Source organism: Aphidius gifuensis, linkage group LG3, assembly GCF_014905175.1.
Source record: "Aphidius gifuensis isolate YNYX2018 linkage group LG3, ASM1490517v1, whole genome shotgun sequence".
Classification (NCBI taxonomy): domain Eukaryota; kingdom Metazoa; phylum Arthropoda; class Insecta; order Hymenoptera; family Braconidae; genus Aphidius; species Aphidius gifuensis.
In genome coordinates, this window is record NC_057790.1 from 26,473,979 (window position 1) to 26,979,323 (window position 505,345).

Sequence of the window (505,345 nt, forward strand, 5' to 3'; positions counted from 1 at the left end):
TACACATATAAATGTACGTTGAATTAATTTAAAAACTCTGCGTACAGGTTATTAAACTTGACTCAACACTCAAACATGTAAAAACTGATTAAAAAAATCATCAGCTAAAAAACTGTTATGGGTGTGAAGAGTGTACTTTGATATCGTTGTAAATATTGCGTGAAAACTGAAAAAATTATAGTAAACAAATCACCACCTCTTGACACAATAGTAATCATTCGAAAAATAAATTTGATATTATCGAAAAATTATTGGCTAATCTCATCTTGAAATTAATCATATCCTGGTAAATAATGTCTCGAAAAAAATATATATCATGTAGTTTGCAATTAGTATTAAAAACATTAGGCAATTGCAAAATTAAAATTAATCATTGGAAAAATTATACAAGCATAGTAACATGTCAACACAATGATACAGTTACTATTTCGAATTTTTAAAAAATAATGACAACAGTGTTTGCACAAAAAATAAATAAATATTCCATTTAACAATTTATTTATATTTTTTAAATTTACTTTTATCATATATCTTTGATAAATTTAAAATTAATTAATTTAAAAATAAATTAATTAGTCATCGTATTGTAATGACTAAATGTTATTATTTTTTTTAATTTAATTTTTTTAATATTTGCCTTTTAAATTTTCTATAAAATGTTTATTTTATTTTTCATTTATTTTCGTCATTTATTATTATATATTATTAACAAGATAATTTTATATATCCATTTTTGATAAATTTTTTTTTTTATTTCTTGGAAATGCAAAATATAAAAAAAAAGATACTAAATTATATTCCTGGAATTTGTTACAATTTAACAAAATTATATACATTGTAACTAGTGAACTAAAAAAAAAATAAAAATCACAATTACATGAAAAAAATATATTTCTAAATGGTCGACAATTTTCTCTGGTTGAAATCGATCATACTTAGATTGATAAAAATCTTTCAATCTGAATTTCGCGTGTGGTAAAAAAAAATGAAAATAAATAAAACTACGAATCACAGAGTATTATGATAGCACAGAGAAAAAAATAAAATAATTTAGTCAAATCAGTCTTCTTGCAATTGCATTAATGCTTGAATTATTTTCAAGATTTATAGTGGTTCTTTAATTTTTTTTTTCTCAGTAGTTTAGTTTGAAGTTGAACATATTTGATTTTGGTTTATAAACATACAATTCACAAATTCAACAAGTTTTTCGTACAGCCATTTTTGTGGTGTAACTGATTTACCGTGCAAAGTGTTTCCTTTCGTGTCTTCTCAACACGTAGGTATAAATATTTTTTTTTTTTTTTATTTTCACAAGTAAACAGATATGCAGTAGCAAGATCAGTCAAGTGACGAGTGAAAATTCTAGGCTCAGTGCATCCTCAATTTAATAAATAAAAAAAAAAAAAGAAATAATATAATAAATAAATTAACTAATTAAATTTTAAACCAAGCATTTTATTTTTATGAATTATATTTTAAATATAAATTTGTTAACAAGTGTATATATTTAAGAAAAAAAAAAATAAATAATTTTAATTTTTTTCAATTATTACCTTTTATCATGTCCTAGGTTTTTTTCATCATACCTATTCATGAAAATAAAATAAGTAAATATAAAAAAAATGATTATTATTTTAATAACGTGTATGTATTTCATCGTAATTACATTTCGAATAATATTTATCGCAGAATGAACATGCACTCGGTTGTTTAGTATTTACTCATGCCAAAGATGTTGAAGATCACATATCGTTAAAAAAAATATATATAAAAAATATAGTTACACGCCTTTCAATAATTTCACGTGTCCGGTTTATTTTATTAACTTGAATTTTCTCTTTACATTAACAAGAATAAATAAAAATTTATATTCAATGCAAATATTGTTGTCATGACTAGATAAAAATCGTCTCGACGTAATAAATAAAAAAATAAATAAAAAAAACAAAACGATAAAAACAATTTCTATACAGTCAAGAAAAATTGAAATAATTTTATTTATAAATCAATCGATTTTCTAAGTATTTTTCTCAAAAATATCCACTAAAAACTAAAGAAATAAATATGTTAAAAATTCATCAAAGATATTTAGTAATTATTTTATAAACAATATATAATAATAAATGACGAAAATAAATAAAAAATAAAATAAACATTTTATAGAAAATTTAAAAGGTAAATATTAAAAAAATTAAATTAAAAAAAATAATAACATTTAGTCATTACAATACGATGACTAATTAATTTATTTTTAAATTAATTAATTTTAAATTTATCAAAGATATATGATAAAAGTAAATTTAAAAAATATAAATAAATTGTTAAATGGAATATTTATTTATTTTTTGTGCAAACACTGTTGTCATTATTTTTTAAAAATTCGAAATAGTAACTGTATCATTGTGTTGACATGTTACTATGCTTGTATAATTTTTCCAATGATTAATTTTAATTTTGCAATTACCTAATGTTTCCAATACTAATTACAAACTACATGATATATTTTTTTTCGAGACATTATTTACCAGGATATGATTTATTTCAAGATGAGATTTGTCTTCATATTCGTGTCGAAGATATTTTTTAACATCAATCAAAACCATCAACATCTGTTTTTACTTTTGCACGAGCCAATTTAATACATTTACCAATTGAATGACAACTAATTCTGATAAATAGTCCAAACCATCAAATAAAATTTCAATATCCTGCCACGTGTCTTACTCGATTCCCAAAAAAAGGGCTAACACTTTTCAATATATATATATTGTAACGACCTGAATAAAAAAAATATAAAATAAATAAAGAAGAACAGAGGTTAACCAATATACACATCTTGAACGCCCTTCAATCCTACAAAGGGTTGATAAATGTTTATAAATAAATATAAATGAAAAATTCACAATATACAAAATAAATTAATTAAATCCATATATATATTTTTTCAACAAACTGCAATTTAATTTACACTTGTGCATAAATTATTAACACAGATTAAAATAATAAAAAATATAAATAAATAAATAATAACAACGAGTATATACATTGCACTTTTTGTTGCATTTAAAATAAAATATTAATGGGAGGAGCCAACGCGCATTGCCAACGCAATTATCCCCATACACACTGCCACTGTTGGACGTTAAAGCCGTCCCTTTATTTGCTGATCCTGCAATATTTTTATCCACCGCCATGATGGTCCCACAATGTCGCATTTTTTATAACACTTGTTAATTTTTTTTTTACTCAATTTCATCATCAAACTTTGAATAGAATTTTTATTATTTTTTATTATTAATTTTCTAATATCTAATGAATATTTTATCATGTAGAAAATAATGACAAGTGCTGAACTCAAGTGGTTTCATTTATATCTCAATGTAACACATCGGTTGCGTGAATCGTGTCGTTGAAAAAAAAAAAAAAAAATACGTATATATTTTATTATCAAATGACACTTGGCGATAGTGCCCGTGAAAAAAAAAATGTATTGAATAAATATATTATTTATTAATAAATAATAATAACAAAAAATAAAAGAAAAAAAAATATAAATGAAGGATACATGTATATTGTGATGATGATTGAAAAATATGATAGGAAAATATGTGGTAGAGAAAAATGTTGGTCACAGATATTTGCACTGGAATATTTTTTATGATTACATTTAAATCAGATATTTATACAAGCTTTATTATGCGAATGGTAAATAAATAAATTACATATAAAATTGATTTTTTTTTTTTATTTTTGTTTTGTAATGTTTTGTAACCTCGTTTTTAGTCTAGTTGTAAATATCAGAGTATCTTTTAACTTTCATAAAAATATTTAATTGATAAGATTTTAGAAAAAATGAAAAAAAAATAATTACATGTTGAAAGGTAAATTAGAAAAAAATTCCATACAAATTGAGACATTTTAATGACTTTAAAATGTTTAAATTCAAATGAGAAAAAATTTTTTTAATTGATCAATAATTAAGAGTGTTGAAAACTAGAAGAAAAAATAGGATATTAAGTATTTTTTAAGATTTTTAAGACATAAATTAGGTGTAGATAAATATGTAATTTAAAATGAATTTTAATTTTAAATATTATTTTTTTCTTTTCATTTATTTTAAATTCGATAGACAATTGAATGACAATTTTCTAATTGAAAAATAAATTTATCAAAAATGTTTTAACTTTTATTTTATTTATTTTCAATCACTAAAAATGTCAATTAATTTATTTAATTATTAAAAATAATTGACTGTCAAATATTGCATCAAAAAACCGAAAAAAAAAAATTAAAAAAACGTTTTAAAAATAGGTACTGCAAAAAAAATCCAGCATTGTAATTGAAATTATAAATTTTTAATATTTTGAAAAATTATTTCATCATTGAATATAATAGGAATAAAAAAAAAAAAAATACAGTGGTCCATTGAATTAGTGGTGACGTCGTAACAGTTGGAAAATAATTAACGAAATTAGTAAAAAGATCGCGTGTCTAAAAGAAACAATGTCGCCTCTAAAAGTCTGAGAGCAAAGCTCAATAACAGAAGGTACAAACCAAGTGATTTTTAACGTAATTATTTTCATCATTTTAAAGACATACTACACTATCATTTCTACAATATAATGTCTAAAAAAAAAAATCATAACGTCATTAAAATAAAAGAAAAAATTGTAAAAAAAATATATTAAAAAGAAAAATTACCTAAATAAATATGGCGTGAGTTCATCGTGAGTAATATCTACAGTTACATTATAAAACTACAATTATTTTTTTACAAAGTTCATCGGTACATAACAATAATTCAATTTAAAAAAATAAAAAAAATAAACAAGGGATGTTTTATATTCAACACTAAAAATATATGCGCACATATTATTTATTTTTAAATAATTATTACATATGATTTGTGTATATTTATGGCATAATGAATGAAAAAAAAAAAAAAAAAAAAAATTAAATACAGAAATAATATAATGTAGAAAAATATATATTTATATAAATATCTTGTGAATAAGACGATGAAGAATACAAGTAGGAGGAGCGTATGATTTTTGCGGTGAACATATGACGTGCGATGAACATCCGGTGGATGTCTGGTTCTTTTTGAATTTCACTTATTCATTTTACCAACTCTCAAAACACCATCATTCTATATATATAATATCCCATTGATTTTTATTTTTTATTATTTATAATTTTAACTATTGTTCAATGACTCCTCCTTCGTCATTACTGTATGTATATTGTATTCGTTTTTATCATTTTTTTTATTTTATATTTTTTCATATTGTAAATTGGTTTTTTTTGTTGTTCAGTATTTTTTTGGTTTCATTGAACAGATACCAGTGGTTTTTGCGTATTTATAAAATTGCAGAGACAATGGAATTTTTTATTGTTCATTTTTTTTATTGAGGAAACAGACACTTGCAATTTTAAGAGTGATTTAAAAATTTTATTATGAATGATTTGAATCAATTTTGGGATATTAAAATAATCAATGGAATAATGGATTTAATAAATTTGAAAAAAAATGGAATTTAAATAAATTGATAATTAAATTTAAAAAAAAAAAAAAGAGTGTGATCTGTGTTTTAATTTGTGATCTGTTTAGAATACATTTTTCTTATGTATTCTGGGTATTTGAGGCAGATATTTCCTGGCATAGACCAAGTGCGTAGTTCACATGCTCTATGCTAGATTATATTTGCCCCAAACACCAGTAGATATGATCATTTCAATAATCAACAACGCACTAGCAGAAATCGACCATTTTATACTAAACAACATCAGATTTGCCATTTGAACTCGAGACCTCAAGCACTGTAGGCCAGGCTCTTGCCAACTTAGCCATAATGTCACTCGATCTGATAATCGAATTAATTATATATCCATTTATATTTCGTAATGAAATAATATGGTTTTTTTTTGTTTTTCGATAGTTTTATATTTATTCATTAAATTTTATTCAGCATATATCAAAAAGTAATTTGAGGGTTTGAGACAAATACTTCCCGGTACAGAATGAGGGAGAAGGTTTTTTATGGTGGCCGACCAACTCGTTCTGTACCAGAAAGTATTTGCTTCGATCTCTAGTATGACAAAGTGTCGTTTAATTTATAAAACCAGTAGGTTTTATTTTACTTAATGTCCACACTGGGTTGCTTCTGTTAGAGTTTGAACTCCTACCCTCACGAGTCACGAGCAAGAGGCGAAAAGCTTGCCCACTCGACCGCTAGCTTACCAGCTTTTCTAACAGTTTTATATTTATTTTTGAATGTGAGACTGACGGCTACGCGAAAAAATTTGAAAATTCATATATAATTTAACAATCTGTCGTATTTTAAAATAAAATATTTCTAAGGATAATTTTCATGAAATTATGTTTTTATAATTTAGATAACACTTTAATGCTATTATCCTAGAAATTGAAAAATTTAATTTCAACTATTTTTGATTTTTTTTGCAGTTTTTATATATTTATAGGAATCAAAAAAAGAATTTCCATGATTTTGACGATTGATCCCACTTAAAAAAAAAATATTTTCAAGCATAATTTTCATGAAATTATAAATCTAGTATTTAGACAACACTTAAAAATTGTTAATCTAAAAGTTTTGAAATTTAATTTCAATTATTTTTATTTTTACATTAGCTTTTATTTAAAATCATCAAAATATTCATCAAAAATTTAATAATTATAATGATCAATATATTATACGAAAAAAAAATTATTTATAAGTAATTTTTAGCGTTCTATTTTGAATGACTAAAAAATAATAAAGCTCTTTTCTATTTTCTATTTTATTTTCAAGTGATATATAAATATAATTATTTGGTTATCATTTTTTTTTACAATCGTTGAACTGTATTTATTGTTATCAAATAAACTGTTCAGTAAACTTGAATCGTCAACAAATACAATACTTAAAAAAATGACTAAATAACTTTTTATAAATATTTTTCTATTCTCTTAATAATATTTTACAAATTCTTACAATTTTAATAATAAAAAATATATATATGAGAATTAGGACAATGTGATATAATAAATATAATAAAACAGTTTAACTCTTGCGGCATATTTCCGAGGCTATTGATGCCACTGAGTAATAATAATTAACAGGTTAATAGTTGCTATTAGCCAGGGTGAACGTGGGTATGTCACGGGACTCGACAATATCATTATTAATTATAAACTTAAAAAATAAAAATATAATAATTCACATCAAAGACGTCGTTGCACTATCATTGCATCATACAATAATTTAAAAAAAAAAAATAAAAACAATTTTTATATTTTCTTAGATATAAAAAAAAAAATTTATCGCGTGATTTAAAATATTTATTTTAATAATTAACTTGATAATGACTACTGAAGGATCTTTATCCTCATTTTTTTTTTTTGAATCTAACCAATCGATTTTATGTCTAGCCAAATATCGATTTGCTATATATAATTTTTATATATTTTTATTATGAATATAATTTTTTTTTTACAGTATAAATATATTTTATATTTTTTAAATTTTTTTTTTAGGTAAGTCTGTTGATAATGGTCCCGCCAAAATTTGATGGACCCATGCCAGTAGTTATTTCCCTGTCAAACCTCGATCTCATCAAATTCAACCAGATTTTTTTTTCGGCGTCAACAAGACATGTGTGTATGTATCAGAATAAATTTTTAAGAATCTCAACATGTATGTATAATATCTGTAGAATAAAAATATATATAAAATTTGGCAATGATGATGATGATGATGATGATTGCCCCAAGGCGCGACTAAATTCGAATATGTCGGCGGCAGCTTTTATTGGGATCCACCACTTGGTTTCTTTTCGTAGACATACGATTGTAATATACGCGCATTGTATACGAGGAAATTTAACACAATATTGTGTAGCTACTCTGGACCAAACACGAACATTTTATATTGTCCAATTTTGCGGTAAATTTTTATGCTTTTGTTTCGATCCCTTTGGCTATTATTTTTTTTTTATTTTTCAATTTTTCTCTAGGGGATGGTTTATTTTATTTTATTCTTTTAGAATTATTCGGTGCAGTTTGTTTTTTTTTCTTTCTTTCGTCTAGAGTTGCTTATGGAATATTTAAAAATGATAAAATTTATTTTAATATTTAAATTTTATACAGGAAACTTAATAAGTATAAATTTTCTTTAATTTTACTTATGATTTTGACAAGTTTAAAATATGAAAATTTATTTATGATTCATTTAGTGAGTTGAAAAATTTCTAAATAATTATTTTTAATAGAAATTAATTGAATTTTTTGAATTATAATTTTTTAAAATTAATTTATCGAATAATAATTGCTGCAATTTGATGAAAAATGATTTTTTTTTCAATTGAATTTAAAGATTCTTAAAGCAATCGTCTATATAATTAACAAAAAAAAAAAAATTTCCAATTTAAAAATAAAAATTACTATATTGAAAAAAAAAAAAAAAGAGATATATATTTTTTTTAGTATATTTTCATAATTTTATTTGAGATAAATAATGCTAATATAATAATTGAAGAAAAAGTGATGATTATAATATTCCCTGAAAAAATAAAAAATATATAAATTTGTATTGCGTGAGGGATTTGTGTGATAGGTATGAAGACGAACTCGTTCATATCTTGTTTGATAAAAAATACAAAAAAATAAAAAAAATATATTAAAATATATTTATATATGAATTGCCAGCGGATAATATATTTTACTCGAAGAACAGATCATAAGAGGTCAAGGAATGTGCCCTTACCACAGCTGCTGTAAAATTTCTCAACGAAAAATAAATAAAATAAATATAAATAAACAAATAAATAAATAATAATAATAATAATAGCTATTTATGTATTTATTAATAATAGTATTGAAAATAATAAAAATAAATAAATAAAATTATTGAATATATAATAATAATGATGGTGTACATAGAAAGTCGTTGCGGCCATTCATGTTCATCCTCTGCATCTAGAGAGTGAAGGATGAAATATAAATTATCTATATTATTTAATGTTAATTATTTATTTTTTGTTTTTTGATTATATCGGGAAAATATTGTGAGGTCGTGAGAGTGGTCGCCATGCAGTCTCGTGAATTTATATTTTTCTGATGGCCTTGACTATAACACCATCATAATATATAATTATATTTTACAAACAATTATTTTGCTGATATAAATATATATCTAGGCGTTTTAAATTTTTTATCAAATAGTTGATACAATGAAAATTAAAATTGTTTTTTTTTTTTTATTGCGAGGGAATAGACACTTGCTATTTTAAATCAATTTTGGGATATTAAAATAATCAATGGAGTTTTAATAAATTGATGATTAAATTAAAAAAAAAAAAAATCTTTGTTTTGATTTGTGATCTGTTTAGAATATGTTTTTCGTATGTATTCTGGGTATTTGAGGCAAATATTTTCTGGCATAGACCAAGTGCGTAGTTCACATGCTCTGGACTAGATTATATTTGCCGCAAACACCAGAAAATCATTGAAGAAGACCTTTACTCATTTTGTCTTTGTACATTGCAAATAGATTTAAATGTGTGACAAGTGCGACAAAACAACAAAACTGTATCAGTATTTGAACTCGAGACTGCAAGCAATGGATGCCAGTGCTCTTACCAACTTAGCCATAATGTCACTCGATCTAATGTTCTACTAATTATATTCATTTATTTCGTAATAAAAAGTATGATTTTTTTTTGGTTTTTGATAGTTTTGTATTTATTTTTGAATATGAGACTGACGGCTACGCGAAAAATAAAAATTTTAAAATTCATATAATTTGACAATCTACAGTGGCATTTCAAAAAAAAATATTTCTAAGGATAATTTTCATGAATTTATGCTTCTATAATTTAAACAAAACTTTATTGCTAATATCCTAGAAGTTTTAAAATTTAATTTCAACTATTTTTATTTTTTTTGAAATTTTATATTTATCGTGGATGAATAGTGGAAAATTCCATAATTTCGACAATTCATCCTAATTCGAAAAAAAATATTTCTATGCAAAAGCTTCATGAAATTTTATATCTAGTATTTAGGCAACACTTAAAAATTGTTAATCTAAAAGTTATGAAATTTAATTTCAATTATTTTTATTTATACGGTAGTTATTATTATTACAACGAAAATTTATTATTAATTTTTATATTTTAAATAATTTTACATGGAAGTAAAGTATCATCTATAAATTTATTTATGTATTTTGTTGGGAAAATAGACAAGGTATATTAAAATATCATATGACTTTGGCAAAGTACATTGGCTATTACTCCAAATCATTAAAATAATTATCATAATTAATTTTCACGATTTTAAATAACTATATTTTTCTGATGACCTTTACTAAAACACCATCATAATATATTATTATATTTTACAAAAAATTATTTTGCTGGTATAAATATATATCTAGGCGTTTTAAATTTTTTATCAAATAGTTGATACAATGAAAATTAAAATTGTTTTTTTTTTTTTTACTGCGAGGGAATAGACACTTGCTATTTTAAATCAATTTTGGGATATTAAAATGATCAATGGAGTTTTAATAAATTGATGATTAAATTAAAAAAAAAAAAAATCTTTGTTTTGATTTGTGATCTGTTTAGAATATGTTTTTCGTATGTATTCTGGGTATTTGAGGCAAATATTTTCTGGCATAGACCAAGTGCGTAGTTCACATGCTCTGGGCTAGATTATATTTGCCGCAAACACCAGAAAATCATTGAAGAAGACCTTTACTAATAGTGTCTACAATGCCATTAAATTTAAATGTGTGACATGTGCGACAAAACAACATACCAGTATCAGTATTTGAACTCGAGACCTCAAGCAATGGAGGCCAGTGCTCTTACCAACTTAGCCATAATGTCACTCGATCTGAAGCTAGTATAATTATATTCATATCATTCATTTCGTAAAAAAATAATATGATTTTTTTTTGTTTTTTGTTAGCTTTGTATTTTTTTTTCAAATATGAGACTGACGGCTACGCGAAAAATAACTTAAAAATTCATATAATTTTGACAATCTGCAGTCGCATTTCAAAAAAAAATATTTCTTAAGATAATTTTCATGAAATTATGCTTCTATAATTTAACCAACACTTCAATGCTAATATCCTAGAAATTTTAAAATTTAATTTCAACTATTTTTAATTTTTTTGCAATTTTATATTTATCGTGGATGAATAGTGGAAATTCCATAATTTCGACAATTCATCCCAATTCAAAAAAAAATATTTCTAAGCAAAAATTTCATGAAATTTTACTTCTAGTATTTAGACAATACCTAAATATAATTATCCTAAAAGTTTCAAAATTTAATTTCAACTATTTTTATTTATACATTAGCTCTTATTTCAAATCATCAAAATATTCATTAAAAATTTATTTATTATAGCTATAAATTAAGTAAAAAAAAACCATTTATAATTAATTATTATATTTTAAATAATTTTACATGGAAATAGAGTATCATCTATAAATTTATTTGTGTATCTTGTTGCAAAATAAACAAGGTCTATTAAAATACCATATAACTTTGGCCAAGTACACTGGCTATTATTACAAATCATTAAAATATTCATAATAATTAATTTTCACGATTTCAAATAACTATATTTTTCTGATGACCTTTACTAAAACACCAAGATAACTGACGTCTTTATGATATCTTTTCCTATATATATTTTGAACAATTATTTCGTGCATAATATCTTCAACTGGAAGTGTGATTTCAGCTTTGTTTCCTTTTGTCTTATTATATTTTTTAATAATTCTTTAAAAATCTCTTATTATTTGTGGCCAATTGGCATGGCTTCTTGGTAATTTTCTCATTATCACACCCCGACTTGTTAAAGGTAGAAACTCAACATGCAAGTTGGTGATGCTCACCTGACTTCAATAGCCGCCATTATGGTGAACTTGTGTTTCTTTTATTTTTTTTCATAACAATGTTCATTGTGTTTGAAACAATTTTTATAATATAATAATCAAACAATGGGATAAAAAAATAACATTCCATTTTTTTCCTCACTTTATATATTATTTATATTTAAAAAAAAAATAATTTATTTTATCATTCAATTATAAACAATAAATTAAACATTTCCATAACAAATTTCTCAAACAATTTAAAAATGATTTATAATAACTAATAAAAATCAAATCTTAATAAAAATATATTTCCAATTTTTATTCATCAAATAAATATACAATTTAAAATCAAAAAAAAAAAATAAATCTACAAAAATTACATGAAATAATAAAAGATAATAATAACATACTAAAAAAAAAAAAAATTAAAAAATATGATATTGTATACACCAGACATCTTGATCCGACGGATATTTGTATTTTAAAATTATTCATGGTAGTCAATAATTACGGTACTAAATATTGGGACAAAAATTATTAAACTATATATATGATTGAGATTGTTAAGAATTAACAGCAAAAGCAACAAGACAATTTGGGGGTGGCAGGGGGACATCAGAGGGTTTAACATCCCGGATGGTACACCAAAACAGACCGCTAACCTGTCAATCATTCGATGGTTTCTAGACTACCAATTTCTTCTTCTTCTTCTTTCATAATTTCTTATAATTTTGTATAAAAAAAATGCCATGCGCTCAAAAATATACCCCAAACTTTTCAAATTTGTAAATTTTTTTTTTTCTTTTAAATATTTTTATTAGTCTTTTTATATATAATATTGTATATGTATTTTTTTTTTCAATCTTGCCGCACATTCCGCTTCTGTCTGCTGGATTATTTTTTATTTTAATTTTTTTTTTTGAGAGAAACCAAGAATACTGAATTATTATGAGACGGTAATTGCAACGATCACGTATCATCCAAGCTATACTATTTATTTCGGCTTCATTATAATAAATAATAACAATATAAAAAAAAAAAATATCTTCACATTGTGGAATATATATATTTACAAAATATTATAATGCGAATAAATAGCTGGCTTTGTGTTACTTTTCCTCCCAAAAACCTCCTCACCTCAAGTCTCAACCCACTTTGTATTATTATTTTTTGGTGGCGATATACATAATCATCTATTATCCTGGGTTTTATTTAAAAAATAAAATATTAAAATTAATGTAAACCATGATTACGATAACGAAATAAATTTCAGGGAAATATAAAAACGCGTTTACTTTGTTTTATCATGATTTTACCAAGTTCACGCGTGATAGGTGAATTTTCCTTTTTTTTTTTTAATTCTTGTAATTATAATAACTCGATAAAAATACTTAAAAAAATATGAAAAAGTATCTGTGTATAGTATAAAAAAAATGTATAAAAACAAATGAAAAATTACGCGATAAATTCTGATGTTAAAAAATTAATAAGAGAGGGTAAACTAACGATGATTGAGTGACGTGGCGTGTCGTTATTATTTTATAAACAAATGTTTTTTTATTTTTCAGTGTATAAAAAAATTTTTTTTTTTTTTTGATTTTTATCGATGTATAATCTGTCAATATTTATTAACAATTATTGGAGGCTTATAATTGTTGGTTATTGGTATTTTTGTTATTGATAGTTCAAAGTTTGATGATTATTTTTAAATTGGTGTATATAAATTTTTTTTTTGCTGTTTTTAATTATGAAAAAAATATATGGTTGTTTAATCGACCACCGTGATGAATCAACTCGGGTGGGATTTAATATTCCGTGACGGATTTCAATTCTTGTGTGTGTATTGTGGAAGTATTTATTTTCGATACAATGAGACCTGTCATTCGATAAATTCACCCTTGAATTTTATATTGGAAATGTTTGACAATGGTCACGCGTCTCGAGGGATACATTGGTTGAGGATCATTTGACATTACTTTGGGGTCAGTTTTTATTTTTTTTCTTTAAATACACGTTAGGTTTTTCTGACCAAGTGACCATCCGGTAGAGACATCAGCATCCCTCAATTGACTAGTTGTTTTATATTTTTTTTTCTTTAAATTCAAAAGCTTTTTCGTTTGGGATTTTTGAAAAGAAATTTAATAATTTGTTTTTTTTTTTAATTCATTTTTAAATTAATTTGAAGATATATATTATTTTGATCATTTAAATAGTGTTTTGACTTTTGATGATGAAATTGATATTTTTTATCTACTAAGATGAGGTTTTTTTGTGATTGGAAAAATTTTAATTTTGAAATAATTTCATTTGGATGAAAAAGAATTAATTTAATATAAAAAAAAAATTAAATCATTAGTTAAATATACAGACGCTTTTGAATTTTAATAAAATATAAATGAAATTATTTTTACAATGAATTAATTCCAAAAATATATTACAGCAAATAGTATTTTTAATTTGAAAAAAAAAAAAGTTTTTTTTCGTCTGGCTGCATATAGATTTTTCTACTTATTATTATTTGATTTTCATTTAACTAGACAATTAAAAAAAATTTCTACTAATCGTTGTTTTAGTTAAAAAAAAAAAAAAATTTCCATGTCTGATTATTCACAGATTTTTCTACTTAATTTTATCATTTACTTTTTTTCTAAATAATTAAAAAGAAGTTATAACAAAAATTGAGATAGAAACATTTTTAAAAAGTTGATAAAGAGTATTTAATTTTATTAGAGTATAACAACTAATTATTTTAACAATTAGATTTATTTAAAAGCAAATTAAAACCAGAATTAAACCCAAAAAAAAAAAAATAATAAATTGACTCAAAGCTAACCAACAATTTGCACCTACAAAAAACTGTCTGCTAAAATTAAAAAAAAATTAAACAAACAGAAAAAAAGTATCATTTTCTTCTCAACAAATTTTAGTGAATTCAGAAAATCTTTATACAATATTTTTTTTTCTCAGTGGAAAATTAAAAATACATAATCACATACCTAAAAGTCACGCATATTTTAAAAATTAAAAACAGGCCAGGTCTGTGAGCATAGTGCACACAAGCAATTATTTCACTAGCATATAATTATAAATATACAAAAAAAAAAAAATAAAAAAATAATAAATAACCCTGAACAATAATTCGCTGCTAGGTATAAGTAGGTATTTATAACAAATACATACATGTGGATATCATTGCATCAGTTGCTGAAAACATTGTATAAACAGTTGTGGTTTTGTGTGATTGTTGGGTACTTCGTTTCGAAACAATGATTTGTCTAATTAAGTCTCATTTTTTCATTTATTATTATTTTCCCCCTGGGTATTTAATATTATTAATTTTCTTTTTTTTTCTTTTTTTCCTCCACATTGTTATTTTTCATTGTGTGCCATTGCAGAATTATCCTTCATTATACAGTTAGTGTATTTTTTTTTTTTTTTAAATTAGTTGAATGTCAATGAACAATAATTACTATGTGTTTTATTTATTTATTTTTTTTGATAATAATAAATTTAGATGTGTTTGAATTTTATCTGTAGGTAAATTTGACGAATTTATGTTTGGAAATTTAACGATAGATGGCGAAGCTTGCAAAAGGTTTAAAAAAAAATTGAAATTTTTATTTTTTTTTTATTAAAAATATAATATATTGTTTGATAGTATCAGCTTTATTGATTGAATATAATTGAGAATTGATATATAGATGTATATTAAAGGCATGAGATAATGATGATAATGAATTTGAGATATTTAAAATTGGAATAATTGATTGTGTCTGACCATAAGTGTCGCTAACTACTTGTTCAATTTGACAATGTTAAATTTACGTGTTCGTGTAAATTGAAAGATTTTTTTTTATTGTTTTTAGGTTTCATCAGTTGAGATGTCGTGTATGTATTGTCTGTATATAAACATGTTAAATACCATAAGTAATACACGGTTATATATATAGTCACGAATAAGTTTTGCACGAAATTCCAATTGGCCCGTTACTGACCATCACCAATGCCGTGATCATTGCGTGATGTGCGTTTGTGTTAATGCGTGCTTAACACTATTCATTGTTTCTCTTTTTGATAATTTTTATATTTTTGTTATTCAATACCAAAGTTATGAAAAATTGAAAGTGCTTTTTCCAGAATTATAACAGAATAGTTAGAAAAGATTCTGCGAAAAACTAAGAGTAATTAATTTATTACTATTTGTGATTTGGAATTTTGAATAATGCAAAGATTATAATTCAGATAAAAAATAATAAATCAAATTGAGGTGGATTTATTTGGTGGACATATTACAACATGATAGTTTGCAAATAAAATCATCAAAGTTATCACTTTATTTTTTGGCTCGAAAAAAGCGTACATTAATAATATAAAAATGAATGATTAAATTAATGCAAAATAAATGCTCAATAAAAATATTTAAAAAAGTATAATATTTTTTTAATTTATAGATTTTATTTGTCTACTAGACAAACACCTAGTCAATTAACCAGAATGACTTTAATAATTTTATTTCAAATTAATCTTTATCCACATATTATTTTTTTACCAATTTATTTTTTAAATTTCGTTACAGTTTGCAACTTCAAGACTGATATTTTAATAAATACTTTATTCAATTTTACAAAGCTCGCATTGAATTTTATATTAAAGCACAAAGTACCATTTCATTGGAAAATAATTTTTTTTAAATAAATAGACATAAAAGTTCAACGATATATAATAAGCAATCAATAATTCTAAAATTAATTTTTAGTTACCCCCAGAAGTGTTAATAATAAATTAATGTTATGGGAAAAAAACAAATAACAAAAATATCCTTTTTTGCCCAATAACAATATAATTAAAGTATAAAATTTGAAAAATTAAAAAAATTAAAGCTTACATTACATGGTCACGCCTTTTCCCTGTAACTTCATATAAAAAATTATTATTTTATTTGTCTATATAAAAAAAAAATATATTTATATAGCATATGACATAATCGTGATAATCTCATGGGAAAAAAAGATGCAAAAAACGTGTCAATTCGAACACGTAATGTCGTTTCAGATGTTATTCATGTATACACATACATATTGTATCAAAATATCATTTCGTGTCTCGTATTTGATAGTACTCACGAAGCAATTTACTGCAGATAAAAGAAAACCGTGACAATAATATCCCAACATATATACAAACACACCTCCTCCAAGTTTGATGCCCTCTCAAATAAATAAACATAAAAAAAAAAAAAACAAAACAAAACGACAATATAAAAAATAAAAAAATACAATTAAACTATCCACAAAAGAAATATTAAATAAATAAATTTAAATATTCAAAGCCCAGTCATCCAACCAACTAACCGATGAAAAATCAATGACCAATTGTCATAAATTTCACTTGATCATTCAATCAAGAAAGTTGATGTCTTAAAATCAAAAAAGCTCCTGAACATAAAGCTCAGTAAGTTTCCCAACATAGGACTAGTTGATTATTCCATCAAGAAAAAAAATTCAATAACAACAAAAATAAAATATCCAACTAATTTAAGGGATGAAGGAAGAAAGGGTAGCAGCAGCAATAGTAGCAGTAGTTGTAGTAGTAGTAGTAGTAGAAGTAGAAGGAGTAGTAGTAAAGGATAAATCTTGTTAAATAAATGGGAAATTAAAAAACTAGAAATATAGCAGAAGGGGTATCATGTAATCCACTGCGATGACGCCAGTAGCGCCATACTGGTAAGTTGATTGGTTGTAACAGTGTTGTCACAGGCGTGGTCTAGAAAAATACCTGGTGGGGATTAACATGGTCAGACTAAAGGGATGATAATGATGGGAGTGAGCTTGATATATTATTTCAAGTAGGGGGGGCATATGATCCAACAAGAAATATACTTGGTTTATATACCAACCTGTGTTCCCTTCGCTTGGTTGCCCACCACCACCACCACCTCCACCACTGCCACTACCACTCTCTCTTATTTCATATATTTTTTTTTTTTTTTCATTTGATTTTAAAACACATTGAATATGTCTGTGTGTGTTGATGTTAATGTACGTGTGTATATGTGTGTTGGTAGTCTTCATCAGGGACTTATACTGAACGGTTCCCTCCACCAAGGTTCGCTAAGCCGGTACCAGTACACGACACGCTTCTAAGAGGCGAACAACGTCGTTAACGTGTTCGCGATTATTTGTTTATCAATAATCATATGTCATTACATCCACCAGTTATATTTAATTAACTAAAAATTATCTCCCAGTGTTTATTTGGAACATATTTATCCAAAAAAAAAAAATTGTTAATTCATTTTTTTTTTATGATAAAAAATACAGAGGGATTAGGGAAAAAACACTTGAAAATAAGGGATGGTGCTTTGTTGAAAATTGGAGCTAACTTTTGTGATTTGTTCAATTGAATTTTTTTTTTTTTTTTATCATTTTTTGAATTGATTGTATATTGTTTTTTTATTTTTATTTTTTGAATTTTAAAACCACGTGGTGTTGATATAATAATTGTGACATGTATTTGATGGTGATGTGTTAATGTGAATTGTGAAATTTTTTAAAAGGACTGATCTTGTTGTAAAAAAAAAAAAACAAACAAGAAGAATAAGAAGAAGAGGAAGATATAAGAAAAAAGCAAAAGATAAATTGTGCGTGGAACTTTGGATACGTTATATTGAAAAAAAAAATTAATAATAAAGTGTTTGCTTAACTCTAGTGATTAGTGAGACTAAAATTACAACTGGATGATTAAAATCATCGAGTAAATAATAGTAATAATAAATCAAAAAAAAAATTAGATAAATAGATGTTTCATTGAGCGAGCTAATTGAATTAAAAGCAAAAAAAAAAAAAATTCTATAATATTATTTAAAAGGATTAATAAATAACAAGTAAACTGTCACCAAGTACAAAACTGCATTTACCGTCGTCGCTGCATAATCAGCAGTCGACCCGACGGTTATTAAATTTGTCAATCGATGATGACGTAAATTTATCAATAAATATAAATACAAGTGGTGATTGTCAATCAGTTGTTAAAAATCGTACGGTGTACGCACTGGATAGAAGTACAACTGGACTGGGGGTTGTTGGTGGTGTTGTTGGTAGTAATAGTACCGGGGGTGGTCCGGGGGTTATTGGAATCTGCGGACCACCTACCGGTTCAATTACACCGACGGATTATATTACATCATGTTATCCAACAGTTTCAACAATTAATATAACAAGTGATCAAATACATTCACATAATTCAACAATTATTGATACAATGACACCAACATCAGCAACAATAACACCATCATCAACACCAACTGGACAAAATAATTCAGTTGCAATGAGTCAACTTGGTACTGTTTATGCAACTAAAAGAAGAAGAAGAAATGGAAAAAGGTAAGCTACATTTTATTATGATAAAAAAAGCTATTTAATGTCGAAAAATAATTGAGGCTTGAAGAAAAGCTCATTTTATTTCTTCAGTAGTAAAGCTTTTTCTATTTAGTACTTTTATTAATTAAAAAAAAATTATTATTTCAATAATAAATAAAAAATAAATTAATTAAAAATTTATTAAAGATATTTATGAAATTATTTTATAAACAATATATAATAATAAATGACGAAAATAAATAAAAAATAAAATAAACATTTTATAGAAAATTTAAAAGGTAAATATTAAAAAAATTAAATTAAAAAAAATAATAACATTTAGTCATTACAATACGATGACTAATTAATTTATTTTTAAATTAATTAATTTTAAATTTATCAAAGATATATGATAAAAGTAAATTTAAAAAATATAAATAAATTGTTAAATGGAATATTTATTTATTTTTTGTGCAAACACTGTTGTCATTATTTTTTAAAAATTCGAAATAGTAACTGTATCATTGTGTTGACATGTTACTATGCTTGTATAATTTTTCCAATGATTAATTTTAATTTTGCAATTACCTAATGTTTCCAATACTAATTGCAAACTACATGATATATATTTTTTTCGAGACATTATTTACCAGGATATGATTAATTTCAAGATGAGATTAGCCAATCATTTTTCGATACTATCAAATTTATTTTTCGATTGATTACTATTGTGTCAAGAGGTGGTGATTTGTTTACTATAAAATAAACACTATGCTTGTATAATTTTACCAGTGATTAATTTTAATTAATGTATATGAATTTTACTGAATTTTTAAAAGTAAAATTGTAAAAAAAATTCTGCAATTTCTAGTGTAAAAAATTGATTTTCTTTTAAACATTTCTTAATTTAAAAAAAGAAAAAAATATATATTTATTATTGATAGAGATAAAATAGGATTAAATAATTTTTTTAATGTTTATTTTCATGAGTTTAATGACTTGTATCATAAAAGCTAAAGACAAGTGAATAAAAATAATTTCACATGATTAAACATATTTGAAATATGATATATCAATGGACATTTGAGAAAGTTAAAAGTTTCTCTGTTGAAATAAAATTAGTATTTTTTTTTTTCATTTAATTTCATTTGTTGAATTAATGTAATCCTTATATTTGATTGGTGCAGGGTTAGTTACCCTTAATCCGTCATTGACGATCTTGCGTGTTAAAAGTTGCTTATAATTTTTTACCCTCTTGTATCTTGCATTGATGATACTCTCGTGTAAACGAGATATTATTGTGTTACGATATTACAAGAGAGGGTAAAAACATTTGTAAATTAAAACTATTTTTATTTATTTTTTGTTCTATTATTTTACGATATAATGCGCCAACAGAGATACCACTTGAGCGGCATGTGGATGAACCAATTGCCGACATAGACGAAGCACCAGAACTGATTGCCTAGACGTTGAAAACTTACACTTCACTCGTTCTTTAATCCCTTTTCGAAATACACACGTATACTATTTTTTTTTTTTAATAATTTTTTTTAACTTTTTTAATTTTTTTTCTTCTTTAATCCACAGAATACCTATAGAATTGAATTTATTTTTTAAGACTTCGTTGGATTTCATTTTTTTTTTTTTTCATGGTTTCTTTTATTTTTTTTTCGTCAAATTTCTTTTACCTTTTATTAAAACACAATTTTTCTTTATTTTTCAATATCTTTTTTTGAAAAAAAAATACAATTTTTTATTGCAAAGAAAGTATATTATTGAATGATTGAAAAAAACAAAAAAAAAAAAATTTTTTTGCCTCGTTTGAAAAGGTACATTGTAACTAAAGTAAAATGAAAAAAAAATATATATTTTTTTATTCAGTCAATTGGTTAATATTGTCGGTGGTTTTTACGATAATAATAACTGGCTGTATTGTATTTTGATTATTATTATTTTTGTTGAATCTTCATTTTGATATTATTATTTTTCGGCGAGATGTAGAAAAAAATTGCAATTGTTGAAGCACCGCAAGTAGAGAATGATGAATTAATATTTATATTAATTTAAATATAATTAAGAGATGGCTTAATGTATATGAAATTTAAAAATATATTTATTAATGATACAAGTGTATTTTATTTTTGAATAAATGAGCAAACTGTTGGCATAAAATGCAATATGGCAAATCCGGTCTTTAAGAATCTTTTAAAACAATTCTTGATATACTTTAATGAACAACTACAAAACAAGGGTAATGGAGTCCAAAAAAGTCTTCAAACGATAAACCCTTTTTTATTTTTTTATTTTTTCATCTGTCTTTTATATTTGTAGATTTTTTTTTGGTTCTTATTTTGCACTTTTATCTTTATTTCACAAACTCAATTCTTTAGGAAAAAAATGCCTCTGGCTAATTTTGAGATTGGTTAACCCATAGTTTATCTAGTTCACTTTTTTTTTTTTTTTATTTGAATTGTATTATTTTTATGTTGTTTTTTAAGTAGATTATTTTATAAAATTTAAATCAAACGTAAACGTGAAAATTTTATATCGAAAATCGAAATGCAAAATATTTTTTTTTTGGTAAATAAATCTGGACTTTTTGGATTATAATTTCTAAATTTTTATCAATTTATTTTGACAATAGAAAAATTTTAATTATTCATTTTTCTAATTTTAAATTAAACCAAAAAATTTTTAAATAATTTTTTTTTATTTCTGTTTAAAGTTGGCTTATCAGATGTAATTTAAGAAATTTTTTGATAAAATTTTTAAAAAATTTCAAATAAAATTTGTGAGACAACAGTTTGTTTAACAATTTTTTCGGAAAATTTTTGTACAAAATGTTCGTAGAAGCTGTCCACCGCATCAAAAGGCAAAAGGCCAAGGTATCCCCTAATGACAGGAGCTTCTATAATTTGGAGTTTTCGAGGCGAACAGCCAAATTGCTGGCAAACTCAAGAATTACTGTTATTATAGGTGCACACGACTATACACTGACGCTCCTTTTCTTATATTTTTTTTTATATCTTTTATTTTCTTGATCTCATTTTTTTTTTTTTATTTTTATTTTTTTTTATACACAACGGATCTGACTTTTAAATATTTTTTGATTATACTCCAACTTTTTTGTTGTGTTTAATGCTTGTTGATTCACCTGTCAATTTTTATTTCAATTTTTTTATCATTTTACCTGGTCAATAAATTTTTTATCTATATTTTTTTAATCAAGTATTTATCGGTTAATAAAATTTCAATCAGAGCATAAATTTTTCGCCTTTTTTTAATTTTAATTTTACGCAAAAACAAACTTTCTTCATTATGTTTTACGATTTTTTTTTTTTCTAAATTAAAAAAAACCTCATTTAATAATTTAATAATTACATTAAAAATATTTGAATTGTTTGAGTTTATAATTTAGTGTCTTTTTCATTGTTAAATTACACAAAAAGTAACGAATTCAAAAAAAAAAAATTCAATTAAAAATATATAAAGAAGAGCCAAAAACGTTAAATAAAATAATAATAGTAATAATGAATAGTTTGAGATGATTAGTTTCTAAATAATTACGACTCTGTCCTCATATCTTTATAAAGTTGCTTTATTACCTTGTGATGAACCTGTTTTTTCAGTCACTAACACGCTTCTATTGCCAGCTATTTTTATAAATCGTTTCAAAAATATAATAAAAGTCCTGAAGACTTTTTTTTTTGCTAATTTAAATCATCAAAAATTAAGTTGACGAATTAAAAAATATATTCTATAAAAGATGATTAATTGTCATCAAAAAAAAATATATTTTAAATACTGAAAATTAATTCAAACAAAAGCTGGATAATAGACAAATAAATGAGATATTTTTTTTTGTTTAAATAAATTATTGCAACAGAAAGAAATTTTTATAAAGAGACAATTTTTTTTTTTTTTTAATATTCTTTTATTTATTTAGTACACTATTTATTTTTTTAGTTATTTTTTTTTATTGTCTTGATTTATTTAGTTTTATTGTTTTTTAAATGTTTTTTGTTAATTTTTTTTTGCCATTTTTAACATCCATGGATAGAGCCATAACGAAGGTCGATGATCGTTCGCACCAGTAAAAATTTAAACCACAAAAAACCATAAAATTTTTTAAATAAAAAAATTTAATATTGCACTCTGCATTATACTGCAATTTTTTTCTTATATTTATTAATATTTTTGAACTTGTTTATCTATGTTCAGGAAACAAACAAAGTAGAAACAAAGATTGTTCAATTTTTTAGCATTCTTAATTTTCACCAACAAAATTAGATAAAATTTAGTTAAAAAAGTGTAAAATGTTTTTTTATTTTTTAAATAAATTAAGGAATGCTTGACTCGATCGATTTTTGGTGTCCTAGTGATCCAGGTCAATCTATATTATTTTTTTTATTTTTATTTTTCAATCAGTTTAGTTTATTGGAGTGAAAATTCAGTAGCAACATCAGAAGTCACAACATTTTTTTATTTATATTTTTTTTTTTTCAACCGAGATTGTTGATAAAATCTTATGCAGACAAAAAAATTACTTGATAAATTTATACAAGACGGAATAAACTGATGAGTCATTTTCAAATGAAAATAAAAGTTACATATCTTGAAGTTTTTTTTTTCTTTTTTTATTCTTTTCTCTTAATCAAGAGACAGATTTTAAATTTTAAAATAAAAATATAATTATAAAACACTTTCTACATAATCAAGTAAAAATAAAAAAAATAAAAATTATTATATTTTTATACATATGTCTCGTTTTTGTAGTTTTTTTTTTATTTTTTCTTATTAACTTCCGGTTGGTATAGGTAGTTGGAAAGCTACAGTGTCATTATGTCACCCTGGTATGTCATTTATTTTTTTTTCTTTGGACATATTTATATATATCATATTATTTCTTGTTTTGTCAATTTTTTTTTTTTTTTATTATATTTATTCCGAGGCCATCCGTTCTTCCATCATAAGTGACACTTGATGAGTGCTATTATCGCATTTGCCTCTTGGCATATTTATTCAACTCATCTACAAACAGCTCAATAACATATTTTTTTTAATTATTATCATAGACTATTATAATATCCTTCAATTTGTCTGACATTAAAATTTTTTTTCTTAGTTAAAAATTTAAATATCAATTTTCTTTTATTTTTAATTGAATCATGGCTAAATATTCTGGACAAAAATCCACACTAGAAACTAAAAAAATTAATTAATTAAAAATTCATCAAAGATATTTATAAAATTATTTTATAAACAATATATAATAATAAATGACGAAAATAAATGAAAAATAAAATAAACATTTTATAGAAAATTTAAAAGGTAAATATTAAAAAAATTAAATTAAAAAAAATAATAACATTTAGTCATTACAATACGATGACTAATTAATTTATTTTTAAATTAATTAATTTTAAATTTATCAAAGATATATGATAAAAGTAAATTTAAAAAATATAAATAAATTGTTAAATGGAATATTTATTTATTTTTTGTGCAAACACTGTTGTCATTATTTTTTAAAAATTCGAAATAGTAACTGTATCATTGTGTTGACATGTTACTATGCTTGTATAATTTTTCCAATGATTAATTTTAATTTTGCAATTGCCTAATGTTTTTAATACTAATTGCAAACTACATGATATATTTTTTTTTCGAGACATTATTTACCAGGATATGATTTATTTTGAGATGATTTATTTGACTGGAAAATTTCGAATTATGATAGCGCGTTGTGATATCAATGAAAAAATTATAAAAATATATGATAAATTTGATGAATTTTATTATTTTGTATAAAGGTAAAATTATTATTGCATGTTGAATTTGTCTTAAGCGACGGATCACCACAACTGGCGTTTCTCCTTTCGTGTTTCCCACCTTCTGTCATCCCTTTTCCAACGTATGTCCCTCTTTTACCTCGTCTCACTTATTTGCCGTCTCTCCCCGCCCCATCTTTCACATATGATACTAATTTTTTTTTTTGATACATATATTTGTATGTGTAATATATATATACTAATATGGGCATTCTCCTCGTTGGCTTCGCTCCACATATTCCATTTCACAACGTGATCTAAAATCATACACGCGAATAAATTTTTCAACAATTATAAATCCAATAAATACATTATTTCCTATTGTAATTATTTCATCGTAAATCGGGATTTTTAATTGATTAATTAACAAGAAATTTATCTAATCTTATCTTAAATGTATCAGAAAGTTTTTTTTGTTTGAAAAAATTTTATAAATAATTATTACGACTTTGCAGAGTATTTATTGATTGATTTGTATAATTTTTTTGTTTGATTATTATTTCTTTGTTTTCGAATATTAGAATTTTTTTGGTTCCCATTGAATTTACATTTTTCTTCATGAAATCATGTAGATCGAATATCAGATGCACTCATTCGGTGAGACTAAAGTTAAAAAAAAATATATACCCATGCATCTTGAAGCCTAAACACAGGTTATCCAAATTCTCTTCTGTCTCATTATCCTTTGGTTGCGTATGAATCCACCTACTTTTTGAGTTTTCATCATTCAACTTGAATCGACAAAAAATATACAGTCTACCAGTGAATCTTCCTCAGTATTATACCACACGATATTTATTGAAATTTAATCGCTCAAACATAGTCTGTAATATGTAAACGAGTGCCTTTTATTTTTCATTTTTTTATTATTTTTTTAAAAATTGTAATTCTTGATTTTATAGAATTTACTTTTGCGTTCATAGAAATAATTATTTTCACTTCATAAATATTTAGATGCCAATTTTATCAATGAAAATTAAATTTAAAAAATTTTCAACCATTTAAATAACAAAAAAATTAAAAATGAAATTATTTTTATTCTAAATTTTCATATTTAAAATTCAATACAGCTTTTATTATTAATAAAAAAATAAAAAAACAAAATAAAATAATTTTCAAATTTAATTTTCATTATAAAATTGATAACGTTAATTTTTTTACTTGAAAAATTCTTATTTTCCTCAATAAAATTTCAGCAAAAAAAATCATAAAAATACCTTAATAAATCCTTAATTAATTTTTATAAATAGAATAAAATTATTTATCAATATTTATTGATTAATTAGAATAGAAAAATAAATATTCCATCAATAAAAAATTAATAATTTCATATAAAAATAATATTTTCAAGTAAAAAAAATTTTTAAAATTTATGTAGACGAATAATAAAGTCATGGCGCTTATGTATACGAATTATTTTATCCATGTGCAAGCACCATGAGTCACATATTGCATTTGAAGGTAGTAATACACTTGAAAACTCAGTACTGCGTCTGCTCACGGGCATATATGATTATCCCGCCCAGTGGCTAGGTTCGAAGATTACACGTCTGCAGCTTAAAATTCGCCTTGGTTTATGATGTTTATGAAAACGCTTTGAATATTTTCAACAATAACTATACATGTATATTGTATATGTGTATATAAAATATTCGATATTGCATTTTGATTGATACCATAGATTCCTCAATAGACTGGCATTAATTTTTTTTCCATATTTTTTACTTTTTTTCTATTATCCGTTTGAGTATGACTCAACGTTACTTGTTTTAATATTCAATTTGTCTAGACATTTTACCTCTTTTTCTTATTCTCAAGATCAAGGTCTAATTTTGTTTCAATTTTTTAAATTTTTTGTTGTTTTGTTTGCTTGTTGTAAAATGTATTTTATTTTATTTTTTTTTGTTTATTTTAATTTGTTAAATAAATTAAAAGAATGGAATTTCAGTGGAATCATTTCACACCTCTTGTGTTTATATATTTAAAATGAAATTCGAAATTGAGCCATTAGCACTAATGAGGGAATCCAAAGTCAATTAAAGCGCGTCTTGATAATATGAGATCGATAAAAGTTGGGATTCGATGAATATGCAAACTATTGTGGTCAAATATATACATGCATGCTATAAAAAATTCATGCTTTGATCGTAAATAAAATCACTTGGACAATTCAGACACCAGTCAACAAAATAACCCATATCAAATTGTTGTCTATAAATGTAAATTTTTCTTTTTTACAAATTTTAAATTACCAAATATTTATCAATTGATTTTATAAGTTATTTTTAATTTTAATTTCTTTGGAAAAACATTTGCAGTTTTTTTAAATGAAAAGAGAATAAATTTAAAAGACAGAAATTTTTTTAATTCAAATAATTCAAACATTTCTGGAATTCGAAAATTACATTTGAAAATTTTTTTAAATTTAATTTTTTCTATTTAAAAATTAACAAGTAAATTGATTTACCGACTTTTATTATTTAAATAAAAATATTTATTACAAATTTATTTTAAATACTAAAATTTAAAAAATAAATACAAACAATAAATTTTTAAAAAATACTTGGTTTTATATTTGATATTTATTTGTTAAATTTTAGCATAAAAAATAATTAAACAAATTTAATTTTTAATGGTCAAAATCGATAATTTAATAATCATTTTCACAACTAATATATCACCAGATTTATGACAGTTTTATTGAACCTGATTCTTGTTTGTTTTCCAGACAAAAAATTTAAACTATACTTGAAAGTAAAAAACAATTTACTAATAAAAATTTTGAGCTTACACTTATCCCATAGATTTCAAAATTCGCAATAAAAAATTAAAACCAATTTGTAAAACTCGACACAAATATTCATTCCCATCAAAAAAACAAAAGATAAATTTAAAAAACCATGGAATAATAATAAAACTACAATTTTTTTTGTTGAAAGAGAAATTAAAATTCGATAACGCTATTGGCACCAAATACGGAGGAATTTACGGAGAAATTTATACAAATTACGAAGAAACTTACGGTGGAAATATCCACAATTGCAGAGTGTGTAAGACTGATTACATTGTGTGTGAAACTCATAAATGTCTCCGTATTTCCCGTCAATTTCCCCGTATCGGTGCCAATATAACAATTTCAATTAAAATTTTTCCTAAAAAAAAAAGCACTCTCTTGAAAGTCCAAATAAAAATTCAATAATAATAATAAATAATAAAAAAATTGCTTATTTTGGTAGTTTACATGAAAATTTGATGAAAAGTTTGATCACTTATACACGCGATTATTAAATGGATAAAGATCGCGACAGTCAATAATAATAAGGTATATTGTTGCGGGTGTTTACCACACGAACGTGCAACAGCATATATCCTAGGCGCCAAAGTAACTTGATATTATTAAAAACATGTTGTATGTTGTATTTATGGTTTAAATAAAAATCGGTGATGGATAAAACACGACCATGGTGGACACAATCCACTCTCAATGGCTGCTCAATTTGCAAAAGGCGTGACGAAATGTCAGAGGTCGAGAGTGGCCCACTCCTTATTTTTCATTTACATCCTACATATTGTGCATGTAAAAATTTTTTTTTTCCGTTTTTTAAATATTTCATTATTTAAAAAGGTCGATATAATAATTGTTCAATGTTTGCTAATATTGTAGGGGTCATTCTGGGCCTTATCAGTACAACACTAGGCGTGTTATTTTTATCGTTAAAAATTTACATTTTTATTAATTTTTTTTCCCAACAAATAGCCATTTGAAAAAAAAAAAATTTATATCCATTTTTTAGAGTATTTCTCTGTCTATTAATTTATCAATTTATAATTTTTTTTTTTTCATTTAATTTACGAGAAATATGTGGGTTAAGATGGCTGTAATAATTTTCAAGTTTATCGGTATATATGGCATTTTTTCAAACTCCCATACAGTCAAGGCCGTTTGATGGAAAAAAAAAAAAAAACGACAGAAGCCTTGATAAATTCATACTGATAAGAAAAAAAAAAAAAAAAAATTGCCATATACATACAGTACGTAGTACATAAATTGACGATTATGAACTAAATAAATTCTCAGGTTGTTTAACACTTGTAAATTATGAAAAATAAAATTTCTCCCTACAAAAAAAAAATAAATAAAAATCATAATAACATATAAAATTACAATATATGTATTATTTTTTGTTTAAAAATATATACTCTCATTTATATGTGGAGTTGTTTGTGTAAAGCCACATTAAAATTTGTACAAAATGCGTTTATAATCGATAGATATTCTCCCGCCAGCAAAATATTTATATTTTTAATGCTGTTACTTTTTTATATCTTTTTTTAAAAAATATATACAAGAGGATTATCTCAAGATCATTTAGCCACTTTTCACAACGTCAAAATAATAATAAAATGTAAATAAAAAATACACCAAAGGATCATCACCCGCGCATCAAGCTATTATCGCACATGGTAGCTCATACCCATCACCCATCATCAAATATATTTTTAAAATAAAAAAAAGCTTATAAATGTAATAGTGGTCTTGGACGAAATTTTAACCGAGTATAAATCTGATTTTAATGAAGCTCCTTATGTACGTTATCCTCATCAAATCTTGACGATTAATCTGGCCCAACGCTGAATGATAATTCACCATCAAATTTTTATTGTGTCATGCAGTTTTTTTTCAGTGATGATCAAGCATACATAACATGCCTAAAAACACAAAAAAAAATAATAATTTAAGCAAATATTTGATCTAAAAAATTACTTAACTTAAATTAATAAAAATATTAAAAAAATTATTCAAATAATCTCGATCAATTTATAAAAGAAATTTCTATTATTTATTTTTTTTTTTTATTTTGCAGTTACTTACTTTTATGAAAAAAAAAAAAGAAATGAATAAATATTACTTTTATAATTATGTTTATTAATGGGGGATGATTTTTTCTTTAGCTTTTTATATACTAGTTAATGTTGACCTGAGAACACGCTGCTACTAGTGACAGCTGCGACATTCTCATTAGTTAAATTTATATACTTGTTCATGTTGTGTATCATCGGTGTGTACGTTTACCTGTCTACACAAATACAAATATACTGCATGTATTTATGTGTTCATTCACCTGATGTTTGTGTTAATGTGCACTGTCTCTTGGGAATTATATATATGTTTGACGATATTATGACGCTTTATTGTCAAATGCGGCTAATGAACTTAACTAGCCGCACCCAAAAATAAAAATATTAAAAACATTGTTGCCAAAAATTGCTAGTAGCTTGTCATTTTAATTACAATAATTATTTGCGGAATTAAATTACTCATTTATAGCTTTTAAAAAAAATTAATTTTGCATTTTTTTCGGCTGTCGAAATAGATGGATTTTGTTTTTGAAATATTTTTTTAATTGGCAAATTTTATTGGCTCAATGTTCACATGAATACTGAAAAAAATGTCAATTATGTTAATTTAATACTATTGATTTTTAATTTTAAAATAGAAGCGTTGATTATTATTTTTTTTTTTACTTGTAAATTTATTATTTAATTCTAATAATATTCACTGCACAGGGGTTGTAAAATTTTTAAAAATTATTTATTTCTAAAATGTAATTTTCTAATGATTTCAAGGGAATATTTTCTGGTGCGTAGTACAACCTGGTACAAACCGAGGGGTTGTTAACACACGTGTGTTTATGAATTTTTAATAAAAAAAAACCCTAATATAAATATCATGAAAAAATTAATAAAGATTTACTTTTTTTTTAAATTTAAAATGAAAATAAATATTTTTTTTAATTGATAATAAAAATATTCAAACGACATTTGTTATTATCACCTGCTTTATTTTATCTTTCCATAATTTATATTGAAAAATAATTATTATAAAAAAAGGGGTTTAAATTTTAGTAAATATTTCATAAAAATAAAAGCATTTTGTTATAAAAATATGTGCATATAAATATTTCAATAAAATAATATGTCGAAAGAAAATAAATAACGAATGACGAGGTTAAAAAAAAATATAAGAAAGAAAGTTGTAGGGATATCAATTATACCGTTAATTATCCCAATTAAAAATGCATAATTTGTGGCAAGAGGGGTAACCAAACAAAAGCCAACCAACTGGCCTCTTTAAATATGTCAACATGTGTTGAAACTTTTTTTTGTATATTAATTCAAACAATTAAAGAAATTTATATTTGTAAATTAAAAAAAAAAAAAAAAGAAAATACAAGTTATTTAAAAATCAAAAATAAAAAAACAAAAACAAATTATTAAATTACAATAATAATAACATTAATAAATATTTAAAAAAACAAACAAAATTAACAATAAAGTATGTTTCATTTTTTAAAACTTTTTAAATAATTTATTTTTTCTTTTGTAAATTAAAAAAATTAAAAATAAAAAATTAGAATTTTTCTAAAATATATTTTCTATATTATTTATTGTAATAAAAAAATTATCATAAAAAAATATTAATAATCAGTAATTAAATAATAATTAAATACTAAAATTAAAATTTTTGCTTTTTAAATTAATAACTTAACTTTTTTTTAAAAAAAAAATATAAATCGTGGTTGGAAAATAAAAAAAAAAAATTTTAATAACAATATTACAATGTTACTGTATAAAAACATAAATAAAAAAAAAATTTATTTATTATTATTAGGATCCTAGAATAAGAGGGTCGTCATACAACGTAATCCAAGTGTATACTTGTGTTAACCAACACGCTCCCTCGTTACCTGATACAACTGAACTTACCGATAAAAAAAATAAAAAAAAAAACACCTTTTAACTGTAATTATATCAAACCCACTTTCCTATTATGGCAATTTTCATTTGCATTATATAAATATTTATTTAAAAATAAAAATATAATATCTGATCTTTTATGCATCTCAAATATTTCTTCACTGAATAATAATTACCACGATAAATAAATATATAAAATAATTATATTCAAATAATAATTATTGATAAATTGAATATAAATATTAAATTGTACGTTTTAAAATAAATAATCAGTATGAGTAAATTATTTATACGCACTAAAAAAAGAAGCAATATATTTTTATTTTTTATCTGAAGCTAATGTTGCTAAAATGACCACTTATTATGGATCATAAAAATTGCCACTTTACCAGTTATTATCTGTGCAACAAATTGAATCTAAATATACAAATTTATTTATTTAACAATTAGTATTAATAAATTAATAAATAGCCAATTGTTTAAAACACGTGTCGTGTATTTTTGTATTTTTTATTTTGCATTAAAATATAGATCATCATTTTAGATCATCAGCAAGTTTGAATAAGTTGATGATGCGCGTGCAAGAAGCCAATTCAATACCTTTTGCACCAGCTGGATCATTATTATTTCTCAATTTCTTCAGCGTCAAACAACCATACAAAAACCCGCTCTGTAATTAAATAACTGGTAGGGTTAACGCCTTTTGTTGTTATAATAAAACCACCTTCAAGAAACTCACAATTCATCTTTTTTTTTTTTCTCTCATCTTGTACATTCTTTGTCTTTATTTTCATAACTTTAATTATTATATAAATCTTTTTATTATTATTTAAGGGTAAAATATAAAACAAGCAATTCAAAACTGCTTGTATTTTTTTACTTAAATTTTTTTTTTTTCAGTTAATCAGAGTCTTGTTTAGCCAACAATATATTTATCACATTTTACCTGGAACAAGTTTATAAAACAATCTTTAAATAATATTTGTAAAAATTGCAAAATAAATGATTATTTATTTGTAGAAAATATATTATGAATGAAGTTATGAAATTTATATTTTAAAAATAAATTTTCTTATTGATCATTGAGAACTTCTTTGTGGATCGTTTTGATTTATTTTTAAAATTTTTTTTTTTAAATTTTTCTACCCAAGTATTGCGTGATCTGTTGAAGAATCATTCAGGGAGCTAAACGGCAGCCAAAACACTTATTTGAGCGTGGGATCCTTAAGGCAGGATGCTCACACTCTTCGTTTTTATTTCGTGTATCTTTCCCATCGATCATTTTGGCCCTGTGCTTGCGCACATTCAGTGATAATAATAATTATTTTTATTTTTGTTAATTTAATATATATTTTTATTTATTTGATTTTTTTTTGTTTTGCGATTATATAATTTAAGTTGATTTTTATATTGTTGTTGTTTTCGGTGTTGCGCATTGATTTGCTTCTGATTTTTTAAAGACTTTTACAAGATAGATCACTGATGACTCGTATCGGCTCGTAAAACCAATGTCACGGATATTATGCCAACCAACCATGTGAAGATATAAATTTATAGCTGATGTATATAGATAATTCTTGGCAATTTTTGACCAGTTGTTATTTTAAATTCAGGTGTTCTTAACAGGCTTTCTCTTCTGTGGCCCGTTAAGTGATTATTGTTTGTTGCACCATCATTTAACGTAACGTGCCCTATTCGTTACGCTTTTGTTAAAATAATTATTATAAACTTCCTTATTTGTGAAAAATTTTATGATACACACAATCATTAGTTATTATCCATCTTTATTTATTTTTATTATATATCTATTTTTAATTGCTCGAGAAAGTGGATGAAAAAATAAATAGATTTACATCTGATTAGGAAAAATTAGAAACTGATATATAGTCACTGAACCAATTTAAATCATTTGAAATAATAAAAGCTGGAAATTAATAATAAATGTTTATTTCTTTTTGTTTCATTTATAGCTATAATTATTAAATTTTTGATGAATTTTTGATGATTTTAAATAACAGCTAATTTACTTGTACTTTGACAATAATATTTATAAAAAAATGAAATTTAATTTTAAATAAAAAAAATTTATTTATATTCATAAAAAGACCTTATTGATTATTTAAAAAAATTTATCAAAATTTATTCAATTCAATCGGACGAGAATCAGTGCATTCAAGTCCATTTGGTCGTTGGCAAAAAATTATCCGAAATTTAGGGCAGTTATATCCTAGCATAGAACAAGCGAGATTATATTCATCTCAACTTTTTCTATGTCAGAAGATAACTGCCCTCGATTTCGGATGAACGAGTCTTTACTTTATTCCCATTTTAAACGCAGTATACAGTCGAAGTCTTTCGAATTCAGCTGGAAACTGTCTATGCAGAAATCAATTTAGATTCGAACTCAAGCCCCCTGTCACCGTAGGCAATGGTCTTGCCTACTCAACCACGGTCTCGCTTCACAATCGCAATTTATTAAATTTTATTATAAAATACCTAGTTAGCTAATATTAGTTTATTGTAAAATAATATTCTAGTTATAATCTGTTAAATTTTTATTTTCTACAATTTTATTCTATTACCCTCTCATGGCTGAATAGGCCGCTGGTTACATCAAAATAAATAAATAAATAAACAAATAAATAAATAAAAATATTATTTTTTTTGTATTTATGTATTTATATAAAAATTAAAAAAAAAAAAACAAAAAAATTCATCTTATTTTATTAACCAATAAATTAATCAAATTAATTATCAATTTATTTATATTATTTAGCTAATTTCATTATTTATTTATTTAAATTTTATTTTTTTTCAATTTATTAATGCCATTATTTCATTGATCATTTTAATTATTCGTTATTTTTAATTCACTTGACCACTGAAAACCCTCCTTATAATTACTCCCATTTTAAAATGAAAATATTTACTTGAATAATTCCTTAAAAAGAAGCAATATTTATTAAATTATATGAGTAAATTTATAAGACTATACAACGGAAGCTAGTTGAAAGAAAAAAAAAAATTTATAAAACTGCAGTAATTTGTGTAAAATAAATAATAATTTACAAAGAAGTTATTCCCCTTATTTTAATATTCTTGACCATTATTCACTTCTTTCATGAACTCACATTTCATGGTTAGTCGCCTCTTTTTCTACGCTGTAAAAAAAAAAATTTAAATACCTCACAATTTAACAAATGAAATAAATTCATCAAAACCAAACAAATAAAACTCATCAAACATATACTCACAAATAAATTTCAACAATTCACTCGTTCTTTGTAAACCAATACAATTTTTAATTTTCCTTTTTTTATATTTCGTAAATTGCTGCAGATATACAGTGAAAGTATTTAAATTAAAAAATTCTCTTACCATCAATAAGTATTTGTTCCATTAGTAAATGAAGAAAATAAAAAATAAAAACGATAATAATAATAAATTGCAAATGAAAAAAGCCCAGTAGATGATTAAAAATAAACAGATCAAAATGTAATTTTTGTGGCAAAAGCCCGGTGGTGAATGATATGTTAATTTACGAAACAACCGTAAAGTATGTAGTAGAAATAAGAGACTTTGTATATATGGAATATAATCCAAAAGAGTTCTGTAGAATCGGTAATGGTTATGACCGTTAATGGCTACGTATATTTTCGATCGAAGTCAAGGTAATACTTTTTTTTACTTTTTTTTTACTTTTTATTTTTTATATATACCATCTTCATCGAGCTCAATCGTGGCCAATCTGAATTTATTCTTATATTTTTTTTTTGTGTGAGTGTGTGTGGATTCACACAGAAGTAAAACCAATTTTTTTTTTCTTTTTTTTTTTATTTTTTCTTTATTTTTTCTCGCGGAATAATAATCCAATGTAAATTATTTCAAGTGTGGTCGTAACAATTATATCGAAAAGTCCAAAGGTCACAGGCGTGTTGTGACTACGTATATGTATTTTTTAAATATATGTATAATATACATTACATTGCTGTTTTCTTTATTCTTCTCCGCCCCAAGCTAATACGTAATTACCTGCGCGCGCGAGAGCATCGATACTATTTTTATTTTTTTTTTTTTATAATTCAATATTTATGGGATCGAAAGATCTAATCGATTTTTATTGAGATCGAATTTTAACAAAATGACACTGTTATGCAATATTGAGCGAAAAAAAAATTTATATTTTTAATTTTTAATTAAATAACGTTTTATATATAGTGATGTTATTATCGATTGTTAATTAAAAATAAGAAAAATAAATAAATAAAAATTGGAGTTTATTTATTTATTTTTTTTTTTGAATTTAAATTGGTTATTTGGCAAAGGTCATAGGATATGAATGGAAAATAATCATGATAATATGAGAGAAATAAAAAAAAAGAAAATTAAAGGTGGGAAAAAAATAAAAAATAAAAATTTAAGACAGAATTGGTATAGTGGCAGATTGAAACCAATAACCAGGCTCAGGGGTCGTTATGCTTTTGGATCCACAGTCATAAAAATTAAATGCTTATTATTAATTTTTTTTTTGTGTATAAAAATAAATAGATAAAACTTTTTTAAAAATGTATCAAATCATTTAGCAAATTGGAGTGAATACTTTTTGTATAATTGCTTAATTTTCATGTTGATTTATTTATTTAAAAAAATTATTTTCCAATGAAATGGTGATTTGTGCTTTAATATAAAATTCAATGCGAGCTTTGTAAAATTGAATAAAGTATTTATTGAAATATCAGTCTTGAAGTTGCAAACTGTAACGAAATTTAAAAAGTAAATTGGTAAAAAAATAATTTAGCAAAGTATTTATAAATATGTGGATAAAGATTAATTTGAAATAAAATTATTAAAGTCATTCTGGTTAATTGACTAGGTGTTTGTCTAGTAGACAAATAAAATCTATAAATTAAAAAAATATTATACTTTTTTAAATATTTATATTGAGCATTTATTTTGCATTAATTTAATCATTCATTTTTATATTATTAATGTACGCTTTTTTCGAGTCAAAAAATAAAGTGATAAATTTGATGATTTTATTTGCAAACTATCATGTTGTAATATGTCCACCAAATAAATCCACCTCAATTTGATCTATTATTTTTTATCTAAATTACAATTCCTGCATTATTTAAAATTGTAATAAATTAATTAATCAATGACTATATAATTATTTCAGTAAAAAAAATCTGGGAAAAATAAAAATTAATTACCTATTTTCCAAAAAATATTTCAAAAAGGTTAAAAAAATTTTTTGTTTACAAGCATTTACTGTAGTAAAATATTGTAAAAAAAAATGTTTTACAAGGACCTCAAATCGAACTATATTCTTGTGGTTGGTTGTAGATTGAATATATCATTCATTCACTGTGAACCAACTGACCACAAAAGTTTCCCTGAGGGCCTAGACGCCAGTCTGAAATGATACTCACTTTACTTTTGCACACTGTGGTCTTCACTTATACTCAAGACACTCTATATTTTCATTCTCTTTACCCTTATTTATTTTCAAATATATATACAAATATAATAATCCATAAAAATAAAACAATAATAAACACAAACACAATATTATTTATTTGAAAAAAAACATAATATATTTATCAACCCACAATAATTTCACACCATTCTGTCACAAAAAAAAACTATAAATAAACTTGAAATTACCACCAATATAAAATAAAAAAATTACATACACACAATGTGATATTGTCATATACAAAACAGTCAGTAATTAAACCTATAAACAATTGAAGTTCAATAGTACAATCAAAATTAAAAAAAAACAAATTCAAATTATTCATATTTCCATTGTCGATAATAAATACAACATAATAATAACACCTACAAGTTTTGTAGTAAATAGACTACGTAGAAATTGATAATAAAAAAATAAAAAAAAAAAATAAAAAAAACCATAAATACCCTTGTGAGAATAACGACGTAATAAAACCAAACGCATAAAAATCATATTGACCAGCAAAAAAAACCAACAGACTAAAATTAAAGATTTAAAAGGCAAAAAAAGAGAAAAATAATTTAAAATTTTGATAAAATAGATCTTATATGATTAAATTAAATAAAAATATTTGTGTTCATTCATTGAATCAACGGGTTTTTAATACTTTCAGCTGAAGTTAGCGTGTTGGATTTTTTTTTATGGTCACGTAATCACGTCATCGTGCGTGTCACTTGTCTTGGTGGATGATGTGTATACACCTGATGTCATAATACTGTTTACCAACCAAATGGACCATGCAAAGGTGTTGAAGGTGTTGTAGTTACGTGGTCCAAGACATTTATTTGTCAGGTTGTTTAGTTTATCATAAATTTTTTAAACATGATTGAGCAATCATCAATGATTATCTAAAAACGCATGATTGAATCATCAAGTTGGAATTTTGTAATTATAAATTTTTGACCACTAAACTAGTATAATATTATTTTTTATCTTTTTCATATTTCTATTTTGCTTTTAAAATATATTTTTACTTCTGTTTTTCAATGGTTTATTAGCCGACAAGGAAGCCATATGAACACACTTCGTTGAAGAGACGTTAACAGTGTTGATTATTATATGAAAAAAATAAAAATATGTATAACACAGTATATATAGATTTAAGAAAAGATATTACTCTAAAGACGAGGGAATTGTTTTATATTTATATACGTATTGAAATAGCCTGAAGAAGATCAAGGCGTGTTCGATAATCGAAGAATTAGTCGAGGCACCTGCTTTATTCAGGGGCAGTTCATTTTTTTTTTTTTTTTTTTTTTATTCTGTTATGAAATATAGGTACACTGTAATTTTATAACAGAATAAAAAAAAAAAAAAATTTTAAAATATAAATGAATATATGGTGATAATTTTATATAAGTAATTTATATTTTTTATTTTTTTTAAAAATTTTACATTTGAAAGTATAAAAATTGAAGAAATCAAAATGATATCTTTTTTTAATTAATTTTATATATTTTTAATTTCAACTAGACTGGCACTCCATAGATCTCATCTCAATTTTATTTTTTTTTAACAACAATCAGACTGTTTACAATTTTATTAAGTTGGCCTATATGTGAGGATTACAGATAAACTTGATAAACTCTAATCGAATAAAAAAAGCTTCAGACGAATATTATATTAATTTTAAAAAGTCCAAATCAACTCGGTGGAAATATTTCTCCGTCATTCCTCCACTTTTTTCCGAAAATGAACCATGGTTGGAGAAATGACGGAGGAATTTATGTGTAACTCTGGTGAAAATATTTCTCCGCTATTACTCCAACCTTTTTCCACCTAAAGTTTTTTCCAGTAATATCATCTACTTTTTTTTTTTTTAAGTTACAACGTATACGCGTTGTTACAGTGTTCATAACAATTATTGAAATGTGAAATATAATTTATTTTAGTTTTATTGTTTTAAATTATGTAATGAAAAATTATTTTTATCAGGTATTATTACTTGGTAATTTTTTTATGTTTTTTTCTTAAAGATTATTTTTATAAAATGAAACAAACAAATATAAGTACTATTTTTTGTAATATAAATATCACATTAAGTTTTTTTTAACCAAATTGCAGATTTTTAGTTATACCAATATTGTTTTTTTTTTGTCTTTTTTTCAATTAAAAATGTTTAACAATTTAATTTCAAGTTTTTATTAACTTTGAAATTTAAATTAACCAATGGTTTTTTATTTATTGAATATGAAAATTAATAAGAAATTCAAATTGAATTGCTAAACATTTTTAATTAAAAAAAAAAAATAATAATAATGATAATTAATCAATATTGTTTACGTTAAACTTTCAATGAAATTGTTAAAAATTTTTAGTATAAGTTTATTCATTTTTAACATACGAGATCGATGGGAATTCAATCTGGCTCTAAACAATATTTAATTTTATTATAATTGGAGGTAAAAGTATACAACATTTTTACTAAATATTAAATATTAATAAATATTTCCAAGGATAGTTAAATTCAGAAAATATCTATTTTTAGTTTTTATAATAGAAAAAATTATAAGTAGACAAATAAATTCAATTTTTTTTGTGAATTATTAAATATAATTAATCAATATAATTGCTACATATTAGACATTATTTTAATGCAAAATAAAATTCAAAAACAAATCAGTTAAAATATTAAAAAACACTGTGTTTATATTTTTTCATTTAAAAATTCAATACATTGTATATGTGATACACGATAATCCCCTGTTTCGAAATAACCACTGTCATAATATGTTCCATATGAAGCTAACCCTTAAAAAAAAAAAATACCAATAGATTGCAACTTTATATAAGGGAAAAAATTAGCTCCAACCCTAAACTAATTACATCACATGCATCAAGCAACTTTCAGGGCTGTCAAAAATTATCAAAATGCCCTGTAGAAAAAGCCAAAAAAAAATTCAAAAATTCATCTTTTATAAAGACAATTAATTAATTAATTTATAAAATTTACAAATCTTCAAATAAATTAACAAAAATAAATTTTTTGAAAATAAAAAATCCTAGGAGTTAATAAATTTCGATTTATAAAAGTTGCAGTTATAAGTTCTGATAATGATGATCAATTTGTTGATTTATCAAAACAAAAAAAAATAAATTTGATAAAATTTTGATGATTTAATGAATGTGCCATATCCGCGGGGCTACAGGGCGTGGTTTGCTCACCCCTGGTATTCGAGGATAGGCTGATGGAATGCCAAATGAGATTAACACTGATCCCGAATCCAACAAACTCATGCTCATTGATGCCTATACAAACAGCGTATTCTAACACTTGTTTGTCACCTCAAATAATCCAATAGCTCTATATACATTTACATAATACATACGACAAATCCTCTATACACACACTCCAGATTTTTTTGCTGCTTAAGTTTGTCATTATCTGGGATTTCTCTGTGGCATATATATAGAAAAAAAAAACTTTTTTTTTCTTTTTTTTTTTGCTGTGTATAGGATCGGGTTATTCAATAGAAAACAAGTCGATGCATCTGTCTGGATTTAATAGCTAAAGGAAGACCGATAAATGACATCGCGATACTCGTAATGTCCATTAGTCTCTATTTAATCTTCAGTATAACCACGTACATACAGACAAATGGAAAAAAAAAATTTACAATCTAATAAAACCATATATACAAGAATTAAATAAATTTTTTTTATTCAGATTTTTAAATTAAGTGCAGAAAAAAAATGGTAATATAGATTTGATAAAAAAATAAAAATGAAAAAATGATCAATTTTATACAATAATTTATATTATTTATTTAAATAAAATTAATAAATTTTAATTAACAAAAAAAATTAAAAATTAAATTTTTAATGATAAAAAAAAATTAATTTTCAATTTTTTATATTTTATTTTTAATAATGAAATTAATAATTAATTAATTAATAAAAAAAATTAAATTTATTTTTAAATTGCAAATAATAGTTTTTTAAATAATAATAAAAAAAAAAAATATATATTATTATAAACAATTGAATAAATAATTTATTAATTAATTTAAAAAAAAAAATTTTATATTTTGAATTGTTGAATAAAATTATGAAAAAACATTAATTGTTTGATAAAAAAAAAAAAAAATAATAATCAGTAATGTTAAATTTGTTAAATGCTAATGAAAAAAAAAATATAAAATTTAAAGAAACAAATTGAAATGAATAATCAATCGTCACAGGTGCATGGAAAAGAAAAAAAAAATATATAAAAATGATGGTGATGATGATTGACCACTGATCAATCGGTTCAACAAATTTAACAAATTACAATAAGATGCAGCTGTCTTTGAATTTTGATACAAGACTGATATATGTATACATGATGATGAAGGTGAAGGTGAAGGTGAAAAATATATATGCAAAAATAAGAACAGGTGGTTGTGTCACTTTGCAACGATTTTTGTGTCAACTTGAAATGAATTTTATTAGCCATTGAACCATTTGAATAAAATCACCGAAAAATTCAAGTGTTTCTCTGTGGAATAATAAATAAAAAAATAAAAAATATATATTAGTATAGTAAAAAAAAAGCGGAAGAGAAAAAAATCATCACCCCAATCTCCTGATTTTTTATAAACGAAAGTTAGCCGTAAAAGTGCCGATAGAAAAAACATACATTTGATACTAAAAAATATCTGTATTTTGAAGCAGGATATAAGGTTCCACCCTTATATACATTGCCTCAAATTTCAATCAATGCAACCAACTTTTTTTTTGTCTTTTCCTTTTGTCTCTGATGCTAAAAATTGTTGGTTGAATTTTTAATTTATGCCAGTTGACTTTAAGACACTGCGAGAGACATGAGCCATCTCTAAAATAAATTGCAAATTGTTACACCAAAAAAAAAATTATAAAACTATTTATTATTTATAAATTTTTAATTTAATATTTTTTTGAATTTAACTTAATGTTTTTTTACAATTGTTATCTGATAAACGAGGGATGAAAAATACTTGTCGTGTGTGAATAAAATAATAACTAGCTGATGTATATTAACAAGATGAAAAACATAAAAAATAAATAAATAAATAGATTAAATAATACAGTGAATATATAAAGTATATATTTATAAAATATAAAAATAAATAAATAAATAAACAAGTGAATAAAGTCACTCTGTGATGATGGAGATTCTTTGGAAACGTGCACAAGTCATTCAACATGAAAAACTACTGGTAATTTTGATGCAAGTAGATGAAGTCATGCTCACCTTCCACCGTTATTTTTTATTACAATATTTAAATAACAATAACAACAACAATTTAAATACAATTTTAAATATAATTTCAATTTTATTATTTTCATTTATTTATAATAATAAATTCAATTATTTAATAATTTTTTTTCCATTTTTTTTTTCGATTTTAAAATATTTCGATAATTCATTTATTTAAATAATTAATTAATTTTTATTAATTTTATTTTTAATTAATAAATAGATTTATTAAATTAATTAACAAAATAAATATTTAGTTTTGTATTTTTATGTTTATTTATTTATTTATTTATTAATGTTTTTAATTTGTTTTTTCTTTTTGACTCAGCCTCAAAACATCTTGATTCAAAGAAACTATTGCTATATATAATATATTTTTTTAAATTTATTTATTTAGTTTATTGTGTTTGGTATTTATGTGGTTTGGTTTTGTGGTGTTATCCAAGGTGCGAGAGAAGATTTAAAGATATATATAAAAGGGAGTTGGCTCGAAGTTGTGAGGATGTTCGACGACCCTGATGATGTTCAAGGTATATACAAGAGTCCGGTATGTTGTGATATCGACTCATTACCATTTCAAGTGTATATAAAAATAATAAAAATAAAAAAATATTTAAATAAATAAAATATATAAATAAAAACAAATACGCAAACTTTGCATCCATTAGGATAATTACACCTCTAATTTACTCACTTTAAAAAATTTATTTTTCATTTTCTTTTATTGTAATTTTATAAAATGCATTTACAATAAATCGAAAAGTGATAAAACAAATACTGGATGTATGTAAAAAATTTAAAAATCAGTAAAACAAGTATCCTCTTTTTTTTCTTAAAGAAATTTTTTTAAATTCAAATTAATTGTCATAGAAAAAAACAATCGAAATTTCGTTGAAGAAATTATCAAAAATTTCTATGAATTAAAATTATTATAATTAGAAAGTTGATTCATTGACTCGTAAATATTATGCCACTAAAATAATAACAATTTAAAATACATGCATTATTTAAATGAGAAATTTCATGCTTGCAAAGACACATGCTTCTTATATTTTTTATTAATTGACTTGATTTTTATTTTTCAATTACAAAATTAAATAATATCGTTATGCATTTGTAATATATTTTTCGATATTATTTTATTTATATTTTTATGCTCAGTGTAAATTCAAGAGAGCGAATTTCCGGTTGTGAAAATTTGATTGTAGTATATATGAATTTATATAAACTCATCATGAATTGCGATAAAAAAAAAAAATACAATTCGAATTTCGATCGCAATAGAAATAAATATATAAATATGTATTTCTTCATTGAGGTAGTTTAGATGAATGAAATAAAATAATGAATATAATTTTAATAAATAACAAATTATATAGATATACGCCTACGTTATTTGTGAATTGATAAAAAAATAAAATTAAATTAAAAATAAATAATTTGCTAAATTGGCGGGATTAATCGTCCAACGTTTCACAATTTGAATATATATTAGTGATGTCAATGAAAGAAAGACAGTGTTACTTTTGATGTATCCGTTTTCTCAATGAGTATTATAGATAAAGTGGCTAATTTAAAAATATATATATTTTAATTTTTTTTTTTTCTTAATGAGTATGGATGATAGAGGTATATGTTAATTTTCAACATTTATATACAGTAGCTAAAAATGCCGAAAGCGAGTTGTTGTTGTTGTTACTTGTTGTTGTTGTTGATGATGATGGTAGTAATGTTGAGTTTATGTTAAATGAAGGTTTGTTTGAAAATGTATTGGTCTTGTTGTCGATGTCTCATTCTTGTACATGTATGATATTACAAGAGTTGTCTTGGTTGATAAATCAACCCTTCTAAGATTTTTAATAATAAAAATAATGCACTAATCTTATTGCTATTCTGAGAAATAGATCAGTTTTTATCCCTTTTTTTTAAAAATATTTTTTTTGTTTTATTTATAGCTATAATTATTAAATTTTTAATGAATATTTTGATGATTTTAAATAACAGGTAGTGTACTTGTACTTTGACAATAATATTTATAAAAAAATAAAATTTAATTTTAAATAAAAAAAATTTATTTATATTCATAAAAAGAGCTTATTGATTATTTAAAAAAATTTATCAAAATTTATTTAATTCAATCGGACGAGAATCAGTGTGTTCAGACCCATGTGGTCGTTGGCAAAAAATTATCCGAAATTTATGGCAGTTATATTCTAGCATAGAACAAGCGAGATTATATTCATTTCAACTTTTTCTATGTCAGAAGATAATTGTCCTATAAATTTCGGCCGATCAATAGTTAACAGTGATATAAATGTGAAGCTAATAACAAAGCTACAACCAAGAGTTTGATAACTATCGATATCTGGTGTAAACAACAAACTCATTCGATTTGAACTCAAGCCCTCTATCACCGTAGGCAATGCTCTTGCCCACTCAACCACGACCTCGCTTCCCTATCAAAATTAATTAAAAATTATTATTTCTTTTGTATTTATTTATTTATATAAAAGTAAATATAAAAAAAACATAAAAATTCATCTTGATTTATTATTCAATGAATTAATCAAATTAATTATTAATTTATTTATATCATTTAGCTAATTTAATTATTTATTTATTTACATTTCTTTTTTTTTTCAATTTAATAATGCCATTATTTCATTGATTATTTTAATATTTCAAAATTTATTTAAATTATTTGTAATAAATTTTTAGACACTAAAAAAAATATCAAGTGACCTCATCCACTACCCTAAAATATATTTAAAATAAAAATTAATAATAAATTTTTTTTATTGTTGGTTAAAATCATAATGAAAAAGTATGTCATTTTATTTTTAAGAATTTTATTGATAAAATATTTATCTTTATTCTTTTTTTTTATCCTATAATTTTATTGTTGATTGCAATAATAATGTTGCCATTAATATGTCATGACTTTTTAAAATAATACCCATCTACCTATTAAATTTTCATAAAAAAAAGTAAAATAATAATGTCATTTATTTATTGATTTACTTATAAATAAATAAATAAATCTATATTTAGATTATTCATGTCTTGTTTGATTCCTCCAACTTATATACCAATTTTCTCTTCATTCATACTTGTTATACAATCCAAAGTGCTCTTGAATAAAAAATAATCTTGCATATGTCAACAACAAGAAAAAGGGTAGTTTCATGCGTGTTAAAAAAATTTTCTAGCCTGTTGATTTTTCGCCAATTCACAACAATTTCCCAACCTTTTTTTATTTTTTATTTTCCTTCTTCCGAATAACATAACAACATCCCTCTAAAAAAATTTCTACTCCACATCTAGAAGCAAAATAAAATAGCCATTATATAACTCTTTACACAAACAATAACAACAACAACAACAACAAAAATAATTTATTTGTATCGTCATTGTAATTGTGACGTGTCAAACATGCTATTGAAAAAACATTGTCTATTTTCTCTATACTGTAACGAGCTACATATAAATAAATAAAGTACTTGAATCCTGTCAGCCTATAAATATGCGTACAAGTACATTGTGTACTAGTACATACATAACACACACAATGGCATATTACATTTGCATTTATCTATAGGTAAAACATTTATTGGAAATGAAGGTAGCTTCCAAGAAATGTCCCTCGTCGATTTTCATAATTTTTGTGAGTGCCTTTATTTCGATTTAATTCTATTGCATTTTATTGCAAAAAAAAAAAATTTATCAGTGTGTTTTCTATGAGCATCATTTATTCAAAAGAATTGAATGCCATACAGCTACCGAGCCGTAACATTGCGCTGGTATATTATGAAGTGTAATCAAACATGTAATTGTATTAAAATTTTTTTACTCATATATTTTTACATGAGTTTCCTTGTATCAACCAGACAAACTTGTGCGCAGATGACCCAGCGTTATAACGACGCCCTTTTTTTTTTTTACCCACTGGCTTTTTATCCCCCACTTTCGTTGATTTTATTGATACGAATGTTTTAATTAATAGGTATATCGATACCCTATTACATATCCTATCCGTCTGACTGGCGCCTGCGTATTTGAATCGTTTTTTTTTTTGCTTTTATTTCAACCCTAACTGAGGGTAATTTTGTAATAAAAATACAGACTAATTATTTATTTAATAATCTTATAAAAAACATATATAAATTATTTTTTTTCTATATAAAAATTTAATTTCATTGTTTAATTAAATTAAAAATACATAGAAATTTCTTTCAGATTTTTTAAAAAATATTATTATTAATACTATACTTGAAAAATTTTAAAAATATTTTGATAATTTATTTTATTTAGAGATCGTTAATAAACAATCAAAAAAAAAAATTTTATTCAATTTTTTTTTTACGATTTTAAGACAATAAAAAAAAATTGAAAATTAAATTTTTTTTTAGTTAATTAATTTTATTGGCTACTTGTAGGACAGTTTGAGAAACGTCTTAATTTTCCAGTTCTATGCATAAACATGTTAAAGTGTCGACAAGGTAGACACACAAATGACAAATAAAAAAAAAAAAAAAAAATGTAAATCAATGGAATGAAATAAAATAAATAACGAGATGAATGAAAAAGGAAAAAAACGATGAATAAGATGAAATGTTTCTGGTTTGTATGAAAAATAAAGAAAAATAGTAAAAAAAAAAAAAAAAATAGAGAGATGGAGGATATATTGAAGAGATAGACGGGTGTGCGCCTTGTAGCCATGTGTGTCTTAGCACGCCCTAATTACCCCACTAATTAATTGTCTATGGATCGGCGTTGAAGGTTTATAATCTTACGTTACGATCGGTCGTATGTGCCTTTCGGACTCATTTATTCAAACTTGCGTCTGATAATATAAGAAGAAGGTAAAAACCAATGCACAACACCTCCAGACTCCAAAGAGATAAATAAAATAAATCATTGATATTTTATTTTATTTTTTTTTATTTTTTAAAATTCGCTTATATATATTTATTCTTGTCACACATACTCACCTGAATACCACATCTATAACTAAAAAAAAAAAAATCAAATTAAAATAAAAATACTAAAAAATTAATTGAAAAAAAACAAAAATTATAATTATCTTTAAATTTTTTTTATTTATTTTTTATTATCAATATCTTATTGAATGTTATGTAGTTGCAATTAAATTTTATCAAAATAATATCGTTACATGTGATTATTAAAATAATCAATAATTAATTAAATTATCAATCGATAAAAAAAATTTTTTTTTTTCAAAATTAAATTAGATAAATTATTTATTTAATCAATTCATATTTAAAAAAATAAAAATAGATTTGTTTTATTTTTTAAATTAAATATAATAATTTTTTTTTTTATTTTTTTTTTTTATTGCAGGTAATTAATAAACTTGTTTCTCATTAAAATAAACCTACACGTTTTGTCGAATTTACTGGGGCTTTAAAAAATATTGAAAAAATATTTTTGTTTATTTTTTTTTGTTGCATGATAACGTGTTGTGAATTTTGAATGTATATATTTGTTGGTGATGTTTTTTGGGTGAATGAGAATCCAAATATAAATGGATAAATTTATTTATATATTGCAAAATAACACACGATGAAATATACATGCCAGAATGAGAAAAGAGAACACAGTAGCTGTCTCAATGTATATATTTTTTTTTTTTTGTTTTTATTTAAAACAAGGTATATCTTTATTCATTCAACATGGAGAAAGATTTGTGGTATCTTACTGTCGATTTAGATGTTCATTTAATTCAGTCGTTCGTGTGACCACGAAGAAGTATACAATTTAAAAATTCAAGACACAAAAATATATATATTATTCAGTAGCCACGTGCTAAATTTAAAAAAATATATTTTTTATTTATTTATTAATGGTTGGTGAAATTAATTAATAATATGTTTTTTTTATTATTTTAATTGACTGTAATTATAAATGAATTTTAAACATTTAAATGTTAAAAAATTTTTTTTTTTTTTATTTAAATGCTCTAAACACAAAAAAATATAGTAAAAATTAATCATAGTATTTACTAGCCACTTGGCAAATCTAATAAAAACAATAAAAATTAGAAATTAAATTTTTAAAATTTCGAAATTAATTTGTTTTAGAAATTATTAACACAAAAATTGAGGAAAAATTTTTTTTTGTTTGATATAGCCACGTGCTGAAATAAAAAATATTATCAAAATAATAATAATAATTTCTTGAAATTAAAATTTATCATAATAATATATTGATAAAAATTAAAAATTTAGTTTCACCATTTATCGGTGGTCAGTGTGTCGTTAAAACTTTAGTTAAATATAAATATAAAAAAACTACTAAAAGCATATCAGTTTGGACACATCTTGTCATCAAGAAAATCAAAGATAAAAAGATGCCGACAGTATATTAATGAGACATCATAAGTGACCAATAAAATAATGCAAATTAGCATCATTTATTGGATATTTTGTTGTCGGCACATGCTTGATCTTACACTATTTACTGAAATTTTTTATTTTTATTATCTTTAATTTGTTTTTTTTAACTTTTACCTGTAAATCAGTTTTTTTTTTTTTTTCTAAAATTTTCATACGTGGTTTAAATAAAAGTTTACATGAAAATTTTTACAACAAATTGATTTTTATTATTTAAAAAAATGTCCAGAAAGTTGAAACATGTAATTCAATTAAATTAAAATCAAAATTGAAAGATAAATTAATGAAAAAAGTGAGAATTCAACAGAAAAAAAAAAGAAATAGTTATTGGCACTGATACGGAAAAATTTACAGAGAATACGGAGACATTTATGAGTTTCACACACAAAGTATAATCAGTCATACACACTCTGCAATTGTGGCTATGTTCACCGTAAGTTTCCCCGTAACTTGTATAAATTTCTCCGTCAATTTCTCCGTATTTGGTGCCAATAGCGTTATCGAATTTTAATTTCTCTTTTAACGAAAAAAATTGTATTTTTTATATTATTCCATGGATTTTTAAATTTATCTTTTGTTTTTTTGATGGGAATGAATATTTGTGTCGAGTTTTACAAATTGGTTTTAATTTTTTATTCGAATTTTGAAATCTATGGGATAAGTGTAAGCTCAAAGTTTTTACTAGTAAATTGTTTTTTGTTTTTAAGTATAGAAAAAGTTCATTTTTTACCAATAGACATAAGACACATGGACCAGTCGTTACAAAATTTTGGTAGTGTTAAAGAATTCAATGGTGGCAATTGTAAATATCTAATTAATCGACTTTTATCACTTATAAATTAAAATAAAATTGTTTAATTATTTTTTATACTAAAATTTAACTAATAAATATCAAATATAAAACCAAGTATTTTTTAAAAATTTATTGTTTGTATTTATTTTTTAAATTTTAGTATTTAAAATAAATTTGCAATAAATATTTTTATTTAAATAATAAAAGTCGGTAAATCAATTTAGTTGTTAATTTTTAAATAGAAAAAATTAAATTTAAAAAAATTTTCAAATGCATTTTTCGAATTCCAGAAATGTTTGAATTAATTGAATTAAAAAAATTTCAGTCTTTTAAATTTATTCTCTTTTCATTTAAAAAAACTGCAAATGTTGGAAAAAAAAAATTACTAAAACTTGAAAAATAATAATTCGAAATGAAATAAGAATTAAAAATTAAAAAACAAATTTATAAAGATAAAAAAATATAAGGCTATTATGAAATATCAACAATTAAATTTTTCTGAATGTTAATTTTTTAACCATTAAAATATTGATAAAAAAAAAATTCTTTAAAACGCCTACACATTTTTTGTTTCATTGGTAATTCCAATGATAATCAGCAATTCAATAAAATATATTAACTGCATTTAAAGCAATGACATTTTGAATGTGTACCTGTAATCCGTTTAAATCGCATCACTATCAAGAGAAAAGATAAATAATTGTTTTTTTAAAAGTTAATAAAAAAAAAGAAAAAAAATTGTGGGAAAATAAAAGGGACAACAAATAAAAAATAAGAGATTGTTGATAGGAAGCGCGTCATACTGTAAAAAAAAAAAAAGCTCGTAAACAAAGATTATTTTTTCTTTTTTTTTATAATATTTATTTTTTATTATTTTTATGAGAGAAAAGTCGAGGTGTGTAGGCTGGCAATATATCCGTTTAATTGTCCCCGATGTGCATTCAGATGAGAAGATGATCTCGTGGATCGCATCTTACTCGATATCGGATCTTTGATTTTTTTTTTCTTTTTTTTTCTTTTTGCAATAACTGGAAGAATAAAAGATTGCGATGACATGTTGCTTGTGGATTTGCAAACTTGGTTTTTATGTTAAAAAATATAATTTAACTGAAATAATGTTAAAGGTTAAATCAACATTGAAGCAAACGACTTTTGTGAAAATCAATAACCAGTTCAACATAGTTTTTTTTTTTTACTTTTTAATTTATTTTTTATTATCGTTGGTTACGGATGTCTCTTTGATGATTATTATTTAATTCCTTTTTATTTTTTATTACTATATATAATATTGCTTCATCTAGCTTTGATTGAAGTTGTAAAAAATAAATAAATCGATAAGATTGCATGACTAAATATCCTGGTCACAATATTCTCTCAACAAAAATTTCCGGTCAAAATATCCTGAATAGTTATATCCGTCTAAAAAAAACCTCGTTAAAAATATTCTACAACAAGAATATCAACTAGAAACTAAAAAAATAAATTAAAGATATTTAGTAATTATTTTATAAACAATATATAATAATAAATGACGAAAATAAATAAAAAATAAAATAAACATTTTATAGAAAATTTAAAAGGTAAATATTAAAAAAATTAAATTAAAAAAAATAATAACATTTAGTCATTACAATACGATGACTAATTAATTTATTTTTAAATTAATTAATTTTAAATTTATCAAAGATATATGATAAAAGTAAATTTAAAAAATATAAATAAATTGTTAAATGGAATATTTATTTATTTTTTGTGCAAACACTGTTGTCATTATTTTTTAAAAATTCGAAATAGTAACTGTATCATTGTGTTGACATGTTACTATGCTTGTATAATTTTTCCAATGATTAATTTTAATTTTGCAATTGCCTAATGTTTTTAATACTAATTGCAAATTACATGATATATTTTTTTTTCTGAGATATTTTATCTCAAAATAATTCGACCAGGAAATTTGTGCTTACGATATTTCCAGCATGATGTTCATTCGTGATACAAGTAAATTAGTAAATTTTAAAAGTTCATTCATTTATATAACATAAAAAAAAAAAAGCTTACTGTATTTAATTTAAAAGCCAACTTTAAAAACTCGTCTTTTCGAGAAAGAAATTTTGTCTTTTTTTTGTTAATTTTTGTTCCCACAGTAAAAATCAAGTAAAATGTCATTAATATTATTGGATGTCTCAATTATTCAGAGGCATGATTTTTATGTTAATTCGAATGATCATATTAGTAAACATCTAGTAATTATTTAAAAAAAATTTCCAATATAAAAAAAAACAACGGTAGCGTGACACCTGTCTCATCAGATTAAAAAAAATTGTGAAATTTTTTGTTTTATTAATTTTTTATTTTTATTTGATGAGTTGTCTTAATCAAAATATTCTCTTCTCATTCAACAAATTCAGACATTAAAGTTTGTCATGTTACTAATTGATTCAAGATGAAAAAGCATTATCCTTTAATTTCTTCATCATCTTCAAGTTTCATTAACAGCTATTATACACACATCTATACTTGTTATTTATTTTTTATTATATTCTAAAATTAAATAGTATACTATTTTAGTAAATAAAATAGCCATAAAATAAATTAAAGGAATATAAATATAAATAATATAAAATTATAAGTACTTAATTTAAATCTCAACTTTAAATTTATCAAAACAAGTTTGCAATATATTATACAAGACAACAAAAATAAAAAATTAAAATATTTTTTTCCTCAAACAAAATTCAGAAGTTTTTTTGCAAAAATTACCGCTCGTCTTTTTTTAATTAATTTTTTTAGGTCAATTTTTATATGTCGTTTAATAAATTTATATAACATTTTTATTATTATTTATAATTTTTTTTTAATAATTTTATATTGGCTTCATTTTTTCTTGTGGAGATTATGATTTTTTTTAATTTTAAAGAAGGCGTGGGAGATCAAGAGCATCCCTGAATATATTCGCTAACGACTTTTTAAGTGACTTTCCAGTATATTTATTCTTGACATTTTGAATATAGGTTTCTCAATTTTACTTTAATTTTAATATTATATCGCTGCGACATTGTACAGTCATAGACTTTCTTTTTCACATTAAAAAAATGAGACAATTCAGCAATAATAACAACAAGTAGACTAAAAATTGCCCATTCTATTTTTGAATTTTATAAAAAACCATTTTATATTTCAATTTTTAATAAAAAAAAATTAATAAAATACATCAACAAACATCTCTTACAACAAAAATTAAATACTTTCACGTGAAATTAAAACTACCTCAATCAAAATTTAAATTAAAATCAAAAAAACTTGTTGAAAAAAAATTGAAGCAATTTTAATTATTATTCCATTAAAAAATTGAAATTAAATAATTTATTTTTTAAACAATAATTAATAATATAAACACAGGTAATTTATGCACTAATTGAATAAAACCACAAGAATAAAAATTATATTTAATTAAAAAATTAAAACCACCCTAAAATTGTTGAATGAAAATTGAAAAAAAATATTATGGCAATGTGGGTAGTAAGTGGGTTACATGATTAAATAATATAATAAATATATTTTGAATTTTTATTATGATATTTTATTGAAAAAGAAAAATAAAATTGCATTTCTTTAGCGGCACCAGGTTCAACTTGTTACCGGGAAAGTGGTCCGGAAGACCAACTGCTACTGTAAATTTAAAATTTTAAAATTTCATATTATATATTATTTATTATTTTATTATTTTACAATGTTAAAATAGAGCGATGTATAAATTTCATATATGTATTACAACATCCTGTCACATAACAATTGGCCAGATGTCATTTGGACTTACCCCAAAGTGAAATTGGTGGTTTCGTGGACGCGTCAACGTACGCACCTTTTACTGTTATACTATTTTTTATTTCACCTTATTTTTTTATTTTTTTTATTTTATTGTTGCTTGACTATATTGGCACTATCAGTTGATACCGTCTGTTGTAATTCACCATGCTATTCAAGCATGAATTTCTGGGTCAACCACGAACAAAAAACGTAATTTTTTTTTGTAAGAAAATAATATTGGGCATCTTCTTATTGATCGAAAGAAAAATATATTTTTGAATTTAACAATACATAATGGTGAATGAAATGAAAAAAAAATAATTATAATAAATGAGATAAAGTAAAAAAATGTACGTTGAGGTTTTTTAAATAGCGTCGATTCAGTGCCGGAAGAGTAATTTTTTTTTTTTATATTTTAAATAATTATTTAATGATGCTGGTTGTCAGGCATATAAAAAGCAGAAAAATAAGCGCCATCGCGTGTCAGATGCTCCTAATACAAAATGCAGAGATAAAATAAAAATATATATATATAATAAAATGACATGAGAACAACAGATTTTTGCAATTAAATAATTGTTTATTGTTAATTTTATAAATTAAAATGGAATTTTTTTTTTATTTATTTTTTCAGGTGTCATTGATTAAATGCCACAGGAAAAATATCTTGAGTTAAATATTTCCGGATTTCATGAGTTATCCTGACCTGGTAATTAATTTGCCCGAAAAAAAATTAACTTTGCAATTAGTATTGGAAACATTAGGTAATTGCAAAATTAAAATTAATCATTGGAAAAATTATACAAGCATAGTGTATACTTTATAGTAAACAAATCACCACCTCTTGACACAATAGTAATCAATCGAAAAATAAATTTGATAGTATCGAAAAATGATTGGCTAATCTCATCTTGAAATAAATCATATCCTGGTAAATAATGTCTCGAAAAAAAAATATATCATGTAGTTTGCAATTAGTATTAAAAACATTAGGTAATTGCAAAATTAAAATTAATCATTGGAAAAATTATACAAGCATAGTAACATGTCAACACAATGATACAGTTACTATTTCGAATTTTTAAAAAATAATGACAACAGTGTTTGCACAAAAAATAAATAAATATTCCATTTAACAATTTATTTATATTTTTTAAATTTACTTTTATCATATATCTTTGATAAATTTAAAATTAATTAATTTAAAAATAAATTAATTAGTCATCGTATTGTAATGACTAAATGTTATTATTTTTTTTAATTTAATTTTTTTAATATTTACCTTTTAAATTTTCTATAAAATGTTTATTTTATTTTCCATTTATTTTCGTCATTTATTATTATATATTGTTTATAAAATAATTTCATAAATATCTTTAATTCATTTTTAATTTATTTATTTTTTATATTTCGACCGGAAAATATTTTGACCAGGACATTTGGTTTTTATATTTAAAAAAAAAACTAATAGCATAGAACAATTTTCTTTCATGTGACATTTATTTCCGGCTACTCGTTGATTAATAATATCACCAAGCTTAACACAAACTTGACATGTAAATTTTTTTTTCATATTTAATTAATAAAAATAAAATATATAATTATAATGAAAGTAAAAAAATACCAACCATGTTGAATTTAAACCTGCCCTATCTTGTGGTTAAAATAAGTCATAATTCTTTGGTGACTAGTGGGTGGATTATTATCACAATAAAATATCAGCATCGATAACAAAAGCCCCCTCTACTTTGTGTATATATAAATTTTTTTTTTTTTTTATTTTATATTTTTTTTTATACTGCTGCGAGAACAACGGCTGCTGCATAATTCGTTAGATAATGATCGATACAAAGTAATAATTCGGTAGCCCCAAATGATTACTGATAAAAAAAATCATAAAAAAAAGAAATATAAACCCAATTTTCAATCTATAAAAAAATAGTAATAAAAAAAATGACTTTTATATTGTAATAAAATTTTATTTTCATATTTAAAAAATCAATTATATTTATTATACTAATTATTTATAACAAATAACAATCAATGATAAAAATAAAAAATAAAATTGATGAAAATCTTCATGACCTTTTGGATGAATTATCAAGGAGTCGAGGCCACACACATCTACAGTGTCTACTACCCCGGAACTCGGTGCCTGGTATCTACCCTCAAAAATCCATATTGGACCCACCCTTGATTTTGCGCATGCGCTTCAATTATTTTTCAACCCCTATATCCATATTCTTGCCTCTGCGCGTCACAACAAAAATGGAATAAAAAACAATACAAAACTCACAGCCAATGCAATCAAAAAATGAGAATTTATAGGGGATGAAAAATAAAGGGAGGTACAATTTTTACAAAAAAATACTTTTCACGAATAAATTATATAAATAATAAAATGGCGGACCAATGAACGTTTGTCTTTTTATCCAAAAAAAAGAACAAAAAATTAGGGTCGAAGTACGCTGAACCCCCAAACACCCAACCCCAATTTATATTTTTTTAAAAAAATATAAAAATAACAGCTTAAAATTCATGTTTTTTATTTTTTTATAATTTTATTATTAAACACGAAATACCTATGATTTATGAAATGATTTTTTAAATAAATGATATTTTTTTTTTTCGAATTTTATTGTTTTTAATTTGATAAATCAGTGGGTTTTAATCAAATTGATTACTATCATGTATTTTAAGTTTTTTTTTTAAATCTTGATATACATGAAAGACACATCTTTGTGGTTTTTTTTTTTTTATATTATTTTGAAAATATGTTGGCAACCTTGGTCTATACTCGAGTTGGCACTTGCCCTTCTGATGGATTTGACCATAGCGTGTGCAAAAATAGAAGAAAAAAAAAATAAAAAATAAACTTTTATACACACAAGTCTGATATGCCTCGATATAGTCCTTGTTTCTCATTCCGAATGCTCAATCCAGGAAGATTGATTTCAAAATTAATCTTGATAATAGAAATACTCATTTTTTTTTTCTTTTGAAGTTACATTTATCATAAATACTTGTACAATTTCTTTTCTTGTTTTTTTTGTAATATAAATAAATTAAATTTTATATGATAATTATGTTTGTTTATAATATATTGAGCTCATGAACTGACTGCTGGATATATTTTAATATTGGCCTAAGGTTACTTTACGCATGGTGAATTAAATCAAGATTGTTATCATGACACAACTGGCCTATTATGACCAGCCCAATGTTATTATAAAATGCATAAAATTTTCACAAGTACGTTATGAATTTGACAATTTACCATTATATAATGAACGAATGTTGTCTTGGCGGGTGGCCATTGCTCACCTGGCTCATATAGAAATTCGAAATTTCACACCGAGGGGTTAGACACTGCGATGAAATCACTGAACCATTTCAATTTCAAATCATATAAAATGTTAAAATTTTTATCTTAATACTTTACCAGTGTTTATTTAAATTTTTTTGATCTATATGTTTTTAAAAAATCCATGTGAAATTATTTAAAATATCAAAATTAATAATAAGCGATTTTTTTTGTTTTATTTATAGCTATAATTATTAAATTTTAAATGAATATTTTGATGATTTGAAATAACAGCTAATGTACTTGTACTTTGACAATAATATTTATAAAAAAATAAAATTTAATTTTAAGGTACAACTTTATTTATCAAAATTTATTCAATTCAATCGGACGAGAATCAGTGCATTCAGGCCGACATGGTCATTGGCAAAAAATTATCCAAAATTTAGGGCAGTTATATTCTAGCATAGAATAAGCGAGATTATATTCATCTCAACTTTTTCTATGTCAGAAGATAACTGCCTTAGAATTTCATAATGACTGATGATTATGTGTACTTTTTGCTATAGAGAAATTTGGGTATGTACATTAATATCGATTTGAACTCAAGTCCTCTATCACCGTAGGCAACGCTCTTGCCTACTCAACCACGGTCTTGCTTCACAACTAAATTCTATTAAATTTTATTATGAAATACCTAGTTGTAAAATAATATTCTAGTTATAATCTGTTAAATTGTATTTTCTACAATTTTATTCATGGCTGAATAGGCCGCTGGGTACATCAAAATAAATAAATAAATAAATAAAAATATTATTTTTTTTGTATTTATTTATTTATATAAAAATTAAAAAAAAAAACAAAAAAATTCATCTTATTTTATTATTCAATAAATTAATCAAATTAATTATTAATTTATTTATATTATTTAGCTTATTTCATTTATTATTCATTTATATTTTTTTTTTTTTTTCAATTTATTAATGCCATTATCTCATCGATTATTTCAATGTATTTCAAAATTGATTTAAATTATTTTTAATATTTTTACAAAAAATGGCAAGACCTGGTGTTTGATAACCAATATCATCCCACTCTCCCCCTCCACGTTAATTAAAAAAAAAATATATTTTTAAAGTTCAAAATAATAAAATATAAAAATTTTTCATCTTGAAAATACAAGAATAGTATAATGTTTCTGATGAGTTTGAAAAAGCCACGATTCTTTTACAGTTGTATTGTAACAACTCGACGATAACACGCCTGGTCGTGCGACCTGGTGCTCTTGGCTTTCGCGTATATATCGATCTGTCGTTATCGCAATCTCACGTGACTCTCTCGTATGCGAAGAGTTTGCGTTTGCTAATTAATTGACATTTTGGTGGATCCCCTTTCGCACATGCTCATATAGTATACTAGCAGCTAAGCATACTACACTATTTTTTTTATTTTTTTTTACTTTAACAACCAGTAAATTTTATGACCTTTCGTGTCATCATTCTTTCTCTAATTCAATGTCGTTCAACATTAACCATGAATTTCATGAATTTGCCAATTTGACTTGAGTATTTATGCTCCCTTTTATTTTTTAATTGTTTTTTTTCTTTTTGCTACCTGTCGTTATCGTAAAATTATTGTTATTATATATTTACAAAATAAATGGGAGGGAGAAGAGCTTGTATATGGGACAACCAACTGATGTATTAAATTAAAAAATTGACTCTGGAATATAACGATGCATAGAGCCTATAAAAAAATACGAACCAAATATTCTCAATGCAAAGAAAAAAGACGTAAAAAAAAGAGCTCGAAAGGAATGAAATAAAAAAAAAATTAAAATTAACAAAATTAAAAATAAAATACTGGCTTTTAATTAAAATGCTTAGGGGTTAGAAAGTGTGATTAATGAGATTTCGCTGTATGTGGCGCCTACACGCCTCAAGAACTCTATTAATTATTGGACGACACAAAATTCATTATTCGCAAAGAGCTAAATATCCTCACTCATATCTATCTCAATTTTTTTTTTTTTTATTTATTATTTTTAAATCATAGATTTGTTGTTTATTTATTCATTCAATAAATATATAAAATCACAATGAAATTAACAAAAATTAAAAAACAAAATTGGAAATATAATTAAATAAAAAGTTTTGAAATTATTGGGACAATTTTTTTTTTATTTATTTAAATTATTATAAATTATTTAATATAAAAAAAAAATTTTATTTATTTTTACATTAATAATATGAATTTTTTTTAATCAAATAATATTCAAAAATAAAATCCACAAATTTTTTAATTAACAAAACAATTAATTGACATTAATAAAAAAATGTTTAAATAAAATTATCAAAGCATTTATTTATATATTTTTTTTTTGGCTTTTTGAATATGCTCATGTTTAGAAGTAACATCTCACCGTTAATAACCAAAGATAAGAACTCGTCTTCATAATAAAAAAAAAAAAGAAAATTAAAACGAAAAATCTGGTCAACTTTTTCAGCAAGTAAAAAACCCTTGGCGTTTGTTTTGCCTTTTTTAGATCATTGACTGAACACACCAGTAAGAATAATAATTATTCGTAAATATATAGTCCAAAAAAAAAAATAAAATTATGTCGCGGCGGTGTCTTTGACTCCCTCACATATAAAGACAACTCTAATTTTTAAAAATAATATTTTCTTCATCATTGCTTCAATTAGACAAACACCAAAAAAATTAAATCCGTTAAATAAGTTTAAACAATTTTTTTACAATGAAAAATATTAAATTATTGTTTTAAATGTTTTTTAAAAATGTTTTTTTTTTTTTTTCAGTTTAAAACCACCACAAAAAGACGGCGTGACAAAATCAAATCCAAGTAAAAGACATCGTGAAAGATTAAATGCCGAATTGGATACGTTAGCTTCATTATTACCATTTGAGCAAAACATTTTGAGTAAATTGGATCGACTGAGTATACTTCGACTCAGTGTCAGTTATCTTCGCACCAAGAGTTACTTTCAAGGTAAGCTTCATAAATTTTTTTTTCATCATCAACTAAAATACCATAAGAAAATATTGATTTAATTATTTCATCTTCATACTCAAAGAATTATTGTGTTTTTCCTTATAAGAAATGAAAAAAAATATTATATCTTTTTATCTGTCATTTTTTTTTTTCTTTTTCTTCTCAAGTTTGTTAGAGTCTAATCATTTTATCCTCTTTCAAAGTTGTTTGTATCAATTGTAAACACGCGATGTACTCATTACTGGAGACTAGATGAAAAACACAATGAAAAACACAAAAATAATGAGAAGAAAAATAAAAAAAGTGATCAACATAATTTTGTCTTTGTTTTTTTTTTTATTTTATATCAAATCAAGAGGATTAAATTTTCAAGGAAATTCATGTTTATCTGCATTGTTTCTGAGTGTTTTAAAAAATTAAAATTAAATATTTTTCAAATTAATACATAATCGAATTTGATTGTGTATTAATTTTAAAATTATTTTGATCGGTACGAAACAATTGATAAATGTAATTTTAAAATAGAGTTATAACAAGTGTTTATTTTCAATTTTGAAATATTTTTTAAAAGTACACGTATCAATTGTTTCGTACCGATCAAAATAAAGTTCAAATGACAAGTCTAGAACTAATTAGTAATCAACAACACGCTGTCAAAACATTTATCGGTTTTTTTTTTATTTTTTACGTAGACAAATTACACAAGAAAATCTGTAAAATTCATCAAACTATTTCCACAAGAAGTGGTCCCATTACCACCATTACCCAATCGCGAAAACTGTTTCCCAAAAATTATTTCCCTATGGAAATTAACGTAACAATAATTGACAAAAGTGTAAGAGAGTAAATAATTTTAATCAACACAAATAAAAAGCCAAAGATTTAAAAAATAAAAAAAAATGTGAATTGAGGGTATGAAGCAAATCAGCAAGTCTTCGTCTCTCTCCGTGCGGTATCATGAATCTTCAAGTATATATCACCAGTCCCCGCCGGGGTTTTTTTTAAAATAAACCAGACATATTCTACCTTGGCTCAACATAACCTTACCCAAACAGTAGCAAAATATCAGTAGCATTGTTTCACACACTCTTTTAATAGGTATATATTGTCGAAAATATTTTTAAAAAATTTTTTTTATTTTTTACTCAATGTCGTCTCTCAATGATGTGTTCTTATGATAGCCCAAAAACTGGTCAACCCATAATGTGGGTGGTTGTTGTTGTTACTGTTGTTTTTGTTGTTTTTTTTTTTCGCAAATTTATTATTATTATTGTTATTACAATGTTGCAAGTTGCTCAGTTATATCCGGACTGCATTGAACACAACCACAAGGGCAAATTTGAAAATAAAAAATAAAAAAAAAAATTGCATTTCACGATTTCCAGTTATTTCAAGTTGCAGTTTTATATCGGCACGCAGAGCAACATTGCGTTCGAGTAAATTCATTTGTTTTCAATGTGATTGGAGGGGCTTAAAAGAACACCCATATCGCAATGTTTAATCGTGTGGACGATGGGTCGCAAGGTCGCGAGATCTCTCACACCATATCGACTAATGTTTTAAGCCATGTTAACGACTTTAAAAAACAACAAAATAAATATATATTATATTTAATTAATTGTTAACTCTATAACAACAATTAAAATTTAAAAAAAAAAATTTATTTTCAAATAGTTTTTCTATTTTTTTAGGAAAATAAAAAAATTTTTTGTAGTTAAATAATTTTTTTTGATTTATTTTTTGCAGATTTAAATGTTACATTGAAATTGAAAAAATATAATTTTTAATTTTGTAATTATTATTATTGTAATTTTAAATTATGTTAATTATAAATTTTTAGATTTTTTTGCTTTGTAAATTAATTAGTTTTTCATGTCATTTAAAAAATATGTATAAAAACTTTTGTTGAAAAATTTTTATTTTATTCTGTCATTCTCGTTATTTTTATTATTATTATTTTATTTTTTATTTTATTTTTAAAGTCACCTTTGTTTGTCTTTTTATTTAACTGATTTTTATTTTTTTCATTTTCAATTCTTTGCTCTTGCTTCGCACAAGATAGTGAATCTTTGACCACGGTGTTGCTACTGGCAAAAGTGAGACTTGGATTTTTCAGTCTTTCCATAGTCCCACAGTGTTGAATTATTTTTTTTTCATAGGGTTGTTTTTTAAATATCAAACCACCAAGTTTACGAATTTTTACAATTAATACCTATTTCATTATCAAATTATCAAAATAATAAAAATTGAATTTTAAAATTAGCCTAAATCGTTTTATTCTGACGACAATTTATGTAATGATTCTTGAGGTTGTAAACAAGAACAAGAAACTCGATGGGAATAATTTCTTATGCGTCATCATATTGCTGCTTTAAAAAATAATAAATAAATAAATAAATAAAAATAACCATGTGACTTGATAGAGAACAAAGTCACAGGCAGATGTCTTGGCTAGTTCTATCATTAATTACAACAGTTGATTAATAATTCCTCATCTCCTACACCTCTTTCATTTTGACGATCTATTTTTTTTTTTGTTTTAATGCATAATCAAGTCTATAGTCAAACTGATTCGTCACCCTACGACAATGTAATTTAAATTCAACTGCTAATTAATCGCCAAGATGATTAAACATAAATTCATTTTTTTTTTTTTGTTAAAATTATTAGCGTTTTAATTTGAACGAAATAATCAAAATAATCATAAAAATTTATAATAAATATTTCTATTAAACATTTATCAATTTTAATATTAATTTATCAATAAAATTAATACCTTATTTTATTATAAACAAATTAATAATATTTTAATTTCAAAACGAAATCTTCAAGTGAAAAAAAATCGAAATATTGAGTATTTTTCTATAAAATTTTATCGTCAAATAAATACTAATTAAATCCAATTTAATATGAAAAAAAAATAAGCATAATTTAGTATTAATATAAATACAAATATTTTAAAAAATCAAATATATAATAAATTGTCAAATCAAAATGAAAAAAAAGCAAGCAAAAAATAATTCTTGTGTTCACAGACCGACGCCATCAGGATAATCGACTGTTTGATCGCTCAATATATCGTAAACTTGAATACATCATAAAATTTTTTAACATGTATATAAACATATACATTTAAATGAGTTTAAAAAATAATCACATTGACAAAGCCAGTATGATACAACCAGCTAAAAGCGAACCACACATACACAAAAAATATATTTAAAAAGATACAAGCCGGAGATACGCTTACCTTCTCGTTATTACTCGTCATTTGCATTTAGTATTTACCAGGCACCTGGACATGCGGCTTCTGAATAACACTGACACATACACATGCACATTTTAATATCTTACAAATATTAATATATACATACACATCGGTAACTGCATCTACCACAAAAAAATAATTCTCGTCAAAATTATTATTTTTTATCAACTGATAATCAAAAATATAAAATGTTTATTAAATAATTATAAATACATTTGGAAAATAATAAAGAATGGTTTTTTGTGATTTTTTTATTATTAACAACTAGTTTAATAAAAAATTTTTATTTTTTTTTTTATATTTAAATTGACAGGTAAGTCGTAAATCTTGGAGGCGACAGCGCGTATCGGATAGAGCTGTACCAGTGGCATTTTATTATTATCACTGTCATAATAATTTTTTTTTATTTTTTTTTTATTAGAATAATGTTAATGTTTTAATCTTCAATGTTTATTTTTAATTTTTTTTATATTTAATAGCTTTATTCTAGTTGAAATGAACGATTTTTAAATTTTATTTTTTTCCTTTTTTTTAGTCCAAATTTTGTTATTTTATTTACAAACCCTGTTGACTCAGCCAGTTTTTCTAGAAAACTTCCACATTTTGTGGTAAATAAATTATATCTTTAATAAACAAATAAAATTATTTCAATTAAATTAATTGAAAATAGATAAAGACCTCCAGCATTGAATCAAAACTGCCGATGCATATAATTATATAAATAGGCATTAATCAATTTGCAATGAATCAAATAACATGTTTGATTTTCGAGGTAAAAATTCAACTATAAACATTTATCGAAATAAAAAAATAAATAGTATATAAGATTATTAATATTTTTTTCTTTTGGGGTTTGTGTGAATTTTCCAATGGCAGGTGCAGGTCCTTGGTGATCAGCCGCTGAATAATAATTAACATTTCCGCTTGAATTATTTTTTGATATATGTATGCAAATAAAAAAAATATCTTCAAACCGGTATATCAGGGATTAATCGTTTCGCCAACAGTTTAAAGCACTCATTTTGATCTATATATAATATATTATAACTCATTAACCGTCTCATAAAAAAATCGGCAATTAATATCGTGATGAATATTCCCAGCTATGTCAAATTTATATTTGAAAAATTAAAATTATAATTTCAATTGACTTGAAGAAAACTGTAACATGATTTTAAGTTAATTTTTTTTTTTTTCTCTTTGGTTATCTTAATTATATTAACAAATTAAATATTTGTTTTTCAAATATCATTTGTCTGTCTTGACGTATTTTTTTAAAAATCAATTTATAAATTTGCATTTGAGATTGAGAATTAAGAGTGACGTGAAAAAACATTGGATTTCAATGAGAATTATAACTTGAAGTAAAATATAAAAAAAACAGCTGCCTCTTTTTATCTGAAATTAAATAAAAATAAGACAAAAATTTAAGATCGTTTAGAGATATTGTCTGTGCAGATGTTGGGTGATTTAGTTTTGCATAAATAATTATTTAAAAATATATTTTAAAGTCATGTTAACAATTTTTTTTTTTCATTTAAACATTCATGATTTATTAGCTGGTAAATAATTAAACTATATTTTTATTTCATTATTGTTATTGAGCTTTGGATCTCTATTCAATTTTTAATAATTATCAACTCGATTATTATTTTTTTAATTTAATTTTCATACAAAGAAAATATTTTCAATTATTTATTTATTCATATTAAATAATTTTCATAAATTTCAATTAAAAATAAAGAAATATTATCATTCAAATTGATAATTGAATTTTTAATTATTCAAATTTTAAATAGGAAGGAAAAAATAAATATTTAAATTCAAAATTAATCAGATAAAATTATGTAATTTAACCTTGAATAATCCAAGTAATTGTAACAAAATTATTAAATAATTTAATTTTTATTTTTCATTAAATTTCGAATGATAAAAATAAAAAAATTTATTTCATTAGAAAAAAATAACAAATAAAACAAGATAAAAAAGAAATTTCTAAATTTTCATCAACAAAGTATAAACAAAGTTAACAATATTAAATAATTATTTTTTTTTCTATATTCACTGGTGACTTAATATAAAAGATTTTAAATTATTGATAAGAATGAGTGCAGGATAGCGAGAGGTGTTATTATGTTCTCCAAAGTACAGTGAATGTATGAAAGCATCAGCAAGCAAGATCGTCTTGGTTGTTCTGATGGGGCATTTGTTACAGAAACTCCTCCTTTATCCTCACTGCCATAATTACAATGGGTTTAACTGCATAATGTTGCTATAATCATTTTAATTATTAATGAACAAGTACATATTTTCTTTATGTTATTTTTAATATTATTTTTATTATCATACAATAATAAGCTTGGTTATAATAATACTTGATATAAACTTTATAAAATTTATGTCATATTTTAATTCAATCTCTTTTTTTAACAACAAATTTCCCTTTCAAAAATTAATTCAAATTTTTATACTAAAATCATTCAAAGAATTATGAAAATTTGAGAAAAAAATTATTATTTTCATCATAAAAGAATAAAAATTAATTTGAAATTAATTTTAATTAATTATTTTTAATTTTTTAGATTCATTTTTTTGAAAAGATTCTATTTATTTGTGTAAAAAACAATTTGAAATTTTTTTGAAAGCTGGCAGTTGAAATTTAATTGTTGTATAAAAATGTTAGAATTTATGTTTGAAAAAAATTTAGTTTAATTGTTTAAATACCGACGAGATACAGTACATGTCAATTTAATTTTTTCATAAATTATATTAGATGCGTAAAAGAACATATTTCCTGACGTGATTCACGCGCATTAATTCGCATAATGAATTAATAAGCCAAACGATCAGAGCTCATCTCACTATAGGTGAATGTAAAAATTTTTTTTTTTTTTTTTAAATATATATTTGTTGTTTAAAAATATAAAAAAATAATAAACTTGATATAAACTAATAAAGTCGTAACGACACGCTTCTCGATCTCTATGATTTTTCAAATTGTTTTTATTTATTTATTTATGTTTTTTTTTGTTTAAGATTTTGCTATTTTGTTTGGAATATTATAAAGATGTTGTAGAAATCTTTTGCATCCGGGCTGGACTAATCCAAGCGAATCTCAAAGATTTAATTTATTCTTGGATATTATTCAACGCAAGCATTGAGCATGTACTCTGTTTTATTTAACAATTTTTTTTTATTGCAAATTGACATTGAATCTGTGATAATTGAAATGGAAAAAAGAAAAAAAAATTATAATTATATCCAATTGTATTAATGCTAAATTAAATTGAAATAAATTAAAATATTATTGTTCTATTATTTTAATCGTTTTTTTTTTTTTATTATAAATTTTTTAGATTGTGTTAATAATTATTATTGTTTATGAATATAATTTATAAATATAAATTTTTAACTCAAAATTGAAAGAACAAAACTGCTGAATTTTAATTTATTTTTGATTAAATTAAAACAATAAAAAATTATTTAAAAAAATTTTTAAGAATTTTAATTAAAAGCTTATTGAAGTCGTTTATTTTGAAATTATTCAATTATAATTTTGATTTAAATATTGCACTATTTAAAGCAGCCAATCGAAAATTGAAATTCAATTTGAAAAATGATTTTTTTCAGCCAAATAATTGCTGCAATTCTGCAATTTAAAAGTCAATTACTCAATTATAAAAAACCTTAAAAATTATAATTTTTTAAAATATTTTTTCATCTATTTTCATATATTATTGTTATTATAATTTTATAATAACAATTACCAAGTGAAATAAATAAATAGAAAAATTATTTTAATCAAACCTTTCGTGCAATTTTTGATAAAAAATTTTTAAAAAAATTAAAAGCTCAAGTTATAAGTATATTAACTAAAATAAATATAAAAAAAGAATTATTTTCCTCAGTAAATAAACGATTACCTTGAGATAATATTTTTTTCAAATCTATCATGCATCATGAATAAAAATTTTGACGTTAAAATAAGTAAAAAAAAAATTAGAAAAAAATACCAATTGATCGAGTGTAAAGTGACATTATTTTAGCAAAAGATCTTTGCCAGTCAAGGATTTCAAACAAAACTAAAATAAACAATAAGAAAAACGTAAAATAATAAAATATATTTGAGCACAATCTGCACAATAATAATATGATTTGCACGCACACAGATTGTTTGTTGTTCGTCCCAGATTTTTCTGCACGACTGAACAACTTTACTTGAGTGTTTAGTTTTGATACATCTATATATGCAAGTGTTTATATACAAATATATGGAGTTACATGTTGGATAGGTGTACATGCATCATGACTAAGTTGAGAAACAACGTGCCCACGAGGTTTGAACACACACGTTTGAGCAAGTTACTCTTGCACGCATCATGTCCAACACGCCACGGCAAAATCAGCTGAGGCCCCGAAGCTTTATATTGCTACTACTGACCTACTGAACAAGACACCTTTGCATGTATTGCCAGTCATTTTGGTGCTATGCCTTGACTTTGATTTGTATATTTTTTTATATTTTTATCAAACAAGGTTAACTTTTTCTATGAGCTTTTATTAATGCCCAAAAAAAATTTGTCCACATTTATCGACAGGTATTTTTTAAATTTTTAATTATCTAATTTTAAATTTAATAACAATTATTAATTAGCCCTTGAAAGAGTTGAGAAATTAGTTGCAATTTAATTATTAAATGATAGATTTTAATTAGAGAAAATTGATTTAAAAATTCATCAAATTTTTATGTTAAAATTGTCATCAAAGAGTTGTAAAAATTTAATAAAAATATTAATATTTTTATGGTCAAGTATATATGCTATGAAAAATTAATAGTGATGCTTTTTATTCAATTTAAATTCTTTATTAATTAAGAGCAATTATTACTGGTAATTAAGAAATTTTTTTAAAACTATTTGAAACTTTTAATTGTCCAATTTTTTTCATTTAATTTTCTAATTAATCGACAAGGTGGTTAAGCATATGTTTGGCTATTTATTAATATTATTTTTTTGTTAATAAAATTATTGGTAATTAAATTTTTACTTAATAGACAACAGAATGGGTAGAAAATAATTTTTTAAAAATATTTTTATCGTATATTGATATGAATTTTAAAATAGCCGGAATTAAAAAATAAAAGAAATCAAATAATTTTAATTCAACCAATTATAATAATTAAAAATTTTTTTTTCATTGAAATAATAAAACAAAAAATTATATATCAATTAGAAAATTATTACCATAAATTATATAAAATTATAATACCAAGAATTATTTTCTACTTTACGAAACATTAATTTTTCTAATTAAAATTTTTAAATTTCAATTTCATATATATTCCAAAACAAATTATGTAACAACTTATTTTCCATAGCAAATAATGACAAATTATGATTCGAAAAATTCCCTAGAAAATTGAAAGTATCATTAATCCAGGTGAAAATTAAATCAAGTGGAAATGATATGAAGAAAAAAGGGAAAAAATGAATTAAATTTTTTGTTTTTTTTTATTTATATAACGGTTATTAGAGTGGATTATAAAATCACAAGCATTGATGTAATAAAAAAAGAATAAATGGGATTGTTAAAATATACAAAATGTATATAAAAAATAAAATGATATAAAAAATATGTCCGTGAACCTTGTGAGCGAAACAAATTCAAAGCACGCGTATCATAACAACATCGCTCTGGCATTATACGCGCTGTGTGAAGTCACCGGTTGATGGATTGTGTTATTAGTCACTTGGACCATCGTGTCATTTCACGAGCACATCAACTTTGCTTTTTTCATTTTATATCATTTTATATTTATACAATAAGAAAAATAATGATAATCATGATCGTGGGATTTTTTGATGTGTCAAGAGAATGGCATTTAGCCAAAGATTAGTAAAATCTCTCCTCACTCTACTCGCTTATTTTTTATTATTATTTTTTTATTTTTATTTTTTTCATGTCCCATCAGTATTTGTCTGCAAAGTTTCACTAATTATACAAAGACTGTATTTTTTTTTCACTTCTAGAATAGTCAACTTCAATGCTGGAGGTCTTTATCTATTTTTTTTTTTTTTTGTTTTTTTTTTGTGCAAAATAATTTCATTGAATTTTTTTAAAATAAATATAATATTAAATATTAATTTAAAGTCTTGATTAATGTTAATTTTATTGTTGTCAAAAAAATTTTTATTCTTTAATTTTTTTTAATTGAAATTAAAATTATTTTAATCCATTTAAAATGGTGAATTTTTTTTTTTTTTTTTCATGGGTTTAGTTGGAAATAAAAATATGTGATTTTTAATTTTTTTTTAATGTAAAAATTGTGATTTATATTGAATTTAATATTAAAAAAAAAATTAAACTTAATTTGGTATTATTTAGTATTTTCAATTGACAAATATTGAGTGTTAATTTTCCATTGAAATATTAAATCAACAGTCTTTTTTTTTTTTTTGTCAATTTCAAAATTAATTAATTTAAAAAATTGAAATGTTTTATTTATAATTTTTTTATTTTAACATTTATTATTTGTTTAAATTAAAAAGATTAGAAAATTTCATTTCAAGGGAAATGTTAATTTGCCACTTGAAAATGTTAAAAATTTAAAAACTAAATTTACATTGTTTTTTAAATTTAATTTATTAATGGGAATTTAAACATTAACTCAATATTTAATTAATTTATATAATTTTATTTATTTATTTATTAAAAATAGAATTTATTCACCACAAAATGTGGTAGTTTGTGGGAAAGCTGGTTGAGTCAACACAGGGGTCATATATAAAATAATAAATTTCAACTAAAAAATAAAGGAATAAAATTTGAAAAAAGGAAAAAAAAAAAATTAAAAATAAGAAAGATAGGGTAGATATTTGCAGGGTTTATAATTCAACTAGAACAAAGCTATACGGGGAATTAATTAGTATTTTGTTGGTCTATGTTTGGTTGGTCTCTTGGCACCCCCTCAAATAGCCACTCAACGAGAGTAGATTATTTTGTAGCATATGGCACGATCGCATCATCACAAGACCACCTGGCACAACCCAACACAACTATCTTCAAATTATCTACTTATATTTCTTTACTTTTTCTAATTAATCAATATTACAACGAAATAATATTGCTCCAAAAATAACTTGACAATTTAAATGTACTTTTTTTACTTAAAAATTAAAAAAAAAAAATAAGAAAAAATTACGATAAATTCATAAATATAATTTTTAATGACAAAAAAAAAATTAATTGATAAATTTTAAATTAAAAATAGAATGGAAATTTTATTATTTAAATTTAAATTATTGATTAAATAAATTTCAATTTTAAAAATAGCCAAATCAATATTTAAAATAAGTTTTTTTCACTTTTATATATTTTTTTTTGTTTTTTAATTTTAAATAATAAGTTGTTGGTTATTTTTGGGTTTTATATTTACTCAGGTAGCTTGACCGGCTGGCTCGTACTTTCAAGTATACAATTTTTCGTCTTCCTTCCATCTTCCTCCGTAGCCGCGATCGTATAGTGGTTAGTACTTCACGTTGTGGCCGTGACAACCCCGGTTCGAATCCGGGTCGCGGCAAGGAAGCCCTTTTTTTTTTTGTTTTTTTTTTTTTTTTAAACAATTTTAAAAAATTTATTAATCATTCTTTTAATTATAATAAATAATAATTAAAATGTATTATTAATCATTTAAATTGAATCTTTTTTTTTTTTTTAACAAATCAATGATTTTTATTTTTTTTTTTTTTAAATAATCAATAGTGTTCAATGTTCACGTAACTTTTTCAACTAAACATTAGTTTTTTTTTTTAATTGAAAAACATTTAAATTATTATTTAAAAACTTTTTTTGCAAATTAAATTAATAATTTAGTTTTTTTATTATTCAAAAATTAGTTTTACGTATTTTTTAAAAATTCAAATCACACTGTCTTATTTTTTTCACCACCAACAAAAAAATTAAATGAATTAATTATTATCATTAAAAAAAAAAAAAAAACGTAAATACACATCGTTATTATTTTAATTTTAATATTTCGTATATATTTTCCGCTCAAACATTTATTACACATTGTCACGATAAATGTAAATACTCGAGATTTTTTTAAAACCCTTTTTGATAAAAATGAATCAAATAAAAATTATAAAAACATAACCAGTGTTTGAAGGATCTATAAATTAATATAAAAATCAGTAAAATCAGTGAATAATAAATTTTAAATATTAAGTAAACTATCAGAATCCGGCATCGATGATGATGATGGGCACTCTCATAGTCTTTCACACACGAAAGAAGAAAAAGGAAAAAAAAATAATAATACGCAAGTGAGAATAGGACTTTGCATATAAACGATACAACAATTAATCGAGTTGTATGTGTGTGAAAACTTACACACATGTTATTTTCATTAAAAAAACAAGTAAAACAGTTATGTGCATGTATTGGAGCACATAGAAAATTTACTTGTGTCTGGAAGTTCTTGATGCGAAAACTTTTAATTACAAACTGACGCTGTTCATTTCCAGGGCGAAGTCCGGATGTTGAAAATTTCTGTCGAACTCGATATGTCGTCAATGTTTTTTATTTTTTTTTTTTCTATAATTCTTATTAATATTTCTTGAAAAAATTAAAAATTAATAACTCTTCCGCAATGATGATTGACACACTGGTTAATTATTTTCACAATTAATAATTTTTCCAGATAAAATTTTAATGAAAAAAAAAACTTTGTAATTATGAGGATTATATATAATATGTAAAAATATTATAAAAAAAAAAAAATATTAAAAAGATTAGTGGCAATCGATAGCGTCTTGTAGAAGAAAAAAAAAAAAAAATCTAGGACTGGTAATTTTGAGAGATATCAGTTGAATCAGAAATATAATTTCCCAGTTATTGTAAAATAATTTTTCGTGGACATGCGACATTTAATATACAAAATATATATATAAGCTTATCAAATTAAAAAGTTGGAAAATTTATATGTATAAATTTATTTAGTGTACGCAAAATAAGGCAAATACATTTTACACAGAAATTAAAATTAATGAAGTTAATTATTACATGCATCGTTCAGTGCACAACCGAGGTCACTCGTGCATTATGCACTTGCCTGCGTCACCATAAATATTATATACAAATGTGTCTATATTTGAAGACATTGACAACACTTTTTTCTAAGAATTATTAAAATTATTAATTTATACTATCGTGTGATGCATTCTTATAAATGAAGAATTGACAAGACACTGGCCAAAACAATTTTGAAATATTAAAATAATCAATGAAATAATGGCATTAATAAATTGAAAAAAAATAAAATATAAATAAATAAATAATGAAATTAGCTAAATAATATAAATAAATTAATAATTAATTTGATTAATTTATTGAATAATAAAATAAGATTAATTTTTTTGTTTTTTTTTTAAATTTTTATATTTATTTTCATAAAAATAAATAAATACAAAAGAAATAGTAATTTTTAATAATTTTGATAATGAGACAAGACCGTGGTTGAGTAGGCAAGACCATTGCCTACGGTGACAGGGGACGTGAGTTCAAATATAGATCTTCTCTAGCTGAAATTAATAATATATTACTCTCGAAGTGGTTTTCAGCGTTATTATCAATTATGTTTATGTAGAGGACTGTTCGTTCATAATTTAGGGCAGTTATCTTCTGACATAGAAAAAGTTGAGATGAATATAATCCCGCTTGTTCTACGCTAGGATATAACTGCCCTAAATTTTGATAAATTTTTTTAAATAATCAATAAGGTCTTTTTATGAATATAAATAAATTTTTTTTATTTAAAATTAAATTTTATTTTTTTATAAATATTATTGTCAAAGTACAAGTACATTAGCTGTTATTTCAAATCATCAAAATATTCATCAAAAATTTAATAATTATAGAGATAAATAAAACGAAAAACATATAGATCAAAAAAAATTTAAATAAACACTGGTAAAATATTTAGATAAAAATCAAAATGTTCAATCATCTATAAATTTATTTGTGTATCTTGTTGCAAAATAAACAAGGCATATCAAGTATTTTATTAAAATACCATAAAACTACCTGTCTACTGTGCGGTTTTATTGTATAAATTTTGTGTATATATAGTTGCCATTGCCGACACCACAAAGAGCGAAAAAAATAAATTTATTGAATCGTGTATTTGTCAAATAATATTAGACATGCATGACTAACAATATTGTGATTGTAATTTTAGAAGATATTATTTTATAATCTCTAGGAATTCTTCCCATTATTTTCACAACTAAAAAAACAAAAAAATAAATAAATAATTCAATCCAATATTCAAAATAACATTTAAAAATAATTATATTTTTTAGTACAATCAATAATCATTTTTAAAATTGTTAAAAACTAATTGAACCGAGAATATATATATATATGTTGATATCAATGTAGTGAGGGCACTTTGGGATGTAGTTAACGAAGACCAATATTTCACGGTATCCAAGCGTTGAAATAGGCGTGTAAAATGATTAGCTGTAAATTCATCGAAAGATAGTTTGTGCCAGTTGCACCTGGTAACTCTCACAGTATCATAATAAATAATAATAATAATAATAATTACAATGATTATGATGATAGTAATAATAATAGAAGCTCTTTATGCGTTCATTCAGATAAATAAAAGCCCATTTCTCTCTGGATTTATACATAAAGCAAAACTAACTTTGAAATACATTAAAAATATTTGAAAAAATAGAAACAACAGCTGCTTGTCATTTAGCTAAAAAATAAAAAAATTGATTGCCACGTGTCTAGTTGTTTTTTAAAACGAAATCGTTATTGGCACCGATACCGGGAAATTTCGGGAAAATACGGAGACATTCGCGGGTTTCACACACCATGTAATTACAGTCTTACACACACTCAATTGTGGCTATGATCACCGTAAGTTTCCCCGTAACCTGTATAAATGTCCCCGTAAATTCCTCCGTATTTCGTGCCAATAGTGTTACCATTTTTAAAATATATTATGAATCACTTTGGTTCAATGTTCTACTCAAAGATATGGCTTTTTGTTGAAAAAATAAAGACGGTTGTTTATATTTTTATATAATAATTAAATCAAGCCCAGTTGTTCATATTTTTTGAGCTTCAAATTCATTAATTTTGCTATTTATAAATCAAAACATAATATTTATTTATTCATTCGGGTGTTTTATTATTTTCTTATTATTATATTTATATAAAAATTGCAAATCTAATCATAATTTTTATAATTTTTCTTCAAAACAAAAAAAAAAATTTTTTTTATTTGATTTTCTAATTAGTTTTATACCCAGGTAGAAACTAATGTCAATTTTAGACTTCAGAGACATCAATTGACATCTAATTGACATTAGTTTCTACCTGGGATAGATAAAGCTCGCAGTGCTTACGGAGTTGGAGCTTTATAATTATCAAAATTAAATTAAATTTAAATCAACCAAGTTCTTAAAGCTGTTATTAATTGAAGAAATTATTACAGACAAATCTTATTTCATTATATATTTTTATTTGTCATATCTGTCTGTTAATAAGCCGAAAAATATACTGCAGAAATGAAAAAAAAACTTGATTGAAGAGATTTTCACTGCTTCAAATTGTCATTTGATACTGAAAGAAGCACTCATTCACTTTCACATGTAATTTGAAGCGGGATTATCTGAAGCACACTTACATTGCGTGTGAAGTATATAAATTCAAATGTGACTATCAGGTTAGTAGACACATAATAAAATTAAAAACAAAAAAAAAATTAAAACAACCACAGACATATATTCGCCGTATGAAAACTCGATTTATTATTATTTCATTTCATATATATATTCTGAAATAGTACCTTGTTGACCGCCAATCATAAATATATTAAAAATAAAATTCAAATAAAAATTTGTAGGTCAAGATTAAGGTATCAAATATTGACAACATTTAACCACAAATTAAACCACCGAGGCATACTTAAACAAATCACAATCATATATTAATTTTAATATATAAATAAAATTAATTTTTAAATATTAATTTTGACTGTTTTATAATAAATTTTTTTCATTCCTCCGTTGAATAAATTTTTATATCATAAAAAAATAATTTAAAATACACTCCATGTTACTTGTAAGAATATGATAAACTTTTTTTTATTTGATATACACTTGGTTGTTATTATAAAAATAAAAATAAAAAAAATATAAATAAAATGTTAATTACCTTTTGCACGGTTCAGTTAAAATAATGCGAATTAATAAAAAAAATTTTAAAAAAAGTTTTAAATGGCTGCTTATATATGTGCAGAGAAAAGGGTGAATCACAAGTGGAAAAAAAAAAAAAATACCGCGGTTTGACTGCGACACCATCAGGGATCTATATTCATGAGTAAAATATTTATTTTAATTTTTTTTTCCATTTAATCAGGAATTTATTTTTCCAATAAACAAGTAAATTCTATTAGTTTTTTTTTTTTTGAATTTATTTATTCTGCTGATTTGAATTATTAGAGTGTATTTTTTTGATCGTGTGAAAATTGTCAAGAGTATAAAACTACGAAAAAGTCAAAAAAAATTAATAAATGGATAAAGGAAAAAGAGAGTAACAAGGGTTGAGGGTTGTACCTTGGCTCAATGTTAGTTTGAAGAATATGAATTTAGTGTATATGCTAATAAACCAGGTGAGCTCTGATTGGGGACGATAAACAAAGCAATTATACGTAAAAAAAAGGGTGGAATCCCATAGGTAGAGTACTGACAGGCACCCCCTCGTTTATTTTTTTTTTTTTTTTTTACATTCGTTACTGTCTGACACACTCTTTATACCAAAAATATATACAAAAAATAATAATAAAAATAACGTCGAAAGTTTTACACTTTTTAAACTTGGGTTTTTTATTTTTTTATTTTTTTTTTTTGTTATTATAGCAATAATAAAATACTAGCTTGAATAAAAACATTTTTATTCAAGTTTTTATTATATTACTCCTTGAGGCAAATTGTATTTATTTTAATTTCCTATGTATAAATTACTTGGTATAAAAAAATATAAAAATTTTATTCACAATTTTGTATAATTAACATGTTAAAGAGCTTTTTTTTATTTATAAAATTGATCTATATATTTTTTTTTTTTTTTTAATTTATGTTATTGTTAATTATTGCTGAATATTTTTATATTTGTAAAATTTTTATTCGTGTTATAAAATAGTTTTGAAGGAAATTAATAATACGAACAAAAAAAGGTAATTATTTTGTGAAATTTATTGAAGCTATTTTGTTGATAAATAAATAAAAAAATATACTCTAGGAAAATTTAATTATTCCAAGCTAAATGAGGATATAAAAAAAAAGTAAATAAATAAAAAAAAAAAATTTATAAAACTGACGGCTATCACCTGGAGAACAGATCAAACAGGAAAAAAAAAAAAAAGATAAATGAAGAGTATAATCGTGAAGAAAAGTGGCCTCGGGGAACCATCAATTCCACATTTAAAACTAGATTCGACCCCTTGTCATTTGGACTACAATACGCCTTAAAATAAATATAAAATATATATATAAAAAATTCATCCAGTTGGCTCTTGGCACATCTTGCCACGTGCCCTCCACTATTATTATTTCAAAATGAAAAAAAAAAATACATATAAATAATAAAGAACAAAAAATATATATAAATGAGATTCGAAATATTTTTATCAATTTAATCTACAAAAAAAAAATAATAATAATAATGATAAATAAATTTAAGAATCAAATGATATCATATTTTTATTTTTTTTTATATCTTTATCGTTTACTTGAAAGTCGCATATCAATAGCATCAATGGATTTATAAATGAAAAAAATTATTAATATTTTATCGTTGCACATGCGGACAGTATAATCGATTTGTTTGCTGAACAAATATAAATTTTATTGATCCAATTGACTTGAGTATATAGACGAAAGGTAATTCGCAATTCGCAAAACAAGTTGGACTGGCAAATCATATGATGATGACGATAAACATCAAAGAAATAAAATAAAAATAATAAGAAGAAGAAGCGAATGAGCGAATTTTCTGATGGTAAATGTTAAAGACGTTCGATCGATTTTCAAGGTAGCATCATAGAAACCTCAAATAATAAAAATGATTATTAAAAAATATAAAAAATATTTATAAATAAATTTTATGAAGAATGCAACTGTAATAATTCCATTTTCAGGATCAATAACCAACACTTTGTTTTATTGTTTTTTTTGTTTAAAAATTTAAAATATATTTTTTTGTTATTTTGATTTGGATTTGATTTTTTTTTTTGGATTTAACCTGGTGGTATATGTGTTGGGCTAAAACGTCATGGAGATTTTTATGATCTTGTGGCCACTGTATATACCTTGGGATCCCGTTGCGCTCTTGCACGCGTATTAAATATCGGTATTGGGTTCTCTCGTTCCAAAACCGGGCGGCGTCCACTCTCTTTTCGTTTTTTTTTTTTTTTTTCTTTTTATTATTTGTTGATGATTCCAAGTATCCCTGTGATTTTTGTGCTAACTATAATACTGCACTCTCTGAACTCGTTTTTTTATTTTTATTTAAAGACATATATGTGTATCATCATCATCGGTTTTTTTTTTTTTTTGATCTGGTTATAGTCATATTAAACATCGTAAATTAATGCGTTTATTTATTGAACTGATGGAATGTCGGATCGTGAAAAAATTTATGAAAAATAAATTTTAATAGATTTTTTTTTCCATTAATTAATATATTTTTTAACAAATTAAATTTAAATTAACGCTTGTATTTTTTTTTTAACAATTCATTGATTTTCATGTGATTTTATTTATTTAAAAAAATTATTTTCCAATGAAATGGTACTTTGTGCTTTAATATAAAATTCAATGCAAGCTTTGTAAAATTGAATAAAGTATTTATTGAAATATCAGTCTTGAAGTTGCAAACTGTAACGAAATTTAAAAAGTAAATTGGTAAAAAAATAATTTAGCAAAGTATTTATAAATATGTGGATAAAGATTAATTTGAAATAAAATTATTAAAGTCATTCTGGTTAATTGACTAGGTGTTTGTCTAGTAGACAAATAAAATCTATAAATTAAAAAAATATTATACTTTTTTAAATATTTTTATTGAGCATTTATTTTGCATTAATTTAATCATTCATTTTTATATTATTAATGTACGCTTTTTTCGAGCCAAAAAATAAAGTGATAACTTTGATGATTTTATTTGCCGACTATCATGTTGTAATATGTCCACCAAATAAATCCACCTCAATTTGATTTATCAAATAAAATTCAACCTCAATTAGTATAATATTTTTGCATGCATTAATTCGACTTTAAATTGTTTTCTCCAATGGTAAAAAAATTATCAAATTTGATGAAATATAATTTGAGATATAATTAAACAAATGAAGCGTCAATTTTTCTCGCAAGTGGACATGTAGCGTTTGGTTAGTATATATACAATTTAAAATTCCACCCTGTCGTACTTGCTTCGGCAGTACATATACTAAAATTGGAACGATACAGAGAAGATTAGCATGGCCCCTGCGCAAGGATGACACGCAAAATCGTGAAGCGTTCCACATTTTTTTGTTAATATTTATCAATATTTATTTTTTTTTCTTATAAATAATTTTTCTTGTAATAAATAAATTGTAATTTGTTCATTATATTTAAAATTACAATCATAAAAAATACTAACAAACAATTATTTAATTACTGTCTAATTTATTTCAATTAAAAAAAAAAAATTATTATTTAAAAATTTAGGTTTTTTCGTTATTATTATTTTTAAAATAATCACAAGAAATAGCCGGGTAGAAAAATCAATAAGTCCTCGTGAAGAAAGAGATAGAAACATAGAAAAATTTTTACAAAATAAAAAAAAAAAAAAAAGTAATGGTGACTCAGAGCTGTTTCCGGTGGGTGCCATGACGGATTTAAGTACTTCCGGGCCCAGAAGTTGGCGCGTGCGCTCCTTCTAACAAAACTATCCTTTTAAGGGTGCCCTTTTTTTCTATCTCACTTGAATTTTATCGCGCGTTAAGACAATCAGATCTTAGTGTACAATCTTCTCTAACTTTTGTGCATTAAATTACCGCATATTTTTGGCCAAACCATTCTAAAATAAAAGAAAAAAAAAAAACATAAAATGAAATAAAAATAAAACAAGTCAGGGGTAGTTGAACTCTTCTTTTCTAGTTGCTAGGAAAATGGGGTTGGTTGGGAGTTATATGTATACACCAGGCAAGAAAGACAGAAGTGAATAAAGGAAGTTGGAAGCCGCATAATTACGCGACTGCGGGTCTCCGGCACGCGTTCACAAAACTCTGCCGTATATTCTTTCAAACAATTATCCTTTTTTTTTCATTTAATTTTAATTTTTATAGATATAAATTAAAAAATTTTAAAAGTAACTTTAACGGATCGATTAAACAAAAATTATCCTTTGAAAAATCCAGTTAAATTTAAATGAAAAAAAATAAAATTTAAATGAAAAGAAAAAAATTAAAAAACAAGTTGGAATTTAAGTTTTAACATTTACAACTTGTCAATCTCATTTTTTAAAATTAATTTTTAGGTTTTTTTTCAAATTCTCAAGTATTTTTATTATCAGTTTGATAAAATATTTTGTAATCGATACTATTTTGAGTCAGTGACCTTTTATTGAAGCCAGACCGTCGAAATATTTAACACGTTTTCATGACACTTTGGTCTTATGTTACCCATAATCTTGATGGCATATCTTGTAACTTTGACTCAGTATCCTTTTGATCTCAGTATTATTTTTTTCTTTATTTGACATATTAACGAGTATTTTTAAGACGACTTATTTTATAATTTAGTCGGTGATGATGAGGACACACACACACTTGAGCCAAACATTATTCCTAATCGTCTATATACACACATATAAAATGATATTAAAATCAAAATAAAAAATATATATAGCAGCTATCGCTATATATAGTGAGCAAGATGACTCGTTGGTTTTGTCAAATAAAAAAATTAAAAAAAAAAAAAAAGGTATTATGCATGTGGACCAGAGTTTTGGAAGAGGGAAAAAATAAAAAAAAGTGGCAACGATGAAACGTCACGAGTGCAAATATTACACCAGGGTGGTCCCTGTCCAGTTGTGTGTGATGTTACCTTACACCTTACTAACCGAGTGCAATATACGCACCACCAATACGCATCAACTTGGTTGTATGCCATCGTAAATAGCCAGTAAAAGACATAGGGGCTCGTTATTATGATGCTAATGAGAAACCACGCGAAATATCTGACCCCCGGTGTCGCTGAGATTCACGATCCAAGTGAAATTTTTATTTTTTTATATTTTATTATAGTCTGATTTTATTACTATTTATTTATATTTTTATGAGATTTATTTATTAATTGATTTTTATGTACATTTATTTTGTCGTTAATATTTAAAATTTCTTGTTTTTTTTTTTTTCGTTTTTTTTTGAGGGATTATATTACCAGTGATTCATGGATTTGAATATTGTTAAAATGGAAATATCTATTTATCTGTTGATAATAATATGCTGCAGTTATTTTTAAATCAATTTTGAAATATTAAAATAATCAATGAAAAAATGGCATTAATGAATTTAAAAAAAATGAAATATAAATGTAAATTAATTATTGATTTGATTAATTTATTGAATAATAAAATAAAATGAATTTTTTTGTTTTTTTTTTTTAAATTTTTATATTTATTTTTATGTAAATACATAAATACAAAAAAAAATAATATTTTTAATAGATTTCGATAGTGAAGCTAGACCGTGGTCGAGTAGGCAAGAGCGTTGCCCACGGTGATAGGGGGCTTGAGTTCAAATCAAGATTTGAATATATAATTTGTCATCTGATTTGATATCGGTAGCAATTGAACATTGATTGACTAGTCAGTAGTTATATTCTCGTACTTCACTGTTCGTCCAATATTTAGGGCAGTTATCTTCTGACATAGAAAAAGTTAAGATGAATATAATCTCGCTTATTCTATGCTAGGATATAACTGCCCTAAATTTTGAATAATTTTTTGCCAACGACCATATGGGTTCGAATGCACTGATTCTCGTCCTATTGAATTTAACAAAGTTTGATAAATTTTTTTATATAATCAATAAGGTCTTTTTTGAATATAAATAAATTTTTTTTATTTAAAATTAAATTTATTTTTTTTATAAATATTATTGTCAAAGTACAAGTACATTAGCTGTTATTTCAAATCATCAAAATATTTATTAAAAATTCAATAATTATAGCTATAAATGAAACAAAAAAAATGAACATTTATTATTAATTATTAAGTTCAATGATTTTAAATGAAATTTAATTGGTTTCAAGTGTTTTTGAATAATTAAAATCACTTAGAGCACTTTAGATATTTTAAATTTAAATTTGAATTTTTTTCATCAAGAGAGGACAGTTTTAAAATCCCATTAAAGATGTTTTATTGTACTTTTTTTTTTTGCATTATGTAATATTATTATTCACAATTGTATTTGTCAAAGTACAAGTACACTAGCTGTCATTTTAAATCATCAAAATATAATATGAAACATTTGTTGAAGCATTTATTATTAATTTTTTCTTATTACTCAAAATAATTTAATTGATTCCATGTGATTTAGTGACTTTATCGTGAAAGAAAAAAATGTTTTTTTATGTATATCATATCATCATAAATATTGTAGATGTTTTTGTGTTTGAATTGAATGGAATATAATATCACCCTAGTAATTTTTTATTATTTTTTTCCTTATTATATTTTATTCGATTCATTCGATTCTCGATCGCGCCTCTTGGACAATGAGTTATATTCTTGGTCATTTGCAGTAAATCAGACACTAGCCACACCTCGACCGTGAAAATGCTCGATATTGAATTGCGTTTGTTCCCACCGCACGATCCAATATATATATAATTTTTTTTTATTCATTTTATTCACATTAACCAACTTCACTATACTCAAATCCAAATGAACAAAAAACAACAACATAAAACACATGTTTCATTAATTTTTTTTTCAATTTCAAATTAATTATATATACACTCTTCAACTTTAATTATAAAAAAAAAAATCTCAAACAAAAACAATGTAAAATAAAATTTACTAAAACAATAAAAAAAAATAATAAAAATTTTTAAATTCAAATTACAATATTTAGCATTATTAATTAACACAAATAAAAATCAAAATTAATTAATTAAATATTCATGCAATTTTTAAAAATACAAATTAATTAAAAAAATTATTTTGAAATTTTTAATTATATTTTATTTAGATAATATTTGATTTGAAAAAAAAATTACAATTTATTATTTTTATGTTCATTATTTCTTTGATGATTAATATATTTTTATTGATAAAATTTTTTTATTTACTGTATCATGACTTGACTAAGATGTGCATGGATGATAAAATTGATTAGTGTTTAAAATAGTGAATAAAAAGGATGAAAAAAAAAAAAAAAACTGGTACTTGATGATAGTAAAATTTAGTGAGAAAAAAAAATGGATAAAAAAATAAGGAATAATCGGGATATGGGTTTGTGTGTGAGAGTATAAAGTAGTTGTTGGTTTGAGACATAGTACCTTTTCTCAGCAAGATACTCATGCTTAATAAAGCCATGATATAGTTTATATCCACTCGTAAATAACAATTAGCGTATACACGATAAAAATGATCACCCCTCTTCGATTATTTATCGTCGTTGTGCTTATGGATATATACTAACAAACTAACTGCGAGATTAATAGCTCAGGACGGGTGCATGGGTAAACTCGTAGAATAATGATTACCCTTTACTCTCACATAGTGTTGCTATACACACTTGTTATTAGTGAGAGTGAGAAAGACGAAATTTAAAAATGAAAATAAAATAAAAAAAAAAAAACGTATATGGTGGTCGATGTGACTTCATTTGCACTCAAGTCTCAATATAGAAATTTTATATTCACGAGAATGTACACAAGTTTATATTTTTTATATCATCATTATGTTGTTGTAAATCAAATAATTCTAGAGGGATATGGAAAAAAATTTTTCAACAAAATTAATACGCATGGACTATTGGAAGAATAATATTTACTAAATAGTTGTATTATTTTTTGCTTGTTTATGTATGTGAAAAATTGGAGTCATATATTCTAGTTATGTATTTACGGAAGGAGATTTATAAAAGAAGATTGTAGGTTTTTTTTTTTTTTGAGAAAATAATTTTTCTGCCAATTGATAGGAACTATATGGACTTAGACAATTTAAATTTATTTATTTATTCGTTTAATTTATAAAGATAGGGTTTATGTGTGTTATTATTGTTTAAAATTTTAATAATTATAAAGCTCCAACTCTGTATAAGCACTGAGCTTTATTTTATTATTTATAAAAAATATTAAAACACAAGTGACTATCTCTGTCGTTTTTTTTTTTTTTTTTGTTTTTTATTTTCCGAAAAAAAAGCACCTGCTAACAATAAAAAATAATTGTTTTTTTATTTAAAAAAAATTAATAAATTATCATAAGTTATTCGTGAAATTTTTCAATTGAATATTAGGAGATATTGAAACACCCCAATAAATAATTAAATATTTTGTTTTTATTTATAAATAGCAAAATTAATAAATTTGAAGCTTAAAAAATACAAACAATAGTGCGGGCTTTATTTAATTATTTTATAAAAAAAAATATCCCTGTTCTTTTTTCTTAAAAAAAAAAAGCGATTGATAATAAAATCATGATTGATAATAAAATCATGATCATATATGCATATATGAAAAAGCAATAAATATATTTTATCTAATTGGCTTTATCAGAAAATTTTTTTGCATACACTGAAAATAATTAAAATATAATTAAATTAATAATATCAAATGAAAATTGAGAAATAAAAAATCAACAAAGTTTATGAATATCAAAAAGAAAAAATATTGCGATTGGAGTAAAACCGGGTCTTATCCCTCAATCTTGGCGTCTGCTAGTGCGTAATCACACGATTAATTAGATAATTGAAAATACGAATTAAAACACACGAGAAAGATTATGCTTATTTTGTTTTGTTTTTTAAATGACACGACCACCGCGATTGTGCGACTAATGAAAACGCAGATTAATCTTGAAAATTTAATCCCCTCAGAAATATAATGACACACCTTGTACCTTGAACACTTATACAAATATGAAATGTCATATACAGATATACACAATATACACACAATTGTAAATAATAATATTACATAATGTAAAAAAAAAAGCACAATAAAACATCTTTCATGGGATTTCAAATTTGTCATCTCTTGATGAAAAAAATTCAAATTTTAAATTCAAAATATATAAAGTGCTCTAAGCCATTTTAATTATTCAAAATCACTTGAAACCGATGAAATTTTATTTAAAATCATTAAACCTAATAATTAACAGTAAATTTTTTTTTTTTTTTTTTGTTTCTTTTATAGCTATAATTATTAAATTTTTAATGAATATTTTGATGATTTCAAATAACAGCTAATGTACTTGTACTTTGACAATAATATTTATAAAAAAAAAAAAAATTAATTTTAAATAAAAAAAAAATTTATTTTCATTCATAAAAAGACCTTAACGATTATTTAAAAAAATTTATCAAAATTTATTCAATTCAATCAGACGAGAATAGGTGCATTTAGGCCCATATGGTCGTTGGAAAAAAATTATTCAGAATTCAGGGCAGTTATATATTCTAGCATAGAATAAGCGAGATTATATTCATCTCAACTTTTTCTATGCCAGAAGATAACTGCCCTCAAGTTCGGATGCACAGTAATTGTCAAACATCTCCGTTAATAACGTTTTTAACACTTCGAATCCATTCAATTCAGCTGAGGAAAGCATATAGGTATATGTAAAACAGATAGAGTTGAACTCAAGCATCCTGCTACCGTAGGCAACGCTTTTGCCTACTCAACCACGGTCTCGGTTCATTATCTAAATTATAAAACATTACTATTTCTTGTGTATTTATTTTTATAAAAATAAATATAAAAATTAAAAAAACAAAAAAATTCATGTTATTATATTATTCAATAAATTAATCAAATTAATTATTAATTTATTTTTATTATTCAGCTAATATTATTATTTATTTATTTATATTTCATTTTTTTCCAATTTATTAATGCCATTATTTCATCGATTATTCCAATATTTAAAAATTTATTTAATTTTTTTGTTATTGTTAAGTTAACTGGCTACCGATTGGTTGCCCATTCGATTCCCCCAACATTGTGTAAATAAATTTAATTTTTTTTTAAATTCAAAACAATATTAAATAAACATATTGTAAAATTGTCGTTGTATATATATAATATTGTAAATATTGCATCGAAACTTTGATAATATAGAGGGGTCTGTTGTGTAATCAACAAGATATTATCGCCTTGGAACAGGGATAGGGCGGAGTTGTACTTTTCTCGCACCCATTATTAACAAATCTACCTTTAACTACAGTTACAATGACTATTATCTCCATATCTGCTGTCAAACAAATGCGTAATAATAATAGAAAAAAAAAAAAATTATAAAAACAAGCTATAATGAAAAAAGTTTTTTGAAAAAAAATTATAAAAAAAAAAAAGAAATATTTTGTTTGTCATGTTATAATTTACAAGATATTATTGTGTATAAAGAGAACTAAATTCTGATGCTCATCATCTTGAATATTATACACGGTTTGATATGTTTGATACGTTTTGAGGGGCCGCCCTTGCCCCCAAGCTGAATCTACATATGAAGTAAAAATATAATGTCTGTAATCTTGGAGTCTATAAGATGAGCTAAAGTTTCAAGTTTCAAGTTACAACAACAATAATAATAACAACAACAACAGCAACAACAACATCAACAACAGCAGCAGTAACTTGTGAATAATATGACCTTGCAAAAAGTTAAGAGGTGGAGTAGTTTTATGTAGTAGCCCTCTTGATGTTTCCATCGGTGGATTACAAAGTTAAAGTCTGATGATAATACACTCTCTGTTATACAACAATTCAACAATTCCATAATTTAAATATTATTGAGATATACCGGCGCCTCAAAACCGAGACAAAATATATGCTCTATAATAGTTCATATGTCTACTTGGTACAATTTTAAAAATAGGTAAAACTACTTATTATCAGGTGTAATCTTTAACCTTTCTTCCAGTAACTATACTTACTACTTTAATTTTTTTATTTTTTTGTTCTTTTTTACATTTAATAATAGTTCTTTTTATTTATTTTTTTGAATAAAAATACTAAATATTTTTTGAATTAAATGTAAATTCATTTGTAATGTTTAAAATTATTTTTCTTTTATTTTTTAAATATCTAAAATAAAATTATTTAAACTTGAAATTTTGAAAATTTAAATTTGTAAATTAAAAAATTTATTTGTATGTATTTTTTATAATATATAAATTTCATTTCCAATTATAAATACTATATTTAAAAAAATTTAATTAACTGATTTTCTTTTTAAATTTATTGAATTATTTATATCTAATTTAAACACTAAAAATATATGTACTAATTTTTTTCCAATACAATACATTATGTAGAAATTATAAAAAAATTGTTTAATAATTTATTGGCATACTAATAAACTAAAAAACAAAATACAAAACAATGATAAGATAAATAAATAAATAAGTATAATAGATGAATAAATAAATTTAAAAAAAATATGCAATAGATTAATAAATAAATAAATAAAAATACTGAGAAAAAATATTTGAAATATCCATAAAGTTATAACAACAAGAAAAAAATTTTATAACTTTTTTTATTATTGAACAAACTTTCACATTTATAAACAAGGGTTGTCTTATATGTCAGTGTACAAAACAATGCATATATGCACACAATAAAAATTCACTTGGCAAATTTATATATTTATAAAACACACACAAAAAGATAAAAAAAAAAAAAAAAAAAGCCCTGCCATCAGGGGGAGTCAAACTCGTGCTGAATAACAAAAGCTCAAAAAGCTCACCAAAAAAATTCATTAATCATTATTCAATGGTGAACGCAAAATAAAAAAAAAAAAATTCAAGATAATCGAGACACAGGTTGTCTTGAGGTTGACTATTCAATCAACCATCCCAAAAATATAATAAAAAAAAATTAACAAGTCATTCTGAGAAGGGGTGAAATTGTTGATCAATCAGTTAATTAAATGATCAAATAAATTTGTTTTATAGATTCCAAGTCATCTTGTATTTACAAATTGAAAAAAAATAATAATGATATTCTTTTAATAAATAAATTAACGATGATGTCTTTATATATAAATAATTTGGTGTTGATTATTATTAACTTGAAGATCTTAATTATTTTCTTTGTCAGGTTTATTTAATTTTTTTTCTTTTGATTAAGTGATTATTATTAACTGATTAACAGCATGATTCTTTTTAATTAATGATCATAAAAATCATCCATGTTGTATCTGGAATTAATCATCTTTCAATTATAAATATAAAAAATAATTATAAAAAAAATAAAACTCATTATTCATTGATGATGATGATGATGAGTCTTAATTTATTAACAGATGTATATTGACCTTGAAAATAAATAAAATGAAGATGTTTTTGTGGGCATTGTCTTTTTTGTTGGTGATTATATTTGTGTTGTTATTTTGTAATGACGAGTGCAACTTGAATCCTCAATATAAAATACATAAAATAACACATGTAATATATTTTTTTACGTTTTATTTACATGTGTTTGTGTGTGGATGGTGATAGATCTATGGGCTTGATGACACGTGTCGCGTGGCGAACGCGTGCATGACTTGGTCTTGTCGCGTGTGTCCCAAAACAACTATATAGAATTTTAAATTCAACATATCGAAAAGTATTTATTATGTCTTGAAAATATACCACTAGATTATCATTGAATTTTTTTTTTTTTTTTTTTACGCATCGATGATTTTTACTTTAGCTATAAATTAAATATTGAAAAATAAACTTAATTTTAAAATTTTTTCAAATTGAAAAATTATTTAAAAATTTTTTTTACAATAATTATTATTTATTTTATTTATTATTTTACAATAATTATTATTGTGAATTTTATATATATTTATTTTTATAAATAAAAATACGTGTTGTTATGGAAATACTCATGATAATAATTAAAATCAGGCTATTCCTATTAAGAATAAAGTAAAGCTAGCTTGTCTGGTCAGAATAGCATCAGGCTATCTCTACGTTATCCTTGATAGAGATAGCCTGATCCATTCTGGATTAAGATTTGATCAAGAAAAAAATAATTAAACACTTACTGGTGTATTAAAATAAATGAATATAATATATAATTTTAAACTCACTTATTTTACCAAAACTGAAATAACTTGCCATTTTTTTCAACTGAAATCAGTCCTCATATATTGATATCATCGAGCACACGTTTCTTTTTTATTGTAGGAGGCTGTAAGGAAAAAATTATTTAATTATAAATTTAATTTAATTTATTGTTTATTATCGATAAATTAAATTAATTAAATAATTAAATAATTTCTCTTTCTCTTATTTTTTTTTTCAAACGTAAATTGAATTAATAGTCAAAAAAACTTTAATTTGCATGTATAGAACAGATAATTAGCATAAAATCATTTAGGAAATAAAATAAGTGAAATAATATACCTATCGGTTGAACTAAGTGTGTCAATACTGATTGGTTGGGTAAAAAAATGTATGGGACAAGTTGTGCATGTTGTGTGTTTTCGGCCGTCATCTGTCATGAAAGAAAACATTGAAAACTTTTAATATCAATATTTAATATTTTGATGAATTGACTATTGATTTTAATTTGGCTTTTTATTGTTGATCATAAATTTAAGCCGAATTTTCACAGTTTTTTTTTTTAAATTATATACTTATACGAACATTTGTAAATCAAGAATATTTCTCCAAGTTAGTATTTTTCGGAGAAAGTGCGGAAAAAGTTGACAGTATAATTACTCCACGCCAAAAAAAATTTTCTCCTCATTTCTCCGCATGGGTTGACATAGGAAAAATTCGGAGTAATGGCGGAGAAATTCAAAAAAAATATTTTTATCAGGGACTACATGAAATTACTACAAAAGTATTAGTGGAAAAATTACAAATACTAAACGTAATAACTAAACGTGACTACTTCTTCACTACACCAATGAATAGCCCCTTGTCCTAAGCATCAAATGTATTTTTATTCTCTACCTTTTTCTATATGATCAGCAGCAGAAAGTCGGATTGATATTTTATGTTTTAATGAATGCGTTTCTTGTTAAAATATTTACCATTAAATACGTATTATGCAAATTAAATTATTATTAGGACTAAAATTATTTATAATAATTTAATATTTACTTATTTATCAATTTCTTGTAAGGAATAATAATATGAAGAGTATAAATAAAAATATTCACAGGAATAATTTGAATTCATCATAATTTTATTTCCAAGATCAAAATAAAATATAAATAAATATAAATAAAATATAATGAATTATAATTATTCCTGTGAATAATTTTATTTTCTAGATTGAACTCACTTTTTATTATTTACTTAACTAGCCAACATGTCTCTCTATCTCTTCAAACTTTGAAAAAAAAAAAAAAGGAGAGACAAGATAATAGTTTGATAGAAATAGTATAATAATTTGAGAAAAATAAAAACGGAGAAACAGAATAATAAATTTATTTTATTAATTTAAAAAAAAAGCGAGAGTGTTTGACTCTACAGGCATTACAGTTCTTTTTTTTTATAATAGGCGATTTATTTTTAGCAAAATAATCTATAATTTTGATATAAAAAAATTGACATAAATGAAATTTTTATTTTAAATTTCATTTGAATATTTTTGAAAATTAAAAATAATAATATCATTATTTGTTGTAAAAAATTATTTTGCAATTGAACCTTTGACTTTGAGTAATTTCGTTTAAATTTAACATGATAAATTTGATGATAAATAATTTTACAAATAATATTATAAAGTGCAAGTATAAAAAAATGATTTGCAAGAATAAATTCATATACTGAATTATTTGATGTGATATATTCTCGAAGATTATTATACATTTGTTTGTATAAATATATATATAAAAAATAGTAGTATTATATATTTATGAATATGAAATAAATGAGAAATACAATATCCACGCCCATAAGATTGCATGAGCGACACTTCCTCTCTCAGTGGCTCCCTGGATAGTAGATAATACAGCACGCGTTCAACCATCCTTTTATAAGCCGCAAAAAAAAAATAATAATTTTTAAATATAAAATTTAAAAATTCACCTGCCAACTATTTTTATACATTTATTTTTTTTACATACATGTTATAATTAGCTCATACTTTTAATAATAAAAAAATTTAATACAAAATGAAAAAAAAAAAATCTATTTATAATATTATATTAATTTTAAAATCAACCTTTTGTATCAGAAAAAAATTATATAAATAGTAATTTACATGAGGTTTTATTAAAATATATCAAGATAAACTTGATACTTAAAAAAAATAACAATGTTCATTATAAAATTATCATAAAGATTTTATAAAAAATTAATGTTTTTTTTATTTCAATTTTGATTGCAGTTGTGATGCATAAAGACAAAGAAGAAAATTCACACAGGGATTCACATTATCGTGCTAGAGAAATGGCTGCATTGGCAGCGTATGATCATCATCATTTGGATGGAGAAATGTTTCTGCAGGTTAGTTTTTTCCTTTTGTATTTTTTAAGCTTCAAATTTATTAATTTTGCTATTTATAAATCAAAAAAAAATATTTAATTATTTATTGGAGTGTTTTAATATTTCCTAATATTAAATTGAAAAGCTTCACAAATAACTGATGATAATTTATTAATTTTTTTTAAATAAAAAAACAATTATTTTTTATTGTTGGCAGGTGCTTTTTTTTTTGGAAAATAAAAAACAAAAAAAAAAAAAAAAACGACAGAGATAGTCCCTTGTGTTTTAATATTTTTTATAAATATTTTTATAAATAATAAAATAAAGCTCAGTGCTTACGGAGTTGGAGCTTTATAATTATTAAAATTTTAAACAATAATAACACACATAAACCCTATCTTTATCAATTAAACAAATAAATAACCAAAAAAATAAATAAATTTAAATTCTTGAAATTAAATGAATCAACTTCTTGAAATTGTTATAAATTCAAAAAATTATTGAAGAAAGATATAGATTAATAAATCATTTTCATGATGAATAATTAATTTATAAAAATCAATAAACAATTTTCCATAATTTATCCAACATATAAGTCTACATATATAAATCCATCACTCGGCTGATCAATCTCACAGGATTGATATGTAGTCATGTTGATAAGTCTCATCCATCTCTTTGAAGACTTTCATTTACAAGCAATCGATTGATGTCAGACAATCATTTTCACACCTTTACCTGCTACTAAACACTCTTTTTCTTTTATTATTTTTTCTTCTTCTTGTCTCATGTGTCTCTCATACGCATCATCATATCAAAACACAAAACCTACATATACGTAACATCAGTCACGCAAGCATTCCAATTGGTCCGACGACCTCATAGTATTATCATGTCATGTATACAACATCATCTAGAAAAAAAAAAACAATTCACTCCATGTCCACTCTAATCATCGCATTTAAAAAAAAAAACCTATTAAAGAAATATCAAAATATTCCCAACAAATATTTTACAACAATTTTCTTTTGTTTTCTTTTAAATCTCCCGTCTAATTTTTTGTTAAATCATAAAAAAAAAAAAAATAGAAAATTGCTGTCTCTAGTGAGTAAATAATCAATATACATATACATCTGGTGAATACACAATGTAAAAGTTGAACATACACAAGGTGTCTATTCCATCGAGCTATAGAAGCTCATGGAAAATTAATGATCATGTATCATGCAATGCTATTACACTCGTATTTTGGGTGATAAATATTACAGTATGTGTGTGTGTATTAATATAAATTCACTACACATATATTAACATAGAATATGCGTTTCATTTGATGTATATTGTTTGAAAATTTTACACTTAATTTCGATTTGAACACTTGCAACAACTAGTGTGTGTGTGTATTTAACATTATAAATCGTCATATTTTTATTCTTATTATTTTTGTGATTTTATTTGGTCGTATTGCGTTTGAAAGGACACGACAAAGGTAGTGTTGTTTGCTGTTGTTGTATATATACATTATACATATTGATTGTGTGTACATGTGATTCTGATGCATACGTGCGCAGTGATAACTACCAGGAGAATATCTACTAGAGCGGATATTTCAAACGATATATAGACTAGACCAAACAAGTTTCATTGTGTTTTCATATTTATTGCTATACATGTGTTATTAATTCAGTTGAGCTTTTCATATTTAACTGAAATATATATTATATACATTAGTAATTTTCATTATTGATTTATTTATTTATTATAAAATTAATCATTCGAGCTTTTTTTTTTCATTTTAAATGCAGCAAGAAAATAGTCAAAATTCATTTCTTTTTCTATTTTTTTTTTTAATGTTATTAATTAATTGAAAAATTTGGAAAATTAAATTTTAAAGCTTTATAAAGCTCGAGGAATTTTTAAGACACTTTTTAGGTATTTTTTTTTTTGGTTAAATAAATTTTTAATTATCAAACAAAAAGTAAGTAGAAAAATCAATATTTAACGCGACAAAAAAAAAATAATTTTAATAAGTAATAGCAGTTTTATTTGAAAAAAAAAATTAAATTAGATCTTTTTTCAATTAATTAACTGGTTTTTAATGTTAAATAAATTTTTTCTTCAAACAATTTTTTTTTTTTTCGATTTCTAAGAAATATTTTTAAAAAATGAAAAATGGCTTTAATTTAAAAAATTTCAATTTAATCATAGAGTCAAAAAAAAAGTATTCTAAATTAAAAAAAAATACTAATTATATAAAATTTAATTTAACTACCTTTTAATAATAAGAATTTACTTTTTTAAATTTTTTTTTCCAATTTTAAATACTTATTTTTTACATTTTAATTCTTGCCAAAATTTTCTTCTGTCTTGTTTTGTTTCTCCGGTCGTTTCTCATCATCTCCATATATGTCTCGGCCTTGTAAAATTTTTTTGATCTCAATTTGGTGTTTCTATTTAGTCCTCGTCACAAATGCACCTTCATTGTACCTTGCCATCATAAAACTGCTAACCTTCACTGTATCCCTTTTTTTTAAAAAAAAAAAAACTCTTTTACCTTTTTTTTTATTTCTTTTAAACTTGTTTTTATCTTATAATCATTTGCACAAGTTTTACAGAATGATAATGACTAGTATAAAAAAGTAAAATAAAATTAAAATAATAATAATAACAGTAAGATGGAAGGCGGGTTGTATAAAAAGCGCGATATCTCACTCGTAATTTTGTGGGATGGCATACGATGGTGGCGGGCGAGTTGTCATAAAGCGGATTTACAATCGAGGTTCGTAAAGTTTATGAGGATCGTCGTAGTCAGCGGAACTGCACGCAGGCGCCTCTCTTCGCTTCGATAAAATTCCTATATATATATATATTACATTGGGTGGTTTGTGGCATGATGGCCCACAGTTGGAGGAAAAAAAAAATGTTGCTGCAAAAAAAAAAACAAACAAACAAGTTGAATTAAAAATAAAATAAAAAAAGTATTCAGGTAAAAAAGGGAAAAGAAAAAAGAAGAGCACCGGAAAAAAGTCTTTGGATATAAGGAATAATTTCCTACTCTTTGGTGCAGTTGAAAACAGCCAATCCAGAAGTAAACAAATTCGAAGAACGCGAATCATTTATACGGAGAATTAAAGTGAGAAAGATAATAAAGGAAATAAAAAAAGAAGGAAAAATATATTGGCGATATATATGTGAATACCAAACAGCCAAACTCCAACCGTGCCTTGATTTCCATAAATCAATAGACCAGGGTACATCGCCAGGTTTCTTTTGGTTCACCACTCGTTACCGCCATACACACAGTTGGCACACCGCAGTGTGTACTCTTGATAGATTGCCTCATATGCATTTTTTTTTTTTTTTGCAAATGTACGATAGTCGTAAAATATTAACGAAAATTTGATGTATTAGAATTTTTTATTTATAGGATAAATTATAATATATTTTTCATATTTTCATGGGTTTATTTTTGAACTAAAATATTCTACAAATTAGAGTTGATTTTTTTGTCTTTTTGAATTCAGAATAAAATTCATTTGACATTAGAATATATATGTTTAATTTAGAAAATTAAAATACAAATTTATAAAAATTCTATTCTCATAACAAGATGTTTTTTTTTTTTTTTTTCTATTGCTAAATAAATCTGTCCGAAATAATTGCTTCAATTTCAAGATACAATCAAGTAATTTTTCCATACTCTTCTTAGCCAGCAAAAAATAAAAAGCAATTTACTAAAGTTTAAAACCCAACTGGCCTGAATTTTTTAAAGAATATCTCATGAATTAATCAGCCCTAGGATTAGCCTGATTATTAAATAGAAAAAAATAAATAATATTGACGACATAACTTGATGCTGATTGGTAGCCAAGTTATTCAAATTTATCGAAAGATATTTTAGTATAATATATATGTGTACAAGGTGGCACAGAGGAAGAGGGTCGAGGTGTGTTATCTGAGGGAGTAAAAGGAGCACGCGATCAATACAGAAAGGACTAGCGGTGCCAGACCAAGGCAAGCCCCTTTCTCTTGTCCTCTCTTTAACCACCCTCACCAACCGAACAACCTCATATCATCAAAATCCCATCCCCTTTTTTTTTTTTTGCAGCAATACAAAACTTACTAAAGTAAGTTTGTATATATGTACACCAAAAGGCAAAATGTATGTATATATTTACAAACCCAACCTAGTCTTGCCTTACCTGTACGACTCACCTACCCTTGCTTATGTACATAATATATATACACATACAACCCCCATAAGGCCATAAATATATACCACCACTGACTCACCAGTTAGTCTAAGTACTCTGTATGTACTCTCTATGCTCAATGCTAACTTAACAACTGTATATAGCTCTTCGTCCACTGTCTGCTTTCTGCGAAACGGAATTCCGTTTGCCGCCCAACCTTGCCAAAGCATCGACCTAATTCTATTCTTAGGATTTTTTTTTTTTTTTTTCTATGAAATAAAACTTTAATGTATTTGTATATATTTTTTTTTTTATTTTATTTTAAATGAAGGGGGCTGCAGTATTTTTATTTGTATTTGAAAATTTGAAACATTTATATTATGATTTATGTTATGTAAAAATTGATTGGAGATGGTATTTTTTTTTGTTTAAATTTTGGAAAAATATTTATTTCAGTCGTAAAGACTGATAATAATTAAATCACGTGTGTTTAGATCGTGTTTAAAGGTTGCAAAATGTGGCTGAAGCTTAATGTACGACTAAGTATCAGACATGCAACCCATCAGCAACAAGTGAGACCCATGCAACTGCACGAATAAAAGACCTTGATATACACAAGTATTACAAATGACACAAATATATTTTTCAAAAAATACGCATATATTGTATTGATAATACAATCAACTTGATGAATTAATTATTCAAAAGACAGTGGCTATTTTAGTGAACTATAGAAATTCCAAAATGAAAAAATGATTTGAATCAATTTTGAAATATTAAAATTTAAAATAATCAATGAAATAATGGCATTAATAAATTGAAAAAAAAAATAAAATATAAATAAATAAATAAATTAGCTAAATAATAAAAATAAATTAATAATTAATTTGATTAATTTATTGAATCTAAAAATAAGATGAATTTTTTTGTTTTTTTTTTTTAATTTTTATATTTATTTTTATATTTGAATAAATAAATACAAAAGGAATAATAATTTTTGATAAATTTAAATAGGGAAGCGAGACCGTGGTTGAGTAGGCAAGAGCATTGCCTACGGTGATAGAGGGATTAAGTTCAAATCAATGTGTAACTGCGAGTTTGTTTTCTCGACTATCGATAGGAATCGCCAGGAGTATTATTTTCTGATATTTATTGAAAATTTATAGGGCAGTTATTTTCTGACATAGAAAAAGTTGAGATGAATATAATCTCGCTTATTCTATGCTAGAATATAACTGCCCTAAATTCCGGATAATTTTTTGCCAGCGACCATATGGCCCTGAATGCACTGATTCTCGTCCGATTTAATTGAATAAATTTTGATAAATTTTTTTAAATAATCAATAAGGTCTTTTTATGTATATATATTTTTTTATTCAAAATTAAATTTTATTTTTTTATGAATATTATTGTCAAAGTACAAGTAAATTAGCTATTATTTCAAATCATCAAAATATTCATTAAAAATTTAATAATTGTAGCTAGAAATGAAACGAAAAAAAAAAAAAAAAAAAAAACATTCAAGATGTTTATAAAAACTATTATCATTTAATAAAATAAAACTACAGTCGTTTCGGATCAAGTGCATATGTGCATTCGTCATTTAACGTTATGTTGTTGATTCTGACATTGTATATAAAATGACGTTTCCACGTGGAGTATGTTGGTTTATAAAAGTAGCCTTGTTATCAGGCTGAACACGCACGAAAGCTGCATCACACACAGCAGCCGTGTTTGTAAGCAGGTGAAGCTGTTGTTACACCCTTCGCGTAACACGCAATCCAAGTTAGCATATATATAACCTGCATACGTCACATCAATATATACATATTAAACATAAATATAATACACATTTATAAATATTACTGTCCGTTACGCGCAATGTCTATCTATAAAATGGCAACGGAACTCGTCGTGACAGTAGCACACATGACTTGACTTTCGTTTAAAAAGCACACACTTTTTTATTTTTTATGCTTTAACTTTCTTTCAATCGGACCACATGCACATTATAATGCTATAAAAGTAAACCAATACACAAACGATAAACGTCGCGTGCCGTCATCGTTGTGTGCTCGCGATCACTCTGGCAATCGTTTGGACGCGATAAGTCCCCGGCTAGACTGCCCTGACATGCAACCCCCAAAGTCTTACATAATCTTTAACTGAATGTCACACATTATGTCAAATTGCTTTCTTGTAACCCATTCTTTTTTTTTTTTTTTTTAACTATCTCTTTATTTTTGTACACAAATAAATTAAATTTCTATTTTTTTTTTTTTTTTAAATATTAATTTGCGATTAAAAAAATTTATTTAACACAAATTTATAAATTATTAAATTTGAAAATATAATTATTGTTTTAATTAATTGATAAAAATATGAAAATTATATTTTAAAATTTAAATAGGAATTTTTTTGTTCATGAAAAAATGATTTTTTTTTCGAAAATATATTGTCAATTCTTCTCAAATTAATGAATAAATAAAAAAAAATTATTTTGTTATAAAAATTATTCAAATAAATAGAAAAAAAACTTCAAAAAATTTTTTTTTTATTTAAATTTATAAAAAAAAAATTTCCAAGTAAATTAAATTGTTATTTTTAGTTCATTTTTTGTGCTAAACTTGAAAAAGGGTTTCCATGTCAGTAAAATCATGATAAACTAAAAAAAAAAAAAAACTGGAGCAAGTTATGCCTTGAATATTAAAATTATCACCATGTCCATTTACAAATTGAATTACTCAGAATCTATGCAAAAAGTAAACTTAAAAAAAAAACCAGAAAAATCCAACAAATAAGTAAATGAAACTGGAAAAAAATTATAATACTAAGTGATTTTATTTTTGTTCTTTCAAGCATGTTTCATAAAAAAGCATTGAGTATTATTTAATCACGGTAAAATGGACAAATAGTATGATGATCTAAATGCTCATTAGATTGAACAGGTGAGGACTGAAGGATTATTAAGAGAGCTCGTGTCTTCAAATGAAACACGCAAATCTATACACATATTTTTCCAAAACACGCGATTCAATATTACTCTTTTAAAACGGTATAAACAATTGAAAAAAAAAAAATACAAAACATATACAATAATAAAAGAAAACGAAAAAATTTCCAAAGTATTTTCTTGATAATAATTTATTAATAAATAATTTTTATTTTTATTCCATTTGATATACGCCATTACATTAATCAAAGGCTCCATTTTAGGGGATTGGATGATAAAATTTTACCTCAACAAATCGCATTACAGAATGAACAAATAGAAGCTCGCTAAAAGAAGGGATGAAAAGAATAAAAAAAAAAATATAATGTCGTCAGGGGATTCCGCCCTTTTATCAACATCGAGGGGATTTAATTTTCCCCCACTTGTTTATTCATATCATTGACCAATCGTCATTCAGCATCCAACAGTTATTACTTCAACGAATCACCACAATTCTTGTTTAAAAAAAAATTTGAAATTGATTATTACATATTTGCTGGAAATTTTTTATTTATTTATTATTTTTTTTTTTCTTCATGAAAATAAATGTATAAACAGAGATTGTTTGTGCCTGGTACGAAAATACTAGGTGTAATAAAATAAAGAAAAAAAAATAAATAGAAAAAAAAATATTCCATCAAATATGATTGCGGAAATTGTTGGGTAAAAATAAATTTGAAAAATTGTTTATTTATTTATTTGTATTTCTATTTATTATAAATTATTATTTTTTATTTTTTTTTTAATGATTTGTTAATTAACTTTTACGTTTATTAATTTCTAAACTTATTTGTTAATTGACATTCTTTAAAAATGCAGAATGAAATTTCAAATATGTTTGTTGATTAATCATTGTAAAATAAATGTAAACAAAATAATCCAACTGAAAGGATAAATGAGAAAACTTTTAAAGGGTTTAAACATGTTTTCTCGATGATGACGATTGTATCGCATAAATTTGTTTACTATTTCTCTATAAAATTTAACAAACCCTTTTAAAATAGATAAAAATCCTGGATAAAATAATCAAGCTTTTGGCTGAACAATATAATTTGTTGTTTGTGATTTTGAAAACACAATTTTCTGATAAAGAAAGTTTTATCAAATGCTTTAATTAATGCTGTTGTTTATCCATTATAAAGCAAAAAAAAAAAGATTTTTTATTTCATTTTTACATGATGAAGTTTGATGTAAATAAAAGTCATTTACTTTGTTTCAAATAATTTTTTTAAAAACTAGAATATACATCAAAAACAAAGAAAATTTATTAAAGTAAATAAAAAATTGATTGGTAAAAATAAAGAAATTAAATCAAACAAAATAAAAATATTCATAGGATATTATTTGAATAGAAAATATCGAAATAATAAATTTTTTTTTTGTTGAAATTGAAATATATATGTCTCTCCTGGGCCCGGGTCGGCGGGTGTATTTATTTTTTATTTTTTGTACTAAAGACATTGTTTATTTTTTTCGTGACAAGTATCTTGTATCAATTGTATTTATATTTTTTTTTTTATGAACTAACTACAGTGTATAAAAAAAATAAATATGGATTATATTGTTCGACGGATATAGCGTGACCTCGATGAATCTGTTGCAAATATTTCTGCAATTTATATTTTTCTATATTTATTTTGCCAAACAAAATACATTTAGCACAAAAAAAAAAAATAATAAATTATGATTTTTACATTACCAAATTATCAGTGTAATTAATTTATATTTTTTTTTTTGTTTCAGGCACTCAATGGTTTCCTATTGATTTTAACGTGTGATGGAGAAGTTTTTTTTGCAACTCACAGCATTGAAAGCTATCTTGGCTTTCATCAGGTTAGTTTAATAATAATATAAATTTTATAAAAACTACTTGTCATAAATAATCCCATATATTTTGATAAATAAAATATTATTTTTAAATATGTAAATAATTCAAGTTGACAATAAAAAAATGTAGAAATATAAAACATTTTTTTAAGATTGAAAGATTTCAATAAAACATTGCGTGACATATTGTAATACAAGTACACATGAATTTTATGAAAAAGGATTTTTTAACGAGAAGTATTTCAGTGTGTTTAAATTTTAGACAAAATATTTTGTTAAAAAATATACACTTATACAATTTTTTTTCCTTTTATTGCAAGCTTTCGTAAATTTTTATTTCAAATTTTTATTACAATTCATTCAATGCTAAACTAGTAATAGAAAAAAAAATTTTTATTATCCTAAATTGTCATATATAAAATGTCAAATCCACCCTACATGACACCACCTCATCGATAGCAATAATTTTTTTTTTTTTTTTACACATATACATGACACAAAACACATGTCCATATTTTAGGTCTTTACAGCCAACAACATCGAGTCACGCCATGTTTGTCAATTTAATTTTCGCACGTTTCCATGGGCATCAACCTGTGCCAGGATCCTTTTTAAATAATTTTCTTCATAACACATTTAAAAAAATTTTTTTTTCACCGAAAAAATCAAACAAATTCATTCTATTTTCAGTTGAATTCAATCCATCATAAATAATTCTTTTAAAAATCGAAATCAACTGTTTTTTAGTTTTTTTTTTTTTTTTTGGTTCATTTTATTTTTCTCATGATTATTATTATCACTAGATTAAAAAGCAATTTCTTGTCGACGGATATTGGATTCACAAAAAAAACTTCAATAATGATAATGACAGAAACCTACTGCGATCTGCAAAATCCAGTCGCGTCGTAATTCACTCGACGGGTGTCATTTTACCTGAATTATTATCATTTTTTTTTTTTTCTTATTTTTTATATATCACGCAACATATACCCTTAAATAAATAATATTACAAAAAATTATTAGACTTTTTTTTTTTTATTAATTTTATATGTTACAATTAATTTGTTGTTTTATTTTTTTTTTTTTATAAATGACATTAAAGTCTGAATAATTTATTTAACAATTGCCTCAGCTAGTAATAATATTTTTTAATTTATAAAAATCAACCTTATCTTTTATTAATTAATTTTTTATATTTTTTTAAAAAAACTCGATTAAGTATCAAGATAATAATGAATTAAAAAAACTATTATTTTATTTAAAAAATAAAAAATAAATAAGAAATGATCATTTGAATTTTTACAATAACATTATTATTTTTTTCATTCAATTTTGATAAATTATTTATTTGCGCAATTAATAGAACTTAATATAGACATAATAATTTTGCCTCAAGCAAATTCACCACTTTCAAAAGTTTATTTACCCTTTAAATGATAATTTATATATTTATTTATTATTATTAATTATTTATTTTTTTTATCTTATGCTAACATATATCTACAGATTTAAAATATTTTTTCATCATCATTTAAATGTATATGAGAATCAAGTAGATATACAAACACGTTTGAAATTTTGTATAATAATTCATTTGTGTAATTGAGAGCTCATGCTTGCCTTTGTAAATACTATTTATATATTTATTATTTATTTATTAATGTATTGGTTAGTTCAGTATATTCTCTTACACATTATTTAATTCTCTTTATTTTTCTGCCACCCCCTTGTCTTCCCCTACACCCTGGAATAAAGTAAAAAAAAAAATTGTGTGATATGTTACAACTGGAGTATATTAATGAGGCATCATGGATTAATTATTATAACATGCCTGATTTGTTTCAATTTGTTGGGGCTCTTTGATCCATGCCGAATCGTGTTTTTATCATTTTATACATACATATGTCATCAATTCATGTTCACAATTTATTACATAAATATATCGACTTTTTTTTTTACCACAATTTTATTTACTGATTTTCCAATATTTTTTTATTTATGGAATTGAAATAAATTTATTATTTATATTTTTTTTTTTTTTTTTTAAATCATTTTAATTTAACAATAAATATTTGGGTGGATTTAAATTCGTGAAATTTTTTTATTTAACACAAATTTTTAAGCTAATTAATAATAAAAAAATTAAATAAAAATGTTCTATAAATAAATGAGATGATTGTTTATTAAAAATTTTTTAATTTTTCTAATTTTTTCTAATTTTTTTGTATTTTTCCAATTTTTTATTTTTCCATTTCTATTTATGTTTTTCATTTACAATAAATAAATAAATTAATAATTTTCTTATGACTATATAAATAATTACCTTGACTTTTTGCAAATATTTTTTTTTATATTTTATTGTTATTATTATTTATATAATTTTTTTTTGACCCGATATTACAATTTGACATCGCGTGACCGTGATACACGTGGATGAATCAATCGCCCGATGAATTTCATAAAATTTCTATTGTCGAAAAAGTTTGATTTTCATATATAATTACAATCGATATTTCTATGTCAATATATAATTTTTTTTTCCAACAAAATACTACAACAGAAATTAATTTTATTCAAAAAAAATAAACTATAATTTTGATTAGTTATTTTTTTTTTTTGGAAAAGTATAAATCATTAGTGAAGATATGATAGGTAAAAAAAATATATATATACATGTTTGAGATGTAATAAAAAAAAAAAAAGAGAAAAAAAAAAAGGCTGACCGGTTGCCGGCGGGGGTGCGCGCGCGCGAATACGTTCGCGTCTTTACTAAATAATCACAAGCTCTTAATTAACGACGAGAGACGATCGTAAAGCCCATCCATGACGCGACTGAATTTTTTTTTTTTTCATATTTTTTATGCAAGACCAAGTGCATGTTTCAGATTATTTAAATAATGGGCAATGGATAAAGCAACGTTGTTTAAATGTTGTATTTTTCCTCCCTCTGTACATCAAAAAAAAAAAATATTAACAATAATAAATGTACGGATAAATACAACCCGGATCGATGATAAAAAAATTAAAAAAAAAAACCAATAAATATTCTGTACAAACATTATATTTAACAGACCTAAAAAGATTAATGTATATTTTATTTTTTAAAACAGAAAAGTCGCGATTATTAATTCAACATTAATTATCCATTTTTTATTTTTTTAAATATACAACAGAATAAAGGATTTAAAAATTGAGATAAAAAAAAAGTAGTGTAATATAGTGTGGATAATAAAATAATAAATATGGAAAGAAAAAAAAAAAAAAAGGGAAAAATTAAAAAAAAAAAAGGATAAAATTGCGATCTCGTTATTTTTTATTCGCCGGACGTCTGGCCCGTTGTTGTGTTTAGAGTCGGGGGCACGTGACCGCACAATTATATGCTCGTCAGGTCGACCCTGAGGCAGCTAGTGTGTATATTTTTCGCCCCGGACCTTTATATCGCTTGGATAATTAAAATATAATTTGTGATTAGCTCAGGGCTAATGAGGGCGATCGGTAAGATTACATTCAACCATTATTTTATTTATTTATATAAATAAATATTTAACAAATATATCGTATTTTTTTATTAAAAAAATATATTTAATTTATTTATCAATATAATGTGTCTATTAAATATTAATTTATAATTTTTAAAATAGATTAAAAGTAATTTCTTTTCTAATAATAAACTCTCCTAAAAAAAAAAGTAATTTTATCTTGATTTGATATAAAGAAAAGCAGATCATGTATTAAATTTAATTAAAATTAGATCAAACAAATATTTAAAAAAAAAAACCAGTTACCCAGCAGGATATAAAGATTCGAAAAAATCAAATGAGAAATTTTTAAATTTACACCCACGAGCATGGTGGCAACGAAACTCTCGTTCAAGAAATTTATATTTTTAATATCAGCGCCTGCTGAGGACGACAACAACGACAACGACGACAGCGTTAAAAATTTATTTAAAAAAAAAAAAATTGCGATCGACTTTTTACTCTGTAGACTTTCTAGTAGTTATTCAGCCTTCTTGAATATCCTTTGACGCCCACCGATAAACTCCATGAAATAAATTCCACCTTACAATGAACTTCAATTATTTATCGATTCATGAATCATTCGTGGTTGATGATTTACTACGACCGGTAGTCGTTGTTAAAACTGTACTGGTTATTTGATCAAACATTGCATTTAATATTAAACTGACACTTGAATATATATTTCTTTATTTTTTTTTGACAAAAATAAATGCATAAATGGTGGATAAAAATTTTTAAAAATATCATAATTTAATTCATTTTTAAATTTGTAATTTTAATTGTTTATAAATTCATTGGATAAATAAATATTTTACTTTTTAAATATTTTTTTTGCGAATTATAAATTTATGATAGTTAATAACAATTAAAAAATATTAAAACTATTTTTTTTTTTATTTTTTATGAATTAATTAAATAAATAAATAAATAAATTTTTTAATTTTTAAATATAATACATAAATTTTATAAATTTGATTTTTAAAAAATTTAAAAAACAGAACAATTAAATTTTCCAAATAAAAATTTTCATTGTTTTTAAATTTAATAATTATTTTTTTAAATTTTTTATTATACATTTCATTTTGCAAGTTATTGACGGATTTTTTTATTTGTTTTTAAGAATACTTGTCACCACTGACCATGAATAATAATAAATCTTGATAATAAAATTCAACCGAGACATTTTACTTTGCAAAATCATTGTATCAAGAACACGAGTTTCACGACTCTCATGTTTTGCCACATCTCGTCTTCATTTTTATTCATTTCATTTATTTATTTTTATTATTATATTCACACCATGAAATTCACCAGTTACAATGATACTTAAACCATTTATTATTTATATATATTTCCGTACTTGATTATCAAGAATTCATATTGACCTTTGTTTTGCATTTTATATATTTAAAAATATTTATTATTCTTCAACAAATAATTTCGTTTTCTATATTAAATAAAAAATTATTTATTATTATTTAATTAATATAGATATTATGTTTAATTATTCAAACTGGTTTCAGTTGAAATTGGGAATTTAATTTTAGTATTTAGTGCGCATCTACAGCATGTAATCAATGAAACAGCTGTGTTTTATAAAATTTATTTCTATCGATTATTCAATTTTATGAATTATCGAGTCAATAATCATGTGGCAATTCAATTAATTATTTATAAACAACACAAACAACATTGATAAACATTAACTTTCATTTTTATTGTAAAAAAATTTGTAAAATATTTTTTTTTAATTTTAATTTAAAAAAATTCTGTAGAAATTTGTGGGTGATTTATTGTAACGAAAATATTTTGTTGTTATTGTTGTTTATTTATTGGTTGAATAAATAAAAAAAAAAAGTTGATTTCGAACCATTTAGCAGAGCGTGGTTTCGATCCACGGACCTATGGGTTATGGGCCCATCACGCTTCCACTGCGCCACTCTGCTCTCCTTGCTAAGGGATGAAAAACTTTACCCCTTGTTCCGTTTCAATGCGAATTTGAAAAATCAATACAATCTATTCAAGAATTAGATGACAATAAATTATATATTTTTTTTTAACTATTATTTTTAAAACTTTGTTGGGTTAATGATAAATAATTTGATGAATCAACATTAAAAATTGTCTGTAAATTTACTTTGAGCCTTTATTTATTTATTTGAAATTACATGTTTTTTTTTAAATAAACAATTAATTATATGAATTTTTATTTTTTTTACAGTCTGATATCGTTCATCAAAGTGTTTACGAGCTTGTACATAGTGAAGACCGTGAAGAATTACAACGTCAACTAATGTGGAATTCATTTTTACCATCTGAAAATTCAAGTCTACCACTTCATGATGCACTCACAATTCAACATAGCCATTTATTAGAAAGAAGTTTTACTGTTAGATTTCGTTGTCTTTTAGACAATACATCTGGTTTTTTGGTAAGTTTATTTTTTTATCATTTAGCATTATTTATTTGTAAAAATAAACATCAAAAATTTAAAAAACAACAATTTATTTCAACGAAAAAAGTATAAATTTTATTTTAAATTTACTTTTTAATATTGAAAAGAAAATTCACACAACTGAAGGACAATAAAATAAAAATGTCCACGAAAATTGGCTCAATATTGTTGTTAATTTTTCATTAATTTATAATTACAATTTCATAAAAAAAAATTAAATTAAAAAACTTAAAATAAAAAAGCTCCTCAAGTGTGAAAATAAGTCTTTTAATTTTAAATTTTTTAAACAACAAAACAACAATAAAATAAAATTATTATTTTTTATAAATAAAAAATATAATAATTAACAATTTCACTGTCGTAAAATGTTTTTTAAAATAAATTAAAATTTGTTCAAGATGAATGTAATTCACCATAATATTATTTCATCTCATCAGCATGAATTTTATGTGTGAGAAATGAGATAATTGCTTTTTTCCTTTATTTTAAAAATTGTATAGTAACATGTTCATGTAAGCGCCACTAACAATAAAATACATAAACAGCATTTTGATTATCTCACGCGTGAAAAACAGCTCTCAATTTTATATTAAAATTATTTAAATAATTTCAAATATTCATTACACTCGAACTTCCCGTAATTCCGTTCACGCTTTGCAAACAAAATATATTCTAATTTTCTTTATTCATTTTATATTATTATTAATCTTATTTAAACAATTGAAATATATATTTTCATTAAATGAATTAAATTACACAACAAATTATAAACAATTAGAAAAAGCTCGAGCTTTTTAGGGGTGCTGAATAATTAAAGAAACAAAACCAAGAACTTGATGAAAAAAATAAAAATAAACAATAGAGAGGTTAAAAGAAGTAAAAATAAATAATTCTCGTTCATTCATTGAATGTACTGACGCGGATGAAATCACTAGTCACGCGAGTTGATAAAATAAAAATAAAAACAGCGTGCTTTTGGATCCAAGAGTTTCGTGATGTTCGCCTGGACGGGCTAAAAGCGGATTCACGGAAGACTCCCTTGCTCTCTTCTTCCCCAGGCTTCTTTCAATGTCTAAATACACATCTGCAGTTGAACCAAAAGACCCTCATCAATGACCAAAAAATTTACAATGTAACTGCAGATGTATATCCTTCAATAAAATATCGATTAACATTTATTTTGTTCATAGAAATTTATATTTTCAGTGATTCTATTTACTTGAATTTATCAAGACACTTTCATACTTAATTTTTATTATTTTTTGTTTCATTATGACGTCATTGATAATGACTATGATGATTATAAATAAATAATAATGTATAATTGGTCTGATGGGAAATGTATATAAATTGAGTGAACAAAATATCCCTTGTTATTAATTGAAGGCGAGGCTTTTGTACATCTGTTGCAATCTGTTTATTCATTTCAAAAATATTTTCGGTCATTCTATCATTGTCCATTTGATGATTGCTTCATTTAGCCAGACATGATAATTATAGTCGATCGATTTATATATCATTTTCTTCTGGTATTTAATTTTGTGGGAATTAAATTAAATGGAACCAGCAGATCCCGTCATTGGTCTAGTTGGTCCTGGTTACAAATTAATGGGAATTAATGAAGAGGAGAATTATTTTTTTTTTTTTGGAATTAATTAAAAGAGACCACTCAGAATACCCAACTTTCCAGGCCTCTTGCACAGAATGCAAAAGGTGAACGATCATCGATGACTGGAAAGGCCAACTAATGTTGATCCTCCGAGTCGTCCTCACGCTCAGGAAAGAGGGTTATGCCTCTTCATCATGGTTGCATCAACTCAACTGTTAAGTAGAGAGAATGTGAAGATATACTACAGAAATGATCCTGTGAAGTATGATCTTGTCATTTCGACGTTTCCTCATGATTTATATTCAATCTAGTGGTGCAATTTGCATTTGACAATTGTCAACGACATGTCACACCTAGTGGAGAAAATTATAATTACCTGAATTTGATAAATCAATAGAAACAGATGAACTTTTTTCCAAGGCGAGGGTTCAAATCGCACCAGAGACCAGTTTTTTTTTTTTTTTCATCATGAAAAATTTTTTAACTTTAAATATTTTTTAAATTAATTAAATGATAATTAATGAAAGTTTTTTTTTATATTTTTAATATTTAAATACAAGATTACTTTTATTTGTTTTTGTAAATTTTTTATTTCATCTATTTATATATTTTTTTTTTCAAGACTTACAGACAAGATTTCATTTAATTTTTTTGTTTCTTTTTTCAAGTAATAAGAAACACGAGCGACTTTTCTCATATGCATTAAAATCTAAATGAAAAACTCGCTCAGTTTTTTATCACCAAAGTAAAATATTAATTATTTCATCTCAAGTAAAGAGTTCTATTTATTATCTTAAAAAAATATATGAGTTTAAAGAAAGACATAATAATTTTGTAAAGACAAAAAATTAAATACACATTTCACTCCAAGTTCGTTATGAATGTATATAAAAATTTCAAGTAACCCAGAAGAAAAAAATTCCAGTCTCTCTGACATTTATGAAAATGAAATTGTAATCATAAAAAAATATTTAACAACACCATACAAAACCTCTTTCACTTGATATTACATCAAAGAAAATAAATAAATAAATAAATTTTTAATTCAAGTTTTATTTTCTTATTAATTAAATTTTATTTGTTTTTTCAGCGTTTAGATATTAGGGGGCGAGTTAAAGTACTTCATGGTCAAAATAGAAAAACTGAAGAACCACCATTAGCATTATTTGCACTATGTACACCATTTGGACCACCATCACTTCTAGAAGTACCACAAAAAGAAGTAATGTTTAAGAGTAAACACAAGCTAGACTTTGCACTAGTGTCAATGGATCAAAGAGGAAAAATGTTGCTTGGTTATACTGATGCGGAACTTGCCAATCTTGGTGGATATGACCTGGTTCATTACGATGACTTGGCCTACGTTGCCAGTGCCCATCAAGAACGTAAGTTATTTTTTATTTTTATAAATGTTATTTTCTCAAAGTATAGTGAATGGTAAACAAGTTGTAATTAATGTATCAAAATGTTACAGTTTTAAAGACAGGGGCATCGGGAATGATAGCCTACAGGTATCAAATGAAAGACGGTGGTTGGCAATGGTTACAAACAAGTTCACGTTTAGTATACAAAAATTCAAAACCAGATTTTGTTATAAGTACACACAGACCTCTCATGTAAGTATACATAAAAATGTAAAAAAAAAAAAAAAACCATTAAATTAATTAAATATATATTTGTTTTTTTTTAGGGAAGAAGAAGGTAGAGATTTACTTGGTAAAAGAACAATGGATTTTAAAGTTAGTTATTTAGATGCTGGTTTAACAAATAGTTATTTTTCTGATAATGAAAGTTTAACATGTCCATCATCAACAATGCCATCAACAATACCAACACCAACAACACCACAACGTGTTAATCGTCGTTATAAAACTCAGCTACGTGATTTTTTATCAACATGTCGTAGTAAACGTACAAAATTAACAACAAATCAAACAACATCATCATCATCATCATCACCACCACCACCAGTAGTTACACCAACAGTTTCATCAGTTGATTATTTAACTGGTGATACAAGTGCAGCAGCTGCTGTTGCTGCAGCATATAATAATTTAAATACAATGTATCCAACACCTTATGCACCATCAGCTGTTGCAGCAACAACTGATCCATCATTAACAACATATATTGGACATACTGGAAATTATCATCAAACATTATATCCAGCAACAGCACTTGATAATCGTTATTTAACAGCAACTGAAAATATATTTCAATATCGTCCACTTGGTTCATATTATCCAGAGTATCATACAACAACAGCATACAATGGTTTTATTGATGTTCCATTACCAACATATGATACACATCAATTAACAAGTAAAACAGATGAACGTATTTATTGTCAACAATTATCTGAATCACCAAAATATAGTTATGTTGATACAAGACATCCAAATAGTGTTAGTGGTGGTTCACCATATGCACCAAGTCCAGTAACATCAATTGTACCAGTACATCAAAATACAGATATAAATATTATTAGAGCTGGTAGTAGACATTCATTGGAAGGTGCATCATCAAGTAATTCAGCTGGTAGTTCACCAGTAACAACAGCTGGTGTTAGAACACCTAAAATGGAAGATGTTAAACCAGATGTTTATGGTAGTGAAGCACCAAGACAAACTGTATTAATGTGGGGACCACCACCATCAAGAACACCACCAAGAAATAATGGTAGTTATAGTCCACCAACGCCACATTCAACACACTCATCACATTCGACAAATCAAACAAATGATCCATTAAAATCACTTGCTGAAATGAATTCAATGAATGGAGATTGTAAATGGAAGCAAGCATCACCAACTGGACAAACTACGGGATCTGGTTCACCGAGAGGAGGAAAAAATCAACAGCAGCAGCAGCAGCAACAGCAACAACAACAACAACAGCAACAGCAGCAGCAACAACAACAACAACAGCAACAGCACCATCAACAGCAGCAGCAGCAACAACAACAGCAACAACAACAAAATCAATATCCAGTTACGACAATGCATTATGGATCTAGTGGTGCTTATCCACATTCACATCAAGGTCACACTCATGGAGATACAAGCTCCGAGGTATGGCAAGGAGTGCAACATCACCATCACTACCAGTACTATCCTTATCACCACCACCACCACCACCCTGCACCGCCAAGGCACACGCCCCAGTGAGTCTCACTACCACTACCTCACAATTTATTTTTTTATTTATATTTTTTTCTAAATATAAAAAATCGACGACATTAATTTTTTTAATTTTATATTAATATAAAAATTATTCATTAAAAAATCATTATGAAAAAAGTTTTTATTTTTTTAAAAGATTAAAATGTCCTTGAGTGACTTATGCACAGTGTAGTTAAATTATTATTATTATTTTTTTTTTTTAATGAATTTTTATAAACACGAAAGCTTTAAAAAATTTTTTACTCTTATTATTTATTTATAAAAAAAAAAAAAAAAATTTTTTTTTAAAGTCTTAAATTTTATATAGCATGCTGTTAAATTATAAAATTTAAATTTTTATTATTTTGCATTTGCATGCTTAGATTATTTAATCACCAAAAAAAAAAAAAAAAAAAAAACAGCATTATTAATATAAAAAATATAAAAATTAAAATATGAGAAAGAAAAATATATGGAGACTGAAGCTGATGAACCAAATTTATTTTTGGTTACAGCACATCACCAACATTGGTGGAAACGGGGACAGGCATGGTCATGTCCTTGGGTCAGGAACACAACAACAACACCAGCAACAACAACAACAGCACCAGCAACAACAACAACAACACCTCCACCACCAGCAACAGCAACAACAACACCACCACCTCCAACAACAGCAACAACAACAACAACGTCTTATATCATCAATCTCATCATCACGTGGGATTACCCTCGGTTGCCACAATGGTACCAACTGCCTCGCAGATATCAAACCGGACGCCGGGAGTCCTTTGTTGTCCATCTCTGAGGTGACCAATACCCTGCTCAACCAATAATAACACAATGACAACCACTTATTTTTATCCATATCAAAATAATTAATTTTAATCAAAACTAAGTGGTCCTGTCAATACTTCGTGATGAACCTAGATCTCATTATTATATAATAAATTGTGAAATATTAGTTAGTTATTTTAAAATTATTAATTAATCATATTTCAATTTTTTTTTATTTTCATTTTCAAATTCTGTACCATATGTTATGCTTGTTTTAATTTTTCTACAGAAAAATACATATTCTGTGATATGTGTTAGGTAATTTAGAAAAAAAAAAAAAAAAACACAATAATCGTCACAGACGTACATCATTGTAATATTTATTAATAATTTATATAATTTTTTTTTTAAATTTAATGTAAAAAATCAAAGATTTGTCGATATTGATTTTTATGATTTTTTAAATTTATTTTCTGGAGCCCAATTTTACATATTTTTAATTAAATATGATACAACAAGTAGAAAAAATTTATCATCAATAAATTAATTATAATGGAAATAAATTTTAAAAAAATATAAAGTTGGGCCTGTATTTGAATGTAACCCAGTCTTGCCAATATTTTTGTTAATAAGTTTGTAATTTTTGTACTTAATTAATTTATATACACTATTTATGTCGACGATGAAGTGAATTTAAAATTATTATAAATTAATATTGTGTTTAGGTAATTAGCAAAAGCTAGCCTTCCATGAATGTAAAAATTTATTTAACGAAAAAAAAAAAAAAAAAAAAACAATTCTCATTTGCAAAGCCAAAGGATTTTTTGTCTTTAAATTATTCATTGTACTAATTTTTTTTTTTTTTAAATAAAGGGTATTAGTGGAATAAATTGATGATTAAAAATTAAAAGAACATTTAAATTGTACAATTTGTTTATAAATATTAATAACAAAAAGAAAAAAAAAATATTAAATAATAACATTGACTTTGCAACTGAGTGCAATAATTATTAGTTTAAATTGTTTTTTTAAATTATTGTTTAAATTAATTGATAGTAAAAATATGCAATGTCACATTATGTAACTACTAGATAATAAGAAATCAAGTCTAGTCCATGTATAATGCGAATTTAGTAGTCCTACTGTGCTCTTCCTGAAAATATTAAACTTGCATTTGTTTTTTAAATCTAAATAATTTTTTTTTTTTTTTTTTCTTTTGGAAACTTCCTCATGCAAGGTTTTTCATTTAAAGAGCATTATGTATATTCACTGTATATTTATATGACATGATATACAGTTAAAAAAAAAAATTAAAATAATAATTATAAGAATTAAAATAAAAATAAAAAAATTAGTTTGGAAAAATTAATTTTTTCGTGCTAATTCACAGTTAAATTTATAAAAAAAAAAAATCAAAGATAAAAAATAATTTGTATTTTTTAAGATAAACTTATTTTTTATTTTTAAATTCAAAAAAAAAATTAGCTTCCGATTGATGTTTTGAATTAAAAAAAAAATACTGTAAAATAGTTCATTTGCGAGTGGCAATTTTTTTTAGAGCTTCTTCCGTTTTATTTTGTATAAAAAAATAATGATGATTAAAATATTTTAGAGTCATTGTGAAATTTAGAAATAAAAAAAAAAAAATTAAAAACAATTTAGAATTATTATGGGAAAAAAAATTGATACTCTTGATGAAAAATTAGTCACTAGACTTTTATCAACATTTTATCAACAATAATTAAAAGAATTTCATGAAAATTTTAAATTGAAAATAATAATTATATTCTTAAAAAATTCAGTAATAATTTTTTCGTCTAATAATTATATATCAAATTGAATATTAAAAAACAAAATCTGTTGTATCATGTCATGCCAAACTGAATGTTAAAATCCGATCACAAGATCAATTTATGTTCAAAATAAAAATATATATTTAAATCTTTAGAAATTTAATTAATAAAACTCATATCATTAATTTTAAAAATACATAATTAATAAGAATTAAAAAAAAAAAGTGTATCAAATGTTTATATAAAATAAATTATAAAATGAGAGATAAAAAAAAAAAAATATTTATTATTTACCTATACATAAAATATTGCAAAATTAATTAAACAATTTAATTTAATTAATAAATTTATCAATTTTATATTTAAATTGAATTTTAAATAGACTTTAAAAATTATTTTAATATTGATTTTATGATTTTTTTACTGCACAGCATTCTTACATGTGTTTGCATTAAATTTTTACGAATTGTTCTACTTAAAAAAATTAAAGAAGTACTCGTGTTTGGCTATGAAAATATGAACTACTTGTTATGTTTTTGGCCTGGAAATTCTTCAGGTTAAAAAAAGTTTTTATATAAAATATTGAAAACCTAATAATTAATACAAATGAATATGGCTTTTTTATTGAAACTAAATTATATTGATAAGTTTTGTATTCTTGTTTCTATAAACAAATTATCCAATGCAATTGATAAAGATAATATAAATTTAAAGTTTACACTTCAAAATAATATTTAATTTAAAAACAGAATTTTTTTAAATATATTCTATTCTTCGATTATAATATAAAAACATTTTTTTTTTCAATTTTTTTATTTTTCAGTTATTTATATTTATCAACAAAATAACCTTTGAAATAATAATAAAACTCAATTTTTTATGACATATTTATGTCCTGTATCAAACATTCCTATGCTTTTTGAACGTTTAAAAATATATTTTTCCATGAAAATAATTTTTAAAAAATAAATAAAATATTCACTGTTTACGATTATATTTATTTATCGGCATTAACGTCACCAATGACATTGAATTTATGTGAATTTTATTTCAATTTATTGTAAATTTGAGTATTTCCGTAAATTAATTATTACAAAAAAAAAAAAAAAAAAAAAAATGGAAAAATATTTGAGCTATTATTTCACATTATTTATCAAAAATTGGACTCGGCAATAAAAATATCATAAAAACTTGTTTTTTTTAAATATCAAAAACTTGTAATTTTAGATTAGAATTTATCGCTGAGTTGCTTTGTTCAATTTTATCAGTAAGCCACAAAATAAAAAATAAAACAATCGAGTAAAATATAAAAATAAAATATAAATTCCTCAGTCTCTATTGAAAGCTCAAGCATTCAAAGTGGTTTACATATTTAACTGTATTTATTTTTCAACACTGATCGTTAAATTCTGAAAAAAAAATATCAAGAAAAATGACGAAATTATTAATTTCATGGATAATTATTCCACTAATAATAATTATCCATTTGAAAATCATTTCATCAGATACTATTTGCTACGAAATGAATTATCTCAAGGAATTTTGCAAAACAGATAATCATGAATTGATGGAAATTGAATCAGAAGATCTTCCAGTACAAACTGACCTCGATGTATTGAATTTTTCTGATAACGACATTAAAATAATTGTCGACAATGTATTCAACGATAATGAAAGTCCAGTAAAATTAACAACTTTGATACTTGAATTATCAAATGAAAATATAATTATCGAACCATATGCTTTTGCGAATTTAACAAAACTCGAAAATTTGGAAATAACATCAGGACCAATTCAACTGGATCCGTATACTTTTCAAGAATTAAGTTCTTTGTTAAATTTAAAATTAAAAATCAATGAAGAATACACAAAAATTCATCAAGTATTACCAAATTTTCCGGAACTGGAAAGATTGGAATTGTTGGATAATGATACCATTGGTATTTGTGATGAGTTTGAAGGCTTCCTGAAACTTGCAGAACTTCATTACACAGGTGGAAATATTTTTAAAATATCAAGAATTTCACTGGCATGTTTGAAAGACCTTGAAAAATTAGTAATCACTGGAACACATTTGTCAGATATAGACAATGATGCATTTGAAGATTTAAAAAAATTAAAAATAATTTCAATAACAGGTAATCGCCATCTAAAATATTTTCCGACAGGTGCTTTTGGGTCTTTGGAAGGCATAAAAATATTTGATGTAAGTAACAATTCATTAGACAGAATTCCTGCTTTATCAAATCATCCAGCTGCTGCTAAAAATTGTTTGCTAGTCAATTTGAGCTATAACTCAATAGAAACACTGACCAATCGATCTTTTTCATCTTTGCAATGTCATGTGGTTGATCTTTCTCGAAATAAAATAGATTCTATTGTGAATGATGAATTTAAAAACTCAATGATTGATACTATCTTCATGAATGATAATTTGATCAATAATTTTGTTGATGATAAACAATGGGGTTTGAGAAATAATACAAGGGTACATTTTAAAATCATGACTAAAGAAATTGCTGAAAATAAAAATAGATCAACTCGAGGTATCAATTGTTATTGTAGTAATAATTTTATATTTGAAATTTGTCTTGCTGACAATATACTTGCATCGGTCAAAGAAATATTTATACGTGATGACGTAAAAACACTTAATATTTTAGACAACCGTATATCTAGAATTGGATATGCAGCATTTTCCGCAATTCCGCATATTGAAAATTTAATAATAATATCTGCTGCTAAGAATTTTGAAATTCGTAGAAATTCATTTGAAGGATTATCAAATTTAAAAAGTCTTAAACTTATAACTACACCAATAATACTATACAGTTTTGAACTTTTAAAAAATTTAAAATATCTTGAATTAATACCACAAGGAATTCTTTCATGCGATTTAATTTCTGAACTTGAAAATTTAAATGTTTTCGGAATTATTAATTCTACGGAATGTCAGTTTAAGTGTTACCGTCAATGTATTTCTGATACTTTTGATGAATCAAAATTTTTATCCCTTTATTACAAGGGTGGTTCATTCAAAAAAGTACCAGCAAAGGCATTTTCATGTTTGAACAGAGTAAATAAAATTATAATTACCAGCAGTGACCTTGAAATAATTGAACCTGAAGCATTTGATGGCCTTCAAAATCTTGAAACTCTTGCAATAACTTGGAACAATAATTTCACTCGAATTGAAAAAAATGTATTTAGTAATTTCGCTAACTTAAAGTCACTTATATTGAGTCATAATTCAATATCATTCATTGACGATGGAGGATTAAAAACTATAAAAAGTGAAGTGCACAATTCAAAATTGTCATATTTAGATTTGAGTTACAACAAATTAAAATACATTGAATCACCAATTTTTGGTGATACAATTATTACGGAATTGAAAATAGACAATACTAAAATGATAAATAAAAATGATAAATTTGAAAATGTTCGCACAATATTTGCCGTTAATGATTTGACTGTTGTCAATGATTTATCAGCCGTGCAAACTAAATCATGTCATGATCAAGGCTTTTTCAAAATTTGTGCAAAAAAAAATATTATAACAGATGTTTATTTGAATATTAATAATTATGAATTAAGCCTACCTGATTATGAAAATAATTTATCAGTTGATTTACATCTTAATCTATCACTTGATACTGATGAATTGTCAATTGGTAAAAATGCATTCAAAAATATTGAGCGTGATTGTTCAATAAAAACTTTGACTATCAGTAAATCTCATTCAAGTGGAATTGAATTTTTTTATTACACATTTTTTGGTCTGTCAAATTTGGAAAATATTATATTTAATGTTGGACCAATTGAAGTTGTCAGTCATCAATTTCAGCTTCTGATAAATCTTAAAACCATGAAAATTGAGGTCGATGAAAGGAGCCAATATTTGGGTGAAGTATTGCTTGATTTGATGTTGTTAAAAAATTTGGAAATAATTAAAAACAATTCAGTTGGTATTTGTACTAATTTATCAGCTGAAAACTTTTTGTCAATCACCACACTGTCGTACACAGGTGGTCGAATCAAGGTGTTACCTGGAAAATCATTGATATGTTCACCGCGTCTTGTTAATTTAAAAATAACACATACAAAACTTGAAAAAATTGAAACAAATGCATTTTATGGTCTTGATGATTTGAAGACAATTAATTTGGCATACAACAAAATTTTTTATATCACGACGTTTATTTTTAATGATAAACTCACAAAGTTGGAAACAATTGAATTGAATAATAATCAAATTTCTCATTTTGATTATCATGTATTTACAACATCGCAGAATATAAATCTTCCATATCGTACACTTAAATTGGTCAACATAAGTAATAATCAATTGTCTTCTTCTTTGAAGCCAAAAACATTTGATGGAATTATTTGTAAAGTATTTGATATGACTGGAAGTGGATACGAGAGAAATGCTATTTCTTTATTTGGCGATTCATGTATTGAGTACTTGATGATAACGGAAAATTTAGAATTTTTAAAGACATGTTCCTCGACAGCTTTAAATTCTGATTAATTTTAATTAATTTTTGTCATTGATTAAATTTTTTTTCCATATGGATTTTTAAGTAATTCAATAAAACTCAAATTTTATTTAATCAAGGACAAAAAAATTGTTTAGTTTTCAAAAAAAAAAACTTTAAAAAGGATGATAAAAATTTCAATTTATTTATTAACTTGTAAGGAAAATTATTGTTTAACCAGAAATGAAAAAAAAAAAAAAAATTGTTATTATATTTTTATTGCAAACACGAGTTTCAAATAAATATTTAAAATAATATATATATAAGTATTGGAAGGAAAAAAAAATTGTTAAGTCAACTTAAAAATGTAAAAACAAATAAAAATTTTTTTGCTTTAGAAATGAACGTTACAAAAAAAATAAGTTTCAATTTGTTGATGGTTTATGAAATTGTAAAATAAATAATTTTGTTTGCAAAAAAAAAAAAATAATATGTCGATTTTATTGCTAACACGGGTTTAGAAAATCTGAAGGCTAGAAAAAGCAATTAAAAAATAGTAATTATATTTTTATGTCATATTTACACGTGTTTGCAATTAATTTTTACGATGTAAAAACATCGGATATTTCCATTTGCTATTTTTTTTTTGTATCAATATAATTTTTTGAAGTTATCTTTTTAAATAATGTATTGACCAATAAAACAATGTTGAAGAATTTTTATTAAGATGTAAAAAAAAATGAATAAAAAATATATACATGTTATATATGAAAAAAAAAAATTTATGATTACATTTAACTGTTGTTATATGACTGTTATGTTGACTGTTGCGAATTTATACTATTGTTTTTTCCAAAAGCCAGAAGTATATACGTGGAAGTATATCATTGAGTTGTCAGTGTTGTTTGAAATCTCAATCAGTCGAAGTGGTTGAGAAACTTTTCAAGTATTTTTGTTATTGATTTGATTGGTAATAAATACAAAATAAAGAAAATGAAGAAATCCATGGGTATCTGGATATGGATAACATCTATAATTATGATTCGACTTCAAGTTATTTCATCGACTATAATCTGCATGAAATTAAAAACGATTAATCGAGTTTGTAAAACAAATGAAGGTAAATTAATACCATATAAACCAGAATACGTTGATTTAAAAAATGATCCAGGAGAATCAGTTGAATACAGAGACAGCGCAATAAATATTATTTACGATTTTGTATTCACCGATTCACATTTCTATCGTGAAACGAAAAGTTTAAAATTGCGTTTATCAAATAGAAATTTAATAATAAGCCCATTAGCATTTCGTTTATCAAAACTTGAGCATTTAGAAATAACTCCAGGTTCAGTTATGTTAGATCCAAAAACTTTTCAAAGATTAAATCATTTAAAGTCTCTTAAATTAAAAATTAATGACGCGATTGTAAGACTTTATCAAGTATTGCCAAATTTTCCAAATTTGGAAAGTTTAGAATTGATTGAATATAAATTTGAAAGTATTTGTGATCCATCCAACACTGATCTGTACATAGTAAGTCTAAATTATACAGCAAGTATTATCAATAAACTATCATCAGGGTCATTCAGATGTTTGCCAAATCTCGAGAGTTTAATAATAACGAGAACCAACTTGTCAGTAATAGAAGTTGGTGCATTTGAAAATTTAAAAAACCTGGAAAGACTGGAATTAACATCAAATTGGCAAATAACTTCTATTCCAGGAAATTTTTTGCATGAATTGACAAATCTGAAAATCCTAAATTTAGCAAACAATTCAATTTTAAAGATTGATAGTGAAGCATTTGCTCCAATGAATAAAAATTGTAAAATGCTAAATCTAAGTTACAATTTTTTGGAATTTTTGGAATATGGATGTTTCAAAAATTTTGAATGCGAAACAGTTGATCTTGGTGGAAATAACATTCAGTATATTGGAAGTAGTGAATTTAAAAATTCAATAATTATTAGATTGTTTTTGGATGATAATATTATTGATAAATTTAATAACAAAAGACGTTGGGGTCTCCAAACTTCTACTGCAGTATATTTCAAATATAATCATGACGAATCTGCAACTACCACAAATAAGAACTACACGCATTGTTATGAGAGTGATCAGGATATTTATGTTATTTGCAAAAATACAAAATATATATCATCGGTAACACAAAAAGTGTTGCCTTATAGACTTCTGCCAACGACACTTGCAATTTATGACAACGAAACATGGGGAATTGATCCCGAAGCATTTGTTGATTTGAGCATTGAAACATTGACTATAAAATCATCTGCAGATACGTTTTATGTACGAAAAAACTCATTTATGAACATGAAGAAACTTAAAAATCTTCAACTTATGACTTGTCTTGTTATATTAAGTGAAGGTTCTTTTTTATCATTGAAGGATACTTTGGAAAGTTTGACATTATCTACATACGAATATGATGTTTACCTTTGTGAAGTATTGTTAATGTTGAAAAAACTGAAAGTGTTAATTATTGAAAATAACCTCGCTTTTCATTTTCATCGTTGCGGTGCATATAATAATAGTAATTATATAACAGTAGAAAATCTTAGATATAATGGTGGTTCATTTAAAACAGTTCCATCAAAATCATTTGAAAGTTTAAAAATGTTGTATCATCTAGCTATACATGAGAGCAGTCTTGAGGAAATTAGCGCTGGAGCATTCAGTGGTCTTGAAAATCTAAGAATTCTGAATATACAGTTTAATACAAATTTAACTTTCATTAAGAAAGGTGTTTTTGATGGATTACAAAAATTAGATATACTTTTATTGATGCACAACTCGATATCAGTTATTGAAGATGGAGTATTTATGGATTTAAATAAAACAGTATCTTTGTTAGACCTTGGTGGCAATAAAATACAATCAATCACACAAAAAACTTTTGAAGGAGTTTTCATTGGACAATTAGATCTTGCGAATAACCAAATAATGCATTATGACGAACAATATATGAAAGATGGGACACTTTATATATTTAATAATAATAAAATAATATATAAGGATGATAGCAAGGTAACTAAAATTCAATCATCGTGTCATTTCCAAGGATTATTGATCATTTGTGTTGAAGACAATGTCATGACATTTGTGAGTCTCAATCAAAATTTACTTGACCCTGATATAGAATTGTCTGATTTACGAAAAAGCTCAATTGATATACCAATTGAAATACAAGTTAATAATATATCATCAATTGATAAAAAAGCATGGATCTTTATGAACAAGCAATATTATATAAAAACGTTGATTATTTTTAAAGATAATGAAAATAAATTTACGTTTGAAGAACGTTCATTGGAGCCGTTGAAAAAATTACAAAGTTTAGAATTAAATATTGGACCAATTATACTAAAGTCCAATCACTTTAAACACCTTGAATTGTTAAGATCATTAGCAATTCAAGTTGATGAAAAAAATACATGCCTGAGTAGATCATTTGTAAAATTGGTTAATTTAAGAGGTTTGAAAATTTTCAAAAATGATTCTGTTGGTATTTGCAATAATTCATACACTCATATGCTTCCACCACTAAATAAACTTTTATATTCTGGTGGTTCAATTATTATATTACACAGTAAATCATTAATTTGTTTGCCAAAACTTTCAATATTCAAAATAACAGCAACAAATTTAGCCACACTCGAAGAAGATGCATTTTTTGGACTTGATAATTTATTGACGATTAACTTGTCACACAACAATCTCACACATATTCCCAACAATGTTTTTAATAAACTTAAAAAATTAAGTAAACTGACACTTCATCATAATTCAATTAAGACAATTGAAATGGGGGCATTGGTATTAAACCACGCCATGAAATTTGTGAATATAAGCAATAATAAATTGGAACGAATCACCGCAGGAACGTTCAAAGGAATGATATGTGACTATCTTGATTTGAGCGGAAATACAATTTTATCTCATGATAGAAATATACTTGATTTCACGGAAATAAAAAAGTCAAATATTAATGGACGTGTTAGTACTAGAGGTCATGCAACAAAATCTGAAGATACACCAATAAATGATAATCACGTTAGCTGGACTAATTGGGGTGTAGGTTGTGATGGTAAATTTACATACGGATACAAATATGCTAGAAGAACATGTCCAGTAGTTGTATTTAAAGTTGGTTGGTCCAAACAAATAAGCAAGTATAGTTCATCAGAATCAACTTAAACCTTTGTGTGGCAACCGAAGATTCCAACGTAATCTCATATTTTATTGTATTTTTATTTTTAATTTTTTGAAAACAATTTATTAAGCAGAAAAAAATAGTTGTCATTAGTTTGTGGCAATGTTTGTTTATTTTTTTCAATAAAAATTACTTATTTCAATTGTTTTAAATTAAGCGATAAAATATTATTCAAAAATTTTAAGAAATCTGTAAAATGATTTAAATTTATTATTTAATTATGTTATATTTAATTGCACATGAATTTGTTTAAATTTAAGAGTTGAAAATAAATCACACATCTAAAATATTTCCTCGATTGTTGAATTTATTTTATTTTATTGATATACAAAAAACCTTGGACTTTGACTAAATAAAAAAAATGCAACAAATAATAAATATTAAAATTTTTTCAATACATACTGGAGAATATATTTTTTGCAATTTATACATATAAATTTTATCAAAATAACCAAGCAATAAATTTCGAAACTGAAACTACATTTTAACCAGGAAAAGCAACAAATAGTTATGATATTTTTACTGCCATATTTACACGTGTTTGCAATTAATTTTGAAAATTCAAAAAACCTGGAAAGACTGGAATTAACATCAAAGTGGGAAATAACTTATATTCGAAGAAATTATTTGCATGAATTAACAAATCTAAAAATTCTGAATTTAGCTAATTAATTGGTTCATATCAAAGCAGGAACATTCAAAGGAATGAAATGTGACTACCTTGATTTGAGTGGAAATAAAATTTCATCTCATGAGATAAATATACTTGGTCTTGCTGATATTAAAAAATGGAATATTAATGGTCATGTCGGTTTTCAAGGTCATGCTACAAAAGCCGAGGATCCATAGTCATCATGTCATCTGGACTATTTGGGCGAGAAAGGTTGTCATGCTAAATTTACGTACGCATACTAATATCCTTGAATTTGTTATTTGATTATATTCAATTGTACAATAATTTATTTGAATGTAAGAATTTGAAATAATCATTTGTTATTTTGTGGCTCATATCTAAAATATTTTTCGATCGTTTGTTTTATTTTTTAAACTCACGACAAACCTTGAACAATTTTCCAACATTGAAATCATTTTTAATACATACTGGGAAATATATTTTTTGCAATTTATACTGATAAACTTTAACAAAGTAAACTGACATTAATTGTTAATCTAAAATTACATTTTTTATTCCATTTTTTTTTTTTGAAATTATACTTTGTCAATGTTTTACGAGTTTAAAATATCTACAATCATGAAAATTTCATTTTAGCTTCCTGTTTAACTATAAAAATATTAACTACTTGTTATCTTGTTGTTTTCCAAATTCTCTACAATAAAAAAAATATTTTTCTACAATAATAAAAAATTCATTGTCAATACAAGAATATATTTAATTTTTTTTGCTTTAAAAACTAAATTCAAAATTTAATAATAAAAAATATAATGAATTTTTTCATCAACATTTTATATTGTTATATTATATTTCTTTAAATTAATAAAAATATACAAGCCAAAAATCATTTTCAATTTAGTAAAAAAAATTATTCAAAAAATTTATTTTACTTTTTGTTTTTTTTTTTTCCTTGTATATTTCTTAATTATACATTTGTCGTAAAAATTAAATATTCATTTAACAAATATTTTACAGATATAAACTGGAAGAATATGATCAACTCATTTTCAAAAAAAAAAAAAAAATATCCAAGTCATAATTTTCTAATCTAAAATTACATTTTTCATTTTATTTTTTTCCTTGAAATCAGAACTGGTAAATGTTTTATTTTAAATTCCAATTTAACTATAAAAATACTAGCTTTAACCAGAAAAAACAACGATTAGTTATGATATTTTTATTGTTAACACGAGTTTATAATAACAATAAATGTTTATAATAATATTATATAAATATTGTTTAGAAAAATTTTTTTAGTTTGAAAAATTTAAAAGCTGAACAGATAGCATATTTATGATATTTTTACTGTCATATTTACACGTGTTTGCAATTAATTTTTACGATTTAAAAACATCGGATGTTTTTATTTGTTATTTTTTTTCGTTTCAATATAATTTTTTGACGTTATCTCTTTAAATAATGTATTGACCAATAAAATAATGTTAAAGCAGTGCTATTGAAGCTAAGTTTTTCATTTTATTGCGGCTTGTGAAACATTTTTAAATGTATAAAAAAAAAAATATATATATATAAACAGTTTGAGATTATATTAAACTTTTAGTATATTACAGTGGTATTAAATTTATACTAACGTTTTTTTAAAAATAGTCAGAAGTATACGTGAAAGTATTTTATTAAACAGTCAGTGTTGTTTTAAATCTCAATCAGTCAAAGTGGGTAAGGAGCTATTCAAGTATATTGTTGACCAATACAGAAAAGATGGAGTCTATAAGTTTATGGATATGGATAACATCTATAATTATCATTCGACTTCAAGTCATTTCATCGACTATAATCTGCATGAAATTGAAAACGATTAATCGAGTTTGTAAAACAAATGAAGGTAAATTAATACCATATAAACCAGAATACATAGACTCAAAAAATAATCCAGAAGAATCAGTTGAATACAAAGACAATGCAATAAGTATTATTCACGATTTTGTATTCACCGATTCAGATTTCTATCGTAAAACGAAAAGTTTAAAATTGCGTTTATCAAATAGAAATTTAATAATAAGCCCATTAGCATTTCGTTTATCGGAACTTGAGCATTTAGAAATAACTCCAGGTTCAGTTATGTTAGATCCAAAAACTTTTCAAAGATTAAATCATTTAAAGTCTCTTAAATTAAAAATTAATGACGCAATTGTAAGACTTTATCAAGTATTGCCAAATTTTCCAAATTTGGAAAGTTTAGAATTGATTGAATATAAATTTGAAAGTATTTGTGATCCATCCAACACTGATCTGTACATATCGAGTCTAAATTATACAGCAAGTATTATCAATAAACTATCATCAGGGTCATTCAGATGTTTGCCAAATCTCGAGAGTTTAATAATAACGAGAACCAACTTGTCAGTAATAGAAGTTGGTGCATTTGAAAATTTAAAAAACCTGGAAAGACTGGAATTAACATCAAATTGGGAAATAACTTATATTCGAAAAAATTTTTTGCATGAATTGACAAATCTAAAAATTCTAAATTTAGCAAACAATTCGATAGTAAAAATTGATAGTGAAGCATTTGCTCCAATAAATAAGAACTGTAAAATGCTAAATCTAAGTTACAATTTATTGGCACAACTTGAATATGGATGTTTTAAAAATTTTGAATGCGAAACAATTGATCTTGGTGGAAATAACATTCAGTATATTGGAAGTAATGAATTTAAAAATTCAATAATTATTAGATTGTTTTTGGATGGCAATATCATTAAAAAATTTAAAAACGGAAGACGTTGGGGTCTTAAAAATTCTACTACAGTATATTTCAAATATAATCATGACGAATCTGCAACTAACACAAATGAGAACTACACCTATTGTTATGAGAGTGATCAGGCTATTTATGTTATTTGCAAAGAAGTCAAATTTATTATATCAGTAACACAAAAAGTGTTGCCTTATAGACTTTCACCAACGACACTGGCAATTTATGACAATGAAACATTTGGAATAGATCCCAATGCATTTGTTGATTTGAGTATCGAATCATTGACAATAAAATCATCTGCAGATACGTTTTATGTACGAGAAAACTCATTTATGAAAATGAAGAAACTTAAAAATCTTCAACTTATTACCAGTCGAATGGTTTTAAATGAAGGTTCAATTTTACCAATGAATGATACATTAGAAAGTTTGACATTATCAGTATATGAATCTAGTGTTTCTCTTTACGACATATTAGTAAGAATGAAAAATTTAAAAATGTTAACAATTGAAAACCACAATGCTTTTAATTTTCAACGATGTGTTGTTGATAATAATAGTAATTATATAACACTGGAAGGTCTCAGATATAATGGTGGTTCATTTGAAATTCTTCCATCAAAATCATTTGAATGTTTTAAAATGTTGGAACATCTAGCTATATATCAGAGTAGTCTTCAAGAAATTGAAGCTGGAGCATTCAGTGGTCTTCAAAATTCTAGAATTCTTATCATACAGTTCAATCAAAATTTATCTGTTATTAAAAAAGGTGTACTTGATGGATTACAAAAATTGGATATACTTTTATTGAAACACAATTCAATATCACTTATTGAAGATGGAGTATTTATGGATTTAAATAAAACAGTATCATTGTTAGACCTTAGTGGCAATAAAATACAATCAATCACACAAAAAACTTTTGAAGGAGTTCTCATTGGACAATTAGATCTTTCGAATAACCGAATAAAACATTATGACGAACAATATATAAAAGTTGGAACACTTTATATATTTAATAATAATAAAATAATATATAAGGATGATAGCAGGGTAACTAAACTTCAATCATCATGTCACATGCAAGGATTATTGATAATTTGTGTTGAAAACAGTGTCATGACTTTTGTTATTCTCAATCAAAATTTACTTGACCCTGATATAAAATTGTCTGATTTACGTAAAAGCCCAATTGACATACCAATTGAAATATCAGTTGATAATATATCATCAATTGATAAAAGTGCATGGAATTTTATTAACAAGAAATATCCTGTGAAAACATTGATTCTTCATAAATATACTGAAAATAAATTTATTTTTGATGAACATTCATTTGAGCCGTTGAAAAACTTGAAAAGTTTAGAATTGAATATAGGACCAATTACACTTAAGACTATTCAATTTGAAAATTTCAAATCTGTAAGTCACCTAACAATTCAAGTTGACGAAACACATGAGTGCTTAAGTAGATCATTTGTGGGAATGAGTAATTTAAAAGGTTTGGAAATTCTTAAAAATAATTCTGTTGGTATTTGCAATAATTCATACACTCATATGCTTCCACGACTGAATAAACTTTTATATACTGGTGGTTCAATTATTATATTACACAGAAAATCATTAATTTGTTTGCCGAAACTTGCAATATTCAAAATAACAGCAACAAATTTAGCCACACTCGAAGAAGATGCATTTTCTGGACTTGATAATTTATTGATAATTAACTTGTCACACAACAATCTCACACATATTCCCAACAATGTTTTTAATAAACTTAAAAAATTGAATAAGCTGAGACTTCATCATAATTCTATTAAGAAAATTGAAATGGGGGCATTGGTATTAAACCACGGTATGAGTCTTGTAAATATAAGCCACAATAAATTGACAAATATCACAGCAGGAACATTCAAAGGAATGATATGTGACTATCTTGATTTGAGTGGAAATACAATTTTATCTAATGATGGAGATATACTTCGTCTTGCTGATATTAAGAAATGGAATATTAACGGACATGTTCTTACTAGAGGTCATTCGACAAAAGCCGAGGATCCACCAGATGATGATCCTCTCATTCGCTATACTAATTGGCAGAAAGGTTGTGATGGTAAATTTAAGTACGGATACAAATATGCTAAAATATCATGTCCGGATAAGTCTCTTATCTAATGTTAAAATTAATGTAACAACGATCAATGGCCGCGAATTTATTTTTTAAAATACTTCGGCAGTAAAAAATGATTGTCAGCCTCTTTCCCCCTAACACATTCAGAGGAATGATATGTGACTATGTTGATTTGATTGGAAATTCAATTTCATCTCATGATAGAAATATACTTGGTCTTCCTGATATTAAAAAATGGAATATTAATGGACATGTCAGTCTCCAAGGTCATACAACAATTTGTTGTTGAATTTGTTATATTTAATTGTACAATAATTTATTTGAATGTAATAATTTGAAATAAACATTTATTATTTTGTGGCTCATATCTAAAATATTTTTCGATCGTTTGTTTTATTTGTTTCAACTCACGACAAACCTTGAACAAATTTTCAACATTGAAATCATTTTCAACACATACTGGGAAATATATTTTTTGCAATTTATACCGATAAACTTTAACAAAGCAACATGACAATAATTTTTAATCTAAAATTACATTTTTTATTTCAATTTTTTTTTTGAAATTATACTTTGTCAATGTTTTACGAGTTTAGAATATCTACAATCATAAAAATTCCATTTTACCTTCCTGTTTAACTATATAAAATATTAACTACTTGTTATCTTGTTGTTTTCCAAATTCTTTAGAATAAAAAAATTATTTTTTTACAATAATAAAAAATTCATAATCAATACAAATGTATATTAAATTTCAAAAGCTAAATTTTAAAATTTAATAATAAAAAATATTATGAATTTTTTCAACATTTTGTAATATTGTTTTGATAAACAAAATATCCCTTTAAATTAATAAAAGTATCTAAGCCAAAAATCATTTTTAATTTAGTAAAAAAAAATTATTCAAAAAATTTATTTTAATTTTTTTTTTTTTTTATATTTTTTTATCATACAATTGTCGTAAAAATTAAATATTCATTTGACAAATATTTTACAGATATAAACTGGAAGAATATGATCAACTTATTTTCAAAAAAAAAAAAAAAAAAATCACAACAAAACAAAATAATAAATGTGAGAAAATAAATTCCCATCAACTAAAACAAAATAATATAATAAACGTCATTAATTATAATAAATTTCAAAATGAATAACCAACTTTTATCAGTGAAAATATATCATCACAATAATATTTTATAAAATATTATCATTTCTTCAAGAACCTCTTGACTGTCCTGGTCGTTTACGTAACAAATTATTTCGTTGTTTCAATGATGGCTTTAGTCGTTGAACATGTCGTTTAAGTATATCCTCCAATGATAAACAAGCATCACATGTGTTGTTCATGTTGTTATTATCAACATCAACATCATCATCATCCTTATTCAACTCAAGTGTACATAAATTATGACGCCATTTATTTTTAGAATCTTTATATGCACACTCTGGATTAATATTATTATATTGAATAACATTTGGACCACCTGAGCATAATTTTAAACTACTAACATGATCCAGCAATGATTCAAAATCAGTCATACTTCGTATTGATGATGATTTATTCTTCAAAACAGTACGTGTTGTTTGTAGAAATAATTCATAATTGAGTTTATCATCAATGACAATCTAAAAATTTAATTTAAACATTGTTAAATTATTTATAAATATATATATTTTTGTTTTCTATCAACTTTGACATTACCTGTTTTGGATAAAAAGGTTCAACACCTCTTTCAGGTGAATGTTCAATGATCATTTCACTGACAACAATACGTTTTGCTGGCACATCTGCACAATGAATTGCCCATGAACGATTTGGAAGTGCTGATGTTGCTTCTTCAGAATAACGAATCTTATCAAACAATCTTGCTAGTTCAATGTTTTCTACAACATCTGGATATTGTTGTAATCTTTCATTGGCATTGACAAATGTTAGCAGTTGATTATTTTCATCTAGAGGTAAATTAACTGGTGATGCTTGTCGAGTTATTATTTCCTTGATAAATAAATATTAAATTAATGATTTGGATTAATTTGTTTTTATGTATTTTAATACTTACAATGTCTTCAATTTCAGGTAAGTCTTCTTGTTCTACAGTTGGAATATTTTGTTTTATTATATTTTCTTTACTACTTCCTGATGCAGCTGATGTGATATTTTTAACTGAAGATTTATGACTTTTTTTTGTTCTGTTAAATTGAAAAATATTTATAATAAATTATAGACAGTTGTTGTTGTTTTTGAGGTCATTTTGTTTGTTTGTTTGTTATATAGAAATTAAAACGTAATTTAAAGTTTACCTTTTGTTTACATAATTATTGTTGCGAGATTGTTTACGTTTTTTTCCTTTTTGTTTGCTTGCTGGAGGCATTTTTTATGTATATTTTAATTATATAAATTTATGGCACTTTTAATAAATAACAATGACAATAGTTAATAGTTTATATAGTTATTAAAATGACGTATGGTTAATATTTTTTATCAGTCATATGATCAATGTAAAAATGGAGAACATGTGATGCAATGTGATGGTGAATGATGTGTCGAAAAATATGCGGATAAACTTGTAAGCTCGTTTGTAAATACTCGAAAGATGAATTAAGCTTCTGTCGATATTGTAGAAATTTATAAGGTGAATTGTTCAAAATAAAGAATACTTTCGAAACATAGAAAAAAATGATTCGATTGAATATTAAAATAGTATAATCTTTAAAAATAGAAAAATAATATTTTTATTAAATTAAATATTAACAAAGTAGAAAAATAAAGTAGAGAAAAAAAAATATATTTAAATGGAGAATAAATTATATTTTTTGTTATCATTATTTATTAATTATATTGATAATGAAAAGTTTTGAATTTCGAATGAATAATTAAGAGTGAAATAAAGTGAGGAAATAAATATCTGGAGAATAAATTTAACAGAGATAAATAGAAGCAAGCTCTCTTTCTCGTTTAGTTATAGTACTAGACATCTCAAGCACCAAGTAATTTAGCTAAAATTAATTTAATCTTTCGAAAATAGACAAGCTGAGTATCAACAACTATTTGTGTATGTTAACAATTAAAATTAGTTTATAAACCCACTTGAGGTATAAATTAATTACCAGATTATATTTAACAACAAACATAATTGTCATATAATAATTATCAAATACGTATAAAGAAACGTATTTTAATTATGATGATTGATTAATTTTCATGTTGATTTATTTATTTAAAAAAATTATTTTCCAATGAAATGGTACTTTGTGCTTTAATATAAAATTCAATGCAAGCTTTGTAAAATTGAATAAAGTATTTATTGAAATATCAGTCTTGAAGTTGCAAACTGTAACGAAATTTAAAAAGTAAATTGGTAAAAAAATAATTTAGCAAAGTATTTATAAATATGTGGATAAAGATTAATTTGAAATAAAATTATTAAAGTCATTCTGGTTAATTGACTAGGTGTTTGTCTAGTAGACAAATAAAATCTATAAATTAAAAAAATATTATACTTTTTTAAATATTTTTATTGAGCATTTATTTTGCATTAATTTAATCATTCATTTTTATATTATTAATGTACGCTTTTTTCGAGCCAAAAAATAAAGTCATAACTTTGATGATTTTATTTGCCGACTATCATGTTGTAATATGTCCACCAAATAAATCCACCTCAATTTGATTTATCATTTTTTATTTAAATTATAATTTTCGCAATATTTAAATATGCAATGACAAATAGTTATGAATAATTATAGATGTATATTATTATCCATGATATTTCTCGTTTTCTTTTTTCTGTAATTCAAAATATCTACCAAGGATGGATTAAGGATACAGCTATAATTTTTTTTGTCATTCCCAAGGGTGAAATCGGAGGATATATACCACCGCGAAAGATATAGTGTATATTAAAAGACCTTTTGAAGGTTGTCCTGACAGTCGTTCTCGGTTCAGCTCGATCATACGAATGGCCACATTTTCTTCACGGGATTTAGCCAAACACCATATCAACCTTTTATTTTTATCTTATATATATTATATAAATTATATTGACTATAGTTGTACAATTCCTTTTTCAACAACACTCTTATAATAAAAAATATTCCATCAACAGCCAAAAGTCACCACTTAAAAACCATACTCAAACAAATTATAAAACCGTAATAAAATTATATAATGCAATCTTAATATTCTATTTGCCCTGAATAAAAAAAAAATAGAATAAAAAGTCTTGCATTTTCTACTGCTGCACGGTGGGCCCATAATAAAATTTTTACAGCTCCCAAGTAAACACAGTTTTACGAGAGAAAAAAAAAAAAAAAAAAATACAATATAAAGTCATGAAAAGAAGTAAAAGAATAATAAAACACATTGATAATAAAAAAAATATATTTTTTTCTTTTTAATGAAATGAAAAAAAATTCAGTTTTTTTTTATTTTTTATATTTTTCTCAATGGCTGCAAGGTTGCGAAGACGATTGAATCAGACTGTTATACATATAGCATCAAGTGAAAATGTCATTTGTAAAAAAATAGAAACAAAACGGAGCAAAAAAAAAAAATATATATACCAACGAATAAGAAACGCACATTGAGGGTGCAAAATAAAACAAAAGCAAAAAAAAAAAATAAGATAAGAAAAAGAAAAGAAAAAAAGCTCAGAGCTTTCAGAAAATTCTTGAAGTATATACAGTCAACTTTAAAAGAGGTATATACAATGCAACCTGGTGTGTGTTATTTCTCCGTGTATTTCTCCGTTTTTTATTTTTTATATCACAGAATTTTCTCAGTGAACTAAATATATATATATAAACAAGAAACAATGTACAAGCATCAGAGTTGAGAAGGTGGCTGTGGGCGCATGGACAGGGTAGTTTTATACCCAGGGGGATGGGTATCACAGAAGGTTGTACAAAGATAGAGAGAAACAAGATGAACAATGAAAAAGGATAAAAATAATATTGAAGAAGGAAACAAGTATATGTGTATAACTGAAGGCAAGATGAAACAACAAAAACAAATATATATCAAAGAGACCAAGTTGAAAAGAGATAATGGCTTATAGAAAAAGATAGTTTGGTAGATGGTACATCAAGAATTGCAAGGGGTGATGAGAGGGAAAATTTAGAAATGGACTATTTTAAGGGAGTGGGTAACAGAGGGGTAGTGCAGTTTCATGTTGGCATTACTCTTGATTTCCGTGGTGACGTTGCTATACACCTCTCACCATTTCGCCTATGTCTTGTGTTTTGCTGTTTCTCCATTGTCTCCCTGGTGTGCGTCAATGTGGCCGTTATATGTACATGTTCGATATTTATGTATATATATTTTTTGTATGTGTTTGTATATATATATATTTATTTATTTGTATATGTATTAATATGTACTCTGGTTTATTTATATATTTTTTCAATTTTCGTGATACTGGTTTATGTAATTTTTTTTTTTTTTTTTTTCTTACAATTTATTTCTAAATTCTAATGGGCATTTTATGTATCTTGGTTTTGTTGGAGTTTTTGAATATTTTTTTTTTGGATTTTTGGCATTTTTAAGAATCACTGGGTGTGATTTTTAGAATTTTAGGGGAATTTTTTGAAAGGAAATTGATTTTTAGGGGTTTTTGTAATTTTTGGTCAAGTGGTTTGATGATGCTGATGATTTTTGGGTGATTAAAAATATAAAAAAATATATGAAATGTAAATTTTGATGATTGATAGCTGCTTGCTATAATCATCGATGATAATTGATTGACTATTAATTTTTAATGTGCTTTAAAATTAAAAATAAACACTTTTTTATTTCATGAAAATATAAATTTTTCGAAATATATTTTTACTATTGATTTTGATATAATAAATTATTTATAGAAAAAAAAATATATGAACGGTTTTTAGTGAGTATTATTATTTAGAGAATTATTTATTGAATTTAATTAAGAAAAAAAAATCACAAAATCATGATAATTATAGACTGTAGATTAAAAAATCAAAAAAAAAAAAAAAAACAATTTTTACTGAAAGTTTTTGTGAATGAATAATTTTTAATTTGCAAAAGTAACATTTAAATATAAAAATAATTTTTTATTTAAATAGAAATTAATAGTTTAATGTGAAAGAGAAAAAATATATTTTTTTGATAAATTTTTAATACATTTTTTTTGTATTTTTTAAAAATTAAAATTTTTTTTTTATTAAATTAAATTGACAATTGAAAATATAGTAAAATTACATTATTAAATTGATTTTCATCTAATTAATAAATCAATAAATTAAAAAATAATTCCAATAAAGAAAATTTCCAATGAAAAATGTCAAAATAAAATTATATATCTTGTGTGCAACGTCAGTCTATATTGCTCGCGATTGCCTAGTAAATATCGGACAGAAGGTTATAGCCAGGCTCTGTTGAACCATAAACCAAGACATTAAATTTTATAATATTGCTTTTCGTCCCTTTTCAACACTCTCATTCTCTACATTTATCCTTTCTTCTATTTTTGCCGTTTTCCTCTTTTGATGCTCGACGGATTTTTTTTTATTGGCTCTTTGCTGGAGGGAATATGGCTTTTAAATTAACTGCAAACTGCCAGGATCACTTGCCAAAAAAAGTATTAAAAAAAAAAAAATAAAAAAAGCATTACACTGCACAGTTGGAAAAAAAATATATAAAAATATTAAATTTTTATCATCTTTAAATGTTAAATTAACATTAAACCAAAAATTTATAAACAAAAAAAAATTAAATTAATTTTAAATTTAAACCAAAAATTCAAAATTAAATTAAAATTTTTTTATTATTACATTTTTTATTATTAATTAAATGATTAATACAAAAAAAATTTACAAATCTTCAACTTGAAATGTAAAATTTTAAATTTAAAAATAAAAAAATTCTATTGAAGCAAATTTAAATATTTTTAACAGCGAAATATTATTTAATTTTCATGTTTACCATGGCATTGTGCATTTGGAATTTTATAACAATATTTATTTATATATATGTCCAAGTTAATTTCACATCTCAATTAATTTTCAGTGTACACGCGTCGACACGTGCCAACTATTGCGCATCCCGTGTGCCTCCTCCCTGTTCCACCCCCTCAGCCCCCTATGTGTATAAAACACCCTCCATGAAAAACATAAATATATTGGGCGTAATGTGACATTTACGTATGTTTAAATGAAAAGAAAAAGAAATCTCGATCAAAATTTTTTTTTACCTTTGAAAATTATCTATCAAATAATTTTATTTTTCAATTGGAAACAACTCAACTTTGTCAAATTCATACTGACAGAATAAAAATTTGTCACTTTTGATATTTCAAATACTCACTCAAACGAGAGCTATGCATTTTTTTTTTTATTTTTTTTTATATACGTACACGACAAAGTGTACTAATGAAAATTAAATAAAATTGAATTTTTTTTTTTTTTTTCTCATTTAAAAAATTTCATATTTGATTGATAATTAAATTTTTTTTTTTTTTTAATATTTACATTAATTGATATTAAATTTTGAAATATAATAAAAAAATTGTAATTTGAAATAGTGATTAAATTAATATGAGATATTATTTGAAAGAAAAAAAAATGAAATTGAGTCGAATAATTTTATTCAGTGCATCGAAATAAGATATACTTTTTGGCATCTATAAAAGTCATTCATTCAACTGGAAGCTACCCTATATATTGGGAGGAAAAAAATAAAATTATACAACAACACAAGTCAGGATACTCAGAACATATGTTAGTGCGTTAGCAGTGTAATAACATATAAATATATCTAGCTGGCTCTTTCTAACGCATCAATGTACAACATATTAACGGCTTAGTTGCCTAAGCCTTTTATATTACATTTTTCCCTCTATGGGGTCTGTTAAGCCCATTGGGGTGTTACTGGCGACAACCACCTCAACCTTAATATCTGTACGAAAATATATTTTTTCTTGACTCTTATACGGTATATTCAATCGATATTTAAATTTTTTTTTAATGAAATATCTGTGTTTTTGACAACTCACTTGTGTCAAATTGCATTATCGAATAAGAATGAGTCAGCTGGTAAAGTTAAATTTACACTTCCGATTCAAATATATTTTTTTCTAGATTTTTAAAAGCGAGAAAATTTTTTTTTAGAGATATTTATAAAGTATTTGAGTAGGTAATTTATTAATATTTTTTATTATGATTTTAAATAATGCAAAAATGATAAATCAAATTGAGGTGGATTTATTTAGTGGATATATTACAACATGATAGTTTGCAAATAAAATCATCAAAGTTATGACTTTATTTTTTGGCTCGAAAAAAGCGTACATTAATAATATAAAAATGAATGATTAAATTAATGCAAAATAAATGCTCAATAAAAATATTTAAAAAAGTATAATATTTTTTTAATTTATAGATTTTATTTGTCTACTAGACAAACACCTAGTCAATTAACCAGAATGACTTTAATAATTTTATTTCAAATTAATCTTTATCCACATATTTATAAATACTTTGCTAAATTATTTTTTTACCAATTTACTTTTTTAATTTCGTTACAGTTTGCAACTTCAAGACTGATGTTTCAATAAATACTTTATTCAATTTTACAAAGCTTGCATTGAATTTTATATTAAAGCACAAAGTACCATTTCATTGAAAAATAATTTTTTTAATTGTTTGTTGATATAATAATTTATGTAACAATAAATATTCGATTCAATATTTAAAAAACAGAATATTATTAGTAAACAAGGATTTCAACTTTTTCCAGACTTGTTAAATTTTCTTAAAATAAAAAAAGGAAAAAAAAAATAAAAATCAAGAAACATAGTTCAAAAAAAGCAATAAATCTTGAGTTTGGATTCAAGTTTTGGTGTAAATCTTGCCACGTTTTACGGCTAAGTCCAGCTTCTGTTATTCTGAGAGGATCAGTGTATTGCAAGTCAAGATGGCAAAATGGTATTAGTCGCAAAAATAACACAAAGGCATAGATAAAACATGGTGTTATTACAAGATCCACGAGTTGTTTTTCACAAGCATCAAATCCACTTGACAAGGTGTTTCAAAATTCTACTGATACGACCAACTAATCGCAGAATATTTTCAACACTTTACCAGTCAAAATATGCAACATAAATTATTACCTTGACATAAACCAATTTGTTAAATTTTCCCATACTAAAAAATATCGCCAAACGATAAAAGGATCATTCAAAAATTATATATACAAGTTCCATAAACATTTAGAGTATTTTTTCTTCAAGCAATTCAATAAAAACAATGCCCAATTCACTTATATTCCCCTATATTTTTTTTTTGTTTTTTTTTTAAAGTTAAACATAAAATAAAGACAATCACCTAGACAATAAAATTTACTGGCAATATTGTGACTTACACCATAAAGATTTTTTTGTTTTCTTTTAGGTCAGAAAATATATATATTGTATAGGGACGATGATAGGGTGCGAGCCATCTTTGTATATAACCCCTGAGAAAATTGAAAAACTTCAACACTCGGTAAAATTGTCGTGGTGAGTTCAGTGTATACATACACATACACACAACTTTTCAGCACTAAACTTAACTTAACTCAGTCGTATATATACACCTTTCGCAGAAAACTAATTAAACTTTGAACAAGACCACGCAGGCCAAGAGACAAAGTGTCTGTATTATCTGTTTGCCTTGAAAAAAACTTTTCTTTACAATTTCCAAATTTTCACATTATTCATTTTTCCAATAAATTCAAGGGACAATTTTTTTTTTTTGTAATGATAATTATTCCATTTCTCGTTGAAAATACTTTTCTAGATTTTTTTTCATTTCATCCAATCAATCCGTAGAAATATTTTTATTAAAAAAAAAATTCACCAATTTCGATCGGAGAAATTTCGGAGAAATTCGAAAAAATAACGGAGAAATTTGGAAGCCTTGTGGAATAGTACAAAGAAATATTTTTATTGAGACAATTTTAGCAAAAATTTTAATAATTTTTAGATAGAATTTGAGCAAATAAATAAGCATCAAAGAATTTTTTTTTCTGTGATTAGAAAAAGGTTAAAATAAAATTTTGATTCAACTGTTGTTAGTAAAAGCAGGAACGTTAAGTATGGCTATAACAAAATAGCAACACAAATGAAGCACAAGCTATATAGTCCCGTAGGAAATACTGTTTTGGAATATTATAGACTTGTAAACGAGGCTTCAGTGTAGTTTTGCGTTCAAATTGAAAGGCTCGAAGATATCGTCTAATGAAATTATCCTGTGTACACTGGTTAATATCATGAAAATATATATACACCTTTGGTAATATCATTTCGTCTCTATTCATCTTTTGGTCTAAATGCATATTTGTATATGTGAACTCTTATATACTAGCAACTATTTATTAAACATTCAACAAACAGCATTCACAACTACAGAATGTTATATATTATTTCAAAATGATACTTCAGATTTGTGGAAACAAATTAATCACAACAATTTTCATATTCACATTGCAATTTAAATTTTCATTTTAATTTTGTTTATGGAACAAGTGTTTTGTCATGTTTATTATGTATTTTTATTTTTTCAAAAAAAAAATTAATCTACTTGTTACAAAATTTAACTTGAAAAATTATTAAAAATATAAAGTTTTTATTTTTTTATTAATTTATACTCGATTGCTTTTAATATTTTTTGTAAGTTAATTTTTTATTTTATTAATATTTTTATTAAAAATATGTAACAGTGAATTTTATAATTTTTTAAATTAAATATTTCCATCAATTTATTGAAATATTAAATTGAATATTAATTCGATATAACTTTTATAATTTAATTTCCTTTATCTAAACATCTAATAAATGAATATTGAAAAAAAATTTGATCAATAAATAATTTTAGTGATTTAATAAACTGTAAAATATTTGAAAAGACAAAAAAAAAAAAATTAGCTTTGAGATTAAATTAAAGCTTGATATAAAAAATTAATAAAAAACAAAGGAAATATATTTTTTTTTTAAAAATGATAAAATGCTCGTAGTTGGAAAACATGAAGGATATATGTGGTAGAGAAATTTGGAATACTGGAATATGACATGAAACATTCCACAAACTGGTATGTAATAACATAAATTCCTACCTGTGTCGTGTGCAGGATATACTAGAGAAGTACCACTATTAAAAATGGTATGCCAAATGTGAAATTCATTGGTATACCCTATTCTCTATGTATATATAAATTTCATCAATTCGTTTCTCAACATTTTGACTGAACAATATATAGGCATTATCATGTTACAGTCTATGCAATATTCTATTTTATTTTCCTCTTCAATTCACATTATATACATATATTTATATTAAACACGCAGACATCAATATGAAGAACTCACTAGTATATATGCCCTCACTGCGAAATCATCGACTGGTCCACTTGAAATTTTCAAGAGCTATTTATTTTCAATATTGTAACATCAAGTGAAATATATTTTTCATTTATATTTATAAAAAAAAAAATATATCTATTTTTGAAATGGAAATTATTATTGACATTTTATTGAGATAATTTAGATGAATTAAAATTAATAATTATTGGTTTTATTTTGCAATAATAATTTGTTTATTTATTTAAATTTTAAATGGTTTTTATTTTTATTTATAAATAGTGTTTTTGGTGAAACAGTAGAAAGGGTTAGTTTTGGTCAGACACACGTGTACACAAGTTGCTGCATTCGACGTGCTGTCAATTTGGTGGGTTGTCATTGTCACTTTGCCCATTTCAAAATCGATTAAGAACAGGCATGAATTTGTCTATCCATATGTACATCAAGTACTATGATTGAATTTTTTTTTAATAAAAGAAATTTCGCTTTTTTTAATTTTTCAAAATTAGCGGCTTTTTTTTTTTATTTTAAATTTAATATTTATAAAAAATGTCGACTGGTTTCTTCAGTCGTAACTGTAAAATTGAATAAAGTTATAAATAATTTATATGTATTTTGAATTTAACAATTATTATTTATTAAAACTTAAAAAAAAAAAAAAATACAAAAAATTTTCATTGTTGTTTTAATAATTAATTTTAAGATACTAAATATTCAATTGACTTTTTTTTTTTTTTCTAAACTGTGTATATTTAAACACTAAAATATTAAAATTAAAAAAAAATAAATTACATTTATTATTTAATTAAAAAAAAAATTTTTTTCTAACAAAACAAAGATAAATTTTTTATTAAATTATTGTTCATTGATTTGAGTATATTAAATTGAAACTGAAGACAATAAGTGTTGTTTAAATTTAAAAAAAAAAACAGGTAGATAGAACGAAAGAAAAAAAAAAAACGGGGTAAAGATAGAGATCAAAATGTGGAGGTTGTGAAAAATAAAAAAATAAATAAAAAATAAAGAATGAAATTAAAAAAATAAGGTGAAAAAAAAGATAGGAAAAAGAAGCAATATTTTTATCCCTCAGTGCTATCAAGAATTCTCAGTTTTTTTTTTATTATTTATTTATTTTTTTATTTATTATTTTTTTTATAAAGTTTTTTATTGTAAATTTTTTTTTTATTTTTTTCTTGCCATTTGCAACTGTCTTTATCTTTTCGAATTTTATTTTTATTTTTGTCTCACTTTATCCAGTATTTTTCTGTACACTCAATGTACCTATAGTACTATCGTTGAATTCGCGGGGTGCACACATTTACCCTCCATAAAAATAAAATTTCAATAAATCTCAGCGCATGAGAAAAGCCAGTGGGGCATTTTGGAGGCGGGCTATCTTTTCATTGGATAGTTATTTGTAAATGGTTACGCCTACAACATACACACTTGTAATATTATATACTTGTGTTTAATATAAAAAAAATTTGTCATTTTATACATCATTATTTATTTTTTTTTTTTTTATCAATAAATTATTTATTTATTTATCTATTTTTATATACAAATATTATCAATTTTTCCATGTAAACAAAAATAATAAAAAAAAAATTCAATTTTCTATTTTATCAAATACATATAAAAAGATTCAATTTATTATTTCAATTGATAATAAAAAAATTTATTTTTTTCATCATTAAATAATTGCTTAAATAGTTTATAAAAAATTTATTTTGAATTTTTAATTAGTTGAAATTTCCTTATTTTTTTTTTTCAAAATAAAATTAAAATATCAAAATTAATTTTAAATAAAAATATATAAATTAATATAATTATTGAATTGAATTTAAAAAAAAGGAATTTAAATGAAAATTAATTTACATTGTCCTGTTTTATATAGATCCTGTTTTAAAATAGAATCAAAATCAAAGGATCCAAAAAAAAAAAAAAACAAAAAAAATTTGTAATCACGCCCACAAAATATCTATGTCTAAGAAGGTCAAGCAATGACGAGTAAAATCTTGAATCATGAGTTGATAAAAAAATAAAATTGTTGGTGATGATGGTGGAGGTGGTGGTGGTGGAGATGGTGGTGATAGTGGTGGTGGGTTAAAACGACTGATAAAAAATACCAGACAGGGAAGAACTGGTGAGCTTGCAGACAACTATTGTTGCTGGTGATGCTGTGACTAGTGATACTGATGATGATGACTTTAGTAGTATTGGTGGTGTTGATGGTAGTGGTAGTGGTTGTGATGATGGTAGTGGTAGTGGTATCATAGTTTGTGTGTTGATAAATTTTTTTAAAACTGGTGGGGATATTTGATATGGCAGCCAGACAGTTTGCTGTTTGCCTTCCAGAGATACGGGCTAACTCGTTTTATCGGCTTGACGAACGTGTATCATTATCGTCTAGTGAACTTGATATTGTTTCAACTGTTAATTGTCGAGATAAAAGTGTTACGATTGAACGAAAATTGCCGCGTGGTGTCCAGGAGTATTGCTCCTGGGGAGGGATGCTCAACAATATATCAGCCGGAGCTTCGGTTCATGGCATTACCGGTAAGTTTATATTTAAAAAATTTATTTTTTTATTTTTTTACATAAACATCATTTATTTATTAACTTAATCTTAATTTTATTTACTCAATCTATCTGCTAAAATAAATTTTATAATCACAAAATTAATTTATTTTTTTTTGCTGTTTTTTCAAAAAAATTTTTCACTTATTTTTACTAAATTTTATTAATCATTTATTGTAATTTATTTTTTCATTCATTTTTTTATTTTTTTGATTATATTTATGTGTGTGTGTGTGTGTGTCGCCAAATAAACCGACGGTAAAAATTTTACATCGCATATTACCAAACCATCGAAAAAAAAAAAAATTTTATAATTATTTAAAAATAAATAAATATCATTAAAAGTGATGACAATATTATTGAGAGTTATAAAAAAAATAATTAACAAAATAAAAGTGCTTCAATGTAAAAAAAAAAATCAAATTTATTCCAAGAGTAAAAAAAGTTTTATTCAAAAAATATGATGTAAGTGTTTTACAGTGTTTAGAAACACGTAAAAATCAGCTATGAAAATATCAAAGAAAACATGCCGAATATGTGCATCGTAAATAGCCAAAAAAAAATAAAATATAAAAGCCTTTCAATAAAATTCAAATAAACCCATCAAAATGTAAAAATGTGAAGTGTCAAAATAAAAACCCACGATAGTCGTAAAAATTTTCATTCATCAAAAGAATTTTACTCTATAGAAAAATATTCCTCACACATAATAGATGTATCAAATAATCATCCAGGTGGTCCATAATAAAAAAAATTTTCCATTCTTATTTATCTCTGCTTAAAAAAAAAATATAATAAAAAAGTTTTTATTATTATTTTTTCGAAAGTAAATTGTGACACGTTTTGCCATAGTCAAATTAGTTTGTTATGCAATAAACAATTATGTGTGAGTGTTAAAATATAAAAAGTATATTTAGAAAAAATAAAAAATAAAAATTTACATAGATAAACAATTGGCTATTATTATTATTTTAAAAATTTGACTTGAAGGAATGAAAAAAAAAAAAAAATAGTGTATGATGATTTTTAATTTTGTTGAGGAAAATTTAAAGTAAAAAAAAGAGTTGGAAAGTTGTGATGATGATGACAGAAGCCGTTGATATTTTTGAAATACCCCTCTGTTCCCTGTAACACCCTTGGACAAGCATGTAAGATATTAGTCTTGATATTTACTCGCCTAGAAGCCAGAGGCCGGTGACGATTCTCACATATTAGTGCTAAGTGACCCGAACGTCCCTCATCACTGTCCAGTCGGCTTCTGCTCCTATACAAATTTAAACTATACATGTTAAAGCGAGGAGAGAAAAAAATTAAAAATAATAATAAACAAAAAAAATTGAAAAAAAGAAGACTGGATGATGGTCTTGATGGTGGGTAGGTCTCATTGCGATGAGAATTAAAAGTATATATGAAAAAATTGATTATAAAATTGTGCTGATAACAAAAAAGCTCAACCGTTATTATAATTTTTTTAATTTATAATTTGATAATGATAGAGAAGCTCATGTTTTTTGTTGTTTTCTTTTTGTTTTCCGACGTTTCACGCAAATTTACAGCACTTATGAGAATGAAATCAAATAAAATAACATAAAAGCTTTGTATTATTATAATTTCATTTAAAAAAGCACAGTTGTTTGTAACTTTTAAGCTTCAAATTTATTAATTGTGCTATTTATAAATCAAAAAAAAATATTGAATTATTTATTGGGGTGTTTTAATATTTCCTAATATTCAATTGAAAAGCTTCACAAATAACTGATGATAATTTATTAATTTTTTTTAAATAAAAAAACAATTATTTTTTATTGTTGGCAGGTGCTTTTTTTTTTTGGAAAATAAAAAACAAAAAAAAAAAAAAAACGACAGAGATAGTCCCTTGTGTTTTAATATTTTTTATAAATATTTTTATAAATAATAAAATAAAGCTCAGTGCTTACGGAGTTGGAGCTTTATAATTATTAAAATTTTAAGCAATAATAACACACATAAACCCTATCTTTATAAATTAAACAAATGAATAATAAAACTAAATAAATTTAAATTAACTGAATTCGTGGATTTATTAATTAACAATTGAAAGGAATTTCTTACATTAATTTTTTCGTCAAGTCAAAAACACAAACAAATAAGACAACAAGATATTAGGATCCTCTTGCTCGTAATGATATTTGCTAACGGTAATAAAATCATGATATAGGAAAAAAATTTTAAATGATAATTCAATTGTCTAAATTATTATATGAAACAAGTGGGTTTTTTTTTTTTTCGTTGACAGGGACAAAGGACCTTCACGCGCAAGATTTGAAGCACGAAAAATTGGACAGCGTTCTGGGTTCTAATTTGGGTGGAGGTTTGTCCACTGGTGGAGGTCTCACACTTCATCAGGAATTAATCATGGGCATGTCCGGAGCAGGTACACTCCATAATTGTCATTATTTCAAAAATCTTATCCCTCAATAATTTGCGCTTTTAAAATTACCCAAAAAAATAATTTCATTCATTAAAAAATCATAATAATAATTATCTCCAATAATAATTTAAATAAATAATTTTAAATATTTATATATATTATTATTAAAAAAATAAAAAGATGGATTGGTTTTGCGTGATGTTAAAAATATTAAAACATAAACATTTATCATACATGTGTCAATTAAAAAGCTAAAATATTTCATTATAAAATGATAAATATATTTTATAAAAAATTTAAATAATTTAATTTATTTTTCAGGAAATAATGGTGGTATATCTCATCATCAAAATGACGATAAGCCAACAAAACAAAAACGACATAGAACACGTTTTACACCAGCACAATTAAATGAACTTGAAAGGTGTTTTGGAAAAACTCATTATCCAGATATTTTTTTAAGAGAAGAAATAGCCATGAGAATTGGACTAACCGAAAGTCGAGTACAAGTAAGTTTAAAATTTAAATAAATATCGTAAAAAAATTAAGAGTGTATGCGTAAAAATTAAAATTAATAATTCAAAGTGGATATTTAGACAAGATACTTGGTATTTTTGTTTTTTTTGTCTTTTAATTTTAAGAAATAATAGTTGTTTGCATTGTTGGCAAGTAGTATAAGAATCAATTGTCAAGGCCTAACGTGGCTTTTGTGGATTAAAGTCAAACTTGGAGTTTACTAAGCCACATTTACCTCAACCAAAAGGGAAGAGTTTTACTGATTGTTATATTCACAAAACTTTATTACGTATAATTGTATTTGTATGTGGATATTATTTTGAAATAATTGAACGGCAAACCACAACTCCCGACGGTCAACCAGACGATAAATTAACCAATCAGATATTTAATAATCAACATAATTATTTTATTTTATTCAAATTTCATTAGAGAAAAAAAATTCAATTTGCCATTTTTTACTTCATTCATTTAAGTTGTTAATTCTTTAATCAAAATTTTTTTTTTCAAGCTACATAAAAGCTTGTAAATTGAAATATTAAAAAAATTTTTTTTTTGATAAATTATTTATTTGAATAGTTTTTATGAGTCATGAAAAATTGAATTGAATATTTTGAAAAAAATATAAATTGAATATTTTTATTTTTAACGAAATTAATATTTATTTTTATTAAATAAATTAAACTTTTTAAATTAATTGATCATTGTTAATTATTTTTATGGAAAATACTATGAAAAATAAATTTTTTATTTTTTGTTTTCATAGAATTTCAAATGCATTATGAAATTTTTCAAAAGAATATTTTAAAAAAATTCAATTTGAATTGTTATTAAGCACAAATAAATATTTTTATTTATTTAAATAATTTTTTGTTATTGTGAAAATTTAATTCAAAATAAATAATCAATAAAAAATATAATTTATTCATAATTTTGAATAATTAAAAAAGTAAAGTAAAATTTTTATTATTTTCATAAAATTTTAAATTTTTTAAGTGATATCTAAAATACAAAAAATATAAAAAAAAAAAAAAAAGTGAATAGTCTCCGGGGTTCTTGAGGAAAATACCAGCCTAATAGAAATTCATGAAATTTTTATTTGTTAAACTCGAAGCGTCAGTCAAGCCGAGCACCAGTCGCATATAAAACAGCCAAATCACATATACACCGTCATATTCTATATGGCAAACGCATATTTTTCATAAAGCCAAAAAAAAAAAACATTTTTATATTTTTCATTTTGCATTATTTTTATCCACAATGATTCGACCGAAATATTTACTCAAAAATTGAACATTATATTTCCAGCCAACTATAAACCGAAAGAAAAAAAAAAAAAAACCTTTTAGCCTGAAAGCTTTTGATGTTAGTTTTAAAAAAAAAAAATTCAATGAACAGGAAATACTCATTAATCCATTTGAAAGATACTTAATGTCTCCATGAATTTTTAATATTTATTTAAATGAAAAAAAATTTTTTTCTCACTGTCAATTGATGAAACAATTAATTTTAAAAATCAATATTAAATTTTTAAATTTTTCTGTTATTTAAATTATTGAGCTTTAATAATCAAGAGCTTTTTTTTTTTGTAAAAATATTTCCTAAATTGGATTTAATTGAATTTTAGAAAAAAAATATTTTAATGATTATTGTATAAAATTTTTGAAAATTATTACAATGTGATAATAAAATAGCAGACGATTGAGATAAAAAATTGCGGAAAAATTGAGTTTGTGCTTGAAAAAGTCAGGGCAATGATAAGAGGGTGGAGACAAAGTGAGGAAAAAAATAAAAGAAATAATTTTGTAGAAAAATAGAAGAAGAAAATAAGAAATATTTGATTTTTTTTTCTAGCAAAGGGAGGATTGTAATTGAAAGCGGTCTTCTATGGGTGACTATGTATATATATTTTACCGGGTGAGGTAGATAACAGTGCGGACGAAGCGTTTCCAAGGGAACGTGCCACGAGTACTCAGTTTCAGAGGGTTTTGAGGGACCAATCCCGTTACAAGAAAGGGCGCCGGCGCCTCACTAACTTTATGCTATTGAGCGTTTACTATCAAAGATTTCTTGACTTTTTATTATATACATAAAAATTGTCAAGAGATTTTTGCTTTATTATTTATTTTATACAAATATTTTTTAATAATAAAATTTTATTTAATTTATATTGTGTATTTTCAAATGGAAATTTGAATTTTTTAATAACGGGATTGACAAATTTTTATTTAAAAATTTTGTTTTATTAATTATTAAAATAAATTTTACATTTCCTGTTGTAATTTTTAACCCAGATTTTTTTACATTCAGGAAGAAGCTAATTAACAAAAATTGACATATGTTGATAAAAGCACGTTTAATTTTATTTGAATTTTAATTTGAAAAATTTATGAATTTTAATTTTTTTTTTCTCTTGGAAATATGAGAATGTTATTTTTTTAATTAAAAAAATAATATCAATTTTGTATTTTAAAATATCTGTCAAATATTTGGGAGAAATTTTAATTTAGCATTTTGCTTTTTGTTAAAAAATATAGCAAATTGTTAATTAAATTCTTTCAGTTTTGTTTTAAAGGAAAATTTAATTTTTTTCATTAAAAATTCATCAACAAAGAATCCACTGGTATATTAAATTTTTTTTTATTGATAAAATTGGATTTTATTTGAGTGATGTAGATGAAAATATCAGTCTATTATTGGGGTTTTTAAAAAAATTACATTTTATGAATGTAAAAGTTAAAATTGAAAAAAAATATGTATTTAAGTTTTTTAAAATTAATTTTGATATGAAAAAAATTTTGTTATATTTATTGGTATCAATTCAATCGAGGTGAACGAACGCCCTGAAATATATATTTTTTATTTGCTGCTATTTTTATCAGAGAGAATGGAAAAAATAAAATAATGGCAAAATTTTAGCTCAAAGTGACACTCAGGTAACCGGGCATGGGCCCTGTCAATCGTAAAAATTCGCCTCGATGATTTCAATGAAATTTTCTCGTTTCATTAAATTAGAGTCAATCAACCAAACTATCCGCAATCGACATGATCCATGTTCTTTTTATTTTTAAATTTCATTTTACCTTTTTTTTTTTGACTCTCATCAATTTTACATTTTTTTTTTTTTTTTTATATTTATCTATATATAAAGCAGCGTAATTAAATATTTCTAATTTTTTTTTTTCAAAAAGATAATCAAATTAGTATTCCAAAAAGCCAATTGAATTTAATTTGATTTTTTTGATTTTAGTTTACGAAAATTACATTATGCATGTCAATTAGTAATTGAGAGCTTTTTTGAATGTTAAAAAAAAAAATTTCTTATTTTCTTATTTTAATTTAGTGGAGTTATTTGATAACGCAAATTTTAAAAAACAATAATATAATTAATTTAATTCTCTACTTCCTGTTGTAATTTTTAACCTAGATTACTTTTTACATTTTAAGAATTAATTAATTTATAAAAATTGACATATTCAATGTGAGAATAATAAAAAAAAAAAAAGGTCTTTCTTTCTTTTGACATATTTAAATTATACATTCATCTGAATATTTTTTTTTTATCAATAAAATTATAATGTCTTTAATTCCAAGTGGAAAAATATCTACTGAAATGATATTAAAAGTGAATAAAAATTATAAATAAATTATATATTTCAAATTAGCATACAAGATTTCAAATATTTTTTTCAAATATTTCTAAATTTTTCTGATGTTTCAAATGTAAAATAAATATGAAAAATGTTTCAACTTTGTTTATTAAAATTTACTGTAAATAAAAGTACATGGAAAATGATGATGAAAATAAATATTCTTAATCAAAAATTTAAAAAATAATTAAATTTAAAACATAGTATTGTCAATATTTTTCATTCGGTGTATATGTTTTATAGCATGTATGAGGTGTAGTAGAGTAGTACTTTTGTATTTTGAATTTTTCGTATTACTGTACTTCTGGTGATTACTTGGATTCATTTATTTGCGATGGTTTTCTCGAAAAATACTAGCATGGATTGAAAATATATTTTAGTATTGAAAATTAGTTAAAGTTAATAGTGATCTATTTTTGTTTATATTTTTTTATATAAGTTAAATAACTGTTTTTTCTACATTATTGTTTTTTAAATTTCAGTTATTAGTTTGAAAAAAATTTTCAATTTTAATTATCTGTTAATTATTTATTTTCAGTAATTTTTCATTTGAATAAAATATAATGCAAAAATGTATATTATTTGGTTATTAAATGAATCAATTTTTAAAAAAATTATTTTATTTTTTTCTCTTATCACTGATAAAAGAAAAAAATGAAATAATTTTTTTTTTAATTGAAATTAAGATACTGTTTGTCTATTATCAGCAAAATGAATGAAATAAACCTTGAATCTTTTTAGGCTAATAATTATTCTGGCGATAATGAATTATAGCCCCTCGATTAACTCACATGAATGATAAATTTTATATATTGGTTGACTTTCATTTTGATTAAGAAAAAATTATATTCACCTTACATAATTAAAAATTATTTATAAATTAAGATTAAATGGTTTTCTACGCAACTCTGAAAATTCCAAATGAAAAAATTTTAAATCGACTTGATTAGTTTGATAATCAAACCACCTAAATACAGTTTCATTTCATTCAAATAATTTCGTAGTTAATTTTGAAATTTAAAATATTGTAAATGAACAATCTGCTCGAGGCTAAATTAATATAATATTGTCTCAATCAACAAGCAAAAAAACAAAACCAAAAAAATATATACAAGATAATAAAAACGATTATAATTATGTGTAGCACAAAAAAAAATGAAATCGTTTGGTGTACATGAAAATGCACATATTCGAAAAATCTCATGTGAATTTTATTAGTGCCTGCAGTCGATTTAAATTCAGAGGTAATTAAGTACCTATTAAAATTGCAATTGTCCATGTTATATAAGTGAGTATCGTTGCGGTTGGCAGTTAATGTCTGCTAACTGGACATTTAAGTTAACTGCACAGTTTTGTGAAAGGTAACTGCCTCGTTTCTAGGCTTGAAGGGTCCTCTTTCGAATTTCGATTACAACTACTTTTCATTTCTCATATATATACTCGTAGAAATTTTACGATAGCCAAGTAAAATGTGTTGCTCAAATCGGCGATACTCTAAATCGGTATAGAAAAAAGCTTTAACAATTATTTGAAAATAGGAAAATTAAAAAAATAGAAAATAAATAAACAACAGCTTGAATATAAAAGTTTTTTTTTTTTTTAATGATATTTAAATAAAATAGTTTACATGTGCATCGAAGTGTAAACTTTTACGAATTATTAAACTTTGATTTTTAAATTTCAAACAAAAGTATAAAGTGAATATATATGAAGTACATTTACAAAACTATACTGCAGTTTTGTGTAATGTTTTTTTTTTGTTTTTTTGAAAAGAAAAATCAAAAGTGTCTAATGTTTGGGGAGACAGCTTTAATAAAAGTCAGCACATATGGGATACAATGGTTTGGAAAGTGCACGTGGCATTACTTTTAAAAGTATCCCTTGAGAAAGGGACTGATGGGTGATGGTGTCATTCAGGTCTCCTTCGGGACAACAAAACTTACTGGTCTATAAACTCAATATATATATATATATATTTTGATTTATTTTATTATTTTATTTTTAGATGAAAAATATATATTTCATTGACCAACAATATTATTGTCAATAAAATATGACTCACTAAAAATACATTAACTTTCTCGTCCCACTTTCTCGAGGTTCTTTCTTAAAACGTAAGGTGTTTGAGAAATTATACCCATTGATATAATTTAAATTATAATTTAGATAAATAATGATAAATCAAATTGAGGTGGATTTATTTGGTGGACATATTACAACATGATAGTTTGCAAATAAAATCATCAAAGTTATGACTTTATTTTTTGGCTCGAAAAAAGCGTACATTAATAATATAAAAATGAATGATTAAATTAATGCAAAATAAATGCTCAATAAAAATATTTAAAAAAGTATAATATTTTTTTAATTTATAGATTTTATTTGTCTACTAGACAAACACCTAGTCAATTAACCAGAATGACTTTAATAATTTTATTTCAAATTAATCTTTATCCACATATTTATAAATACTTTGCTAAATTATTTTTTTACCAATTTACTTTTTAAATTTCGTTACAGTTTGCAAGTTCAAGACTGATATTTCAATAAATACTTTATTCAATTTTACAAAGCTTACATTGAATTTTATATTAAAGCACAAAGTACCATTTCATTGGAAAATAATTTTTTTAAATAAATAAAATCACATGAAAATTAATCAATTGTCACTATTAAAATAATATTTCTGTGAATCATATCCAATTGATAAATGAAATCCAATTTATCAAAACAAATTTCATCAAAGATAATAAAAGTTTTATTTAAAAATTAATAATACAAAAACCACTACACCAACTTTAAAAAATAATTATAATACTTTAATTTCCAATGAAGAAAAAAAAAAAAAAAATATACCCGCAACCAGAATATACATATTAAAAAAATAAACCAAAAAGCTTGACAATATGATATGGATATGCAACAGCCTATGCATTTTAAGGGCAAAGAGGGGTTGTGATTTTTAATGTCGTATAAATATGCATAGGTTGTGATATTAGCTCTTAGGTGTTGTCGGAACGAAAAATATAACGCGTATAATGCGATGTAGGGGTTCGTTGATAGTACAGTGTATATAGGTTGTTAGGATCCAAGCGACTTACTCATGCAGCCCAATATGGCTAGGGAAAAATAATAATAAAAAAAAAATAAAAAAATATATGAAATTTCACAATTTTGCAAGAGATAAAAAAAGACAGACAGACGACTAAAGAAAGATGGCTTTAGTGTCATCATGAGGATAGATATATAGGGATGCTGGATGTTCATGTTGTTTATTTCACGCGAGTATATATTATTTGTTCTATGTGAGAATGTAGGGTTCTCAATGGATAAACTGTGTCGCTGTGGCCACCCAAGGGAGCATCATTCGACGCCCATTTGGTTATGATATCGCACCCAGTCTCTCTCTCCCTCTCTCTCTCTCTGCTTTTCATAAAAAAAAAAAAATATCAAGCTCACAGACTTTTGCATTACACTGGGTGCGTGTCGATTCTACAACCCCTCGTTTGCTATGATAACTAATCGCCTTTTATAACTATCGATATTTAATTCTCACTGATTTATATCACCACTTGTTCTCGTTTCATATATATTTTTTTTTATTTTTATTATCACACATACCCTGGGTAATTATTTATTTATTATATCTCAGATTTTATATATTTAACTTACTTGCTAATTTTATAAAAAGTTTTATTTATTTTTAAATAATAATAATAATACCTTTCATTGATTTAAATTTCATTACTGTAAAATGCAAAATAAATATACTTTGTAGGATTTGTTTAGTTGTTTTTATAGCTTCATTTTGTATATCCACTTTGTGTGAAAAAAAAAAAAGAGGATATAATAATAAAATTTAAAATATCAATAAAAAAAAAAACAAAAAAATAAATAGGATCAAGTTTACGATGAGCTTGGTGAAAAATAAAAAAAATTTTCAACTGATCCTGTTAAATTTTTTGAATGTTTATTTATTTTTTTATGATAGTTGTATACTATTTTTCATGATGCACTTGATTTACTATTTTCTTTCTTATTTTTTCCTTTTTCTGCTGTAAAATATATATTGATATTGTGTACTTTTAGATGATGAGATTATAAATATTTTATTAAATCATTTCAAATTTTCATACTGGCAATATATTTTGATGATAACTTTGTGAGTGAATTTATTGATGTCAAAGTGATAATGACTTGGTTGAGAATAAAGTTTAGTAAATGCATTGAAAGAAGAAGGAGAAAATAAAATTTGTAGTTGATCGTAAGAAAAGCAATGTGTCTTCTTGCCACCCTCTGACATTGGGATTGTCCGAGTTTAACGCTATCATCAATCAGCTTGATGCACACCCAACGAGTTTACATGATATTTATTCTCATTAAATATATATCAAAGACTTTATCCAGAAAAAAATTATGCTTTTTATACTGATCGAAAAAAATAAAATAAAACTTTCCGAGACAAACAAAAAATATTCAATGATGATTTCTATTTTTTAAAAATAATTATCTTATCAATATTATATTTTTTTTAAATTAATTTCAAATCTAAAAAAAAATTTCAAGCATTTGTATTTATGGAGTATTTGAAGGTAGATGATATTTATAGCCTTCGATAATATTTTTTTTATTTAACGCTGATTTTCTTCGATTATTCAATGGCAGATTGAAATTTATACATCTTGAGACGTAAAAGCTCTGGATATCCAGCCGCTTGACTTGATGGCAAGCTCAATTTATATCATGAAATTCCCTTCATAAAATTTTCCTCAGTCACTTTTATTCACCCCACAATATCAAAGAAGGCTATTTTTATTTTAACCCTTTCCATCATCAAATCACTTTTTATTATATCTTTCTCTATTTTTTTTCATGGTTTTATATTCCAATGGATTTACCAAACAAAGCTTTGCAAGATTCTCCTTTTTCATTTTATTATCTAGCATTTTATACTGTTAAAAAACTACCAAAATAAAATCATAGAAATTTTTTTAAATATTATACTATTAACCAGTCGTTGATGAGTGATGACTTTATACTAGTAATTATACAAAAAAAAATAGATAAATAATTTCAACATCTAGCCTCCTGCAGTGATTGGATCCAGGTGTTTGTTAAATCAAATTGAACATCTGCTCATGTAAAAAGGCGCGTGCTCTCAATGATTAACAAAATAAAAAAATAATTTTTTTTAACGAGACGATATAAATTGATTGCGTTAGTCATCAAAAGGTGTCAAAAATAATTACCCTTTTTATCATACAATAAAGAATGATTCAAAAAATTTAAAAATACATTTTGATTTTTTTATTGGATGGGATAATTACAAAATGATTTGAGTATTTTAAATTTTTTTTTAAACAAGTAAAATATATATTTATAAAAAGGTGAAAAAAATTTTGATCCACACCCCTTTTTAGATTTTTCATCGTGTTCAGGACACATCGTGTGAGACGAAGAATTATCCATGGGCTTTTAGCTTTTACTCTGGCGTTAAATTGTCGAGACCGCACCCACGCCAAGTCAGGGCTGCCAGCAAATGCCGAATAAATAACACAAAAAAAAAATAGGGAGAAAATAGGCATCATCAGTTTGTGTATATATATATATACAATGGCTGGAGGTTATATGAAGCCAACCAAAATCAGGGTAAATTATTAAGGGTGTTATTATCGATAAAAAAAAAAAACGATAATCAATTTGAAAATAATAGAAATTATTTGTTAAAAATAAATTTATCAAGAAGAAAAATATAGGTAAATTTTAGAGCTAAACTAACCGACAAATCCTATAGATCCAATTAGACTGATATAATCCATGTGGGTTTATGTACGTGTGTGCTTGCACAAGTGTATATTTGTGCTAATGCTAGAGTACTAATTTACAGTCAAAGCAAAATATTATTCACTAGAGCTGTATGTGTTTTTGTTGGTGGTGTGTTAGACAATACAATGCTAAATCTAATCACCAAAAAAAAAAAAAAAACTATATATTTATAAACATAATTAGAGTCATTAAAAAAATAAATATAAATTAAAAATTGATGTTGTTATTATTTGCAGGGTATTTAAATTTGAATTAAATTGATTTTTAAAATATATTTTAGCTCAATATATTTTTAGTAGGTGAATATTATCTAGCTAAAATAAATGAAATAGAAAAAAAATAAAATAAAGAGGATATTAGATAGAGAAAACGTTGGGGCTTTGCATGCGATATCAATAAATCAAGTTGGTGGGCACCCTTGGCAGCTTAGGGGTGTATATAGGAATAGACTGGGTGAGGTAGGTGGGTTCAAAGAGAGAAAAAGAGAACACAACCACTACGTGGCCAGAATCAACAGCTCATAACGTTGGCTAATAGCTACTGGCGACCGGTTCTTGTGTATATATATATGCGGGGGTCGAAGATATTGTTGAAACAACGAGGGACACCTTAACATTACACATGATACCTTATGTACAGCTAAGGATACCTTGGGTTAGTGTGTGTATGTGTGTTGATATATATATTACGATAAAAAATATATACACATATACACTTGTGTGATATTACACTGCTTGGATTTCATGGGCAATCCCCTAACTGTTATGTGTTTGATGTTGAAAATTCGTTCAAACAAAGACCAAACACTTTTTTTTCATGTTTATTTTTTAGACTGAGTTTACATTGATTTTGAAATGATTGAAAATTAAATTTTAGGTAATGCAAAAATTATAATTTAGATAAATAATGATAAATCAAATTGAGTCGGATTTATTTGGTGGACATATTACAACATGATAGTTGGCAAATAAAATCATCAAAGTTATCACTTTATTTTTTGGCTCGAAAAAAGTGTACATTAATAATATAAAAATGAATGATTAAATTAATGCAAAATAAATGCTCAATAAAAATATTTAAAAAAGTATAATATTTTTTTAATTTATAGATTTTATTTGTCTACTAGACAAACACCTAGTCAATTAACCAGAATGACTTTAATAATTTTATTTCAAATTAATCTTTATCCACATATTTATAAATACTTTGCTAAATTATTTTTTTACCAATTTACTTTTTAAATTTCGTTATAGTTTGCAAGTTCAAGACTGATATTTTAATAAATACTTTATTCAATTTTACAAAGCTTGCATTGAATTTTATATTAAAGCACAAAGTACCATTTCATTGGAAAATAATTTTTTTAAATAAATAAAATAACATGAAAATTAATGAATGAAAAAAAATATTAATTATGTTTCAGGTATGGTTTCAAAATCGCCGTGCAAAATGGAAGAAACGCAAGAAGACAACAAATGTATTCAGAACACCTGGAGGTTTACTACCATCACACGGTTTACCACCATTTGGTACAATGGGAACAGATCTTTGTGGTGCTGCTGGAATGTTTCACGCACCAACTGATCGATGGGGAATGGGTCCAGGTCAGTACGTTTTCCATTAAAATATTACCAGCCATACTTTTTTTTTTCTTCATTATAATTTTTATTATTTTTTTTTCCAATTAACTTGAATGATATATCAACGCAACTGATGAACAGATAATATATATTTCACAGGATTAGGACAATTGAGTCAAGGTGGAATGGGAATGGCAGGATTTGGACAAAGCTTAGGACAACTTGGTCAACAGGGTGCTGGTGGTCTTGGATCAAGTCTAGGTCTTGGCAATTCAAGTTTACCAATAAGCAGCCCTTCACAAACAGTCTATCAAGCAAGTTACGGTCTAAATTCACTTGGTAAGTTAACAATAAATTAATTCAAATATAAAATTAACAAACCCAAGTCAAAAAACGTGAAGAAAAATAATTTATAAATGACTTGAAATGAGAATAATAAAATAAATTCACTATATGGGCGAGTCTGCATGTTAAGAATTTGAGACAGAAACATAAAGTCCATCCAGGTATGTTTGCGCAGTGAGACCTCAAGGTGGTAACACCTAGGTGTGATATCTTTCATTGTGTATTTACTGTAACATATATATTGTATAGTCCAATGCAACCTGTCTTGCTACACACAGTAAGCATCTCTAAAAAGAATTTTTTTTTTTTTTTTTCAATAAAAAACCTCGAAAAAAAAAACCATCTCTTTATGTTACATATATGTATAAACATTTTTTTTTTCCTCGTCTCAAAAAAATAATAATAAAAAAATAAAATAACTGACGTTTTTTCGTGTTGATGAACTTTGAACATCTCTTCCACATTCAGACGTGAGAAATATATTTATTATTATTTTTTTTCTTTATTTTCATTTGGTCTGAATTATTTGTTTAATTTTATTTATTTTCGTGATGATGATTTTCACACACTTCTTGTCAAAATTTTTATTTTTTTTTTTTATTTTTTTCGGATATCAGTTTGAGGATTTGCGTGATTTACTTTTTCGCGAGTGGTCAATATGTGTGCATGGTAAATAATATGGTACTCAATTACCGCGAATTATCACAATGACGATAGAAACGTTGTTCGAAAAAAAAAAAATAAAAAATTATTATAATTGATAATACAAAATAAAGAAAAGAAATTATATGTAAAAAAAAAATTTATCCATCGAATTATATTGGCTTTGCTATTTTATATTTAAATAATATTTAACTTGTAAAATTAGCTGATTTAAAATTGAAGAAAAAATATACAAATGACCGTTAAAATATTTCGAAATTATTTCGAAAAACGCGTGTTACATTTAGACTTGAATATAAAAATCATAAAAAAATATTTTTAATTAATTGAAATGTATTTTTTCTACTTGAAATTAAATGATATTGTAAAAATATTTTCATAAACTTGTTGTTAGATATTTTTTTTTCGTTGAGGATGAGTTGGTAGATGAGTTTAACTAACTCACCGATCATCGAAATATGTATTCACCCGACGGATAACAACTTTGGCAAACAACATTTACAGATAGGCTCTATTTTTTTTATTTTATTTTTTTTTCGGTATTCAATGATAATTAACACATTGAAGACGTGAGGCATGACTTTAGTCTTTACTCGCTCCTCGACAATAATGACTCGTGTTAAAGAAGAAATGTTCGCATATATAGCTACCCATCAGCTACTGTATATGTTATTCTCACAAAGCATCAATTAACACACTTGAAAATTACCAATTGTATGTATTATCCTATATTTACTCGTTATTTATTATTTTTAAATTTCAATAGGACAAAAAATAATACAGAATATTTATACTTTTTCATATTTTTATTTTCTATTTTTGCTAATAAATCCTGATTGATTGGAACAATAATAAACTATCTATTAAAAACCATGTCAATTGTAATATTAGTTTTTAAATTTGAAATGAAAAATTTCATTTTATTTTGATTCATGAAAATTGGAAAAAATAAATCAGTTAATTTTACATTTTTTTTCTCCGAAATTACCAATTAATTCTCCGTAAATTTATATTCAAAATAAAAATTTCTTAACTACAGAATATTTGTAAAAAAAAATAGCAATAATTTTCTTATTTAAAGAATATATTTTAATTAATTCAAGTTATTATTTTTTTATCTGGAGTATTTTTTTGGTAAAAAAAAAAATAATACATTTCATTAATTAACAAAAATATTGATCCAAAAGTTGATGATATATTTTTCATGGATATAATAAAAAATTTAAAATTAAATGAATGTTAAATTTTGTTGTTTTTTAGGTGGAGTCCATGTGTCAGCGTCTCGTGGTTCACCACCGAGTGCTTCTGGTACAGGGGGTGGTCAATCTGGTGGTGGTTTAGGCAATGGTGGTGGTGGTAATGGTGGTAATGGTGGTGGTGGTGGTGGAGGAGGAATGAATTGTGGACAGGGTTCACCGGGAGCAGCGTCGGGGAGTGGCGGTGGTGTTTCATGTGTTGGTAGTGCCGACGGTAGCGCTGGTGAAGCATCAGATTGGCGAGGTGCACACAGTATTGCTGCACTTAGACGTCGTGCATCTGATGCATCACAACAATATAGTCCACAAGCACCACCTCCACCTGGACCACCACAATATACCACCCACGATATTGAATACAGTTCTGTGTATTAAAATTTTTTTCATATATTTTTTTTTTTTTTCATTGATAAAAATTATTTTCTTTTTCTATTTTTTGCAATATTGATTATGATGATTAGACGTTAGTAGTTTTTTCAATATTCATTAAAACAATGCAATAATAAATTACGTAAAAAAAAAATGGAGGAAATTTATATTGGTAGATTAATTCATTTAAATATCATTTAAATTTTTTTTTTTTTTATTTTCACTAAAATTGGATGTAAGATATTAATCCAAATTAAACAACAAGTGGAAATATTAAAATGTATACGAATAGAGAATGAGATAAAAAAAAAAAAATGGAAAATGAAAATTAATCTAGTTTTTATGTATAAGATAGAGTGTAAATATACAGTCATATTATGTCAATCTGATCCGACTTTTTAGCCACTTAAAAATGGCAAATAAAATATAAAAAAAATTAAAATTCAATATATAGTTATTTAAACAAAATGTTTTAGACATTATTTTATCGTTTTTTTTTTTTTTTTTATGTTATCGTTTAAATAGAGATAATGCTAATTAAATTTATCACCAAGTCAAGTAAATAATAATTTTTATTCACAAAATAATGCATTGATAATTTATCAAGCTCGAAAAAAAAATAAATAATTAATCGATATCAAAATTTTTTAGGCATATTTAATAATTTTTTAATAAATTCAAATTGTGTTGTGTTGTATTCTCACACAACAACAACAACAACACCAACAACCTGACTGATAAAAAAAAAAAAAATATATAATTTTATTTTCAATTAATTAAAATAGATATAATTTTTTTTTGTTTTTGTTTTTGTTGCAACTTGATAAACAAAGTGTGCAAAAAAAAAAAAAAAAAAGTAAATTAAAAATTTTGTAAATAAATTATGACGATAAATTAAATATATTATGTATCAATAAATAATAATAGACGTTAAATAAATCATTAAAAATTGGAGATAATTAATAATTTAAAATAATAATATTGAGAATAATAATTTAAATTAAACGCGAGTATACTTGGACATTGTGATATTAAGAAATTTAAATAATTTTCTTTTCTTTTTTCTGCTCTATATTTATGGTATTACGAATATTAAAATTTAAAAAAACACTTGAGCGATTATTAAATATTCTAAATACGAATTTTAACAGTTAATTTAATCGCTTTGTTAATTTAGACAATTGTCCGTGTATTGCAGCAAATGTATACGATTTTTAATGTACAAAATAAAAAAATAATTATAAACAATACGATAAACAAAATAATAAATAAATTACAACGCAAAAATATTGCTTTAATTTTTTTTTTTTATATAAAAGTATTAAATTCACAGGTAAATAAAATTTAAAAAACAATTTCAATATTTAATCAAGTTTGATAGAAAAAATAATCATCACGCAAATTTAATGTAAGTGTTTTTATTTTTTTTTTTTTTATTTTTCAATAAAATGTATGATTGTTATTTATACTTTTTTCCTTATTTTTTATTTGTTGATTAATTTGAATGAAGGAAAAAATAAAATAATTAAAAAATATTGTTCCAAGAGTGGCTGAAAAAAAAATCGATAAATAAATGAGTTATCATTTTCATCGTTGTATAGTTGTGTATAGAGGTCCACTATAAGTGTATAAAAAAATTAATAACAATAATAAACGATTACCGAAATATTTGTACTATGATTTATTTGAAAAAAGGAATATTAATTTAACAAATTGGAATTGTTTTTTGTGTTTTTTTTTGGATGGATTATATTAAAATTCATGATGGTTGATTTAGCGATTTGTTTGTATGATGGCTGAGATTGATCACTTGGAACCTTCGAAGTCATTCGAAAATCCCACAAAAACCTTCTAAAAATTATTGAGTATCTACTGAAGTCAATGCTTGAATTGTGAAATAAATTTATTAATTTTTTACGGGGGTAGAAGAGTCAAAGGTTTGTGACTCGTGATCTAATCAAAGATCAAAGTAGAGACTTTGTATTACATGAGTCATACATTAACAAACCTTCTTTACGTTTTCACGAGAGTTTTAGTTTGAAAAAATTTAAGAACCTCTCAAAGACGGTTGAATTGCCTTGAATTTTTTCAAAATTAAAATCTTGTGAAAACGCGAAGAAGGTTTGTTAATGTAATCAACTAAAAAATGATTACAAATCAATTGCGCTGAAAAAATCTATGTGATTTTTGTTGAACTGGAATACAAATAATTTCAGATCATATGGAGTGTTTTTCTTGCGGTAACTCTCAATGTAAATCATTCTTTTATTAAATCTTTATCCGGAAGCCGATTGTTAAAAAATAATTTTGAAATTGAAATTTTTCAGATTTGGACAGAGAACCGCAATGACAATTGCAGGTCAAGTAATTTTTTTACTCAATAAAAATTATTATTTTATAATTCCAAAGAAAATCTATACGTATCATTAAATTAGTAACCGTACAACAATCAATAAAATTATGTTCATGCATTGTAAAAAACATATTTCAATTATTAAATGTAAAATTCATATCTTCAATTCAAAAATTTCTTTATGGAGCGACACGGTGAAATCAGATGGATGAATTTCTCCGTACACGGTGTAAATACTATCTCCGTTTATTTTTTCTTCTAATTTTTTTTTCTTATTCAATTAATTATTCAAAAAAAAAATTTTTAAGTAATATATTGTATTTCCAATGCGAAAATTATTTCTGTTTATTATTTTTTTTTTTTTGGTCCACTTAATAATATTTATACATCAATACAAACAACAAATTTATTTAAAATATACATTCATCATCATGAATAAATTGTACAATAAAAAACGAAAAAAAAAAAAAAAACATTTCATAATTTTTCAGGATAGTTCTTATTTCTCTTTAATATATTACAGACAAAAAATATTTATTTTTATTCTATTGGAATGTTTTAAAGTCAATAAAATTTCAGGTAATAGATATGTGCAACTGTATACATGTCCAGAAAAAAAATCTATCAATAAAATAAAATTACAAAAAAATCATCAAACCACATATCATAAATGTCTCATTAAAAATTTCTTTATCTAGACAAATTTTCTACTAAATCTCTAGCATAAATTAAGAAGAAAAAAAAATAATAATAATTTACGAAATGTTGATAAAAGAACATCAACATTCGTCAATAAATATTTCGATAAAAAATATAATTTATGATATGGGTTTTACAATGAACCATAAAAATCATATTGTAATACTGTCATCAACAAGATCATCCTCTGAACTTTCTGGCTCAGTATTTAATTTACTAAAATCACGTTTATTCGGACGATTACCAAATATTCGTAAACCTTTACCTTGTCGAGGTTCCAATAAACTTGAAAGTTTAAAATTATCCTTCTTTTCATTTTCCCAATATGCTTTACGTCGTACAAGCAAACATCCTATCAAAAAATTCGAAAAAAAAAACAAAAAAAAAAAAAGAAGCACACAAATTTCTCATTAATAATTTATATTTTCAACATTATCAAACAACAATAATCAACCTACAAAATAATAATAGTAATAGTAAAAATTGTGATGTAAAAAAAAGTTTAAAAATAATAATTAAAATATTATCACTTGTAAAAAACGGACGGATGAATTGGTGTAAATGAAATTGTAAATAATAAATAATTTAACAAATTAAAAATTAAAATTATGGAACTATTAACATGCTAATTATCATCATCATCAATAAGACGAGTAAATTCAACTTGAGCTTTATCATAGCTACCTCGTTTACGGCATTTAGACATAACAGCAGCAGCTGCTAAACAAAAACCAACAAGTACAACAGTACCAGCAACAAAAAATAATACTTTTTTTGTTGAATTAACATTTTTCATCGTGTCATCATCGAGTGTATCAGACTTTGCATTACTAACACTCGTAGTAATTTTCTTGGCTGTAAGAAAAATTAATAGATTAGTTAAAAATAAATAATAAATATGAAAAATTGTTTTTCATTACCTTGTATAAAACGATAAGCTTTTTGTATATTTAATTCAACAACATAAATTTCTGTGCCATCTTGATTAACAGCAATATCATGAGGAGCAAGCATGTCTTGACCTGGACCAAATTGTGATAAAATATTTCCATTGTTAACGTCAATAATAAAACCATGTACATGATAATCATCCAATGGATTTCTTCCATTAACAAGAAATAATTGTTCATTAGCATAAGCAATGCTAAATATTTTACTTTTGATATTTGGATATTCGTATAATTGATGAAATGTTCCATTTCTTGTATGATAAGACAGTACTCTTCCATTTTCTCGATCGGCAACAAATAAATAACCAAGCTCAGTAGCAATAGCAAGTGCATGAGGAACATAAAATGCATAAACTGGAATTTTCGAATGAAATCCTGGCTTTAATGATACTCCAAAGTGTAATATTCTTTCTCCTTTTTTGTTGAATTTAACAATACGTGAATTGCAGTAACCATCACTAACAAAAAAATCATCATTTTTATCAACAGCAACAGCTGTTGGTTTGCAAAAATTTGTCACATCATTACCTGGCTCAAATGGAACACCAAGTTCAATTGATGCTTTTAGTTTTATTTCGTTTGAATGATTTTTTCTTTTTGTTTTCATTTTTTCAAGGTACAGATCAATGTCCTTTTTGTCAAATTTAAATACTTGATGAAGGGCAACATCAGTGAGCCAGTAATTGCCATATGTATCAATTGTTAAACCATGTGGCATGTAAAATATATTTTTTCCCCATTCTGATATTAATTTTCCACTTTTGCTAAATAACATTATGACATTTTCGTAGATGGCTGATTTTGTATTGTCAAATTTGTTATCAGGACCAAATGAAGTTCCATCCCATTTTCTAAACCTTCTACAAAATATTGCAATGTTTCCATCAGGATCAACATCAACTGCTGATAGCTGACCAAGTTTTAAATCTTGCAGCCAGCTTTGATCCCATTTAACACCTGATAAATAAATTTCTATCTTTAATTTAGCTCAAGCTTTTTGTATATTTTATTTGAGCAACAACTTACTTGAATCAAATGCTGAAGAAAAATTTACAGTATTATATACAGGTACTGTGCCAACTAATCCAGCATTCTGTAGATAAACTGGATGTGGATTTGGATTTGGTTCCTCGTCAATTTCTTCCTCAACTTCTGGATATTCTGCATAATCCTTATCACCAAATTTTTTTTGTGGAAGATGAGTTTGTCGATGCTTGAAAATTAAAATAAATCAACAATAAAATTATTTAATTTACATAAAAGTTTATAAAGATAATAACAAATTAGGTTATTTATTATTTTTATCAACAATTAGTTTTTTTTTTATGTCTTCAAAAGTTACTTTTTAAGCTGTTTATTTTTCTGTTTTTACTCACTTTTTTTTGTCAGAAATTAAATCATAGAAAAGAGTTTAAAATAATGTTAAAAAATTAAATTTAAATAATTCTTACTTGAAGATTTAGGCGGTCTTGTAAATCACAGCTAACAAATATTATTTTTAATAATAAAAATATGCAAATGAATGTGTCAAATTTATTCATTTTTTCATCTGCAAAAAGTCATGTGGATCTTGACGTTTCTACCAGTTGACTTTTAGAAATATTTTCTTAATTCACCTGTAAATCAATAGATTTTAATTTAAATAATGCAAATATTATCTCATTATTTGTATCAATAATTTTTTAATACTTAATAACACATTGTTATTCTGTTATTGATATTATTTATAAATAAAAAAATTTATAATTACTGTTATTTTTTAGTCCAGATGTTTGGTGAGGAGAAATTATAGATTTGCAAGTGTATGTCTATTAATAATCACATGTTCTAAATTACTTTCATGGTAAATTATTAAAATACTAATTATTGTATACGCGAATTAAAGCGACGTGTCAGATCGAATACACTTAAAGTGACGCTAATAACAATAGAAAATAATAACAATTTATAATTAATTGTAAATATTGTTGAGCAAGTAGGAAACTTCTGCATCGGTAGTCTTTTTTTTTGCGCACACAGATGGCAATGTGTGTGTCAAATTTGAATTGAAAATAATTTGGGGTTTTATCGGAAATGTAGAAAAATATTAACATTGAAAAGAAAACTTTTTATTTTGTTTATAAAAAAACAAAAAAATATAAACAATTGTTGGAGAAATGAATTTTTATAATTTTGAACAAATGAAATTTGAAATGGGATTAGTTATAATTTATTTATTGCTATTTTTATTTATAAAATTTTGAAGGAAATTAATTGAGTTTGTTAATTTTTTAGACACAGTAATTTTAATTGTCATGATTAAATAATTTTCCAAGGCAAAATGAAAATGTAATATGAAAAACAAAATTAGTTGAAATATCATTTACAAATAATATTTATTTAATATTGAATGAATACAATTAAATTATTTTTTAAATTAAAAAAATAAATACCATTGAAATTATTATATAATTAATAATTTAATTTTCATTCCTGAATTTATTTTACAATTGTTTTAATTGTAAAAAGAAAATTTAATTGTGAAAATGAATATGGAAAAAAAGACTGCAGTAATTTTTTTTTATCAGAAAAAATAATTATTTATAATATTATTGTTAATTAATTAACAAATTTAATGAGCAATAATTTTATTTACATTAAAACTTGTAAAATCAAAAACGAAATTATTTATTTTATTAAAAATAGAAAAACTTTTTACTGAATTTCGTTGAACTACATAAGTTTACTATAATTTTCCGAATGAAATTATTCAAATGATTTTCTTAATATAAGTAAAACCAAGTAGAAAATAATATTAATTTTCTTTTTCTTTATAAAACATTTAAATGCTAAATTGTCGCTTGTTAAATAATTTATAATTTCTGTTTAAGTTTAACCTTTCTTATTTTTTATTATTAAACTGGCCAATTAAATTATAAAAAATTCATTGTAATTTAAGCATAAATAATAAAAAGATTGTCTTTAACTGCAAAAATTTTATTCATCGTCTCATCAACTATACCGAAAAGGACTTAACGTGTATGAATTTTTTAAAAGTTTAAATAAAACTTTTGAAATTTCTTTTGGGACAATTATCAAGTAGGTCATTGTATATACATTTTAAACAAAAAAAATAAAAAGTAAATTAATAAATACCCATAGAATGTCACTATTAGTTTAATTGACAATACAAACTGAGTATAAATATATGTGTGCAGCAATTGTATTTAATTTATCCACAACAAAATGAAATTCTACACTTAAAATATATGATATTTTGTATGAAGTTGATATTTAAATGTATGAATGCTATCAAAAAGTTTCAGTTAGTTTAAAATTAAGCATCAATTTTCATTGGCAAAATAATATAGGTGTTGAATTTAAACTCATGTATGCTTTCAATCGGAAGAAGATAGTATTCATTAAACTTTGAATACACTAAAATACATGTATGAATTGAATCAGAGCACTCAAAATGCAATACTCCCATTTCTAAAGTAAAAAAGCACAAGCCAAATTCGTTTTTATGTACTATGATTTTCCTTTTTTTTTTTTCCTTGTTAAAATTCTGTGAAAATATAAAATTTATTGCTAAAAATTCATCAGACTTTATGCTAGATGTGACTGTGGTGGTTTAATTTTTAAAAACTAATTGAATTATTATTTGACAATTTAAAATATAAACAAACCTTGTGGTAATAAATACTCGACACTAAATTGTGGATTTATGATAATTTTTCTATCAAAAATTGAAACGCATTTAATAGTTTTGAAATGACTCAATATCCTCAACAAAAATATCCACTAGAAAGTAAAAAAATGAAATAAAAATTCATCAAAGACATCCAATAATAATTTTATAAACAATATATAATAATAAATGACGAAAATAAATGAAAAATAAAATAAACATTTTATAGAAAATTTAAAAGGTAAATATTAAAAAAATTAAATTAAAAAAAATAATAGCATTTAGTCATTACAATATGATGACTAATTAATTTATTTTTAAAATAATTAATTTTAAATTTATCAAAGATATATGATAAAAGTAAATTTAAAAAATATAAATAAATTGTTAAATGGAATATTTATTTATTTTTTGTGCAAACACTGTTGTCATTATTTTTTAAAAATTCGAAATAGTAACTGTATCATTGTGTTGACATGTTACTATGCTTGTATAATTTTTCCAATGATTAATTTTAATTTTGCAATTACCTAATGTTTTTAATACTAATTGCAAACTACATGATATATTTTTTTTTCGAGACATTATTTACCAGAATATGATTTATTTCAAGAAGATTTTACTGAAATATTTTTGTTTAGAATATTTTTACTATGATGTTTAGTGGTTTTAAAAAATATTAAAGTGTTAAAAAAGAAATGGGTAATATAGTAATTGATAAAATCATAAACTATATTGTATAAAAAATTTTTTCCGTACATTATTAAAGAGGATATGTTTTATTTCGAAATGATTCTACTAGAAAATTTCAGTTGAAAATATTTCAACCTGTTCAATTATGGCACATTAATATTTAAAAAAAAAAATCAAATGATTCAAAAATGGAAATAATATTCTAAGAAAAAAAAAATATGATTTATTTTTATTATGATGATATTTAAAAAAAAAAAAAAATGAATAATCAAGTAGAAAGATTGACGGTAATACCTTGAAAATATGTGTCGGCATAAACGACCTGAGACACTTAGTCATATCAGAAAAAATTTTTGTATCACCGGTATTCATGAACTAGCACTTAAGATAGCGATTGAACCGCTGCTTATATTAATAAAATATAAATGCAGGAAAAAATAAAAAAATATATAAAAAGTTAATAAATAAATGACTCCACATGAGAGAATTAATATTTGATTTTTCAAGCTTTAATAGAAAAAAAAAAAAAATAAATTCTCAATTTTTAAAAAACAATTTAGTTGAAAAAATTTCATGTAAACATAGAGACACTTACTGTGTGTCCCGCAGTCATTTAACACCGATGATCATCAGGGGGTACTCAAAATAAAAAAAAAAAAAAAAAATATATCAATAAATAAAATAAAAACCATGTAAGATAAGGTCCATCCAGTTAAACTCTCGATAATCTCAAGCTGACATGTTAATAACTCAAATAAAAAAAAAAAATATATATTTTGTTCCTTATAAAAACTCGTTTATTTCTGTTAATTTTTTATCAGTTGTTTTAATATTTTTATCATGTTAAACATAAATGCAAAGTGAAACACTAAAAGACTTGAACTTTTAGTCGAAAAAAATGTCTAAATGAGAATAATTATATTGAGCTCGATCAAGCCCCAATCAACCAATGAATTATCATTTTCTTATTTTTTTTATTAATAAATTAAACTGGTAATTCTAATATTTATATACGAAAGCTAAAAGCATCAAATCATCAAAGAAATATTGTGTCACTCAAAAATAATGAAAATTAATTGATTATTTTAAATAAAAATTGACAGTTAATTGTATAAAATTATATCGAAGATAAAAATAATCACGATCAATATAATTGACTGTTGAATTATTTATTGATGAGTAATTTCAATACGTCAATGTCATATTTATTATTGACATATTTTTATTTAATTTATATCAATTAACCCTCGATCGAGAGTCATCAAAGAAACCAATAAATAAATAAATTATTATTTATTTTTTTAATCTAAATGATATGAATGATGACGTAATTCAAACAGATGCAAAATGTGGGTTAAATTCAGGGAGAGATTTTTAGTTTGGTGGTGTTATTCCCTGGTGTCATTGTCAAGATGAATTATCAAAGGTGGTACTTGTATTTGTAGATGAAGGTGGTGGTGATAGATTAAAAATAAAAAGAGAGAAAATAGATGAAAATAGTAGAATGATTTTAGATTTTGGATCTCAGCAGGAATCAATGTGATGCGACAACAACATTTAGAGATTTGGGATCATGCTGATTATGTTGCTGGCGAGGTTGTTGGCTTAACTTGAAGAGAATGTGCCAGTTAAATGTCACTGGCAAGATGATGATGATGCTGATGGGAATGATATATGCTGTTGAGTTTGTGGTTATTCGCTGTTTTTGAACAAAATAATTCAGTGGGTAAAAGAACAGCGTCAAACTTGCTGGAGCCAGACTGTCGCAACAGGGAAATCGATCCACTCTCACACATACACACATATTTTATGTATACATATTTAAAGGTTTATGCTGTTGTATAAATATATTGAGAAATTTTTTTCTGTGATTGAATAAAAATTTCTTAAAATGAAATTGCTTTTAGCTTTTGATATTATTTTCAACTAAAATCAAAAACATTTAATTCTTTTAAGAAATAATTGCACTAAAAGATGGAAATTATTATTTTTTTTTTTAAAACAAATTTAGGGGATAATTATTTTTATAGGGATGATTAATTTTTATGTCATTTTATTTATGGTATAAGGCTATTGGCACCGTGTACGGAGAAAATAAAAATTTACAGGAACATTTTTACAGGTGATGGAAAATTACGGTGAACGTGTGAATGCTTCCATGTTTTCCGTGAATTTCTCCGTATCAAATACTGTTAACGATTTTGTTTGATTCATTAATGAAAATTATTTACCCAAGCAATGGGCTTTGTTAAATTGACTAAAGTATATTTGTTGAAATGAGCCTTGAATTTGCAAACTGTAAACAAATTCAAAAAGTCAATTGGTATAGAAAAAAATAATTTAAGAATTTGGATTTTATAAGTATGTAGATCGAATTTGATATACAATTATGTATATTACTTTAGAGAGCTTTTTACGTATTTAACTCCTGCTTCGAGTTTTTTTTTTACATAAACCTGCAAATATGCATTCGGTCAAGTATAGTTCATTAATGAGTGTTTTTTATCTGACAGTTTTCAGTAGAACCAAGAACGCAAACATTCTTTCGATGATTTACTTGTTACCTTTTTCAGGCGTTGATAATGTCAGATATGGTTTTTTATTGGAATTCATAATTTTACAATGAGGAACAAATCAAGATTCGTCTTATTTTACCAGTAAAATCTGTAAATTTTTCTATACAAAAAAATTAAAATAATAATATTTAAAGTATTTTTTTGCATAGAAAAACATACAGATTTTACTGTTAAAATAAGACGACTTTTGTCTCACTAAATAAAAAGAATCACTTTGTTAATTTTCACTGCAGACTATCATGTTGTAATACACCAAAAAATCCACCTCAATTTAATTCCTAATTTTCATCCAATTTTTTCTTTAAAAAAAAAAAAATAAATAAATTCAATTATGGAAAAAAAAAAATAATAATATCAATATATTTTATTTTTCTCCTTTTGCCTGGATAAATGACTCAGATTGTTTAGTTGCAATTCAACTTGAGACATATACTTTCATAGTTTGATTTCATGTTTCAATTTTTTTTTTTTTTTTAAATAAATTTATATAAAATTTTTTTCGTATAGTGATGATTAATTTTTATTTTTTATGTTATTTTATTTATGGTATAAGGCTATTGGCACAGTGTACGGAGAAATTTACGGGAACATTTTTACAGGTGAGAGAAAATTACGGTGAAGATGTCAGTGTCCCCGTGTTTTCCGTGAATTTCTCCGTATCGATGCTGTTAATGATTTCGTTTTATTTATTTATGGAAATTATTTACCAAAGCAATGGGCTTTGTTAAATTGACTAAAGTATATTTGTTGAAATGAGCCTTGAATTTGCAAACTGTAAACAAATCTAAAAAGTCAATTGGTATAGAAAAAATAATTTAGGAATTAGGATTTTTCTAAGTATGTAGATCGAATTTGATATGCATGCAATTATGTATATTATTTTAGATATAGCTTTTCACGTTTTATATACATATTGACTATTATTAAAGTAAGTACTTATGATTTCTTCTATATTCAAGAGCTGTAATATAATCAAGCCAGTGTACCGATAACGAATAATTTTTTCAACGAAGGACGTTTTACATATGATTGTAAAAATTTCTTCTATTTGGCGACTTCCTTGAGCAAGAGTCGTCCTATTTTACCAGTGCAATCTGTATATTTTTCTATACAAAAAAATTAAAATAATATAATATTTAAAAGTATTTTTTTGCATAGGAAAGCATACAGATTTTACTGTTAAAATAGGACGACTGTTGTCTCACTAAATAACAGGAATTACTTTGATAATTTTCACTGCAGATTATCATGTTGTAATATGTACACCGAAAAATCCACCTCAATTTAATTCCCAATAATTTTTATCCAATTTTGTTCTTTAAAAAAAAAAATAAATAAAGTTCTTATCCAATTATGGAAAAAAAAAAATAATAATTTCAATATATTTTATTTTTCTCCTTTTGCCTGGATGAATGACCCAGATTGTTTAGTTTCAATTCAACTTGAGACATACTTTCATAGTTTAATTTTGTGTTTCAATTTTTTTTTTTTTTTAATTTAAATATGCATCGTTGCATATCGGCTGTATAGTCCTGGCTAAAAATGGAAAAAAAATTGATAGAAAAAAAAAAAAAAAGCAATTGAAACAGAAAATTGAAATTCCAGAAAATATTGAAAAAACAAGAGAGAAATGAAAATTGATATTTTTAGAATATAAACTGAGGCGAAGTATTAAAACATTCACGCAAATTACTTGATCAGCCAGAGGCAATATTTGTCTATTCAAAAATAATTATAATAATTTTTTATAATATTTTCAGAGTAATGATAAATAATATATTATGAATTTCTATTATCAGCTTGTGTATTGATACGATCGTAGGACAATAATGACCCACTTTGTACAACGCAAATATGATGATGACGATTATTTTGATTCCAATTAACCTGTGACCTATCTTGATTTAGATTCAGTCGATTGTACATAAGCCCCTGCATCGATACTAATTTCATTTTCCAATTCTATTGTTCTTTAAATAATTTTTCCTTTTCATTTATAAATATTTTTATTACATATATTTTTTTCTTTGCTATTTATTCTCAGCGAAAAAGATATCGATCATAATTAAACAGAATTTAAAAATAAAAAAAAAAACATTTTCGACCTCTATAAATTTTAATAAAGGTTTTTTTTTTTTAAATAAATTATTCACTCAGTTTGATTTAACTTGTGCTTTAAATTTTAAAAACTTTAAAAACATTTAGCGAATTGTTGAGAAAAAAAAATATAATAAAATAAACACTCAAGTTTTTCCAAAGTCTTTTGTTAGTGGATGTTAAATAATCGTTTTATTTTTTTTTTTTTGGATTTTATTTTTTTTAAACTACTTTAGGGCATATAACAATCATTTTTATTACTATCGAAAATGTATCATTTTTTCTTTATTTTATATAAGAGTTAGTTTATGATGAAACTTTAATAATTTATCCAGAATTATATACTGGAGAAAAAAAAGTCATTTTGAAATTTGAAAAAAAAAAGACAAAGTGTAATATATTTGTTCTGAAAATTTAATCAAACTAAATAATATATAAATTTAATTTATTTTTAAATTAAGTTCGCAAAGTTATGTCGTTACTGGTAAAAGGGCATAACTGCCATTTGTAATTTACGTGGGTAATAAAAGGGCGTAAGTTTTTGAATTTTATTTTTGTTTGTGACGAAAAAAAACGAGGATTTTTTGAATTTTGATATTACTTTTTTTGCTTTTTATTAATTTTTTTTGGGGATATGTCATAGAAATAAAATTGAAAATTTTTATAATTAAAAAGGCCCGAAAGTTTGACTTTATTCAAATGAATTTTTGGCGGTCATATTTTTTGTATATGAATTTTTAAAATAGTTGAAAACACAGTGCCAAATTAAATTGAAAATTTATTATAAAAAAAAAAAATTCATAATATTTAATTTTTTTAAAAACTAACTGAATTATTATTTGACAATTTAAAATATAAACAAACCTGTCTCAACATACTTTAATACTAAATTGTGGATTTATGATAATTTTTTTATCAAAAATTGAAACGCATTTAATAGTTTTGAAATGACTCAATATCCTCAACAAAAATATCCACTAGAAAGTAAAAAAATAAAATAAAAATTCATCAAAGATATTCAATAATAATTTTATAAACAATATATAATAATAAATGACGAAAATAAATAAAAAATAAAATAAACATTTTATAGAAAATTTATTAAAAGGTAAATATTAAAAAAATTAAATTAAAAAAAATAATAGCATTTAGTCATTACAATACGATGACTAATTAATTTATTTTTAAATTAATGAATTTTAAATTTATCAAAGATATATGATAAAAGTAAATTTAAAAAATATAAATAAATTGTTAAATGGAATATTTATTTATTTTTTGTGCAAACACTGTTGTCATTATTTTTTAAAAATTCGAAATAGTAACTGTATCATTGTGTTGACATGTTACTATGCTTGTATAATTTTTCCAATGATTAATTTTAATTTTGCAATTACCTAATGTTTTTAATACCAGCTGCAAACTACATGATAACTACATATGAGATGAAATTATAAATGTTTATAATAAAAAAAGACCCGAAAGTTTGACTTTATTTAGATAAATTTTTGGCGGTCATATTTTTGTATATGAATTTTAAAAATAGTTGAAAACACAGTGCCAAATTAAATTGGAAATTTATTATAAAAAAAAAAAAAAATAATATTTTATAAATATAAAAGTTTAAATTTTTTAAAAGTTGAAAATTTAAGTTTATTGAATTGAATAAGTCAATCTTCTCAACGACTTTTGCGAAATATTTTATTGAATATATTTTTTTTTCCACATATTCCAAGTGTATTAAATATATTTTTTTTCTTCGAATTTGTATAAATAAATTTCACAATAGAATGACTGTTAAAAAAATATTTTATAAATTTAACCAGTAATCAGATAATATTCATCGGTGAAAAAAAATTCACCTGGAATATCATTTTGCACTGTCAAAAACTTGAAAAACCTTTCTTTAAAAAAAAAAATGATAAAATTTTTTTTAATACTTTCAAAGGATTTTATTGTACACGTAATAAAAAAATAAAATACTAAAACAACAGGATATTGTATTAGTGAACAATGTAGTATAAAAAAAAAAAAAAAAAAATGATAATTTATAAGGACTATTTTACTGCACAGTGTATATAAATATCAGATAATCTGCGGGCGTTTTGTGTGTTGCACGGATTTTATTCGAGACACGTGTGGGAACAGGTGCATTTAAAAAAAAAAAAAAAATACATTTACAAAACGATTTTTCACACTCGGGACATTTTTAAATTGAGTGTTTGAATATCGGCACACGCGATGTGGATACAATGATTGACTTTTGCTATACAAAACTATACACAATTTGATTTAATCAAATTGCATGCATGATGAAAAATAAATTCTAAAAATAAATATATAAAATCAATACTTAATAAAATCAATGGTATATATTGTTTGTTGAATTTTAATTACTTTGAATTTTAATATTTACTATTTAAATAATTAAATTGATAACAAGTGTGAAAAATCAAATTATATACTTTTTTTTAATTGTTATATTCAATTGTTTAAAATAATTATGATGAATATTATTACCCGAGCTTTTTTGAGCTTAATGTAAATTAAATTTTAAATATTTTTTTTGTACTTATGATGAGCATTAGTAGCATTAAAAATATTTAATTGAAAAACGCTTGCTAAAACTCGAAATACTTTGTTTTAAAAAAAGTAAATAATTCCATATTGTTTTCTTAATTAAATTATATAAAAATTAAAAAATAATTAATAGTCGACATAGTGAGTTTATTAGTCAATCAATTAAATATATTTTCAAAAAAATTCATTGAAAAATTCACTCCTAGATTCCAAAATTTAGCCGACTATTTTGTAGTCTACTAAATCGCTACAAAGCCAAGCATAATTTTCTCTTATTTTATTTTTTTTTTCAAAGAGAAATATGTTTTTTTTTTTCACAGTTTCATAGAGTGTAGTTGTGAGGGTTTTTTAAGACTCAAAAGATTCACCAACATATAGACAACAAGTATCAAGGGTGACTTGGTGATATAGCTCGAAACAAACCCCGTCAAAAATTCAATTCAAACTGTATATACATATAGCAACTTTTATTTTCTTTAATTTTTTATGTCTTTTTTTAAAAAAAGTCATTTTCTTTCATGGTTTTTGCACGTGCTTATCTCACCCAAGTCTTATGTATTTTTTTGAAATAGTCTACTGCTTCGTCTTCTCATTTTTTATTATCATTTTTTTTTTTTTCTTCTTTCACTTGCTCTTGTGTTTTATATCAGGCATACTGTTATATACATTTATAAGGGTTGAAAATAAAAAAAAAAATAAAATGAGTTTAACGATGGTATTTTAAAAATTCTTAACAATTTAAATTTATACACGAGAAAACTTGAGAATATAACATTTAAGCCACGATCATGTATGCACGCGTAAACTGGACTCACGGATTAACTCCGGAAATTAATTAAATTTTCTATTATACCAACAATAATAATTAGCATTTTCAATTAACTCAAAATTCATGAATAAAAAATTAAATAATATAAACAACATATAATTTTTCTATAAAAATAAAACAATATTAATAAATTAAAACTTTAATTTTTTAAATAATTAATAACCTTGCTTTATTAATTAATGATTTTTTTTTGCACTAAAATATTCATAAGAATTCAAAAAATATTGCCATTAATAAATAAATCAAAAATAGATATCAAAACTAGTTCAAAATAAATTATTAAAATGAAGTATAAATTTAGTAAAAAAATTAATTATTCAAAACTTGATTAATTATTTATTTGTCTAATTATTTTTAAATAAAATAATTAAGCAGAAAAATAAAAAAATGAAAAATTTGTTGCATTTAAAAATCAAATAAATAAATAATAAAATTGGAGATATTTAATTGATTTATAATGAATTTAAATTGGTTGAAAATGAATTAAAAAAAATTTTTCTTTATTAATTAATGTGAATAATAAATGTATAATTGAAAAATTAATTAAAATTCAAAGGAATAATTAATAATGATAAATTAACAGTGAAGAGAAATTGAGAATCGTTAATTTTATCAGCAAAGATATACACGTGTGTGGTCAAGTACCATATATACATAGCCACATTAACAGGCAACTCTGTGTTTGTGGTTAACCACGACATTTTGCGGTGGTGTTACTATACAACGTGATTTTACCCCCAATTCTAAAACTATCATCCTTGGCTCTTCGTGACACGATTTAACCCTCTTTGTGTTTTGTCGAAAGGAAACATGTCGACATTACCATCTACACTTTAAACAACACGATTTTTTTATTTTTTTATTTTTTTTTTACATTTTATTATAATCTTTGACTTGGTGAATAATTATATACACACAAGAGTAAGTGGAGTCGAGTTGACACCTTGAAAAAAAATTATATTTGCAAATAATTTTACACTAAAAATAATTTTTTTTTTAAATTTGAAAAATAATCTATAGAAACTTGGAAATGATTAATTTTTAAAAAATATTTTAGATTGTTAAATGAATTAATGGAAAATAGAATTACTTAATAGTTTATCGAAATTTTTATTTAGAATACAAATAAAATTGCGAAAAATAATATATTTGAAAAAATAAAAAATTTTTAATAATAAAAAATAAGTTTCTTTGTAAACTGATTAAAAAATTTTCGGTATAAAAATAATTATTTTATTTTTTAAACAAACGAAAAGACGGGGATAATATTTATTTATTAAATTTTCAAGTACCAGCAAATAAAATAGAAATAAAAGTTGACTTTTTTAATTTTATATTTCCATCGATTTCAAATAAAATTTTTAGAAAAATTTAACAAATTTTCATGACCTCAATTTCTTGAAATCAATATCAAAAATAAAATTTGGTTATAATAATTATTATTAGTTTATTATTAATAGACGAATTACTTATTTATCAGAAAAAACTAATAATAATTTCAGAGATTGATTTTATTGGAAAAAAAATATACATGTATAATCGAAATCTGCAGTGATTCTGTTTTTTCTATTGCAATTATTTTTAATCTTCCAGCTCGTAAATAATAACAAAATAAATTTTCAAAATATTTAGTTAAAAAATTCAAAAATATATTTCGTTTTGAGATATATAAATTGGCTCAAGTGACGAAATGATGATGATTAATGTCGAAAGGTTCAAATCAAAAGCTTCAAGTTTACTAATTATAAAAATTAAATATTTTTCAGTTGTAATGAGTTTAACTTTAACAGTGAATTATCGTAAAAATATCATAAATTAAGAACAATGTCGAGGAGTTTTCTTGGTATAATTTGTGATGAAGATATTATGTTTGCAAATCATTAGCTGAACAATCGAGTCGAAACGATCGAAATAACGAAGAAGAAAAAGAAGAAGAAGAATAGCTCTTACAGCTACAAGAACAGGATCAAGACTTCCATTAGCTTCATGTACTTCTTTGGACTTTCTGACTTTCTTCAAAGATCCATTGTTGAAAAGGAAAATTCAATTTTTTTTCTCTCCCTTTATTTTATTACTATTATATAGATATTTTTTTTTTTTTTTTGATTTTTTATTTTCAGAAGCAGTATAAATTTATATCTATATATTTTTAACCTTTTCTTTGGGTTATATAGATATAGGCATGGCGTGATGTGTACCAACCAAAAACTTTTATACTACATCTCATTTATCCATCTCCATCAAGTTGTTAAAATAAGACTCTGGCTTTACATTATTTTCTTTTAAACTTTTTATTTTTTTTTATTGTAGCTTGTTAATTGGGGCTCATGGTGAATATAATTTTTCACGTCATAACTATTGAATAAAAATAATAAATTTTACAAAAGAAAATCCTTTTATTATGATTTATAATTTTCTCTTTTTTTTGTTGAACATTGAGGTATTTATTTTCTAATTGAATTTTCGAATTTGAAATTAAATTCATTTGTCTATAGTTTTAAAATTGGCTTTTTTACTTGAAATATATATATATCAAGTTTTGCTGGACAAATAAATTGAATAATTAATTATAAATTTGATAATCTACCAGATAAATATAAAACTTTAATTTTTATCAGTAAACATTTATTTGTTTTTCAAGTAGAAAAAGCCAATTTTAATCAGCCAAATTAAATAAATAATTTCAAGCAAAAACTTGCAATAATAATGACAATAAAAAAAAGCTGTAATTTAATATTTATCTTGGAGATTTAAGTATTTTAAATTGTAAATAAAATTCATGTTGTCCATTAATATTATTTTAAACTTGAAATATATATTTTAATTATTTTCCAAATACAATTATTCAACAAATAAATATCAAATACAAAAACAAGTCAATTTTTTTAAATTTACATTTCATATTTATTTGCACAAATTATATAATTTAAAAATTTATCTCAACAACAAAATAACATCGATAAATTAACAATTTTTAAATACAAAAATCAACCAAATAAATATATAAAATTAAAATTTTTTCGACTCAAATTGTAATATTATTTTGAACTTGTAAATTGTCATATAATTTTCCAACATTATTAACTTTATTATAACATTGAACATATATATAAAATTGACCTTGTGATTTGTGAATTTGTGTATAAACCCTAATTGTTAAATCCTCTCTCTTTCCCTCTCCTCATTCAGCTACAAGCTTGATGTGTAAATTTGTCGCCTTCCACACAAAAACCCACACAACATTTATCGTTGTTTCTCTCTGTACTAAATTCGCATATAATACATATACACACTGGTTTGTTTCTATTCCTCTCAATTCTACCACGGTGGTGGCTGATGGTTATTTCAGCGAGGCCAAGAGCCGTGAAGTGGGTGGTCTTGTGGGTGGTTTATGCAGTGGTGGACCAGAGACTCACACAGGGTGCCAGTGAGTTCAACAAAATAATAATAATAATACTAGTAGTAATACATAGTAGTAGTAGTGGGATATATATACATTCATTTTCTTTTTTTTTTTTTTTTTTTTGAACGAGTTTGTGGCTGTGTATCTTCAACGGCAACCCCCTTCATACATGCTCTATCTTTCTCACCCACTTGGCCCTCTACTCTCTCAACAGCAACCGACCGACCACCGACGTCAGGCGCTTTCGATGCTTTCGATGCGATACCACGACACTCGCGCGGCACTCTTCGGCCTGGTAACATCGGTCAATTTTTATTATTCGCGTTGTGAAATAATAATACATAACACATCATACAACAAATCAACCATGTGCTTAATATTTTGTAAATCAATTTATTCATTTTATTATTTTTTTTAAATTATACAAATCAATTTGTTTTCTATTTTTTTTTTTTCTTTCTTTGATTTGATTTTTTAATTGTTAAAATTACAAGTTGGTTTTTGTTGATTTGAGTTTATCAAAGTCAGGAAAATAGTGGTATATTTACAGTGACAGTTAAATTCGAAAATAAATACGTGTTACTTTATTTTATCGAGTTCTCGTCACGTATAGATCGAAAAACGACGAAAAATTTTCAAATCAAGTACTACGTGGTGTGGAAAAATATCAAGTAAAATTTTACGAATGTGAAAAAACCAAGTGGTGGCTTGTTAAGAGTGACAGTGCGCAATATTTACAAGTGGATAAAAAATATATAATAATGATAAAATAAAGCCTTGAATATATGAAAAATTGAAAATAGAAAAAATTGAAAAACACTCAACTTGAAAATACAATCAATTTTTTCTTTTGAAAAAAAAATTCTCATTTGATTTTTAGTTGTTTGTTTGAATATTTTTTTTGCTTAAATTGAGGAAAAATTTTAGAGATCAAAGTAAAATATTGTAATTTAGTAAACACGTGTGTTTTAATTCGAAAAAGTTTTAGGAATTTGAAATTAAAAATTTTAGGACTAATCAATAATTCAACAAATGTAATTGACGGAATTGGATCATGGCCTCAGTTTTATCCTGGATTTCTGTGAGTACAATACTTTCAACTAGAATTTGACATATCTTTTATATTTTATTATCAGCCTATTATTTACCCTGTCATTTATTTTTTTATGTTACTTTTTATTCCTCCGGGAAATAATGTCAGTTAACGAGAATTATGATGAATAACAAATAAAAAAAAATTTTCATTTTTCAATGAATAAAGTAGTTTTATTTTCGCATTTATTTATGGTTCATTATAATTTTATGGAGAAAAAAAAGAACTATTGAGTAATGTGTTTAATTAATTAACAAATAAATTTAAAAAATATTATTTATTGATTTTTTTATAAAACAAAAATATAGCTCAATTTTTGTAATGAAATTTTTTTTTTTTTTTTTAAATAACTAATTTGTTAATTTAATATTTAAATTAAAAAAAAAAATTGTCAATATATTTGGTAGTTTATTTAAAATAAATATTGAATTTATAATTTAATTTGATTGAAAAAATTTTTTTTCTTCAATTAGTTTATAGTAATTTAAAAGGAAGCGATTTTTCTACGAAAAAAAAATTTTTTTGTTAATTAAATTATGCATTTATTTATTTAAAAAAAATGATAAAATTATTATTTTTTTTTTTTAAAATAAATAATCTTGTATTATTCAAATAACGTTTGAGGGAAAATAAAAAAATGTTTTATTTATTTTTATTATTTATCCTTGAAAATAAAATATAAGGGTAAATAAAATATTTGACAAAACATGCTTGGAATATTGTTACTGTCTAATGTTAATTAAAGAGAAACAAAAAGCATCAAAATATTGTTAATTAACATGACGTAACTAGCTGAATCTCAAGTGTGCTTTTCTACTGTTTGTTATGTCATTTATCCTGGTGGGTCAGAGGGTGGTGTTCACCCTGAAAAATTACATCCATCATTGTTGATGATTTATCACTCTCTCGAAGATTACATTTATTTAATTAATAATTAAATTAGAAATAATAAAAATAAATAGAAAAAACAATCGTAAAAAAAAAATAGATAATTTAATTTTTATTATTAATTTGTTGGGTTTTTATTTTGTAACAAGGACATATGGACAATCTACAAAAATGTCACCAAATAAATCAATTAACTAATAACAAATTCCATTGATTTTTCTATTTTTTCTATTTTTTCTATTTTGCATATTTTATTCACAGCAATTGCACGTCTGTTTCATCGCCAATTTTTCATTTTTTTTTTATCTACGAATTTATTAACAAACACAATATTGTTTTGTATTTTTTGTTATTTTTTTAACTTGATTAAACAAACGAAAAAGATTAAGAGGATATTTTTGGTTTTGTCAATTTTTTAAAATTACAATTAACAATTTTATGTGATTTTTATTCATTTTATTTTGACAATTTATCTATTTTTTGTCGTTTAAAAAAATCCCTACAAATTTAAATGAAAAATAAATCAATCAATATTGACACAAAAATTTAAATAAAAAAAAAATTTCTACCTAAAGTTTAAAAATAAAAAAAAAGCCAATAATTAAATTTAAAATTCAATTAATATAAATGCTAAAAATAAATAATAAAAATAATCAAAATAAAAACAAATACCATTTCTGTAAAATTAAATTTCAAAAAGTAATTTTCTTTCTTGAGTATTATTCCTCGGGCTAAAAGTAAAACGTTTTTTTTCGGTAAAGCACAGAATAGAAAATGAAGTTGATGAAGGGCAGGTGAAAGAGGTCAGAAAAAAGAAAAAAAATAAAAAAACATTTATAGATCTAGAGTGAACGTAACGTAAAGAGCAAAAAAAAAAAATGAAAAAAGATAGAAACCGTTAGCCTTCAGATGCGGTGAAGGTCCAGTCGCTGATGGTGACCAGTTTAGAGGATGTACTTTTTAGCCTTTTTCACATGAAGAAAAATAAACTCAAAGAAGAGGAAAAAAAAAAAATAAGAATGAAAAAGAATTTATATCCGAAAAAAGAAAGATGAGAGAAAAAATAAAAAAAAAAGTGAAAAGTAAAAAATAAACCTGTGCAGTAGTGTGATTTTTACGTTGGCATTTATTGCTAAGCCAATTTTCTAAGGGTCGTATTCTTGTTCAATAAGTGTCGGAGGCACTCCTTATTCAACATGCATATATAGAATTTTCTAGCGCCCCCCTATTGTCGTGATCTATTGTTGGTGCCACGTCTGAAAATCCCTTGTACTTTTTTGACCACTATTTCTTGTATATTTTCGCCTTTTTTATTTTTTTATCTAAATTCTTTTTATATACCTGTCGTATAGAAAATTGTATGGTGGGTATGTTAAACGTGGCGACGTTTCCAGAAAATAAAATAAAAAAAATAAAATAATAGGAAAAGAAAATAAACCCCTCTTCAGAATAAGGCCCACACACAAAAGACGCACCGCGCGAATCAACTGGCGCGAGCCACTTTGACTTGACTATTTTTCAGGTATATAAAAAATTTTAAAATTCAAATCTTTATTTAAATTTTCGTGTAACGTATATGTAGTTTCTTTTTTTTTTTTTTTTTAAATTATACATGTCTTTATTTTTTTTTTTTTAATAGAGCGATAGTATTTTGGTTTTATTTTTTTGACATTTTCTTTTTTTTTTTTGAATTTGAAAAATTGATTTTCATTGTGTCGTGACAAAGTGAGATTTAAAATTGACAAATTTATTATTTTTTTGAGTATTTTATTATTGAGAAAATTTATTGTTTATTATTTTAATAAATTTAAAATAAAATTGAGCTATTTTTTGTTGTTTTTTTAATTAATCGATGGAATTTTTGGAGTATTTTTAGGTTTTTTTAAATTTAATTTATGACAATGACTGATGATGAATAAAGATAATAATAAAAAAATTAAATTTATCACAATTTTTGAAGAATAAATTTTCAAGTTTTTTAAATAAAATAAAGTTTATTATTTATTTTTTTAGTCATTTTAATTTATAATTCCAGAGAGATGTAATTTTATTTGAAAAAAAAAATTTTATTTGCACAATGACAAAGTGAGTTTAAAATAAACAAATTTGCTATTCAAAGAATATTTAATTTTTGATAAAATAACTCAATAAACTTGCCGTAGTTTTTATAAAATTAATCTTTTAACTTTATTTTGGATTTTTATAATTATAACTCATCATTTTCTTGAGTAAAAAAATTTTCCAATGACAAATTTACTTGAAAATAAATAAATCTAAATTATTCAAATAATCTACAAAATTAATTCATAAATAAAACAAAAAAAATTCAACGAAACATTACATTTATTTCAAAAATTTTTAAGATAAAAAGTTGTTTTTTTTTTTCTCTGAATGGTAAATGATTATTTAAAAAAAAAAAAAAGTTTTAAAACATTCTATTTGCCATTGTTTAAAGAACAATAAATTGTCGAAAAGAAAATACAATCGTTGGTTTTTAAAATAAACAAAGATATGATAAATTAAATTTTCAAGATTGATAAAATATTTGGCAGAAGAATATTGCAACTCTCTTAAATTAACAAGACAAAAAGCATCAAAAAGTTGTTAATTAACATGATGTTACTATCTGAATCTCAAGTGTGCTTTTTCACTGTTCATTATATCATTCATAAGCGAATAGAAAATAGCCGAGGGCAATGGCAAAGTATAAAGTAGCTCCTTTATTTTTCAAGAGTCATCATTTAATTTTGCAAGCTAATAGTTAACTCTTTTTCCCTTTTTTTTTTCTCCCAGTATTCATCGTACAAAACGAGTTAATAATGGATATAAATTAAAAAAAAAAAAAAAACATTAACACTTGTAATTTACTAGTTTGAAAAAAAAAATTATCGCAACACGTGATCCAATAAATAATCAATATTTCAATTATAAGTTGAAATAAAAAAAATTAATTCAACTCTTCAATTCAACATCTGCCAATTGCAATGATAATTATTTAAATATTTTTAATTAAAAAATAAAAATAGTAAAATTATATTTCCGAGAGGCTATATTCTTTAATGAATAATGTAGTCATGGTGTAGCAGCATGTAGCGAAGGTGTAAAAGTTTGTTTTGTTTCACAACAAACGGAAAGCCGGAAAATTATGAAAATTTGTGAGTATATAGAACAAAACCTCCTGAATATTATCCATATCATGGATTTTTAGCCAAAACATTTGTTATTAAATAAATAAATACAGTAGCCGTCATCTAAAATAGCCCGTTGAACAGACGAATATTTTTATATTTTCTTATTTATTTATTTAACAACAAACGGAAAGCTGGAAAATTATAAAAATTTGAGAATATATAGAGCAAAACCCCCTGAATATTATCCACCATATATAAATTTCCAACCGAAACGTTTAATTAATAAAAATAATATTTTCCATGAATGGACCGCATAAACTCCTAAAATAGTAATAGCTAAATTCCACAAAAAGCATATATAAAATATTTGCAAATAAAAAAAAATTGCAATAAATATTTACAGCAAAATAAAAAAAATAAAAATATATTGATCAAGTAAATTATTTGTATATAAAGAAAAAATGAATAAAATAGATAAGTGACTTTATTGCGACATTTGCCGAAAGCCGATTGGTTTAAAAAAAGCATATACCTTTTGAGTGTAAACATACACTTGAACAAGAGTGAAAATAATCTGTTAAGCCTCGGTATACCGCTACTGAAGTGAGTATATAGAAATTCTCTTGAAAAATAATTTAAAAAATAAAAAATAAAATTGGTTGTTAAGACACAAGCGGTGTATGAAAAGAAGGATCGATGAGTGCCGTCTAAAAGGATTATGGCCATACACATGTGTACATGTTCAAAGACATTAAAGTGAAAGGTCAGTTATCTCGGTAATGGCTCGATGTTATGGTCTACTTTTACAAATTTGTACTAATCGATTATTTCAAGTGCCAAGAATTATATGAACTTTTTTATACTCACTGATTTACTAAGAGTCATAAAAAAAAATTTTTTAAATATAAACAAAAGTTTAAGCGATACTCACTGTACTTAAAAGGATAAAATGTTAAATTTTTTTTTCATTTTTATATTGTCAATTTATTATTATTATTATTTGAGATTATTAATTTGTTTTTTTTATTTTTTTTATTGTCGTTTATTGTATTGCAAATAGGTTTTATTAATCAGCTTTAATTTGTGATGAAGAAATAATTTAAATTGAAGATGAAATAATAAATTCATTGGCAAAAAGTTAATTTATTTTTTTCAATTATTTTAATCATTTAAATACTGGGTCATGACCGGTTATTTAATTTTTTTTTTCTTTTTATTTTTATTGAATTACTAATTTGTATTGATGAGATATGAATTTTTTAGAATCCACCGCCAATTTTTTTATTTTTTTTTTTTATCTATGATATTATTTTTGATAAAAAACAATATTGTTTTTTATTTTTCAAACAAAAAAAAATGGATTAAGAGGATATTCTAAAGATTTTTTACAATTTTTCAAATCTCATTTTACAATTGAAAAAAAATGTTCTAAAATTTTAAACAAAATAATAAAGAAACTTTAATAGAAAAATATAAAAAAGAAAAAATTTCTTTAAAAAGAAAAATCGTATTAATGAAATGAAAAAAAAAAAAATGAAAAATGATTTTTAGTGATCAGTTTTGAGATTGTTTTATCGGTCGATCAATACAACAAAGAAATAAAATATATATTTCATTTTTACATTTATATATATATTCAAAAATATCGTGACTTGACTTTTATTTTCAGCATACAAAAATGATAGATCGTCGTCGAGGGATCATCACACAAAGACTCAGACATATTATTACCTCAACATTACCATACACGGAATATCAATTACTAATTATTATTTTTTTCAAAGCAAAATTACTTGTTAATAATTGATTTTTAAAGCTTACAAATATAATCTCTTCCCAATATTATTTTACCAAAGTCTAATAAATTTTTCCCAAAAGAAAAAGTCCACAAAAAATTAACGACTGGCTTTTAAATTTAAAATACAATATCACATTTCCCCAGAAAATTTTCAAGTCAAAGAAAAACAAGGAAAATCCAGCTGATAAATTTAATAATGTTGAAGAATAAAGAGACACAAATATAATCGATAATTACAGTGGATAAAAATAATGGCCCTTTGTTGAAGAGTGGACCAATTTGTTGGTGGCCCATTTGTAAAACAATTATGTACAAAGATATAATGTTGAAGACTGTTTGCAATTAATTATCTCTCTCTCTCTCTTTGCAAACCAACACACACAAAATAAAAAGGTGTTTGCAAATGCATATATATAAAAATTGCCACCCGCGGTGGACCATCGCAATGCCAACTACCGTCATGCTGCAATATTATTGCTTGTATGCTCATCTTCATGTGCAACACCTCCCACAATTTACCCACAAGTTTATTTTATATATATTTTATCTCACACCTAAAATTAAACAACAACAAATATCCCAACAAAAAGGGTAAAACTTTTTTGTATTTTATCTTTTTTTCTTTCTCGTTTGCGTTGGGTGTTTGTTAAACAAAAAAAAAATCATAAACAAAAAAATTAAAAGGACAAAATGCTTGATAAATAAATATATAATAATAATTAACAAAGTGAAAAGTAACTGATGGGTACTGTGTGACAATGGTGATTAAAATTAAAATTTAATTTTGTTAATTTATTTTTGTGTTGATAAAAAACACAAATGTATAATAAAATTTTATTTCCACATAATTATTGTTGTTTCTTTTATTTTTGATATTTAAATTTTTGAAAAATTAATGGTGATGATGGGCATATTGATTACGTGTTAAACCTTATAATCAGTGTGAATATTTTTTTCAAAATAAAACCTGTTTATTATAATTTTTTTGGCGAATTATTTATGAAAAAAAAAAAATGTGTGGATGAATTAAATTACGATAATGTTATGAAAAAATTAACAATATAAAAAGTAAATTTGATTGTGTGGTAATGTGTTTGATAAAAGTGAAAAAAAATAAAAAATAAAATTCAATTTGATTCCTGTAATTTAAAGGGGTTTTTTTTATTCATTTTTTTTTTATTTTTGTTTGGTTTTATCACATGTCATGTAATTAGTTACGATAATAACAGTAATGATAATTCAGTCGGAATAATTTGTAGAATATATTTGTGTTGTTAATATATATAAATTGCAAAATTTAAAAATGCCATCTCTAATTTAATCCCACACAGCTTTACAATAATAATTTGTAAAAAAAACTAATTTGAATTTATTATAAATAATACTTTTTAATTTTTAAAATTCAATTTATTGAAAAATTAATTCAAATTTATTTTGTTTTTGTGATTGGCTATGTGATTTAAAAATACAAAAAATTTGTAATAATTATTGTATAAATAAATATACTAACGACAATTATTTCAATGCAAAAAATAAAAAATAAAAAACACAATTGGTGGTTTGTGTTGTTTGCCTGTGGCGGTTGCCACTTTGTCGGTTTTGGTGAGTTTCTAAATACTTTTGAAATTTTTTTTTTTTTATTTTATTATATTCATGTAAATATTTCTAAACTTTCATTGAAAAAAATATACTTCAAGTACTTGAATTATTTACACAAAAACCTTTTAAATAAATTGACAATTTTTTAAATATTTAAATTTGATTTTATCACTGTAAATAAAATTATAAATAAAAATAATAAAAATTATTTTTTTAATACTCTGAATTATTTATAATATTTAATTATTAATAATAATTTTTTTTACAACAAAATATTTAATAATAAATTTACAATTTAAATTACAGAATAAAAATCAAATTTTACTGACGAAATATTTTTTTTTTCTTTGTTTATTTAACTATTAATAATTAATTATAAATAAAATTAAAAATTTCATTTTTTTTGCAATAATTTCGGAGGAAATCTAAAATGAAAATTTAATTTTTCGTATTGATTGAAAACTATCAAAGAAAAGTTATGATAAAAATCTTCCTTTCATCTATTTTTTTATTTTTTTTATTTTCTTATTCAACTCAATAAATTTAAAAACGTCAAACATTCAATATTTTATTTCCTTTCATTTCAAACTAATTAATGTAATTTTTTTTTTTATAATTTTTTTCTTTTTGCTAATTAATTATTCAAGTTTTTTTTTAATATAGTCGTTTGTTTATTTTTTCATCTCGAAGTATATATTTTTCATTATAAATATAAATTCAATGAGTTTTGTTTTATTTAAAAAAAAAAAGCTCTTCTTTGTCATTTTATTTGAAGAGCTTTTATATTTCTTTCGAGTCAGCGCTTTTTTTTTTTTTTTCATTGAAGCTTCATTCTAAATTCCACGAGTGTCTACGAATTTTGATTTTTCTGCTCCAAACGTGATAAATTTCCGGAAAACGAACATCCAAAAAACATTATCTACCATATAATAAAACTAGACATTTGCAAGTTAAATACATTCTCAAAAAAAATAATGATTAAATAAAAAATCCCGAGAAAAAAAACAAGTATTTTTCAAACTTCATTTCGTATTTTATTTTGTCGTTTGCCTCAGCGGGATATTGTGACTCACATCTCCAAAGTATTAACAAATAAAATTATTTCCACAAATAATAATAACAGCCCAAAAAAAAAAAAAAAAAATCCCATACATCGATAAATAAATAATAAAATATCAAAGCGAAAAAAAGTGGAATTGCAGTATCCATAAATGATATTTAAAAAAATCCAAATAAAATGAAATTTATATAAAAATAAAAATCATAAAAAAATGTTAATAGTAGTAGTGATAAAGTCGATTCATACTGGTTATATTTCTAGGCTGCGACAAAGTGAAATAAAAAAAAAAAAACATGTAAATAAATGCGACGAAACGTGCCAAGTTGTATTTTAACTGTAAAAATTTTGACCATGTGATAAAAGTTTTATAAAAAATCTTTGCGCTTGCAAGACAATATACAACACTTGTCGTCGTACAAAATCTACAAAGATTTAGTCTTCTCTTCTCTCCTCACTTTCCTCTCTCTTCTTACTCTTATTTTTTTATTTTTATTATTTTTTTTTTTATTTGTCGACGTGATATGAATTTAAATGCCTCACGTGTCAATGTGCCAAAAAATTGAGCTAAAAGTATCTTAAATATTTAATTAATTTATAAAATTTATTAGTTTAATTATTAATTAAAAAAAAATAAATATTATTTATTATTTTAGCTATTTAATTACTAATTAAAATTGTTTATTGATTTTAATTTATAAATTAAAATCGATAAAGTAATCAATTAATTAATAAACAAATAAATAATTCAATAAATAAATCAACTATAAAATGTCTGTAGGTTTTATGAAGATAGTTGATTTGTTTATTGAATTATTTATTTGTTTATTTATTAATTAATTTATTTCAATATTCATATATTTATATATTGATTCATTCATGTATTCTAATCATTTTTATCTATATTCAACTTCAACAATGCTGGAGAAGTGTTTAAATTTGGAGATAAATAAAGATAGCTATCAATATAAATTAATTATATACCCTCTTCATCTAACAAGTGAATCATCAGGAGAAAAAAACGAAAAAAAAGCTCAAGTAACGATTGAAGCATTAAACTACAAAAATATATAATATAACCATTAGAAAAAAAAAAAAAAAGAAAATTTACGTCTCTGGATGACGTCGACATGGGACTTGAAGAGAATGAGATCGCTTGAGAATACATATATTCATGTGTAGGGTTTATAATGTCAAATAAAAAATATAAAAAAAAAAAAAATACATATAGATGCTCGTGGGACAAAAAAGTTTTCGTTTTCTCCGTCAACGGAGAACGGGAGAATTCTTCGTCGTTGTGGTGACAGTTTGTCGAGTAAGCACTATTTTCTTGTTATGCCGGAAAATTTTTTTCTTGAATTTTTTATTTTCATTTTATTATTATTGTTATTATCATGACAAAATATTTTTATTTACTTACATGTGGCTTATTTTTTTATTCGAAAAAAAAGCTCTGTGATTTTTTCTTTCGATGAGTTGATTTTTTTGGTTTTTTCATTTATCTGATAAAGAAATTTTTTTTCGTTTTTTTCTTCATTCAATCACTGATGCAATTGCAAATAAATGAAATAAAAAAATGAATAATAATAAATATATTTGTCCTCGTCAAAATACATGTTATTCAAATTTGTTTTTTTTTTTTTTTGTGCATCTGTGTGCAGAACATTGCATATTGAAAACAATCGATAAAAAAAAAATGAAAAAAAAAATTCACCAATGACCGAGTTTATATAAAAAAAAAAAAAAAATATAAAATTTTTTTTGTTTGTCAGTTTTCAACAAAAATATCATTGTTTATTTATTTTTATTTTTTTTCTAAAAACTCAAATGTTGAAATATTCGTTTTCAATGCATTTTATTGTATTACTCTAACCGAAAATTTCATACGAGTTTGAAATATTCAATATACCTTTTTTTCAATGATTTTTGTTGGTCGAAAAAAAATATTTTTACGCAGTTTTATTTGTTTATATTTTTTTTTTATTATTTGTTTATAATGGGAACTGGTTTTTATCAATCTGTGCATTGAATTTAATTTATTTACAAAGACAATATACACCTGTGTATTTATTTGCAACACCCACATTCATTTTATCATTGAAAGCTTTTGTGTGTATAATAAATATCATCTGTTTGATTCCATCAAATATTTTTAATTAATTTAATTTTTAATTGTAATGATTAATTGAGACGGTGTATTTTTAGAAACAGCTGAATATTTTAATCATTAACGTCGTGAAAAGGGAACGAGATATAACGAAAAAATATATTTACGTCGTGGCATTAAAAAGAAATAAATTCATTAAGCATGTGAGACACATGGTGAAATATAAATCACTATAGTAATCCCAAAATGAAATGGTTCTTCGACATTTTTAATTTCCCCTTTTCGAAATTAATATATAAAATTACAAAAAAAAAATTTTTTTAAATAGGAAAAGTTTATTTCAATACATCCAAAATAATTATTCTAAATAAATAAAATCATTCTGTATATAAACCTCTCTCTTCTTCAGATTAAATATTTTTTTTTTAATTTAAAAACATTTAATTTTAATTCAAATAAAAAAAAACTACGGAGAATCTATTACCTCGTTTTTTTTTTCTCTTATTATTTCTATTTGTGGACAATTATGACAAGTGTTTATAATTTTTTTATATTATTTAAAATTATAGTAAATATTTGTAGTGTAAGTTGTCAATGTTGTCAACGCATGTTACTTTCAATATATACATTGCGTTCATGTATATGTTGTCATATAAATGTGAATTGTTTGGTCTGTCCATAGCAGACCTCAGACTACCCTCACTTCTGTAAAATTCAATTGTAGTTGTATATTATAGTTGTTGTTGTTTGTCTTCTGATTGAGGTATTGTATATAGAAAGGTAAATTGACATCTCAACTATGTTTCAATGCTTTTGTATATATCGAAGCACGTTTCTCCTATAACACACGTGGTCCGATCAGTTTGACAGCCGTCCAACAATCCACCAATTTTCCCCAATATCATTTGTAAATTTACATATTTATTTTACCCACATATAAATCTGTCAAACTACCAATATTTTCCCTAAACAATTCACCGAAAAAAAAACAATTTTATATCAATAATTTCGAAATATAAAAATCATAATTTTTTGTAAATTCAAATTTAATATTGTCGAGGTTGTCTGTTGTAAATAAAATAAAATTTCCAGTCTTGATAATATTTAAAAAAGCATATCAGTATGACTATGAGAATATTTTAAAAACATTAATGTCCAAAAAGAATGTTTGTAACATAAAAAATAATATATAAAAAAGAAAAAAAAAAGCCGGAAAAGATGGCCCTGAATTACCACCCGGTGACATTATCCCGTTTTTTTTTTTTTTTATTTATTTTATTTATTCTTGAGTCTAGGATGTAGCAATCCCACTGGGTGAGCCACTATCATAACAGCATTTTCTCGAGTATGCTGGCTGAATACAAAACGCGTCCAGTTATATATTATATATATGATGCGGAATGCCACAGAGCACTCTGCGAATATGTACTCGAAAGACATCAAGGGCTGCTTGGTTTATATTCACAAAGTTTATCGAACGGTAAAAGTATATTTGCACAGACAACAACTATGAAAATAAATAGTCAATAGTCATGTGCTTCAAGTGTCTCCTCAAGACCACAGACATTGTAAAATTGTCAAAAATAAAATACAATTATCTTGATAACCGGATGAAATATATTTCAATTTTTTCAACTTTTTTTTTGACTCTACTATGTACAAAAAAATTTCCAATTGTTTTTTTTTTTTTAAATTAAACAAATTGTTTTCATCATTATTAAAATAAAAATTAATATATCTTTAATTTAATTAATGTATCTTTAAGAAATTAAATCATCAGGTTTTATTTTGATTTTAAAATTTTTTTATTATTTTTTTATTTAAAAAGTAATTACTCGGAGAAATGACGTGTGAGTGTAAAATATATTAATAGATATTTTTGTCATTTTAACATTGGCATGATGACTAAAAAAGACACTCAAATATATAATGAAAAAAATTAATGGAGACTTTTAACAATGAGAATTTAATTTTGTATATAATATAGCGTGACGAAATAAAAACAATAATAATATATAATTGAATTTTCATTGTGACCAAAGATTTATTTATAATGTATTTTTCTATACTCTTTAAATCTCTTTTGGATAGATTTTTTTATTTTTTTATTATTGCTATTCATAAGATATATAAATGTTATTCATATTTATTTATTTTTCTTCTTCTTCTTTTGTGAATATTATTTTCATTGCGAGGGCGTAGATGAGCGCGTGCGAGTTGGACTGTTGGAGGTTATTCAAGATGTAAGCACGATAACGAACTAATATGGGTTACGGCACAATCTGCATAATAATACTAGGGTGTTATTGGCTGGAGAATATCTCTCTTCAGCTGCATACAGATTCAAAATTACTGAAGATATACTCACTCTCTTCTTGACTCACGCGATAACGACTGCTGCACGTATTTTCTTATTTTTTCATTTTTTACTATTGAAAAAATTTTCATTGCAAGGATATATATTTTTTTGTTTTTTAATATTCAAGAAACCCTCTTTTTATTTCTCCATATTGCCATTATTTTTTTTTTTCATATGCTTATAGTACTTTAGTCATTATTTCTTGCCATAAAATGTCATTTGAATAAATCTGAAAAAAGCTCACTTTAATTTTATTAATTTTAATTTATTTATTTGTTTAATTTATAAAGATAGGGTTTATGTGTGTTATTATTGCTTAAAATTTTAATAATTATAAAGCTCCAACTCCGTAAGCTCTGAGCTTTATTTAATTATTTATAAAAATATTTATAAAAAATATTAAAACACAAGGAACTATCTTTTTTTTTATATTTTTTTTCTTGTAGAAATTTATGGTATTTTTTAATTTTTAAAAATAGCAAAATCAATAAAAAATATACAAACAACTGAAAACTATTCCTCATCTTTCTCCACGTAAATGTAATTAATGATTTTTCTATTTAAAGAAAAATTATTAATAAATTATAACCAATTATTTGGTGAATTATTTATATTGATAATTTCGTAAAAGTAAAACTAGCACGCCCAAATAAATAATTAAACATCTACTAATATTTAAACCCAGCAAAATCAATAAATTAAAATTTAATTAAAAAAAAAAAATTATTTTTAAATTAAACAATATATATGTTATTATTAAAACAATTATCAACTCAATAAATAAATTTTAAAAATTCCAAAAGTTACTTGAAGACTACATTTCTGTTTCCATCATCAGCTGCATTCCCAAAGCTCTTCTAATTTTGTCGCAAGTACTTTGCACATTATACATTCAAACCCACATACACATTGAATAAAATAAAAAATAAAAAAAAGAGGTCGAGAAATGCTTCCGGACGTGCCAAGCAATACCACCTGGAGGACATTATTATAATAGCATTTGAGTTTAAATCAACACGCGATGAACTTAATCAACTGTAGCTTGGTCTTTAAGCAAAATTATCAACTACAATTGTTGAATATTTACAAACAAACAATTATTATTATTTCCAACATTATTTCCTTTCTAATTTCAACAAAAATATTAACGCGGTAATATTCAAACCCAAGCTTGACAACATCTTCTCATTTTTTTTTCCTTATTTCCTTGAATAATTTCAAACTAAAATAGTTTTAGATAATAACAATAATATTTTAATCACAATCTATAAATTATATTTTATCCAATTCAAGTGACACACAGTTGGCTAAACAATTTCCGAATATTAATACACAAAATTTCTAAACTTACTAAAATTTAGTCAAATGTAATTCTAAGCCAACAAAATATTTCAAATTCAATGACATTTATATCCCAGTAACTATTGAAATTTATTTATTTATCTTATTCCAATGACAATAGAATAAAAAGAAGGAAAAAAAAATAAAATTCAAACTAGCCATCTAGGCCAATCAATAAACCACTCAAAGAAAACCCCAGTAACACTTTAATATGCCATTTAAATAATTGATTTAATATTTATTCAACATGAGAATATCATTGTCGCTCAGCAGGTGATACAATGATTTCAACATAAATAATAAATAAATAAATAACATTGCGTGATAATGATATGTGTATAAGCATTCACTACATCAAGTTTAACATCAGGAAAAGCAAGCAAAAATGATTTGATAATGATCTGATTGACCTGGAAAAAAAAATCAGAAGTTGAGGTAAAAAACAAAAAATAATTTGAAATATTTATTTGAGAGAATTATGATTATTTATTTAATAAAATTATGAATATTTATTTGATAAAAATATGATTATTTATGATTTTTTTTTAACGCCAATCCTTGGATGAAATTTATGGAAAAGTTGGAAAAAAATGATAGAAGACACTTGTGACCTCGATGGTTTACAAATGATAAATTTTTTTGAAACCTCTTCAAGACACCTTAATGCTTGCCAGAGGGAATACTAGAAACTACCAAAATAAAAATATGATGAAAAAAAAATTTTTTTTACCCTTCTGCTAGTGTGTTTTTACCCTCATTTAACATCAGCATCGTCAATTTTTTTTTTTCCACTTTTTTTTTTTTTGTGTAAGAAGGAATCTTTACCCCCAGGGTAAAAAACTTTTTCAAGCACATATGTAAGTGTCTTTTTATAAGTGTATGTGTTTTATTATAAATGTAGCTATACCTGTTAGATATATGAAAAATATTATTGACCATACAATCATCTTAAATCCACGAGAAAAATAAAATTATTAAAAAAATTTAAATCAGAGCTTTTTTTCTATTTTTACATAACTCTTTAAATTTTTATATTTTTCATAACAAAAAAAATGAAATTATATATTTTTTATTTTTCATAAATTCATTGAGTTACTTTGTAAAGTTATAAATTTAAATTTGATCTAAAAATTTTTTCTAAAGCTATATGAAAATTTATTTATGAAAAAAAAAAAAAAATGAAAAAATATTTAAAATCCATTTTTAAAATTCTAGATTTCAATATCCGGTTGGTTTTTTTTTTTATTATTATTTTTTTTATGTTTTAGAGAATATAGTTTTAAATTGAACAATGTAACTTTACATTACTTCCGAGTAAAGCTCGTTTTGTTTTATGCATTTGTACAGAATATTCATGAGACAAAAAAAATTGAAAAAAAAAATGTACTTTCCTTGTTTTTTCTTTTGCAAAGCAGATATAAAAATAATAAATTTTTATATAGACATTTAGTGTACGTGGCATGATGACTGACTCGACTGAAATAATTTTGAATTTTTATTTATCAATTTTAGTCGTTAAGTTCATAACCACCAATTCGAAAAATGGATAAAAGTGTAATCCACTAGTCCACTATACTTTTGCCTGCTTTTGCCAAAGTATCTCTCATAAATGTATAAATATTTTTTTATCCACCGAGTAATATTTGCACTGGGTGATATTACCGGTCTTCATGTAAATGTTGAGTAGCATTTAAAGTTACTGCAAGTGATATAGCTAGTGGTATTGCTGTTGCAGCAAAACATGAAATCCAACGGCAAATGTTAAAAATGAAAAAAAAAGCTCGCGTGAGCTTTGAGGGTTTATACGATTCTCAAAACGTGAGTAAACGTGACGCGATGGGATTTGTAAGTTGAGATTCTTGCAGTACATCATAGCTACATAAATTTTTTTTTTTTTTTTTTTTAAATATATACACATTCAAGCATCAATAGTATAACTGTGCCACTCTACTGCAGTAATATTGCAACTTCTCAGCATATCAAACTTGTAACTTTTATACAAATCCATTTTGCGGTTATGAAAAAAAAAATTAAAAAATTGAAAATATCATACGTATGTCGAGAATGTACATTACCATAAACTTGATGGATTTTTAATGTTATTTTTAGTATCAAAAATTTAAATTTATAAATAGACGTGTGATTAAAATAATTGTTGTTTTTTTTTTTTTCGTATGAAAATTTAATTAATTTTCGAGGGAAGATAATAAAATATTGTCCGAATGATTTATATTTTTTTTTAATGGCTATATATTTCTTGAAAATTAAAGCTTAATTAGTAATTAATCACGTTAATATTTCGATTGCAGAAATAAAGAGATGGTGTATTTCATTTGTGGAAAATTTCTTTTTATTTTTTTCTTTAGTTTTATTGTTTTTTTAAATTTTAAAATTATTGTTTTTTTTATATATGGAAAGAAGTGTTATAATTGTTTAGAGATTATAATTATTGACAATTATATATGAGTAATAATTAATTATAATTATTAATTATAAATAATTATAGATTTTTTATGTAAATTTTTTTGCAATTTTGATGAAAGCTCGGTAATAAATTGGCTGAATTTTATAAAATTTTAATGAACCACTCTATAATTAAAACCACTAACATATTATCTATAATTTTTCATAAAATTATTATAAATAATTCCAATTTTTCATTCAAATTAATTTGATAAATTTAATAATTATTTACAATTTTTTTTTCAAATTTTTTTAAGACAATTTTATAAATTATATTTTACAACTATTATTTATAATTTAATTGAATTATTTATATAATTATTAACAATGATAAATTATCAAAAAGAAATATATAAAAATTTAAATAACAAAAAAAAAATATAATTCTGTTAAATTTTATAAACAATACTTACAAATTTGAGCGAAAAAAATTACAATTTTGTTAGATTTTACAAACAATTCTCATACAATTTCAAAATAAAAAATTGTAAAATAAATAATAACAACGAGAATGAAAATTTACATGAATAAACTTGAACAATTATCCTGAAAATGGTAAAATAATCGTGATTCTGTGGTACCAATTGTATCACAAGTAGTTGAACAAAAACTTTTTCATTTCTTTTAATCTGTTGTCATTGTTATTTTTTGTTTTATTTTTAAAAATAACAACGTATATTTTTCTTTATAAAATTATTATTGCTGAATTTATTTTCTTTATAATTTCATCTAATATATTTAATGGATAATATAATTTCTTTTTTTTCGAGTTACTTTAAAACCAAAGCAGCTTGCACTTGGATAAATTCAAACCCTTGAGGCAAATGCTTCGCTATTATCCTTCTATTTCTCAATGCTTTTTCCTCTCCTCTTCATTTTCCCCACTTGTTTATAAATTATAATATCTTTGGAATTATCCTTGGGGCAGTTTTCTGCTCAGTAGCATTAACTCTCTTTCTCGATTCAATGCTTCCTCTGCTGATGATGATGGCTCTATGTAAAAAAAAAAAATTAAAAATAATAACAAAAAACAATGAATACCATCAAGAACAATAGCCCCGAGCTTAATTGACTCAATTGACTTGTTCAAGCACCACCATCATGAGCTTGCATTGCACATTAACTTAACCAATTAAAAAACACTCAACTCAAATTATTCTAAACTTTACACATGATTATTTTTCATCTCAACGCTTGTATATAATTTTTTTATAATAAACACCCTTATAAAATAAATATTCACCAAGTTGATCACCACTTGATAAATATATTTTAATACCAAAAAAATAATCATTAAATGTAAAAAGCTAACCAACTAGCAAACAGTCTAATGTGCCACTGAGTGGAACAACTTAAGCGTGTTTAAATTTTTTAAATTCAAAAGCTCTGCACACTGGACAAACTATCTTTTAACAGTTAGTCACCGTGGTACCATCACGTTCATACCATATATATCTGCAAGCTCTTTATTTTTTTTTTCTTAAAAAAAAAAAAAGCTATCTTCTTGCTTTGCTCTTAATTTTTTTCTTTTCTTTAAAGATTTTTATTTCACTCTGGTGGGGTTTGTATTAGCCTCACGAGATGATCACCATCAAGACACTGTGTGTATACACTTGTTCATGAAAACTGTGTGTGTGTGTCGGTGGATGCATTGATGGCTCAAACAAACTAAAACTTTGTAGATAGCTTGGTGCTGTTGTTATATATACAAAGACCTCACAAACTACTTTTATCATGATTTTCTATTTCTATTTTTATCTATGTGCCCTTACAAAGTTGCTTTATAGTTTTGGCATGTTTAGGTTTTCCTCTCCCTGATTAACTATATCGACTTGTATTGGTAAATGCGTACTGAATAATAATGTAGAATTGATTTGGAAAATTTTCATCTATATTGTCAATGGGGAAATATTATTTTTATTATTTTAATTCAAGCAGAGATAATTAAATTTTACATTGATCTTATTTTGTGTTATGGAAATATCTACAAATTTATTTTTAGTTAAGTTTTTAAATATAAAAAAAATATTGGGTTGAGCTTTTGGTTTGGCTGCGAGTGAAAAGTTGCAGATTTTATTGAAATGATAAAATGATAATAAAAAAAAAATTTACAAGAAATCGAATGAATAATTTAACAGAGCAATGTCAACGAGGTCAACGACCGGTCAAGCTCCGGAATCAAACTGCTTATATGCCAACAGTTATCTTTGTATAGACAAGCCGTCAAAAAAGCTCCTCGAGCTTTCTCACTCTGTTGAGAATACACGTGCCATTTAGCTCATTTTTTTTCACTTGACTATTTTTTTTTTTTAGCTTATTTCTCTCGAGAGTTTATGAATTTTATAAAATCCAGTTGACGGTAATAAATAAAATAAAGCTTTTTGTATTTTATAAAATTAATAAATTAGCATTAATTTTTTTAAAAATACTAGACAACTGAATAGATGATAATTTTTCTAAAAATAACTCGATCGATAATTTAAAAATTAAAGAAAATTTATTATTATTTTTTTTATCGTCTGGAATAATATAAAATAGATAAAAATTTAATTGAGGATTATAATCAAAAATTAAAACTAAAGTCAATAAAATATTATTAGAACAATTACATCATCAACGATTAAATTGAGCTTAAAATTTGCATCGTTAAAGTTATTGAAAAAAAAAAATTATCAAATTTTTTTTTTATAATAAAGTTTATTTATAATAATAGCAGGAAAAAAATGTATGAATTTTATAAATAGATAATTAATCAGACATTTCAATACGTACATATATAAATATGTAACTAATTTTTTTTTTTAAATTTTTTTATTGACAATTTATACAAGTTAATAATAAAATACTTAAAAATAAATTTAACTAGCTTATCGTTTTAATTGGCTCTATTAAAATGAATAAATAAAAAAATAAAAAATATACCAGTTTTCACAACACGACAGTCAGCATGCTGGCCTTATGTACCTCATCCTCTTTTGTTCCTCTGCTCCTCTCATTCGCCAGTGAATTAATCGACGAATGGTCAGACGAGAAGCTTAAAAAAAAAAATTTACCAAGTAAAAAAAGAGCCAGTGTAGTCCACTTGCGGGTAGTTTTATTATTTTATTTTTTTTCTGCTTTAATTGTTTTTCCTTTTTCATCTCGTTTACAGTCAATTTATCTATTTTTTTTTATTTTTTTACAGACACAAAGATGATTGAATTGTATAAACAATTTGTACGATTTTTTTTGCAAATTATATATTTTGTTTATAGTTATAAATAGTTATAAATAATAGCATATAAAATTATTTATAAATATAAACAATCACAGTAAAGTATAAACAATTATATAGAATTTTTTTTTTTCAAATTAAAATGATAATTAAAGACGAAATATTGTCATTTAAAAAACCACCCCTTCTAAAGTGTACTACAGTCGATTTGCATAGTGTTTTTCTTTTATATTTTTTTTTATTTTTATAAACATAAAATAATAATTATAATTACTATGTTAATTAATCACTAAACAATACGATTAAAAAAAAATGTATTAAACGAAAAAAAAGCTCGTCTACTATAGTCCATTTGCAGATAGTTTCTTCAATTCTTTTTCTGTTTTTTTGCCTTTTTTTTTTGTCTAGTTTTATTATTTTTATTCTTCGACTCGTTTCAAGTAATTTTTGTTGTTTTATTTTTTTTTTCAACTACTCTTTTTTGTTATAAGTATATTTTTTTATTTTACTGGAAAATAATTCCCACTGTATAGAGTTCGCGTCACGCCCAGTGGCCAATGTGGCAATTATGCATTGCAATTTTTACAAAAAAAAAAATAAATAATAAAAATAAATGGCAAAAAAATTAAATGAAATATTTTATTGCTATTCAGCATACTGGTGTTAATGAATTTCGATGGAGTTTAATTGAAGCTCGACAGTTTATTCCAAAAACTTTTGAAAATCGTTAAATTTAAATTGAAAACAAAAACAAGAAATATTAAAGTTTATATTGAAAATTGCAAGTGGAAAGACTAAAATAAAGTTTCCAAATTTTTCTACATGACTAAACTAATATTAAATAATAAAATAATAATTAAATATTTATTTATTTATTTGTTTATTAAGGTAGTAAGCCCAGCATTGAAAATTTCTTAGAATAATAACTTTATAAATTTTTTACTTCCTCAAAAAATTAAAACAAAAATACAAATTAAATATTTTTCTATATTTTTATACACACAATAAAATATATATTTCAATGTAATTCCATCCTCATCGTAAAATAACAACGAACAAAAAAAAATATATAATTTTTATGCAGCATCCAAGTAAGTTGCAAACAGTTAACTTTATTATTCCCAAGATAATATTTTTTTTTATGAGAATATTTAACCTTTACAAGCTTGATCATAAAATAATAAATAAATATAACAAGACAAAAAAGAAAAAAAGTAATCAATAAATACCATAGCCATTATTTTTTCAATAAAATATATATATATTTTTTTTTATTTACTCCGGAGTAAATGATCATCGAAATGTTCATTTTTGTAGAATAATAAAAAAATTCTTAACACTCGAGTAAATAATATTTTCATTGTGTACTTTGTCTTGGCTTGAAATATATCTCGTCAAATATGGCAAATTATTCAGGCTAAATCTAATTAAAAACAAAAAAATTATTCGATAAAAAAAAAAAACAATTGTAAATGGTTCAAGAGAGACTCGTTTAATTACCGTTTCGCGTTTTTTTTTTTTATATAAATTCATGTGTATATTTTTTTGTAATTTAATTTGTAAAAAAAGGAGAGAGAGAGAGGATATATTTGTTCTTAATCAGTGCTATGAGGCTCTGAGGGAGTCATGAAAACGAGTAACAGTTTGTGAGAGAGCTAATCAGAAATGCTTGGACAAGTTGAAATCGTTGGTCCGTTTGGATGACTTTTATATACTTTTGACTTTGATACTGTGTGTATACATGTATGTAACAAAATGTTAACCTGTGAATATTGTACAAAGTGGAAAATGCAATGTTACCCATGGGATTGTGATTGTGTCACATTAAAAACTTTATGCTGTTTAATGTGGTAAAGAATCACCCATCAGTTTGGAATATATATTTATCATTGTCCGGTTTTGAATCTTTGTTTTTTTTTTTCTTGAAATTTATTCGGCTTCTTCATTTGTTTATCTGTAAATTTGTCATAAATATTATGGTGATTTTTTAAAATTTAGACAATTAGTTGCTTTGAAATTTCAAATGGATCAATATTAATTTATTTTTAAAATTACAAATCAATCAATCATTTATCGAATAATAAAGTAACATTAATTATTTTTTATATTAAAAAAATTTATATACTAGAGAAATAATAATTTTAATGAAAAAAATTCATGTAATCATTAATTAATGGACTTTATAAATTCAATCATTATTAATAATTAGAATTGACCTAATTTCAAAAATGAAAAAAATATTTCAACTAATAATAACGTAGCACAAAAAAAATATTAAAAATAATTAGAATCAATTTTGAAATATTAAAATAATCAATGGAATAATGGCATTAATAAATTTAAAAAAAATGAAATATAAATAAATAAATAATGAAATTAGCCAAATAATATAAATAAAACAATAATTAATTTGATCAATTTATTGAATAATAAAATAAGATGAATTGTTTTGTTTTTTTTTTTAATTTTCATATGAATGAATGAATACAAAAGAAATTATAATTTTTAATTAATTCAGATAGTGTAGCGAGACCGTGGTTGATATGAGTAGGCAAGAGCATTGCCTACGGTGATACGGGGCTTGAGTTCAAATCAAGTATAATCCGAGATTTTTAGTGTGATGCCAATAGAAATCGATTGATACGTATGTCAGATGGTTTGAGTACATTCGGAATAACCATTGTATGTCCAAAATTTAGGGCAGTTGTTTTCTGACATAGAAAAAGTTGAGATGAATATAATCTCGCTTATTCTATGCTAGGATATAACTGCCCTAAATTTTGGATAATTTTTTGCCATCGACCATATGGGCCTGAATGCACCGATTCTCGGCCGATTGAATTGAATAAATTTTGATAAATTTTTTTAAATAATCAATAAGGTCTTTTTATGAATATAAATAAATTTTTTTGAATTAAAATTAAATTTTTATTTAATAACGTAGCAAAAAATAATTATTAAAAATAATTTAAATCAATTTTGAAATATTAAAATAACCGATGAAATAATGGCATTAATAAATCGAAAAAAAATAAAATATGAATAAATAAATAATGAAATTAGTTAAATAATATAAATAAATTAATAATTAATTTGATTATTTTATTAAATAATAAAATAAGATAAATTTTTTTGTTTTTTTTTTTCAATTTTTATATTTATTTTTATACGAATAAATGAATACAAAAAAAGTAGTAATTTTTAATAATTTTGATGATGGAAAGGAGACCGTGGTTGAGTAGGCAAGAGCATTGTCTACGGTAACAGAGGGCTTGAGTTCAAATACTGATTCTTATTCTTATTATCAACTGATATCAATAAAAATTGTTGCCCTGTAGTTATTTTCATGGTCATGACGTACTGTTCATCTAAAATTTAGGTCAGTTATCTTCTGACATAGAAAAAGTTGAGATGAATATAATCTCGCTTATTCTATGCTAGGATATAACTGCCCTAAATTTTGAATAATTTTTTGCCCACGACCATATCGGTCTGAATGCACCGATTTTCGTCCGATTGAATTGAATAAATTTTGATAAATTTTTGTAAATAATCAATAAGATTTTTTCATGAACAAAAAAAAATTTGTTTTATTTAAAATTAAATTTTATTTTATTATAAATATTATTGTCAAAGTACAAGTACATTAGCTATTATTTCAAATCATCCAAAAAAATTTACAATCAATTTTTTAGATTTTATCATTTCAAGTGGAAATGCTTGAGTGACTTTATCAGTGTTTACTAAACCCTCAAATTTTGCTTTATTTTTTTTTTCCCTTTTGCAAAATACCACCTTTATTTTTACATTTTCAAAAAAGAATAAAAAACCCACACGTTTGTGCATCACCACCACTACCACCACGACGACGACGACTATTTGGCACTTTGCTTCCAGACAACAGTGGTCGCTGCAGTTACTCCAACTATCTAGTTGTCTTTACAGAATACTAAATACCATTTGGCAAACCTTATCATGATTTTAACTTGCACATAATTCTCACACTCTACAACTATATACTACACTGCAGTCGTTCAATATTTTATTTGCACCATGGGTGAACAAAAAACTCGTTTCCGTAGCGACTTTACCTTTTTTTATTTTTAGAGATATATTTTTTATTTTCCACTTTGGTATTCTCATTACATGAAAAATATGCTTGACTACTAGTATGATTGAAATTTTCTTTTTTTTATTTTCTTTCGTATACATAGGTAATTTATACGAAAATGAAGGATTGATGATGTGCAATTCAACAGGGTGGGGAATAAAAAAATAGATAAAAAAAAAAATTGTGTTTGTCATGAATGGAATGAGTCAAAATAAATATTCAATTTCCATAAAAATGTTTTCTTCATTCTTTTTTTTTTTTGTTATTTATCTATTTTTTATACTAATGAAAAATGAAAAAAAAATTTATAAATTTCTTGTATCATCGGTTTTCATATTTTTTTTACAAACAAATAGAATTTCAAGATTTTAAATAGTTAAAAAATTAAAATAATAATATAATTATTAATTATTTTCATGAATAAATTAAATTTAAAATACTAAAAGTATAAAGTTAAATTAAATTTAAACTAAAAATTAAATTTTGTAAATTTTACTTTGTTTATTTTTAATTTAAATAAATAAAAATAAATAATTAATTGCTGATGTGTATAATAAAGCTAAATACAATTAATAATAATTTCCAAAAAAAATATTATTCAAAATAAAAATGTATTAATTAAATTACATCGAATCTTGAATTTATAAATTTTGTAAAATCCCAAAAGACGTTATTAAAAGCCACCAGTTTCAGCTAAAAACAAAGTTTTAACTCAATTTTTTATTTTTTCGATACCAATTTCGTTAAAAAGTTTCACGTACTGCAAAAGATCCTCAGGCACATCCCAAGGTGATCTCAACCATAACTGTTTTTATCGACATAAAAAAATGAATACAAAAAAAAAATCGAAATACAAATTATCTCGTTTCGTTATACATTACTAAATCCATAAACAAATATCGTTATAAAAAAAAAATATAAAATGGAATATAACTATAACGTTGTTAAATTTTAATTTTATAATTTCAATTTTTATATTTTTTAGTAGCAATAAATGTAAACAAAGTTGTCTCTCTCGTTGATGAAAATAAGCGACAATATATTTTTAATATTTTGCCAAAAGTTTAACTCGTTTTTACTGGTTCGATGGAAAAAATATGCTTGAGCTGACATAATAATTATTTAACGGGTTAATTTGATGCTTGTGAAAACATAACACTGAAATTTATGGAAAATTTGTATTGAAAATTTGTGGCAACATACTGTACAACATGCCAAACTAATGCTAATTAAATAACTTTTCTACTGGCGAATCAGTTATTATTCAAAATATTTTTCGAAATAAAAATATTAAAATAACTTTATTATGTTTTTTATTTTTACAAAAAAAATGTATACATTTAAACTTTATATAAATTAAAAAATAAAATATTTAACTTTGTGTTATGAAAATTTAAATAATGTTTTGTTTTTTTTTTTAGATATGATACAACTGATTTCGAGTGATACAATTATTTGAAATATAAAATGGAAATAATGCAGCATCTTTTTATCTTGGTGAGTTGTGAAATATAATATTGCATGTATTTTTGAATTTGAAGGAGAAAAGAAAAAAAATTGAAATATTAATAATAGAGTTTTAAAGCCATCTTGAAATAAAGAGTGATGATTCAGAGTGATAAAATTGGTATTTAATACTGACAAATCCGTAAAGTTGACGCATTGGCAGAGAGACTGTCGCGTTTCAGTTGAATATCGACCTCTTTTTGTGTATATATAGTTGATGGGTTTGGATAAAAGTTAAAGCAGGAGGAGGAGGAGGAGGTTATGTGTCGTTGTGAAGAGGGAAAGCTTCAGTCGTAGTGGCGCCTGAAATAGAAGAAACGACACAGGGTTGTGTGTATAGAAGAAATAACTAAAGAAAAATAAAACTCTTGTATATATAGGCTTTGATAAAAAAAAAAGAAAATTCTTAGGGGATGAAAATGAGACTAGGTTGTATCATCAGTTATATAAAATTATCATTGGATAAATGAAAACATTTACTTTCTTTTTTTTTTTTTAATAATACAACGATGAAAATATATATAAAATTAAAATATATTTATGGCTCATTTAATGTTTAAAATATTTTTTAAATACTAGAATTAAATGAATTTTATTTTGTTATTAAGATAAATTTTTAAATTATATAATTTGTGCAAATAAATATGAAATATAAATTTAAAAAAATTGACTTGTTTTTGTATTTGATATTTATTTGTTGAATAATTGTATTTGAAAAATAATTAAAATATATATTTCAAGTTTGAAATAATATTAATGGACAACATGAATTTTATTTACAATTTAAAATACTTAAATCTCCAAGATAAATATTAAATTACAGCTTTTTTTTATTGTCATTATTATTGCAAGTTTTTGCTTGAAATTATTTATTTAATTTGGCTGATTAAAATTGGCTTTTACTACTTGAAAAACAAATAAATGTTTACTGATAAAAATTAAAGTTTTATATTCATCTGGTAGATTATCAAATTTATAATTAATTATTCAATTTATTTGTCCAGCAAAACTTGATATATATATTCCAACAGTTTTACTAAAATTATTTTCCAAAAAAAAATAAATATATCAAGATAAAAATCTTGGTATATTTATTATTCTACTGCTTTAAAATACACATTTGTATACACATAATAATATGCAATGCAGCTCGTGTCATAAAAGTAATTAATAATCATTTGTTCATGTATAAATTGCATCATAAACACAACAAACTGCAGTCTTATTCAAATGAAGCATACTTTAAATTACCACCCAAAAACAAACTTACATACTTTCAACCCCTCCATAATTTATAAACAATAATATTTCCTAATATTACGTCTAATAATCACAAAATTCATTGACTATAATTAAACATAATTAATTTTTGTTCCCCAAAAACAACAATCTAAAACATTTAAGCCATATAAATTAGTCTGGCTTTTATTTTTTTTCCTCCTCATCTTCATTTACATTTTAAAAAAAAAATTTAAAAAGAAAACAAATTTACTATTTTTCAAAACTTTCTTGGCATTCGTTACACTTGGATTTTCATTTTATTTTTTATTTTTTTCTTGAGCTCAATAACCTACACAAGTATTACATAAAAAATATATAAAACTTATAGATTTTCATTGTGCCTATAGACTCTGAGCCAGATGATCGTGACCCACCTCAGCTTATTTATTATATTTTATTTTTTTATATATCCCCTCTCAAAAATGACAACATAAATTTCATTGTTCAACAAACTAGCCTATAGACTTTTATTTTTTTTTTTTTCCATTACATATCTCAGCCAATAAAATGTCGCAGTACATTCGACTTTACGGCACTATAATTTCATACTAACCTTTTGTAAAAATATTATTTTATTTCTTCGATAAGTTAAAAATCGATATTTTTATCTTTTAAAATAATATCTTAAATTTATTTTCCTTATTTTAAATTAAAAAAAATATATATATTTTTTTATTCAGGTCACTCAACTCTCAATTGCAATATAAGTATTCGATTTTTATATTATTATATTTCAGCCTTATTTATTTTTTTTTTTTATATTATTTTTATTTCCATCCATAGAATTATTTCTCTTTCGAGATGGAATTGCGCCAACCGCACCCTGGCCATTGCCAAAAATCTCATACCCCCATCATCATCATATATTTTTATCGTTTTTTTTTTATTTTGTTTTTCTCTCTTAAACTTTAACGTCTATGAATAGTAACACACATATCTGCAAGATATATATAATTCAAGTTGTCGAAGAAAAAAAAAAATGAAATACAAAAACGTGTACATAGGCAGGCGCCAAGTTGGCTGTATTTGACAGTATATACTGTTCGACTTGGAGGAAAAAAAAAAACAATAAAAAATTATCCATTTGGTTTTTTAACACACAGACATAAAGGGCAACAAGAAAATTATACTGAACCTCAATTATGTTGCTTTACTAGGCCAGTAGAATTTTCCAAAAAAAGAAAATGAAAAATTGAAAAAAAAAAAAAATAAAGTTTGGAGCCAGATGAAGAGATGTTTAATAAAAAAAAAAATCACAGGTCATCTCAATGAGATGAAAAATGAAATATGATGTTCGTGCTTGGTGAGAAAAGTCGGGTATAATAATGGTGGTTCTTTAAATCCTATATCAAATATCATTCGGCTTACATAATAATAACAATTCACTTAAATTATTACATTTTTTTTATACACACTTTGTTACATCTTGAATTCTATTTTCAAATGATATTTATCATTCGCGTTGGTGTATAATCCACTACATGGAGAAAATAAAAAATTAAACTTGAAATTTTTTTTCAAGTCTTTTGTTATTATTTTTTGGTCTTTTGTTTTTTTAAATTTACATAAATGTAGAAAATTTTTTACGTGGAAATATGGAGAAACATGGAATTAATATTTCTTTTTTTTTTTTTCATGAAAATTATTATTTTTTTATTCTTTAATTTATTTAATTTTGTAATTTTCTTTTTTATTAATGAAATGGGTATTTTAATTTTTTTTTTTTAGAAAAATCATATTGGGTTATTAAAAATAAATCATCTAATTTTTTTCTTATTTTTTTTTTTGGCATTTGGGCTAGCTGCAAGCTTTATTAATAATAAAAATATTTAATATAGTAAAAATTATTTTTTTTTATTTCTTTTTTTAATCACCTCTATCGTTAATTAATATTTTTAATATATATTTTTTTTTTAGTATCATTTTTTGCTTACATCAAAAAGCCATTTCATCAAAAAATTTTTTATTATTTTTGCATTTACATGAACAAAAAAAAAAAAATATATTTCAAATAAATTAGCCATTTTACATAAAAAAAAAAAAAGCTTTTTTAATTACTATACAGTAATTTAAAAAAAAAATATTAAATACCGTCATTTGATCCTCAAAAAAGTACCATTAAAAAAAAATTTTTTTTAATTTTTTAAAAAGAATTTATTTTACTATAATTTTAAAAATTAAAAACAAATTATTTCCGTGTGATTTTAAAAATTAAAAATAAAATTAATTTCAACAGTTATAAACCTCAATTAATTCCAGTCAATAAAAAAAATATCATAAACCTTTCCAACCAATGAAAAAAAATTTTTTAAAAAAATCGAAAATCGGTTATTTAAATCGAGACAATCAATATCATCAATTAATAATTAAATTTGCCAATTAACCCTCAATGATACTGTATCAATGTGTGTGTCATAATGTCCGTATGATTTCTGAATCGTGAGAAATTGTAGATATCCTCTTGAGTAGGATATGCATGCACATGAATATCGCGTGCAGCCGGAAGGTGCTACTGACAGGAGACCCAATGCACCCAATCGTGTGTGATCACGTATATCAGCTGAGTTTCTGGATGAGTTGGTGCATCAACTTGTACGTAATTGTCAGTGCTTGCGGCTGCATACAACAACAATCATAACAATTTATATCTTTGAGCAAATTAATTTATTAATGTACAACAAACTTTACCCCAAATGTTTATATCTTTCATCAGTGATCTGATCAATCTCTCGACCCTTCTTGTTAAATAATTTGACCAAGACAAAATTAATCTCGATCAATATCAATCACCAGACAATATATCAACAAAATATCAACAAAAAAAAATTATACAATCAAGATTTATTGATACACAACCACTTTTACATAAGGGTGCATGAAATGATTTTTTTTTTTTTTTTCAAATTTATCTATTTTATTAGTATTTATCATATTTTTTTGAATCGATAAAATACACATGTATTGTCTAGGAGAAAATGATATTTTTTCAACTGAAAAATTTTGTTTATTTTATTTTTCTTTGATGTTTATTGTATATTTTTTTTTAGATGTAGGTTACAGTCAAAAATCAAGCGGTACCAGTCGCGGTTAAAATGAAAAAAAAAAATATATAGTTTCACTTGGTTGTAATGTAGTTTGAAAGAGGAATATGAGGGGTTTAAATTGTTCTTTGCTACACTCGCACACATATCACGTGAACGTCAAAGAAAGCCTCTATGATTTTCCATCATCTTTGATGGGCATTTGCGAAATTGTTTATGAGCTTTACTAGCTGTTTTGTTCAAGCGTGTAATATACATAAAGCACAAAGTGTTTATGTGTATATATCGATGAAAAAATAATAATGAAAATGATAAATAAATATATATTGATGCTAGACCAACTGGAAAATTTAATTTCAATTTATTTTTTTTTTCTAGAATTATTTTAATTAAAAAAATTATAAAAAACGCAAAAAAAAAAATGCAATTAAATTATAGTCGTTATTCAAACGTGTGAAATAATTCGATATATTTAAATTGCATAAAAAAAATTATTGGATTATTTTAATGGATGATTTAAAGTTGAGTTTTTTTTATGTCGTTTGTTATTGTTTTTTTTTTTTTTTATTTGAGCTTTTATTTGTGTTGGATGAAAAAATAATGTCGCATGATTTTGCGAACTTATAAAATAACAAACACCTGGATGATGAAAAATATTATTTCCAATGTCAAATGTGTCAGTTAAAGCTGGAAAATAATAGAAAAAAAAAATATAATAATAAAAAAAAAAGTAAAACTTTAATACTGTAAGTTTATGGAAAGCTCTATTCGTTCTACAACAGCGACGACGTCGACAAAACCCGGACGCAAGATACGAGCTTGAATGGCGCCTTGGCGCCTCTGGATTTATTCTCATACTGTTATTTTTTACGTAGGCGGAAGCCTACTAGTATTGTTTTCACTATATGAATTTAGAAAAATGTTCATATCTTCTGAGATAATATAGATAGGATGTTCGTATTAGAATCAAATTGAAGCCTAGAAGAAATACTACAACCAAGAATAGAAAAAAAAATATTTCCATTGTTAATAAATTAGTTATCAACAAAAAATGTTTTTGCAAAAATTTTAAAATCAAAATATTAAGAAAACTAAAAACAAATCGTGGATGCAATTTTTTGCCTAGACATTTAAAATTGCAAAATCTATATAATTAAGAGGTAGTTTTTTTTTTTTTATTGTTAGAAATTTGTTAATTAACAAAAAAACAAAAATTACGTTTTTTTATACCTCGCATAACTTCTTCAAAAATTAACTTATGTACTTCCATTTGGTCTCAAATTGTTGGGCTTTTAAATACCGAGAGCCACACTGTCTTGATAAAAAACGCTCCGAGCTCGCGTTAATTAGTTATCAACAATTGTTTATAATAATAAGTAGTGTCTGGTATGTTCTAATAAAAAAATAGACATGAAGGATTGCTTTTAACGATTTTTTAGAAGAGAGTGTGGCTCTCAGAAATTTAATCAGGAATTTTTTGGGCTTTACAAGTTTTTTTTATGTTTATTTGTTCAAAAGTTATTGAAGGTATAAACAACTAACAATTTAAATTTTAACACTGTTTTTTGACAAAAAAGGGATGCGCGCATGCGTGAAAGTTTCTTTGCTGTGGTTATAATTTGCTTGATCGATAAAATAGTTATTTAAATTATCACGTTATTAAAAAAAAAAAAAAAAATTGCCACGGAAAAATTTTTATAAATAAAAGTATCCCAGTTTAAAAAATCTCATAGAAACCACGAAAAAGCGTCAAATACACATGAAATGCTCATAGAATAATAATAATATCTATGAGCATTTGATGTGTTGACTTCACCGGTTCCTATGAATTTTAACTGGGATTAAACAAAATGATTTGAAAAAAAAAATTTGTTCAGTTAAAAAAAAAGTAAATTGAACGATTTATTTTTTTAATATTTGTATTGATTTATTTCTTGAACAAATCTAATAGAATCATTGATATCAATACCTACATGAAGTATAACCTCAAATTTGTTTTATCTGTATTTTGATTTGTGTACATAATTTGACAGCGCACGTCAGGGTAAATAAAAAAAAAAAAAAAAAATGTAATGAATTTGGAATAATCGAGATAAACCACACGGGCTTTCGCCGGAGTTTTGAAAATTTTCAATTTTCAATAGAACGAATTCGTTACTAAAAATTTTTTTTGTATTTTTTTTTAAAAACTTTTTTTTTTTTTTTTTCGTTTTCTTATGGACCCGTAAAATCATTTCATCCTACTGATGCGCTTCAACTGTACTCGCTATAATTTTTACAAAGCTACAAGAACATTATTACACTTTGTAAAATTTACGTGAATTATTTCTTCTTTTCTATTATTTTTTATTAGCGAAACCACATTGAAAGAAAGTTTTACAATTGTAATTATATAATTTTAAATAATGCAAGAATTATAATTTAGACAAAAATGATAAATCAAATTGATCTGGATTTATTTGGTGGACAATTACAACATGATAAGTTGCAAATAAAATCATCAAAGTTATGACTTTATTTTTTGGCTCGAAAAAAGCGTACATTAATAATATAAAAATGAATGATTAAATTAATGCAAAATAAATGCTCAATAAAAATATTTAAAAAAGTATAATATTTTTTTAATTTATAGATTTTATTTGTCTACTAGACAAACACCTAGTCAATTAACCAGAATGACTTTAATCATTTTATTTCAAATTAATCTTTATCCACATATTTATAAATACTTTGCTAAATTATTTTTTTACCAATTTACTTTTTAAATTTCGTTACAGTTTGCAACTTCAAGACTGATATTTTAATAAATACTTTATTTAATTTTACAAAGCTCGCATTGAATTTTATATTAAAGCACAAAGTACAATTGCATTGATAATTTTTTTAAATAAATAAAATGACATGAAAATTAATCAATCGTCATAATTAAAATAATTGTTGTTTATACATTTTTATTTTCATAAAAAGAAAAGAAATTTTTTATCTTGCAATGAGTATCAAATTAATTTAGTTACGAGGATTTATAAATTGAAAGTCTTTCATTTGATTAATCTACAATTTATCGATAGGGTGTGTTAAAGTAGATACAGAAGGTCCACTTTACTCTGTGAGTTTTGTTTTCTCAAGCAGGGTAAAAAAGAGTTGTGTCTTTCAAGACAATAAAAAAAGATCTAAACACAAAAAAAAAAAAAAAAAAAAAACAAGAGCCGTAAGGGTAGAATAACCCTCAACAACTATATACATAAAAACAAAAAAGAAAAATTCTTTGTCACGGATTTTGGACACTATGTTGTATCAAAAAAAAAAAAATAACAAAAAGTTAAGAATATTATATATTTTTGTAAAAAAAAATAACACAATAAAATTCAGTGACTATATTTTTCAAAAGCTTTTTCGCTATTCCACTCAAGTACTTCAAGTAGATTTATTTATTTGATCTATATAAATATAAATATATAAATTTTTTTTTTTCTTCTTTTTTACTACAAACCAACTGATCGACAGTTTCAGCATTTTAACACTTCTCTGATCGCGCTTTGATTCGAAAATACATAAATAAATAAATACCAAAAAAAAAAAAAAAAAAAACTCAGTCTATTTGATTCGAATGAAAAGAATTGAATTTAGTTTTTTTTTTTATTCTCTATAAAGTCAGTAAATAATAAAGCAATTGTTTCGTCATTTTTAAAATTAAAAAAACCAATAGAAAATTCAAATATACTAACTTAAAATTTCATATGCATTTATCTACTTGTTTATTTATTTTTATTTTTTATTTTTTTGTTATTTAAAATAAATAAATTATCGTCATGATGATACACATACTTGAGATGAAATTTCATAATATTGTATTTGCTCCGAGTGTTAAATGAAACTGCGAGAGAGTAGAGTCAAATATACAGTGATATTGCAAGTATTACTTTGGGGGCTATGAAGTAATACTGAATTATGCATATACAACATGACATCAGAGAAATTGAGTAAAATCCCCAACTGAGATATGTCAAACAATTTATCAAAAAAATAAAAAAAAAAAATGAGAAAAGAACTACATAAATAAATAAAAAGATGAAATAAAAAGAACATTCAGGAAATGATGTCTAACTTTTCTGTAAATTTGTAGTTTTTTCTTTCCAGAAAGAAAAAAAAAGAATAGAGAAAATAGAGGGTAGTTTTTTTTTTTTTTTTTGTAGAAAAAAAAAAAATTTTAGCTGAATTTTACAAGAGTATGCTTTCATGCTATGTGAAGTAGTTGTCAACTATCTTGTGGTTACATTTTATTTTCCGCGAGTGTATATACCTGTACAATAAATTTACACGAGTCTCGATACATAGTGCTGCCTAGGTACCCATCAAGTATTTAACATGTATCTTATGTAATAGTATTTTTTGCTGATAACATAATAAAAGTTCAAGTTTTTACAAGAAAAAAAATTTGAAAAAAAAAAATAGTTATTTGTGTTTTTATATTTTACATAAATATTTTTAATTAAATAAAGCTCAGTTGTTTGTATTTTTTAAGCTTCAAATTTATTAATTTTGCTATTTATAAATAAAAAAAAAATATTTAATTATTTATTGGGGTGTTTTAATATTTCCTAATATTCAATTGAAAAGCTTCACAAATAACTGATGATAATTTATCAATTTTTTTTAAATAAAAAAACAATTATTTTTTATTGTTGGCAGGTGTTTTTTTTTTGGAAAATAAAAAACAAAAAAAAAAAAAAAACGACAGAGATAGTCCCTTGTGTTTTAATATTTTTTATAAATATTTTTGTAAATAATAAAATAAAGCTCAGTGCTTTCGGAGTTGGAGCTTTATAATTATTAAAATTTCAAACAACAATAACACACATAAACCCCATCTTTATAAATTAAACAAATAAATAAATAAATTTAAATTATTAAAATGTAAAAAAGCTTGATCCAGTGGCTTCAAGTATTTTTCAAATTAATTTATAAACTTAATTCTAGCTGAAGTAGTTGTCAACGATTAGCCACCTAATTTAATTTTTTTTTTACTTAGAAACATTTAATTTTGCACAAGTGAATACTACTTGTTATAGACAGCATTGTACATTGTATTTTAAAATGTCATTATATATTTAGTTTGATTTTAGTCTAGTTATACATAGTGCGTAAAATACAATTTATTGATCTCGCCTTTATATACATGTATATTTTGAAATATCAATTTATCGATCCAAGGCAAACCAATTCTGTAAATAAATATAAATTTTTTATTGTCATATATTCAAGTATTACGACATTTTTGTTTAATTTAATTATTATTAATCCATCTATATTCAAATATTTGTATATTATTTTATACGCATTAAGACCATCTCCATTAACATAATATTATTTATATATTATCTCTTACACTACTACTGATTTTTTTATTTTTATTTTATTCAGATGACTTTTAAGTTTTCATTCAAAATGTTAATATTTGTTTTGCTATTTGGTATTTATTTTTTACTAATGGAAGACGTTTTTTATTTTTTTTTTTTTCTCAGTGAAATATTAATTTATAATCATGATTTATTGATTTTTCAAAAATAAAAAATATAAACTCAGTTTATTCGACATACATTTTTTTTGTTTTAAATTTAATTAAGTTTTTTTTTTTTCACTTTTTCAATAGGATATTTCAAATAATATATTTTTTTTTTCATTAAAAATCCTTGATTAAATTTCAGAGAATTTTTTGAAATTTATTCATCTATTTTTTTTATTATTTTTAATGTAATTTAAGTATATTATTAATTTCTAAAATTACTAACGTTTTCCCTGTGAAATTAAATTGATATTTTTATAATTTCCTCACTATTTTTATGACATTAAAAATAATAAATCAAGCATTAATATTTATTCAAATCTCACCATGCATATTTCGAAATGTTTAATAAATATCCCATCTAAATTTTTATCCTAAAATTCTAAAAATCTAAATAACTTAAAATTCATATTTTAATTTTTAATGTTCGATAATTTATTCTTTAGATATTTTCAAATTTAAAAATATCCATTTATCAATAACCTGCATTGAATTTAAAATTATACAAATTTGTTGTAATGAATTAATCAAATGTAACAATACAACAAAATTTTGTATAAATAAAATAACTGCCAGTTAAGTGTCGAGTATTGTGCCAAATTTAAAAGCCATGTCCATCGGTTTTGCATTTACCATTCGACTTTATGGAGTATGATGCTGCTGGTGTTTCGCATGTTTTCAACTTGGCAAATATACATGCACACATTACAAATATATAAATATATTTTGTTTATATTATGAGCTAAATTTGAATGACACACATAAAATAGCAAAGCCAATCAAAATTCGTGACAGTGTTGAGTCCATCATTGAGTGCTGCAACTTCCACTGGGATATAAAAAATATAAATAATAAATCTGCATAATGAGAATGCTTCTCTCAAACAATTTTTTTTTTTTCATTTTTTTATTCTACATATATACAACTTATTCAACTGACAAAAAGAAAAATTATTTTTTATTTTTTTTCTTTTTCATTGATAAATCACTTGTTCTTTGCTTATCAAAGCAGATGAAAATCTTTTGAACTTAGTATAAAATTTAAAGAGAAAAAAAAAATTCAAATGCTTGAATATTTCTCTATTGAAATTTACTTTTTATTTTTATATATTCAAGTATTTAAAATGTCGTTGGGTATAATGTTTTGGTTGAAAAATTTTATTGACAATTTTTATATTTAAACAAAAATATTAGTGAGATGTATAAACATGAAAAAGGACTTAATACACACTGCGGTATATGGCAAATATATAATAACAAATGAAAAATAAAAAACAAGGTGGATTTATCAAAGAGGATTTTGTAGCCGCAATGAAATAAGTTTTAAAAAAAAATGTATCATTGTGTTTTTCTATGCACACATAAGACTAGTAGTCAAAAATGAAGAAGACAAAAGTCTAAAGAAATAAAGATAAAAGTTTTTGCTAAAAAGAAAAAAAAAGAAAATAAATAAAGTGTCGAGAATAAAGCTGAGTGGAAGAAGAGATACTCAGTCTTTCGAATTTTGTATGTGTTGAATATTTTTTTATATATTTTTTAAATTATATGATTTTTTTTTTTCTTTTTGTTTTGCTTCATCAGACATTTTCTGTATATGGTTTTACTGGCAACTTTGTCTCAGCAAGATGACATCACAAAGACGTACTTCCTTTTTGACAAGCCACAAAATTATATATACACCCATCTTCTCTATTATTCTTCCATCTCATTTTTTTTACATCATTTTATTTTTTAAATTATTGTCTGTGTCACACTTATGGCTTTTTATTTTTTATTATTTAAAATTTTATTTTTTTCCAAATTGGAATTTTAAATGTACTGCCCTTCGGGCAAGATAGACATAAGTAGAATTTATTTTTTTATTTGGTAGACATATTACAACATATGTTAGTTTGCAAATAAAATCATCAAAGTTATATGACTTTATTTTTTGGCTCGAAAAAAGCGTACATTAATAATATAAAAATGAATGATTAAATTAATGCAAAATAAATGCTCAATAAAAATATTTAAAAAAGTATAATATTTTTTTAATTTATAGATTTTATTTGTCTACTAGACAAACACCTAGTCAATTAACCAGAATGACTTTAATAACTTTATTTCAAATTAATCTTTATCCACATATTTATAAATACTTTGCTAAATTATTTTTTTACCAATTTACTTTTTAAATTTCGTTACAGTTTGCAACTTCAAGACTGATGTTTCAATAAATACTTTATTCAATTTTACAAAGCTTGCATTGAATTTTATATTAAAGCACAAAGAACCATTTCATTGGAAAATAATTTTTTTAAATAAATAAAATAACATGAAAATTAATTAATCATCATCTAATTATTTTTTAAATTCGAATTTTTTAATTTGAATAGTAGAACTATTTGAAATTTAGAATATAGCCACTATTCGATATTTGTTTATCTGATTTTTGATTATATTATTTTTCAAATTATTGTCAATGTCGAAGTGCTAGTTTTTTTAAAATTATCATTGTTTTAAAATCTTAATTTATTTTATTTTTTCAACTCGCAATTTCAAATATACTGCCCCTGGGACATTTGAAGATTGTGCCGAGTAGAAGAATTTATTTTTTTTCTTCTTTTATCATCCACACACACACAGAGCATATTGAAGCATCAATAGCACCAAACCCCACCTGCATATTAGAAAACTAATGAAAGAATCAACAATAAATCAGACTCGTGTTGGAGGCGTGCCATTTTATGCGTGACCCAGCACTTTCATTCAACATCACTAAAGAAACTTTTAGTTCCCATTTCTTTTATATTATATATACTCAAGCTTATTTCTATTCTTATAAAAATTTTCTGTTGCTAGTATATTCGATATACATATAGCTTTAGTGGAATAAAAAAAAAAATGAATAAAAAAATTGGTACATACTTGACTCCACGATGAGAGTCTATAGGTACATTTTACCGAGAAAAAATTTACTTTGAATTTTTTTTTTTATAAATTATTAAATGCTGTCTATGTGGGTAAAAAAAAAAAAAAAAAAAAATGGAATAGGAAAATGGAAAATAGTGTACTAATGCACTTTGCTCATCCTCGATTATATCCGCAAAACAAGGCAACATTCGATATAAAATCAGATAACCCGAGTCATGGATGGCATTTAAACGTCCTCATTTTAAAAAACTTTTCATGATACACATAAGAGGGTCATGTATGAATGAGGCTTTATTATAGCATATATATATAGATGTTTAGGGTCTAAAGTTTCTAGTACCATTTTGCTGCATGAAATTTTATATATATGTACATTCTATCAGAACTTTAGATTGTATCATGAGAACACACAAGATATTTAATTTTCGTTCTTTATTATCATTTGATTTTTTATGTCAATTTTTTAATCGATAAAATCAAAGCTTCTTTAAAATTACCAATTATTTAAAATGATTTTGTGATAAAAATAAAACTAGTAATTATTTGTAAAAATAATGATTGAAATAATTTTTTGTTTAGCTATTTTTGGAAAAAAAATATTGATTTTTCAAATGAAAAATGTAAAATTCATTTATGTATTAATTAATAGACTTTATAAATTTAGGATTGCCCTATAATTTCAAAAATAAAATAAATATTTCAACTAATAATAACGTAGCAAAGAAAAATTATTAAAAATAATTTAAATTAATTTTGAAATATAAATAAATGAATAATTAATTTGATTAATTTATTGAATAATAAAATAAGATGAATTTTTTTGTTTGTTTTTTTTTTTAGTTTTTATATTTATTTTTATATAAATAGATAAATACAAAAGAAGTAATAATTTTTAATAAAGTTTGATAGTGAAGTGAGACTGTGGTTGAGTAGGCAAGAGCATTGCCTACGGTGATAGAGAGCTTGAGTTCAAATGAGTTTTTGGTTCCACTTCATCGATAGAAACAGATTATTTAATCAGTCGATTTATGGTGTTTATCATATGTAGACTTTTAATCAAAAATTTAGGGCAGTTATTTTCTGACATAGAAAAAGTTGAGATGCATATAATCTCGCTTATTCTATGCTAGAATATAACTGCCCTAAATTTTGAATAACTTTCTGCCAATGACCATATCGGCCTGATTGCACCGGTTCCTATTAAATTGAATAAATTTTGATAAATTTTTTTAAATAATCAATAAAGTCTTTTTATTAATATAAATAAATTTTTTTTTATTTAAAATTAAATTTTATTTTTTATAAATATTATTGTCAAAGTACAAGTACATAAGCTGTTATTTCAAATCATCAAAATATTCATTAAAAATTTAATAATTATAGCTAAAAATGAAACAGAAAAAAATTTAAAAAGATCTATAATTCAAATTATATATTTTTAAATTATTAAATTAGTCTAATGTAATCTAATTAGTGTATTTGTCGATTGTATCAATGTCTAACTCCTCTGATTGTGATATAATTTTTGAATCAATTCGTAATTCTTAATACAAATTGCATTGATGACAAATGTGGTCATAGAATTTCCCAAATAAATTCAACCTAACTAAAATAAAATAAATACCCAATCAAATATATCCTAAAAGTTTATAATCGTTTTGAGATGTTAACATCCAGCTTCTTTAGTTGATGGCTCGTTACGCAGACAACGATTAGAACTTCCATATAACAACTGCTTTATTATTATTGAAAATTTCAATCTTGTTTATAAATACACAAATAGAACAAGAAAACTATTGTCTTAATCTTCCATTATCTGTTATTATTTTGTCTCCTGTTGGTTCCTTTGTAATACCCAACGATTATAAGAACGAAATTGGATCCACAATTGTTAATATATAATTACCATCCTTTGATTGTTTTTTCTTTTTATTTAAATTTTTCTAAAGAACCCTGCGTCTTGTTAATAATATGTAGTTTCGAATTTCCAACAGTGGGCTTCATTCAATTCATCTCAATATCATTACGTAATTCTCTTTTATTTTATTCATGTCAACAATAAATATATTCCGTACAATTGTTTACAGTTGATAACTACGTTCTGTATATTTTTTTCAATAATATTTTTCAATAGTTTATTGAAATAATAAGCACACTCGGTTGAGTAAATAATTATTGTAATAAAATAATACAAAAATTAATTTTATTATTGAGAAACAAATGTACTTTAATTAAGATTAGTAGAAAAAAAAATCAAAACAAAAAAAGAAGTTTCAGATAAAATTTTAACAATTACAATAATTTAATATCAAGATGGTAAATTATTTTTTAAAGTTTATCAGTGTAAAGATCTTACAAGTGTACTTTCAGTCTTTGGAGAATTTTTTTTTCTATTTTTCCTGGTCGATACATGTATAATAAATTGTGATTCTGATGGGTTTTCGTTTACGAGTTGAAGGAAGGAATAAAAAATGCTCGGTGATGCTTTATGCTATCGTCGATTTGACTCTAGATTTACACGAAATCAATACAAAAAAAAAAAAAAAAAAAAAACACCTATAAAACGACAAGTTAACAATTTAAAATAAAAAAAAAAATTATCACCGGTTAATTTTAAAATGTAATAAAACTTTTGTGATGATAAATTTTTGGTGTTTATTTTTATTTATCAAGTGGGCATTTGTTTATGGAAAAACATTTATATAAAATTTAATTTTGTTAATGAAAATAATTAAAATACTTTACATTGATGATGGAAAATTGATATTTCAATTTATTAAAAATATTTTCAAGTTTGAGCTTGTTGAACAGTCACTAGTAGACCTGTCTCGTTCATTTGATAAAAAGCAATTTATTTGATGAAAAAAAATTCATGAAAACGTTTAGAGATTATCATAGCGTTTATAAAAATATTCGAGCTGATTTTTCTGCACGAGCATAACGTCAATTTACCTCGTTTATTCTGGTTTTTTTTTTTTTTTTCTTTTACAAATTGCAAATGAGAAAATAGAAATGGTTTGACGACGAGATGAAGGGTGAACGACGACGGGCACCATGTGATTGGCGAATTGCTAGAAACTCTTCAAGTTATACAGGATCAATATCATTTAAGTATATCTATATATATAAAAAAAAAAAGGCAACGGAAATTCGTTTTCCGATTTGATATCTTCGAAAAATATTATCCAACAATTTTCTCCAAATTGCCATCTTTCCGTCTGCACATTTCAAATCGAAACATTTATTTTTTTATTATTTTGTATATAACTGCTGGGAATATTATATCCTATTCGATTTATTATAAATTCTAAAAATGAAGTTTCGAGAATGTATAGAAATTTTAAAATAACCGTCATTATGGTTTATTTAAACTGAAATATTATTGCTATAATTTTGTAAAGCTATATTCGTTTCGAAAAGCTCATGAATTTGGAAAGGAAAAAAAAAAGTAAGCGACTTATCTTATTTATAATTGGTTAGCTTTTTTTTCAAGTTTTAATTGGCTTGAAAGTTTATAAGGGTCAAACGAATCGAAATAACTTAATCAAAAATTTAAATTCACAAGAATATACTGAAGTTTTATATAGCTTTTCGATAGATAATTAATTAATCAATTAATATATACCGATACAATAATGAATTTTTTAAAGTATTTATAAAATAAACCCAGGTAGAAAGTAATGTCAATTTGACGTCGATTGATGTCTCTGAAGTCTAGCAGTTGACGTCAAATTGACATTAGTTTCTACCTGGGTAATGTATTGATCAAAAAATTTAAAAAAAAAATAAAAAAACCTGGATACAATAAAAAAAAGTGTATTTCTTATACAAAGTAAATTGCTAATTGTCATAAGTTTATTTGTGAAATTTTTCGATTGAATATTAGGAAATATTAAAACCGAGGGGCTATTCATAGCCAGAATTAGTGACATCACAACTACGAAAAGTACTACACTTACTACACTTTATATAAATAACTACAATGACTACACCAACAAAATATGATGACTACAGTATTTACTACATTTTAACTATATTTTTTAAGTTTTTTATTAAGTTTAAGAATATTTATTTTCACATTTCTCCATGTTAGTATTTTTCGGAGAAAAAAATTCTCTCCTCATTTCTCCGCATGGGTCAACATGGGAATAAAATCGGAGTAATCACGAAGAAATTCGGAAATATATTTTCACAAAAGTTGTCGTAAAAGAAAAACAAATACTACTTAACTAAACGTGGCTACATCTTGGCTACATGCTACTACACCATGACTACACTCAGAATGACAGCATCACTACACCAATGAATAGCCCCTCGATTAAAACACCCCAATAAATAATTAAATATTTATTTTTTATTTATAAATATCAAAATTAATAAATTTTAAGCTTAAAAAATATAAACAACTGGGCTTTATTTAATTGTTAATAAAAAATACAATTAAATTAATTGTTGATGTTTGTCAAAATCATTTTCAAGTAAAGCTATCATTGTGTTAATCATTGACAATCCTTATTAATGAAAAATAAAAAAAATACACTCGATAGTGAATTGAACACCTAATTGTATAAATTGATGATATATTTTCTGTAATTAAATAAAGACCATATCGGATAAAAAAAAAAGGTTCTCGTCCGATCACCGAAGTTAAGCAGGGCTGAGCGTGGTTAGTACTTGGATGGGTGACCGCTTGGGAACACCACGTGCCGTTGACATTCCTTTTGCTATTTTTTTTTTTATATTTTAATTACAATTGATTTATTATTTAGCTATTTTTTGTTATTTTCAACTACGTAAGCATTTGGCAATTCAATTTAAATATAAAAATTTTCTCCATAAAAAAAATATCAATTTTAAATGATCTATTTTCAAAATTTCCTCATGAATAATTTTACAAAATCAAGGCACTCAATGAATAATTAAATACACATAATTTTTAAAAATACCTTAATCAATAAATTACAGCTCTAAAAATTCATATTTATTTGCTACAAAATAATTCTTGCCTTGAATAATTTCAACTACCAAAATTATATATTGATTAGTAAAAGTAGGCTAAATTTTGAAAACGTGATATATAAAACCCCAACAAACATGAAAATCAACATGTTTAACTCCAATATAATTTCAAACTTCACTAACCAAATTGTTAATTGATTATTTTTCTATATTGTACTCCATTATATCTGAAATATTAATTCATACAAGTACATATCTGTCTTGGATGATTATCCATAAAACAGCTACCTGGATCTCTTAATCCTCTTCTCCCAAAATACGTTGATATACATATTTCAATTTAATATCCATTCATAAATAATTTTAATCCCCACATTTTTATCTTAACCTTTTTTCTTCTCTTCAAAAATCAATACCAATAACTTCTTTATATATCTATATCATATCATCTTCATAAATCAAAAACAATCTTGTTTTTAACCCAAATAATATCATCAAAAAAAAAAAAAAATCTATCGATCTATTTAAAAAAGAAACAATATGATTTCCTAGTAATAGACTGAATTTTTGATGATGAAAATTTACATCAAAATTTGATTAATAACTTTGGAAAAATATTAATTTGTCTGGATAATAAAATTGTGTACTATCAAACTCTAGTAAATATACCTTATCAGTTATCATCAAACAATTTTCATACCACATTAATACAACCCATGCACAAACAAAAAGTTGAGCTCTTTAATTAAATGCAGATAATATCTTTTGACTAGCAACTTGTTAGCAAAATTAAATAACTTGAAAAATAAATTGTCAAGATTTTTCAAGTGTTGATAAATCATTTCTAATTTAAATAAACAAAAAAAAACCATATGTATATTTGAATAAAAAAATTATTTAATAGTCCAAAGGGAAAAGGGATTTGTTAATTTATACAAATATGAGTGATTTTAGTTAAAGAGCATTGGTTAATTAGGGCTATTAAAGGAAAGCGTTGAAAGGCCAATGTGATAAGCCAAATGCGCACTTTTGCTTCCCAAGAAAGTCGTTATAAAGATCAACGAGCGAAATCACCATGATCCCAATGCAGTTTGCAGCTATTAAGCTGAAGCAATATTCTTCTGACTCTGAAACCCATTGAGACCTCTTCTTTTATTTTTTTATTTTATTTTTTTTTCTTGTGTCTTATCTATATTCATAATCTACTACTGTCAGTTTTGTGATAAAATATTCGTTAAACACGTCGGTGTGTGTATGTATGTTTTAGATAAGAGACAACTTTAAAATTCTGTGCATTTAAATGTAGCCATTGAATATTTTTTCCAACTGAAATTGAAATAAAAAAAGGAGAATATTATAATGATAAATAAATAAATACTGTATGTAGAATAAATTGCAATTTATTTTCTTCGAAATAATATCATTTTAAATTTATTAAACTGGTTCAAGGTTTTTTTTACTTTTTATTTAACGATGTAGTTGATGATATTATTTTGTATATTTCAGAGTTTTTAAAGCTCAAGTTATACATGTGTTTGTACATAGCGGTTCATGAATATTTCTAAACAACAATTTCATGAAATTATCAATTTATTATTTGAACAACATGGAAATATTATTATCCTAAAAGTTTTATAAATTAATACTGATTATTTTTATTTTTTTTGCAATTTTATATTTTTCGCGGATAAAAATAGGAAATTCTATAATTTCGATAATCGATCCCACTTGAAAAAAAAATATTTCTAAGCATAAATTTCATAAAGTTTTACATTTAGTATTTAGACAAGACCTCAATATAATTATCCTAAAAATTTTATAATTTATTTTCAACGATTTTTATTTTTTTAGCAATTTTATATTTTTCGCGGATCGATACAGAGGGAAATTCCATAATTTCGACAATTCATCCCAATTCAAAAAAAAATATTTTTAAGCTAAATTTTCATAAAATTATAATCCTATTATTTAGACAACACTTTAATATAATTATTCTGCAAGTTTCACAATTTAATTTCAATTATTTTTAATTTTTCTTCGACCTCTAAGTCATATTTGTTAAAAAAAAATATTTCTTTATGAAAATTCTACTTTTAATAACTAATAACTCCTTGAAATAACTTTTTTTTGTTATAAATATTGATTAATTAATCAATTAAAGAACTCGATAACTATTTTACAAAAATAAATATACAATTTTTTATTTCATTATACTATTAAAAATTTCGCTCTCGTCAATCAAATTTAAAAACTGGCATTTTTGCCTTTTTATTATACCAAAACAATTAAATTGAACATAGATCCTTTTTTCAGTAAGGTGATGTGTATTATATATAGAATATAGTATACATAAAATTGATGCGGCTAAATCGTCGGTACTGGCTATCCTATCATGTCGACGAATCGAAAAGCAATTTGAAAGCAATCGAGGGTGCGCTCATTGCCTCTTGGCTTATCTGATCGCGTTACTCTAGCAAATTATTTGGGTATTTCCATCAAGTCAATTCGACCATCGTTCAGCCTTTGTTACCTTCTATCTATCCACACACATATATATTCTCTTGGAATAGACACTTGGTATAACAAAGCCTATCTTACAAATAAAAAAAAATCACACTTGATTTCTTGGTCGTGCCATGTTCTCATTCGTAAATTCAAAATTAAAGTTACACTTTTAGTGATTGATAAAATAAAAAATAAAATAAATTGTCGATTTTTATCTTCAATCTTAAATGTTAAAGTTTTTTTTTTGAGGGTGGTATTTGGGCCAATGGAAAATCAATGAAACATATAGAATCATTTGACCTCAAGATATCTAAATTTTCATTGATAATATGGAAATTCAATTTCTCTTGATATTATTTTATACATTCTCGTATTGTTAAATCTAAAAGGGATAAAGCTGAAGATATATATGATTTTGAGATTTTGTCTGTCCATTATATCTGCACTAGTTTCAAATTTACCTGGATATTTGCATTTGTATTTTATATGGCTGGCTTTACTCTGGCTATTACAAAATTCACATGATTATAAAACTATATAATATTGTAATATTAAAATAACTAAATCATTAAAATATTTTTATTTTATTTTAATTTTATTTTTATATCTAAAAATATCAGTGTCATTATGGTAACATCATGGCACTTGGTTGAGTGTCAAAGCCACTCGTTTGTCTTCGATATTAATACCTGTCAAACTAGTATAAACATGTGCTTTTAATTTATTTTTTTTTTTTTATCTAATCTATCTTAAAATATACACTAAAAGTTTATAACTTTTTTTTAGATTTAAAAGTTTTGATTTTATATTCTAGGTGGAGTTTAGTTTTATATTTAGTTGATGGAAAAATTGTTGAGTTAATTTGTCTGACCAAAACGGGCTTTTTCTACTTGAAAAAAATATAAATGCGTATATAAAATTTAGTGATTTATAATTGAAAATTAAATTCATTTGACAAGTTTAAATAATGACAATTTGAAAAAAAAAAAATTATAAATAATTATTTAATACTAGAATTGCGTTGATAAATTTTCTATTTAGATGAAATAAAATTATAAATACTTGAATTGTAAGATTAAACATGCCACATGAATTCAAAAAATAAAACAACAAAAACTTGATTTAATATTTGATATTTATTCATTCAATTATATAATTTATAAAATACTTAAAAATATACATCTCAAGTTATAAATATTGAAATTAAATAAATAATTTAAATTATCAATTTAAAATACTCCAATAAACAAAATAAAATTTAAAATACAATTTATCTCAGTAATGAAAATTAATTTTTAATTTATTGTTCAATTTTATTTATCATTTACACATATTGATTTTTTTTATTAAATATATAATATGTTTGTTTCAATATAAATTCCATCAACAAAATAAAAATTATCAAATGACATAAATAAATAAAAAATATATTTATAATTAAGCATTTTACATCGATATTATTCAAATTAAAAATTACATATTAAAATATACTGAATAAATATTAAACTACAATTTTCATCAGTACATTTTTGTGCTCCAAATACAAGATTTCCATTTTAAAATTATATTAGTCACTGGGACAGAATAAAAATAGGTTTAAAAAAATCATAATATCAAAGTTTGATTTATTGAATCATCAATCGAGAAAAAAAAAAAACGATTTCATTTGTTTTTTTTCCTTATTTTTCTTTCTTCACAAATATCATTCTTTTGTTTCCGCATTTTGGATAACTGCCAATTGCGTTCAGCTTTTTATACAAGTCTCTTTTATCTTTTACAATAAAATATATATATATTTTTTCCATTGAATCTACGTCATGTGAAATAGCCTTTCAGTGCCAAATACACATAAGACATACATGCACCAGATTTCAACATTGACTATTCGAAAAATAAAAAATTCATAAAAGCTTTTTTAAATGAATAAATCGATATTATTAAATTCCCATTGTTCAATGTTTACACTTGTAGTATAAATTGTAAAATTTATACACACAATATCAAGTTGAAATAAAATTTAAAAAAAGTCAAAAGTTTCTTGTCGTTTAGAGAAAAATCTTGTGAACAAATTCACTCGAAAAATTTACGCTTCAATGAAGTAATGTCAAAATAAAAAAAATATACTAAAAGACAAGTGAGCCATTGAATAGAATAAAAAAAATATCTATGAATGTTTTACAGTGTATTAAAAAATACAAAAAGCAACTTTACGCTTTGGTGTTAATTGACCCGAAAAATAAAAAATATTAAAAATTAAAATCAATCTTATGCGTTGCGCTATGTATTTCCTTTGTGTATATGTAAAAAAAAATATACACTGTTTAATTTAGTCATCATTTTTAAAAAATAGCTACAAAGAAATAAAACTTGAAGAAAAAAAAAGAATATTATATTTTATTTTCTCAAGCCGGAGTATATAATATGGATGAAGAAATTTAAAATACAATTAACATTTGAATATGTGGTTTGTTTGTTTGTTCGCGGTGGGTAAATTTTATGAATTGTGTGGTTTTTGAGGCATGTTGAGTTAATGCTTCAAGCAACATATAAAGTTCAAGATGTTGTTTGAGAAGGCGACAATCATTAACATTGAAAACTTTAACTTGTCACTCGCGTATCCAACAATAGAGAATTATTTTGTTGCGTATCCTATTATTTCGTGTACAAAAAATAGAAAGGAAAATTATTTTAAATACACGGTATATGATGAGAAAAGCAATAGAAATTATAATAAAATAAGAATAAAATAAATTTGATAAATAGATAATTCATCTTGAAATTAAAACTTTTAGGAAATTTTTCTTTTGATGAATTTTAGTAAAATAGTTGGAGTATATATATCAAGTTTTGCTGGACAAATAAATTGAATAATTAATTATAAATTTGATAATCTACCAGATAAATATAAAACTTTAATTTTTATCAGTAAACATTTATTTGTTTTTCAAGTAGAAAAAGCCAATTTTAATCAGCCAAATTAAATAAATAATTTCAAGCAAAAACTTGCAATAATAATGACAATAAAAAAAAGCTGTAATTTAATATTTATCTTGGAGATTTAAGTATTTTAAATTGTAAATAAAATTCATGTTGTCCATTAATATTATTTAAAACTTGAAATATATATTTTAATTATTTTTTAAATACAATTATTCAACAAATAAATATCAAATACAAAAACAAGTCAATTTTTTTAAATTTATATTTCATATTTATTTGCACAAATTATATAATTTAAAAATAAAACAGGAGAAATAATTACCATTTAAAATGTAAATTTATTAACCACAAATAAATCAATATTTGAAGAAAATAATTTTCATATTTTTATCAAATTAGCATTGTAATTTCAGGTCAATTATTTGTATTGAAAAAAAAAATTATTCACCTCAATAATGACACATTAATTCTTTGAATCAAATAAATTTATTTGTATACGAAATATAGGTAAATTAAATTTTATTTTTTTTTTTATAATGAATAGATGATTAACACACTCGATAAAATCAAGACCTCCCAAAATATTTAATATATCATTGCTATTATTATTATTCTTGGCACTGAAATTATCTAATTGTTAACACCAAAAAAAAAAAAGAAAAAAAAAAGGTAACACATTTGACGATCTATCATCTATGAAAAGTTTTCTAAACGCCGGCGTTAAACTCCGCCCACAATTTTAGTGAAACGAGTTGTGTATATATTTTTTTTTATTTCTTTAAATATAAATTAACGATAGACTGTAATTTATCATCACTAAAAAATTTCACGTTTCCATATATATACATATAGCAATGATGATTTTTAATATGAACCCCAGGTTGTCCATGTAATAAACCCTGGGAAAATAAAAAAAAATTCAAAATAAACACAACAATAGTCAAAGTGAAGACCGAATAAAATTGATTTTCAACTTTTATTTTATACACACTTTGATGAAATGAAGTAAAAGTTCAAAATAAATTAAAATAAAACACAAAAGAATGATAAAAATTTTTAAGTTAAAGTCGTGCCTTCAGCTAATTGGATATTTGCATATCGTATTTCCATTTCTTTAACGTCAAACTGCTGTGGTTGTTTTCAAAGGACAAATACACACAGAGAAATTGAGAAAAACTTTGAAAATAAATAGTCATAAAAATCAGAAAATAAAATTAAATAAAAAAAATCAAATGAAAATTAAATGTCTATAAAAATTTCACAAATTTTTTTATTTGAATTTTTTTTTTTTATTATTAATTTGTTTATCAATTGGATTTGTATTTTTTTATTAATTTTTTTTTTTTTGGAAATGTAAAGTAGATGCTCCATAAAATTTTTTTTTTATGATAAAATGAATTTTTTTAAATGTTTCGAGTGTCGTAAATAAAATTAAAGTCGATATGTAGATAAAAATCTTTGATGCGATCTGTCGCGCGCGCCTACCTGAAATTTATCGTGACGATGTTAGAATTTTATTTTTTTATTTTTTATTTTTTTTAACAACACGATGTTAGTGCCCATGTCAAGGACCATATGACGCCAGAAAGTTTTTTTTTTTTTTTTTTTTTTCTTTTTTACAATTGGTTTCATTCTTTCTCATCGATAAAAGGGATGCGACCGGAAAGTGAGTTAATGGTACAACTACGATTTTTTATTTTTATTATTTTCTTCTTCGAAATAAATTTTTTTTTTTTTTCTTTTTAGAAAGAGGCCTCGTAAACTTTTGTGAATGACGGGAAAGTTTGTGTTAAAGATTTCGACATATATGTTCTATAAGACGCTCCAAATGGTGTCTCAAAGTTATTCCATATAAAAAACCCCCAAAGTATTAAAGGAAATGAAAAAAGTAAAATAATAAAAATAGTTATAGATTATTTATAAACATTCAAACTTTTTTATATAGATTACATAACGAAATATCCTCGTTACAGTATCCTGAAAAAAAATATATATCCTCCACAAAAAATATCAACTGCAAAGTAAAAAAATCAATAAATTAAAAATCTATCAATGATATTTATGAAATTATTTTATAAACAATATATAAATGACGAAAATAAATGAAAAATAAAATAAACATTTTATAGAAAATTTAAAAGGTAAATATTAAAAAAATTAAATTAAAAAAAATAATAACAATTAGTCATTACAATACGATGACTAATTAATTTATTTTTAAATCAATTAATTTTAAATTTATCAAAGATATATGATAAAAGTAAATTTAAAAAATATAAATAAATTGTTAAATGGAATATTTATTTATTTTTTGTGCAAACACTGTTGTCATTATTTTTTAAAAATTCGAAATAGTAACTGTATCTTTGTGTCGACATGTTACTATGCTTGTATAATTTTTCCAATGATTAATTTTAATTTTGCAATTACCTAATGTTTCCAATACTAATTGCAAACTACATGATATATTTTTTTTTCTGAGACATTATTTACCAGGATATGATTTATTTCAAGAAGATTTGACTGAAAGATTTTCGTTTAGAATATTTTAACTATGATGTTTAGTGGTTTTAAAAAATATTCAAGTGTTAAAAAAGAGATGGGTAATATGGTAGTTGATAAAATCATAATCCATATTATAAAATGGGTTGTCTTTAAAATACAGGATGCTTCAATCATCATTTGAAGTTTTTAATAGACCGCAAGCCATTCGCCTTTTTTTTAAATATATTTTTGACAGCGATGGAATTTAAGATAACGAAGCTCGGAAGTTTGACTATTCAGGTGCGTATATAAAGTCATGTAATAGTCAGTTTAATCTTGAAATTTTTTAAAAGTCATAAATATCTATTTGAAAAAGAGTAGTAGAGATTTTTTTTCTTTTTTTAAATGTTTGAATATAAATATATATAACCCTAGCGCAAGTCAGTGTGGTCTGTGTGAGTAAAATGTGAACCGTAAATTGTATACAACCTGCGGCGAGACAAGGGTGCACATATCAAAATAATATAAAAATAAATAATAAATAAAAATAATATTTATTTATTATCTAGCAATGGTGGTCCAATATAAATTTTATATTCTTCAATTCAATAGATTGTACAAAATGCCACCCTGCAGAATGTCAAAATTTATTTATGATTTTTAAAAATGCTTATGAAAAATATACACTTGTATATATTTTTTATTTTATTTTATTTTTTTTTTCATTTTCTTGAAAATTGTGTCTAAATTTTGATTTAGGATTCGTGTACTACTTGGCAGTGTATATGTATTTATAAAATGTATATGTTTTCATAAACATTTTTATGTTTAAAAAATAGAAAAGTAAATAATGATTTTCTATGAAAAATAAAATTGCTAGAGTTTGTGCTTTGGATGGAATGTGTATATGGGATGCAAGTAAATCGACCACTGAGCTAAGAAACATTGATATTTATGGAGCAACCGTTTGTCACTTATGTCTGATGCAAAAGAAACATTCAAATCCATGGTAAACCAAGAGTAAAAAAAAAGGTTGAAAAATAAATTGTTACAGATTGTATGATGATACTCGTTTGAACGTGTTGAGCTTACTAAAGGGAATAGACCAACCAAAAATACTAGATTCAGTGATATTTAATTTTTTTGGAAATTTGCATTATCTTTGCAAACAAAATTACTCAATTTTTAAATCAATAGAATATGTGAATTTATTAAATTTTAACTTGGCTTTAATATTAAAGTTTAATTTTTTTTTGTTTTTTTTTTGATGAATTTCAGTAAAATAGTTGGAATATATATATCAAGTTTTGCTGGTCAAATAAATTGAATTATTAATTATAAATTTGATAATCTACCAGATAAATATAAAACTTTAATTTTTATGAGTAAACATTTATTTGTTTTTCAAGTAGAAAAAGCCAATTTTAATCAGCCAAATTAAATAAATAATTTCAAGCAAAAACTTGCAATAATAATGACAATAAAAAAAAGCTGTAATTTAATATTTATCTTGGAGATTTAAGTATTTTAAATTGTAAATAAAATTCATGTTGTCCATTAATATTATTTAAAACTTGAAATATATATTTTAATTATTTTTCAAATACAATTATTCAACAAATAGATATCAAATACAAAAACAAGTCAATTTTTTTAAATTTACCCTTCACATTTATTTGCACAAATTATATAATTTTAAAATTTATCTTAATAACAAAATAAAATTCATTCATTGCTAGTATTTAAAAAATATTTCAAGCATTTATTTCGAATTTTAAATACCAGATTGACCAAATAATTTAGTTCTCACTAGAATTTCGTCCTGTTACAAAATAAATATCAACAAAAATACTTCACCGTATGCGTTTTATAAAAAATAATATTTTTTTTCCTTGATATTTTAGTAGCCAAACAAAGCAAATTGCATATTTCTCAGTCAGTTATTTTCATAACATAGCTGCTGCTGCTCTAGAAGCACTGCTATATCCGACAGGTCAGGTAGCTTTGTAAATAATTCAAACGAAATTATTAAAAATTAAAAAATTCCAATTCTATGTAACAGATGCCTTCAATTAAGATAAAATTAATTAAACAAGAAATATATTTTAACATACATGTATACTGTACGTGGCACGCGATTCCCTTGAAAAAAAATTATATAAAAAACTTACAAGTGCAAATTAAGGAGTCAACACCTCGTTAAAGTTTTAGGACCGTGCAAATCTCATTTTGAAATCTTCATTCAATAACATATATTTTTACTCTCTTCTACACATAATTTATTACAGATAATTTTTAATATTATTTTACTGAATTAATTACAAATTTTTAAACTCAAATCGTTTATCATTTTTTTTTTTTCTTTTTTAAAAGATACAAACAACTTTTAATTACAAAAAAAAATTAAACAATGATTATTTTATATTTTTTTATTATTTATAATATTATCGGTATTTTGAAATTAAAAAAAAAAAAAAATGTCTGGTATTTGAAGATGATTTGAGATCCTCTATGGGCGTTTCTCGTTAATCTTTGATTACAGAGTCCCAAGTAAATTTATTGCGAACCATGAAATATGTAGGTCGATGCCAATTCCATACAATTTATTTTTTTTTTTTTCCAAAACCTTTATAGTAAACTTGAATAAAGACATACCATCCCAAAAATCAAAAATAAATATATCCATTAAAATAAATTATAAACAAAAGAAATTTTAAAAAATTATTACTTTTTCGTTTTTTTTATTTAAAAAATTATTTTTTTTTTGTCTTTTTATAATTACACATTTTGTAAATTATAAAATTGAAATATAATATTTTTTTTCTATTCAATATTTTGTAGTTTAAATGATAAAAATAATTCAGAGAAAAAAAATTGAATAATGTGTTTTTTTTTCAATTTCAAAAAGTAATTTATTTCTGATTTAATTTCAATTTTTTTTATGGTTACATGTTACATTTAATTATAAAATTGAAATACAATTATATTTTTGAATGTTGTAAGTTAAATTTTAATACACGCAATCTCTTTTATGTCAGTCAAATTTACATTTTGTTAAATTTTAAATAACAATAAAATTCAATCTTCTTGACATTCATATTTAAATGTTTTGAAATACATACCAATTTCAATTAATTCAAGTTAATTGAATATACAAAAAACTTATTGAATTTTTTTTTATTATAAAATATTTATTTTTAATAAAGAAAATTATTTATTTTACAGATTTGCTTGGTTGGAATGGTTTGCAGTGACACAAGCACAGTAGGCAACAGTTTTTCGACTGAAATTTTCGATGACAATGAATCACTTGCCCAGGTAAGATCTCAATTCATTAAAAAAAAAAAAATAAATATATTTAATTACAGCTGTTATAATTAAAATTTTTAAAATAGAATTTTTTTTTTTTTTATTAAATGACGAACTTTAAAATGAGAATAATATAATTTTTAGTATATGTCATCAACTTAATTGACACACACCTTACTGCATACAGTGAAAAAAAAAAAAAAGTATTTTTTCAATTCAGTGATGTAAAAAGTCTTTTTTTTTTCGTTTCATTTTTATTTCTTTCTCTGGAAAATATTCATGCATAAAAATGTATAGAAAAGAACCTTTAGTTTTTTGACTCTTAAGGTTTTTTTTTTTTTTTTATTTTCTTCTCAGGTCAAGTTACATGCATGTTAAAACTCTCTTATGACTCGGAGAAAAAACACTACATGTACTTTTACAATGATGTACATATATACTTTTCTATATTTGTCCCTTGTTCACCACGTTTTTTTCCTTTTTTTTCTTATTTATAATTATCGTAATTTTTTTTTTTAAATACCTGTTAAAACAAAAAGAAGAAAAATATTTGTATGGGTGTATAAATGTATAGCTTGTCAATGCTGTCAAGTATGACATGACCTAATCTAGAATATATATTGAGTGAAAAAACAAGTACAAATAAATTTAATTAATAATTTATAATTTATAACTCTGATAATCTTTTTTTTTTTAATAGATAGCTCATTGAATTATCTTGAAATTAAAACTTTTTAGAAATTTTTCTTTTGATGAATTTTAGTAAAATAGTTGGAGTGTATATATCAAGTTTTGCTGGACAAATAAATTTAATTATTAATTGTAAATTTGATAATCTATCAGATAAATATAAAACTTTAATTTTTATGAGTAAACATTTATTTGTTTTTCAAGTAGAAAAAGCCAATTTTAATCAGCCAAATTAAATAAATAATTTCAAGCAAAAACTTGCAATAATAATGACAATAAAAAAAAGCTGTAATTTAATATTTATCTTGGTGATTTAAGTATTTTAAATTGTAAATAAAATTCATGTTGTCCATTAATATTATTTAAAACTTGAAATATATATTTTAATTATTTTTCAAATACAATTATTCAACAAATAAATATCAAATACAAAAACAAGTCAATTTTTTTAATTTATATTTCATATTTATTTGCACAAATTATATAATTTAAAAATTTATTTCAACAACAAAATAAAATTCATTCGTGCAATTCTATGAAATTTCTTTTCATCAAAAAACAATTAATTAATAGTAATTCTGTGAATTAATTTACTGAGTCGGTTTAAAATAAATGTAAAAAAATAATTGTAAAATGTAATTAATTGTTTTTTTTAATGAAACAATCAAGGTGACAATATTACCACTTGTAATTCAACAGTAAAACACAATATTGTGTAAACATAATTACCATTAGAATATTAAAGTCACGTTATCTTCATTACACTTTCTTCATAACGCACACATGAGTTGTTCTCTCTGATGCCTTTGGGTTTTTTAAACAAAGCCATTGTTAATTTACAGAGACAAGGTATGTCACTTTGTCAAAGAACGTGTTGTTCATATTTCTCCCTCTCTCTTTCTCTCTTTATCACTGCTTCATGTGTTAATATACAATATTGTTTGTATTATTTTGTTTATGTTCATATACACACAAACATATTACATGTGTCGGAAGTCAGCTTGGAATTTTTGTATTCACATAGTTCAACAAACATTTTGACAGAGTACTCTTTTGGTTATTTAATGACTTACAGCATATACCAGTCAAACCGCAGAACAAAAATAAATTTTTAATTGTCTTATTTAATCATTTATATATCATTGTTTATTTATATTATTTTCAAATAGTGTTTAACATTTCCCGAATGAATTAAATATGCGCATTCAAAAATACAAAAGGCAACAATATTCACAATAATTTTCTTCATTTGAATTTCACTTGTAACTATGAAAGTAAGAATAATAATTAAAAAAAAATTAACACATAATTGTTCGTTAAATATTTTAATATTAAAATCAACTAACAAATAATTTTTAAAACAAAAATTAATTATAAAATTTTGTTCAATAAGTAAATTTGGTTTAGAAAATTATCGATAAATTTTAAAAGTTTTAATACAGTTTTAATTTAGAAATTTCTCTAATAGTTTTTCAAATATTTCACTGTTATTTTTCTTAAAATTGAATATGAAATTTTGATTATTTTATTTATAATAATATTAGTTTGGCTAACATACAATGTACGAGAATAATTAAAACTAGTTTAACATGTATTAATTAATAAATGCAAATGCATCTACTCCAGTTTATTCATAAAATTATTGAGAATATACATAATACTTCAAAATGAAATATCCACAATTTCATGTAAACGATAATAGGATCAAAAATTACATGGCCAGAAATATATGCCTTGACCTAATTAAAAAATTCCATCATCAAAATAAGTATATATTTTTATGATGCTAAATAAATTTTTAGGTTCATTTTTTGAAGAAGTAAATTGAATTATTTGAGCTTTTTAGTAGTGAAATAATACAAAGCTACAAAACACAAAGAGAAAAGTTAAAATTTGATAAACCAAATGCATTTGCCTTCTATGTATGATGTAATTTATTATTTTTTCAGTCTTTTTAAATGAAATTTATTAGAGTATTTTGTAAAGCCTTATGAGAGAATATAATATCTGCAGTGTTTTAACCACCAATGCACGCATACCGATATGTTATTTTGCATTTTACTTAACTAAAATACCGATAGTACATATGGAACATTTTAGTTTATATATATGTATTTTCTTCATCAATTTATATATATAGAATAGATATATACTCGCAGTTGTTTTGCCCCAACGGTGGCATAAAGTTAACTTAACTTAGGCAAGTGTGTCTTGTGAATTTACATTCTATTTTATCCGTGTCACATGCGGATATATCTTGAGACGGAAAAATATTATATAGACAGATAGATAGATATAGAATAAAGTTTTATATTGAAAGAAATGAAATTGATATATATGTATTCATTTAAAGTAAAGCTACTACCTTGTGTTTTATGAATATATACACAAAATATTGTAGATAGTTTGAAATACTTTTATATTAAATAAAATATGTCTGGTAGAAAATAAAGTATACATGTGAAAAGTGTAGGAGAGAAATTGATTCAAATCAGCGAGTGAATTTTTATCAAGATTTAAATATGGTGTTTTATTTTTACTAAATCATTGAAGAATTATTTTGTTTAATTTTATATATTCATTTGGTTGATTTTTGTATTTAAAAATTGTTAATTTATCAATGTTATTTTGTTGTTGAGATAAATTTTTAAATTATATAATTTGTGCAAATAAATATGAAATATAAATTTAAAAAAATTGACTTGTTTTTGTATTTGATATTTATTTGTTGAATAATTGTATTTAAAAAATAATTAAAATATATATTTCAAGTTTTAAATAATATTAATGGACAACATGAATTTTATTTACAATTTAAAATACTTAAATCTCCAAGATAAATATTAAATTACAGCTTTTTTTTATTGTCATTATTATTGCAAGTTTTTGCTTGAAATTATTTATTTAATTTGGCTGATTAAAATTGGCTTTTTCTACTTGAAAAACAAATAAATGTTTACTGATAAAAATTAAAGTTTTATATTTATCTGGTAGATTATCAAATTTATAATTAATAATTCAATTTATTTGTCCAGCAAAACTTGATATATATACTCCAACTATTTTACTAAAATTCATCAAAAGGAAAATTTCTAAAAAGTTTTAATTTCAAGATAATTCAATGAACTATCTATTGAGCAAATTTAATCAAAATCTAAAGTATACATATTAACTTGTTAATCTATCAATATTTAATCCATAAATATTAAATCGATTAAATAACATTAAACAATGTGACAGTAAAAAATAACTATAATTTTAGTCAATTTATTTCATGATTTGAACATGTGTTTACTCAAATAGACTTTTCGAGTTTAAAGTTATATTATAAACATTTTTAAAAAGACTTAAAATTACTTGGCTTGTATATGTATACATAAAATTTTACCCACAAGCACACACGTTTGAACTTTCTGTTTTGTGTACAAAGTTAAAGCTAACGAGGTTTTCCCATGCGTCTCATGCTCCAATGCTTTGCCTCAACACAAAGTTAATCCTCAAAAAAAGGGTGGTTCACAAATTTTTATATAAAAAAAAACCTTATCATTATGTAAACATCACAGCTATTCAAATAAATAAATAAATAGTCAAGTAAATAAACCAACAATTACATAAACAAATACACAATCTCAAACCAACTTTATTTTTTTCGTTTAATTTACTATCAATCAATTAATTTTTTCAACTTTAAATATTTTCAAATTAAAAAAACGAAAAAAAAAAAATACCAAATAAAATTGACATATTTTTTTGTTTATTTTTTATTTTTAAAAAGAAAGTTTTTTTATTCCAATTTACCATCAACTTTGCTATTGGATTTTCTCATTGAGATTCTAGACAATTTTTTTTTTTTTTTTATTTTTTATTTTTTTACCTAGATTCCCTGAGTTTTCGAATATATATATTTTTTTTTTTTATTTCATACTTTTGTTTGTTTATTTATTTATTTATTTTCTGGTCTATCAAGGAACCAATCCAAGTTGATCTCTTTGAAGAGAGCAATAAAGTTTTTTCTTGATGTCACCAGACGAAAAAACATCACAATGACATTGCCCCCGGGTTAAAATCAACGAAAAAAAAAAATATATTATCATCGTAAATACACAACAACATAATACATTTTATTAGAAAATATCTGACAAAAGATTTCCACTTATATTTTTAAAATAAAAGAAAAAACAAAAAAAATATCAAGAAAATATGATGGAAAAAAAAAAGTATAATTTGTTGACGATATTTTTGATGGAAAATATATTTTTCTTTTTAACATTTAATCATAAAATTTTCTCATCAAGTTTCATTGACAGTTAACTAAAAATATAAACAAACAATTATTTTAAAAAGTATAAAATATATTGTGTACTTAAAATATCAATAATAATAAAAAAAAATATTTTTTTTTGTTGTTGAATAAAAGTATGTGTCGAGTGTCAATTTAATAACTATTTTTTATCTATTGAATTTTTTTTCATAGTTTAATATTAACTAAGATTTATGTATACGAGACAAATAAAATGTTAAATGATGCCTTAAAATTTTATTATACTTGGCCTGTATCAAAAGAAGCCCTCGAAGGTCAAGTGAAGATTACATCACCTTGATGACTTCTTTGAAAATAAAAAAATAAAAACTACAAGATTTTTTATGGCTTCTTTGTATACCTACAATTGATTGAAAAAATTAAATTATTGAAATAGTAATTGTTGGGATAAATTGTTTTAGTTTATTCACTTTATAAATTTCTTGAACAAAAATTAAATTTTATTTTCCGGGAAAAGCATTGGTATAACGTGCTCAGTTAATTTGTCTGACCAAAACGGGATTTTTCTACTTGAAAAAAATATAAATGCGTATATAAAATTTAGTGATTTATAATTGAAAATTAAATTCATTTGACGAGTTTAAAGAATGACAATTTAAAAAAAAAAATTTATAAGTAATTATTTAATACTAGAATTGCGTTGATAAATTTTCTATTTAGATGAAATAAAATTATAAATACTTGAATTGTAAGATTAAACATGCCACATGAATTCAAAAAATAAAACAACAAAAACTTGATTTAATATTTGATATTTATTCATTCAATTATATAATTTATAAAATACTTAAAAATATACATCTCAAGTTATAAATATTGAAATTAAATAAATAATTTAAATTATCAATTTAAAATACTCCAATAAACAAAATAAAATTTAAAATACAATTTATCTCAGTAATGAAAATTAATTTTTAATTTATTGTTCAATTTTATTTATCATTTACACATATTGATTTTTTTTATTAAATATATAATATGTTTGTTTCAATATAAATTCCATCAACAAAATAAAAATTATCAAATGACATAAATAAATAAAAAATATATTTATAATTAAGCATTTTACATCGATATTATTCAAATTAAAAATTACATATTAAAATATACTGAATAAATATTAAACTACAATTTTCATCAGTACATTTTTTCCTTTTCTATCTTTCAATAAATTTCAAATCTTTTTCGTGATTATGGTATTTGACTTAATACGAATCCAATTGTCTGTCACTTACCAGAAAAGTGATTGAGATCTCTAAAAAAAAAGAGTATAAATTAAAGCTCATACACTCAACTGTATTTCTTTAAATAATTTGTAAGTATAATATCCAATTGCAAACAAAGAAAGCCACCAGCGTAAATTTTACAATGGTATTTTGAGGTTTGCCACAATGCTCAAAATGAAATGGTATATATAATCCAAGTCCAAAGGACAAAACCTTAGTCCAATTGACTGGCTGTCTTGAACAGAAACGCTTGCTCGATTTACCAAGTGAGAAAGAGAATTCAAATATAGAGCAAGATCGAATTGACACCTGCACAACTATTTCAAAAGAAAAAAAAAAAAAATCATCATCTCACCAAGTAAAAATCAATTGAATGAAAGACACATTTCTTTTATTTTTTTTTTCGTGCATTTTGATTCTCTGGTGCTGCAACGTTTGAATAATTCAGCCTCGTGAGTCTGAAAATGCGATCACAAACGGTTTTTCCTCTATGTCAAAAGCAAAATATACCCTCGAATGAATTCAGTAGCTCTTTATGTACAAATGTTATATAAGTAAATGTTTGAAAATACCTCACTAAAGTTTTATAATCGTCCCAACATTTGTACACAAATAAAATGAACAAAAAAAATATCTCAGCAGATGACAATATTATCTAATAAAAATAAAAACTTTTTAAAGCGATTTAAAATTTGTAATTTTTTTTTTTTTCATATTCAATTTGCCATAAATAATATATTAAATATAAAATTTTTTTTTATTTAAATAGTGGTACTTTTGTAAACTTACATAACCTAAATTTAAAAAAACTTTTGATAAGCCACTTTTGTTTAACATCAATATATATACGGTGATTCAGTATTTGTCAAAGTAAATTTAAATTTTCAAAGTAACTGTGATGATGCAAAAGGAAATTGCTCAAAAGAATTTATATATATAAAGTCTGTATATTTGTCAACAAAATAAATATGCCAAATTTTTCATTTTACTCTCTTGTGGCACTTAAAATTTTCTAATGAAAATACTTGAATGTATACTAAAATAATATGATAATATTGTGAATGAAGAATTTTAAATGATAAAAGTTTAAAGGTTGTATATAATTCTCATTGCTTTTATTTCTCGATCATTAATTTTCTCCCTTTTTTATATTCCTATTACACAATGAATTTGTAGACCTGAACAACCAATGACAAAAGTCGTAAATGATTGTGTGACTCATCCTTGTAATGTACACTGATGTATTAAAATTAAATTCAGGATATTATCTTAAAGCTGTACAGCAATTTATTTGACATTCTTTAAGTATTTTTATTTAAATAAAAAATAAAATAATCAACGCTCCAGCCATTTTATAAATAATAAAAAAATTAAGAAAATCCAGTTACTTTTTAGAGCAAATTTATATACATTTTTTCGATGGGAAAAAATCTTTCACAAGCAATTCGATTTTTCAGATAAAAGTGCAAGTTGATTTCCCAGAAAACCACTGTGAAATACAACGATGTTTGAATAATGCAAACTCACGACGCTTAAAACTGATCGATCTTGCTTTTTTTATTTTATTTTACTTTTTCAGTATAAACATGTGTCTTTTATTTTTTTTATCATTCAGAAGTTGTTTAACAAATCCAATTGTAAGTCAAAGATTTATTTTAAAACAAAAAAAAAAAACCGTTAATAATTTACATGTATGACATAACCTCAATTCAGCTCCCCTCAATATAGCTTTGAGTTTAAAACAATCGTCAAACTACACTTATGTAGGTATATAATTAAAAACGATTATTAGATTATTCATAAACACTGGCTTTTAAAATTTAATTACACTAAAAAAAACTAAAGAAAAACGTCGCAATAAATTATGCAATCATCAATTTTTCAACGCATAATTTTTATCTAAATTTAACCTAACATAACCTAAAAAAAAATATATTAAATATCAAATTAAATTCATTTAATTTTCATGATAAAAATTAAATTAAAAATAGCATACAGCTTTAAAGTTACAAATAATCAAATTTAGATATGAAAAATTGAAGATTAATTAGCCTGTCAAATTAATTGTACTGTATTGATTATAATTTTAATATCAAATAATTTGACATATTGATACAACAAATTAAAATTTAAATTTAAAAATATATATAATTGACATGAGGAGATTGTTAATCAGTCATCAATGCGTGGCTCTTGGCATTAATAATCCTGCGCAAAATTAGACTGAATAACACTACAAGTCATCCTCCATTGGGGATAACACAACTGTCAATTTGACAAGTGACAAATTCAAAACACGAGTTCAATGAATCGAGGATTCTTGATAATCAAGTCTAGCCAACTTATTCAACATAAAATCATCCCTTTTTAATATATCCTCAAAACAAATAACCCATTGTTAGCCTCTTTTCATTGTTTTTTTTTTTTTTTTCAAATTAAAAAATGAATAGCATCAACTGCAGCCTTGTCCTTTGCCATTGGGATCAATTTTTTTTTCGTTTATTTATCTTCTTTCAATTTAATCTTTTGAATTTCGTGTCTACAACGTGTCGAAATAATTAAAATGATTAGTTAATTGCTTCGATGTCTGTCTCAAGTATCTGCAAAGCAAAAATAAATTGATTTATATTTAATAATATATGATAAAGAAAAATATGTATATGTGGAAAAATATAGACATGACAAGTTGAGGGTTTTAGTAAATGAAGGGGAAGACACAGACACACCACTACTTCGTTGACTAATCGAGAGGGATACCAACAAAAGTGGTGAACCACTAAAAAACCATACAGCTTGCAATACTTCTCACGAAAATCAATAACACCAATAATAATAATCAAAAAAAAAAAAAAAATTAAAAAAATCCACAGAATTCTTGAGGTAATATAAAAGAGTACTTTTATTCTCATTGAAAAAGCCTCCTCTTGAATTTCGCCGTCGTTGCTCATCTTGTCGATCTTGAAAACGTGGTGAAGGATCAATTTCTATTTTTTTTTTTTTTTTTTCTGTATTTCATTTTTACATAGGTTTAATCAACTTGAAACTATATTTTTTTTGCTCAATAACAAATGGGCCTAAGTACCAAATGAAAAACTTTAAAATGAAAATTAAAAAAAAAAATTTTTAAAAGCCAAAAAATAAAAGACAAAGTTGTTATCAAAAAATTCACTAATTCCATGAATTTCAGGCTTTTTAATTTCTTAATTATAAAAGGGCGTAACTTTAAAAATAATTATTTTTTTTTATTTAAAAAATTTTTAAAAATCAAAGTTAAAGAAGGAAAAAAAAAAGGCTTTTTTTTACTATTAAAAAAAGTAATTAAAAGACACATAATAAATAAAAAAAAATAGCAAGAATATTTGTTAAATTCACGAGCTTTTTATTTGAGATAATATTAAAAATAAAAAATAAAATTTTAATGAAGCAATACAGCAGATAATCAGCAAGTAAATGATGAAAATTTTGTCGAGATAATAATTTTATTTTCGCGATTAATCGTCTACTAAAATAAAAAGCTAATAGTTAATTGTTTAATATAAAAAATATGTGGTAGCACAAGCTGTCTTAATGGCGAAATAAAATGATGATTAAGAAAAAAAATTAATATCAACACTTGGCTCTATATTTATTTTATTGGTGATATGTATTTTTTTTTTTTTTCTTCTTTATTTCTGGTATTTTTTCATTCATTTTTAATTAGATGAAATTGAAAGACTGGTAGCTGATGCTGGTATATATATTAAATTGAATGAGAAATTGGTATTTTTTCACTTAGCAGCTAGTTAGTCCTGTCGAACCCCTGGCGTGGAACATATTACAAGCTTCGAAGCCCCTCATCGATCTTCAACGCTGTTTTTACTCTCCACATTAATGCCAACCCCGATTTAATACTAAATTCACAAAAATTTAAAATATTCCAGAAACTTATTTGATCTTCAACAAAATTAACAAATTATTATTTTTTTTATTTTTTTTTTTGATATATTTCTCTTGGATAGATGCTCGTAACTTTTATATATATTTTCAAGAAATTTATCAATTTTTTAGATACTTTTATATTTTTTTTATATAATTTATTAATTTAATATTTCTTGTAGCATTTTTTTTTTTTTATATATAAGAAATAAAAAATAATAATTTATCAATGAATATTTATTTCATTTTGAATTATTTAATAAAATATTAAAATTAATAACAAAATTTTTTTTTTTTTTTCAATTATCAGTAGAAAATTTTATAAACTTTTTGATGAATTTTAATTATAGCTGGTGAAATTGTACTTGTAAAAGACAGGATTTAAATTTAATTTGAAAAATAAATGAATTTATTTGTAATTATTAATTATTTAAAATAATACAGCAAAATTATAAAATTCATTGTCATTTTTATTATCAAAAATTTCATAAAAAAAATTTATTAACTTGAAAAAATCAACAAGAAAGGCATCTTAAATATTTTTATAATTGTTAATTCCCAATCTAATATTTATTTTATTTTTTAAATACTCAATAAATCAATTTATTATTTTTTTTTTTCAGAATTCAACATGGAGTGAATGGTCAGCATGGTCAAAGTGGTCTGGATGTTCAAGGTAACTAAATATAAAAACTCCATTAACCATCAAAAAAAAAAAAAAGAAAAACCCTCACGACATTTTTCTTCAACCAATTTTTCATTTATAAAATTTTTAAATTAAATTAAAAAAAATATATAAATGAATCTTTGTTTCAAAAAACTGCTCACTCTTTAAATTTAATAAACTCAATAATTTTAAAAATACATTACCAAGCTGTATTAAATTTACAAGTAAAACCATTTAAGGAAAAAAAATTCTTCATATACAATTCCATAAAATTTTTATATCAATTTTATCATATAAATTTTTAAAAATAACCCACATAAATATGACATGCACATTCTCATAAAGCCAGTACTTCCTCAGGCAATAAAAAAATAAAATGAAAAATAAAATATTTAAAAGAAAACAATTTGCATTATTTTATTTTATAAAATTTTAATTATTTTTATTTAATAGGAGTTGTGGAGGTGGTCTATCCCGTCAACATAGAAGATGCAAAAAAAAACCATGCAAAGGAAAAACTGGAAGTACAAAATACAAAATATGCAACAGTCAGGTAAGTTGATGACTGAAATAATAATTAGCACGATGATATTTTATCAATTAATTAAATTATACATAAATATTGTTTATATAAATGCAAAAAGTTAAATTTGAAATAGCACAGTGTAGATTTTACTCAATGCAAATTTATTTTATTTACATGTACGTTGAGTAAATACACACACATATACACTAAGTGATTAGAAACTACTTTGCATAAGGGAATTGGTCCTTCAGCAAGATTCAAGGAAATTGAGTTTGCCACTGTTGTTGAATTCGTTACAAGTTCTTGGATGTTGCTCTTGTAATTTTGACATCAAACTTTTGAAGAAATAATTAACTGTTATGTTTGACTGGTCAAGCATTGGACATAAATTTACACAAATTATACTCATATTTTTCTTGAACAATATCAAAAAAATAAATTACTTTGTATTTTTTTATTTTTTGGTAATTTAGGCTTGATGTCAAGCAAAAAGATTAAAAAGATTTTTTTTTTTATTAAAAGAATAAGTGACCTGAATTATTAGCTATTCACTTGATTAAATATTTTTTTTTTTTTAAATATAATTTAAAAAATTATTCTGTGATTTATAAATTGACTGATAATATCAATTTTTTTTGTTCAGAAAAATTTCAAAAGAAAATTTATTAATTTATGCAATTAATGTAATTTAAAAATTTTTTTTTAACTAGACTGGCACTCCATAGGTCCAACCTTTTTATTACTTGATGGTTTTTACAAATTTGGCCTACGCATGTGTCTCGAAATATTCTTGCTGGATTATTAAAAACCTTCAACCTTTTTTCTCTATTTGTATTTTTTTTTTTTGTGGATTCTACATTGGCCACAACGAATTCTAAAGGATTTAACAAAATCCAGGTTAATCGTGACAGTGTTGTCATTGAAAATTTTTTTCATATCATTATAATATTTATAATTCTTTTTGATGTAATAATTAACCGCTTCATTTTGATATTTAACCATCAAGTTCAAAAACAATATTGAATTTTAATATTTTTGTTTCTATGGCTTTATATCCCCCACGGAAAAATTTTATAAAATTTTTCCATGGGGGTAAGATAATCCAACTTCTCAAGTATTCTATCATAATGCAAAAAACCCCATAAACAAGATAAAGTATACTTTCTTTTTATTTTGACTATATTTCATGTTAACATTTATTTTGTTATATAATATTTGAAATTCAAATAAATTCATGATTTTTAATTTTTATCTTTTTAACTTTTAACAACTAAACTGGCACTCCATATAGGACCAACCTCAATTTTTTTTTTTCTATAGCAACAATCAGACTGTCTACAAATTTTATATTAATTTTAAAAAATCTAAATCTACCAGGTGGAAATATTTCTCCGTCATTTCTCCACTTTTTTCCGAAAATGACTCATGGTTGGAGCAATGACGGAGAAATTTATGTATAACTCTGGTGAATATATTTCTCCGTCATTACTCCAACCTTTTTTCGCCTAAAAGTTTTTTTCAAGTAATATCATTGACTTTTTTTTTTTTTAATTTACAACACATACGCATTGTTACAGTGTACATAATAATTGTTGAAATATGTGGAATATAAATATATAATTTATTTTAGTTTTATTGTTATAAATTATCTAACGGAAAATTATTTTTATTGTATATTAATATGTAATTTTTTTCTTAAAGATTATTTTTATAAAACGATCGAATTTTCATTTACATCAAATTTATTATCAATTTATTCATCGAATTTATTTTTACAAGTAGGTTGATGAAGTTCAATATGTTTGAGAGAAAAGTCTTTTGTTTGCTTTTCGATTATGAATTTTTTTTACAGAGGCTAGGAGCCATAGGCTCAGCCGCAGTCTTGAATTTTTTATTTTGCAATTAAAAATGTTTAATAATTTAATTTAAAGTTTTTATTAAATTTAAAGTTTAAATTAATCAATGATTATTTATTTATTCAATTTGAAATTTAATAAAAATTTCAAATTAGTTTTACGTTAAACTTCAAATTAAATTGTTAACAATTTTTAGCATAAGTTTATTCATTTTTAACATACGAGATCAATGGGAATTAAATCTGGCTGTAAACGATATTTAATTTTGTTATTGGAGGTGAAAGTATACAACATTTTTACTAAATATTTCTATAGTTACAATAGTTATTTATTAATGCACAATTTTTTACATTCTTTTATTTTATTAATTTCAATTTATTAATGCCACAGAAAAGAAAAATTATCACTCAAGAGATCAATCAAAAATATTTAAATACTTAACTAGTATTATTTTTAAAATTTTAGAAATATTAAATTACACCTAAATGCTAAAGTAACATTTAAAAAAAAATCCTAAACAATTTTGACCTTTAAAAAATATTAAATAACTTTTTTTATATTTTTTTTTAAACATGATAATTTGTAAATGTATTTGATGATTGGTAGTGTAACTAAATAAACTTTGAATAAGCCTCGAAAAAAATTTTAAAAAATAAATAAAATTAACATGTATATATACACAATGCACAAACTGAATATTGTCGAGATGATTTAACAGTGTAGCCATACTCTGGAGATGTATGTATATGAAGTGTAACATGTATTCCCCAGTGGGCATGTTATGATGCAAGTGACCTACATGAAAATTTTGGCATGAATTTCAATGCTGAATCCCAACGTTATACTCGACTGCATACTTGAGTAACTCGACAGCCATTTTTCTATATATATTATCATTCTAAAATCCACGAAAAAATATATTAAAAAAAATAATGAAAAAAATTAAATATACATTTCCTAAAATTTCTCGTGGGCTTTTACAATTTCATAGATCAATTCTTCGTCTTCTTGAGCTTTTATCCATCATAAAAGCTCTCATATATATAAAATAAATTTTTTATAAATAAAAGGTCATTATTATTGTATTTGTAAATTTTTAAAAAAAGTTTAAAAACACTTTGTTAGATCGACATTTGATAGGTATGTTGGATAGACATATATATATTATTTTGGTGACTTGTTAAGTACTTTAAAACTCGGCAGTTGGTCGTAGAAAGTTTTAACCCGTAGAAAACCCCCTAAAGCTGTCTATTACACCAAAGCCATTTTGTGAACAAGATCCAAACTGTTACAGCATCATCCGGTTTTCTCAATTATATTATAGAAGAGGAACTACGGAGCACAAACTATTACCCGATTGGTTAAATCTATGGCATCATTTTCTGCATATATATATTCTCTCTTCCTTTTTCTCTCTCTGACTCTCTGAATAATCAGCATCATTAGACAACGTAATAATCTTAAATAATTTTTGCTTGCATTTTTCGACTCAATTTTTTGAGTATTAAATTTAGCATTTAAAAAAAATATTAAATTAAAATTTGACGTATTTTTTATGTGTTTAATTAACACTGATCATGGAAATAATATCAATAAATTTTTACGAAAATTAACTTGGTTTTATATTGATAAAATTTTCATTTTTTTTGTTGATAATTTTTTGTTGTATTTTAAAAAAATATTGAGTGTAGAATTTTTTTATTACAGGTTGAATAAATTGTAAAAATAAAAATGATGTTTGTTATTGTGACAATATGTTCAATTTTAATATTTTATTATTTTGTGATTAAAAGTCATTTTGAATAAAATCCACCCTATAAATTCATGAGAGACAATAATTTTTCGGGTCAACAATAAATTTAAAGCTAAAATCCAACCGGATAGGATTTAGCTGGTGCAATATCAAGGGTTGTTATATATATACCACACTACTTCCGTTAGTACTTCCCTTTTCATCGGCTTTTGTGGATTTTTTTTTCATAGTGTGCGTATTTATCTGTACAAACATGTACATCAATACACACGTGGTTTAAATCTACATGCATTTTTTATTAGAAGGAAAAACCGAGCTTATAAATGATAATTAAAATAACCGAGTCAAAGTATTTTGCTAAATTCATATTTCTTTTAAATTGTATTTGTCAATTTATAAATTTGAGAGAAAAAATTGTATTTTAATATTATTACTATTTTTTTTACGAAATTAAATTTTTATATATTTATTCGATTCAATTTTTTCATAAAATTAATGGCATAAAAGTTTTAAAAATTTATATTATATGTCATGCGGAGTTATATTATTTATAAATTATCATTTTTCATGATAAAAATATATAACCTACCTAGATTTAAAAAGGAAAAATGACGTCAATGATGTAGAGAAATGAATAAAGAATTTCTTCATTATCTTTTTCTATTTTTAAAATGAAAATTCTTGTATTTCTTCAATTGCATTTTATTGATATTGCTATTTTTAATAATAAAAAAATATTATAAATTTTTACAAGAAAAAACAAAATATCGAAAAAAAAAGAAAGAAAGAAATTTAATTATTTATTGGGGTGTTTTAATATTTCCTAAAATTCAATTGAAAAGCTTCACAAATAACTGATGATAATTTATTAATTTTTTTTAAATAAAAAAACAATTATTTTTTATTGTTGGCAGGTGCTTTTTTTTTGGAAAATAAAAAACAAAAAAAAAAAAAAAACGACAGAGATAGTCCCTTGTGTTTTAATATTTTTTATAAATATTTTTATAAATAATTAAATAAAGCTCAGAGCTTACGGAGTTGGAGCTTTATAATTATTAGAACTTTAAACAATAATAACACACATAAACCCTATCTTTATAAATTAAACAAATAAATAAATAAACTCATGGATTTATTAATTAACAATTTAAAAAATTAGCAAGTAATTTATTTCATATAAAACCCCATAAAATAAGAAAATAAAAGATGACAAATAAAGCTGGATGTAGGTCCTTATATCACTAAAGTGATGATATGTAAATATGAATTATTAAAACAACAAAAAAGGGATCTTTATGAATTTTAAATCTGGCTTTTGGGAATCATTTCCCACTGGTAATATATTCCAGCTGAATAACCAAGTGCAAAAGCGAATAAAATATCCAAATGCAACTCTCTATATACACATATATAGATTAAAAGTATACACACTATCAAATAAAATAAACAGCAAAAGATATTGTGCCCTTTATACCTCTTTTACTATATTCTCAAATTAAAATAAAAAAATATAAAAAATTATAGTTTACTCTCGTGTGTGTCGTTAGCATACCAATGAGTCTAACATCATTTTTCTCTTTTTTATGATACACTTTTTACCAAAGCCCAACATTAAAAAAAAATTATTTTTTTTTCAACTTTGAATTAATATACCTTTCAGCTAGCACTCAACTCTTTTACTTTACTCTAAATCTTATACATATATTCATACATGTAATTCATCTGACTTGAAAATTAAAAAATACTCCAGTGATTATAGTCAACGAATAGTCAGCCTATCAAGTTACACAAATTTTTTATCCTATCAATTAATTAACTACTACATAATTGTCATTTTAAAAATTAATTTTGATAAATTTATTTAAAAATCATTTACCTTTTAAATTTTTCATTTAATTTTTTATCAAATTTCGAAAGATAAAAACTGTTTAAGAATTAATTGACTCAAAGAATTCAAAATGTAAAAAAAAAATTGATAATTGAATTAAAAAATTAACTCATGACCTGGTTATAAAATTTTATTAAAATTATATAAAAAAAAAAAGAAAATCATTTGTCATAAAAAATAAAATAAAGTTCTGCAATAATATATAAAAAAAAAAAAATTCATATAGCAATATAAAATTTTCAAATGAATATTTAACTGATAATATAAAAGTAAAATATTTTTTATCTTTGTTGAATGTTCATAAAATTCTAGCTAATAAAAGTCTCGAAATAAATTCATTGAATTTAAATGAAGACAATAGTTTGAAAAGCATATTTAATATTTTTTATAACAGTGGATGAATAACTTTTGTATTGCAAGCTGTGATTGGTGTCATTAGACAAATATATACATGTATTTTGACAAATCGATAAGCTCGTTAGACATGAATTTAACAAGTTCAGTACGGATCAAATTTACTCACATCCAAAACTACTGATAATTATGTTTAAATTGTCATCACATTTACACAAACAATAACACACACGCATATGCTATTACACAATGCTTCGATTGATGTACACTGATCCTCATACAGATGTTGAATTAACATCTAGTTTATCACAAAATAATAATTGTTATTGTAAACGTCAATCAGTTTGTTATACTATTTACTGAAAATTGATTGTTCAATTCAATTATAATTGTATTTAATTTTTAAAAATTATTTTTATTCATATCGATAAATAAATTAATGGATAAATAAATAAATGAACAATAACTTAATCATATTATACTAAAACTTTTTAATTAATTATTTAATCAAATTTACAACTTAAACTTTAAAAATTAATTAAAAAAAAAAATATAATTTCATTTTTAAAATAAGCAAGTATTTATTTTAAAAAAATATAATTTATTTTTATATTTTTTTTTTGCATTTAAAAAATATCCGTTTATTTATTTATTAGAGAAAAAAAATTTAATTAAATTTTTATATTTCATAATGAAAAATATAATTAAAATTTTTTTTTTTTTTTACTCAATTTTTATGTCATTTTATTTTTTTATTATTTTTATAAATAATAGTATTTTTTTATTTTTTTTAAATCCACTTAAATAAAATGAATTATTAACATTTTTTTATTTGTATTATAAATATTTTTTCTATTTTTTAATTTCAAAAAAAAAACCATATTTAATAAAAGTTGTAAGATAAATTTATAACTAATTATTTTTAATTATAATTTTGTAGTTTAATTATTATTATTATTAGTAACATTAATAATAATATTTTTTAATTTTTTTATATCAAAAAAAAAGTATTTGACAGGTGTCTAACATCTTGACCCATCAATCCAACACGTGTCATTACTAAAATAAATTTATCTTTTCTCTTAATTTTTTTTTCTTTTATATATATTACTTGATGGTTTTTCCAAATTTGGCCTACATGTGCCTCGAAATGTTCTTGCTGGATTACTAAAGACCTTCAACCTTTTTTCCCCATTTGTAATTTTCTTTTGTGGATTCTACATTGACCGCAACGAATTCTAGAGGATTTAACAAAATCCAGGTTAATCGTGACAGTGTTGTCATTGGAATTTCTTTTCATATCATTATAATATTTATAATTCCTTTTGATGTAATAATTAACCGCTTTATTTTGATATTTAACCATAAGGTTAAAAAGCAAAAAACGTAATTAAATTTTATTATTTTTATTTCTAAGCCTTTGTATGATTAACAATTTTTTTTTTTTTATACTATAAAAAATTGTTAATCATAAAGAGGCCTAAAAACTTTATTCGAAATGTATAATAAAAAAAATTGATTTCGCAACAAGGCAGCTGAATTTATTATACTTTTTTTCGTTCATATTATTATGTTAACATTTATTTTTAACTTTTAATAACAACTAGGCTAGCACTCCATAGGTCCAAGAGAAATTTTTTTATAGCAACAATCAGACTGTTTATAATTTTTTTAAGTTGGCCCATACATGAGGCTTACAGAAAGACGCGATAAACTATAATCGAATAAAAAAAACCTTTAAATGAATATTATATTAATTTTAAAAAAGTCTAAATCAACTCGGTGGAAATATTTCTCCGCCCATTTCTCCACGTTTTTCCGAAAATAACCCATGGTTGGAGAAATGACGGAGGAATTCATGTATAACTCTGGTAAAAAAATTTCTCCGCTTTTACTCCAACCTTTTTCCACCTAAAGTTTTTTCCAGTAATATCATCTACTTTTTTTTTTTTAATTTACAATACACGTACGCATTGTTACAGTGTACATAATAATTGTTGAAATATGTGGAATATAATTTATTTTAGTTTTGTTGTTTTAAATTATGTAACAAAAAATTATTTTTATCATACATATATTATTACTCTGTGATTTTATTCTTTTTTGCACTTTCTTGTTTGAGATTATCTTCATGAGAAGCATTTCTTTATATCTGTCACATATCTCAACATGTAGAAGGTATTGAATAAATAGTTGTTTCTGCATTGTGATAAGGTTTTCATGAGTGGTATTACAAGTTTTTTTTTGTTTTTAATTAAAAATGTTTAACAACTTAATTTAAAATTTTCATTAAATTTGAAGTTTAAATTAATCAATAGTTATTTATTTATTCAATTTGAAATTTAATGAAAAATTCAAATTAAATTTCTAAACATTTTCAATTAAAAAAAGAACAAACTTATCATAATTAATCAATATTGTTTACGTTAAACTTCAAATTAGATTGTTAACAATTTTTGGCATAAGTTTATTCATTTTTAACATACGAGATCAATGGCAATTAAATCGGGCTCTAAACAATATTTAATTTTGTTATCGGAGGTGAAAGTATACAACATTTTTATTAACTATTAAATATTTATAAATATTTCTAACAATAGTTATTTATTAATGCACAATTTTTTACATTCATTGACTTTATTAATATAATTTATTGATGCCACAGAAAAGAAAAAAAGAGGCTTCATTTCTTGTTTTTTTAACAGAGAAAAAAATTAGCAAGGGATAAATTAATCAAATCAAAATTAATATTTTTTTTAAATTATATTTCAATTGAATAAATGTAACAGCTTTTGAAACATTTATATATTTTTTTTTTAAACAATACAACCATTCTAATAATAATCATGTAAATTTTTAGAAAAAAAACGACAATTGTTTGTTAATGATTTGTATTTATAAAAAAATAATAAAGAAATAAATTTGTATTGATGAAAAAAAAATATATAAATTGGGGTGAAGAAAATATCGTTAGGGTGAAAAAAAAAAAAAAAAATTATAAGACTATTGAGTTTGAGAAAATATATCTCTCGGGAGTTTGAGAAAATGGCTAAGTCAACCTATCGTTTAACCTTATTTTTACAAGCATTTCAACTTTATTTTTCTTCATTCTATTTATTTTTTTTTTTTTTTAGAACGCTTCTTTAGACAGATTCCTAAATACAATTTTATATATTTTTTTTGTTGTTTCTATCTAGAGAATAAAATACACGCGTGTATGTGTTTATACGATAAAAAATAAAGTGGTTATTTTCACATGTATTTTTTTCTACAATCACACTTGAATTTTTAGTTTATTTTTACTCATAAAAGCATCCTCATAATCGATTATACATTTTTAATAAAAAAAATTATATTTTTCATAATTTCATTATTTTTATTAACGAGGTTTAATAAAATAAAAAAAGTTAATTAACTCAATGTAAAATAAAATATCCCCGGGTTATTTAAAATTTACATTGCCATCGGAATTTTTTTTTTTCTTTTTAATAAATTACAATATTATTTTTTTTACGATAATAAATTCATGAATATTATTTATTCATTTGTGTATTTTTTTTGTAAAATTATTCATTTTTATAATTTTAAAATTCATTATTTATCGATACAAGAAAATATTGGTTTATTATTTTTTTTTTTAAATTTAATTTTTGGATTAATTCATTTGAATTTTTTATCGATTAGTAATAAGACTAATAAGCAGAAATTTGTAATGAAATTGTCGAATAATTATCAATAAAATACATACATTTTTTCTAATATAAATTAAATTTCAAATAAAATTTTAAATACTTAATAGTCTGGTAATTTTCAAAGGGGTGAATTAAAAGTTCATTTTAAATTAACAAAATAATGCGTAAAAGCATTTGAAATAAAATACTCAAAGCATCAAATTACTTGTAAATTACTCTGTGCATTTTTTGCAATTATCATTTATGCAATCTATAAATTAAAATAATTATTAATAATTATTTATAAAATCCTAATAATAATAAAGTATTAAAAAACATCGAAAATAATTATATAGAAATAATTTTTCCTTGCTACAAATTAACAATAGCAATATTTAATTCAAAAATTATATTTAATTTCGAATTTCCATCAGTATTATTAATTAAAATAATTTAAATTTAATAATGAATTTTCATCACTCTGAAATTAACACTACAGTAAAAGCAACCCGATTAATTTGAAAATCATGAAATTAAATTTTTTAAAATTATTTATTTATTTATTAATGTATAATTATAGTTAATATTTTTTAAAATAAATAAATTGAAAAGCGTTAATTATGCTCGTTAGACAAATGGATATTGTAATTGTATGAAAATTATATTTGAAAATTAAAGCATATCTTTAGCGACAAGTATTTTCCCACTTTCACGAAAATCATGTGTGTACATCTGGGACGAGCTTAATTTCATTATATATTGGAAACTTGTGAAAGCGTACAAATTCTCACCCCCATAATTTACACGAACACACACATATATATGTATTTTCCCCTATTGAAATTCGTATTCATGATAATGATAACAAACAAACGAGGAATGACGTACTTTGTATTGTAAATATAAGTCGGCAAAACATTTATTCGTCAACAATAATGTACAGTCAATTTTCCATCAAGTTTATTAATTTACAAATTTATTTGTTGGCTGAAAAAATTAAATTAATTATTGTTATTTTGTTGATAACAATTTTCGATATTGTTACTTGGTAAATATTTATTTTATCAAGCTAGAAATTTTGTTTAGTAAATATTTATTCAAAAATCAAATATCAAGTTTAGAAAAAAAATTTATTGTTTGTTTATTTATTTAATTAATCTATCAATTAATTAATTTATTTAATACTTTGTTTGTTTATTTATCATTTTTTAGTTGTTAATAAATTATTCGTTTATTTTTTTTATTTTTTTTTTTTACTTTATTAGGTTGTAGCCGCGCTTTTGCCGCGGTTTTTTCGTAGCTGAAGACTTGTATCTATACATGGCTCAAAAAAAAATATTTCTAAACAAAATTTTCATGAAATTATGATTTTATAATTTAAACAATACTTAGATATTGTTATCCTTAAAGTTTCGTAAATTAAATTCAATTATTTTTATTTTTTTTTGCAATTTTATATGTTTGGGCAAATTGAGGAAATTCCATAATGTGAAGGTTTTTTCGATTTCAAAAAAAAAATATTTCTAAACAAAAATTTAACAAAATTATGCTTTTAGTAATTAGATAATATCTGAATATTACTATCCTGAAAATTTTGAAATTTAATTTCAATTATTTATATTTTATTTTGCAATTTTAAATTGTCCGTGACTTGCAGACAAAATTCATCATTTTTCGCAGCAGCTTATACTTGTTAAAAAAAAATATTTCTAAATAAAATTTTCATGAAATTATGCTTTTGTTGTTTAAACAACACTTAATTATAACTACGCTAAAAATTTTAAAATTTAATTTTGATTATTTATATTTTTTTTTTAAATTATTAGCTAAAAAAAATTCAGTAAATTAAATTTTATATTAATTTTAAAATCAAACAAACTAAAATTTCAACAATATACATTTAAATTAAAAACAAATAAATTTGAACTTTATTATTTAAATATCAGATCAAAAAATAAAATTTATTCTTGTTATTTTTTTACAACTTTTAATTGCTCAAGTTTCAGTGGATTAATTTAAACATCAAGCTTAATTAAAATAATTGAATTGAAAATTACAGCTGAGTCGACTATGCTTGTGTGGTAACTGACCACAATTTTTTTTTTTCAATATGCAAACTTATCTCAACTTAGTTTTACAAAATTTCATATACTTAATCAACTTGCATCATTTCATCAATCGATTTGATAAAATATAATTTTTTTTCTTCAATATTTTATCAATGATTTATCAATTCTCGTCATTGCACAAATAAATTATTACATTACATTCCGAGTACTTGAAAATTTCCATATTTTTTCTCATGATATTTATAAAATTATTATTTATTTTTGTTAATTTTTCATCGGTGATATTTTTAAATTTAATGAAATATCCATGAGTCGAGACGTGCCTGGCAAACTGCCACGTAATCTCAACTCATTTGACATTTTTTTTTATTTTTATCTGTATCTTTATTCCTGTGAAAAGAAATTGTTATAAAAAAAATAAAATAATATAACCAAAAATTATATGAGAAGAAAAAAAAAAGAAATATAAAACGTAAAGTTGTATCTGTGTCGATTTTAGCAAGACATTTATATGTTGGCCGAAAAAAAAAAAAGAAAAAATAGTAATCTATAAAAGTGCCTGTGATATAGCTTTGAACGTGCTGGGATTTTTTTTTTTTTATATAAATGTTTAGAGTCCAGCTTGTCTCACGTACACACACAACACTGGACTTTTTGAAAAGAAAAAAAATTGTGTTGATGAGTTGATGGTAGCAGATATCTCTCTGGTTTTTAGGTGAATGAGAAAAAGAAAAACAATTACCACTGGACTATACCGGAAGCTGAGAAAAGTAATAGCCAGATGTATCATTTCTGTCCATTTATTTCTCATTCATTTCTCAGCTCTTTATATTGTTTTCTTTTAAATCCATTGTTGCTCTTTTTTTTACACTGTAAATTATCATTGTTATTGTTTATATGATGAATATATATATACCTTGAGTTTAAATTGAGACAGAGAGTATTGAATTACTTGATCCTTGTGTTGATAACTCTGCGAGATTTATTAAATAATTTCGATTAAATATCACAGGAAGTTGTTAAAGTTCAATGAAATATAATAAATAATATATATATTTAAATTAATTAATTAATTTAAATTGGGGGAAGGGTAAATATAATGCTAGTTATATTATGGAAAAAAAAAAAAGTAAATCTAAATAAATTTAATAATCTAATAATTTTTAAAAATATTAAATTAAATTTTTCGATGTCAAAGTAACGTGAAAAATCGTACTAAATAAAAATACAAAAAAAAAAATTAAATAAATTAATACAAAGATAAATTAATTAATTAATATAAATAAAAAAAAAAAAAAAGAAAATAATAAAAAATAAAAATATAAGAATTTTTAAATTTAACACAACATCATGTTTTGAATTTTAGATGAAAAAAAAAAAAAAGGAAAAAAAATGAATAAATAAAAAAATTAATGTTTTTGTTACATTTTTTATAGCTAAATATCCTATAAATCATTTGACCATTGACTATGTTCATCCAGCACGTTGTAAAATAATTTATCAAGACTGAATTTTAACAAAAAAAAAAAATGAAAAATAAAAACTTTGTAATTTACGAAAAAATAAATGAAAATTTTAATTAATCAATTACTTTTATAAATTATACATTCCGAATGAGATAAAAAAAAAAAAATAATAATTAATCATGACCCTATTACTTTAAGTTTGGTTTATCAATAATTATATTTCATAGAAAAAAATTATTAATATAAAGTCGTTGAAGTAATGTAAATAATTGAAGCAATAAAATTAATTTAAAAAAATAATTTATTCAATTTATGTCTTTGACGAATGCCGAATGATTAAATAATTAATTTTTGTTACAGCCATGTCACGACTTGAGTGATTTTCGAGGTGAACAATGTGCATCCTTTGACAATGTACCTTACAGTGGACAATTGTTAAAATGGTATCCTTACTATGATTCAACAAGACCATGCTCTTTGATTTGTCGTGGAATACAGACATACAGATCTTTAGCATCATCGTTAAGTTCACTTCGTCCAATGCAACGTTTAATACTCATTGCAAATGAAACAGCCAACAAAATTGATGGTGGACTAACAAGTGGTTCTTTGATTGATAATAACGATGAAGATCTTGATTCAGATGAAACAATTGTCGTTCAACTTGCTGAAAAAGTTATTGATGGTACCAAATGTAATAATGATCCAGATAGTTTTGATGTTTGTATTGGTGGTAATTGCATGGTAAGTTATCATCACGTACAATTTATTTTTTATTATTTAAATTTAAAATTAACAACAATTGTCGTAATTAAGAAACTTAATTTTATCAAATTTAACACAATAGCTAATTTTAACGTTGATTTTCATAAAGTTTTAAGGCAAAACTTTGTTATTCAAAGAAATTTTAAAATTTATATTCAAAACATTTTGTCGTTATTAGTTATTTTAATTTGTTGGTACTAATGATAATTGTTAAAATTATTATTTTATCATATTTAAATATTTTATATACTTGTTTTAGATTATTTTGAATATTTAAATTATATTTTTCATATTATTTCTTCTGTTAGTTGGTAAATGTAATTATTGGAGTTTAACTGAGGTCGATGAACTGAAAATTATTTTGAATTATTAAACTAACGAATAACAGTTTTGGGTTCAACGTCTGTCTCGACAAATGTCATTCTTCAGAAATCTATACTCGTTGTATGAAAAAATAATATTTAAAAAAAATTAAAAGCTCTTATTTCTAGTATTTTTTCTTTTTTTTGCTCTGATTTCTTTTAATGATTTTTAAAGATAATGAGAATAATTGAGAAATAACTTTTGATGGGATGAAATTGTATTATCATTTAGCCATAAAATTTTCACATTTATTTTTTTTAATATTTGTTAATTCAACATGTTAAAAAATATTAAATAACGGATTGATATATTTTTCAAAATGTTAATTCAAAATTATTATCAAAAAATTAATTTAACATTTTTTTTTGAATCCTTATTATTGAATATTTTTCAATTTTTAAATTTTAATATTTTAGCTAAATGTTAAATTAACATGTCAAAAAAAATGTCAATCTATTTTGTCATTTGAAAAATGTTAAATTTAAATAATTAAAAAATAATCAATTTACACTTTTATAATTAATTTTCTATTTAACAATAAATATGAATTTATTTATTTTAAATTATTTATCAAATTATAAAATATATTTCATTTTTAAATATTCACAAATTTTTGTTTGTTAAAATTTCAAAGTTTTTATGTAAATTTAAATTTATTATTTCATCACAATTACTCAATATATTCTTGTATTAAAATAATTCAATTTTAAACACACTTTAATATTATTTTTCTCGATTGATTCTTCATCATTTATCAATTTTTAAATTCTCATATTTTGCCAAACCGTTCAATACACTTATTTCGACATTTAAAAAAATGTTTAATTGAACATTTTCATTCCCTCCCTATAAGAACGCCTTTTTTAAAAAAATAATTATCTGATTGTATCGTATTTGTGTTATCATGTTGATTGAAGGGTGCGATGGATAAAAAAAAAGATGAATCTCTCCATCGTGTACTATTCGAAAAGTTGTTTGAAAATGTCGTTGATGTTTGGGATTTTTCTCACACTCACTTTCATCTTATTCATTTTTCATATATTTTTATTCATACTGTCGTCAAGCCTCGGTGTTTTACCAAGCACCACACAAGACTTCCCCGCTTTTATTTTTTTTTCTTTATTTTTCCATTTTTTTAACCCACGTCAATCCCATTTCTTCTCCACTACATGCACACACATGCAACGATAAAAACTCTCGATATTTTTTTCTATCCCTCATGTATAAAGCTTTCATAAATTTTTTTTTTTTTTTCTTCTTCTTCCACTTGTGTTATACGCCCTCCAACATATTGCAACAATTTTTTTTTCTACTAATAATTTTATTTTCTATCTATTTTCATATTTATTTAATAATTTTCTTTTTTTTTTTCATGTTTATTCTCGTCCAAAGTAACACCGAATAATATTTTTTTATATAATTTTTTTTTTTTTGCATTAAGCCCTTGATCAAGACAAGACAATAATAAGTGAAAATCATTTGAAAAAAGTGATTAGATATTTTTTATATCGTGTCAATAGTATAAAATTTTATGAAAATATATATTTTCTTGACTTTATTTTTATTTTATTTTTGCTTTTAAAGTTAAGTTTATATTCATGTATATTCCTCAGTGAGTTGACTATTCGTGATCCCTCGTTTACCATGGACTATCTTAGCTGAAGCTTTAACATTTCAGACTTCAAGATAAGGAATGAATAATGCAACCAAAAGCTCTGTGTCCTCTCCAACACTGTTGTCTGAATCACAAATCAGCCTTGATTCTGTCTTTATTCCTCTCACTCTCCTGTCTCTCTCTTTATTTCTCTCAATGAATGACAAGTTACCTTGATCAACGTCAAACCCTTTATAATCATTATTTTTCTTTTTTTTTTTTTGTATATATTATATATTTCTAAGGGTCGAGTAAACTTCAATTCACGAAAAAAATAAAAAAAAAAAATTCATTTATTTGATGAATATTTAAATTGGTTAAAAAATTATTTAAAATTATTTTTTTTAATATTTTTTTTTACTATTCTATTAGACAGTGTTTAAAATAATATTTAAACAATATTTTTTTAATTTTAATTTTTAAATTTTTATCGTTTTTTTGTGATGGATAATTTTCATTTTTATTTGTTAATTTTAAGCGAAGACAAGTGAATTTTTCATTTAAAAATTATTCAAATTAAACTAAAAATAAAATGATAATAAATTTAAAAAAATAAATTGATTAAATCTATTTTATAGATTGATTTTATTATGATTTTATTATTGCTTAGCATCAAATCATCAAGTCATCATGTGAATAGTCAATTTGATCTCATAAAATTAAATAGAAAATACAAGAAACTTTTGTGATAAAATAAATTGATAATGTTTGTTATTATTTAATTAATAAAATTAATATTTAATTTTGTTTTTTAGAAAGTTGGATGTGATGAAAAAGTTGGAAGTAACAAGACATTTGATTCATGTGGTATTTGTGGTGGAAATAGTACGTCATGTCAACGAAAATATGCTTGGACACTTGCAACAATATCAGCATGTTCAAAATCATGTGGAGGTGGTGAGTTAAATATTAAATATTAAATAGCAGAATGTATTTTTAAATTTGACCTTAAAAAAACAATAAATATATCTAAAAATATCAAAGTGTGATTGAAAATTATTTGACCTTTTGATATGTCAATAAAAAATCAACAAATTACTGTTTAATTAATTAAAAAAATCAAGAAAACAAATCAATTGTTTGACCTAATTATTGTTTTATTTATAAAATTGTCGTTTGATATTTTTAGATCATTTTAATGATGTGTCTGGTATATTTAAAATGATAATTTTGGTTTTTAATTTTTCTTTTGTCTAGGCATGAAGATGACTATGGCAATTTGCCAATCTACACATGGCGAAATGGTCGTGGAAGATGTTAATTGTGATGCTAAAGAAAAACCGATGGAAACACTTTTGCCATGTAACACGCATGACTGCGAAACCAAGTATGTATTTTATCAAGTCTCGTAAAACAACTTGAAATGTTTTTTTTGGAAATTTAATTTTTCCATTTTTTTAAATTTTCTTTGTGCATTTTAGATATTTTAATTTATTTATATATATTTCTGTTGTACACTGAAAGAAGAAAATTTAATGAATCATTGAATTTAAATATATTTTTTTGTCATTTTACTGGGATAATAAATTTTTTACACATTGTAAAATGTTTAAATAATGGAAATGTTGAAATTTGTTTTTGCTAGAATGTTGAATTAACATTTGCATAAAATGCTGAACTAAAATAAATGTTGAACTGAATAAAATGGAACTAACCGAAAAGAAAAAAGATGTTCAAACTTTAATGGAAAATTAATATTTAAAATTTGTTAATTCAACATGTTAAAAAATATTAAATAACGGATTGATATATTTTTCAAAATTTCAATTCAAAATTATTATCAAAAATTAATTTAACATTTTTTTTTGAATTCTTATTATTGAATATTTTTCAATTTTTAAATTTTAATATTTTAGCTAAATGTTAAATTAACATGTCGAAAAAAATGTCAATCTGTTTTGTCATTTGAAAAATGTTAAATTTAAATAATTATAAAATAATCAATTTACACTTTTATAATTAATTTTCTATTTAACAATAAATATGAATTTATTTATTTTAAATTATTTATCAAATTATAAAATATATTTCATTTTTAAATATTCACAAATTTTTGTTTGTTAAAATTTCAAAGTTTTTATGTAAATTTAAATTTATTATTTCATCACAATTACTCAATATATTCTTGTATTAAAATTATTAAATTTTAAACACACTTTAATATTATTTTCCTCGATTGATTCTTCAACATTAATCAATTTTTAAATTCTCATATTTTGCCTAAATATTCCATATCAACATCTCGACTCATTTCGCCATTCGAAAAATATTAAAATTTCTACATTTTTTTATTTCTATTTACAAAAATGTTATGTGGCTTGAAATTTCTTTTTATACTTTAAAATATAAAATAGCATAAAATAGTTTCAAATATATATAGTCATTCAGAATGTGAAAAATTATTTCCAGCAAAATGAAAAAAATAAAAAATTCAACAATATAAGAAAACAAGAAAAAAAAAAAAAAGCTTTATAGTTGCAATGCATACTAGTTCTTTCATCTCATTTTGAAGGGCCATTAGACAAAAAAAAAAAAAAAAAAAAAAATGACTTGCGGTTGTTCTTTTTAACATGTAATATATATTTTCTTTTTTTATTTTTTCATTTCACTTTATTTTTGTTTTTTTGAAAACTCAGAGAAACACTCGGTCGTCATTTTGTAAACTCAACTTTCCAATAAATGAGTCTTTTGATGTTGACAATCTCTTCTTCACACTCAAACATTTTCAATGTGAAATTGTAACAAAAAAAAAAAAAATGGTATATACATTTTACAATTGTGACAGTTTATTTTGTATTCTTTTATTTCGAATATCGAACTCACTGACCCTTTGATATTCGAAATAATATTTTTCTTTAAATTTTACTACTTTCGAAAATCTAGTAATTTAGAATTAAATTATTAACTTTTATATTTTTTAATTTTGAATAATCAAATTGCCATTATTTTAAATAAATAATTATAATTTTTTTTTAAATACAAAAATGAAATATTTGACCTAAATTTATTATCGCAATTTTATAAATGTTATTTCGATCAAAATAAAAAGCGTCACTTGGATACGACAATTTTTTTTAATAATTATTTTTAGATGCAATTTAATTTTAATAACAGTAAAAGTCTTGTTTTATTTTATTGCAAGGTAGAATAATATTTTTTATAATTATTTTTGTTTGTATTTCAGATGGTTGACTAGTGAATGGGGTAAATGTAGTGCAACATGTGGTGGTGGAGTTAAAACAAGATCGGTTTTTTGTACCGAAGAATATGCAAATAAAACAACCAAGGTATATATTTTAAAATTTCTATCAATTAAATTTTAGAATGTTGTTTATATTGAAAAATTGATTGATGTATATTTTTTGTGTTTTAATTACAAATTAGCTACCGGATCGAAGATGCATTGCCAGTCGTAGGCCGAGAAATCAAAAAAATTGTAACATAATATCTTGTCCAATGTGGGAAACTAGTGAATGGAGTCAGGTAAGATAATTTTATTATTAACTTATCAACAAGTATATTGTTTTTACTATTACTAGTGGAAAAATTTAATATTAAACATTTTTTAAATGTCGAAATAAGTGAACATTTAGGCAAAATATGAGAATTTAAAAATTGATAAATGTTGAAGAATCAATCGAGGAAATTAATATTAAAGTGTGTTTAAAATTGAATAATTTTAATACAAGAATATATTGAGTAATTGTGATGAAATAATAAATTGAAATTTATATAAAAACTTTGAAATTTTAACAAACAAAAATTTGTGAATATTTAAAAATGAAATATATTTTATAATTTGATAAATAATTTAAAATAAATAAATTCATATTTATTGTTAAATAGAAAATTAATTATAAAAGTGTAAATTGATTATTTTTTAATTATTTAAATTTAACATTTTTCAAATGACAAAATAGATTCACATTTTGTTTGACATATTAATTTAACATTTAGCTAAAATATGAAAATTTAAAAATTGAAAAATATTCAATAATAAGGATTCAAAAAAAAATGTTAAATTAATTTTTGATAATAATTTTGAATTGAAATTTTGAGAAATATATCAACTGGTTATTCAATATTTTTTAACATGTTGAATTAACAAATTTTAAATATTAATTTTCCATTAAAGTTTAAACAATTTTTTTTCTTCTTCGTGAATGAACACTTTATATTTCTTTTAATGTAAATTTCTATTTTCTCCCCAAATTATTTATTAATTCAACTGTCAAAATGTCACTCAAATTCCAGATATTTTCGTCTCTCATTTTCTTCTCTCCCAGCTCCAGGTCAATATTAGCAATTCATTAAAAAACTACGATAATTTCGTTTTAATTGATATGATATATAAATAAAACAGAACAAAAGGTCAAGGTTTTAATTTAAAAACATTTTTAAAAAATTGAATTTAAAAAATATTCGATGCTATATAGTATCATCGTGGTAATAAAAATAGTATGCATCGATATTAAAAGTCAATATGATTTATGATAAAACATCACAGCCAGTGATATTTATCAACCCTTTTCAATAATATAATAAAAAAAAAAACATATCAAGTTGAAAAATTAAATTCTATAAACACAAACTCAAACGTCATCCCTCCAATTAAAATATAACTTGATTCATTAAATTACCATTCTTTTTTTGTTCATCAATAAACTTTACAAAGAAAACCTTAAAATAAATGAAAAAAAAAAATAATTTATTTATAAAAGTGTAATTTAAAATACAAATTTATATATCTTGATTATTTTTATTTTATTTTTTTATTCAAAAACAATATAAAAGTTTGAATAAAGTAATTTAATTTAAAAATAGTTTTAATTATTTTTTTTTAAAATTGAATAAATCAATGACTTTTATTTTTCGTATATATAGTGTTCAGCAACATGCGGATTTGCAACAAGAACAAGAACAATTGAATGCAGAGATGGTGAAGGAAGATTATCATCTGATTGTGATCCAACTGAACGACCAGGCAACGAACAAGAGTGCAAAACCAGCACTTGTCCAGGATGTAAGTTTTTTTTAATTAAATAAAATTTATTTTCTCTTCATTTATCCATTAACTTTGTTAATTGAAATTTCAATAATACTATTATTGCAGTTTCTGGTGATAAATTTGATCCAACAATCCAATCCTCAGAATCACCACCAACACCAGAAAAATTAATTGCCGAAGAAATGCCTTCAAAACCAACGTAAGTTAAATATAAAAAAAAAAAAAAATTACAATTTCTAAATTCTCATTTATAAATAAAAATAAAAATTTATTTATCAATTAGTTATTTATTAATTTAAATAATTAAATTATAAAATTATTTTTTACAATTTTTCGAATTTCTTTTTCGAATTTTTCAAGTTTTTTTTCGAATTTTTAAAGTTTTTTTTCGAATTTCGATCAAATAATTTCGAATTATTTAAATAAAAACAAATAATTACAAAATAAATTTATAAATTAATTTGATTTTTGCAAAATATATTTATTAATTAATTTTTAAAAATTAAATTATCAAAAATTTCAAAAAATTAATAATTAATTTTTGTTTTTTTTTGTTTTCATTAATTTAAAATTAGATTTATCGTTGATAATTGGTCAACATGCAGTGCAACATGTGGTGAGGGTATACGTCATCGTGATGTACACTGTAAAATATTTCTCGAATTTAGTAGAACAATGGCAAAATTACCAGATCATCAATGTGCTGGTACAAAACCACAAGCAACTGAACGTTGTATGCTTAGACAATGTGAACAAGATGAAAATAATTATTCATATGGTATTGATACTGTTCGTGATAGCGGCTATGAAGATACAAATTTAATGGATTCATATAAATTATCTGGTCTAAGTGGTGCTGGTGCTGGTGGTGATTACGACAGTGGTGTTAAAGTTGCACCAGGTAGTTCTGGACAAACAACATATTCATGGAAAGAAGGTGGCTACAGTGCATGCTCAGCATCATGTCTTGGAGGTAAATTTTTTTTTTAATTATATTAATTAACATTGTCGTAAAACTTTTAATATTATTAAACTATTTTTTTTTTTTCCTTTTGTATAATCAAAGTTGTGTTATTATATTTTAATTAATTAATAAAAAATATACAAGTTGAATAATCCTTGTTTGTGTTTAAGTTAATTTGTAAATATTTTAGTTAATTAATTTAATTATAAAAAAGATTTTTAATTTTCATAACAGGTGTTCAGGATTTGATAATTAATTGTGTCAGTGATGATACTGGTAAAACTGTTATACCATTACTTTGTACTGCTGAAACAAAACCAGAATCGAGAGTTAGAACTTGCAATGATCATGCTTGTCCACCAAGGTAATATTTTGAAAATTTATTTTTAAATTTTTATTTATTTAATAATACAATAAAGCCATATTTTTTATTTATCAATTATTAAATAATTTATTTTTATTTTTCAAATTATGATTTTATTAATTTTAAAAATTTTGTAAAAATTTTAATTATTTATTTTTTAATTTTATGAAATTTATCATTTAAAATATTCTTGTATATTTTTTCTAAAATTTAATTATAAAATTATATTTATTGATTTTTATATAGTTGATAATTTTGAATATATATTAAATTTATTTTTAAATATTTATTTATTTAAAAAATTCAACAAAACACTGTGCTAAATTGATAAAAGTTTTTTTTTTTTTTTCTCTATAATTTATTAATTATTTCTATCGACAATTATTGATTTTTTTTTTTCATTTTCTTATATTTATTGAGTGCTTTTTGAAAGTTAAATTAATATAAATAAATTTATTGTTTAAATATATTTAAATCAATTAATAAAATGAATTTTAATTTATTAAATTTTCAATTTTTTTTTCAGATGGAATTATAGTGATTTTGGTGCATGCAATAGTGAATGTGGTATTGGTATGCAAACAAGAGACGTCACTTGCATTCATGAAGTTGCAAGGGGACCAGGTAACACGGTTGTTGTATCAAGCCACATGTGTCCAACACCAGCACCAGTAGACAGACAGCATTGCAATGTGTGGGATTGTCCACCTAAATGGCAGCCTGGTGAATGGAGCAAGGTAAAAATTATTAATTTATCTTAAACATAACTATCCAATTAACTTTTATTATTATTTGTATTTTAATATTTTAATATTTTAGTGTTCAAAAAGTTGTGGTAATGGTGTTAAAAGACGTGAAGTTGTTTGTGAACAAATAATGGCACAAGGACACAGACAAAATGTTGCTGATCGTGAATGTCAAGGACCAAAACCACCAGCTGATAAACCATGCAACACAAGATCATGTCATGAAAATGGAAATTCAAATAGTCATTCAATAATATCAAGTGAAAATTCAACATACATACAAAAAGATCCAGAAAATAAAGTTGAATTAAAAATTGGAATGACTGCAACAGTATTTCAAGGAATAACATCAATCAAAATTCGTTGTCCAGTTAAAAAATTCCACAAGTTTGTATTTAATTTTTGAAAAATATTTTCATCTACTTTATTAATTAATTTTCCCATTTATTTTATTTTCCATAGAGCACAAATTACATGGACAAAAGACAGAGCAGAAATACGTAAATCGAAAAAATACAAAATTAATAAAAAAGGAACATTGAGAATAATTGACATTCAATTCACGGATGCTGGAGTTTATGGCTGCATTGGTAAATCATTTTTTATTTTTCATTTATTTTTTTAAATTAATTATCTATTTTTGGGTCTATCTTGTTTTTCATTTGATTTTATTTTTCTATTGATTTTTTATCGATGAAAATGTTGAAAATTTGAGGAATAAAATGTGCATTTAATTAAAGACTTTTTTTTATTTTATAAAAATATTTATAGTTGAAGTAATGATGGTGGGTTTAATAGGTGAAATTTAATATTACCTTTCAGCTGGTCAAGCACACTCTGAAACTCATTTAACAGTGAAGCATCGTACGAGAGATCAAATGAGCAGTGAAGAAATATTAAGATCTGGTAATAATGTTCAACATCGTCATGATGTTAACCTAGACTCTGGTTCACCAAGTTCCGGTGAAAATTTACAAATTGATAGAGCTGGTATGATTTTTTAATTGAATTTTATACATGAAAATTTTAATTATTTTACTTTGATAATGTTTAATAATTTAAATTATATTAGCACCAGCATATCAGGGTACATTTGCACTTGGAAATGATGATTTGAGTCATGAATCACGTCCGGAAATTCAATTATCTGGTAAGACAACTAAAAAACCACGTAATAAAAAATTACGTCCACGACCGAGTCCTTCATCAGCAGACTCAACATCAAATGGAGAATATCCAGTCACATCAATTCATAAGGTAAATATTTTTTAATAATTAACATTTTTCAATGATAAAATATGCATGAATTTAATCAGCTTCACTCAATTTTAATTTCAAAAATAATTTAAATTTTCTATCTGTGATTTTACTTGATAATTAATTGACTGTTTTTCTCCTGTTTTTTTCTTGCAATTTTTACTAACATTAATGGCCTGGCTGGTTTGGTGATGGGATATATTTATTATAAATAAAAAATAAATAACCAGTCTGGCTATCAGGAATCAGTGGAATCCACTGCAGCCTCCAGTGGTTCTCGTCTTATGCCACATTTTACCCAACTAATAACAGCCTTGAAGGTGAAATTTAATATCAAATTACTGATTGATCATTTGCTTTGTAACAACTTTGCTTTTTTTTCATAACAAATAAACTCGTCGCCTTTCTAGTAAACGTGAATATAATTTAAAATTAAGAACGGTCGATCTTTGACTTCATATGTCATTGTCTTGTGTTACTTGTATTTGATGTAGAAAAAAATATTTCTATGGAAATAGCTTTATTGCTGTAATTAATATAAGAAATTCCTGGCCATACAGATAATCATTTTTTGGATTGATACACCACGAATTTAGTCGTTTTTATTTTTACAAAATTAATTTTATTATTTATTTATTTTTTTGTTATAATAGAAAATAAAAAAATACACTCGACAGGGAATTGAACACGTAATTGTATAAATTGATGATATAGTTTAAAATCTCCGTCAACGACCATATCGGCCTGAATGCACCGGTTCTCGTCCGATCACCGAAGTTAAGCAGGGCTGAGCGTGGTTAGTACTTGGATGGGTGACCGCTTGGGAACACCACGTGCCGTTGACATTCCTTTTGCTATTTTTTTTTTTATATTTTAATTACAATTGATTTATTATTTAGCTATTTTTTGTTATTTTCAACTACGTAAGCATTTGGCAATTCAATTTAAATATAAAAATTTTTTCCATAAAAAAAATATCAATTATAAATGATCTATTTTCAAAATTTCCTCATTAATAATTTTACAAAATCAAGGCACTCAATGAATAATTAAATACACATATTTTTTAAAAATACCTTAATCAATAAATTACAGCTCTAAAAATGCACATTTATTCGGTACAAAATTAATCTTGCTTTGAATAATTTAAACTACCAAAATTATTTATAAAAATATAAAGGACTATCTTTGTGGTGATTCAAAAAAAAAAAAAGTTCAATTAGTTTATTAGCAAGACGACAAAAAAATAATCATTGCCAATTTGATGTATAAAATATTTAAATTTTAAACAGTCATATTGGCCATTCACCAAGAACGCCCATGCACAAAAAAGAAATCACCGAACAACACCAATAAAACAACATAATCCTCACCGTCACAAATCTTCATCGGACAGCTATAATTTTGATAAAATGGACAACAATTTAAAGTACAACAGTGCTGACAATGACATGGGTATGTTTGGCCACAACACAGTGATACCTGATGAAAAATTTGGACCAGATGAAGAGCGAATATTCATCGATGATGATCCATATGATTTAGACACTGTTGTTCTTTCAATTGATCAGCTAGAAGCACTCGAACATTCAAAATCAATAATTGAAAATGCAAAAACAACAACAACAACACAAAAATCAACTGAAAATGAATTTGAATATTCTTTAAAAAATATTAAAACGAATGATATTCATGATAATTATCTTCGAAGTCAAAGAGGTACAAATATAGAAAATAAAATTGATAATACAACAACAACAACATCAACAACAACAGAAAAATTAACTGATGTATCAATTGAAAAATCAAAAAATGATACATTAATTATTTCAACATCAACTCAATCATCAAATGATGAAAATAAATTAACAACTGAAAATAAAAATACTCCAACAATTCCAACAACAATAATTGATGAATTGCATATTGATAAAAAGCCAACAGATCAAATTAATGAAAACCCAAAAATATTATCAACAACATCAACAATAAATTTATCAAAAAATGATGACGATAAAATATTTGATTCGGGCAGTGAAATGGAACAAATTGAGGATTCATATGAGAGTGAATTGATAAAATATAAATTAAATAATAACATGACAAATAATTTAAATAATAAAACTTTGATTATAAATAATATGGAAAAAAAAAATAATGAAAATACAAAAGACAGTGATTTGGATGGTGTTGATCTTGGAGCATTGGAAGTTGTTAGTAATGAAGATAACAGTGAACAAAAAATATCATCAACAACATTACCATCATCATCAACAACATTACCAACAATAACAACAACAAAAACAACAACAAAAACAACAACAAAAACAACAAATATTGATGATAAAAATGAAGAAAAAGTAAAAGAAATTTTATTAAATGAAAAAAATCAAATTGAATCATCAACTCCATTGGAAATACTTTCATTTGAAACAAATGATTCGATTGATGATGAATCTGGTGATTTAAATATATTCAGTACAGGTAATAATAATAATTATTATTAAATTGTTTAAATATTATTTTGAAAAATAAATTGATATTTTTTTTTTCTGTATTTTAGGAATAAAAGATGATATGGAATTTAAATGGATCACAACTGATTGGTCAAAATGTTCACAACCTTGTGGTGGTGGTGGTTTTCAAGTGAGTATTAAAATTTAATTGAATTAATTGATAGGTTGTTGTTGTATAAATAATTTGTGTATTTTTGATTGAAATTAGATGAGAGGTGCACAGTGTACGGTACGTTCAATAAAATCAAGTATAAATACAACACAAGTACCATCAAGAACAGTCATTGGTGCTTCACTTTGTGAGGATGCTGGTTTTCCAATGCCACAAAAAGTACGTCCTTGTGGTGCAAATACATGTCCACAATGGTATGCCAAAGAATGGACTCCTTGTGAATCATCAAGATGCTTTACATGGAAAACTGGTTCGTTTAATTTTGCCAATTAAATTTATGTCTATTTTCAAAAATAAATACTGCAGATATTGCTTGATATTATCTGACATAAATATGCTTTATATTTTGCTTTTTTTTCCGTAATTGGGTCATCAATGACAAATTTACAGTCAAGCAAATAAAAGTTAAACGAAAAAAAAAAAGAAACTAATTATTCAAACTGCTCTGGCTCATTAACCATGAGTCGTATCAAAAAATGTTTCGATATAAAAATTATTTGTCTTTTCAAGAGGAAAAGAAAGATTATTCTATTTTTTTTTTAAGTCAATTATTGACAGAGTTATTGCATTTTTTATTTGAACGTGTGCTAGACATGTTGCTTCTCTGTCTGAGGCATGATTCGCGCATGTTGACTATCAAGTTCATAACTTTGTTAATAATTGAGCTATTAAAAAAATAAAATAAGCATTTTGTTCATCTTTAATAGAAGAATAATTTTTATTAGAATGATTTTTTTGTAAAATTTATAATTAAGACGCTAAAATGATTTGAATAATTGAAATTTTTCGATATAAATTATTTTATTTAGCTATGCAAAGACGAGAAATAACTTGTCGTATTGCTGAAGAATTGGCGAATGGAACAATAAACATGACAATTGTTGATTCAAAAAAATGTGACGATGAAATAAAACCACCTCAAAAACAGGAATGTCACAATGATGCATGTAAAGGTGTCTGGAGAGTTGGTGAATGGTCCAAGGTATATTTCAAATAAAAACCTGAATTATTTAGTAGCAATATTCTTGTTGTTGTCTAACAATTTATTTATTATTAACAGTGCACAGCATCATGTGAGGATGGCATTAAATATAGAATACTACAGTGTGTATGGTTTGGAACAAAAAAACCAGCTGGAAATGTATGTCGTGATTTGCCGCGTCCAGTTGTGATGAAACCTTGCAAAAATGGACCTTGTCATACATCTGGAGGTAGAAATTTTATCTCATACTCATCCATTATTTTAGCACAATTTATTATTGTTATAAATTTATAAAAAATATTACTTTTTTTTATATAAAGTTGCATGAAGTAGATTAAAGTAGATGTTGTATTTTTTTTATTATGAATTTTTGTTTGTAGATCTCATTGATGAGCTCTACAATTTAGATTTTATTTTTTCAGATCAATGTACGGATGATTCACCACTTTGTCATAAAGTTAATGTCATGAATTTATGCTCACTTTATCAAAGACAATGTTGTAAGTCTTGTCGTGAAGCTGGACATGCAGCTTAAAAATTTAAATAATATATTATTACGCCAGAATTAAATGTGACCAAAAATTTGACGGGGTTACTATTAGATAAATATATATTTATTTCACGCACATATAATTTTTGTTTTTTAAATAAAAAAAAGAGAGGCATATACTGTAAATTATTATTATGATTAAATATGTATTTGTATAATGTGTACCTCGAGTTTGAATAAAGCCACAAAGTATTAAATTACTTGATCCTTGTGTTGATAACTCTGCGAGATTTATTAAATAATTTCGATTAAATATCACAGGAAGTTGTTAAAGTTCAATGAAATATAATAAATAATATATATATTTAAATTAATTAATTAATTTAAATTGGGGGAAGGGTAAATATAATGCTAGTTATATTATGGAAAAAAAAAAAAGTAAATCTAAATAAATTTAATAATCTAATAATTTTTAAAAATATTAAATTAAATTTTTCGATGTCAAAGTAACGTGAAAAATCGTACTAAATAAAAATACAAAAAAAAAAATTAAATAAATTAATACAAAGATAAATTAATTAATTAATATAAATAAAAAAAAAAAAAAGAAAATAATAAAAAATAAAAATATAAGAATTTTTAAATTTAACACAACATCATGTTTTGAATTTTAGATGAAAAAAAAAAAAAAGGAAAAAAAATGAATAAATAAAAAAATTAATGTTTTTGTTACATTTTTTATAGCTAAATATCCTATAAATCATTTAACCATTGACTATGTTCATCCAGCACGTTGTAAAATAATTTATCAAGACTGAATTTTAACAAAAAAAAAAAAAAAAAATGAAAAATAAAAACTTTGTAATTTACGAAAAAATAAATGAAAATTTTAATTAATCAATTACTTTCATAAAGCACACATTCCGAATGAGATAAAAAAAAAAAAAAAACAATTAATTATGACCCTATTACTTTGAGTTTAGTTTATCAATAATATTTTATAGAAAAAAGAAAATAAAAAAAAATAAAAAAAGATATAATATCATGTTGTTGTTGAATTCACTCAACTTTGAGTATAATTTAAAATAAAAATTAAAAAAATGAGCACATTATTAATGAACAACACAATGAAATGAAATGTAATGGAAAAAAGAAAATTATAAAATAACTGTATGCCTCTACTCCCCCCTCAAGGATCGTTAATGAGCTGATTAATTTATATTTTATTGATAAGCAATAAATGATTAAGTAATGTGTAATATAATATTTTATTAACCATAGATAATTATAAAATAGATATTTAAAAAATAAACCAATGAAAGGAATTTGTTCGTAACGAAAAAAAAAACAAAAAGAATTTGTCATTTTTCGGCATTGCTCGAGATTACTTAAGGTGCCTCCCTTTCATTATATATTTAAATAAAATAAATATATCTATTTCGGCTTCTCCTCATAAACACAATTAATCAACGAATAAATAATTTAAAAAAAAAAAACAATGAATAATTTATACAAGCTAAAAATGTTGTTAAAAAATGCTACAAAAATAATAACACGCAAAATTCATTTGAAAAAGAAAAAACAAATGAAAATATATTAAATTAAAGTAAATTAAAATAATTAAATACATTTACACTCAAACGAATTAATTAGAGGAGGAAAAAAATTAAAGATTGTACTAAACTCGTATCGTTAATATTAAGTAACAATAATTTTTATTTTATAATTTATGATTTTTTTATTGATTTATTAATTAAATACACCGAAAGTAAGTTGTCTGATTGTTCAGACTAATATTATTATTATTTTGTATATAATAATTGATAAATAATGAAAATTAATATTAATTTTATGCGATATATTAATCAATTTGAGAGTATTATTGTTCATTACATCTTTATGTAAATATGTAATTGCCTGCGTATAAGATAAAAAAAATGTATGAGAAAAATAAAAAACAATGTACAACACTGCATATTAATGGTTAATTTAATTTTTTTATTTTTAGTTTTATTTTAATTTTAACGTGAGAATTATCATTTTTTTTTTTTGTTCAATTCATAGGGACATAGGATGAGTTTGTATTGATATCAATTGTTGGTTCATAGACATAGCCATTGTTTGATAATGATGGTAATGCGGGATGATCTGGTACAGATTTCATAATCAAGTCATCATTATTTGTACCATCATCTAGCCTCTTTTTTATTTCAACATATGGTGTTTTGAAATCGTTATTATCTTCTTTGTCAATATTATCAAGTAAATTACCAATATCATTAACGAGATCAGTAAATGTTGGTCTGAGTGTTGGATTTTCTAGCCAGCATTTGGACATTATATTGTAAATTTCATTTGTAGCATACTCTGGTTTTTCCATTCTGTATCCTTTACGTACATTTACCCAACAATCTTTAGCATCCATTCCTGGATATGGTGTTTCAGCAAGAGAAAAAAATTCCCAAAGTACAATACCAAATGACCAGACGTCTGATTGAATTGTAAATATTTTACCTTCTAGAGAATCAATTGCCATCCATTTTACTGGAAGTGGAGCATTTCCTTTTTTTTCGTAAATGCCATCACTGTATATATTTTTTGCAAGACCAAAATCACTTATTTTAACAATATCGTTCTCAGCAAGAAGTATATTTCGTGCAGCCAAGTCACCATGAAGTACCTAAAAATTAATTTATTATTATAAACTCAATTATGATTATAGTTAAATAATAAAATAAATTATACTTTTTTCTGGCTAAGATATTCCATTCCTTTGGCAACTTGTAATGACCATGAGAACAAATCTTGTGTACAAATTGCTTTTAAATTTGAGTTCTTGTCATAATCACCTTGACAATTTGATCTCAAATTTGGCTGTGCCAAGTTGTTGTTGTTGAGTGCAATACCGTCAGATAATTCAATCGATTCTCGATCATTTGATGAATCTAAACTGAGACTCTTACGAGAAAATGACGGCGTTGAATAATTAATTCTAAAATAAATTTTAAAAAATTAATAAATAATCCATTAAACATTGATTTTATATTTTTCAAATTAAATATATTTTTCAATGACTTACTTATTGTTATTGTTTTTGATTTCGGATTTAATTGAATTTTCAGATCCAATAGAAATAATATTAATTTTACCAGTCAATGGATCAATTTGATTAATAAATTTTGGCCTCTGTTCAATCAAATAATCATGTAAATTACCAAAAGGACAATATTCAACAATAACGAGTAATCCATGTTTGTCCATATTTTTAGTGCAAGCACCAAGTAGATTTACAACATTTAAATGTTTACCAATATGAATCATAATTTTAAGTTCACTTGCAAGTGCTCGTATGTTTGTTATCCCGGTTGATTCCTTAACCATTTTAACAGCAACAGCAATTGTCTTTGATTTATCGTCATCACAAATACCTTTTGCCTCGGCTTTTCTTACAACTCCAAATTCACCTTGTCCCAATATTTCACCAATTTTTAATTTGTTTCTTGAAAATTCCCATTTCTTGTCATATGACAGTAAATCAATTTGATCATTAATAGTCAATTTGGGATTTAAAGATTTCAAAGCACCTTCTTTAAATTCCATCAGACCAGCAGCTTTCGTTAGTTGTTTTCGTAATTTTTTTTCATTTCGTAATTTTAAAAATAAATAAATAAAGATACTTATAACAATTATCAGTGTTGACATAATTGCAATAATTTGAAATTTCAAATCTTTTTTTTCTATTATCGTTATTTGCTGATAAGCTTCACAATAATCTAGGAGGCGGTTTTGGGCTCGGCATGAATAATTTCCATTACATCTCTCAAATAAACTTTTAATATGTAATACTTGATTATTATTTGAAAATTCGTATTGACAATTATCAATCTTGTTTATTAGGACATTATCTTTCTGCCAGGTAATTTTTGGTTTAGGCAAACCTTCAACGTAGCAATAAAGTTCTATTAATTCAAAATCGTCAGCTCTATAAGAAAATTTATCATTTTTCAAATTTGTATTAGTACAAGATAATTTTATTGGAGTAGAAACATTTAAATGAAAATCTTTTTTTATCGTTATACCATTTTTCATTTTCCCATTGCAATAATACTTTTTTCCATCTGTTTTTTTTACTGGATTTATTGACAATGTCAAACGATATGAAAGTTCAGAGTCATTTTCATGTATTTTTATTCTTGAATCTGATTGCTGTAATAATGGGAACTCATTATCATTCTGGATCTCTGTCCAGTAAATTTTATCCATTAAAATGTACTTTTTTGATAAAACACACACTAATTCTATAGAATCACCAATTGTCACATTTTCTTCTGGACCAATGATTTCAAATTCACCTGAAAAAAACAGTTCATATTTGTATATAAAGTAAATTTTACATTTAAAAAAAGTTCAGAAAAAAAAGTAATGAAATCATTTTATATCATTTACCAGTTAAAAATAAGGAAGCATTTTTTGATTTTTTTTCAAATTGATTTTCGGCAATACATTCAATATTCCCGCCTGATACAATTGGAAACTTGATGGTTGAATTGACAGATATTAATGTAACATCTTCAACAGCATTCTATATAATTGTTATTTTTATTATTATTATTATTATTATTATTATTATTATTTACCTTGAGCGTTTGAATTAGATGACCAAATCTAGGTTCAAATCTCCATGTTATATTCGGTCTTGGATATTCTTCAATAAAACAGTGGAGTTCTACATAATCGTTCATCTTATAAAGATTTGATAAACCATATAGAATAATGCTTGATGTTTCTATAAATAATAATAATAATAATAATAATAATAATGTTTATATTATGATTAATTGATTATTAATGTTGAAATTTACCATATACTTCCAAATTAAAATAAAGAATTTCGGTAATGGTCAAATCTCGACTTTGAACCTTGACAAAATACGTTCCTGAGTCATCAATATTTAAATTTACAATAGACAATGATGTTAATTTGCTTTTTGTCGATAAAACTTCGTATCTTTCAGGTCCATTCGATATTTCTTTATTTTCTTTTGCCATTTGCTTGAACCATGTTATCTCAGGCATTAAGTCTGTGTCAATTGATACAGTCCATAAAATATTATCACCTGCTCGTTTTGAATATTTTGTTTTTGAATCATCAGTTGTTTTTGATAAATATATATAATTTCTAATTTTAGGATCATGAACATTTAATTTTATTGATGTTGATATGTTTTTCGTTGTTGTTTTTAGTATGCATACATATGTACCAGTGTCATTATAATTAACATTTTTTATTATCAATTCATTTTTGATGATAGTTGCATTAAAAGAATCAGTTATATCTATAATACTGTGAGTTTGAGATGTTATTCGAATATTCTGTAAAATTAGATGATTAAATATTATTATTATATATGCCAAAATTAGTGACACCACGGCTACAAAATGTAGTCAAAAACACAATAACTACATTTATTTTAAAATTTTAAATTTTTTGACATTTAAAACTGCGGCTTTTTTGGCACTTCAAGTGACTATATTCATCATGGACCATGGTTTTGGGTGACACCATAAATGCCACATAATTTGGCAGTTAAAAATACCTTATGAAGATTACAAAAATTTTCCTGACTGCCATCACAATGAATAGACCCTCGTGATACCTACATGTATTTACTCTTTAAATAAAAACGTATGATATATTACGAGTATTACCTCTTTTGGATAAATCCATGTCACATTATAATCCATGCCATAATGTAAAGCCATAGTACAATTGACACGAAAATTTTGACCGTTGGTTACGTGACGTAATGGAGCTCTCTGTATATATGGTTCTTGTATGATGCAATTATCTGTCAAATATAATATACTTGTTATATTTTATATACTATATCTTTATTATTGCGTGTTTAAAATATTAAAAATACATTGTAACACTAATTTATAAATCTGAATTTTATTACCTATTGATTGTACTATCACAGTATGATCTCGAAGTATTCTTATATAATCACTGTATAAAAATGTAAAATTTTCTTCGATTTCTAGATGTGGAGTTCTAATAATAAAATCCGAAGGAAGTATCTTTATAATATTTTCACTTTCATGAATTTCCTAGAAAGATATTAATAAAACAATAACATTTTGAAAGAATTTTCATTTTTTTCAATTTTTAATTTTTAAATATAATTTTTCATTTTACTTTATTATTTTTAAAAATAGTTATAGTATCTTCTAGATTTTCTCGTTGAGATAACATTCGGAATGAATCATTACTTTTAACACAAACACTTTCCAAAGATATGAATGGTGCCAAGTAGAGAGCGATATTTACTGCCATATTCAAATAAAAAAAATTATCTCATCAACTATTCTATTTATTTTTATTTTTTTTTTATAGTATAATTATTTAAAAATATAAAAAACCATACGACTAATTTCAACGTAAATCCAAAATATGTCATTGGGATTTTGATCACTATATCCACATCCATACCATCCAGTGTCACCATACTCTGTTTGATTTCTTCTAAATGTTATTATTGTGTGAGTTTGATTCAGCTCTTTTTGACTTATGTCTTCAATCGAATATTCACGATTTAACTAAATTTTAAAAAAATAAAAAACCCTTTTATTATAAAAATTCAATGTAATTATTTATTAATTAAATAATTATTTATTATTCATACAGGATTTACGAATAGAGTTTCTCCTGGTTCATATCTTAATGTATTTGGTGGATAGAAAAACTCCATTTTTTTTGTACCTGTGCATGTTATTAGAAGTGGTTCTCTATTTTCCAACTCTATATTTTCTGAATTTATATCCATTATAATGTTAGATTCTGAAATTATGTTATAATAATTATGAATTAGTATGTAAAACCAAAAAAAAAAAAAAAAAATTTACTGTTAAATTGATCGAAAAGGCCAAGAATTCGCATGTAAAGTTTTTATTTGTGATTCGTCTTTAGAAAAAATTGATAAAAAATAGAATTAGCTCTATCAGTTAATTGTGAATCTAAAATATAGTTATAAAGTAGTAAATACTTTTGAGTCAATTAAAAAATACATGTTTATCAGTCAATGTTAAGTCAAGCAACATAAAAATGACATATACATTTGTTTTTTCAACTCTATGATAAAGAATAGCTTGATAAAAATTATTTCCTCGTACATGAATTAGCATAATAAAATTTCCTCATTCATAATAATAATAATAAATTTGAATAAAATATAACATCATTCATTATATAAAATAATTATATTATCCATTATTATATATTGAAAAATTCATGTCGAAGATTTTATTAAAAATACAATAATTATATATTGAGTACATTATTTATACATATCGTTTATATTACTGTTAATTTTTGATCATACATAATTATAACGATAATATCATACGACAAGATAAAATCAAATAATTAGGTAGCTTTTGATTGACGAAATTTCTAGGACTTTTTTAAATAATATGAATAAATAATTATTACCTTCACACTTCACCATGATCACTAAACAAAAAAAATACTTCACTAATAATAAATGCATTTTTTTAAATTGATAATAATATTAATTAAACAAAATAATTTTAATTTTGAAAGAGAATTTTTTTTTTTTTTGTCTCGCACTTGCTACGTGTTGCTATGCTGACCTATTTCCTTGTATTATTTTTTTTTCGACAATATATATTTATTGTGATTCATTTGAACCAACGAAAAGCGGATGCAGTATTTTTACGGCCAAATTTAAAAACAAAAAGCGAAAAGATAATTATATATCATATTGTTCATCCATAAGTATGTAATCTTAGTTTTCAACTGAGCTGTACAATAATCATTGACAAAATAAAAATCATTAACAATATTCAATTGTTAAACAAATCATTTAATTCAAAAGTCATTAAATTTTAATACAAAAACAATTATAGGTATTGCGACAATTAGCTCAAGTAAATATTCAATGATGTCCGCTCAAATTATCCAATAAATAAAATAAAAATAAACCTTATCATAACGATCATAGACATGCATGCTTAACAATTTATGAATTTATTATGATATTCTTAATTTAAAATATTATAATTTTATTTATCAATTATACATTTATAATAAAAAAAACACACAAATGTAATTTATTTAAAATGTAAATTGAAAAAATTTCAAGTTATTTATTAGCTAGTTTAAATTCAACTTGATTTATGCAATTTTAATTAATTATAAACTCCAAATTTTAAAAATTTGTTCATCAGATAATTTCCAAAGTTCTCGTAATACATTCCAGCCATTAATTTGTGTTGTTAAAATATAATCATTTTCTGGATCAATTGAATGATAATAAGCACTGTAAACAAGACTCTGACAAATTCTCATACAAACTCCAATTTTTAATATATTTTTCTCAATGGATTTTAGCTTTTTAATCATTTCAAATCCCTGGACGACGTATTGTCCTGAATTGACATTATTTGTTTGAATAATCATGTAACAAATTGCAATAATTAAATCAAATATTACACATGAATAATGTGAATCACCAAAATCAATAACACCCATGATATTTAATTTTGTCTCAGCATCAACTAACAAATTCTGTTCATTTATATCACCATGAATTATACCTTTTTCAAATGAATCAATATTTTTCATAACTTTATTTTCAAAACAATTTATTATTTCAATTATTAAATGTTTATCTGCGTCATTTTTAATTACGTTTATAAATTCTTTTATTTTTGGTGCAGCGATTAACATCCAATCAAATTTTCTTTCTTTAAATGATGGATGATCAAAACCGTGAAGAATGTTATTTAATTTTGCTGTTAAGAAACCAACTTCTTGAAGATGTCTCGTTGATATTGGAACATTAAAAAGTGTCTCACCTGGAATGAATGTCAACAGTCGAACCTAGAGAATAATAAATTCAAGTAAACTCAAAAAACATTGATACAAAATTTTATAAAATATAAATTGATCAATAAATTAAAAAAATTAATTATTCAATAAATTGAGCAAATTAATTTTTTATCAATTAAAAAAAATTAATTCGTTCAATTTATTAAATAATTAATTTCAATTAATAATTTGCAAATTTCTTTTACATCATGTCACAATTTATTAAATAATTTATTTCAAAAATAATTTGCAAATTTATTTTACATCATGTCATAATTTAATGATAAAACAAAAATGTAATTATGATGGAAGAATGATGAGTTTAAAAATCGGTTATAATATAAAACGGCATAGAATAATAACAAATTATTTATTCATTGGTGTAGTCATGGTGTGATTCTGAGTGTAGTCATAGTATAGTAGCATGTAGTCAAGGTGTAGTTATGGTGTAGTAGCATGTAGTCAAGGCGTAGTCACGTTTAATTATGTAATATTTGTATTTTTTTCACTACAACGTTTGTGAAAATATTTTTCCAAATTTTTTCACGATAACTTGGAATTTCTCCGTGATTACTCCGATTTTTTTCCATGTTGGCTCATGCGGAGAAATGGCGAGAGAATTTTTTTCTCCGAAAAATACTAACGTGGAGGAATGTGAAAATAAATATTCTTAAACTCAATAAAAAACTTAAAAAATATAGTTGAAATGTAGTAAATAGTATAGGCATCATTGGTGTAGCCACTGTAGTTATGTAAAGTGTAGTACTTGAGTGTTTTTGACTACATTTCATATACAAATTCTAGTGATGTCCCCTCGTTTATTTTAGTTTGATTTCGAATTTCACTATTTATAAGTATTTTTAATTCATTGTTTTAAATTTTGTTTGATGAAAGACAAATATTGAATTCAATTATTGATATAAGTAATTAAGATATGAATCAATTTAAAAAAAACTTATTTTATTTTTTTCTTTTATCACTGATAAAAAAAAAAAATAATAATTTTTTTTTTTAATTGAAATTTAAATACCTTTCACGTATTATCAGCAAAATTAATAAAATAAACCTTGAAATTTTTTGAGCTATAATAATAATTAATAATATCATTTATAATTTTAATACTCACAATATATTTTTGAGTATCATTTTCTTTGATATGAACAAGAGAAAATAAATCACCATCAATATTTTGAACTGGAACTGAACATGGAATCAAATTTTCATGAAGATAAATCATCATTTTATTTTGTCCATCAATAACATCTGGATATTTTGAATCAATTGTATTCATTATCTTCAAAATATAACCGTCATTAAATATTTTATCAACATGTGGATTATCATGATGATCTTCAATTTTAATCCAACAATTTTTATCATTATAAGCATTTAATTCTTTGACACTTGTTACACTAAAATTGTATAATTTTTTGACTAATTTTACTACTGATTCATCATCAAGTTGAGGACGAATTTTCACTTCTTCATTTTGCATTTTAAAAATGTATTTTTCAATTATTCCAAAACACAAGTTTATTTATTTATTTATTTGTTAATTTTCTTTCAGAGTTTAGTGCACTTTGTTGAGAACAATTTATTTAAAAGTAAAATAAATTTTTATCCAACTGATTGAGATAATTGTGAGGAGTTGAATCGAGCAACTTTTTAAAAGGTCAAATCATTTATTCCAAAGTTCATCGACAAGATATCTTTCATGAAATTAACAAGAAATTATTCTGAAATAAAAACTAGTGTTATTTTATGCAATTTCAATTATGAAAATTAATTTAAATATATTTTTAAAATACTAGTCACATTGTTTATTTGATAAACAATCTAAAAATTAATATACATTTTTGTAAAACAATTTTATTTTTTGCTTTTAAAGCAATTATTGCAAGTCAGTAAGTTAAGTTTCTACTGTGCCAGTTATCAATTCAACATTCACAACGTTCAACAAAGCAACATGCTAGCTTATCAATCCAATTAATTTTAAATCAAATAATAACAATAATATTTTTATCAAATAATAAAAATGATAATATATTTTAATCAATTCTTCGGAACTTGGGTTGGCTATTTTTGGCTGTTTAAAAATAACCAAAATAAATATGATAAAAAATATCGAAATAAAAAAAAATATATATATTTAAATAAAAATTCTGAAAATAGAATGGTGTGATATTGGGTTTTTTTTTGAATTTTATATAATACAAAATTGATTTGAATTTAACAGTCTAATTTTAAATTATAATTAATTTATTTTATTTTTTTAATGTGTTTTTAAAATTAAGTTGAAATTATTTGCAGAATTTTTTAATGCATATTATTAATAGGTCAAGATATTTGAACTAACAAAATTATAATTTATGATTTTTTTTTTATTTTAATTGGTTGTCTATTTTGTAATCTACGAGTATTTTAAAAATAAGGTAAATCACCCTCGCAAACAACTTTTCTATCAACTCGAGAGAAATGAATTTTTTTTTTTTTTTTCTTCTTCTTGGCTTGACCTTATTTTTCCAATAGAAAGTAGATGACTATTTTTATTTTTTTCCTATTAATTTCAAATGTTAAAATGAAAATATAATTGAAAAAAAAATTACAATTTTAAATAATTTATTAATTATTTTTTTAAATAAATGAAGTTTTATTTGAAATTGATTAAAAAATTAAATTTCTAGACGATATAATTCTAGTGCATGGTTTTAAAAATTTAAACAATTCTAAAATTAAATTTTTCTATTTGAAAATTAATTAAAATCTTCATTAATATAATATTTTTTAAATAAAAAATATTTATATTTAAAAAGTAAAGGATTGAAAATTAAATTAAAATTATCTTACAACTTTATCATACAAATATTTTTGTCAATTTAATAATCAAACAATTATCTAATTAAAAATTTGAGAATATAATAAAAAAAAAAATTAAATTTCTAATTTTCTACTGTCAATCTGCATAATTTATAATTAAAAAAATTGATTGAAGCAAAGTGCAGAAAATTCCATAAAAATAATGTAATATTGAATTGAATTGGATTGAACTTGTATGGTGGAAAAAGTTGGAGTAAATTTCAGCGGGTCAAAGAAATTTCTCCGCTAATTCTCCAACCATTGGTAATTTTCGGAAACAGGTTGAGAAAAGTGAAGGTGACGAAAAAAATTGGAGAAAACACGGAGAACAATATGAAATTAATATAGATAAAATTATAAATAGCCAAATTGAGTATAATTAATTAAAATGAATGATTAAATGTAATAATTAATTTATTAATTGTATTATTATTATTTTTATATTAAAAAAAAATTGTTTTATTCAAAATAAAAGTCAATCAGGTATCCCAAATTGTCAATGACCTCTCACGTTTTTCGTTATTTCAGTATGCTTATTCTATTAGATTTTAATTATTAAAAAGGCAAAGAAAATTCCATAATTCGATTCTATGACTATCATAGCTTATAAAATTTATAATGATAAAACACATCATTGTGAGATAACAGTACATAAAAAATTTTAAATATTAAAACACGTGTTGAAAAAAAAACTCGTGCGTTTGAATAAAAATAAAAATAATAATTAACATGTGCCTGTTACTACAATGAAATGTTCAAGCCTCAATTAACCCTGTTTCATATGGAAATTATTTCTTTTTTTATCATCTATCAACCTGTGCAAACAAATATATATATTGACTTTATTGATTTTCGATAGAATCCTTAGAATATATTTGGAGTATATACTGATGAATATTTTATAAAAAATAATCATCATTATATACTCCAAATAAATGATAAGAAAAAAGAATTAACAAAAAAATATATTCAATTTTATTGATTTATTTTCATCAATAAATCATAATTTCTTTATAAATTTTACAAAATAATATTATTGTAATATTAATAAACATTTTTGTAATCGATAATTATTTATTGTTGTTTGGAAAAATATTAATAATAATAATAATAAAACATGAAAAAAAATATAATTATAGAAATTGTTTTTTTTTTTCTTATCTTGTTATTTCTTCAAGTAACAGGTGAAAAATTTATTATTATTTTTTTTATTAAAATGAATCTACTGTATACTCGATAACTATGAAAAAAAAAAACAAATATATATATTTTTTTATCATTAGATAGTAGCTAACACAAAAATAATCTGAAAAAAAAAAAAATTTACTTTTTTATTTAAAAAACAACTTGTTGTAAAATTACCCATATAATAATAACAATAAAATTGATACTAAAATTAGTCACTAATATTTATTTATTGATAAAAAAAAATAATAATAAATTTAAAAAAAAATTATCCTATTTTTAATTAAACAATAATTTATGAATTACAATTTTTTTTTTACAATTTTTTTTGTTTAAAAAAACAACCTGTTATAAAACTACCCATATAATAATAATAATAAAAATAAATTTAATAATAAAATTAGTCCCTGATATTGATAAAAAAAATCTAATAATTAAAAAAAAAAAAAAATTATGTAATTAATTAATTATCAATTTATAAAAAAAAAATTAAAAAATAATTTTTTTTTTTACTCGTTTTTTTTTTCAATTTTTAATAAAAGATTTTTTATAAAATTATACAACAATAAATAATAAAAATTATAAATATTTATAAAAAAAAAACAATATGATCTAATATTATTTATAAAAATAAAAAAAATTTTATGTAAAGTGGTGTGTGTAAATGTGTTTACCCGCGTTACAATAAAAATTCTTTTGCGGTATCGTCCAAAAAACGGTACATCTGCTTGGCATTTCTTCACCTGCGTGCAATCGTCAGCAGATGTTCCTCTTGGATACCCAAGTGAACCTTTCCGTTGACGATATTACACAGTAAAATTAATATATATATGTATAATTCTCTGGCGCGTGCCCCGTAAACCAAAGGCTCCGAAATAAAAAGTAAAAAAAAGCCAAAAAAATAAATTATAATAATAATCATCTAACACGCATACATGATAATGATTTTTTTAAAACAAAAATCATACGCCTCCCAGATGTCTCGATTAATTTTCTCATTAAAAAAATAATAAATATAAAAATAGAAAATCATTTTAATGATTTAAAAATAAATCTGACGATATATTTCTTCTTGATATTAATTAACTTTTTAAAATTCAAAATTTATTTATAAAAAATTTATTTTGGCTCATTAATTTATAATCAATCAAAAATAAATTTGATACTTTTTATTTCTTTCTAGATAAAAAATTTGTGCCAATGTAATTTTTCTATATAGAAAAAAAATCTCACAAGACCACCCTCGTGGAAATTTTTATTGCATAAAAAAAAAAAGGGAAAACGTTAATGTTCATTGACACTGAACGAAAAATAAATAAATAAATTTAATTTAATTTTACAACAATGTTTATTATAAAAACATTAATTTATTGTTATTATTTTTTACAATGAAAAAATACTTAAATTTAAATTAAGAAAATTGTAAATATTTTTCGACCGGAAATTGGGGGCAGGTCGAAACTTCTAGAATATTTCAGGTCAATTTTTAAACCAGCGTCCTTAAAAGCCAAAATTTTCCAAGAAAAATGAATAAAATAAAAATCCAAGAAAAACCATAGAGCCAAAAAAAAAAATTCCATTTACAAAAAATTAATTGATTTTTGTGTGTAAATAAAAATAAAAATGGCACTGATAAATAATTGCTACGTCCCTGATAAACTACCGGCCTTTATATTTTACAGAAAAAGCCCCCCCCCCCCTCAACATCTCCAGCCAAGAAAATTTGCTAATAAAAAAAAAATAAAATTAATAAATTAAAAGCATCAATACAGCGATTATCATAAGCAATAATAAATAATTGATTTATTGTCTCAAACAAACATTTAAAAAATTACAAATAAAAATATTTCAAACAATTTATTTATCATTCAATTTTACAATAAATAAATAAATAACAATCATAATAACAATGAAAAATAGATTTATTTATTATACATGCAAAGATTTAATATGTCACCTTAATATATTGATGTTGTGTGTGTGTGTGAGGGTCGAGAGAGGAGAGAGAGAAAAAAAAAAAAAGAGAGTGAAAAAAAAAAACAAGCGACATGTTTGTTGATATTAAAAATATAGGAGCAAAAAAGATGGAAAATAAAGCATGTTATGAGTGCAAATGAGATGAAAATATAAATGAAAATGACATGAACGCCATCTGGAAAAAAAGCGGGAAAGTGATGTATTTGAAGGCCGCTAACCCGCCGGCCGGGTGCTTTTGGCGCTTTGCAAGTGGCTGATGGTCGTTGGATCTCGTTGGCGAAACCCATGTATAATCAACCAATAATAATACACCATACCACCACTCTTGTTGTACATTGTGCGCGTCGGTTCTTATTTTTCACATGAAAATTTCAGTGTTACCTCAGCTTCTAACCAGTCAACATCACAATTTATTATTATCATTAATTTGTGTTATTTTGCCAAGTCAAGGACTCAATTTAATTCAGTGTTCTTCATTAAACGCACAAGTGCTTCCCTTTTCATTTAAATAATAATATATATATTATTTCATTAACAATGGCTGATGTTGAAACAAAGTGAGTTTATTTATTTAACATTATTTTATTTATTATTAACAATCTTTTTCCTTTTTTTTTTTCATGCGCGTCTCATGCTAAACCACGCTAACGTATTTTTTTTTTTTTTTTTTTTTTTTCTTGAAAGAACGCCGCTCATTTTAATCCACAAAATAAATATAAATTTATTATTATTTTATATAATTTTATCAGTTAAAATGCTTATCAATATTTGTACGTTAAAATAATTCGAAAATTTTAATTTTTTTTTACATTTTTTCGTGTATCGCGTATACCGGCGGGAAAAAAAAATGCCGCGCGGCGTGGTTGTTTTTTTTTTTTCTCAATTCTCCGTCTCTCTCGCTCTTTTGTCTTGAATATATTTTTATTCTTGTTTATTTTCTTTTGTTAAGGGTAAACAATAATATGTATTTAACTGAGGGGGGTAAAACAACAGGAGATAATTTATTTTAAAAAAAAAATTTTTCGCCGAATTTTTCAACCACGAGGACAGCAAGAGATACAAAATTAAAAATATGGCGGTTTAAAGAGAGACACAAATATTTTATTATAGAAAAAAAAAAAAAAAAAAAAAAAGACAGAAAATATTGCTGTAGAGTAGTGTGAGAGAGACAACATCAGAGGGGGACGCCGAGTTATTTTTTGCCATCAACCTACGCACCTATGTGTATCCAATCACATTTCAAAGCATTTTTTTTTTTTTTTTTCTCCTCTTCTCTCTCTCCTCTCTTCTATGTATTTTTCTGCTCCATAAATTAATCTAAATTTTATCAAGTATTTTTTACATTACTCCAAACAATTTTCCAAATAAATAGAATTTTTTTTTTGCCTCTCAAAGTTGATGAACCAACCGCTCGATAGAATATCTCATGACGATGTCGGTTAATTTATTATTATTTCATTTTTTTTTTACCTCTTTTTACACACACACAGACACTCAATGTATGTTTGCATTGAAGCCGGGTCATCGTGTCCCTCTCATGTGAAAGTATACCTCTTGCAATATAATTTTTTTTTTTTTTTTTTTCCTCTTTTATGTTGATTTTAATTATTAATTTTCTAGTCACGTTTATTTATAATAATAAAAGACATTTTTGTTATATTTATATTTTTCTATGAATTTATAATAATACGTTAAAATGAATAGTCATTTATTTAAATGTGTGTGTGTGTGTGTATAAAAAAACGGCGCGAGAAACACGATTAATGTTGAAGAATAATACAAATTTTTGTTGATGACTGTACACCGCTCTCTCTCTCCTCTCTCTTGTTCACAAATATTGCCGCGTCGTTTTCAAGAGTGAGAAAGATAAAATAGCCGGAATATCGATCCACTTTGTTGGTCTTTTTCTCTCTCTCTTCTTGTCTCTCTCTTTATTTCTCTCGTGCCGGTCTCTGTAAGCATCAAGTCTTTCTACAAATGTATATGCATCGTTTCTACCGGCATTATTACCGTCATGGCGTCGGCGCTTCTTTTTTTTTTTTTATGTTTATTTTCATTATTATCTTTACAATAAGCCTGTAATCGTAGTTTTTTTTTTTTTCTTCCTGTCTTGATGATGACTTGATGTAATGATGGTGTACACCGGTAGAATAAACCACGTAAGGTGGAAAAAAAAAAAATAAAGAAATAAACGATGCATGACGCCAGTAAAATTCATTGCGACAGAAAAAAAAGCAAATAAATAATTAAGAAATTGAAATATTTATGAGATTTAATTTATTTTTTTACCCGCGCTTTAATTAAATATCTAATTTTTTAATTTTATTATCGTCAAAGGGGACGCCACTGTATTTGGCGTCGAAATTTGTAAATTTACTTGGCGGGAGAGAAATAAAAATAAATAAAAAAAAAAATGTAAAACTACTTGTTAATGATGAGGGTTAATTAATAGCTGTGTATTTTAATGATCAACAGAGAAACCACCAAAGTCGCCTCTCCAGAAAAGAAGGTCGTCGAAGAGGTTGTTGAAAAAAAATCACCAGAAAAAAAAATTGTTGTAGAAAAAGAAGTTGAGGAAGTTGATGAAGATTCAAAAGCATCAGAAAATGGTGAAGCTGTTGTTGAAGAAAAAGAAGAATCAAAAGAAAATGGTGATTCTAAAAAAGATGATGCTGTTGTTGAAGAAAAAGAATCAACAGAAAATGGAAAAACAACTGGTAATAAATTGGTTTTTTATTTTGTTAAATTGTTTATTTATGAAAATATATTTTAATTGGTTAATTATTATTTACAGTAGATGCACCAGCAGTCAATGATGTTTGTTCGATAAAAAGAAAATCAACATCAGCAACAATTGAAGCAGCAGCTGATGCTGTTGATGGTGCTGTATGCGAAAAGAAAGCTAAACTTGAAACCAAGCCAATTGCTGAAGCTGCCGAGAGCAACGGTGAAGAAAAAACCGCGGCCTAATATATTCCCATATATATATATCTATCATTTAACTAAAACATAAAAAAAAAAAAAATACAAAAAAATGAAAAAAAAAATAAAAAACTAAAATTAAAAGATAAATATATATATATAAAATTAAAGAAGAAAAAAAAATTAATAAAACCACCCTTACAAGTTTAGTACATTGACGATTTATTCGCCAATTTTCGCGTTAAGTCAAATTTAAAATTAAATGAGAGCATTTTTTTTTGTTTTTTGTTTTTGACGTTTCATTGGAGAAAACGAGGAAAAAGACTGTTGAAAATATTGTCATTATTATATACGATTTTGCAACTTTTTTTTATTTTCAATATCTGATAAATTATTTCTTCAAATTTGTACTTAAAAAAAAAAATTAAAAAATTAATTATTTCTTTCTTTTTTATACGACAAAAATAAATGACCAATTTTCATCGTTTTCACCAATGAACTAAACACACACACACAATCCGTTACATTGTTACAATAATAAGCTAGACGTGGATTAAAATAAAAATTTATTAAATAAATAATACTTATATTTGTAATAATTTTTAAATTGTCGATGTGGTGCTGTGAGGGGGTTTAACTTGAAACAACTTTGAACATAATTTAGTCGAATCACGTTTACTTTTTTTTTTTTTTTTTTTTCATATATATATTTTCATTTCCATTCAGCATCGATAATTGATAATAAAAAAATAAAATTATAAAAAAAAAAATTAAAATTGAATCTTTTTTTTTATGAGATCTTGGACATTCCTGTATTTAATTAATATTTTCTAATTTTTGTTGATAAGAAAATGTGCACAACCGACAGACACTCGTACAATTAAATTTAGTCACTTGGTTTTTTTTTTTTTTGATGGAGTCTTTTTTTGTGGAGAATTTTTTCTCTGGCAAAATTTTACTTTGTTAATTAAATTAAGTGGCAATTGATATTTAATTTTTATGCAAGTTGTCAACCCCTAAATAGTAATCAATCGTAAATAAATGTAAAATGTCTAGAGATTATAAATTTAGAAAAAAGAAAAAGAAATTTTAATTCAATTTCCTTTTTTTTTTCTTTTCTTGAATCAATAAATTGAGATAATATTTTATTTATTGATTCAATAATTTATTTTCTATTTTGCTATTTACAATATTGGTATTTAATTTCTTTTCTTTTTATCTTGTAATTATTATTTATCGTTGGTTTAAAAAGAAAAAAAAAACAAACTGTGCAATGCAGCTAAAAAAAAATAACAGATTATTATAAAAATGCAGGAACGTAAATTTGTGTAATAAAAAAAAGTAAAAATCATAAAACAATGTTTATTATTTATTTATAATTATAAGTAAATATTAATTATAAATTTACAAAATTTTTTTTAAATTTTCAAACAACATTTCTATGAGGTACAAAAATTTCGTTTTTCAAATTTCGAAATTTTTTTTTTTTCTAAATAATTTATTTTTACATCAAGCAATAATTATAATGAATTATTAATTATAATTTTTTATATACTTTTATTTTAAGTATTTGAAAACACAAAGATATCTTATTAAATTTTTTTTTTTTTATTTTAATACTCATTTTTCAATGATTCCTTTTTATGCTCATTTTTTTTTTTATTTTATTTTATCTGCTGACTTTTATCATTCACATTTAAATATAAAACTGATACCTACGATATTCCGGGAACCCCTGTTCTATCAAAAATTATAAAGCGAAAAAAAAAAAATAAATTAAAAATTTTAGTATCAAGCCTTACTGCGTGCAAGCCAAGTGGTACAAGTTGAACACTTTGATAATAAATTCAAAGCCAAAATATCTAACAAAAAAAATCAAAAATGTTTATAAATAATTTTCTATTGTTAATAATAACAACATCAATTATCCATCATGTTATTTGTGATCCATTAAAGTAAGTATATCACTCAATTTACATATATTTATTCTCACGAATATTATAATTACATTATTCTGTTATCAAGCGTCCAACTATGTGCTGATTATATCATGAATCATTCACCTCATTTTAAAACATTCATATCAAATCATATAATTTATATTTCAATATACTTAGTTTCTTATCAACAGGATTGATTTATATAATTTACAACATGATTATACTGAGGAAAAATTGATTAAATATGATGAAGTTCTTCATGCCTCAAATCCAGGTTACGATACTGTTGTTTTATACAAATTTTTAAATGTATGTAAAGCAACAAAAAAAACAATATTACTATTAATTATTATTATTGTTATTAATATTATTTATGTTTATTTTATCAGGCAGAATATTATGGTGAGATTGGAATTGGTTATCCAAAGCAAACTTTCAAAGTTATTTTCGACACAACATGGGCTGATACATTTGTTCCATCACAGCAATGTGGATTCACCGAGTGGGCCTGCAGTAAGTCAACAAAAAATTTATCTAAATAAATTTTATTTAATAATTATTTCAACTTGTTGATGGGATTGATGATAATGTTGTTGTTGTTTTTATTTTTAGTGATGCATACAAGATATGACCATACAAAATCATCAACTTACAGAGCAAATGGTGCTACATTTGAACGTGCTGACAGTGAAATGTCATTGAAAGGTTTTTTATCTGTCGATGATTTTCATGTATGTAAATGTATAATTAACATAATTATTACTGTCAATTAATTTAATAATTTTTATACAGCTGGCACACTTGAAAGTTGTCAATCAAACATTTATTGAAATGACACATTTGTCCTTGAAACCATTTGGAGCAACAAAAGCTGATGGAATTGTTGGACTTGGTTTTGACTCATTAGCTGTTAAAGGAGCAAAACCATTTTTTTACAATATGATTAATCAAAATATTGTGAAGGAAAATATATTTACTTTTTACATGAACATGTATAAATTAAACGAAGAAATAATGATTTTATTTATTTTTAATTTTGTAAATTTTATTTATAAATTTTATTTTATTTTTCAGTGATGAAACAACAAACAAAGCTGGTCGTTTGATACTTGGTGGAACTGAACGATCACATGTTAAAGGTAATTTAACATTTTTACCAGTAACATCAAAAGATTATTGGAGTGTTTCACTTGATAGGTAAATTTATATACAATTAGACATTTAAAAAGGCTTTATTTGTGTTATTAAATTTGTTAATTTAATTGTCTTTTGAAGAATGATCATTCAAACTACTGATAAAAGTAAAACAACATATACTTTTTGTGATAATGGATGCAGTGTTATGATGGACACTTCAGCAAATACCATCTCAGGACCAGCTGAAGTTGTTAAAAAAATTAACAACATTTTGGGAGCCAAAGAAATTTTACCAACTTGGCCTTACAAATCAATGGTAATTTTATAAATATTTATCATCAATCTTTTATCAAATTGCATTGGTTTTTTGTCATTCAGGTTGATTGTCGAGGATTTTCAAAACTTCCTCATGTTACATTCGTTTTTGCTGGTAGAAATTTTACAATTGAATCGAAATATTACGTTCAGCATGTAAGTGACAATTAACAATTCAATTATAAATTAATCCACATAAAAATTTAAACAATTAATACTAATTTCATGTCAATATAATTATTTAATTTATTTTATTTTAGCTTACTTATATGGGAATGCAAATATGTTTATCACCATTTGTTATTTCTCCTCAAAATTATTGGGAAATTGGAGGTGCATTTTTGATGCAATTTTATACTGAATTTAATATTGATAAACGAACAATTGCCATTGGAGAAACACTCATGTAAAAAAAACGATGAAAAAATAATCTTATCATAAAAATATAAATATTTCTTTGTAACAATAACAACAATTAACTTTTTTATAATTTTAAAATTTTTTAATAAATAAAATTACAATTTACTTGTGCTACTTTTTCTTTAAAAAAAAAAATAAATTAATTTAAATTAATTACAATTAATTAATAAATTATTTAAACAATTAAACACATTAATTTTTTTTATGTCAAAAAAAAAAAAAAAATGATTTGTTTAATTTTTTAAAATACTACAAAGTAAATAAGAACAATTTTGTTCTAATTATCAATTTTTTTTCAATAAGAGAATATTAATCAATTAATTAATTATTAATTTATTTAAAATATTAAAATAATTATCATTATTATCTGTTGAATGTCTGTACCTAACCCAACCATACAAAATATATTATTATTATTTTTATCAGTTGATTTATAAAACCGGTGTGTTGGAGCTGAGTTGAACTTTGAAGCAAATTTTATTTGTTTAACAATCATTCAGTTGTAATTCATTTTGTTAATTGATAAATTGTTTATAAAAAAATAGCATCACAATGTTGAAGGTACGTTAATTTTACTTGTTAAATTTAAAAATCATTATAATTATTTAATTTTGTCTTGAATTGCTCCAAAATATATTAAACAATAACAAAAATATTTATTTATCAGAGTGTCGTTGCTTTGGTTACTGGTGGTGCATCAGGATTAGGACGTGGTACTGTTGAAAGATTCATCAAGCATGGTGCCAGAGTTGTTGTTGCTGATCTACCAACTTCAAAAGGCAGTGAATTAGCTAAAGAACTTGGTCCAAATGTTATATTTTCACCTCTGGATGTAAGTTACAATCAAAGCATACAATATCATTTATTAAATAATAAAAAATATAATATTTTATTACAGGTAACATCAGAGCAAGATGTCAAAGATGCATTACAATTGACAAAAGAAAAATTTGGTAAATTAGATGTTGTTGTTAATGCTGCTGGTATTGGTTATGCTGAAAAAGTATATAATTTAAAAAAAAAACAAACTCATGATTTATCAACATTTGCACGTGTTATGAATGTTAACACAGTTGGTTCATTTAATGTTATACGTTTATCAGTTGGTTTAATGGGTGAAAATAAACCAAATGATGATGGTCAACGTGGTGTTGTTATAAACACAGCAAGTTGTGCTGCATTTGATGGTCAAATGGGACAAGCAGCATACTCAGCAAGTAAAGCTGGTATTGTTGGTATGACATTACCATTAGCACGTGATCTTGCATTAATTGGAATTCGTGTTGTAACAATTGCACCAGGTATATTTGATACACCAATGTTACGTCAATTACCTGATAAAATACGTGAAAGCTTAGCACAATCAGTACCATTTCCAAAAAGACTTGGCTATACTGATGAATATGCACAAATGGTTCAAACTATTGTTGAAAATCCAATGATTAATGCAGAAACAATTCGTCTTGATGGTGCACTTAGAATGCAATAATAATTATTTTTTTTCTTTCTTTTTTTTGTATCATAATTAATTATTATTATTGAGATTATATTTTTTCAAATTAATTTTAATGATTTTGTTAATTTATCAATAAATATTTCATTCATATTTCAAGGTTTTTATGTTATTTTTTGTTTGTTATCTTGGTGACCTAGATGATACTAAAATATTATCATAAATATTTGTAAGTTTACAAATGAATATTTATAATAACTAAAAATGTAACAAAACATTTTACATTTTACTTGAAATATTTAAATAATTTAATTATTAACAATGATAAAAATATGATTAAGTTATTCAATTTTTTTTTGTCATAAATAATGAGTCATTAATGACCTTTTTAAAATAAAACAGGGAAAGAAAAATAAAATCAGTTTGATAAGTAAAGTGACTGTTGGGGTAGCAAAGTCCATGTCAATGTCATTGTGCATTTTAGTGCATTTAAAAATAATTAAAAACAATAATATCAAATTAATTTTTTTAATATAAAATTATGTTATTGGCTTTTGAAGGGTCACGTGATGCACCGGCAATGATTCAACAAAAAAAAAATATTTGAGTCAGCTGATGTCGATTGGGAGTTTGGATTCTCTCTCAGCTCTCTCTCCTCTCTTTGGCAACCATCACAAATAAAAAATAAAAAATACTTAAAAATTAACTGATCATCATTGTCAGGATTGTCAGTCTGTTAACTGACACTTGAGCATCATCAAACAATCAATTTTTTAATTTTAAATTCAACGAAATCATTAACAAGTTTTTTGATTTTTAATTATTTAATATTTTTAATAAAAATGCTTCGTGCATTTTTATGGCTTGGTCTTTTTGTAGCATTGGGCTCATCAGAATTACTGAGGTAATATAATTAATCAAATTAAAAATATTAATTTTCAATAAATTATTTTGTTTTTATAATTTTCTTTGTTTCTTTCGATTTATATTTTTGTTTCTATATTTTTTTTTCAAAATTTCATTTTATTTTTTACTTTTATTTATTTATCTAATTATTTATTTATTTATTTTTTTATTTTAGCTATTATTTATATTTTTACGAATTAATCTCAATTCATTTTTTATTTTGATAATTAAAAATAAATTTGTTAAATATATAACAAATTGCGTCGTATTTTATTTTTTTTAAATGTTTATTTTTAACTAATTTTGAATAAACATGAATAATTAATTAATATGTTATATATTTTATATCAATTGACATATTGATCTGTTGTTTTAAAAATTTAATTATTTATTGATTGTCCAATTTTAGAGTACCAGTCTACAAAACAAAAACAGTACGTCAACATTTTCGTGAAGTTGATACTGAAGTACAACTTGTACGTTTAAGATATGGACAATCTGATGCACCAGAACCATTATCAAATTACATGGATGCACAATATTATGGTGTAATATCAATTGGTAATCCACCACAAGAATTCAGTGTTATTTTTGATACTGGATCATCAAATCTTTGGGTACCATCAAAACAATGCCACTACACAAACATTGCTTGCTGTAAGTTTCCAAAACATATTCATATTTTATTTAAAAATTTAAAAATAACTATCCAATAAAATAAATAAAAAATAAATTTAAAATACAACAATAACAAAATAAACAACACTAAAGACATTTAAATTTTTCATTCATTTTTTCAACAATCATTTATTTATTATAAATATTTAAAAAATATAGTTTATCAATTTATCTACATGAAAATGTTTAATTAACAAGTCTTTAATTATTTATAAAAAAAATATTATAAATAAATTAATATATTAATTATATTTTTATTAATTTATAAATTTTTTTTTTAATTATAAACTTTACAGTGCTCCATAAAAAATACGACAGTAAAAAATCATCATCATACAAAAAAAATGGTACTGAATTTGCAATTCAATATGGATCCGGTAGTTTATCTGGATACTTATCAACAGACACAATGAATGTATGTATGATAAAAAAAATTTAGCCAACAATTGTAAATGTTGTGAATGAAAATATAATGTTTTTTGTTTTTTAAATTAGATGGCTGGTGTTGATATTCCAGATCAAACATTTGCCGAGGCAATGAGTGAGCCTGGTCTAGCATTTGTTGCTGCTAAATTTGATGGTATATTAGGCATGGCATATCCAAGAATAGCTGTTGATGGTGTCAAGCCACCATTTGTCAACATGTACGATCAAGGATTAATATCAAAAAAGATATTTAGTTTTTATTTAAACCGGTAAGAAGTCATGAAGAATCATAATTTAAATTTCGAAATTATTGATAATTTATGTTGTATTTAATTTCAGTGATCCAACATCAAAATTCGGTGGTGAAATGCTTCTTGGTGGTTCTGATCCTGATCATTACACCGGTGATTTTACCTATGTTCCTGTTGATCGTCAAGCATACTGGCAATTCAAGATGGACAAGTAAATATTACTCTGTTGTTAATTTTGTTTTTTGATATAATTTAATAATAAAAAATAATTAACTTTAACAGAATTGATGTTGGCAATGAGACATTCTGTGAAAATGGATGTGAAGCCATTGCTGATACTGGTACCTCTCTCATTGCTGGTCCAGTTAAAGCTATTGAAGCTATCAACAAAGCAATTGGTGCAACACCAATAATGGCTGGTGAAGCTATGGTTAGCTGTGATTTAATTCCACAATTGCCAACAATTGATTTTGTCATTGGTGGTAAATCATTTTCACTGGCTGGCAATGATTATGTTCTCAAGGTAAATATACTACTAAAATTTATTATAATTGCTAATTACAATTTTAATAATTTCGATTTATTTGTAGGTAACACAATTTGGAAAAACAATTTGTTTATCTGGTTTTATGGGCATTGATATACCACCACCAAATGGACCACTATGGATTCTTGGTGATGTTTTTATTGGACGTTATTATACTGAATTTGATATGGAAAATAATCGTATTGGTTTTGCAATTGCCAAGTAAATTTTAATTTTACTTTTTTATCATAAATGATAAATTTTTTTTTCATGACTTTAAATTAAATTTCTTTTAATTAATATTATATCATATACTCAGTGTTATTATTATTAAATTTATGGATTTTTCAGTGACCTATTTTTTAATTTTTCTTTTGATTATAACAATTTATAAAATAATATTAATATCATATGTAATTTCAATAAATCTTATTTGATAAAATTTATAATTATTTTTTGTTGTTTTTATTGTATTTTTTTTTTTGTTTGACCTCATTTGGTACGAGCTCCAGTTTTCCAGAATTTTCCCAGGCTGACCTTATTAAAATAGGAGCAAGTGGGAAGTGGGAACAAGTTGTTTGCTGATGTCAGTCCCAGTCAGTTCACAGAGTTCACAGAATTGCAGCTGTCTGTCAGTTGCTATCCACACACAAATTGATCGTGTCATCAGCTATTCTAGTCTTGGTTAATTTTTAATTTTAATGTTTCTCTTTGTCCAAGTTTGTTGATTAATCTGTTGATTGTTTATAATTATCAAACAAATAGTATTAAAAGTTGATAAATATTTCATTGTAAAATTGCAAGGTTATGCTGTTTACTTGCTGTCAAATAATCAAAACAAAATAACAAGTTTTTTTAACAAATAAAACATTTTAATTGAAAAATAATAAAATGACAACTGATAATAGTGTATTATTTAATCTAGATGATATTAAAAAAAATGTCAGATCAGTATTTTATAAAAAACCAATAAAAAAAGATAATTTTAATTTAAATGTTGATAATATTGAGACACCACAATCAATAAGAAGACAACGTTTATTACAACATCAAAAAGAGTAAGTAAAATATCACAATTAATTACTAATTAGTAATAATAATTAAATAATAATAATTATAAAATTTTTGTAGAAAAAGAAATGAAGCATTTGATGCTCATCGTGTTATATTGGAGGAAGCATTACAATCTGATGTTGAAGATGTTGAAGATATTGATGAAGAGGAGCCAATGGAAGTACAATTGCCAAAAAAACATGGTAGTAGAAGAAAGAAAAAATTTTATGCAAATAAATTAATGATGTCAGAGTGGATGCTTGAAGTACCAGATGATTTTATGGATCGTTGGTCAATGATGCCTTGTCCAAAAGGAAGAAGAAATTTACTTGTTGCTTCAAAGGTTTGTTTAACTTTTGATTTATAAATTTTTTATCATGATCAAAGCCATGATTAATCATGTAAATTAATTCAACAGGGAAGAACAGAGGCATACAGTAGACGTGGTGATAAATTATGTGAATTTAATTCAGCTTTACCTGGTGGTAATGGACAAGAACAAAATAGAAGATGTACATTGTTGGATTGCATATGGGTTGCAAAAGATAAAACATACTATGTTCTTGATGTTTTAGCTTGGTCAAATCAACCACTGCTAAATTGTGATGTAATTATTTCATTTATAATTAACATTTTCATGTTGATCAATTTAAATTTCTATTTTTTCGATTTATTTCAGGCTGAATTTCGTCATTTTTGGCTGAGATCAAAACTAAATGAATCAACAGAACTCAAAGAAAATAATACAAGTCAAAATAAATATTCAATTTTGTCATTACCAAGTATATCATGTGATGATGACGTGAGTGATTTTTTACAATCAATAACATCACTGCCACCACTTGATGGTTTATTATTTCATCATCGTGATGCTGAGTATATGAGTGGTACAACACCACTTGTTACTTGGCTCAAGCCGTTTATGTTACCCGAAGTATTGGGTATATTTGTTCCATCACCACTTGATGAAAAACCAGAAGGTTATATTGATTTTAAAAGTCATATTTTGGATAAAAATAAAAATAAAAACAAGACGTATCATGATGATAGTGGACATGCTGAACAACTGGTTAGTTTATTATGATTTATCAGATAATAATTATTTTATTTAAAGTTTATTATGGCTATTAAAATTATTTGTATGGGTTTTTTTTTTCTAGATGGATGTTGTTGCCAATGGAGATGATAATGATGACACAATTTTAGCTGACTGATTTTAATTTAATTTTAATAATATATGTATATATATTTATCTTGAAACAAATAAAGTATCTAGATGTCAAAATTATTCTTTCTTTTAATTAAAAAGAAATATAAAAATTTGATGATTTTGTGACTGTTGACAACTCATTGGTTTTTTTACTAAAAATAACATCAGAATCACCATTTTTATATGTTGCTTTGAAAAATAATATAACGTAATATCTTAATCAAAATCAATTTTCAAATTTAATAATATAATTTTTTTGTTTTATTCCAATGCTTGATCTTGTGAAGATTTAATCATCAAATTATTGTGCTTTGTATCATTACAATAATCAACATATGGTGAGTTTAAATCAATAAAATACCTTTGAACTTGTTCATCAAGAAAATCACCAATCATATCAGCAAGCTCAGTAAATGTTGGTCTGAGTGTTGGATTTTCTAGCCAACATTTAAACATAATATTATAAATTTCATCTGTAGCATATTCTGGTTTTTCCATTCGATAGCCTTGTTGTACTTTTAATACACATTCTTTAAGTTCCATTCCTGGATATGGTGTTTTACCAAGTGAAAAAAATTCCCAAAGCATTATACCAAATGACCAGACGTCTGATTGAGTTGTGAATATTTCATCTTTTAGAGAATCAATGGCAAGCCATTTTATTGGAAGTGGAGCATCATCTTTCTTTACATAAAAATCATGATTCTCCATATTTTTTGCTAGACCAAAACTTGAAATTTTAACAACATTATTCTTAGCAAGAAGTATATTTCGTGCAGCCAAGTCACCATGTAGTATCTGAAAATTAATTTATTATTATAATATTAATTATTAGCAGTGTTGATAATAAAATAAATTACATTTTTCTGGCCAAGATATTTCATTCCTTGGGCAATTTGGAATGCCCACACGAGTAAATTTTCAGTACGAATTGTCTTTAAATCTTTTTTATAATCACCAATGTATTTTGAATGGCGAACAGATTGTTTTACGTTGCTGATGAGAGCAATATTATCAGCTGACATGTCTTGTTCAATTAATAAATTGAAACTAAAATTACAAGAAAATAAACAACATTTTATATTTAATTTAATTAGATATATAATTCTAATTCTGTTACTCACTTATTATTGGCTTGAAAGTTTGTAAATTGTTTCAAAATTTCAGAGCTAGATGAGATGTTAAATTTACCAGTTGATGGATCAATTTGATTGATAAATTTATGCCTCCGTTTAATTAAATAATCACGTAAATTACCAAAAGGACAATACTCAAATATAACATGTAGTTCACGTTTGGCAATATTATCAGTACAAGCACCAAGTAGATCAACAACATTCACATGTTTACCAAGATACATTAAAATGTTCAATTCATTTGCAAGTGCTTGTATGTTTGTCATTTCAATTGATTTTTTAACAACTTTAACAGCAACTTTTGTTTTTGATTTATCATCACCACAAATACCTCGTGCTTTTGCTTTCATTACAACTCCAAATTCACCAGTTCCCAATCGTTTGCCAAGTTTTAATTTATCACATGAAAATTCCCATTTTTCATCATACTGTAGTAAATCTGATCGATCATTTACTCTCAATTCTGGATGCAACAATGCACTTTTTTTGAAAAACATCAAGAAACCTTCTTTCAATTTTTTTCGAATTTTTCTTTCTCTTCGTAATTTTAAAAATATATAAATCAAGATAATTGCTTCGATCACTAATAATAATACAGCTATACTTATTTTAATTCTCGAATGTTTTATTTCATTTATTATTATTATTTTTTGATGAGTTTGACAAAAACCCAGACGGTTTTTAGCTTTGCATGAATATGTATCATTATATGTTGCAAATAAACTTACAATGTGTAATTCTTGATTATTATTTGTGAATTTGTATTGCGAACTGTCATTACCAGTTGTATTTATTTGGACATTATTTTTCCACCAGGTTATTTCTGGCTCAGGCCAACCTTTAACGTAGCATTGAAGCACTATTTTTTCTACATCATCAGATTTATAAAGAGTTTCACGCTTGTTCAGATTTGTATAAGTAAAATTTGGTTTCATTAGTTCATGAACATTCAACTTGTAATGTTTCTGTACCGGTTCACCATCTTTCGTTTTTGCAGTGCATTGATATATCCTTTCATCTGATTTTTTAACTGGATTTATTGAAATCGTTAATTGATATGAAAGATTCGTTTCATGTTTATGCGATTTAAATCTTATACGTGAATCATCTAATGATATGTTAGTTTGGTCAGCTATCCATCTAATATTATTCTCTGATAAAAACTCTTTTGATACAGAACAATTTAATTTAAATAAATCACCAACTGTCACATTTTCCTTTAGAGGAGTGATTTTAAATATACTGGACACACCTTTAAAACAATATATGATTCATATTTTTGTCGTATACATATATTTTAACTTGAAAAAAATAAATAATTGAGTGTTATTTACCAGTTGAAGATATTGAAGTACCTTGGTGATTCTGAGCTTTACATTTCGTACCTCCGTTTGATATTGTCAACAATATAATAATCAAAAAATACATTTGAACTGTAATTTATAAATAAAAAAAATTTAATAAATTATTTTATTAAATAAAATAATATTTGACAGTTATTAGAGTCGTGAATCAATAAAATAATACAAGAGAAATGGTCAAGTTTATTTTGCAACAGGAAAATCATTATCAAGTCATGAATCATAATTATTAAATTCACAATAAAAATAAGGATTTTATGTAAATATATATTTATCAGCTAATATAAAGTCATAAGATAAAAATAATTTATAAATTTTGCTTTGATTAAATGATGAGTAATGACTTGACAAATATATTAACAACAATTTCCTTGTACAGTGAAACACAATGAAAAATTTGATAAAACAAACTTTAATTAAATAAATAATAAATAATAAACAAATTTATGTAAAAAACCATTTTTATAAAACCTTTTTAAATTGCAAAAACAACTTTCAAGGCAAGAAAATAATATGTTTTCATATATAGTATTATCAATAAATAATAATATATAATTGTCATAATGTAAATTAAATAATTTTAATTTTTTATGTTGTTTTTATTCTCAATTGGACAAGTGATCCTGCGGATTACTCTTTTTTCTCCGACAATTATTTAAAGCGATTTAAACGAGCAAACGGATGCAGCGTTTTGCGGCGATATTCGGAATTCAAATCAGAAAAAAAGAGAGAGAGAGAGAGGAGAGAAAGCAAGAGAGAGCTGTCAAGTATTTCAACAAAAATAAAAATAACAATATTGTTTTGATTGTTATTAAATTTATGGTACACTAATTATCGAAATAAACAAGACAAACAATAATTTAATTGTCAAAAAATTATTTAAATTAGACAAGAGTTTATAATTTATAATTAAGGTAAAATTTTTTTAAATAATCTAATATAATAATTATTTTATATCATTTACTACACGTGATATAACCTCAATAAAAATAAACAAAAATAATTGTGTTTTAGTTATCAACAAATAATATTAATTAATAACTGAATTGTCGATTAAAAGTACTTGAAAAATTGACATTAATTTTACTTAATAATAATTTCGACGTCGAAATAATTTCATGACAACATTGAATGATTGACAGTAATTTTAAATTGAATTATAATTTATTTTCAGCATCACCTGGATTGACAAAAGGCACCATCAAAACATCAACAATGTTGTTGGCTAGATTATCCATGTTGAGCACTCGCCTGCATGCTCCAATAATCCACCAAAATGTCAAAATAATAAATCAATTTTTGTATGTTAAAAAACCAGTTCAAATATCAAACTACACAACTGGACTTGAGCCAAAAAATCCAGATGTTTTTGGTGATTTAGCTGGTAATAAATTTGAACAAATTGAACTTGATGATGATGAGCAAGAACTTGAAAAGTTTGAAACAAATGAACACTGTGTACCAAAAAGACTAAAACCAAGACCATCACAATATGCAAAAATGATTGAACAACATCGTAACAAAGGTGACATGTCATCAGCAATGAAAGTATTGGATCTTGTAAAAGAAAATCGTGACAAGCCAACCTATCACATGTACAATCTTTTATTAAAAGGTTGGGCTGATCAAGGAGACATACGTATGTGTTTAAAATTACTATCAATTATGAAAAAAAAACAGCTTAAAAAAAGTGGTGCAACATATACAAGTGTCTTGAATGCTTGTTCAAATTCAAACAATCGTGAAAAAGCCTTGGAAACACTTGCAAATATTCGTCTTGAATTAATTCAAAATGTTGCAAAATTAGAAGAAGCCCATTATAATGTTATGATTAAAGCTTATGGTAAACATAATTGTCTTGAAGAAGCATTTTTACTTGTTGATGAAATGGTTGATAAAAAAATGAAAATAAGTGAAATTACATTTAATTCAATGATGTATGCAGCAATAAGTGATGGAGCAAATGGTTTACGTTATGTATTAAGAGTTTGGCATTTGATGCAAAGATGGAGAATAAAACCATCAATATCAACATATAATTTATTATTACGTGCAATAAGAGATACTAAACTTGGTGATTTAAAAGTCAATGATTTATTACTTGAACATAATGAACGTTCAAGAATATTATGGAGTGATTGTTTAACACCAGATTTATTGGCAAATCCACCAGTTGTCTCTAGCTTGGTTGATGGTTTAATCAAGAAAAATTATATCATGGAATCAGCACCAGCTGTTGGTGATACAGCATTATCTGTTATTGAAAATGGTAGTAATACGAATATTGAATTAGAAGCAATACATGAGAAAAATAAATTGATATTATTTGGTGGTTTTAGTGGCTTTATTGAACGAATGAACAAAGATAATGTTACACCTGATGCTAAGACATTAACATTGATGTTGAATTGTGCACCTGAATCATTGGCCATTGAAAATAATCTCATTGAAATTGCTAGGTTTAATAAAATTAATTTGGACATTGACTTTTTTAATATGTTAATTAAAAAAAGAAGTTTTAGAAGAGATTATAAAAATGCTAAGGTAAAATTTTGATGATAAATTGGTTAATTATTTGTTTGAGTTTATTGTTGAATTTATTTGCAGGAAGTTTTAAATGATATTCAAAGGATTGGTGTACATCCTGATGTTATAACTTGGGGTGTTCTTGCATTGGGATGTCAGTCACATGAAGATGCACTTGCACTTCTTGAAGGAATGGATGCAACTGGACACACATTGAATACTGTCATTGCTGGTGCATTGATTGGTAATGCTTGTTCTACTAATCAGTATAAATATATTCTTGATATTATGAGAATAATGAAGGAAGAAAAAGTTGCACCCAGTAAACATTTATACAAAATTATTGACAAGTTTATCAATAGAGTTGAAAATAGTTTAGTTGAAAAGGTAAATTGATGGTTTTTTTTTTTTTTTCTGTTAAATTTTTTTGTAATAATTGGTATTAATTTATTATAAATATTTTAAATTGTTTTTTTTAATTACAGAAAAAGAAAATTAGTCGAGAGAAACTCCAACGATTTAAAGAGAATATTGAATTATTCAAAAAAGACTATGAAAAATGGAAAAAAAATTTTGACAATTATACAGAAAAAACCCATTGATTGATGATTTACTTGAAATTGAAATTATTGTTTATTTATATTTAAATGTGTAAAATAAAATTGAATAATAAAACAAATTTTTATGAATTTATTATTGATTTATTTTTAATAGTTTAAAAAAATTAAAGTTAAACGATTTTTCATCATTTCTTGAATTTTCTCCGGCACTTTCTCCAATTTTTCTCCATCAATTGATGATTTTGGAATCATGGATTTGGTTTTCCAAAATCATTAATTCTCAAGTTTTGTTTAAAAATAATTAGTATTAATATTTTTAAAGTTTAGAAAATATTTTTTGATTATTAAAAACAAATTAAAAATAGCAAACGGGAAAAATATTTTAAAATTTAAAAAAATCACAATTTTATTTACATTCATGCAATAAGTGGAAGTTAAAATTAAATGAAAAAAGCAATGTAAAATTATAAAATGTAGTCAACTTATTTTCGGTCCATTTTTAAATTTATTTTTTATTTATTTTTAATAATTTTAGAAATATAAATTTTTTAAATTTATTAAATAATGAAGCATCTCTCCGATAATTTTTAATTAAAGAATAATAATACTCCGTTCAACACCTGTTCTGGGCTCTGACGATGAATATTATTATTCACAAATGAAAGTGCATAAGTGTGTAGTATATGGTATGAAAACTCGTGAGTCGTGACCCTCGTGGCCCCTGGTTTTTTAAATTTATTTGAACACGAGTCAGTAGTCAGTACACACGTGGTTGAAGTTGAATTAGCAAAATTGTTTAAATAATAATTGCACGTGGGAATTAACTTCGGGGTAATTAACAATTACATTAAATATCATTCCTATTCCATTTACGTGCATCAAAAAATAACACGGTACGAAGTTCAATTAATTTTATATTTTGCAATAAAAAATAAATAAGACAACCTCATGGAGATTGATATGGAGACTGATACAAGTCAGCCGGTTGAAAAGTTGGAAAAACAAACTTTAAATGTCAAGGAAAATGTAAGTTTTATAATATTATATCAAACGAATTATATAGTTAATTAATTGGAGAATTTTTAGCTGCTGTAATTGTTTATTGTTATAATTAAATTAAATAATAATAAATTAATTTATTTGTCATAGGTAACCTCACTTCCAAGCAGAATTATAAATCTTGATGATGTGATAACAAAAAAGATGATTGAAGATGCTGAAAAAGTTTCTAATGATTGGTTAATGAATTTTGTAAGGGGTGGGAAAGACTTAAAAGTACCGCTGCATAGAGAACTTATGATTGAGATGCATTCACTATTTTATAAACGGCCACAACTCAAAAAAAGTAAGAAAATATAACAACAGACTAATATTTTTGATGATGAAAATAAAATTTTGTATCATCATCATTTTATTATTATTAAAAATATACTAATGATAACATAATTAATTTATTTTTCAGTATGCAAAAATATGGATAGTGAACTTGTTGTTTCATGCTTTACTAAGTATAACTTTCAGGCGTCGCATGCATATGTACCACCTAAGTATAATCATTTGAAAGATTTCGGTGATTTAAAATATATAATTCAATCCTTTGGATATAATTTAACGTGCCTTGATGTAACACAATTTACTTTTTCTCAAATAATGCCATTGATTAATACCAACTGTCCAAGTCTTAAGCAACTTGATGTAGCATTTAAAGAAATAAAAGATAAGCATTTTGAAAATGTTTTTTCTAATATGCATAAACTTGAAGATCTATCGGTTATGTGGCAATGTGAAAAGTCAACGCTGCCAATGACTTTGGTCAAGTCATTAGAACAAATTGGTGGAACCTTGAAACGGTTACATTTTTCACGTTACATGAATGAAGCTACCTTCTTACCAGATTCATTGGCTCTGGTAAGTTCAATAAATTTTTAATAAATATTATTATACATGTAGAATAAAAAAAATTTAATTTGATTTTTAATTAATTATTCAATTTTCAGGTACTTCCTCGACTAATCGCTTTAGAAGATTTAAATATATATAATTTTCATCTAAGTGCACCATTGGTCCAGTCGATAGGTGAAACTAACAATTTAAAGTTTCTAGTCTTTATACCACCGACTAAATGTCCAATTATTAATGAAAAAATTGATATGTATCCTATTGGAAATTTAAAAAATCTTGAAACGTTATACATTCCATGGGATCGAGATGGTACAGATGAATTTCTAATAAATCTTTGTAATAATTCAAAGAAACTGCGATCCATAGGTATAATCGGAACAAATATAACCGATGATGGTATGATCGCTCTCAATAATTTGAGTCAATTAACAGGTTTCGATTTTGGTTTAGCTAAATTGAAAAAGACTAATAATTTTATCACTGATAAATCAATTGAATGCTTATTTAATGAAAAATTGGAGACTTTAAATTTATTAAATTTCACAAAAATTTCTAACAGATCAGTGATCAAAGCTTTTGAAAATTTACCAAATTTATCATGTTTATGCGTTGAAAATACAAATGTTACTATTGAAGTTGTCGAGGAATTATCTAAATTAACAAAATTCCATAAAGAAAAACTACGTGTATATGTTTCTTTTGAAGATTGTAATGGTATTTTTAAATCATTAATGGAATCACATAATGTAGAATTTGTGTCTACATCTAAGGGCTAATCAATTATTTATATCTCTGGATCATAACTTAAAACTACTTGACTTTTGTTTGTTAAAAAAAACGTGTGGTGCTTTCTTGTCATATAATAAGAAAAAATCGAAATTCAATTGAATTAACTACTAGCTTATAATATGACTATTGTATTGATCCCTATATAACAGATTATATAGCCAATAAATATTGTAATAATAATTTAATAAAAAATAAATAATATGTTCTAAATTCTAATAATGCCTTTTCATTGATCAATCATTTCGGGGCCCAATACAAAATATATACTCATTAATAAATTTAAAAAAATGCATCATCATTATTATTAAATAAATTTCTAAAATCATGTAAACGCAAACATAAAATCATTTTCTAAACAATAATTATTTTTTTTATAGATAAAATTTTATATTTTTTCTCTGATAAAAGAGAAAAAATTTTTATCCATTTTTTAAATTACCAAGTACACATGATTTTTCATTACATAATTATCATGAAAATATTTATTAACAAAATAATCAATTGCTTATTGTCAGTCAAACATTTAAATATTTAATTTTATTAATGTCAATAAATGGTGTTTATTATTTTTGGCAAATCTACTTTGTAAGTAGTTGATTAATATTTTGTTTTACCAAAAATTTCATAATTTACAATGATAAATGATAATTATCATTATTGTCAAGGTGGACCCGGTGCAGATTTAGATCCATTTAGATCAATCAAGCTGTTCAATGTTCATGTGTGTGTTCATGGTTTAGATGAAAACTTGTGGCCACTGCATATGTAGTATACTATAGTATCACATATATAGTGGCCAGTGGTCACACTCTGGAATTTTTTTAAATCATTCAAATAGTTCATGTGACACGGAATACACAAGTCATTAGTTATTCCACACGTGGTTAAAATTCAGCTAGCAATTGTTGACCAAGTAAGGCTACATACCACTTGGAAATTAACTTTGTGTATATAATACCATTTTATTCACGTGCAAAATATATTGCTTTATATTTTTTTGCTAATTTATTTACGTAAACACTCAGTTGAAGCTCAGTTAAATACCAAAAAACGGTATTAAAAAAGTAAGGGTTAATTAATCAAGTATTTTCCATAAAAAATTGCAAATTTATTCGAGGTTATAATAATTGATCGCGATTTTTCGTAATAAAAATAAATTAAATAATCTCAAGACTTATAAACAAGCTGAGATGGATAGACTAAGTGAAATAAAATGGCTGATTCCAGAGTTGACAAAAAAAGCTTTAAATATACGAAATGTAAGTTTTAAAATATTATACACATTATATAATCACAAAAATTATGGTCAATTAATTGCATTGTTTTTATAGCTAATGTTATTGTTTATTGTTAATTAAATTGAAAACTAATAAAGTTATTTTTTTCCTATATAGGAGACCCGGCCATTGTCAAACAGATCACTTTTACATTATGTAATAACAGAAGAGATGATAGATTATGCTAAAAAAGGTATTCAAGATTGCGATAGGCGTACTTTAGAAGGTCACAAGAAATTAAAACAACTGCATAAAAGTCTTATGTATAGGATGGATCCACTATTTCATCGTGAACCACGACTCAAAAAAAGTAAGGAATAACAACAGACTAATTTTCAATGATAAAATTAAAATTCTTTATCATTATTTTATATCCTTATTATAAATACTAATGATAATATACTTAATTTATTTTTCAGTATGCAAAGATACGTCTAGTGAGCTTGTTCTTTCATGCTTTACGAAGTATGCATGTTGGGCATCATCAGATAATGAAACACTAAATGAACTGGAATATGTAATTCAATTCTGTGGATATAATTTAACGTGTCTTGAAGTATTTGGATATTCTTTTAATTCTCAAATAATGCAATTGATTAATACCAACTGTCCAGGTCTTAAAGAACTTGGAATAAGTATTAAAGAAATAAATGATCAGGATTTTGAAAATGTTTTTTATAATATTCATAAACTTGAAAAGCTAAAGATTACATGGAAATGTGAAAAATCAACGCTGCCAATGACTTTGGTCAAGTCATTAGAAGAATTGGGGGGAACTTTAAAAGATTTATCTTTTTCATGTCATTCGAAGGGTGGTGTTTACTTACTGGATTCATTGGTTCCGGTAAGTTTAATAAAAAAAAATTGATTTAGGTTTTAATAAATTAATTTAATTATTTATTTTTTAGGTATTCCCTCGATTCATCGCTTTAGAACGTTTACGTTTATATGGTTTTCAACTGAATCAAACAGTAATTCAGTCGATAAGCGAAACAACAAGTATAACTGATCTAGAATTATCCTGTCCTCATGGTCATCCAACAATGGTGATTGAAAAAATTAATTTGTCTCCAATCGGGAATTTACAAAATCTTAAAAAATTGAATATTAGTTGGGGTTGCAGTACAGATGAATTATTAATTAAACTTGGTGATAATGCTAGAAATTTAGAAGAAATACGTATACTTGGTACAAATATAACTGATAATGGTATTTTCGCAGTCACAAAAATGAGTCAATTGAAACGGCTCGATCTTGGTTTAGACAGTTCTCCTAAAAAGATATTAGGAAAACAAAATAAGTACATCACTGATAAATCAATTGAATGTTTATTTAATGAACAATTGAGATCTTTAGATTTATCAAGTTGTCGTAAAGTTTCTAATAAATCAGTGTTTAAACTTTTTGAAAATTTACCAAATTTATCATGTTTAAGCGTCGAAAATACAAATGTTACTATTAAAATTGTCGAAGAATTATCTAAATTAACAAAATTTTATAATAAAAAACTACATGTATACGTTTCTTTTAAAGACTTCAAGGGTATTTGTAAATCATTAATGGAATCACATAATGTTGAATTTGTGTCTAATTATAAAAATTAGAAAAAAAAAAAATGGTGTTTTTTTATCATAATATGAAAAAAAAAAAAATTTAATTTAATTGATTTAATTACTAATTTAATATCAGGATTATATTAGTTCCTACATAATAAAAGCTATATAATGGACTCTGTAATGATAATTTAATAAAAGATACTAAATAATGTTCTATAATTTTAATATTTTCTTGCGATCAATGGATCTTGATTTTGTTGTTATTTAAATTCAATATAAAAAAATAGAAATGTATTTTTATAATTGAACAAAAAAATTACAAATTTATTTACATTCATGCAATAAGTATAGAAGTTAACTTATTTTTAATAACGTTAAAAATCTTTTTTTTTAATTATTAATTAAAAATTAATAATTAAAAATTAATAAAATTAATAATTAAATAATAATAAATTAAATAATAATAAATAATTAAATAATAAATTAATAATTAAAAATAATTAAAAATTAATAATTAATTATTTATTTTTTTTTTAGTCATTTACTCATTTATTAAAAATATAAATTCGAAAATTTATCATTAATCAAATAATTTAATTAAACTGAAAGAAAAAAAAAGGAGAGACAATTACAATAATTATCTAGTTGATTCCAATAAAAACTCACAAAAATTAAAAATCCTTTTTTGTCTTTATTATAAAGAAAATAATTTGAAATTAATTAATTACCGTTAATAATTATTATAATTAAATTATTTATTATTATTATTATTATTATTATTATTATTTATTTATTTATTATTTAATTTGCTCTTAAGGTTATCATATAACACATCACATACATGTATAATTTCTTATACATTAATGTTATATATCTAAGTTAACATAAAAAAATATTTCTTTTTTTAATAAATATTAATTTAAAAAACAAACAAATTTTATATTTTCTAGATTACAAGAGAATCTTTGACGTTATTATAAATAATAATAAAAAAAAAAAAAAAAATTATTTAAAAAAAATAAAAGCTTATATACAGCATGATAATACTTCAGAAATACACGTGCTGGGGCCCTGGATTTCCTGGATTTTAGTAACCTTATAATTAATGCCTTTTAACCTCCGCAACCTTCAGTCGCCTCAGTCTACTGTTTACATATCGTTGCCACTTGGACAGTAATCATCACCATAAAATAAATAAAATTATTAAATTATTATTTATAAAATGATGGACACTATGCTAATGAATGCTGGTGCAAATATTGATGACAATGATGATGAAGATCGTCAATCACATCCATTACCAGTTGAAGAGTCACAATCACAGCTATTATCATCATCATTACCATCAAATAAAATTAAACAACACACGTGGGGTATACTTTTTCCTCATATTGATTATATGGCAGCATTTCAACAGAGACAACTTGATCAAGATGATCCATATCAAAATAACAATCAACGGCCATTTGAACGACGTAGTAAGTTTCATCTTTTTATTTTATTTTATTATTATTCTACTATTCCAAAATAAAAATAACAAATATACAAACAATTGCTTGTTTTTTTTTGTTAATTATATAAATAATCATAATTATTATTATAAATTTTATTGTTTATCATAAAGGTTTGACGAAAAATGAATATAAAGCTGGACGATTGGAACATATGGATATACAGTTTAATGAAGAAAACACAAATTTAAAAAGATTACTTCAAACAAGTAAAACACACTTTATAATTAAACGTGAAAGAGTAACAAATTATAAAACAGCTGATTATGAAGGTGATTTTGTTGTTGTTATTTATGACAAAAGTTTTAATGGTACCTTTATTAATAGCAGAAAACTAATAGATAAAAAAGGCATACTCCATAATAATGATACAATAAGTATTGCCAAACCTGATAATGAAGGTAATTTTTATAATTAAATTAATTATCTATTTATTATGTAATTAGGGTTCCCATATGCAACATTTAATCAGGACATGTCCTATTATTACATAATTTAATAATATTGTATAATGATTTTATTTATTTTTTGTATTTTCAACAGTCTTCCAGTACGTGCAAACAACAAATTCAGTTTATATACCACCAGAGTTGGCTAGATATTACGTGGCTTTGAGAACTTTAGGACATGGTAGTTGTGGACCAGTTGAATTAATATATTCAAAAACTGGTTATTGTCCATTGGTATTGAAATGTATAAAAAAAAATAGCTTAGATGAGACAGCTCATCAAGATAATTTTATGAATGAAGCTAATATATTAAAAGGATTAAAACATCCAAATATTATTAAAATGGTACATGCAATAAATACACCATCTGATATTTTTATCATACTGGAATTAATGCAAGGTGGTAATTTATTTGATAGAATTAAAAACAATGGTTTATCAGAAGAATTAACGAAATTTTATTTCTATCAAATTGCAACTGCTGTTGAGTATCTTCATGATAAAAAAATTACACATCGTAATCTCAAACCAGAGAATATTTTATTACGAGACAATGATGAATATACACTTGTTAAAGTAACTGATATTGGTTTGATGAATCTGGTTAATGATGGAATGATGGTGGAAGAATTTCGTTTTGCACCATATTATGCTGCACCAGAAATATTTAAAAGACAACAGTATACAAGTCAAGGAGATGTATGGAGTTTGGGTGTTATACTGTATGTTATGTTAAGTGGCTGTTTACCATTTTTACCCTCAACAACAAAAAGTATTTCGGATGTTGTTATTGAAGGTAGTTATAATTATACACCGGATAAATTTAGAAATGTATCTGACGAAGCGAAATATTTGATTGGAAGTATGTTGAAAGTCGATCCAAATGATCGTTATACAGCTTCAAAAATTGTTGCACATTCATGGTTGAATGATAGAGAATTAATGGAAAGAATTTCAATAATTTTAGAACCATATATTAATATTAATAATAATGATAATAGTGACAATAAAAGTGCAAATGTTGATAGAGAAATTGGTAGTCTACAACGTGATGATGAATTTTTAAATGATATTCCAATGAAACGTTTACGTTTAGAATAATACATTTGCCAATAAAAAAAAATAATTTTGGAGTATTAGTTGATACAAAATTTTAATAATAATATAAACAACACCCGAGAACCATTCGTTTTGTTATTATCTTCATAAAGTATATTAATACCACTTAGCAACATTTTAATTTCAGCAATAGCACGTCCTGGATTGAGTTCTTTTGGACAAACTTTTGTACAATTAAATACTGAAAAATAATCACGCATTTTATTTAAACGTTCATGATGTTTCGTATCTCTTGAATCAATAATCCATCTGTATGCTTGAAGTAAAACAGCTGGACAAAGATATTTTTCACGAAGCCACCAGTATGTGGACATGCAAATGAACAACATCTACATAAAATACACTCATAAAGACCATCTAATTTATTTCTATATGCTGGACTTTGTAGCAATTGTTTTGTACTAACTGGTTCATTATTTTCACGTTTTAAATATGGCTCAATTTTTTTATATTGATTTAGAAAATTTGACATGTTTTTTATTGAGTTGTTTATGTTTTTAATATATTAGATCAGCTGACCTGTTGTAAAATTAAGCTTTTTAAAAATTAATTCAAGTAAAAAAAATCAGTGTTGAAATTGTGTCTAAATCTAAAGACTAATCAATTAATTATATTTCTGGATCATATCTTAAAACCACTTGATTTTTGTTTGTTGAAAAAAAATGTGTGGAGCTTTCTTGTCATATGATAAAAAGAAATTAAAATTTATTTGAGTTAACTACTAGCTTAATATCATGATTGTATTAGTTCTTGTATCGATATTATAATAATAATTTAATAAAAGATGATAAATAATGTTCTATAATTTTAATATTTACTTGCGATCAATGGATCTTAACTTGGTTGTTATTTAAATTCAATATAAATAAATAGAAAATGTATTTTTAAAATTGAACAAAAATATCAAACATTTATTAATGCAATAAGTATAGAAGTTAAAATTAAATGAATAAAACAATGTGAAATTATGAACTTCAGTTAACTTATTTTCAGTCCATTTTTATTAACGTTAAATAAATTTTTTTTTTAAATTAATTATTGATTTTTTTTTCAGTCATTTTAGAAATATAAATTCTTTAAATTTATCATAAATAAAAAGTCAAATTTTTCATACAAAAACAATATTATAAAATTAATTTTAATACCAAATTTATTATCAAAAATATAAATAAAAAAAAAAGAAACTACACATTGAATCGCTAAATTAAATTGAAAAAAAAAAGAAAAGACCAATACAATAATTCCAGTTGACTCGAAATACACAAAAAAATTAAAAATTCTTTTTTGCTTTTATTAAAAAAAATAATTTAAAAATAATTAATTACCGTTAATAAGTATTATAATTAAATTAACTTTATATATTCTCGATTACAAGAGAATCTCTGACGTTAAAATAAATAATAAGAAAAAAAAAAACAAATAAGATTATTTAAAAAAAATAAAAAGCTTATTTACAGCATGATAATTATAAATTACTCAATACAAACTGTCCCAGTATAATTAATAAAATTTCCATTTAAATTTTGCTACGATGTTGTGCTATTGGTAGACGTAAAATTTAATTGATGTAGCATCTCCAATGATTTTTGATTGAAGAACAATAATACTCTGTTCAACACCTCTGACGATGACGTCTTAATCTGTCGAAATAAAATCGACATAACATTATTTTTTTCTACTAAAAATATAAATTTTAATTAATTAAAATCTTACCCTATTATCCATAATTGTAAATGTTGGTAAAATAATTTTTTTCAACGAACAAAGACCCAGCTGTAGACCACTAACCATAAGCATTTGATTGTGTAAAATTTCGAAAAACATTTCTACATGTTCAACCTTAAATTTAGCATCATTTTTATTAATGTCATCATTGTCATCTTCAATAACACTGCAATAAAATAATTACAAATTAGTTTAACAAAACTAAACAACAATTAAAAATATAAATTAGATAAACATACGCATTCCACAGCTTGATTAAATCTTTAGTATTATTTTTAGTTGTTATTGAATCTGAAGCAGATAAACCTGGTACTCTGTATTCAAACTTCACCTCGCCCTTGTCAAGTACATCATCACCAGATGGATTAAGAACAATTGGAACAAGCCATTTTAAATCTTCCTCAGTTGCTGGTAGCTGGACAATTTGACAATCAAACATATTACCAAGAACAACATGTACAGCATTCATTCCACTTTTAGTACCACGACATAGCAATATTGGTAGTTTTATTGATTCATCATAATCAATTTCTGGTACATCAGTTCGCCATGACATCATAATACCAGTATAAATATTTTTTATTTGTTTATCTCTCATTTTTGCTGTTATTGTTATCTAAATAAATTAAAAAATAAAAATAATTATAATTGTTTGTGTGTTTAATTTGCATTATTTATCATGCTGAGTTTGTACTTTAATTGGTGGTAAATCAGAGTGACTTGGCCTTGGTGTTATCGTTTCCAAAATATTAAAATTACACTCGTAGCTAACATCATCAACTGGCAACATTGATGCAACTTCTTCCCTCAATTTTTTGGCATATTGTTTTAGCACAACTTCACTGTCTTGCTGAAGACCAAATAATGATGTGACTCCCCAAATATTCCATGTTAATCCCAACAATTCTGTAACAATTTTACATACAATTATAAATTGATTAGTCATAAACAAATAAACGAAATTCAATTACCACTTAAAGATTCAGCAAAATCAAATGTATCCTCATCTTCGTTTTGTAAATTAATGTCAAAATTTTGTCGTATTTTTTGCATTGGTGCTTGACAAGTTGTTGTCCTGGTGGAATCAACGTTGGTTCTGTTCATTTTTAAAAATAAACAAATGACAACATAACCTATACCTGCTTTATTTTGTTTTTTTAATTCTAAAATGTTTTATCGAACGAAATATTCAACAGTTTATTTTATTTAACTTGTTAAAATTGTTAATAAATTAACAGGTGAATTAGATAATAACAAGATTAATGTAAAATAATTAAATAAACTTCATAGAATTGTCAAATAAATTTTGTAAACAAAAATATTCAAGTTGACTTTCAAGTATCGATAAAGCAGAAAGCCAGGAAGTGAAAAAATTAAATTTCATCTAATAAATTTAATATTTATTTATTTATAAAATAAATAAACAAACAAATTTAATAACAATTAATTGTTGTTAATAGATTTATTATTTATTTATAAGACAAATAAATAAACAACAATATTTTTTTTGCAATAAAAAGTAAAATCTGATTAAATTTCGAATCGAAATAATACAAGAAAATTTAGCAATAGAAATAATTAATTTATATAAAAAATTAGACTCTTTTTTAGATTTAAAAAAAGAAAGATTAATTGTTTTGATAGATAATAATATAAAATAATTATTAAAACTAATTTATTTAAAAAAATAAAAAAAAGCATTTCGTTTTTTTTTTTTTTTACTATAAATATTTTTTATTATCAGTTTTACAAATTAATAAAATTTATTAAGCAATGAATTCGTATGGAATTGGAGCCAATACAATTGGAGCATCACGTCCAGATACGATGTGAGCTTTTGATGGTTGAGCTGGTTGTCTTTTAAGTTGAACAACAACTTTTTTTTCCTTGGCTTCCTTTCTGAGTTTTTCATTTTGTTTAACACGTTTCAAAAAATCTTCACGACATTTTGAGTGTGTAACATGTTCAATACGAACATTGATACGTTTGGCAATAATATTACCACGTACACGTTTGTTGACAATAACTCCAAGAGCATGAGCAGTGACATTGAAGACTCTTCCTGTCTTGCCATGATATACCTTGTATGGCATACCCTTTTGTACTGCACCATTTCCTTTGATGTCAACGATGTCACCAACTTTGTACACTTTCATGTACGTGGACAAAGGGATGGTACCATGATTTCTGAATTTACGAGAGAAGAGATCTCGTGTACCACGACGATAACCCTTTGAGTTAGTCATGACTGCAGTTTATGCTAAAACCAAAAAAAAAAATCAAATTATTGTAATATTTATTTATAAAATTATCAAAAACAAGTCAAATTATTTTAACACTAATTTATAAAATTATTAACAACAAGTTTTAAATAATTTAATCATTTTTTTTTTGTTAAATTCTCAATTAATTTAATTATTTAAAAAGTAATTTGAGGTTAGATTGACGTTTATTAGTTGTTTGTAGTAAAAAATATAAATTCCAGTCAAAATTACAACTCAAATTATTATCTATAAATTAACAATAATATTGTTGATTATTTGTAGTATTTTTTTTGTAATTATTTGACATATTTTAGGTGAATTAACTTTTTTTTTAATTAACAAAACACACGTGGCAAAATGTCAGTAAATAATTTATGTATTTATTGTTGATTTATAGAACACTTTTAAATAAAATTTTATGTATTTAAATGATAGAAATTAATGTAGATTAATTGGGTAATATTATTGATGATATAATTATTTATTTATGTTGTTTTTTAATAATAATATTGGTCAACAAAAACTACACATACCTTCTGCAATTGACTTGGAACAAAAAAGAAAAAGAAAAAAAAAAAAATGAGGGAGGCAGGGAGAGGGAAAGCTGCCCCAGATTGAGTCTAAGGTCGGCCATTTTTTTTCTCATGATATAGTTAATTTCTACCTTACCGGTTGTATATCTTTTTTACCAGCTGAATTGCCGGTTTTTTTTTTGAATATATTTTTTGGTTTCTAATTTTGATTGATTACAAGCAGACTTGTAATTTATTTTAATGAAATAAATTACAAAGAAAAAACTGTAGCTAAAGACAATTTGTAGCTGAGGAAATAATACATCTTTTTTCGTGGCTACAAGATTTTCTTTGTAATTTAATTTATTAAAATAAATTACCGGTCTGCTTATATGATCAAAAAACCATCAAAAAGTTGCGAAGTTTACTTAGAATGATCTAACATCGATTCCCAAGTAATCGTCCAACTAAATATCTGTTGATATTTTATAAAAGAGCTTGCCTATAAAACTGAAATAATTAGACAATTAAGCTTCAATACTGAAAGTTTCCATATAACCTAACACTTTTGTAACAAATTTTTGGCAATCTGAAAAAATGAATGAAGTAATAAATAATAATACCATTTGAAATTTTTAAATTTATAAAACCAAAAAAATTCGATTGAAAAAATTTTTTTTTTGATAAATAAATTTAGATTTTGATATTTATTTTGAAATGATTATAATTTTATTTATATTTATAATTATTTATATTTAATTTATATGATAATATTTATGTTATCAAAGTGAAACTATTTCTCCGACTATTCTCCGACTTTTTTATGCCACGAAAAATCAAAATTTATCCGATGTTTTTTCGGAGAAAAGGCGGAAAAATTATCTAGACAGAGAAATTTAAAAAAATATTTCCATCGGAGAATTGGTTATATGTTTAATATTTATTATAATTAAAATTTGATAATAATAAAAAATAAAAATATATGAAATAATTAATATTTAGATATAGAAATAAAAAAAATATTTTATTTTGAAATAAAAATTAAAACACTTATAAAATAAACGTGACAAGCAAGAGGTAATATTATTAAAAAATAGAAATTTAGTTCTAAAACAATAATATAATTGTATAATTATAAAACATAAATTTATTTTGATAATTATTTTTGATTTGAGTGTACAAAAGAACCAAAATAAAATTAAAAAAAATAATAAACATTTATTTGCTACAAATGAATTTAATTTAATTAATATTTTCGAGTTAGATACAAAAGCTTTATAATAATTTTTAATTTTTTTTTTTTAAATTTGATTTATTACAGGCAGACCTGTAATCTGCTTTGATTAATTAAATTACAAGAGAAAAAATGTATAGCTAAGGAAATAATACAACTTTTTCTCATCTACAGATTTTTCCTTGTAATTGAATTAATTAAAATAAATTACTGGTCTGCCTGTATAATTATAATTGAAAATTCATCATAACTTATATTCAAATTGAAAAAGGTATAGATTGCATTGTATCCAAAAGGAGTGATAGATTTTTTGAATAATAAATAAATTTGTCGCAGTTTGAAAAAATAAATAAAAATAATAATAACATATGAAATTTTTCAAATTTATAAAATTAAAAAAATTTGTTAAAAAAATTTTTTTTTTGATAAATAAATTTAGATTTTGAATTTAATTTTAAAATGATTACTAATTTATATACCTATATATTTATATTTATTTATATACAATTTATATAATAATATTTCTATTATCTAAGTGAAATTATTTCTCCGACTTTTCTCCGACTTTTTTATGCAACAAACATTCAAAATTTATCTGATTTTTTCTCGGAGAAAGAGCGGTAAAATTTTCTAGACAGGAAAATTCGAAAGAAATAACTTTATCAGAAAATTAGTAAAATATTTAATATATTTATTTCAATTACTGTATGATAAAATACTAGATCAGAAAATTAAAATATATGAAATAATTATTATTTAGATATAAAAAGAAAGAATATATTTTATTTTGAAATAAAAATTAAAACACTAATAAAATGAAGGTGCAAAAAAAATAGAATTATTATTAAAAATTGAAAATAAACATTTAAAAAATAAATTTATTTGGATTAATATTTTTGATTGAGGTACAAAAAATCCATAACAAAAATACCAAGATGTAATTTCCAAAAGAAAAAATCCAGAAAGGAAAAAAAAAAAACTTTTGGCTTTGAAAAAATAAAAACACTTTTGTCCTACAATATTGTTAACAATTGAATTAATTAATTATGGCTTAATAGTAACAAAATCAAGTTCGATAATTTGAGTATTTGGTGGTAAAGTTATTGGCATAAAATTATCACTTGTTGGTTCAATGCATTTGTCAGATGACTTTTGATGTTGAACACAATTATCAAATTGATTATTCAAATGTTTCAAACGTTGATTAAAATAATCTCTTGATTTATACGAACAATCAAAAATTCTAGACGATAAAAATTCTTTATTGTTCTTGAATTTTTTCAAAGCCTCGTTGTAATTTAATTTTAAAGTTTTTGGTATACTATCAAATGGCTGAAGCCATCCCATGCATTCAAATACATCATCCAATCTAGTATTATTATAAAAACAAGTGTAAAAAATTTTCTCTGCTTCTTGGTTCTGTACAAAAAAAAAAACAAATTTATTTCTTATTATTAAAATTATTAATAATTGATAAAAATATATTTAAATATTTTTACAGAATAAGAAAAAAAAACATATAATATTTAATGAATAAAATTGATTTTAAAATACTAATTGCATAAAAATTATTCTACTCTTTATAAAATCCAACAGATGAATTACTTCTCGACTCATATTTACAAAATTTAAATTATTTAAATTGTATTAAGCAAATAACAACATTAATAATAATTTATTTACAAATAAAATAATATTACTCAAACAATTTTTAAAATATTAAATTAAAATAATTCAATTCTAAAACTTATAATAATAATTTTCTTGGATATTAAAATTAATATAAATAATATTTACCCGTAAAGATACTAAATTTTCTAAATTCACCATCTCATCTTCAACACATTTGTTACTTTCGCTGACAGCAATATTTTTAGCTTTATCCAATTGAACTTTTGAATAATCAAAACAACATTCAACATTTTTTTTATCACGCTCATTAGCATGTTTCATCTTTGAGGCATGATTTAATGTCATATTCGAACTCATCGATTGTATAACAATCCAGTTTAATAAATTGGCTGTATTTAATATTTTTTTTTGATAATTGTAAAAATTTTTTAATGTCTCGTTGACTTGTGTTCCAGAAACTGAATGAACCAATGGTTGATCTTCCTGTTATTTAGAACGAAAAAAAAAAAAAAAAGTCATTAATGTTTATTATTGTCATTTAATCGATAATTTTTTTTTATTTTTTTTTTATCTCACTTTATTTGTTGATGATGGTACATTTATTTTTGATTTTCTCTTGATCAATTCGTCGTTATTATTTTTGGCAATTGATATAATTTTATTGGCAGCAGTTATAAATTTTTGTTCAGCTACTTTTATTTTTGGAATAATTATAGAATTATATGTGTCCAATAAATTTTTAATACTTTCGTAAAATTTATTTTCCGCATTGTTAGTGTTGCTTTTTGATTTTTGATGACGATCAATACATCTCAAAATTTTATTCATTAAATCATTATTTTTTAAACAATTATTAACGAAAGTCATCTTTATCTTGTGTACCTATAATTGAAAAAAAAAATCAATTATTGTGAAACTAAGAAATTAAATAAAATTAGAAGATAAAAAAGATTTATTGTTACTTCAATATTTGATTGGAAAAAAAGGTCATATTTTAATTGTTCATCAAGACTAAATTTATTGAGAATTTGTGCTAAATTATTTACTTCCATGACAGTTTGTTTTTTTGATAACTCAATAAAATCATGAATTTTTTTATTATATTGATCATTAAATGTATTCGATAAACTATCATATTCTTTATCAATTTTTCTGAAGTAATTGGTGACATTATCATGGTTGATTGTGATTGACAATAAAGTTTCTCTGCCAGTTTCATACTTGTCTTCCAACGTATTTGTTTCGCAACAAATCTAACGATGATATTGTTATATAAAAATAAAAATAAAATATTATAAAATTTATTATTTTAAAATACACATATTGACGACAATTGTGCAATTATGTTTTATAATTTAAATGATAAAAATTAAACTCACCTGATCAATCAAATGAATCAGCAAAAAACCCACAAATAGTTTTAATTTTATAAAAGTCATTGTTACCTTGTCGTTGTTCCCGATATAACTAAAATTTTTTGTCAAAATCGACAAGGTGCTTTACCAGTTTTATAATAATCGAAACGACGACTTCCTTTACAAGTTTCGAAAAAAAAACTAGGACACTTCTAATGTATTTTCAATGATCCTCCAAAGTCTAATCTTGTTTTTCATAAATATAAAAAAATAAACTTGTCACGCATTGTCAACGTGATAGCAGGATTGATAAAATAAATCTTTCATCAAAATCACAACGAATATATTAAATGACCTTTTTTTTTTTTATTATATTTTTTTTGGTTGAAGAAAATTCTAAAATATAAAAAATATTGATTACAAAATTTAGCTTAATGTTTTTATGTATATTATTTTTTTTTTCTTCTATATATATTTTATGTTCTTGTTAATTCGTTTGATTGTCAAATTGCACAGCTATCAGAAACTGAGGAAGATTGGAAATGGCTTGTTCCAATTGTTCTTAATCAATCTGGTGATGATGTACTTGACAAGGGAGAAGTGAAGTTTGAATACTAAAGATTTAATCAAGCTGTGAAATGCGTATGTTTGTATTATTTATATTTTTAATTGTTGTTCATTTTATTAAACTAATTTGTAAATATTTTATCGCAGTGTTATTGAGGATGACATTGACCATTGTTTACCCTAGAAATCATTAAATTTTTTTCTCGTAAAACATGTTATTTTAGATAAAAATAAATAATAAAATTTACAAATTTTATTTTTATGGTTATTTATTTATTTTTTCTTCATATAGTATAGTATAGTTTATTAATAGTCCAGCTGATATATAAGTTCTAATTTTTATAAAATAATCTAAATTTTTATGAATAAACCAAATATTTATTAATTAAAAATAATAACTCTTAATTCATATTTAATAATGAAAATAATTAAATATGATGATGTTTTAATCTTAAACAATTTATATCTATATCACTTTGCTTATCATGTAAATTAATGTTGCTTGAAAATGAGGTCTAAATTAGTTTATTATTTAATTTAATTAACAATAAACAAATTACAGCAGCTAAATAATCTGCAATTAGCCAACATAATCCATTTGATATATCGTTTAAAATTTAATTTTTCCTGTATATTTAAAATGTCTTTTTTAAAAGGAATATTCTTTCGTTGCGGATTTTTACTTCCACTTGACGTCTCTTCTTTTTCTCGTAATTGCTAAATTTCAGGTGGAGAAATTGTGGAAATATTTCTTCGCAATTTCTTCAACCATGAATCATTTTCGAAAAAGGCGGAGGAAAGTGGAGAATCGACGGAGAAATTTTTTCACCAGGGTTTTAGAGTAATAATCATTTTTATTAATTATACTTTTAGGTTGGTTATTTTTATAAGTTTAGTTGATTATATATTTAAATAACATTTGGGGGTATTGGATCTTAGTCAAAGTAAATGTTTTTCGTTTATTGCTTCAAAAATATTTTCTTTGTTTTTAAAACTATTTCTAATGTTTTTGCACCCGAAGTTATAAGTAAAAGTTAATATTAAAAGTGCACAAAATTATTTTTTACTTAAATCAAGTACACTTTTTATATTAATATTTTTTTTGCCACTGAGCTTTATTTGAAAAAAATTTTCAGCTGCAACAACGAGATTTTAGCTCGCTGAAAGAAGAAACCAATGGTTAGCTACTCTAAAGTTTTAGCAAGATAAATTCTCGTTGCTGCAGCTAAAAATTTTTTTCTCATAAAACATGCAATTCTAGCTCAAAATAAATAATAATAATGACAGCCAAAAATATATATCTTATTTTATTATAAACTCAAATGGCAATTTTATGAATGAAAATATGTAATACGCCAAAATTAAAGTAATAATAATAATACCATTATCAATAAACAATTATTATAAATATTAAAATATAAAAATTAAATATTTAAACATGTTTTTCATGAATAAAAATAATTTTATTGAGATAAATATTTTTGATTGAGATACAAAAGTTTCATAACAAAAACGCCACGATGAAATTTCTAACATAAAAAAATTTCGAAAAGAAAAAAAGCCTATAAAAAACAAATTTCAAAAAGAAAAAATCCTGAATAGAAATGAAAAAAACTTTTAGAAATTGTTGGCTTTGGAAATAACAAATTTAAACTTTTGTCCTTCTATATTATATTTTTAACAATTAAATTACCAAAATAATTTATGATTTATGAAGAAAGAATATGTAATAAAAATTGTTATTAGATTATTTAGAATTGTGAGTTGTTGGTTCAATACATTTTTCAAGTGGCCTTTGATTTCGAACACAAACATCAAATTGATGATTTAAATATTCCAATTGTTGATTAAAACAATTTCTTGTTTCATACGAACAATTAAAAATTTTAGTGTATAAAAATTGTTGATTCTTGTTGAATGTATACACAGCCTGATTGTAGATTGTTTTTATAATTTTTGGTGCATTTTTAGGAGACTGATGCAATTCCATGCACATGAATATATCTTCAAGTCGAGGGTCGTTATAAAAACAAGGAGGAAAATGTTTCTTTGCCTCTTCAATCTGTAATATAAATAAATTCAAAACTAAAATACCAAATAAATTTATTTTTCAATAGTAACATAATTATTTAACTCCAAAATAATATTCAAATATTTGAAGAAAAAAAACGTTAAATTAAATTACAAATATTAATTACACAAACATTATTTAATTGTTTATAAAAACTAGCAAATAAATTATATCTAGACCCATTTTCACCCAGTGAAAAATTAAATAATTATCTTATATATATTGTTGTTATTATATTATATAATCTTTACCTCTGAAGACACTAAATTTTCCAAATTTAACCTTTCACTTTCAACACATTCGTTACTCTTGTTGGCAGCAATATTTTTTGCTTTCACCAATTCAACTTTAAAATTATCAAAACAACATTGAAAATTTTTTTTATCATTGTCATTATTGACTTTGAAGATGAGATTTATCGTTACATTCAATGAAATTGATTTATTAGCAACAAAGTTTTCTAAATCAGCCATGTTTAGAATATTTGTTTGATTAATGAATAAATTAATTAATGTATTATTAGCGTTTGTTTGATAATTTGAATTATCCTGTTGTGTAACAGAAAAATATTTTATTATTATTGTTTAATATATTTATTGAAATTTTTTTATTATTTTATTATCAATTCTATTTATATTATTTATTTATTTTTATCTTACCTTCTTTGTTGATGATGGTGGTGATATATTTGGTATGTTTGGTTTTCTATGGATAAATTCGTAATTATTTTTTTTTAAGATTGATAAAATGATTCCTGTATTAATTTTAAATATATATTTTAAATCTTGTGATTTTATATAGAGTTTAAAGATAGAGTCTTTCAATATCTCTTTGATATTTTCGTAAACCGAGGTTTCACTTTTATTAGGGGTGCTTTCTGAGTTGTGATGTTCATCGAGACATTTAAATATTTGATACAATAAATTATTATTTTTTAAACAGATGTTAAACAATGTTTTATTGAACCTGTATATCTATAATTGAAAGACAAAAATAAAATAATGAAAGTATAATGACGATAAAATTTAACGAGAAAAAAAATTGATTGTTACTTCAATATTTGATTCAAGTAGTTCTTTGTATTTGAACTGTTCATCCACACTGAATTTATTGATTTTTAATATTAAATTTCTCACTTCTTCGATTGTTTGGTTTTTTGATGACTTAATAAAATCATCAATATTTTTATTATTCAAATCTTTGAATATATCCAATTGTTCACCATATTGTTCACTAATGTTTTTGAAAAAAATAGTGGTATCATTTTCGTGGATTATGAGTGACAATATAATTTCATTTCCAATTTTAAACAAGTCTGCTAAATTGTCTGTTTCACAACAAAACTAAAAATAAAAATGAAATAATATTAAATTTATAATTTCAAAATAAACATATTGACGACAATTATGCAATCATGATTTATAATTTAAATAAAAAAAATTATACTCACGTGATCAATCAAATGGATCAGCATAAAACCAACAAATATTTTTAATTTTATGAAATTCATTGTTACCTTGTTGTTGTTCCCAATATAACTCAAACTATTTATCAAAAACTACGACTTATTCAACTAGTTTATAATAAATATAGACTAATGTTAATGGCTTATCTTGTTTTTCAGAAATAAAAAGAAAATTGTCAACGTGTCACCGGAAAAAATATAAAAATTCTATTTCCTAAAATAAAATTATTATTAACTAAGTATATATTCGTTGAATTTTTATTTTTATATTTTTTTTTTTCTTTTTTAAATAAATTTTTTAAATTTAAAAAATTTTTATTGTTTATAGCTTTTGAACGATGTTACATAGTCTAATCTTGTTTTTCAGTAATAAAAAAAAAAAACCTTGCATTGTCAACGTGCTATTACAATAAGTAATAAAATATGAAAATTTTATTCCTCGGAATATACTTATCACTATATTAAATGAGTTCAAATTTTTATGTTTTATTTTATTTTTTTTTTTAAATTTCTAAAATTCAAAAATAGTGATTCCAAAATTCGTCTCAATATTGTTGAGTATATTATTTAAATTTAATAGAAATTTTTTGCCTCATAGAAAATGTAATTTAAAAAAAAAATAATAATAATATTATCAACAAATAATTATTATAATAATTATTAAAACATAAAATTAAATATTTAGAAAATAAATATACGAGTGAAAATAAATTTATTGAGATAAATATTTTACAAAAGTTTCATAGCAAAAAAAGCCTATGAAAAACAAATTTCACAAAGAAAAAATCCTGAATGGAAATAAAAAAAACTTTAAGAAATTGTTGGCTTTGGAAATAACAAATTCAAACTTTTGTCCTTCTATATTATATTTTTAAAAATTGAATTGACCAATTAATTTATGATTTATGAAAAAAGATTATGTAATAAAAATTGTTATTAGATTATTAAGAATATTGAGTTACTGGTTCAATACATGTTTCAAGTGGCCTTAGATTTCGAATACAAATATCAAATTGATTAGTTGAATTATTAAATTGTTGATGATAATAATTTCTCCATTCAGATGAACAATTGAAAATTTTATCCGGTAAAAATTGTTGACTCTCGGTGAATTTATTTACAGCCTCGTTGTAGGTCGTTTTTAAAATACTTGGTGCATTTCTAGAAGACTGATGCGATTCCATGCACCCGAATATCTCTTTAGTTCGAGGATCGTTATAAAAACAAGGAGTAAAATGTTTCTTTGCCTTTTTAACCTGTAATATAAAACAATTCAAGATTAAAATACCAAATTTATTTGTCAATAGTAATATAATTAATTATCTAAAAAATGATGATCAAATATTTAAACGAAATAAAAAATTAAATTAAATTACAAATATTAATTACATGAAAATTATTTCAATGTTTATGGAAACCAAGCTAATAAATCATATCTAGACCCATATTCACCCAGTGAAAAATTAAATATTTATTTTATATATACTGTTGTTATTATAATCTTTACCTCTGAATCTACTAGACTTGCCAGATTCAACTTTTCAGTTATAACACATCTGTTACTCTTGCTGCCAGAAATGTTTTTTGCATTCTCTAATTCAACTTTAAATTTATCCAAACAACATTGAAAATTTTTTTTATCATTGACATCATTTATTTTCAAGATGGTATTCAATGTTGCATTCAATGAAATTAATTTATCAGCAATGTAGTTTTCTAAATCAGCCATGTTTATAATATTTATTCGATCAACGTATAGATTCATTAATTTATCATTATAGTTTGTTTGATCCTGTTGTGTAACAAAAAAAATATTTATTATTATTATTTAATATATTTATTATTCTATTATCAAGTCTTTTTATATTATTTATTTATTTTTATCTTACTTTTTTTGTTGATGATGTTGGTGATAAATTTATGTCTGATTTTCTATGGAGAAATTCAAGAGTATTATTCTTTAAAATAGATAAAATGATTGTAGTATCAATTACAAATTTAGGCTTGTAATCTTGTATTTTTCTATAGAGTGCAACATTAGAAGATTTCAATAGACCTCTCATATTTTCGTAAATCTCGATTGCATTTTTATTAGTGGTACTTTGTGAGTTGTGATGTTGATCAATACATCTCAAAACTTTGTACAATGAAGTAGTATTTTTCCAACAGTTATCAGATGATATCCCCGGTATCTTGTATATCTATATGATTAAAAGACAAACAAATTAATGGAAATATATTAGATAAAATTTGACGAAAAAAAAATTAATTCTTACTGCTGCATTTGGTTTAACTAGATCTTCATATTTGAATTGTTCATCCAAACTAAATTTATTGATTTTTTGTATTAAATTGTTTACTTCCTTTATTGTTAGGTTTTTTGATAAGTTGAGAAAATCATCAATATTTTTATTATTCAAATCTTTGAATATATCCGATGATTTACGATATTCTTCATCAAGTTTTGCGAAAAATTTAGTGGTATCATTTTCGTGGATTATGACTGACAATATAATGTCATTCCCAGTTTTAAACAAGTCTGCTAAATCGTTTGTGTCACAACGAACCTGAAGACAACATTGTTGTATTATTAATAATAGAAAATAATATAAAATTTATAATTTCAAACTAAACATATTAACCATAACTTTGCAATTATAATTTATCATTTAAATGAAAAAATTAAACTCACCTGATCAATCAAATAGATCAGCATAAAACCAACAAATATTTTTAATTTTATAAAATTCATTGTCACCTTGTTGTTGTTCCCAATATAACTGAAATTTTTATCAAAAACTACGACGTGTCTCAACAGTTTTATAGCTATTTTAAAACTAATCATGGTTGTTAAATGACGTTCGAAAGTCTGATTCGATTCTTAGAAATAAAAAAAAAAAAAAAACTTGTCACGCATTGTCAACGTGCTTTTAAAATAACTGATAAAATATAAAATATCTATTTTTCAAAATAGAATTATATTCGATTAGTTTATATTTTTATTTTTATTTTTTTTCTTTGCTATGATTTTAAAAATATAAAAAATATTTATTGTTAACATTGTTCGATAATGTAAATATTTGTAATACAACGTAATGAGTTATAGTTAATCCGATAAACATATTTCATAAATTAATTAATTTCTATATGATAATAGTCTACAGTATATATCAAATAAGAATTTATTAATTTGAATGTAACTGGCAATTTAAAGGTACAGACATGTCATATGTTCCTCATAAACAGCCAGAAATGTGCTGAGAGGTGTTATAAAATTTAAAATAAAATAAAAAAATAAAAAATAGCTTTTGAACGATGTTACATAGTCTTGTTTTTCAGTAATAAAAAAAAAAACCTGTCACGCATTGTCAACGTGCTATTAAAATAACTAATAAAATATAAAAAAATTCTATTCCTCAGAATATACTTATCACTATATTAAATGAGTTCAAATTTTTATTTTTATTTTTTTTCTTTGTTAAATAAATATTTGAAATAGAAAAAATATTTTATCTCAATGTTGTCGAGTATATTATTTAAATTCAATATAAATTTTTTTTCTTATAAAACATGTAATTTAAAAAAAAAATGATAATAATATTATCAACAAACAATTATTATAATAATTATTAAAACATAAAATTAAATATTTGAAAAATTAGTATACAAATAAAAATTAATTTATTGAGATAAAGATTTTAGATGTAGGTACAAAAGTTTTATAGCAAAAAAGCCTATGAAAAACAAATTTCATAAAGAAAAAATCCTGAATGGAAATAAAAAAAACTTTTAGAAATTGTTGGCTTTGGAAATAACAATTTTAAACTTTTGTCCTTCTATATTATATTTTTAACAATTGAATTGACCAATTAATTTATGATTTATGAAAAAAGAATTTGTAAGAAAATTTGTTAATAGATTATTTAGAATTGTGAGTTGTTGGTTCAATACATTTTTCAAATGGTCTTTGATTTCGAATACAAATATCAAATTGATCATTTAAATTATTCAAATGTTGGTCAAAATAATTTCTCCATTTGAATGAACAATTGAGAATTTTATCCGATAAAGATTGTTGATTCTTGGTGAATTTATTTACAGCCTCTTCGTATGTCACTTTTAAAATATGTGGTGCATTTCTAGAAGACTGATGCCATCCCATGCACACGAATATATCTTCAGGTCGAGCATCGTTATAAAAACAAGGAGGGAAATATATCTCTGCCTCTTTATTCTGTAATATAAATCAATTCAAAACTAGAATCCCAAATTTAGTTTTTATTATTAACATTATTAATCAACAATAAATTATATTTGAATATTTAAAGAGAAGAAAATAAATTATTAAATAAAACTAAAATTTAAAAATTAATGGCATAAAAATTATCTAATTTTTCATAAAAACCAGCAGATAATTAATACCTCCAGTTATATATTTATTAAATTAAAAATTTAAATTATTAAAATTGTATAAATATAATAATGGAAATAATTTATTTATAAACTGTTATTATTGTATAGATAAATTATTTAAATAATTATTGTACCTTAGGAATCAATTTAAATAATTTTTACCTGTAAAAATACTAAATCTTTTAGATCTAAACTTCCACGTTGAACACATTCGTTACTGTCGTTGATAGCAATGATTTTTGCTTTATCCACTCGAACTTTTGAATAATCAAAACAACATTTAAGACTTTTTCTATCATGGTCATTAATATTATTAACTTTCGACAAGTGATATAATGTTACATTCAATGTAATTGATTGAATAGCAATAATGTTATTTAAATTGGCTGTATTTAAAATATTTTTTTGATCAACGTATGAATTAACTAATGTATCATCAATGTACTTTCCAGGAATTGAATGCATCAAAATTTGATTTTTCTGTTATTTAAAATTAAAAAAAAAAAAAGAATATTAGTGTTTATTATTAATTATATAAATATTACTAAATGTTTTGAATATTTATTTATTTTTAACATACTTTATTTGTTGCTGATGTTGATGGCAGACTTATGCTCGATTTTTTATTGATTAATTCATCGTTAGTATTTTTTGCAATAAATATAATTTCATTGATAGCAGTTATAAATCTTTTTTCAATATCTTTTATTTTTGGAATTAGTATAGTATTATATCGATCTAATAAATTTTTAAGATTTTTGTAAAACTCATTATCTGTTGCATTTTTTGTGATTTGATGCTGATCAATACATCTCAATGATTTTTTTAATGAATTATAATTTTTTAAACAATTATTAAATAATGGCATTTTTTCTTTAAATGTCTATAATTTAAAAAAATAAAAGAATAAATTAATAAATAAATAAAATTAAGAGAAAAATAATTTATTCTTACGTTGGTATTTGTTCGAACGAAATCTTCATATTTTGATTGTTCATCTATACTAAATTTATTGAGAGTTTTTGCTAAATTATTTACTTCCATGACAATTTGTTTTTTTGACAGATCAATAAAATCGTTGATACTTTTATTATTTAGATCATTAAATATATTTGATAGATTATCATATTCTTCATCAATTTTCGTGAAAATACTGGTGATATTTTCATGATGGATTGAGGTTGACAATATAATTTCTCTTCCAGTTTCAAACTTGTCTTCTAAATTATCTGTTTCACAACGAATCTAAAGACAATATTTGTATATAAAAATAAAATTTATAATTTTAAAATAAACATATTAACAACTGTGCAATAATCATGATTTATATTTTAAATAAATAAAATTAAACTCACCTGGACAATTAAATAGATCAGCAAGATGCCCACAAGTATTTTTAATTTTATAAAATTCATTGTTACCTCGTCGTTGTTTCCAATATAACTGAAATCGTTTATCAAAAAGAACAATGTCTCTTAACATTTACATAATAAAATTAGAACAACTCTAATAGATTTAAAATTATCTTCCAAAGTCTAACACAATTTGATGAAATAAAAAAAACCCATCACGCACTGTTCACGTGATATTAATATTCTTACAAATAATAATAAATTGATAAAATTTATTAGTTTTTAATGGCACGTTGGTAGTTCATGATAACAATTTCATCTATTTTTTTTTTTTTTTTTTTTATCATTTTCTTAATTTTAAATAAAAAACAATAGAATCATAAATATTATTGTTATTTTACTATTTTTATTATTTATTATTTGAAACAAATGTTACATTATTTTTATATTTTTTAAATCAAATTTTTATTAAATTTATTAAAACATATTTTAATTTTTGTTAATCGACTTGGTCGAAATTAAAAAATTATGAATAAACAATATGAGAAACAGACTGGCTTGTTTTAGGATTTGCTAGAAGACTTATTGGTTTAAAATTATATGCATTATCTGGATCAACACATCCTCTAAAAAATCCTTCATTTACAATACAAGTATTAAATTGATTATTTAAATATCTTAATTGCTGATCAAAAAAATCTCTCAAGTCATATAAACACTGATAAGTTCTAGCAAATGAAAATCTTTTATTCGTGTTTAATTTAGCCACATTTTCGTTGAAGATAATTTTCAATAATGGAGATGAATTCAAAGAGTTAATCCAGCCCAAGCATTCAGCTATACTTTCTGGTAAAAAATTATTTTCAAAGCAATCATTGAAAATTTTTCTTGTCTCGTTGTCCTGTAAAAATAATTTGATTTAAATTCAATTAAAAAATAATTAATCTTGATAAATGTTTACCTTTAAATTTAAAAGTATTAAATTATTCAAATGAAACAATTCATTTTCAATACATTTATCACTTTCATTTACAGCAAGATTTTTTAATTTGGCCAATTGAAGTTTTGAATAATCAAAACAACATTGAACTTTTTTTTTATCATCATCATTGATATTATTTATTTTTGAGATATGATTTAATGTCAAGTTCAAACTGATTGATTGAATAGCAATCCAATTTTTAAGGTCAACCGAGTTTAGCCATCTTGTATGATTAACATATAAATTTTTTAGTGTATCATTAACGTGTGTTCGAGAAGATAATAAACTTAAATTTCGATTTTTCTATTGAATATATAAAAATAAATTTTTTATTGTTATTTATTGTATAATAATTAATATTATTAATATTGTTACGTACCAAGTTGAAAAATTAAAATTTAACTATGAAATAACAAGAAAAAGAAAGAATATGTAAAATCAAAATTAAATAACCAAATAATCATAGAATAATTAAAATAAATCAACTTGGTATTTCACGTTAAAATTAAAAATCCTCTTATTTTGTTATTCCCTACAGGGTAACGGGTTAGGAGGGAATGTGTATGATTGTAGATGTACCTTGATGTAAGAATAATCCGAAACAATTGTTGAGAGCGTGTCAATCTGGATGGTCGCCTGTTGATGTTTGTAGTCTCGAATAATCCAAACGGTAAAATAAACTCGAAGCACAGAAAACAACACCCCGGAGAAATGTCACAGTCAATATATTTTTAATATTAGGAACAGTCAATTTATAAAACGGAAAAATAACAATTGAAACACAAAAGATTATTTAATTTAAATTCACTTTAAAATTTTATTTATTAGGAAATTAAAAGTTCAATTGATTGTAATATTTAAGTAATAAAATATAAAATTTAGAATTAATTTAGATATTGTCCAAAACAAAAGTTGTCGCAAGATGACGCTCCTTAATATTAAAAATAAAAATTATTCCCATAAAAATTTAATTATTAAGTAGGAGTGGTACCATAGAACCAATCAGATACAATGGTTCCCATAGTAGTCAGTATATTCAAATTGTTTAAACATTTAATAAATAATAATTTAGCAACTTCAACGGATGTGGCATCTCGCGTTGCGTTTTTGACTCCTTAAAGTAAAAAAAAGAAAAAAAATAAATTGTTTTATAAAAATGCAAAATTTGAATTTAATTCCGTGTGAAAATAAAAAAATAAAAAAAGAAAAATTTTATTGCTTGCTCGGCATCCGTTGAATTTATTAAATGATTATTTATTATCGATTATTAATTATAAATATACCAAGACGTAACAATTCCCCCCCAAAAAAGGTCGTTGTCTGTCTGCAAAACGACAGCAGCGAATTAAAAAAAAGAAAAAGCAAAAAAAAATTTATCAATTGTTGTTACATTTTGTTTACTTAAAATTATAAATATGAAATCCCCAAAAAAAAAATTAAATTAATCAAAAAAAAAAAATTTTCTACTTCCTATTCGAGACCTCTTACAGACGATCGACGGCTAGAATTATTACCTGCAAAAGAGCGTGACCTACTTTTTATTTTATTCAAGTTTCATTTCCGTGTGATATTGTTGATTCGTTCATTCTTTTATCTAACCTTGAAAATTATTTAATATTAAATTTATTATATTTTTTTTTATTGTTTTTTTTTTTGTTTATTGTTTTAAAAAAGTATTGTTTTTATTTTTATTTATTTATTGAAAATTTATTGATTGTTTATATTTTTTTCTAACTCAGCGATGTAGAATGAAAATTTATTGTTATTTTTTTTTTTTTTGATTTATCTTTTGTTATATTGATTATTATTATTATTTTTTTGATTTTTATTTTGATTTTAAATTGAATTATTTATTGGTAAATCAGCTGCCCACACGGAATTAATTAACCACCGACGCGTGCATAAAAAATCCCTTACAAATTTCTAAGCTAAAAATTTTATTATTATTTTATTTTTGTTTGTTTTTTGTATTTTTTTTTTATAAGTTTTTTTTGTAAAATTTCATATCAATTTTTTATTATTTTTTTATATTTTATTTACTTTTTTATTTGTAATTTTTAATTAATATTATTGATTAAAATATTGTATTTCATTTAATTATTGAATATTCCCCTTTTTATAATATTGAAATTTGTAATTAGAAGTTAAAAGTAAAATTTGATTTTTTTGTTTTTGTTTTTACGAATTTTTATATTATTTTTTTTGATTATTTTTTGTTTCTTAAAAAATTTTGTATTTCATAAAATTTCATAATTTTTTTGTAAAATTCTACTATTCTTATTAGTGATTTTTTTTTGCAGTAAATTTATGTTATTTTGTAGTAAAATGTAATGTTGAAATTAGATTTAATTTTAATATTGTTATCATTTTTCAAAAAAGTAAAAAAAAATTTATTTAATTTCCCCAAAAAAAAGCTAAGTTCAAAAATCAATTAATTTTCCCATAATAAAAAATTTATATTATTTAAAAAAAAATTAGAAAATAAAAAATAAGAAAAAAATGTAAAAGATTTTTCAAAAAAATTTATAAAATATAACTTAATTTATTCCTCTTCTTCGATGTACTCCACGATGTCCTTGAATTGTAATCTGTTACCTCTGCTTGCATTGTCTCTCCTCTCCGGCTTCCATCGTCGCAGCTTGCTTGATGAACTCCCCTCAATTTCTTTTCTGATGTATGTTGATGACTTGATATTGTTTTCTTCTTTCACTGCTCTCTCTTTTTAATTTTCTGACCGCTACCATTAAGTTAGATGCAATATTGCGGCGTTGCCATTTATATCACAATAAAATCTTCCGGTCCCCATGAACTGCACTTTATTTATTTATTTTAGGATTAAGGAAGATAAGGATTAGGATTGTTACCCTTTAATTTTTTATATATTTTTTTATTTTCAAAAAAAAAATTTTTTATTATTAGATTTGAATTTATAAAAATAGTATTCGATTTTAATTCATTTTATTTTTATTATTATTAAAACAATTTTGTTGTTTAAAAAAAAATTTAATTTATATTTTCGTTTTTACCATTTCCCAAAAAATATTTTTTTGTTTATTTTCAATGTATTCATTTTAATTTAGTATTTGTGTGTTTGTTTTGTGTAAAAAAAAATTATCAATTCATATATATATGTATAAAATTTATTTTCAATTTTTTTAGGAATATTTTTCCCGATTATTAGTAATTTTTTTGTTTATAAAATTTTTTGGTAATTATTATTTTTTTTTTTTTTTCATATTATTTTTTTTTTATCTATATTTTTTTCGTGTATTAATTATTAGCAATTTTTCCTTCAACAAATTTTTACCATGTTTATAATATTTTAGATTCGATTTTAATCTCGCCCTATCCGGTCTACGTTCCCCCTTAAATTTTTCTACAATATTAATTTCTAATTTACCTTTGTCAATTACTTTATTTTTAAACTTCATCATATCCGACTTTAATTTTTCATCATATGTTTTCATTAGGTCATCTTGGGACTCATTCGCTTTAATATCTAATTTCTTCAGACTCATATTATTTTTCATTTTATTCTTTTTATTATTTTCATTAATTTTATTTAAATCAATTTCATTTAACACATCATCGGTTTTTCCATACGGTTTAATTATTACACTCTCAATATTATTATTATCTTCGCAATTTATTTTTTTATCATTAACTTCAAAATTATTTTTATCATTATTCAAACTTTTTTTATCAACGTAATCATTATTAACATTTTTCTCGATTTTATTCGCGTGTACGCATATATTTTTATTATTTTTGACAGTAACTTCGTCATTTATTTCATTATTACTTAGACAACTAGTTTCATTATTTTTCGACACAAAATCGTCATTAAAATTATCATCAATAAAATCTTTGTCAATATCAGACTTATTATTATATTCATCATTTAAATCATCATTATTTTTATTATCACTTAAATTATTAAACAAAAATATTTCGTCATTATCGCGGAAAATCTTTGTTTGATTACGTTCATTATTAGTTTCTTCAATAAATTTAATTTTTTCGTTAACTTCTTTTGCAATAGTAATATTTATATTTCGCGTAGCAATATTTAAATCTTTATTTTCATTTATTTCAATTTTATTATTATTATTCGATGAGTCTTCCGATATAGATATTTCATCCATAAAATTTACCCTTTTTATTTCATTAATATTATCATTTTTATTTTCTTTTTTATCAAGTTTAGAATTAAAGTTTACTTTTTCAGTTCGCACGATAGGTTCATAATAACTATCAACAGTATCTTTCGACGTTGATGGAATTGGATTAATTATATTATTATTATTTTCAAATTTATTTAATTTATTTTCAGTTTCAGTAATAGAATTATATATTTCATTTATGTCTGATTTTAAAATTAACTTGACTGTATTATTTGGTCTGATTGAGGTATTGGCCACTTTTGTTTTCCTCCCTCTAGGTCCACCGGCCCATCCCCGTTTTTTTGAGCTTGACGTTCAAGACATTTTCTCTGAGCATTTTGTAATTTAAAACAATGATTCATATCATGATTTGGTCTTTGGCAAAAACCACAAACTAAATTATTATTTGTTTTATCATAATCTTTTTCATCTTGACTACTATCATATGACATAAAGCCATTATCATTATAAACATTTTTATTTAAATTTTTATTATCAATTGATTCATTTATTGGCGCATAAGAATTATTAAAATTATAAAAATCATAATTATCATTGTAGGAATTTTGTAAATAATCATTTGTTGAATTTTCATATGAATTATAGTATGAATTATTAATATTATTATTATTGTTCTCGACTGGATTCGAACCAAAGATCTCGGGTAAATTTACATTTGAATTTTTTTGCGTATTTAAATTAATATTTTGACTTGAAACGATGGGTTCGTTTACTTCATAATTACTAAAATTGTTATTAAAATTATTATTATTATTTCTTGAAAAATTATTATGGTATCTTTGATTTGAAAAATTACACGAAAAATTATTATTTGATTCAACGACTACTTCCGACGGGTTCTCGATTTTATTTGCTTGCACGGTTTTAATTTCTTTTAATTTTCTAAGCTTTAAACTGTCAATATATTCATTATAAATTTTTTTAGTAATATTCCACACTTTCAAAAAATCTGTAGTGTCTATATTTTTACATTCAACTCTCAAACATACCTCAGGCAATAACCCTTTAATAAATTGACGTATAGTTTTTTCCTCAATATTAGATTTACTCATTGTTCCAAAACCATCATTATTACCTTCATTACAATCGATTAAATCATTATATAATTTTAGTACTCTACTTCCATATTCATCAACATTTTCGTTACCATTCATCAATACAATAGATAATTCATTCCAAAGTGACTCAAAACTTTTTCCCGTGTATGTAACTGTACGGAGCAATACTTCTAGCTCATCAAAAGACGAAAATTCTGTGTTAGCAATTAGACTAATTTTAGGATCTGTAATTTTATTTTTGATAGAAAGCATAAAAGCTTGTGTCCATTGTGGATCTAGAAGTTTCAAGGCCGACCGACAACTATTAATAAATCCTCGAATAGAATTTGTTTTTCCGTCATAATTAGGAATTACGTCTAGAGCGTCTCGTAAGGAACATTTACCGACCGTAATTGTTTCAACTGGCTCTAATATTTTTACAGTTTGATTGTTATGATTTATTACTGAATGTATTGGTCCAGTTAATTGTGAATTTGGGCGTTCAATTTTTAAATTAGAATTTACACGATTATTATTAATAAAATCTGGAATAAAATTGTCTCCACTTTTTTGATTAAAATTTTCCGTAAATGAAATAAGACAGTCATTTTTAATTTGCAATTCTTTTTTCAAGGTCTCGTTCTCACGTTGCAGCTGATTAATTGTCTCACTCAAAACATTCTCTCTCTCACTTGACATATAAAAATTAAATGTTTCACGGTCATTCTCTAATCTCTCAATTTGCTGACGACACTCATTCTTTTCCTCATTCAAAGTACTATTTCTATCGCTTAAAATTTTATTTTCCTGAATTAATTCAATCACTCTCTTTTTTTCAACACACCATTTTTTCGTTAAATTTAAATTTTCCTTATATAAAATATCATTATTAGAAATTAAACGATCAGACGCGACTTTCAATTTACCAGTAATATTCACCATTTGATCTCCACATTCTGAATATTGTTTAAATTTTTCTATAGTTTCTTTAGTATTAGTATATTCTACCCCATCAAAATTTTTCTGTAAATCTATCTCCCCAAGGCTAGGAATAATTTGAATAAAATCATTTCCACATATTTGTAATTCAGTAATTAACGTTTTTATATTTTCCGCATCTACTTTTCTCCCCAGCATTGCTTCAGCGTGTAGGTCTATTTCTTCATAAATATGAGAGAAAGGCGATCCCGCCCCCGACCGATATGATGACATTTTTCGCTAAGAATTATTTCCGACAGACAAAAAAAATGAGTTAAAAAAAAATTCAATTCGATAAAATATTTTTTTAAAAATTAATGCATATAAAATTTGACGCAATTTAATATAAAATTCAAGTTTGTTTGTTCATGTAAAAAGTAAAAATATAAAAGAGACATATTTATATTGATAAAAAAAAATTAGTGACTCCTGCGACGAAGTAAAAAAAAATTTAATAAAATTTATAGACATATATATGAATATTTTTATTTTCTTTATGTAAAAAAAAATTATGTAAGTGTATAGTGTACCCCAAAATATTTTATACCTCAAAAAAAAATTTAATCCGCACTGAGTTTAAAAATCTACGTTACACATTACTAATATCCCACTTCTGACACCAATTTTGTTACGTACCAAGTTGAAAAATTAAAATTTAACTATGAAATAACAAGAAAAAGAAAGAATATGTAAAATCAAAATTAAATAACCAAATAATCATAGAATAATTAAAATAAATCAACTTGGTATTTCACGTTAAAATTAAAAATCCTCTTATTTTGTTATTCCCTACAGGGTAACGGGTTAGGAGGGAATGTGTATGATTGTAGATGTACCTTGATGTAAGAATAATCCGAAACAATTGTTGAGAGCGTGTCAATCTGGATGGTCGCCTGTTGATGTTTGTAGTCTCGAATAATCCAAACGGTAAAATAAACTCGAAGCACAGAAAACAACACCCCGGAGAAATGTCACAGTCAATATATTTTTAATATTAGGAACAGTCAATTTATAAACGGAAAAATAACAATTGAAACACAAAGATTATTTAATTTAAATTCACTTTAAAATTTTATTTATTAGGAAATTAAAAGTTCAATTGATTGTAATATTTAAGTAATAAAATATAAAATTTAGAATTAATTTAGATATTGTCCAAACAAAAGTTGTCGCAAGAGTGACGCTCCTTAATATTAAAAATAAAATTATTCCCATAAAAATTTAATTATTAAGTAGGGATGAAAAGTGGTACCATAGTTGAACCAATCAGATACAATGGTTCCCATAGTAGTCAGCATATTCAAATTGTTTAAACATTTAATAAATAATAATTTAGCAACTTCAACGGATGTGGCATCTCGCGTTGCAGAGGTGACTTTGAAAACTGCTTACCAAAATTTGTATAAAAAAAAGAAAAAAAATAAATTGTTTTATAAAAATGCAAAATTTGAATTTAATTCCGTGTGAAAATAAAAAAATAAAAAAAGAAAAATTTTATTGCTTGCTCGGCATCCGTTGAATTTATTAAATGATTATTTATTATCGATTATTAATTATAAATATACCAAGACGTAACAATATTTAATTTATTTATTTTTTATCGTGAAGTATATTATTACAATTTATTTATTTTTTTTTTTTTACCTCATTTGTTGATGATGTTGATGGTATACTGATGCTTGATTTTCTCTTGATGAATTCATCATTTTTAATTTTTTCAATTGATATTATTTTATTTTTAGCAGCTATAAATTTATTTTCAGCATCTTTTATTCTTGAAACGAGTATTGAATTATAATCGTTAATTGTATTTTTAATTGTTGAGTAATTATCGTCTACTTTATTAGACTTATTTTTGGAGTATTGATATTGATCAATACATCTTAATATTTTATTCAATGAATTATTATTTTCGGAACAATTTTTATTAACTGTTGAAATTTTTCCCTTGAATTAGAAATTAATAGAAATTAATTAATTAATAAGATTAAAAGAAGAAAAAAAATTATTCTTACTTGAATATTTGTTCGAATGAAATATTCATATTTTGATTGTTCATCCAGGCTAAATTTGTTGAGATTATGTGCTTGTATATTTACTTCCGAAACAATTTGTTCTTTTGATAGTTTAATAAAATTTTCAATACCTTTATCCCTTTGATCATTAAATATATTCGATAAATGATTATATTCTTCATCAATTTTTGCAAAAAAATTGGTGATATTATCATGGTTGATTGTGATTGACAATAAAATTTCTCTGCCAGTTTCATACTTGTCTTCTAACGTGTTTGTTTCGCAACAAATCTAACGACAATATTGTTTTATAAAAATGAAAATAAAATAATATAAAATTTATAATTTCGAAATAAACATAATTTAAAATTTGAATGATAAAAATTAAACTCACCTGATCAATCAAATGCATCAGCAAAAAACCCACAAGGATTTTTAATTTTATAAAATTCATTGTTAACTTGTCGTTGTTTTTAATATAACTAAAATGACAAGATTTTTAACCAGTTTTAAAATTAATAGAGCAGAACTAATAGCTCTCGTATGATCCTCCAAACTCTGCCTTTGATTTTAAGATATAAAAAATAAATCCATCACGTATAATTAGCGTGCTATCGAAATCGAAAAATACATTTATCATCTTTTCGAAAAAAAAAAAAAAATCAAATATCACGCGATTATTAATGTGTTATCAAAATAACTTTAATTTTTTTCAATAAAGCATTAAGAAAGCGTGATATATCATCCTTATCTTTTAAAACATCAACTCTCTAAAATATTAATAATAAATTGGTTATTAACAAATAAAATCTTGAAATTATTTTCTCGTTCTTATTCATTTTGTATTTACTTATTAACTGTTATTAAAAATAAATTCATTTATTATTATTTTTCCAACATTCAATCATTCATATTTATGATTTTGTTTTTTTAAATAATTAATATTAAAAATTATCATGAAATTTCAATTTTTTTGTGCAAGTAAATCAATGTAAGCTGTTGAAATTAAATCATCATCACAAATACCCAATTTACTCATTAAATTTTTCGAAATTTCTTCACCAATTTTGACATCCTCATCGTCTTGTAAAACAACCTGAATAATAAACACAATATCAAGTGTAAATAATGTATCAAATATCCAATAAACAAAACAATCATGACTAATAATTGTCACCTCAATTTCCATGAAATTTCCTAGATTATCAACTTGATCAATGTGAATTCTCGATTGTCCAACAATATAAAGATGACGAATCTTATCAACAACACCAATGATACCATTTGTCTTCCCCAATATGCCCTTCAATCCATCACATGCCACTTGATCTTCCAATTTAACCATGTTATATTGACTTAGTTTTGGACCTTCAACATCTGGTCGTTCATAAAAAATCAACACACCAGATCCATCCTTGAAATTAAAATTAAATAAAATTATTAAACATCATACTTGATCATTACTATTTATATTTAATTACCTCAAATGATCTCAACTTTAGCCGGCCTTTTGGTACCTCGAAAAATGTATCAGATTGTTTGATAATTGTTGGTCCAGAACCAGAAAGACTTTTGGCTCTATCCTCAACTGATTCGCGGTTTTTTAAAACAGCTTTAATCTCAATGTTTCTCATTGTTGTAAAATAGAGTTTGTTGGTAATTTTATTTTTTTATTTTGAAGCTTGTTGATGCTTGATGCAGCTTGTTGATCAATCAACGAATCAAAACAAAAACATGTCAGCCATTTTTGGCAAATAACAGCTGATCAGAAAAAAAAAAAAACAAACCAAATGTATAGTTAATTATTAATGTACATTGTTTATTAAATATTTAAAAATATTTTGTCGATAATTATTTTGTTTATATACCGATTTAATAATTATTTATAACATTTAAAAAATATTTTAAAAAATTATTTTTACATTGCAGAGTACAGCGCTGTGCTTGTTTCATTTTTAAAACTAAAAAATTAATTTTTTTTTCTCCAGTTCACTCCAGTTCTTTAATGATTTATGTAACCACAGTTTGTTATTGTTTACAAATAAAATCAACTGTCAATGTCGTATGACAACAAATGTTTGTTTATGTTTTTTTTATCACTGACATATTGACAAATAGCTTTATAAATAATGCCACTATTTGCAAATAAATTTTCACCAAAAAAAACACCACAAAGAAAAGTGTCAATATCATTGGCAACAAAAGATTTAAGTCCAAAAAGAATTGAAAAAGAACTTGGTCCTGATATTGGACAAATACGTTTACGACTTGGTGATCAACAAGCAACATTTGATGGTGGTATTTGGATTCCAGGTAATTAGCAAATACTCCAATAATATTAAAAACTTAATTAATAATTTTAAAAAATTAATTTCAGAGTCTGGAAAAATAGCTGGTACATTTAAAGAAAATGAAAAACTAAAAAAAGATATTAAAAAATTAGAAGAAGAAAATAATTTATTAAAATTAAAATACAATTTAATTCTCGATATGGTTAGTATGTTTAAATAATTAAATTACTAATTAATATTAATTAAAATTTTCACCTATTTTTTTTCTCATTTATGATATTATTTTTACAATTGATTTATCTATTTTTTTTTTTTGAATAGGTTACTGAAAAAACAGCTGAAGTACATTTACAACAGAGTGAAATTGATAATCTTCGTAATAAATTATCATTAAAAAAAAAAGTTACAACATAAAAAAGTTAATTTATCTAACAAATAACTGTACATAACATGGCTATTAAAAAATATATATTATCAATTAATCCATTGAATTTTCTGGACATGTTTTTTTAGTATGGCCTTCATTGCCACAAATACCACATTTTCTTTTAGCTCTTGTTCCACCAGCTGCTCCACCACCTCTAGCACCACCTCGTCCTCTTGCTAAGCATTATTAAAACCACCACCACCACCTCCACCAGTTCCACTACCACCAGCATCATTATCATCAGCCCAAACAAAAAATTTACAATTTGTAGAAACACCTTGTGGACAGCCCCAAAATGATCTACCTTTATTTGGTCCATCTTTTCTAACAGTTAATTTACGAGCTGGTTCACCACAAACACATGATGGTGCATCATCACCACCACCACCACCACCACCATTTGTATTTGTTCTATTATTATTATTATAATTGTTGCTATTGTTGTTGTTATTTTGATTCCATGAATTTCCACTTGGTACATCCCAATCATCATTTATTGAATTATTATTTACTCTTGTTGTTGTTCTATTTAATGATGTATTATTTCTTTGACTATTACGATTATTATCAGATGGCTCAGCATCATCCCAAAGAAAAAAATCACAGGCTGAACTTGTTTTTGAACATTTAAAAAATTGTCTACCTGTATTTGGTCCCTCTTTTCTAACTGTTAATTTAATTGCTGGCTCATGACAATTACATAATATATTGTCTTGATTTGTATTACTATTATTACTATTAACTAATGATGATGATGATGATGACGATGACCATGTTGATTGATTACTAATTTTAGGTCTTTTTGATTCATTAAACATACTAGTATCACTTGGACCCCATTCATCACTTGTTCGTTTGTTATTGTGATTGTTTGTTGGACGTGATGAAGGAAAATTTTGGGTTCTTGTATTATTTCTATTAGTCGTACCAGCCCCACCACCACGAACAGCAGCAGCAGCACCACCACCACCACGAACAGCAGCAGCAGCACCACCACCACCACGAGCAGCACGATTAGTTGTTGTTGTTGTTGTTTGATGTTGTGATTGTGATGCAACTGTTGTATTATGTGGAGCACTTGAATAACCACTATCTTGTGTACCATTTGTTTTTTTAACAGATTCATTTTTAATACTCATTATTTGATTAAACATATCATCACAACCACCAATACAAGTCTCATAACAATTACCATACATTGGTATAGCACCTGGTCGTATTTTAAATTTTAATTTTTTCGGATTACCAGTACATTTATCACATGTTTCTTGTAATATTTCAATGTCATTTATTGTATCTTGAAACCATATTGAATTTTTACAATCTGGAAAACCCATACAAGCAATATATTTTTTTCCACTATCTTTACGTTCACGTAGTACCATATTTTGTCCACATTTTGGACATTTAAATATTGGTACTTCTTCAGTAGGTGTTATCATTTCAATATTACCATCACCAGTTGGTCTTTCATCTAAATATTCAGCCAATGCTTCATCAATTAAATTAGCACGTTCTAATGCAACTCTAAATACTTCACGATAATTATTAATTTGTGTTGTTAATACATCTGCTGGATTTTTTTGTCCTTGACAAATTAATTTAAGATCATTTTCAAGTTCAGCACGTAAATTTGGTTTGCTCATTTGAAAACCCATATTGTCATAACCCATGACAAGACCAATACCCAATTTACCAGGCATAAAATAAATATTATTTTTTAAACCAACATATTGACGTGATTTAATTGTTTCAATGTGTTCAGCATGTGTTGCATCAGTACCAATACCATGTTTATCCATCAATGATATTAAATCAGCTTCTGTTAATAAATTTGGTGCTGATGTTTGTTCTTCAACCATTTCTATGCTTGTTGGTTTAAATGATTTACCCTCTTCATAAATATGAATCTCTTTGGCATTCCATTTTTCATAAATATAAACTTCTAAATAATTTTTAGCAATTATTTGTAAACCATTTGTTGTAAATTTTTCACCAGCAATATCAATATCAACTGTTGTTTCATAACCCTCAGCATTTTTTGATACACAAGCTAAAAAATGACGTACAACAAATTCATATACTTTAGCTTCATTACCTTGTAAATTATTTGTAAATTTTGTTGGATGTATTGGAGGATGTGCTTGATCACTTTTTTTACCAGCACGTGGTGTTATACCATCTTGAAGTACACGTTGTGCATAATTACCCCATGTTTGATGTTCTATTTGTTGTTGTACAAGTGTTTGTAAATTAAATTCACGTGGAAATATATTTGTCTCAGTACGTGGATAACTAATTAAACCTTGTGTATATAATTTTTCAGCAATTTTCATAGTTTCTTTGGCATTCATACGTAATTTTTTTGAGCCTTGTTTTTCTAATTCAATTGTATCAAGTGGTAATGGACGCCATTTACTTTTTGGTTTACTTATTACTTTTTCAATAATTGCATCTTTTTTTTCATTGACAATGTCATAGTATATTTGACATGGTAATTTTTCAAATAAACGTACACGTGACCAACGAAATTCAACATTAATATTGTCATAATTATCTGATACTTTAATTTTCCAGTATGGCTCAGGTTTAAATCTTTCAATTGCCAAGTATCTTTCAACAACAAAACCAAGAGTTGGAAATTGACAGCTACCATAACTAATTAACATGTCAGATAATTTTTGAGGAAATACTTTTTGTAAACGTAAAGTTTGAAATCTAGTAAATGCAGCACCAATTCGTAGATCAAGTTCACTTCTAACATCAACAGCATCACTGATATTTTTTTGTGGTTCATCAAGTGTTTGTATTGCTCTTGTTATTGATGCATTTGTTATTTCAGAAAATTTAGCTCTGTATACTTTAATATTTCTTTTGACAGCTTGACAAACATTTATTATTTCAAAGCCAATATTTTCACCTTCTCTATCACAATCTGTCCATATTATTAATGCATCACATTGACGTATTTCACGTTCTAATGTACGTTTTATTTTTGTAAAATTTTCTGGACATGATTTTGTTACTGGAGCATCAAATAAAGCCAATGGATGACAGCCAGTCCATTTTCTATAAGCACCATTGAATTCATAAGTTAACAAATGTCCAGATACTGATGTCATTGTCATTTTGACATTTTGATTCCATAGTCTCATGTCAAATTCATATATTTTATTGAACTTTGAAAAACCTTCTCTCTGTATTGTAAATTAATTATTGTCATTAATTTTATGTTTTTTTTTTTATTTATATTTTAATGATTAATTTAAAAATTTACTTACTCTTTGACTATTTCCTCGACTCAAAAGTCCAGATATATTTTTAGCTGCATCATTTTTCTCAGCAACATTTAAGACTTTCATGATTTTTTTATTATTGTCAATTGAATTAACACTGTAATTTATATTTTTAATTTTAACATTGTTTGTTAATTTTTTAAATAATAATCTACCAAAATTGGCGGTAAACAATAAAGATTTCATGTGCAATATTATTTGAGGTTAAAAAAAATATTTTCAAAATTAAACTTTATCGTTTTATTGATAAAACTATTTGAATTTTTTAATTTAATAATAAAACAACAGTTAGTTTAGATAAAACAATATATTAAACTATTAATTATCTATATCTTCCCGGTTTTTTTTTATTTTTTATTATTATTGTTTTTTTAATAAACAAGAGAAGCGTTTTTTTGAATAGGTTCGCGCAGGCTTCCGCGCACGTGATTACTGTGCTAAAAAAAAAAAATAAATAAATTTATAATAACAATTCAAACGTAATAAAAATTAATTTATTATTTTTTAATATGAACGTTGTTTTTTATTTAATTTAAAGAAAAAAGTTAATTGATTAATTTTATATTATTGATGAGTCAAAATAAATGGAAAGTAGATGACTGTCTTTATTTATTTTTTTCCTATTAATTTCAATTGTTGAACTTATAATGTAATTAAAAAAAAAAATTACAATTAAAATTAAAATGTTGCTAAGTGGTATTGCTAAAGATAATAATAAAACTGATAATTTTATCATTGATCTTAGTCACAGGTGAAAAAAAATTTTTAGAAAAAAAAAGTAAATTAATATTTTTTCTTTATTGAACATGACAACTTATTTATTTTATTATTATTTAATTTATATTAATCAATTATAATTATAAAGATTACGAGATAAACAAAAAACACATAGTATTATTATTAAAATTTTGTATCAACTGATAAATCCAAAATTATTGTTTTTTATTATCAAATGTATTACTTATTGTAAACGTTGACGTTTCATTTGCTACCAATTCCTCTATCAAAATTTTGACTTTTAATTTTATCATTATCATTATTATCAATATTAATATGCGGTTTTAAAGTTTGTGAAATTTTTTCCATTAGTTCTGTATCATCCAGCCATGAACTTGCAAGAACTCTTGGAGCTGTGTAACGATCGTTTGGATTGACCGTTAGCATCTTATCAATCAAATTTTTGGCTTCTACAGATATATTTTTAAATATATCTGGTGTAAAATCATATGTGCCTTCTCTAATCACATCCAAAAGATCTTTATTTCCTCTTTTTGTAAATGGTAGACAGCCACTCAACATAACATACAACATAACACCCAAACTCCATACATCTACTTGACTTGTATACTGTGTTTTTTCTTCGTTTTTCAATATTTCTGGTGCATCATAATATGATGTACTATGAAATTTCTTAATCTTTACTTCATGATTAATCCGTTCTGAGAAACCAAAATCAGTTAATTTGACAAGTGTATATTCATCATTATCTAATAATAATATATTTTCTAGTTTAAGATGACGATGTGTTATTCCTTTGTCATGAAGATACTCAACAGCAGTTGCAATTTGATAGAAATAAAATTTCGTTAGTTTTTCTGATAAACCACCATTTTTGGTAATTCTATCAAATAATTTACCACCTTGCATGAACTCAAGCATGATACAAATTTCAGATTCTGTATTTATTTCATGTACTATTTTAATAACATTTGGATGTTTTAATCCTTTTAATATATCAACTTCATTCATAAAATTATCTTGATAAGCTCTCTCATCTATGCTATTTGTTCTTGAACATTTTAATGCCAATGGACAATAATCAGTTTTTGAATATATTAATGTAACTGGTCCATAAATACCATATCCTAAAACTCTCAAAGCCACGTAATTTTTAGCCAACTCTGGTGGCATATCAACTAATTTTGTTGATTGCAGGTACTCGAAGACTGTTAAAAATACAAAAAAAAAACAAATAAAATCATTAATCAATATTATTAAACAATAAATAGATAATTAGTTTAATTATAAAAGTTACCTTTATAATTCGGGCTAGCAATACTTATTGTATCATTATGAAGTAGTATGCCTTTATTATTTTTTAGTTTTTTTTTATTAATATATGTACCATTCATACTTTTGTCATAAATAAAAACAACAAAATCACCTTCATAATCAGCTGTTTTATAATTTGTTACTCTTTCACGTTTAATTATAAATTGTGTTTTACTTGTTTGAAGTAATCTTTTTAAATCTGTGTTTTCTTCATTAAATTGTATATCCACATGTTCCAATCGTCCAGCTGTATATTCATTTTTAATGAGACCTTAATAATAAACCATACAATTTATAATTATTATTATTATTTTTATAAGTAATTAAAAAAAAAAAAAAAAAAAAAAAACGAACAAATTTATTGATATTTTTAATTTTTAAATGGAATAAAATAAAATAAAAAGATGAAACTTACAAAATATATCAAGTGGCTTTCGATTATTGTTATGATATGGATCATGTTGATCAAGTTGGCTTTGACATGGAATAAGGAAGGCCCATGTGTCAAATGAACTTTTATTTGGTGTTGATGATGATGACTGTGATTGTGATTCATCACCTGGTAGTTGTGTATCAGGTAGACGATCTTCATCATCATTCTTATTAGAATTTAAACCAGTTAACCTAGTGTCCATTATTTTATAAATAATAATTTAATAAATTTATTACTTTTATGGTATCGGTGTCAATAGTATGTCAGGTAAATAATGGTAAATAATGTACATACAATTCAATGTAAACAAGTCAAGTGGTAACCGTGGCAACGGCCCACTGTAGTCATGTAGCCATTTTTTTCTGAGGGATAAAATGTTTTCTTTTTTAGCGATTGGCGGGTAATCAAAACTTGGCGGGAAATAATTCGAATAGAAAAATACTTTTACTCTTATTTATCTAATTTCAATTTTCAAAGAAAAATATTTATTTGAATTTATTCCAACAAATTTTATTGATATTAAAGTACTTTTTTTATAAACTCAATTCATAAATTATAACTTTATCTCATTTCATTAACAATAATTTATTTAACAAATCATTTATTAAATGTTTAAAATCAAGTTCATTATATGCCAGGTCAGGGTGGTGGTGACCAGAGTATCTGAAGTTTAATTATTATTATAAACAATTTTAATCAAGGAGACGAGTTTTACAATTGATAGGCCAGTAATAGGCTAATAGCTGATGAACAAAATAATAAAAACGAGTCAAATATTGAACAAATTAATTTGCCAAATCAAATGGAACCAAATACAAAAAAATTCAAAAGAAAAAATCAATCAATGTACACTGAATATTTTTTCTTTATTTAACATGAAAATTTATTTATTTTATTATTATTTAATTTATATTAATCAATTATAATTATAAAGATTACGAAATAAACAAAAAATACCTAATATTATTATTAAACTTTTGTATCAACTGATAAATCCAAAATTATTGTTTTATATTATCAAATGTATTACTTATTGTAAACGTTGACGTTTCATTTGCTACCAATTCCTCTATCAAAATTTTGACTTTTAATTTTATCATTATCATTATTATCAATATTAATATGCGGTTTTAAAATTTGTAAAATTTTTTCCATTAGTTCTGTATCATCCAGCCATGAACTTGCAAGAACTCTTGGAGCTGTGTAACGATCGTTTGGATTGACCGTTAGCATTTTATCAATCGAATTTTTGGCTTCTACAGATACATTTTTAAATGTATCTGGTATATAATCATAAGTACCTTCCCTAATAATATCTGAAAGATTTTTATTTCCTCTTTTTGTAAATGGTAGACGGTTACTTAACATACGATACAATATAACACCCAAACTCCATACATCTACTTGACTTGTATACTGTTGTTTTCTTTCGCTCCTAAATATTTCTGGTGCATCATAATATGACATACCATCAAATTTCTTAATCGTTGCTTCACAATCAATCAGTTTTGAGAAAGCAAGATCAGTTAATTTAACAAGTGTATATTCATCGTTATCTAATAATAATATATTTTCTGGTTTAAGATCACGATGTATTATTCCTTTGTCATGAAGATACTCAACAGCAGTTACAATTTGATAGAAATAAAATTTTGTTAAATTTTCTGATAAACCATCATGTTTTATAATTCTATCAAGCAATTTACCACCTTGCATGTATTCAAGCATGACAAAAATATAAGATGGTGTATTTATTGCATGTACCATTTGATTAACATTTGGATGTTTTAATCCTTTTAACATATTAACTTCATTCATAAAAATTTCTTGATAAGCTGTCTCATCTAAGCCATTTTTTCTTATATATTTAAATGCCAATGGACAATAATCAGTTTTTGAATAAATTAATGTAACTGGTCCACAAACACCATATCCTAAAATTCTCAAAGCCACGTAATTTTTGGCCAACTCTGATGGAATATCGACTGGATTTGTTGATTGCAGGTACTCGAAGACTGTTGAAAGTACAAAAAAAAAAAACAAATACAATCACTAATCAATATTATTATACAATAAATAGATAATTAGTTTAATTATAAAAGTTACCTTTATAATTCGGGCTAGCAATACTTATTGTATCATTATGAAGTAGTATGCCTTTATTATTTTTTAGTTTTTTTTTATTAATATATGTACCATTCATACTTTTGTCATAAATAAAAACAACAAAATCACCTTCATAATCAGCTGTTTTATAATTTGTTACTCTTTCACGTTTAATTATAAATTGTGTTTTACTTGTTTGAAGTAATCTTTTTGAATCTGTGTTTTTTTCATTAAATTCTATATCCAAATGTTGAAATCGTCCAGCTGTATATTCATTTTTAATGAGACCTAAATAATAAGCAATATAATTTATAATAATAATTATTTATTTATATAATTAACAAAAAAAAAACAACAAACAAATTTATTTGTATTTTTAATTTTTAAATCGAATAAAATTAAAATAAAAAGATGAAACTTACAACATTCATCAAGTTGCCTTTGCCAACATGGTGATAGTATACCCCATGTGTCTTTTGAAATTTCATTTGGTGATGATGATGATGATGACTGTGATTGTAATTCATTACCTGGTAGTAGTGTACGATCATTGTTATTAGAATTTAAATCAGTTAGCCTGGTTTCCATTATTTTATAAATAATAATTTAATAAATTTATTACTTTTATGGTATCGGTGTCAATAGTATGTCAGGTAATGTAAGCAATTCAATGTAAACAAGTCAAGTCGTAACCGTGGCAACGGCCCCACTGTAGTCATGTAGCAATTTTTTTCTGAGTGATAAAATGTTTTCTTTTTTACCGATTGGCGGGTAATTGAAATTTAGCGGGAAATAATTTGAATAGAAAAATACTTTTATTCTTATTTTATCTAATTTCATTTGTACATATGCACAAAAAACAAAATAATTACTATAAATGTTGACTGCATTTTAATTTTCAAAGAAAAATATTTATTTTAATTTATTTCAACAAATTACTTACTACTTTTTTTTATAAACTTATTTCATAAATTATAACTTTATCTCATTTTATCAACAATACTTTATTTAACAAATCATTTATTAAATGTTAAAAATCAAGTTCATTATATGCCAGGTCAGGGTGGTGGTGACCAGAGTAGATGGAATTTTAAACCAACTGAGGCAGAAAAAAAATCAGTTTTATTGAAATTAAATAACTCTTTGAAAATACTCAATAATTTTGTTAGAACAGCACCAACATTTGATCCAGCATTACCTCAAAAAAAGAGACAACTATCATTTTGTATCAACAAACAAATGATTGAATTATGTGATAAATTAGGAATTGATAATCCATCAGTATTTTTAATGCTGTTACAAGGTCGAAGTATTGACGAACACAGTACTCATCAGGATTCACAACTTGTATAAATATATAATTAATAAATAATCAAGATACTATTTATCCACGAGAAAACCATGATGATGATGCTTCAATTAACGAGATGAGTTTTACAATTGATGTGTCAGTAATAGACGATAAACAAGATAATAAAAACAAGTCAAATATTGAACCAATTAATTTGCCAAATCAAATGGAACCAAATACAAAAAAATTCAAAAGAAAAAATCAATCAATGTACACTGAATGATTTTTCTTTATTTAACATGACAATTTAGTTATTTTATTATTATTTAATTTATATTAATCAATCATAATTACAAAGATTACAAAATAAACCAAAAATACATTTTCACTTTAACTGAATTGATACTTAAATTATTAACATTTTTTTTAGTTTTGTTTTTGCAAAATTTATCTCAACATGGCACTTATATTTATAATACAATCATAAAATGATTTATAAAAAAATGATTCATCATTTTATTTTTGTTGTGCAAAAATCAATAAAATATTCAACAAAATTTCTGCTGTTTTTATATTATTTTTAACTTGTTATTGTTTATTTATTTTTTTTATCATGTTATTTTTGTGCTCTGGGTGTTGTTTATATTATTATTAAAATTTTGTATAAACTGATAAATCCAAAATTATTATTGTTTATTGTCAAATGTATTATTGTAAATGTTGAAATTTCATTTGCTACCAATTCCTCTATCAAAACTTAGACTTTTAATTTCACTAATAATATATGGTTTTAAAGTTTTTGAAACTGTTATCATTAGTTCTTTATCATCCAGCCATGAACTTGCAAGAACGTGTGGAGCTGAGTAACGATCTTTTGGATTAACGCTTTTATAACGTCTTTGGCTTAGTAGATACATTATCTTCAAAATCATATGTTTTCGATCTTTATTTCCTCTTTAAAATGGTAGACAGCCTTAACATACAACATAACACCCAAACTCCATACATCGAATCGGCTCGTATACTGTCCTTTTTCTATGCTTCTAAATATTTCTGGTGCAACATAATATGATGTTCCATTAAATTTCTTAATCATTATTTTATGATCAACCAGTTTTGAGAAAGCAAGATCAGTTACTTTAACAAGTGTATATTCATCGTTATCTAGTAATAATATATTTTCTGGTTTAAGATCACGATGTGTTATTCCTTTGCCATGAAGATACTCAACAGCAGTTGCAATTTGATAGAAATAAAATTTTGTTAATTTTTCTGATAAACCAACATTTTTTTTAATTCTATCATGTAATTCACCACCTTGCATGTATTCAAGCATGATAAAAATATTAGATGGTGTATTTATTGCATGTACCATTTGAATCACATTTGGATGTTTCAATCCTTTTAATATATCAGCTTCACTCATAAAACTATTTTGATGAGCCATCTTATAAAAGCTATTTTTTTTAATACATTTTAATGCCAATGGACAATAATCAGTTTTTGAATAAATTAATTTGACTGGTCCACAAATACCATGTCCTAAAAGTCTCAAAGCCACGTAATTTTTAGCCAACTCTGATGGAATCTCAACTAAATTTTTTGTTTGCACGTACTGGAAGACTGTTGAAAATATAAAGAAACAAATAAATTATTAATCAATATTACTATACAATAAATAGATAATTAATTTAATTATAAAAATTACCTTCATAACCAGATTTAGCAATACTTATTGTATCATTATGATGGAGTATGCCTTTTTTATTTTTTAGTTTTGAATTATTAATAAATGTACCATTTGTACTTTTGTCATGAATAACAGCAACAAAATCACCTTCATAATCGGCTGTTTCATAATTTGTTACTCTTTCACGTTTAATTATAAATTGTGTTTTACTTGTTTGAAGTAATCTTTTTGAATCTGTATTGTCTTTATTAAATTGTATATCCACATGTTCCAATCGTCCAGCTTTATATTCATTTTTCGTCAAACCTTAATAATAAACCATAAAATTTATAATTATTATTATCATTTATATAATTAACAAAAAAAAAAAAAAAAACAACAGACAAATTTATTCGTATTTTTAATTTTTAAATGGAATAGAATAAAATAAAATAAAAAGATCAAACTTACAACATATTTTAAGTGGCTTTCGATTGTTGTTATGATGTTCATCAAGTTGCCTTTGACAACATGGTATAAGTATACCCCATGTGCCTTTTGATATTTTATTTAGTGGTGATGATGATAATGGCTGTGATTGTGTTTCATCACCTGGTAGTGTATCAGGTAGACGATCTTCATCATCATTGTTATTAAAATTTAAACCAGTTAGCCTGATGTCCATTATTTTATAAATAATAATTTAATAAATTATTACTTTTATGGTATTGGTGTCAATAGTAATATAGTATGTCAGGTAAATTTACTATTTATAATACAAGTACTATAAATTATAATGTAAGCAATTCAATGTAAACAAGACAAGTGGTAAGGGTAACCGTGGCAACGGCCCACTGTAGTCATGTAGCCATTTTTTTCTGAGTGATAAAATGTTTTCTTTTTTACCGATTGGCGGGTAATTGAAATTTAGCGGGAAACAATTTGAATAGAAAAATACTGTTATTCTTATTTTATCGAATTTCATTTGTACATATGCACAAAAAACAAAATAATTACAATAAATGTGGACTGCATTTTAATTTTCAAAGAAAAATATTAATTTTAATTTATTTCAACAAATTTTATTGATATTAAAGTACTTTATTTTATAAACTGATTTGTTGCACACACAACACACGTACATTGTATCAAAAAACTGGAGCAAACTGGAGTGTGGGATAGTCGCTTTTTTAATAAATAAAGGAAGCGTTTTGAATAGGTTTGCACAGGCTTCTGCGTACGTGATTACCTGTGAATCTGCTGTTTTGAAGAAAAAAAATAAATAAATTTATAATAACAATTCAAACGCTTATTTTTATTTAATTTTTAAATTTAAAAGTTGATGATAACAAATGAAAAATTATTCGGTTGTTGAATAATATTCGAAAAATATATTTTTGTCGTTTAATTGTTGAAAAGATTGTGTAATGTTACAAGTGACAGAGACTAACAGTTTTTTAGCTCTTCGTTCTAGCTCTGCACCTTGTAAAACATCTGCTAACTCACTATTTACATTAGTATTGCCAGTAACTAACAATTCTAAATTCTTGAGCTCTTGAATTATATCTTTAACACATTCATTAGTAATGTTTTTGAAATTGCAAATGCTTAAATAACGGAGTTTTTCAAGTTTACAAAATTCACTAATAGACTCATCTGTCAAGGAGATGTTTTCAAAACCATCGGGAATGGCTAAAATTAAATCAGTCAAGTGTTGTAATTGCCCTATATCACAAACTCCATTATTACTAATTTTCGAAGCACCAATTTTTAATTCAGATAAATTTTCGGCTTTAGCAATTATATTTTGAAGAAAATTATCATTAATTCCATTAGAAAGAGACAACGTTGTTAGTTTTTCCATAAATTCAAGATCAACAAAATTGGTTTCTTTGCCAAGATCAAGATCGAGTGTAGATAAATTTAGTGCTGAAACTATTTTCACAAGTTCATCTGACAAATTAAAATTTTTAATTTTTAAATGTTGTAGTGACCCAGATTGTCCAAGGCTAGGAAACACCTGAAAAATAAGAAAAAAAAGGTTAAAAATTAAATTTTGTATTATTATTTTTTTTTTTTTAACTTACGGTAGTAAATGAATCAGGTAGAAAATGTTCCTCTTCGTTATTAAGTATCAAGTGAAAATTTTCCAATTGAGGAAAAACATCTCTGATTGAATTTACTAATGTTATTGGTATACCATCATTTATTGTGCCAAAGATTATTTCTAAGCTTTGAAGCTTACTCATTTTAGAAAAAACTTTATGACAGTCTCCACGTTCTATCCTTCCTGAAAAATTGACTTTGAGATGGATGAGATTTGGGCATAATTCATTGACTAGAAACATGATTAGACTAGAATTATTATTTTCCAGATTTAAATATTGTATGTAGCGACCAGCAAAATCTATATTAAATATTAATTGATCAGTATCTTCAATGGCTGAATCGAAAGTGTAGTCTTTGAGAGATGAATCAATAAAACTTTTATTTAGGCACACTGAAATAATAATTATTATTATTATCATTATAAATATTATTATTATTATTTTGTTTAAGAAACTTACTTTTTTTAATATTTGTGTTGTTTCTCGAATATTTTTTCAGCTCAGAAAAAAAAAGAGGATTTGTTTCCTCCCACAAATCCTTTAAGGATGAAAAGTCTTCGAGATATTTCTCCAATTTCATCTTGTCTTGAATTAAAGGTTATTTTCAGTTTAAATATTAATATCTAAATATTTTGATTGATACATGATAATAATTGTATAGGTATATTAATATAATATCACTCACCTGTCAATTTATATTTTACAGTTTAATAATAATTAATAATTAACTTAATCTTAATTATATTAAATATTTATATTCTCTGCAGTGTGTTATGTTGTGATACCTGTTGAATGTTGATATTTGATAAAGTCTGATACAGTCTGATCTACTGTGCCAGTTATCAAGTCAACATTCTCAACGTCCAACAAAGCAACATTCTACTTTATCAATTCAATTAATTTTAAATCAAATAATAACAATAACATTTTTTTATTAAAAAATAATGAAAATGATAATATACAATAATATATTTTAATCAATTCTTCGGAGCTTAAATTGGCTATTTTTTACTGTTTGAAAATAACCAAAATGGATGTGATAAAAGATGTCGAAATAAAAAAAATATATTATATTCTAAATAAAAATTCTGAAAATAGAATGGCGTGATATTGGATTTTTTTTTAAATTTTATAACATAAAGTTAATTTGAATTTAACAATCTAATTTTATATTATAATTTATTTTTTCAATGTGTTTTTAAAATTAAGTATAGAAATTATTTGCAGAATTTTTTAATGCATATTATCAATAGGTCAAGATATTTGAACTAAAAAAATTATAATTTATATTTTTTTTCATTTTAATTGGTAGTCTATTTTGTAATCTACTAGTATTTAAAAAATAAGGTAAATCATCCTCGCTAACAACTTTTCTATCAACTCGAGAGAAATGAATTTTTTTTTTTTTCTTCTTTTACTTGGCTTGACCTTATTTTTCCAATAGAAAGTAGATGACTATTTTAAATTTGTTTTTATTTACAATTTTAAATAATTTATTTATTATTTTTTTAAATAAATGAAGTTCTATTTGAAATTAATTAAAAAATTAAATTTTTGGTCGATATAATTCTGGTGCATGGTTTTAAAAATTTAAATAATTTTGAAATTAAATTTTTCTATTTGAAAATTAATTTTAATTTTGATTAATAATATTTGATATAATGTTGAATATGATATTTGATTAAATTTAATACTAAAATTAATCACTGATAATGATAAAAAAAAATAATTTAAAAAAAAAAATTATTTTTAATCAAACAATAACTTATATGAATTCCAGTTTTTTTTTATTTTGAAAAACAACCTATTATAAAATTAGTCAAGAAGACTATAGATAATGATGACGTTATTGAAAATGATAAAAATGATGTTAATTTTAAGGCATGTGGAAATATTTTTCGAAATTTTACACAACTAAATGCTTAGGGTTAGTGGCTTACAGCTGAGTTTTTGCTCATTAAAAAAAATTATTTTACCAACATTTACAATCATGGATAATAGGGTATGATTTTAATTAATTTAAATTCATGTTTTTAGTAGAAAAAAATAATGTTATGTCGATTTTATTTCGACAGATTAAGACGTCATCGTCCGAGGTGTTAGAGTATTATTATTCTTCAATCAAAAATCATTGGAGATGTTTCATCATTTAAATTTTACATCTACCACAACATCGTAGCAAAATTTTAATTCAATTTTAATTACTGTGACAGTTTATAATGAGTAATTTTTTGTCAAAATCATGCTGTAAATAAGCTTTTAAATTTTTTAAAATAATCTTACTTGTTTTTTTTTTTTTTAATATTTCTTCTAACGTCAGGGATTCATTTGTAATCGAGAAAAAATGTAGTTAATTTAATTATAATAATAATTATATAATATAATAATATATATATATACATATATAATATTATTATTAATAGAAATTAATTAATTTTAAATTATTTTTTTTGAAATAAAAGCAAAGAAGAATTTTTAATTTTTTTGTGTATTTGAAATTATTATAAATTTAAATGATTTATAGTCTTCTTGTGTCACCATCAAGAAAAATAGAGACGTTAGCACAACATGATGAATCAACAACCAGTATGGACAAGATGGTATATGAAAAATTATCTTATTGAAGGTTGTAAGAATGATTTTTGTGACACTGAATAACGACCGAATCCATTAGTCCCAAGTAAATATTAAATGCAGAACATTATTTATCATTTTTTATTAAATTATTATTACAGTTTTAATTGTATAGCTATTTTATAGGAACTAATACAATCGTGATATTAAACTATTGAACTTAATTAAATATTAATTTTTTCTTATATTATAATGAGAAAAACACCATAAATTTTTTTTAACAAACAAAAATAAAGTGGTTTTATGACTTGAGTAATTGTCTAGGATATAATTAATTGATTATTCTGTAGATATTAATTCAACATTATGTGATTCAATTAATGACTTGAAAATACCATTACAATCTTTAAAAGAAACATATACATGTAGTTTTTGCTTACGAAGCTTTGTTAGTTTGGATAATTCTTCGACAACTTTAATAGTAACATTTGTATTTTTAACGCATAAACATGATAAATCTGGTAAATTTTCAAAAGCTTTAATCACTGATCTATTAGAAATTTCGGTGCAATTTGATAAATTTAAATACCGCAATTTTTCATTAAATAAACATTCAATTGATTTATCAGTGATAAAATTATTTGTCTTTTTCAATGTATCTAAACGTTTACCAAGAGTGAGCCATCGCAATTGACTCATTTTTTTAACGGCGATCATACCATTATCTGTTAAATTTGTAACAAGCATATCTAATTTTTGTAATTGTTTAGCGTTATCACCGAGATTAATCAATAATTCATCTGCATCACCACAATCCCAACAAATATCTAATGATTCAAGATTTATCAAATTCCCAATTGGAGACATACTGATTTTTTTATTAATCATTGGATGATCACGAAGTGGGAGTAATTTGAAAGAAGTTAAATTTTTTATTTCACCTATCGACTGGATTATTGGTTGACTCAATTGAAAACCATTGACATATAAACGTTCTAAAGCGATGAATCGAGTGAATACCTGAAAAATAAATAATTCATTAAAAATTAAATGTTTTTATTCTACACATACATGTATAATAATTATTATTGTTAAAAATTTGTTGAACTTACCGAAGCCAATGAATCTGGTAAGAAAACCTCATCCTCTGATCTACATGAAAGATATAACTGTTTCAAGGTTCCACCAACTTGTTCTAATGACTTGACCAAAGTCATTGGTAGAGCTGAATTTTTACACTTCCATGTAACCTCTAGCTTTTCAAGTTTAGGCATATTAGAAAAAACATTTTCAAAATCCTCATCTTTTATTTCTTTAAATTCTACGACAAGTTCCTTAAGACCTGGACAGTTGTTATTAATCAACGGCATTACTGTAGAAAAAGGATGTTTGTCTACATTTAGGCTTGTTAAATTGTAACCACAGAATTCAATGACATATTTTAGATCATTTAGTCTTTCATCATCATTCTTATTTAATGACCAACACGGTAAACTATATTCTGTAAAGCATGAAAGAACAAGTTCTTTATTTCTGCATACTGAAAAAGAAATTAATTACATGTTAATCTTAGTATTTATAATAATAATATAATGATGATGATGATGATGATAAAGAATTTTATTTTTATCATCAAAAATTAGTTTGTTATTTTCTTACTAATTGTTTCGAGTCGTGGTTCTTTCCAAAATATTGGTATATACCACTTAAGCATAACCTTTTTATAGTGTGCTTTTAATTTTTTTCTTCTCGATAAGAGATTCATCTTGGGATCATCAACAAATCTTTTAATATCTCCAATCATTTTTTTTATTACATTATGTCGAACTGGTCTGCTTGGGGCTGAGGTCATCTATAAGAAAATAAATTTATTATATGTAATTTAAATAAATAATAAAGAAGCTAAAAATTCTGTAATTAATTAACATATAATAATTCTTTTGATATAATATATATATATATTCCAAAACTTACTTTTTTCTGCACATTTGAAGCTTTTTTTTCAAACTTTTTAACCACCAGATTTAAATCAGCCTTTGCATTCATCTCACGTTGTTTATAAGTCTCCATATTTTGAGGTTATCTAATTTAATTGTATTGAAAAATATAGAAAAAAAAAATCAATGATCATAATCTTTAATAACTTTGAAAAATTTAATGGAAATTATTTAATTAATTAATTGAACAACTTATGCTTATAACAAACCTTGTTTTTTCGATGCACGTATCTAATAAAATGTTATTTAATCTAATCAACTTGTTATGTAAATAGTTGGTTCCCGAAGTTAATCGCTACAATCTATCTATTTACATACATATGCATGCATACCTTACAACATGTGTATGTACGTGTATGTATATGTAGCGTGTATATAGTGGTATATAGGGTGGTATAGGGGTACGTTCCAAAAATCACTCGGAAGCCCGGGGTACGTTCCAAAACCTTCATCATATTTAATCAATTTTTCCTCAGTATAATCATGTTGTAAATTATATAAATCAATCCTGTTGATAAGAAACTAAGTATATTGAAATATAAATTATATGATTTGATATGAATGCTTTAAAATAAGGTGAATGATTCATAATAAAATCAGCACATAGTTGGGCGCTTGATAACAGAATAATGTAATTATAATATTCGTGAGAATAAATATATGTAAATTTAGTGATATACTAACTTTAATGGATCACAAATAACATGATGGTTAATTAATGTTGTTATTATTAACAATACAAAATTTTTTATAAACATTTTTGCCTTTTTTTGGAGATATTTTGGCTTTTAATTTATTATCAAAGTGTTCAGCTTGTACCACTTGTACGAAGTGAGGCTTGATATTGAATTTTTTTTTTTTTTTTCTCTTTATAATTTTCTTGATAGAATAGAGGTTCCCGGAATATCGTAGGTATTAGTTTTATATTTAAATGTGAATGATAAAACACAGCAGATAAAATATAATAAAATAAGAATAAGAAGAAATATTTGAAAAATGAGTATTAAAATGAAAAAAAAAAAAAAAAAGTAAATAAGGTATCTTGGTTTTTTTAAATACATAAAATAAAAGTATATAAAAAATTGTAATTAATAATAAATTATGATTATTGCTTGATGTAAAAATAAATTATTTAGAAAAAAAAAAAAAATTTGTCAATTTATAATAAATATCTACTTATAATTATAAATAAATAATAAAAATTATTTTATATTTTTTACTTTTTTTTATTACACAAATTTACGTTCCTGCATTTTTATAATAATCTGTTATTTTTTTTTTTTTAATGTTTCTTTAGCTGATTGCACAGTTTTTGTTTTTTCTTTCTTTTTAAACCAACGATAAATAATAATTACAAGATAAAAATAAATAAAAAGAAATTAAATAACAATAACAAAAAAATAACAAATTAAATTACAATATTGTAAATAGCAAAATATAAAATAAATTAATTGAATCAATTAACAAAACATTATCTCAATTTATTGATTCAAGAAAAAAGAAAAAAAATAAAATTGAATTAGAATTTCTTTTTCTTTTATCTAAATTTACAATCTCTAGACATTTTACATTTATTTACAATTGATTACTATTTAGAAGTTGACAACTTGCATAAAAATTAAATATCAATTGCCACTTAATTTAATTAACAAAGTAAAATTTTGCCAGAGAAAAAATTCTCCACAAAAAAAAACTCCATCAAACAAAAAAAAAACCAAGTGGCTAAATTTAATTGTACGAGTGTCTGTCGGTTGTGCACATTTTCTTATCAACAAAAATTAGAAAATATTAATTAAATACAGGAATGTCCAAAATCTCATTAAAAAAAATATTCAATTTTAATTTTTTTTTATTATTAATTATCAATGCTGAATGGAAATGAAAATATATATATGAAAACAAAAAAAAAAAAAAAAGTAAACGTGATTCGACTAAATTATGTTCAAAGTTGTTTCAAGTTAAACCCCCTCACAGCACCACATCGACAATTTAAAAATTATTACAAATATAAGTATTATTTATTTAATAAATTTTTATATTTAATCCACGTCTAGCTTATTATTGTAACAATGTTACGGATTGTGTGTGTGTGTGTATTTAGTTCATTGGTGAAAACGATGAAAATTGATCTTATTACACAAATTTACAAATTTAAAAATAAAAAAATATATGAAAGATCAATTTTGTAAATAGCAAAATAGAAAATAAATTAGATGAATCAATAAATAAAATATATTAACTCAATTTATATTATAATTTTTAAAATTTTTGATTCATTTTTTTTTTGTTGTATGAAAATTAATAAAATATTTAACAGAATTTCTATTGTCGTATTTTAAATTTGTCTATATTGATTATTAAATATATTATTTTAAGCGTGGACGTTTAATTTGATTATCATTAATAACTGGATCACTACATGGTAGTTTACGAATTTTTTTATCATTAGGTTTTTCGTTTTCACTATCACGTTTATTATTTGTATGAATTACCTCAGAGTTTTCTAGTGATGAAATTTTTTCTGTTAGTTCAACATCATCTAACCAAGAGCATTCAACAACATTGTCAATGGAATATCTATGTTTGGGATTAACCGTTAACATTCTTTTAATCAGGCATTTTGCTGTTTCTGATATAGATTTCCAAATACAATGATCAAAGTTAAATTTACCACCAATAACAGCAGAAAAAATTGGCACTTCTTTTGTTTCTTCAAATGGAAAACGATTTCTTAACATAAAATATAATAATACACCTAAACTCCAAACATCAACACGATTAGTGTAAACTTTTCTTTTATAAATTTCAGGTGCCATGTACTTGAATGTACCAGAGCGAGACTGCATCTGGGTTTCATCGTTGATTAGTTTTGACAAACCAAAATCTGTTACTTTGACAAGTGTGTACTCTTCATTGCTTCTTAGTAAAACATTTTGTGCTTTAATGTCTCGATGGGTTATTTTTTTATTATGAAGATACTTTATAGCTGATGAAACTTGATAAAAATAAAATTGAGCTAATTTTTCTGGTAAACCTTTACTTCTCATAATTCTACTTTGTAATTCACCACCTTCCATAAGTTCTAATATAATATAAAAATTATCACTTAAATCTATGGTATCAATCATCTTTATTAAATTTTCATGTTCTATTTTTTTTAATATATTTGTTTCATTAATCCAACTTTTTTTCGTATCTCGATCTGTTTTTCTTATACTCTTTAATGCAAATGGACGAAAATTTATTTTTGAGACAACTAATATTACATCACCATTCGCTCCGTGTCCTAAAGGTCGTAAATCGACGTAATTTTTGGCCACTTCTTTTGGTATAATAGTTATTTTTTCTGAATTTGCTATTTTTAAGTACTTGAAGACTGTTGAAATTACAAAAAAAAAAAGATAAAATTATTAATCAAGTTGGTTAAAGTGGCTAAAGAGAATATATTAATTGTTTTGGCATATTGTTATTTTATTTTATTTTATATTTTTATATAATATATTTACCTTCGTTATCAGATTCAGCAATACTAATGATATCGTTGTGAATTAATATACGTTTATCTTTTATTTTTTCTCGATTAATAAAAGTGCCATTTGTACTTTCGTCATAAATAAAAACAACAAAATCACCTTCACAATCAGCTGCTTTATAATTTGTTATTCTTTCACGTTTAATTATAAAATGTGTTCCACTTATATAACGTAACATATCTTTATCTGTATTTCCTTCATTCAGATTTATATCCAAATTTTTAATCCGTCCAGCCTTATATACATTGTGAATTAGACCTTAATAATAAACAAAATTTAGAATAGTTATTGTTATTTATATAACAAGAGCGACCCCGCGCCTCCGGCGCGTGGTTATCATAATATATATATATATATATATTATTGTGTATGTTTATTATAACTATTTTCTTCATCATAATTATAGTTTTTATTAACCACTTTAAAGACTTTTATTATTTTTCATTTCCATAAATAACTATATTTATTTCAAGTTAATAATCAATATTATAATTATCGTAATAAACAAAAATATCATTTGATCAAACTATATAAACAATCATTATAAATCATTTTAGTTGCGTCGTTGCTCGATCTGCAGAGTATTAAAGTCATATTACAGCTTTTTATAAAGTCAATTGTATTATTATAATTGATCAAAAGCAAATAAATTGATCAACATGAAATATCTAAAATAATAGTCTTTTTTTTAACAAAATTATCATGTATTTTATTAATTAGTACCACGATTATAAAAAAAACAAATTATTATTGTAAATATAAAACCGCGCGGCAAGAACAAAAGTCGTGTAAAATTTTTGATTGAAATACATGATAATTTTGTTTAAAAAAAGACGATTATTTTAGATACTTTGCGTTAAATAATTTATTTGCTTTTGATTGTTTAATGGATTAATTAGAAAAAAAAAAAAAAATTTCACACGAAAAATATAATTGATGAAAAAATATAATTAACAATCACACGTAGCAATCACACACAGACACACTATGTATAACTTTTTCTATTTATGTTTACTTATTTATATAAATATTTATATTTTATACAATATTTATATCTAAATAAACCATCAAATATGTTAATGTATGCTGTAAATAATCTAGCTAAAAAGAATACTGTTGATATGAATTTCATTACGTTAAGAAAACCAGTTAACATTCAGCTATTGATAAGGCTATATTTAATGAGTAAAAAAGATTTAATAATTTAATTAATCAATGATTACTATTAATGTAATTAATGATTTTTCTAATAGATAATAAGTATTACATTTAAGATTCAATGATTGTATCCACCAGTTGGTAGAGTTGCATAATTTAAACTGTAATTATTTTGTATCAAATTTAGACCCAGTATACTAATTATAATTTGGTTTTTACCAGTTGGGTGAATAAAGGTTTATCTAATCTAATATATATTAATTTAATTAAGTAATATTAATAAATATGATGACGTTTTCGATAAACGTAGTACCCTGGTAGAAATATTTCTCTGCCATTACTCCGGCTTTCTTCGGCATTACTCCGTTTTTGGCCCATTTCCGGAGAAATTACTCCGGCATGAGATTAATGTCGGAAAAATTAATCTGCCACTACTTTTTTGCCGGAATAATTTCTCCGCCATCAATCCCCGGTAAAAAATTATTAAAAAAAAAAAAAAAAATTTAAAAGAAAAAAATCGAGGATTTTTGTCCGATAAAATTTTTTCGTTGTGTTCCATTTTGCCCCAATTTTTTTTTTTTTTATTTTCAAAAATTATTTTTATTTTTTTAATTCATTAGTGAGAAAAACTAATCGGAAAATACTATTCTCATGCATCAATTCATATTTTTTCCTTAAGTGTTCCATTTTAATAAAAAGCTGTAATATGACTCTTGATCTAGGAACGACACAACTCAAATAAATTAATTGCCAAAAATAAACAAATGTATAGCAACCATACAACAACACGTAGCAACGTGTTAGTATGAGAGAGAAAATAATAAAATATTAGTTATAAACAAATGCTAAAAAATTTCGATCAATCACATCACGAATGAAAAGCGGTCAAGTGTCCTTTTTATAATAGGATTAATAGACGGTAAATTGATGGCAAAAAAACTAGGCACAACCGTATACGTAAAGAACTTGGCAAATGGTAGTCCTTGAGACCAAGAGGCAAGAACACGTTGCACATACCCTCAAGCAGTTTTTTGGTCGCCCGTCCACAGGTAAGCCAGGTAAAAAATCGATTATTCAGACTCTTCATAATTACAGAATTTTTTGTTTAATAATTTGCTGGATAAAAAAAAAAAAAAAAAAAAAAAAAAAAATTACGCGCTTTTTCACGATAATGCTTGCGATACATGTTAATAATATTATAATAAAAAGCGCCTAATTTTTTTTTACAAGTATAACAAGTAGTATTGAAGCATCAAGATTATCAAGTGTATTATCACAATCACAAACAACTAAAAAATTAACAAGACAACAAACATTTCCACCACTTCAACCATACAATATGATAGAATATGTTATTTATCAACAACTGCTAAAAAGTCTAAATGTAAAATTGATGTATTACATGAAACTCCTCAATGTTCACAAAATATTGAAACAAATCAATCACATTCATCATCTAAAACAACGTCTACACCACCATTATCAACAACGCCAGATTTTAATAGGCTCAATGTTGATTCAGCATTTATTGGTAATGAAAGACGTAGACATTCTTTACAAGGTGTTGAAAGTGATGAGCTACCATTATCATCATCATCATCATCATCATCATCTGATAATAATACAAAAATTTTCAAGGTCAGATATTTCACACCCTCTCGGCCAACTGTCCACCACCAACACTGGTTCTTTTTGTAAATGGTTGTGTCTAATTTTTTTGTCATCATCTTACGGACTATAAGTGACGAAAAAAAAACGAGCAATTATTTGTTTATTTGTTCTTTTCGTTTTTAATAAAATTTTAAAAAGCAGATTAAAAACTTACTATGTTTTTTAAATAATCCATAGTCGTCCTGATGAGTTTGTTTATGTGATGACTTATCAAATTGAAGAAGTTTACCCCATTCTTTTTTTTTGATATTATTTGATGGTGACATTTGATTATCATTTTTATTTTTATTACTAGTAGTCAACATCATAACACTCTTTTAATTTAATTTATGGTGGTGATTAGTTTCTAAATAGCACTAATTATTAATTAAAAAAAAAAAAAACAATGTATTTGAGGTTTAATATATATATATATGATCTTTATATTTTGTTGTTGATAATAAACACGCTTTATTGTGATGTTTTTTTTTTTTTTTTTTCAACAACAACACACACTTATAGTTGTCAAAATTTATATGGCTATATTATTATAATTTTATTATTAATTATTATTTTTTTTCGGTGTTTTGCACTGTTTTGATAAAAGTAAAATGAGAATTGAGAAAGAGAGTGAAAGAGAGAGAGAGAAGAAACGAAAACAAATTCGCCAGTATCTAAAATTTTTTCTTCTTTACCCATTGCGAATTATTAAAATTTAGCGGGAAATAATTTGAAAATAAAAATACTTTTACTCTTATTTTATATAGGCATATATATATATATATATATATATATCTAATCCAATCTAATCTTTATTTGAATTGTTATTAACCGGTTAAAGACCGACTCACAGCTTTAGAACCAACTGAGGTTTTGGAATTTAACCCTAGCGTCATTTTGATATAACTAAGCATAACCCTTTTTTTTTTTTTTTTAATAACAACAGAGTTTATCCTCCATGGCCATTGTTTATTATTATTTTTTTATTCAACAACAAGTTTTTATCAATGGCAGTTGATTTTAAATTTCTAGGATGTTAACGTATTTGTTGTTGTTGTTGTTGATGCTACAATTAAACGACATTTAAGTGAAATCATAACAAAACAAATATTTATACTTGTGTTAATAAATAAACAAATAAAAATGACAGAAGTTAGCGCTGAATCTATAATTTCAAACAATGGTTAGTTAATAAATATATTACTCCAAATTAAATATTGTTAAAAGGTGTCACTGATAATTACACCTGGACATACAATTAATTAATTGCTAATTAATTTTATTTTTTAATTTAGACACTGATGTTCGTAAGTCAGCTGAAGAAATGGATGAACAAAGACAAAAAACAACAGCATACGAATATTTGTGTCATTTAGAAGAAACAAAAATATGGATGGAAGCATGTCTTCATGAAGAGCTACCACCAACAACAGAACTTGAAGAAAATTTTCGTAATGGTATTTATTTAGCAAAACTTGCTAATTTTATGGATCCAATTGGTGTTCCATTAAAAAAAATATATGACATTGAACAAAGAAGATATAAAATTGCTGGTTTACAATTTCGTCATACTGATAATATTAATTTGATTAAAAAAATTCATGACATTTCAAGAGTTATTTATTGTATACATGCATTAAGTACACATTTATTTAAACTTGGTAAAGCACCACAAATACAAGATTTATATGGTAAAGTTAATTTTACTGATGCTGAAATAAATGCTGTTAAAGAAGAGCTTAAAAAATATGGTATACAAATGCCAGCATTTCAAAAAATTGGTGGTCTTTTAACAAATAACATGGCTGGTGATACAGCAGCACTTCATGCTGCTGTTATTGCAATAAATGAATGTCTAATAGAACCATTAAAACTTGATGAACTATATGAAAGTTTAAGCAACACATCAGCAAGATTAAAAAATATAATTTATGACCATATAAATATTTATTATGACATACTAATGATTGCAAAAGATGTTAAAAAACAAGCAGCTATTAATCGTTCATTGAATGACAGTTATATTGCTGATGCATATGATGAGCTGCTAACACAAGCTGAAATACAAGGACACATCAATAATATAAATTGTCGTTGTGCATATGATAAAGTATTAAAATCATTAAACACTGGTGGTGATGAATTGCTGGTGGCATTGAAAAATCCAAATTTAAAATTGGAAAATATCATGACAAGTAATGTTGATTTATATCAGGGTATATTGAAAATACTTGTTAGTAATAATAGTGATGATAATGATGAGTATTTTAAGAGTAGCTGTCATTGGTCTGATGTGCTACAAAAAAAAATAAACATTGCAAATGACGTTGCTGATAGAAGTACAAGACAACAACAAGCTGTTGATGATTTGAATAAATCACTTGATAATAATTCAGAGGAAGAATTTTATAAAGCATTAATTAATCCAGATTTATGGGTAGCTGATTATGTTGATGTATTTTGTGTACCATTATATTTTTGGGAATTAAAAATTGATCGTATTGATTCAAATGCTGATATAACAATGGAAGATATTAGATCAAGTATACGTGTGTTGACAGCTGTTGGTTGTATAACAAAAGCTGTTGATATTGGTGATCCAGAGCTTGTTTATCAGGCATTAAAAAATCCAGATACACATGTACAAGGTATTGATGAATATAATAAAGTAAAATATTATCAGGCACTTGAACAGGCACGTTTTAATAATCAAAATAATGATAAAAAATTATGTACAATATTGACATACAATGACATACAAGAATGCATTGATTATGTCAATGAACAATGCTGTAATGATGATGAAGCAATTAATATATTACGTGAATTAAATAATGCTGTTAAATTAAATAATAGATCAAATTTAATAAAAGCATTATGTAGTTTACATTTGAAAATTAATAAAACAATATCATCAAATGATGTATCATTGTATTTAAAATTATTTCATTGTTGTCTTGATAATAAAAATAATGATGCATCTGAATTATGGCTTGATGATATTGAATATGTTGTTGATACAGTTGATGAACAAATAAAACATGTTAAAAGTATCATTGAAATATTAACTAACTTAAATAATGCCATTGAAAGTAATAATATTATTGGAACAATAAGTTGTTTACAAGAAACTGGTATAAAAATAAATATAAATGAACAAAAAAAATATTACAAAGCATTAAAAAGTTTAAAAAATTATAAAAATATAAATTATCATTCTTGTTGGATTTCATATGTTACAGAAATTGGTGTTGAATGTTTTTTAAATCTTGATGATTATAATTATACATGGGATAGACCTAAAAATTATGAATCAGTTAGTCGTTTTATAACAATTGATGACATTGAAGATATTATTAAAACAACAACTGCTGAAGAATATAATTTACCATCTGGTAGAATTGATGAGAAGTTGATAATAAAGCTACAAGCAATTGCACGTGGTTATTTATTGAGAATGAAAATATCAAAACGTCTTATGTATTTTTGTGATAATATTGATAAAATAATTGTCATTCAATCAGCATGGCGTGGTTATTTACAACGTAAATTATATGCCAATGAGAGAATATCAAATAATAAAATGAAAAAATTTAAAATAAAACGTACATTTAATTATTACGAGAGTAATATTAATAAAATTATTAAAATTCAAGCATTATGGAGAGGTTACACAGCTAGAAAAGCATTTCATTCATTATTAAAAATTGATAAAATACCATTTTCAGATGTACGATATTTTTCTGGTGTATTAAATTTAAATTCAGTTGATTATGAAAAAGATTTACAAATGAGTAAATTAAAAAATGACGTTGTACAAACAATAAGACACAATCAAAATTTATCACAACAACTTGATAATATGGATATTAAAATAGCACTATTAATACAAAATAGAATAACACTACAGGATGTCATTGCACATGGTAAAAATCTTGAAAATTTAACAAAAGAAAAAACCTCAAGATCAAGAAAAAATTCAACAAATGATAATAGCATTATTATAAATAAAGGATTAAAATCATTAACAAAAGATGGAAGAAAAATGTTGGAAAATTATCAATATTTATTTTATGCATTACAAACAAATCCAGATTATTTAACAAAGTTATTATTTAGTTTACCAGAAAGTAAATCAAATAAATTTTTAGAAAATGTTATATTAACATTATTTAATTTTGGATCAAATATTAGAGAAGAATATTTATTATTAAAATTATTTGGTTGTTCATTGGAACAAGAAATAATGTTAAAATATCAAAAACCATCAGAAGTTGTTACTGGTAATCCACTTGTATTAAAAATTGTTGTTAATTATTCACGACAATTAAATAGACAAAAATCATTGAGACAAATACTTGGTCCAATTATTGAAAAAGTACTTGATGATAAAACAATATGCATTGAAACAAATCCAGTTGATATATATAAATGTTGGAGAAATAAATTAGAAATGGAAACTGGTGAAAATCAAAATTTACCATATTCAGTAACACATGCACAAGCATTGAGTTATCAACAAGTTCAAGAACGTTTAACACGTGGTATTAAAATATTACGTGATACTGTAACATTATTTCTTAATAAAATTACTGAATCACGTGATTTAATACCATACAGTATGCTTTATATGGCAAAAATATTATACAATACACTTGTTAAAAAATTTCCAAATTCACCAGAGAAAGATTTCTTAAAAGTCGTTGGTAATTTGATATATTATCATTTTATAAATGCAGCAATTGTTAATCCAGATGCATTTGATATAATAACAACACCAGCTGATCGTTCATTGTCAAATGATCAACGTAGAAATTTAGCAAGTATTGCTAAAATATTACAATTTGCTGCATCGAAAAAAGGCTTTGGTGATGAATCAACACATTTGATATGTTTAAATCCATTTATCATTGAGTGTCATGAGAAATTTAAGAAATTTTTTCGTTCTTGTTGTCAAATTGATGATCTTGAAGAACACTTTAATATACATGAATATACTGAAGCAACATTAATTCATAAACCAGAAATATACATGTCAGTACAAGAAATATGTGATACTCATAATTTATTGCTTGAATATCAGTATGACATTGCACCAGATCCAAAAGATATACTGCATGAATTGCTGGATGACCTGGAGTCATCACCAACTGTTGCATCATTGATGGGCATTACTGAACAGCCAATTTGTGATTCAACATTAATTAGACTTGGTAAAACAGAAGTATGTCTTGTATTGACAAATAAATTTCAAGTACCAGATACATGTAGTCAAAGTTTAAATAAATTATTTATCATAACAAAAGAATTACTTGTATCAGTATTAAAATATTTATCTGGTAATAATCTTATTGATGCACTTGAGTTACCATCAACAAAACAACAAAATATTTTATACAATGAACAATATAAATCATCACAATTAACATTTAAATTATTACATAAAAATTGTATGACACTTGATGATTGTAAAAAACAACTTAAAAATTATTTATATAAACTTGAATGTGGTGGTTTAGTTAGTAGAAATGATGGTTATCAAAAAATAATAACAGCAATTGCTAAGGATCTTTGTAATAGAGGTAAATATAGAAATATTAGAAATAAAGAATTACAAACATTGAGAGCAACAAGACAACGTTTACAAGAAAAAACAAAATATTATGCTGAACAAGTACAATATTATAATCAATATATTAATACATGTTTAGAAAATTTACATACTGGAAAAGGTTCATTACGTTCAATTAAATTATCAAAAAATAATCATGAAAATAATCATGAAAAACTTAAATCAAAATCAACATTAAAATATTCGGCAATTAAATTATTTGAAAAGGGTATTGTTGTTGAACTTGATGGTTTAACAAATGGACAATTTAAAAATATATCATTTGAAATAACACCAACTGAACAAAGTGGTATATTTACAATAAAAGCCAAATTTTTAGGTGTACAAATGGAAAAAATTGATATTGATATACAAAAATTACTAGAATTACAATTTGAAGGACGTCCAATTATGGATCTTTATGGCAGAGCCAAAATAAATGTCAATCTTTTATTGCATCTTATTAACAGAAAATTTTATGGAAAATAAATTTAATTATCATGTCAAATCTTCATCATTTTTCAATCATTTATTTTGTATTTTTTTTTTTTTTTAAATATTTATACTAATAATTTGATTAAATTAACTGATTAATTGATAAAAATGAATTCAATGATTATTAAATTTTTATTAATCAAAAGGGAAAATTTAATGGGAATTAATTTTAAAAATTTACACAAATTAATTATTAAGTTTAGATAAATCTAACGAAATGTTTAATTGCTTTTTTTTTTTTTTTTTTTCTTTCATAAATCATGTGTTGATAATTATCAATTAATATTATCGAAATAATTTAAAAATCGAAATGAATTACGTAGAAATAAATTCTTCAAAAATAAATGAATAAAAATTAATTTACAACAATGATAATTGAATAAACAATTAATCAATTAATTTTTGTTGTAGATTTTTTTTATCAAAATTAATTTTGAAGTATGGCCATGGAAACAACGAAATAAATAATCAAAAATCAATGTAAATATTCACCACGTATCTATTTGTATTAATAAGTATTTTTTTTCTTATTTTTTTTTTTCATTTTTATATATATTTATATCATAATTAATACATTGTTTTAAATATTAAACAATAACATGAAATGTATACTCACTTTTGTACGACAGTGCAACGAATATTCTTATTTTTTTTATATAAAATAATTAATAATATTTACCAATGAATTTATGAATTATAAATAATAATGTTATACAGACATTAATTTGACAATAAATATTTTCCTTTTTCTTTTCATTTTTATACAAAAAAATTTAATTGTTTTAATTATTGAAATAAACAGGTAAAGCCCGCTTTTTCCCTTTTTTTTTTTTTTTTAAATAAGTTGCACCGTCTTAGCAAGATAAGGCAAATTTTTAATTAATTACTCTGCATTAAAATTTTATTATTTATAAAATCTAACGAGATATTATTTTCCAAACATTATTTATCCTGTTTATTATTTTTTTTTCAACAAATTGGTTCTGTTTTATTTATTTACTATTTCATTATGATTTTAAACGATGAATGACTGTTTTTTAAATTAAATTAAGACATCTGTGAAAATTAAAATTAAAAAAAAAAAAAAAACAATAATGTATTACAATAATTTTGTTTAATTTCTTAATTAAAGTTATTTAATTTGATACACCAGCATAGAGATAATAAATACCACGAATAATAATAATAATAATTTTTTTTTTTTCATTTTTTTTTTTTATCTTTTTTTTACATTTATTTATTTATTTATTTATTGGTTCTGCACTGGAATTAGTGCAAAGTCTAGTATATTATTATTATTATTAGTATATTATTTTGTTCATAATTTAAATTTTAAAAGTTATAATATTATAAAGGTTATCGTTTGTTCAAAACATTTGAAAATGTACGAAATTTAGTATCAACACTGGGTATTCCAGCAAGTGCTTGTTCCATGGTGTTACGAATTTTACTCAAGTCAGGCATTTTTTCACAAGATTCAATGTTTAGCAATTCAGTAAAAAAATATTCCCATGCTGTTTTTTTGACATATCTAAATGTGAAAAAAAAATAAAAAATTAATTGATTAATTAATTGATAAATTTCATAATTTTTTAATGTAAATATTGGATTAATTACCTTGGCATTTTTGATGTGACAAACCAACGATCACCAGTATTGGTAACTCTCATATAGTTACCAAATAATAGACAATGTGCTGATGCAGCCAAACAATATAAATCAGTTTGATAAGTCCAAGGACGACCAGTTTGCATTTCAATACATGTAAAATCTTCTGTTTTAATAATTTGTGTAAATTTAGTACCTTCAGGAAATAAACTCATGTCAATACTACATCCAAAATCAATAAGTTGTATTGTTGGTCTAAAATCTTCAACAGGTAAATGCATCAATAGAAAATTATCTGGTTTAATATCACCATGAATAATTTGACATTTATGAAGATGTTCAACAATTTGTAACATTTCAATTGTAAAAAAAATAGCAAGTGGTTCAATTAATGGTTTACCAGTTGCAATTTTAACTTGATTTGTAACAGATAATAATGTACCATATTTTGAAAAACCAGATACAAGTACACTTGCATTATCTAGCACATGAGCTTTGGTAACATCCATATAACCACGTAACATATGTGGATTTGTTAAACGTGCTTTTATTTCTCTAGCAATATAATATTCCCATACCCATGCTGGTCTTTGGGTTTTTAATGCAACTGTTTGATTTGATTGTACATGTATTGCTTTCATAACAGTACCATATGTACCTTTACCTAAACATTTTTCCATATCATATTGATCATTACCAAGTGTTATACTTGATGATGGTGAAAATTTAGTTAAAACTGTATTTGTACGTACATAACCATCTGAATGATGTGGTTGAGGAAATTTAATTTTACGTAATAAACCAGATATTATTGTTTTATCAAATGGATTAATATCACCAGTTGGTAATTGAAATTCTTCTTCTTCAACTTCATCCATTGGTTCATCAACAATCAATGAATTATCATTATTATTTTTTATTTTATTATCATCATCATTAATTGTATTATTTTTTTCATCAACATCAAGTTTAAATGGTACACGTAAATCACAATTATTTCTTATTTCAGATGTTATTTGATCAACATTACGTTGTACAGTACGTGGACTTTGTGCATGAACAGCTTGTATTTTAGCTCGTAAATTTTGATCATTTGTTGTTAATGATGTTTCATTATTTTCAATATCTTTATTACTATCAATATTAACACTAATATCATTATTATTATTATTATTAGTTGTTAATTTATTAACAATATCATCAGATGGTGGTGATGTAAAACCAAATCCAGTTGTTCTTGTATGTCCACTACTACCAGATCCACTACTTGTTGATGTATATTCACGTGTTGTTTCCATAATAACACTGAGTTTATCATTTTGTTGCTGTTGTTGTTGTTCATTTGTAATTGTTGGTACATCTGATATTTGTGTTACTGGTATATTAATTTGTTGTTGTTGTTGATGATGATGATGATGTTCTTGATAATGTGATAATTCTTTTGGTCTATATGATGGTTGTCTAAATGTCATTGGTGTTGAACTATTTTGTGGTGCTGCTATTGGTTCAGTAAAGCATGTGTCATTAACACCACCACTTGATAATGGTGATATACCAAGACTTTCATCATATAAATTATTTTGTTGTTCAATTTGTTTATTGTTATCATCAACACCACCAATATTATATACTAAACCAGTTGAATTTTCTTTATTATCATTATTTACAAGATATTTTAAATCACGTCTATTCATACCTGGTGATTTTATTAATGGTAATTCAGGCATTCTGTATGATTGTTTTGCATCAACTTGTGGATCCATATATGGTGGATATTGAAGTTGTTGTTTTGGCTGTTCAATTTGGTGTGGTGGCATCATTGTATACTGTTGCTGTTGTTGTTGTTGTTGTTGTTGTTGTTGTTGATATCTGACATTATTCATATGTTGAATATTATTGTACATGTGATGTTGTTGTTGTTGTTGTTGTTGTTGTGGTGGTGGCATATGAGGTGACATGACTGGTTGATGTGATGATGAAGATGATGAGGATGATAATGAGGATGATGATGGTGGTTGAGGTGGGACTTGTTGAATGAGACCATGATGAATGTCATGAGGTGATGATTGAAGTGAAATATGAGAGGATGAAGCTGGTGAATAATGTTGAGATGATGAAGAAGAAGAAGGAGGAGGGATGTGAGATGGTTGAGAAATTTGATGATGAAGATGATGTTGTTGTTGATGATGAATCATATGAGATTGTGGTACATGTTGTATTTGATGTTGCAATTGTGATGAATGATGTGGCTGCTGTGGCATTTGGTACTGATAACAAGGATCTTGTATAGCACGGTATGATTGATGATGAAGTTGATCTTGACTTGAATAAGGTGATACATAGCCTTGATGATTCTCTTGATCATGATATGGCTGAATATTAAAGCTAGATTGTTGCTGTTGTTGTTGTTGATGATGATGTTGTGGTTGTTGATGATGTTGATGATGATGATGTTGCTTTGTTGTTGACATTGCATGTTGTTGTGTCATTGAACTATCCATATGAATGTCAAAACTAAATTTTGATCTTGCATCAGGCATTCTTGATGGCATTGGACTTGATAATAATTGTGATGAACTTGAATTAATTGGTGATTGCCATAATTCTTGAACAACTGACATAGCTTCTTTAGTATTAACTGTTAAACTTTGTCCTAATAAATGTTCAACATTATTTGTTTCTAAATTAACACCTGAACTATGACTCATATAATTTGTTGATTGTAATTTTTGTTGGCGATTTAATTCAGCTTCCATTCTTTCAGCTTCGATTCTTTCAGCTTCAATTCTTTGAGCTTCAATTCTTTGACGTTCAATTTCTTCATTTCTTTGTCTTTCTAATTCTAATTCAACTCTTTGTCTTTCTAATTCTAATTGTTCTGAACGTTGTCTTTCTAATTCTAATTGTTCAATTCTTTGTCTTTCAATTTCACGTTGTTGTTGTTGTTGTTCAGCTTGTCTACGTTCAATTTCACGTTGTTCAGCCTCAATTCTCTCATTTTCAAGTTTTTGTTTTTCAATTTGAAATTGTTGTTGTCTTTGTAATTCAGCTTCAGCTTGTAGTCTTTGATTAATATCATATTGTTCTCTTCTTTGACGTTCAATTTCATTCACTTTAGCATTATTAATTTTATCCTCATCAAATTTTGATATTTCATTATCTTGTTGATCATTTTGAATTAAATTATGTCCAATAATTTGTTGTTGCTGTTGTTGATGATTATTATATAACATAATATAATTATCAGCTTTAATTTCCTCAATACTACGATCAGTATTATTAGCATAAACTAAATCTTTTGGATAATGTACTTTTGTTATTGTAGCTGATGGTGCTTCAGCAACAAATACAGGCACAGTTAAATGTTCAGGATAAGTACTACCATCATAAAAACAAACATGATTTGGAAATAAATTAATTTTTTCCATATTATAATTATTATCATTTGGCAAATCTTCATGTATTTTAAAACCAGGTTTTATAGATGATCCAATCAATGGATATTTACGTGAACTTTGACTCCATGGTCCTGGTTTTATTGTATTTTCTTTATGTACAGTATCTTCAATTGGTACATGATCAAGTATACTTGTACCACGTGTTTCTGTTGACCCTGTTGTTGGTGCATCTTCATATATTTGTATTTTAGAATTACCAACACCACTTTTTGATGGTTGTTGTTGACTTTGACTTTGTGATACAACACCAGGCATATAATCACGTACACGATTACCAGTTCTAACATTAGTAACACGACGTCCAGATTTAATTGCACGTAATGAACTAAATGCTTGTCTTTGTTCAGATAATTCATATTCATTTCGTTCTTCCATTCTTCCAAGCATTCTACGTGCAACAGATAATTGAAAATTTTGATGTGCATGTTCCAATTCATCACGTGGCTCAGCACCAGCTCTTATACCAAGTACATATATTTCATCAGCACGTTTATTATCATCTGTTTGTTCTAATTCAAAAGCCCATGCACGATACATATCAGCAATCATTGTACCAATACCATTATTATAAATCAACTGATACAATTCAAGTGGATTTTTTTGCATACTTATATAATTTATCCATAATCTAATGTATCTACGATCTTGATGATATTTTGTTTCTTTTTCAAATGCAGCTAAACATTGTTGTAGTAATTTACCAATAGGTGATTCATGACCACTTTTTGGATAACTTTGTTCAACCCAAAGTATATATTCATACCATTTTTCAAGTGGATCATCACCATCGTAATTTTTAATTGCATCCTCATATGCTCTACAAGTTAAAAATATATAACAATCATTATTAAATTATTCACTTGTTTATTTATTTATTCTTTAGCTTACTGTTTTTCTTGCATCAATAATTGATGTGTTTCAACATCCTCCTGTGCACGTAATGCTGTACCAAGTTGTGTTGCATTTCTTCCATGTCGTAATGGCTGTATATTTTCTTTGCAAAGTGTTATAACTGATGCTGGATCCATATCCATTTTAGCCACTTGTCAATTTCACGCATAAATAATTACTCTAAAAAACAACAAAATAATAATTTTCATCTAACAAAAATGAGCAAAAAAAAAAAAGGAGTTAACATGACCTTGTCAAAATGAATTTATTAAAAAACTCACAATTTATCAAGTCAATTATTATAGGTAATTAATAATTAATAATTATAATACTACAAATGACAGTAAATATATTAAATTATAAAAAATAATATTAAATATAAGGACGCTTGTATTATAACTAGGTTATGTGTCTAGTGCACTTGACTAACGGCTGCCATCATCAACGGTTTTAAGTACCCCCCTCTTGTATTTTTTGTGTGAAATTATTATTATTCATCATGCACTTGGACAAATACACCACCCAATATTTACATTTATATTTTTTAAAAAATATAATCACATTCTAAAAACCTTGCCCTTTATTATTTACACATATACTTTCACTATGAACAATCAACTGATCCATCAATTAATCATGCAACAATACCTTTTTTTTATAATCCGTTCGATAAATGATGTTTGTTTTTTTTTTTTTTGGTGCGTTCTGTTTGATAGGTTTTTTATTATTTCATGTACTCGAAATACTGTTAAAGGAAGTTAATATATATTTTATTTATTATTGTTATATTTTTTTATTATTTTTTTTTTCTGCTTGTCAGTGCTTGTCAGTGGTACGCCATTGAGCTTATGGCCAGTTATTCTCAACTTGTTAACAACTGTTCTCAACTTGATATTGATAAGCTTCTGTACCATCTGTGGTAAATAAAATTAAAAAAAATATATTTAAATTATGAAATAATGTTATATTATAAAAAAATTGTGTTTTTGTTTATTATGCATCGTTAAGATTTAAAGATTTTAATTAAATATAAATAATAAATATAAAATTTAAAAATTATATAAATAATAAATAATGAAAATAATAATTTAAATGATTAATGGTAATTAATTATTAATTTAAAATAATCATTATCACATTAATCATCAGATCATATTATTCAATCATCAATGCTAACAATTAAATTTTACATCTACCAATAGCACAACATCGTAGCAAAATTAAAATTAAAATTTTATTAATTACAGTGACAGTTTATATTGAGTACTTTATAATCATCATGCTGTAAATAAGCTTTTTAATTTCTTTTAAATAATCTTAGTTGTTTTTTTTTTTTTTTTATATTTCTTCTAACGTTAGAGATTTATTTGTAATCTAGAAAATATGTAGTTAAGTCAATTATAATAATTATTTACCGAAATTAATTTATTTTGAATTATTTTTTTTAATAAAAACAAAAAAGAATTTTTAACTTTTTTTTAATTATTGTTACAATATTTATTGAATAGCTGTTATATAATATCAATACAATAGTGATAATGAGTTAGCTAGTTAACTCAATTAAATTTTTATGTCTTCTTATCATATGACAAGAAAGCACCACACATTTTTTATTAACAAACAAAAATCAAGTTGTTTTAAGATATGATCAAATAATAGAATTAATTGATTAATCTGTAGACCTACACCGAAATTCAACATTATGTGATTCTATTAATGACTTGAAAATACCATTACAATCTTCAAAAGAAACTAACACAAGTAGTTTATTCTCATGAAATTTTGTTAATTTAGATAATTCTTCGACAACTTCAATAGTAACATTTGTATTTTCAACGCATAATACTGATAAACCTGGTAAATTTTCAAAAGCTTTAATCACTGATCTATTAGAAATTTCGGTGCAATTTGATAAATCTAAATAACTCAATTTTTTATTAAATAAACATTCAATTGATTTATCAGTGACGTACTTATTTGGTTTTTCTAATGCATTTCTATGAAATCGGTCTAAACCAAGATAGAGCTGTTGTAATTGACTCATTTTTTTGACTGCGAAAATACCATTATCAGTTATATTTGTACCAAGTATACGTATTTCTTCTAGATTTTTAGCATCATTACCGAGTTTAATTAATAGTTCATCTGAATCATCGCAATTCCATCTAATATATAATTTTTTAAGATTTTTTAAATTTCCGAGTGGAGACAAATTGTTTTTTTTAATCACCATTATTGGATAACCATAAAGCTGGATTAAAAGTAGATCAGTTATACTTGTTATTTCGCTTATCAACTGAATTACTGTTTGATTCAATTGAAAACCATATAAATGTAAACGTTCTAAAGCGATGAATCGAGGGAATATCTAAAAAATAAATAATTAAATTAATTTATTAAAACCTAAATCAAATTTTTTTATTCTACATACATGATAATATTTATTAAATATTTTTATTAAACTTACCGGAACCAATGATTCTAGTAAGAAAACACCATCTTTCGATTCGCATCGAAGCTCTAAATCTTTCAAGGTTGCACCCACTTTTTCTAATGACTTGACCAAAGTCATTGGCAGCGTTGATCTTTCACATTTCCACTTTATGAATAGCTTTTTAAGTTTATGCATATTAGAAAAAACATCTTTAAAATCCTCATCTCTTATTTCTTTAAATGTTACAGCAAGGTCTTCAAGACCAGGACAGTATGTATTAATCAATGGCATTATTTGAGAAGAAGGATATTTTGTGACCTCAAGATCCTTCAAATTATATCCACAGAATTCAATTGAATATTTCAAATCAACGAAATTTTCGTATTCAACATTTGATGATGCCATAAACCAATATCTAGTAAAGTTTGAAAAAACAAGTTCTATATCTTTACATGCTGAAAAATAAATTAATTATGTTACCAATAGTATTTATAATAATAATAATAATAACATGATGATAAAGAATTTTATTTTTTTATCATCAAAAATTAGTTTGTTGTTATTCCTTACTTTTTTCGAGTCGTGGTTCATTCTGAAATAGTTCATACCAATTAAGCATAAGCTTATTATGTCGTGCCTCTAATATTTTATCGCGTACTTCGTGATACTTGCTGGGATCATGAATAAGATTTTTTGTATCTTCAATCCTGAGGTCATGATAAATTTTTTCAATTTCTTCAGTCATGGGATCATCCCAAATTTTTTCAGTATCTTCTATCATTTTTTTTAATATTACATCAGGTAAAACTAGTCTGCTTGAAGCTGAGGTCATCTATATATAAGAAAATAAATTTATTATATGTAATTTAAATAAATATTAAAGAATTACAGCAGCTAAAAATTCTGCAATTAATTAAAGATAATTCTTTTGATATAATATTATAAAAATTACATTTTCCTGGTCATTTAAAGTTTGTTTTTCAAACTTTTTAACTAGCAGACTTTCATCATCAGTCTCCATATCAATCTCCATATCAATCTCCATGAGGTTGTCTTATTTATTTCTATTGCAAAATATATAGAAAAAAAAAAAAAATCGATGAATTATTATAACCTCTAATAGATTCGAAAAATTTAGTAAAAAATACTCAACAAATTGATTGAACTTTATATGCCTATTGTTATTTTCGATGCACGTAAATAAAATATGGTATATTTATCTAATCAACTTGTTAAATATAAATGTTTTTAATGAATTTTTTGTGTAAATAAATTTTAGTTTAGTTTAGACGAAGTTAATTTCCACGTGGTATGTAGCCTTACTTTGACAAAATTGCACTTGTCTAAAATTGCTAAAATTTAATCTGTTTAATCTTAACCACGTGTGGAATGACTATAATGTCTCGTGCACTATTCATATTCAAGAGAAACAAGAAGTGTGGCCACAAGTTTTCATGTAAATAAGCTTTTAATTTTTTTAAAATAATCTTATTTGTTTTTTTTTTTTTTATTATTTATTATAACGTCAAAGATTCGCTTGTAATCTAAAAAATATAAAGTTACTTGATAATTATAATAATTATTAACGGTAATTAATTAATTTCAATTTATTTTTTTTATTATAAAAACAATAAAGGATTTTTAATTTTTCTGTGTATTTGGAATCAACTGGAATTATTGTAATTGTCTCTCCTTTTTTTATTTTTCGATTTAATTTAATGATTTGATTATTATATGTGTATAGTGTTTTTTTTTTCATTTATATATTTTTGATAATAAATTTGGTATTAAAATTAATTTTATAATATTGATTTTGTATTACAATAATGACTCTTTATTTATGATAAATTTAAAGATTTTATGTTTCTAAAATTACTAAAAATAGACAGAAAATAAGTTAACTGAATTTCATAATTTCACATTGTTTCATTCATTTAATTTTAACTTCTATACTTATTGCATTAATATATAAATAAATTTGTAATTTTTTCATTTGAATTTAAAAATACATTTCCTTTTTTTTATATTGAATTTAAATAACAACCAAATCAATTGATCTTAAGATCCATTGACAACAAGTAAATATCTAAATTTATTATAAAACATTATATATTATCTTTTATTGAATTATTATAACAGTATCGATTGTATAGCTATTATATAGGAACTAATTAATACAATCGTGATATTAAATTAGTAATTTAAATTTTTTTTCATATTATAACAAGAAAACATAATTTATTTTTTTTTATTAACTAATGTTTCCAGATCCAAGTAGAATAGGAGTCATAAATTTAATATTATGTGATTCCAATAATGATTTGAAAATATCCTTGGAATCTTCAAAAGAAACTAATACCTCTACTTTCTCCTCATAACATTTTGTTAATTTAGATAATTCTTCGACAACTTCAATAGTAACATTTGTAAGATTAATTGCTAGATATAATAGACTTGGTAAATTTTCAAAAAGTTTAATCACTGATTTATTAGAAATATTACGACAACTTGATAAATCTAAAAACTTCAATTTTTCATTAAATAAACATTCAATTGATTTATCAGTGATGTACTCATTTTGTCTTCCTGATATTTTTTGATGAAAAAAGTCTAAACCAAGATAGAATCGTTGCAATTGACTCATTTTTTTGACTGCGAAAATACCATTATCAGTTATTTTTGTACCAAGTATATGTAATTCTTCTAAATTTTTAGCATCATCACCAAGTTTAATTAATGTTTCATCTGTAATGCAACCCCAACTAATATCTAATTTTTTAAGATTTTTTAAATTCCCGATTGGAGACAGATCTATTTTTTCAATCTCCATTATTCGATGACCATAAGGCTGGAATAATAGTAGCTCCGTTATACTTGTTATTTTAATTATCGTCTGAATTACTGTTTGATTCAGTGGAAAACCATCTAAATATATACGTTCTAAAGCAACGAACCGAGGAAATACCTAAAAAATATATAATTTATTAAAATTTAAATCAAATTTTTTTTATTCTACATACATGCAGATAATATTTATTAAAATTTTTATTAAACTTACCGGAACCAATGAATCTAGTAAGAAAACACCACCTTTCGATATACATGAAAGATCCAACTCTTTTAAGGTTTTACCCAATTCTTCTAATGACTTGACCAAAGTCATTGGCAGCGTTGACTCTTCACATCTCCACTTAACGTTTAGCTTTTCAAATTTATGCATATTAAAACAAACATTTTCAAAATTACTTATTTCTTTAATATCCATTCCAAGTCCTTTAAGACCTGGTGGACAGTTGGTATTAATCAATTGCATTACTTGAGAATCAAAAGGATATCCTGATACTTCAACATACGTTAAATTATATCCCCAAAATTGAAGTATATATTCCAGATCATCTAGATTTTGATTTAATGATTTACGACGAAATACATACTTTGTAAAGCATGAAAAAACAAGCTCACTAGACTTCTTGCTGCATACTGAAAAATAAATTAAGTATATGTTATCATTAGTATTTATGATGATAAAAAATTTTGTTTTTATCATTGAAAATTAATCTGCTGTTATTTTCTTACTTTTTTCGAGTCGTGGATTATTAACAAAAAGTAGTTCCATCACATACATAAGACATCCATGCAGTTGTCTCTTTTTCTCGTAATATTTTAAAGAACGCATATTCCAATCTTGAATAGCTTCTTTAGCAACATCTATCAACTCTTTTGTTATTACATAATGTAAAAGTGATCTGTTTGACAATGACTGGGTCTCCTATATATATGAAAAAAATAACTTGATTAATTTTTAATTTAATTAACAATAAACACTTGATTATATAATATGTATAATATTTTAAAACTTACATTTCGTATATTTAAAGCTTTTTTTGTCAACTCTGGAATCAGCCATTTTATTTCACTTAGTTTATCCATCTCAGCTTGTTTATAAGTCTTGAGGTTATTTAATTTATTTTTATTGCATATATTTATCGCGATCAATTATTATAACCTCGAATAAATTTGCAATGTTTTATGGAAAATACTTGATTAATTAACCGCCTTACTTTTCCAATACCGTTTTTTGGTATTCAACTAAGCTTTAACTATGCGTGTATAACGACTGACAAAGTGACAACGTTTATTTAAGTAAAAAAATGAGCAAAAAAATATAAAGCAATATATTTTGCACGTGAATAAAATAGTATTATACAGTAAGTTAATTTTCACGTGGTATGTAGCCTTACGTTGATTTGTGTACTCAGTGCAACTCAGTGTCGCGTGCACTATAGTTGAATGATTGGAAAAAATTCAAGAGTGTGGCCACTATATATAATAGGTATATGTGATACTACTACATATGTAGTGATATGTAGTGGTCACGAGTTTTCACTTTTCATTGGTTTTCATGTAAACCCATGATTGATCTATACAGATCTAAAACTGTCGCTTGATAATTATTATTGATTATTATTGAATTTTTTGGTAAAACATGAAATATTATAATTAGCTTTTTACAAAGTAGATATGCCGAAAATAATAAACATCATTTATTGTAGGTGTTAAGTGTTTTTGATTTATGCATCATTGAGATTTAAAAAATTAATAAATATATAATAAAATGAAATTTATCAAAGAAAAAATATATAATTTAATTTATAAAAAAAAATTAATTGTTTAGAAAATGATTTTATGTTTGTTTACCTGATTTTAGAAATTTATCTAATAATAATGATGATGCTTTTTTTTTATTTATCTATGAGTATATATTTTGTATTAAGCACCAAAATGATCGATCAATTAGAACATTATTATTGGAACATCATTTTTATTTTTTATTATTAAATTAATATTACCAAATTGATTGAAAAACTGTTATATAAAAATTATTATAATGGTCAACTAACTTTAATTTTATATTCTTCTTATAGTACGATAAGAAAACACCATAAAATTTTTTTCAACAAACAAAAATCAAGTGGTTTCAAGATATGATTCATAGATATAATTAATTGATTAATCTGTGGAGTAAATCTTGATTAATACTATTTGATATAATGTTAAATATAATATTTGATCAAATTTGATACTAAAATTAGTCACTGATATTGATAAAAAAAAAAAAATCATATAATTAATTAATTATCAATTAATATAAGAAAAAAATCGAAAGAAAAAACAATATTAACCAATATTATTTATAAAATTAAAAAAAAATTCTGTGTAACTGTTGACCCGCGTTACAATAAAAATTCCTACTTCAGGGCTTCCCTAATGTACATATCGTTAAAAAAGACTATAGACAATGATGACGTTAATAAAAATGATAAAGATGATTCTAATTTTAGGGTTGAACATGTAGAAATGTTTTTCGAAATTTTACACAATAAAATGCTTATGGTTAGTGGTACACAGCTGGGTCTTTGTTCATTGAAAAAAATTATTTTACCAATATTTACAGTATTATGGATAATAGGGTAAGATTTTAATTAATTAAAATTTAATATATTTTTAGTAGAAAAAAATAATGTTATGTCGATTTTATTTCGACAGATTAAGACGTCATCGTCAAAGGTGTTGAACAGAGTATTATTGTTCTTCAATCAAAAATCATTGGAGATGCTCCATCAATTAAATTTTACATCTACCAATGTAAAATTGTTCGTATAAAGATTTAAATTGAAATTTTATTAATTATACTGTGACAGTTTGTATTGAGTAATTTATAATTATCATGCTGTAAATAAGCTTTTAATTTTTTTTAAATAATCTTATTTGTTTTTTTTTTTATTATTATTTATTAGAACCAATTAGAACGTACAGATTCATTTGTAATCTAAAAAAATATGTAGTCAATTTTATTATAATAATTATTTACCGAAATTAATTCATTTCGAATTATTTTAAAAAAAAAAAAACTAAAAAGGGTTTCTAATTTTTTTGTGTATTTAGAATCAACTGGAATAATTGTAATTGTCTCGCCTTTTTTTTTTTCTTTTGATTTAATTTAATGATTTGATTATTATGTGTAGTTTTTTTTTTTTTTTTATATATTTATATTTTTGATGATAAATTTGGTATTAAAGTTAAGTTTATATTATTTTTGTATAAAAAATATTTTATACGTTATTAAAAATTGACCAAAAATAAGTCAACTGAATTTTATAATTTCACATTGTTTCATTCATTTAATTGCAACATTTATACTTATTGCATGAATATAAATAAATTTGTAATTTTTTTGTTCAATTTTAAAAATACATTTTCTATTTTTTTATATTAAAGTTAAATAACGACCAAATTAAGATCCATTGATCGCAGATAAATATTAAAATATTATAGAACATTATATATTTATTATCTTTTATTAAATTATATTATTACAGTGTCCATTATATAGCTTTTATTATGTAGGAACTAATACAATCGTGATATTAAATTAGCTGTACTTAAATGAATTAAAGTTAATTTTTTTTTCATAATATGATAAAAAAACACCACTTTTTAATTTTTATTGGCTAATCTTTGTAAATAGACACAAATTCAACATTATGTGATTCCATTAATGATTTACAAATACCCTTGGAATCTTTAAAAGAAACATAGATATGTAGTTTTTCTTTATGAAATTTCGTTGATTTAGATAATTCTTCGACAACTTTACTAGTAACATTTGAATTTCGAATTAATAGGCATGATAGGTTTGGTAAATTTTCAAAAAGTTTAATCACTGATCTATTAGAAACTTTACGGCAACTCGATAAATCTAAAGATCTCAATTGTTCATTAAATAAACATTCAATTGATTTATCAGTGATGTACTTATTTTGTTTTTCTAATATCTTTTTAGGAAAACTGTCTAAACCAAGAGAGAGCCCTTTCAATTGACTCATTTTTGTGACTGCAAAAATACCATTATCAGTTATATTTGTACCAAGTATATCTAATTCTTCTAAATTTCTAGCATTATCAGCAAGTTTAATTAATAATTCATCTGTACTGCGTGCCCAACTAATATTCAATTTTTCAAGATTTTTTAAATTCCCGAGTGGAGACAAATTTATTTTTTCAATCACCATTATTGGATGACCATCAGGCCAGAGTAATAGTAGATCAGTTATACCTGTTATTTCGCTTATCGACTGAATTACTGTTTGATTCACTTGAAGAACATCTGAATATAAACGTTCTAAAGCAATGAATCGAGGGAATACCTAAAAAATAAATAATTAAATTAATTTATTAAAACCTAAATCAAATTTTTTTATTCTACATACATGATAATATTTATTAATATTTTTTGTTAAACTTACCGGAACCAATGAATTTAGTAAGGAAACACCATCTTTCGATTCGCATGAAAGCTGTAACTCTTTCAAGGTTCCACCCACTTGTTCTAATGACTTGACCAAAGTCATTGGCAGCGTTGATCTTTCACATTTCCACTTTATGAATAGCTTTTTAAGTTTATGCATATTAGAAAAAACATCTTTAAAATCCTCATCTTTTATTTCTTCAAATGTTACAACAAGGTCTTCAAGACCAGGACAGTATGTATTAATCAATGGCATTATTTGAGAAGAAGGATATTCTGTGACCACCAGATCCTTCAAATTATATCCACAGAATTCAATTGAATATTTCAAATCAACGAAATTTTCGTATTCAACATTTGATGATGCTTTAAACGGATAATCAGTAAATTTCGAAGAAATAAGTTGTTCATTTTTACATGCTGAAAAATCAATTAATTATGTTACCATTAGTATTTATAATAATAATAATAACATGATGATAAAGAATTTTATTTTTTTATCATCAAAAATTAGTTTGTTGTTATTCCTTACTTTTTTCGAGTCGTGGTTCATTCTGAAATAGTTCATACCAATTAAGCATAAGCTTATTATGTCGTGCATCCCATATTTTATCGTGTACTTCGTGATACTTGCTGGGATAATGACGAATAAGATTTCTCATATCTTCAATCATGAGATCATGAAGAATTTTTTCAATTTCTTCAGTCATGGGATCATTGAAAATTTTTTCAATATCTTCAATCATTTTTTTTAATATTACATCAGATGGAACTAGTCTGCTTGAAGCTGAGGTCATCTATAAGAAAATAAATTTATTATTTAATTTAATTGATAATAAAGAAATACAGCAGCTAAAAATTCTGCAATTAACTAACTATAATATTCTTTTGATATAAATATATTATAAAACTTACATTTTCCTGGTCATTTAAAGTTTGTTTTTCAAACTTTTTAACCAGCAGACTTTCATCATCAGTCTCCATATCAATTTCCATATCAATCTCCATGAGGTTGTCTTATTTATTTTTTATTGCAAAATATAGAATTGATTGAACTTTGTACCTATTTTTATTTTTGATGCACGTAAATGGAATAATATTTATTGTAATTGTTAATTACCTCAAAGTTAATTCCCACGTGCTATGTAACCTTATTTTGTCAAGGCTGGAATTATTTTAACAATTTTGCTAATTCAATCTTAACCACGTGTGTACTGACTATACCGACGACTCGTGTTGGAATAAATTTAAAAAACCAGCGTGTGGCCACGAGAGAGTTTTCATGTAAATATACCATGAACCGCTGATTGATCTGAACCTGTCGCCACACTGTTTGGCCAGGTCCACCTTGACAATAATAATAATTATTATTGATTATTATTATTTATTGTAAATAATGATTTTTTTGGTAAAAAATAAAATATTATAATTAATTTTTTACAAAGTGGATATGCTAAAAATAATAAACATCATTTTGTATATTATGTATCGTTAAGATGTAAAAAATTTAAAAATAAAATAAAATTTAAATTTTTAAATGACGAAACAATTGATTATTTTGGTAATTAAATATTATTCTTCAATCAATAATCATTGGAGATGTTTCATCGTTTAAATTTTCCATTGACCAATATAGCACAACATCGTAGAAAAATTTAAATTAAAATTTATTAATTACTGGGCACAGTAAGCAAAAAAGAATTTTTAATTTTTTTTTTGTATTTGGAATCAATTGGAATTATTGTAATTGTCTTTTTTTTTTTTCAATTTATATTTTTGACAATAAATTTGATATTAATATTAATTTTATAATATTATATCTTTTTATAAGAAAGAAAGAAAACTAGAGACCTATTAGCACAACATGATGAATCAACAACCAGTATGGACAAGATGGTATATAAAAAATTGTCTTATTGAAGGTTGTAGGAATGATTTTTGTGACACTGAATAACGACCGAATCCATTATATAGTCCTAAGTAAATATTAAATGCAGAACGTTATTTATCATCTTTTATTAAATTATTATTACAATATTGTTTGTATAGCTATTATATACGTATTATGATAGGAAAACACCATTTATTTTTTGTTTTTTTTATTGACTAATCTTTGAAGATATAGTCGCAAATTCAATATCATGTGATTCCAATAATGATTTAAAAATACCATTACAATCTTTAAAAGAAACTAATACATGTACTGTATTCTCATGAAATTTTGTTAATCTTGATAATTCTTCGATAATTTCAATAGTAACATTTGTATTTTTAATTGTAAGAAATGATAGATTTGGTAAATTTTCAAAAATTTTAATCACTGATCTATTAGAAATTTCAGTGCAATTTGATAAATCTAAATACCACAATTGTTTATTAAATAAACATTCAATTGATTTATCAGTGATAAAATTATTTGTCTTTTTCAATGTATCTAAACGTTTACCAAGGCAGCTGAACCATTGCAATTGACTCATTTTTTTAACGGCGATCATACCATTATCTGTTAAATTTGTAATAAGCATATCTAATTTTTGTAATTGTTTAGCATTATCACCGAGATTAATCAATAATTCATCTGCATCAGCACAATCCCAACAAATATGTAATGATTCAAGATTTATCAAATTCCCGATTGAAGACATACTGATTTTTTCATTAATCATTGGATCATCATCAAGCGAAAGTAATTTGAGATCAGTTAAATTTTTTGTTTTACCTATCGACTGGATAACTGGTTGACTCAGTCGAAAACCATCGACACATAAACGTTCTAAAGCAATGAATCGAGGGAATATCTAAAAAATGAATAATTAATTAAAAACTAAATGTTTTTATTCTACACACATACATGTAAAATAATTATTATTAAAAATTTGTTGATATGAACTTACCGAAGCCAATGAATCTGGTAAGAATACACCATCTTTCGATTCACAAGCAAGATGTAAATCTTTCAAAGTTCCAACAACTTTTTCTAATGACTTGACCAAAGTCATTGGCAGCGTTGACTTTTCACATGACCATCTTACCGATAGCTCTTCAAGTTTAGGCATATTAGAAAAAATAAATTTCATTTTTCTTTTTTCATTTTACTTTCAAGACCTGACAGTGGTATTAATCAATGGATTAGAAAAATTGAAAAATTTTAATATTCTACATGTAGATATGTTAAATTATATCCACAAAATTTAATTACATCTTTTAGATCATTTAGATTTTTATCATTATCACCTGATGACCACGGTAAATTATATTTTGTAAAGCATGAAAGAACAAGTTCTTTATTTTTACATACTGAAAAATAAATTAATTATGTTATCATTATAGTATTTATAATAATAATAAAATGATGATGATAAAGAATTTTATTTTTATCATCAAAAATTAGTCTGTTGTTATTCCTTACTTGTTTCGAGTCGTGGTTCTTCCCTCAACTGTCTACGCCACTTGAGCATGAGTTTATTATATCGTGCTTTAAATATTTTTTTTCTTTTTTCCAAATAATTTGCCATGGGATCATGAACAATTTTTTTAGTATCTTCAATCATGGGATCATTAACAATTTTTTCAGTATCTTCAATCATTTTTTTTACTATTACATCATGTAGAACTAGTCTGCTTGGAGCTGCGATCATCTATAAGAAAATAAATTTATTATTTAATTTAAATTAATAATTAAGAAATACAGCAGTTAAAAATTCTCCAATTAATTAACTATAATTCTTTTGATATAATATTATAAAACTTACATTTTCCTGGACATTCAAAGTTTGTTTTTCAACCTTTTTAACCAGCAGACTTGTATCAGTCTCCATATCAATCTCCATGAGAAGTTGTCTTATTTATTTCTATATTGCAAAATATAGAAAAAAAAAAAAATCGATGAATTATTATAACCTCTAATAGATTCGAAAAATTTAATGAAAAATACTCAATAAATTGATTGAACTTAATACCTTGTTATTTTCAATGCTCGTAAATAAAATGGTATTTAATCTAATTAACTTGTTAAACAAAAATGTCTTTAATCAAGTTTTTGTGTAAAAAACTGAGCTAGTATTTTAGTTGACAAAGTTAATTTCCATGTGGTATGTAGCCTTACTTTATTGGCAAAATTGCACTTGTCTAAAATTGAATCTTAACCACGTGTGGAATGACTAATGCCTCGTACACTATTCAAATAAATTTTAAGTAAAGAGAAACAAGGAGAAGCCCAGAAAAATCTAGCCAAGGAGTGTGGCCACAAGTTTTCATGTAAATAAGCTTTTAATTTTTTTTAAATAATCTTATTCGTTTTTTTATTTATAATTATTTATTAAAACGTCAGAGGTTTTTTTGTAATCTAGAATCTTTTTCTTTCGATTTAATTTAAAATGATTCGATTATTACTATTTTTGATATTATTATTGATATTAAAATTTGATATTAAAATTAATTTTATAATATTATTTTTGTATGAAAATAATAACTTTTTTTTATAATGAATTTAAAGAATTTACATTTTTAAAGTTACTGTAAAAATGAATCAAGAATTATAAATTTGAAGAATATTTTTAAAGTTTTTAAAAATAAATTGAAAATAATTCGACTGAATCTCATAATTTTACATGAATTTTTTTTTTTATTCAATTTTAACTTCCACTTATTGCATAAATAAATTAATTATAATTTGTAATTTTTCCATTTAAATTTAAAAATATTTTTTCCATTTGCCATATTTAATTTTCTAAAGATTTTTTAAAAACAATTATTATTTTATTTACGTTTAATTGAATAAATTTAGAAATGTTAATAATAAATTTATAAAAAACTTTTTATTACTCAATTTTCTTTACAAATTTAATAATAAATAAATTTTAATTAAAACATCAAATGACTCAATTTTTTTTTGTCAAATTTTGCTGTTTTTTTCAAATTGAATTTTAAAATTTCATCATTATCGTAAAATATTTACTGCAAATTATTATAAATAGAAACCAAATCAAGATCCATTGATCTCAAGTAAATATTAAAATTAGAAAATTATTTATTATCTTTTATTGAATTATTATTACAATATTTATTGAATGACCATTATATAAAAGAACTAATACAATCGTGATATCAAATTAGTACTTAAATCAATTAAACTTTAATTTTTTTTTATATTATGATAAGAAAACACCATTAATTTTTTTAATTGATTTATCTCCACATCGCACACCCAGTCTGAGTTTTAAATTCAATATTATGTGAAGCCAATAACGATTTAAAAATACCATTACAATCTTCAAAAGAAACATATACATGTAGTTTCGTCTCATGAAATTTTGTTAATTTAGATAATTCTTCGACAACTTCAATAGTAACATTTGTATTTTCAACAAATAAACTTGATAAATTTGGTAAATTTTCAAAAGCTTTAATCACTGATCTATTAGAAATTTTGGTGCAATTTGCTAAATCTAAAGCCCGCAATGTCTCATTAAATAAACATTCAATTGATTTATCAGTGATAAAATTATTTGTCTTTTTCAATCTAAGTAAACCAAGATTAAGATATGTTAAATGTCTCAAATTATTGATAGCGATCATACCATCATCCGTTATATTTGTGCCAGCAATATTTATGTCTCGTAGTTCCTTCGAATTATTACAAAGATTGATTAGAAATTCATCTGTACCACCCCAATCCCAACGAATAGCTAATAATCCAAGATTTTTCAAATTTCCAATAGGATACATATCAATTTTTTCATTAATAATTGGATATTTAGTCGGTGGTAAAAAGAGTAGACGAATTAAATTTTTAGTTTCACCTAACGACTGGACCAATGGTGCACTTAGATGAAAATTATATACAGTGAATTCTTCTAAAGCGATTAGACGAGGAAGTACCTGAAAATTAAATAATTTATTAAAAATTAAATTAAATTTTTTTATTCTACAAATGCATGTATAATATTTATTTAAAATTTATTAAACTTACCGAAGCCAATGAATCTGGTAAGAAAGTAGCTTTTTTTTCGTAACATGAAAAATGTAAAAACTTCAAGGTTTCACCAACTTGTTCTAATGACTTGACCAAAGTCATTGGTAGAGCTGAATTTTTACAATTCCATGTAACCCGTAGCTCTTTAAGTTTATGCATATTAGAAAAAACATTTTCAAAATCCTGATCATTTATTTCTTTAAATTCTACATAAAGTTGCTTAAGACCAGGACAGTTGATATTGATCAATGGCATTATTTGAGAAAAAGGATAGGATGTTACATTCAAGTACGTTAAATTATATCCAAAAGATTGAATTATATATTTTAAGTCACCAAGATCTAGCAAATCATCCCTAGGTAGGTATGACTTCTTCTGAAAGTTATACTTCGTAAAGCATGAAAGAACAAGTTGACTACTTCTATTTTCGCATACTGAAAAATAAATTATTTATGTTATGATTAGTAATTATAATAATAATAAAATGATGATGATTCTGTACATATAAAATTTTATTTTTATTATTAAAAATTAGTCTGTTGTTATTCCTTACTTTTTTTTAGTTGTGGTCGTTCATGAAACAGTAAATGCATCTCAATCATAAGCTTTTTATGCTGTTCTTCTAATTCTTTCTCTGCATCTATTCTGTGATTCTTCAAAAATTTTTCAGTATCTTCAATCATCTCTTTTGTTATTACATCATCAAAATTTATTCTGCTTGAAAGTGAGGTTACCTATGACCAAAAAATTATAATTTATTATTATTTATTTTAATTAACAATAAACAATTACAACAGCTAAAAATTCTCCAATTAATCAACTATAATTATTTTGATATGATATTATAAAACTTACATTTTCCTGGACATTTAAAGTTTGTTTTTCAAACTTTTCGACCAGATGACTTGCATCAGTCTCCATATCAATCTCCATGAGGTTGTCTTATTTATTTTTTATTGCAAAATATAAAATTAATTGTACTTTGTACCTTGTTATTTTTTGATGCACGTAAATGGAATAATATTTATTGTAATTGTTATTCAATTACTTCAAAGTTATTTCCCACGTGATATGTAACCTTACTTTGCCAAGATTGCAATTATTTATATAAACAATTTTGCTTATTCAACATTAACCACGTGTGTACTGACTCGTGTTCAAATAAATTTAAAAAACCAGCGGCTAAAGAGTGTGACCACTGGTGACCACGAAAGAGAGAGAGAGAGAGAGAGAGTTTTCATGTAAACCATGAACAGCTGATTGACCTAAATCTGTCGCCACACTGTTTGGCCAAGTCCACCTTGACAATAATGATAATAATCCTTGATTATTATTAATTATTGTAAATGATGAATTTTTTGGTAAAATATAAAATATTAATTAATTTTTTACATAGTGGATATGCCAAAAATAATAAACATCATTTATTGGCATTAGTGTTTTTGTATTATGCATCATTGAGATTTAAAAAATTTATAAATAATAAAATTAAATTCAAATGTTTAAATAACAAAGCAGTTGATTATTTTGTTAATAAATATTTTAATGATAATTATGTTGATGCAAAATCATGTGTATTTGGAAATTTGCACAATGTTAATATTAAAAAATGGATAAACATTTGTTCAGTTGGATCAGAAAAAAAATATAAAGTACAATTAATAAATATCAATTGTTTAGAAAATAATATTATTTATTTATCTGATGTGACATTTTATAATATTAAAAAGTTATTTAAACATAATGATGAGTCATTGTTTTTTATTCGTGAGTATATATTTTTTAGCAAGCACCAAAATGATTGATCAATGTTTAAAAAAAATTCGTTTGTTTATTTTTAGTTCCTGGTGTTGATGCACCAAGTAAATTTGCTGATGAAGTTAAATTATCAATGATATCAAACCCCCATGATTGTCCTGAGAGCTTGATTGATAATTTGTTGAGAAATTATTTTAGCCAGCCAAGATATTTGAGAAAGAATGATGTTATTTGTACAAGAATAACAGATTATGCAGCAGAATATTTTTATACAAACCCAACACCAGAGCTGTCAAAGGTTTATTTTAAAATAAATTGTGTAAAGCTAAATGGGCATTACACCAATGAAGCTAGTTATGTTGTTTGTGATGAATCAAGATTGATTCAAGAAGGATCTATCAACGAGTATCTGCCAAGACAGTATCAAGTATTTATTGAACAAAATAACTGCAATAACTTGGACAATATTGCTGATGAGCTTGACAAGTCATTGATGTTAAATTGTCCAAGATTTTTAGAGAAATATGTAGAGACACTTGAAGATTGTATCAGGCCATTTATGACAACAGACAATTGGATGAATATCAAACCAGTTTTTATTGTTGATGGTCCACGTGGTTGTGGTAAACATAGACTATTAACATGTCTTGCTAAACGACTTGGTTTTAATTTTTATAATGTTGATTGTGCTGAAATTCATACACTATCAGCATCACAAACAGAAGCCAAATTACGTATTGTTATTAGCAATGCTGAATCTTATGTTCCTTGTATTTTAAAGCTCAGTAATATTGAATCATTTTGTAAAAATACTGATGGTAAAATTGACGAAAGAATAACATCAAATTTTACAGAACAATTAAATAATTTATACAGTGAAAAAATGACGTATCCACTAATTATCATAGCAACAATTGAAAGCTCAGAAATACCAAGAGATATTGAAAGAAATTTCATTGAAAAAATTACAATAAAACAGCTAAATCAAGATGATAAAATTGATATAATTAATTGGTATTTAAAAATTAAAAAATTTAATACAAATATTGATGTAAAAAATATTGCTGAATTATGTTATGATTTAGTAATAAATGATTTCGAAACAATGATATTAAATTCAGCTAAAAATTCATATAAAAAATATAAAAACAATGTGTTAATTGAAATGTGTGATTTTAAAAAGTCACTTGAATCAATGCAAGATATATTATCAGATGATATTGGTTCACCAAAAATACCAAAAGTTTATTGGGATGATATTGGTGGTTTGATAAATTTAAAAAATGAAATAATACGTAGAATTGAATTGCCATTGTTAAATAATTCTGGAATTAAAAGTTCTGGAATATTATTATATGGTCCACCAGGTACTGGCAAGACACTGTTAGCAAAAGCTGTTGCAACTGAATGTAAACTTAATTTTTTATCAGTCAAAGGACCAGAGTTATTGAACATGTATGTTGGACAAAGTGAAAAAAATGTTAGAGATATATTTGAACGTGCTAAAATAGCATCACCATGTATAATATTTTTTGATGAACTTGATGCACTTGCACCAAATCGTGGACGTAGTGGTGATAGTGGTGGTGTTATGGATCGTGTTGTATCACAGTTACTTGCTGAAATGGATGGTCTTGAAAGTTCAACAAGTACATTTATTATTGGTGCAACAAATAGACCAGATCTCATTGATTCAGCATTGCTTAGACCAGGAAGATTTGATAAGCTACTTTATGTTGGAATTTATTCTGATCATCAATCACAATTAAGTGTATTAAATGCTGTTACTAAAAAATTTATATTTGCTAATAATAATAGGGATGAATTGTTAAAAAATATTGCTGATAAATTACCAGCTAATTTAACTGGTGCTGATTTGCAATCAGTATGTTCTAATGCTTGGTTAAATGCTGTTAAGAGAATCATTGAATCATCAGATAAATATCAACAACCAAAAGGTCCAGTTGTTGTTAAAATTGAAGATTTTATTGATGCTATTAATGTACTTGTACCTTCTGTAACCAATGATGAACTTGAAAGATATGAAAAATTACAAAAGCAATTGTCTTGCAAGAAAAATTTATAAATGTTGATATTTTTTAAAATTATTAGGACATGGTACCATGATTATTTGCTCAATTATTTACATAAACATTTTGTATATTTATTTTTATATTTTTAATCCAATTGTTGACAATAAAAATACAATATATTTTTTTAAATTGATTTTTGGAGTAAATGATTCATTGTTGTTATTTTAATATGTACTTGACAGTTATATAAAGGTAGGAAATAATCAAAAGCAGTTTCATCATCATCATTTAGAATTAGAAAATCTTAGAAGGTCTAAGAAGAAAAGTATATGTATACTTTTTATTGTTAGTGTGTGTTTCCTTTTAGTGACGCAATTTGATGGTCCAACGCAGTTAGAATCAAGTGCAGCTGTCGCCTGTCAGTAGACGCCCAGCATCCAATAGTAAATACATGATAATATTTTACATCTCCAAAACAATCTAGAAATACTTTGGCTCATCAGTAGATTAATTAAACAATAATTATTAATTAATTTATAATTAATAAAATGAGTGGGAATGCTGATTACAAATCAGCAAAATCAATTTATGATTTCGAAGCTGTTTCTATCAAGGGTGATGTTGTGCCCTTGTCAAAGTAAATAAAAATTAATATCATCTGATAAGTCTGATGAGTCAATTGATCATCTAATTTACTACGTGTTGTTGTTGATGTTTTTTAGATACGCTGGACATGTGTGTGTGATTGTCAATGTTGCATCAAAATGTGGACTAACTGAGAAAAATTACAATCAACTCAATGAACTCTATGACAAATATGCTGAAAGTAAAGGTACCTTGTTTAAAATTAGATAATTAAAAATAATATTTACATATGTTTTTAATTGATTTATAGGATTGAGAATTTTGGCATTTCCTTGTGATCAATTCATGGGTGAAGAACCAGGTGATAGTGAAGAAATTTGCAGCTTTGCTAAACGACAAAAGGTATAATTTTCAAAGCATCATTGGATCCACTAAAATAATCCAGAGAATTGATATTTAATTTTCATTACAGGTACAATTTGATTTGTTTGAAAAAATAAACGTCAACGGTGATGATGCTCATCCACTGTGGAAATATTTAAAACACGAAAAAGGTGGAACATTTGGCAGTGCTATCAAATGGAATTTTACGAAATTTATCATCGACAAAAATGGAGTTCCTGTTGAACGACATGGACCAACAAGTGAACCAAGCAAACTTAATCTTGAAAAATATTTTTAAAAGCTTTATATTTGTAAAAAAATTATATCTACAGGATTTTTATATAAATAAATATCAAAACTCATAATTTTTATTTTAGTTCATGTGACAAATTTATTTTTAATTTCATCTGATAAGACATAGTTATTATAAAAATTAATAGTGGCTATTCCAAAAGCTGGAATAAATACTGGTTCGAAAAAAAAAAAGTCATAGGTCACGTAGATGAAAAGAAAAAAAAAAAGTTCTTTTCATCCTTGAAATAATTATTTTCATCGAGTAAATAATATTCATCGATATTTTTCTTATTAAATTTACGAGCTACCTAACCTAACTTTGCTAATCAGAAAAAAAGTTAATTAAAAAAAAAATTATTTAATATTCTTTCCTCCTCTTTCAAAGATAAATATAAAAAAAAATTTGATAGATAATTAGATTATATGATTTACGATTAACCAGATACTGACTTATAATTTTTTTTACAATGTACCAGTTGATTAAATCATAAACACCTAGATAAATTAAATCGAATATTTAGTTATTAACAATAATAATTATTAGCATGATTAATAATCGTTGCCATAACTTCTGTTATTGTCAAATCTTTTGTGGGAACCAGAAAAGGAGCTACCACCACGTCCACCACTTCCACGACCACCACCATATCCCCAACGACCTGAAAAAATACCAACATCAAAAATTAATATCATGATTAATCAACAAAGCAACAAGTAAGTTGATTGACAACAAATAAATTGATTGACTTACTTCTTCCTCCACCGTAGCCACCTCCATAACCACCACCTCTTTGTGCAAGCTCAGCAAGTTTTGGATTAATAGTTTGCTTAGCTTCAGTCAATACATTAACAAGATCTTTAGCTTGTCTACTATTTTGTGGTGTGAAAAATGCATAACTTGTACCAGTTGATGATGAACGTCCTGTTCTACCAATTCTGTGTATATAATCTTCAGATGATGATGGATAATCATAATTGATTACATACTTAACATCATCAACATCTATATAAATAAATATTTGTTAATAAAAATAAACAAGTGACAATTAAATATCCAACAATCAATTAAATCTCGAGCTTGTATTCATCGTGGTTGATTAAACAAAGTGTTCTTGAACAATATGATTTTAAAAATTGATAAAAAAAAATAATGATTAGTGTTTAATTGATTAAAGAAAAAATATATAAAAATTAAGTTATTAAAGAAGCTATGAAAATAATAATAAATGATTTTTGATTAAATGAATAATAATGAGATGAAAAAAAAAATAAGTGTTGTTGTAGATTTAATAAAAATGTGTTGAACTGGATATTGTGATAATACAAACCCAATTGAATTGCATATTTATTGGATCCTAGTCCAGGATTGAACACATCAACCATCAATTGTTCTTCATATGCAATTACATTTTGGCCAGTCACATTTTTCTACAACACGTGTCCATCGATATATTCATTTATATCTCATTGTTGCTAAGACAACAATGACCTTGTTGTCTTGCACCAAGCTGGACACCACCCACTCTCTTTCTGGTGTGCATTATTATCATTGTATATTCATTATTTTACTTTTTTTTTTTTATATATCACACACCAAGAACACACAGTCGACGAACACAGCTCGACAATGACCCGCGAACCACTCAGTCACACAAGTGGTACACAGGCTAATTGAAAAATATTTTTCTTTTTTTTTTTTTTAAATTAAAACATGTTTAAAACAAAAAAAATTAAATTATCAATTCAAGTCACCAGTTGGTGTTGCTTACCAAGACCTCGAGCAGCTACATCTGTGGCAACAAGTATTGAGCCTTTTTTATTTCTGAATTCTGTAATCAATTGAGATGGAAAATAATTAGCATTTTTTTTATTTTTTAGCATGTGGTGATGTTGGTTGAACAAAATTAATAGAAATATTTAAATTACCTCTAAGAACATAATCACGTTCTTGTTGTGATTTATCACCATGCATACAAACTGCTGGGTATCCATAACGACGTATATTTTTGGTGATATTTTCAACCTTCTTCTTGGTTTCAACAAAGATAATTGTTTTACCACCATCCTCGTTTTGATTACCAATTTCTTGAAGTAAATTTCCTAACCTGGAATTGACAAAAAATAAAAAAATATTAGTAATGTTAATTTTCAAAGATGCAAGATAAAATAAAATGGATTTTTAATTATTTTTTTTCAGTTCTTCTTAGAGGTTAAAATGTTTGTAATAATCATTAATTATCATGGACATTTTTTCATCATGTAAAAATGGTTGAGTAAATAAAAATAATGTTTAAAAATGAGAGAAAAAAAAACTTACTTTTCTTCCTTTTCACTCTCTTGACAAACATCAACAATTTGTAGAATATTATGATTGGCTGATAATTGCAATGATCCAATGTTCAATTGTGAATAATCCCTGAGATATTCTTCAGCAAGATTTTTGACTTCTTTTGGCCATGTTGCTGACCACATGAGAACTTGTCTGTCTGGTCTAATTTGTTCAATGATTTTTCTAATTTGTGGCTCAAAACCCATGTCCAACATACGATCAGCTTCATCAAGTACCAAATATGTACATCTACGTAAATTTGTTGTACCACGTTCAAGAAAATCAATAAGACGTCCAGGTGTTGCAATAACAATTTCAACACCACGTTCTAAATCTCTTGCTTGTCCACCTTTTGGTGCACCACCAAATACACATGTATTACGTACACGTGATATTGAACCAAAATCATTAGCAACAGTTTGTATTTGTTGTGCAAGTTCTCTTGTTGGTGCAAGAACAAGTGCAATTGGTCCATCACCACGTGCAAGTGGTGTTTGACTATTAATATGAACAATTGCTGGTAAAATATAACCAAGTGTTTTACCAGATCCAGTTTGTGCAATACCAACCATATTACCACCAGACATAGCAATTGGCCAACCTTGTGCTTGAATTGCTGTTGGTTCTGAGAAACCTTGTTTTTTTAATCCTTTCATAACATAATCAGGAAAATTACCTTCCTCAAAATGTTGAATTGGATTTGGTATATCATCACCTTTTAATGTCATTGTTTTTTCACGACGATATGCTTCAACTTCTTTTGGACTACGATTTGTTACTTTAGCATGTGGTACATAAAAATCTTTTTTAAATGGACGAAGATTTTCATTGTCCCAATTTGGTTTTTCTAGGGCACCACCATTGCTATTACCACGGCCTCCACCGCCACCTCCAAAACGTGAACCACCGCCACGGCCTCCACCAAAGGAACGTCCACCACCTGATGAACCACCTCCGTAGCCGCCACTTCTTTGGCCACCGCCACCACTACGTCCTCCACCACTGCGATAACCTCCACCTCCTCCACTTGATCCACCGTATGTCCTGATAAAACATCAACAAAAAAAATTTAATTTTATAGGTTAGTTTTTAACACGTGGCTAATGCAATTTTTTTTTTTTTTCACAAATTAATTATATTAATTATATAAATATTTATTGTATTTATTGTTTAAAAACATATATTTATTTAATTGCAATGTGATATTTTATAATTAAATTATTTTAAAGCGTGTTACTTACATTTTGATTTTAGATTTGTTTTAGACCAAATTTCTCTAGATTAGGTGTACGGCGTCGTACAGCGTGGAACAGAGTGAACGAATTTAATGATTTTCCAAAATGGCTAGATCGTGTAGTGTGGAAAAAAATCTGTAGGCAGCGCTAAAGAAGTTGAGCAGAGCCATTTTTAATTTTTAAGGCGCCAAAATAACAGCCAAGTTTAAATTATTTATAAAACATCATTAACAGTAGTAAATTAAAACATTAATAAAGTTTTAAGTGACTATGTCGATGGCCCAACAAATAATATCAATACAAATTCATCCTATGTCTTTATGAATTTAACAAATAAAAACGATAATTCTCATGTTCAATAATAGCATAGAAAAACATTAATTACTTGAAGATATTTCGATTTTTCGAATAAAGAAAATAACATATATGTACATCAATAAATATTAGATTTTAATTATTTGATTACTTAACAATTAACGAATTTGTACAGAATATCTTCACAATAAAGACTATTTTTAAATTTGGACCATTACCAATAGTTATTTTGGATTTTTTTTTTTTCTTTAGGAATTAATTATTTTTTTAAATTTCACATTGGTTTTTACTAAAACCAAAAATTTGACATAATTTTTTTTTATTTATAATTTAATAATTATCATCTAATTTCATTATTTTATCACTCAAAATTCGTGAATCATTTAAACATAGCCAATGATGATTTTAAAAAAGACAAAATTAATTTTCGTAGCTAGTAATTTCTACAATATTTTAAAATTTAATTTGTGCCATATATTTATTCGTTTCTTTTCAATTAAATTAAATATATATTTATGAATAGATATAACCACTTTGATTATTGTGTGTAATTGCTGATACAAACTGCAATGACTAAATTGTACTTGTTTCTAATCCAATAAATATGAATATTTTTTTCCTTAATTTTTTTTTTCAATATATTGCGAATAATAAATGTAGAAAAATAGGATAGCTAAGTTTGTCATTATTGTTTTACAAATTAAACACTCAATTATTATCATTAATTTCAATTTATATATCATTATTATTATTATTACTATTATTGTTTGTTTCAATTAGATATTTTTTCGATTTTATTATTCTCTCGTTTAATTATTATTCGATAAATAATAATTGAAATATTCAAACTCGTATTGGATTATTATTATTACTACTTATTTGTTTTATTTTCAAAAAATATTTAGTATATCTACTTATTTCTAAAGCCATAATTTTATGAATTACTTTGTCTGATTAATACGTGAATTAATTTTTTTTTTTTTAATTTAAATTTCAATCACAGTACAATAACTCAGAGTATTTTTAATTTTTTAAATTGTTTTTTTTTTATTTTCAATGGCACAACTTCACTGGATTTAATGTAATTTATATTTTTTTTTTCGTTCTAAAAAAAACTTCTAATTCCTCACTATAACATTTTTTTAAATTTCATATTTCTACTTTTTATTAAAAAATAATAATCATACTTGAAATAAATTAAATTTTATGATAATTTTATTTACAATAATTGATTGCTTCTAGACATTTTTATTATTTGTTAATTAATGGAATTACTATTTGTTCATTGGCCGAAAAAAAAAACGTCTCTTTAATACTATAAATAGTTAAACAATTTTACAATAAAATACATGAAAATTATTAAATTTTAAACAAGAAAATTTATCAAATTGATAAAACTAAAAACAAAATGTTCCATGTACGCATTGTTAAATATAAATATCACATTTGACGAATACGCTAAGAATAAATATAAATAATAAAACATGCATTTATAATAATTTTATAAACTCAAATATATATTACTAGAAACAAGAAAAAAAAAAAATGATAATAATAAAGCTATATTATTAATAATTAATTTAAATTAATTTATACATTAATGATATTATATTTAAAATTGCTTTGGGTACTTTTTGATTTCATCATTGAATATCTGATCCCATTATTTGTTTTAATATCAAAAAATCATATTTAAATTATTTGATTGATTATTTAAAATTATTATTCATCAATCTTCAGTACTTGTTGTTTTATTTTGAATATTTCTTAAACAAAAATAATGACGATAATAAAATTTATTAATTTTCATTTTAAATTATTATTAATAATCCTAGTGATATCGTCGAGGAGGTACAGGAGGTCATGATGCTTCAGCATTTGTGCCTGATAAAAATAAGAAAAAATACAAAATTAGTTAAATTGTTTATAAAAAATTTCTATTATTATTGATATTAACCTGGTCATGATGATTTAATTGCAAATTCATTGAGAATATCACATGCCATTTCTAAATCATTTCTTGTAATACCAAGTGCACGAATAACAGCATCTTGTGCAAAACCAAGTGCAGTTAATTTAGTAATATGTTCAACATTAACATTTTCATATGCAGCAACATCATTTTTATTATGAGATGAACCACCAGGTTCTTCTCTACTTCTCATTAATGCTGTAAATTTTGCTCTATTTGCTTCGAAATTTAAATTTTTAACAACATGTTTATTTGTACCAGTTATTGTCATTGTATTTTCATAATCATGTTCATTATTTTTATTTGTATTATTATCTTTTGTATTTTTAGGTGGTCTTGGTGCTGACAATGGTGGTGGTACTGGTGGTACTGTTGTTGCTGTTGTTGTTGTTGATTGTGAAGATGACGTATGACGATTTAATTTTTCTGGTAATGCTGGTGGTTGTGATGTACGTTGAGCTGAACGTACTGGAGGACGTACAACAGCTGGTGGTGGTGCTGTTACTGGTGCTGATGCTGGTAATGGTGATGAGGCTCGATGAAGCATATCATATCTTGCTTCAGTCGTTGCTGTGAATAAAAAATCAATTACCAAATAAATAATCATCACTTAGATTAATCAAGCAATTTAATTTATTATATTACCTTTATTATAATCACTTGATGATGATAATATTACAGTTACATTTGGTGGAGGTGGAGCATTTTCTTTTGGCACTGTTAAATGACGACCATTACGTGAATGATGATGATTATTATTGTTATTATTATTTTGTGTTGGTGATGATCTACGTGGTGGTAATGGTGGACTAGATACAAATCTTCTTGGTGGAACTGGTGAACCAACTGGACTTAAATCTTCATCGTCATCTCGAACGTCATCATCATCGTCATCTGAATCTTCACACATTGATACACAATTTCCATTCCACAATTCCATGATATTCTGTAACAATTATAATTTATTATTTTTATTTTTTTTGTTAACTACATGTGGCATTGTAAATTACCCACGTTACCAGAATTAATCATATAAATTATTACTATCATCAAATATATTCATTTATTTTATTTACTTACAATTGCGTGTGGCAAATTTTTATTTGTTTGTTTGGTTTTTTGTTTGAACAGCATTGCAATGTGATTGTTTGATTTGTTATTTAAAATTAGGCAGATGATAAACATGTACAATATGAAGATGTAATTATGAGTTGAAAATATTTAAATTTAATTTTTATAACATACAAAGCAATAGTGTTACAAGCAACAAGCAAGGTATTGTAATGCCGTCTAATGCACTTACCTTTATTTAGTTATTTTTTTATGTTCATTTTGATTGATTTTGAGAGAAATAAATTAGGACATGGGTGGTGATCACCATGCTATCAACACAATCGAAAAAAAATGAAAAAAAAACAAAAGAAAATAGTAAAAATAATGACTGATAATTATTAGTTAATATAACTTATAATTTATTTGTTTAAATGTCAATTTTAATTTACAAAAATATCTAGGCTTACTTGTTTTTGTAAATTTTTTAAAAATATTTTAATCAATTTTTAAATTTTATTTGCTATTGTTTAAACTTGTAGTTATAAATAAAATTGTATTTGAATAATTATTGTTAATATTAAAAATACATTTGTTGAAAACAAAAAACAAAAATAAATCAGTCATTATTTATTTTTAAATATTTAAAAATATAAATCATCAATTTTATATACAAAATATAAAATATTTTTAAAAAATTTATCCATTATTTAATAGGATAATGTTAAAATCATGCTATAAATTTAATTTTTCTAATTTTCAATTTTCATTTAACTATTTATTTACTCTATTTATCAAGCATGCTAATAATTATAATAATAAAATTAATTATTAAATAGCCACCAGACAATAATAAAAATAAAAAAAAATTATAAATAAATAATTGTTATTATTCAATAATAATAATAATAATAAATTTTATTATTAAACATTGTGTTTATTATATTTTTTATTTGCATTAAAATTCATTGCAATTTTTTTTTTTCATGTAAATTAATAATATAATAATAATTATACCAACTTAATTAAATTCCCAATTTTGCAAGATTTAAATTATAAAATTTAAATAAAAAAAACATGCTTGTAACTAAATTTTATCTCTTAAATAAAATAAAAATAAAAATATTTTCTATTTGAATTATAAAACGACAGTCATTTTTTGTTTTTTTTTTTTTTATACTGTTATTATTCCAGTGTTAATAATAATTATTTAAAATCTGATCACAATATTAATAATATTATCTCAAAAATATTTAGAAGATAAAAAAAAAATGTTGTAAAAATTTATTACTGGCACAATCTGCGAGTTGTACTCCGAGTAATTATTCACGTAATAATTTCTTTAAATAATACTCTTAATTATGCCATATAAATTAATAATTAATAATTATATTTAAGTAAATTAATTTTATTACTTTTATTATTTCCTCGATATGTTTTTTTTTTTTTTTCTCCTTTTTCGAAAGCTAAACAATGATGCATTTCTATCAAGCAATTATTTGAATTTAAAAAATCATTTTAACAATAAATAAATGATAATGATGGGATAAATTAGAAAAAAAAAAATGAGCATATCAAACGACAAAAGCTGATAATGAAAATATGATTGTTTGCTGTCTAAATTCATCGTTAAAAAAAAAAAAAAAAAAAAAAAACCTACCTTAAAAATCCACGATCCATTGTTAAATTAAAAAAAATCCACATCAAAAATATCTATATTGCAAAAAAGAAAAAAGTAATTTCTAAATTTCTTTCTTCACTCAATCACACATTTTCTAAACATTCTCACATTAATTATAATTAATGAACAATGCGTCAAACAATTAAAAAAAAAAAATGAAAAAAAACTTTTAAAAAAGAAAAATGAACAAAAATGTAAGAATGATATTCGCCAGGCATTAAAATTAATTGTTGATTCAGGCATTCTGTTGTTGTAGCTGTAGCTGTTGTAGTGGTCGTTGTTGTTGTTGTTGTATTTAATAATTTGTTTAGAGAATTGTGATAGCCCTTAGTCGGATACCTCGGTGTCAGGATCAGTGTCCCTCGTTGGTGTTGATTCATTACTTGCTGATTCAGATTGTGGTGGAGGTGGTCTGTGTGTTTTTCTTGGATCAAATGGATCAACGACAATCTGCTCAGTTCCTTTGATATCAGCACGACAAAATGGGCATCTCCCATCCGAACCATCGGTATCCTTGTTTGTAAAAAAGAACTAATTATCAAATTAATATTTTACTCAACACAATTGTCACAGTTTTTTAAAAATTATTTTTGTCATGTAATGGTAATAATGGTGATGATTATTGATGAATTGACATGAATAAATTTTCATGATAATTTATTGATAATGACACTAGAAGTAACCCACATTTAACAAGTGGATTTTAACTCAAACTTTTTAGCCTTAATTCATGTACTTGACATACATGTCTACACCAAATGAATATGAAAAAAGTTTTTTAATTTTATTTCGTCAAGATTAAGTATTTATAATTTTTTTTATATATTTACCTGCCAGGATGTTAAACAAGGTGTACATAATAAATGTCCACATGGTTCAATTCTAACGTCTTTATCATGTTCAGCACATATTTTACACAATTGGAATGTACTACCCATTTCACAGTACAATTCATACTGTTCAATAGTTACTTTAATATGTTCCTCTGGTGTTGGTTGTACTGCTGATGTTAAATCTGGATTTGATCCTCTACCATCTGGATATAAATAGCTAAAATTTAAATTACAAAAATTGTTATTAATATGGCAATTGTTTTAAATGAAAATGTAAATTTTTTTAAACTTACAATCCTTCTCGATAGCCATCCAACAATGCTTGACATAAACTTTTGTTGTGTGGAATTGTTTGAAGAATATCACCCTCTGATGTTACATATCCAATTGCCCATTGTCCAAGTCTCGTACAACTCAATCGAAATACATAACTTCCTGGTTTCGAAATACAATATTTTTGTAATCTTGCTTTAACTTCATCATATGTTAAAAATGCAACATATCCAGGATGTGTTACAGCTAAAATTTTCCAATTACGTAACAATGCTGACCATGGTTGAAATAATCTAAATAAAAAAAAAATCATAATTAATAATCAATGGTACTATTAGTATTTTTTAATTTTCTTTACCTTGTAAATACATCAAATTCGAAATTCGATATGTAATCATTGCAGGTAAGATCTATCGTTGATTTCAAGGCCATTGCTTGAAGACCAGAACTTATTGGATGAACATGATTAAGCTCTTGTCTAAATACTTTCCATGGTACCAAAGTACTGAAAAAAATAATTTAATTATCATTTTAATTATTAGCTATTTTAATTATTAGTCATTATATTTTTTTTTTTATTTTTTCTAGGTCAGAATTATTATCAAGTAGTGACAGACTCGTTATCGATCTTGGCACTGTTTTTATAAATAATTTATAAACAAAAATAATAATAATAACAATTGTCAATGTTTTATGTAATAATCATTATGTAAAATATTGTTTAAATAATAAAAAAAAAAATGCTATTGATGTAAATTAATATTGATTACAAATTTGTTAATTATATAATTTTTTTTCTTAATCAATCATTTCATTAAAAAATCATTGTAAATTGGATTTGTTTTTTAAAAAAAATTTTCCATGCTTGTATCAATGTGTGCATGTGCGTGTTTGTTGGTGTGATGAGTCGTCACAATTTTACAAATGCGATTCAGTCGTTGCCGGTCACCCTGATAGTCAAGATAATATTTTATTTGTCTCGAAAAAAATACAACAAAAACAACATCCAGAAGATTCTTTTTGATTTATCAAATTATAATTCTTAAAGGTAAATAATAGGCTAAATTATTTATAAATTATCATCAAGTATTTTTAAGATTTTGTTTATTTATTTACATTTGTTGCGTATAAATATCATTTTAGTATTTTTTTTTTTTTTTTCGTTCATTTTGTTGTGCTGTAATCACAATGGCGTGATACTTTTTCATTCGGTGTCTGGGCTATAGATGTCAGATAAATCGATTGCGTGGGAAAATATAAATAATTCATTATTTTTTTTACTCCAATTTGTAAATATTGGATTTTTTTTTTTATTATTACTCATTGACTGATATATCCGATAATCGAAAAAATATATTTATTTTATTTTTGAATGGAAATTTCGATTTTTTTTTCTATTTATTTTGTTTATAAATTGAAAATTAATGTAAAAAAAAAAATGTCTTTTTATTTTTTTGAATTACATAATCTATTTTATTTTTTTTAAATATAAAATTTGTAATAAATGAAAAGAGGCTAATAACAATATTATTTTGTTGTTTTTTTTTTTTGATTAGAAAAAAAAAAAAAGATGAGAATTGTTAAATACACATCTGTTATAACGAGACTCCAATCAATAAGAAATTTATCAGGCACGTAAAAAAAGAAATAAAATTTCAAATTAAAAATATAAAATTCCTAACGCTTTGAAATTTTGATTGAATGAAAAATATTTCCCAAAAGTTTTGTAGCATGCTTTGATCCTTCAAGAAAGTTTATTAGTTTTTCTTTTTGTTTGAATTATGTATTTTTTAAAAAATAAACTAATTTTTGTATTTTAAAAAAAAATAGCTATGGCTGGAAATCAAGATTGGAAAGCAGCCAAGTCAATTTATGACTTTGAGGCAACAAATATCAAAGGAGAAGTTGTACCTTTGTCAAAGTACGTATATTATTTATTTTTAAATATACTTAAAGGTTATGTAAAAATAAATATTAATTGATATTTAATTAATTTTTTCATTGATATATTTTAGCTACAAAGGTCACGTTTGTTTGATCGTAAATGTCGCATCAAAATGTGGATATACTGCATCAAATTACAAACAGCTGAATGAACTTTACGATCAATTTGCTGAGAGTAAAGGTAAATTGATTAATAAATAATTAATTAAATGAAAGATATTAATAGTTTAATTGTTTCTTTTTAAGGTCTTAGAATTTTGGCCTTTCCATGTAATCAATTTGGTGGCCAAGAACCTGGTGGAACTGATGAAATTTGTTCATTTGCTGATCGCCAAAAGGTAAATAATTAAATACATTTAAATAAATCAACAAGTGCATGTTGATAAATTTGCAATAAATATTTTTAAATAATTAAAAATCAAATTATTAGATTTTTTTTTTTATCTTGTATAATTAAAACGGTCAATCTTTTAAACAAATAAAAATAAATAAATAAAATATAAATTAATTAATTTCATCAATGATCAAGCACTTGAATTAAATTAAAAATAAAAAATCAATTTAAATTTTCAAAAATTAGATAACAATATCTTTAAAGAATGTTTAAAAATATTTTTTTTATTTCTCAAATAAATAATGACAGTGAAATTGGGGTATTAAATTTCATTCGAGCTGTATCTCTAAGTTAATGTGGCTTAATGGAATTTCTGATAATATGAAAATTACTAACGACTGTTTTTTTTATTGTTTGTTTTTAAATTGTAGGTGAAGTTTGATTTGTTCGAAAAGGTCAATGTTAATGGTGACGATGCTCATCCATTATGGAAGTTTTTGAAAAAACAAAAAGGCGGTTTGTTAATTGATGCTATCAAATGGAATTTCACAAAATTCATCATTAATAAAGAAGGAATACCAGTTGCTCGTGAAGGTTCAAACACAGAACCACACAAACTTATTCCAATTCTTGAAAAATATTTTTAAACTGATGCACAAATATTGATAATATTTAACTTGAAAAAAACATGTTCAATATATATTTCAAACTGCCTTGACACAAAAAAATACACACACACAATAAAATAATATCTATTTTTCATATTAAACAATGAAAATATATAAATACTTGTATCAATTTCTAAGAACATTAATAAATTGTATAATATAATTTGTTAATTTTCATAAAATCATAAATGTAATATTATAAATGTTGAGGCATTTTTTTTTTTTTTTTTCTATTTTAAAATAAAATAATATGTAATCACTCAAGAAGAAAAACTGGTTTGGTTGTTCTTTTCTTTTTAAATGACTCCTAAACTAACGCCTACAAAATAGCTTTTCTAATAATACAATTTTTAAAGAATTATTCAAAAGACATTTAAACACCTACGACTAAAAAATAAAATAAATTTATTATTCTAACGGAAGTTTTAAATAAAAAATATAAATAATTATTTTAAATCAAATTTAATAATCAAATTAAAAATAATTTCAATATCAAAGCATAATTAAAAATTAGCATCAATTAAAAAATTGAAATTAAAATATCCTTGTGAATTTTAAAGGAAAAAAAATAAGCCAAATAATTTGAGGAATAAAAATGAGTTAATCATTAAACTTGAATCATAAATTTTGAATTAAAAATAATGTTAATTAATTTAGGATGAGTCAATGATATATTTTTTTTTTGGCTTGAAAATTTAAAGTCAGTCAGTTGATTTTTTTTGTGTCTCTGGATGTTTTTTTTTATTTATTTTTTTCATCATCAAGTTACCAGGCAAACTACCACGAGCTATATAGGATCATTAACTGACCAAGAAACGAACGATGCCCCCGGATGGTCATTTAATTTCCATCGAAGCCGTGGCATTGACTCAGCCTCCTCTTTTTTTTTTTTTTTATTATTATTTTTCCCATAGCTGTATCTTTCCTGCTTTGTCTGTTAATATATATTTTTTTATTTTTAATTCAACTTGTTTTGATTTATAATTTATTTATTTAAAATGATATTGTTAATGTTTTTTTTTTATTTAAATTTATAGAGTAAGAAATAATAAATTTAGTTCAAAAAATTATTAATTTAATCAATTTTTGTAGCTGAAAATTAACATGACCTGAATATTTTTAAATAAAAATAATTAAATTTGTTTTTTTTTTTTTCAATTTTTCAAGAGTTATTTAATGATTATAATTAATTTTTATTTTTATTAAAATGTGACACAATATTAATTCAATGGAAGAGAGAGTTTTATAGCTTTTTTTTTTTTTTAATTTATGAATTTGTGCCTGATTTAATGGTTAATTAAATTCATTAAAAATTTAAATAAAAAATAATTTAATTGTTTTGTTGATAATTATTTGAATTCATTAATAAATTGTGAATGAGGTGTGAATAAAATATAACTGTCAATATTTATAGGTAAAAGAGAAAAAAAATATCTACAATTGAATTTTTTTTTTCTTTTAAATAAGGTTTTTAATTTATTGTTAATTTATAGATCTTTTAAATAATATTAAATTGATTTTTTATTTATTCAGTTAAAAAAAAATTCCAATTGTATAAAATTTTTCTCATCAATTTTTTTTAAATAAAAAAAAATAATTATAGATGAGGAAAAAGATAATTTACAGATGCTCTGAATAACATTAATTTTTTTATTTGCCTAAATATCAAATAAAAAAAAAAAAACTATAATTAACAAGGAAAAAAAAAAAAAAAATTTTTATCTCAATTTATGGGTTTTTTATGAAAATGTTACAAAAAATAATTAATTTATCAAATGAGGAAAAAATTTTTTTCCTCATTAATCATAGTATCTTCCCGGACAATATTTAATCTATTTAAAAAAAAAATAACAAATCTAATCATTTAAATCAAAACAAACAAAAGTTAAAAAAAAATTTCTTATCAATTTGTGAGTATTTAGTTAAACAACATAAAATATATCATTTAAAAATACAAAAAAAAGCAAAATTATAATAAAATTATAATTAAATAATCAACAAGCATTAATTTAATAAAACAAAAAAAAAATTTATTTATTAAAAATTAAAATGTATTAATAAACAAAAATGAAAAATAAAAAAAAAAAAAAAAAAGTCTCAATTAAAATGTGACTATCTAGGTGACAACAAAAAAAAAAAAAGTATGCAAAAAAAAAAAATATATATATAAAAATTAAAAAATAGTATATATTTTTTAACCCGTGTGTTATTTTTTTAAATTTTCATTAATCGTGACGTCACGTCCTCTTCCTTCCGTTTCGTATGCTCCGGATGTGAATTTAACTCATCGTCGTTATTTCATGTATATATTTGTATTGCGGGGTTAAATATTGTCGGGTACTCAAATTTTATCTATATATATTTACACAAGCTAAACTACCACCAACACAAAAAAACCACACATTACACTATCATGTTTTAAGTGTTAATTTTCATAGACACTAAAAAATTAAAATACAACTTCTCATCTTCTCTTTTTCATATCAAATTTATTTAAATAATATATATAAAAAAATCATTTCATTATCATGGTCATATTTTTAATTTAATTATTATTTTAGCATCAATATTTGTTGTTGATGATGACGATTATTCTGGCACGCGTGATATAATCATGTTTTTTTTATTTTTTTTTTTTGAAAAATAATAATAAACTCTGACTGACTGACTGACCAACACAAATATATTTATGAAATTAAAAAAAGAATAAAAAAAAAAAATTTGTACGTATGTGAAGAGGAGCCATTCATGAATTGGCTCAATGTTTATTTATACACACTGACAAAAATACGTTACACGTGAACAAATTAACGCGGGAAGAAAAAATAAAAATTATATTCTAAAAAAAAAAAATAATAAATTACGTGGGTTATTTTTTTAAAAAAATATTTAATTAAATACTTTTATGAATGTCATTTAAACGTTGATGAATTATAAAAAGCTGAATGAACTTTACGATCAATTTGCTGATAGTAAAAGTAAATTGATTAATAAATATGTCATTAAATAAAGGATATTAATAGTTTAATTGTTTCTTTTTAAGGTCTTAGAATTTTGGCTTTTCCATGTAATCAATTTGGGGGCCAAGAACCTGGTGGAACTGATGAAATTTGTTCATTTGCTGATCGCCAAAAGGTAAATAATTAAATACATTTAAATAAATCAACAAGTGCATGTTGATAAATTTGCAATAAATATTTTTAAATAATTAAAAATCAAATTATTAGATTTTTTTTTTTTATCTTGTATAATTAAAACGGTCAATCTTTTAAACAAATAAAAATAAATAAATAAAATATAAATTAATTAATTTCATCAATGATCAAGCACTTGAATTAAATTAAAAATAAAAAATCAATTTAAATTTTTAAAAATTAGATAACAATATCTTTAAAGAATGTTTAAAAATATTTTTTTTATTTGTCAAATAAATAATGACAGTGAAATTGGGGTATTAAATTTCATTCAAGCTGTATCTCTAAATTAATGTAGCCAAGGAAAATGGAATTTCTGATAATATGAAAATTACTGAGGAGACACTGCGATTGTACATGTATTTTATTTTTATGCTCAATCAAGTTCAACGAACTTGGATTTAAAAAAAAAAAAAACGTTAAATAGCTCATTGATGAAAGTCGTGTGTGTCTGTGCAGAGATCTCAATTCTCGAGAATTGTTTTTTTTTTATTTTTTAAACGACATTATTTACAGATTGTCCATATCCAGCTGAATTCATGAAACTGATAGACATCAAGACAATTGTCAGTTACATCGTGTACTTGTGTACTTTTCGCTATGATTATTATTTTTTTAATTTATCATTCAGCTGTTTTTGTGTAGCGACATGTGTGTTGTTAATTTAAAAAATAAAAAAATATTAAAATATCGATTAATTTCTAACAGAGCTTTCATTTTTATTCGCCCCAATGAAAATTGGATTACCGGAAATGAGGAGAGACATACAAACTGTCATATTGTCATTGGGGAGACGATAAAAAAAATAAAATAAAATAAAAATAAAATTGCTCCAAAAGTAGATTAAACAAATAAATAAATTTTTTTTTTTTTTTATATAAATTTTCAAGCATCTTTGTAATTTTCTTTTAAAGAAAAAAAAAAAAAAAAACATACAAGTGCTTGCCCTAGATCTCGGCTAGGTCAAGAACGTAATTTTTATTTTATTTTTTTTATTTTTTTCTCTCTATACTCCTCCAAGGTCATTTAAAAAAAATTTAAATATAAAATGAAATATTAAAAAAAGAGTTATTTACTTGTTACCAAAACGCTCCTTCCAAAATTCAGCAGCATCAGCTTTTGTAATACGAAATTGATCACCAGCAAAAATACCATTTGGAAATATTGCTTTAAGTTCCGACAACATATGACTAAATACAAGACTCAATTTAGTTAAATTACGTCGATAATGTGATGTTTCATCGAACATTTTTTCCTTTCCTTCTTTAAATAATTTAATAGCCTGTTTACATTTACGTATTAAATTACTAATAAATACACAAAAATGTTCAATACTGTATAACACCTGCAAACGATCTTCATATTTTTGATAAATTCCACGTAAACGTTGATATGTATCTGGCAATATATCAAGTATAAATGGTGGTGAATTTTTAAGATTCATACGTTGATGTTGACATAGCTTGACAACTTTATCCATTAATTTACCAGTTTTATCAAGACTACGTTTGTCTGTTGATAATTTTGGTGGTGTCATTGCATCGGAAAAACGTCCTTGTAATTTCGAAAATATTGAGCCTATATGAACCGTACGATTTCTACTGCTGCCGTGACCTGACGACGACATCTTGATGTCTACACCAATCCAATAAATTTTTCAAAATTTATTTTTTATTTTAATGCTACACTTGTAGCTATTTATTTATCATCAACAATTATTATTATTATTATTTTATTATTAAATAAATAAATATATTTATTTGTTTTTGTTTTTTTTTTTTTCGAAATTTTTATTGGCTTTTCCTCGACGAAGACGCCCGAGGCTCCCACGCAGCACTTGTTTTTTTTATTTTTTATTTTTTTAATTTTTTTTTATCTTAGTTGATGTTGTTGATGATGATGATGATGTTAAATAAAATAAATACATATGTATGTATATTTTGCCACACAACAAATAACAACACTATTATTTTTTTTTATTTTTTATTTTTATATTTTCACTGGACCGGATATTAGTTGCATTACGTCACGGCACTGCACTTTGTAAAATATACACACATTTTTTTGACACTCAACACATATACACAAAATTTTGGAGTTGATTTTTTTGGAATTTTTGTTTTTTGTTTTGTTTTTTTGAAAAGAGGGAAAGAGCTTTGTTGGGGAGATGAAATTGTGATTTAATTATTAGATTTTTTATTGTGGTTTAAAAGATATATTATTTGATTTATTTTCACCGTGACTCGTGCACGAGATGAAAAATAAGATCACACACATTATCGCATCCTCTTTGCAACACTTGTCCCAAACTGACGACCAGACAGCAACGACTGTCACGCACCCTGCTGTTTATCGAATGTAGCTGTATCGAGATTTTTCCAGATTTTTTTTTTTCGATTATTGAAATTTAGAAAAAGCGCCAAGTTTTTGAAATGATTGTATTGTTTTTTTTAGTTTTACCGAAGGAAAAATGATTTTTATGTTTGAAAAATTTATTTTAAGATTTAAAAATGATTTTGATTAGTTAATTTAATATTTTTCGTTAATCAATTTATGTATTTTTAAAGAAAACAAGTAGAAATTTGAAAAAAACATGTAATTTTATTTTTTTTATTAATGAAAATTTTTTAGAAGGAAATTTTAAATAATTCTTTTGATTTTTTAAGTAAAAAACATTCTTGTAATTGTAAATGTTTGATGAAATAATTAAAATTATTAATTGATTTAAATAATAACGAAAAATATCTTGAATTTTTAAAATGACAAATTTTTTTCTTCGAGAATTTACTTATGGTTTTTTGAGGATTTTTATATTTAAAAAAGTTTAAATTAGTTACCTTGATATTCCTGGTTAGAAATTAAAAAAAAAGACATTTAATTCCATTTTTTTATTAAAAAATATTTTAAAAGAAAACTTAAAGAAATGCTTTCGATTTTTTATCTAAGATATCTGAAATTTGTAAAATTACAATAAAATTATCAACATAAAAATTAAAATTCAACAATTATTTTTTAATTTATTATCTGCCTTATTTTTTTTTTTTATTCTTGAATATTTATCTCGATATAAATAAAAGGCATTCAAAGTTTTACAATAATTTTCAACAATTTAAGTACCTTGAAGACTATACATTTTTTTTTTGATATTTTAAAGACTCTGTCAGAGTTAAAATTAAATAAATAATTTCACAATACTTATGATAATAATAAATTGAATAAAAATACATTGTATTGAGCACAAAAAAGGGCAAGCAATAATAATATTTAAAAAATAACAATATAATATTTTTATCTAATTGTAAATTAAAAAATTAAAATATATGTGCGCGCATTTAATTAATTTACATTGGACACTTTAAATTTTATTTCTACATTTGAATAATTTGAAATTCAAAATGATTATTATTATTAATTTCTATTATTTATCTAATTAATAATATCGTGAAATAGCTTTCATTGATTTAAATCTATTGGCATTTAGTCCGTGATAATTAGGTGATTAATAAATTTAATTTATTTTGTCACCGATTTTCGAGGTAATAACTCAATCGCAACAATACAAATGAGGTCATGACGAACCAACTGGCTGGTATTGATGCTAATACTTGATATCTTTCATCTAGAACAAAAAAAAATAAACAATTTATATAAATAAATTATTAAATAAACAACAATTAAAGTTAAATATATTTTTTTTAAATTTATAAATATTGAAAATTGACAAATTAATGTAATAAATAAATAAAAAAAGTATTTCTTTTAATTTTAAATTATTGAAATAGTTTAAATTGTTGTTTATATGATTAATTTGATAATTAAATATTTCGAAATTTTACCTGTCATGGTTTCAGATCTTTGAACTGATGCCCAGCCTAAACTTCTTTGTACAGCCATTTTCCACTTTTTATATCTTCCATCACGTTCTAAAATATTGAAAAATTAACATTATCATCATCATCATAATTGAATATTAATAAATATAAAATAATTTGTATTTTTAGTTAAATTAAAATACCTTCTGGTGTTGTAGTTGGAAGATAAGTATCAGTTGGTACAGTTTCAACTTCATCTTCACCTTCAAGTTCCCAAACTCCAATACCATCAGCTTGTCCAGCAGCCATTGCAGCACCAAGTGCTGTTATATCAGGTATTGTTGATCGAACTTTAATAAAACAAACAAACTCGTGTTAATTATTTGATGCTATTTAATTTACTTGACACATTAGCAAGAAATTGATAATTAATCATGAAAAATAATAAACAACAGCAAAATTAATCAACAAATTTTGTGACTTTATTAGAAGTAAAAAATAAAAAAACTTACAAACTGGAATTCCAGATAAATCAGCTTGCAATTGCATCAACAAACTGTTGGTTGACATTCTACCATCAGTATGTAATTTAGTCAATGGATATCCACAATCTTGATTCATTGATTCAAGAATATCACGTGTTTGAAAACAAACAGCTTCCAATGATGCTCTTACAATATGTTGTTTTGTTGTAAATGCAGTTAGACCACAAATAATACTAAAAAAAAAAACGAAACAAATTAAAAATACAATTAAATATTTATTTAAAATAATATTTACCCTCTAGCATCACTTCTCCAGTATGGTGCATATAAACCATTAAAAGCTGGAACAAAATAAACATCTCCAGTACTAAATACACTTTGTGCTAAATGTTCACTTTCATGTACATCTTCAATCAAACGCATATTATCACGTAACCATTTAATTGCTGCTCCAGCAACAGCAACTGAACCTTCAAGTGCATAATGAACTGGACTATTTGGACCCATTTTATATGCAATTGTTGTCACTAGTCCATGTGATGAATCAACTCTCTAAAAATAAAATTGCAATATTATCAATCTCTCAAATATTTAAGGGCTTTTTTTTTTTTATCTAATTTTACATTGAACTTTAAACTTTTGATAATTTTATTTATGTAAAATGTTGTTATCAATGAAGAAGAATTAAAATATATTTCTTACTGTTGTTCCAGTATTGCAGAGAAGAAAACAACCACTTCTGTATGTATTTTTCGCTTGTCCTTTTTTTAGACAATTTTGACCTACTAATGCTGCCTGTTGATTACCCAATATCTAAAAAATAAATTGAACAAACTGTTAGAAAATATTGTTGTTGTTTTTGTTGGTTGATAATTTAAATATAAACTTACACCAGATATTGGAATTCCTTCGAGTGGACCAACTGTTATTTTTCCATAAACTTCAGAGCTACTTTTAATGTCAGGCAATAATTTCATTGGAATGTCAAAGTATCTACATAACGTTGGATCCCAAGTTAATGACTCAATATTCATGAGCATTGTTCTCGATGCATTTGTAACATCTGTTATATAAAGACCATTATCTTTACCTCCAGTTAAATTCTAAAATAATAAAACAATAATTTATCATTTAATTTTTATGTAAAAACAAAATTTAATTCTTCTTATTTTTGTATTAATTGAATTGATTAATTACCCAAATGATCCATGTATCTAATGTTCCAACTTTACATCGGTGATCTCTCATGGCTTTTTTAACAGCTTGTACATTATACTTGAGCCATCTAATTTTTAAAGCTGAAAAATATGGACTAACTGGTAAACCACAAAGTGGCTTTAAATGATTCTTACTTTGATCTGGAAATTTAGCTATTATTTGATCAACCATTTTTTCAGTTCTAATATCAGACCAAACTGTAAAATAAAAATATAAAAAAGCAATTAATAAAATTCAATATTTAACTAATTTATTACTTTTATTATTAACAATGTTTTTCTAAATTAATTATTTACTTATTGCATTGTACAGAGGATCACCAGTCAATGCATCCCATGCAATTGTTGTTTCTCTAGCATTAGTTAATCCAATTGTTGCAATATTTTCAACTTGTAAATCAAGATCATCCATCTGTTTAATGACATCTTTAATACAAGCTTTAACTGCAAACAATATTTCTTTTGGATCCTGTTCAACCCATCCCTCTTGTGGATTTGATGATTCAATATCAATCGAGTGTGATACAACTTCAGCCACTCTTTTAGCATTAAACAACTTTTAAAAGAAATTAAACATTATCAATTTATTATTCAAAAGATTAACAAATAAAAAAAAAAAGAAATTATCAAACTGATTAAAAAAATGCTGTTCTTGAACTCAATGATAGCTAATTTATTATTTTTTTTTTTTAAATACTCACAGCAAATCTTACTGTCCTTGTTCCAACATCAATGACACCAACAAGAGGTCCAGACTTTCTTCCTCCAAGTGACATTGAATCTAAAATATAAATATTTAATTAAAATTATTAAAATAAACAACAACAATTTTATGACCTAGATGTTGTCGAGAATATATTTAACAATAAAATTACATTATAAATATACTAATGGGAAGCCAATGAAATATTTCTATTCAACGCTAATGAATTATTATTATTACTGTTGCTATTATTATTTAAAAAAAAAATAGATAAATTGAATAATAACATGCCTAGTGTATGAAAATGAGTGTCACCAGTATATGATGACACTGAAGAATCCTTTCCACTATAACGACCCATTTTTTAATTTGTTTAAAAATATATATTTAGTTAATTTATTTAATATCACTTTGCACTATTATTATAATTATTATTTATTAACAGTATTTTATTTGTTTTGTAATTTTTTTAAATTTATTCTTAAAGCTAGATGTTGTTGCGTTCGTTGACACACGAGTAATGTCATGTTGAAATTATGATTTTCCTTATTTATACATTTATTATTGTAACGTCACTTTTTCGCAACGTCATTTTAATTTTTAATATATGATTGGCTAGTTTGTTGGAGGCTCGTTTTGATTATACCACTTTGACTTTTTCCCACTCTTTTTTTTTTTTTTTTACTTTTATCTTTATTTAAATTGATTCGACTTTTTTTATCGCGACGATGGTTGATTATTTATTTATCATAAACTCGTTTGAATAAACTTTCTTTATAATAATTTTATATATTTTTTTAAAAATTATTATAACTATTTAACAACTTGTTAAGTAAATTTTTTTTATTGAGGAAAAAATTTATATAACAAATAAATTTTTCTATCATTTAAAAATTGATTTTTAAATATTTTTTTTTCTTTATTTAAACAATATATTAATTCTGGAATTTTTTATTTTAAAATTTAATCTTTTTTTGGGTTTAATTTAATCAAATTGATTTAATTTAAAAAAAAAAATTATCAATTAATTTTTTAGCTATATTAACAGCTGTTTTTCTGAATCGAAATTTGTTTTTTTTTTTCGAAATAAATTTTGTTTTTGTTAAAATTTATTTTTCGTTATAATTTTTTTAAAAGTTTACATAAGTCATATTGGAATTTTGATAAATTTCTTATCACTAAATTAATAAAGATTGTGATATTATTTCAACAAGTATTTTTTTTTTAATTTTTTTGGCACGTGACAAAGTCGAATTGTCGCCAAAAGATATTCGCCTGAGACTTGTCGTATATATCTCCACGTAAATCTAATAAAAAAAAAGACCTCGTGATTAACAAATTAAACTATTAATAATTTATATAACTATAGTATTTATAATTAGCATTAAAATAACTGCATCCGACTAATTAAATTTAATATTGATAATTTTTTTTATTTTTTTTAAATTTCGATTCAATTCATTTCTTAATTTTTTTTTTCTTTAAAAAAAGGGGCTATGGAATATTACAATTTTTTGTAAAATTAATCAATGTTTACTTTTTTAATTTTCATTAATTTCATTATTTATTGCAAATTTATAATCGACCTCATAAAAATTCTACTAGAGTACGTTGGCTTTTATCAACAATGGACTTTAATCACTGATATTTTTTACACTCTTAAGTAGACTTTTGTCTTGAATTAATTTTTGTTTTTATTTTTTTTTATTAAAAGACAAATATCAACAACAACAGCTTGAACTTTGTCGAAAAAAATAAATAAATGAAAAACCGCGTAATAAATTTTAAACAGTGTAAAAAACAAAATTAAATTGCAAATTTATTTAATTTTTTGTTTTATCAACAATAAATCATTCAAAAAAATATATTTTCAATTTTTAAAATCAATTAACAATAACAATTTATTTTTTTTTATAAACAAACAAATTTAAATTACATCAAAAATATTTTGCAACAAAATTTATCGAATAATTTAAAATCTAATTAGAATTTTTAATTGTTAGAATTTTTCTTTATAAATGAATGTCTAATTACACAATTTAAAAATCAAATCGAAACTATAAATAATTTTTTTTTCAACTTACCAATTGATTTCATTGAGTAAAATTTAAAAATACTAGTTTTTCTTTTCATATCCTGGATGTCATGATCCATTGTATCATACTCCTTGTGTTCATTAAAACTATCTTCCATTTCAGCTGTTTCCATTTTATAATTTAATCAATTTCCACCTGAATTATTCAATAAACAAATAATTAATTACTTCACTTGTCTACACAACACATTGCTTCGAAAAAAAAACAAATTTAAATTTTTACAAATGAATGATTATACTTTTCAATTAAAACAAATTTTAATTAATAAAATTCAACCACGTTTTTTTCTTTCCTTAATTTTGAACAACCCAAATAAACAATTTAAAAAAAAAAAAAAAACAACTTGTCAATGATAGAGTCATTTAAATAATATGCAAAATAATAAAATAATAAAATGAAGCATACAGTTGGCTCAACCAACATCATCAATTTAATTGTGTCTTATTTTCATGGTCATATCTAAAGTTAGGTCACAAATAATCACCCAACAATCTTCATTAAATACTTTTCCTCATCAATTTTTTTTTTTTTATTATTTAAAAATATAAAAGTCCACAATTTTTTTCTGAATGAAATAATTTTATATTTTACATGTAAATTAATTTAAAAAAAAAATAATATTTATCCTTGAAAATAACTAACATCACGTCTTTATGATAATTCAATTAATTAAAAAAATTAATAAATAAATAATTACATAATAATTATAGTAAAAACAATACCCAAAAAATAAATATAAATTTTTTTTTTTAATGTTTTTGTCTGAGTTGTTAATTACGTTGATAAAATAAAGACAAAATAAATATTATAATCAGTTTTGTTTTTTAAATTGAAAAAAAATGCAAAAAAGGTAGTCATAGTCGATTCCACAGTATTGCTTTAATTAAGTAAATTATCGAATCGATGACGGTTTTTATTGTACTTGAGTACTGGACATGATGTGGTCTTTTTTAAGCTAGGCCGCATGATGCGTTGGTTCACCTGGGAAGCATCGGACTACCGCTGGTTAAATCCAACAAATTTTATTATATAGTAACACAAGTCAACATCACCACGTGTGAGAAAACAATAATACCTCAATTACAAATAATAACTATCATAAAAATATTACAAAAAAATTATACCAGTATTGATTGAACAATTGTCGAATTATTTCATCCGGTTAATGACAAATATATTGGCTCACTGATTTTTAACTAATATTAATTCGACTTTGTACTTTATTTTGATTATTTCCTATGTTATTTTATCATACGTAGCCATCTGGTGGTTTTAATTTTAAGCTGTATAACACCCGGGCTTTTTGACAGATGTAAACAATAATAATAAATTGTTAAACAACAACTGACATATGTTTAAATGACATGTGCAAAAATTATTAGTTTCTTTGCTATTTAAAGGTAGTTTTAAGTTTGAGTACTTTGATCATTACCTTGCACAATAATTATTGTTTGTAAATAATTATAAAAAATAATACATCACAAGATATTTAAATGACAATTATATGTATTACTAGTTTTTTTTTATTTTTATTTTTTTTTGTTAGGTAATCATTTTAATTTTTTGACTTAGAGTTTTAAGAAAATATCGAGGTAAAATACTAAATTACATAAAATATTTATTTGTTTTTATAAAAATTGTTAATATTTTTTTAAATAAAGGGCTATTTAATAATAATATTTATTTTTGTTTTAAATTATTAATTTAAATTCAAGATGTTTATTTATTTTTTGGAGTAAATTAAAAACTTGATAAATATTTGTCATTAATTTTATCAAATAAATAACAATTAAATAAACAATTTAAACTTGTCAAATTGTTTATAAAATAAATTTTTATCTCAAGGTTTTTAATTTTACTTGACAACCCCTGTCAAATTAATTCATTCAAAATATATCATGTTGACATTTGCGATGCAGTATTGTCACTTGTCACAGAAAAAAATCAAATAAATATTTAAATTAAACAAACCAACATGCTCGCGCACAAAAATATATATATATTTACTTTTTTATTATTAATAATAACAGTCAATACTGTAAACTAATTAATTATAAACAAACACTGTAAAAAAAAAAGCAAAAATAAAATCCATCGAAATTCAATTAAAACAATACCTTTTGCACTTGAAAAATGAAAATTAATTAGCCTAAATAATAGAAAAATTTATAATAATATAAAAAACAATAATTTTTTTTTTATTATTATGTCAATTTATTGTGAAATTATTTAACAAACTACTGCAGTTACTTTTACCTGCGCGAAATTTTTTTTGAAAATATTTTCTGCGCACTTTCGCGGCCATGTGTAATACATCATCCCCTGTTTGTTATTATTATTATTTATTATTATTTTTATAATTTTTAGATAAAGTTATAAATTACCTATGAGATACACGTGTTTTTGTGTTGATTAAATTGATTAAAATGATGACTAAGGGTCGATTAAATGAAAGTAAAGGGTAAATATTTAAAAATATTTTTACCTGTGTGACACAAATTTAAGTTAAAAATAATAATTATTTAGTAATAAAAATATGTATATTATCGCGCCGTTTAAGACGCATACATTACAGGGGGACACCGGGTCCAAGACTGATGAATTTTATGATGAAATGAAATCAGCTGATTTCATCAAAAACAACAAGTGTTAAAACATTGAAAAAATTATCTTTCGTATTTTAAATTTTACCGCTAAAATGCTGTAAAAATATAATTATTAATAATTAATAAATCCCATTGGCTAATTGTTTATCTTTCACAAATATTGATTAATTTTTTTTTATTATTTATTATTAATTAATTAATTAATTTGCTCCATTTTTGTTTTTATTTTTTTAGCTTCTTCAAGATGGTCATAGTGTCGCTTGAAGTTGTCAGAATGTCAGCTAAAAAAAAAAAAAAAAAATACACCATGTGTTTTGATACTTTTGATAATTAATTTATTTATTGTGTATAAAAACCATGTGGTAGTTGGTTAATAATTAATTTAATTGACTTAATTAAACTAATAATGAGTGATAATCAAAAAAATATAGAAAAAGAAGAAGAAATTGTTGATCCAGTTGAACAAATGTTAAAAAAAACTGGCTGTATTGATTTGCATTATCAAGTATTGGTAAATAATTAATATAAATTTGCATTGTATAACATGTTAGCAATATTATTAATAAATTTAAAAAATATTACAGGAGTGTAATTCAGAGAAAAAAGATTGGCGTTTGTGTAAAAAAGAAGTACAAGAATTTAAAGCTTGTATGACAAAATATCAAGAGCAACAAAAATTAAATAGATTCTAATTAAAAAGAAAAATAAATGGGTGAATTGTTGAGTCGTTTAGTGTATTTGATAAAAAACGGAATGCCAAAAGAACCATATAAAATGGTACTTGTTGTACGAACAGATATTCTAATGACCAAGGGAAAAGTAGCATCACAATGTTCACATGCTGCTGTCGAGTGCTTCAGCAAATCATCAAAAAATATTATGCAAAAAAAAAATGTAGAATCATGGATGTTTTTGGGTCAGCCAAAGATTGTCCTAAAAATAAATAGTGAAGATTCAATTATTAAATTATCAGATGATGCTAAAAAAATTGGACTTGTTACATCATTGATTAGAGATGCTGGAAGAACTCAGCTGGAGCCTGGAACAATATCTGTTCTTGGAATTGGACCTGGACCTAATAGACTCATTGATAAAATTACCTCGCATCTTAAACTGTTGTAATAAATTTGTGTCATTTTATTATTATGATTGATAAACAAAATAAATGTTAAAAAAAAGATAAAACTAGTTTTTTGTATTTTTTTGTAGTTAAATTGTAAAGAAAATATTTTAAATTATTGGAAATGAAATAATAAAGATTGGGTTTGATTAAAAATTATGTAATATATTTAAATAATTGATATTGGGTAAAATTAGATTTATTAATTAATAATTTATACTGATTATTATTATTTGATAATTTTTATAATTTACGAGGTATTTATTTTATAAAACTAAATTCTACTTAATTCATTATTTTTTATTATTATTATTTTTTTATCACCAACAATTCTAAATTGCATGATTAGCCAGCATTAATTTTAATTGTTTCATATAATTGTTATTAGTTAATTACAGGTCATTGTTGTAGAGTTAAAAAAGCCCAAGTGCCAAAGAAAAAAAAAAAAGTAAAAAGTTAAAATCAAAAGACGTTCATCAAATTTCTATGGCAATTTTTTCTAAAGATTTAGAAATTTTTTCTTCATGTAAAAAAAGAAACTGATGCCTTTTTGATTTTGGTTGTGTAATTTTTAATAATTAAATAATAATTGTTTAAATAAAATACTGACTAACAAATTTTATTTAAGTAATTTTAAAGTAATCATTTTTTCGAATTAAAAAAAAATATTTATACAGAGAAATATAGAAAATCCCAGCAACGCTAAATTGATTTATTGTTTATAAAAAAAACATAAACAATAGAAACTCATTTTAATTGTTTTAATTTGTTTAATAAATAATTGCCACAAAAAATTTCGACAATCTCATTTTAAAATCGAAATTATTTCTATAAAAAAAAAATAGCACTTGCATCCTTTTAACTCTACAACAATGATGTATTTTACTTAGCTAATTTTCTAGTGTTCATTAATTTCTATTTTTAAAATATATAGATTATCTCAATGGACGTGAAGATAATTATTAATTAAAAATTAAATTTAAAACGAAATCTCATTATTTAAAATTCTTGAGCAACGACATTCTTTTTTTTTTTGTTTAAATTAAAACAAAAAAAAAAAAAACAATTTACTTGGGTAATTTATAATTAATAATCTCGTAAAATTAGAAAATTTTAATTTACATAATTTTTTTTTGCTGACAGACATAAAATGTGATAGTAATTTGAAAAATCTAATTTGCAAAAATTTTATAAATTGACAGTGCACAAGGCAATAAAATACCATTTGAAAAAAAAAAAAAAAAATGATAAAATATATGAATGGACGTGCAGAGGTACATCAGTCTCATATAAGCACGAGTTGATTTTGAAATTTTTAAAATTGTTTTTTAAAAATTAAAAAAAAAAAAGTTTGGCAAAATTACATCACACTCGTTTTAATTTATTTGTTGATATATACAACAATAAAAAAATTGTTTAAAATGAAATTTTTATGCTAATATTTTACCGAGTTCTGGTGGCTCAACGTAATTATTTAAAATATGTGGAGCTTCATTAAACTCATCAAGCTCATCAGCATTGTCTGTGCCTTGTGCAAGTAAAAAATATTGTTCACTTCGTGTTGGCCATAGTAAATGTGCCATCACACAATAGGCATAGCAATCAGCAGAATATGTTATTCCTAAATAATAGCAACGATTTATTATTAAAATTGCTTTGAGGGCTTTTTTTTTTTATGAAAAACTTACCAAGTAAAAATTTAAACCTCCACAGTGGACTTATTTGCAAAGCAATTATAGCAATTATTGGTAAATAAATGAACCAGACAAGTGCTGATGCTCCAAAGTGAAGAAGAAAATTTAATTTTTGAGTATTATGCTCGTAAGTCATTGTATTACGAAGCTCAAAAATGAACCAAATCATTATTGCACTTCGAAATAGTATCATGAACCATCCAGGCCATGTTTGGTACTCATCAATGTCCTCGACAATATCAACTTCAGTCTGTAAATTATTTAAACAATATCTAGTTAATTTATCAATTTAAATTTAATTAGATAATTTATTAATTGATAGTTACCATGTTCCAAACATACAACAATATGTGAACAACTCCATAACAAAACCAAATGAAAAATACTAATGGTTTCCATGTGAGTTCGATTCTTGTAACTGCCCATCCTTTTGCCAATAAAAGTAGCAACAACATAAATGTTGTCTATAAAAATAATAATAATCAACTAATTAATATAATAACTATGTATATTGTTTAATTTTTATTGAATGTTATTATAAAAATAATTTAAAAAATAAATAATTCAAATTTATAATAGAAAAGAGTATTATTATTTCGACAAAATATTTCTTGTTATTTTTTAAATAAATAATATAAAATAAAATTGAGACAATAATATTATTTAAAAAACAAAAAATGTCTTGTTAATTTTTAAGTAAATAAATGGAAAACAATATTTGTATTTTTAAGAAATATCTGTTATTAATTGTTGAGTAAATAAATAATTAAAAAATAAAAAAAAATATCATTATTTTTTAAAAATATCTTGTGAATTTTAAAATAAATAAAACAATTAATTAAATAAACAATAAAAAAAAAACTTCATACCCTTGATAAAATATCAAAAATATCACCAGCAACTTCCAGCTGTTCATATCCAACTCCATCAAATGCAAATTTAACAACATGAATAAGTATCAAACATATTGCCAAAAATTCAAGTAACAAACTAGCAGTAAATAATCTGGTAACTGGATGTCTTTGCAATCTAACAGCATACAATTGTAATGGCACCAATATAATATAACACAAAAAAAATAATAAATACAGTTCCAGGGTATTTTGACGATCATAAGAAAATTGATACGTCAAGCTATGTGAACCACTATTATTTGGATTTCCATTAACCAGCCATATATCATAATCAATATCTAAACTTTCATTGTACCATTCCCACTGGCATGTTTGTTTGTTACGATAACAAGCAACCAAACTGACATATCGAAAACCAGGTTGTTTTTTAGTAATGACATATGTAAATTGATGATTTTTTATCACATTCCATGGTAAATCTTCATCTTGACATAATTTACCTTTTGGACATGGTATTTTTCTGTAAATTAAATTAAAAATTAATTAATTTATCTATTTATTTATTTGGATTATTTATTCATTACCTTAGTAAATCTTTTCCATCGATATTACACTCAGAATCATATGAACTTTCGTTGATGTTTTTAAACATCAATTCACATGCTAATGTTTTATTTTTAATTGTTCTATTACCATAATATTGTAAAAACAAATTTCTATCAAGTACAGATAGTGTTATTTGTTTTGTTGTATTTTTTTTAGATGTTATATTACCAAATATATAGCCATATGAATCTTTTGGTGAATGGATATCCATTTGTTGAAAACCATATTTATTTAAAAATCTAAAAAATTCATTTGTATTGAATGTACCACTTATATGAGTTGACTCAACAATTATTATTGATAATAAATATATCAACAATAATAGTAATGTTGATTTAACGCTATTAAATATTAACAACATCTTGTTTATTGTTTTTTTTAGTATTTTTTTAAGTGTTTATTTGTTGCTGCGAATTTTTTTTATTGCAGCTTGTTATTTTTATCAGTATCTTACACTTAAACCACCACCCAGTACTTGCCAATCATACATTTTTAATTATTTATTGTTTGTTTAACTAGAATCAATTTTTTTATTTGATAAACTTTGTTGTCATAGTATTTCTTACGAAATTTAATTTTTGTTCGAAATTTAGGTGTTTTTTTTTTTGTTTGTTTTGACAAGTTTTATTGTTGATGACACATTTGCACACATTTGACAGATGACAAGACTCCTGTCAATACCGTCAATATATCGACCAGTATGTACATGCACCAATACCACTCACCAGTCACCAGTAGGGATGTGTGCGATAGTCACCGATATATTTAATGGCCGATATATATCGCAATATTATCGCCGATATATTTTTTGACCACAATATATCGAGATCCGATATATTTTCTCTAGTCTTTTGATTATCAAAATTGCTCTTTAAATTCAAATAGCTCAAATAGTGCACAGTCCACACATGGTTAAGATTCAATCAGCAATTTTTAACAAAGTAAGGCTACATACCACGTGGAGATTAACTTTATAAAACAGTTCTTTATACACAAAAACTCAATTAAAGACATTTCTATTTAACAATTTGATTAGCGATTTAATATATACCATTTAATTTAAGTGCATCGAAAAATAGCAAAGTACAAAGTTCAATTAATTGACAATTAATCAAGTATTTTCCATAAAACTTATCAAATTTATTCGAGGTTATAATAATCTATTAATTATTTTTATTCTTTATTTTGCAATAAAAAAAATTAAATAAGATATGAAGACGTATGAACAAGCTGAGATGGATAGACGAATTGAAATCCAATCGCTGATAAAAAAGTTGGAAATAGACGCTTTAAATACACAAATTGTAAGTTTTGAAATATTATATATTATATAATCAAAAAAATTATGGTTAATTAAATTAAAAACTAATAAATTTATTGTTTTCATATAGGCGGCCTCATTGTCAACCAAATCACTTTTTCATTTTCTAATAACAAAAAAGCTAATAGAAGATACTGAAAAAGGTATTCAAGATTGCGATATTATTCCTGTAGAAAGACAAAAAAATTTAAGAAAACTGCATAAAAGTCTTTTGTATAGGATGGATCCACTATTTCTTCGTGAACCACGACTCAAAAAAAGTAAGGAATAACAACAGACTAATTTTCAATAATAAAATCAAAATTCTTTATTATCATTATATAATAATTATTATAAATACTAATGATAACATACTTAATTTATTTTTCAGTATGCAAAAATAAGTCTAATGAGCTTCTTCTTTCATGCTTTACAAAGTATGCATTTCGGGCATCATCAGATGAAACACTAGATGATCTGAAATATCTAATTCAATTTTGTGGATATAATTTAACGTGTCTTCTAGTATCAGGATATTCTTTTTCTCAATTAATGCAATTGGTTAATACCAGTTGTCCAGGACTTAAAGGACTTAGTATAGCATTTGAAGAAATAAATGATCAGGGTTTTGAAAATGTTTTTTTTAATATGCATAAACTTGAAAATCTAAAGGTTACATGGAAATGTGAAAAATCAACGCTGCCAATGACTTTGGTCAAGTCAATAGAAGAATTGGGTGGAACTTTAAAAGATTTAACTCTTTTATGTAAATCGAAAGATGGTGTTTTCTTACCATATTCATTGGCTTCGGTAAGTTTAATAAAAATTTTAATAAATATTATCATGTATGTAGAATAAAAAAATTTGATTTACGTTTTAATAAATTATTTATTTTTCAGCTATTTCCTGATCGATTTATCGCTTTAGAACATTTATGTGTATATAACTTTCGACTGAGTCAACGAGTAATTCAGTCGATAGGTGAAACAGAAAGTATAACTGATCTAGAATTACTCCCGTTTGATGATCATCCAATGGTTAATCAAAAAATCAATATGTCTCCAATTGGGAATTTAAAAAATCTTAAATCATTAGATATTAGATGGAATTGCGGTGATTCAGATGAACTATTAATTAAACTCGGTGATAATGCTAAAAAATTAGAACAATTACATATACTTGGTACAAATATAACTGATAATGGTATTTTCGCAGTCAAAAAAATGAGTCAATTGCAAAGTCTAACTCTTGGTTTAGACCATTTTGCTGAAAAGAAATTACAAAAAAAAAATAAGTACATCACTGATAAATCAATTGAATGTTTATTTAATGAACAATTGAAGTATTTAGAATTATCAAATTGCACTAAAATTTCTAATAGATCAGTGATTAAACTTTTTGAAAATTTACCAAACCTATTATGCCTATCAATCAAAAAGACAAATGTTAATATTAAAGTTATCGAAGAATTATCTAAATCAACGAAATTTCATAAAGAAAAACTACATGTATATGTTTCTTTTAAAGATTTCAAGGGTAGTTTTAAATCATTATTGGCTTCACATAATATTGAGTTCGAGCCTCTATGTCAAGATTAATCTAACAAAAAAATTAATGGTGTTTTTTTTTTATAATATAAAAAAAATAGTTTAATTGAGTTAAGTCCTAATTTAAGTTAACGATTGTAGACGATACAAATTTTTTTATATATTCATGCAATGAGTGGAAGTTAAAATTAAATAAAAAAAGCAATGTGAGATTATGAAAGTAATTTTTAGTAATTTTAAAAATATAAATTCTTTAAATTTATTATAAATAAAAAGTTATTATTTTCATACAAAAATAATATCATGAAATTAATTTTAATATTAAATTTATTATCAAAAATTATATAAATAAAAAAAAGAAACTACACATAATAATCAAATCATTAAATTAATTCGAAAGAAAAAAAAAAAAAAACAGACAATTACAATTATTCCTGGTGATTCCTAAAAATTAAAAATCCTTTTTTTGTTTTCATTAAAAAAAATAATTTGAAATTAATTAATTACCGTTATTAATTTTTGTAATTAAATCAACTTCATATTTTCTAGATTACAAATGAATATTTAGAAAAGTTAACAATAATAAATAGTTTAAATTATAATTTTTGGAAAATTTTTTTTTATTTTTTCAAGATTTGTGTGGAATTAACACAGCCCGACATCTAACTACTAAAATCATAAACAAATAAGTAGCCATTTTAATTGAATCAATTTACCGGGAAAATAATAAAAATTAAAAAAAAATAAATAAATAAAAAAAAAAAAAATGAAATAAAAATAAACACAAGATTATTTTTAAAATATCTAAAAATAAAAAAATAAAAAAATTTAGGGGAAAATTTAGAAATACAGACACCAACATAAAAAGATAATTTTTTTTTTTTTTTTATTAATTTTATTCTGCATAAAATTTACCCCCTTGTGTCATTCCTTGTTTGTTAAAAAAAAAAAAAATTTTCTCAAAAAAATAGGGGATAGTAATCCTAACCTATCTTTTTGTTACTAAATTTTGTTTTACATTTCGGCGCACGTAAATTATCATATAAATATTATCGCACAATTTGCAAATAAATAATAAAAATTAACAAAATAATATTTGTTATTCTACTATGGCATCTGATCAAATAATTCGTGAATTGGAAGCAGCAGCACAAATACTCCTAGTAAGTAAAAAAAAATAATCAACACTAGCCTTGTCCCACTGTCCCCATCAATCACCACCAGGTCATCCAATTAACCATACGTTCAAAAATTAATTTATAAATAAAAATAAATTCATTTAAATGTACAATTAATGATGAATTATATTTCAGGCACCACCCAATGTTATTACACCTCAACAACGTCAATCAGCTGAAGAAATATTTTTAAATTTTCGTAAATCAAAAGCACCATATCAACTATGTCGTGATATACTAGAAACAAGTTCAGTTGACTATGTTCTATTTGAATCAGCTGGTTTAATAAAATTAGCTCTTGTGAGAGAATGGAATTTGCTACCTAAAAATGACATTGCATCCTTGAGACAATATTTATTGCATTATATTATAAGTAAAACAACACTTGCACAATTTGTTAAAAAACGTATACTTCAAGTTATTGCTATAATGGTTAAACGTGGTAGTATTGAAGATGTTGGTGAAGAACGTGCTGCAATAATAAACGAAGTTGAAAATTTAATATTAAGTGGTGATATACAAAGACAGCTACTTGGTTGTAGTATGATAACAGCATTAATGCAAGAATATGCAACAACAGTTAAATCATCAGATGTTGGTTTAACATGGGAAGTACATTTTAAAGCTAAAAAACAATTTGAAGTTACTGATTTAAAACGTATATTTAAATTTAGTGTTACTGCATTATCTGAATTGACTAAAAATGATATATCAGATACAAATTTAACACTTGTTAAAAATTTATTATCAATAACTGAGGGTGTTATGGTATGGGGTTTTATATATGCTAATTTACCAAAACGTTTAATTGGTGTATTTGAAGCTGTTTATGAATCAGATAATAGTCCATCATTACGTCTTGTACCATTATGGCGTGATGTTATACTTGATCCAATGATATTACAAGTATTTTTTGATATTTATTGGAAAGTTAGATCAAATCCACAATTAGCACATCATGCTAGAAATTGTCTTGTACAATTAGCTAGTTTAAATGGTACTGTATTATCATCACCATCAATAAGTGTTACATATTTAACTAATTATTTACAGGGTTTTTTAAAACTTGTTACAAATATTAATATTATTGATCAAGAAGCCATTGGTATGGCAAATATTATTAGAAAATTAATAACATTTTTTGGTACTAATTTATCATCAATACCAAGTGATTTATTACAACTATTTATGGAACAAACAACAAGATTAACATGTATATTTGCTGAAGGTGCTGCACAAGAAGAATCAATATGTGCTGAAGATTGTTTATACATGGAAGCATTTGAAAAAATGTTAGATACATGGTCATCAATATTATCTGAATCACATTATTTTCCAATAGAATATTGTCAACAAGCATCTGTACAAATATTTAATATATATGTTAAATGTCATTTATCATCACCTGATGGTACACGTATTACAAATGACAATAATATTAATGATGAAGTTGATGAAACAGAAGAAGATGATAAAACAAAATTTAAAGAACAACTACAAACAATGGGTGTTATTGGTAGACAAACACCAGCTCATTCGTTAGCTGTGTTATCACATTTACTTGAAAATAAAACAAATAAATTAAGACAAGAATTAAGTAAATATGTTGGACAACAGCAGCAACAAAAGCTATCATCATTAAATGATGATAATATTATTAAAGAATTATATGAAGATTTACATTGGCTTGTGTTGTTATCTGGTCATGTATTATGTATGGAATCAGATGGTGAATATGCATTAATACCATCTGAAATAATGAAACACAGTATGCAACAAATACAACAAGGACAAGTTAATGTTAATACAACATTACAATTATTAGCATCACCTGGTAGTAATATTAATGATATTATTGGTGCTGATGAAACATCAGATAATGTTATACGTTTAATATCAGCAATATTTCGTATTTGTGAAATTGAAAAAACAGCAATATTATCAAATATATCAGATAAATTAAGTCCAGAATTAAGTGGTACAATTGTATGGTTTTTATATAAATTTTCATTGAGTTATTTATTACCAATTGAGACATATTATACTGAGTTAAGTACAACATTTTTACAAGCATTTGGTGATGATACACCTGGTGCATTATGGACAACAAATTTTTTACTTGAAAAAGTTGAATTAAATATAAATACATTTAGAGGTGAAGAATCATTAATTAAAGATACAATACAGTTGTTATTATCACTTGTTGAAACACCATCAAAAGCATCACATTTTTTAAAATCCGATAGATTATATAATATTATTGAATTATCAACAAAATTTGAATATCAATTTTGTCAAACAGCTAAAAGAGGTTTAATACGTTCAGTTGTACAAGCTGGTACTGCATTACAAAATGACAATAGAGCTGAACAATATTGGTCAAATATATTACAACCAATACAAAATAGATTTAAACAAATAATAACAAATACAAATTTTTCACGTTTATATCATCAAGAAGATATTAGAATACAAATAACACAAATTATTGAAACACTTATTGGTGTACCACAAGGTGTACAAGCATCAACTGTTAAATCAGTATTTAATTATATATCACCAATATTATCTGAGCTATCAAATATACTTGGTTTATATCATAATTATCAAGACATAGTACAACTTGTATTGGAATTTTTTTGTGAATGTACACGTAGAATGTTGTGTTATTTACCAGAAAATGAAAGTATTATTGTTTATCAATCATGTTTACATACAATACAAACATATTCACGTTGTAATACAAATAGACTTACAATTGATATTACTAAAGAACAAGATACATTTCAAGATATATTATTATTAATGCAATTATTGACAAATTTATTGAGTAAAGATATTCTAGATTTAAGTTTAACTGAAGCTGGTGCATCTGATCAACAACAACAGCAATCACAACAACAGCCAATAACACCAGCTGATGTATTTTTGTATGGACTTAATATTGTCATGCCAATGATGACTGTTGAGCTGCTTAAATTTCCAGCACTTTGTCATCAATATTTTAAAATGATAACATTTGTTTGTGAAATTTATCCAAAAAAAGTATGTGATTTACCACCGGAATTGCTGAGACAACTAATGGCATCTGTTGAACTTGGTTTGTTTTCATTTGGACATGAAATAACAGTATTTTGTTGTGATATTTTGTATGTTGTTGCAAGACATATTTACTCTGAAACAGCTGAACCAAAAAATCAATTACTTGCACCATTTATGAATGTAAGAAATTTTAAATTATCTTGATTTAATTGTTGATTGATTGATTTATTAATTTGTTTATTTATTTTTGTGTTTCAGTTGCTGATGAATCTTATTCTTTCACATCAAATTAATTCTGAATTAGTGTCCAATGCAAGTATACCATTGTACTATTTAATATGCTGTTATCAATCGCAATATCAAGAACTTGTACGAAATTTTTTGGCTGGACAACCAGATCCAGATATTGCACAACGACTTGCAACAGCTTTTAATGATTTAACTGCTGATGTTGAATTAAATGGTGGTCGTACACATAAACTTAAATTTCGCGATAATTTTGATAAATTTGTTGTTAGTGTTCAAGGCTTTATGATGGTTAAATAGACTTGAAATAATATTTTAATTTTTAAATCAACAAAATAAGAAAGTAATCATTTTTTTCTTTTTTTTTAGTTTTTTTCTTTTTTCATTATGTGGTTTTCATTATTTTTCCTTTGTTTTTTTCTGTATAATTTTTAATGATAAATAATTTTGTTCATTCATCTATTTGTTAATATATAGATATATTTTCTTTTTTTTTTTAGTTTAAAGAAAAAGTCAAAAAATATCATCGTGTTATTTTAATTTTTAATTTTATCAAGTTGATAAATGGTTGATAGTAATTTTCAATTTCGATTTTTCATTTGTACATAAATTCTCTATTTTATAATTAATTATAAAATATTATTAATAATATAAGATTAAATATTATCTTACACTGAATGAAAAAAGAAAAAAAAAAAAATATAATTTTTAATAATTGATTATAATAAATTGACGTGTTTGTGGTTTTATTTTTTGACAAATAACAAAAGTTTAAATAAATTATAAACAAAATAATGTAACTGATATTATTTATTGAAAAATAAAATCCGGCCAAATTTATTTGAAAGTTTCTTCCATAATATAAATATTAACGTGTTTATAGTTTTTCTTTTTTTATTAATAAATTTGACACTGTGTAGAACAAAATAAAAAATAATAATAAATGTAATAAATTAAATGATATTTAAATAATAAATAATTGTCTACTTTAAATTGTTTTTTAAATATTTAATTTATTTTTTTTTTTACGTGTTTTCTCTAATATTTTATTTGAATAGTTTTTTTTTTTAATTTACTAAGTTGTATAATGCCAGAAAAAAAATATTTCTAGAGGAAACATTTATGAAGTTATGCTTTTATTATTTAGACAACACCTGAATATAATTATTCTTAAAGTTTTATAAATTATCTTCGGGTAGTTTAATTTTTTTTTTTTCAATTTTATATTTCCCATGAATTGCAGATGAAATTTGGCATTTTTTGCTGCAAATCATGTTCCTCAAAAAAATATTTCTACATGAAATTTTCGTAAAAATGTACTTTTATTATTTAGAAAACACTCAAGTGTTACTATTCTAAAAATTTCAAAGTTCAATTTCAATTATTCTTATTTTTCTTTTCATTTTATATCGCAGTGCAGGTCATATTTAATTAAATTAAATGAATATTTAAAAATAGAATCAGGAAAATTATTAATTTTTTTAATTTCTCAGACGAAAAATTAATTATAAAACATTGCTAAAATAATTATACTCCTGATAATTTTAGTTAATCTTTTTTCAAATATATTTTTAGTATTTAAAAATTTAATATTATACCCAAACGAGAATAACTTTTTTAAATTTTTAATTCAACGACAAACTTACCTGCTAAAATCTAAAAATAAAAAAAAAAATGAAATTAAAATAATAAATGCCATTAATACTAAATTTAAAAAAATATAATAAATTTATAAATTTATTTTGTTTTTTTTTTTTTCATTTGAATAATCATAAAATCACACAAATCATTTTAATTTTATAATTTTTTATTTCATCAGACAATGATAAATGATGATTTTAAATTGATGCTTTACATGTACATATACAATTAATTTCTAAACGTATTAATTATAAATAATTAATGATAAATATCATTAAATAGATGCTATAAAAAAATAATACAAATATTAAAAAATTTACATACAATTAAATTAAAAATCATAATATTAATTATTAAAAATTCAATTTTAAATATTATCCTCAATTACAAATTCTAAAATCGACGTGTATTGTCATTGTTTTTTTTTATCATCAAATTATAATTTTTAAATTTTAAAACCTGCCAAATTTTTTTATTCCTTGACAACATTGATATGTTGATTCGTTACATGTCTTAAAAATAAACATCATACTATTTATTCTCATCAAAAACAGACATAAATAAAACAAAGAAAAAATCAATTAATTAAATCATCTATACAATTTAAAATCTAAAAAAATTTATATTTAAATTTTTTAATTTTTAATTACCCTGTAAAAAATTAAGAGACATCAAGACAAAAGCCGTCAATTTTTTTTTTTTATTGTCCGTATATCGACAACGGCAAAAAGCACTTTAATAATAAAAATTTTTTTTTTTTTTTTCATCAATAAATAAATAAAGTAATTTAAAAAAAAAAAATAATTTATTAATTTTTTTTTTTAACTGATAGATTTACGAATAAAATAAAAAATAAAAATTTATTTATATGAAATATAATATCACAGAATTGACGTGTTTAATTAAATGAATTTAAAAAAAAAACGAAAAATTCCAGCTAGAAAAAGTATTAGAAAATCGAAATTCGAAAAAAAGTTAAAATAATAATATTTTTTTAATTATTATAATTGGTAAATTGTTGAATCCACCACTTGGTAAGATTCAAATACGTATTGGGTCCCTCTGGTTCATAATCAAGATACGTAAAATCTTTGGTACTTGCTGATTTAGCTGGTTCAATTTGTGTACCTTCATGCCATTCATTGAATGACGTTATTGTTATTATTTTAGCACCACTATCAATAGCATTTTTCCATGATGATTCGTAATATTTACCATGTCTACGATGACGTGTATTTTCATAATTCCATGCACGTACTTGTGTATCAATATAACCAGGACCAACAGCTGGTGTAAATATAAGACCATTTTTAATTGCAAATTTATTTAAATCTTTCCAATTTTTCCATGTGCTACCATAGCTAAATCCATTCGTCGCAAAGTACGTATAAAAACCATCAAAATTTGATTTTTTAATATGACTACGATGTTGTGAATCAACCAACAGTCCCATATAAATACCATCAATTTCTGTACCACGTAGTGTTAAATTACCACGTTCAGATAGCAATTCAAACCATGCTGCTTCAGGAAATACATATGAATCATAAAGATAAATAACTGGTAGCTCTGGACCACTAGATAAACAAAAACAAAAATAAATTAATCAATTAAAAATAAACAATTTGTCTTGTTAAATAAAATATCTTACTCGTTGTTTCTTCTTGCACGATGTAAAGCAGGATGTGATGAATATCTACCAAATAAATATCTAATATGTTCAATTAAATTAATTGGATTTCTTCCTGGATATGGTTCAATATGTGGTGCTATTTTCAAGTTATAACGATGAGCAGTATCAAGAAGATCTGGCATTGCAATATCAGTATTATCTGGACTATTTGGTGGTATCCATGATACAACCAGAACACCAACACCAGCTTCTCTCAATTGTCTCATATGTGTATCAATAACCTGAATAAACAAAACAAAAAAAATGTCCATCAATTAGCAAATTGTTTTTAATTTTTCATGTGAATTAATTTACCATTGGATCCAATGAACTGTAACAACCAAGTGCAGGATAATAATTAGCACCAATGTCAGCTGGTGGTCTATGTGTACCCTCGGGAAATATTCTTTTATCATTTTTTTTCCAATTTGGTAGATACTGATGATTCCAGTGTTTCCAAACTCCATCATATGACATTGAACGATACCAGGCATAATAAAATATATGAATATTATAATTAATATCAATTAGAGTATCATTATTATTTTTTCCAAATAATGGCAACACCCTGTTTCTCATTTTCCATGATAATCTTGATATTTTATTTTGTAATTTATTCTTATCAAAATCAATGACATCTTGCTGATTATTTATTAATGAATTTGATGATACTGTATTTGCATTTGACCATTCAATTGTTGGTGTTGTTATTAATTTTTGTTGTTGACATTTAACTGATTCTAGAGGTGATAGTTTTATTATTATCACCATTGCCATTAGAGTTGACAAAAAAAATACCATTGCTGATAAATAAAAACATCTTCTTAGTGATACTGTCATTGCTACAGCTCCCAACATTTTTTTTTTTTATTGTTTTTATAATTTGAATTAGATAAAGAATGTATAATTTTAGCTTGTTTTTTATAATTTAAATTAGAACAAATAGATTAATATAAATTAGAAAATAAAAAAAAAAAAAAGCAATCAATCGATAGTTGGTTTCGTCACCAATCACACAAACAGTACTATCAATTATTTCACTTCACTTGGTGTGTTGAATAAAGTTAGAAATGGATAATTATAAAAAATTTATTTAGTCTTTGTTTAATGAAATTATTTGCACACTTGTTTAATTTATAATTGGACAATATTTTAGAGTTGAAAAAGTAAAAAAAACAAATTGACAATAACAAGTTTACTTGTAGAATAATTCACTTGAGATTTGCAAAATTTTTTAGTGCTGGGAACATGTCCCCCGAAGCAGCATCTACTCCAGATACATGTTATTTTTTTATTTTTGCAATATTATCTTGGACATATGGCTGAAACAGGAGCACCAGACGCGCAGAGCACATAAATCACCATCATCCCCTTTTTTTAGAAGGGGATGTTTTCGTTCATGCGCTTTTGTATTGTGTTGTGATTTTTTTTTTTTTGACAGCTACAACAACAACAACAACAACAGGGTATTTAAAAATGGCCGACAGCTGTCAAAATAGAGCGGTAAAATTTAAAAAATAATATTTAATTTTGGTAAATATAATGAAAATTAATAAAAAATATATGTAAAAGTAAAATTTAAGAAATTATATTATTAATGAATATTTGACTAAAAGACGTCATACAATATTTGTTTTTTTTCTTATTTTTATACCACCACACACAAATTTTATATTCTAAAAATATAAAAACAGATAATAGAAAATGAATTATTATAATTACAATGATATTAATGAATAATATTTACTTTTTTTACTTCTTTATACTTAGTTCACCATTTGAAATAGGTATAGTGATAGAAGTTGATAGAACAAAAAATATATTAATGCTCAACATTTTGATAAACTTTAACAATATATGTATATGTATATAAAGTAAGGTTTGATAAAAAATGTACTATATTTTATACTCAATGTCACAAAAAAAAATTATATATGATAAAAAAAAAAAAAAAATGGCTATACATGGACGTTTTTTTTTTTCATATATAAGTATATGATAATTATTGATAAATTTCGGGGTCAACAATTATTTCCATCAACATTGTTATGAAAAAAAAAAAAAACAATAAAATATTGCATAAATTGTTTTTCAATTGCAATGACAAAAATTAAATACTTAACCATATATATATTTATTTATTTTTAAAAATAATAATAACAATTTTATGAAAAATTAAATGCAACACAAACATTATTCATTAAAAATTACAACAAAAATTATCAGATATTTATACGTATTTATTTTTTTTAACCTGCTGATCCTACTTTTATAATATGATTTATCATCGCTTCATATACGGTCATTGCAATCACCGAACCCAGAGTATCACAATTATCTGTGTCATTAAGTTTTATTTGATGCCATCCACTCGTCATAATCGGATAATCTCCGTCCATTAAATCTACTTCCAATAATCCATAATTGCCATAAAATCTATCAGTCTCACTGCACTTTGATCCAAAAAGATCGCTAAGCCACGGATTAAAATCATTTTGTTGTTTCAATGTGTAAGTACCCTGTAATTTCGATATTATAAAATTATATAAAGAAACATTTCAATAAATATCTATACTATTATAATTCAAATAATTAAATAAATATATATATTAAATTACTGCTGGTATTGGACAACTGGAGGACACACTAAATCCCAGAAGATCAATCAAAGCTTTATATAAATTTGTTTTCTCATCATCAGATTGAGAGTCCAGTATATCACAAATAATAATTGGTACAGGAAAATTAAAGACTTCACGACCACACTGCACTACATATTCTATCTACATAACAATATTATTAAAAATTAATTTGCAAATATTTTTTATAAATTTAAAGCTAAATTATTATATATACTGTCAAATTATCCTCATTTTTTATGGGTTTTTTGAGTGTGAAATTTCTAGGTAATGAATCTTGTGTATTAAAAAAAGTCTGGAGATTTCCAGATCCATCAAGGTGTCCAGATCGATTGCCAGATATAATTGCGTCACCACAAACAAATTTTATATTCTAAAAATAGAAAAAAATTATTATAATTACAATGATGTTAATAGGTACATTGAAAATATTTTTTTTTCAATAATTAATACTTACTTTTTTTATCTCTTCACTTAATTCACCATTTGAAATTGATATAGTGATAGAAGATAGAACAAAGAATATATTAATGATCAACATGTTGATAAACTTTAATAATACATAAATATAACGATAAAGTATCGATTGATAAAAAAAATGTACCTTCTTTTCTATCCAAATTCAACAATGTCACAAAAACATTATATATGATAAAAAATAAAAAATAGGTAAACAACTACGGTAGTTTTTATCATCACTTTTAATAGCCTTATTAAAATTGTTATATTTTCAATGCGTCAATATGGAGGTTTTTTTTATTCATATAAGTATGATAATTATTGATAAATTTCGGAGCCAACAATTATTTATATCAACATTTTTATGAAAGAAAAAAAAAAAAATATTACACTTATATTTATTTATTTTTTCGAATAGTAATTACAATTTTATGGAAAACAAAATAAAACACAAAAAGTGGCTATGACAAACTCATCATATGTCTTTATGAATCGGACAAATAAAAATCATGATTCTCATGTCAAATAATTAAGTAGAAATATACATGAATTACTTGAAAATATTTAGATTTGTCAATCTTTTAATATAATTTTTTTTCCAATTTTTAAAGTATGCAACTATACCAATAACTAAATAATTCATAAAAATAAAAAAAAAAAACTAAAATAATACTTGAATTAATAAAAATAAAGTACGTCTTTCAATTTATTTTATTTTATTTTTAAAATCAAATAAATAATCTAATTTATATATGATAATTTAAAAAATTTATAATATTAGTAATATACATAACGCAATAGTAATTTTTTATATTAAAAATTTTTGTTTATGTTATACTTGTGACAACACAAGTAATGAGTTATCATTTCATAAATCATTATTTGTATAATAAAAATTTTAAAGACTCTTTATATCATAAATTGTTTATTGATGAAATTAAACTACTTGAAAAAAATCGTATTACCATTTATTTTTCGAGTTGAAGCTTATCTTTATTGACAATAATCATTAGTGTCACATCATTATAAACAAAATCAAGAATAACCATTTTTATTTTTTAAAAACCACCGAATAATAATTAATATTGTCAATATGAATTTCTGTGATGCAAAAAAAATATTCAAATTAAAAAAAAAATTATATTCATTTAAAAAAAAAATTACCTCGATGATTTATACAATTTTTTTAAATAAAATAATTTAATTTGCTATTGAATATTTTTATTGTTTATCAATTGTTTTGTGTTTAATTATAAAATTTAATTTAATATTAATTAATATTATATATTTTTTGTCAATAAAATCACCTTTATATTTATCCTATCGATCTATTTCAATTTGAATTATAATAATTAATAATGGCGCGTGAAATTTATTTCTCTCCACATGAAAATAAAACTTCGTTCAATAAAAACTTGCTTTATTATTTAAAATATCTCCTTCTCTTTTTAATCTTGTTATTTGAAAATAAATATATTCTCACACACCAATGACCTAAGCACCGGAACTTTGACCTTGCCAATCGAAATTTCAACTTCGAAATTTTCTAATTACACACACACAACAACAACGATAAGAAATTAATAAAAAAAATTATATAAATGTCTCAACAAGTCATCATGTTTTCATCTCATTTTGATAATATATTTATTACATATATGCTAAAAATTATTGTGGGCTACATAACAATAATAATAATAATATAAATAATAATATTAAAAAGAGATTATATTTAATTTTTTTAATCACCTTGACTTGTCATTCACGCCGTTGAATCGCATTCAAGAGTTAGATGTTCTTCAAGTTCGCAGTAATTTATCTATACATGAAATAAATTATATATATATTTTTGTTGATAATCTATTTTTGGCACAACTTGTTGGTTTAAAATTAAACAATTATAATGGGTGGTCATTGGTCTAGCATGGACCCTTTGAAGGTAGACGTGCCTCAAATTGAGTTGCTCTTCGAGAGAGATTCATACTTGAAAATTTATGAAATTGAAATTAGAAAACGGTAAAATTTTTATTATTAATAATTATTATAAAATTAATTTTATTAATTGTTTATATTTTTTGTTTGTCTAGATATGCATTGTTTAAAGATTTCATTGAGAAAATTGAAAAAGGTGATGGAAGCTTGGATAAATTTTCAAAAGCATATGAAAATTATGGAATATTTATTGATGATAAAAATCAGGTGACATGCAGAGAATGGGCACCAGGTGCTCATGAAGTTTATCTAACTGGAGATTTTAGTAAGTAGCATAATAATAGTATAAATAATAATAAAAATATATCAATAAAAATAATTAATTTACAAAGATAACTGGCAATGGATTCAAACACCATTTACAAAACAAGAATTTGGAAAATGGGAATTAAAATTACCAGCAAATGATGATGGCACATGTCCAATAAAACACTTGTCTGAAGTTAAAATAATTATCAAAGATTCAAATGGTAAATTATTGGATCGTATAAGTCCATGGGCAAGATATGTAACAGAGCCAGAAGATAAAAGCCAAGGAACAAATTACAAACAACGTATTTGGAATCCAGCTGTTGATGATAAATACAAATGGAAACATGATAAACCAAAAAAACCAGAGAGCCTACGTATATATGAATGTCATGTTGGTATTGCAACAAGTGAACATCGTGTTGGTACATATTTAGAATTTGCAAATAATATTATTCCACGTATTGTTAAACAAGGCTACAATGCAATTCAACTTATGGCTATTATGGAACATGCATATTATGCCAGTTTTGGTTATCAAGTTACTAATTTTTATGCAGCATCATCAAGATATGGAACACCAGAACAACTTAAACAACTTATTGATACAGCACATGAAAATAATATTGTTGTTTTACTTGACATGGTACATTCACATGCATCAAAAAATACATTTGATGGTTTAAATGAATTTGATGGTACTGATGCTTGTTTCTTTCATTCTGGACCAAGAGGTGTACATCCACTATGGGATTCTCGTCTATTCAATTATGGAGATTATGATGTATTGAAATTTCTTTTATCAAATTTAAGATGGTACATGGAAGAATATAATTTTGATGGATTTAGGTAATTTATTTTGTTGATTAATCAATTCTTGATGATGATTTATCAATTAATAATCATGTATTTTAGATTTGATGGAGTAACATCAATGTTGTATCATTCAAGAGGACTTGGTGAAGGTTTTAGTGGTAATTATGATGAATATTTTGGCTTGAATGTTGATGTTGAAGGAATTGTTTATCTTATGATTGCAAATCATATGATTCATAAGTTGTATCCAGATGCAATAACAATTGCTGAAGATGTCAGTGGAATGCCAGCTGTATGCAGGTAAAAAAAAATAAAGCTCATATTAGTTTATATAAATAATTTACATGTTTTTTTGTGGTGGAAAAAGACCTGTTGCTGAAGGTGGTCTTGGTTTTGATTATCGTTTGGGTATGGCAATACCAGATAAATGGATAAAATTATTAAAAACAACACGTGATGAAGATTGGGATATGGCTGATATTTGTTGGACATTAACAAACAGAAGATGGATGGAAAAAACTGTTGCATATGCTGAATCACATGATCAAGCATTAGTTGGTGATAAAACAATTGCATTTTGGCTTATGGATAAAGATATGTACACACATATGAGTTGTATAAGTGAACCAAATTCAGTTATAACAAGAGGAATTGCTTTACATAAATTAATCAGGCTTATTACACATGCACTTGGTGGTGAAGCTTATCTCAATTTTATGGGTCAGTTTATTATCATTAATATATTATATAATTATTTTATTTTTTTCCTCATTCAATCGTTAATAAATTAATAATTATCTTAATGATTAAGGCAATGAGTTTGGTCATCCAGAGTGGCTTGACTTTCCTCGAGCTGGAAATAATAATAGCTATCATTATGCAAGAAGACAATGGCATTTGGCTGATGATGAACTACTTAAATATAAATTTATGAATAATTTTGATCGTGAAATGAATTTATTGGAAGAAAAATATGGCTGGCTACATTCTGATCCAGTAAATTTAACTTTAACTTTTTTCTTAAATATATTTTTCTTGTGGCAATGATTAACTTTCTTATTTTTACTAGGCATATGTCAGCTGCAAACATGGTGATGATAAAGTCGTTGTTTTTGATCGTGCTGGACTTGTATTTGTATTTAATTTTCATACATTTAAATCATTTCCTGACTATCCAATTGGTGTACCACAACATGGCACATACAAAGTCATTTTAAACAGTGATGATAAACAATTTGGTGGTGAAGAAAGAATTGATGCATCTGTTAAACATTATGCTTTACCTGAACCTTGGTCTGATAGACCAAATAAAATGATGGTTTATATACCATGTCGTACTGCAATTGTTTATGCACTTGGTATGTTTTAAATATTTAAAAAACATTTTGATCTATAATAGCTAACTATTTTTTTTCATCATTACAGAGTAAAAATTTATCAAGTAATTTTTTATCAACATCAAAGTCAAGACTCGGAGATGATATATATATTTTTTTAGGACCATTTAGGACGACTAGATCCACATAAATACTCAAATAAAAAACATTAGTGTAAAAATTAATTTTGTTGATTGAAATAAATTTTTATTTTCTAAAATAAATTTAATATATGCTATGTATTAGCAAATTCATCATTATTAATATCATAATCAATCATTTTTCTATCAAGAATCCACCATTTATTGATGAATCCAACATCAGCAATTCTTTCATGTAAACTTATAATTTGTGGTTTTAAATAATTACATGTACACTTATAACTTGTACAATTTTTACTTGAATTATCAATCCACATTATTGAAAATATACCTAAGGTAAACCTTCGTAGTGTATTTGTATTTATGCAATCTTTCATAAGGTTAACGTGTTTAATTGACTCGGGATTTCTCGTTGATTCACCAACTTGTGTTAATTTCATTTCATTAATTAATAAATCTTCACGATAACTACGTTCATCTGGATTATTTTTAATACAATAATATCCACCTGCTAGTCCTAATAACAAAACAAAAAATTAGTCTAATTATTACTATTTTTTTGTTGATAATAATCATGTATTACCTAGACCATAAATTGTTGATTTAATTGGACGTTCTTTACACTCTGTCACGACATCAACAGCAGCTTCTTTATAATCCTTGTAGAGATTTTTCCAGTACATTCCTAAAATTTTTAATAAACAATAGGATATATTTTATAAAACAATAATAATGATATGTTTATTTATTTATTTACCCCATCGTTTAAAAATTGTTCCTTCAGATTTTTTAGGTGAATCAAGTTTGTGTAATCTATCAGTTAATGTTTTTAATGTTTTTATTTTATCATGCAATGATCCACCACGACCACTACTTCTTAGGACCGACATGCTGATGTAATTAATTAAAAAGTTTCTTTAATTATTAATAATACATATGGGATATTTTTTTTAATCACTGAGGTTATGTTTTTTATTTTCAACAGCTGATCGGATGACACAGAAATTTGACACTGAGTGGCGCTGAGGAAGCCAACAGGAGCCATGTTTGTTAGACAAAAAAAGAGGGAAAATTTAAATCATCAGGATCACTTGTTTCAATTGAGACAGCACCTGACAACTCCATGATGATGTTGAGGTCTTGAGGATTAATCATGTTAATTAAAATGATGGTAGAAATAAAATTATTCAAAACAAATTAACGTGAGTATTTGATAAGAGCTTAAATATTTAATTTGGTGCTAAAAAAAAAACTAGTATTTTTAGATGCAAGTCAAGTTAATAAAATGTAAAATGACAATATCACAGCTATCAAGAATATATGGATTTAAAAATATTTGCTATTGATTAATTAATACAAATTAATCACAAGTAAAATTAAAACATTATTCATTATTTATTAAAAAAAAATAAAAAAAAATAAATTTGTCAAATGAAGTAAAATAAAAATTATGAGTTTGGATATTTATTTATATAAAAACCAAGTAGCTATGAATTTTTTACAAATATTATATTTGTTTAAAAAAAAAATTGATAGAAACCAGCTTCAAAATCATAAATATATTTTGCTGATTTATAATCAGCATTCCCATTCATTATTAATTAAAAATAAATTAATAATAATTTTTAAATTAATCTACTGATGAGTCAAAGTATTTCTAGATTGTTTTAAAGTTGCAGTAAAATATTATCATGTATTAATAATTACAATGCTGAGCGTCAACTGACGACTGCACTTGATTCTACCTGCCTTGGTTCATCCAATTGCATCACTGAAAGTAAACACATTCTATCAATAAAAAATATAAATATACTTTTCTTCCTGGACCTTCTAAATGGTAATGGTGATACTGCTCGTGATTATTTCCAACCTTTATATAATTGTCAACTAATAAAATAACAGATTATGCTTTAAAATATAATTGATCACAAGTAAAGATTGAAATTCGAAATTTTTTTATTATTTTTTATTATATTATTATTACAATATTGATTGGACAGCTTTTATATAAAGAGATCAATACAATCGTGATATAGAACTAATAGTTAACTCGATTAAATTTTGATTTCTGCTTATATTATGATAAGAACAGAACAAATTATTTTTTTTAACAAACAAAAATAAAGTAGTTTTATGACTTATTCTAAAAATATAATCAATTGATTAGTCTTAAGAAGATGTTTCCGTGAATTCAACATTATGTGATTCCATTAATGACTTGAAAATACCATTACAATCTTCAAAAGAAACATATACATGTAGTTTCTTCTCATGAAATTTTATTAATTTAGATAATTCTTCAACAACTTTAATAGTAACATTTGTATTTTCGACGGATAAATATGATAAATTTGGTAAATTTTCAAAAGCTTTTATCACTGATCTATTAGAAATTTTGGTGCAATTTGATAAATTTAAAGACATCAATTTTTCATTAAATAAACATTCAATTGATTCATCAGTGATATACTTATTTGTTTTTTCTGTACTACCTGAACCAAGACAATTTAACTTCAGACTGAACCTTTTTAATTCACTCAAATTATTGAGTGCACTCATACCATTATCAGTTATATTTGTACCGAGAAAACGTAAATTTTGTAATTTCTTTGAATTATTACAGAGATTAATTAAAAATTCATCTGTAACACCCCAATCCCAATTAATATTAAACCCTTCAAGATGTTTTAAATTGACAATTGGAGACATATTGATTTTTTTATTATCCATTGGATAATCATCTCGTGGAAATGTTTCTAGATTAGTTAAATTTGGTATTTCACCTATCGAGTCGATTAATGTTTGACTCAATTGAAAACCATATAAATTTAAACGTTCCAAAGCGATTAATTGAGAGGACATCTGAAAAACAAATAATTTATTGAAAATTAAATTACATTTTTTTATTCTACATAAACATGTATAATAATATTTGTTAAAATTTTATTAAACTCACCGAAGCCCATGAATCTGGTAAGAAAACCTCATCCTTTGATCTACATAAAAGATATAACTTTTTCAAGGTTCCACCAACTTGTTCTAATGTCTTGACCAAAGTCATTGGTAGAGTTAATTTTCCACAATCCCATGTAATCATCAACTTTTCAAGTTTATGCATATTAGAAAAAACATTTTCGAAATCTTGATCATTTATTTCTTCAAATTCTACAACAAGTTCCTTAAGACCTGGACAGTTGTTATTAATCAATGGCATTACTTTAGAAAAAGGATAATTGTCTACATTTAGGCTTGTTAAATTGTAACCAAAGCAATTTAATATATATATTAGATCATTTGGCTTTTCATCATCATCATCAGTTGCCTTGAACTTATATTTAGTAAAGCATGAAAGAACAAGTTCACTCTCTCTATCTTTGCATACTGAAAAATAAATTAATTATGTTATCATTAGTATTTAAAATATAGAATTTTGTTTTTATCATACAAAATTAGTCTGTTATTTTCTTACTTTTTTCAAGTTGTGGTCGTTTATAAAACAGTGACCCCATCTCACACATAAGCTTTTTATACTGTTTTTTTAGTGTTTTTCCCTTGTCTCTACGAGAATCCCTCATGTAATCATTAACAGATTTTTCAGCATCTTCAATCATACTTTGTGTTATTACACCATGAAGATTTATTCTGCTTAAAAGTGGAGTCACCTATGAAAAACAAATTAATTTATTATTATTTAATTTAATTAACAATAAACAATAACAGCAGAGTAAAATTTTGCAACTAATCAACTATAATTCACTAGACATCTTGAAATAATAATATATATTATTCAAAACTTACTTCCTCGTGAATATCTGAAGCATTTTGTGTTGACTCTTCAATCTGCTGATCTAAATTAGTCTTTGGATTCATCTTAATTTGTTTATATGTTTCGTTACGAATTTTGAAGTAATCTAATTTTTTTTTATTGCAAAATATAGAAAAAAAAAAAAAACGATGAATTATTATAACCTCTAATAGATTCGAAAAATTTAATGAAAATCACTCAATGAATTGATTGAATTTTATACCTTGTTATTTTCAATGCACGTAAATAAAACGGTATTTAATCTAATCAACTTGTTTAAAAAAAATGTCTTTAATCAAGTTTTTGTGTAAAAGAACTGAGTTAAAAATTTTAGTTGACGAAGTTAATTTTCACGTGGTATGTAATTTTACGCTGTCGAAAATTGCACTTGTCTAAAATTTAATCTTAACCACGTGTGGAATGACTAATGCCTCGTACGCTATTCAAATAAATTTGGACGATGTTCATGTAAACTATCCACTATGATTATTCTCAAACTGTCGCTACACCGTTTGGCTAGGCACACCTTATGAATTATGAATTACGATAATTATTGATATTTTACTTGTGCATCGACACCAAAAGTTATACTTTAAAGTTATACTAAAGATATTTAAAAGATAAAAAAAAATGTTGTAAAAATTTATTACTGGCACAATCTGCGAGTTGTATTCAGAGTAATTATTCACGTAATAATTTTTTTTATCATTTTCTTCAAATAATACTCTTAATTATGCCATATAAATTAATAATTATATTCAATTAAATGCTGCTAGAAATTCATCGTTAAAAAAAAAAAAAAAAGAAAACCTACTTTGAAAATCCACGATCCATTGTTAAATTTTAAAAAAATCCACATCAAAAATATCTATTTCTGTTATAAAAGAAAAAAAGAATTTTTAAGCTTCTTTCTTCACTTTTAATTATTTTAATAAATGATTATAATTATACAGTGAAAGTCAATAGAAAGGATGGAAAAAAGTTATACACAGACTCTGATGTTTTACCTCTTCTGAGAAAAAATTTTCCGATTTTATTGCCAGAACCCTTAATTGAATCGCTGGCTGATGTCAGTAAGCATAGTATTTATAAATACATGATAATAATTAAGGGTCCGGGCAATGATTGCCTTTTACGATTCTACAATATTTTAATAAATTCGGACAATTTTTTCTCAGAAGAAGTTAAACATCAGACTCTGTGTATTCCATCATTTTTTGATCTAAAAAATTATGGGAATGCAAAAATTTATCATTGCTCGAGTTATAACATTGCTAGAAGATATATAAGATTCAGGTATTCTCTAGGTGTTTGAAACTTGCAAATTGAATAACCAACGAGTAGATTATTTCAATTTTAATGAAGAATTGATTCAACAAATTGCAAAAATAAATATTGTAAAACTACATCTACACGTTCGTATATGGACCATACTAACGTTGGTTTCGAACAAGTTTGCAAGAAATAAGAATATAGCGAATTAAAAAAAATTTAACAAAATTTAACAAACTACCAAAAATCCGGTGGAAATTTTTCTCCGTCTTTTCGCCACCTTTCTCCGCTTTTTCTCCACTTTTTTCTGAAAATGACCATGGCTGGAGAAATGGCGGACAAATTTCTCAAACCTTTCTCCACCTAAAATTTATTTCAACTTTTTTCCATCCTTTTTTCCATCCTCTATGCAAAATTATGTATACATATATTTGGAATGTATATATATATTTGGAAATTTAAAAAATAGATAAACATTTGTTCTGTTGAATGAAGGAAAAAATATAAAATTCAATTAATATAAATATTAGTTGTTTAGAAAATAATATTGTTTATACTCTAATATTAGAAATTCATTCAATTTTAATGATGAGTTTTTTCTTTATATATTTTTTTATATATTTTTACCAAGCATTTCGTATTTTAAATATTTCTACAAGGGATAAGCAACATCTTAATCTAATTTTATTTTTTCAAACTGATGAAATTTTTACTACCTGTAATGTAAATTCGATGTAAATTCTCTGGATTACGCCAGCGGATCCAATGATGCTTTAAAAATTATAACCTTTTGTCGTTAAGCAAAGTCAGTGGATAAAATAAAATTAAAACAAGAATGAATATAAAAATAAAACATTGAAAAATATAGATTAAAAAATATGAATACAATGTGCCAATGAGTCTCGTAAATTAAAAATTACAAAAATCATAAATATCAATAATTGAATGTTGAAGAATAATATTAAATAATTAAAAATATTTGTCGTAGTTAAAAATTTATTTAACAAAAAAAAAAAAGAAAGAAATAAAAATATAAACTTATTAAATATAGTGATAATTTTATTTCGAGAAAAATATTTTTATATTTTATTAGTAGTAATAAAATATAAAAATTAAATTAAATTAATTAAATTAAATTAAATCTTTTCAATTTATAAAATTTAAATTTTACATTTTGTCTAGTTTTAATTTGTTCATTTAGTTTTAATGAGTCTTAAATATATTTTGTTTCATTACAGAATAAAGAGGCCAAGATACATTTTCCTATACTTATTTTTATAACGATCCTCGACCTGAAGATATTTTCGAATGCATAGGAGGACGTCAGTCTCCTAGAAATGCACCAGATATTTTAAAATCAATTTACAACGAGGCTGTCAATAAATTTACCAAGAATCAACAACTTTTATCTAATAAAATTTTTAATTGTTCATATAAAACAAGATTTCACTTTAATGCACATTTGATAAATATAAATGTTCAATTTGATAATTGTATTAAAAACAAAAATTTATCAAGTGAGTAATTCAATTTTTCACATAGCCAAAATTTCCAACAGTTTTTTTTATTTCCTATCAGGATTTTTTCTTTTCGAAATTTTTATCCATTAAATGTTTTATCTTAATCAAAAATATGTATCGTATAATAAATTTTTTTCTCTATACGTATATACAAATTTTTTAAATATTAAATTTTAATATTTTAATAATTATAATAAATGTTTGTTGTTTATTTTTTATTGTTATTTATTTTAATTTGTCTTTATTATTTTACTTTGTAGTAATTTCGTTTTTATATTTGAATAAAAATTATTCATAATACATGTATATTATGAGAAAAAAAAAAATTAAATTAAATTCAAATAATATACTGAACAACATTGAGCTTAATTTTGTAATCAATATTTTTTATATTTCAAAAATATATTTAACAAAAAAAAAGAGAGACATCCATGCCTGCCATTGCTTGAATTAATTATTCTTCATCAATACCAAACTGTAAAAGGCCTTCAACCAAGAATAAATTTAGTTTTTTGATTGATTGGCTGACATGATTGCCTTTTACAGTTTCGAATTGATGATAAGAATTAATTAATTAATTAATTCAAGCAATGGCAGAAATGGAAATAGAAAAAATTCATCACGTTGATTTCGAAAAAATTCACGTTGATGTCGAAACAAACCTAAGAAGACTATGTAATTTAAAAAATATATCTTTATACATCTACTACACCTAGAAGCATTTATCAATAACTATCAAAAAGCCATAAAACATATTGGTCTGTTTCCTCCATATGATAATAAGTTCATTACACGAAAATTATTTGAACAACATATTGATCTTTTTCTTCCACATTACAAAAGGTTCATTACAAGAAAATCAATTGAACAACATACTGATCTTTTTCCTCTACATGATAATAAGTTCATTACAAAAAAATCAATTGAAAGTTTGAAGCAAATTACACAAATACTCCTGGTGGAAATTTTTCTCCGTCTTTATTCCATCTTTCTCCGACTTTTCTCCACCTTTTTCCGAAAATGGCCCATGGTCGGAGAAATGGCGAACAAATTCCTTCAACCTTTCTCCATCTAAAATTTATTTCTGACTTGAAAATTTATTCTCATAATGATTATGTTGATATGCAAAATCATGTAGGTATATTTGGAAATTTAAAAAATGGATAAACATTTGTTCTGTTGAATTAAAGAAAAAATATAAAATTCAATTTATAAATGGTACTTGTTTAGAAAATAATATCTAATATTAGAAATTCATTCAATTCTAATGATGAGTTATTTTTTTTTATATAATATATATTTTTTATCAAGCATCAAAATGATTGATCAATGCTTTGTTGTGTGTTTTAAATATTTCTACAGGGGATAAGCGTTATCTCAATAAAATTTTATTTTTTCAAACAGATTAAATTGTATCTACCTGTAATGAAAATTAAACGTAAAATCTCTGGATTATGCTAGTGGATCCAATAATGCTTTAAAAAATATACCTTTTGTCGTTAAGCAAAGTCAGCCAATAATTGAAAAAAAAAAAAAAAATGTCAATTTAAATACGCACATAAAATAAAACTATATACATAAAAAATTATAATTAATAATGATTTATAATCAGCACTCCAACTCATTATTCCCATAAGTAAATTTTTAAATAAAAACATTATTTATTATTTTTTAATAAATTATTATTACATAAATTATTGATTAAACTAGTAGTAATTTTCAATTTCTTTTTATATTATGACAAGTCATCAATTTTTTTTTTTACAAGCAAAAATAAAGTACTTTAATGACTTATTCCAAAAATATAATTAATTGATTAGTCTTTAGATACAAGCATCAATTTAACATCATGTAATTCCAATAATGATTTGAAAATACCATAACAATCTTTAAAAGAAACAAATACCTATACTTTCTTTTCATGAAATTTAGTTAATTTAGATATAATTCTTCGACAACTTTAATAGTAACAATTGTATTTTTAATTGTTAAAAATATAAGATTTGGTAGATTTTCAAAAGCTTTAATCACTGATCTATTAGAAATTTCAGTTCTATCAATTTTTCATCATTAAATGAATATTAACTCGATTGATCAATGATAAGTTCATTTTCTTCATCTGGTGTATCTACACCAAGACTGAACCATTCTAGCTGACTTAAACTTTTAACTGCACTAATTCCATCATTAGTTATCTCCCTTCCAAGTATACGTAAATGTTTTAATTTCTTTGAATTTTCACAAAGATTAATTAAAAATTCATCTGTTATACCCCAATTCCATGTAACATCTAATGTTTCAAGATTTTTTAAATTCCCAATTGTAGTCATATCGGTTTTTTCATAATTCGATGAATAATTATCTCGTGGAAATAATTCTAGAACATTTAAACTTTCAATTTCACCTATCGACTTGACTAATGATGGACTCAATTGAAAACCATATACATGTAAACGTTCCAAAGTGATTAATATAGGAAATACCTGAAAATTAAATAATTTATTAAAAATTAAATTTGTTTATTCCACCCAAACATGTGTAATAATATTTATTAAAATTCAATTGAACTTACTAAACTCAATTTATCTGGTAAGAAAACTTCTTCTTTAGATTCACATTCAAGATGTAAATCTTTCAAGGTTTCAGCAATTTTTTTTAATGAACTGACCCAAGTTAGTGGTAGAGTTAAAATTCCACAGTCCAATGTAATTATCAACCTTTCAAGTTTATGCATATGAGAAAATACATTTTTAAAATCTTCATCTTCTATTTCTATAAATTTTACAACAAGTTCCTTGAGATTTGTACAATTAACATTAATCAATGACAGTATTTCAGAATAAGGATATTTTTGTATATTTAAATACGTTAAATTGTGACCACAACAACGAAATACACATTTTATATCATTTAATTTTGTATCATCATTATCTGTTGGTGATACAGCCTCAAAATCATATTTAGTAAAACAAGAAAGAACAAGTTGATTATCTTTTTGTTGACATACTGAAAAATTAATTAAATATTTTAAAATTAATACAAATATTTTTCATGATTTATCATTTAAAATTATACTGTTTTTATTTTTCTTACTTTCTTTCAGGTGTGGTCGTTCGTGGAACATAGAATTCAATTTAATCATAAGTTTTTTATGATATTTTTCTAATATTTTATCTCTTTTCGTCAGGCGAGGTTCCAACAAGTATTCTTGAACAATTTTCTCAGTATCTTCAATCATACGTTTTGTTATTACTGCATGTAGATTTACTCTACTTAAAAATGAGGTTACCTATATCAAAAAAAAAAAAATTAATTCAATTAACAATAAACAATTACATGAGCTAAAAAGCTTTGCAATTAATCAACTATAATTCACTTGTTATCTTGATGTAATATAATTAATTTTAAACTTACTCCTTCCTGCATATTTAAAATGCTTTTTCTTAAATCCTCTACAAGGTCATAATCATCAAGAACCATTTTTTCGAGTTAATTTTATTTAAATAATTAATAAATTATTATAAGCTTGCAAATAAATTCAAACAATTTAATGAAATAAAGATAAATTGATTAAGCTCTGTAATGTTTGTTGTTTTTTTTTCAACACATGTGGATCCAATAACTGACATTTAACCTCACTAAATTTTGCTCAATTGACTTCTGTTAAATATAATGTCTAGTGAAGTCTATGAAGTAATTGTGTAAAGGTTTGTTCAATAAAATTCACCAAGTGTCACCTGCCACGTGGTGTAAGTACCCTTGTATTTTTTTAAAAACGTTTTTTGCTTAATTTTTGCTCTGAATTTTACGACATGTGTACAAGTCTACAGCATTCAACAAAATACAACGTGTGTCTCTGTGTCTGTGTGTTGTCCGTGTCCGTCGAGTGTCGCTTTCATCAAAGCCAGCCAGCTGTCTAACAAATACATGATAAATTCCCTGTATGTGTATACATGAATTACCTACACAAATATAAATTGCTCGTGCCGACGTCGCCGCCTTTGTTGGCTCCAAAAAAAAAAAAAAAGAAAAAAAACAACCAAAAATTAACAATAATACAAAAAACAGCAACAAATAACAATAAAAAAAACAATCAACAATGGTTTTCTAATTTTAAACAATATACTTGTCACGTTAATAATTATAAACAAATGTTTTTATTATAAACATTAAATAGAAAAAAATAAAAAAACACTCAAGCTATTTACTCCAAATAAGTGACAGCTCTAGACAGCTCAGTACATTCAACTGGTACATGAAATTAATTATAGATGAATGTATTTTTTTATTGATACTAAATAATAATAATACTACACAATGTAAGTATTCACATGATACATAATTAAAATATATTTATTTATTAAAATTACATCAATTAAAATACACTAATTAATCATCAAAATATTTAATTAATTTATTTACATGTATTATCATTAAAACAGAACAAATGGTGTGTAAAAAATATCAATTGATATTAAAAAAAAATTGATGATAATAATTAAAACAGAAGCCACAAAATAGTTGACTCATATCATTGGAATTAATTATTATTATTATATCAAATAATCGTCATAGTATATTTTTTATTTTGAATATCATTGCTGCTACGTCGATAAATTAAAAAAAAGAAAATGGAAGGACAACAGGTAATATTGAAAATAAAACATTTAAAATTAAATGATAATTAATTATGCTGTGTTTTTTAATAGGTAACAGCTGTTTATGATTTTTCTGGTGAGCCAGGAACAGCTGAATTGTCAATAACTGCTGGTGAGATATTGACTGTATCACGTGATAATGTTGGTGATGGTTGGTGTGAAGGTTACAATCAGTCTGGTAGCTCAGGGCTATTTCCAGCTGCGTATGTCCAACTTTGTGATAATCAACAACAAATAAATACAGCAGCAACATCATCAATTGTACATACACAAACAGCAGCAGCAGCAACAGCAACAACATCATCATCAATTGTACAAAGTAGTAGTACTGATTATTGGGATGATGATTGGGATGATGACTCTGAAATTGGACAAACACAAGCATATGTACCAAAAAATTATGCTACAACAATAGCATCAAATACTGGATATAATAATAATAATGATTATTCAGATAATATGTCTGTTGCAAGTCATTCAATAGCACCAGATAGAAATATACCAAATATACCAAAGAAAGATAAAAAATTTTCAACACTAATTAAATCTGGTGAGGATAGTTTTTTACTTGGTGTTAAAACAATAATTGTACCAGATTATGATAAAATATTTATTGAAGAACATGAAGATGGTAGATATTCATGGTTATCAACTGGTGAAAATTATAAATGTGTTGTAACATCACCTAAAAAAGAATCGAAATTAAAAGGTTTAAAAAGTTTTATTGTTTATCAACTAACATCAACATTTAATAATATACAAGTATCACGTAGATATAAACATTTCGATTGGTTACATGATAGATTAGAAGAAAAATATTGTTTTATTGCAATACCACCATTACCAGATAAACAAATATCTGGTAGATATGAAGAACAATTTATTGAACATCGTAGAACACAGCTACAAGAATTTGTTGATTATGTTTGTCGACATCCAGTACTATCAAAAAGTCGTGTTTGGGAACATTTTATAACATGTACTGATGAAAAACGTTGGAAAGCTGGTAAAAGATTAGCTGAAAAAGATGAATTACTTGGTTTTAATTATTTTAATGCTGTACAATGTTCAGATACACAAATTGATGTTATTAAAACTGAAATACAAATTGATACATTTACAAAATTTATAAATGGACTTGATCCAGTTGTTAAAAGTTTCATGGCAATGGCTATGGATCAAGGTAAAAAACATCAAAGTTTATATAAACGTGAGTATCAAAAAATTGGACAATCATTTACATTATTGGGACATGCACTTGAGGGTGATGCATGTAGTAGAAATCAATTGACATTGGCATTGAAACTGACTGGTGATGCTTACAATGACATTGGTAAATTATATGATGAACAACCAAAATATGATTGGGAACCATTGGCACATAAATTTCATATTTATCGTGGTATCATTGGTGCATTTCCAGATATTATTAATATACATAAAAGTGCTGTACAAAAAAAAAAAGATTGTGAACGTTTAGTTACTGAACATAAAATGGAATTACAACAACATCGTGAATTATCAAAACGTACTGATATTATTGCACGTGCATTAATTGCTGAAGAATCATATTTTCAAACTGAAAGAGAAATGCATATTAAACCAATGATGCAAAATCATTTACGTGAACAAATTATTTTTTATCAAAATATTGTTACTAAATTGCAAGAAGCATTGGCAGCATATGATGCATAAACGAAACAAAAATTTACTATAAACATCTTTTTATATAAACAATATATTAACATTTATTTTTCTGTAAAAAAAAAAAATGTCTATTATTTTTTTTAAATGTGCAAGCACACAATACATATACACACTCCAAAAAAAAAAAAAAAAATTTCCAGAATGAGTATTATGATGATGATGATGATGATGATGTCAATTAACATAATGCATAAAAAAAAAATGATGATTTTATAAATGTTTTTATCACTCCTAAAAATTGTATATATAAAAAATATTTTATTACTAATTAATTAACCCACATATACACACACACACATACACATGTAGCAATGATGAATTTTAAAAATAAAAAAAAATTATTATTTTTATTATTATTATATTTATTTAATTTGAACCAAAAAAAAAAAAAAAATTATTGATAATTATTATTGAATATTTATCTGATTTATTATACATTGTTGTTTACACTTTTTTAATTTTATTAATTATTATTTTTTAAATTAACAATGGCCAATGGTCGGACGGACCGCTGAAAAAATTCACATAATTAAATATATATTTTTTGACTCGTTATAATTTGAACAATAATTAAAAAAAAAAAATAAACAATTTTAGATTAAGTTATTAATAAAAATTACATACAATTAATTTGTGTCATATTTGGATTATTTTATAGAAACACAATCATTCTTTCACAACTTGCTTGCTAATATTTTTCTATTTCTGTTTAAATTGATTTTAGATAAAAAAAAAAAAGGAAAATATATCTGGCACTATTTACATAGGCATGTGCAATTTAAAAAAATAATTATATATTATTTAAATAATATTAATAAACAGGAAAAATATTATTTTCATTATTTTCGATTAACAGAATTTATTTAAAAATTTAATGTGCAATATTTTTAAATTATCTTGGCATCAAGTTCATTTTTTTTTCTTTCATGTTTGTAATTATAGTAATTATAGTAATGACTATTTATAAGTATAGTGCATTGTACATACAATTTTTCATATAAATATCAGCATAAAATATTTTAAGTAATTATACGAAGCACAAATAATCAATTTTATTTTGTCTGATCAACATTTCATCGACAAACTTTATTAATATATATTTTTTTTTTTTCTTGTTTTATCAACAAGCATATGCTTTTGCATAATAAACCCAAATTGGGACATGATAATTATCATAAATTACATTACTATATACCCTTTAATAGTTTTTTTAATTTTTTTTTTTTTAAATTTTATATTTTAAAGTTTTTTTTTGCATTTTTTTTCTCTGTTTTATTTACCACATTTTAATTGTTTCAAAAAATATCTTAAATTTACTGGTGAGCTGTTATTTATCAGTTTCATTTTTTTTTTCATTTTTTTACATTATCATATCATTCACTTGGAAACAAACTAAAAATTGATCCAAAAATATCAGTAACTCTACTCTTACTATTTAAAAAAAAAGAAAAAAAGTTTTCGTATTTTTTCATGAATAACGAAAAATAAAAATATAAATTATTTTATAATTACAGAGATATGTCGTTGTATTGTTCGTAATATTGAATCTAAGGGAATGTTGATGAACAATAAACAATTTAAACGAAAAAATAAAGATAAAAAAAAAAAATAATTAATATCAATTTTATATAGAGAGAAAATACACAGTATATATATTATAATATAATTAAAAATGAGATTCACGATTTTTTGTGTTTATGTTGTTTTCTAACTGGATAGCCAGTATTATTTTTACGAAATAATAACGTTGATAGTGCAGTACGTGTATTATCCCAAGGAAGCTTAAAACGCTTGTGACGAAAGTACATTTGTGATGAGCAAGAAGCATTAGGTATATTATTATTATTATTTGTTACAACTGTTGAAGGTTCAAGTATTTTTTTCAATTGCAGTTGTTTGGATTCGATGACCGATGGCGATTGTTTTGTTGCTGTTGTTGTTGTTGTTGTTGTTGTTGTTGTTGTTGTTGCGACTGCGATGCCATTTGGCTGCCTGTAGAGGGGTGGCCTGATGTTCCTAGTTGTTGCTGTTGCTGTTGTCGTTGTTGATGTTGTTGATGTTGTTGTGACATCTGGCTCGATGGCTGTTGATGACCGCTGTTCAATGCCAATCTCTGCATCTGACGAATCACCGTGGCTGCATGGTAGGCTTGCTGGAACCATGATACAACAGGGAGACTTTCCTATGGTGCCTGTACGAGTAAAGATAGCCGAATATCAGCTCATATGTAATTGTAAATTTAATACTAACCTTCCACCTTGATTTGGCAAAATTCTTTTTAAGTTGTTCCGATACCGTACCATGGATATTTTTATCGCTTGCTGCATTTCCAGATATCCTAAAATTGTTTTTGATTTTTTTCAATAATTTAATTTATAAATTATTTATTTAATTTTAGGGTCGATTGATTATTAATTTTTTTTAAATTAAACATTGGTTAGCTAATTGAATGATTTTGATTTTGAAATTAATTTATTGTTAAATGTTAGAAAAAATCAATAGATAATCATTATTTAATTTTTTTATTTGTCAATTATTTTCAAGTAATTAAAAACATTGATTTTATTTATAATATAAATATAAAATAATTATTTTTAAAATTAAAATGTAAAAATTGTTGTATTATTTTTTTTTTTCTATAAATTTCTTTGTTTTTTTTATGTAAAAAATAAATGATTTAATGAATTTGATTTTTAATTATTGTAAATTAATTCAAACCAATTAATTTAATTATTTTATAATTATTTATAAATATTAAATGTAAAAAAAAAAAAAGTAGAAATTTTAATGTAATAAAATTGTTATATTGTTAATAGGAGAAAAAAATATAATAATAAAATTTTGAATATATAAAAAATATAAATACTTGAATGACTATCAACTCGACCCATTAAAAATATAATAATAAATGCATTATGAATAATTTACCAGGGATGTGCGAGTGCCTGTTTGCAAGTGTATCTCTTCTCAACATTAACGCACATGAGTTTGTGAATAAAATCCTTGGCTGAATCACTTATGTCGTCCCAATAAGGTGAATCGAATTCAAACTCACCTGCAACAATCTGGTTAGCTTTCACTGGGACAAATTTTTTATCGAAGACTTGTGTTGGTCAACTCAAGACACAGTTTATAATTCAATCAACTTAGATATGTCAACATAAACAACCAAAATAAGTATTTTTAAAAAATATATATATAAAAAAAAAAAACCTAAAAAATAAATAATATAACGCAATTTATATACCATATTTATTACTTACAAAAAAAGGCAAATGTTTTATTATTTTTTTTTTTTTACTTAATGCTGCAATTGTTGTTGAGTAATTTAAAAATATATTTTTTGAAAATTAAAACAGTTTAAATAATAATAACAATTTAAATAATAAAAAATTAAAATTTATGTTTGATGTTGTAAATAACCGGTCTAGATATACAAAAAAAAAAAAAGATAATTATTTCAATTTTTTTTTGTTGTTGTATAATTTATTGTGATGATAATGTGTTATGAAATAAAAAAAAAAAAAAATTATTATTAATGATTTATTACCTTTCAAAATCTGGGCAAATAGATTGGCATCATTTTCATCGTAAAAAGGTGGATAGCCACACAAAAGAATGTAGGATATGACACCTATGCTCCAGACATCAACTGCTTTTCCATATGGTCTTTGTGCCAACACTTCAGGGGCTGAAAATAATATTTATCAATAATTATTTTCGTTTTCTTTTCCCCTTTTCTCACATTTATCATTGACGAAAAATGTGACACGAAATATTTATGACATTTCGATTAAATTTATGATAGAAATATATTATAAATGAATAAAATTTTTATTATTTTTTTTCATATAAAAATTAGAATTAGAATTTCTAAATATTCTAAATGATTTTCAATTTTTTATTACTTTTTTTTTTGTATATTAAAAATTAAATTGTGAAATTTCGAAAATTTATTATTTTTATTTCCATTATATTACCAAATTTCAACTAGATTTTATAAATAAAAAATAAAGAAAAATATTAAATATGTAAAATTTATTTAAATTTATATTCGAAAAATTGTTTGAAATATTTTTAACAATTACCCAAAGCTTGTAATTATTTATAAAAAAATTGAAATATTTATTTGATTATTCGCTCTCTACACAAAGCTAAATTAGAAAAATAATAAAATTTTATTATATAATTAAATCACCCACGTCTTTTGGCTACAATACATAAAAAAATAAAAAAACAAAATACGTAAAATTTATTGTTTTTCTTTTTAATTAAATAAGCCAATACTTTCAAAATTTTATAATTAATTTTCAAGGCTACACTTGATACTTGAGTACCTTTCTCGAGCCAACAATAAACTACATAAAATCATGAAAAATTATATTAATTTAATTTGAATTTAATTACCTAAAATTATATATAATATTTTTCAAGGCTTTCAACTTTTAATTTAAATTTAATTGATCTATTTCGAAATAGAAAATAATATCTACAATCTTTAATAATTATTTTTAATAATTGAATCAAATAAATAAATGACCCACCAACATATCCAGGTGTTCCACAAGCAGTTGCCATTATTCCTGAATCTTCCATTTTTGAAAGACCGAAATCACTTATCATTATTTTACTATCTTCATCTGTACTATAATAAAGTAAATTTTCTGGTTTTAAATCACGATGAACAACTCCTTGTTCATGCATATAATCAACAGCTTCTAAAACTTGTCTTATCAATCCTGATGCATCTTTTTCAGTATAAGAACCTTTTTCAACAATTCTATCAAATAATTCACCACCAGTTACTCTGTAAATAAAATTATCACAAAATTAATCATCAAAAAATTAATCAATTATTTTTTTCTACTTACAATTCCATTATCAAATAGACCTTGTGTTTGTCCTCAAATGTCTCCAACAATTGTACAATATTTGGATGTTTCAACCTGCAACAATGATCATCAAATACAATAATTTACAAATTATAAAAATTACTTTTTGTTAATTGTATTTTGAGGCAATAATATTGTGTGTCAATTAATTTATTATAATAATAATAAAATACACAAACAAGCACAGTTGATAATTTAAAATAAATATACAATTATTATAGAAATATATAAAATAATTACATCAAAAAAGAAATAATAAAATATCAAGAGGGAATTAATAATAAAAAAAAAAGTGATAGAAAATAAAAATAGGGATCGTGCAAAGTGCATCAAGACAAAAGCATTATAAATGTCTATTTATTAAAAAAATAAATGCAATTTTATTATATTGCATTAAAGACAGCTGTGGAAAAGGATATTGCATCTCGCACATTATTATTATGTCATTATCATGTCATCGTAACATAATATGTATACTATTATTTACTTAATTAATATCAATTTAAAATTTTATAGGTATATATATCGATAGCTGTTATCAGCAGGTGGTCGAGTGACATTGTTCTTGATATAATGAAAATTTTATTCAACGCATCAAGTGTAAATCGATAATTAATTCAATTTAATAAAAATAAAAATAAATTACCTAAATTTATTTTTATTTTATTCATGTCATTTAAGATGATCAGTGGTTTGAAATTTAAGATGAATTTATTTTATTTATTTATTCCCAAATGATGTTATTATTTTTTATGTAAAAATATATTTAACATAATTTATTTTATGGAATTATTTAAATTTTCAGTTTTTTTTTTTTTTTTGGCTAATTTTATTGTGTGTATAAACAAGTGCTATTTGAATGGAAAAAAAAAATTTTTAAATTGCTGGTTTTTATGAAGATGATCGTGGCAAATTTATGATATTTTTTTTGAATGATAAAAAGGGTGGTATAGGCAGTTGGTTCCCGTGTTAAATTGGGCCCAGACTTACCATCCTCTTTCGCCACTACTATCCGACTTGATGGATCCATCAACACTATGTGGTGTCACTGTTTCACTGAACCTACGAATTAACAATAACACCATACAAAATTACATAAAACAATTTAAATAAAAAATTTTTTAACTTTACTTTTTTTACTCAATTTTATTTTTGTAACAGCGAATGTTATTGACCGAGGGAAAATTGAGATAACATTGATTTAAAAAATAAAATGACAAGTTGTTTTTAATAAATTTAAAAAACAAAAATATATACTCGTGATGTTCAATGAATGAGTGTCTATCAGTGTCACCTATTTTATTTTTAAAAAAATTACAAAATTCATTTTTAATAAATGAATAATCCTTGGTAAATAAATCAGCTCAATTTGCCTTGAAAAAAAAAATACAATAAAAAATAATTTATAAAGTTTTGTTTTTTTGGCCATAACTTGTCAGCTGGCATCTAAAAATAAACATTAATTTGTTGACTCAAAAACATATACCTATATTTGAATAAATGATATATATTTTTTGAATATTATTTGACATAAATATATATTTTTAAATAAACGTTGTAATATGGTTTATAAAATATTTATATATGCGAGACGCGATAAGTACTTGCATTGAGTGGAATATATATATAAAAATAAGCTGCGCGCAATAAGAAGATAATATAAATAAATAAATATAATATAAACATGCAAATATATATACACTCAGCTTCAAGTTGATGTACACTTGAAATTAAGTCATCTAATATTATTAATAGTAATTAATTAAATAGTCAAACGATCATCATCACGTTTGATATATCAAAGAAAAACACGTTTAACAAAAAAATATAAATATTGTTAATTTAAACAAACAAAAGGAATATTAATAACAAAAAAAAATGAAGATCTCAGCAAGCTAATTATTTATAATTATTAATCAACAATATTATTGTTTTTTTTTTTTGTTAATAATTAATTTTAAACAAAAAAAAGACAAAAAAAAAAAGGAAAAAATTAAAGTTTTTTTTACATTTGTTTGTTTGTTTGTTTATAATAAATAAATAAATATATGTTTGTTTATAAATTTGTTATTAACAATTGTGTGTTACCTTCTTAATACTCTTATTTCATTTTCTAATGAATCTTCTTTTCCTTTTAATGCTTTTTTGTCAATAATTTTAACAGCAAACATTTGACCAGGATTTTCTTTACTTTCAGCAAGTCGTACCTCTGAAAATGCTCCTCTAAAAAATAATAATTAATTAATTGAAAAATAATAAACAATATTATTTATAATAATTGATAATTTAAATAATATTTTATTTAATAATATTTTTGATTATAGTTGTGCAATAAACTTGATAAAACTTGTTGAAATAAAAAAATAAAAAAAAAAAAATGAAAAAAAACATTTAAAAGATAAATAAATTGTTTAATTAACAATAAATAAATAATAAATAATTTAAATAATTAAAAAATATAAATGAAATATGAGTTTATTTTATTTTTTTTTTAAAATTGATTTTAATTTTATGACAATATTAAAGACAAACAGCTGTCAGCAATTTAAATAATTAATTACAAAAATTAATATTTAATTAATAAATAAATTTATAAATAATTAACTTACGTTCCCAATAATTCCTTGAGGATATATTTATCATCAACAGATGATGATTTATCATCCTTTCCATCTTTTTTCATTTTTTTATTTGAATCTTTTTTACCAAAAAGTGGCATTTTTAATGTAATTTTATTTTAATCACTTTTAATTAAAATTATATATATTTTTCACCTTGTTTTTTAATTTATTTATCAATTCAAAAATAACAAACAATAATTCACTCAAATATTTGATAAATTGTTGTTTTTTTTTAACCAACACATTTGCCAATAAAAATCATAACAAAATGTTATTATTTTTTCCTCCTTTTTTTGTTATTTTTTCACAATCACATTCAGCCAGCCTGTCAATGATAATAAAAATAAAATATATTTAAAACAATTGTCATAATTTTTCAATAATAATAAAAATAAAAATACATCTACATAAGAACGACAAAGAATATGAAATATATTATATATACAGATACTTATTACTAAATCTTTTTGATGTAAAAAAAAAAATAAAAATATATTATGTACAAGTTGTTCTCTCACTTATTGAGTTTCACAATTTGCATAACGCGTTTAACTTGAATATAATATGTTGGAACCGGCCAATGTATTAATTTACGTAATGTTGAATTAGGAAATATGTTGCTTGATAGATATCCAGAGAGAGAAAAATACAACTCATGTAATTTGACAGAGATAAAATAAATGATAATAAAAAATTTATATTAAAGTTAACATGTTACAAATATTCCTAGACCAATATTAATGCAATTAAAAAAAACATTTAATGATTCATCATCATCATCATCACAATGTTTTTCATTTAAAAACAAATTTCCATTCAATTTTTCGACACACTTGTTAATAAAATAAACAAAAACAATTTACAGTGATAAATCACACCAACATCAAATTATGAATTGAATTGACAATTAAACTATACCACTTTGTGATTTATCAAACACACCAGCAAATAATTCATACCAAATATGTACAAATATACGTCAACATATGTGTAACACACAAAGATTAAAATGAATGAATAAAAATATTATTATTCACTTGATTCAGCATTTGCTTTTCCTCTCTCTCTCTCTCTCTCTATTTTTTTATTTATTTATTTATTATTAATTTTAAATTATTATTATTATTTACTTGTATGTGGATTATCACATTGACAATTGCTGGCACAACACACAATGAAATAAAATTGTCTATTGCTTGTCACTTTTTATGTGTCACTGAATATTTTTATGACAACAGATAATCATGCTTGATGATAACACAATATGTTGATGTCTCAATTTAATTATTTTCTTTTTTTTTTTTAATTTTTTTATTATTTATAATTTTATATTAACAAAACAATATGACTTTGTTCGACCTTGTGTGTACTCTTTCACTTTATCAGTACATACTCCTTTTTTTTTTTTTTTTTTTTACCTAAATGTCCTCTCTCTTTTTTCCTTCCCTTTCCTTGGTTCTGGTTTTTTTTTTATTTTTTTTTTTGATGTAACGGGACTGTGGAATGAGAAACCCTGTGTCATGTACACCAATGTACACATGGGTGCTTGTGGGTGTGTGTAAAAGTGGGGAGAGTGATCAATGATGATGACATGTCATCGAGTTGATATGAATGAATGAATTAATTTGTTTATAATTATTTTTTGTTGATAGCTGGGTTTTAATTTTGGTTTTTTAAATAGTTTTTAATTTATTAGAATTGCTTGAATGGAAATTTAATAATTATAAACAAGTTTTTTATTTATGTATGTTTGAATTTAACCGCCAGCTGGGTTTTTAAAGACGCCATTTTTAAATGGATGTTTATCGGTATTTTAGGTATTTTTTATAACGATAAAAATTCATTTAAAAAAAGCGCAAATAAATACATAAATATTTTACGAACATTAAGAGCAATTTCATGATAATCATATAAGTACTACTTAACTCTAATATTTATGATACAAAAAAAAAAATGTTGTCACATATTTTTATAGGTATTGAATGTAAACTAAATTTGATAGTAAAAAAAGCTCAGTGAATTTTGATGACAAGATATTGATAGACATTTATTCTATCTTTATTTTAAATAAAACAATTTTTTTTTTTTTATTGTTAAAATAATAATAAATTATTAATAAATGAGTTAATAAACAATTTCTCCGTGCTTTCTCCAATTTTTTCCGTCACTTTTACTTTTTTCAAAAATTTTCCGAAAATGATCCGTGGTTGGAGAAATAGCGGAGAAATTTCTTGGACTAGCTGAAATTCACTCCAACTTTTTACCACGGTATATCTCCGAATTTTCTCAACCGCTTTTTTTCTCCAAAAATTCCTAAAAATTTATTCATCATAAAATAGAAAAATATGAAATTAATTTTTAATTTTCAAAATACATTAAATGGGAATTTCGTAAAAAATAAAAAATAACTTAAAATAATGTTTAAAAAATTAAATGTCATTTTATTAATTATTTGTGCGATAAAAATTTTTAAATTTCATATTATCAGTATAATTAAAAATAAAATTATTCAGTTGATTTAAAAATTAAATACACGTGGAAGTTTACAAATTTCTGTATGTCCCATTATTGCAGCAAAACTCATATATTTTTCAAATTGAAGCTTATCTTTATTGACAATAATTATTTTTGTCACATCAGCTGCATTTACAGGCTTAATTTATTTCGATAAGAAATACCTTTATTTGAATTTCAATTTAATATATTTTTTTAAATATAATTTAACCAAATTTTATTAGTCTAAAAAATTAAAAAGTATAGTCACATCTGATTGTTCAACATCATCACAGTTAAATTAAATTTCAAGCAAGTCAATCATAAAAATTGATAACTAAATTTTTTGTATAATTAAAGAAAATTAATTTTACCTTGACACATTTAAATTACAGACATAATACAATATAAAAATGCAAACAATATGGCTAATTGTATTTTTGGTGATTGTGTGTAATGTTAAATATTCACACTCATTTCTTCTTTATGAATATCTGTATGATTTATTTTTTTCTGAAAGTGAAAATTGTTGTAAGCCAGTTTGGGCCATGACAGAAAATATTGATCTTTATAAAATATGCAAAAATGACAAGTGTTTTTATCAAACCTGTGGACTAACTGGAAAAATTAATGGAAGCTATTATCACAAATCGCTGCCAATGAAATGGAGCATCACTGAAAGGAGATTCATCAATGGAAATTTTTATTGTGGTCGTGGCAGTTGTAATTTATCTGGATGTCATTGCGATGGTGGTTGTCAAGTTGATAATCTTCAGCAAGATCCACATATTCATTGTGCAGTGACAAGTGGACGTTCTTCAATACCAGTTTGTTATTATAAAGAAAATCAAGAATAAGCATTTTTATTTTTTAAAAACAATCAAATAATAAATAATATTGTCAATATGAATTTTTGTGATGTAAAAAAAAAATATTCAAATGTTAAAAAAAATTATTTATTTAAAAAAAAAATTATTTCGATAATTTGCATTGGAATATTTCTATTGTTTATTAATTGTCTTTTTTTTAATTTTTTTTTTTGTTTTATTTTCTTCTTCTTCTTCTTTGTCTAAATTATCGTCATTTTTTTCCTTTTTTCTTCTTTTTTTAGATCCAAGAATTTCCTCAATTTCTTCTAAACTTTTTCCCTCTTCAAGTAATTTTTTTCTTTTATATTTTAATTTTTGTTCACCAAAGTTTGACTCTTCAAGTTCAATTTTAGCTTTTCTTTTTTCTAAAGATACTTGTTTAAATATTTTCAATACTTCTTTATCTGTAATTAAAAATAAATCAATATTAATATAAATACTAGATAAAAATATATCAAAAAGAAAAAAAAAACCACATCATTATTTACCATTAACTTCCATTTTTTCAAGTTTTTTTCCAACTATTTGTTCAATAGCACCAACAAGATTAACTTCATCAGGTGCAACTAAACTAATTGCTTGACCAGAACGACCAGCACGTGCTGTTCTACCAACTCTATGAATATATTCTTTAGGTACATTTGGAATAACATGATTAACAACAAGAGCAACAGCTTGAATATCAAGACCTCTTGCTGCAACACCAGTTGCAACTAGAATTTTAACAATATTTGATTTGAATGACGTCAGAGCAGCTGCACGTTCACGTTGTTTTTTCATTCCATGTAGTGCTACATTATCAAATCCAATTTCATTGAGTGTCATTGATATCAACTGACAATTGCTAATCAAAAAAAAAAAAAATAACCAAAATTAATACAACAACAAAGCAATAATTTTAATTTAAAATTAGTTAAACTTACTGGCAGGTGTCTGTAAATATAACAATAGATCCAGTAGTATTTTTATTTCTAAAATTACGTATAACTTGTACCAAGTATCCATCTCTAACTTCACCAGGTGGTATCAAAACACAATACTGGTCAAGTTGTTTAACTGTTGCAAGACTTGTATCATCTTTATCTTCATATTCAAATGCTTCATTTTTAGTTTGTGTTTTTAAAATTTTTAATATATCTGTCATTGTTGCACTAAAAAATAAACTCTGTCTTTTTTTAGGTAAATAATTTGCAATTGTTTTCATTTGTTCATTGTAATCACCACCAAGTAGTCTATCAGCTTCATCAACAACCCAAAACTTAATTCTCATTAGGGTAAATGTATCAGGACCAGATTCAAGACGATCAGCAAGTCTTCCTGGTGTTGCTATGACAATATGTGGACATTTATCAAGTTCTATACTTTGATACATCATATCCATACCACCAATTACCAGGCATGTTTTTAGTACCATTTCTTTACCAAGTATATCAAATTGTTGTTTAATCTTGAGATGAAAAAATAATTAATTAGTATTGTTTTTTTTTAAATTCATAAATTGTTTATTTACCTGTATTGCTAATTCACGTGTTGGTGTCAATATCAGAGCAAAAATACCATATGGATTTTCATCAAACTTTTGTAATATTGGCAAAGCAAATGCTAGGGTTTTTCCACTTCCAGTTTTAGCTGATGCTATGCAATCTTTACCAGCTAATATTTCAGGTATACAATTAATTTGAATTGACGTTGGTTTTGTTATACCTAGTTAATAACAATTAATATTAATATTATTATTATGATTGTTTATTTATTTATTTTATAATTTTGTTTACCTATTTTTGCACATTGTCGAACAAGTGTTTGATTTATTCCTAGATCTTCAAACGAAACAACTTTATCACTTTCCATTTTGTTTGTTTTTTTTTAACAATTGTTTTGGCTATTTGTAGATAATTTATATTAATTTAATTAACCAATTAAATGAATTAACACATGTTTTTTTTAATACACGTGGTGATGAAACATCCAGCCATGTTTTTTTTATTTTTTGTCGAAAAATTTCGAAAGCGAAATGCCAACTTGAGCAACTGAATTATTTTTCGACAAAGAAATTGATTAAAAAATAATTAAACTATATTATAAATAATAATTTAAATAAATTATTATAAAAATAAAAATTATTTATATTTTAATTGTTAATTTATAAATTAAAAAAATTTATTATTTACTTTTGCACATGCGTATTTTTGACAGAGAAAAATTTAATTTTATTTGTGTTGGCTGTCGTGTCATTTGGCATCTAAAAGAAAGAGACAAAATATTATAAAAATATTGTGTTTTGAACTTTTGATAGAGTAATATTATTAAATAAATAAACAATATAAATTGTTTAAAAAAATGGATGATTCAATATCCGATTGTACGTGTGGTCATTCTTATGATAATGAGCAATTTATGATACAATGTGATGTTTGTAAAAAATGGTACCATGGAGTGTAAGTTGACTGAATTTATTTATGTCATTTTTAATAAACAATGTTTATTGATAAACAATAAATTCCTAGTTTGAGTAAAAAAATAACAATTCCAACTGCACAACAATGTCCAATGAGTTATTTAAAATTTTTAATAATAAAAAAAATGTAATTTGAATGTTAAATTACTCCAAAAAATATATCCCAATGTTTTTGTTATGATTAACATAACCTAAAAATGCCTTGACAACACTAATGCCTAATTATTTAATTTTTATAAATTAATAATAATAATTATTTTTAGATGTGTATCTATTAAAGATTACATGTCAACAGACCTTGACAAATATCATTGTCCAAGATGTGAAAGTACCTCTGGTCCATCACAACGTAAGAAATTTCGTATTTAAATTTTAATAATAATACAAGCTAATTGTTAATAAATAAATTAAAATCAACAGAAAAATTTCGTTTAAATTGGCATCGTCATGAATATACCGAATGTGATGCTCATACAAAACCAGTACAAACTGGAACACCAATATTCATTAAGGAATTAAAATCACGTCATTTTACAAATGGTAATGAGATTGTTAAAAATATTAGAGGCCAACAATTAACACTTGAATATTTACAAACAAATGGCTTTGAAACACCAATAATAATTGATGAAAAAGATGGTCTTGATATGACATTACCATCATCAAATTTTAGCGTTTACGATGTTGAAAGTTATATTGGTGGTGATCGTGAAATGGATGTTATTGATGTTGCTAGACAATGCAACATAAGAATGAAACTTCGTATGTATTAAAAATAATAATTGTACAAATACATTTGTATGTAATGAATAATTGAATTTTCATTATTTTTAAATAACAGGTGATTTTGTGGAATACTATAATGATCCATCAAGAAGTAGAATATTTAATGTCATAAGTTTAGAATTTACAAATACAAAATTATCATCACTTGTTGAAGCACCATACATTGCACGTCAACTTGATTGGGTTAATTCAACCTGGCCTTGTGATTTACCAAAAGACAGTGAACTAAAACGTCCAGAAATACAAAAATATTGTCTAATGAGTGTTAAAGATAGCTTTACTGATTTTCATATTGATTTTGGTGGTACATCAGTATGGTATCATGTATTACGTGGTGAAAAAATTTTTTATCTTATTAAACCAACACCTGGAAATTTACAAATGTATCAACAATGGATGAATAGTACAAATCAAAGTGAAACATTTTTTGGTGATCAAGTTGATGTTTGTTATAAAATAACAGTTAAAAATGGTCAAACAATGATGATACCAACTGGCTGGATACATGCTGTGCTAACACCAGTTGATTCACTTGTATTTGGTGGTAATTTTATTCACAGTTTAAATATACCAATGCAAATTAAAATATATGAGCTTGAAAGAAAAATGAAAACACCAGAAAAATTTAAATATCCTGGTTTTGAAACAATGAATTGGTTTGCAGCTAAAAAATTATTAAATGAGTTGAAACAATTAAATAGTGAAGATAAAAAATGTCCAGATTATTTTTTACATGGTGTTAAATCATTGGTGACAATTTTAAAACAATGGAATACTGATAAAGATTATCATACAATACCTAGAGGACAAATACCACTATCAATAAATAGTCAAAAATTATTAAAAGAATTGGGCAAAGAAATACGTCATGCTGATAGATATTTAATGACAATAAATCCACCAAAACCAGAAAGAGAAAGTAAACGTAAAAAGAAAAAACCAATAAATAAAGATTTCATTGATTTTGATACATCAAATAAAATTATTGGTAATGCATTAAAAAGTAAAATAAATAAAGACGTTAAAATTCAAGATGTTACGAAAAAACAACAGCTAAAAACATGTTTAAAATTTAAATTACCAAAATTACCAATTGTTGATAATGGTTCATTAAAAAAAAGTGATAATAAACAAAAAGATCCAATTGAACGTGTTAAAATATTATCTAAAATAAGTAAAAAAAGTCCAACTGTTATTAGATTTAAACTTGGTGATAATGAGGTAGTTAGAAGTACCAATGAAAAAATTGATATTTATGAAAATTTTCATGATGAGCCATCGACAAATGTTGTACAGAAAAAAAGTTCGATTTATGATTTTCATGATGGTAGTAATGACAGTGATCATGGTGGTTTTGTCATTGATGAAACACCAAAACGTAAAAAATCTAAAAATAGTGGACATAAAAAATCTAAAAAAACAGATAATATTGTTTTACATGATGATCCACCTAAAAATGGTATTGAAGAATTATTAAAAGCTTCAGCATATACATTGCCACCAACTGAGTAAGTATTTTATAAATTTATAAATTAAACAATCGATCAATCAATCGACTAGATTATTTATTATAAATGTTTTTTTAACAGAGTTTCAACAATGCTACCACAACCAACCACCACCACCACTAGGTAAGAATAATTTTTCAAATTCATGGTAACTGATATTATAAACCAAAAAAAAAAACCAGAGCAATCTTGACTAATTTCTTTATGAAAATTAACAATGATAATGAGTATTATTAATAAATTTTTTGGGTATGTTATATTGATAAATTGACTTGTCGATCAGTGGCCTTGTTGTGTCAACAGATCGCTCAGTATTAGGTTTAATATTAATTTTCAGAAATAATTATTTAAAGTTAGAAAAAACAAAAAAACAAGCGAAACTTTAAACAAGTATAAAGTTATTATGATAATAATAATACAGAGTTGATATTTTTTATTTATAAATAATTCATACTGACGGATATTTTAAACCAAAAAAAAAAAAAATCGAAAACAATAACGACTGATTAATTTTTTTGTTTATAAAAATAAATATTTTGTAAAATTATTAATTTTTATAAACAAATAATTAACATGTATTTAATCATTTAAAAAATATTCGAAACACCCTGAATAAAATAAATAATTCGATAATTTTATTATTTTATTTTAATAAATTTTACAAATATAATCAAAAAAATTAAAAAAAAAAAAAAAACAGTCAACTTACAAAGAAAAATAATAATTTAATTATTTAACTAAAAAAAAAAAAAAATATTGTCAATGATTTTAATAATATTTATTGATTTTTCAATGACACTCTAATCACCATAATAATTATTAAAAAAAAAAAAAGAAATAGGGAAAAAAATAATGCCAACAATTTACAATGAAAATTCAATAATTAAAATAAATAATAGTATTTTTTGATAGATTAATTATTAATTATTACTTTGGTATATTTTAAGTTTAAAAAATAACAACTTACCATTTGAATTATTTAAATAAAAATGTAAATTAAAACACACAGTTCTGGTAGATCATCACCATCAACAAGAGAAGCCCTAGAAGGAATGTTATCATTTAGTGAACAATGTTACTCAACAGAATCAGTTGATCCTGCTTTATCTCCGTCCAAATTAATTGAGCAAGTAACATATCACGATGATGAGGATGATCAATCAATTGAGAATATCGACAAGGTTCATCAAGACGATGATTTTAGTAAGTAAACAAATTATAAATTAAAAAAATGAATACTCTAAAACAGTGTAGGTATATTTAATTAATTTTTTAAATTAATAGTTTATCCAGCTCTTGATGCTTCTGATGACGATGATGAATATATAATTAAACGTCGTGGAAAAGAAGGAATCGATGAAGCATGGAATCCAACAGCACGAGTTGGTCCACTTTTACCAAAAATAAATAGACCAGCTCGTGAAGGAGTTAAAAAAACATGTGTTGAAAAAGGCCTTGAAGCAGCTGCAGCTAAAAGAGCCAAAATTCCGGTAAAATTATTTACAATCAATTAATAATTACAAACAAATTTACATAAATTCATTATTGTTTTTTTTTTTAATCAATAGGTTGTATTAAAAAGAGCATATAAAAAACAAAAAAAAGATAATATACCAAGTCCATCAAAGCCAATAATTAATAGCATTGTTACTCAACATGAAAAAAGTACATTAACAACAACATCTCCCCTTCAATCATCAACCAGTTTTACTTCAATATTAACAAGTCCAAACCGATTGAAAGATGTCAAAGCTAAACTTGCTGCTCCAGTTCCTATTGGTGAGGCTATTAACTATCATCAATTATTAACATCATCATTTTTCTACTTATTTTCATCCAATTTATCTAATTAATCAATTGTTTTATATAAATTACAGAACGTAAACCACGAAAAGGCATGAAAACAGCTAAACAACGTCTTGGAAAAATTTTAAAACTTCACAAAATGATGCACTGAATATTAACATTTTTTTTTTTTTTAATCAACAATCATTTTAATCATTTTTTTTTTATTAATTTTACATGTAAATATTGTATACACAATTTTTTTTTTTTTTTTAAATTTCGACACGAGTAATTTTAAATATTTTTTACTTTTATTTTTTAATTTTTTTTATCAATTTTGACAACAATGATTTTCATTGAATAATTTTTTTTTAGCTTTATAATTAATTTTTATAAAACACAAAAACAAATTTTTTTTAAACAATTTATTGAATATTATTTAATAATATTCCCTCACATTCAACCAATCAGTATTAATTTTATTTCATTTTTTTTTTTTGCTTATAATTAAATGTAAAATTATAATTAAAAAAAAATTTTTTACGAGTGAAATATTGTTATCTATTTTTGTGTGTATTTTTCCTTGAATTTCGATCTATTTATTTATAATTTCAAACGTTTGCGCAAGTCTCAATCCAATGCAAAGAAAAAAAAAAAGAAAAAGAAAAATTTAATTTTGAGGTGAGGTTTGGTGTGTGTGTAATATATTTTTTTATACAAAAAAATAACAACAACAACAACACATCAACAATATTATTTTCTAAATCTTCCAGATCTTTTATTTCATGGAAAAAAAAAAATAGTTTATTCAAGTGCATTCAAGTGATTGCCAGAGGCTCAAAGCTTGACTCAGTGCACTCAGTGTGTTTGGATAATAAAAAAAAAAAATGTATAACAGTGACTTGCAATTGTAAAATAGATAAATAATTGACAAGAGGGGAGGGTTGGTTAATTGGTTATTCATCAGTGGTTTTTGTGAGTAAAAGGTTATTGTGAATAAGGCACATGTCACCTTGTAATTTATCATTAAAAAATATAATTATTAAATTCTAAATTGTGTTGTTAGTTAACAAAAAAAATTGACAATAATTATTTGTGTATCTAAATGTGCAAAAGGTGTTAAAAAAGCTAGGGACTGATTTATTGCAGGTTTTTTGTTTGTTTGTTTATATTTAATGAGCAAAAAAATGTTAGAAAAAAGTTTTAAATTGTAAAAATAATAAAAGATATGTTGATTTTTAAACAAGCTCAGGGTGCAACAGTCAACCTGGGTGGTAAAAAATTGATATGTCAGGATAATCATCAATTTAATTGGGTAATGAGGTCGCAGATGATTCATCAACAAGTCCAAAAAAAATATAAACAACAAGGTCGTTATGTTCGACAATATTCGTCAGTTAAAAATAATTATTTGGGTGATAAACTCATCAGATATCGGCTAGGTGATAAACGGTGAGTTTTATTTTCTATTAAAACAATATTTATTTTGTTATTAAAAAATTATTTTATTTATTTATTGCCAACACAAAATAAACAATATAAAAAAAAAGATAATCAACAGAACTTACAGCCACTGCCATCTTTTGCAGTATGAAATTTTGCTTTTTTTTTATTTTTAAATTTAAAAGAGCTTTGTATAAATAAAAATAATAAAAAAAAAAAATATATATATCATGTCCCTGATGATTAATAAAATTTGCACACGTTTATTGTTTACAAAAATCATTGACAATTGTCATTGAAATTATTGATTATTAACAAAGAACAAAAAAAGGAAAATTTCAACGCATTTTTTCATTAAAGAAATCATTAAATTAACACACTTTTTTTTTTTAATTACAAATATTTATAATTAATATAAATAAAATTTATTGAGACTGTAGTTTATTGATACTGTAATCTAATCATATTATTTTTATTTGAATCACAAAGATACCTGGAATTACAATTTAATATCTAATTTACTGAGAAAATTCCAATGAAAAAAATAAAATTAATAATTTTTCACAATCGGCCGAGTAGTTTTTGAGTTAAAAATTCAAAAGAGAGAGGGGGGAGGGATTGACCAGGTGGTCACACAAATTATTACCTAGGTGTCAGGACAAGAAAGTTGTATTGTTTTCAGCAGGTTTCAGGGTGTACATTGTGTGTGGTTTTTTTTTAAAACAGTGATTGGTTGTTGACTTGTTGGTAGCACTCATTTAACATTCATTTTTTCACTCCTTTTTTTTTTTTTATTTGGTTAGTTTGACAAAGATTTTTGACGAGTGTGTGGTCATCTTCATCATCAACATCATCATCAATATATTTCAATGAATAAATCCCTCGTATGACCGGTTATAAATATATAAAATATAAATACAGTGATACAGTCGAGGTCCTCTTTCCTCCCCAACGGTTGTCATGTGCACTTAATTTACGAAGTTTGTAGGATCATTTCATCATCATCTCATTGGATCAGTTGTTCGCGAAACGTGCTCCAATATACACGTGTTTTTACTCAGTTTTTTTTTTTTTTTTTTTCTATTTTCTTTAACGTGGTTTTTAATAATAATAACAGTGTGATAAAAATTTTTTGTTAATGTGAGTTTTAATGATAAATTTTATTAATAGTTTTCCGAGAATTTCACGTGGTCAGTTTTTTTAATTTTTTTTTTTTTTAATTTTCTTTTTCAATATGTATTATTTATTGTGTTAATTATTGAATTGAACTTTTGAAATTAATGTCAAGTGTTTTGTGCTTCAGTGATATATTATTATTGTTATAAAAAAACAATTAACAATAAATAATTTTTATAAATAAACAATGGTAAGATAATTTTTTTTTGTTTTAAATTAAATTATTATTATTATTTTTTTTTAATATAAAACACGTACACCCTTCGTTTTCAATTGCACAATTACGTATAATAATTGAGAGATATAATAGTTTGATGTTGTCATCTGCCCTCTAATACAATGTTACATATCGCAATCATTTCGCGGCTATCCTTGTGATATTTACAATTACCTATGTACACATTATACATGCAAATTTTTTTTTTTTTTTTATTGGCAATTAATTGTTTTAAAACAGGCATCTGTAATTTTTATGTTACCCTTTGTTTTTGTGCTCGTTCTTATCGACAGCGGGTGTTACTTACCATTGACCGATAATGTAGAAATTTTATTTAACAATAAATATTTTTTTGAATGGAAAATTTTAAAAAAACTTTGAACATTTTTTTAAAAATATAATAAATTAGTTAATATAAACACAATAACATGTTTATTGAATTACAATAATATAATTTTATAAATTAAAAAAAATAAAATTATTTATTATTTTTCACAACGATAATATTAACAATAGAAAAAATTAAAAAAAAAAAAAAATGGGAAATTTTTTTTACACATTGATAAATGGTTTTCCGGTTATTTAAGTGGACAATGAAAATTAATATTTTATATATGAAATTACACACGTAACACGTGCCTCATTATAGAAAAATAAAAAAAAATAAAATCAACAATTTATATACCCTGACAGATTACAATTTAAATTACAAAACGTGAAAAAAAAAAAAAACCTTAATTAACGTAAAAAGAAGAAGAAAAAAAAAAATAATAATTTTCAAATATTATTTATTTATTTATATTCTTTTTTCAAATAATATTTAGTGATTTTTCTTGGAAATAAAAAATTAACATGTGATAATATCTTAAACTTGTGTATCCGCATTCTTCAAGTGGTTGATTACATATAAATTTGTAAAATATGTAATTGAATTAATGTTTAATTAATTATGTATATTATAAAATGAATATGAATGAATATGAATAGTATATATATTTATTTAGTTTTTGTGAGTGAGTGTATTTATTATTTTTATTTTTATTATGATGATGATGATGGTGATGATGATAAAAATATAACAATGACAAAGAGATACAGTAATAAAAATAATTATAAATTATAACGTAAAGGGGGTTCATGTCAAAACGGGTGTCGTCTATTACCAATTCGTGTGTTATTCGTCCCTTACGATTGCACGACCTATTTCCGCCTAAAAATAGCAGATTAAATGATTGGTCATTTAAATAAGATCTTGACAGCGACGCGTCGCATTTTATCTATTAGCCCTTTTTTATATTTGTATATCACAACATGCATATTTATTCTTATCATCATACCCAAATTAACATAATTATATTTTATTTATTTTTTTAAATACAATAAACAACAATGTTTTTTTTTTTTTAAATTAACCCGTTTGATTGTCGCATGGAAAATATTCAAATACTTGTTTTCAAGACCACATATTTATTTATTTATCAGTTGTTGATTTTTTTTTTTTTTTTTTTTTCTTCTCAAATAAATTAATAATGATTATTTGATTTTTCAATTATCCATGTGATGAATTTTTTTTATTATTAAGTAATAACTTGATGTTTAATTGATTTTTTTAATTGAAAATTTTTTTTTTTCATTTTAATAGATCGTTTTTTTAAAAAATGTTTTTTTATTTTTTTTTTTTTAATTATAATCTTATCATTGAAAAATTTTAATTTTTATTTAAATTGATGATAAAACAATATAGACATCATTCGGCAATGAACTGAATTTTAATTTCTAAAAGTCTCAATAAGCTGTCGAAGTAAAAAAAAATTTATTAATGTCAATAATATAAAGAAAAAAAAATATACAATTGTGTGAATTTGTAAACATTGTAAATATCATAATTACTCATAATTTTTGTCAATTGTATTTCAACAATTTATCCAACATTCAACAATATGATCTCGATCATAAAACACATATTGAATTATAATTTTATCATTTCAAAAAGCAACAAACAAACAAATAAAAAATAAAAACTCGTAATTCATTTTTAAAAATAATTATTATACATTATAAAAGTTATGCAATTACAAAAGTTGAATTAAAACAACAAAAAGAGCAAATAAATTATTAATTTTTATAAAAAAAAAAAAAAAAAAAAAATACCAAAAGGTTTTAAAAAATTGATGCGAATTCAAATGGTAATTTGATAATAATTTAAATTAATTATAGTAATAAAATGATCATTATTATTATTAATAAAAATTAAATATGTGTGTTTAAATAACTCGATGAAGAAAAAGTAACTGACCAATAAAATAAGAGAACGTATGGGGGCTCGTCATTTAGAGGTTAGAGTTGGTGGGTTGGCTCGCTGACATTAAAATTTAAATAATCACGAGTATTCTATTAAAATTCTATCACGTTTATACCTATATATATTCTATTCAAAATATATTTATCTATTTTAACACATCATAGTCTTCTTAAAAATAAATATTATTATTATTAGAAAACAATAGCCGCGTGTGTGTGCGCGCGCGCGTTATTCAAACGATCGCATAACGTAACGCGAAAAATGCAAAACTATTATTATTATTTGTAAATTTTAAAAAATAAAAAGAGTTATTTAAATATAAAATATTCAAGTCTCAAGCCAGGAGCCTTGACTTCACACACTGTTGTCCCATATTTATTTATTTTATATATTTACCTCTTTGATAATATATCCGTTAGAACCAAAATCAATCTTAAATATCAAAAGATAATTAATTCAACTGTAAATGACAATTGAAGGAAATCAAATATATTAATTATTTTTTACATTTTTTTATTGATTTAAACAGTATGTATTTTGTGTCATTAATATAATTTTTTTTGCTTTCAATATGCACATGTTTTATATAATATTTTTAAAAAAAATTTATTATTGTCTGGTAAATACATCCAGTTGCAACATTCCAGATAAAAAATATAAAAAATATATATACATAATTTTAAGATGTATTTTTAGTTTTACAATATTCATTATTAACAGAATGAGTAAGAAAAAAAATAGTTAATTATTATTACGTGATTGATTTTTAATTAACTATGTAATATTTTTTTTTTTTATTTTCTAATTTACTCGGTTGTATTTCGAGTCCTCATTTCGTCAGTTTATATTTGACAATTTATAGTACGTGTGCAAGAGAGAAATAAAAACAATGATTATCATGATGATGATGATGATGATTGTTGTACTATTCATTCTCTTTAACACTTGTCTTGAAAAAAAAAAAGGAGTCATATCAAACTACTGTGTTTATATGAATTTTATGATATAGACATTTGTATGACAACTCGACGAACGACCGATTGCTTGATAATCCCTCTTTTTATTATTTATTTATTTGTCTCTCTCTATCTCTTGTCGACAATGAATTATGACGATTATTTCTCTCACTTGTCGTCGTAAATAAAAGTAGCGACCTGTCTGCGTCAGTCGCAAGTCAGCGCTGGCCACGATAACCACGAACTCAAAAATCGGTGTGTGGTATTTCCCTTTTTTTTTTTAATTAAATTTAAAAAAATATTTTTTTTTTTTTTTCTCATAAACAAGTAATTTGCTTTTTTTTAAATTATTTACTAAATTTTTTTTTTTTTTATAATTTAATGCATTATTTACAAGAAGAAAAATAAAAGCGAGGGAAATTTATTTTCAAAGTGCTGAAAAAATTATTGAGTAATATATTTGTTACAGGAACAAGGCATTACGCCAGTTAGATTTTTTTTTTTTTTTCATTGCAATCAACTGTCTATATTGTAAAAAAAAATATAAAAATTGTTTTATACAATTTAAAATATATTTGATGGTAATTTGAAAAATTGAAAAAAAAAAAAAAACATTCTATTTTAAAATATGTGTGACATTTTACTTGCATTTAGTATAATAATTTAATGTTGTGTCATAAAAATAGAAACGACCAAGTTACGCTATCATTGACCGTATAAATATGTAATTTAAAAATAAAGAAAACTATTAATTTTTATTATTTTCATTACAGAAAGGATGTGGCATTATTATTGGAGCTGAGACCACCAATAAAATTGCGAAGATCGACGGCTCCTTATAACAAGGAAATATCGAAAAAGTAAGGTGCCCGATCGAAACGCCATTAAATTAAATAAATAAAACACTGACCAAATATTTATTTTAATTTACATAATTAATAAATCAAATTAATATAAAAAAAAAGAAATTTTTAAAAATACGCGCAACGCACTCACTCGTATGATATTTAAAAAAAAATTTTTCTTTCAAACTCATTAATAACATTATTAATATTAAATATATATTTTTTTTCAATTGGTCAATTGTGTTGTCAATAATAGTGTCTTGAAGTAACAATAAATAAATAAAGACACGTGATGAAATAATAAATTTGAAAAAAGAAAACGAAAAATAATTTTCACAAAGTTTTACAGTATTTTTGAAAAAAACTCAGACTTGATTGTGTATTAAAAATTAAAAGTGTAGTTAATATTATATTAATTAAAATGAAGGGTATTAATGTAAAATCAAAATTATATAATTTAAAAAATTATCATGTGTGTTTGATAATAATACTGGCATTGAATACACTGACTGTTGTTGAATCAACATTAGTCCAAGAAAATGATGATTCTGATGAACGACCACCACCGTGTTCTAGGTAAGTCACCACATTCATTCACATCATTTAATAGCATTATTTATGTATTATTTATAATTTATCACACCGGTTTATTTATTTATTTATCAGTCAGCATGGCGCTAATAAACTGTCTCTTGAATTTTTAAACGAAAAAAAAAAGCCAACTCACGTGTATTGCTTTGCGTCAATCAGGAAAATAATTATTTTTTTTTTTTCTATCAAGGAAATATTTATTCACTGCATCGTAACAACATTAGAATAAAAATAAATAAATATAATTGTAGGTGTGTTTTGACAATCAGATCAAGGACAATTTAAATTCCTACCAAATTATTTATTTTTTTTTATTTTTTTTCAATTATAAAATTGTAATTATGCTTTAAAATAAATTTGAATTTTTCAAGGATTTTTTTTTTTTAATGTCAATCATGATGCTGATGATATCACTGTAATTGTTTATTGAAAAAAAAAAAAAAATTTTTGCTACTTTTTAAACTATTTTTCTTTAATCAAAAATTCTAGTTAATTTTTTAATTTTTTTTTTTTACAATCCTGTTTTGAAAAATAGATATATGTAGATAATTGATTTTTTTTTTTTTTTTTTCATCTTTTGTAATTCTTTTATCGCGCCTGAACGATCACCGTCAGTTTTTTTTTTTTTTTTTTAATTTTTTTATCAAGGCCATTATTATACTACCGAGCCAGTTTTATTTAAACCAAGTTTTTCCGTCGTAATTTTCCGTTCTGTATAAAATACTCTATGAAATATGTATATTTAAAAAAAAAAAAAAAAAAAAATTTACAATAATAATTTACATGTAATTGATAATGTTTTATTTGATTATTTAAATTTTTTTTTTTTTTATTTTTTCTTAAGTGAGTGTGTGTGCGTCGTTGATTTTAGTAAAAACTTACCTGAAACGTAAAAAAAAAATTAATATTAATTAATTTTTCGATAAAATAAAAAAAGTATTAAAAAATATTTTTAAATTGAAAAAAAAAAAAAAAAAAAAAACATATATATTAAGTGAATTTGTTTTTAACCTTTGAGTGGGATTGTTGAAGGTCATTTTTGTAATCTTGGCGACGAAAATTGGTTTCGTTGATAGACTTGTTATTTAAAACTATTATATTATTAATAAATAAATTTGATTAATTTACAGCAATATATATTGTCATGGTGATTTACTGCATACAGTACAAATGGCATCACTCTATCCAGATTCAAAAACATTTGTTGATATGAAAATGAAGCTACCAGCATCTGAGCTATTGGATAAATTTCATACATTGATGAATCATACTGGAAATTCACCGTCACATGATGTATTAAAAAAATGGGTTGAAGATAATTTTGATCCAGCTGGTTCAGAATTTGAAGATTGGATACCAGTTGATTGGCGAAAAGAGCCAAAATTTCTAAGTAAAATACGTGATCGTGAATTACGTAAATTTGCATCTGATTTAAATGACATATGGAAAATGCTTGGACGTAAAATGAAAGATGATGTTAGAGATAATGAACATCTTTATTCAATAATATATGTACCAAATCCAGTCATTGTACCTGGTGGTAGATTTCGTGAATTTTACTATTGGGATTCATATTGGATTGTCAAAGGTTTATTATTATCTGAAATGTATTCAACAGTCAAAGGTATGCTTACTAATTTTGTAACAGTTGTTGATAAAATTGGTTTTATACCAAATGGTGGAAGAATATATTATACAATGAGATCACAACCACCAATGTTATTACCAATGGTTAAAATATATCTTGATGCAACAAATGATTATGATTGGTTAAAAGAAAATTTATGGTTACTTGAAAAAGAATATAATTTTTGGATGGTTAATAGAACAGTTAACATTGAAAAAGATGGAAAAAATTATACACTTGCTAGATATTATGAAAATTCATCTGGACCAAGACCAGAATCATACAGGTAAATTTATTTAATTTTAAAAAAATATTTAACAATACTTATACTTGTTTTTTATTTGTATAATTTTAGAGAAGATTATTTAACAAGTCATAATTTTCGTACAAATGAGGAAAAAGATAATTATTATATGGAGCTTAAAACAGCTGCTGAATCTGGATGGGATTTTTCAAGTAGATGGTTTATTCTTGATGGAACAAATAAAGGTAAATTTAAAATTAAAAACAAAAAAAAAACACATAAATATTAATGATGATGTTGATGAGGTTGATGAGGTTGACCTTGTCTAAAATAATAAAAATGAAGATTAATGTTTATAATTATTTTATCATTTTTTTTTTTTTAGGCAATTTAACAAATTTAAAAGCAAGATATATTGTTCCGGTTGATCTTAATTCAATAATATATCGTAACACTGTGCTGTTAGCTGAATTTAATGAAAAAATTGGTAATATTTCAAAAGCATCAATTTATCATAAAAAAGCTGAAGAATGGAAAGAAGCTGTAACAGCAATATTATGGCATGAAGAAGTTGGTGCATGGCTAGATTATGATTTATTAAATGATGTTAAACGTGATTATTTTTATCCAACAAATGTATTACCATTATGGACAAATTGTTATGATGTTACAAGACGTGAAGATTACGTATCAAAAGTATTAAAATATCTTGAAAAAAATCAAATAATGATTAATCTTGGTGGTATACCATCAAGTTTTGAACATTCTGGTGAACAATGGGATTATCCAAATGCATGGCCACCATTGCAATATTTTGTTATTGAATCACTTGATAATACTGGTGATCCATGGGCACAAAGACTTGCATATGAAATTAGTGAAAGATGGGTTAGAAGTAATTTTAAAGCATTCAATGCAACACACAGTATGTTTGAAAAGGTTATTATTATTAATCATTTATTTAATAATAAATTATTATGTTTGTTTGAATTATTTATATATTGTTGTTTAATTTTTTACAGTATGATGCAACTGTATCTGGTGGTGGTGGTGGAGGAGGTGAATATGAAGTACAATTAGGTTTTGGTTGGTCAAATGGTTTGGTTATGGATCTACTTGCTAAATATGGTAGTCGTCTTACCGCGGAGGATGTCTTTATTCCAAGTGAAAAAAGTGAAGTTGATCATGAATCACCAAGTGGTACATCATCTGTATCAAGTGCTGGACAAATGATGGTCACATTATTAGCAGCCATCATTTCCATTGCTGCAGGATTCATCGGGTGAGGTAAGATATTTTTTTTATTTTTATATTTATTTAGCTTTTATAATATTGATGATATTAAAAAATGGTTTCTCCTTTTTTTTTTTTCACAGATATTTGGCTGGTGACTTTGACGTGTGTCTGAATTACGTGTTATTAGGTCTAAGCAAGAAATCTCGGGGTCTAAAATCAACCATCATCATCTTCGATAAACTTATTTATTTTATTTTATTTTTTGTTTGATTGTTTGTTTGTTTGTTTAACAATTTAATTTTCCTTTTTTTTTTTTTCCTGCCTTCCTTATTTTTTTCCCCGTTGATTTTTTTTTTTAATTTTACGTGTATAATTGATTATTGTTATTAATTATTTTTTAATTATAAAAATATTTTTGGCTTGAGTTGCCAATGTGTAAATACTGTACAAAAAAAAAAAGAAAGAAAAAAAATTCATATGAAAAAATGGGCCAACTGCATTTCACAACAATTTTCCCACAATGTAGATGTATCTAGTCAATTTTTTTTTTTTTTTTTTTCTTATTAAGAGATACTTTGCGTCCAGTAATTAACACATCCCAGTAAAAAAAAAAAACTAAAACAATTGTAAAGAAAATTAATTAATCATCTTCATTTAAATATTATTATTTTTTTTTTTGAATTTTTTTTTTTTCCTTCTTTTACCTGCTTCGATTTTAAAAAAAAACCATATAATTTTATTGTTGATATTTGTTTTAAATTAATATATATTATAATTAATTATAAATCTTAAAAATTTAAGACAAAGTATTAGAAAAAGTGCTAAAATAATTTTAAATAATTTAATCGTTTTTTTGTTTTTTTTTTTTTATAAAATTAATCGTGATATAAAAAAAAAAAAAAAAAAAATCTGATATAAAAAAGCATGAAATTGATTTTTGCTTCCTTGTTTATTTCCTCATTTCCTTTTGCATAATTAAAAATAATAAATGATTGTTTAAAAAGAAAAAAAAAAACAACAATAATCCCAGTTCCCAGATTTGAAATAAAATTAAAAAATAAATAAACACAATATAATCCTTTTGATTGCCTCGATTTTGTGTGTATATGTTATGTGTGTGTGTGTGTTTTGAGCCTTGTAATTTAAAACACAATGTCTTAACAATAATTAATTCAAAATACATCGTCTGAAATTACCACATGTCTTCAACAAACAGCAACAATACAACTTCCATAATTTTATAAATTTTCAAATCTTCAAAATTATTCTCAACAAGAAATTATTATTCAAACTTTTCACAATTCAATTATAAAATTAACATAAAAAAACAGAACAAAAACTTACATCTAAATAATAACTATAATTATTTTAATAACTGTCAAAAATATTTTCAAAGTATAAATTTGTGTTTTTTAAATTTTTTTGCTTGATCATGTTGTCGCCATTAACTCGCAAAAATTTCAAGGATTAATCTATTATTTTTTAATATACAACACACTGAATAATTCACTTCCGTTTTCTACTAAAAAAAAAAAACAATAATAATAATAATAATAAAAAGTGAGTGACTGTGAGATATATAGAGTGTTAGAAAAAGAAAAAAAAAGAAACATCAATTTGCTTAAACTTTTTTATTTTTCAAATATATATTTAATAAGAAAATTTGTTTATGCATGTGTTTAATATGTACATGTGTGTGTATATTATTATTATTAATATGATATTATTATTATTTTAAATATCATTACAGAATGGTCATGTACAAACGGCGGCATTACTACGTGCCTGGTCCATCATCATCATCAACAATGCAAAACGGAACAAGGCGAAAAGATGCTGATAGTTTCTACCGGAAACATATTGCCTACACTGAACTCAAGGACATGAACAATGATGATGATGATGATGATGATTGATACTAGTTACAAATAGTTTAATCAACAAATACCATAACAATAACAATTTTTTTCTTTTTTTTTTTTTTTCTTATTTTTATTCATCAATTTATTACGTGAAATAAAATGGTGGGTTTTTTTTTTTTTTAGTTTGACTGGTGTGTTAAACTGAAACAATAATTTTTTTTTATAACGGCAGGTCCGTTGATTAACTGATCAAACATCATGCTCTCTTTTTGAAATTTTTTTTTTTCGAATTTTAAATCTGTGGATTAATACTCGAATGAAAAAAAAAAAAAAAAAATTAGTAACTGTGCACAAAATAATTCTAGTGAGAAATGATTTAAATGAGATTCCGTAAATTTTAATTTTTTTTTTCTTTTGTTTTTTAAATTGATGATTAATTTTTTTTTGTTTTTTAATTATTTGAATTATTTTATGAGAATGCCTTGGATGGTCTCAATGATAATGGATATTAAATAAAAATATTCTCAATAATAATATAACGTAAAATTTAGAAAAAAGAATATTAGAATTTTTAGATAGAAAAAATTTATCTTTGAGAATTTATAGAAATAAAAAAGCCATATGTAAATTATGATAAACAATTATTTTGTTTTTTCATAATGATAATTAATAGATTTAATTAGTATTTGATATAATTAAATAACAGGATAACTATTTGTGTAAATATATACAAAAAGTGTGAATGTAAAATTAATAAATTATAAGAGAATTTTTTTAATTAATTGCAAATTAAAATTTTGTGATAAGTTGAATTTTAATTGTCAGATAATTGCTGATATATTTAATTATAATAAAATATTATTTTGCGGTATTATTTGTATAAGAAAACAATTAATTTTCAATAAATATATATTATTAGTATTTTATCTCAATGTAAAAGTTAATCTGTTTGAGGAAAATATTTCGTTTTTTTTGTTTCGAAAAATAATTAGAATGTATGTTTGCCTAATTGTCTATAAATTGTATGTTTATAAAAAAAAAAAAACATTGATGAATTAAATAAATAAAAAAAATATATTATATAAATAAATAAAAACAAAGTTTTTATTTACATATCTTAATTGTATTTTATTTGTATTTTTTTTTTTAAAAAAAGATCAAGTATAAACATTAAGTCACTTTTAAACTTTCATTATGAATTATTTTCTTTTTTTTTTTTTTCACATCTAAAATTGAGCTAAAAACTTCAATTTAAAGAAATTTTATTTTTGAGTAAGTATATGAAATATTTTCTCTTTTCTTTCAATTTAAAATATATAAATTTCTGGAAAAAAAATTATCCTTTTTTTTTTTAATATATAGTTGTACATTATTCTTTACTATATTTATTTATTTTTTTTTTGTTTAAATAAATTGAAGGCATTATTATTTCACGTTAATAATTATTTGAAATAACATTGTAAAATAAAATTTTTATATACAAAAGGCATTTAAAAAAAAGCAATTTATTATTTTGTTAATTTTATAATAATAAAATGACTTATTGCTAAATAAAATTCAACAATAATTAATAATAATTTTGGATTTCGAAAATCCAGAAAAATAAGGATGTATAATAATATACTATCCCAAAAAAAAAAAAGACTTGTAATTGTTTTTTTCTTTTTCAATAAACTGCCTCAGTATTTACAATATACACTCATTATTATTTTTAACAGAGTTGTAAATTTTTTGAAAATAATTCAACTAGTAAGTTGTTGTTATTTTTTAAACTTGAAATACACCTAAGAATTATTTTGTTAAACAATAATATTATTTATTTTAATTATTAAATTTTTATCGTAAATTATTGGCATTATTTTTTTGCCTATATTTCTTGTTTTTTTTTTTAAATAATTATTAATGTAAAATTCTTCAAAAGCTATTGATAAATTTCGAGGACAACAATTATTTTTATCAACATTGTTATGAAAAATAAAAAAAACAAAAACAAGTTAAATAGGGTTATTAAAAGTGATAATAAAAGCTATCGTATAGTTGTTCATCATATATAATTTGTTTTCGTGATATTGCGTATAAAATGAGGTACATTTTTAGTAATCATTACATTTACGTATTGCTAAAGTTTATCAATATGTCGAATATACAAAAATTTTTTCTTTTATTTGCCATGAATATATTCATTGCAAATGGCAAATTGAGCCAAGAAATAAAAGATGTAAGTAATAGTTATTGAATAAAAAAAAACATATTTTCTATTTTCTATATTTTTTCTATTTTCAGAATATAAAATTTGTTTGTGGTGAAGCACTTATACCAGGGGGTCAATCCGGACATCTTGATGGACCTGGGAACTTCGAGGTTCTTATATCTATGGAAGATGCATCAATCGTTAAAAATTTCACACTCGAAAAACCCATAAAAAGACAGGATAATTTGACAGTATAACAATTCAATTTTGACTTTAGAAAAAATATTTGCATATTTCTAATAATATATAATATTGTTATTCAGATAGAATATGGAGTGTTCTGTGGTAGAATAGAACATGAATTTCCTTCCACACCTAATATTTGTGATGTGCTGGAATCTCAATCGGATGATGAGAAAACAAATTTATATAAAGTTTTTATCGATCTTCTGGGATTCAGTGCGTTATCCAGTTGTCCAATACCAGCAGTAATTATATACATATTCATTTTATTTAAATTATAATAGTATATATATATATTTATTGAAATATTTCTTAAATTATTACAGGGTACTTACGAACTGAAACAACAAAATGATTATAATCCGTTGCTCAGTGATCTTTTTGGATCAAAATGCAGTGAGACTGATAAATTTTATGGCGGTTATGGAGCATTGAGTGTAAATATAATTGAGGTAGATTATCCGATTATGATAGCTGAGTGGCATCAAATAAAAGTAAATAACATAGACAATTGTACACTTCTTGGTTCCGTGCTTTCAAGAACATTGTATGATATACTGATTTTAGGATCAGCAATGTCATAATAAAAATAAATAAATTGATAAAATAGCACATCTAAATTAGAGACATAATACGTTAATCTGTTTGAGGAAAATATTTCGTTTTTTTGTTTCGAAAAATAATTAGAATGTATGTTTGCCTAATTGTCTATAAATTATATATTTATGAAAAAAAAAAAAACATTAATAAATTAAATAAATAAAAAAAATATATTATATAAATAAATAAAAACAAGGTTTTTCTTTTTTTTTTCATTAAACATTTATTTACATATCTTAATTGTACTTTATTTGTATTTTTTTTTTAAAAAAAAGGTCAAGTATAAACATTAAGTCACTTTTAAACTTTCATTATAAATTATTTTCTTTTTTTTTTTTTTTTCATTTCTAAAATTGAGCTAAACACTTCAATTTAAAGAAATTTTATTTTTCTATTTTCTTTCAATTTAAAATATATATAAATTTCTGGAAATAAAATTATCCTTTTTTTTTAATATAATATATAGTTGTATATTATTATTTTTTTACAATATTTATTTTTTTTTGTTTAAATAAATTGAAGGCATTATTATTTCACGTTAATAATTATTTGAAATAATATTGTAAAATAAAATTTTTATATACAAAAGGCATTTATAAAAAGGCAATTTATTATTTTGTTAATTTTATAATAATAAAATGACTTATTGCTAAATAAAAATCAACAATAATTAATAATAATTTTGGATTTTGAAAATCCAGAAAAATAAGGATGTATAATACTATATTAATAGTCAATAATAAAAATTGTTGTTGAATATTTTGTGAGCAATAATAGTAATACAATGTAATAATAAAAGTTTACACAACATTCGAAAAAAAAAAAACTATTGACGATTGAGATATTTACTGCGGGGGAAGACTCACAAGTATTTATTAAATTATAAAACAATAAATTTATATATAAACAAATTATATAATATTAATATTAACGACAAAGTCAGTACTGTATAGTAATTAATACTATAATCAATAATAAAGCCATCTTAAAAATCTATAATAAATATCTATCACAAAAAAAAAAAAAAAAAAGGTTTGTAATTATTTTTTTTCTTTTTTAGCTTATAATTATAATTAAAGCCAATCTGATTAATAAACTGCCTCAGTATTTACAATATACACTCATTATTATTTTTAACAGAGTTGAAATTTTTTTGAAAATAATTCAACTGGTAAGTTGTTGTTATTTTTTAAACTTAAAATACAACAAAGCAATAATTAATAATTATTCTGTCAAAAAATAATATTATTTATTTTAATTATTGAAATTTCATTGTAAATTATTGGCATTATTTTTTTGCCTATTTCTTTTTTTTTTAATAATTATTATGGTGATTAGAGTGTCATTGAAAAATCAATAAATATTATTAAAATCATTGACAATATTTTTTTTTTTTTTAGTTAAATAATTAAATTATTATTTTCCTTTAAAAGTTGACTGTTTTTTTTTTCTTTTAATTTTTTTGATTATATTTGTAAAATTTATTAAAATAAAATAATAAAATTATCGAATTATCCATTTTATTCAGGGCGTTTCGAATATTTTTTAAATTATTAAATACATGTTAATTAATTGTTTATAAAAATTAATAATTTTACAAAATATTTATTCTTATAAACAAAAAAATTAATCAGTCGTTATTGTTTTCGATTTTTTTTTTTTGGTTTAAAATATCCGTCAGTATGAATTATTTATAAATAAAAAATATCAACTCTGTATTATTATTATCATAAAAACTTTATACTTGTTTAAAGTTTCGCTTGTTTTTTTGTTTTTTCTAACTTTAAATAATTATTTTTAAAAACTAATATTAAACCTAATACTGAGCGATCTGTTGACCTGACAAGGCCACTGATCGACAAGTCAATTTATCATTTTTTTATTTGTAATTTATCAATATAACATACCCAAAAAATTTATTAATAATACTTTTTTTTTCTTTTCATATATATCTATAGCCACTTCTTTATTAGACACTATTATCATTATGAATGTCTACTCCCAATGATTGTCCATTTTATGATTCCGTTGATGATTTGTATAGCAAAGAAGTGGATCCTCACCAGTCACTGTTAATTCATTTTCCGTATTAATCACACAAGATCTCATTTCTTCTGTTGAATAAATTAATAAAAAAGCATATTAGCAACAAATAAATAATTAATAAAAATCAAATTTCCAAATAGAAAATAAATTAAATTACCTGGTAAACAAAGTTGTAGTGGATCATTTGTAGGATTAGTACTATCACCAGTTCCACTATCTTTACTATGTTGTGAAGTTGAATCAAGATATAATTGTGCTTTCATTGTACCATCAACATGAAGTGGTGTTGTATTTGTTGTTGCTAATATTGACGTAGTGGCATTATTATTATTGGTATTATTTTTATTATGTGATGCATTAACTCTTCTTGTTTGATAAATAATAACAACCCAAATAATTGATGTACCAACAGCACAACATACAACAGCAATAACAAGTAATCCCAACATATCATCACCATTGACAATTGTTGATGGTGCTGGATTAATTGTTAATGTTGATGCACCAACAACACGTCCAAGTGAATTTGACATTTCACATTCATAATTACCAGCATCAGATATTATTGTATTAACAATAATTAATAGCTGATCTTCAGCTGTAAAAAAATGTCTTTCAGTTGCTTGTAATGGATTATTATTTTTTTTCCATGTTAATTTTGGTCTTGGTGAACCACTAGCCATACATTCAAGTACAACTGAACCACCAGCAACAATTTCTTTATTTTCCATTGGTTTAACAAATGATGGTGTTTCTAATATTGTTAATGATGCATTTGCAACAATTAAACCAGCTAAATTTTGTGCTGTACATGAATACACACCACTATCAGCTGTTTTAACATCAACAATAAATAATACAGGGTCTGTTGGCATCATGTGCATTCTTCTTTCTCTTGCTGCTGGAAAATCATTACCACCATCTTTTTGCCATGCAATTTGTGGTGATGGTTGTCCCTCAGCTGAACATTCAAGTTTTGCTGTACTACCAGCAGATGCTCTAATATCATGTGGTATTGTTTTAAATCTTGGATAAACCAATACATTAATTTTAGCTTTTGCTGAGTATGATGTACCATATGTATTTGATACCATACATTGATATTTACCAGCATTACCATGTTTAACATTAACAAGATTTAAAGTTGATGTTGCTTCAGTTGTACCTTTACCAGATGCTGTTACAACTGTTTCAACTTGATGTTTTCTAACTTCAACATTTTCATGTTTCCAGGTAAAATATAATGGTGTATCAGCAGTACTTGTTGCACGACATGTCAATGTAACATTATCACCTTTAATACCCATTTTACTAACTGGTTCTTCAATGATTATTGGTTTTGGAAATTCATCACATGTAAAATTAGCATGATGTAACTCAATTAAATGTTGTCCTTTTAACCAATGTGGATAACCACAACGTACTGTTTTAGCATCAGAATAAATATGTTCACGTAGCCATGCACTTAGCCATTGTAAACCACAATCACAAACTAGTGCTCCTGTATTCATATTTAGCTTGCTTAATTGTGGTATTGATGTAAATGCATTTTCTTGGATACTTGTTATATTATTACCAAGTAAATCAAGTTCTTGCAACAAAGCCAAACCATTAAATGCATTTGAATTTATTGATTTAATTTGATTATGTGCTAGGCCAAGTTTCAACAATTTACGTAGTGGAATAAATGCACCACTAACACCAGTCATATCTTCAATCATTGCTGATATTCTATTTGTATTTAGATCAAGAACTTGAAGACTTGGTGTTGTTGTAAATGTTGCATCCGATATATATGTTATTTTATTATGATCTAGCTTTAATTTTTCGAGTTTTAAAAGATACTCAAATGTTCCACGATCAATTGAAGTCAATTGATTGCTTGATAAATCAAGCTCACGAATTTCTTTACACCATTCCCATGCTAATGGCTCAATTGTACTTATTTTATTTTTCGATAATGTCAATTTACGTAAACTATCAAGACCAAATAAACTTCCTTTTTTAACAACAGTCAAGTTATTAAAATCTAATTGTAATATTATCAGTGTTTTTAATGGCCAAAATGCACCATCATCAATTGTATCAATTTTGTTTCTTTTTAATTTTAATTCTTCGAGGTTTATTAAATTTTTAAATATTAAACCATGTATTTGCTGTAAATCATTACGATTTAACTCTAGTAATTTTAAGTTTGTTAAATTACCAAACACACCAGTTACTAATTGTTTGATGCTATTTTTATTTAAACGTAGCTCTTCAAGGTAAGTTAAATTATCAAAATAACCTAAGGATATATCAGATATTTCATTATTGTTTAAATTTAATTTCGTTAGCTTATTCGATTTTGAAAATTTCGAATCATTTAAAATGGTTATTCTGTTGTTTGATAAATCAAGATTTTCTAGGTTTGTCATTTTATTTATTACACCTCCGTCAATTGACACAATGTCATTGTGAGAAATTGTCAAATCATTTAAATTAACAAGTGCTGATAAATTTGGTAATTTTTTTAATGAATTTTTGTTAACTCTCAGTTCAGTAAGACTTGAAAATTTTGGTAATGATGATGTAAAATTATCTTGTAATTTATTTGAACTAATATCCCTAAAAACAAATAAACAATTAATTAATTGATTAATTAATTTAAGTATTTAAATATTGTCTCGAATGATAATAAACTTACAATTTTTTTAATTTATTTAAGCTATTAAATGCCTCGAAATCCAAATTAACAATACTATTATCCTTGAGTTCTCTAAAACAATTAACAACAATTAATAAATCAATTAATAATTATTATTAACAAGCCTAAATGATATTAAATAAAATTCTTACAATATTTCAGTCCAAGGTGGTAATCCACTAGGTAATCCAACAAGTTGAAGTCCGCTACAATCAACAACATTACCAAGGCAAGCACACTCAACTGGACATTGTCCACCAGGTTGTTTGCCATCTCCAGGCACTCCAAAAACTTGTGGTAAATTTGTAAAACCACCAATAATTAAATACACTATACCAAACCACAAATAAAATGTTTTTTTATTTATTAAAAATAACGACAAACTAAACGTGGCACTCATTATCAATAAATATCAATTTACAATTTTTGTCTCCTGGGACTATTTACATATCCACCCACTCTATTAATTATTATTAATAATATTTTCAACTCATAAACAACACATAACACAATAAACAAAAAAAAAAAAAAAACACTATTATTTAATAATTAAATAATCCGTATCCATAATTGTTATGCCAATTAAAATTGTAAACAAATATATCCATTACTGTCAGCTAATAACCAAGGGCCAATAATAGACACATAACTATTATTATTATTATAAATAATATAATTTTAAATAACACAAACACATACACTTTTTTGGAGTAAAAATTATTTTCAATTTATATATTTTAACTTGAAGCTAGGAGTCTCTCTAGGAGCGTCTCTGTGAATAATTTTATGGATTTTTTTTTTTTTATTATATTTATTCTATTTTAGAGAATTGGCGGTTGTTTGTCTCTTTTTTTTTTCTCCTCGATAGGAGCTTATAGGGACGCTATAAGATGTCGGACAAGTTTGAGACCAGTTTTCTTGAATACATACTATTCTTTCCACCTCCCTCCCCCCAGCTCCTATCTCACTCACTCTCTTTGGATATATTCAACAATAAATCCGTCTCACACCTCGCGACACGCCGGATACGCTCCACAGTTCGCACTATTTTTATTTTCTTTCTTTTTATTATAATTTTTTTTTTTTATATGGGTATTCTTATTTCTTTTCTATTCGTTTCGTTTTATTATTGTATTTTTTTTTTTTTTTCTATGGATTGAGCCTTTTGTGGGATTCCGAGAAGGACCAAGGAAAGCACGACAGGATTTAAATCAGGGAGACTGACTGCCTACTCTTTTTGGCGTGTTTTTGTCTGGGATTTTTTTTTATTATTATAAAACATGTACGATGTTTAACAATGTGTAAGTGTTATTATTATTTCTGTTTTTGGTATTGTCTGGGGATGCTGTATGTGAATGTATGTACCATTTTTAATACGAAGCAATACGAAGTTGCCGTTTACGGTGTGGACTGGAGCAACCAGCCACCCAATGATCCCCCCAATATAAAAAAAATTCACTTGATCAACAGAGAGAGATTATTTTATATTCAATTATCACAAGGGAGATAAAATATTACGTGTATTTTTTATTTTATTTTTTTATTAGAAGAAGATGAAAAAGAAGCTTTAGCATTCACCACTGGGAGTGCAGCTATCGCGATTGATACGAAATGGCTGCAAACAGCTGCAAAAAGCGCTGAAATTTAAAATTAAATAATCTCGATAAAATCAGGAAAAAAAAATTTTTAAATAGTAATTATATAGATGATATTTTTTTTATTTATAAATAATTCATACTGACGGATATTTTAAACCAAAAGAAAAAATCGAAAACATTAACGACTGATTAATTTTTTTGTTTATAAAAATAAATATTTTGTAAAATTATTAATTTTTATAAACAATTAATTAACATGTATTTAATAATTTAAAAAATATTCGAAACACCCTGAATAAAATTAATAATTCGATAATTTTATTATTTTATTTTAATAAATTTTACAAATATAATCAAAAAAATTAAAAAAAAAAAAAACAGTCAACTTTCAAAGGAAAGTAATAATTTAATTATTTAACTAAAAAAAAAAAATGAATATTGTCAATGATTTTAATAATATTTAATGATTTTTCAATGACACTCTAATCACCATAATAATTATTAAAAAAAAAAAAAGAAATAGGGAAAAAAATAATGCCAACAATTTACAATGAAAATTCAATAATTAAAATAAATAATAGTATTTTTTGACAGAATAATTATTAATTATTGCTTTGTTGTATTTTAAGTTTAAAAAATAAAAACAATTTACCAGTTGAATTATTTTCAAAAAAATTTTAACTCTGTTAAAAATAATAATGAGTGTTTATTGTAAATACTGAGGCAGTTTATTGATCAGATTGGCTTTAATTATAATTATAAGCTGAAAAAGAAAAAAACAATTACAAAATTAAATTTTAAATAAACAAGCACATGAATTATTTTCGTTTTTTGGTATTTAATAACATGTATTTTTTAATAATAATATGTACATTTTTTTATTGTTTTATAGAAGTCAAATAATTATTATTTCGTTTGTTGTCGCTTTTTTTTTTAAATTATTTTTTTTCCATCGTAAATCTAGTGTATTCTAATTTTTGTCAACAAATCACTATGTCACAGCTCAATTTTATTAATTTATTATTCCGTTTTTATTAAACCACGTGTTATATATCAATGT

General features: G+C 24.0%; 55 protein-coding genes and 5 non-coding genes across 90 annotated transcripts; 29 read left to right on the forward strand and 31 right to left on the reverse strand.

Annotated features, from left to right (window-relative positions):
- Nucleotides 1-17,984: 17,984 nt before the first annotated feature.
- Nucleotides 17,985-112,138, forward strand: LOC122853361 (aryl hydrocarbon receptor protein 1). Of its 2 annotated transcripts, none has more exons than XM_044153789.1 (9): nt 17,985-19,283; nt 59,725-59,915; nt 90,825-90,943; nt 99,851-99,940; nt 105,677-105,886; nt 108,610-108,904; nt 108,994-109,135; nt 109,210-110,682; nt 111,196-112,138. In XM_044153789.1, the coding sequence occupies exons 1-9, from the start codon at nt 19,162-19,164 to the stop codon at nt 111,491-111,493; spliced, it is 2,940 nt and encodes a 979-aa protein (XP_044009724.1). In that variant the 5' UTR covers nt 17,985-19,161; the 3' UTR covers nt 111,494-112,138. The 2 variants fall into 2 exon arrangements, with proteins under 2 accessions (XP_044009724.1, XP_044009725.1); XM_044153790.1 differs by having other exon boundaries at nt 109,210-110,590.
- Trnah-gug lies at nt 70,694-70,765 on the forward strand. The gene has a single exon. It is a non-coding gene; the product is annotated as a tRNA-His (tRNA).
- LOC122853596 lies at nt 78,691-78,797 on the forward strand. Its single transcript, XR_006373933.1, has one exon. It is a non-coding gene; the product is annotated as a U6 spliceosomal RNA (small nuclear RNA).
- Trnam-cau lies at nt 105,330-105,401 on the reverse strand. The gene has a single exon. It is a non-coding gene; the product is annotated as a tRNA-Met (tRNA).
- On the reverse strand, nt 107,575-107,791 carry LOC122853594. The gene has a single exon (XR_006373931.1). It is a non-coding gene; the product is annotated as a small nucleolar RNA U3 (small nucleolar RNA).
- A 3,615-nt stretch (nt 112,139-115,753) lies between the features above and the next one.
- LOC122851123 (leucine-rich repeat-containing protein 70-like) lies at nt 115,754-117,784 on the forward strand. Its single transcript, XM_044150171.1, has 3 exons — nt 115,754-116,748; nt 116,848-117,079; nt 117,545-117,784. Exons 1-3 carry the CDS (start codon nt 115,754-115,756, stop codon nt 117,782-117,784), a joined length of 1,467 nt encoding a protein of 488 aa, XP_044006106.1.
- A 6,654-nt stretch (nt 117,785-124,438) lies between these two features.
- On the forward strand, nt 124,439-127,531 carry LOC122851124 (protein artichoke-like). The gene is made up of 2 exons (XM_044150172.1): nt 124,439-126,245; nt 127,263-127,531. The coding sequence occupies exons 1-2, from the start codon at nt 124,439-124,441 to the stop codon at nt 127,529-127,531; spliced, it is 2,076 nt and encodes a 691-aa protein (XP_044006107.1).
- A 234-nt stretch (nt 127,532-127,765) lies between these two features.
- LOC122853362 lies at nt 127,766-130,012 on the reverse strand. Its single transcript, XM_044153791.1, has 4 exons — nt 129,789-130,012; nt 129,548-129,677; nt 129,190-129,483; nt 127,766-129,113 (listed from the first exon to the last, which is right to left on the reverse strand). The coding sequence occupies exons 1-4, from the start codon at nt 129,857-129,859 to the stop codon at nt 128,703-128,705; spliced, it is 906 nt and encodes a 301-aa protein (XP_044009726.1). The 5' UTR covers nt 129,860-130,012; the 3' UTR covers nt 127,766-128,702.
- A 10,986-nt stretch (nt 130,013-140,998) lies between these two features.
- LOC122853363 (homeobox protein orthopedia-like) lies at nt 140,999-158,065 on the forward strand. Of its 3 annotated transcripts, none has more exons than XM_044153792.1 (6): nt 140,999-141,400; nt 143,697-143,834; nt 144,153-144,340; nt 155,247-155,427; nt 155,545-155,742; nt 157,672-158,065. In XM_044153792.1, the coding sequence occupies exons 1-6, from the start codon at nt 141,166-141,168 to the stop codon at nt 158,040-158,042; spliced, it is 1,311 nt and encodes a 436-aa protein (XP_044009727.1). In that variant the 5' UTR covers nt 140,999-141,165; the 3' UTR covers nt 158,043-158,065. The 3 variants fall into 3 exon arrangements, with proteins under 3 accessions (XP_044009727.1, XP_044009729.1, XP_044009730.1); XM_044153794.1 differs by having other exon boundaries at nt 155,563-155,742; XM_044153795.1 differs by lacking the exon at nt 143,697-143,834.
- A 2,637-nt stretch (nt 158,066-160,702) lies between these two features.
- Nucleotides 160,703-163,945, reverse strand: LOC122853364 (peptidyl-alpha-hydroxyglycine alpha-amidating lyase 1-like). Its single transcript, XM_044153796.1, has 6 exons — nt 163,789-163,945; nt 163,490-163,654; nt 163,065-163,251; nt 162,009-162,995; nt 161,773-161,943; nt 160,703-161,440 (listed from the first exon to the last, which is right to left on the reverse strand). Exons 2-6 carry the CDS (start codon nt 163,577-163,579, stop codon nt 161,241-161,243), a joined length of 1,635 nt encoding a protein of 544 aa, XP_044009731.1. The 5' UTR covers nt 163,580-163,654; nt 163,789-163,945; the 3' UTR covers nt 160,703-161,240.
- Nucleotides 163,946-178,145: 14,200 nt separating this feature from the next.
- Nucleotides 178,146-274,087, forward strand: LOC122853365 (protein madd-4). 3 transcript variants are annotated; one of them, XM_044153798.1, is made up of 26 exons: nt 178,146-178,967; nt 204,469-204,544; nt 233,464-233,556; nt 244,323-244,375; nt 244,820-244,919; nt 258,310-258,693; nt 261,487-261,628; nt 261,929-262,058; nt 263,916-264,018; nt 264,116-264,214; nt 265,616-265,754; nt 265,845-265,938; nt 266,315-266,712; nt 266,938-267,067; nt 267,594-267,804; nt 267,887-268,200; nt 268,276-268,403; nt 268,636-268,803; nt 268,886-269,070; nt 269,301-269,390; nt 270,363-271,554; nt 271,634-271,716; nt 271,795-272,008; nt 272,568-272,740; nt 272,819-272,969; nt 273,163-274,087. In XM_044153798.1, the coding sequence occupies exons 2-26, from the start codon at nt 204,515-204,517 to the stop codon at nt 273,273-273,275; spliced, it is 4,917 nt and encodes a 1,638-aa protein (XP_044009733.1). In that variant the 5' UTR covers nt 178,146-178,967; nt 204,469-204,514; the 3' UTR covers nt 273,276-274,087. The 3 variants fall into 3 exon arrangements, with proteins under 3 accessions (XP_044009733.1, XP_044009732.1, XP_044009734.1); XM_044153797.1 differs by having other exon boundaries at nt 273,121-273,653; XM_044153799.1 differs by lacking the exon at nt 269,301-269,390 and having other exon boundaries at nt 273,121-273,652.
- LOC122853580 lies at nt 269,797-269,915 on the forward strand. The gene has a single exon (XR_006373919.1). It is a non-coding gene; the product is annotated as a 5S ribosomal RNA (ribosomal RNA).
- A 1,196-nt stretch (nt 274,088-275,283) lies between the features above and the next one.
- On the reverse strand, nt 275,284-280,057 carry LOC122851125 (vascular endothelial growth factor receptor 1-like). The gene is made up of 10 exons (XM_044150173.1): nt 279,926-280,057; nt 279,654-279,830; nt 279,191-279,341; nt 278,093-278,311; nt 277,868-278,016; nt 277,677-277,812; nt 277,339-277,582; nt 276,310-277,233; nt 275,976-276,222; nt 275,284-275,910 (listed from the first exon to the last, which is right to left on the reverse strand). Exons 1-10 carry the CDS (start codon nt 280,055-280,057, stop codon nt 275,284-275,286), a joined length of 3,006 nt encoding a protein of 1,001 aa, XP_044006108.1.
- A 1,354-nt stretch (nt 280,058-281,411) lies between these two features.
- LOC122853366 (hydroxylysine kinase) lies at nt 281,412-283,855 on the reverse strand. Its single transcript, XM_044153800.1, has 2 exons — nt 283,250-283,855; nt 281,412-282,135 (listed from the first exon to the last, which is right to left on the reverse strand). The coding sequence occupies exons 1-2, from the start codon at nt 283,616-283,618 to the stop codon at nt 281,446-281,448; spliced, it is 1,059 nt and encodes a 352-aa protein (XP_044009735.1). The 5' UTR covers nt 283,619-283,855; the 3' UTR covers nt 281,412-281,445.
- A 4,584-nt stretch (nt 283,856-288,439) lies between these two features.
- On the forward strand, nt 288,440-291,930 carry LOC122853367 (translation initiation factor IF-2-like). The gene is made up of 3 exons (XM_044153801.1): nt 288,440-288,698; nt 290,617-290,858; nt 290,936-291,930. Exons 1-3 carry the CDS (start codon nt 288,679-288,681, stop codon nt 291,109-291,111), a joined length of 438 nt encoding a protein of 145 aa, XP_044009736.1. The 5' UTR covers nt 288,440-288,678; the 3' UTR covers nt 291,112-291,930.
- Nucleotides 291,931-292,755: 825 nt separating this feature from the next.
- On the forward strand, nt 292,756-294,980 carry LOC122853368 (lysosomal aspartic protease-like). The gene is made up of 9 exons (XM_044153803.1): nt 292,756-293,018; nt 293,195-293,312; nt 293,393-293,516; nt 293,616-293,734; nt 293,796-293,995; nt 294,078-294,200; nt 294,279-294,456; nt 294,519-294,611; nt 294,716-294,980. The coding sequence occupies exons 1-9, from the start codon at nt 292,945-292,947 to the stop codon at nt 294,863-294,865; spliced, it is 1,179 nt and encodes a 392-aa protein (XP_044009738.1). The 5' UTR covers nt 292,756-292,944; the 3' UTR covers nt 294,866-294,980.
- A 310-nt stretch (nt 294,981-295,290) lies between these two features.
- Nucleotides 295,291-296,488, forward strand: LOC122853371 (3-hydroxyacyl-CoA dehydrogenase type-2-like). The gene is made up of 3 exons (XM_044153806.1): nt 295,291-295,436; nt 295,543-295,707; nt 295,774-296,488. Exons 1-3 carry the CDS (start codon nt 295,428-295,430, stop codon nt 296,362-296,364), a joined length of 765 nt encoding a protein of 254 aa, XP_044009741.1. The 5' UTR covers nt 295,291-295,427; the 3' UTR covers nt 296,365-296,488.
- Nucleotides 296,489-296,753: 265 nt separating this feature from the next.
- Nucleotides 296,754-299,564, forward strand: LOC122853369 (lysosomal aspartic protease). The gene is made up of 7 exons (XM_044153804.1): nt 296,754-297,232; nt 297,644-297,891; nt 298,209-298,327; nt 298,408-298,607; nt 298,678-298,800; nt 298,872-299,112; nt 299,180-299,564. The coding sequence occupies exons 1-7, from the start codon at nt 297,171-297,173 to the stop codon at nt 299,339-299,341; spliced, it is 1,155 nt and encodes a 384-aa protein (XP_044009739.1). The 5' UTR covers nt 296,754-297,170; the 3' UTR covers nt 299,342-299,564.
- A 51-nt stretch (nt 299,565-299,615) lies between these two features.
- On the forward strand, nt 299,616-301,464 carry LOC122853370 (snurportin-1). Its single transcript, XM_044153805.1, has 5 exons — nt 299,616-300,173; nt 300,247-300,511; nt 300,587-300,775; nt 300,848-301,237; nt 301,329-301,464. The coding sequence occupies exons 1-5, from the start codon at nt 300,007-300,009 to the stop codon at nt 301,380-301,382; spliced, it is 1,065 nt and encodes a 354-aa protein (XP_044009740.1). The 5' UTR covers nt 299,616-300,006; the 3' UTR covers nt 301,383-301,464.
- Nucleotides 301,465-301,639: 175 nt separating this feature from the next.
- LOC122851126 (vascular endothelial growth factor receptor 2-like) lies at nt 301,640-303,449 on the reverse strand. Its single transcript, XM_044150174.1, has 4 exons — nt 303,185-303,449; nt 302,503-303,112; nt 302,239-302,428; nt 301,640-302,176 (listed from the first exon to the last, which is right to left on the reverse strand). Exons 1-4 carry the CDS (start codon nt 303,447-303,449, stop codon nt 301,640-301,642), a joined length of 1,602 nt encoding a protein of 533 aa, XP_044006109.1.
- Nucleotides 303,450-304,593: 1,144 nt separating this feature from the next.
- LOC122853372 (pentatricopeptide repeat-containing protein 1, mitochondrial) lies at nt 304,594-307,090 on the forward strand. Its single transcript, XM_044153807.1, has 4 exons — nt 304,594-304,789; nt 305,050-306,419; nt 306,483-306,788; nt 306,887-307,090. The coding sequence occupies exons 2-4, from the start codon at nt 305,091-305,093 to the stop codon at nt 307,001-307,003; spliced, it is 1,752 nt and encodes a 583-aa protein (XP_044009742.1). The 5' UTR covers nt 304,594-304,789; nt 305,050-305,090; the 3' UTR covers nt 307,004-307,090.
- A 653-nt stretch (nt 307,091-307,743) lies between these two features.
- On the forward strand, nt 307,744-309,868 carry LOC122853373. The gene is made up of 4 exons (XM_044153808.1): nt 307,744-307,987; nt 308,111-308,306; nt 308,424-308,869; nt 308,959-309,868. The coding sequence occupies exons 1-4, from the start codon at nt 307,910-307,912 to the stop codon at nt 309,637-309,639; spliced, it is 1,401 nt and encodes a 466-aa protein (XP_044009743.1). The 5' UTR covers nt 307,744-307,909; the 3' UTR covers nt 309,640-309,868.
- A 4,258-nt stretch (nt 309,869-314,126) lies between these two features.
- On the forward strand, nt 314,127-315,873 carry LOC122853374 (ovarian-specific serine/threonine-protein kinase Lok-like). Its single transcript, XM_044153809.1, has 2 exons — nt 314,127-314,397; nt 314,540-315,873. Exons 1-2 carry the CDS (start codon nt 314,151-314,153, stop codon nt 315,544-315,546), a joined length of 1,254 nt encoding a protein of 417 aa, XP_044009744.1. The 5' UTR covers nt 314,127-314,150; the 3' UTR covers nt 315,547-315,873.
- A 795-nt stretch (nt 315,874-316,668) lies between these two features.
- Nucleotides 316,669-318,640, reverse strand: LOC122853375. Its single transcript, XM_044153811.1, has 5 exons — nt 318,261-318,640; nt 317,984-318,195; nt 317,529-317,905; nt 317,278-317,455; nt 316,669-317,204 (listed from the first exon to the last, which is right to left on the reverse strand). The coding sequence occupies exons 1-5, from the start codon at nt 318,391-318,393 to the stop codon at nt 317,091-317,093; spliced, it is 1,014 nt and encodes a 337-aa protein (XP_044009746.1). The 5' UTR covers nt 318,394-318,640; the 3' UTR covers nt 316,669-317,090.
- A 360-nt stretch (nt 318,641-319,000) lies between these two features.
- LOC122853376 (60S ribosomal protein L21-like) lies at nt 319,001-320,134 on the reverse strand. The gene is made up of 2 exons (XM_044153812.1): nt 320,087-320,134; nt 319,001-319,549 (listed from the first exon to the last, which is right to left on the reverse strand). The coding sequence occupies exon 2, from the start codon at nt 319,533-319,535 to the stop codon at nt 319,056-319,058; it is 480 nt and encodes a 159-aa protein (XP_044009747.1). The 5' UTR covers nt 319,536-319,549; nt 320,087-320,134; the 3' UTR covers nt 319,001-319,055.
- A 9,103-nt stretch (nt 320,135-329,237) lies between these two features.
- On the reverse strand, nt 329,238-330,175 carry LOC122853377. The gene is made up of 2 exons (XM_044153813.1): nt 329,897-330,175; nt 329,238-329,645 (listed from the first exon to the last, which is right to left on the reverse strand). Exons 1-2 carry the CDS (start codon nt 330,152-330,154, stop codon nt 329,334-329,336), a joined length of 570 nt encoding a protein of 189 aa, XP_044009748.1. The 5' UTR covers nt 330,155-330,175; the 3' UTR covers nt 329,238-329,333.
- A 14,139-nt stretch (nt 330,176-344,314) lies between these two features.
- Nucleotides 344,315-345,319, reverse strand: LOC122851127. The gene is made up of 4 exons (XM_044150176.1): nt 345,219-345,319; nt 344,832-345,111; nt 344,528-344,764; nt 344,315-344,446 (listed from the first exon to the last, which is right to left on the reverse strand). Exons 2-4 carry the CDS (start codon nt 344,982-344,984, stop codon nt 344,315-344,317), a joined length of 522 nt encoding a protein of 173 aa, XP_044006111.1. The 5' UTR covers nt 344,985-345,111; nt 345,219-345,319.
- A 33-nt stretch (nt 345,320-345,352) lies between these two features.
- On the forward strand, nt 345,353-346,078 carry LOC122853379 (protein chibby homolog 1-like). The gene is made up of 3 exons (XM_044153815.1): nt 345,353-345,663; nt 345,728-345,843; nt 345,963-346,078. The coding sequence occupies exons 1-3, from the start codon at nt 345,480-345,482 to the stop codon at nt 346,053-346,055; spliced, it is 393 nt and encodes a 130-aa protein (XP_044009750.1). The 5' UTR covers nt 345,353-345,479; the 3' UTR covers nt 346,056-346,078.
- A 41-nt stretch (nt 346,079-346,119) lies between these two features.
- Nucleotides 346,120-349,586, reverse strand: LOC122853378 (DNA topoisomerase 3-alpha-like). Its single transcript, XM_044153814.1, is given in 4 exon segments — nt 346,120-346,239; nt 346,242-346,999; nt 347,060-349,265; nt 349,350-349,586. Coding segments are annotated over 4 exon segments (3,285 nt in total). The 5' UTR covers nt 349,551-349,586.
- Nucleotides 349,587-350,344: 758 nt separating this feature from the next.
- On the reverse strand, nt 350,345-351,306 carry LOC122853380 (ovarian-specific serine/threonine-protein kinase Lok-like). Its single transcript, XM_044153816.1, has one exon. It carries the CDS (start codon nt 351,273-351,275, stop codon nt 350,346-350,348), a length of 930 nt encoding a protein of 309 aa, XP_044009751.1. The 5' UTR covers nt 351,276-351,306; the 3' UTR covers nt 350,345.
- A 76-nt stretch (nt 351,307-351,382) lies between these two features.
- On the reverse strand, nt 351,383-352,129 carry LOC122851128 (ovarian-specific serine/threonine-protein kinase Lok-like). Its single transcript, XM_044150177.1, has 2 exons — nt 351,832-352,129; nt 351,383-351,687 (listed from the first exon to the last, which is right to left on the reverse strand). The coding sequence occupies exons 1-2, from the start codon at nt 352,049-352,051 to the stop codon at nt 351,383-351,385; spliced, it is 525 nt and encodes a 174-aa protein (XP_044006112.1). The 5' UTR covers nt 352,052-352,129.
- A 721-nt stretch (nt 352,130-352,850) lies between these two features.
- LOC122851129 (ovarian-specific serine/threonine-protein kinase Lok-like) lies at nt 352,851-354,593 on the reverse strand. Its single transcript, XM_044150178.1, has 4 exons — nt 354,378-354,593; nt 353,956-354,243; nt 353,031-353,864; nt 352,851-352,918 (listed from the first exon to the last, which is right to left on the reverse strand). The coding sequence occupies exons 1-4, from the start codon at nt 354,541-354,543 to the stop codon at nt 352,851-352,853; spliced, it is 1,356 nt and encodes a 451-aa protein (XP_044006113.1). The 5' UTR covers nt 354,544-354,593.
- Nucleotides 354,594-355,974: 1,381 nt separating this feature from the next.
- LOC122851130 (ovarian-specific serine/threonine-protein kinase Lok-like) lies at nt 355,975-357,610 on the reverse strand. The gene is made up of 4 exons (XM_044150179.1): nt 357,387-357,610; nt 356,955-357,242; nt 356,230-356,869; nt 355,975-356,149 (listed from the first exon to the last, which is right to left on the reverse strand). Exons 1-4 carry the CDS (start codon nt 357,598-357,600, stop codon nt 355,975-355,977), a joined length of 1,317 nt encoding a protein of 438 aa, XP_044006114.1. The 5' UTR covers nt 357,601-357,610.
- A 4,115-nt stretch (nt 357,611-361,725) lies between these two features.
- LOC122853381 lies at nt 361,726-363,900 on the reverse strand. Its single transcript, XM_044153818.1, has 5 exons — nt 363,804-363,900; nt 363,572-363,680; nt 363,257-363,449; nt 362,710-363,137; nt 361,726-362,617 (listed from the first exon to the last, which is right to left on the reverse strand). Exons 2-5 carry the CDS (start codon nt 363,665-363,667, stop codon nt 361,937-361,939), a joined length of 1,398 nt encoding a protein of 465 aa, XP_044009753.1. The 5' UTR covers nt 363,668-363,680; nt 363,804-363,900; the 3' UTR covers nt 361,726-361,936.
- A 2,060-nt stretch (nt 363,901-365,960) lies between these two features.
- Nucleotides 365,961-370,261, reverse strand: LOC122851131 (ovarian-specific serine/threonine-protein kinase Lok-like). Its single transcript, XM_044150180.1, has 4 exons — nt 370,111-370,261; nt 367,101-367,385; nt 366,812-366,970; nt 365,961-366,676 (listed from the first exon to the last, which is right to left on the reverse strand). Exons 1-4 carry the CDS (start codon nt 370,259-370,261, stop codon nt 365,961-365,963), a joined length of 1,311 nt encoding a protein of 436 aa, XP_044006115.1.
- Nucleotides 370,262-370,935: 674 nt separating this feature from the next.
- LOC122853382 (ras GTPase-activating-like protein IQGAP1) lies at nt 370,936-376,068 on the forward strand. The gene is made up of 2 exons (XM_044153819.1): nt 370,936-371,118; nt 371,231-376,068. Exons 1-2 carry the CDS (start codon nt 371,079-371,081, stop codon nt 376,033-376,035), a joined length of 4,845 nt encoding a protein of 1,614 aa, XP_044009754.1. The 5' UTR covers nt 370,936-371,078; the 3' UTR covers nt 376,036-376,068.
- A 1,073-nt stretch (nt 376,069-377,141) lies between these two features.
- On the reverse strand, nt 377,142-382,838 carry LOC122853383 (J domain-containing protein DDB_G0295729-like). 2 transcript variants are annotated; one of them, XM_044153820.1, is made up of 4 exons: nt 382,647-382,838; nt 381,996-382,178; nt 377,659-381,924; nt 377,142-377,572 (listed from the first exon to the last, which is right to left on the reverse strand). In XM_044153820.1, the coding sequence occupies exons 2-4, from the start codon at nt 382,139-382,141 to the stop codon at nt 377,398-377,400; spliced, it is 4,587 nt and encodes a 1,528-aa protein (XP_044009755.1). In that variant the 5' UTR covers nt 382,142-382,178; nt 382,647-382,838; the 3' UTR covers nt 377,142-377,397. The 2 variants fall into 2 exon arrangements, with proteins under 2 accessions (XP_044009755.1, XP_044009756.1); XM_044153821.1 differs by lacking the exon at nt 382,647-382,838 and adding an exon at nt 382,560-382,601.
- A 14,089-nt stretch (nt 382,839-396,927) lies between these two features.
- Nucleotides 396,928-398,679, reverse strand: LOC122853384. The gene is made up of 4 exons (XM_044153822.1): nt 398,571-398,679; nt 398,269-398,449; nt 397,713-398,149; nt 396,928-397,621 (listed from the first exon to the last, which is right to left on the reverse strand). Exons 1-4 carry the CDS (start codon nt 398,646-398,648, stop codon nt 396,929-396,931), a joined length of 1,389 nt encoding a protein of 462 aa, XP_044009757.1. The 5' UTR covers nt 398,649-398,679; the 3' UTR covers nt 396,928.
- A 267-nt stretch (nt 398,680-398,946) lies between these two features.
- Nucleotides 398,947-401,707, forward strand: LOC122853385 (peroxisomal biogenesis factor 6). The gene is made up of 2 exons (XM_044153823.1): nt 398,947-399,482; nt 399,557-401,707. Exons 1-2 carry the CDS (start codon nt 399,062-399,064, stop codon nt 401,557-401,559), a joined length of 2,424 nt encoding a protein of 807 aa, XP_044009758.1. The 5' UTR covers nt 398,947-399,061; the 3' UTR covers nt 401,560-401,707.
- Nucleotides 401,708-401,805: 98 nt separating this feature from the next.
- Nucleotides 401,806-402,856, forward strand: LOC122853390 (phospholipid hydroperoxide glutathione peroxidase-like). The gene is made up of 4 exons (XM_044153830.1): nt 401,806-402,143; nt 402,229-402,338; nt 402,402-402,493; nt 402,564-402,856. Exons 1-4 carry the CDS (start codon nt 402,055-402,057, stop codon nt 402,771-402,773), a joined length of 501 nt encoding a protein of 166 aa, XP_044009765.1. The 5' UTR covers nt 401,806-402,054; the 3' UTR covers nt 402,774-402,856.
- LOC122853388 (ATP-dependent RNA helicase p62-like) lies at nt 402,845-406,466 on the reverse strand. Its single transcript, XM_044153826.1, has 6 exons — nt 406,340-406,466; nt 405,087-406,142; nt 404,696-404,874; nt 404,539-404,598; nt 403,521-403,772; nt 402,845-403,428 (listed from the first exon to the last, which is right to left on the reverse strand). Coding segments are annotated over exons 1-6 (1,659 nt in total). The 5' UTR covers nt 406,342-406,466; the 3' UTR covers nt 402,845-403,318.
- A 1,743-nt stretch (nt 406,467-408,209) lies between these two features.
- On the reverse strand, nt 408,210-420,911 carry LOC122853386 (E3 ubiquitin-protein ligase CBL-B). Of its 2 annotated transcripts, none has more exons than XM_044153825.1 (8): nt 419,674-420,911; nt 412,816-412,962; nt 412,478-412,750; nt 412,182-412,401; nt 411,691-411,864; nt 409,266-409,566; nt 408,606-409,190; nt 408,210-408,532 (listed from the first exon to the last, which is right to left on the reverse strand). In XM_044153825.1, the coding sequence occupies exons 1-7, from the start codon at nt 420,222-420,224 to the stop codon at nt 408,610-408,612; spliced, it is 2,247 nt and encodes a 748-aa protein (XP_044009760.1). In that variant the 5' UTR covers nt 420,225-420,911; the 3' UTR covers nt 408,210-408,532; nt 408,606-408,609. The 2 variants fall into 2 exon arrangements, with proteins under 2 accessions (XP_044009760.1, XP_044009759.1); XM_044153824.1 differs by having other exon boundaries at nt 411,691-411,882.
- On the forward strand, nt 413,375-415,677 carry LOC122853389 (phospholipid hydroperoxide glutathione peroxidase-like). Of its 2 annotated transcripts, XM_044153827.1 has the most exons (6): nt 413,457-413,505; nt 414,014-414,088; nt 414,288-414,378; nt 414,473-414,582; nt 414,648-414,739; nt 415,167-415,677. In XM_044153827.1, exons 2-6 carry the CDS (start codon nt 414,028-414,030, stop codon nt 415,380-415,382), a joined length of 570 nt encoding a protein of 189 aa, XP_044009762.1. In that variant the 5' UTR covers nt 413,457-413,505; nt 414,014-414,027; the 3' UTR covers nt 415,383-415,677. The 2 variants fall into 2 exon arrangements, with proteins under 2 accessions (XP_044009763.1, XP_044009762.1); XM_044153828.1 differs by lacking the exon at nt 414,014-414,088 and having other exon boundaries at nt 413,375-413,505; nt 415,167-415,462.
- A 559-nt stretch (nt 420,912-421,470) lies between the features above and the next one.
- Nucleotides 421,471-429,501, reverse strand: LOC122853391 (glycerol kinase-like). Of its 6 annotated transcripts, none has more exons than XM_044153833.1 (12): nt 429,396-429,501; nt 426,899-427,045; nt 424,813-424,892; nt 424,409-424,667; nt 424,092-424,309; nt 423,785-423,997; nt 423,597-423,707; nt 423,190-423,446; nt 422,922-423,127; nt 422,613-422,759; nt 422,434-422,520; nt 421,471-422,216 (listed from the first exon to the last, which is right to left on the reverse strand). In XM_044153833.1, the coding sequence occupies exons 2-12, from the start codon at nt 427,020-427,022 to the stop codon at nt 422,119-422,121; spliced, it is 1,800 nt and encodes a 599-aa protein (XP_044009768.1). In that variant the 5' UTR covers nt 427,023-427,045; nt 429,396-429,501; the 3' UTR covers nt 421,471-422,118. The 6 variants fall into 6 exon arrangements, with proteins under 6 accessions (XP_044009768.1, XP_044009767.1, XP_044009769.1 ...); XM_044153832.1 differs by having other exon boundaries at nt 429,295-429,501; XM_044153834.1 differs by lacking the exon at nt 429,396-429,501 and adding an exon at nt 428,035-428,092.
- A 342-nt stretch (nt 429,502-429,843) lies between these two features.
- LOC122853393 (cytochrome c oxidase assembly factor 4 homolog, mitochondrial) lies at nt 429,844-430,217 on the forward strand. The gene is made up of 2 exons (XM_044153838.1): nt 429,844-430,027; nt 430,101-430,217. Exons 1-2 carry the CDS (start codon nt 429,923-429,925, stop codon nt 430,206-430,208), a joined length of 213 nt encoding a protein of 70 aa, XP_044009773.1. The 5' UTR covers nt 429,844-429,922; the 3' UTR covers nt 430,209-430,217.
- A 7-nt stretch (nt 430,218-430,224) lies between these two features.
- Nucleotides 430,225-430,675, forward strand: LOC122853392 (peptidyl-tRNA hydrolase 2, mitochondrial). Its single transcript, XM_044153837.1, has one exon. It carries the CDS (start codon nt 430,225-430,227, stop codon nt 430,636-430,638), a length of 414 nt encoding a protein of 137 aa, XP_044009772.1. The 3' UTR covers nt 430,639-430,675.
- Nucleotides 430,676-430,819: 144 nt separating this feature from the next.
- LOC122853394 (transmembrane protein 145) lies at nt 430,820-434,512 on the reverse strand. Its single transcript, XM_044153840.1, has 5 exons — nt 433,769-434,512; nt 433,200-433,704; nt 432,657-432,794; nt 432,325-432,580; nt 430,820-432,257 (listed from the first exon to the last, which is right to left on the reverse strand). Exons 1-5 carry the CDS (start codon nt 434,149-434,151, stop codon nt 432,067-432,069), a joined length of 1,473 nt encoding a protein of 490 aa, XP_044009775.1. The 5' UTR covers nt 434,152-434,512; the 3' UTR covers nt 430,820-432,066.
- A 3,040-nt stretch (nt 434,513-437,552) lies between these two features.
- On the forward strand, nt 437,553-442,096 carry LOC122853395 (exportin-4-like). Its single transcript, XM_044153841.1, has 3 exons — nt 437,553-437,800; nt 437,951-441,037; nt 441,116-442,096. The coding sequence occupies exons 1-3, from the start codon at nt 437,747-437,749 to the stop codon at nt 441,401-441,403; spliced, it is 3,429 nt and encodes a 1,142-aa protein (XP_044009776.1). The 5' UTR covers nt 437,553-437,746; the 3' UTR covers nt 441,404-442,096.
- Nucleotides 442,097-442,892: 796 nt separating this feature from the next.
- On the reverse strand, nt 442,893-445,923 carry LOC122853397 (glycoprotein endo-alpha-1,2-mannosidase). The gene is made up of 3 exons (XM_044153843.1): nt 444,732-445,923; nt 444,396-444,658; nt 442,893-444,321 (listed from the first exon to the last, which is right to left on the reverse strand). The coding sequence occupies exons 1-3, from the start codon at nt 445,272-445,274 to the stop codon at nt 443,739-443,741; spliced, it is 1,389 nt and encodes a 462-aa protein (XP_044009778.1). The 5' UTR covers nt 445,275-445,923; the 3' UTR covers nt 442,893-443,738.
- Nucleotides 445,924-448,997: 3,074 nt separating this feature from the next.
- LOC122853396 (1,4-alpha-glucan-branching enzyme) lies at nt 448,998-452,171 on the forward strand. Its single transcript, XM_044153842.1, has 8 exons — nt 448,998-449,530; nt 449,602-449,771; nt 449,839-450,604; nt 450,671-450,871; nt 450,939-451,291; nt 451,383-451,567; nt 451,641-451,929; nt 451,997-452,171. The coding sequence occupies exons 1-8, from the start codon at nt 449,418-449,420 to the stop codon at nt 451,999-452,001; spliced, it is 2,082 nt and encodes a 693-aa protein (XP_044009777.1). The 5' UTR covers nt 448,998-449,417; the 3' UTR covers nt 452,002-452,171.
- An 11-nt stretch (nt 452,172-452,182) lies between these two features.
- LOC122853398 (mitochondrial import inner membrane translocase subunit Tim29) lies at nt 452,183-453,025 on the reverse strand. The gene is made up of 3 exons (XM_044153844.1): nt 452,806-453,025; nt 452,632-452,733; nt 452,183-452,565 (listed from the first exon to the last, which is right to left on the reverse strand). The coding sequence occupies exons 1-3, from the start codon at nt 452,936-452,938 to the stop codon at nt 452,183-452,185; spliced, it is 618 nt and encodes a 205-aa protein (XP_044009779.1). The 5' UTR covers nt 452,939-453,025.
- Nucleotides 453,026-454,217: 1,192 nt separating this feature from the next.
- Nucleotides 454,218-455,704, reverse strand: LOC122851132. The gene is made up of 3 exons (XM_044150181.1): nt 455,518-455,704; nt 455,005-455,429; nt 454,218-454,910 (listed from the first exon to the last, which is right to left on the reverse strand). Exons 1-3 carry the CDS (start codon nt 455,657-455,659, stop codon nt 454,218-454,220), a joined length of 1,260 nt encoding a protein of 419 aa, XP_044006116.1. The 5' UTR covers nt 455,660-455,704.
- A 4,568-nt stretch (nt 455,705-460,272) lies between these two features.
- LOC122853402 lies at nt 460,273-462,884 on the reverse strand. Of its 3 annotated transcripts, none has more exons than XM_044153857.1 (4): nt 462,060-462,174; nt 461,739-461,934; nt 461,218-461,651; nt 460,273-461,128 (listed from the first exon to the last, which is right to left on the reverse strand). In XM_044153857.1, the coding sequence occupies exons 1-4, from the start codon at nt 462,123-462,125 to the stop codon at nt 460,727-460,729; spliced, it is 1,098 nt and encodes a 365-aa protein (XP_044009792.1). In that variant the 5' UTR covers nt 462,126-462,174; the 3' UTR covers nt 460,273-460,726. The 3 variants fall into 3 exon arrangements, with proteins under 3 accessions (XP_044009792.1, XP_044009793.1, XP_044009794.1); XM_044153858.1 differs by lacking the exon at nt 462,060-462,174 and adding an exon at nt 462,854-462,884 and having other exon boundaries at nt 460,487-461,128; XM_044153859.1 differs by lacking the exon at nt 462,060-462,174 and adding an exon at nt 462,608-462,647 and having other exon boundaries at nt 460,487-461,128.
- On the forward strand, nt 462,612-465,360 carry LOC122853399 (sorting nexin-18). Its single transcript, XM_044153845.1, has 3 exons — nt 462,612-462,964; nt 463,088-463,291; nt 463,355-465,360. The coding sequence occupies exons 2-3, from the start codon at nt 463,277-463,279 to the stop codon at nt 464,996-464,998; spliced, it is 1,659 nt and encodes a 552-aa protein (XP_044009780.1). The 5' UTR covers nt 462,612-462,964; nt 463,088-463,276; the 3' UTR covers nt 464,999-465,360.
- A 54-nt stretch (nt 465,361-465,414) lies between these two features.
- On the reverse strand, nt 465,415-474,054 carry LOC122853400 (calcium/calmodulin-dependent protein kinase type 1). 10 transcript variants are annotated; one of them, XM_044153851.1, is made up of 10 exons: nt 473,654-474,054; nt 472,512-472,848; nt 471,991-472,125; nt 470,893-470,964; nt 469,882-469,956; nt 469,555-469,817; nt 468,561-468,701; nt 467,939-468,065; nt 467,261-467,348; nt 465,415-467,162 (listed from the first exon to the last, which is right to left on the reverse strand). In XM_044153851.1, the coding sequence occupies exons 2-10, from the start codon at nt 472,619-472,621 to the stop codon at nt 466,893-466,895; spliced, it is 1,281 nt and encodes a 426-aa protein (XP_044009786.1). In that variant the 5' UTR covers nt 472,622-472,848; nt 473,654-474,054; the 3' UTR covers nt 465,415-466,892. The 10 variants fall into 10 exon arrangements, with proteins under 10 accessions (XP_044009786.1, XP_044009782.1, XP_044009787.1 ...); XM_044153847.1 differs by having other exon boundaries at nt 465,415-467,201; nt 467,311-467,348; nt 473,654-473,931; XM_044153852.1 differs by lacking the exon at nt 473,654-474,054 and adding an exon at nt 473,442-473,604.
- Nucleotides 474,055-475,988: 1,934 nt separating this feature from the next.
- Nucleotides 475,989-477,903, reverse strand: LOC122851133 (probable ATP-dependent RNA helicase DDX49). Its single transcript, XM_044150183.1, has 6 exons — nt 477,661-477,903; nt 477,396-477,589; nt 476,809-477,332; nt 476,374-476,729; nt 476,080-476,289; nt 475,989-476,017 (listed from the first exon to the last, which is right to left on the reverse strand). The coding sequence occupies exons 1-6, from the start codon at nt 477,734-477,736 to the stop codon at nt 475,989-475,991; spliced, it is 1,389 nt and encodes a 462-aa protein (XP_044006118.1). The 5' UTR covers nt 477,737-477,903.
- A 234-nt stretch (nt 477,904-478,137) lies between these two features.
- Nucleotides 478,138-482,615, forward strand: LOC122853403 (lysine-specific demethylase 7B-like). Of its 2 annotated transcripts, none has more exons than XM_044153860.1 (9): nt 478,138-478,323; nt 478,607-478,692; nt 478,764-479,105; nt 479,185-480,637; nt 480,719-480,760; nt 481,647-481,840; nt 481,922-482,127; nt 482,206-482,416; nt 482,515-482,615. In XM_044153860.1, the coding sequence occupies exons 1-9, from the start codon at nt 478,226-478,228 to the stop codon at nt 482,592-482,594; spliced, it is 2,712 nt and encodes a 903-aa protein (XP_044009795.1). In that variant the 5' UTR covers nt 478,138-478,225; the 3' UTR covers nt 482,595-482,615. The 2 variants fall into 2 exon arrangements, with proteins under 2 accessions (XP_044009795.1, XP_044009797.1); XM_044153862.1 differs by having other exon boundaries at nt 481,656-481,840.
- Nucleotides 482,616-483,137: 522 nt separating this feature from the next.
- Nucleotides 483,138-495,082, forward strand: LOC122853404 (trehalase). Of its 5 annotated transcripts, none has more exons than XM_044153863.1 (7): nt 483,138-483,874; nt 489,290-489,376; nt 491,083-491,865; nt 491,935-492,068; nt 492,209-492,762; nt 492,846-493,105; nt 494,810-495,082. In XM_044153863.1, the coding sequence occupies exons 1-7, from the start codon at nt 483,651-483,653 to the stop codon at nt 494,973-494,975; spliced, it is 2,208 nt and encodes a 735-aa protein (XP_044009798.1). In that variant the 5' UTR covers nt 483,138-483,650; the 3' UTR covers nt 494,976-495,082. The 5 variants fall into 5 exon arrangements, with proteins under 5 accessions (XP_044009798.1, XP_044009800.1, XP_044009799.1 ...); XM_044153865.1 differs by lacking the exon at nt 494,810-495,082 and adding an exon at nt 493,200-494,773 and having other exon boundaries at nt 492,846-493,110; XM_044153864.1 differs by lacking the exon at nt 483,138-483,874 and adding an exon at nt 485,109-485,231 and having other exon boundaries at nt 489,290-489,937.
- Nucleotides 495,083-496,995: 1,913 nt separating this feature from the next.
- LOC122853405 lies at nt 496,996-498,000 on the forward strand. The gene is made up of 4 exons (XM_044153868.1): nt 496,996-497,139; nt 497,205-497,363; nt 497,436-497,600; nt 497,682-498,000. Exons 1-4 carry the CDS (start codon nt 497,002-497,004, stop codon nt 497,937-497,939), a joined length of 720 nt encoding a protein of 239 aa, XP_044009803.1. The 5' UTR covers nt 496,996-497,001; the 3' UTR covers nt 497,940-498,000.
- A 152-nt stretch (nt 498,001-498,152) lies between these two features.
- Nucleotides 498,153-504,277, reverse strand: LOC122853406 (leucine-rich repeats and immunoglobulin-like domains protein 3). Of its 2 annotated transcripts, none has more exons than XM_044153869.1 (4): nt 502,840-504,276; nt 502,688-502,759; nt 500,159-502,608; nt 498,153-500,069 (listed from the first exon to the last, which is right to left on the reverse strand). In XM_044153869.1, exons 1-4 carry the CDS (start codon nt 503,085-503,087, stop codon nt 499,951-499,953), a joined length of 2,889 nt encoding a protein of 962 aa, XP_044009804.1. In that variant the 5' UTR covers nt 503,088-504,276; the 3' UTR covers nt 498,153-499,950. The 2 variants fall into 2 exon arrangements, with proteins under 2 accessions (XP_044009804.1, XP_044009805.1); XM_044153870.1 differs by having other exon boundaries at nt 499,340-500,066; nt 502,840-504,277.
- Between the last annotated feature and the right edge of the window lie 1,068 nt (nt 504,278-505,345).

Excerpts from the sequence above, each read along its gene's own strand:
- LOC122853361 (XM_044153789.1), top strand. The coding sequence starts at position 19,162 with ATGACACCAACATCAGCAACAATAACACCATCATCAACACCAACTGGA. Across the intron at positions 90,944-99,850 it reads ATGGAGAAATGTTTCTGCAG|GCACTCAATGGTTTCCTATT; the intron begins GTTAGTTTTTTC and ends TTTTTGTTTCAG. Across the intron at positions 99,941-105,676 it reads GCTATCTTGGCTTTCATCAG|TCTGATATCGTTCATCAAAG; the intron begins GTTAGTTTAATA and ends TTTTTTTTACAG.
- LOC122851123 (XM_044150171.1), top strand. The coding sequence starts at position 115,754 with ATGACTAAAGAAATTGCTGAAAATAAAAATAGATCAACTCGAGGTATC. Across the intron at positions 116,749-116,847 it reads GTCAATGATTTATCAGCCGT|CCTACCTGATTATGAAAATA; the intron begins GCAAACTAAATC and ends TTATGAATTAAG. Across the intron at positions 117,080-117,544 it reads ATGTTGGACCAATTGAAGTT|AATATAAATCTTCCATATCG; the intron begins GTCAGTCATCAA and ends ACAACATCGCAG.
- LOC122851124 (XM_044150172.1), top strand. The coding sequence starts at position 124,439 with ATGAAATTGAAAACGATTAATCGAGTTTGTAAAACAAATGAAGGTAAA. Across the intron at positions 126,246-127,262 it reads ATCATTGTTAGACCTTAGTG|GAACATTCAAAGGAATGATA; the intron begins GCAATAAAATAC and ends ATATCACAGCAG.
- LOC122853362 (XM_044153791.1), bottom strand. The coding sequence starts at position 129,859 with ATGCCTCCAGCAAGCAAACAAAAAGGAAAAAAACGTAAACAATCTCGC. Across the intron at positions 129,678-129,788 it reads AATAATTATGTAAACAAAAG|AACAAAAAAAAGTCATAAAT; the intron begins GTAAACTTTAAA and ends TCAATTTAACAG. Across the intron at positions 129,114-129,189 it reads AACCTTTTTATCCAAAACAG|ATTGTCATTGATGATAAACT; the intron begins GTAATGTCAAAG and ends TTAAATTTTTAG.
- LOC122853363 (XM_044153792.1), top strand. The coding sequence starts at position 141,166 with ATGGCAGCCAGACAGTTTGCTGTTTGCCTTCCAGAGATACGGGCTAAC. Across the intron at positions 155,428-155,544 it reads TCGATGGGGAATGGGTCCAG|ATAATATATATTTCACAGGA; the intron begins GTCAGTACGTTT and ends ACTGATGAACAG. Across the intron at positions 155,743-157,671 it reads TTACGGTCTAAATTCACTTG|GTGGAGTCCATGTGTCAGCG; the intron begins GTAAGTTAACAA and ends GTTGTTTTTTAG.
- LOC122853364 (XM_044153796.1), bottom strand. The coding sequence starts at position 163,579 with ATGAATAAATTTGACACATTCATTTGCATATTTTTATTATTAAAAATA. Across the intron at positions 162,996-163,064 it reads TTCTTCAGCATTTGATTCAA|GTGTTAAATGGGATCAAAGC; the intron begins GTAAGTTGTTGC and ends TTTATTTATCAG. Across the intron at positions 161,944-162,008 it reads AGCTTATCGTTTTATACAAG|CCAAGAAAATTACTACGAGT; the intron begins GTAATGAAAAAC and ends TTTTTCTTACAG.
- LOC122853365 (XM_044153797.1), top strand. The coding sequence starts at position 204,515 with ATGGAAATAATGCAGCATCTTTTTATCTTG. Across the intron at positions 266,713-266,937 it reads CTCAGCATCATGTCTTGGAG|GTGTTCAGGATTTGATAATT; the intron begins GTAAATTTTTTT and ends TTTTCATAACAG. Across the intron at positions 267,805-267,886 it reads AGCCTGGTGAATGGAGCAAG|TGTTCAAAAAGTTGTGGTAA; the intron begins GTAAAAATTATT and ends TTAATATTTTAG.
- LOC122851125 (XM_044150173.1), bottom strand. The coding sequence starts at position 280,057 with ATGGATATAAATTCAGAAAATATAGAGTTGGAAAATAGAGAACCACTT. Across the intron at positions 279,831-279,925 it reads AACCAGGAGAAACTCTATTC|TTAAATCGTGAATATTCGAT; the intron begins GTAAATCCTGTA and ends TTTAAAATTTAG. Across the intron at positions 277,234-277,338 it reads AAAAAAACAGATGGAAAAAA|AAATGATAAATTTTCTTATA; the intron begins GTATTATTGCAA and ends TACAAATTTGAA.
- LOC122853366 (XM_044153800.1), bottom strand. The coding sequence starts at position 283,618 with ATGCAAAATGAAGAAGTGAAAATTCGTCCTCAACTTGATGATGAATCA. Across the intron at positions 282,136-283,249 it reads ATGATACTCAAAAATATATT|GTTCGACTGTTGACATTCAT; the intron begins GTGAGTATTAAA and ends ATTATTCTCTAG.
- LOC122853367 (XM_044153801.1), top strand. The coding sequence starts at position 288,679 with ATGGCTGATGTTGAAACAAA. Across the intron at positions 288,699-290,616 it reads ATGGCTGATGTTGAAACAAA|AGAAACCACCAAAGTCGCCT; the intron begins GTGAGTTTATTT and ends AATGATCAACAG. Across the intron at positions 290,859-290,935 it reads AGAAAATGGAAAAACAACTG|TAGATGCACCAGCAGTCAAT; the intron begins GTAATAAATTGG and ends TATTATTTACAG.
- LOC122853368 (XM_044153803.1), top strand. The coding sequence starts at position 292,945 with ATGTTTATAAATAATTTTCTATTGTTAATAATAACAACATCAATTATC. Across the intron at positions 293,313-293,392 it reads TTTTATACAAATTTTTAAAT|GCAGAATATTATGGTGAGAT; the intron begins GTATGTAAAGCA and ends TTATTTTATCAG. Across the intron at positions 294,612-294,715 it reads CGAAATATTACGTTCAGCAT|CTTACTTATATGGGAATGCA; the intron begins GTAAGTGACAAT and ends ATTTTATTTTAG.
- LOC122853371 (XM_044153806.1), top strand. Across the intron at positions 295,708-295,773 it reads TTATATTTTCACCTCTGGAT|GTAACATCAGAGCAAGATGT; the intron begins GTAAGTTACAAT and ends ATTTTATTACAG.
- LOC122853369 (XM_044153804.1), top strand. The coding sequence starts at position 297,171 with ATGCTTCGTGCATTTTTATGGCTTGGTCTTTTTGTAGCATTGGGCTCA. Across the intron at positions 297,233-297,643 it reads GGCTCATCAGAATTACTGAG|AGTACCAGTCTACAAAACAA; the intron begins GTAATATAATTA and ends GTCCAATTTTAG. Across the intron at positions 299,113-299,179 it reads GCAATGATTATGTTCTCAAG|GTAACACAATTTGGAAAAAC; the intron begins GTAAATATACTA and ends ATTTATTTGTAG.
- LOC122853370 (XM_044153805.1), top strand. The coding sequence starts at position 300,007 with ATGACAACTGATAATAGTGTATTATTTAATCTAGATGATATTAAAAAA. Across the intron at positions 300,174-300,246 it reads TTATTACAACATCAAAAAGA|AAAAAGAAATGAAGCATTTG; the intron begins GTAAGTAAAATA and ends AAATTTTTGTAG. Across the intron at positions 300,512-300,586 it reads ATTTACTTGTTGCTTCAAAG|GGAAGAACAGAGGCATACAG; the intron begins GTTTGTTTAACT and ends TTAATTCAACAG.
- LOC122851126 (XM_044150174.1), bottom strand. The coding sequence starts at position 303,449 with ATGAAACCAAATTTTACTTATACAAATCTGAACAAGCGTGAAACTCTT. Across the intron at positions 303,113-303,184 it reads CAAAGCTAAAAACCGTCTGG|CTGTATTATTATTAGTGATC; the intron begins GTTTTTGTCAAA and ends AAATAAGTATAG. Across the intron at positions 302,177-302,238 it reads AATATCTTGGCCAGAAAAAT|ATACTACATGGTGACTTGGC; the intron begins GTAATTTATTTT and ends ATTAATTTTCAG.
- LOC122853372 (XM_044153807.1), top strand. The coding sequence starts at position 305,091 with ATGTTGTTGGCTAGATTATCCATGTTGAGCACTCGCCTGCATGCTCCA. Across the intron at positions 306,420-306,482 it reads GAGATTATAAAAATGCTAAG|GAAGTTTTAAATGATATTCA; the intron begins GTAAAATTTTGA and ends ATTTATTTGCAG. Across the intron at positions 306,789-306,886 it reads AAAATAGTTTAGTTGAAAAG|AAAAAGAAAATTAGTCGAGA; the intron begins GTAAATTGATGG and ends TTTTAATTACAG.
- LOC122853373 (XM_044153808.1), top strand. The coding sequence starts at position 307,910 with ATGGAGATTGATATGGAGACTGATACAAGTCAGCCGGTTGAAAAGTTG. Across the intron at positions 307,988-308,110 it reads CTTTAAATGTCAAGGAAAAT|GTAACCTCACTTCCAAGCAG; the intron begins GTAAGTTTTATA and ends TATTTGTCATAG. Across the intron at positions 308,307-308,423 it reads ACGGCCACAACTCAAAAAAA|TATGCAAAAATATGGATAGT; the intron begins GTAAGAAAATAT and ends TTTATTTTTCAG.
- LOC122853374 (XM_044153809.1), top strand. The coding sequence starts at position 314,151 with ATGGATATACAGTTTAATGAAGAAAACACAAATTTAAAAAGATTACTT. Across the intron at positions 314,398-314,539 it reads TGCCAAACCTGATAATGAAG|TCTTCCAGTACGTGCAAACA; the intron begins GTAATTTTTATA and ends TATTTTCAACAG.
- LOC122853375 (XM_044153811.1), bottom strand. The coding sequence starts at position 318,393 with ATGAACAGAACCAACGTTGATTCCACCAGGACAACAACTTGTCAAGCA. Across the intron at positions 317,906-317,983 it reads CTGATTTACCACCAATTAAA|ATAACAATAACAGCAAAAAT; the intron begins GTACAAACTCAG and ends TAATTTATTTAG. Across the intron at positions 317,205-317,277 it reads TTACAATTATGGATAATAGG|ATTAAGACGTCATCGTCAGA; the intron begins GTAAGATTTTAA and ends TTATTTCGACAG.
- LOC122853376 (XM_044153812.1), bottom strand. The coding sequence starts at position 319,535 with ATGACTAACTCAAAGGGTTATCGTCGTGGTACACGAGATCTCTTCTCT.
- LOC122853377 (XM_044153813.1), bottom strand. The coding sequence starts at position 330,154 with ATGAATCTATACGTTGATCGAATAAATATTATAAACATGGCTGATTTA. Across the intron at positions 329,646-329,896 it reads CAAGTCTAGTAGATTCAGAG|GTTAAAAAGGCAAAGAAACA; the intron begins GTAAAGATTATA and ends TTTATATTACAG.
- LOC122851127 (XM_044150176.1), bottom strand. The coding sequence starts at position 344,984 with ATGAGAAACATTGAGATTAAAGCTGTTTTAAAAAACCGCGAATCAGTT. Across the intron at positions 344,765-344,831 it reads TAAAGTTGAGATCATTTGAG|GATGGATCTGGTGTGTTGAT; the intron begins GTAATTAAATAT and ends TTTAATTTCAAG. Across the intron at positions 344,447-344,527 it reads GAAATTTCATGGAAATTGAG|GTTGTTTTACAAGACGATGA; the intron begins GTGACAATTATT and ends TTTATTATTCAG.
- LOC122853379 (XM_044153815.1), top strand. The coding sequence starts at position 345,480 with ATGCCACTATTTGCAAATAAATTTTCACCAAAAAAAACACCACAAAGA. Across the intron at positions 345,664-345,727 it reads TGGTGGTATTTGGATTCCAG|AGTCTGGAAAAATAGCTGGT; the intron begins GTAATTAGCAAA and ends AATTAATTTCAG. Across the intron at positions 345,844-345,962 it reads ACAATTTAATTCTCGATATG|GTTACTGAAAAAACAGCTGA; the intron begins GTTAGTATGTTT and ends TTTTTTGAATAG.
- LOC122853380 (XM_044153816.1), bottom strand. The coding sequence starts at position 351,275 with ATGCCACCAGAGTTGGCTAAAAATTACGTGGCTTTGAGAGTTTTAGGA.
- LOC122851128 (XM_044150177.1), bottom strand. The coding sequence starts at position 352,051 with ATGGACACTAGGTTAACTGGTTTAAATTCTAATAAGAATGATGATGAA. Across the intron at positions 351,688-351,831 it reads AAAGCCACTTGATATATTTT|GTCTCATTAAAAATGAATAT; the intron begins GTAAGTTTCATC and ends TTTATTATTAAG.
- LOC122851129 (XM_044150178.1), bottom strand. The coding sequence starts at position 354,543 with ATGGAAACCAGGCTAACTGATTTAAATTCTAATAACAATGATCGTACA. Across the intron at positions 354,244-354,377 it reads AAGGCAACTTGATGAATGTT|GTCTCATTAAAAATGAATAT; the intron begins GTAAGTTTCATC and ends CTTATTATTTAG. Across the intron at positions 353,865-353,955 it reads TGCTAGCCCGAATTATAAAG|TCTTCGAGTACCTGCAATCA; the intron begins GTAACTTTTATA and ends TACTTTCAACAG.
- LOC122851130 (XM_044150179.1), bottom strand. The coding sequence starts at position 357,600 with ATGGACATCAGGCTAACTGGTTTAAATTTTAATAACAATGATGATGAA. Across the intron at positions 357,243-357,386 it reads AAAGCCACTTAAAATATGTT|GTTTGACGAAAAATGAATAT; the intron begins GTAAGTTTGATC and ends TTTATTATTAAG. Across the intron at positions 356,870-356,954 it reads TGCTAAATCTGGTTATGAAG|TCTTCCAGTACGTGCAAACA; the intron begins GTAATTTTTATA and ends TATTTTCAACAG.
- LOC122853381 (XM_044153818.1), bottom strand. The coding sequence starts at position 363,667 with ATGGAGACTTATAAACAACGTGAGATGAATGCAAAGGCTGATTTAAAT. Across the intron at positions 363,138-363,256 it reads ACCACGACTCGAAACAATTA|TATGCAGAAATAAAGAACTT; the intron begins GTAAGAAAATAA and ends TTTCTTTTTCAG. Across the intron at positions 362,618-362,709 it reads TACCAGATTCATTGGCTTCG|GTATTCACTCGATTCATCGC; the intron begins GTAAGTTCAACA and ends TTTATTTTTCAG.
- LOC122851131 (XM_044150180.1), bottom strand. The coding sequence starts at position 370,261 with ATGTTGACTACTAGTAATAAAAATAAAAATGATAATCAAATGTCACCA. Across the intron at positions 367,386-370,110 it reads TGGATTATTTAAAAAACATA|GTCTAATTCACAATGTATAT; the intron begins GTAAGTTTTTAA and ends TTTATTATTAAG. Across the intron at positions 366,677-366,811 it reads TCGTCCATTTGCATTAAAGA|AACTTATGGAAGGTGGTGAA; the intron begins GTATAAGAAAAA and ends ATATTATATTAG.
- LOC122853382 (XM_044153819.1), top strand. The coding sequence starts at position 371,079 with ATGACAGAAGTTAGCGCTGAATCTATAATTTCAAACAATG. Across the intron at positions 371,119-371,230 it reads ATCTATAATTTCAAACAATG|ACACTGATGTTCGTAAGTCA; the intron begins GTTAGTTAATAA and ends TTTTTAATTTAG.
- LOC122853383 (XM_044153820.1), bottom strand. The coding sequence starts at position 382,141 with ATGGATATGGATCCAGCATCAGTTATAACACTTTGCAAAGAAAATATA. Across the intron at positions 381,925-381,995 it reads TTATTGATGCAAGAAAAACA|AGCATATGAGGATGCAATTA; the intron begins GTAAGCTAAAGA and ends TTTAACTTGTAG. Across the intron at positions 377,573-377,658 it reads GTCACATCAAAAATGCCAAG|ATATGTCAAAAAAACAGCAT; the intron begins GTAATTAATCCA and ends TTTCACATTTAG.
- LOC122853384 (XM_044153822.1), bottom strand. The coding sequence starts at position 398,648 with ATGGAGATTGATATGGAGACTGATGCAAGTCATCTGGTCGAAAAGTTT. Across the intron at positions 398,450-398,570 it reads CTTTAAATGTCCAGGAAAAT|GTAACCTCACTTTCAAGCAG; the intron begins GTAAGTTTTATA and ends TTTTGGTCATAG. Across the intron at positions 397,622-397,712 it reads TACCAGATTCATTGGCTTCG|GTACTTCCTCGTCTAATCGC; the intron begins GTAAGTTTAATA and ends TTTAATTTTCAG.
- LOC122853385 (XM_044153823.1), top strand. The coding sequence starts at position 399,062 with ATGATGAATTTTTTGGTAAAATATAAAATATTAATTAATTTTTTACAT. Across the intron at positions 399,483-399,556 it reads TGAGTCATTGTTTTTTATTC|TTCCTGGTGTTGATGCACCA; the intron begins GTGAGTATATAT and ends GTTTATTTTTAG.
- LOC122853390 (XM_044153830.1), top strand. The coding sequence starts at position 402,055 with ATGAGTGGGAATGCTGATTACAAATCAGCAAAATCAATTTATGATTTC. Across the intron at positions 402,339-402,401 it reads CAAATATGCTGAAAGTAAAG|GATTGAGAATTTTGGCATTT; the intron begins GTACCTTGTTTA and ends ATTGATTTATAG. Across the intron at positions 402,494-402,563 it reads GCTTTGCTAAACGACAAAAG|GTACAATTTGATTTGTTTGA; the intron begins GTATAATTTTCA and ends TTTTCATTACAG.
- LOC122853388 (XM_044153826.1), bottom strand. Across the intron at positions 403,773-404,538 it reads TGTAGCTGCTCGAGGTCTTG|ATGTTGATGATGTTAAGTAT; the intron begins GTAAGCAACACC and ends TTATTTATATAG. Across the intron at positions 403,429-403,520 it reads TGGCTACGGTGGAGGAAGAA|GTCGTTGGGGATATGGTGGT; the intron begins GTAAGTCAATCA and ends GTATTTTTTCAG.
- LOC122853389 (XM_044153827.1), top strand. The coding sequence starts at position 414,028 with ATGAGAATTGTTAAATACACATCTGTTATAACGAGACTCCAATCAATA. Across the intron at positions 414,089-414,287 it reads ATCAATAAGAAATTTATCAG|CTATGGCTGGAAATCAAGAT; the intron begins GCACGTAAAAAA and ends AAAAAAAAATAG. Across the intron at positions 414,583-414,647 it reads TCAATTTGCTGAGAGTAAAG|GTCTTAGAATTTTGGCCTTT; the intron begins GTAAATTGATTA and ends TTTCTTTTTAAG.
- LOC122853386 (XM_044153824.1), bottom strand. The coding sequence starts at position 420,224 with ATGTCGTCGTCAGGTCACGGCAGCAGTAGAAATCGTACGGTTCATATA. Across the intron at positions 412,402-412,477 it reads GATGGCTATCGAGAAGGATT|CTATTTATATCCAGATGGTA; the intron begins GTAAGTTTAAAA and ends TTTAAATTTTAG. Across the intron at positions 411,883-412,181 it reads CTTGTTTAACATCCTGGCAG|TTCTTTTTTACAAACAAGGA; the intron begins GTAAATATATAA and ends TTTGATAATTAG.
- LOC122853391 (XM_044153833.1), bottom strand. The coding sequence starts at position 427,022 with ATGGAAACAGCTGAAATGGAAGATAGTTTTAATGAACACAAGGAGTAT. Across the intron at positions 424,668-424,812 it reads CAAGGACAGTAAGATTTGCT|TTGTTTAATGCTAAAAGAGT; the intron begins GTGAGTATTTAA and ends TTCTTTTAAAAG. Across the intron at positions 423,447-423,596 it reads TCTGCAATACTGGAACAACA|AGAGTTGATTCATCACATGG; the intron begins GTAAGAAATATA and ends TTTTATTTTTAG.
- LOC122853393 (XM_044153838.1), top strand. The coding sequence starts at position 429,923 with ATGAGTGATAATCAAAAAAATATAGAAAAAGAAGAAGAAATTGTTGAT. Across the intron at positions 430,028-430,100 it reads ATTTGCATTATCAAGTATTG|GAGTGTAATTCAGAGAAAAA; the intron begins GTAAATAATTAA and ends AAAATATTACAG.
- LOC122853392 (XM_044153837.1), top strand. The coding sequence starts at position 430,225 with ATGGGTGAATTGTTGAGTCGTTTAGTGTATTTGATAAAAAACGGAATG.
- LOC122853394 (XM_044153840.1), bottom strand. The coding sequence starts at position 434,151 with ATGTTGTTAATATTTAATAGCGTTAAATCAACATTACTATTATTGTTG. Across the intron at positions 433,705-433,768 it reads GATGGAAAAGATTTACTAAG|AAAAATACCATGTCCAAAAG; the intron begins GTAATGAATAAA and ends TTTAATTTACAG. Across the intron at positions 432,581-432,656 it reads TGTTGTATGTTTGGAACATG|ACTGAAGTTGATATTGTCGA; the intron begins GTAACTATCAAT and ends AATAATTTACAG.
- LOC122853395 (XM_044153841.1), top strand. The coding sequence starts at position 437,747 with ATGGCATCTGATCAAATAATTCGTGAATTGGAAGCAGCAGCACAAATA. Across the intron at positions 437,801-437,950 it reads CAGCAGCACAAATACTCCTA|GCACCACCCAATGTTATTAC; the intron begins GTAAGTAAAAAA and ends ATTATATTTCAG. Across the intron at positions 441,038-441,115 it reads TACTTGCACCATTTATGAAT|TTGCTGATGAATCTTATTCT; the intron begins GTAAGAAATTTT and ends TTTGTGTTTCAG.
- LOC122853397 (XM_044153843.1), bottom strand. The coding sequence starts at position 445,274 with ATGTTGGGAGCTGTAGCAATGACAGTATCACTAAGAAGATGTTTTTAT. Across the intron at positions 444,659-444,731 it reads ACAGTTCATTGGATCCAATG|GTTATTGATACACATATGAG; the intron begins GTAAATTAATTC and ends TTGTTTATTCAG. Across the intron at positions 444,322-444,395 it reads CGTGCAAGAAGAAACAACGA|TGGTCCAGAGCTACCAGTTA; the intron begins GTAAGATATTTT and ends TTGTTTATCTAG.
- LOC122853396 (XM_044153842.1), top strand. The coding sequence starts at position 449,418 with ATGGGTGGTCATTGGTCTAGCATGGACCCTTTGAAGGTAGACGTGCCT. Across the intron at positions 449,531-449,601 it reads GAAATTGAAATTAGAAAACG|ATATGCATTGTTTAAAGATT; the intron begins GTAAAATTTTTA and ends TTGTTTGTCTAG. Across the intron at positions 449,772-449,838 it reads TTATCTAACTGGAGATTTTA|ATAACTGGCAATGGATTCAA; the intron begins GTAAGTAGCATA and ends TAATTTACAAAG.
- LOC122853398 (XM_044153844.1), bottom strand. The coding sequence starts at position 452,938 with ATGTCGGTCCTAAGAAGTAGTGGTCGTGGTGGATCATTGCATGATAAA. Across the intron at positions 452,734-452,805 it reads AACAATTTTTAAACGATGGG|GAATGTACTGGAAAAATCTC; the intron begins GTAAATAAATAA and ends TAAAAATTTTAG. Across the intron at positions 452,566-452,631 it reads ATCAACAATTTATGGTCTAG|GACTAGCAGGTGGATATTAT; the intron begins GTAATACATGAT and ends TTTTGTTATTAG.
- LOC122851132 (XM_044150181.1), bottom strand. The coding sequence starts at position 455,659 with ATGATTGAAGATGCTGAAAAATCTGTTAATGATTACATGAGGGATTCT. Across the intron at positions 455,430-455,517 it reads ACGACCACAACTTGAAAAAA|TATGCAAAGATAGAGAGAGT; the intron begins GTAAGAAAATAA and ends TTTATTTTTCAG. Across the intron at positions 454,911-455,004 it reads TACCAGATTCATGGGCTTCG|ATGTCCTCTCAATTAATCGC; the intron begins GTGAGTTTAATA and ends TTTGTTTTTCAG.
- LOC122853402 (XM_044153857.1), bottom strand. The coding sequence starts at position 462,125 with ATGGTTCTTGATGATTATGACCTTGTAGAGGATTTAAGAAAAAGCATT. Across the intron at positions 461,935-462,059 it reads TTTTAAATATGCAGGAAGGA|GTAACCTCATTTTTAAGTAG; the intron begins GTAAGTTTAAAA and ends TTTTTGATATAG. Across the intron at positions 461,652-461,738 it reads ACGACCACACCTGAAAGAAA|TATGTCAACAAAAAGATAAT; the intron begins GTAAGAAAAATA and ends TTAATTTTTCAG.
- LOC122853400 (XM_044153847.1), bottom strand. The coding sequence starts at position 472,621 with ATGCCACTTTTTGGTAAAAAAGATTCAAATAAAAAAATGAAAAAAGAT. Across the intron at positions 472,126-472,511 it reads CTCAAGGAATTATTGGGAAC|AGGAGCATTTTCAGAGGTAC; the intron begins GTAAGTTAATTA and ends ATTATTTTTTAG. Across the intron at positions 467,202-467,310 it reads AAGCGATAAAAATATCCATG|GCACCATAGGAAAGTCTCCC; the intron begins GTACGGTATCGG and ends TTACTCGTACAG.
- LOC122851133 (XM_044150183.1), bottom strand. The coding sequence starts at position 477,736 with ATGGAAAGTGATAAAGTTGTTTCGTTTGAAGATCTAGGAATAAATCAA. Across the intron at positions 477,590-477,660 it reads TCGACAATGTGCAAAAATAG|GTATAACAAAACCAACGTCA; the intron begins GTAAACAAAATT and ends GTTATTAACTAG. Across the intron at positions 477,333-477,395 it reads CACGTGAATTAGCAATACAG|ATTAAACAACAATTTGATAT; the intron begins GTAAATAAACAA and ends TTTCATCTCAAG.
- LOC122853403 (XM_044153860.1), top strand. The coding sequence starts at position 478,226 with ATGGATGATTCAATATCCGATTGTACGTGTGGTCATTCTTATGATAAT. Across the intron at positions 478,324-478,606 it reads AAAAAATGGTACCATGGAGT|ATGTGTATCTATTAAAGATT; the intron begins GTAAGTTGACTG and ends AATTATTTTTAG. Across the intron at positions 480,638-480,718 it reads TATACATTGCCACCAACTGA|AGTTTCAACAATGCTACCAC; the intron begins GTAAGTATTTTA and ends TTTTTTTAACAG.
- LOC122853404 (XM_044153863.1), top strand. The coding sequence starts at position 483,651 with ATGTTGATTTTTAAACAAGCTCAGGGTGCAACAGTCAACCTGGGTGGT. Across the intron at positions 491,866-491,934 it reads CCAAGACCAGAATCATACAG|AGAAGATTATTTAACAAGTC; the intron begins GTAAATTTATTT and ends GTATAATTTTAG. Across the intron at positions 493,106-494,809 it reads ATTGCTGCAGGATTCATCGG|AATGGTCATGTACAAACGGC; the intron begins GTGAGGTAAGAT and ends ATATCATTACAG.
- LOC122853405 (XM_044153868.1), top strand. The coding sequence starts at position 497,002 with ATGAGGTACATTTTTAGTAATCATTACATTTACGTATTGCTAAAGTTT. Across the intron at positions 497,364-497,435 it reads AAAGACAGGATAATTTGACA|ATAGAATATGGAGTGTTCTG; the intron begins GTATAACAATTC and ends ATTGTTATTCAG. Across the intron at positions 497,601-497,681 it reads CCAGTTGTCCAATACCAGCA|GGTACTTACGAACTGAAACA; the intron begins GTAATTATATAC and ends AAATTATTACAG.
- LOC122853406 (XM_044153869.1), bottom strand. The coding sequence starts at position 503,087 with ATGAGTGCCACGTTTAGTTTGTCGTTATTTTTAATAAATAAAAAAACA. Across the intron at positions 502,609-502,687 it reads TTAAATAAATTAAAAAAATT|GGATATTAGTTCAAATAAAT; the intron begins GTAAGTTTATTA and ends ATTTGTTTTTAG. Across the intron at positions 500,070-500,158 it reads ACTACAACTTTGTTTACCAG|AAGAAATGAGATCTTGTGTG; the intron begins GTAATTTAATTT and ends TTTATTCAACAG.